The sequence below is a fragment of the Vidua chalybeata genome, chromosome Z (assembly GCF_026979565.1).
Source record: "Vidua chalybeata isolate OUT-0048 chromosome Z, bVidCha1 merged haplotype, whole genome shotgun sequence".
Lineage (NCBI taxonomy): Eukaryota > Metazoa > Chordata > Aves > Passeriformes > Viduidae > Vidua > Vidua chalybeata.
Window position 1 is genome coordinate 57,398,247 of NC_071570.1, and position 576,716 is coordinate 57,974,962.

Below are 576,716 nucleotides of genomic sequence, written 5' to 3' on the forward strand. Positions count from 1 at the left end.
GATTGAAGGAGTAGGGAGGCAGAAATAGGAGCAGGGAGACAACCACACTCAGGGGAGGCAGACTCTGAGAGCCCAGGGGATGGAGGGGCCAGAGTATATAACTGGGGAGAGAAGGAGTGCCTAGGGTACAAATGATCCAATGGGAAGAGGGTGTAAGGGATGGGGTAACACAAACTGGGCCAATGAGGGAAAAGGGAAGGAGTGGCTTACAGAGGGAACCATTAGAAACAACGAGAACGGGGAACTTTCCAGAACTTGGGGAGATGACAACCATAAATTGACAGGTGATGGATATGTGCTCATTTGCACTGGCGGGTAGAGGACTCTGGGGAAATGCCTTATGCTAAATGACTGTAGTTTCCCATGGCAATCCCAGACTGTCCTCCCCATGGGCACATCCCCCGCCTTTGGTCAGTTGGGTCACCTGTCCTGGCTGTGTCTCCTCCCAGCCTCCCAGGCACCTCCAACTTCCTCACCAGCATGCAAATACAAAAGCAGAAAAGACCTTGGCTCTGTGTAAGCCCTGCTCAGCAATAACAAAACATCTCTGTGTTATCAACCTTGTGTTCAGCACAAATCCAAAACACAGCCCCATAACAGCCACTGTGAAGGAAATTAACTCTACCCCAGTCTCAACCAGCGCATGTGGGTAAATATACACTTTGGAACAATATGCTGCAGGATTCAAAGCTGGGAATACAGCTGTCATTTATTATCTGTTTATTCAACTAAAATGAAAGAAGACAAACACATTTGGGACTAAAATATATGCATTATGGATAAATTTGGCTTTTAAAAAGAAATATGCTCAGTAAAGAATCCAAAGTCTCAAAGGAGATGTTATGTTTTGAGAATTATCACAGATCTGGGAGTATGATTGAAAGAAGATATTCTGAACAGGGAATTGACAATTGAGTTAAAAAAAAATAACAACCTGAATTTCTTCTTCTGAGAGAAGACAAAAAAATTGAAAATGAAATATTTATATATTAAGTATATAAATACTAATTTAATTTTGTATCACTACAGGAGACTACCATATTGAGATCTTCAATAACAGATATTTTCCAGTCACTACTCCACTTGAAAAATGGTCTTTGCACATTTATATAGTATCTTGAGATTACTTGGTAATACACCAATATTAAGGGGTTAGTTTTTATTAATTATAAGGCTTTTATTTACAATTAAAATAAGCATTCCATATGCAGCTACTGCCCTAATTATAGTGGCAATAAGACCTCCTGGGTCATCCATGCAAGTCTCACCTTTGCCTGATTCTTCATCATGGGGATGCACTGGTCTTGAGCTTGGAGGAAGTGGTGTTTAAATATTGACCAGCATTCTTGGACTCCTTTCTTTGCTAGAACTCTATCCCATGGAATTCCTCTAAGTAGGTCCCTGAAGAGGCCAGTTACTCCCCAGAAGCCCATAGCCATAATTTTTCTCTCTGTCCTGCTACCTTTTCATGTAGTATTGAACTCCACAATGTCTCTGGTCACTACAGCCAAGGCTGTCCACAACCTTTGCATTAGCAAGGCCTTTCTTGTTGGTTAGTATTAGGCTGAACAGCATTCCTTGTGAGAGTATCCCACAATATACCTAACCCAACCTGCTTAGGTTGTCCTAATAGGTTAATTAGGTTCATACCTAACCTAAGCCTGCTAGACTTGTTACATAGGCTGTCCACAATTGAACTTTGAATTGAAAATGAATTATTGGTTACAAGCTGTTTCTTTTGAGCCTGTAAGCAATATTGTTGTGTCTTTGTTCTGTATCTTTTTTAGTGAAAATGATGTGAAACATAAATAAAGTCAAAGTCGGAATAAAATATGATTTTATATATATTCTTTCAAGAATACATTAGTGCACTTACTTTCTAATATGTGATAAGGCAGCACTGATTTTCCAGAAAGACAGTTCATGTGTCTTTTTCTATTTCTACTAAGAAGAAACTTATATATTTTTAAATAGTTGTCAGGCTTTTTCGTCAAAGAGAAAAATAGGTCTTAAATGTTGTAAATTTCTCTGGACCTGTTTTTCTCTTCTTATTGTCCCATTCAGTCATCTCTATCTTGCAAGTTGTCTTCATTTTATTTCCATGAGAGAAAACCTCAGATGAATTATCCATTTCTTTTCCCCTTCTTTCAAAGTAATTCACAATTATGTAATCCAAGGACAGAAGATAAAGAAATACTCCATCGTATTATTTCACTGACCAGTGAAGCAGAAAATTGAAATAATAAATATTAAGTATTCAGATGTACCATTAAAAAAATGAAAAAAGAAATCTGCCTTCTCAAAGAATTTCAAAGTGCTACATAGTTATAATTGTGATCAGTTCTAATGACAAATCCTTAGCGCTACATTTGATGGATAAGTAGGTTAGCATTACAAATGGGACTGATTTTAATGTTGATTTGAATGGCATTTAGCAGATAAGCTCACCATAGCCTCTATACCTGCACTTTGTGCCATACAGGAGATTTTACATTCACATACATAGTGATTTCATGCTGCAGCTAATCATCCTTCACAAAAGGCTTTCAAGTAAACATGTGTTATTCAATTGTTCTGCAACTTAAGCTTTTCAAGGAAAGAACATTAACTTCAGTAATTATATAACATTTTCTTGATAAAACTGAGTATTGATTTTATCCCTTCTTTTTTCCAGATATTTTTTATGTAATCATATTACTGAAGTATCGGAAGGAACACTGCTCCTGACTTCAAGTTTTTGTTTATAATCGCAGCAATACCCAACTGTTTACATTTCCTTGATAGTAGCATTTACACTGTCTACAGTACATCAATAGGGTTTAATAGATTAATAGAGAGTTTTTAAATAGATCTTATAATGTCATCTGTGAATAGAGTTTCTACATCAGGGCCAGAATTTGCAGGTGTTCCAAAGTAGCCTTTCAGTGGGTGTATTGTAATACCATAACAGAGCCATCATTTGTTTTTGCTTCTAACCTATATTCAGCAGTTCAACTTTGTCTAATTGTGTTCCATGAAAATTTGATGCATTTATGCCTTAATATGATAGATATTTTCATCTTTGTATAGATACCTCTATAATGTAGTTATATTACCTGTTAGATAAATGAACAAGTTGAAAATATTGATGGTGTAAGGCTAGGGCTGTTTTGAGAAGTCTGTGTCTTTTGACTGGGTCCAGCTGAATCACTTTTCTGAATAATTTCCTTTTCAACGTCTCTGGATGTTGATATCAGAACTGAACATGATGTTTCCAAAATGAAAGGAGACATTAGGGTTACCAGGACAGGAGTTAATTCAGGCTTGTTCTCTGTTTTTTCTTCTATATATGTTTGAGAATGAATATGTTAAAAATGGTACATTATTAAGGAAGTAACTGTGGCTTTTGTGCTTGCAAAAGTCTGGGCTAAAGTTTTAAATTAGGGGGTGACACTTATACCAACTTATACCGTATCACATTGTTTTTTGATTTCTTATCATTTAAAGGTAGATTTGGAGAATAAAGGGTGTAATCACACTGTAGTTATTGAGTAGTGCAGGGACAGATTACGGTCTATGAACTTAGACTTTTTCTTCTAAGTAACAAACTTTTACATGTTGATGAGGAAGCAGAGCTGAGTACCTTATAGAAAGCCTAATATACTTTATTTCAGATTAGATAAGGACTGCAATCCCATATTTTACCACCAAGCACAAAATCTTCTAAGAAAAAATATTTAAATAATTTCTCTTTTTATCTCACATAGTTAAATAATTTTAGGGAAATTCTAGTCAGAGAAATGGGATGATATTAACTGTGTTCTGTAGATTCCTTCAAATCCAGGTAGGACTAATGTTTACTTTAATGGTTTTAACCCACGTACTTCATAAGAGTACATTCTGAGTTGATTTCAAAAACAAACAGTTAAAATTCAATTTTCAGAACTTAAATGCAACTTGTTTAACATCAGTGGTTTTTTGACTGCAGTAAACTCTAGAGTCTGCTTGTCCTGACAGGAAGATTTTATCTTCCAGGGTTTGTGCAAAATATGAAAATATTTTAGCTGTAGAGAAGGCTGCTACATAAATATGATATATAGTGATGCTTGGCTATCAGACAGAGCACAATATTGGGGATAGTATATAATTACAGTAATTACAGTAATTACTAGATTCCAAACATTAAATGCATACCCATCCTTTCGCACTTCTTTTTGCCTCCAGCTATCAAGCCATCCTTCATACTGTTGTGCAGTACTTATTATTAGGTCTTATGACAGTATTGTAAGATTTTATTTGTGTTCTGTTTTGAAAGTATTCCGTTCTCTGGGTCTAGGAGTAGAAATCCCCATGGCCACATTAACTTCACTAGAATTTTACACATTTGTAACAGCTGTGGACTTGGATCTCCATTTTTTTATCAGGCTGATATAGTATATTTTGCAAATGAAGCTTTCAGAAAACTACTGAACATTGTGTGGACTGTGAAATACTTAACATGACAGGGCAGAAAGCACAGGGGACTCTTCCCCATTGAAGAAAAGTCAGATGTGGCTCCATTGTCTTGAAATTACACACTGTATTTCCATAGCCTTAGAGTCTCATTCAGATTACTTTTTAAAAATAGAGTGAATGTTCTGGTTTAGAGGAAATGTTGCAAGCAACCCATAGTCAAATCCAGGATCCATGACATATGTACCTCTGGTGACTGCTCAGGCAGCACAAATGTGTTGTGAATTTGCTAATCCCGTAGCTGTTCTGCATGTCTGGCTCCTTGGGACACAGAAGGAAGCAGATCAGCTGCCAGTAGTTTAAGCATTCCAGCAGTCCCAGCTTTGTGCAGGGTTGATGCCTGATGCCCTGCACCGGGGGAGCCTTTGGCTCCACCACAGCCTGCCCTGCTCCCTCACTACCTCCCACAGCAAGCTTCTGGCCCTCTCCTTTTCAGTGAATTAGTCCTAGAAAAAGTGAAAATTCTACCAAGAAAAGGTGAAATGCAATCCAAATCCAATTGCAATTCAGAAATCATGGAGTCCTGCCGTGTCTGAGTCTCTAATGACATACAAAATGAAATGGTTGTCATAAGGACAAGCTGCCCACAAGACCAAAGAAGTATGGCATCTTCTGCTTGCAACAAAGCCAGTAGCCCAATTTAGGAGCACAGCGCCATCAGCCCTTTTTAATTAATGCTCAGTGCAAATAACCAAGTGGCAAACATCCACTGTACTGTATACGTACCGTTTTCCAGAAATTTTGCTTCCACATCCTGGCTGCCAGGGAATACCAGTGGTAGCATAAACATGTCATTGATAATTTGTCAGTCTGCCCTACTAATGACAGAACCTGTGACTATCAAAAATAATATAAAAAGGTTTCTTAAATAATATCTGTCACTTAGAAGTTCATTGAAGGGTCTTATTTAATAAATAACTTATTAATAAATCCAGCACTGCTTGCAGAGGAGCTGTAATTACAGAGGAGTGTAATATAAGATTTTAAATGTTCATGTGACTAGTTAAATCAAACATCAGCAAATATAGCTCAGACAAGTTAAATACACAGTAGAGAAACTAATTTTTTCCTTCTCTTCCTTGTTTTGTGAATTTATAATGTATTAAATTTAAAAATAGACTGAGAATGAGAAATCCTGAGGGGAAAAAAATGCATCAAGCAGTAATCTATTTTGAAATTATTGAACTGAGTGGCAAATGGGCTACTGACCTCTGCGGGAGGCAAATTTTCCTCTTCAATTTGTATGTAATGCAAAAATTATTTTTCTAATTAAAAGATGATGGTGAAGGAATTAATTTTTTTCACAATAAAATCAAAGTTCAATATTTATAGGTCTCCATAATTCTGGAAAGAGCTTGTTTAACTCTCTGGAGCTGAAAAATTGCACAATTTCCACGCTCCACCATTTGTCACACAGGCACCAAGTGTGTACTCACACCAAGTGTGAGTATTCAGGAGAATATGTCAGTGAGTAAACTTATTGAAAGAAATGAGAAAAAGAATGACTTATGCATGGCAAAGGCTGAAAAAAGGGTAATAACACATATTTCCTGAGTCACTTTTAAGTGCAGTTTGCCAGGGAAAACATAAAATGAGAATTTTTGCCAGATTCATAAGAAAAAATATGTTCATATGATGCTCTGCACTGTGTGTTGGGTTTGTGGTTTCTTTTTTCCTGACATAGAAGGCAACACATTAAATTCTGCTGATCATAACAAAATGGAGCAAAAGAAGTTGAATTATACTATATAGCTTTATATAAATTTTCTGAGTAGTTGTTTCAGAGAAATAAGTCACTGCATTTCCAGGAATTCCTTTCAGGGAAAAATAAGTTTACTTTGGAGATATTCTGTGTAGGAGGGAACTGATAAAAACCAAAGCAATGATAATGCAAGCTGAAGCGCAAAAGTAAACCCTTAAAAACAAATTTTATCCCTGAATGAAAGACCACTGCAGTTAAACACCATAATATCTTTCTTGGAAAAGTTAGAGTATTTTTGCTTATACAGTACTATTTTGTAGAAAGGTGAGAATTTTTAGAGAAAATCACTTGTTTGTTCCTTTTCCAAAATTAAATTTTCATTTTTCTCTTCATTTATCTGTGATTCATAATATTTCTTAACCATTTCTAGTAAGGTCTATTAAAGAGCTTAAAAAATGTGGATTTTACTTTTATTTTAAAGTATAAGTAATTAAAAGGTTTAGAACAACTAATTATTTTGTGAAATAAAATATACACACAATATAACCTATAGATTATTTACATTAAAATATTTAGATTCATTACATTTCTATTATTGTACAAATATTCCTAGTTATATCATCAGATTTATGATATATATCTCATATTTCATATATGAATGAAATAAAAAATATGCATATATCATTCATTATACACATACACACACATACACACATACACACACATATCTAAAATAAAAATTCATTATATAAATTCGTTATATATATATAATATATTTTTATATATATAAATTTTATTTATTTATTTATTTATTTATAGATTTGGATGTAGCTATGTGATTTTTCTGCCATTAAACATTACAGAAATTAAAAGAGCAACACATAGTTACCTGTATGGCAGGTGAAGAATATACTATTTTAGATACCTATACCTAGTTTCAAAGGTTCATAACTATCAGGTTTAACTTTGAGTTTTTCTTCTTTGAACATCTAGGGATAGATAAGAAGTCAGATCCATGAAGTTTTTCTGTAGCTGTAGAGTTCCAGGCCTTAGCAGGGTTCTGTAACTTACTTCAACCCTGTATCTGCTCATTATTTAATAGCAATTTTAGAACTATCCATTAGGCAGCACAATTGCTGACCAAATTAAACCATGAAACAAATGGAGAGGAAATTAAGGTCTTCTATACAAAACTCTAGAATTCTGTGCAGAACTCAGAAACACTGTGGGGAATTTCCCAGAAGACAAATGTATTTTCAAGTTGATGAAAGCAGTTTGGACTACTGAAAGATGAAGATAAAAAGGTTTACAAAGAAAAAAGTCCCAGCTTTATGTAAATAGCTCAGTAAAGATATCTGGTGTAACATATGCACAAATATTTTACTGCAGAAAGGGATATTGTTTTGTAACATTAAAACCAGTAGAACATTTTTAAAATTCTTCTAGAATAACCTTTTAAATTATTGATATTGTGATGCATTAAAAAGTCAAAGATATTTATAGTTGTTGGAGTCTCTCAGAAAACATCCCTGGAGAATTGAGGCACATTTGGAACACAGTAAAAGTAGTCTTTCCTTCTTAAAAATCAATAGCAATTTAGAATTAATAACTGTAATAAAAAAAAGAGAAAATGTTCTTTTCTTTTCTGCAGGTAGAAGAAAATAATTTCTGTTATCAAAACTATAAGTTCTTTTCTTTTTTCCTTACTTTAGAAATCAGTAAAACCTTACTTGTTCCCAATCCATCTCATCCAAAAAATCCATCATCATCCCATTTCCCTGTCCTTCTTATCTACCTATGCATGCGCCTTGTTTCAGGATTTCCCTTGAATTGTTGAGGATTCTCCTAATATCTTGTTCTCCTCACTAGCAGCAGTTATCATCTACATCATGCAGGGAATATTGCTGTGGAGGCTGGAGCAGAGGAGCAGCAGCTATCACGCCTATTATACCAGACTGGGGTCATATATTGCCTCTAGCCCTTTGCACCACAATTCGTAGCATTTGGAGATTTGTTGTGGTGCTCCAAGCTGGATTTGTAATGTTCAAAGACAAATGTACAGAAAAATGTTGCGTATTTTGCTTCCCAATTTCTTTGTACAGAGGGAATATGAGATTTATCTTTCTTACAGTCAATAATATTACCAGGAAATTTTCACAATACCAATAAATAGTGTTAGCTGACAATTTTTTGATGGGATTACTAAGGGGCTTCTCTCAGCCTTTCCAAATGCTTCGTTTCTTGGGCCACATCCATCTATTACAGACAGCCAAACCCTACAGTAGTATCTATAAAAGTAGATTTTATAGTATTTTTTCTTAAAAATATGGCAGTTTATAACTGTGGTTTCTCTCTAACAAGAAAAGATAATACTATAGCTTAATTACAGATAATATCTTCTTTTAATCTCAAGTACATATCATAAACTATTTAGGAATTTCATTACTGCAGAGGAGTTTTTTTTTTTGCTTTTTTTTGGTTTTGTTTTGTTTTGTTTTGTTTTGTTTTGTTTTTTTAATGCAGCATATATCCAGGTGTGTCCATAGTGATGTAAGATTGTTGGTTCATAAAATAAATTAAAACTCTCTTCTTTACAGCTAAAGAGATTTTAACTGAATAAAAACAAAGGAAAATTTTCTGTAATACTCTTATACATTGTGATGGCTTTTTCCACGTGTGTTCATTGGGGGATATATTGATGAGAAAATATCTCTTTTGGTGAAGGCACAATTGAAATTGATTTGTCAAAGGATGGGATGTTTTTTCATTGATGCAAGTAGTGAAGAAATGGAGACTGGATTAGGTGGAATGTGACTTTCATGGTTATATGATAGCACTGGTTATCATATTATTTTGGTTATTATTATATTAGTTATTTTTATGGATACCATAAAGATTATTAGGTCCCAATCACTTTCTAAAAAGAAATAAAACCAACCAAAAAAATTCTCTTTCCTCCACAAAGAAAACCCAACCTAAAGCAGCTTTCCTTGGACTGGGCTTTTGTCTATTTGACACATAATTTTTGTTTCCTTCTTGTGCTTGGTCTGTTACAGAATTCTTCAGTACAAAATGTAAAATGCTGCTATTACTCATCTACCTTATGGTGACCTTAGCTCATGGTGAGAGCCGGGAGCAGATAACAATGTTTCGAAGAGTTTATTTTCCATAGCAAGTACCCCCTCATCTAGAACGTGTTGACTTAAGCAATTTTATCTTGTTTTTTTTTTTTTTTTTCCCTGAAGTTCTAGTGTATTTAATGGGGTTTCATTCATTTTTCTGTCCTCTGATGACAGGATAATCTCCTCTTCAACCCAGCTGTGTTGATGCATCATAATTCCATAGATCTGTGAATATCACAGGTATTTTACAATATTAAAGAACCTCAGCCCATTAAGTGGGAAAAAATTGCTCAAGCTGCAGGTATTATAAAACCTGAAAAACAAAGAAAACTTCCTACGCCCCTTTCATTTTCTTAATAAATTTCTGCATGTACAGTCATAGAAAAACAGCATAATTTTCTCTAACATAGAAAGAATTTCCTATGACTGTACATGCAGAAATTTATTAAGAAAATGTATTTTAAATACTGTTTTGTTACTTGGAAATTTACCTTGGAGTAAATTGCTGCTTGTGCTTTTCATGCTGATTATTCACTATAGTCGACACAAAAAAATGTAATACTATCCTCTACGAGGATAAAGAAAAAAATGAATTTTTTTTGGCAACTTTAAATACTGATCATAGCTTTATGTAAATACTTTGAAATTTCCTTTGCAGTTGTGCTTCACAGCATGCATTTATTTTTTTTTCAAATAACTCTTCAACTACATAAACAGTTTCTATATTGCATGGCTTTTCTTAAAGATAGTATCTTAAATGCTTACTCATACAAAGTACTTTAAAAGGAACTGCTAAAGTACAAAAATTATGATGAAAATGTATTTTTGCAAGAGTAAGGGTGAACTTCAAAGGGAGTTTAAAGAAAAAAGTCTACATCTAATTTCTTTTTTATACTTTTAATTGATTTTGTTTACTCTTAAGGTACCTAGGAGTCTCGAACATAGACTACCTTTAAAAATACTGCATAAAACAGTGAGTGAAATATATTAGAATCTGAAATATGGAATATTTCAATATATTAGAAGTGAAATTACTACTCATCAAGGTGATTTTGTTCTATGGGCTCTGATTTGGGTTTAAAAGGAGAAAGTGAAGAGGACATCCCAGCCCCTGCCCAGGTGCACAGCACATGCACTGTTTTCTTTCTTTTCTGGCTGCATATGTGGCCAGTAGAAGATCATAAAGGTGGATTGCATTGGGTAAGTAAGGACAAGGGGAAAGAGAATAAAGGCAGAGGTGCTACTCTCCTTAAATAACTGTTTTTTCCACTGATTAAGAAAAAAGCTTTCCTACAACAAGAATTAAAATTTCCAAACGTATTTTGGAAATTTACATGAGAGTCATTAATTTTTATTTAAACAACAAATAACAGAAGGAAAAAAGCTGTGTAATACAGAAGAAAACATTAGCAAAGAACTCCAGATCAGTATTCTGATTGTATGTCATTGTCTCTATATATCCCAGACACTTTGCTCCAGAAATAATAGTGTATATATAAATATATTATTCCATTATAAAGAAACATTGTTTAAATTGCTTTGTTTGACTCACATGTGATTTTATTTTCTTGTATACTACTAATTTCTTTTTTTTTTTTTGGTAACTTTTGCATCTGACAAAATAAAAAGATTAATGAGTATAAAAAATAAAATCTGGTATGTTTAATTTTTCTTAATGAGAAAACACTTCTGTCTTATTTGCCTGAAAATACATGAAATAACATGCAGAGATGCTGGCCTTGATGTATTATATGATATCTTACGCACTGTCCCAATTACCGTGTTTTTTCTTCAAAGGTACTTTTTCTTTTGAAGGAGATTTTGTTTATTGTCAACCTGGGAAACAACCCCTGACTTTTAAAGGATTTTTCTTCCAAAGTTTTTACTGGTTTTGTGGTATCTTGTAGCTCAAAATATTGCTAATTACCTCTAAGCAGAAATCATTAAAATAATACAACTCAGAAAAACCTAAATCTTTATTAAATTTTATGTAAGATATCAAATCTGAAAGATGCATTTCCTACTTCAAATTGCTTTCTAACTTGATCAACCAGGAAATAGCAAGTGGTTTTATTTTTTTAATTATTTGTTTTCCTAAGTGTATTTGAATATATTTACCTTAGACTTCTTATTAAAAACACAGCTTCTTTAAGCAAAGGGAGTGTAAACATAAGTTTATTAGTTTAATTTATTTTTAATATGTTTTATAGCTGACTTCTTGGTAGCACTATATGCCAAATGGACTTAGTTAAGGTGAAGAAAACAGCCTTGATAATTTTTTTTTCTACTTTACTTTCTAATAGTGAACTTATTTAAACTTAAAGACCTTGTCCACTTTTATTAACTCAATTTCATGAAGCTATAATAAATAAGTCTTACTCCTTACTACAGAATTCGTTTTTTCATGTAATTGTTCTGGGATAAATGTTCATTTGAGTTACAGTCTGGTTTGCAAAGAGAGTTGCTTTCTGCCAGCAGTTCACTCAAACATATGCAGTTTTATAGGGGAGCAGAGGGAGACACTAGGCACAAATACAATTGTGCAGTAAGCATCAAATAGGCAGTGGGGATTTTATAGATGAAGGAAGAATCGTGGCTTCCATAAAAACATTAAATGATTTAAAGAATAAATTTTACACATAGGATAAGCATACAAAAAATTGCAATCTGAAAGGCTCAGGTTTAAAACTATATCACAAAACAATAATTTGTGCCAGATCATAGGTTATTGTTACGTAGACCTCTTGAGTCACGTAACAAAATCTCAGATACTACTGCCAGACAAATGTCTGTTCTTGGGTAATGATTGATGCACTATGTATTAGTTGTAATCAAACCAAATCATGGCAATTATCTAAATCGCAGGTGCAGAGATTTTTAATTAGATGGAAAAGTCTTGCCATCCAATCTGTGATTACACATTAAAAGCTTTTCAAGGTATATATTTCAAATCTACAGTCACACTTCTTTAAAAAGTTTTCCATTTCTCTATTCTTATGAAAATAAACTTGTGTAAATGTGATCTTAATAATATGAAGATACAGGGAGAAAACAGAACTTCTTCCACTGCTGACAGAAATAGTTAATTTTTTTATTTTCACTAATTAACTTGCAATGTCATTCATACACTTGCACATTTTTTTCCCATATTCACACAAGTGTACTGGCAATAAATATAATATACTAAAAATGTAGGACTGGCAGACACTAAAGAACCAACCCTTTATTGGTACCTCAAAGGAAAATGAGTGTGCTCAAGTGAAAAATATGGCCATTCATTGTGGTGTAAGGATTTAAGTGTATTGCATTCTTCCATACAACAAACTTGAAATCTCAGAAATTTCTCCCTAACCTGTGGGAGCATGCACGTGTGCTGCTGTCTGAATGTGCAGTAAAATACCGTCCCCAGCATGTGCCCAGTTTTCTGCTTGACCCTGTCCATACAAGCCCTGGAAAGATCTGGTTTTTGCTTTACAAAGACCTACACTGCTGGGAAGGTCCTCCTGCTCACAGTGGCTGTGTCTCCACTGAGCACTGAGCTGAGACTGTCTGAGAAAGTCCTGCAGGGCTGTGCAGCGTGGCTGCCTGCTATTAGTGAGTATTCTGTTATTCCTGACCCGCTCAAGCTTTTTTCTACATTCCTTGTTCTTGGCAGCTGTATGTCTTTTCTTCCAGACTGTTCTGAATTCTAGGCCATGACAGGGACTTTTTCTGTGATGTGTACAATGTAACTGAGAATGAGAGGATTTTTTTTGTAGGCAGACTACAAATTTTATGTCTTGTGATATTTCCTTTGATTTATTTTTAACTTACTTTTACAGTATCCTTTTTATATTTGAAAGTCATACTCCTGGTCTGGATTGGGCAATTTTCAAGTGCTTTAATTTTATTTTTTTTTAATGAACATTTACTAGGGAGAGAACTCTAATTTTCTTCCCTGATTTACAATATTAATACTTTAAGTAATTTATGAAAAAACTCACCCTTTGTCTTACACCTCCCCATCCTTCCCAGTGTTCAAAGGCCATCAATAACTTAGAGAGTTCTTCATTGCCATGTGACATTCATAAAAATAAATAGATATTTCTTATGCAATTTACAAAAAAATGAATGAGCTGAAAACAATTCCGAGTAGGTCATGCTTGAATTTTAAACTTACCAGGGAATAATTTGTTTTAATAAACACTCTGAAGTGCTCCCAAGGGGTAGGAGTTAAAAAGTTCTAGGTGATCTGCAGGCTGCAAAGCCTTTTGTATTAGCTGAAGCTCCCTTACATTCCTTGCTAATAACCTTAACAAGAACAGTGTTTTTTAATAGTCAGGTTAGTCTAGTCCAAAACAGATAGGGAGCTATCACACTAGGAGACTGGAGCTAAGTGACTAATGCTTGACCTGGTGGGCAGAGCAAAAAAGAGTAACCTAAGTAAGCATAAGGGACATTGTACTTTTCTTTAATAACAGAATGTGGATGTTGACTGGGGACCAGACTGAAATAGAACTAGAGCTTTTTGCTATAGCTAGTAGAAAAAGAAAAAAAGAAGGTTAATTTACCAAATGCTTGTACAAAGGTATAAGCATATTTCACAGGATAATCCCAGGAAAATGCCTTGCTTAAGAGCTAGGTAATGAATTGGTCATGATATTTCATTGGGTTTTCTGTGAAGTCCAACAATATGCTGACATCTCTCTACCGAAATGATCACCACCAGAAAAGTCCCTTGACTCTTTTCAGGTCCAGCAGTGTTTGCAGTCTGTATTTGTGGCTTCAAAGTAACATCTGTACTACAAGCAGTGACTATTCATAAATACAAATTTTATTCTAAAGGTGAAACTGCTTCTGTCCAATAATAAGATGAAAACCATTTTTTACACATGCTTCTAAAATACTTGTTCAGTCATTTCTGTTCCAAAGAAACAAATATTGCTGTGTAGTCCTGCTGTCCTTTAATGAACATATGTATGATTTCTTTTAATGTATGATTTCTTTTACAGCCTAAAATGTGTTGAAAACTTTTTAATTGACAGTTTAACTCTTATTTAGTGTCTTTAACTACAACTTTTATTCAAATATTTTTAAAGATATGAGATTTTGAAGCTTTAAAAAGCTCAAATTATAGGATTATTTTTTTCCCTGTTGATTTCTGGTGAAAAGGACTGCCTTGAGATGAATGAAATGGTTTATGACTACAGAATATTTTCCATTCTTGAAGTCAAGCTAGACTTCAGATCCTGTGGAGAGCTTTGTAAGCACATTATACATTCTGGGAAAATGCAACAAGAAATATCCTTATGACTTTTCATCAGGTATTTAAAAAATTGAGTTGCTTTAATACCTTTTGCCTGACTATTGCAATATTTTCTATATGAGATTGCTGGAAAAAATATTTGTAAAAATGACATCCTAGGAACGCCTATATAAAAAAGAGCATTTATACATTATATATTTATAATGTATAATGTTTATACATTAACCCTCATCTATCCCACTGGAAAACATAATTTAAAAATCACCCAAATATCCCCAAAATCTAATATATTGTCAGTGTTTATATAGAAAGATCTAGATAATTTGACATTTGAAATAATATAGTGAAAACATATATTTCAAGTGTCATTATGGGCTGTGATCAAATTAGCCATGTCTTTCAATGTATGCTCCAAAATGAGATGATCAAAGCATAAGGAAGGACACAAAAATTATATAAAGATCCCAGCTGGGTAATTGGAGTAATGAATAGGAACACATAAATCTCCCATTTTTATGGGAAGTGATCATTGTGTTGACTTGTTTGTAAACATTACAGATTTGAGAAAGAAAACTGAGAAGAAAACAGTCTGGTGGGATTAATTTTCATTTTGTAAGGAGGAAAACATTTGGCACCAGGAACAATTTCTTTAAAGTGTGGCACATGGTATGCCAACAACATCATGTAGAGAAAAACAAACTTCACCTATGTTTTTCTCTTTTGCTAAGAAACCTGTTTGGTTTTATACACACCTCTCTCTGTACTTGTTGGCTGTAGAAGACATGAGCAGACAGAGGCAAATTTACTATAACCTTAGACCTTCCTGCATGAACTACAGGGTCATTCTGTCGTTTGTGCAAAATTTTGTGATATATGAGACATTCTGTCTTTCATGAGATTTGGGAGGACATTTGACAGTTTCCTCCTTTGTAGTTTCAAGAGGACAACAGGAAAGTAATATTCTCCTATGGGCTATTGCTTTTCACATAGTTTTGCTTCCCATGAGTGTCTTCCAGCTTTTTCCTCAGACCACCTTTCAGATGAAGTATCAGCATACCATTATTCCAAAATATCTCTCAGGAAAGCTTCTTCCTGCATCTCTCAAGAAAGCTTCTTCTATGACTCATTTTTTCCTACTGCTTTAAGACAGACATGCAGACTCTGTATACTACAAAATGAAACAGCAGACTGAATATATCCATTATTTTCACATTACTGCACATCCCTCTTTGGCTCCCTCAAAAAGCTGTGTGATTTTTATTTCTGAATAATTCTATTTCAAGCCTGAAAGTATACACTTGAGGCAGGATTTGAATGCAACATCAAACAGATTACAGTCTGGTTAATTTCTAAGCCATACAATTGAAAGAGATTTAACAGTGTTGTGGCCTACATTTATTGTCCTCGCTCATTATTCAGGCTCCCATCATGCATTGTATTCACTGGAGGTTATAGGGAAGGAGTGGCACAGCAGACTGAGTCCTCAGATGTCAGAGAATGGTTGCCCTTAGGACATATTGTACTGTAATGTGATGGAGAAGAAATATAAATAATATTAAACAAAAGAAAATGCAACAGCTCCTTACATGCTAAAGTTAAGAGTTTAGACATGGTAAAATAGCCTCTAGGAGTATGTTCATCTTTGATCTCTCTCAGATCCTGGGCTGATTTCTTGTTACATTGCAAATTAGCAAAATAAATTAATTTCTTAATATCAAATCAATTCCAGGATACAGAAATAAATGTTCAAGAATTCCCTGCATCTACATTACTGTGCTGTCTGGAGGGAAAACTCAGTTACAATACTTTTCACAAAAACTTGGGGACAGAGGCCAACTGCTCAGCACACGGAAGAGTGCCTTTAGAAGCATGTAGAGCTGCAGAGACGTTTTACTGCCTTGGAATGAGTCACAACATTTCTGCAGTCTCTTCTGTTTTATGGAATTAGCTCAGCTGATTGAGGAAAGCTCAAAATCACCATGTAACTACTCAGATTATTCCTAGGCAATACAATTCAAAAGTAAAATGAGTCAAGACCCTGGAGTGCAATGAGAAGTAGCTGGAGGGAGGAAGGCGTATTTGGTGCTGAAATGTTTAAATGAGAAAACAATGTGCCTGGCATTGAAATGTCACTCCAAGAATTAGATGTTCATTAAGAAAGCAAATAGTCTGGTTTTAATGTTTTCAATAGAAAATTAGGTTAAAATAGAACCTCCTGTACCTGCTGATCAACTTCATCTTTATCAAGCAGTATGGAAAACATGCCTAATTCTGATTGTTCTCTGAAGGCAGAGTCCCTGACAGTGTTAAACATAATGTCCTATATAGCAGAAGAACAGACATGTGATGTGCAGTTAGTTTCCTCATAGTGAACTAGAGAGTAAAAGGAGATATATAACAAAAAATACACTTAAATATACAGTATATACAAAGTATAAATAGAAGCAGTTTATGTAATTATTTATTTAATTTTAAAAATTATTCATTATGTATTTTCATTATATAAATTATATTATAATTATAAATTATTTATTATATATTTTATTTATATTTTATTTATATTATATTTACATAAATATTTATAAATATATATTTAAATATAAATATAAATTAAAATGATATTTATATATAATTCTTATATATAAGAATTAATGTGTATTAACTGATGGCTTTGAAGCTGAAGACATTTTTTGTTAACTCTAAGATTAAAATTTATATTAAACCTCCCCAAAACAAACAAAAAAAATTCCCATATTTGTATGACTGACATAAATTTCTTGTTGTGCCCTTCACAAAAATAGAGAATATTGACTAATACAGCAATTAGAATTGCTGCTTTCATCAGATGACTAAGATTTGTAGTTATGTGTTTCAGGGCCCAAATCCAGCAAATCACTTAAGACCATGGTAAAAGTTAAGCCTATGCTTAAGAGCTTTTCTGGATCAGATCCTGAGATATGAATACTCACATCTCATGACTTAGAAACTTTAGTTAATTTTCTTAAGAACTGCTATGAAATTTTGTCTCCTACTACAGAAAAGAGTGATGTTCTGTTTTCTGGCATGAGCCACTCCCTTTATCCTGAACAGCAGCTCCCAAGTACTGTGGGAGCAAGGATACTGTGCTTGGCTTGGTAAACAATTTGACATTGTGTTGTATATACTACTCTGTTCATAAAATAAATCTCAGTGTGTTCCTCTGCAAAGTGGCTCTCAGCTGCTTATAAAAATAACTCAGCTGAGAGTCATTTCAACCAAGCATCTCAGCTGAGATTTTGGCAATACAAAATTCTAAAAATAGGGAGTTAAACATAAATATTGAAGGAAGAAAAAACCTCACAGGTTTTCTAATCAATTGTTTGTCAAGCAATTGTATGTAAATTATTGCTAGCCTGAAGAAATTCAGTGTCTTTTACTAGTAGTGTAAGAATACTAGTTGCTTTTTTACATTTTCATTTCCACAAATATAATAATACAATTTTATTCTGGAAAAAAATTTGTTTCTACCACAGTTAAAAAATAAGGCTCTGAATTCTATTGAACATGATTTCACCTTCAGTATGTTTATTCTCAGTGCCCCTCTTTTAATTTAAAAATAGAATGAAATGAGTACTTCAAGGAGAACTAGAGTGTGACAGTAAAATCCAATATAGAATTAATATTCCAAACAACAGAAAGAAACCTATATTTCTTTCTCCCTTACATGATTGCTCCATTCTTTGAACTCTCATTTTTCAAAAGCCTGAAGAGAAAAGAATTTAGCAACATGAGCTGGAAATCATCAGAAAGGCAGGCTAAGAGGAGAAGAATTTCAGAGCTACACAGGAACTGCAGAACAAACTTTTGATCCTCTGCTGTGTACAGTCTGGTTTTAAATGTTTATTTTGATCCCAAGAAACTCTAATTATCCAGTCCTAAATATCTGGTCACTAATATACACTCAGGTAATATTTTTGACAGGAGAATTCTGTGAACACATCAGTCTGATGAAATAGTCTCAGTAATGGTCTCTGTAATTTCTCTTTTATTAGCTTTGTACTATATATTATATTTGAATATATCCTTGGAGAATTCTTAAAATTAGGAGGTTTCATTCCTTCCTTTCCTTACTGTTTCTCAAAACTGTGTATATAAAGATGTTTTAATAACTTCTGATAAATCAGCTGTGTTGGAGTTTATTACTGTGCTTTTTTTGCATAACTTCCTATCAAGGCCTTTCTGCTATTGCATTATACAGACTTGAACACTATAGGATACATTTTCATTTGCTAAACAGTTTTCTGAAAATGTGGACAGAAATTTGCGTTAACGTCTACCAAGTCAAAATAGAATGAAAAATGTTTAGTTGTAGAAAAAAAAAATTGGTTTGTTATTAAACTAAAGTATGTAAATTACCAGAATATTCCATTATTTGCTAAAAATCAGGAAATTCTTAGCATAAATAAACCAAGAAAAGAATGCTATTTTTGGACATTTAAGTTGACATGCACCTAGCAAGAGATATTTCTTCTTAGTACACTGTGCTGCAAAAGTCAATTTCCCATTTGCAGGCAAATGGAAAATAAATAATTTTATGTCACTTTGCTGAGAGCAAAGGATGTTTAAAATAATAATGTCAGTATAGCATGATATTTTCTCTTCCATCAACTCTGATGTCATGTTTGATACTATGTTATTGTGTTATAAGTCCCAAGATGAAATGATTGGGGTATGAATCATTTTCACTTTCGCTCAGGAAAAATTGGGAAATGATAGGCTTGTCTAAAGGATTTATCTTCTGACTGTTGGAAAGTGTAAAACAATCTAAAAGTGTTCTTTAATGATGCCTCTTTATATGCAATGCAGCTCAGGAAAACATGACCTAGTACTATACTATGAAATATGCTGAAATGCGACATTAATGAGGCACATGTATTTGCCATGAAAACTGATAGTAATGTAGGTGTCCAGTGTCTAAAAACCTGGTTTAATACATCACATGTATTTGTTGTGACAGTTACCACTGAAAAATATATTTACCTGCAGTTTGCTGTGTGATGTTTTTTTCCTGAGAGTTATAATGAGAGTTATAAATCATATTAATGTCTAGGGTCCCAATTTTGTGTCAGGTCTTAGGAAAAAAATATCCTGTGTAGGGTGCTGACTCCCTTGTAGTTTTTGGAATTACATCAGGATATTATTGCAGACTACCAGCAACCCTACCTTTCCTAGTATATTCCTGTAATAGAATAATCTGCCCTGGGAATGGTAAGCTTCTTACATCCAAAATTTTCAAAGTAGAAAGAATATATTTCCCAGGTATTCTGAAAATGAACATTTCCTGGATTCAGTGCAACATGCTTTTAATTACATAGCATAGGATCAAATCATCACAGATCTCCTTTGCCAAGTTAACTTTTTAAACTAACTTTACAATAGTTTTATATGTCCTGTAGATATGTAGCAGTAAAGCTAAGCCTGTCTGATTTTCAAACCATCACAATTTAAAGAGCTATAATTCATATTTAATGAAGAAGAATTTATAGGAAAACTTCCACAACCATTTAACAAGAGACTTTATGAGCAGGTCCTTTTTTTTTGCTTTGCTAAAAGCCCTTCACCTTATCCTTTCATTTTATAGGCTGATGCAACATGTTTAGAGGAAGTTAAGTATTTTGATGATATTTTTATAAAAAATCCTAATATTAGAAATAACTCATTGTTTAGATTTACATGGGATGCTGGCAAATTTCCTGAAATGTCTAGAAATTCTTATTTTAATGAGGAAAGTGACTTATTGTAAGTAGAATAAGAAAAAAAAAATCAAGTCTTTATGTCACTGACATTGATAATACAATTTTGAACGTAGAAGTCTACATTCCCTTTCTATGTAAGTACTAAGTTAGGGCATGAAAGCAACACAGTGAATAGGGCTGGATTTCTGTAATGCCTTGGCAAAGTATGATGAAATCTTGATCTAACAACTGCTTTAGATCTGCCTGAATGCAAACATTACAACATGCTTTTCAGTCTGACTTAAACAAAAAATTAATGAGAACTGGCAAAATATTGTGAGTCAGTGGGGAATTATTTGCCCTGAATTAGTTAAAGCCTAATTTTAAAATCCTCATCACTATTCTGGAAAAGAGTGTTGTCAATTACAGGTCATAAGGAGGAGCTGAACACACCCATGATATAAAAAAATTTAAAGTTTACCAGATTAAAAATATAATTAGAAATAATAGAATCATTAGAGAAGGTAAATTAATATATCTGCAGAACCCAAACTTTCTTGGAGAATTAATGTTTGCATTTATCTGCATATGACTCATAATGCAAAAGATGTCTTAGTGCTGAAAAACTGGTAGAATAGCATTGCAAGAGTAGGTTATTCTTGTTCCTGTGTCTGTCAATGCAGCTGTGGAAAGAGGCAGAGGAAATGTTGGAAAAGGGCACAGCTAAAGAAATGTTAGTGTAAAAGACATCTCCCTAGAACACTCAGGCATGGGAGACTTTACAGACTTTATTTTGGAGAGCATCAATGTCTACAACTACAATTTCTCCTAGCATCTATGACAGGTTTTTGTCTCAGAATTCTGCCTATACTGTTTGAGTTCTTTGGTTTATCAGGAATTCAGCGTTCAGATCAACTTCTGTGAAAGTTGAAGCTGGACTGTGCAACTTTGCTCCCATCTCCTGCTTACAATGGAACTGTTCTGAACACCAAACAGGCTTTTTTTTTTGGCTGACAAGATTTTGCCACTCCTGCCCATGGAAATAGGCATAGAAAAAGCATAAGAATGTCTTCTGGTGTTGCTAGAGAGCTGGGATGAAAAGACCCTGTAAGTGAAGAAATATTAAATATTGAGTGATCTTGTCTTGAAGGGGTGATGAACTTGAAGTATGCAGAGGGATTATATTGAATAATAGAAGAACATATTTTACCCAAAATGAAATTATAGAAAAGCCTCTAAGAAAAACCTCTAGGAGAATGTATTAAGCCTTCTGATAATATACCAACCGGTAGTTGGTATATATATTTAAACCAGTAGTTAAAATTATATTTCTTTAATGTAGTTAATACTAAATTTGGAAAAACATGGCAATAGACTAATACTCCTGATTTGAGAGCAAACAGTTTTGCACAAGATCTTTCTTTTTAAATATGCATATCTTTATGGCTAGAGACAGTAAATTTTACTGTATTGAAGAGGCACCACATAGTGCAAGACTTAAGTATGGTGCTGGCTCCAAAGCTGAAAGAATGACAATTCTGCCTCTGACCAAAGGTCATAGCATGCAGTGTCTGACAGCAGCTGTTAGGAGAAAAGGAAAAGCTGACAAGAATAAGTCAAGTGATAGGCATTCCTCAAGTTTAGGTGTCCAATGAGGTCATCAAGCAGAAACACTAGATTAAAAAAGTTGTATTATGAGGAAGTTCCATAATTGATTTCTCTGTACCAGTTGGAATGTGTATCTTTTAAATCCATTGAGATTATGTGAACACTAGGAAAACTTTCCCTCTCTTGATGTTATTTACTTCTGTAGCTCTAGATATTTTTCCCAGGACTTTAAACCATTAAAAATATGAATATTCCATACTTCTCTCTTTAAGAGAATTTAATGAATTCTCTTAAAGTTAAAGCCACTTTTTATTTTATGAATTCAGTACTGGAAAACTGAAATCCCTGATGTGGCAGTGTTGGAAAGATTATCATTCAAAATAATAGATAAACCAGACAATTTTATGAAGATCTGGCCTGATTTTGTAGCAGTGTCATATTAGCTGTTAGCCTTGTGGCAAATTACTGCAAAGATATTGATTTTATTAAAAATTAATACTATTTTTATGGGATGCTACTTGTTTTGATCTAATTTATGGTGCTTTCAACTTTTCCTTGGACATGTTACTATAGGTCTCTATGTATTTCTTTACTAGTCAAAAAAATATTGGTTTACTAAAAAGTTAGTCCTCAGATTCATTGAAGAAAAGTACAAAAAGCTTAATTTTGGCCAGCAGTGCTTTATGCATTTAGGTATGGAAGTGAGAGCTGATGTTTTTTTGACATCTAATGTACACACATACCTTTATGGTAATCTTATTTCCAGGTATTTTCTGCGTAATGGACAAAACACCTGTATCTTGCATTTTTTGGGTGGTGTCCTCCAATATCAATAATGCTTCACGGCACATCATGTGCCTTTGTGGAACAGGAAGCATTTTACTGTAAATATCTGTTCATAAAGTCAGTTAAAGTAGGATGTGTAAAAATGTGTTCCAAAATGCATGTCTAGTTCTGCCAAGAACATAAATTAGCTTGTGTGAGTAATGTAGGTGTTCGTGAAATGTTCAATAAAAAATGGTAGTCTAGACATTTTATTGCTTGCAGCAGCTTTAGTGAAATCCCTTCAAAATACTTAGAAAATGTTAGAATCCAAGATCCATCTAAGCCACAATACTTCTATTGCAAATGAGACAAAGGAAAAGCAATTTCTGAATATTAAGTGGGGAGAATAATATTTTTAAGTCGACACTTTGGCTTTAAAATATAGAGCTGAGATTCATAGGGAATGAATCACTAATCTTTACCACCAGTAAAGAGCTAAATATCTATTATTCATAGTTGCCAAACTGTGCATTTTCCTTGGCCATTGCAAATCTTATTGCTGTATGTAGAAATGTCTGCTTAAATATTCAACTAGCCATGATCACAAGAAATAACACAAACTGGGCATGTGATTATTTCAATAGTGGTATTATAAACAACTTCCTATGTGTTTTCAAACTTGAATTTTTCTGCTGCATTCTTCTTCATATGATTACTGCTGCAACCAGTATTAAGAAAATAAAATTTCTAGTAAACTACCTGTTTTTTTTCTGATTTGGGAAGTGCCTGATTCATTATTTCAAATCAAGTCTACAGACTATAAAACTCAATATTTCACCAAGGGTTACTCAAATAAAACACGGTCAGCTTCAAGCATGATGGGGGTTTTATGACTTTTGTGAAGATTAAATGTTTTTTGAAGCAAATCTTGTCATTGACCTCTGTCAGGAGTATTGGTAAGAGTTTGATTCCTCACTATAGACTTTCTGCTTTTCGATCTAGGAAAAGGAAGAACATACCAGCTGTTAATAAATTGTTCATTTTCTGTGTCTTGGAAGAACTGGAAATCTCCATGGTATTAAAGGACGGTGCTTCGCAACAGGATTGGATTTGGAGACATGTTCAATTACTTTGATACTTTCCTCATAATTTTCCTGATAAAATGATTCTCTAAATGCATTGCAATGTACATCAAACTTTGGTATGTTTATGTTTTACTGTTTCAAGGCTTTTACAATGCTTTCATAAGGGTACAAGTCTCCTTCCTATTACTTTTACAGGCACTTTACTACTTACCAGCTTCCAGCAGAAGTCTATCTTCCCTCTGAGGATTTAAACTAAAACATAAAGGCTTTTAAATTTTTTTCTCTTTCAAGCTCATAAATATATTTATTTCACAAAATATAATTTTGTTCATTAGAGATATATAATCAAAGAAATTGCTTAATGAAAATTTTTTCCCATCTGTACAGCTGTGGAGTGTATCCTTGAATGTTACTAAAAAGGCCAATTGTGACATAATTCAGATGAGATACCAGACAAGAAAAGTAATCTAAGCTCCTCTGTTATTGTTCTTATGAAAATTGGATTTTTTCCCACATTTCAATTTTCCCACATTGCAATTGCAATTGCAAGTTTGACTGCATCCCACTAAGGGAATTTGTTGGGATTTTTTTTTTTTCTCTCCCCTAACAAGGAATGAATCAATAAGAAATGACATCCAGTAGAGTATCTTCTGAGCTTCGGAAATAAAAAAATTGCTTTACCTGAAATTACTAGACTTCCAGGATGAAAATGGGAAAATTTCTGTACTTATGGCCATAAGTATAATTTGTACAAAAGGAACTAAGCATTCTTGACAGCACATCTTGTGCCTTTTGTGGTTGTACATTTCCAGGTAGCTCTCATATCAAGTAGTTGCAGCAAGGAAATAGATAAATCCCTGTAGAAGGAGGCATAATGGAAAGCACATAGAATGAACATGGCTGTCTATATGTTTACTGTTTTCCATCTGAACCAGCTGTGATGTTGTGGTTTGATAAACATCTGGTACTTTTTTTGGATGATTTTTACAAAGTTAATAATGTACATATGTAGTAATGTGTATGGGCTTATGTACCTCCACATCTTTGTTTTCTTGTAAATTTGTTTTTTTTGCATACTGTGTTTATGTTCAAAAATTGAAAGATCTTAGTGCCTGTCTGTATTTTTGTTTTCAGAGAATTAAAAATAAGAGGAGAGGACCATTTACAAAATTATTTTTGTCTGCTGTTCAGTTGACATTAGATCAAGACAATCTGCAAGACAAAAGGATGGAACATGAGTCACTGCTTCAATAACTCCTGAAGAACATTCAGATGCTAATTTTAGAGAGTATATAATATGCAGTAATAAAGGCATTAGATGAATCATAACAGGGAATAATATCTGATACATAACAGGGAATAATACCTTTGAGATCATATTTTATCTGATGATCTCAAACTACCTTACTGATATTTAATTATTGAACTCCCACAACATCCTAGAGAGGTGGGTAAATATTAATTTACCTTCATGAGATAGTTGTCATGGTTTAAGACCCACTGGGGCAAATAGGGACCACACAGTTGCTTGCTCAGTTCCACCTCTCCATTCCCAAAGGAATGGGAAGAAAAATCAAAAGTAAAAGTTGTGGATTTAGATAAGAAGAGTTTGACAATTGAAAACAAAATAGAATATAATAATAATAGTAAATATAAATGATAATTAAAAAGTAAAGAATAAACCCCAAAAAAGTGATGCACAATATGATTGCTCACCACACACTGACCAATGCATGACCCCAGTCATTGAACCTAGACCTGCCTCCTTTCCAGGTAGCATCTCTAATTTTTATACTGGACATGACATTTGGCCACCAGTCCTCATGCTTCTTCACAGTTTTTCTTTTGTGTACTTCCTAACTGACAGGGCATGAGACACACAGACACACAATTTATTATTATTATTATTATTATTATTATTATTATTATTATTATTATTATTATTATTATTATGTTGTCTTTTATTTAGGCTAAATATGACAAATCAAACACTGGTGTTATCTACATTTTTCATCTACATTTTTCCCCTTCTGAATCCAAAACACAATAATGTACCAGCCACTGAGAACAAATTAACTCTATCCAAATTGAAACAAGGGCATTAATTCACTCTGGAAGAAGACTTGGAAGAAGCTGTAAGAGTTCTATAAATCTTTTTATGACAGTTTAAATATTCTCAGTTAGGCAATCTTGACTTTCAGTCTTTTATTTTTTTTTATTTATGTCTCTTAAAAACTCTTGTGGAATACAAGACTCTTGAAAAAGGGAAACTAACTGAAACCGTGATGGAAAATTCTTTCAACAGCTGTAAGGTTCTTGATCTGTTCCAGCAAATGTGAGGATTTTGCTGTGGTATAAGCTTGGAAGCACTTGCCTTTGTTTTTGCAATGTAGTCTTCTCCACTTGTATTTCATAGGCCAGAGGCCAGACAAAATCCAGTTATGTAAATAAATTGTAGTATCTTGAATCATGCCAACCTACTTATCGAGATGCTCATCAAACATCAGTACAAAAAAAATTATGGAGAAATTTATTTTTCAATATGTTTTTACATGTTTTTTCACTTCAACAGCTGTCATAATGGCTTAGATATGGAGTAGGATACACAGTCAAGTTCAGAAATAAATTCCACTGCTTGCAAGACTGAAAACCTGAGAAAACTAGTTTGTACCTCTGTTTGTTCATGCAGTTTTGGACAGTAGGCAGGTGGGACTGAAAGACATAATACTGAACAATTTAGGAAGACTGGGCACCACATTTAACAGGAAGGTTAGCAAATTCACTTGCACAGTCCCTGTCCAGGTTCTAGTTTCAAATGCTTAGGTATAAACACATGGCCTCAGAATTTTCTTCACTAGGCCCCAAACTAAAGAAAATAGGGAAAGAAAAAAAAAAAAAAAAAGAGAGGAAAAAAAAAAGAAAAAAAAAGAAAAAAGAAAGAAAGAAAGACAAAAAAGAGCTCTGAAGTTTGCCACAGTAGCTTGGAAAATAAAATTCTTTGCAGAAACATTTTGGGTTTTTTCACAGGTGGAGTGATAAATACACAGTGATGAATACACTGGATTACATCCCCCACTTCAAACACAGCCCTTAGCCCCAACGTCCTCTAGAACTACAGCTGGTTAATTGGAAGGTAGGTATTAATGTGTTGCATGCCAAATGTGTCTGAAAGATGCATTCAGCCTCCCAGTAAAAAAGAAGTTACCCATTCATGCCTTAAAGCCTGAAACTACCAAAAGATGAATATTGAGGGCAAAGAAGTAAACAAGGACGGATGATTCAATTTTATACTGTGGAGGTCTTAAGTGTACCTTGAATGTTTTTAGACTTAGGTTCAAACCTCACTCAAGTAATCCCTGAAAAAAAAAATCTGGTGTGATTTCAGTATAAGAATTTATGGCATCTTTGATGTTATAATAAAGACTGTAAATTTTTTATTAACAGGAATTACCATACTGAGATAAGCATTAATGTACTTTGCAAGAACCATATGTAACAATCCTGAAGCTTGTCACTACTCACAGAATGTCTGTGAATCCATCTGATTTCTCTAAATATTTAAAATGCCATTTTAGTAGATTGTGCATGTTATATGGATTTACAAAATAAGACCGAAGCTTATCCAGACTATGCATTTCTATGGATAAAAAGGAATTTCAGTTGTTCAGTTCTAGCAGAAGTTTGTATTTTGTTTTGTAGGAAGACACCAACTTAAAACTCAAAAATGAAAACACAGGAAATTTTTTCATGCTGATCAGCAGGCGGCAAAATTTCATAAATCTAGGAAGAGCTATACCTCAACAAAACTAATTTTTATATTTAAAGAGGATGAAAGTCAGGTTTTTCAGTGAGACTAATCTATTAGCTAATCTTATGAAATATGGAAGAAGCACGCTGAATTCCTCCGCCAAGTAGCTATATGAAAGAATTCCTCCTCCAAGAAAGCTATATGTTTTCTACATAACAAATATTTTATGAATAACAGAGTTGAGTTGCTCTTGAGAAGAACTCTTAAGCAAATGATCCCCATTGTCTACAGTGGATACAATTCTGTAGTCTACAAGCTTTTGGCCAGCACAATTTTGCTGCACCATAGGGCAGGTGAAATCTATTAATAGGTTGAGGAAAACATCAATTATGCTTTAGCTGATTATGTATATTATAACAAATTAGCATAATAATAGAATCAAATGCACACTGTAACTTTTTACTGAGGATATCTTTCTTGTAAGAAAAAAATGAAGGTTTTTTGCTACCAAGACCGATGACATCAATTTTGACTTGCAACTTCTCTAGCAATAACTCGTTGTCCTGAAAATCCTGTACAACTGAAAGCGAAAAGAATGGTATATTCAATTATACCTGACTTTAAAGCTGTAAGGAAGAGATTTATTTTGTATTTTACTTTCTGGGAAATTATGTTTAACAAATTGTGATTTTGAAGAAAAATGGTGGGGGTTTTTTTGTCTTTTTTTTTTTTTTTCCAATTAGAAACAACAAAAGAACTCTGAACTGTATTAGGAAGTGTTTTTCTCCGCCAAATACTGCTTTTTTGCTTTTCTAAGCCAAAGACTTAGCATCCAGTGATTCTTAAGATCAATGACGTATTATGTATGGAGAAGGGCTTCCAAAGAAATATTTAGTTTGAATGGACTCTTAGTATCATGACACTTCAGGGAACAAACTAAACCCATTTGGTTATTTTTACTTGCTTTGTCCTCCTCCCTTGAGACTGTAAAAATGTCACATGCTGTTCTCTGACAGGAGAGCCTCAGCTGACCTCTAATCTTGCAGTTGTGCCTCCACAGGTGGATGCTCATACCTCTGTGAAACTCAGAGGAGTCATCTGGACAGTGAGAATACTGCTGCTCATTTGCATGGAACCTGGTACTGAATTGGAGCCCCAGTTAACTTCTAGGTAAGTAAGTAATGAACAGCATCTGGTAGCTACCTCAACCCCATGGTGGTATTTATTGTGTTTCCTATCTTGATTCAGGTTTTTTGAAAGACAATGGCTGTTCTGTACTTTTATGACAATTGTTTTGCATTGAAGTTTCACACCTGGCGCTTTCTTTCATTTTATTCTATCATTTTTGTATTAAATTATTTAAAATAATTTTCTTTTTTCTTTTCTACATCCTAGACACCTGTTCATGAAAGAGGAGGTCATGTCAGGTATATCCTGACTTAAATGAGTACTTACTTAACTAAAGCTGTCAAAGCATTACCCATTTGGGGCAGTTTCTGTTGCAGTAATTTTTTTTTTTTAGCAATATATTAATTTATCTGTTACTCTCTGCTGGAAACTACAAAAAATGAGAATGATTCTCACTATTTTTAAGTTATTATTAATTATTTTAATTATTAATATTTACTTATTGTTTAATAAATATTTATTCTATTACTTATTATACCACTTAGATAATTGCACCATGTCTGCTTTGTTCATATTTTGATTAAGAGGTGACTGGCTAAGTAATACCCATACTGTTGAACTTAGTGAAATAAATTGGATTGCTGTTGGAAAATGGCATCAGCTTATTTTTACTGAGTTTTGGCTATGTAGTGTTTTCTGTTCGTATATTTAAGAATGTGTCTGTAGTGATTGTTATACCATGAAAGCATAGGAAGTACCATACGGGGATGGAAAAATATTTCTCATGAGATCTGGACTAATGTATAACTATCAAAACACAAATTAGGAACCTTGGAAATTAATCCAATTTTTGTACAATTTAGTGCCATGAGTGAACATGCACTATTGCTATTATATATGCAAGTACTGGAAAAAAGATCAATTCATAGAATAGCATAGGTTTAAACAAACCCTAGTGGTTATAATCTCAATTCTCTGTGATTATGCAAATACAACCTCACATGAAATTAAAAGTAAATTTTGGTGTTATATGTCCACACAAAATGAAAATTAAAAAGTTCGTTCACATTTCTATGGGGCAAAATAGTGACTCACAGTAAGAAATGAAATCAATTAGCATACTCTATAAATGACTAATATTTTTTCCAGGGGTTATATAAATATCTCTTTTCTAATTGGCTCTCCTGTCCTTTGAGAAAGGGGAGAAACTTACTGTGCCTGGGCTCCCTCAGGATTCCACTTGCCTAGACTGGTATCCCAACTCAAACAAGGGCCCCTGGGGTTACCTCTGAAAAAATACAACAGAAGGACAGATGTTTATGGCTACAACTTGTTAAGCCTTCAGGGTTGAATGGCTCTGCATCTGATGTGTCCTTCTGAGTAGGTTTAAGATGTTAGGGAAAAACTCTCCCAGTGATCATACTGAAAGGAAGGCAATGGTCAGTCATAGGTGGTGTATAGGTGTACATGAACCCATTGTCTATCTCAGTTTGACAGTTTTGTATAGTGGCTCTTACTTTCTTTATCCATCCCTTTACTCCCTCTCTCTGCAACCTGATCTCTTCTCATTTTGGTATATTTAACATGCATGTTTCAAACAATTTATACCTTTGACATTCTCTTTGGTTCTACCAAACAAACACATATATATCTATAAGAATGTACTATATAAATCAGGGACATTCAAGAAACTTGTGATGAGAAAGGGAACAAATAAGATAAGATAGGTAGCCAGGGGAAGATGTGTTCAGCTGAATCAGTGTGTGTCATCATTTTAGCCATGAAACAAGGGTCTCATAGGTTAATTAACATCAGTTGTCAGGTGTAATTTTGACAAGTTTTTCTCTTGTGGTGTATTTTTATTCATATCCATAAACTTCCAGTTAGTTACACCTGAGTTTAATTATAGTATAATTATGTCCTATAATTATATACTCTATTTATATAATAGAGCTTATATTATTATGTATTTCTAGAAAGAGCAGGAGGCATCTTTTTGTTTTTCTAATAGTATTAAAGAAGCTGCTTTATGACACATCTTTGGTGTATTTACCTTTACCTAAATATACCTCAGATGAGATTTCTGCTTAATCTGTTCACTGAATGATTGTTGATTATTGATTGATTATTTTTTCCAACAAGGAATTGTTAAGTGTATGTACTAACTACAGTGGGAATCAGATATTACAGTACTAATTTGATATGAAAAGCATTTTTTGGTGATATAGTGAATGCAGGACAGTCTGTGGCATCCAATTAGTATTACAGAAATCATACCAGCTAACATTAAGAAGATTAAAATACATATCTATACATTATAAACTAAATAGAGTGAATCCTAAAATGAAGACTGTGCAATTTTTTTTCACTGGTTCTGTATTGAATTGAGAGGTGAATTGAGAGGCAAATTGTAAGGCAAAATGTGTTTCACAACTTTTTTTTTTTTTAAGAAACCTTTGCTTCTAGTGTCCTCCAAACATCTAAGAATATTGAAAGATATAATTTGATTGCATAGAGCATCACAGAAGGATCTGACAGGCAATATTGCTGATTGAGAATGTATTAATCTGGGTGCTACTGGCAACTGGCAAGTATACATTGTGCTGGTTTCTAAAGTTCTCTTCCCCCCGTCCTTAAGGTTCAGATAGTTTTTACACCACCCAAGGCAGGAGGTATTCCTTAATTTTTTGTATTTTATATGTTCTTTTATTTGGAATAAGCTGAACAGGTAATGAAAAAGAAAAAAGGAAACAAACCCAAAAGCACAAGAAACATATCTCTAATTCTGCCTACATTTCTGTTTTCACAGCAGTCTGAGTTTGTTTTTGCCTTGCTTTCTCTCCTGAAGGCTGGAAAAGTGCCAGTGATGCACGTAAGCCAGATGTTTGTAAGCTTGCAGAACCAGCTACTTTGAAAAAGAAAAATGTTAGGGAGGGACTTCTCAAGGGCTAGACATTTGCTAATAAATGATGGAGCTCTTTTTCTCTGCAGATGTTCCATTCTAACAGTAGGAAGATTCTTTCTTTAGTTTAAGGCTTATCTAGATTTAGCTGCATTCTTTTGTCCTCTGCACTAGAGATGTGTGCTCTGTGGATGATACTGTGTGCTTTCTATGTGTCCCTGCTGTCTGGGAAGCTAAATTCCTGTTATGTGTTACTGCAATGAACCATCCTAGACCAGATTTGCTCCTTAGACAGATTTACCCCTTGCTGAGTTTGTATCAAAAGGCCCAGTCTTACAAAATGTTAAATAAGCTCTATTTCAAAATCTAGGAAGTAGGACTGCTATCAGGCAACACTGGTAGCCATGCAGGATCAGGATCTAAATATGTGTTCTTGGTTAGAGAGTGTTTTTATTTCATTTCATCTTTAGATTAAATATAAACGTTTAAATAAATATCAGTGCTGATTGTTTACAACTTTCTCTCCACCATGGCTTTAAACATTTATTATTCTGACTCTTTTAAAATACACTAGCAGCTTTTTATGGCTATGTTAAGCAAACCTCTAGGGCAGGAGACAAGACGGGGTATTATTCTGAGATTAAGGAAAGAAAATGAGAAAGAAGCATATGAACAAAGGCAGACTGAACAGGAAGAGGATCACACTCTTTTTCCACTGCTGGAGGAAACCGCAGTCCCTATTGTGTGTGCTCTGAAAGTGATTATCTCCAGTCACTACTTCTCTCAGAGTCTAATCCGCTGATTCATTTGCTTTTTTTCATCAGGGTTGGAAATGAGACATCAAAAAGCATTAATATCCATTATAGCAAAGATCCAGACCAAAGGGACCATTAGCTTATCTGTGTAAAATATTTGCTGGACAATTTTGTTTCCCAAGCACATTTTGAGGTGATAATTTACTATTCTCAATGCTTTCATTTTGCAAGGGACTTGACAGCTATTGTGGAAATGAAATGTATCTGGCACTGCAACTTCATGTGCTATCACTTTGATTACATTATATATATGCATCCAAGGATTTTGATTGTGGAACCACAGATGTCTGGGGCTTGGCTAATAAAAGACAGAATTGTCAGCTGCCCTGTGTCAAGGATAACCATCTCTCCCTGGGAAGCAGAGACTGAAGCGCCAGACTTACGTCCTTACACTGTGAAGTCGCTAATTAACTGCAACACCCAGAGTGGGCCAGAGTGAAATCAATATATTAAGCCCCACTGATGGTAAAAAAATCCTCAAATCCACAGTAATTTAGAAAAAGGAGCAATGGATTAGTATGAAAATACTAAAATTTATCCCTTTTCTTGGAGGCTGTTCAATGCTTTTCTAAGATTTTGATAAGAGTAATTTTTGTTTCTCTGTGTATCACAGGACTGTACTACCACACTGCTCCATTTATCACCCTATTAAACTGAATTACTTGCTTAATTAAATATTCTGTGCAATAGCAGTACCTGATGTGCATAACAGATAGCAGTGCAGAGAATGTCACAGTGCAATACTGGGCTTTAATTTTTGAATAGCGTTGACTGGGCTGTCCAAAGTCTTGCACCAGGACTCAGTGCTCCTCTGTGCTAAAAGGCATTGTTTTCTCCCCACTGCCCCAGACTAGGGCTGCTTCCTTTCCTTTCCACTCACCAATAGTCTCACACCACCAAGGAGCCCAGGCAGGTTCTTCAGCTACTCTGTCAAAAGCTTTTGTCTGCCATCAGGACAGATGGACAAAATGCAAACGATTTGCAAAGAATTGTCTGCAAATTGGATCTTTAGATTAAAGGTGTTTGATTATCTACTCTAATGCTAAGAAGAACAACAAAAAAACCCTCACAAATACCAAATCTGCTTGTGTTCTGGGTCATTCTGTGTGAAATCTAGATCTGTGGCTGAGAAGGAGCACCTGTTCCTTCTGCTTATACTTGCTATCTATACCCTCGTAAAACTTTTTTCTGTGTTGAGTGTCTTAGGTGCAATTAACTCTGAACAGTGTGGTTTCTCCTGGAAGGCAATTAAAGTGTTTGATAAATCAAAAATTGCAATGATTGTAGGAAGCATGTGTGGACAAGACTCACTCCATTTATACCTTTTTATTAATTGATTCTGTGGGTGAGTGGTTGGATACTTCTAATGCAGATTACAGTTTGCAACGTTGTGTGAAGCAGTGGCTATTTTTTTTTTGCTAATGCAGCTACATTCAGCTCTAGATGAAGCAGATAGCAGATGGACAGTATCAAACTGTGTAGGGAACAGCAATTAAATTCTATACTGTTTAATTATTATGGCTATAGGTTTCTAGTTTATTCTGCAGCCTTTTTATCAATTTAAATTCCTCAGTGTTGTGATTATTGTGTCACTGAAGATTGCCTGCATACAAGTGCAAGATAATTTTACCATTTGAGACTTCTATTTCCTGTTGCATTACATATCTTTTATCAGAGCATCACACATACACAAAATCTGTGGCTGTGTCCTGGATGTGATAATCTGCTTGGCCACAGAAGTTGGCACTACAAACATCTCAACCAGCAGCTCTGCTCTGTGCACTGGATATTCATTTAAGTTGTATTTAAGATATATTTGATATGTTGAAAACCTTATGGTTTTTATAAGGGCAGTTAGCTCAGTGTGAAATCTCAGTTTCATCCTGGTCAGCAGCCCCCCTGTGACAGGGAGGTCTTGTTAGATCATCTGTCACTGGGGAGATTTGCACCTTGGGAGATTTGCCAGTGCGGAGTACAAAACCTTTCTCAGGAACTGGCTGTGGAATATCTCGTCTGGAAAGAAGAGTAACCCGACCATTTTCAGAACAAAATCCATAATTAATTTCTTTCATTTAGACTCTCCTTCAACAAAATTTTTCATTCCTTTGCCATCTATAGGTGTGGAAGCAGATAGGGGTCTAACACCACATACTGTCTTGAACATTGGTGCACAAAGCATAAACATGCACCTATGCATCAATCAGCCTGTGTCCCAAGGTGGCAGAAAGCAGTGTTTTAATGCTAAAATGACAACTTGAGATACCTGCAAAATTATTTATTAAAGTAAATTTGGCACACTAGATAAGTAGAGGATAACATCCCATTATGTGTGCATAAATCAAAAGTAATATTCAGACTCTGTTTTTTCATTGGGCCACTTATTAATGAAAACATGAAAATCTGTAAAATTGCATATACAAAATGATATTTTAATATCAATATCATAATGGTTATTATGGAAGTCCATTTCCAGGAGAAGCTGTATTTCTTATTAACAGGGTATAGGAATCTGCTCTGATTGCTCTACCATCAGTGGAAAAGAAAGGTAGGTCAGGGTAAAAAACCCAAAAATTTCAATTACATTTACAGCAGCAGCTGAAGGGGAACAAAATCAATGAAAGAAGCATACTTATTAGAGACCTGCAGTTGCCATAAAAGTGGAACTAAATCACACTGACAGTGTCTGAACTTCAGATAAATTGCTTTGAATTCAGAATGGGAGCCTGGAGAAATAATGGAAATGATACTGCAGTTGTTGAAGAAAGGGATAAAACTTTTTTTATATCTGTTACTTCTCTAGATTTTCTTAGTATTTCAGGGATCAAATGCTGATTTTTTGTTTTATTATTATTTTTTGTTTCTCTAAGAGATAGAACAGTGCTGTCAATCACCTTGGCACTGACTTGGTTAGACTATTATGTGGGTTTTAGAGATATGATATTTCTCTTTGGTACTCATCCAAGGTGACCCGTAGTTAACTCTTAGTTCTTGTTAAAAAAACCCAAACAACAAAATAGAAACACAAGAGAGATGAGATGAGATGAGATGAGATGAGATGAGATGAGATGAGATGAGATGAGATGAGATAGATAAGGTAACTACTTTGAATTTACTGTTTCAATAACTCTAAAATTCAGTTCAGTTACTGTGACATCTGCATGCAATAGAATCCTCTGCTGGTCCCTGTGAATTTCTTTTTCAAGGGTAGCTGCATTTTCCAAATTCAAATTCACTGTAGCTTTTGGTTCTGAAAGACTCAGAATTTAGCTGTCATATTAATTGCCTTAACTCCACAATTTACTTTCTGCAATACCCCCGAGAAATCTGCTGCAATCTAGATTTTACAATAATAAATTTTATAAAAATTCTTTGGTTTCTTCATGAATGGAAATTTTACACATGGATTTTGCTCATGATTCTTCTCAGAGAGCCCTGTGTTGAAGACCAACCAATACTTTTAAGTTACTTTTGCTTATTCAGAGGAGGCAAATAAAATTGGGAAACCAGAGTGCATTGGGAGAGAAGTTTCTCCAATGCTTGTGCTTATGTTATGGAACCCCTTATACAAGCATTGTGACCCTGTTGCTGTGCTTTCCAGATTATGTATAATATTTTTGCTTAATTTGAAACACTATAGTCTGTTAGTTGTAATTTTTTTTCAGTTTTGTAGAACATATCTTAGGTGCTGATAATTGCTAAGATATAAATATTTATATATAAGATATATAATTGCTAAGAGTCATGAATTGTTGCTAATACCAATGTGTTACACAATTTTATTGATGAAAAAAGAGTTCATATACAGTTGCCCAAGGGCTTCACATTACATTTGTGTGGAAAGGACCTAAACTCTGGACTAAAATCCTAGCCACTCTACGCTGAAATGAAACTCAAAAATACTTCAGATATTACAATAGATTTCCTGATATCCTGCACCTACAGTGCAAATTGAATCTGTGAATGTGTGTGTGTGTGTGTGTGTGTGTGTGTGCGTGCGTGTGTGCTGGGGATTCAGGAAAGACATTAAAAAAAATTCTGTCATTCCATTTGATTTCCTTCAAGTGTTAGGGACATCTGAGTACTGGATGGCATTATTCATCCTTTGCTTCAAAGAAAAGAGCTTTTAAATCTTCTCTGAGTTTATTTCAGCTTGAAATTCAGTATGACAGACCCGCTGCAATCCAATGTTTATTTCATTTCCTATCTTCAAAAATGTTGCCATTTAAAAGTCTTCCATAACAAAAGGCCTTTCCAGGTATTAATTGTCTCAGACAAATGGGGAGAAGTGTACAAGTCTGTGTTGATGAATTATCACATATTTAGCAATTTCTAAGAGCCAAAAGATAATCATAATTTCACCTGTAAATAAGAACTACTTCCTCATCTGGTACTAATACAATTAACAATTCACACATGTTAAAGGGATGACATAATTGAGTAAGAGGTTATTGCTGAGACTGTGGAATAATTCATGATTCTGCATTGTGGATTATCTCCATGAATTTTTTTCTCAGAAAGGTTGATTTGTTTCTAAGGTTTTTTTTTTTTTTTTTTTTTTTTTTTTTGGTATGGTCAGGTTACACAAAGCAAAGTTGGATTGCTATGCAAGTAGTAGCCCAACACAAATGATACTGTCTCCTTGATGAAGAGCAAACTATTTAATACAATTTTGTAGGCTCCTGCCTAAAGTAAGATGTGGAGTTCTCTGTGTGTGAAGGACTGTCTTCAAATTTGTGAGTGTGTGTTTGGCTGATAGGTTGAACAGTTTGCCTATAAGAGGGTATGTACTCACATACCATAGTTAACAATTTGCTAGAAGTAATACACAATTTGCTTCCTCTGAACAAAATTCAATATTCCTTTTATTTAAAGGAAAACTATGTGCAGATATTCAGGACACTTTCATTTGGAATTAAAATCAAAACTTTGTCTTAGAAAACCTTGACTACTTGAGACGTGCCAGATGATGATCCATCTTTTGATATATACTTCTGATTCTTTGCATTCTAAATCAGTTCTGGCCTAAATTACTCAATTAAATATTCCTTAAATTTTTATACAGATCTGTTTAGGCTTTCATTTGTGCTTGATTTTTGGGTAATATTTATATTTTTTGTGTATCCTTGCAATGAATTTGTATAGTAAAATATTTCACCACTAGCCTTTCATGTAGCTGTACTGTATGTCCGTTAAAGGCAAATATTGTTGAGGTTTTCAAGGAATTGTTTCAAGAGGTTCATTCTGGAGACACATTAAAAAAATATCTGGAGCTTAAAAAGAGGCATCTTTTTAGATCATATGAAAGAGTATGAAAGAGTTCAGACCTGTCTGCATTCATCTTGTCCCTCAAAATTAAAGAACAGTTTCCCACACTGATATCTTTTATATTTTTCTGAGATTTTTCTGTGTTCTTCATTTCCTTCCCATACTGTTCCCATTTTTCATCTGGCAACAGAGAAACATAATAATAAACCATCGGTGTTCACAATTATACACTGAAGACACAGCCATAAGGTTATCCAAGGGTAGACTTTATTAGGCTGACCCACTCTAAAAGCCAGCCTTAATGGATTGTATAGGCTGGAGAATTCGTTGATGTGTATTTTCCATCTGGAATACATAGCTGAGGTAATCCTGGAAGCAGATGGTCCTCAACCTGCTCATTAGAGAAGCAAAACAAGACAAGGGAAAGGCAAGGCAAGGTAAGGAAAGAAAAAAGGCAAGGCAGAAAAATGGAAAAGAATGGGAAAGGAAAGGAAAATGGGGGGGGAAGTTCTGGGAAGGGAAGGGAAGTTCTGGGAAGGGAAGGGAAGGGAAGTTCTGGGAAGGGAAGGGAAGTTCTGGGAAGGGAAGGGAAGTTCTGGGAAGGGAAGGGAAGGGAAGGGAAGGGAAGGGAAGGGAAGGGAAGGGAAGGGAAGGGAAGGGAAGGGAAGGGAAGGGAAGGGAAGGGAAGGGAAGGGAAGGGAAGGGAAGGGAAGGGAAGGGAAGGGAAGGGAAGGGAAGGGAAGGGAAGGGAAGGGAAGGGGAAAATACTTCTGTGATTTATGCATTGAATCTTCCATTTCTTTATTTTTTATTATTGCAAGAGTTTGGTCCATTTACATGGCAGATGGTCAGAAAGGAATTTCTGACTCTATTGCTGGAAAAGAGGCTGATGTGCAGTGGCTCATTAAGAAAAAAAACATTGTCATTAGGATCTTTATTCTGAAATGAAAAGTATCCCTTTGGTATGAAGACCAAACCCATAACTCCATGATAATAAAGAATGAAGGGAGACTAATGAAATCTCTGTAGATCACCAGCAGTGGAAGCAATTTGAGGCTGTAATGAACCCTGAAATGCTATCTGGCTTGCCATATGAAGTGATTTTTGACACTTAAAAAAAAAAAAAGAGAAGAAAATTCAGTCTATCAGCAATGCTTCAGAGACTAGCGATGCCTCAGGCTATGCTTCATTCTTCCTAGACACACATTGTATATGACACCTTACAATTTAATGTTAAATAAACCATCCAAGGAATAACAATAAAATTAATTAAGGATATTGCTATAGTTTTTTCTCCTCCCATTCATTCATATAAAACCTGTTAGTTGGAAAAGTTGGAAGCACAGCAAAAAGCTGCTTTGATTTTAACTTCAGTTGATGACTGGTATGGATCACAGGGTATGTAGAAACCTTTGGTTGAACACCTTTATTGAAGTATTAAAAATAATCTCTCATTCCACTAAGCATTCCACCAGTGTTTTTTCAGTTAGATTCCAAGAGTGAAAATAAGAATTATCTACTCCAAGGAAAATATCTATCAGATAATTTTACATGCCAAATAAATGGATGAAAATTTAATGTGAGTCATTTTGATACAAATTTTCTTCTAAACATAGCACTGCACCATTATACTGTGTAGGAAGGGTTGGATGTGTTTTAGCATCATAGAAAACTTCCCAGTCAGATGAGGCATATGCTGTCCTCAGAACATATTTCTCTACTCTGTCTCTCTTGCAATGAATATATTTGAAGGAATGATCTGAAGATTTAATATATGACTCTGAGTACAGTAAGTTGAATTAAGTGAAAACTTCAGTTGCATTGCCATATCTTATCAAATGGAAAGTATTTTGCATTTGCTCCACAACCCCTTCCCTCAAATTTTATGGATTAAGGTAAAAATGCCTAAAATAAATGAAGAATCTGTATCCTCCTGCAGCTAGTTTCTAAGAAAATTCTATCCTCTTCATCTGACACAAAGAAAAATTAAAATTAGGCTTCAGGAGATGGTCAGGATTTTTTTTTTTTTTTTTTTTTTGAGACAAGACCCTTCAGATGTACTGAAATAGTGGAGGTTTTTTTTTCTCCAGAAATGAATTTATCTATTTCAACAGAGTTCTAAATAATTTTACTTTCGCAGAAGAAACAGAAATTGGCAGGGGTGAAAATACTTAAAACTGTATAAGCAAACACTTTTGATTAACACTTACTTCATGACTTAGCTGAAACCTCTGCTGAAAAACATTGCTTGGCATAAAGTCAATACAGATAGGCATGGAAAAGAAGCATGTATGTATGAACCTGTTTAAGTACAGGTACTATTTATTCGATAAACTGTTGAATTGCAAGATAAGCAACATTATCATGCAGTTAAAACTGCTTTCTTACTCCTGCTCATTTATCTGTATTTTCTGGATTTGTGCACAAAATTTCAAGGCGGAATTGGAATATAACTTCACGTGACATTGTTTGTCTGGTGAAATGAAGCAACTCATTGCATGGCAAAATGGGCTCATTTAAGCTGCCCACCAATCTAATCTGACATATTAATCTCATGACCTTTTTTTGTGTCAAGCCCTCTGAAAGAATGCCTAGCTGGTCTCTGAGTGCCTGCCTTTCGATATTGTTTACACACCTAATGTTACAGGCAGACATATGGTGGGATTTTCTTTAGCTTTGAGGCATCAAAATGAAAGGATTTTAGAGTCCAAATGGTGCAGCAAATTCTGCAGCCCTTATCTGTCCTTGCATATTTAGGCACAAAAGCTACTTTTCTTCATATGAAGGCAGAAAAGTAAATGGTGTAAGAAAAAAGCAGGTGGTATTCCTTGAATTTAGGTGGTATTTTTTCAGCAGTTACTTCTGTTCTCAGATGCTTATTGGTAAAATCTTTCTATTGCTTTGCTGAAGTAGCCTGTTAGTAGGATAAATAATATTTCACTCTTCATCTCTGGCCTCAGCCTGACAAAATGGAAGATGAAGGTAGAAATAACATCAGTGTATAACATTAATGTGTGCGGCCTGACCCTAAAAACAGGTAATTGGTATGTTCATTTTTAAATCAATCAGAGATACTGAGAGTTTCAATTTAGATAATTCCACCCCCCCCCCCCCCCCCGCCATTTTGTGTTTGTAGCTGAAAAATCTCTGGGTATTTTTATTACTGAACAGACACCAGGCAACCATTCTAGTGAAAGAAAACATAATGAAGGGTATATTTTTCTCATAGACTGAAGAACAAAAGTCTACAGTTATCTTCCTTAATATTAATGGTTTAAATTTATTGTTTCATTTTAAAAGTCAGTTTTACATTTAGTAAGGTAGGATAATATACCATCAGTCTTCTAGGCAATGACAAGCTTCAGCCACAGCATATAGTACATAAAGGTTAAACATACAACACAGAAAGTAACAAAAAAGTAAAATACTCATCTGTTGAATCATTTGACCTATGAATAGAATAGAATAGAATAGAATAGAATAGAATAGAATAGAATAGAATAGAATAATTCCAGCTGGCAGGGACCTACAGTGATCACCTAGTCCAACTGCCTGACTATTTCAGGGCTGACATATCCCATCTAAACTTCACATATTGCAACATTGAGCCATTCTCACTGAACCTCATGGAGAGCTTAGTGCTTCTCTCTGCCCATACTTCTCCTCAGGAAGCTGCAAAATCATGAGGTCACGCCCAGCCTCCTTTTCTCCACATTAGACAAGCCCAAAGTCCTCAGCCTCTCCTCAGAGTATATACCTTCCAGCCCTTTCCCAAGTTTGGTTTTCGTCCTATGGAAGTATTTGAGGACCTTGGCATGCTCCTGCAGTGGTGGGGCCCAGTGCTGTGCCCAGCTGAGGCCTCATCTGTGCTGACTGTAGCAGGACAATACCCTCTCTTGACCGGCTGGCCATGATTTTTTTGATATGCTCCAGGATGTGGCTTACCCTCTTGGCTGCCTAGGAACACAGCTGCTTCCACTTGAGCCTGCTGCCAACCAGCATCCCCAGGTTCCTTCCTGCAGGGCTGGTCTCCAGCCACTCTTCTCCCAACTGAGACCTGTGCCAGGCATTACTGCCTCCCAGCACTTGGACTAGTTAAATTTCATGCTATTGATGATTGCTCAGTGCTCTAATCTATCCAGATCCTCCGCAAGACCTCTCGTCTCTCAAGTGAGTCAACAACACCTCCTAATATGGTATTGTCAACAAGCTTGCTAATGGGGCATTCCACTCCCACATCCAGATAATGGATCAAAATACTCACCAGCCCAGGAGTGAGGACTGAGCCCTGAGGAACACCACTGGTGGCTGCTTAGTACACAAGGATGCTGTGAAGGACAGTAACAAAAGCATCACTAAATGCCAAAAAACAACACATCCACCACGTTCCCTTCATCTTGGATGGGTGACCTTACCCTGAAGGAGATCAGATTTGTTAAACAGGACTTTCCTTTGTGAACACATGCTGACTGTGCCTGATTGAGTTGTTCTTTAAATGCCTTTTGGTGGCACCCAGTCTACCCATCTTCTCCACAATTTTTCAGGTATTGAGGCTAGACTCACAGATGTATAGGTTCCTGGGTCCTCTCTTAAACTAGAACAGCACGGGCCAGTGCCCTAGTCAGTGAGGAGTTCCTCAGACTTTTCAGACTTTTGATAGCTGATGGAGAAACTTCCTGCCATAACATCCCCCATCTGCTTCAGTTCTCTGAGATGCATCCCATCAGGCCCCATGGACTTGTGAACATTCTGCTGATATAGCTGGTCTCTGACAAGTTCAGTGTCCAAACTAATGGGAAGTCACTGTTCCCACACTCTTGGAAAAAGGCAGTCCAAGGTCTTTCAGGATAATTAAAGACTGAGGCAAAAAACCCAAACAAACAACTGAATGCCTCACTTAATTTTCATCTCTTTGTCAGGTGACCACCTCCTGTTGACATTGCCAACAAGCATAACTCCAGTATTTTCTTAGACTTCCTCTTGCTATTAACATCCTTAAAGATCTCTTCTTGTTGTCAGATACAAAACCAACCAGTTTCAAATTGGATAGAGCCTTTCATGCCTTCCTATTGCATAAACACACACCCCAGGTCTGTTATCTTCCTACAAAGCCTGACCTTGCTTCAGAGACCCTACAATTCCTTTTCTCCTCTGGAGCTCTGTGAGGACTTCCCTGTTCAGCCCAACTGGCCTTCTTGCTTTCCTTAGGGCACAGTGGAATTGTTTCTTGTTTCTAAAATAAGATTGACAAGTGCTCATGATCTCCTCATCCAACAGATTTCTAAGTTAAGTAGCTCCATGGATGACTTAAAGTTTGCTCTCCTGTAGTCACAAGTCTGTTAAGATTTTACCTCATTACACTGAAAATGTTAAACTCAACCATTCCATAAGGACTGCAGCCAAGATAGTGAGGTTGTAGGTTTGGGAGATGACTAATCCTTCAATTTCATCCTGTCTTTTTCTCACACTGTGTGCGATTGTGTACAAGAATTTCAGATGTGCTTCTGAGCCCTCTGTTCCCAGGAGCAGTTTAAATGTTCCCACTGGATTTCCTTCCTCCAGTGATGCCACAACCCTTGGCTTACCTACTGCAATTCTACTGGTATCCCTTTCCACCATCAATTCTAGCTTAAAGACCTCTTGATCAGCTCTGCTCACTTATGCCAAAAGGCATGTTTTGCCCATCAGGACAGGCAAATCTTGACAGTATCCAACATATTTTGTCTCTTGAAGGCTCTTCCATGGTTTAAAAAAGCATAGTTTTGTGAGAGACATAAGTCCTGTAGACAGGTATTAATATCCTACCTTGATAATATATTCTGGCTTCTCCATTAATTACTACTAGGATTGAGGAAAATATTTCCTGTGCTCCCATATTTTTTACCCCTCTTTACCAGGCTCTGAAGTCTCTTTGATTAATCTCAGACTTTTGGTTGCACAAATACATAAAGACATGGATAAATAAAGCTATATGAAGCCACATAAAGCCCAATCCAGTGTGTTAAAAATACTGTATTTTCTCCAAGAAAAATGTAAATTCTCCCAAATTTGTGTGAGATTTGCAACCCTTACTTGACAACACTTCTGTGTCTTGATTTTGCATGAGGATAGAAAAAAATCCCCTCAGCTATAGGAGGACAATTCAGGTTTTCCTGTCATTTTATTACCATTGCTTTTCAGAAAAAGAAATCCCATGGTGTTTTTAAAAAAATAATTTTGAAATTAACTTTAACCGCTTGAATCACAGACCTGGCTATGTAGTGAACTTAGATGCAACCTGAAATGCCTCCTTATTTTTCCCTCTTATAAATACTATCTGCACCTGTATTAAGCAGCCAGTCTGTTTTAAAGAGAAAGGTGTTAACATCAAAGTACTGTCACTTCTCGTTGAGTGCACTACAATACCACACAGTCAGAAGTACAGGACAAGTACAAGAAAACCCTATTTATTAATAAAAAAAAAATGAAAATAGTCATATTTCTTTAGGCTACAGGCCTGTAAGAGACATCATTTCTCTGATGTTTTTTTGGAAAAGGAAGTGTAAAGCCAGGGCAAGTTTGTGAAGCCTCCAATTCTATCTAGTGCAGAGCATTTCCTGGACCTGCTATGATTTGTCTACTTAATAAAACTCAGTGGATCTGTTTTCCAAGTGCTTAGCAAATTCTGTCTTGAACCTGTTTGAACTTCTTTTGTTCACAACATCCTTTGTCAAAAAGTTTTGGGATTGATTTTGTCAAAAGTCTTTAGAAAATTCAGACTGTAACAAATGAAACACTTTATGAATATGTTTGTAGAGCCTTCAAAAAACCCCAAACCATTTCTAAGGCTGGATCTTTGCTTAGAAAAGTATTCTTGCTTGTTCTGAGCTTATTTGTTTATTTAAAACTTATTTATTTAGACATCTACTAATTAATTTTGTTTTTTAGTGTGATGGCTGCTGATTTTTTTTCCTATTTTAATATTGTTAGCTTGAATGCTGCATTTCATAGCTTACTGATGGATTTGTTTCTGTTTATTTGCTGACCATATCCAAAAATAGGGTCTGCTGTCAATCTTGATGTTTTGTGAGGTTTAAAGTTTTTAATTTTTCTTTTTTCTTTGGTTTTGATTTTTTTTAATTTTAATTTTTTTGTTGTTTTATTCTTAATTTGTGAGAGCAGTTTATTAACACAATCTGGGTACTTTTTAAAATTAAATATTTTTTTTAAAAATCAAGTCAAATATTCTACTATTTTAGAGTCCCATAAACAATACATTTCAATGGCTGTTTGATTAACAGTAATAGTCTAAACCTTAAAATTTTCCAGTTAAATTGAGTTACTGAACCTGTACTTGGTAGTGACTTGGTTTAGGGCAAATTTGACAGAAAACCTCTAAAGGGTCTTGTGAGCCCTCTTTTCCTGTTCACCCACAAGAAGAATTTCCAGTGGGGCCCTGAAGAGCAACAAACCTTTGCCTAGATCAAGCAGGAGACTCACAAGAAACTCAGGGAGGAGATTAAAGAGGACCTTCTCCAAACCTCAGCAGTACAGATAAGAAGTTTCGGTACCAAATGCAGACATTCCCCAGATAGGTAGAGAAGGTAGAGAAGGTTGCCCATGACCTGAGCTGTGGTTCTTCCTGCATGATTGTGGAGAAAAATGAGGGGATGGGATGGGAAATCTACTACTGCTCTGGCACAACGGGTGCGTGAATTGAAGGAAGGCAAGACTCAGAGAGGAAGTTCCACCAAAAGGAAAGCAGCCCCAGTTGCCCGTAGCCAAACTACCATATATGGTGATGATGATGATGCACCTGATCCCCTTGAAGGAACCTCCAAGATATATGCCCAGGGAAAGAAGGATAACCAGGCTTAGAGGGACCTTGCCTCTGGCCAGGTAGAGGCTGGGGAAAACTGTGTTTTTTGGACTGTGTGAATTTGTTGACCTGGCATATCAGAACTGCAAAAATATGAGGCCTTGGTCGATACTGGTCAATACTGGTGCACAATGCACATTATTTCCATCAAGACATGTGGGGGCAGAATCTGTCTCCATCACTGGCGTGACAGGGGGATCACAGGATTTTACTTTGGTGGAAGCCGATATGAGCTTGACTGGAAAAGAAACACCCTATTGTGACTGGCCCAGAGGCCCCATGTGGGGCACTAAAAAATGTATTTGTCCTGGTTTAGGGCAAGTTTGGGAGCAAATCTCTAAAGGGGTTGCTCTAGAAAGCAGATTCAAGTGGTCCCTCTCCAACTGGTTTGGGAAAATATTTCCTTGGAGAAAGGCGGAAAAAACCTGTTTATTTAACAGGCAAAGCATTGACCAGCATAGAAAATGAGCAATATTAAACAATAAAACCTCTTGCCACTCTGAAGAGATGACAAACTCAGAAAGTCCCCTCTGTGACCTGTAGCTCAGCTCACCCAGTCTGTTATCAGTCCGTCTAGCACTGGAAATGCCACGGCCCAGGCCTGGCCCAGTGGGCCACAGGTGTGAGCTGCAGGTGTTCTTCGGGGTGTTCAGTCTAGAGCAGGTTTAAACAGGCCCAAGACAAAGAAAAACCACAGTCCAGGGAACTTCTCTGCTTCAGCAAGCTAAAACTAACTAAAAGCAAAGGAGAGCTCTGTCTCTCTGTCTGTCCACCCACAGACAACAGAGTCCAGGAGCAGGAATGTGGAAGAGTAAGTGCAGTTTCTGAAAATAAACTCTGCTCTTCTTCTTTGGTACCCTTCACTTTCAGAACCAGTCTTAAAGATACAAAACTTATTTCTGGCCTATACAGACTAATGGGGATATGAACATCATAAAGTCACACCAGGACAGGTAGTTGAATACCAAATGTTCTTTGTACAGTTTCTTGATCTTGTTTGGAGACTTGTATATTTTTTATTGTCTTTCACCTAGTCCTCATTTATTACGTAACACCCAACAGATTAGGAGTAATTCTGATGCAAAACCACAGCTTTTTTATTTTGGGGGTGTATGTGTTTGAGGCATTCCCTTCCCTCTCCTCCCATTTCCACCTTTGAGTTTTCCAATGCGCTTGTCTGAGGTTTAAGTATTACATTAACTGAAATGAAAAAAAAACGCTTTCCAAAGCTACAGGCAGGAAAGCATAACCATAGCTCAGAAATGGTCTTCATATCCTTCCTACGATTAAAAAATGTGTCAGGAGCTGACAATGAAAATAGACTTCAGCACCTTTCCCTGCCCATTATTAAAGGTCAGAACCCCACAATGATCTGCAATACATAGAACATCTTTTTGGCATCTGCAGAGCTTTCCTACCTTTGCTAATTTTATGGAGATTGGCCAAAGACTGGACAAGACAGAGTCCCAAATAAAAACATGTTACTGTGCACGGACTAAAAGGAAAGCAGTTAGTGAAAAGCATAGAGAAACCAAGAAAATTCATTAAATACAAACAGAGGTACTTAACAATTCTCTGGATGAAAAATGAGACAGGAATAGGTAGGAGTGGTCTTATGGAAAAGAGACAAGATAATCTGTAGTACCTATTTATATTGGACAGAAAAACTTCAAATTTAGAATGATGTTATCCTTTAAAATTTTAAACCTTCCTTGTATGAGTTGCTTCTTCCTCTCTCCCAGTACTTTGTCAAGACTGATGAATCTTGGTACACTCACTCCAGCTAAAATAAACTTTCAATTTTACAACTTCAGTTCTTTCACATATTTTTCCTTCTGGACTTTTAAATGGGAAAATTTACACATTCATTCACAACTGAATTCAAAAATTCATAGCTGAATATTTGTTACTTTTAAGAAAGTTGTAAATACCTGGAAAGGTAAATGCATCTTTGTAACCTTTCTGAATAATGGTTTTGGCTCTGCTCTTTATTTTAAATGAGTGGTATATAGCTGCACAGTAGCAGTTATATGGAACTTACAGTGTTGAAGTGTGAATTTTTTCTTTAATGCAAACACAAGAATATAAGAAGTGAAAAGTGGCTGTTGTTAGTCCTTGAATATATGAAAACAATTAATTTGTAAAGGAAAGGAAAGAAAAATAACAGCAGCAATCTACAAACTGGAAATACAGCAAACCATTTATTTTTTTTTTAGTTTGACTGAAAAAGAGGAAAACAAGGTAAACATTGGAAGACCTCCACAACAAAGAATATATTTTGCTTGACTATAAACTACACTGTTCTGTATGAAAAAATGTCAATAAATCAAGTGTAAAAATAGTGCCTTTAGGAATGCTGTTACAGTGCTCCTGTCAGGTGCAGGAGCCTACATGAAACCAGGACTAATCAAAAAGTTTTGTGGGGCCTAGGGCCAAGTCTTGAATGGCATCTCTCACCACAGAGTTTCTTTTCTGATTGCTTGTAGGATATCACCACAGCTCACCAACTTACTCCTGTAAAATTGAATAGTGATATTGATGGATTGCCAGCTCTGCAAACAGGAGAGTGGAATGGAATGGAATGGAATGGAATGGAATGGAATGGAATGGAATGGAATGGAATGGAATGGAATGGAATGGAGGAGAAAAAAAAGAGTGAAAAAGAAAAAGAAAAAGAAAGAGGAAAAGAAGAAAAAAGAAAAAGAGGGAAGGGAGGAGAGAAGGGGAGGGGAGAGAAGGGAGGGGAGGGGAAAAGGAAAGAGGAGAAGAAAGAGGACAAAGGAAAGGAAAGGGGAAAGGAAAGAGGAAAGGGGAAAGGAAAAAGGAAAGGGAAAGGAAAGAGGAAAGACTATTTCAGTATGGAGGAACTTATAATGATCATTTAGTCCAACTGCCTGAGGAGGGCTTATTAGAAGTTAAAGCCCGCTGCAAACCTCGGCAGTTGTGGAGAGCATGGCGCTGGATCTGAGGATGCAGAAACAGGCACACACAGGTTCTTCTGGCAAATATTTAACTGCTGCCAACATGGGTGCTGCAGGTACTCAGCACTCAGCATTGTAGCATCAGAATATTGACAACACATCAGTTATGACTTTTCCTCTGCTGCTGTAGATTAGTGACTGTTTGCTCTGGTCAAGGATTAAGTTGAGTTAAATGGAGGGATAATGCCTCACTCTGCTGCTACAACACTGCACCTCTAAACCAAGTTGCTGTATCATGAATCCTCTGAATCACTATGTCCTGCTTCCAGCAGGAAATCAGCTGTAAAACAAGGTGCTTATTGTAGCAATGCAGCTAGTCATGTGTGCTGGTGGATGCAGAAAACCCCTGCATTTCCCCCTGAGTGTAAGTTTATATCCATGTGATAAAGAAGTTAGTTCTAAAGTCAGAGGTTGTTCAGAAATAAAAAAAGATTGACAGGGAAAGGACCTGATGTTTAGGGTGACAGGGTTTTAGCACATCCTCCTACACACATATTCACAAACTGCCTCACTTGTGCTATACTGCACAGTAGGAAATTATCTAAAACTCTAATTCTACTATGAATGTTGACAGAGCAGATATTTTTCCTTGTGACATCTAATATCCCAGAATATCTGTTAATCATGCAGGCAGCATGAGCTATTTCTGCATTGGGAAGGAGTACAAGGTAACTATGTTGTTACCACAGACTTGTTTTCACCAGCTGCATGTGTTATTTAAAGCTAGGTTTATGTAAAGAGCTGGGCGTCAAAGGGTATGACAAACAAAACTCGATTATATGTCAGACCTTTAAATAAAATAAATTCTGCTCAGTTGAAATGTGCACATGCAAATTAGTCATTTGGTATTTAACTAACATGTTAATCAATTTATAGGCTCCAGACATTTAAGATTTTATTTATCCATTTATTTCCTACTATCCATCTGGTGTGCATGCCAGAAATGGTAATGTTCTATAAGCCAAATGAGAAAAGCATAAAAAGCAAACCCAAAAGAACCTTCAGAAAGCCAGATTCACTCTATAAGGTCTCCTCTCCAGAATCCCTTAGATGGAATTGCCTAATTCTTCAATATGATAGAGATAAAAAAAATAGGTTTGGGTTTGTTTTTTTCTTTTTTTTTTTCTTTTTTTTTTTTCTTTTGTTTGTTTTTTTGGTGGGTTTTTTGGTTTTTTTTTTTGTTTTTTTGTTTTTTTTTTTGGTATTTCGGAAGTGATCAAAGATTCTGATGATTATTCAAGTCAAGTACACATAATGCTCTTGTCTCTTTATCATAACATATCATTCTGACCTAGCAAAGTTTATACAAGTAACTCTCTCCTCATACTAAGTCTCCATGATTCTTACTCCAGGTAAAAGAATTAAATATAGATCTCATTTTTCAGGATAATGATCCTCTAAAATTAGTTATGGAAACCTCAAAACTAGTAATCAGGATGTGAATTCAGTGACTCTTACTTAAAAAAAACCAAAAAAACAAAAAAACAAAAAAAAACCACAGCCAGAGAAGTAGAAGTAAATAGAGCTCCTTTTTTTTTAGTATCTCAACAACTGGGGCTCTTATGAAATGGCGACGCTTAAGAGTATATTTTACCTGAAACATTATCCTAGAATCCCTGAACAGTCCTCAGAGAAGGTTTTGGAAGATATGTCAATCTACTACCAGCCAAATGTCACCAGGATCAGACATCTCTTGTACTTCAGTCAGCAGATGCTTAAAAACTCTCTGCTAAATGGAAGAAGAAAATGGGTGGAAAACTCTTTCACATAAGTTAGACATATTACTGTTTACATTTTGAGAAAGGTAGAAAGGAATGACATATAAAAAAATTAAATTTTTATTTCATGCTGACACTACTCAATATTGACTGTAGCCAAGTGCTGCAGTACTGGGATGCAGGAAAAAGCTTGGAGGAACCACAAGTGTATTTTTCGAAAAACACTATTACTGCTTGTTTTGGAAAGAAAACAGAGCTCTGAATCCTCTGTGCAAGCTGTGCTTTCCAGTTACAGTGAACAAAGTATCTGAGCCACAGGAAAGAATGAATTTTGATTTGCATAGGTGTCTTCTATAGGAAGTTCTGAGTTTAGGCAGACATATTTAAACTGGACTGTGCACTGTAGTTTTACATCTACCACCTGGTTCTAGTCAGATCCCTTTGGGTGCATGGTATGGCAAGCAGCATCTAACATGCGGTCATGGATTATGCTCCAGCAGTCAAGTACCTAACCCCATTTGTAGCTGGGGGCCAGGTTTTCACAGGAATATATTAAAAAACTTTTTCAAATGAAGGTAGATAGTTTTGGACAATGCTTGGTTGTCTGTGAAAAACTGAGGGATTTCATAATTAGCTAATGAGTAGCTTCTGTTATTTGGACTTGTTTCTAGTCCTGCAGTTTTAGAAGAACCTAAGGAAATACTGCTAAGGAGAAACAGGTATCTCTACTGTATAACAGAACTAGAAAGGTGGCGTAAAGCTTTTTCACTACTATTTTGCCTCTTTATCAATCAGAAAGTTTGCTTCTCTGAAGCATTAGAAAGATTATAAGTTGTTCAATAAGTAATAAGTAATAAAAACATCTTATGGACTATGATGTTAGCTAGGCTTGTTTTCTCATTGCACACATTTTTGCTACATCAAAAAGCTAACACTGTCTCTTCTTTATATACATAAAATGAGCAATAATTTTAAAAAATTGTAGACCTTAATTGTTACCGATCTTAACTATTAAAAAAAAATCTATTTTCTAAGGTAATTAACGCACTTTCCAAATCCCTTTTATACAGTGTCATACAGGACCCTTTTATTATAATGTTATGTAATGCAGTGCATCTTGTTTATGTTGATACTAATGACTTAATAATTGGAGAACAGGAGGGAATTCTGCACAACATGTAGGAACAAGACAATTTGTGGAATTTATGACAATTTATACATCTTGGTCCAAGCCTCATGACTCTAAATAATGAAAATTGGGCAGAATCCTACTCTTCCACAGACCTGCTTGCCAATAGAGGAAGTCAAGGGTAGTCAGTAACCACTATATCTCTTCAAATGGAGCTGTGAGTACTCGAACTGTTCCTGCTTGAGACCAAAGAGCATAGTTTAAAACCCTACTGCCAACCAAATGCTATGAAATTGTCTCAATAGATGCTTGCTTGAGTACAGGTTTTTATATGGCCTCTTTAATGTTACCCTAGTGGCAAAATGTGTTCAGATAAGGCTAAACAAGGAAGTAAAGAAAAATATATGCCACTAACTATTGCAAAAAATTCATAGATTTGTGCTTAGAGAAACCTGAAATTATTCTTTTAAAGTGTGAAACAGGGATTATATTCAACAGGAAAAACTCCTGCTGTGAGCATACCTTTTTTTATTATGTCATTTTCATCAATAATAGCCCTGGGACTTTGTTTCTTCAACTGTCTCACACTGTCTGGAATTTTAGATCCTGTCATCTTGTGCAGCACTAATACATTTTTATGCAGGAAACACCTGCTTAGTACTGTTAAATTTGGAGGCCAGCCAGCTTTGATATCCAGATTCTTTGAAAACATTTTGTATAAAGGTTTATGTCTATGAAAGACACGAATAAAAATTTAATGACCTGTGCTTCCAATTTCAAACAGCAGGAACAAGCTAAAGAAGCTCACTTTCCATGTCTGCTACAGACTGCATCAACATGAGCATTTCTGTATATCATCTGTGTAAAATATTTTATTTTGAGCAACAAAAAATACAGCACACTTTTCAGTGGAAGTCCTGGATATTAACGATAAATTTTTCTGATTAAAGGTATATAGTGTTTCCTGGCCTAGCACTACCATAGAGAAATCAGAGTATAAATGGGTCCTTTTTGTGAGGGATAGGAGAAAAATGAAACAATTCTTTGGTCTTGTTTATATTTTTGTGCATTGTAAATCTTATTATGGGTAAAATTCAACATGTTATATGATGATCATTACTGTTCTGATGCCCAGCCACACATGGTATAGGCAATAAAAGTAAAAATACATTGGCTTCAACAAAAATTGAATACTTGCAGAACTTCTGAGTCTCATGATTTGGAGGCAATCACAATGGCACCTACCATGACAGTTGAAATAAAAACCTTTGTTGGATTTGGTGGGCAAATGTAACCATCTGAAGGAAGTAATAAAAAATAAGGAAATATTAAAAAATATTATGAAGGAAATAATAAAAAAATAAATGCAGTGTAGGATCCAAGTGAGGTTCAGTCTAACACCCAAGTGCAACATCTATTTGTGCTGTGTTTGAGCTGTTGTGGAGAAGACGACACATTTATTCAATGGCCAAAGAGTCTATTAGTACTTTACTTTTGCAACTGGGAATCCTGATTGGTACTTTTTTTTCTCATCCCATGCTAGTTTCACTGTTCTTCCAGCCATGGGTAAGCTGAACCATGCAACTCCTTACTGTTGATCACATTTCTCTGAAACTGCTGCACTGAAAACACCTTGCTGGTGTCCTAGATTGCAAGGCAAGACGCATTCAATTGCCATCTGTTGGAGGTGTGGCAGTTATCTTCTGTTAATTGCACATGTTTCTTTATCTCTTCCACAAACCAATCCTCCCCCCAGGGAGACATCTGCTGTTAATGGCCTATTGAATGCCACTGCATGACTGATAAAAGTCACAGCATCTCATTGTGAAATGCTCCACCCAGAGGGAGGAGCCAAGCATTCCTAACTGGATATAATCTTGAAACCAGCATGGCTTTTTCTGCCATGTATTTCTCACAGGAACAGCTGCCTCTTCTACTGGACGTTCAGAGGAAGACTACACCCTTTTCTACAAAATCTCTACTCCAACAGAACCACAGCTGACACTCCAGGAGGACTGCAGCCACAATTCCAATTGGACTACTACCAACACCCTGTCCAACAGGGTGTCAGGTTGTATTCTGACTCTGTCAGTGTTGTTTTGGTTCACTGCATTGTTTATTTTATCCTATTATTTTCTTCCCTAATAAAGAACTGTTATTCCTGCTCCCATATTTTTGCCTGAGACCCCCCCTTATTTTCAAATTTATAACAATTCGGAGGGAAGGGGTCTACATTTTTCCATTTCAGGGGGGCCTCCTGCCTTCCTTAGCAGACACCTGTCTTTCCAAACCAAGACAGCTGGGTTCTCTTGAAACGTTTCTTGCAAGTTATACTAAGAATAAATGAACTATTTTAATTTCTTTTTATTCTTCCCAAGTGTCCATGTAACATTATTAGGTCACGACTTTATTATATTTTCAAAATCTCAACCAGCTACAGCTCCCTAATAAAAGCAAGGCAAAAGAAAATAATTCCACCAGCTCTGACACCACTAAATAGAACTTTTTGGATCTGAGGGCCTTAATCGTATGGAAACCAATACTGCTCTGTATGATGAAATTCACTGTCAGTGAATTATTTAAAAAGCAGTGCAAGTGGGATTGACAAGATGTTCCCTGCTGCAAGAACAAGTAAGCAATATTGAGGTTTCACATTTCTTTGCATTTTGATTAGTTGACAACATATAACTGGGCTGAGTAAAAAATACTGTGCTCTCCTACTTCCATATCTAGAAGCCAGCTGAAGAATAAGAACTGGATAGTTGCCATCATTCACCTCAGCCCACAAACTGGTTAGAATGGCTAAACATAGGAGTAAGTGCTTTAATGACTCTCTTAAAATGGCATATTTATTACTTTTGAATTTATATGCAAGCATATAATGCATTGTTACATATGTAATACATAGACACCCATTGTATTGAGGCATGAAAGAGATATTTTGTCTGTCTTGCTATAATATCTCTAATAGTGAACAGTGTAAGAAGGAATATAAGAAACAGCACACATAGAAAAACTTTTTCCTCATTATATTTTGTGGCAGACAGCAAGTTCAGGGTCTTGTAAGCTGGATAGTATATCCAGGTCATTGTTGTGGAAAAGTTGCAGATGGAATTGTCCTTAATTAATTTGGCTTATGACTTTTTGAAGATATTTTGTGCTCTTGGTCTCTATAAAGTGACTACCTCAATTTATTTCAGTGTTGTGTAAAGAAGTCCTGCAGTGAGACAATAGATGAAGTAAATTTCCTCATTCTCATAGCAAGTGACCATGAACCTAAGCAAACTAGTTCCCCATCTGTCACTTAGCTGTTGACCTTGTTCTGAATGTGACAGCAAAAATATGTGTAGCACTATACTTATAATACTTTTGTCTTCTAATTATCATGAACATTTAAAATGCCATAACAGCTGAAAATATCAAAGGTAATAGGAACTTTATGAAGTAAATTTCTAGTACCAAATTAATCCCTTGTGTTCCTCTGCTGAAATCAGTAATGAAGTATGAAGTAATGCCAGGGAGGAATTTGGGACACGATTTTTAAAGCATTATCTAGCACAAATTAATTGTACACCAAAGGCTTTTAAACCATGTTAGATAAGCTACACAGTCAAGGCTAATCTTATTATAGTGACATAGAAATGTTAGAACTACATTACAGAGAATTTAATTCTGCCTCTATGTGGCTTATTTAGGTGCCCATTATCTTAGTTTTCTGCCCTACAGAAGTGCAGCAAAAGCTAAAACCAAACCCACTTACGTTGTCACTTCAACTTAGTCCTGATTTTGTAGTGTAATTTTATCATGGTCAGAAAAGAAACACAATCAGCAAGAAAAGGGTTTGATGTTCAATGCACCTCTGCCTCCGCACTCACTCTTCTCCCTCCAAACTGTATACTGAAAAAGAGAAACAGCAAACAGCTAATTAAAAAAAAAATCATTTGAAACACCTGAATTTGGAGAAAAGTTAGAAATCAGCTAGGAAAACTTACAGCTCAATACATTTATGAATGTGGAAATGAAAGGATAATGGTAAAGCATAAAGGAGAATTGATGTATTTTTTGAGATAAGATGAAGATGTGATTGTTAATGAAAGGAAAATGTAACTTGGTAATAGAAGTGCCCATGGCAACACTATAAGTTCCATATTGTTAGGGCAGAATTAAGGTAGAAAGGAACATAATCAATGCAAAGAAAATATTTTATTTTTGCTTTTGGTATTAAATTCATTTACTGTTTTGTTTTTTCAAACTGACACTGTTAGCCCATGCTGAATGTTTTTTAAAGTTCATCCTCTACTGAATGAATGTGAGAAACAGTTACTGAGAAAGAAGACAGAAGAGCTGAGATATAGTGAACTCTAAGATGATCAAAGGATAAAAAGATAAGTCTAAAAAAGTTGATTTTTGTTTTGTGACATATTTGCAGGGCATATGTCAAAGTACTGATTCACAACATGCAATTGGTGACAATCAACACTCTTTCCTAAAGGGCAAATTGTGCCTGACAAATTTGGTAGCCTTCTATGATGGGGTTACAGAGCCATTGAATGAGGCAAGAGAGAGTGGTATCAGCTGCTGGTTCTTGCATAAAGAGTTTGACACTATCACACATATCAATCTTCTCTCCAGACTGGAGAGACACACATTTTATGGATAAGGACTTGGCTGGATGCTCGCACTCAAAGAGATGTGGTCAGCAGCTAGGTGTCCAAGAGTAGAACAGTAAAGAGTGGCATTTCTCAGGGGTTAGTACTGGGACCAGTACTGCTTAACATCTTTGTCACTGATGGGGAGAGTGAGATTGAGAACACCCTCAGCATGTTTGCCAACAACACAAAGCTGGGTGGTGCAGGAAGAATTGCTGTCCACAGGGAGCTTGACAGTATTGAGATGGCACTGTGCAAACTAATTGAAATTCAACAAGGCCAAGTGTGAGGCTCTGTACATGGTTTGGGGCACCTCCACACACAAATACAGGCTAGATGGATAATGTGATTGGAAGCAGCTCTAGGGAGAAGGACTTTGTGGATGATGGTGGGTGAAAAGTTTGACATGACTTAGCAAATTGGACTGGCAGCCCATAAAGCCAACCACAACCTGGGATACATCCAAAGCAGTCTGTCCAGCTGGGCAAGGGAGGGGATTCTGCCCCTCTGCACTGCTCTGGTGGGATCTCACCACCCAGCTCTGGGGCCCTGGTATGGGAAGGACACAGACTTGCTGAAGCAGGTCCAGAGGAGTGACAGGAAGATGATCGAAGGCATCTCTTCCAACAAAAGCTGTTCTATGATTCAATGACTGTTAAAAGAGTTGCTGAAATCCTACCTACTTTGCAATCAGGAGTTAAACTCTTTAACTCATTTCTCTGGATGTGGAGGAACAGGGTGTCACAATCTCATCTTAACTTGCTTTTAATATGCATAACATTATATGCTTGAAAAATGAAGCATTGTCTGATGCAAGGGAGTTGCAGGTAGCAGAGTTGAGCATGGGTCTTGCCATCTTGCTCAGGACTTTGTCCTTTTGGGACCTGAGGACCCATGAAGAGAGTTGGAGCCTGCAGAGCCACCAGACAGCTGCCACCGCTGATTTATCCCAGGATTTTCATGATCATAGTTCAAAAAGTACTTGCTTTAAGGAAAAAATAGGAAGATATTCAAAAACGCTTTTTTTTTTCTTCCCCTCAATACTGCCTAAGTGCATTGATTAGATTAGATTTATTACTAATTGGTAAAAAGAAAATATAACTAGAAGCATAAAATGTAGCCATATTTTTATATATGTTGTTGCTTCCCCAACCCTGCCAAAGATGGTGATCTGTAACATACTCACATTGGATATCTGATGGCATGGTGTTCTAGCTCCTTCTTTTATTTCTTTGATGCAAAATGGCCTATAAATCTAATATAGAATGACAATTAAAATGTTCCTTAGTAGGAGAACCTGTGGATTAGTGCAGAGAGCAAAGCTTTTTCTGTGGGATGTTAGATCCTCATTTTAAAGCAGGAGGAACTTAAGGTGTGACTGAAAAAAGCATATTCTACGTACTCATAGTCATCTGACATTTTTTCTGGAGATTAGAGTCATTATTAACTTAGTGTGTTTGGTTCTGTTGTAGCACATATTGATGCTCTTCCCTTGAGTAAAATTTTCAGAGGAAGTCAGAATTATTGTAAAAAGTAGTAGATTTCAAACAGAATACAGGCTGTTAGGAGATAGCTCCATGGAAAGGTCAACCTAAAGCTTAGTAGCAGTCAAAAAGTCAGCATCTTACAAATTATTAAGAAATGAACAGTGGAAGTTATTAAGCTGCTAAAATGCACACCAATTTCTTCAATACTGACTATAATGCATCTTCTTACATCTCCAAGACTCTATAAGAATTTAAAAAGTTTCAGAGTGAGGAGATGAGGCACACAAGTGCACTAACTGAGCAGAGCAGCTAATGCTAAGGACTCTACACCTACATGGTAGGTAGCTTGGGAGTTTTCCTTACAGCCATATATTTCTGCTATGCACACAGTTCAAAGCTTTCTGCTTGTTGCAAACCTGGTCAGGTTGATTGTTTTTGTCTGGAAAAAATCTAGTTCTTATGCATCAAAATTGTTCACTGTGGAGTGAGTGCTACAAACAGGGGACTTTCTTCAAATCTGCCTTTACTGTTGGAATCAAAATGCTATAGATGCAGTGGAGGGTGATCAAGGGCAGGTCAAGGGTAGATCAAGGGTAGCTTCCTCAGGGGTTACAATGAAGATAAGCAAGCAGCTGTCTGTCCAGAAGGGAACTTGAAAGATGATTAAACTCTTGGATGGCATAGAAAATGAAAAAAATAATTTATTTTCTACTAGTACTTCTGCTGAAAAAAACCCCCTATGATGTACTTGATAAACATAGTAGGAGAGTAGTTCAAAACTGTCAAGAGAAATGGACTCTTCTTGCTGCAAGAGGGTCTATTATAGACTCTAGAATTCTATATGGACTCAAGAGGAGAGAAGTTTAATTTATGGAAAGTAATCCATAAATAGAAAAATTAACTCTAGCCCAGCAAGTTTCTTAACTGAAAATGGTGGAGCCTCTGGTGGGTTTTTTGGTTTTTTTTTTTTGTTTTTTGTTTTTTTTTTTTTTTTTTTTTTTTTTTTTGTTTTTTGTTTTGTTTTTTTTTTTTTTTTTTTTTTGCAAAGAATCACATTCTGTTTGCCCTGTTCTAGTGCTCGTCCATCACTTACACTTCTGACTTGGGACACTCTTAGAAAGAGGTTACTCAGTAAGAAAGATCTTTGATGGTCTGATACTGTTTGGCTTTTCTTATAGCAATAAATATAGGCATTTGATGTTCTTTGCAGGGCACGGCAAAATTGTAGAGTACCTGTCTAATTTGTTTGGTTCATGAGCATTCTTGACAATGGTTCCTCATCCTAGTGATCTCTCAGGATTGAAATTTCACTTTAATTAGATAGAAACAGTTGGAAATATAGATGAATTCTAAACCCCAGGTATCACTTTGTTTCATAGTGTCTGCAGTTCAGATTTAGATTGGATTTAAATCCACATTTATTGAATTATGATTGAAACAGTAAGGTAATTCCTTCAAATTTAATAAATTAAAATTAAGTTCTTGTAATATGTGTTCGAAACACTGGAATCAGAAAATAAATACAATTTAATTTTTCTTCTCTTTAAAGAAATGCCTTCTCTTATGCCTTGGATTTTCTTTTGCGTAAAGATTTTTCCTTTCATCACAACTTTGTTTTGCTAATTTAATTATTTAGAAAACAGCTGAGGAAGTCAACTTTCTCTGAATGTACTCTCTTACATTAGGATCCAAATCTATTTGCTTTGATTTAATAAGTATCGTTTTCATGGTACTGTGTACAAATAATATTCACCATGTTCTGAATTTTTCAGAGTAACTTGAGAAGTGTAGTATTTACAGCATTAGGTTTGTTGTTATTTTATCCACAAATGAAATATTTTAGCCACCGTTTCATTTAGTCTCTGCTGCCTTTCAGGAGAGTGAAGGTGTAAGTATTTATTTGCTACACTGTAGAATTATGCAGTCTTCTCATAATAAAAATTTAATTTGATTTAATTTTAGTTTTTTATGGTTACAGTCAATTTATTTGTAGTGACCGATGACCAGGGAGTGTCAGGTGGTTCTAAAGACTTTATTTGAATGAGATGTGAGGGATTATGAATACTTGAGTAACTTAAAGGGTCTTATGGTCTTACATGTCTCAGCCTTGCTTAGGAGAAAAGCACAAGTAAGAGAATAGCACTTTGCTGCTGCATGTTTAATACTATTGGTTGTCTTAAGATTTCTGAAGGAAACAGGGGTCAATGACCTTTGGTACCAGCAAGTAGGTATTGGTCACTATAAGTTGTTTGGGGTGTTTTTGGGTTTTTTTTTGGGTTTTTGTTGTTTATTTGGTTTTTTTTTTTTTTTTGGTATCCCAAGAAGATTTAGACCATTATAAACTTGCCCACTTAAACATATGAGTTCAATTTCCTTATGCAATGGTGTCAACACCTTTCAATGAACTGCATGAACAATGTTGTTGCAGTGTGCAGCTACGCAAACGGAGCAAAAGGGCTTTGTGATTTGAGATGGGAGTTTCTGTTTCCTAAACCTAAAGCTGGAGTTTCTATTCTGTATTTTTACATGTATTCATCCTTCCCCCTGGAGTTATTCCCATTGGATTTTACCTATAATGTATTCACACTAGGCATCATTCTATTGGTTTCACCTTATCTCTTATTTTCCCCTATATAACCTGTGTCTGGACCCCTGATCGTGGTCACTTGTACGTGCGGCAATCGAGCAAATGCAACCTACTTTGGACTGCACAACAAGTGTCCAATCTCTTGAGTCTCTTTATCCCGGTCTTGATCGCACTCTCTAAACAGCTCTGTCCATATCAAACGAACCCACAAAGGTGTTTGTTGCCTCTCTCTCCGGCTGCTCCCGGAAGCGCCTGGCCAGCGCCCCGGGAAAGTGGAACGGGCGAAAACAAGGGAGTCGGAGAGAGAAAAGAACGAAAAGCAACACAATGTGAGCAATTCTGAAGTGTCTTGCAGTGAACTCCTAATCTGTGATCATGAAAATGGGGAAGCAGTAACAGTGCCAAGAGAAGTGTTGGAAATGTATACCTCATTCCCCCACCACCACTTCCAAAAATCCAACCCACAATTAAGCATTCTTCTATACAGTTCTCCAAAATTTGATTGTAAGAGACAATGTTAACAATATGCATTACAAATGTGGATTGAACACAAAAGTCTGCATTCCTTAAGAGCCTCTGCTTTATGTCCTAAGGTACAAACCTGCAGTTTAAATAGCTTACAACACCAGAAAAACCTCTAGGTTCAGTACAGCTAGATTCAATCCCACAGTTATCTATTAGTATTCTTTTCTCTGCCAAACAAAAATGAAACTCAGTCTTATGTTTTGAGATATATGTGCAAAAGTAAAATTTGTTTTTTAAAACCCTGTCTGAATCACAACCCTGCTATTTATTCAAGTACTTATTTTATCAGACTGAAAAGAATGTGTGATGAGCAGTGGAATGTCCTTGTTCTCCCAGTTTTTTTCCAGGTTTGTCACATGATCAACTTTTGGTATGTAAAATACTGAGATGAAATTACTGCCTCCATAGTCGAGGGATGTAACATTCCCCCTCTGCTCTAATTCGATGAGATGTCACCTGGAGTACTGTGTCCTGCTCTGGGGTCCTCCTCTCAAGACATGGACCTATTGAATGGAGTCCAGAGGAGGACAATGAAAATTATCAGAAACGCATCTCCTATAAGGCAAAGACCGAGAGTTGTGGGTTTTCAGACAGCAGAAGGCTCCAGACATGCATTTTTGTGGCCTCTCAAGAATTAATGGGGGCTAGAAAGAAAGAGGGAAACAGACATTTTAACAGGCCTGAAACAACAGGACAAGGGGCAATGTCTTTAAGTTAAAAGACAGCAGATTTGGATTAAATAAAAACTTTTTATAATAAGAGTGGTGAAACATTGTAGCAGGTTTTTCAGAGATGTGGTAGATGCCCTGTGTTTTCAAGGTCAGGTCAAATGCACTCTGAAAAACCTGGGCTAGTCAAAGATGTCCCTGCTCATTGCAAATGGTTTGGACTAGATGACATTTAGCTCTCCTATTATAGTTGGACTAAAATAAAAAATCAGAGTGATCCATTTTTTTTTTTCATAGATGGCATTTCCTGAGCGTCAGGTTCCTGGAAAGTTTTGTCCACAAGGAAGGCACAGAACATGAGAGTTTATGGATTGCTGTACTGGACCAGTTCAGAGTAATCTAGTTTTGATGTTTATTTTGAGATAAAATAAAGAAGTAAATATGAAACAACTTCTAAGCTTCATATTCTTTCAGAAGAAGCCATTTTGGTACACTTTTGCTGAGTGCTATGGCATTTCTCTTGCGCTGTAGGGGCCTATATCCATCCCTACATATTAACTATGTTATCTGAGACGCACTATCACTGTTGCTGCTTGGCCATTGGTGGGTCCCTCTTGGAGTCAGCTGGTACTGCTTTTATGGGACACAAGGGAAGCTTCTTGTGGCTTCTCATATAAGTCACCCCTGCAACCTTTCTGCCACCAAAACCTTACCATGCAAACTCAATATATTCCATGTCTAGTCTCTTTGAACAGTACTTTTAAAACTTATCTTTAAAGTAATATCTATTGCACAATCTTCACAATCAACAAAAAATAGTTTGGCAGATCAAAATCAAAATAACATCATGATAACACTGGAAGAAGTGGACAATTTACACAAAATCCACTCCTTGTCCCTTCAAAATTGGAACAACCAAAATTCCTCACCATCATTTTGCTCCGTAACAGCATTCTATCCATGTTCTGCCCTTTGTGTCTCCAAGTTACCTCAAATTACTTGGGCCTCATGCTGGGTATTGAAAAGTACTGTGATATGTTGACCCTGGCTAGACACAGAGTTTCCATCAAAGCTGCTCTATAATTCCTGCATAATCACGTAATATTTTTCCTACTTCTCTTGTATTTTTGAAACATTATAGATTTAGCTCTTAATCATCCATAAGTTCTGAAAAGTAGAAATTATCTTGTTGGATCATCTTGTGTGAAGTTGCTACAAATTCGTCTTTGGAATAGGAACCAGAAATCTATGGAGCTTGTGAGAACAGTTAGAGAATGAAGTAGGCAGGTTTGCAATGTACTGAGCTCTGAGTCAAGAGAGCATGATTAACTATATCTGGAATGCTATCAGAGTCCTTGATCTCATCCAGATTGAAATGATTTTAGCTGAGATCTCACCCATGGCACAACGCAGATTTCACCAATTTACTTCAACTTGGAACTTTATCATCTGATACAGAATCCAAGGTATAAACGAGAGTCTTGGCATTGATGTCATGGTCATCCAATGGACTGGACTCGACCCTGCAGCCAAGATCTGTGTCTAGGACAACAGCTTTTGGATGAAGCTGAAGTGAGGTTGAGCAGTAGAATTTTGCTAGCTTGGTTCATGTTTAGGAAGTTTGAACTTTCCTTTAGTATTGAGCTGGGTTCCAAACTCCTATTACAGAGAAGGCAGTATATCAAAATACCCTAGGCATGGAGATAGTCATTCCCTAGGTCACACTTTTACATTTCTGTGACATGGTAACTTAGTGAAGTCTGAAGCAGGCAACTTCATAGCAATGGTGAGAACCAAAGACTATTTTTCAGTAAGGTATGTTAGGCGCAGTGGGAGACAATATTTGAAATGACCTTCTGAATGGCTTTGGACCAACACAAAGTGCAGAATGATACTGATGCAGTTACCGTGTTCCACACAGCGCTCCAAAAGAATAATTGTATGTCAGTTGTGCTTATAGCATGTTGTTTATACAACACATTTTACAAGTGAACAATAAAAATCTACATTCTCAACTTTATTAAAAAGTAAAATCAACTGCGTGATGTTATAGTGTTCACCCAAAACATATGGCCAAATAATAAAACAGAAAAGAAAACTAGTTTAAAAGGCCTAATATCCCATGCTGTGTTGTGTAGAATACTTTATAAAGTCTTAAGTGAACTGTGAAAAGTTTATACTTATTTTCCAACTCACTCCAGGAGAAATTCTGACCTAAGGTTACCTGCAAATGTGTTATGATAAGATTCATAAAATAGACTTTTCTAAGTTCAGTTTTAAATCTGAAATCTTGCTTGTGTTTTTGACTATAGCAAAAAGAAGTATCTTGTAAAGAAAATTAATCAATCAAAAATTAAAATGCAGAAGAGTATTATGCAAATGTGATATTATAAGGAATTATTAAGCAACCATAAAAGGTACACATATCACACTATTTTTGTACATGCATATCTCCAAACCGTTAAGTGGTTTGATATTTTAAGTCAGATACTTGCAATGAGTGCTATAAAAGAGAACATCTTAAATCTGCTGTAACAATCTGGTTTGGTTTATGTTGGCAAACCAAGTCTACAGTCAATATTTGTGGATTTCGGCTGAGAATTCAATTTGCAGCCCTGAGAGTTCTTGGTGAAAAATAAAAGGTTTGTATCAGAATGATCATCAAAAGTTCTTGGATCTAGCTCCCTGGGGTATTACAGCAAGCTACCAGCATTTTCCACACAGAGACAGCTGGATGTTGTTGAAAAATAAAGACTTGGTTTCAGTGATGCTTAGACTCTAACTCTAAAGGCAGGCTGTCTGCTGTGCAAGCCCTGCAAGGAAATACAGAAAAGATTTTTTACAAAATATCAAATACATCAACATCCATACCTAAGTGACCACAGCTGATCAGATATTCTCAAAAAAACTAGAAGTATATTTTCAATTTCTTTCCCATTCCTCAGACTGACCATTGGATCTTTTACTGATATCATGTTTCCATCATATATGCAAACAGGCATAGCCTTCCTGTCAACCCTTCTTTCTGCTTTTTCTGCTCAGATTATTTCCCCTTTCATCATACTCCTGTTCTACCTGATCTTAGAGGTTACTGAGAACTGTGTACACCTTAGGAAGTCAATTTGATATTTGGTTCATATGGCAATTTATGCTAGACCTGCCAAATATCCATTTTTCCCAGTGCTAATTCCAACCCCTTCTCAGCACTGTCTTGTACTTGTCAACACTATTTGTCTTGAGCTTTTTGAAAGCACTCTAATGACTTTGTGGGCGCCAAGAAAATTTGTATTATGAAGAAACTACCAGTGATACACTTGAAAAAGCCTTCTTTCAAAAATGAGGTTTCTCATCTCGGTGCATTTCTTGGCAGGTTTTGAACTAGATTGTTCCTTCCAGTAAGTTTCAAATTCATCCAGTTGCAACCCTCTCATCATTGGAAAGAACTGAGCAGTAAGTCTGCCACTGCTTATTATTTACTCACATAGCCCAGAAACCAGACCAGGTTTCAGAGCAGACTTCCTCTGTGTTTGCAGAAGGAGAGGTAGATCATGCTGAAAAAGGGTGAGGATCTGACAATATGCTGATTTGAGTGGACTTCATACAGCATCACTGCTCCCTCTGTTGTTTGTATACCACACAGTGCTGGCACCCTTGGCCACACTCTGCTCCACCCCTGCTGAATGCAACTCTATGACAGTGACCTGAAATGCTGCTCACCTGCCTATTAATGAAATAGTCCCTTTTCCATCATCATCTGCAGTCTATTCCAAAAATCACAGAAACCCTGAGGTTTACAGGAGAGCTTGAAGCCCATATTTTTCTTCTAGTATATAAACAAAAATTAAATACAAGATTTGCGCAGTCTGCCCATGAGGCATCCATATTTCCACCTACATTTAGGAATTTTTTCCCCTTTTAGGAAATTACTTTGTTGACTTACTTCAAAGGAGTGGGATTCAAGGTGTTTTAAGGTAGTTCTCTGAAAATGTAACACAGACACAGAACTCAGCTGAAGAGTTTCTGCCTAAAAACAGCTCATCAGCTTCCAAAGACTTTTTATATTCCAAAATTTACTGAATCCATATGCAAACATTAACCATAGAGAGATTATTGATCCCTTTTAGGGATGTGTATTTTATACATAACTGCCCACTCATAACAAATATATTGAGCCCAACTCTTACATATCATGACAGTCTAGAAGGAAAAATATGCAGAGCTGATTAATTTCTATGTAAAAATAAGCAATAATTTATAGAAAGCATTTTGAGAGAGGTTAAACTGTAAATTTGTTTTCATTAAAAACTTCAATATCATCAGCTGATATGTGAGAATAAATAAAGGTCACTTGCAGGGAGACTGAAAATTATATTCTGATACTGGTGAAAGAGAAGATCCATGAAGGTACAGAGTCTCAGACATCAATAGCATTGGCCTTCTGAGAGTGCAAAGCCCTTCAGATGTCAAGTCAAATGCAAATGAGAGCAGATGGAGGCCAAAGATATTGGAAAGAGGAATTTCAAAGGAAGACAAGGGAGTGTCAGTTCATCAGTAGGAAAGATCAGGTAGATAGTAAATATGAGACAAGGACCTCTGAGCAGAAGGAATAAGAACATGGAAACTGCAATTTTATTTTTCTTTAACACTTTTTTTACATTTTGATACATTATAAAGTAGTAGTTTTTCCATATGTTTTCCTGCTGCTGTATCCCAAATATCCCTTCAGTTGCTCTTTTGAAACTTTTCACACTTTAGCAATGGAACCGATTTTGTCAGAAAGCATCTCTGTCTTAATACGATAAATAAAAATGGAACCCCCAGTCAGGTTAAGTTTGCACTTTTCACCTTGTACTTTCACAGCTTACCATCTGTAATGGCTTCCTTCTCAAGATGAAATGAAAAAAAAAATAAAATAGCTTATAATCTAGTTTTTAATAATCTGAAAATGAAATAAACCATAAACAGTTTTAACATAATTAAACAATAATGCATTTCTAAATAAAAGAGTTTCCCTAAAATTTCAACTCCATGTATTGTATTCAAACATTCCTCAGCCACATGTTTAGTGAAAAAAATTGATGTATTTTGCTACTAGTTCTGTCATTCCCCCCTTCTTTCTAATAAGAAGGAACAACGTTTTTTGACTTAATTAGGGCTTCAATGTCTTTACTAAGGAGAACACACAGAATAGGACTTGGCAATATTTGTGACTATTTATTTCCAAGGCTTATACAAATTCCAAAAAAAGAATTTAGATAGGTGATGTGGGGCTTGATGCAGAAGCGTTTGAAATCAGCAGAAATATTATAGGAGGTCTGCTAGTTTTGGAAAAGGTGTCTCATGAGTGATATCTGGGAAAACAATATGGGGCTGAATGTAAAAGCTCTAATTGTATTCTCCTCATTATAGCCAAATCCTTTCATGTCCTAGAATATTCCAGGCATTGAGGGTTTGTATGCTTGTATTGCATAGTGAAACACTATTACAGTTCCACTGCTATCATCAGAATTCATCTCCTTGTCCTAGCATTAGCTTGTTGGAGCTGTTTTGACTTTAGAGATGCTAGGCAGCTCTCTGCATGTGTTGGTTTTCTAAGTCTGCTTTCCTTATCTTATGTCTCTCTGCAGAAGCTATCAATCTCTATCAGATCCAAGACACTGTGCAGAAAGCTTTTAATTTCTCTGTTCCCTGCCATGCAAAAAAAGGAAAAGTGGCAAAAAGAAAAATGTTACACTGAATCAGAAATGAATTTTCATTCCAGTATTAAAATTCTCTAGACATGTCTGGGGGTTAGAGATGTATGTGAGTATGTGTGCATTTATATGTGTAAACTACTGAATAGCAAAGATAAATAACATAAATAACTCTGCTTCTGCTCTGAAAGCATTATTTTACTCATTCCCAAATATTGCATGGTATTTCTTTTTGAGAATAAGCTACATCTATTTCAAAGCAAGGACTGACCTCTCTTCTGAATATAAATTACTTTGGGCAATGCTAAAATAATTTGTGGAAACTTTAATGACTTAACCTGAGTTCTGTAGTAACTATATTTCTGGACTGAGCTTTCATCATTTTAAACAGAAAAACCTATTGTAAGATAGTGGTGGGCTGATTTTTCTTTTTTATGCAACAGAAATATCCCTCCTAAAGGATTTTAAATGGATGAAGAGCAGGTGTTTTGATTTGATGGTAAATTGGTAAGCTGATTACCTTCAAAATTAACACAAGCTATAACCAGAAATCATCCCCCTTCAAAAGATCAAGAGTATGGAACAACAACAAAGCATTCTTAATGCTGAAATATCATAATTTCAAGTTACATGAATATACAAGTTAGTCAATCTGTGCTCATATATATATATATATATATATATATATATAGTTATTGCTTAATACAGCATTTATGAATTCTGTCTTCTCAGTAACTTCTTAGACCTCAATTAGAGATAGTAATGGAGATTAAAAATAATGCTGGTAGGTTGATGTTTTTGTGTCCTTCTTTGTTTGATGAGACAAATTAAGTTTCCTGTGTGCTCTACATGAGTGCAAGCCATTATGCATGAGAGAATTCTGATCAAAGTCTGTTAAGAACTCAGATTAAAAATTTAAAATTATGACTTGACAGATAGACCACTTCCCTCTACTTTCCCCTGCCCTAGTTATTACTTTTCTAGCTATTGACACAGGCTTTGTTTATTAACTCATCATTTGAAGTGGATTCCTCAATCAAAACCACACCCTCTTGTCTGCTCCAAAGAACCATGAGACACCAAGTCATAGGGAAAAGCATATGCTTTATAACAAAATTGCCATTTTGAAACACCAATTCCATCAACTTTTAATGTGGGAATGTGAGTACATTTTCTGTTTTATTCATATAAATGTCAAATTCTATGCTGAAAAATCCCCTCAATATATGTAGTTTCTCTTAATTCTATGAAAATTTTAAGGACAACCAAAGAAATCATAGCCAGTCCATTCTTTAAGAACTGTATGTGTCCTGTCTCAAACTGAGGCAGTATATTATATAATCAATATAAGCAAAATGGAAAGAAGATTAGCACAAATATAGTGATTTTTTTTTTTTGCAAAGTGTGGTTTGACACATACAATTAAGTAATCAAGACAAAGAATTCCTGAACTAAACATGCTTACAGTATACAAAATTAAGATGAGGTTAGTTTTAATAAATTAAGTGTATTAAAAAATTGAGTGGTATTAAGTCAACTATGGATAATCTGCCCCTGCTGTGTTAAGCCAGGATACCTATGCTGTTTTGAACCATGTGTGTAAACAGAAAGTTGTTTCAGCACACACCATGTTTTTACATACCAAAAACGCATTTTTTCACATTTCATATAAGCAAAAGATTCATTTTATAAAGTGAATAGATTTAGCCTTAATAAAAGAGGCAGGGTGTTATCACGATCTTAAAGTAATTACTATTTTATAAGGATACAGTACAAATTTCTTTTCAGTACTCCACTCAATATGTCAGTCCTTTGTCAGCTGTAAAATTCTCTCTTAAATAGATAAATATTCTCAGGTCTATGATGGGGATATTAATGAAAAAAAGTATTTTCCACTGCCGTGACCAAGCAGGTCTGGGTGATGGCATGCATCTTAGGAATTCCCTAGCTCCTGTTTCTTTAAATATCCACAAACTTTTTGGTTTTTTTTCTAGTTTTGTCTCCTCCCACCTTGAATACCATGGCCTGTTTTTTGCCTTGCTGCTTCTTAAGGAGAAATCAGAGACCTTTATGATTAAAAATTTAATTATTTCCTGAACTTTATCTCAATTTGCATTCAGCTGGCATTCTCTCCTACTGTTCCATTAGGCAGCATGTCAGCTATGACACTGATGAAATGTTGTGATTATTCTCATGCTCTAGAATACCAACCAACCAACTATCACTGAAAATGCAGAAACAAAAAATCAGTTGGAGAAAAAAATCAAACCATATATATTTGAAAGATAAAATCTTGGAAGCTGCTTTACTTCCTCTGAGTAGAATCCCTACTATTTTTATAAATGCTGCAGTACATTTCTGCATGAAAATATGTGCATTTAAATTCTTTCATAGGAAAGGACCCTAAAACAGCAGAATTAAATGTATTTGAAATGTGCCGTCAGAAATTCAGGCGGTATAGATGGTATCGCTCCACTCATTTCTTGCACTTAGTAGTCTCTCAAAATGGTAAGGAAAAGGACAAGAAATGAAATATTACTAAACTAAAACTTTTGAATTGAGAGTCAATTAAATGCCAGCTTCAACAACTAATCTCTCGAAGCAGTAGTGCTGCTTCTCTCTGGTCTTGAGAAGGAGGTTGTGTGAAAATTTACCTTTCTGAAATGCAAAGTGACACTATGGTAGCAAAATCAGAAAATCAACATATTTAGGACATAGCAGCAGCTTGTGCTTTGGGACATATGTTATGATACACCGTAACCACTAGATTCAGTTGTTTTCAGATCTCACATCTTTGTGAGATCTTATCACATACTCTTAGGTTGAGTATGCTTTACTTAATGGCCACTGTAGCTCAGATGAAAACGTCATCTATTGAAGTTGGAACACATTTCATCTTGCAGGTGAAAAAAGAAAAATTTCTGTTCTTAACATTCCTCCTCTTTATGTGTATTATTGATAAATATTTTTAATAAAGTTCTTTGTTGTTTTTGTTGCTGGTTTTTTGGTTTGGTTGGATGGTTGATTTTGGGGTGTATTTTTTTTTTAAAAAGAGATTGCACCATTTGAGAATGCAATGAAAATGTGTATCTGATGAAATACAAACCTAATCCCATAGTAAACACCATGCAGCTGATGCTCACTTGTGTCCCTTGATGTTATATGGTGCTCTTCAGCAATTCAGAAAGTATTTAAAGTCTGATAGAAAACTTCGACCTCTTTTCTTCTCCGTGCTATTCTGTGCAGAGTATGTCATGCTTTCCTTGACTGTCAGGCAGGTTTCAGGGCATCAGCCATTTTTGTGTCCTTTTCTGAATGTCATTAGCAAGAAAAAGTAAATAAGTCTGAGCTACTATGTCATGAATGCTGTACATGGATGTTTCTACAGGCAATTCAAATCGCTCTGTTGAATGGATATCACACCCATACACTTTGAAAAAGGCTATAAACAAAACAGTATATAAAAAAAGAGACACTTTGGATTCTGGTAGATCTCTGTGTATGAACTCTCCACACTCATATATCTAATTCCCAAATATTCTTTTTAAAGACTATAAAGTGTATAAAGATTTTCTTACAAAATATATATTTGATGAATCTGTCAGATGAATGCATATCATATAAAAATATATCTGAATTTAACGGTAAGGGAGCTTGAGCCATTTCCACTTCCCTCACTAGCTATTTCTCCTCCATCCCTTTTGGCAGCTGTTTACATTAGGAGAGATATAATCTGGTCAGGGAATGTATTCACAGAATCAACTTAGTTGATTCACATTCAACAGCCCTGTGCTTGTTTGAGGAAAATTACACTTCTGCTCCATTCCAGGAAAGAAATTGTCTTCCCAGCTGGAAGTCTGAAGGAAAACACTGTTTAGATGAAACTTGCATAAAGTGATAGTATCTAAGATTTTGGTTCATTGTCAAAAGGGAGATGTAGTCAATAGGGTTCCATGGGAGTTTGCCATGAACTGCAGACTGACGTATAAATATATGCTCCAATAAAGTACATATCTCAATGCAAATATAAAGCATATTTTTACTCTCCTTAGCAACAATCCACAGAATATATAGTCCATTTACTTTTTTTGCAGATTCTATCAAACCATTAAGGTTCAAAACCAGAACCATAGAGAAGGTTTACTATTCAAAATAATTTGAGAAATCGATCTAATTTATGCAGAAGAGAAATAAGAACAGGAGCAAATTTCTAAAGTTAGCTCAGATAATCTGCAACACGAATAGAAATGTAGTGCAGGAAACTTGCAGTTTATAATGAATGACAAGTAGAACAGGACTCAGACCTGTCATGTTGTTAAAAAAATTTGTAAGAGCTGAAGATTTTTGTCTTGGTATTTCTGCTTTTTCCTGATAACTGCAGTTCAATAAAGATTTTATATTAGCCAACTGGCTCCAGAGAACACCCATGGAATAAGAGAATACCTGAAGAAAAGTTGAAGAAGCCTGATTTGTCTCCAAAGACTAAATAGAAACTTCAGAGATGAATGGTGTATAATGTGCTTCATGACCACTGAGATTAAGACAAGAAAAAACAAAGTAAAATTACAGAAAGAAAGATTTTGATGGGGTAGTCACCATTCACATTGTAAAGGGTTTTACACTAAAATACTTGGTTGAAGCAAGTATTTGAATATGGTCCACCAAAGCTTTTGGAAACTACTTAGCCAGAGTTGCAACAGACCTCATTCATCCTCCGTTGGACTTTCTGAGATTCCCGTCTCTCTTATTTTCCTGTATTCTATAAAAGATTTCTTTTATTCTCCATGACATGTAAGAAATATATGGTTGCAAAACACCTCAAGAAAACCCAGAAGAATTATTCAATATATTGGAAGGTACAGAAAAAAGACCATGAATTGTTTATCATTGAGTGGTAATGTTTTTGTTAATTAATTCCTTAAGTGTGTAAAAATATGAACAGCCTTTTGAGACAATAAAACAATATTGGGCAGACTTCAATATAAAAAAAAAAAATCATGATTCAAGAATTTTCCTATTCTGCAGAGATCATAAAATATACTTTTCATTCATTACATAAATTAAAATTGACCCCTTGTGGCCAGCATAGAACTCAGCCTTTTGTCTTACATAAAAAAGAAAGAAAATTACTTGCAAATTAATGATGTCTTTTCTGTGGGATGAATCTCAACTAAGTTAATAACAAGCACAAAACCTGAAAACCTTTTTTTCTGAAACTGGTGTTTCTGAGGGAAAAGATATACAAAATCCTGACAAGAAACATATCTGTTTTCAGATATCTGTTTTCAGAACATATCTTGTTCTTTGATCCATGTCTATTTTAAGCAATTTTTTTGCATACAGAAAAAAAATATTAGGCCTGTCTTTTTAACTTTTTAGAATGACAAGTATTTTGTCAGGGCCTGAAGTACAAAAAAAAAAAAAAAAAAAAAAAAAAAATTAAGATTTCCATTTAATGGACTGGAGATGCTGTTTTTTTCAAAATCCAAGTGCATTCTTTTCTAAGTATATCCAACATCTTTTATATTACAGTTGTGGATTCTGCCAAAATAATCTAAATGTACTTTCTGTCTGTAGAGTCAGACAGTATCTTCATCTGGCCTTCTGCAACATTGGCTTAATTAATTTTTGCTCTCATAAGAAATTGGTGTGTTAATGTACCACACCACTTCATTCAGCTAAACATGAAAAAGCACTAATCTTGACCCAGTGAAGGTAACGGGAAGTTCCACACTGGCTTTGATGACTCAGGAACTGCTACGGGATCATACGACAACGAGCATAACTGCTTCTTCAAATAAGCTGAAGACTAATTCTAATTCCGTTGTTAAAATATTAACTTAAGGCAACAATTTAGAGAAGATTGCAGAACTGAATTCAGTGCCGTGCCCTCCAGGGTTCAACAGAGTGCCTCAGAATGGCAGCATCCTGCACTACATCAACAGACCTAAAACATAAGCACTTTTTAAACTGTCATTGTCTTGGTTTGAAAATATGTGTGTCTGCTAATGAAGGAAGGAACCTCCCTTGAAATGAAAAATGTAAATCCCCTCCCTCCAAATTATTATAATTTTGAAATTAAGGGGGCTCTCAGACAAAGATATGGGAGTAGGAATAACAGTTCTCTATTAGGAAAAATAAAAAAGCAGTAATACAAATTATACTTGCAAAGTCAGAATATGACATCATACCCTGTGGGTCAGGGTGTTGGTAGCAGTCTGACTGGATGGTGGCTGCAGTCCTCCACTGCAGTCCTCCTGCAGTGACAGGTGTGGTTCTGTTGAAGAGTGATCCTGTAGAAGGGTAGAGTTTTCCTCTGAAGGTCCAGTAGTGGTGTAGATGGGCCTGGTCCTCCTCTGGGAATACAGTGGAAAAGAAAGCTGCCTTTCTGGGAATCCAGTGGGAAAAAGCTGCCTGTGGTGTTCCAAAAGTCAGATTATATCCAGGTAGGAATGTTTGGCTCCTCCCTCTGGGCAGAGCATCACACAATAGGATGATGTAATTTTATCAATCATGCAGTGAGAGTAAATGGCCCATTAACAGAAGACATTTCCCCAGAGGAAGTATTGGTTGTGGAAAAGATAAAGAAAACTGCCCCACCTGGTTTTAACAGGTGGCCCAATTAACATAAGATAACTGCCCTACCTCTAACAGATGAAATAGAATACACACCACCAGCCACATCTTGCATTTGCAACCTAAGACAGTAATTTTGTATTAGTGAAGTGGAATTATACTGAACTAAAAGTACATATATATATATATGTGTATATACATATATGTGTATATATATATGTGTGTATATATATATATATATATATATGAGGATTAGGGCATTAGACATGAGATTTTTCAAGTATGACAGTGGGAGAAAAAAGTGCAAGTGAGCATTCATATTGTAGTTCATACTGGTGGACATCACCAGAGACTTGAACTGGCTTAAGTAAACAGCAATCTGAGTGGTTGCATCATGTTTACTTGAAGGATTTTATTTCCTAAAAGTTGATTTTGTAGCTGAAACTTTCAGGTTTTCCTGCATTTGGCTGCATGAACTTCATTACATATTGGATGTCTGGTTCCTTTCTTGACTTGAACACAAGGCTCTTCTTTTATTATTTTTTAAATATGTCAATTGTTAAAGGAATTTTTAGCCTCTTTAGATCTCATCAAGATCTAAAAAGAAGATATGTGGATTTCTTGAGAGCTAGAAACAGTAATCCTATGGGATGTAGATTTATGGATTAGTATGAAATTACTTAGATTTATGGATTAGTATGAAATTTCACTTGGCTGTTGAAGGGAAAGACAGTTTATAAAATATTGTGATCCCCTTCTGGTGTATGTTGCTTTTATAACTGCTTATTTTACCTAAGTATAATTTAGTAAGAATAGGTGGTTTTGCATCATAAAGGAAAAACTGAAAACATTTTTATCTTATTTCATTTTGTACTACAAGTCAATTGCAAAGAGAATTTGCCTGGTATTAGATTTCATGTAAGAACTGAGATTTTATGCTAAGTTATACATCTGTGAAAATAGGTTTGCTGGTAAAAGTCAAACAGCCTTGAAGATACATAGCATCAAAGAATCACTGAAGCACAGAATGGTTTGGTTTGGAAGGGACCTTAAAGATCATTTGGTTCCAGCCCTCCTGCTGTTCACTAGCTCAAGTTGCTCATGGTCTGATCCAACCTGGCCTTGAGCCCTTCCAGAGCTGGGGCATCCACAGCTTCTCTGGACAAACTGTGCCTGCACCTCACCCCTCTCTGAGTAAGGAATTTCCCACTAACATCTAATCTAAACCTGTCTTCTTTCAGTTTACCATTGCCTCTTGTCCTGCCTGTATAAAAACTCCCTCTCTTTACCTTTTACAAGACCCCTTCAGGCACTGGAAAGATGCAGTGAAGATCCCTGGAGCCTTTTTTTCTCCAGGCTCAAGGGCTCCCAGGTCCACACCCTTCTTGTGTTGAGTTGACACAGATTTCAATTATTGAGAGAATAAGAGAGATTTTAGAAAAAGATACCTCATTGTATATTAAGAAGAAGTTTCTATGCTGTAAAATACTACAGTATCTGAAGTTGACTCCCTGAGTTGCCACTCATTATTGTTGAAACTGTGGAGTTGTGGGTAACTGTAGGTATTTACCTCTTGGTATAAGAAGAAGCCAAACTTAAAACAACTAAAAATATCTGTCAGATCCTTAGTTCTTGTGACAGATATTGGCTCTGTAAGAGAGAATAAATCTGAAAAACAATACAGTATTTTATACCATGGACATATATATACATATATATATATATATATATATATATATATATATATATATATGTATATATATGTCCATATATATATATATATATATATATATATATATGTTGCATCCTCGGTTGGGTCAGTTAGGGGTCCTAATAATGTTAGTTAGCCGGTTCTATGTACCCCCATTTTTCCCGCACAATGGTTCACTCCGAGTCACTCACCATTGGAGTTTTCCCATGTCAGTCTTGTAACCACCCCCTGTTCATTCCTGAGGGTTCTGTGTCAGTTACCCCATCCCCGTATTCCTATTAGTCCTGGAACCCTGTATCCACCCGCTATGTTCCCATTGGCTGCCGTGGTCCCTGTCACTCCCCCGTTGAATGTCCCCATTGGGCAAGGGGGCTTCCACCCCTATTTGCCCGCCCCCTATATAATCTCATTCTTCCTTTGTCTTGCCGCCATCTTGACCATGCGGGTGTGGGTGTCTGCCGTGGGAGACAACACAAGTGTAAGGGGATCTGTTCATCAAATGTTGTACCCTCCCTCGTTCATGCCAATCAGCAATTGGTCTACTCCCCTGCTCTGGAAAGTTCTTGGTTCCTGTTACCTCCATTGGTTCCCTCTGTAAAACCACTCCTTCCCCCTTCTCTCATTGGTTCTGTGTATGTCACCTCATCCCTGCTCCTCCCCTTAGCCCTTTCCCGATTGGACTGTTTGTACCTTAACCACTCCCACTCCTCTCCAGTTATATACCCAGCCCCACCTTTCCTCGGGGCTCTTGGAGCCTGCTCCCTTCCTGAGTGGTTGTCTCCCTGCATCTTTCTCACTTCCCTCATCCTCTGCCTCACCCTTAATAAACCCTTGAGGATTAAAGCAGCCTCTTGTCTCTTTGGTGGAGCTATCTGTATCCATCTGGGCACCTGTGGATTAGCCAGTTGTGGGTCACCCTGCTGGACCGGATCTGCAGGCGCTTACATGCAGGTGCTAGGTGCGGACGCCACCCTCTACTGCGGCAGCCACGCGGGAATAAATTTCTCCAGCCATGCAGGACACGGTGTGCCTCCCTTGCCCCTTTATCTCCTCTCAGCGTCAGTTACAGAACGTGGCAGACCACGTGGAGGTTCAACCCCAGAGCTCCGCAAATATGCTGCAAGCCCCGGTCCGGCCAAAAGAGGCAGTGCCACTAGCCGGGCTCCCGAGCCACCTGGACCCGGGGCGAGAAGAATGCAATACCACATATATATATATATATATATATATATATATATATATATATATATATATATAATGTGATATATTTTTGACCTTGAACCAGTAAATAGCTTTGGGCGTGAAGGATTTTGAACAGAGCTAAAGAAAAGGTGAATCATCCATAAGGAAAAGAGTAATAGAAGCATGGTAATGGTATAATGGTATAATAAGTGTAAATAACAGGCCAGGTTGGATTTTATACTGATTTATGTGTTGTTGTGTAAGCATAACATGCCTATGAAATGTAATCAGCTCGTAAGAGTTTTGTTTCTTTTTATACTGATTAGAGTAGCAGTCTAACTAGAGCTTCATCCAAAGGCCAGCAACATCATGGGGGAACTCATCCTCCAGCCTGAGCAAGGTTTGCTACTGAGGCTCAACATTAGGTCATACAGTGAAAGAGACTTAAAGAAATGCCACACAGGCTCAAGCTTTCCCTGTCTGGTGATGCAGAGCCACACTTTAGCTGAGTATGCTTTCCTTTTCCATTCAGGAGGCTGATTTGGGCATAAGGTGTGCCTTATGAATGAATTATGTTTCCTTTTTCTGTACAAAGCCATTTATTTCCAGTTTCATTAGCATCATATGGATAAGCATATATTTAATTATTGTATAGAACAGAATATGTACAGCCCACATGGACATTACCATGGATAAGCAAGCTTTAACGATATTTAAAACTAAGGGCAAGAAGTTTTTCTTTGTAGGCAGGGAAAGAAAGAAAAAAAAACAAAAATTGATATTGTTTTGTTTTCTTCTGCTGGATACACTGTAGCTTTATATATTTTTATTTATACACTTTGTATTCTAGATGTATTATTTATGAGTAATATCTTATTAATATATTTTTATATATTCCATCTTTCACTGTGAAAAAATAATTTGCAACATTATTAAAAATAACATATTTCATTGATTTCAGTGAAGTTATTAACAATACAATTAAGCAGGAAATGTGATTCAAAATTTCTTCTATAGAAGGATTAGCATAAAGTGCAAAAAATATTTCAGTATTATGTAATTAATTAGCTGATAATACAACTAAATGATGTAACCACTATTAGGCCATGAAGAAGTGCAGTTGTAATTAATAAAGGTTCATTCCAAGCTTTGGTCTAAAGAGACATGCCCTGAGAAATTGCTTCAGTGACAAAAAGAGAAAAGGTAGGAGATTGGCACTGATATATAGTGTCCATCATCCACAGATGAACTTTTGAATCAGATTTCACAGTGAACTCAAATCAATAGAAGTAATGGCTGATGGGTATGAAATCTCTTAGGCAATTTTTTAGTTACAAGTTGGCAATCTTTTTATCAAAATCACGGCCAGAGCAAAGCCTAGTGCTAAATTACCCCAGGACCAGTTGCCTCAGGTGGGAAAAAGAACATGCAAATTGATTTTGTGATTCAATTATACTCAAAGCCTTACATACAAAAATATGATGAAATAATGTCTTCATTTTTTAGAGGAAAATATTGGAGGATGAAAAATTATAATAAGTAATCTTTAAGCTATACAAACCAAGTGTGTAGGAGAGATTAATTGCTTTTAGCATACTCTTTAGTGAAGCATAGACATATTTCTACTTCGTATGTTTGTATGTATGTATGGAAAATTGTCTTGACAGTGTTCTGGCTGAGATCTCAAATCTACCCATAATCATTTTACTCACTGTGACAATGAAAAAGCAGATCATTGCCATGTGCCCTTCCAAAGCTTTGTCTACTCTGTGTGCATATTCAAAAAGAATTAAAAAAAAAAAAAAAAGACAGGAAAAACTATTAGTCCTGTTTTGATCTCATAACACTTTTCAGTACACCAACATGGATTTTAGAGTAGTTATTTCTGAAAAAGTTATCACGTAAAAGAGAAACCAAGCATCAATGAGAAAAGAGAAATCCCGAATATAATGAAGCTATAATTTTTTACTTGTTAGAAAAAAAAAATTATATGTAAAATAAATTTACCATAATTTACTGTTAACTGTATGTAAATATTGTCAATAAATAATTATAAATATAGGTCTAGATGTTCATCTACTCATGCTATGACTTTCATAATAGATTGCTTTACTAAAATGTTTTTTAATTAGAGTTATGAATCTTCAGGTAAGATATTTTTATTTCATTTGAAATGTGCTACTGTCTCTAGTTGTTTTGTGGTTGATGAACAGGTATAACAGGCTTTCCTGAAATACCTTTTTTTAAGTATTTATTTTTGCTTTGATTTTTAAATTGGTCAAATTCCAATAAATTAGGAATATTGAATTAATTTTATAACAAATATTCTGAGAACAGGTCAGAAAAACAGTGCAACAAATTGTAAATTGGCTTATTCAACTCCACATGGGGTCAATTGGATATTTTGTGGTGTGCACTGCAATATTACCACAATTGCAATTTACAATTACAATTACAACAATATTATTTAAATTGTTTTTGAAAACAAGACTGTGATTTGTACAGTTAAAAGGAATTTGGTACCAGTAACCTTCTTCCAAAACTTATTTGAAAGAATGACAGTGCTAAATGTAGCGGTCTTTACTTCATGAATCTCCATATAGTTTGAGTTGTTGAAGTTTTTATGACTTTTTGAAGGACACACTTCCTATAATTGATTCATGGTTGATGTTAAATATGGTTTTATACATTTGCATAATCTTCATGCAGTTAGAGTTTCAAAAAGAGCAAAATAATTAAAAAATTAAAAGCTAATCCCCCCTTTGCAATTACACACCCCAAATATCTGCTTGAAGATGATGGTAATGAAGGATAGGGACTTCGCAGTTTGAGGCAGGCTCCCCATGGTATTCCTTTGAACTGCTGAGACATAGACACTTACTCTTTCTTGTTTATTCCAGTCTTCACAAACCTTGCCACTCAGTGTAACCATATGTTCAAAGCAAAACATAAAATGATGTAGTTTTAAAGGACTCATTAATTTCCTTTGTACTCAAAAGCAGCTCCATTAAAAAATATAATACGCAAATTCTGAACTCAAACATGTTCCAATTTTACTTCTGTTTACTTCAAAGGGTCCTGAAAAAAGTATGCTGGAGAATTCAATTCTTGTGTTGAAAAATTAATCTATTACTGACACTGACCTTTTTTTAATTCTCTCTAGTTTATGAAATTTTAAGGTTTTTATATTTGTAAGTGTCGTGGTTTGACATGGAAGTGAATTTTTCCACGAAGTTGGGTCAAACCAATCAGTGGTCAGGTTTGGATATTGGCACCTGGAGTGACCACTGAAAGTATGGACACGCCGCTGAGAACACAGGGGGTTAAAAGCAAGAACTCCCAGGGGAACTGTCGCTTTTGGTTCCGGTCGTCAGAGTGCAGACCCCCCTGCCCAGCCATGGGCTGGGTGGGGGAGGGGAAGCCACGCGGCCTTGTCCAGGTAGGCCGAGGGGGCTGAAGGTCTGGAACCGAGCCAGATCCTGGACGGAAGGGTGGAGAGAAGCGGAGATGCCTTTGTTTCCCCCCCCCCACCAGAGGGAAAACGACAGAGAGCCTGGCGGCACCTGGAAATTTGCCGACAGAGGAGAAGGAGAAGGGGGGGGATGATGTCCAGCGTGGGAGACAGAACGCTGGACCAAGATATCAGCCGTCCAGGGAGTCTGAACTTTTAACCCTTTCCAGGAAATGAGGGCTTTGTAAAATATTACTCCTCCTTGATTTGTAGTGGAAGAGAGATAGTCTGGGACCTGAGATGTTGGAAGAAGAAATATTTAGGTGGGAGGAGATGATGAAGTATCTTTTGGCTGGACTTTTCTTGTTAGCCACGGACTGAACCAAAATCTCCTGCAATAGAGACTGCATTTTAGGGAGATGCAGTGGTGACCCAAGGAGACCTGTTTCAGCTTCAAACAGCACAGGAATGGCAAGAACCGAAGAAAGCAGAGGAGGGAATGGTGATACCCTCTGTCTTCAGGAAGAAGATGATCTCTGTTCTTGGACCCTCGGCCCCAGGGGAAAATGGGGGGGACTGTAGTCCCAGGATGAGAAGCTGAACTGTTGTTTCTTTGGGTCCATGGCAAAGCATCTTTAAAGGAGCCCTATGAGCAGTCTGTCCATGCACGGTGGTGAGAGCACTGTGACATGGAATGGAGAGTGTCACACTGGCAGATTTTTTCCGGGCGGTTTCCATGTGTGACATGGAAACACAGGGTGGCAACTGTGTTTCCAGGGGGGTCTGTGGCGCAAGAGGGACTTCTCTCTCCCTTGATAGTTTGAGTATTGATTATCTGAAGGGTGGTAATTTGATCAGGAATCCCGGGTGATGTTTCATGGTGGGTGTTTTTGGAAATTGGGAGGAGGAGGGGTGTTTTAAAAGGTCTTCATCCTGGATTTAGTTTATGTGTTTTTTGTGTTAGTAGTAGTTTAATAAAGTTTTTTTTTTTCTTTGTTATTAAGCTTGGGCCTGCTCTGCTCTGTCCTTGATAACATCTCACAGCATTTATTTAGGGAAGATGCATTTTCATGGGGGCGCTGGCATTGCGCCAGTGTCAAACCATGACAGTAAGACAAGTCCATGCTTAAATGTCTTATAGAATACTGCCCCTTAAAAGATTAAAAAGCAAGCCATGCTATGCTTTTTGAAGCCAGATAATCTAGAAACTGTAATTGTCTTGACTGTGTCTGTTGAGGCCAAGATTGCCGAATTATTATGTTGTATATGCAAAATGCATATATTTTTGAGCTGATGTTACTCATATAATTAACATTAGCTGAGAGATTAAGACCGCTATATTTGCTTTTACAAATAAAAGAGTGGTATCAATTATTTTTGTTGTTATTTTGAAAAAGTAATAGCTTGCTCTGTGTTCCACAAACGTTATAAATCTCTGTAGGCTACAAATAATACTGCAAGTGTTAATGCTTCTCTGCAATACTTGGTTTGTCAGACTGATCCAAGACGGTTGCACCACGTGCTCACCCTTCTGTGAAGGGAAGACAAAAGCAGCTACAAGATTGTTAGGCAGGTTGCAGCATAGCTAATTCTACAACCAGAAGTTCTGTATCCAGAGAAAACTGCAATAACAGTGTTCAAATAGACTGTCATTTCTAAGAAAATAACATAAAAGAAAATAACACAAAATCCCACCCTAGTAATTTTAATGTGGTTGATGTTCTACTGGGTAACATAAGTGTAAAGCAGGTACTGCTAGAAATTTAAACTCATGTATGTTAGCCTGTGGAACATGCCACCAAGGCCCCAAAACAGTGCCTTCCCTTAGCCCATCCTGAAAATGTTTTGAATCTTCACAGACATGCACGCCAGAATTTACTGGAAGTCAATATCGGTACACATCTTTTCTGCTTATCTGAAAGGACATCTAAATATTTAAATTCTTGGAGCATTACATGGTGTAATTTTCATGTATTGCATTGCCCTATAACTATTATACAATTAGATTTAATTAGAGTGAGTGTGGTTTATACTATCTGATTATAATAATATTCTGCTATTTAGTGTATATAATTATTACTGTTAATGGCAAACTATAATTATTCTTCTTCTTGGAATAATTTCTAAGATGGAATTTTGAAAGTCCCTTGTAAAAATTCATCAAATTAATTTTTCCAATAAGTTGTTTTGATTTTTCTAAAGTTGATCTGATTTTTTTGACTGCTCTAAATAATTTCTGGAGAGTCATTAACTTCCTCTTGTGTAGCAATCTCTACTGAAACCAAAGGAAGGAAAAGCAGTGTTCCAAGAAGAATGAAAAATAATAAAATAATGGTGTGTTACATCTGCTGGGCTGTGACAGATGATACAGTACACAAGAAATAGTACTTCCAAACCTATGATCTAAGAACTGGAAGAACAAAGTTTTATATTTCACTTGAAATATCTGCTTTCAAAAAGAAATTATCTTTGTGGATATGTACAATCTTCAATACCATACATTTTTAATAAATATATACAGTTAGCTCAGTGGTGTCACAGCATAAAATGAGGCATGGGAGGCTGCTATACAAATAAGCATATATCAAATATTTTTCTAGTTTCCACAGATTCTTTTACAGTGTGATATTTTCTTATTATGATATTTAGAATTTAAAGTATACTATACAAACTGTAGTGAAGTCCTGCAGTGAAGGAAAATGCACATTTTGGGTATCCATTAAGCTTTCAAATAACAGTTGATCTTAACCAGAGCTCCAAATTACTTAACATAAATAATTATACAACAAATATAATAAAATTTAATTTTAGCAACTTTAATATAAAGAAACCTCAAAACATTAGAGATTAGCCAGTTGTCCTTCAGATAGAAGGCAGTAATTGAAAGACCTTCTTAGTCATCTGGGCATTTAACCTGAGAAAAAGCTGTGTGGTCTCAAGCCTCATTAGCCCATAGATCTCATGTTAAGGAAGACAGTCACTTCATGCCTTCCTTTGAATGCAGCTGAGGGTGAGTTTTCAGCTGACAGTGGCACTGCATGGGATAACCTAAATTAAGTAATTTAAGTAATTAAGTACTGGACCTGGAAAAAAGAAAAAAAAAAAAAAAGGGAAATCACAAAATATAGGGTGACATGAATGGAAATGTCCCTGTGGGTTTTGCTTCTTGTAGCATCTACTTGACATCAATTGTTAAATGTACAGAATTGAGAGTGCCTTAAACACCAGCCATTGGCAAAAAGAGCAAAAGGCATGAGTATAGTTAACTGTGCTCCAGTCTTTTTGATATTTTTCAAAATGTCAACTTCTGCATCCAGTCTTTATTCTCACATATACTTGTCTACACCTTTTGGCACCTAAAGCCATTGTCAAAGACAAAATGAATTATGGTAAATGCATTAAATGGACTGTTGGTCTGAACTAATAATGGTCTCTTTAGGCTGGGTGCAGAGGGAAGTTAAAAATTTGCTAAAAAATTTGTACTTATATGTTCTAAAACGTTTAGGGGAAAAAGCTCCAGTTCTAGTTCTAGTTTGGAAGCATCTATTTTGTTCGTAATCTGGTCCTTCAGGAACAAACCTGCTTTTTGTTTTCTGAAACCCTGAATGACCTGAAAGCTGCAGATCATCTTTTCTTCAGGATTCATAACTTTGCTAATGGATGCCACCTCAGATTGAATTTACAATCATGGCTTAGATAATATATTTTTATTTTTGTTTCTGTCAGGAAGAGCGACAATGCATTATTTTTCTTGGCCCCAGTCAGCTCCCGAGTGCTGGGCTTGTGCGCCTCTGCTTCTCATCGGGGCCGGTGCTTGTTGTGATTCCCGGGCGCTTCTGCTGCTGCACACCGGGGTGGGCTGGCTACGCTTTGCCATCGGCTCAAGGGGGCGAAATAAAGAGGCGAGGGAATTATCCAAATCCGTCCGCATGGTAGCTGGAAGGCTTTAATGGCCGCGGGACCTGCAATGGAGAAGCCATGGACCGCTCCTAACTCTGCGTGGAGGAAAGGGCGGTGGGAGCAGGAAGGCACGGGGTTTTATCAGGGGCGGGGTGAGGGGAGCAGGAGCCACCCCCGCCCAATGGGGACAGGCGCTGTGGCGATGACGTGGACCACGGCGCCCAACAGGGACGTGATGGGGGTGGACATGGGGCTCCGGGGTGAATGGGGTCGCAGGATCAGGGTGGCAGACACAGAATTCTTGGGACGGAACAGGGAGTGGTTACAGGAGTGACGGGGGAGGCTCCAATAGCAGACAGCCTGGAGCAAACCACCGTGAGGGGGGGGAAACACGGGGGTGCATGGGGGTACACAGAACTTGGCTAGCTAACATAGATCAGAACCACTAATCTGAACCCAAACCCAGGATGAAACATCTCCCTGTTTTTCAAAATATAAAAAAGAAGAATGGCTGTTTGATCTTCTTTGCTGCTCGTCTGGTTGCTGCTTCACTCAGCTTCTGCTCCTGGTGTTTTCTTCTGCTGCTACAACGGCTGCCCTTTGCAGATGGAGAGGACCTGTTACGATGATGCTGGGGGTGGTTCTTCCCTGAGTGTTCGGGGATAGGGGAACTGGGACAACAACTTTATTAAAACATGTGGACTGGGGACACACACAGACTGGGGTAGATGGAAGGGTTTTTCTGAGGCTTTGGGGAAAAACATTTTTTAAAGAGAGGTAGCATTTCTTTTTCTCCTTGCATCGCCTGTGGTTTGATGCAACCCCCCGATCGGTGGGGTCAACTGCTGCACCCATAGGCACTCTGATGTTGCAACTCACCACGTGCACTACTTGATAAATCACAGCTCCCCTTGAGGTGCTATGGCCTGCCTTATTTTTTGTCTTCAAGCGAGGTAGAGGCATGTTCTTTTTTCAGTCTTTTGAGGCAGTGGGGTCTCCCTCCTCCCCCGTCCCCCCTCCCACTGTCCCTGGGTGTGTGCTCCCCCAAAATGGACATTGGATTACAAAATGTCCCTTCTGATCACAGTGGAAGCATCGACATTTTGATGGAGACTGCCTCGGAACAGAGTTCTTTGAAGGCACAGCATCCAAGGCAACCACGTGGCTTCTGGGCTTTTCAGGGATCTCGAGCTGTGTTTCAGCATTCATGGATGTTGTTTCTGGGACAAACTTGTCCTGGACCTCTGATCCCTCTACATGCCTCTCAGTTGCCACCTTGACCTGATCCATGGAATCTGCAAAATGCTCAGAAACCTGCTCCTGCCCCCCACCCCCGCTTCCCTCCCTCCCGGGTCTCCTGGAACCATGGGAATGCAGAGGCGGGGGCTCTTGCTCCCCCTTCCCTCCTCTTCCCTCCCTCCCGGGTCTCTAGGAACCATGAGATTGTGGAGGCAGGGGCTCCCATTACCCCCTCTCCCCCTTCCCCCCCTCCCCCCGGATCTCCAGGGCCCATGGGAAGATGAAGGTAGGCGTCCCCACTCCTGCCTTCCCCTTCTTCCCTCCCGCCTGGATCTCCGGGACCCATGGGAAGATGGGGACAGGGTGCGAGGAACAGGATGGGGGCTGCCTTCTCCCTCAGGCAGCGGGGCGGAGACAGCAGAGCTCTCCCCGGAGGGAGAGGGCGGGGTCGATGATGCAACTGGGAGAACATATAAAGGACTGAAGGGAACGCCCACACAAGGAGGAACAATGAGTGGGGGAGTAATCTGATCTCCAGAGGGGGTGGCGCCCACACCCACAGGGAGGCAGGAGGGGGTTGGGTCAAAGGCGGGGGCACTGGGAACAAAGGAGAGAAAGGGATTATGGGAAGAAGAAGCCCCTCCACGTGGCCATCCTCCATCTTGGGAAGACAAAGGCACCGACCAAGTGGCTGTGGCCTCCTCAGGGAGACAAAGGAAAGGATTCAAAGAAACAGAGCAGCACGGGGTAGCACCAGAACTGGGATTTCTAACTGGGAAAGAGGGATTGGAGAAAAGGTTTGGGGTCACTTCCTCATCAAAGTAGCTAATTTCGCTAAGGAGGGGGCACCGGGGGGCTCGGGGGAGCCAGGAACATGGTCCACATTTGTGGAGCTGCGCTGCGCCTTAGAGCAGTGGAGTACTCCCCCCTGCCCACCTGAGTTAGGGGAAGAAGGGGTAGGAGAGGAAGGTGGGAAACGGGTTCAGGGGAAACAACAGTTTTGTCCGATGGCTCTTTCCCCTCCCAGCTCACTTCCTGCGCGGGCTCCGCTTTTACAACTTCCGAAATCAGCAAATGGAGGGTGGTAAAGCAACCTTTCACGGAGGGATCCCTGTGTTCGATCCCCTCTGCTAATTTTGCCTCTACCTGCTCCCAGAACTCCTTTTTGCAAACATCCTCTGCGGTTACGCGTGGGAAGGAAAATCACAGCCATAGAACAAACTTTTTAACCAAACTTTTGGGGAGAGGGCCCTTCACCAATAGAATTCCCTTGACTTGGGAATAGAATTCCTTCTGGTGGGTAGTTAGCACGGTCCCCTTGCTACTTCTACCTATACCACCTCACCCCTGGTGCAGAAAAAGCAAAAAAAACCCAAAAAAAAGCGAGAAATGCCGGTGGCTGCTGCTCACGCTGCACACTGGGTGTTCCATACCCACAGAAACACGGTCAAAACCCACCCACATGAAGGGGAGTATTGGCCGGGTAGCCCCCCACCGCTAAATACTCACCAAACAGGAATCTCTGCAAACAAAAGCTGCCACCAGGGTCCTTGGTCCCGGGAAGTTTCTCTTCTTCGGCTCTTCGTGGCCATGAAAAGTTTCAGTTCCCCTCCCATGCAGGGAAGGCACCACATGCCTCCCTGTGGGTGGTGAAGGGTTCACTGACTTACGTTGGGGAGGCTCCACTCCCGTTTTCAGTCCAGCATGAAGCACTGTTCCGGTGCAGCTCTGCAGCCGTGGTGGCGGCTCTCCACGTGGACTGTGCTCGCTTGTCTTGGCAGCGGCACTCGCTAGTCAGTGGTGCAGCCCCGCGCCGGCGGCAGCGGCTCTTCGTGCGGTTTCCGGGTGCTCCATGGTGATTCTCTGCCTGCTCGGGCAGCTCTGCCAGCCCTGGCCACATTTTGGGCGCCACTAGCAACACTGCATTATTTTTCTTGGCCCCGGTCAGCTCCTGAGTGCCTGGCTTGTGTGCCTTTGCTTCTCGTCGGGGCCAGTGCTTGTCGTGATTCCCGGGCGCTTCTGCTGCCGCGCACTGGAGCGGGCTGGCTGTGCTTTGCCATCAGCACCAGGGGGGCGACATAGAGGTGAGGGAATTGTCCAAATCTGTCCTTGTGGCAGCTGGAAGGCTTTAATGGCCGTGGGAGCTGTGAGAAGCCGTGGACCGCTCCCAACTCTGCGTGAAGGAAATGGCAGTGGGACTGGGGAGGCGCGGGGTTTTATTAGGGGCGGGGCGAGGGGAGCAGGAGCCACCCCCTAATAATGTCCCCAATGGGGACAGGTGCTGTGGCGATGACGTGGACCACAGTGCCCAACGGGGACGTGATGGGGGTGGACACGGGCCTCTGGGGTGAACGGGGTCGCGGGATCAGGGTGACAGACACAGAATTCTTGGGATGGGACAGGGAGTGGTTACAGAAGTGACGGGAAGAGGCTCCAATAGCAGACACCCTGGAGCAAACCACCACGGGCGGGGGAAACATGGGGGGTGCAAGGGGGTACACAGAACTCAGCTAGCTAACATAGATCAGAACCCCTAATCTGAACCTAAACCCGGGATGCAACAAGGAAGTGTAACAAAATGTGGAAATCCCTACCCATTTACAGATGCAGGTCCTGTTCTATTCTTAGTTTCAAATATAATTTGAAAAACGTGATATGAGATTCAAAATAAATATGCTGAGCTAGTTATGATTGAAACATTGTGTCTGGAGGACAATTCTTCTCTAAAATGAGTGGAACGTTAAAAAAATTATAATTTTCTAAAATGTCTCACATCATCCTGTCTAGTTTGTTACCAGCTTCTCAGACTGATTGTAATTTTAAATCATGTTAGTTTAGGAGGAGTGCAATATGTTAGAAAAATTACTGATTTTTTTTTTTTTAACCTAGAAGCTTTTCTGGGAATAAAGACATCCAAGAATTTATTCTTTTCTCTTGGAAACCTGCTGTCACTTCCTTCAAAATCTGTTCTGCATAAAAACTCCATTAAAATTTTTGTGAAGAAAATGTCATTGTTGTTTGTTATTTTGTGTTTACCTAAAACTGAGTGATATGGATACTATAGATAAGCACGAATCAGATGTTATATGTTTACATACATAATGAAACTGTTGTAGTTATGTTTTGCAATTGCCCTTTGCCTGGCCTTTTTGAACACAAGTGGAAGAGAGAATCTTATACTAAATCCTGTAAGTCTGTTTTTTTTGTGAAAAAATTGAATTTTTCTTAAATATAAGTAGGACATATTACTCTTTCAGCAATAAAAATTGTCACATTAACAGGATGCCTCTGGACATAAATACTTCATCACTCAGGTAATTTTGAAACAGAAGAACCACACCCACACTTGTGCTCAAGGTTTCAAGGTTTCATGTTCTCTTTGTGATTAAATATTTGGCTGCTTAACCACAAATAAATTTTATGTCTAAGGGCTTTTAAAAATTTGAGTTATTGCTACAATATCTGAATGTTTGCTGTGTATAATCAACAGTAATCGTTAGTCTCTGAAGAAGTTTTTGGAATTTGACACTTTTTTCTTAAAATAAAAAATTGACCAGAACAAACAGTTATGATTTTTATCTTATCACATATTTCTGTTGCACATTTCTACAACTTTCCTTAATTCCTCTCCATATTCAGAATAGTCACCTGAGTAGTAGAAATCAATATGATGAGTGTTTTTGTTATGATATAATGATTTATTTCAATTTTTTAAAGTTGATTTGTTTGGAGGAGGCAAAAGTTTGGCTTCATATATGTTCATTTATTTAGAATGTGTAATTAATACTCTCTCTGAAAGTATTTAGTGTGTATATATATGTATTTATATGAAAAGGAGCCAAGAATGAAATAATACTTTTGTTGCTAGTCAGGCTCAAATGCTAGCAGTCCAAAGAGTCTTTTGGCTTTGGATAACTACTTTGGATGAATATTATACATGATGCAGTTGCTTTCTTGTAGCCATAAGCAGTATGTATCCCTGCAAAAATAATTTGAACTTTTTAATCTAAAAAGTAAATTCAAATAATGGAGTGATTTCCAAATTGCTCTCACTGCCTTTTTCCTTTTTTGGATTGTTTTGTTTTTTGAACACCCTCCACCGGAGAGCACTTTGTGTTTTCATACAGATAATTGAGATCAAACATGTTTTACATTGAATTTGGTACACTTAGGGTTTTTTTTTTTTTGTATAACACATTTAGGAAAAAGCATTTTTAAACTCATTTATGCATTCTCCTGAGGAAATATAACTTTGTTAAAAGTGGTTTATGGGAAATGTGACTGCTTTCATTTGCTGCATCGGTTCACTGTGGCCTATTAAAATTGTGTGAAGCAATTTTTGCTCAGATGTCAATATGGATATGTTGCAGTTTTATTCATCTTCTGTGTAGGATTTGCATTGCTGTTGTAGCAGCGTGTGGCTACAGTGATGATCGAGATCCAGGGAGGCCCTGCGACAGGGAATACAGATGAGACAAGTCTCTGTTGTTTAGCAGAGGAGTCCATTTTATTCCCCTGAAGGCCCTGGGTCTGTTCTCTCTGCTCTCGGCTCTGCTCTAGGGTCTGAGCTCTCTAGGCTTTGATCAGGCTCTCAGGCTTCTGCCCCGCTATTCCCCCTGGCCCGGGGGGGGGCGGGTGGTGGTGGGGGAATAAAATGGACTCCCCTGCTAAACAACAGAGACTTGTCTCGTCTGCTTTTCTTGCTGCTGGTAATGGCCTCCCTGGATCACAATCGTCACTGTAGCCACATGCTGCTACAGCTGTTGTCCCTTCTTTGCAATTGTACAGTACACACAAACACATGCTCCTGATCCTCTATCTCTTCATGGCATGCTTCCTAGCTTTCCAACAGCAGATGTACAGACATAAAGCCTTGTATCTCCTCACTACTGTGTTGCCTTTCCTGATCCTGCCTGACACATGGTGGAGCATCCATCCTTGCAGGACCCCAGCAGTGACAAATCTGCCTGTACTAAGCAATGGCATTGCTGCACCAATGATGGACTTCAGTCAGCCAAATTTTGCCCTACACCTTTGTTAATGACGGGGGGGGGGGAAAGTCAGTAATGTAAAGGACTTGGTAAACATTAATAAACCCAATAATAATAAATCATGACAAAAAAAGGCAGAGGGAAATGAATACATAATTAATCTAACAAGGACATTAACTATACCATTAATTAATTCCACTTGATAGATATTTCTGGTCTAATTAATTATCTTTATTCAACAAAACCCCAATATATAAACACTTTATAATTCCAGAACATGTTACTTGCTTGCAGTGGAACAGATGCGTTAATATTGCAGAGTACTATTGATGCACTTATTCTGATATTATTTTCTCCTTTTGCTAAGGCACAGTGTCTCACAGGGGAGAGTTACTCTGGGTCTGTCTGTTAAATATGTCATGCAACTAACCCAGATTTGAGGAGTGAATTATGTTATCCGTGATGTTATTATATAATTATTGTCCTTGAAATGGGGTCAGAAGTAACAGGACATCCCTGTAGTGCAGCATTCACAGTTCATATAGAGAGCTAACAGTAAAGAAAAGAAAATAGAGGAATAAAATGCTTGTAGGCCTTAACCCATTTACTTTTGTTGTTATTTGTACACTCATAGTTAACTTGCCTTTGCACTTTCCAGATTGAGCCTGCATATTGTATCTGCAGCCATTGCTCTCAACCTAGTCTGGAAAACTGAAACCTACTCATCTTTTAACAGTTCAGAAGCATTTTTTTTTAACTTCCTGGCTCCCAGATTTCTAAGTTTTTGTTTTTCTCCAGTGGTTTGATCACACACAGAAACTATTTTCTGAGACAAACTCTGTGGAAAGTAGGACACTATATGCAGTCAGACCTTACTATGCACATTGAAAACAGTTGATAAATGAGCTGCTGAAAAGCTAGTAATTCTTGTTTTGCTGATTTTTATCATAGAATCACAGAATAATTTGGGTTGGAAGGGACGGTAAAGATCATCTAGTTTCAACTCCTCAGCCTCATAAGTAGGGACTTCTCCCAATATATAGGGTAGCTCAAAGCCCTGTTCAGCCTGGTCTTGAACAATTCCAGGGATAAGGCATCTGCAACTTCCCTGAGCAACTTGTCCTAATGCCTCACCACCCTCACAGTAAGGAATTTCTTCCAAAAAACTAATGGAAACCTAGACTTTTTCCATTTAATCCCATTCCCCATTTCCTATTACTATATGTCCTTGTAAAAGTCATTCTACAACTGTTTATTTCAGGTACTGGGAGGTGCTACAAGACCTCCCCAGAGCCTTCTCTGGGCTGAGCTCTCTCTGTCTTCATAGAAGTGCTCTAGGCCTCAGATCACCTTCCTGTTCCTCCTCTGGACTTGCTATAGCAGATCCATGTCGATGTTTCATGACTATGTTTCATCCACTAACATCCACAAGTCCTTCTCCATAGAACTGCTCTCTATCCATTCTAGATTCAGACTGTACTTGTGCTTGGAATGGCTCCCACACAGCTGCAGGATCTTACAACTGGTCTTCTGAAATTAATACGTTTCCCATGAACCCACACCTCAATCTTATCAAGGTCCCTCTGGATTGCATTCTTTCTCTCCAACATGTTGGCTGCACCCCATAGCTTGATGTTGTTGGTGAAGTTGCTAAGGGTGCGCTGATCCCACCATCTCTGATGCTGGCAAAGATGTCATTGCATTGTCGGTCCCAACACCAACCCCTGAGGAATGGTTCTCATCAGTAACCTCCACTTGGACTTGGAGACCTTCACTGCAGCTTTTTGAGTGCAACCATCTGTCCAATTCCTTATCCACTGAGTGCTACAGCTGTCAAACCCATGTGTCTGGCTTAGTATGAGCAAAATTTACAGCAATTCTGAGTCTGAATGGGAGGGGGTGTGTTGTAGGTTGGGTTGATTTAGTTAGGGGTTTTATTAATGCTAGTTAGGTTTGTTCCTTGTACTTCCTTATATTTCCCCTCACAGTGGTTTGCTCCAAGTTGTTTACCCTGAGAGTTCCTGCCACTTGGATCCACAGTTACCTGTCAATCTCCTTACCTCTCCTTGTTTTCTCCTTATTTGGTTCCATCAGTCAAGGGTTGTCACTCCCTCTTGAGTGTCAATCTTGTAACCACCCCTGTTGCATCCTGGGTTTGGGTTCAGATTAGGGGTTCTGATCTTTGTTAGTTTGCTGGTTCTGTGTACCCTCGTGCATCCCCCGTGTCTTCCCCCACTGTGGTTGCTAGCCCCAGGCTGCCTGCCATTGGAGTTTCCCCCGTCACTCTTGTAACCACTCCCTGCCAACTCTTGAGAATTCCGTGCTCGTCACCCCATTCCCACGATCCCACTGGCCCTGAAACCCCGTGTCTGCCCCTGCCATGTTCCTGTTGGTCGCTGTGGCACACGTCACCACCACGGCATCTGTGTTCATTGGGCGGAGGGCTCCCATCCTCCCCTATCCCTCCCCCTATATCCTTCCGCAGCTCCCCAGCCTCACTGCCAAATTCGTCCAAGCGAGGCTGGGAGCAGGCTGCGGCTTCTCCATCGCAGTTCTCGCGGCCAATAAAGCATCCAGCCGCCATGTGGACGGATTTGAACGTTTTCCCTGCCTCTTAGTTTCTTCCCTTGCGCCGATGGCAATGCATGGCCAGCCCACCCTGGGGCGCCGCTGCAGAAGAGCCTGGAAGTAGCGGCAGGCATCCACCCCGACAAGAAGCCGAGGCACCCAAGCCAGGCACTCGGGAGCCAACTGGGGTCGGGAAAAGTAACGCACAGCCGCTCACCCTCAGCTTCTTCATGAAAGTTCTGTGTCAATCACCCCACCTTAGCCTTTCTATTAGTCCCAGAATGCTGTACCCACCTCTGTTATGTTACCATTGGTTATTATAATCTATGTAGCTTCTGTATCATTTGTCCCTGTTGGGCGAAACAGGTTTCCACCCGTGTTCGCCCACCCCCTACTTAATCTGCTGCAACCCTTTGTTCTCTGGCATTTTGCACTGCATTGCTCTGAGAGCATTTTGTTCTGACCATGCATGGGGGAATAAAATTCTTAGGGCTTGCAAACAAAGTGTCCTTCTCTCGTCCTTTTGCCTCCTCTCAGGATGTGAAGCTACCAAAGCTGCGTTACCCATGCCGTAGCACTCAGCACTACCAAGTTGGCAGATGCCATCCCCCTGGAGTGCCCACACTCACATGGCGGCCACCCGGCCTCACAGGGGTGAGGCAGTGCTAGCCGGTGCATCTCAATTGCTTGAGGTCATGGCAGGTAGCTGCTGCAGGGGTGAACTTTTTTCATAGCATCCTCTATGGTACCATGCTTCAGATTTGTGGCCAAAACACTCCTAATAATGTCATCATCACTTTTAGATGTTGCTGAGCAGTACTTGCACAGCATCAAGGTCTGAGCAGAGCTAGGAGACTTAGAGTTCATGAACTCCATTAAAAGCATCTTGTGAACTTTCTAAAGAACCTATCCTTCTATAAGAGATTTTTTTATGTAAGGCACATTTAATAAACTTGGCTGACTTTTCACTGTGCTGACTCTCAAAATACAGCAATATCTTTTTGCAAGGCTCCCATTTCCCTGAGAAATCTATTTATAGATATGTGAAAATTTACTGGTGTTTCATTGAAGTTAAATTACACAAGAAATCGAAAGTTTGTCAGCAAACTGTGGGATAACGGTTATTACACAGTCTGAGTTAAAATACCATAGTGTTCAGAGAGTCATACAGAAAGTCATACATACAGGTTAAGAACTGAGGGCTCTACTCACAGGGAAATGGATTATGCAGAATAAAGTCTTCAAACTGTGTTGCATCTTGGGATTGGGTTTTAGGGGTTCTTATTTGTGTTAGCTAACCGAGTCCTGTGTACCCCCATGCTTCCCCTGTGTCGTTCCCCTCCCCACCCCATGGTGTCTGGCCCCATGCTGCCTGCCGTTGGGCTATCCCCTCTGCCACTCCTGTAACCGCTCCCCAGTCTGGCCCCGGGAACCCTGTGTCCGCTACCCCATCCCCACGATCCCACTCAGCCCGAGGCTTGGTGTCTGCCCCTGCGGTGTCCGGGTTGGTCGCTGTCTTACGTCATCATCGCGGCACCTGTATGGATTGGGGGCGGAGGGGGCATCTGCCCTCCCTATCACATTCCCTATATCATCCCGCTCCCTCCCGGGTCCCGGCGCCATTTCCCCCACATGGAATGGGAAGCGCAGGTCGCTACCCCCTCACCGCAGCTCTCAGCGACAATAAAGCCTTCCTGCTTTTCTTCTTGGGTGATCTGGACATTCCTTCCCTCTTTGCCTCGGACCCTAGTGCAGGCGACAGAACCCGGCAGCCCCTGACCGGCATGCCTGCAGCAGCAGCACATGTGAGAGAAGCAGCGGACCTGGGCGTCTGGGGGGAGGCAGCACCGAAGGGTGCCAGAGCTGCTCCAAGACCTGGGAGAAAGAGTGCGATGCCGCAAAACTGCTCATTTCATTTTGCACCCAAGACAGCAGGACTGTCACACAAATATTTCAGGCAGTATAATACTTTTCATAGACACCATATCATGTCTAAGTCTGTTTAAAGATGACTGCCAAAAAGTGATGGAATTTCTGCTATGGGTAGAAGTCCTCCAAGTACCTTTTTTGTATCATAATTTTTTCTCTTTCTTTTCCTATTTTTTTTTCAAAAACCTGTATTATCCTCCACTGAATTATCCACAGAAATGGAAAAGTAAATTTGATTAAAGATGATGTTAATGACCTTTGTCAGCTACTTACCAGATAGATCCTCTTGAAGGCAAAGTCACTAATAGGGTGAGTCACTATTAGGGTGAATATCTTATGCATATTTGGGTATGCATAGGATGGGTTCAGATTCTGGTCATGGACTCTTATGGCACTGTGTCATGTCATTTTCATACAAGGAAACAGACAGTGGTTCTTATGTAGGGATCTGAATGCTTTTGAGATGCTCATGATTGGTAAATTCCTGACCTAAAAAATAATGTGAAATTGAAAGTAGAGCCTGGTTAGATAGTTGTGCTTAATCATATGTGAGATAAAGAAAATATTTTCCCCATTTACACATATTCATTATACTGATTATTTTACAATTTCACAGCTTGCAGCTTTTTCATCATTAAACTATTACAGTAGTCCATATGATAAACTGCTCCATAATACATTTTAAAAGAAGTACACTAGAATGTTTCATCCTGTGTGTTTTTTTATATTAAAAAGAGACAACTTTGAGATAGAACAGAAAAGCAACTGATGCTTATAATTCTTCTCATTTTGCAGAAATTAATAATTTATTTAAATTAAAAATAATGAACTGAAAGGACTAAATTCATGAGATATTTTAGGAAAGTAGTTTCATTGTTAATTCTAGAACTCCCAATTGTCAAATCAAAAGCCCATGTATTCCCAGAAAAGTAAAAAGTTGCAGGCTATATATAGTTTCATCCTCCTTGTGGAGATTGTATGAAGAAAAATTTATTCCAGGAGGAATAAATCATCCTCTTTGAGATGTAGATCACAAACTATTTTCTCTGCTCCCACAATCCCTCTTTGTACCTGATACTGAACTAATGCACAACACAATTACTAAGGTTCTCATTCTTAGCTATGATGAAGATTTTTATGATGCCATAAAAATTTTAAATTTGACTCTTATATTTATGTATGTCTTTGGTTGTTTAACATTCTAAGTTTCATCTTTTATGGCTTTTAGAGCTACCACTCAGTTCTTTCCTTGTTTGACTAAGAGTTACCTCGAGATTGTAATGGAGTGGGAGAAAGAGGAATGGTCAAGAAACCAGCCACCCACTCTTATTCATTTACACAAAGTGTGACTGAAAGTATCACAAAGTAATGGAAACAGTTTGTGTTTGAAAATAATTAAAGCCAAGTCTTGAAAACTCTTCCAGCTTGTTGTCAATTATTTAAGATAAACTCTTTGGAATATGATAACTCTATAAAATTATTAGAATGCTGTAAGATTCTTATAATATTATAACTTGTTCTGTATATAAACCAGATACAGGCATGTTTTTCCAAGAAAAACAGAAATATGGTGTTGCATCCTGGGTTTGGGTTTAGATTAGGAGTTCTTATCTATGTTAGCTAGCCAAGTCCTGTGTACCCTCGTGTTCTCCCCCCCCAATGGTTGTTAGCCCCAGGCTGCCCGCCATTGGAGTGTTCCCCTGTCACTCCTGTGACCACTCCCCCGTCCAGTCCTGAGGAGTTCTGTGTCTGTCACCCTGATCCCGTGGTCCCACTCGCCCCGAAGCCCCGTATCCGCCCCTGCTGTGTTCCTATTGGTCGCTGTAGCACACGTCATCAACATGGTGTCTGTATTCATTGGGCGAGAGGGCATCTGCCCTCCCTGTCACACCCCCTATATCATCCCACTCCCCCCCAGTACTGGTGCCATTTCCCCCTTGTGGGCGTGGGAAGCGCAGGTCGCAACCCCCACCGCAGCTCTCTGCGACAATAAAGCCTTCCCGCTTTCCTTCATGGGTGAATTGGACAAATTCCTTCCCTCTTTGCCTTGGACCCTTGCGCGGGTGACAGAACCCGGCAAGCCCCGACCGGCATGCAGCAGCAGCAGCACGTGGGAATTAGCGACGAGCCCGAGTTCCAGAGGGAGGCGGTGCCAAAAGGCTCCGGAACTGCCTGGAGCTGGGAGAAAAAGCACGACACCGCTATATGGGGTTTTGTTAAAGCCAAAACCATGATTTTTTCTGCCCTGTGAAAGAAGATCCTATGACAGTGCCATTTACTAATAATGTGTTTTCAATAGTTAACTAAATAATTTTTGTGTGGTATTTCCCTCAGGTATCAAAAAGTTCTTATAGATACAACAAAATACTCAGCATAAAAGGAAGTATCTGTAAACAAAAAAAAAAACAGTGATAGGACATGAAAATCTATAAAATGACAGACCTCTCCAAGGGCATTTGTAGTTGAAACATTGACTGGGTCAGATGTGACAGTGTAAGTGGCTGTTTTGATACCACTGGGGCTACAGTTACCGAAACCGAAATCTTAAGATTTTAAGTTTATAACGTGGCTATTGGAAATGAACAATCAGTTCTTAAGATGATGCAATGCTAAAATTCAAGCCAGCTGCAAATCAGCTGTGGCTGGAACTGAGTGACAACAAGAGAGTGTGAAAGAAAGATTGCTAAATACCTCATTTTTACATGTTTCAAAATACTCTGAAACACATGGTTATAAGCATTTTCCTCTGGAAAAGATGGGTTTACATTTTTTTGCCCCTCACCTTCATATTTATTTTTGGGTCAGACTAGAAGCTTAGCATTGTTTTGCTAGAGCTATTAATTAGGTTGACTACTCTTATAATCAGTTTTCTATGTTTAGAGTTCATTAATAGAAGAAGACAAATAGAATAACAATCATGATTCAGAATATTGGAAAGGTCAGAGCAGTATACTGCACTTTTACTTTATAAAACATATTAGCACTATAATTTTTGAAATTTTATTTTAATAACCAGCAAAACGATAATCTAATTAGCTAATCACTTAAATAAAAAAAAAATTGATGCACTTATAACAGTTTTAAATGACAGCTTTATTATCTACACCTTAAATAAATCCCTTCTGAAAAACAAAGATTTAGAATCAGGGAAAATCCAGTGGAAGATCCAGTTTGCCACGTTTAGACCTGTGTTTTTTATCTGAGGTTCACAAATGCTTCTTAATTTGCTAAATATTCATATAGTTAAGAACAAACAAAACCCTATGGCAAAGTGGGAACTGAATTACAGTAACATTACAGAAAAAAAAAAATCTGAAATGACTGCCTCTGTGAATGACTCTTCCTACTTGGTAGCAGCAGCCTGCAGCATTACGTTCTTTTCCCCGGACCCGGGCAGCTCTGGAGAGCCTGGCTAAAGGCACTGCTTCTCAGCGGGACTGGGGCTGCCACGTGGCCTGGGCACTGTCGTGTTCAGTGCACCAGTGGGGGCTGGTTGTAACTGGCGAAGGAGGCACACCTTGTCCTGCAGTTGGCTGAAGAGGGTTTATTGTCGCGTGATGCTGTGATGGAGGGCAGTGTCTGCCCCCAGCGCCCCCATGGACAAAATGTCGGGGAACAAAGGGGCGCATGGCGTTTTATAGGGGGCGGGCCAACAAGGGCGGAAGCCCCCCTTGCCCAATGGGGACAGACAACGTGCAGGTGATGTGGACCATGGCAACCAATGGGAACACGGTAGGGGTGTGTACAGGGTTCCAGGACGAATGGGAATGCAGGGATGGGGTAGCAGACACAGAACTCTCAGGAGTGGACAGAGGGGTGACCACAAGACTGACATGGGGATGCTCCAATGGTAAGTGACCTGGAGCGAACCATCGCAGGGGGAAACATGGGGGTACACAGAGGTACACAGAACCGGCTAACATTATAAAACCCCTAACTAAAACCCAGCCCGGGATGCAACAGCAGCCTATTTAAAAAGTAGAGCTTTTTAATTTTTCAGAACTCATTCCTATACTTTCATTATAAACTTGAAAGCATTTTGATTATTTTTTAAGATCTTATTAATTCATGCTCAAATAGGTCAGAGTCCTTTTTATTGATTTACATTCCTTAAACTTTATTTTTCCTTTCCACCCCACTACCCCTAGGTAGTCCAAAATAGTTGCTATATCTCATCTCATTCTGTTCATACTCAGACAAAGCCCAGTCTGTGAGGAAGTGATACAGGATTAATGTGTCAGTAATTGTTCATCAGCAGCTGACATGAGAAATATCTGGACTGAAAGACTGCTGGCAGATGAACTTCCAGCTAAAGGAGCTTTCAGCTAAAAGGGATTAAGGCTTAAGTTAAGCCTCTGACTGCCAGCCTGAGAATGAAATAAGGAAATGTATTTTCTTTGTGTAAATTTACATGTTATTTTTTTTCAAAGCAAAATTATTTTGATGACTACAAGTCGTCAGTGATATTTTTTGTGAAAATGATTTGACCAATAGAATTTTTCTGTGGTAGAATCTCTGAAAGCAAGAGTCTGGCTGTTTACCTGCCATAATAAAAGAGAATCATTGATCTTTGGCAGCTTGCAATGCCAATTATCCTGTCATAGTTTGTTTGTCATTACCTGGGGTGAAACTGGTAGAAACCCTTTGGTATTCTATCACGAAAATAATTTATTTTATTGTATGAGCTTTCACTGCTGTGGCTTTACTGTATAACTTCTTAAAAGCAAAAGAGCTGTCATTTTTCTAGGTTTTGTTTGCTACTAAACGTGTTTTACCCTGACTGAGATGGCACAAATCACTAATTGAATGTAATAACTTAAGTGCAACACACACTAATAATCCTTTTCTGTGAGAATTACTTTAGTTGAAACAAAAAAGAATAAGGAAGAAAGAATAAAATTATCACAGCACAAGGCAGCAGAAACTTATACACAAAAACATTGTTGAAGTAAAAAAAAAGTTAAAATGGGATATGCATTTCTTATGCCTGTTACAACTTAAGAGCTACACTATCATAATAAAGAGTCTTCATGTTCAGGACCATTTACAGAAATTAATCTTTGCAACATTCATGTTTTAGGATTAGGTATTTCAACTAGTCATGAAAGGTGAGTGTGAAGAATTTTTTATTTTTAATGGTGAACCAGGGGTCCAATGCCTAGTGTAATAAGTCAGTAAAATAACTGCAAACTTGCTCTGAACCAGACTTCCTTATCTTTAACTTAAATTTCATCTACCAGCTTAGTGAGCTATGGTATAGGTTGTATAGGTTTTATTGGTTTCTATCAGATAAAAGTACCTAGAACTTCTAAAATTACAACAAATTAAAAATTTTTTTTCCAGAAAGCAAGAATAACATATGTAGTGGGACTACAGGAAAAATATGTGACGAAGGTTAAGTACTCTATAGCTGTGACACTGTAATAGTGCTTTTAAAAAATATGTGCAATCATACTGTTTAGATTAAAACTTGTTAAAATTTTTACTAAAAGTTGCTTGGAATACATATTAAAAAAAAAATGTGCAAACAGCATAATTCATTGATATTTGATGTATATGTTTGTGACTGACCAAAACAAAATATTCCAGTGTGTATGAGCTTAGAACCCAGATTAACATAGAGAGGAAATCACATTTATTATAGAATATATAAAGCTTAAAAAAATCCAAGAAGCAATTTTATGCTCAGGGCATCTTCATATGTGAATGGAGTAATTTTGCTTACAACACGCATCCTATATTTTTCATTACCTTGGAAATGACAGACTATTTTTTAGAGTAAATTTTAACAGTCTGCACACATGGCAGAAAGTTATGAAGCATGAAACAGAGTTGGTCTTTCATAAAATTACTGAAAAATATTTTCCTAACGAAAGAGGAAATTGCTTCCCATACAAAGAAGATACAGATATATAATTATTAACTCTGTTTCCAGTATTGCCATTTCACTTTAATATTTGTGTATTTTACAGTACATCTTCCTCATGGTATGAAAAACAATATATTACATGTACTAAAAAGAGAACTAGGACATCTGATTACTGTTGATAAAAAGATAAACCTAGATAAAGAACATTTGGTGCACACAGAGAAAAAACCCACACTATAAAAATTATTAGAATGGGAGAATGCAGCAATAGTAGTTGAAGATAACTTGGGAGAATAAAAGCCAAAAACTATTTCAAGAAGAAAAGAAAGTGAGTGGTACTTTCAATAGCAAGAATAGATCTTTGAACTTCATAGTGAATGTGAGGAGGAAAATGAATGGGGGCATTCAGAGACACAGGAAAAATTCTCACAGACCCAAAGAGAAGAAACAACCTTAAAATAAAATTTTCTCAAGTTTGAGGGCATAAGTCATGAATGAAGAAGAAAGACAAATTCAAATGCATTTTAAATTAAATATTTAATTTAATATCCACTCACTGTCTTTGTGTTTTGAATCAGAACATATGATGTAGGTACTGCCAGGGTTTTCAGAGCTGTTATTAGTGTACAAAAGTGCCGCCCCTAAAGTGTCACTATACAACCAAGTATTTGTCAAACTTGTGAGACAGCATCCAAAAAGATGAAAAACAATGGCTGAAAGCCATGTGCATCAAGCTAGAGATGTGTTCCTACTCCCCTCTACATTGTGCATGAGGTGACCCCAAAATGTTCAGGCTTCTAAGTGACAGTTTCAAACTTCTCAGCTGAAATCAAAATAAATACTTCCAGGCCAACAGTTGAAAGATATATTTAATAATAGAAAGGAATTGAAAAATTTAAAAGAGAAAAGAAAATTAACTAATCTCACAAATATAAGAAGTGTCTAAAGCAAACTGTGAAAATACACTGGCTAAATTGTTTAATTTATGAATATTTGCCATGATAGAGAGACTGAGCTTTTCATAAGCCCAAAGAATATATCATTTTTCAAAAGACAGCAACCAGCTTACTTCCAAAATATGCTTTCCAAGAGCTAAAAGAAAAATACCAACAAAAACAAAGAAACCCAACCAACCAAAAAAAAAAAAAAGCCCAACAAAACTCAAGATATATCAATATATAAGACCATCAGATGCTGTGGTCTTATGTATTCCACTATCAAGAATTTAGCTGTGAAGCATGAGAGGCACAGACAATGACAGTAATTAGTAGAGCTTTCATCTGACACTTTTTATCTGATGAATGTAGCCTATTCCTTTTCAGTTTTGTAATTTTTTCCTGGGTGTTGTTTTGAAAGAATACAATTTTAATTTGTACTTTGAGCAGCTTGTTCAAATATATTTTAGTGAATGGATGGAATATGAAGTCTTTCCCATTTGAGATTTTTGATAAACATACATAAATAAATGGCCACCTGAGTCATAAGATTTTTTCCTGTCCTCAGCAGGATAGATAAAATGCTTCAAACAAGATTACAACATATACTGAAAAGCTTTTTTTTTTTTTTTTTTTTTTTCCTCCTCACACACTGCTGTTTAAGTTGCGGAAGATGTCATTCCCTTTCCAGAAGAAAGAGTGTAGGGTGAAGGGTAGATTGTACAAGTCAAATGAGAAAATACATCAGACACTTAGCTGGACAGTGGAAAAAGGTATCATTCTATGACTCTATTATAAGCTTGAAAAATCAATAGTTCAGTATCCATTGTCACAAACTAAAGAAAGCTTGAATAATTTGAAGATGAAGGAGGAAAAAAGATGAGACATAAGTGGAAAGGCATAAAGGGGAGGTTATAGAGTCAGACAAATAACTGCCTTAAGAAGAATAAGAAAGTCTATAGAAAGACAATATTAAATAACATTAGAGAAAATATTAAGACAAGTAATAAGGCAATCATAAATGTGGGACTTAAAAGACAAATTTATGGGCTGTCAAAATGCAGCAGTCAATATGGCAGATATTAATACAACAATTAATGAGACTGAAATCAATAATAAGAAAGAAAAAACATGTAATCTGACAGGTGATAAGGCACTAGGCAAATAAAAACCACTGAAAATTGTTCAAGATTAATGGGATTTTGTCACTTGTCTCATCTATAATTGACAAGACCTAATCCTGAATACAGCCCTTTGCCTTCATGCTAACTAGTTTTATGTGATAGGCAGAGACCTATCTTGTGAATTGAAAAGCTTAGAGTTATAACACAGAAAGAGGTATCTTCACAGGCTATAGTCTGACACCTTTTATAATTAACTACAGTGTTAATTAAAAAAAAAAATTGTCAATAAAAGCAATATAAGGAGGAGGTCCTAGGTATAGAATGTGACCAGGTGAAACAAGCAACACATTTAAAGAGAAGTATATATTATTTATGAAATAATATCTGGCACCTAATTTCAAGATTTTACACACAATTTGACTTTTTTCTGATTATCAGAACAGTTTATACTTTGCTCTAAATAAAAGATCTATCATAAATGTTTAAATTTTCATTTTTTCTGTAGATCTCTTCTGTCACATATATGTACATTTAGTTTTTGTTAAAGTCTATGTCCAGAGGCAGCAAGTCAATTTTCTTAGTTAGAAATAATTAGTCCAATTCTTATTTGGATTTAAAAAAAAGGATAATTCCATGTATGCTGAGTGTGTGTGTGCACTTTCCCTGATATTAACTTCTCACTGAGGATGTCTACCAGGACTTTCATAAGCCCTATCTCCCAAGGGAAGATTTGCTGTCAGACAGTCAAATGTGGGCAGAGGTGGATGGCAGCACATTGTATCCACTTTACAATGCTCTGCTTTTTATCACTCAATCTCAAAATAATGGGCTGAGTTCCCTATAGATATGGTATCAATATCTTCCTGCATGTTTGACCAGTTCTGAATAAAATATTTCATACTTATAGATAAAACATGCAGAAATTAATATTAATGACTCTACTATATTACTGAATAAAAAAAATTTCAAAACCTCTATATCTTTCCACCTTTTGACTGTATATTTTTTATGTGGGTCATATGGCAGAAAGCACTGGCAGCAGGAAGGATATGCAAATGCTGAAATCTTGAAGAATATTAGGGATTGTTTGAGATAAGTCTTGTTAAATCAAATTTTTGGGTAATATTTATGTTTGCATTTATACTTTTTTTTGGGTTTCTGGATGCTTTTCAGCAAGCAGTCTTGTTTTTAATATGCAGTCACGGATCTCATAATAAAGTGCAAATATAAATGCTGAAAATACTAACTCTAGTGATACTTAAGCTACACATCCAAGTTCTTGATAGGAAAAATAGAGAAAACAGAATTCAAATATGCTGTCATTAAGTTTACCACATATCTTCCTTCATTCTGTCATACAAGGAACCCAGTTATTCTATCATTTTAAAACTGTATAGACTGGAAAATACAATGCACTTTCTTAATAAATGGACAAGGAAAATAGATTAAATCACCTCACATGTCTTTGACCTCTTTAGTTCTCATGTCCAGTGGCTTGTAGGACTCCTTGACTGTTTGAAGATTCTATTGACTTCATACATTCCATAGGTCAAAAGCCCAGAAGTACTAAGGTTCCTTATTCTGTGTAACTGTGTTAGTGATGAATTTTGCTCAGATGACAAAATGCCCTGGGGTTGCTGAAGAAATACTTTAGATAGCCTGTTATTGGGCACTCTTAAACTGTGTCTCTGAAGTGTCATCTCTTTCCCAGAGTTAGGGCTTCTTGACATAATCTTTATTCTTTTCCTTTATTTTGAGCATATTACAGAAAACCTTCAGTAAAACCTGAGAAGCTGAGTATTTGCACTTACCCATTTTACAAGTTTCAGAGCTGTATTATGAAGAAACCCAAAGTGCTGTTTCTAAGGATGATTTTTGTTGTTGTTAATCTCATTGACTGCCACCTAAAATGAATTGTAAAAATAAATTATTATTTCTGTTAAACCTTTTGTCAGTACATGCTTTACCACAGTAAATTATCTGGATAAATCAAATTTATTAACTATATTAATAGTTCCACCATTCAAGAAGTTTCTGTTAACATCTGTAACAGTGTCTTCATGAATTATCTATGATTTATTAATAATAAGAACTACATGCTGGAAAGAATTAGAATAACCATCTGTTTTTCATTTGACTTATTTATGTTACAACTGCCATTTACAAAACCCACATTGTCTTCAAGCAAAACACCCTTGGTATCCTCTTCGGTAACATCTCCTGCATATTAAGTGCTTTTAGATAGCTAAATAAATAACGGAGTTGTTTTTTCCTTTTGCTGATATGTTTCTCTTAGGAAGAAGAATTGACAGTGAATACATACTGGTTTGTTGATATCCTATTCATGATCGAGACTAAACAAAGTTCTGTTTTGCTGCATTCAGGAAAAACTGTGAATAAAGGAGAGTGTCCTGCTTAGAAATCAGAATTTTTTTCGTGTGTTAGAACTTTGCTCAAATGTTGCTTTTTTTCATGACTTCACCCCAGGACTACTGCTTGTTTGACTCAGACGTACATCCATTCCACAACCCCCATATTGTTAAGAGTCTGTTACCAGGGAAACACTTTTCTTTATATGGCTTAGGTACCCATTAGCTGTACCAGGTACTCCATCCCTATGACAATAGCCTCCGCTTTTCACCACACTAATGTAGATTTGAGCATTCCTCCTACTTAACCTGATGGAACGATGCTTACCACAACCGTACACTTTAATCACATCTATGGCCAGCAACAAGTAGTCTCCTAAAAGCAGAAAAACAATACCAGACCAGCAAATGCATGGAACAGATGTCTTGAAGTGTATTTTCTGTGGGATTTGTTCCAGTAATGAAGGACTCTTTGGTGTGAAGAGCAGAAAAGCATCTTGATCCAAGAGTTTGTAAATAGCATACAAAAGTAAGACAGTGATGACAACCACAGTATTTATGTGGCTTATAAGGGAAAAAAGTCTCAAGTGATTCTATTGGTCACAGCAATTGTGTTTAAATTACTTTAAAATTCATTCAATTTTTCACTGAAGTGGTAATGCGTCAATATCACAAACAGTGTTATATCTTTGCATCTGTATTTGCAGACTAGAAAGTACTCACGTTTTCACTTGTAAGTTTAACCGGTGTCCACATAGTAACCTAACATATCAACTTCCAGTACACTAACAGAATATGAGTAATTCTTATGTTGGAATGAAAGAAATAAAACTCAGGTTATTTATCTCAATAATTAGTGTGGCAACCCTAACTTCTATAAGAGCATTCTTGGTCTGTGTATTACTAGTCTGGTCAGTGAATGGCTTGGAGTAGGTAATGTATGGTGTGCCTTTTCCAAATTCTTTCTAAGCATATTGAACATATTGTGTCTTACTTTTTTAGAAGAACAGCACTCAATGCAGCCAGTTCCCAATTAGAAAATGAAAATACAATGTGTTCCATTTCATAGTATGTCAGGTGTGAAAATAATGCACCTACAATTAACAGTGCCTGTAGTGAGGTAAATTCAACTTCTCATTAGATTTTTAATACATGCATTATGTGTATTGAGTGAATAAGCATAATAAAAATTTATAACTACAATTCTCCTATTTCTTTCTTTTCCTCTCCACCATATTCTTCAAACAACCCCAAGGGAGTTTTTTTTCCATGCTTTTTGTTTACTTATTTGTCTTTAAATGAGGAGATAGGGGAAACCAAGAATTTTATCCTCTTGTGTTCTAAAGAGGCTGCCGCTTCTCATTCCTTTATAGTAACAGTCTTTTAAAAACATTCTACCTTGAGTGGAATACTCATTCCAAGATTTCACTGGACAACCTGTATTCTACAATATTCCTTTCCTAATGAAGCAGTTAGTGAGCTCTAATTCTAGATGACCTTGAAACTCTGTTTATTGTACAAAGAAAGCCTTAGTCTACTAGTCTTTCTGAATCTGGTTTTCTTCAACAGATCCCTACCACAACAATGCCTTCTTTATTGTCTTCTTTTCTATATTCAGAGACCATCAACACTTTGAATAGTGAAGCAGATTTATATTTATTTGATGTTTTTGCACTTTTTAAAATCTTCTATGAGATATTATATCCTTCTTTATCTACACCATAACAGTCTGAATAATGGCCTGAATTTAGTCTATTTTATGCCAATTAATTTGTCATTTTACTCATGAACTTCTGGTTTCTTCTCTTTGTTCCAGATACTTCTTCCAACAGTATGTGGACTTTTAGACCAAAGGTATATGAAACAAGTATATGAATCAAAAGCATATGAAACTTTTGTGAGCAGTTCTTCTCAATTCTTGATTAGATTTCATATTACTGTTGATTTCCACTTATGGTCATAAGTGTCTGGTTTAATTCATAGATAATCGTTATTTACATTGTTTTTTCCATTCAACACATAACAATAATTTCCTATAGGTAGTCAGTCAACTTGGACAAAGTATCCCATGCATTCTCTTTTTAAATCAATTGTGTAACAAAGTAAAATAAATAACTAAGATTTATTTTCCTGTTATGGTAAAGAATTTTAATATTGAGGTTCAGCTATTTGCTTCAATGTAAGCGATTAGACTAGGGTATGTTGTGGTCTATTTACCACTTTTTGTTTAAGCTGCATGCAGAATTAGAATGACAGTTCAGTAAGGTCTTTGAGCCAAAGACTAAGTAATTGCTTTGATATTAGTCTCAGTATATTCTACTTTCATATTTGTATATTTATAGTTGTCTAGCCAATAGTTAACTCACAAAGATGTTTAAAAGACAAATGGAACTTGTATTTTATCTCCAAAGTATTTTTGAACTGGATTAAACGCTACTTGCTAATTTATTATTTTTTTCATCCATATCATAAAATGGCCTCGGTTGTAAGGGATCTTAAAGAGCATCTGGTTCCAAACCCTCTGCAACAGACACCTTCCAACAGACCAAGTTGCTCAGAGCCCCACCCATGGTGGCTTTGAACACTTCTGTGGACAGGACACTGTATTAATCTATTCAGACTAATTAAGGTAGATTTAAGTTGTTCATATTCAAGAAATACTTTACATGAGTTTTTTTTCTGTGAGTTAAAGCTGGCAGACTAGATCAGGAAGCTTGCTATCATATTGAAAACTTTTTCTTATTTTGTCAGCTGTACACAAGAAATCTTTCATTTTAGCTTTTCAATATTGATTTGAAATTTTATATAAACTAATTAACATTTTGAGATATTAAATACTTAAGTTTAACTTTGCAAGTACTTTCTTTAATTGTTTATTGATGGAATAAAGTCCTGAAATGATTGAACAATTAGACACATGTAGTATAGTTTCAATTTGGTTTGTCTTTCAGACAAAACAGTTTAGTTTAAATTACTCACTTTGGTGTTGTGCAGCTCTCTATCTGAAAGTTTTTCTTTAAAAATAAGTTTGTAATAACTTCTTGTGCTATATATTTAGGGATGTCTTAACTAGGAGTATACATAACTATAAACTTTTGTTCATTATATGAAGAGGAACTGTTGTTTCAAAAACAAAGTTATGATATGACTGGTTTAATATTATGACAATAAAATAAATAATTAAATTAAATGCTGCTTTTAATACCTACAGAGTACTTTTTTTTCTGTAAAGTCTGAAGCTGTGAAAGTCTGAACTTCTGTGGCACATGTTATTACCTTGGCACAATTTTGGCGCAGTTTTGAAGTACATTGTCTTTCAAAATAAACTGTATTAAAGGTGTTTTCTGCCTTCTAACTTGTCCCCCTACAGGTAATGCTTTAAAAAATCAGCAACAATATTGTGCATTTTCTTGAAAATTCAAAATGCTGTGCTAATTTTCAGGTGTTTTGCAGCTAGCTGCAATGATGTCATGAATACTTTAGACTAGACTAGAGTAGAATAGAATAGGATATTTCAGTTGGAAGGGATCCAGAACATTGATCTAGTCCATATGCCTGACACCAGCAACATAGGCCCCGCTGCACCTCTGCTGCGCCCACAACAGGGATATCGGAGGTGATGCTTCTCCATGCAGCCCTAAGGCTCTTTTATTGCTCCTTGGACGTGGTGAGTGTCAGATGGGAGGGTGCCAGCAGCATCTCTGTGCTGGGGACCCTGCTGGCACCAGCAGAGATGGGATAGGGATGATGACATCCATCAGAGCCATCCCCTTAGGGGCACTCCCAGGAAATGGCATTCCTCATGTGGCAATGCCCTTTCCAAAGCCCTCTGTGTCTCCCAGCTGCCAAAGCCTCAGGAACTCAGCAGGTAAGCCTGTACTGCCCCAAGAGGTGCCTTCCAAAGAGAGCCTAAGTTCTTGCAATCCAGAGGTGGTAGGGATCAGCCAAGATGGTTTTGGCAGTAGCCCCAGTCATGGGGACCTTGATGGTGCTGGGGTGCCATCACCAGTGCAGCAATCCCCATCTCCTCACTCTTGCTGCCTGAGGAGCTGCTCTACTCCGAATTCAAACCACCTACCTACAGCATCTTTATGGCAATCTCAGTGATGCAGCCCAATCTTTATGGCAGTCCCAGTGATGCCATGCTTGGGTGGCAGTCCCAGTGATGCTTGGGTGGTGAGGGCTGCTCTGGAGCCCAGACAGCCACAGTCCTGATAGCTCAGCATGGTGTGACACAGCCCCCAGTGCTGCTGCTGCTGCTCAGCCTCTCACCTCACATGCTGACCCACCCCAAGCACTGTCCTTGTCTCAGACCTTCTGTCCCCTACAGCAGATGCATTACCACTGCCTACAGCTCTTGAGGGCCACAGAAAGTTATTCTGCTCAAGGAAAGGAGGGAAAAAAAAAAAGATAAGAAAAGGTAAGAACCCCAACTTCAGGGCTGACTAAACACACTATTAAGAACACAGTTCAAATGCCTCTTAAACACAGAGAGACTTGGAGTATCAATCACTTCTCAAGGGGAGTCTGTTCCAGTGTCTGACCACCATCTCAGTAAAGAGATTCTTCCAGATGCTCAGTCTGATTCTCCCATAGTGCAGCTTTGAGCCATTCCCAAATGCCCTGTCACTAGATCCCACAGAGAAGAAATCAGTACCTCCCTCTCCACATCCTTATCACCAGGAAGCTGCAGAGAGCCATGAGGTCACCCCTCAATCTCCTTTTTTCCACATTAGGCAAGCCCAGAGTCCTTAGCCTCTCCTCAGAGAATATGCTTTCCAGCATAGAGGCCCATCTGTTATTAAATCCATAGACAGTGGGAGGGGATGAGTTTTTTCCTGTTTCTGTTTCTGCTTTGAGGTGAAGCTATTGGATCTGTACAGTCTGCTTTCCTCTTTCACTTTTTGGAATTTTTTTTTACATTTGTTAGCTGATACAGTACACTTTTGGAATAGTCATATTTTGGTTTTGCTGGAAATTCAGGCATAAAATTTTTCACAAAATGTAATGCCATGTACTGACATTTTTTCAAGAAATGTCTTCGATTTTTTTTTTTAAGAGTCATGTTTCTCTTTCATACATAAAGCTAAATAGAATGAAAAAGAAAATGTAGGTTAGAAGGGACCTAATCTGGACAAGAAAGCTGCTCATTAATTAATTTTTTAAATAAATGAATAAAAATGTGGTTTTCTTACTGTGTTCTCTGTTTTGCCCATATGCTTAATATGACAATATGACTTGAAGATGCAGTAACAGGTTAATTGAGTAGATTTATTTTATTTTTTTAATTAATGGAGGATTTATATTTTTATTTATGAGCTACCTAATCCTAGGAACTCTCATTTCCTGAACCTTTATAGTTTTCTAACTAATACAGAAAGTAAATGCGATATGAAATAAAAACACAGACAATTTTGGGGATGTTCTCTGTAAATCACAACTGTTTCTATAAGTCTGGTGAAAATAATTTCCTCACTATCATATAATAAAGCAGGCATGTGTTTGTGTATTTTGGTACTGTCAAAATGAAAACAGACTTTTAAAATTTGCAGAATTTCAATCACCCACTGCATTGGTTTCCTGTGTCAGAAAAGTACTTTGTCATGAACTCATAACACAGTTACAGTGTTTCTGGCAAACAAGAACTACTGATAAGCAAATAGTACTTCCCAAAAAATGGGGAAAATATAAATACATTTGCAACAATGGTAGTAGTTATTTTACCTGCCTGTGTACCAAATACTTCTTTCTTTAACTTTCTCCACTCTTAGCTAAGTGAGCTTAAGTGGGAGAACGGAACATTCAGACTAGGATAAAAGAATTGCCTGTCAAAATGATGGAAATGGGAGACTGTGGAAATTGTTTCAGCGAACGAGTATGCACATCCCAAATTCAGAATCGATGCTTCCTCTTTTGTGAAGACCCACATGGAATGGAAAAAAACCTGTTTGGTACTTGTAAGCAAGCTCTCTCTGGGACTGTGTGGTGTATTCTGTGTTCCATAACTGAATTGCTCCATGTACTTTACCTTAATCTCAATTGCACTGCTGGTGTGGTTTAACCCCAGCTGACATCAAGTCTTAAGCAGTTGCTTGTTCAGTCCCTCACCAGTAGGATTGGGAAGAGGATCAGAAGAGCAAAAGCCAGAAAACTCATGGATTAAGATAAAGGCAGTTACAACAAAGGCCACACACACAAGGTAAAACAAGGAATAAATTCATTGCTTCCCATGATGAGCAGATGTTCACCCATCTCCAGGAGAGCAGGGCCCATCAGACATGACAGTGACTTGGGAAGACAAACACCACCACTCCAAACATCTCCCAATTCTTCCTTCTTCCCCCCAGTTTAAGCGCTGACCATGATGTTACATGGTCTGGAATATCCCTTTGGTCATCTGGGGTCACTTGTCCTGGCTGTGTCTCCTCCCATGCACAACCAGCCCTCTTGCCAGTGTGGCAGCACAAACAGCAGAACAGGCCTTGGCTCTGTGTAAACTCTGCTCAGCAATAACAAAACATCTCTATGTTATCAACTCTGTGTCCAGCACAAATCCAAAACACATTGTTTTGAGGGCTCATATTAACCACTATGAGGAAAAGTAACTCTACCCCAGAGAAAACCAGCACAACTGACCAATTTTCAAAACAACTAGACAAGAAGAAATATAAATGTTCTTCAAATTAATTCTTTTGGAGAAGATAACAAATACCTAATTCCTAACATTCTTCATCACACTTGAAAGGTATCTTGACATGATCTGAAAGATGTAAGGCTTAGCAGCACCAGAAAAAAATCATAATCAGCATTAACAAGCAAGGAAGATTCAATGATATTCTGCAAAATGTTTCTAAGTTGGAGGGAATAGCAGGATCTATCATTCTAGAATATGGCCATACCACTGAAGAGGTGCTTACTGATACTGGAGACACATTTCTGCAACACTTTTTTTTTCCTTTAATACAGAAATAAGAAGATGAAAAGGAGTTTTGCAGTGTTGAAGTGTTCCATGAGAACTGAGCTGAACAAGCAAAAATTCTCCATGTTATATTTGGTGTGTGAGAGATGAGTGAAGTGTGGCATGTTCTTAAAAACTGCAGCCTGTGTTTGAATATATTCTTGTTAAATTGAGAAGATGAAGTGCAACTGATTTAGAAAGGATTGCACTGAAGTTGAAGTTTCTTTCTGATTGTTTGAAAGGTTTATTGTTTGAAGGTTTATTATTTGTGTTTTGGTGATTTGAAATAACATTTTCACAGAATAAATTATTATGGAACCCTAAATGAACTTTTTATAGAAACAAACAACTCAGCAAAAGATTTGACATTTGCAAATTCAGAGGTTTCAGTGAAGTTTCCTGTTCAAATATGAAGTATTTATGTCTATCTTTTTGACATTTCCCTGAGTTTCTGTAAGGCCTCATGGGATTTGTAGTCTAGACTAGGAAGTCAGCTTTTAAAAGAGAGTGATGACATAACCACGTGTGTTAAACCTACTGGAATACTGCAGGAGTATTCAGTAGTATTGATGTTCAATTAATTTGCATTGAAATAAAATAATTCATTCAATGTGTCTAAAGTTATTTACCTGAGGATCTAGTGAAGGGTATCATATCTCTGAGATACTGCACAAATAAAATACCTTATTCTGTATCCTTTCACTGTTTTGTAATGTTTTAACCATTTCAACACTTCAGCACAAATAGAAATAAAACTTAAACTCTGAATGTAGCTTGGCATAGAAATTACAGAAATTAACTTCTATTTATAGTAACTATTTATATCACAAAAATTACTAGAAAAGTATTTCCGGCGGCGTATCACTTTTCCTGCCCTGGCCGGCTCCCAAGAATGCGGCTTGGCACCTCGGCTTCTCATCAGGGTTGGCGCGCCGCTACTTCTGGGCACTTCTGTGGCTGCACTCTGTTGTCAGCATGAGGGAAGGAAACGAAGAGGCAGGGAATTGTCCAAACCCGTCCGCCTTGCGGCTGAGCACTTTATTGGTCACAGGAGCCGCAATGGAGAAGCCGCGGCCACTCCCAACCTCGCGTGGATGAATCTGGCCCGGAGGGTGGGGTGCCACGGAGGGATATAGGGGTGGGACAGGGGAGGACTGGAGCTCTCCGCCCAATGAACACAGACGCCGTGGCGGTGACATTGCCACAACGGCCAATGGGGACATGACGGGAGCGGACACGGGGGTTCAGGGCCAGTGGGACCGCGAGAATGAGGTGACGAGCACGGAACTGCCAGGGACCAGACGGGGGAGTGGTCACAGGAGTGGCAGGGGAGAATACCCAATGGCCAGCAGCCTGGGGCTAACTTCCGTGGCGGGGGAAGACACGGGGGACATGAGAATACATGGAACCAGTAAGCTAACAAAGACCAGAACCCCAAATCTGAACCCAAAACCCAGGATGCAACAACTATTCTATAGGTTTTTCTGTCAGGAGACAGAAAAGTTTGATCAATGTAAAAATCATAATGAACAGTATTTTTTGCACTGAATTACCTGAGTGTAAAATTATACATAAGGGGCAGAGGCATGTCTGTGAAACTCCACGAAGTCACGTGGCTGTTGTTGGGACAGCACTGACTTTAGAGAGCATAAGTCACTCCACACTTTCCTTTAGGGTACCTCTGTCTGCAACAAGCTTGGAAGAGAACATTTGTAGAGTATTGATATCTGCTGTGAGTCAGGAGTGAAGAAAGCGGAAAAGAAGGCCAGGTAATTGAATATACTTGTATCCAGAATTGGTGACAGAATTAATGTTAGCAGATGATGGCTTTGGTGGTTGTGGTAGATAGGGACAGGCGAACGGAAGATCTCGGGATGTGACGGAAAGCTAGACCCTTCTCCCCTTCTTCCTGCTATAGTTAATCAATTACCCCTAAAGCATGCAGCCCCTCCTAAACTCAGTAGTTTTCCACTCCTTACTAACCCTAGCCAGACCCACCATCCCCTTCTGACGTAGTGAAGCCCCCTTGACTATTTAACCCCATGAGATAAGATAATAAACGCCATTTGACCATCCACCACATTGGTGTCTGTGCATGTCTGTGGCCCGAGTGACCCGGGCGAGGCCGGGTTGCCGTGCTGTGTCTTGAAACCAGGTCACCCGCCTTCTCACCAGAAGGCGACATATGGTGCCGAAACCCGGGAGTGGAAAGGGAGAAGAGAAACCCTCGGGCAGCGGGAATCTCCTGGACGAGAGACAGCGGCCAGAACGGCCAAGCCGATTCTAGGCGGGGGAGACGTCCCCGGACCAGCGATCCACATGGAGGCCATCGCGAAGGTCGTGAGTTCGATTTATAAGCAGTGGGGAATTAAGTGTAAGCTCAAGGATTTTTACCTCGCTATTGCGAGACTCCTTGAGCTGGGGACGATTGAACGTCCCGTGGATATATTACACCCGGAGGTGTGGGGGAGATGTACGGCTGCATTAGCTGAGGAAACAAAAACCTCAGGCAGCGGAAAAACCCTTAAGGCTTGGGGAAAAGTTGAGCGGGCTCTGCGCGAGGCGTTAGAGGAACAAGAGACATGGAGCGCGGCAAGCGCATGTTTATTAGCTACACCCAAACTGGGGGTAGGAGCGGCAACGCAAACCGCCCCCGATAGCGAGGTACCTGGGAGCGGGGACCCGGAGGGATCGGGCGCGTCCCCCCCTCCCCGAGCCCGAGCCCAACTTCCCCTGCGGGGCTTCCCGAAAAACTTGCGGACCCCCCGTCCGTCCCTTCACCGCGGATCGGCGACTCGGCGCTGGGGGCGCGGCAGCGTGCGCAGTCCTTTTGGGAGAAATTGGCGAGGGAAGCCAGAGACGCGGAGGGACGAGCGGCGCCACCGCCGCCCTACCCCGCCGAACATGGCGCTGATGACCGAGAGGATGGGCGGGGCGCGCATGCTCCCTGTGGGAAGACCCCAAAGACCCGGATTCTCGCTAGTGCGCAGCCGCGAGGAAAGGAGGAGGAGGGGGGCGGCGGAGAGCGCATGCCCAATCAGGAGCCGTGCTCAAAGCCGCTACCATCTAAGGGAGAGACCTCCCCCTGCGGGCGGCAGGGCAAGTCCAGGGGGCGGGAACGGCACCACCCCTGAAAGGAGGGGGAGGGACGGGGCCGGAGCTGCACGAAAAGGCACCGGGACCCGGAAACGCGCTGGCACTCGACTTCCGGCTCTGAGTCGAGCTCCACCAGTTCCGACAGCTCGGGAGAGCTGACGGATGCTGACGGGGACTCAGAAACGGAAAAAGCGGAGCTGACGCGGTTTGAAACAAAACCGAATGAAGCCTTAAGCCACATCAAAAGGCAATCACAATGCGAACCAGCCCAGTTTACCGACTGGGCTAGAATAAAGATAGCTTGTGCAAATTGGGCTCCTTCAGGGGCAGTAAAAGCTTTCCCGGTTAGGATCACTGGGCCAGAGGGGAATCAGCAAAGGATATATAATCTGGTAAACCCCAAAGGGCAACCATGCGCAGTGCTGGACATCAAGGACTGCTTCTTTTCAATACAGCCACAACCCAGGGGACTAACGAGAATTGCGAGTTTCTGTTTACAGAACATGCTCGTGGGTCGTCCCTGTAACGCGTACATCCCGGCTCCAGAGAAAAGCGACGAACCACCAAAACGCCAGACAGCACCCAAGAATCCCACACCGGTGAGACCCAGACAGCAACGGTGGCATTGTGTGATCTTGCTATTAGGGCTCATTGCCGGGGGGCGAGCAAACCCAGACTATCACCCCCATCAGCCATTCAGGTGGGTCATGCAGCATCTTTCAAGTGACAAGGTGTTCAAAGAAATCACCACGGCAGGCACCCCATCCTTCGTGTTCCATATCACCGACCTGTTTCCAGGATGACCAAAACTACGACCCCATCACCCGCACATCATGTACATGTACCTGTCCTACTGGTGTCCAGCCTCCAACCCTGGGAAGAAGTACTGTAACTACCCAGGGTGGGGATATTGCAGGCACTGGGGCCTGGAAACCATTGTCACAGATGCCAGACCATCGGGAGAAGGGTGGGAACCACAAGAGCCCAATAGATTCTTGCAGTTCACCTGGGCACCTACCGGCTGTAAAAAGCCCGCCTTCAAGGGAGGGGTCTATGACAACTATCATACACAACCCAAATATCGGAAATGCACAGACTACAACATGACGGTCCTGCAGCCAGAACACCCTAGTTGGGCCACAGGCAGAACATGGACGGTAGTCCTCAAGGCGCCAAAAGAGTGGGTGAACGTGCGAATTATCAGGCTCCAACCACCGGCACCCCGACCGGTAGGACCCAATATGGTTATTAAGGACGTGCAAAAAGGGGGAAACATTACCCATCTCAAACCACTACCCACAAAGGCCACTGATATCCTGACCGGCCATGCAGATGCCTTCCAAATAGGCCGCTTAGCCGAGTCGGACTCAGACCCAATCTTCCGCATGCTAGAGGCTACCTTTCTATCCTTGAACGAATCCAACCCAAACCTAACCAATTCTTGCTGGCTTTGTTACGATGTTAAACCTCCCTTCTACGAAGGAGTCGCTCTAGACACCCCCTTCAGTTATTCCACAGCCGAAGCCCCTCACCAGTGCAGATGGGACACCCCCCGTAGGGGAATTACCCTGAGTCAAGTCACAGGCCGGGGCAAATGCTTTGGCAATGCAGCCTTGGCGAAGCAGAAAGGCAACCTCTGCACCGAAGTCGTCAAGCCCAACAGAAAGATCAACAAGTGGGCGGTCCCATCCGCATCTGGGATGTGGGTTTGTCAGAAATCTGGGGTAAGTCCTTGCGTGTTCCTTGCCAAATTCAATGACGCTACCGATTTCTGTGTCCAAGTTCTAATTGTTCCTAGGGTCCTGTACCACTCAGACGAGGAGGTGTACCACATCTTCGAGGAGCCCGGCCGACTCCACAAAAGAGAAATAATAACGGGAGTGACTATCGCAATGCTGCTCGGCCTGGGAGTGGCTGGCACAGCCACAGGTGTCTCGGCCCTCGTGACCCGACACCAAGGGCTTGCTCAGCTGCAAATGACCATCGATGAGGACCTGCAGAGGATCGAGAAATCCATCTCCTTTCTAGAGAAATCAGTTTCCTCGCTTTCGGAAGTGGTCTTACAGAACAGGCGGAGACTGGAACTCTTGTTCATGCAGCAAGGAGGTCTGTGTGCCGCCTTGAAGGAGGAATGCTGCTTCTACGCGGACCACACAGGAGTCGTTAAAGACTCCATGGCAGAACTCCGAGATAGACTGGCTCAAAGGAATAAAGACAGGGAAACCCAACAGAGCTGGTTCGAGTCCTGGTTCAATCAATCGCCATGGCTCACCACTTTAATTTCCACCCTAGTAGGTCCGCTAGCGATACTGCTTTTAACCTTCACATTTGGACCTTGCCTGCTAAACAGGCTGGTCTCATTTGTTCAAGCTCTCCTAGAACGGACCAACATCCTGTTCATAGGCCGGCAACAAATGCTGTGAACCAAAAAACGAGGACACTGCCAGTCGCAGAGGTTCTCTAAACTTCCCTTGCGGAGATCACTCAGGTTTACCAAAAAACCCTTTTCCCTTATCAAATTACAACTTTATACCTCACCTTAGTGCCTATGTTTATAACTACCTCATTCATTAGTAAAAAAGGGGGGGGAGATGTGGTAGACAGGGACAGGCGAACGGAAGATCTCGGGATGTGACGGAAAGCTAGACCCTTCCCCCCTTCTTCCTGCTATAGTTAATCAATTACCCCTAAAGCATGCAGCCCCTCCTAAACTCAGTAGTTTTCCACTCCTTACTAACCCTAGCCAGACCCACCATCCCCTTCTGACGTAGTGAAGCCCCCTTGACTATTTAACCCCATGAGATAAGATAATAAACGCCATTTGACCATCCACCACATTGGTGTCTGTGCATGTCTGTGGCCCGAGTGACCCGGGCGAGGCCGGGTTGCCGTGCTGTGTCTTGAAACCAGGTCGTCCGCCTTCTCACCAGAAGGCGACAGGTGGTGGAGGTCATGAGGCTTTTATCATTTATCTTCAGTTATGGCTGCTCTTGTAATTAGGTTTCAGTTTGAAATAGTGGTATTTCACTCCCTGTTGTTTTAAATGGGAAAAAAATAGTATAGTTAAGGAAAATTGCTATCACAGCTTTTCTCAGACTTCAGACACAGTAGATTACTTGAGAAAGAAAAACACATGTAAGCAATGCCTTTAGAAGCCTACTCATAGAGTGGGCTCAAGATCACAAAGAAAGGATTTAAAATTTATCCTAGGTCTCTGTTAAATCTTTGAAATGCAGAACTGGGACCAGAGTTTTAAAAAGAATGATGATGAGTGCCTGCAGAGAGTTTTTCAAAAGTTTAAATAAGATTCAGACATCAGGTGCTTTATTTGCATATTCTTTTAAAGTCACTAAAAATGAGTAATATGAGCTTGGACTACTCCCTTTACAAAGAATTCAATAATATTACTTTTAGTCCTGGAGATCCATTCCTCTATTCTTGATAAAGATGTGCTCTTGTCAGCTATCTTATCACTTTAGATGTTATTTTAACACACACTGAATATGTAGGACAGTGGTTTAGAGTGACTTATTTGGTACCCAGAATAAAAATTAATTTTTACACAGAAGTCAATGAGTAGCATTCATTTTTGTATTTCAGATGGTGCCAGAACAATCATGTTTTCCTTCAAAAGAGATTTCTCATTCTGAGAATTTGAGAGAGATCTTTTACTGACTGGTGGCTTAGAAGGACAATGAAGACTAAGAGCTCTGAATCTTGTATAGCAATAACATGATGCCATGGCCTTTATTCACGTGAGTAGCTCTCCTGAGTGTACTAGGACTCAGTGTATCCAGCTAGAGGTATGTTGCAGAGATGGCCAAAGTTTTGCTGGGATGAAGAACCTGGCCAGGTCCCCACACTACATGGATGTATTGTACAAGAATGTAACATTTTTAGAGGTCACAGAGTAGAAGGGGAAAATTTTTGCATCAGAGGACTTCTGCCATCTCCAAGCTAGCTTTACCTCTACACTGATAGCTCTCTATGATGCTTCGTTATTCAGTATAAATGGAATAACATGATCAAGCTGCCACCTCTCTACTACTGTTAGGATAGCTCAGAAAAGGTTAAATGGGCAGCTGCCATGCTACATATCCTTGTCTCTCAAGAAAAATCCTAGGGCACTGAAGCATGGAAAGTACTTATTTTCCCTTTCTCCTTTTCCCTTTCTCTTCATGCATAGACTTTACATCTGTTCCAAAACATGCATGACTGCTGTGTAGATATACTGTTACTTAGCAATAATCTTCCACTTTCTCAGGGGAATGTATTTCATATCACTCTGTAAACAGTGTTAAAAAATATTATGAAAACAACTTTTGTTCCACTAGCTTTGTTCTCTACTTATATCTATCTCCTTTGTTTCCTTGTGAATTCTAACAAAAATAGTGTTTTACAAAACAAAGTTTAAGCTTTGCACAGAAAAAAAAGTATAGAATCTCTGAACTAGCATATTTTTGTATATAAGATTTTTTCTCTTATCTTCTACAGAAAATGAAATGAAAATTAGAAAGTACAAGAGAACTGAAAGCTGTCTCTAAGAAGCATATATTTGTTTAAAGCTTAATTTATATCTCTTTCCAAGTAATGTATGAAATACATAAGAGAAGTACTCCTTTACTTTTTTACTGTAGTAGTAAATAATAAGCATATTTACAATTATTATTACTTCTTGCACTGAATTTGCATAAAGGAACTCCCATCTGCTAGGTGTAATACAAAATGGGACACCAAAGGGCTCAGTTTCCTGAGTAAAAAAAGATTATTCAAAAGTTTTTTCTTGTTTATCCTCTAAAACCTTCTAATCATAGGTCAGTTTAAACTAAGCTGAGAAAGAGAAGATGGCAGGTTCTGTAAATTTAATGAAATGGTGAAAAAAAAAGTTGAGAAACTGGATTGTTGCTTTCAAGCCAAGAGGGACTATGCACATTTTTTATATTCAGAGAAGGCTCAGTAAGTGTATTAGCCTATTCAGATAACTGTGTATGTACATATTTATACATGTCTTTAAGCAAAACATACAGTCATAAATCCAGGGTAGTGTTCCCTGACTTACTGAACTCAAAAAAGGGTTGTGGAATATAATGAACATGTCAATACCAGCCCAAATTGCTATATTCAAGGATGAAATGCTATCATTTGTGGATATGGTGCTTCTGTATCATCTGTGCTGCAGAAGTTTTTTCTAGGGAAAAAAAAATCAACCATCCTAGGAGTAAATAAGAAGTAGAAATTGTGGTACAAGAAAGTAATCATGTCATTCTTCAAGTTGCACTTGTGCTAGACACCAGTTCTAAATCCATTTTACATAATTTCAGCTTCACACACTTTCCAAGAGTAGTACATTTTTTCATATTGCTACAAGTACAACCTGGCAAATGCTTCAGAAGCAAATATGCAGTTCTGCATGCTTCTAGAGGATGAAAGTTGGAAGTAGAAGAAATATAACATCACTCATCACAGCAAGAGCTTTATTTTCTCCTAGTTTTAAAATTAGGTCTTTTAATAAGTTACAATCCCTACTTTGAAAGTAAAGGTTGAATAACTCCTTTTTCTAGTAAAGTAAACATATTCATAAAATATTGCATCATCAGTCATTACTGGTTGATGCTTAAAGCTCTGAGGCATAGAAAGATCTTTAATGCTTTCATTATCCCTTGGTGACTAAATTCTGTGCCATGAACTGAAGTAGCCACAACATTTAAAATGCTGGTCAAAGACTGATAAGAAGTGACTGAGATATCATAAAATAAAGAGAAAAAACAATAATTAAAAAAAAATCCACATGTTTGGCAGAATGGGAATTGACAGGTAGGAACAGCTAATTTGAAAGAAATCTGTGCATGAGAACCTGGGAGCCAAATGAGCAAGCAATCTCCCCCACTGTGTGGAGAGGTATTGATAAGCTGTGTATCCCTACTTTTAATTTCCTTCGCTGTTCTCATTCCTTTACTAGCTTCTCTCTTTCTGTCCATTCTGCCTTTTCTGTTTATTTTTTCATTGTACTTATTCATGCAGTGTCATTTCAGAAATGTCAGTTTTAGACCTTGCTACAGGTAACCTTGACTGTGGCTCTGTAACTGAAGAGGATGGCGAAGCTCCAGCTGTAGTCTCAGAGTATTGCTTGTGTACTGTGACATTTTGTTGAATGCTAAATTAGTAAAGGTAGGTGTGTGTCTGAATGAAGAAGCCTGTCTAAAATAACTGAAAATGAGACAAAGACAAAAATGAACATTTGTGCGTGGATTGTTTTGCATAAGCAGTTACCTTCTTCTATGATTATCAGATGATATTATTTGGTCTTGAGTGAGATGCAATAGGTCATCCTCCAAAAACAAAGTTTGGGTATCTCTGGAGATAGGAAAGTCCAAGTGCACTTGTGACTTTGATGTGAGGATTGACTGGCTATATTAAGCTCTGAGGGACAATGCATCCACAGACTTTCAATGCTGAGAATTAGTATCACATGCAAAGAAATTGAAAATTTTCCTGTTGTCATTGAAGAGGATAATTACCCGCTCAAAAGCAACAGACTTTTTTGTCATCCTGTGGAAAATCTTACCATGGAGAAGAAAAGGAAATACCTCTGTTATGGTATTTTATTATAACAGATGCATTACCAAACCCTCTCACTATGCTGAATTAAACAGCAACTTTGTAGGCAAAATTGTAATTTCCACATTAGAGGTCAGAAAAAGCAGGTATTTAACAGGAAATTTGCTTGGAGTGTACTTTTATATGTGTTCCTCTAGTGTGTCTATTTTCTGACATCATGGTCAAGACAAAATATTAGAAAGATTTGGGGATTTTCCTACTTCATTATACTTTTCAATCAATTTATCAAATATGCTACTTTAAAAACAGTTCTTTAAATTGCTAAATAAAATCTGATTTGAACTTTAAATTTCTCTCTTTTGTCATATCCTTCCTCCACAGCTGAAAAATGGAGTGAATAAAATAATGCAAAAAAAAAAGAAAAATGCTTTCTCATGATTTTAATGTTTTCCTTACAAAAGAGAGAAACAGGATCAAAGTACTAAATCAAATTATAGACTTTTATCTTCTTCTTTTTCTTTTTATTAAGAAGGCATTAACTTTCCTTAGAAACAGTTGTTATATGATAGAAGGGGAACAAAATCAAAAAGAAGCATATATAATTTTCACAACAAAATAATAGTACCAAGCACATCATCAGTATTGAATGAGAATAGTTTATTTGTTTGTTGTTTTTTATCAAACAAAGATGTATAAAAGGCTTTTCTACAGAAAGACTTTGCACATGAGGACCTGAAATAAAACCCAAACAACTCATACACTACTGTTTGTCTTTTTTTTTAAGTTCCAATCTAGATCTAATAGATTTTTGCATGAAACTTATTTTTGAGGGTATTTTTTTCCTTTTTAAACTTTTTTAAACCTCTCACAAGATAAAGGTTATTTCCTAGATTAGGCCAACTTCAGTTTTGGCCCAAAATTAATATAATAAGCTCATTTACAGCTGGTTGTCTTTCTGAGAGAAAGGCGTTAAAAATGACTTGTATATAAAAGTCTCTCCTGTTTGGATCTTTGTATTCAGATAAATGTTAATTCAAAACTGATCCCTTTCTAGTGTTATTAATGAACTATGTGACAAAATACTTTACTTGTTCTTAGAATGTCAAGCATGAAACAGAATTTTCAAAGATAACATTAATAGAGCAGTTACTGTTTTCAGTGAAAAGTAATCTAGTGAAGAGATTTTTTTTCTCTATTGCTCGTGTTTATTTATGTTAGTAATTAGATTCAGATGTCTGTATATGCTCTACTGATATTCCTTTCCCATGTGAAACAAAAAATGGCAGGTCACAGCATTGCTACTGTTTGTCTATACCTACGTAGAAATTCCTTTGCTTTTGTTTGGACTAAAATATTACATTACAGTCTGCAGCTGAAAACTGTGCTCCTTGTCAAAATGTGTTTTTCTTACTGATGTTTTTCTTTTACTTTCTGCTTTTCCTTTCACAGTGTTAAAAAAAAAGAAGTATCTTTATTTATGGAAAAGTAAAGACATAGGAAAAGTGTATTAAAAAAAAATTCATTTTGTTTATTTATCAGGATAACCTGAAGTATTGCTCAGACAAAGAAAGTAATAAACTTCACAAAGACTGGCAAGATGTCTCCATAATTTAAGGTACACAAGAAAAATAAATGAGAATGTTTGCTTTATTCTGTGTCGCTAGAAGCAAATGGTGAGGATCAGTTGACTATTCAGTCAAGTTAATGCTGTTTTATTTTATTAAGACCAAAATAACACCAAACCACAAGAACAGAGAAAGGGTAAAGATTCCTGTTGATCACAGCAAAATAGATGAAAAGGAATGAATCTGTACATTCAAAATGAATGTTCCACCTAAAAAGAACATTAACTGAATTGTGTCAGCTGAAATGAGAAATATTTTTTTTAAAAAAGCTAATGGTTCAATTTGGACCTCACTGGAGACAAAGAGATATTGTTGTTTCTGTGCAAAATATTTTAACACATGAATGTAAAAGGCAGGCCCATCCTGAAAGTACTCTGCAATTAACAGAAGCAGGGATGAAATCAAAGAAACACATCTTCATGTGTTAGAAAAATGAAGGTAATAAAATCTTCTGTAAGTTGTATCATATGCATATGACACAAATGCCAGGCTGTTGTAATTTGTTAAAATGCTGCACTCTGCAGAGTTTTGTTTATGGAAATGTCTTAGTATTACAGGGGCCCTGAAAGCATATTGAAGATAGGCTTAATATTAAGTAGGTATGAAAGTGGAAATGTTGTTTCTGGCAGGGGAACAGCATGGGAGAAAGTCAGGAAATAGGTCTGTGAGAAGACAACACAAAGGAAATGGGAGGGCAAGCAGAGGTGACTTCTAAATTTGTTTTCCCGTTGGTTTCCCTGGGAGAAGCATCTGGAGCAAGCTCCCCCACATGACTCTGGTTTTGCTGGGTGATGGTGGCTTTCTGTGCTTGCAGCTGCAGACCAAGCAGGGTGTGCAGCATCCTACTGCTCTAGGGTAGTGCTGGGTAGCCAGAGGGGCTGAGGTATGTGAAATATCATACAGATGGCCAGGAAATTTGGTTATCAAATCCCCCTGCTTTCCTAGAAATAAACGTCCCTGCTTTGTGGAATGAACCTCCAATGCCTTTGCAACTTCTCAGGGTGCAAAGACACGTTCCTTCTCTGCTCCTGACAGTCCACCTGGCTTGGCTTTCCTATGGAAAATTGTCTTGTTGATCACACTTCTATCTCTATTTTTATTCATTAGTGTTTTACCTTACTGAGAGTGTAGAATAAATATTAGTATGATTTATACCACAGCATTTGCAAAGGCATGTGATATGGTTTTACATATGGTTGCACACAAATCTGAACAAACTGAAATATAGTATATATTGACAATTGAAGTAGATTAGCCAAAATTAATAAATATGTCTTTTTATATTGTCAACCATCTCATCTTCTGAGCCAATAACCCTGAGATCTATCAACAGTAGTCTGATATGCACAATGCTGTCAGTGTCTGCAAGTGATCTCTCTCTCCAGTGCTGTCCAGGGTCGTTATAGGTTGTGGCATCTCCTGGCGTTTCTGGAGAGCACAGAGCAATGCCACTTCCTCGGTTCCTGGGCTAAAACTAGATTACACATATGAAAAACATGGAGCTTCAGTTTCAAAGTGAAGGGAGACGGGAGGTGGTAGAAATTGTTGCAAAAAATGTGGCCTGCAATATTATACAGAAGGGCTAGTGTGGAGAAAAGTAATTCAAGAGAAAAAGAGAGAAGGATTTATGTGCATAGTGAGGGTGATTGTGGGGAAGGGAGAAATCTATTGTTAGCTGTTGGATCCCCACATTTCTTTTTCTGAATTGTATTTCAAATGAACTTTTGTCTAACTGGCTGCCAGGAACTGCAATAATGTCAACACTGGTAATGTTACATTTTTCACTGTGCTCCTAGCTGAGATGCTCCTATACAGCTCAGTCCTTACATTCTTCTCTGGTAACTCAAAGAAAATGCATCTGTGCTCTTCACACTGTAATTAATGTGTCAGTAGTTCAGTTCTCAGCATGGATACCCCTGTGCAGCCAAACCACTGTCAAAAGGAAATAATCACTAGAGGGATAGATTTCAGTTTCTCTCTGCCTATTTCTTTTAATGTCATAATTATAAAAAAACCCAATCTATGAGCAAAGAAATAATAGATAAAAGTATGACTAATATGTTCATGTGACCATTTTAATGATAGTGGTGTAATGAAACATCATTATGAGAATGATTTAAAAAGGCAGCCAGTAATGTGAAAGTGAGTTTGTATAAATATGGGAATTTGGGCTCTGTATTTTGTTTGGATTCTTGGGAATTAACTTGTCATGTTCATCTGAAAATGTTCTGTATCACCTAATAATAAGTCTTCTCCATGACTCTAAGCAGTGTCTGATTTTCTGGATGCTATGCAAGAGATGGCAACTGTTTCAATTATTTCATGCAGTGATAATTCAAGAGAAAGAGAAAAAGGATAGTTTCCATCCTGAAAACTTTGTCCCTGTGTTCTCAAATACACCTTCAAAACAAACCTTTTTTAATTTTCACAAATCTCTTGTTATTAATTAAATACTGATTCTTCAAACATGCAAGCAAAAACCTGTTAATTATGTCAGCATGACTCTATCTTGTTGCAGGACAGAGCTGAGAGTCTAAGTGAAAATTAAGAAAAAAGAAAGGAAAATCCAGAGCGATTTTCACAGGAATTTAAAAGGTTTCATGGATACTTATGTGCAAATGAAGGCATTTAATTGTAAGGTGTCCTCAGTGATAAATGGTAATCAAAACATGTTTGAATAAATTCCCTTTTATAAAATGAGAAATTATGTCATGACTTTGCTTTTTCTGTTGATCCTTGAGAAAGGTGAATGTCTCTTTAAAAATTATACCAACAGAGCCTTGGGTCTTTTGCTCTGCTAATGAACTGAGCAACTGAAAAGACAGCACTTCTGCAATTAACAAAATGCAAAAGCACAGCTACCTGCTAAATTAGAAGGTTGCTTTTCGTTCTTTTCTTCTCTCTCCGACTCTCTTGTTTTCGCCCGTTCCACTTTCCCAGGGCGCTGGCCAGGCGCTTCCGGGAGCAGCTGGAGAGAGAGGCAACAAACACCTTTGTGGGTTCGTCTGATACGGACAGAGCTGTTTAGAGAGTGCGATCAAGACCGGGATAAAGAGACTCAAGAGATTGGACACTTGTTGTGCAGTCCAAAGTAGGTTGTATTTGCTCGATCGCCGCACGTACACGTGACCACGATCAGGGGTCCAGACACAGGTTATATAGGGGAAAATAAGAGATAAGGTGAAACCAATAGAACAATGCCCAGTGTGAATACATTATAGGTAAAATCCAATGGGAATAACTCCAGGGGGAAGGATGAATGCACGTAAAAATACAGAATAGAAACTCCAGCTTTAGGTTTAGGAAACAGAAACTCCCCTCTCAAATGCACAAAGCCTTTTTGCTCCGTTTGCGTAGCGGCACACTGCAACAAGAGAACAAAGAGGGAATGTTTTTAAATTATTAGCTCTAAAGGATCTATTTCCTAAATCCAGCAAAGAAGCCATCATGACTGCCAAGAATTACATATAAAAAAAATTGCTTTCTAGATATGTTTGAAGCAAGCATTTAAAGTACATGTATGTCCTCTGGCTCAGAAAATACCCAAGAGCTATAACCAGTCCTAACTCAAAACCACCCACAGAAACCTTGCCTGATGCAAGATATCAAAAGGCACCACAGGTTATGATGGGCTAGTAAATAATGGTGAGGCAACTTGTTGCTCTTATCCCTGCACAAAGGCAGGAACTTAGTCAGCTGAGGATGCCCACATTCTTCTGCTAAAGTTGTGTTTGGGACTCTGATGTTCTCTGGATACAATCCTATCATAGTCTGTCCAACAGCAAATCCTTGCTCCTTCTGTACCGAGCAGGCCACCTGAGAATGCAGGCTTTGTCTGTGGCTAAGAGGCCACCCTTGACATTGATAACTCCAACATCACAAGGCAGTATGCTGAAAGCTAGTTACATTACAGTGAACAAGCTCTTTGTATCATTGTCCAAGTCCTTTCAACTTTTGTGAATTTTCAATCAATGGTGCAACTCACTTATGTGGCAAATAAAAGTTGTTCTAGATCAGAGAACATTTCTTTGGAAATGTCATTGTTTCAAAGACTGAATAGAAATCTGAAATAAACTTCAGCCAATATTCCATTGCTCAAAAAGAGGGTTTGATGACTGTTTTTCTATCTGTTGTGGTGCTGGGAGATGAGAAACTTTGTACTGAGAATACTGTCTGTTTATTCATTAACACGTCTTGCCTAATTAATGTTCATAGAAAAAGATGTAATTGGAAAGATCATTTTTATGATAGAGACTAGGTCCAAATGAAGATGTTTCTAAGAATAAAAAAAAAAGTTTATTTGATTCAGTAATATATTCTGAAGTTATGTATGTGGAATAGATGCTCAAGCCTCGAAGTAATATTTACCAAATATTTGTCCCACTGTAAATGTTTTGCATACCTCAGCATATAAAATGCTGTGGTGGTCTCTTTAATCTAAGGATATTAAACTGTAAGATGCATCTATAGGAATAGTTTATAGAACTCTTTGTATGACTACAGTAGCCTTATTCCAAGAATACATATTGCAGATAATCTTTAAATTTGTTGAAAGTGCTTGCAATGGAATATAATAAAAATCAGTTGTAGAAAGGAAATCAACTGCAGCATTGCATAAAAATGCTTTTGCTTTGGAAAGCCAAGATTTTATTGTCTTGCTCTAGGCAAGGTAATGTTAGCAATGGTAAATTCTGTGTTGCATTAAGTTATACTGTTCTGCTTAAATAGATCCAAATGATGTCTCTGACTAGATGATATTAGTTAAGGTAAAATCAAAAAGACTCTTATAAGAAAAAGGTTTGAATAGGCCATGGAAAATTAATATTAAATTTCCTGTTGTCTACCTCATTATCTTGTTAGATGACTTGTATTAAAAGCAGTGAAGCAAAGAATCAGTAACCTGGGCCTTTGCCATTTCTGCAGTGCAGCCGATACACATATCACACAATTTATACAGAAATTATGTATGTTGAGTATGCTTTCCTGGACTATAAGTGCAACAGACTAGAAATTATGACTTTGTTATGGTATTTCAAGGTTCTGCTTTTTAAAGTTATCCCTGAAAGCCATTATTATTAAGATGCAGGACTGTTGGGTATCACAAGAGATATTCTTGTTTGTACATTATCCTTAAATAAGGATGCATGTTTATATTTATACTCCATGTCCATATAAATCTGTGAATGCATAAACTGCTGTTCACAGAGACATGACTATACCTGAACAAAGAGAAACGATTACTGGTTTACAGTGTTATTTAGTTTGTGAAAAAAAATTTAAGGAAAATTATTTTGACTGCTGCTCTTATTAAGAATGATATTGCTGGAACATGTAGTCTTTTGCGGAGAATATATTTCAAACCAGCTTTGGAAACTCATGGTCTTGCTGAGAAAGCTCATTAGAATTAATGGGGTAATTGGGAAAAAAGGGCTTGTAGGCCGGAGGAATGCATAATGAGATGCTGGCTTCAGTGGAGAAGCTGTTTTAATGCTTTCTGGAACTTCTGGAACTGTTCCTATGCAGTAACACGACATGCTTGTCAGCACAACCATTTGGGTGTGGGGCTGCGTCATCAAACAAGTAGGAGAAGATAACTCAAGAATGCAGTGGATTGTTTGACTTGCTTTAATTAATTTGTTTTCTTTATTTCAGTCTCTCTGAAAATTATACTGATATGACAAAGAAAGGTATAAGGTGAAGTCATTCAGGACCCATAACTTCTGCATTCATTTTTGTTAAAATCTCCAGACTTGCAAATCAACACTCTGGGAACAGCACCTAACCCCCAAATACATTTGATTTTGAAGGCAGTATCGCACTGGTATTCATAGTCTCATTTTCCAAAATGGAGGGAATTTTGTTGGTCGGTGTCTTGAAAAGTTAAAATGTAATTGTTCTGATATTATGGTTCGGGGATTGGTGGAATTACTTCACTATTCAAAATCCAAAGAAAACCCCCAAATTACCCACAGATTTTCTTAGAAGAAAATTTTAGAAGAAAACAGGTGTTATCTGATTTGCAAAACCAACAATTAAAAGTAAAAGTATGAATCTTTCTTACTGGAGAGACAAAGCTGAAACAACCAAAAAGTTTCTTGTGAATTTAAAGAAACAAGTTTCATGCTTTTCTTATTTCTGAAGATCGTAAAGAAGACATGGGGAAAGGTTTCTTATTTCTGCTGGATAATTACGGTCATAGAGTATTTTCTTACTACAGTTACCAAATATACCTTATGAAAATCATGTGCAAATTTTTATTAATAAGATCTTCTGGGCTCTTGTGCTCTATTGATATATACATAGTGGAGTTCCAGTTTTTGCAGAAGTGCCTAAATGCATTAGCTGATGGACTGAAAGTGCTGAGGAGTGCCACTATGAGCTACCACTTAGCAGTTCCAGTTATCAAATCATACCAACCCTGCTAAAAATATCAAATGATACCTGAAAGAGTGCATTATACATGATTTGTCACTCATGTGAAAATATACCTATTTATAAATATGCTCTTTTTGAACTCTTTGTCTTTTTATGCAAGCATATGCAAAACAACACTGGTCACAGCATACATTGAAAGTCTGATTGTGCTTTTAATCCTTCAACTTGTGCTTTTAATCAACAGATGTGATGTTTTGACAAATTTAATTCATTTTCATCTTGTCATAACTTATTCTTCCTTTGCCTGTCTCTATTCTTTGTTTACATTTTGAAACCTGTGAAACTGGTGTATAATCTCTTCTCTTACACAAAGTTCTCAGTTCACAGAAATATGTAAATAGATTAGGCATAGATGAATTGAAAAAGAAAGGCAGTATTATTTCACTCAGACTGAAGATGGATCAGCAGTATGCCCTTGCAGTGAAAAGGAGATCGCAGCTTCCTGGTCTGCACTGAGAAAGTATAACCAGCAGGTCAGAAGTGGTGATCATTCCTCTCTACTCAGAATCTTTCTTCCATTTTAATATGATAGAAAGAGCTTAAAATCATATACCAGTTTATGATTGACATTGAAAGCCAAGCACAGTTTCTTGGAAGTGTTTAACTCTTCCTCTGGATCTGTACCTATATTAAAGTTTTATATGGAATATCTTTTTAAAAAATCATTGCTAATGGAAAATTCTGGTAAAAGAATGGTGTTTTTTTTCTGAAAAAGATGCACTGAGATGTTCTTAATCATTCTTATCTATGTAGTATCACTTTGGTAGCTACTGTATTAGAAGAGCAAATACAAAGTAACAGGAATGTTGAAATTAACAGCAATGAGTTAATCGTGGTAGAGAAAGTCAATGTGTTATTATCTTTCTAAACAGATACTTAATTCATATAAAATATCTCTGTGAAGTTTTCATACATTTAAAGTTTTCACTTTAAATGAAAGCTCTCAATAGAAATAAGGAAGAAAAATAGCTAGCGCTGAATGTTGACGTAAGACCTATGCAATCCCATTCAGTCTTGCACAAGAGGAGAAAAGATACATGTTTAATCAACAGTTGCTTAATTTTTATTCAATAGAGGTACTCAGGGAGGGAAAAGAGATTAGGAGAGGCAGCCTTCCCATTCTGACAGATAAATACAGTGTAATTTGGAAGCTGCAATAAGGAATGCATTTTACCCTTACAGTGTTGCCATATATAATAAAATTAAGAAGTGTTGCTTATTATTACTTTAACAAGTTAAAGGCAAAAGACTCATGTACAAATCATTTATCTAGTTAACAGATTTCTTAGTTTTCCCAAAAGACCAAACCCCATATATATGATACTGGAAAAAGAAAAAATCTTTTTCTACATTGTTACTGTGCCATGGATTATCTTGAATCTCTTGAGTCCCTCACAAGGACAGCCACACTTTCAGACTTGTTATTGCACCTTATTTCCATTGTTATAATGTTACACAGGTGGAGAAAGTACCTTTCTCTCTTCTCTGAAATGAATATTTCTACTTTTCCATTTTCCACATCTACCCTTATGTATCTCACACATTTTTTCTTTTGATTTTTACTCCCATAAAGATAATGGCATTTGTCTTCTGGCTTTAATTCAGATGCTATGGTTTCATCACTAAATCAGAAAGAATCAAGTCCGGACACACTTCAGACTAAACTTGTTGTTAGGAATGCCCAGAGGAAATGTAACTGCATTGTATTTTCTGTCTACTATTATTATTACAAAATACATTTTTACAGAATTTTCACAGAATCACAGAATATGCTGAGTCGGAAGGGACTCACAAGGATCATTGAGTCCAACTCCTGGCCCTGCACAGGCTACCCCAAGAGTCACACCATGTCATGTGCCTGAGAACATTGTCCAAGTGCTCTTAGAACTCTGTCAGGCTGGGCTGTGACCACTTCTCTGTTCCAGTGAATCAACCCTCCTCTGGGCGAGACACCTTACCTTGATATCCAACCTAAACATCCCCTGACACAACTTCAGGCCATTTCCTTGGGTCCTGTCACTGTCACCACAGGGAAGAGATCAGTGCCTGCCCCTCCTCTTCCCCTCAGGAGGAAGTTGTAACTGCAGTGAGGTCTCCCCTCACTCTCCTCTTCTCCAGGCTGAACAGACCAAGTGACCTCAGCTGCTCCCTGCATGGCTTCCCCCAAGGCCCTTCATCATCTTAATTTCTTCACTGCCCTCCTTTGGACACTTTCTAATAACTTTAAACCCTTCTTGCATTGTGGTACCCTAAACTGCCCCCAGCACTCCAGGTGAGGCTGCCCCAGTGCAGAGCAGAGTGGGACAATTCCCTCCCTTGCCTGGCTGGAGATGCTGTCCCTGATGCCCCCCAGGACATGGTGGCCCTCCTGGCTCATGTTTATCTTGCCATCAACAAGGACCCCTAGGTCCCTTTCCATGACACTGCTCTCCAGTCTCTCATTCCCCAGTCTATCCATACATCCGGGGTTGCCCCACCCCAGGTACAGAATCTGGCATACTGCCTTGTTGAATTTAATACATTTGGTGAGTGCCCAACCCTCTAAAATGTTGAGGTCTCTCTGCAGGGCCTCTCTACCTATGAGGGATCAACAGCTCCTCCCAGCTTTGTATCAGATATGAACTTGCTTAGTATCTGTCCTAGTTTAGGGCAAATTTGTGAGGAAACTTTTGAAGTGGTCTCCTCTATAAAGCAAAACCAAGCTGCCCCTCCCCCAACTGGTTTGAAAGACATAATTCTCCTTCAAGAAAAGTGGAAAAAAACCTGCTTATTTGACAAGCAAAATATTCACAAACCTGAGAAAGTGAATAATATTAAACAATGGAACCTCTCGTTCTGAAGAGAGGCCCAATACAGAGAGCCCTCTTGTAATTCAGAGTCCTTTTTGTGGATGCATCCTCGGCGGTCTCTGTCTCTTGGGGACTCGGGTCGAATGTCCCAGCTGCAGTGCAGCCCCTGGACAATAGTCCTGGTGTTCCCAGACAGAACCATAGCTGAACAGTTCCAAAAAACTTCTGGCCTCAGCTAACTAAAATAAACTAAATAAAAGCAAGGAGAGTTCTCTCCCACTCCCTGTCCGCGCTGCAGACAACATGTGCCCAGAGAGAAAGCTGAAGCTTTTTATCTCTATGTTTTTGAATACAAAAATATTCCACTACTCTTCCCTCTCTACCCCTTTGCTCTTGGAACTAGTTTTAAAGACACAAAACTTATTTCTGGGTTAAACAAATGAATGGGGATACAATTCAGCATCATAAAGTCACCCCAGGAGAGTATCCCATCCAGTCCTTTGCCCAGGTCATTAATGGAGATGTTGAAGGGCACAGGACCAAGAATGGAGCCCTGCAGAAGCCCACTAGTGAAGTGTCCCCAGTCTGATGTCACCCCATTCACTGATGTCACCCTTTGTGCTGGACCCACCCCATGATGTGTTTATCCAGCTGTGTGCTGGATGCTTCATCCAGAGGGATACTGGGAGAGACTGTATCAAAAACTTTGCTGAAATAAAAAATTGTTACACCTGCTGGCTTCCCTTGATCAACTAGGTGGGTAACCTTGTCATGCAATGAATTCAGGCTTGATAGGCAGGACTTTCCTGTCATGAAGACAGGCCAGCTCTGACTTGGATGGGGACAATAAAGTAGGCTTCCTTACTTTTCTGCTGCATCTCAACAATAACCAATAGTTACTGTAGTTCAATAAAAACCAATAAAAATATTTGAATAATAGTTTTGGTGAATAATATGTTACATATTTTATATAGGACTATGCTTTAGGTTTGTCTGTCAAAAATTCCAGAAATTTTCCCAATAGGGCTAAATTTTCATTTTAGGAAAAAGAAAAATTATAGAGCATTTTAAATATAACCCTACTAGTATTGCAACACAAGAATTTGCTGTTAGCAAGTCTAAACCAAGTGATCTGAAGGACCTCCCACATACTTTCTTCCGTGCTTGAGGGGTCATTGTTATTATGGAAACAGATCTTCCATGCTTGTCATAAGAAACCAAAAACGTACCTCATATTTAAAGATGTTTTGATAATTTGGCAACCAGATGATGTTTTGCATAAAGAGACTGTGTGTTTCTAATAGAACTTGAGTGAACTCTGTTACCTTGATAGTGTTCTGAGTTCTGGTAAACAAAGCTATGGAAAAAGCCATTTTTCATTTGATGCAAAGAAATTATGCCAGCATAATCCTCAAACATTCACTTTCAATATTCTCATGAGAGAAATAGAGCTATTGTTGAACATCTGCTTTAGTATTTCAGCAGTTATGTTCAAGTTCAGCACTGATAATGGGGAAAACAATTTATCTTTTATATAAGGGAAAAGTTACTTGGTTAAATAATTAAATATAATTTTCAACGTGAGCAAAATCTCTGTGTTTTCCAAAAGAAATCCTCAGTAAGATTATGAAATGCTATTTTCAGCATTTTCCTCTTTTATATCTTGTTCTTTACAAACTGTATTATTCTAACACTTAGAAGATTGAGGTGGACAAGTCCTATTAGATAATTGGCACTATCATAGTGCAAGACATAGCCTTATCACAAAATGTTTGAAGTATTACAATTATTGAATATAATGGAGGTAGGCAAGTAGGCAAGAAGTACTTCAACCAGCATTTGATAACAGAGGAGAAAATTGTTGTAAAAAATAATATCCAGTGAAGATTTCACCTGCCTCAGGTGATGCGGCTATGTTTTAAAAATTTGGTTCTGCATAGGTTTTAATCTATCATCTGTTGTACTTGAGCTGTTACTTCAGACATATTTTAAGAAAGGTATGACATTTGATTCATTCCCCATTGCTTAGCATCAGTTCTTAGCATTTATTTTACCACTTAACCATGGAAATAATCTAATTATATGTTTCAGTAATTTCTCTGAGAGGACTTAGTCTCCTTAATTTTAGGTGATAAATAAAAATACTTAAAATAATATAAAAAGATGTGATAATTTAACAGTTTTCTCACTATAAAGCAAATAATGTACACTATACACAGTTTTATCTACATAGTTTTCTCACTATTAAGCAAATAAAATACAGTTACATGTCAATAATTATCAAGATGTAAGACTTTTTTTATATATTCAGTACTTAATATTTATTATTTGTGTAGTGAATAGCCATTTAGATTAGAGGATCATTGCCCAGCAATAATGTTGTGGCATATTAATTCTAAATTCCTACACTAAAGTTTTAAGAGAGGAGTTCAGAAACTGATTATGTCACAATTATAATTGCACCTCCTGTCTTCTGCCTTTTTTCATTTTGTCTAATGTCCTGTGAGAAAATAATCTGACGTGCTGCTGTAGGCTTGTCACTACTAGGAGAGTAAAAAAAAAAATAAGAAAGATTAGGGCCAGTTGTCCCAGATATAAATATTCTGCTCCTTTAAGTTCTGCATTTAAATTTTTTATGTGACTTGGAATGACACAGGGAATAAAAACATATTTGGGAAATATAAAGGAAAGGCGTAAGCAAATGACTAAATGGATTGCAGAAAGGATAGTTATGTTAAATCCACATGTATGTGTTGGCCTTCAATTCACTGGAATAAGAAGTTCAGGTTTAGGCTGGATGAACCTAATCCTGCCTTTGAAGTGCTTGTGGTGCAGTATTTAGAGATATTAGCTAAGCTAACAGACAAAGGGAATATGTAGGTCAATCTTGTACTTAAAATTCTTTAAAAAAAATTTAAAAGTGACCTTTTTGCTCAGAAAAAAACATTTCATAACATTAGTAGTAACTAATAAATGTCCAGCAAACAAGGAGCGAGAGAGTGATTTCAACTTTGTTGCAAAAGCTATGAATATTTTAATGCCGTTCCCTCACACAAGTTTTTGTTGTTTCATTCTCCAATATTACAGTGGCTTAAACACAAGTCTATTGCCTGTCTATTACAAATTCACAGAAATAAACAGTTGCATGCAGAACATAATTCCCATGTGTGTATGTGTCATAAGGAACCACAGTTGGCAGATAGAACAAAGTTGTTTGGAATGTGTTAAATGACAAGGTACTGTTTGTGGCAAAAGTAGTGAAAATATACTTATTTCTGTTTTGGGGCTGAGCTGTTTCCTCAAACTTATTGAACTGCCCACAGCTTAAGAGAGTTTGTTGGAACTTCTGTATTTTTTTTAGTTACTTGCCAATGGAAATGTTTTCATCTAAAGTAAAATATGTGTTATTTAGCCATACTCTTCATTCTTTCTAAGGTCCTTCCATTATTATCTTAACACAGACTTTTACACAAAATAACTAGGAAAACTTATGTTAAGACATCTTTTCTTTTGTGTTCATTTAATTAGAATATGTTCATGAGCCTGATTTTAGGTTGGAAAGTGCTGAATTCTAATTTTATTTTATCTCATGCTGAATTCTAAAGCCAGCATTCATTCCTGAACACACAGTGCTTGTACAGCACTGAGACTGAATTTCAGAGGCTGCTGTTCACCCACTTTGATGACAGCATATGGTATCATAAACTATAAGCTAGTATATTGATTTCACGTTTTTCTTCAGGCACTTTCAATCTGTTGCTGCATATATGAAATCTAGTCCCTTTCAATATTCAATAACAAACACTGCCACAGATAAGTTAATCTATCTGACTTTATATAAAAACTGATGCTAATCAACGGAAGTAGGAAAAAGAGAATTAGAAGACTCTTCCCTGTACCTCTGGCAATTGAAAGGTTCAGGACATATATTTGAATATGGCATAAAATAGCATTTTGGCAGTCTTTTGTAATTGTATTCTGTGTTCCTCATAAGAATTTGTTAAAAGGGATATTCATAAGGTATAATTATTTTTTTCACGCAGTAGAATAATAGTACCAGTTATACTTTCCTCTAAAATTATGAAATTGTAATTAATTATTATTAGATAATTTGTCAGAGTTTTGTTTTAGGAGATAAGTTACTAACTAAACTTCTACTGCTGGATTTAATTCCTGATGCTATTTCATTGTAGACAACTTAATTTTAGATAATTGATGAATTTTGTCTAACAGTATTTTTGTATCTGACACAAACAGATTCTAGTACAAATTTGTTTTGTTGTTGACTTTGTACCTGAAAATCTGCCTTTGAAATATACACATACCTATGTGTATGTGTGACTGCAGGTATAGGTATAAATATAGACATATGTGAATTTTAAAAAATGCAGGAGTTCATGAATTTGGAGTAATATTACTGTAACTCTTCCAACACTTCTATATTTAGCAGTTACTTTTTTTTTATTTCATGGTCACATATATCTTTTTAAACAATTTATATTATCATAAGACACCTTGATGTCTTGAAAAACATCATAAGATATGTAATATTTTGCTTTCTAGGCATATATTGCTTCATTTTTTTTCCTTTTTATTTAATTTTTATTTTTTATTAATTTCTTATTATTCAGAGTATATTTTCTTTTGTTTAACTACAGCATGATTTCCTCTGTTTTTCCTGTTACTTAAGCTGAGGCATGACCAATAGAATCAGAATTGGGAGAGAAGAAGTGAGCTCTGTGCCATGTAAGGCAGAACAGCAGTTCCTTGAGGGGGTTCTGCACAGTTTGAGCTGTTCCTGTGCCACTGGCCAAGTCCCATGGTACCAGACTTCCAACTCAGCTCTGCCCTGGCACTTGCTCTGCCGTGTTCATGTCCAAATAGTTCTTTAGGACACCCTCTAAAATGCATCAGATTTTTTTAAAGACTTGTTTTCCCAAGGGACTAGTAAATTTTTCAATTGATGCTCCAGTTTTACTTAAACTGTTTCCATAAGAACACAACTGTCTGGGAAGGTAGAAAGGGCTAGAACCCCTTTTTCCAGAATATTCCTATGCCAGGCAGCAGACAGTTATAAAGATAGGACTGTAAAGACATTGATAGGAAGGGTTTTTTCTGTGTTTTGAATTCCAACTCAGGGCTGTGAAAACAGGATCCCTCACTGATCACTCCTCTGGGGACATTTTGAGAGGACAGGAGGCATTAGGAAAATCTCTTTATTACATAACAAGATATTTAACTGGGACCACAAAAAACATTTATTGTAAGAAGTCATATAATATATATATATATTATACAAATAACAGAAACTGACAGACTACATATAGAAAGAATAAAAACTTTTAGGGCAATTGTGAGCTTGGTTGGAGCGCATATGGGAGAAATACTTAAATCTGTAAGGAGTAACAGTGAATGAATTAATTTGTCACAGAATCCAGCAAAGTCATGAAGAATTACTGCAATAAATGAATGAAAAATCAGAAGAACCTCCTTTGGTTGGCTGTTTATTGCTGTTTATTACACGTTTCCTCCTGTAGAAAAGCAAGATATCTCTGCATAAACACTGTGTTGGCTTATGGTCAGAAGCATGAGAATGGATGTGTGCATGGTATCTCCACACTGGAGAAGAATAAATATTACTTAAAAAATATGTCCAAGATAAGGAAGGACATTTTTCCCAGGAAAATAGCAATTGTGGAGCTTTACATTAAACTTTTCCTAGAGCTGCACCACAGTGAAGTTAAATATACATTTACCTAATTTATCATATGGGACAAAAAACCAGAGCAATAATAGGGCTTTTTCTAAGTCAGTCTGCACAGTTTCCCTAGCACCATCATTAAATTACAGATACATCCTGAAATTTTTTAAAGGATAAGGAACTCATTATCTAAAATACTTTTGCAATTGCTATATTTTGAAAATATTTTCAGAATTATAAAATATCAGTGATCTGAGACCACCAGAATCTGACCACATTCTAAGGGCTCAATGTGATTGCAATGAAATTTTATATGTTCTTTTTTTTTTTAAGAATGCATTTTTAACCCCATAACTATTTCTATCAACTGAAAAGCCACCCTAAAACCTAAAAACCACAGTTTTTGAGGAAAATGTCTGCTGAAAGTAAACAAAATTTAATTTAATTTTGTCAACATCTTTGATAATTATACTGGATAAAGAGCATTCTCTGAATACCATCCTGAATTATCTCACTGGAAAATAATTTCATCTATTGATTCTCAGCTAAGGAAAAGTTAATGGATCCATCCTGAAATCAATGATCATGTTCTAAAATGCAAAATTTATATTAACATTACAAGGGACACAAATCTAAAACACATAAATAATAAAAAGGAAATCACAGAATACAGTAAGGCAACTACTCAGAAAGGTTTCTGTTCTCCCTCTGTTCTCCCACATCTTCTAAACTCCTTGATGGGTGCCAGTAGCTGTTTTCCTTCACAGCTTTGGCCAGTGAATACACAGCTCCAATCATCTCTTCCCACAGAAGAAAAATCATTAATTTTGATCTGATGCAATCGTAATTAGAGGAAAAAAACCCTCCAAAAATCCAAACATAACAAAATCCAGGGAGAAGAAAAAGTCAGATCTGTAAGAGTAAAAAAGAAAATTTACTTGAGTTAACCTTAAGGCTTGGTTGATACATACCTTAATAAAGGTAAAAAATCAGGTCAGGCTGTGTTGATATTAAGCAATTTTTTTCCAGAAGAATATATAAAGAAAAGTACTCTGATAGTAGTAAGATATGACAAATTTGGAAGAAACTTAATCTCTGAACATGAAAAATTACCTAAAATTACCTAAATTAGGGCTTTAATTTTCTCTCTCTTCTCTCTGTTATCAATGAAGAACATATATATATATATATAATATAATGTATATTTATATGTCTATAAACACACACACATATATATATGCACATATATATGTATTTTTTACATAAACACCAATCTAATATTCTTTTTACATTGTTCTAGAAAATGTATTTGATGAGTAAGGAGCTCACTTCTCTCTCAGGATAACCCTTGACTGACGTCTTTGCCTAAACAAGTATCTTGCTCACGACCCTCAAAAGGCAAGGCAAGAAAGATGGGGAAAAAAGAAATTCCTGTTCCTCTTTAATGTCCTTTTTTCAGCAGCTCAGCTACTGAGTAATTTCCATTTACTGTTTCACTTAATGATTTCCTGAGTTCAAGGCCATTTCCACTGGGATTGGTAAAGGCTTTCTCCCTCCAGCAGTACTATCAGCTCTTAGTCTAGAAAAGGCAGACATGGCAATTTTACTTATTCAGAAGTTAATTCAATGCCTAATTATTTAAAATTATATATAAAACAGGTCTCATCACAGTAAGTCAGGTCACAGCCACAGTATGCAAGTCTACCAGGGCTCATAGGAAGACAAGATACATTTTATCTATATTTTTATTAAAAGATCTAGTGCTTTAAGAATTAAAGTGATGTAACGCTTTATGTTATGAGTTACCAGAATAGAAGGAGATGGTTTCTACTCAACCTTATGCCAGTGCCTTGCACTTAGCTCTCGTCCACTTTAGATTCCCAGCTAATCTGTGTAAAACAGTGTAAACGTGCTCTAGCCACCAATATTGTGTAAAATAGCTTCTTACTGTCATATTTAAACAGGAGAAAGTTACCAAGTGTATGTAGGCAACAAGTGTTGGAAATGCATTTGGAGGTACCTACATCTGAGGAATGCCCTTCCCAGCTCCTTTCTGCATGGCATTGTTTATTTTCAAAGGGAAAGTGCTGCAATAAGACGTGACCCTGATAAGGGTATACACCTAAAGCCGGGTGTACACTTTTCCCTCTGCCCAAAAAATAACTCATATGTTGCTAAAAGAAACAAGGAAATTCTGAATGCAGTGAAACACAAAGGAATGCAGCAGTCTAAACCAATGTTTTCTGACATGCACTAGGAGTTACCTGTAAGAAAAGAGATTTGCTTCTGGGCTTAATACAGTTATTAGAACAATGTACTTCAATTTCTCGGTGAAACTTAATACTAGTATTGATTTCAAATGACAAACAACATCTTCAGCTAACTTTTTTTAACTTTACATTTCAATACTTCTGTCACTTTTGGCAGTTCTAAAGATCTGAACTTTGTAGGACATGAGAAATTATCTAATAATTTTTGAAGCTATTATTTGTATCTACATTTACAAATGATTTAAACTTTAAAGCACTTACATGAAAGTAGAAGAAATCTCTTTTACAGTAAAATTATACTGAATGAAAATACACCTGCTTAGTATGACTGCCTATATTTCTACTACAGTATAGTCTTATCTCCTGCAATCTTACCAAATCTTTGCTATCCCTGCCCTATTGGCATCACCACATTCCTTTCAGTTATTGCTAAATCCATCCTGTTTAAAGTGGATTCTGTAATGTATAGGCCATTCACATTTCTATCTCTTTTTATTTGTTGTGCGTTGTATGTAACATTTTTGCCATCACTGAGCAAACATTAATATTGTATTATTTACAGTAAATATTTGTTAGGCTTTCAAACATATTTTTTAAAGATCTGGAAGCAAGTACAGGAAAGGAAAATACTTGCTGATTCCTTTCTTGATTGGATCAGTAGGCATTTCCCAAATCTCCTGCACATTTTGTGCCAGTAACTTTTCTGAATCAGCAGACTCATCCTCATTTTCTTGACTGGACTTTTGCTCCTGGGCATAGCTGGGGGGTAATTTTTTGAGCTACAATTAAGTTGCTTTTGAATGTTGGGCTGGGGGTGGGGGGAATGTAGGGGAGGAATTTGTCATTTTGTTTATTTATTTCTTAGCTGTTAATTGTAATTTTTTGTGTTTCCCCTTTCACTGATTTCTCAGTAGTTCCCTTGCTATTCTCTCCCATTAGAGATAGGACAGGAGGGAATCTATTTGAAATAAGTCTTACCTGACAAGATTTCCAGAGAGGGTCATAAGGTGAACACCAATGATAGTGGAAAATCAAAAGTGAAGAACATTCCTATTACAAATACTTATGTGTGTGTGTATGTTCACATACATTGCAGTTGCAGGACTATATTGGGATGATGGAATTATAGTGAGTTGCCTCCCATTACTAAAATGTTGCAAAGGAATGATACAGGCTCTTTCAGAAAGACAGGAAAGTATGATGAAGAGATGAAGATCCTTTTATGTGACACAGCTTTTATGTGACACAGCCTGGAAATCTACCTAGTGGTGGATGAGCAGCTAATGCATATTTTACATTGTTAGGATTAGGCAAAGGTATCATTATAATGTGTGTCTACAATAGGCCACCTGACCATGAAGAACTGGGGGTTCAGACTCTATACAGACCTCAGGTTTGAAGGTTCTGGTCTTCATGGGTGTTTTTAACCACCTTGATACATGTCAGAGGGACAACACATCAGCACATAAACAATCCAGGGGGTTCTTGCACTACTTTGAAGATAACTTCCTCTGCCAAGTGATAGAGAAGTCAGCAAGGACAGATATTGTGCTGGACCACAGCACAGCATCTCACCAACACGGAGTATGTAAACACCAGAGACAGCCTTGCTGCAGTGATGTGAGCTGAATGAATGAGGAGTTCCAGAATCTGGGGGAAGGTAGAAGGGTGATTAAAATAGTGGTGTACTGGATCCAGTCCTCTTTAACATTTTTATTAATGATTTGGACAATATTGCAGAGTGTACTACCAGTAACTTTGTATCAGACATAAAACTGGAAAGAGTGGCTGAATTGCCAAAAGGTCATGCTGTCTTCCAGATGTACCTCAACAGGCTGGAGAGGTGGGAGGACAGGAACACCCTAAAGTTCAACAAGGGGAAATGTAGCATCTTTCACCAGAGAAAACCAACTCCATGCAAAAGTATATACTATGGTCACTAAGCTGGAGAGAAATTCAATTGGATGAGTTTCAAAGTCCAGCAAAGGGTCATGAAGATAATGTAGGGCCTGAAGAACCTCTGCTATGAGAGATCTAGGGCTGTTTCACCTGAGAAGAGAAGACTCAGGGAGGGTTTTATTAATGTGTATAAATTCCTGGAGGGAGGGTACAAAGAAGATGGAGCCAATCTGATCTGATTGTCTCCAGTCATGGGACAAGGGGCAATGGACATGAACCAAAATGCATAAATTTCCCTCTGAACATCAGGAAATATTTACTGACTGCAAGAGACATCCAAAAGTTCCAGATTGTCCAGGTTGTCCCGCTTTTGCAAGTGAGTTGGACTAGATGAGCTCTGAGGTCCCTTCCAATCTCAGCCATTCTGTGATTCTGTGATATTCAACAGAACTTTTAGCCATGTTGATATGCTGGTGTATATTAAAAATTACTTGTTTATGTGACATGGGGTAGGATTTGTGTGTGACAACTTTTTCTTTTAAAGTTCTTAACTCTTTAGGTATGTAACGCTTTTTCATCTGGATTCTGACAGTGATGACAAAGGTAGGTTCAAATCATTAGTTGAAAAAGGTGCTGAACTAGACAGATATGAATTTAACCAAATTGGAAGATCTATGGTGTCTCTAAGTTACTTATACATGTCTTTAAGCTATAAAGAAAAGTTTGTTAAGAAACTGGAGAGTTTTCGAATTTTGTTGAAAAACTTTTCTCTGAAATTCATATGAATACAGCGACTTTTATGGTATTAACTACATCAGCTTGATAAATCCTTTACATTTATTTGAGTTATAGAAGTAACTTCTTACCCATCTAATTTACTTGTAGGATTATCACTCTTTACAAGCCTCATCAGGAAAAATATATTGAAGGATTATACAGTCCAAATGTGTGATGAACAGATGCCGTCCATCATTAAACAAAGCCAGCCAGAAAGTTAGCTCACAATAAAACTGCTGAATGCAGACCTAAAGGTAATAGTGGTAGCTATCCATTTTGATCAGTGGCTTGCATGCCTGCAGCTTTGGTTTACACTGCATGTCATAACAATGCTAGCAATTGTTAATTTGGCTGGTTTTGACAGCTGTAGTACTTGCAGAGGAACAGAGAGACAGAAACAGGGCCAATATAGAAAAATGCACTACAGTAAGGTTTGTAAAGAAGTTACAAAATACCACAGCTGTGGCTAACACATAGAGCTAGATAGAAAAAATGTAATGGGAGAAAAATTTGAAACTATCTCATGGCAGCTCAAAGCTAAAGCCCCATTAAAAATATTTCTTGGTTTTCCATTTGTTCAAGTTGCATTTAGGTTATATATTGGAAGGAAATTTTTTTACTGTGACAGTACTGGCCCAGGTTGCCCAGAGGAGCTGTGGATGCCCCGGCCCTGGAAGTGTTCAAGGCCAGGCTGGATGGGATCTAGTGGGAGTGTTGTTTCCCATGGCAGGGGGGGTTGGAGTTAGATGATATTTGAGGTCTATTACAACCCCATATTACAGAGGATCGTACATTCTATGATTCTATGATAAATACAGCTTTGTGGGTTTCCTTGCAATAAAAATTGGGAGGTGAATAGCTGGCAATGAAGCCGTATTTTGATTTCCCTTTCTATTTACTGAATAATTTTGTGTACTTTGTTGCCAAATCTTAGTGCAGGTATGTTGAATGATGAAGAGATTTTTTTCATAGTTAACCCTGTCAAAAATAATTTTCTTATATTTTAGTGATTCCTCTGAGTGTTGTATAGTATTAGAGATCAGTAACACCTAAATTTGTTCATTATCTGATAATTGAGTTTCTTCATGCATTGAAGATTTTTCTTCCAGGATATCCTCTTACTTTTAGTTTCTTTAAGAATATTAATGTGACAAAAGTGCGAGACAACTGGATGAGCAATCTGGTCTAGTAAAAAGTGTTTCTATCCATGGCATTGCAATTAGAATGATATGATGTTTAAGGTCTTTTCCAACCCAAGCCCAACTGAATTCCATGATTTCCTCCTTAATAATATGCTGGCCAGGGAGCCTTAGCAGTCTATGGTGCCCTGCTTCTGTCCTTACCTTTGCTTCAGATTGTTTTTGTGTTCCAGACTACTGTCTCTTTATTTATTTCTTACTATCAGAAGTCTGACAGTAAAATATTGAAATATTGATTTTAGTAAGTTTTTTATGCAAGTATTTTTCTACTTCATACTTTTTTCAGGTCTGAATCTCAAGAACAGTAGTTCTTTCATGTCTTCTAATATTCAATGATAAGACTTTCTAACATATACTCAAGGGCTTAAGTGACAACCTTTGCTGCTACCATTCAGAATATTCTGTTATGTTTAGTTCTTAACTAGATTTTTAAAAATAATTAATAGAAATACCATAAAGAGCTTATATTTCTAAATTTCCATTGTCTATTGTAAGATCCATGACCCAGGTATAAATGCAGATTCTGTCTGCTGAATATTCATTAGACATGATCCACATGATGTAATCTTTTTTTTTTTTTTTCTTTATTAATGAAATTTTTTATTACACCTTTATTACTCATGTTAGTGGTTGGGTATTATTTATATGTTCATCCTCTACATCTCAATACACTGTTAGTTAGCTTTTTTTTTCCCAAGATATTGTGACAAATCCACCTATCACCAGCTTGGAGGTAGCCTTGAAATGTATATTTTGTCAGTGCCATGTTCTTAACTGTGGTGGGAAGATCTCATGGTCAAATACTACCCCAATTTGTGTGCAATCTTGATGTATTAGAGGTAATGTATACAAACTACATTTACCTCTAAAACCAGTTAAAATCTTCTCTTGTTAAAACCATCTTGCACTTTACTTTCATTAATTACATATATTATTTTGTTAAATGAAAAGTATGTATCAATCAATTGATGATGACTGCACCACAAGAGATATCTTTGTCTTAGTTTAGGATATTAACCTGATTAAAGTATTATATAAATTATTTATTTATTTATTCCTAAATTTAATATTCTTTACAAAGAGGTAGAAAGAGCTCCTTATGACTTGTATTATGCACTTATTTGCATGTAGAAATATTATCTTGTTTGCTATTATCAGTATTGTTTATGAAGAATAGTGCCAAAATGACTGTAGTTCCCATAGGGTTATTTTCTGTTCTTAGAATTCTTACATTGCTCATGTTATTATGACTCCTCAGGATCCTTAAATCAAGCTGTATTTATGTAGTAACAATTGAATATTGGCTGTACTACAGATGAAAGGATCAGAGAAATGTGTTTCATCTAAAGACTGTGAGGCAATGGTGTTTCCATAATTTGGGGAGGGCTACTGATAAAGCCCTGTTTGACTGTTGCATGCATTTCTTTTAATTGGCTGTAACTACGTCATTCCAAAATGATGGAGGCAATGGACAACTCTCATTTATTCTGCTCTAATCATGTGTTCATTAACCGGAAATTTTAAGATATTACTTATAGCAAAGTATTGGCTTTTGTCCTGCAAGTGTCATTTTCAGCTGAAATATGTGTCGTCAGTCCATCTTTTTACTCTGTGACTATAACTAAGCCAAATAGGCTGACACCTTTACTTCACTGGCCACCAGTGTTTTAATGTGCATAGGTGCTGAGAAGAGTCTGTTTATATTTCACTTTGGAACAGATACAATGTTGCATGCCAGGTTGGTTCAGTTAGGGGTTTTAATAAATATTAGTTAGTCAGTTCTCTGTACCCCCATTTTCCCCTCACAATGGTTTGCTCCAGGTTGTCTACCATTGGAGCTTTCCCATGTCAGTCTTGTAGCCACTCCTTCTTCATTCCTCAAAGTTCTGTGTCAGTCACCCCATCCTTGTATTCCTATTTGCCCCAGAACCCCTTACCCACCTCCGTTATATTCCTGTTGGCTGCCGTGGTCCGCGTCACTCCCCTGTTGCCTGTCCCCATTGGGCGAGGGGGCTTCCGCCCCTGTGTGCCCGACCCCTATTTAACCCCATGTCTCCTTTGTCCTGACGCCATTTTATCCATGCATGCGCTAGGAGACGGCCGCCCTAGCCATCGCAGTGGCTACGTGGGAAATAAACATTCTCTAGCCACGCAGGACAAGGTGTGCCTCCCTCGTCCCTTTGTCTCCTCTTAGCGCTTGGCTACTTAACCGGCAAACCCACGCGGAGGCTCAGCCCTAGAGCTCTGCACACGCGACAGCCCCAGTCTCACTGCAAGGCAGAGCCTAGCCAGGCTTCTGATCTGCTCAAGACTGGGGCGAGAAAAACCAAAGCCACAATACAACATTTAAAAAAAAAAAATAATTATATTACACATCTCAAATGCTTATTTGTGGAGGCTGCTTTCAAAATTTGTGTTAAGTACTGGAAGACCGGAAAATCCCTTGGAATATAGTTGCCTTGACACCTTTGAAAAAGTGATTATAATAGGCATTTAAATAGGAATACAATTCTATAACATTTCAAACTATTTGCTAAATAGCAATATTCAGGATTTTTCAGTTTTAAGCAAATCATTTTTCCAACAGCTGGAAATGTTTCCTAGCATATGATGTATTTATGTGTATTGAGCTGTCTGGCATGCCAAGTTGAATTCTCTAAAGTCTTTAGAAAGAGATGATAATGTACAAAAGAGGAGGCTGATTTAAAATTTTAGCCTACAGTCAGTTGAGAATTATACTGTAATAAAAAGAGAAGTTGTTATTAATAATTTTTGTTCATAGTATCTGGGTATTTCTAGTGTCACTGGGGTTTACTTCCTGAAAAATGGGGAGTGCTTAGTGGTTCTTTCCTTGTAGATGAGAGTGTCACTTGTGATTAAATTCTCTTTCGTTGTGCTGTGTTCCCAAACTGTCAGTCTTCAGTGATGAAAGGGTTGCATATCTTTATCAATAATGAGACACAGATGGGAATCGCAGTCCCTAGATAATGTTTCAAGACAGGACACTGGAATTTCCTTTTTTGAGAAATCTGGAGGATTTCCTTTTTTTTTCCCCCAGCCAACATATTACCAATGCTCCACTTTGGTTCTCTGCACTGCCTATTCATTGTACATCTGTTGTGTTCTGTCCAGGTAGTCAAGGAACAGATTTACTAGGTGTCAAGGGCTGATGCTGGTGGAGTGCCAGTGCACCCATGAAAATATATTTTTCTCAAATGGCTACTGTGAGAGGTGACCAAAACCAGAGCAGAGCAGGCTCAAGCTTAATAATAAAGAAAAAAAACTTTATTAACCTACATTATAATAAAAGGAACACACAACATTCAGAATGAAAACCTTCCAAAACATTCCTCCTCCTCCCACCCAATTTCCACCAAAGCACAGTGAGACAAAACCCTGGATTCCCGATCAATTTACCACCTCTCAGAAAATCAGTTCTCAGTTCATCAAGGGAGAGAGGAGTCTCTCTTGTACCATAGTCTTCCACAGGAAACACTGTTGAAACCTCTTATGTTTCCATGTCACACATGGCACTGCCCGGAGAAAAGTCTGCCAGCATGACATCCTCCTTCCATGTACAGTGCTCTCACCACCGTGCATGGACCAAAACTGCTTATAGGGTTCCTTTTAAGGATGCTTTGCCAAGTACCAAAAAACAACAATTTCTCATTTTGGGACAACAGTTCCCCCCCATCTTCTCCTCCCCTGGGGCTGAGGGTCTTGAGAAGAGAGATCTTCTTCTTCTCTGAAGACAGAGGTCACCACCACACCCTCATCTTTCTCTTGCATCTTTCTCTGCAGCCAGTCACTTTCACTCCTGCATATGACATCACTGCAGCAGGTCACTCTCACTCCTGTCACTCTCTTTGCTCAAGCCATTGCATCCCCCTAAATGCAGTCTCTCTGTTACAGGAAAATTGGTTCAGTCTATGGCTACACAAGAAAAAGTCCAGCCAAAGGCCACTCCATCATCTCCTCCCACCTAGGATTCTTTCCCATCTTCTGACATCTGAGGCCCCAAGCCGTCTCTCTTCTCTTTCAGATCAAGGAGGATTAGTGTTTCACAAAACTTTCTTTGTCCAAGAACGGGTTAAAGTCTCGGGCCTGCTGTCCTCAGGACAATTTAAAATATCACAGCAGGCTGTCCAGGACTCCCAAGGCTGGGCACTTTCCCTCGCTCCTTTTTCTTTCTCCTCTGCCAGCACATGATATCAAATTTCCAGGTGGCACAGGCTCTCTCTCTCCCCCCTTCTCTGCAGGGAGAACAAAAGACATCTCAGTGTTTCTCCACCCTGCCGTCCTGCAGGGGCTGGCCCAGTTCCATTCCCTTCACTCCCCTTCTCTGTCCGGGGCTCCTGGCCTACCTCAGCCTAGGCCGCATGGCTTCCCCTCCCCCGTGCAGCCTGTGGCTTGCAGGGAAGGTCTGAACTCTTTACTGACCTGAACAAAAGAGAGAGTTCCCCTGGGATTTCTCTGCTTTTAACCCACTGTGTTCTCAGAGGCGTGTCCATATCTTCAATGGTTACACCAGGTGTCAATATTCAAATCTGACCACTGATTGGTTTGACTATAACGTCTCGAGAAAACTCACTTCCTTGTCAACCTATGACGCCAGGCTTGCTGGTCTTTTAACTCCATGAATACACTTCATTATTTCACTTGCAGTAGGGAGGATTTTGTTCATTGTGTGCCATTAGCAGAAAACTCCAGGGAGATCAGTTTGACATTAGAAAACATCAGACAGAACACTTGTTTTCTGAGCATTATTAAATGCATGGAGCTAGCAAATACAAGCTCTAGTACCTCTCTGGCTGTTTTTCACTTAGTCATAGAGGATCATAGACATCAGTGAATGGTTCTTTGCTTTATGTTTGAAGAATCCTTTCAGACTGCACCTTACAACATGAGATGTCAGCCCATTTTCTGCAATGCTCAGTCAACAGTTCTCTTACCTTCCCCACACATATTGAGCTGAGTTTAATAGTGACAGGGGTCGCAAGCACAAGTTCTCTTAGCATTTTTCTTTTGATTTCCAGGACTCAAGACTGCCAAAAGCATATTGTGTCTACTTCATTAACTGATATATATACTGAAAAGTTAAGAAGATGAGACATATCCTTACTGGAAGGTACAAATTAGTACAAGAGTTTAAGTTGTCTTGTCAAGCCCAGTGACCCTTTTGCTGCTTTTCCACTAATATTTTTTTTGTTGTCTCAAAGTGATTCCATGGTATGTCCAAGAGAAAACCTTCACCACAGCATTTCAAGAGAAACATGATCTTGAAATATCATCAAAAATACTGTTAATCTAGAATATTGATTAATTTAATCCATTCTTTAAAAAGAATTTTTTCCATGATCATAATAAAAATCTGTGGTAAAAGGCAGTAATTGTGTTAATACTGGAGAGATAGAAAGGGAGTAAAGATTCTTCAGTGACTTTTGAGATTTCTAACACAGCCAGAATAAGAAATTTATCAAGTCATTATCAACATTTCTTTACAGTTGAAGGTGGAAGACTAATAATGCAGCAGATTCATGCAGGATCACCTTAAGCTGGGATCTTCCTGTGTTGTAGGGAAACGTCCCACCCCTTAAGTCTCAATCCCGTTCAGTTTATAGTTAGAAAATTATTCAAGTCAGGCTTCCCTATTTTAAGGTGCTTCACCAGGGAAGGCCATAGGGTGGTCCTGCAGCAGGCAAGCCATATATTTTTTTATCCATTTTTGTAAAATTGATTTTTGTAAATATAGAAATTTATAATTTCTAATATGAATGATGAAAGATAGAAAAACATGTCTGTAGGAAGGCACAGAAGCCACCTTCAAGAAGGGCTTGGTCCTTACTCACTGCTCTTCATAAAAATTTCAGGTTTTCCTCTTTTTATATTTTGACTTTTTATTCCTTCTTTAATCTTCCTAATGCAGAAATTTTGCCTTTTCTTTTTTTTTTAATTAAAATATCATATTTTACTATAACAACAAAAACAATTATAGTGAATATGGTGCAGTTATATTTACCTGCACGTTGCTACTGTATATTTGGTTTATATTTCTGCTAACCTATTATAATGACTCACATCTGCCTACAAGCATAGCCTAGAAATTACCAATCTTTTGTTATCAGGCTTAAATATCAAAGCCAAGATAAAGTATATAATATATGAAACTGATCAGAGATTCAATATTTACCAGGAATTCTGGAGTAGCAGGTATTGCAACAAATGTTATTATTATACCATGTTGGATAGTGGACACTTTTGTAAAGAAACTGTCAGTGTTACTCCTGTTTTGGAATGAGCTCTCAGCTTTTCAGACATTTAAACAATCCTGGTTTAATCAAGCAGTTTGTGGTCACATCAAGCAGTTTTGAGAAGAGGTTTTCAGACTTCATAAAGTCAGCAGAAGGCATGAGGGAAGTTGAAAATAAGAAATATTTCCCATATATAATTTCAGTTCTCTTTGCTTTTCACAAGCACATGTAGATGCTACAAGTCAGCAAAACTGAACAATTAGTGTGTAGCATTTTTTCTGAGAAATCTGTGTGTGAACCAGCTTTTAAAAGAACCATGTAAGGCCATCCTTCCATTGCTAGACTTGATATTACAAGTATTATGCCTGAAGTTAAATGGAAACAAAAACTATTTTCACCACTCGAGGAAGGTTTTGCAACCTTTATCTCTATGTCTGTGTAGTTGTCCTTACTCCAGATACTGAGGTCAAAGCTAATTCAGTTTATGAAGTCTTCATTGTAAAAAAGTGCTGATGTTCCAAAGTAGGAAAATTTTTAACCCTACACAGAGGTACAATTGTGTATACCTATATGTCTTTACATATATAGAAAGTGAACAGATTCAGAACATATTGTTGGTAATGCAGATACTAATTTTTAGATGTATTTACCATGTATATTTCAAAATCATAGTTGTGAAATACTCTGTCTTGAAATATTTTTCTGGATATAAATCATCAATGATAATACTCCACAGAACGGTGACAGCTATTTTCATATTTATCTTTTATTGTATTATAAAGGTTTTATTTCTATAGACACTTCCAAGTTTGTAGATTTATTTTATTTAGGTTATTATTTATTTTCAGAGTTATTAGATTTTTGTCTGATAACAGGAGCTACAACTTTACTAACCAACTCTCTTAAGGAAAAACAAATTCTGTCATATAGTTGACTATGTTTGATGTCCTTCTGCTTATGTATGATATGAAAGATAAGTGATGATTTGAGTAGAGACCAAGCATGTGTTGGATGCAGAAATTCCCTTAAGTCCATTTGTGTTTATTCAAGAATCGTGGTAAATGACTAAAGAAACTTACATCTTTTAATTTCTTTGAGAAACATCATTCTTATAAAATATATGTGCCATGAATAACTTGCAAAGCAAAAGGAGCTTTAAAATGTAGGAAAATAGAGGTGAGTATAAGAAAAGAGCTCAAATATAGAAAATTCCATATTCTTTATAGTAGTAGCAATCTATATTGAATTTTGCTTGAATTTTTTTTTTTTTCTCGCAAAGGTACTAGGCAGGTTTGGTCACTGTTCAGTAATATGAAAGAAGTATAAAGATCTATATAAGAATGTTACTGTTCTTTTAATTTTTAAACAGCTATTCTTTCAAGGCAGAGTGTTATACCTTCTTATGCCTATTTCCTCTCATGATTTTTCCTTCTTTGCATTATCTGTGTGGAGTTAGTGGTGTCAAAGTTTGGGTCACAAGAACCCCAGACAGTGCTAAAGGCTTGAGAAAGAGGGACTGTAAAGATATTAATGGAAAAGAACTTGGGGATACTGGTCAATGGCAGCTGAACATGAACAGTCATATGCCCAGGTGGGCAAGAAGGCCAGTGGCATCCTGGCTTGTATCAGCAAGAGTGTGGCCAGCAGGATCAGGCAGTGACTGTCCCCCTGTACTCAGCACAGGTGAGGCCACAGCTAGGGTAGAGATTGTCCAGAGAAGGGCAATGGAGCTAGGAAAGGGTTTGGAGGTTATTCTCCTGAAAACCCAAAGGACCTGTATGCAGAGAAAGTGGTTAGAAATCTTCACAGAACAAGTACAAATAACACTAACGATGGCATTTATCTTAGCTTTGTGCAAATTTGTCACTGTCTAAACATTGGAGATCTTTGCCTGTGAAACAGTGATCTCATGGATTTTGTCAAGGAAATAGATTATTTACTAATGTTCCTATCCTAATTAAAAACTTGCTCTCATGACATTCCTGAAGTAGAAAATAATATGAAGAAATTTGCTCTAAGTATTTCAGTATGTTTGTGTAATACATATAGTGTATTTATATATAGAGAGAGAGTTTATATGGACACATGTATATAAAATACATAATTTCTCAAGGAATTATAAAGAATATAAAATATTTTTATATTACTTCTATATGACTTTTTTATGTGACTTTCTCTTGAAAGTCACATAAATGAAATTGATTCCTACAGCTTAGCATTCTCAAAATTAATATTATTTTTGAGAAGTTGGTTGACTCTTCTGACTCTTGCTTTTCTCTGTCTCTCTGCATCTCTCTGTCTCTCTTGTCTTTGCTGAGGAGGAGTCATGCAATTAGGCCTGCAAAATTATTTCTGCTTCTGATGGGGATGGGAGAAGATGTAATGAATCAGAAATGTGCTTCCGTTGTACTCCATTGCACATGTAAACAAATGAAGTGCATGCACTGATAATTATATCATGATAATATGACATGATTTCCTCAAGTGTAGCCTGCACTAAGCCTCACAAAAAACTTATTACAATCCACTAAATGTGACAGTGAAATGTATTGAGGGAAACTGCTATGTTTACTTATATCTTTAAGAGTGGTAGTGTTATTTGAACACATATAATTTAAAGAGAAAATTTCCCCAAGGTCTGTCTTGAACTGCATCTCTTAAGGTCAAAGGAGCAGCTTTCATTGAATAGTGGGAAGAGGAGCTACCTGAGTGTTAGGGGAAGATTTCCATAGAGAAGCTCCTTGTGACTTCCTGAGGAGGTTAGTTTTTTGGTTGGTTTGGTTTTCGGTTTTGTTATCATATTTTGTCACAATTTCTTGGTTTAGTGTAGCCTAAGCTTTTTTTTTTTTTTTTTTTTTTATTGTAACAAAAGTTCACTGTTAATCATTGGTCAGGAAATGCCAGAGCTTAGCATATCCTTTCAGTCTTTTCCCAACTCTAATGTGTTTCTTCCAAAAAGACCTTTTGTAGGGTCTGTGCAGATCCCCCACTACATTGCTCCGCCATTTGGAGACTGCAATTGGCAGGACAGAGAAAGGTTTTTTCTTCTACTGGAAAACTCTAGTTTATGTGGGAGAGCAATAGTTCATCTTAAGGGATAAAGACTGGTCAGAGAAGAAAAACAACAGTTTTCTCTGAGACTGAGATATTCTAGATGTGACAAAAGAAAAAAAAAAAAATCATCCACCTGTAAGCTTCTGAATATACCAAATTCATGGGAAACTATAATTTATTGAGGTTTTGTACTCCATTGCAACTCAGTACATTAAAATTGCATTTTCTTGAAAGGGATGGAAAAGGAACATTTTCTCTTCCTGCCTCAAAAAAATGTATTGTCAGAGCTGTTTGAGTCTTGCCAGCTACATTTTCTTCCTGCAACTTTTTTGTTCCATCTCATTTTGAGTCCATTATTTATCTATCTTGCTTGTTATCTAGTTTATTTGTGTTATATTTTCAACAGCTAGAAGGCCAAATTGAAAAGGTAAAACTACTAGTTTAAAACACAAGAGAAAAGCAATCACAGCTGCATATGATGGCTGCAATAAATAGAGAGATTCATTAAACTAAACCCTTTCTTTATATCTTACTGGGTAGACTGTTATAATGGTATGGGATAAGGGCACGATTTTGTTAGCAGTATTTTTATTTGATCGCTGTGTGTATTCTCTAAGAATCTCAAGATTCTGTGAAAAACCCTTTTTATCTGTTTGAGCAAAATCAGTTTGGGTTTTTTGCTGAGTCTAGAAATGGTGAGGCAATATTTATATATCTAAAATTTATTTTGTTTCTGTTTGCTTCTGAGATGGTTTTTTGCAAATTCTCATTCAGATAAAACAACTTAGTCTGAAAAATATGGTCTGGCAGGGAAATAGAAATTAATGGCAAATTATTTATTGCACTGCTGTAAGGAAGTTTGATTTGAATTTGAATTATTTAATTGAAAATCTATATTTTAAGTGGATATGCAAGAATATTCCTCTGGAGTTTTCAGGAAGGTTACATACATATATATATATATATATATATATATATATATGTGTGTGTGTGTGTGTGTGTGTGTGTGACTTCATTATTAAATAAAAAAATTGAGGGGGCTAAACTCTTGAAATATAGATTAAATACATGAGTAAAAGCATGGCATAGACCACTTAATTAATTAGTAGCACACTATAAAATAATAAAATATTGTGCCTCAGTTAGACTACCATTATATTTTGACAGAAAGGATTTCTGCAGTCTTTAGAAGCTAAAATTTCTTTTTTTTCCCTCTGGCTTATGAAACGGCATTCTTCCCGACATTTTCAATGTATTTGGGCTATGAAGAGTCATTGTGGGAAGTAGGATTTGCTGACTTCCTTGACCTATAATGCTGGGTGTCTTTCTCCTGAATATCTGAATATTTTTGCCCTCACCAGGAGTAGTTAGCAGTCATGCAAACACACCAAGCAATGATCATTCTTTCTGTCAAGCACAAGAGCTGAGACTTTGCCTTTCTTTCACTTCTTTGCATAAATCACAGAGGTTTAAAACCACTTGCCACATATAAACCCAGGTATATTTTGAAAACCTGGAAAAATTATGTGATAATAAAGTCCTGGATTGTGGAAAGCAAGTGTTTATCAAAGATTTGTTTTCTCCATGTCTGGGAGTCTGAAAACATTATGGGTATCTGTGCAGGAATTCCATTCCAATCTTTCAAGAAGTACCTTTTTTTCTGCCATAGAAAAGTTCCCAAGGTCATATTGCTAACAATGACATGGTGATCTTTAAAGAAAGACATTTCAGTACAATAAAACTTGTTGGAAAGGCTTTGAACTTGAAATGCACTCTAAGAACAAGGGTTTCTCAGTAATATGAAGACTTTTGAGTAGTAGGTAGAAAATTGCATTAAAAAAAAAAGAAAAAAGTTGTAAAATATAAAAATAATAGTGACAAACTTGTTCAAAGATGGTGGTTTGGAGCAAGGTTTTCCCTGAAATGAAAATCAATTGACCTGTTTCCAATCTTACAAAAATTATTAGTTCAAAGCTCTGACTCAAAAATGTGCCCAACCTTGTCCTCCTGCGTCCAGTGTGTCTAAAATTGAAGCCTGATTTTCTGTCTAAAATAAGAGTAAATCTTCCTACAGTAATAGACAAGGAACAGAATGTCAAGAAGCCTTTGAGCCATGATTTTCCTGATACATTTCATGGAGTGTCATTCTTAAAAAACATATCTGTTTCATCTTGAAAGCCAGAGTCTCTTCCCTTTAAATCTGCTTGGTTAGTAGATGGAACAGAATAGGCCAGTTTTAATTTTAATCCTACAGATTATATGCCAGTTCTGGTTTGCTTTTGTTTTTCTTTCCCTATTTGTCTTCCTCTGTAGCATAAAAGCTGTCTGTGAATAGGGGTAGAACTCCTATTTATTGTTAGGTAGATTATAACCCACAACGTGCAAAAATGTTTCTAAGTTTAAGAAATGATGGCCTAAATATTTAAGACTTGCAGAGGATAAACTATTCATTCTGGTAAAATGAAAACCATTTCATATTCTTCTGCTTTTAAGTGTGAAAAGTTATATCTCAGAATAAATTAACTTTTTTTTAATCTTATTTTTTCATTTTTTTTAAGCTAAATGAAAAGCTGTGCTTCACAGTGATAACAGGAAATTCACATTCCTGCCCAGTTCACAATTTCACAGACTGTTTTTCACAGTCATTGCAGGTGAAATTTGTTATTGTGCAGAGAACTGGCACAAGATCCAAGGATTCTTTAAATGTTGCCTGAAAGCATTGTGTTCTGGCCTGGTTATTGCCTCCTACATTTTGCTGTGTCTTTAATGTGTCACAGAAAATGTGAGTGGCCTTACTGCTGTTCTTGTCTCAGGGTTAATGTCAGGTCAGCACTGGAGGTAAAGGAGTCCAAGCAGCTGCTGTTGCAGAGTGATGCTTCAATCAAAATCAGTGCTCAGCTGCTTGTGGCACCATGAAGTTTTTGGCAGCTGTGGCAGAGTTCTTACAAGCTACTCTAGTGAAATATTGCAGAAACATCTTGTTTTTTGGTATGCTGGATAAAAGAAAAAGGAGAGAGGCAGGTGGGAAGGCTTTTCCAAAAAGTATTGGGATTGGAGATCTGCAAGCTTGTATGAGACACATAGGCTAGACGGAACAAGTGGTGACACTGAATGGAACACATCACATTTTATAGGCCTTTAACAATACCACTTTTGAAAGCAGTGAATGCATCTGCTCAATTCATTGAAGTGACAGAAACAGTCTAAACTCATCTATGCTTTTTGGTTTATAGTGAAAACACATATTGCTTTTGAATATCCCAAGGCATTATTATACCAAATAAAAAATTATTTGAACACAGTTGCTTTACCACAATCCTCAGTACTCACTTCAGTCTCAGATATTAAAAAATTTGGCAATAATTTTGAAAGATCTCAATTACGCAGCAAAAGGAAAAGTGGTCATAAACTTCTTTTATACAAACAGAATGATGACTTTATAAGAATTTTTTTAATAATAATGAAATCTCTTATGTGGACTGTTGCATCCTGGGATTGGGTTTTAGGGGTTCTTATTTGTGTTAGCTAGCCGAGCCCTGTGTATCCCCGCGCTTCCCCCGTGTCATTTCCGCCCCCCCCCCCCCCCCCCCCGCGGTTTCTGGCCCCACGCTGCCTGCCGTTGGACTATCCCGCTCAGCTGCTCCTGTAACCACTCCCCCATCCGGCCCCAGGAAACCCGTGCCTGCTGCCCCATCCCACGATCCCACTCAGCCTGAGGCTTGGTGCTCGCTTCTGCGGGGTTCTCTGGTTGGTCGCTGTTGCTGGCGTCACCGCCACAGCAGCCGCCCCTATTGGACAGCAGGCCGTGGATCCTCTCACCCCGCCCCTCCATAAAATCCTACCCTGCCGGCACCCAGGCGCCATTTTCTCCCATGCGAGTGCCGGGAGCGGTTGCGTCTTTCCATCAACCATGCCACGTGACCAATAAACCGTTCCTGCCAAGCACGGAGTAAATGGACAAATTCCTTACCTCTTTATTGGATCCTTAGCACACGGTAACAGAGGCTGGCCAGCCCACGCGCCTGAGACATGGAGCTGTGTCTGGGAACCTGTGGCAGAAAACCCCGGCAGCACGTGGAAGCTGCGCCACAGCCGGGCTCCCATGAGCTGTGTGCAGTCAGGGAGAACGAAAGCTAATGCCGCAGTGGACACCAATAGGTCATGCAAAACTAGGGCTTGTCCTTCCTGAAGTGCAGTGGGCAGATAGACATAACATCAGTCTTGCACAAGGCCAATGGTAAGCATATAATGGCTTTTTCTTTGAAGGTGTTCCAGATATCACGACAACGTAGCAGTTGTGATTATAAAGAGTTTCAACTCCTAACAGTAAGGAAACAAAATTGCTGGAGAAAGTAGGACTCAAAATGTAAACCCATTCTGACTCCATCTTAACACATCCTTTTTTTTTTTTTTTCTCAGCCATTTGGTTCATCTATAGCCTATCTGCTCTTCCTGAGGTTCACTAATATTAATGTATTCCGCAATGACCTTAGGGTTCTTTTGGGTATTCAGGAGACTTTTCTGTAAGGCCATGTATGAAGTCAATCCATGGTCTCCCAAAGCCTCCCATGTAAACTGTCCTATTGTATTTGAACAATGAATTTATCATATCTGCTATTCTGGATGTATATAACCATCCAGATTAGATAACATATTCTCTATTTACCTCACTTTTTAAGGAAGTTACTGCAGAGTTGGAACAGAGAAAACCCCACGTGCACTAAACCTACAGCTCCATCTGAAATGCACTCTGCCTTACTGTGCTGGGTGCCTGATGCTGGAACTATTAATCATTTCATCTACCTTCTTTCTCCTGGATATGTTCAGCAACCATGTCATGCTTACAAAATATATGTAGAATAGATACGGGTTCTTTCAAAGGCAGGTGATTTTGGCTGTTGGCAATGGAATGCTGGGTTTAATTCTAATTGGATCGTAGGCTTGATACTTTTCTCCCTCATCCATGCTGATCTCATTCATTTCCACTGTGGGAAATCCTACCTTAAACTTAGCTACCAGGAGAAAAAAGTTTTAACCTTTAGTTGGTCAAGTACTTAACTGTTATTCCTGTTTTTTTTTTTTCCCGACTCTTTCTTGACCTTGTCATCCCTAAATATTTTACTGCAGTGGTGGTCTCAAGCAGATACATGTGGAATTTCCTTTTCCCGGCCAGAGCAACACAGCTTGACTTAACATATAAAAACTGTTGCACAACAGTGCTCTAATCCAATGATTTATTCAGCTGCATATCCCCTCTGTCACCTGTAGATTTGTTTCTTTTGCTGCCAGAATTATGCTGATATCTGCTTCAGTTTGTTGAGACAAAAGAAAAGCACACCATCAAAACCAGGTATGGTGGTCACATGGATGTTTATACATTGGTGATTATTTTATTTTAAAATTTGCCATTTCTCCATAAATATATTTTGCTTGCAAATAATTTATTTCTTGGGTTTAGTTTTATGATTTCCTCATATTGCTCCTTAAGTGTAACAGCTTCTCTTTTGATTGGAACCCAATGTTATTAATTAATTTATCTTTGCAAGGATTATTAAGAAAAGTATGAACTGGAAGCTCATTTATTTAATTTCTTCCCCTTTCCACCTCTTTCAGTATTTATTTTTCCTGTCTAACTTTCTTTACTGGCAGCTAAAAAAATGTAGTATGATAAACCAGCCCTCTGAGCTACATAAACCGCTCTACCCCCTTTGTTCTCCTCATTTTGTGGTGTCCCACTTTTGCAGAAAAATTGCTAGAGCACAAGACCAGAACTGCCAAGCTGATTGTTATCTTTTTTGTCTGGTTGTTCTGGGTGGCACTGAACATCTTTGTGCATCATTCATGGTCACTGGAGAGCACTGAAGCAGAGTTGTTGACTTTTCTGGCAGATTATTAAGCTTCCTCCTAACAATTAAAAAAATTAGAAGCAAAGATTTTTCATGAAAAAACAGTTTTACGTACAGGTGTCAGCTTGTTAAAAAATTTCTCTTCTGTCAAGCACTTGTTTCTAAAGTGTGAAACTGTAACAACTGCCTGAGATTTGTAAGTCTAACACCTTGAAGTACAATCTGATTTGAAAATGGAAATTATTACATAAATATTTCTGTCTTTGTTCAGTCCTGTCCTGCCCTGACTTGTGTCTCTTTGCATTAAGGGTTGTTGACAAGAAAAAATGGGGTCTAATGGAAATTAGAACTGACTACTGCTTTTCATTCTATTTAGTTGCTATAAATGTGCCTTCTGCTGTTTCTTTTGAAATTGTCCTGCCTGTATAACAGAAATTATTTAGTTTGTAGCCAAAAGAACTATATAATTATGATCAAATAATAATTAGTATTAGAAATTAATGATCATATGCAAATCTCTAATACAATTAGCAGCACCTTGCATTAAAATAATTGATCTAAGAAACCTGTTTCATTCTGCTTGCAAAGCTGTATCAAATAAAACCTAATCTGTTGCATCCCGGGCTAGGTTCAGTTAGGGATTTTAACAATGTTAGTTAGCCAGTTCTGTGTACCCCCCATGTTTCCCCCCCGATGGTTCGCTACATGTTGCTTGCCACTGGAGCTTCCCCATGTCAGTCTTGTAACCAACCCCTGTTCATTCCTGAAACTTCTGCGTCAGTTAACCTATCCCCGTATCCCTATTCATCCCGGAACCCTGTATCCACCCCTGTTGTGTTCCCGTTGGTTGCTACGGTCCACGTCACCCCCACGTTGCCTGTCCCCATTGGGCGGGGGGACTTCTGCCCTTGTCTGCCTGCTCCCTATAAAACCCCATGCGCCCTTGGTTCAGTCACCATCTTGTCCATGCGGGCACTAGGGACGGACGCTGCTCTCCACTGCGGCGACCACACAACAATAAACCCTCTCCAGGCAACCGCAAGGAAAGGTGTGCCATTCCTTTGCCTCTTTATCTCCTCCCAGCGCCAGTTACAGAACGCGGCAGCCCACGCTGGTGCACTAAGTGCCAGAGTGCCTGGACCACACGGCGACCCTGGTCCAGCCGAGAAGCAGTGCCTTTAGCCGGGCTAGCCACACTAATCCAAAAAATGAGTTGTATCAAAATAGAAAAAAATACATGAGGCAAGGCTGCCAAATTATTTATCTTTCATTAAAGGAGAAAATCACACATAATTATCTATGCTATATGAGCACATTTGCTGGAAGTTGCCATGGAATTGAACAACAATAACCATAAAAAATGCAATCCACAACAAAGCTGAATCTTACTAGCTATTATGAAGTAAATGCTAGAAGAGAGAAAACTGAACAAGGAGAAAAATCGCTAAATAGTACTACATTCTCCATAGTCAGAAAGGACTACTCATCATTTAAAAGTATAGAAGCAAAATTATATGCTTGGAACTTGTTCAGTGAGTGGTTATCATAGATATCTCTGTAGCTTTCCCATAAACAAATAACAATAGAGCCCCCTTTTTAAATTAAAGGATGTTGATGCTTTGAAATTAAGTAGGGCTGTGATGCTTTGTGGTTTTATTCAGACATTTTGGAAAGATTAAATAGTAAGCACAGAAGGAAAATACGAGCTCTGAATTTGCATTTCAAAACATTCTTTGCTTTTTGTTCCTAGTTAAAATCTGTTCAGTAGCTGACACATCTGAGCAGCATGAGGTGATGTAGTATCATTTCTGAGCTTACAAAACTGTAATCAGGAATACAGCCACATTAAGAACTGTCCGTTACCTGTGATTAGTATATGAGAATTTCATTTTCTACACCATTACCAGTTCATTGGCAGCTATAAATATATAAAAGCCAAGATGTGTTTTGAACAGTTTCAGTAAAAGACAAATTACAGGGCTTTATATCTTTCTAGTGGGAGTACATGCTGTAGCACATAATAATAGGATTAACCCCTCAGATCGAACACTTTACAGACCAGGATGCTTGTTCCATTAGCTTAATATTTTAATATGCCTCTGTGTTTCAAAGTGAGATTGCAGAAATTGTTTAATTCCATTGACATATCAAGCAATAACATGAAAAGCATTCATTATTATTATCCTGATAGAAATTGTAGTAAGCTCTTCAAGAGTTCTGAACCAAAAGACAAGAAATTTAGAAAAAATTAGTGAAGTATTTCGTTTAGATGAAAACCAAAGAAACTTTAAAATCTTTGCAGTTGAAGAGAGCGATAAAGGGTGTTAGCAGAATAAAACTCTATAAAATTTAGTGGTGCATCTTCCTTACAATGGCTTAGCATTTCTTAATATAGTTATCTGGGGATGGAATTTTCTTCAGTTGATAGTCTGGTCTTATTTTCTTTTTTAGGCAGATCCTCATTGAAATAATGTATTTTACTCATCACTTCTTCAGTGGTGACTGAACACCTAAGATGAACCTGAAAGAAAATTCTGTATTTTTATTTGCTTGTATTTCTTGTTGTTCCATTGTTACTTACTGAATGTTCTTAATTTTATATTAGGGTTGATTGCGCCCTGGATGCATAAAAATCAGTTTGTTGGAACCAAATCCTTTCTTCAAGCAAAACCTGGCAGATATATTTTAAATATCTTGTATTGACATTTTGAAAATTCTGCTTATGCTGTAAATGTTAATTATAGATCGAAACCTACTTTGTATTTTTGAAACTGCTTTGTAATATGAAAAAAACCCTTTCACTGTCCTTCACATGATACTCTACTCACAGTTCACCAGTGCTGGAAAACTGTACATTTCTGTGGTCAACCTCTCTTAAAAATATATATGTTTGCCAGTAAGTTTTTAGATGTGATCTCTCTAATGCTCTAGGTTCTCAATTTATATATAGTAGCTCAGAATGAAATGAACTAGAAATAATGAAGATATTTGAAATTATCAAATATACAAGTCATATAAATTCGTAAGTTTTCAAGAGTGTGAGCCATTCCTAACAATTTGTACACAGCTGAAAGTATTCATGTCAGCTCTCCTGCAGCCAGTAGGGATTCAAAAAGATGGTTTGCAGGGAAGAGATAACCCCTGGGAAAGACAAAAAAGGTGATTTTACATTGCTATGACTTGGATGACTATATGATTCACCATCATATTCCCTTGACAACTGCAGCACATACAGTGAGAGTTATGAATAGCTTCTGTCACTGCAGCTGTGCTGTAAGAAGGCTTTCCAGAGGAGTGGTGTAGGCTTGTTTCTGCTTGCTTATTTGTCACAGTTTGTGTTTTGTATTCTCCTAAATCTTTGTTCTTTGGATCTGGGTTACTCTGGGTGCAATCCTGCAGACAAAGCCCACATGTATCTGACTTTGCTGTACATGAAGATGAAATTTGTGACTCCATGTGTTAATTTTCAGTCTAGCTTCAGTGATTTATCAGAAGAGAGCTGATGAGGGTGCAATTAATAGTGAAATCCTAGAAACAGCTGTCCTGTTTCTAAAATCCTTTGAGCTTCTACTCATATGAGGAAATACTTGAAATTTACATCATGCTTGTAGCTGAAGAATAATGTCTTTATTTTTATTTGTTTTAATATATTACCAAATTTATATATTATTACCTATTTATATGAATACATAAAATACCACAAATCTTTATCAAAAAAACAAAATAAAATCTATTAGTCTTGGCTTCTTCCTTTCTTTGATAGGAAGGTAATTTCAAAGGTGATTTCTAGCTGGCAGTCTATGGAAAGAGAGGCAGAAAATCTTAAATAATTTTCCCCATCTGTTTTCCACAGTCCATATTTTGGGCAGGCCTTGCTTATTCAGTGATATTTGAATATAACCTCTACAAATTCTGCTGGTTTTTTTCAACACACCTGTCCTAAGTTACTGCATGAATGGTCTTGTGTCTTGATCACAAGATAAACTTTATTCCCTTAGTTTTGTTCCTCTGTAAGGAAAGACAATCTATACACTGTGTATGAAGTGCTTTGTACAGCAGGTTCCTTGGAGAATACAGACAAACAGACTGTAAAATCTTTTATAGCTGCTGATGGTATATCTACATGTGAAATAAGGTTAAGATAAGGGGGAAAGGCTAAGAAGGCAAGAAGTGAACAAATCTGTCTTTTGCTTTGGGTAAGTCTTCGCACATCTGTCAGTCTGCAGAACCCAGTAAAGTGAGCTTGCTTTGAAAGTGCCAGCTATTGTGGCTTAGTTCTAGTTTCCTTATTCAAATGTGAGGATTTTTTTTTTGCTTCTGAGGATGCAGTGGAGGATCTCTAACACAAAAACAGAGGAATAGATTCTTTCATGTGACTGCTTCACTTCAAACCCCCCAGCAAAGCTGTCTTTCAGTCAGTGCTCTCAGTGAACAAATTGTCTTGGGCTTGTACAAATACACACAGAGTTCAGAGCAATTCTGGTGTTAATATGAACCATTTGGAGAAGTTCTTATCAAAACAAAGCTGAAAATTATCTCCCCAGGAAAAGCTGACTAAGGTAGCATGCTATCTCTGTAATTGCTTGTATTCTAGGCAGGGGTAGGGAGGTAGAATGGATTGCTGGGTTGGACAGTCAGATCTTAGTCTGAAGATCGGTTTTTCAGCTCAAAATTTTATAATTTTAATATACCACAGCCAGGTTTGTAATATTTGATTTATGTAAAGAAATATATTTTAACATCTTAAGCTAAAGAGTATTAGAAAATTAATGCTTATCATGGTTTTAAAGTTCTTTCTGGGAATTGGTAATAGAATGATGTTTTATTCCCCAAATTTAACACAAAATGTGGAGCCCTTTTCTAATTCAGCATATAAAATGGTGTAAGTAGGACCAATCTATCCAAATAAGGTTCTTTGCATTCTTTTGAGTAAAGATGAATGGATGTGTGGAACTGCTAATTACTACATGATATAATTCCAAGAGACTGGCTGACCTTGAATTTGGAGCATCTTGTCATGCAATGTGTACTAGGGGGACAGACTGATTCTTTAGGTTTTAGTTAATTAAGTGGTCAAATTGTTTTTAAGTGGCCATTGAAATGAATTGAACAAAGAAACCCATTCCAACCCTCTTCCATCTGCCAAAACAATCCAACAACACATTCTGGAAGGAGTAAATCCAATGTATTCTCTTTACTCCCATTGCCTCTGGGGAAAAAGGTTGTGAAGGAGGACTACTCATTTTCTCTCACCTGTCCTGGATTCTAAGCACTGGGATAGGCTGCTATTGATTTAAGATACCATATTATTAATTTTTCAGTATGAAAGTGTAATAAATACAAAAGATTATTGTTACACCAGTAATGACAATTAATAATTTTAAAATATATATTTTGAAAAAGAACAGATAATTCACAAATATATTAAAGTAAAAAATAACTTCACTGGCTAGTTCAAGAAGCAGTGATAGAACCTTTGTATTATTGCTAGAAAGGATCCTCTAGTAATATTACAAACATGAGAGTTTTTAAATATTAATTTTTGCAAGAAACAAGAGACACTTGTGTTCTTCCAGACTACCTTTTCATTGGAGTTGTTGGAGAGCAAGCTAACCACTTGCAAATGATGGCTTCCGAGAGAGTATTTAGAAACTTGAGAACATGTATAGCAGACACAAATAACTGAGAGAAGGTCAAATCATCTGCATTAAGGTAATGCTCCTATAAACTAGGACATAGGTAGGTTAAGAAGCACAAAATGTGTTAAATACACAACAGAATAAAACCTAAAAATTTAGACTTGCTGACATTACCTCTCTGTCTATAATGTGCAGTCCAGACAATAGGACCTACTTGTGTGCCAGAAATTTTTGCAAAGACCGTCTTGGTATTTTTGGTCCTGGAAAGGATAAATTAACTATCTATTAAGGTTTTGTACAAGTGAATTACCACACTCTAATGTAATGTTGTTTAAATGGGAGCAAGTTCTGACAACAGAGTTGTCTAGGTCAAGAATATAAATTCAACTTTATACACATCACTAATGAAAAGTAGACTACCAGAGGTGTAATCTTGTAAATATTTACAAGGTGTGGTTAAGGCAGAGAAATTACTAAAAGCCATACTTCGGTCCTGACTTTGTGGGTTTGCTGTGTGTCTCTGTGTCACAGTTTACTGTAAGGGAAAAAAATCTCTGCACAGGTGAAAAAAGCAACACCTGTTCTTCAGTTAATAAAAAACTAAAAATTTGCATTTTCAATCAATTAAAAAGAATGTAATTTTTGGAAATAGTTGAATTAAGGAAAAAAATTCCATACTCAAATGAAACTTTTCATAATGACAATACAAATTTAGGCTGTTTAATAAATTTCCCTTAAAATACAAATTTTGGTGACAACAATGTAATATCCAGGCTGTCAATGTTTTCCTTATGTTTGCAGTATCTATATCTCTGTCCCTTGAACATGTAAGTCCAGCCATGACTTTATTACAAAATTATTATATGAGGCACTGTGAAAAGTAAAATTGAACTTCCAGACAACCCCAAAAGTAATATTGAACTTCCAAATAACAAATATAAGATCTTCATCTGCTCTCTTCCTCATTTCTGTGAAACAAGACTACAGAAGGAAGCACTGGAAAATTTTAAATCTTAGTACTTGTTTGGATACTATTAAAGTATTGAAAGGGTTAACCATGTAACTAGACACATTAATGAATATTCATGTTGATGGCAAACACCTTCTTTTGTTCAGGGCTGCAGAGACTGAAGAGGTACATAGCCCCAGGAGACTGAGCTGAAGTGTTGAAGTGGCCTCCCTGTTAAAAATGGGAGGACTCTGTAGTCCCTAAAGAAAGTGCTTCCTGAAAGAAAGTACTGGAAACACTAGAAAGTATATGAATCAACACTCTGGGTCCCCAGATGATCTGGATATGGTAAGGAAAGTCTCTCCATGGAATGCCCTAAGAACCATGATGGATTCACTTTGCAGGGCACTCATCTACCATTTTTTGAGTTCACATGTTTATGTGTTACAGTCAGCTTTCCTCAGGTAGTGCTGAAACATCAGCTTTGATGAGAACAAATGTCCTTGTGTATATTTCATAACAACACACATGAGAAGTTTACCAAAAGACCTAAAGCTCAGAAGATGTTTATCATAAGTCTGATATCACAAGGCCATCTAGGCTCAGTAAAAAATAAATATGAAAATTATGATACATTCCCTAAGGATATATACCCAAATTATTGCAAAATTCTCTCTCAAGAGAGGAATTTTTGAAACTTCTCAATAATATTTGGACTTTGCTGTCACAAGAGCCTCAGACTATGAAGGTGTCCTGTGGACACTAATATATTCTGTCACCCTTAGCTTTGCAGGGGTGTATTTTGAGTCTGTTGTGATGCTGTTCATTTTCATTAAAGTGAGCTGGAAATTAGTAATGCACAAGGCTAACTAATGATAACTATAAATCCTCATGATACTAATTTTTTCCACTTCATAGATTTTAACTTTTTCAGATGGCAGCATTTCAAAATTCCAGGGGAAAAAAATAATGTTAAACTCATTTGAGAATGAACAAATTTTTAAGTCTAATGTTCTCTCTCACTACTCTTGCATTTGCAAGAATTTTACCCATTTATAGGCTTTGCTTTCTTAAATGAAGAAGCACAACCTTTTCAAAACCTCTTCCAATCATCTCCCTTCAAAATAAAGGAATCACCAAACACATCTGGTCTGACATACCATATTTCAATTTAATGTCATTCAAATGGAGATAAGTGCTGCAAACAGAAGTGTTTAGAGCAAAAATACAAATTCAGCTTTCCTATACATGCATCTGCTTCTGTCTATAAAACCTGGAACAAGTAATTAATTATATCCCTTGACTATTCAGAAGTGCCACATTTATTTGAAATAGATTTAACTTTACTGAGAATAAACACTTTTGAAGTTAGAGATTAATTTAGAACTTGCCCTCCCCATCCTATTTATACATACATTTAAACTGACTGAAGCAGCCTTATCAAGCAGGGGTTGACTATGGAATTGTTTCTGGCATTTGCTGATGCTTCAGCATTTGATGGGGTACTAAAGATATTAACAGAGAAAAACCCATTCACATGTGGCATAGAATATTATAGTAAAAAATGTGTAACTCCTCTTGGTTTGACAATTTGAAAGTTATTTAAATATGTTCAGGAACAGCAAAAACTTTCACAACTTTAATGCTTTCCTTGGAAGTTTGTGGATTATACTTCATAGATCAGTGACCTTGTTGGGGTGCCTTTTTAGGCGTCTGTAGAAAAGTACTAAATGCAGGCTTTATACTATCTCTAGCTTCTTTCCATTCAGTCAATGAAAAATGTATATGAAGTTCTATTTGGTCTGACTGACATAACTTTCTTCACTAATGATTAGTGGTAACTAATTATCTTAGATTAGTTGGAAAGGAATATGGTTGGAAATCTGATAGATGGTATTATAAATGGCATGTTGTTTCTTTTGTTTTTTGGGATCAGCTTACCTTACAATTTATAATAAAGGGAAATACAAAATTGCAAGATATTCAAACTCAAGGCTTTAGATTTTACTTCTTCCTGAAATTTAGTGCAGGTTAGTGTGATGCAGTTCTACCTGGTATTACAGTCATGGTTTCCCTGACTAATAATCAGGCTCAGGCTGCAAATAACCTGAGATTACATGGTACGTTTGTGTGGAAGTGAGCAGTTTATGAAGAACTCAGCTAGTATTTAAAGTCAGTTTTATTACTTGTCAAGTAAGACTTTCCAAACTTTTCAAATTAACACAAACAGGCATATTAAAGAAGGAGCTGGCACCATTATTTTAGCTCTTTTCTCAGATCTGCTTCTTCACAGAGTGTAATAATGGTAGAGTTTGATTCAGCTTTCTTGTGTCAGTTTAACTGTGCGTGTAGGATTATCTTTCACAGATGATTGGTGTCTTGGAAAAAAAAAATCTAATCCAGAGATCATTGAAGTGAATGAGAGATTTTCATTTTTTTAATTTAGTGAATGAACTTTCCTGTTTGTTTTCCAGGTTTAGAACACAAAAAAATGTTAATTTTGGTCAGAAACACAGCAGTATTCCTTGTGAACAGGAATAAGTGATCTCACAAATTCTAACATCTTGACTAGGCCTATGTTTAGATTTCACAGCATTCCCACTTAAACATTACACCTCCATATAATGTCTGAAATTACTAAATTTGAACCAAGATTTTGGAAGAAATCTATGTGAAAAATGAAGTGTACAGAAATGTTTGAAAATATACACTGCTTTTCAAAATTTCTTATATTCCGCGTTTGTGAAATATCCTCCATCAGAATTTTGTCTCTAAAGCAGCTTCATGTAAGTGATCACATTGGAAAGTCTTTTTGATTTTTAACAGTCTGCAAGGCATTCAGCCTTTTTTTTTTTTTTTCTTTAGGAAAAAGATGAAGTTGTGTTACTAAGATACCTTCAAACATTTCAAGGAGTGGTGCTGAGAGCTGCAATGCCAGCTCAGTCAAACCTCTGATATTTGCTGTTATCTCCATGCATGTTTACAGCAGCTGACATATGAAAAGCCTGGGAATAATTTGAGTTCGCAGGCTATGAAACAATCCCATTTTGGATCTGAATCTGGCTGTCAAATCACTTTGTTGGGTTAATCTGACACAAAATGAAAGCAAACAAATGAAAGCAACTTTTGGCAAGCCTGAAAAAATGGGCACACATCTGCAAGGCGAGTGATTAGCTTAGTGGTGTCCTTTCAAAAATCACCTAGGAATCCCTTCCCCCACCCATACAGAAAGTAGTCCTCTTTGTTCTTCAAATGGTTATTTATAGGATTATAATAGGGAAACGGAGGAAAGAGGGCTTGGGACTTTGATGATAGTAGAAGTCTGTACACCCCAAAGGTGGTAAAATAGATAAGCATTATAGGATTAAATGGGCATGACAAATTTGTGTTTCAATTGGGGACACCATTTCAGGCAGAGATTTTCCTTTGGCTGCAAAGTAGAAGATTTAACTAATATATTCTGCAAAGGAAAAAATCAGCAAAGGTGGGAGGTTTTTTACTGACAAATGATTGATTGCCTTTGGAAAACAAAGGAAGGAATGGTGTGCCAGGGGGTGGTACTGCTCCTCTGTGAGTGCCTGGCTGTCTGGTCTTATGTCTCACACTGTTGTTTACTTTTACACAGTGCCTCTCAGGCCAGGATGTGCAGAACACTGTATATCAAATAGATGAACATGTATTTGGGGGGTTAGAAGCAGATTAGGTACAAAATTCCTTTCTAGCAGTAAAATGTGCTTTCTCAATATCTTGCATAGTGTTTGAAAAAAGCAGAGAAGGCAGAACAGGAGAAGGAAGGGCAGGTACAAATACATTGAAGATTAGAAAGAAGACCATGAAATTAAAAAAAATGAAGAGTGAAAAGATCATATTGGTAACCTCAGTTATTCTCAAAGATTAACCTTTCATTTCATGGTGGCAATGAATTCCCACAGGGGTGGTATATGTTTTACCCTAAACAAAAACCAGTGTCCTACTCCTGAGTTATGTGCATCAAACATCAGCCTCACTGTGACATTGGGTCCATGCCACACCTACTGCTGCAGGAAGCTGCTGAACCAGAGCAGAGTTTGTGAACAAACTTGCCTTTGTCTGATAAAGTGAACTATTGCACCAAAGGTGTGATCACCTTTTGGGAAAACAAAACATACCAGAAATACCCTGTGCTCTATGTCCTTAATTTCCAATGCCTGCTAAGAAAGAATGCAGATATTATGGGCTGCAACAATGGTAAATTAATTCAGCAGACAGTATACACTAACTGGGGACTTACGTTGCCTACCTTACTGCTGAGTTGAGTTTGGCTGGTTGTCCTTCAGTGTAACAGACAGACACAACAGGAAAAAGCAAAACAGCACAGTAGGTGTTCTGTACACCCTGAGGATGCTTGTTCAGCTTGCTTGGAAATAAGGGCAGAAAACTTTCCACATTTGCTCTCCCAAACTCTGGTTTTACAGCAGAAGAAAACTTTTTTTACCTCCTAATCAAATATACTGTTAACCCCAAAAAAACCCTAAACTAAAAAACTAAAACTAATCTAAAGTAAAAAAAAAAAAAAAAACAAAAAAAACAAACCCCCAAAAAACATAACCAACCAACCAACCAGCCAAAAAAAAAAAATTAGTCTGACTTGTGGCAAGTTCATGTGACATTAAAAGTTAAAAATTATAATAGTAAGCAGTCTTTTCTGTCTTACTCATAAATAGACCTCATTATATTTTGTTCCATGTTGAACAAAACAATTCATGTTAATATTAAATTCTACAATTATTTTCTAGACTTTCAGTTATTAGGAGTAGTGGGAAAAGGAAATAGGTTTAGCAGGGTTTGTTTTGACTGTTCACAATTGTATGTAAGAATCAGATGAACTTTTATTTCAGCAGATTTAGTTATTACAGCACATTACCTCACCACACTATTACCACTGCAAAACCTTGTTCTCTGGCTTATGTGGCACACCATCAATCTGCTTACAAAAACATACTGCAGCTCCAGATTAATTGAAGATGGATTCCTAGTACACTGGATATGCTGAAACCATGATCAGTACAAGGAAATAACAATGTGTCCACTGTTATACAGGTTACAGCACAAAACCATACCTAAAGCATTAAAAAGAAATGAATATAAGACACCAGATAATAGAAAACACTAGAAATACTTGGACAGGGGTATTTCAAGAAAGGCATGCTATTTTTTTAATCAGCTCTTCCTTCAGATGTTTTTCTGCTTGCTTTTCTTTGTTCACTGCGCCGGACATCTTGCTCTTGCAGTCTTCTGTTTCATTTCACTTGCTTTTACTGGGTGAAATGGGGCAGGGAAATGAATGAGGATAAAATAAGTGGTTTTAGTTTCCATGAGTATTGCTTTAGGTCTTGGCAGGGAGTCTTACTAGCTTTCTGCAGAGTTTTTAAGCTTCTCCTAACATTATCCTCTAAAGAGGAAGTGTTTGCAAAAACTATTACAGTCACAACAAGGGAGAGAAAAAATTCAAAACAATGTATTCTGATTTATGAATGTTCTGTTTTCAGCCTTCCTGAGGAGATATACTAGTGTTTGGAATTTCTTTGTTTTTCAGAGCAGACTGAAATATCTGGACTGTGAGCACTGAAACATGGTCAATATCATCCGAAATTTACATGCCTATGTGTCAATCAGGTTTACTAACATTTTTGAGAATTTTATCATTAACTCAGAGTCTGTCAGAATAAATACCAGGCAATGCTGTGAACATACAATTGATAGAGAAATGAAGACAACAAATGGCCAGATAATTTTATCACAAATGGTAAACTAGTTAGATCTAGGACCCTGAGAGAACTTAATTCCATCTTATAGTTTTAAATAAAGAAAAGCACACACTCTGCTTTCTCTGCTTTTAATGGAAAGATTGATATCTTTGTGGTCAGTGATGATAATACAAATAAGTATTTTAAGGTCTGTATCTATAACTTCTCTTAGAAAAGCTATTATCTTGGCTACTTTTACGAAGGCTCTATAAATAATCTTTGAGCAGCTTCATACACTTCAAGCAAGTCAATTTGCTTTTTCATCAAAACCAGTGTTTCAGGGTGTGTTCTGAAACTTGATTTTGCAAGAAACGGGGTTTATTGGTAATCTGCTTTTGGAAAAACAGTCTACAAATCACGGGCCCTATTCTCTTGGAGACCCTGATCTGTAAGCTGAGTTGACATGGACAGCTCCATGTCAAATTCAGTATCTAACGGGCTATAGTGTGCTTTCAGTTCTCAATCTGAGACAGCATTAAGAAGCTGTGTGCAGCTCTGCATGTGAATAGGATAAATAAATTAGTGCACTAAGGCATACCTGTCAGCACTTGAAAGCTCTACTGTAAACAGAAGCACTTGTCGAGGAAGAATACATTTTGAAATGCTCTTAGAAGTTGCTGGACTGGAAAGGCTTCACAAAGCAAGAGAATGGGAAGACTGGGAGGGGTGTAACACAAACAGGTTTCACTTTAGTATGTCTTCAAACTCACACTTCAGTAACCTTGTTTTTCTGATAAGCCTGTGACCCTAATGCAAATAAAAAGCTAGGCTCAGAATCATATGGTTGACTAATGTCTCAAATACAACATTGAATTTTAGTTTCTTCAATTATAAAAAAATTCAATATCTTTGAAACAAGTTCATAGTCAATCTAGCAATTTATTCTTTTGACTGACTGTGAAGCTAAACCTGTCAACATATATCAACTTACTGCCGTGGAAAGGAGGTGTTAAAAAAAATCATATAAGGAAGAAATACAAAATAAAAAAACAAAATTGCAGCAACAGACACCCATGGTTATTAGCCCATAACACCTCCCAAGGTTAAAGTGACTTCTGCAACTATACATAGTCAAGAAATTTCCACAAATCAGCTGGGGCCAGTAGAGAGCTGTCAATCTTTCTGTCAAAAACCCTCTCAGACCTTGCTTTCATGTCAAAGCTGTAATGCTTTGACCTGCTCAAAGGAAGCATGAATATTTGTATACAGGGCCTTCTTCTGTGCTGATACATAGATTGCACCAGCAGCATTTGATTCAGGACAAAGGATTCCTGTGAGGTCTGTCCTCTGGAGAGGTTCTCCACTGGATGCCTCGAGAAACAAAAACTACACTTGCTCCTGGATGCCAGTGAAAATGCAGCAGTGAAAGGATGGAGCCTATAGAAATAAGTATAGTCTTAGGGGTTTAATGGACTGAGAATCTGTCATTAATGTACATTTTTTTTCTGCAGACCCTAGTAGCTGTTATTTCAACTTACAGTCTTATACCAGCTATATCAGGAATGAATGAAAAAGGGTTGTGCATGCCTTAGGGCAATATTTAGGGTATGTTGGAGAATGTAGATTTGTCTTGGACTCCCTCCATTTCACTGGAAAACACTCAAAACACCAAAGATTTCTATCCATGAAGGTATGAGGAGGGAACAAAATTACTTCAGATTTACTTTATAATCAATTTATTAAACATCTCTTCTCATAAGGACTATATAAACAAGGCTGGAAACACAGCATTTGTACTGTGAGAGAAAAGACTGTTTGGTTCTCCTTATACCTGCAGAAATGGAGTGATTACAATACATTTATTTTTGCTTTGATGCCCTTGTTCTCTTCCCATACCTCCACTAGATGAACTTTAAAGTCTGTTAGAGCACTTAAATTCACCCTTACTGTTGTGGCTACATCAGGACTGAATCCTTACACTGATCAATCTTCTCCTTCTTTTACCATGAGAACATTCCAAATTCAAACAGCAGATGTGATACAAGTTTGAAATTCATAGAATAAGTGACAAAATATTGTAATTTAAAAATTATTTTGACCCTGCAAGCATGAGTTTCTAAGTTAAACTAATATAACAGCAAACATCTTTTTTTTTTTTTTTTTTTTTTTTTTTTAATAGGCCGAGAAAGAATTCCACTAGAATGAGGGCTTGGATTACGACAAAAATGTTTGTTATTGATTGGAACTGTTTGTGTTGATTATGATGTAATAACCTTAAAAACAAAACTTGAAATGTGTAATACTAGAAATACAGCAAGAGAGCAAAATATACTGTTTGAGATTTTCTTCTTGAAGTATATCTGATTTGTATTGAAGTTAACATGAGACAATGTTTGCAGATGCCAGACCAGTGAACATCATTGTATGAAAATCTAAGACTATGTAATGCCAGTAAGTAAGATAGGAACATTGTATTGTGTTAGACTTTTTCCCAGGGAAAGTCACATCACATCTTGTTAATGTCTAAAAGAATGTTGCACAACCATGAACTTCACACTCTTCTATGCCCAGGCCACATTTTACATCCCAGAAAAATGTTCCTTCTCACCAATCTGCTTGCACAATGTGTGCTATTTAGCACCAAATCAATCACCACAGGAAGAAACCTGAAGTACACGTAATTTGCTGCATGTAGGCTCCAAAGAAAAGAGCCAGCTAAATTACACAAAAATGGAGTGTGGAGACAATCTGCTCCAGAGGAAGTCTCCTGTCCCAGACAGCAGGAAAATTTTACGTACCATAATTTTTTGTTCTCTGTACATTATTAAGGTTTATTTATTATACTTGTGCTAGTACATACAGTTTTTTTTTTCCATCACAACTGTCACATAGGAAACATTGCAGTTTGCATAGTGTTTCTTGATAGTGCAAAGTGTTTGGTATTATTTGCCATGTAGGTTGTAGACAGATAGTAAATATCATTAAAAGTGTAAAATGTTGTGTTTGCAAAGCTAACATCTGCATCTCAGCTTATGGTAAAAGCCACAGACCTCTTTTTCTCACAAAGTAGCCAAATAACTATGCACAGAATATAACAGGATCTTCCAAATTTTCCTTTCAGAGGAAACTGTACTTCAGGTTGAACTTCTGGAGCAGTAGATCCCCTCATGGCTTTGACGTGATGTGATAGGAGCATGTCCTGGCTCTTTTCTCTTTATGTCATTCAGATGAGGAATGTGGTGGAAGAACTTGTCATGACATTTGTCGTATGGGCCTGGATCTGAGCAGCACCAAGGAGGGGGAAGGGAAGCAAATGGTGTAGCTCATATAAGGATTCAGAAACCTTGACACGCCACTGCATGTGGATGTGGGATATTGGATTAGGAACTGCATTAGGAACTTTTTCATGTCCCCATGTCGACATTCTTTTCTCTTTCCACTCTAATTCTGTTGTGAGGTCCATTTATTCAATGTTTTCTGGGTTTTTTACACATAGGCGAGTAACGGGCTGAAGGTTTTCAACCCTGATGAATTATGTATAGCACAATAAATGCTGGAATTGTCAGCATGGAAATGTTGTGAATACATGCTTGCAATTACCATTTCTAGGTTAAAACTATCATGCTAGAGCAGGTTCCCTGGTAATCAGAGTTTTTACATGTATATAGAGTGAGATTTTTTACCACTGCTTGGGAAGGAGATAGTTCTGGAATTACTCTATTTTCAGGGACATGTGTCCTCACTTGAGCACAGAATACAGCAATACTCACTGAGACTTTATTCAAACTTCTCATCTGATTCTTAATATACATAGCATGTGACTTGGTGGGAAACAACCCTGTCAACCCTGTCCTGGGTGTGCAGGACTTAGCTCTGAGAGAAATAGAGTTTGGCAAGTCTCATATCCACTGCTTCATGAAGAATATGAGTATATGTTTAATTTATTGCAATTTAGGTTTAAGGTTTTAATATTTTTAACATTGAAAAAGAAAAATTACCTTTGACAACATTGAAAAAAAAAATCCCCTTTGACTGACTCATTTTCTGTAAGAGGAAACTCTTTCTCAGGGGAAATCTTGAATGCAAACGTTGTTTGGAGAAAATTTATATCTCATAGTTGCACAATTCTCAAAATAAAACCTTGTAACAGTAAGCCTGACAGGCCTTTAACTACAGCACAGCGGTGCTGCCAAACGCAACACACATTGCTGCTTTCCCCTGGCAGTAAAACTGATGTTTTAAATGAGTTTTACAACAGGATTTCTCTACTAATTGCAGAAATAGATAACGTATGCCTTGAGCAGCCATTATTCACTTGACAGTAATTTTTCTTAAACTGTAAGTGGCATTCTGCTTCAACAGTGCTTGAGTGCCTGATATTCCCAAAAGAAATATTAAAACTCTTCCATTAAGGAAATCACTGACTTGTGGATTCTGGCTTTTATAACTAAAATTACCTGAGGTGTTGTGTACTTGGCTTCTTTTAATCAGAGGGTCCCATATGCAAAGGTAAATACTTTCAGAGGCTTTTTTCCCTTCTTTCAGAGTATTTCCTATCCTATTAGCATACTGTATTATTTAGCCTGGAAAAAGTATTTAAAATGTAGGAAATAGAAGCATCCATTTTAATTTTTCAAAAAAGTGAATTTTTTCAAAGAATGAAAAATGATTCTTTGATGGGAAATTAATAAGAATCTACTCTGCAGATAGGATAATTTGATCCTGTTGGATCCCAGGAGTAGCAAGATAACTATCTTGGCTTCTGAAGGCTCTCTCAGAGGTAGAAGAACTCTGTCTGGTGTGGAGTACTGCCTCAGCTCTCAAGAAGCAAATTAGGTTTTCTGCCCTTGATTTTCAGGACCCTGAGTTGCTACTGCCCAAATGTGATCTGCAAGACCAAAGTGTTGCACATCCATTTTTTATCTCCATCTTTTCAACTCCTTTTGCTTCATTGTGTGAGTGACTTGAGCTGTTGTATCATATATGTTAAGAATATATTCACTTGCTTGCTCAGCTAAGAGCTTGAATTTTTAAGCAAGCAGACAGAACATAAAAAACTTTAATAGGAATTAAAATCCAGTTAAGAGAGAACTTTTTAAAATTTTGTCTCCCTATTTAAAGAGAGGAAGTCTTATAGATGAGACATAGGGAGACATAGATCTGAGTATAAACTGCCAGACTCTGCGAAACTCATGCATCATGAGATGCATGTAATAAAATTAATTTAAAATTAATCATAAATGACAGTTCAGTAGATCAGGAATAGAAAACTTGCATAAGAAAGTGCTGCAGGGGAATTAAAAGTTACATAAAATAAAAGGAATCTGAGTCAGAAATCACTGTTTCATCATAAAAAGCCTTCTTTTTTATGAAAAAAAATAGAAAAAATATTTTATAAAAAAATGTACATTTATCTTTACACTTGAATCATTGCTTAAGATGCAATAGCAAAGAAATGTAATGGATGATGATTAATAAAATTTACATGAGGAATGATTAAATTATCTTCACTATAACTCTAGAGAGAGACTGAAACACTTTAAAGTAGTGAATAGTGAAATGCTGCATTTCAGGGCTTCTGAATGTTATTAATTTGAAATGTAGCCATAGAATTCCATGTGGAAACATTCCTTTTTGAAATCAAGACTAAATAAATTATGATTACTTACAAGAACAATAGGTGATTAAAAGTAGATCAAGGTTTTTTTGCTTCATCACTTCAAATAAAATCTTCATGTTTGAGTGGCGTTAGCAATGTCAGTTAGTCTTTAGCATTAGAAACTTGAAAAATGAATATGGCATGAAATCTCTGAAAGAGAGTTTGTCTTAAAGTAGTATTATTAGGAAATAAAACTTGCTGTGATAAGTGAGTAACCACATGGAAACCAGGGGAAAAGACTACCATGCTATGCTCTAAAACATAAACTTTCAGCTAACTGAAAACATATTTTGAATATGTATCTCAGAAATCACAGTACAAGTAAGAAATGATGGGAAAATGTGTTTTAAAGCATGACTTGGCAGATAGGTGCCTCGATGAGTCCTGTATCTCTTTAACCTGCATTTTGCCTTGGCAACTGAACCCAAAGCCCTCTGTGCAGAGTGCCATACAGCATGAACAGAATAGATAGGTCCTTGTAATAGAAAGCTCATAATTAGGGCAGAAAAGAGACGTGCCAGATTAACCATTGAAGTGTGTTATGCTAGACTGAGAGAAAGGCTGGTGTTGATTTAGTGTGAAGTCTTACAGGGTTGGCCATCACAATGTCTGCTGGAATCAAGAGTCATCAAGCCAAGAACAATTAGTATGGGAAAGGTTAAAAACCTAGAAGTATGTCTCTTTGGCAACACATCAAGGAAATCTTTTAAATTAGCACAGAATCTGCTGAATGCAAAAAAACAATTCTAAATTCACACCCTTCTGGAAGCCATGCCCCTCTGCTCAACAGAAGAAGTCCCTGCTTGAATTTGCAGAGAGAAAATCCCCTTCTGGACTGTCCTTTGTCCCCACAAGGCAAAAGAGGGGCTGACAGAGAAAAGCAAATAAAAAGGGAGTACACACCTTTTACTAAATATTATGTGGAAAACTCTGAGACAACTGCAAGTGTTGTATTTATGAGAAGTATGAGTGAGATTTCTTATTTTGAAAGGATAAAGTTATTAATTTAACTAGAAGTTGAACCCACATTTTCTGACAATATGACTCTGAAATTTATGGAGTTGGAAAAGTCTTTCATTAAAGAGTTCATGTCTTCAGAAAAGAGAGTTCCTGTAAATCCTCAAAACCTGGCTGTATCTCAATGTTTCATCAGTTTCTAGCTTCTGACATGAAGTGTGAGGGTACAGTGATAAGTAATCTGTATGAGACCAGGCTAATATTCTGCCAAAAACATATTGGTGAGATTTGCTCATATGAAATCTCTGAAGGATATTGTGTCTATCGCATCTCTTTAATTTGATTCTGGGTCTAAGAGTGGAAGTGAAGGCAGTCTGGGATGTTGGATGAAGAAAATCTCCAATTTATCACATGATGAGTGAATGCTGTTACCATTTTTGAAATACTTGGTACACACATTTACAATCTGATTACCTTTTTCAGGCCTCTTCAACTTTCTTGTGACTACTTAGGTGTTTTGATAGGAGTTGGCAAAGCAGCATATAATTTGCATAGTTCCATTAAACTATTAGAAAAAATAACCACAAAATCAGGACTCTGCATTATTCCTAACCCTCCAGCAATACAGTCAAAAATAGATTTGCAGCTTTAACAGCTATTTGCAGCTTTAAAAGCTATAGCTTTAACAGCTATATAAACCTTGAGTGTTGTAATAGGTTGACCTTGTCTAGACACCCACAAACAAGATCTGCAAGGAGAAACTGTACAGCAGCACACAGTGAAAACTGCACAAAGAGATGAAGAGTACTAATGGGTGACTCTCTGTTAAGGTTACCAAGGCACCCACACCTGCTGGCCTGACAGGCAGCCAGGAGAGATATTCTGCCTTCTGGGAGCTAAGGTTCAAGAAGGTGCTGGGAAGGTGCCACAACTTCTTCAGAGCACAGCCTGCTGTCCTTTGCTACTTTTTCACAAATGCTACTGCAAGCTGGAATTTGGGCAGATGAGGGAAAGCTTCAGACCCCAGGGAGTGCAAGTGAGAAGTGTTGGTGTCAAAGCTACCTTTTCTTCTGTTTTGTGAGTTACAAGAGAAGGTGTAGTCAGAAATAGACATATAATGCAAACCAACTTCCAGAAGTGGCTGGTGCTCTTTTGAGGGTTTTGGTGTTTATGAAAATGGGGCATTCTATCATGACTGTAAACTGTCAGGGTGGGATGGCATCCACCTGTCTCGAAGATGCAAAGGAACCTTTAACAACACACTGACGAACTTGGTGAGGCAAGCTTTAAACTGAAGGACTTAGGATAGAGGATCCAGAGTGGCAACATTCATATTGCAACAAACTGATGAATAGATCAGGCCAACCAGAGCTGCAAAAAAATGCTACTTAGCTGCCTCCCAGGATGGGAATCAGACTAGCTACCTCAAGAATATTCATAGTGAAACACTCAGGCTAGGGAAGAAACAGGAGCAGCTGGAACATCAGACTCAGTGAGAGAGTTGCATTGTAGAAATATCTGAAACATAGTGGGACAACTCACATGACTGGGTGGCTATAAGTTGTTTTGTAAAGATAGGCTAGGAGGAATTGGTGTAGGAGGAGCACTTTATGTTAAGGAAAACCTTGAGTGTTGTAATAGGTTGACCTTGTCTAGACACCAGGTGCCTGCCAAGCTTATCTCTCATTCCCTTCTGCAGCCTGGATGTGGGAGAGAAAATATAACAAAAGGTTCATGAGGTGAGGTAGGGATTGGGAGAGATGATTCACCAAATACTGTCACAGGCAAAACTGGCTAGCATTTGGGATATAATTGAATTTATTACAAACAAAATCAGAGAAGGATAATGAGAAGTAAAATATGACCTTAAGAACACCTTTCCTCCACCCCTCCCTCCCTTCCAGCTCTACCTCCTACCCCAGCAGTGCAAGGAGACAGCAAATGGGGGTTATGGTCATTTCATCACCTGGGGCTTCTCTGGCTGCTGAGGGAGAGGAGTCCTTCCCCTGCTCACTGTGGGGCCCCTCCCAGGGGATACAGTTCCTCCATGAACTTCTCCAATGTGCCTCCATCTCACAGTCCTTGCTAAACTGCTGCACCATGGCTCACTCTTCCATGGGTTGCAGTCCTTCAAAGACAGGGCGCTCCAGTTGGGGTCCTCTCTCCACAGGTCTCCCATGGGGTCACAGCCTCCATTCAGACATACCCCTGCCCCAATATAGGGCTCCTCCGTGGGCTGCAGGTGGATCTCTGCATCCTTGATATCCTCCAAGGGCTGCAAAAGGGACCCAAAGCTGTTTAGTATCTTCAGTAAGTGATCTGGAGTATGGGATCAAGTGTACAGTAATGAAGTTTGCTACTAATTCCAATCTGAGTGAGGATGTGGGCACTCCATAAGGGACAGGCATCCTACAGAGACACCTGAATAGGTTGGAAGAGTAGCAAGAACCTTAGGAGATTCAACAAGGACAAGTGCAAGGTAATATGTCTGGGAAAACATAAGTGTAGGCAACATCTACTTGTCTGGGGAGCAGCTCTGTGGAAAGGGACCTGGATGTCCTTGGGCAGCAAGCTCAGTGAACAGTCCTGCTATGGCAGAGAAAATCAGTGGGATGCCAGACACATCAAGGACACCACCAGCAGAGATAGAGGAGTCATTGTCTCAGTCTACTCAGCATTTGTCAGGCTACACCTGCAACACTGTGTTCAGTTTTGGCCCCTGCGAAAAAAATGTGGGCTGGCTAGCGAGGGTCCACAGAAGGGTCAAAAAGACCAAAGGACCAGAAAACCTGCCATATGGGAAGAGGCTTGGAAAACTGGGGGTTTCTCCCTGGGAAAGAAGGCTTAAGGGAAAACTAATCACTCTGTTTCAGTATTTAAAAGGTTGGCTGCAAAGATGATAGTTTCCCTTTTTACAGGAGTCAGATAGAAAAGTTGAGGGGTAATGGGTTCACTCCTGTGGAGATCTCATTTGGACACAATAGGAAAATTTTTCTCAGTGAGAATAATCATCCACTGGAATGATCACAGGGAAGGAGTGGATTCCCTAATGTTGGACACTTTTAAGATTTGGCTGAACCACGTGCTGGACCATCCTGTCTAAACTGGGCTTCTGCCAAGGAAGGCTGGGCCACATGATCCTTGATGTCCCTTTCCAACTATGAAAATCTAGAAACAGTATAAACATTTCACTGGTAAACCCAGTTAAGCCTGGTGAGGTTCTAGATGGGCTAAGAAAGATGATGCCTAATCCAAGTTACTTAACAGCAGAATAGAGATCTCTCCCTGCTCATCCCTGCTCATCGTGCATGCACATCATTGCCAGTGCTGTGTGTCTCACCTACTGCCTGTATGCTTTTGTTGTCCATCTAAGAAGGATTAGTAAGGATAGATACAGTGATAGAGAGGTGCACAAATGTTGTGACAGTTGTGGAGCATGCTGTTTAACATAGAATAATGGAATGTTCAAAACAAATCTAAGACTTTACTGTAGCACGGGGTGATTTTCAAAATGTGTATTTGCCATATAGTTCCATGAAAAGTCAAATTCATGATCCATACAATTTTCAGATCTAAACAAGTATAAAATTGAAAACTGTTAGAAAGTGCAACAAGAGGACTTGATTTTGCCAGTTCTCTCTTCAATGGTCTGCATTGTTATGATCTCCCCATCTTAAAATAAAACAGTAGAAAATCTAGTAGAAAAGGAGAATCTTCAGAAAGGGACAAGGATGATAAAAGGTACCAAGCAACTTCTGTAGTATGTCTGGCTGAGTAAAATGGTACTCTCCAGCTGGGATTAGAAGAATTTTGGAACTCAGGTCCACAAATCATCATGCTATGTGGGAAGCAAGTTGATTTTCTGACCACCTCCAGAACATATTAGTGGGAGCCTGGTTCAAAACAATCAAAGGTGTCTCCTAATAAGAAAAACAGCAAGCTGTGCTCTCTATCAAGTTTGTTTTATTGTAAAGTTCACAAGTTCACAAGTTCTTGGAAGAGCAATTTATTTAAAGGCTTGTGAAAACATATGGTTACCAAATATATGTACTAATAACTCAGGCAGCCTCTGTGCAAAATATAGTTAAGTATGAAGCAAGTTGTGTTAGAAATAGGAACACCATGGTTTGCCCCTTCTCATTCTTTCTAAGTCACTTGTTCACAGATGCAGCTGGAGGGAGAGCACAATAATATGAACCTCTGGACTGGTATAGGACAGCTGCTGTGTTATGTAACCACAGCTCAAATTACTACAGATTAAATAACAATTGCATCATATGACTGAAAAGAGGGGCCACCATTTTAGATATCTGAAATTAAATCTGAAAAATTCAGTGCGTACCATCAGTACTGTTGGGTCCTTCTCCTGGATTTTCACTAGTGGATATTTCACTAGTTCAGAAAAGTAAAATCTAATATCAGTCATCAAATACTTCCATAGGACCACAGGTCAAACAACAATAATAGGAAAATTTGTATATGAAACCAGAGAGGTATGTAAATTACTGTGACTGAACTTTTTATTTTCCTTTATTTAATAGGCAAGCAAGTGAAAAATGATAGAGTTAAGCATGTTAATAAAGTTTTCCTTTCTAATGATAAGAATGCAACAATCTGAAAATTTGGTTGGATACCCATAAACTGAGTCCTTAATTCAGAATGACAAAGGGAACGTTCTTATCAAAATACTGTACCTCAATGGAACCTAAGAATACACAAATTATTTCACTCAGCTCTGCAATGACATTTGCTATAATTAAGAAAGCAGTGATTTTTAAAAAAATATTTTCTACTTTTTTTGTTAATGAATTCATATTTTAAAATCAGTATTTTAAAGAAAGAGAAATTCTGTAACATTATTAAACATTGTAGTATTGATATAAGTATATAGATATATAGATATATATTGCATTACCAGTGACTCTTCCAGCTTTTTTTATTGTAGTATTTTGATAGACTCCCTTTTTGGAAAGTGTTGCATGAGGTTAACATGGTTTGGGCTGGTGTGTGTGTGTTCATTAGATATACAAAAACCTGTAAAATTTTCTTATGCCTTACTTCTTATGCCTTTATGCACTGTCATTTTCTGCTCCCTCAATGAAAACAGAAATATTTGAACTTTGAAGTCCCATCTTTCAGATGTCCCGTGTGTAAAAGCATATGCTGACATTAATTTGAATTAAATATGACCTCTGAATACCCATCCTTCCATTATTCTTAGCAAGTAAGCTTCCACCTGCACCTTTTCTGAAAGGCATCAGCACGTGTATATTAAAGTTTGACATTTCTTTAGTTTCCCTCTACACAGGGAGCCACTTTCCTAGTGGAGGTTAGGAATCTGTTTATGCATAGTGTTGAATTAATATCTTTGATTTATCCCCTTGGCCCTTAAAGTGACAGAAAATTAATTTTTAATTGAAGGAAACAGAGAATCAACCATGGTAAGGGTGGTTTTGAATTTCTGAGGGACAAAAAAATGAACAAATGCATCTGTGAATTCTGCTTTCAGATCTGTATGTATTCCATTTTGAATTTATAAAACTTAAATGAGACAAATGTTTAAAACTCATTTTGTCTTAGCTCTAAAACGGGGAATTTTTCCCTTTCTAATACTCCTCTGGCATTTCAGTTAATGTAGCTTAATTTATACCAGTAGAACAACACTGAACTTTTTTTACACACCAGATTGATTTTTTCTCCCCTCATCATACAGACAGCAGACTACATCTGAAGCCCAAGAACAAATTCTGCATTTAGGTACACTGAACATCCCCTCATATATCACTATGTGGTATGGAGAGGAACAAAATGGCTAGAAAAGCCCTGAACTTCTGGAAAGGGAACTGTTTTTTTGTGCGCTGTTTCCAGGACACCTCTCTGCACTGTCTCAGGTGCAGGTATCTGAATTGTGACTGGAATATAGAAGACTATCTTAGAAAGGAAATAAGACCTCATTTCTTTTATGTTAAGAAAAACCAGTTCCAACTAAATTGGTAGGAATTACAACAGAACAACTTGAGGCTGTTCTTAAAAGAAAAATTGGTTTGTAACAAGGTTATCACTCTGCCTTCTAAATGAAAAATCAGATATCCATTCCTTCTAGAATGCTTCTTTTGATTTCTTGCCCCATGAAATATAATTAATTTCAATGATCTTTGCAATATTAAGACCTTTTAACTAGATTCATACTTTGTACTCTGTAAATATTAGCTAAAGCCCTCATTTCTTATTTCAGATTATTTTAAAACACAAATGTGACTTTCATGTATGACATGAGAACCACTCCAAAATTTGATTAATTTTCATTTAAATGTACTTTACCATAAATCCATTTTGATGTTATAAATCATCAATGTAAACTTATTTGAAATAATGTAAAGTAAAAACATTGAGATAATTGCAGAAAGTGGAAAAACAGCCAAAGCATTTAATTCCATTAAGATTGAAAAAAAATTTATTTCACTGAATTGTCTTGGTTTTGATTTTTTTTTGTTCCTTCTGTAATATGTTTAATCTGAATAATAGGAAGCAGTAGAAAGCTTTTCTTCTGATAGGAAGGTACAATCTGATGGAGAAATACCTAAAATTTTTGTCAAACTGAAATACATATTTCATTTATAAATGAAGTAAATATAAGCAACTAAAACATAATATGCAATAAAAATTATGTGATATTACACTAATCTAATACAGCCAAAATAGAGATCTTATGGGGAGTTCACACTACACAAAGTATTGGACACAGCCAATACTCAAAATTTCTACTCAAAAAAATCAAGGTTAAAACTTGTCTGTGTTTGGGATCTTACCTCCCTTTCTTTGTTATGTTATTCCTCGTTACAAGATAGGTGGGAAATATGGTTTCACCTCCCCAATACCTGCAGGGAGAAATCTTAATTTAGTTGGACTACAACACAGAATTCAGATTTATCAGAATGTTCTTTTGTTCTTAAAATGATGGGATTTGATCATATATTTTGTTTAGCCTGTCATGCAGGTTTGTGAGAGAGGACATGCATGTAGCATTTTGTCCTATTTTTGTCATTGATGCATTATATTTAACACTGACAATAAAAGCTTAGCTGACCCACAGGAACAACTTGCATGATACAAGAGTATATGAAACTAAAGTACCTCATAAAATTTGTTTAGTTATAATTATATAATTTTCTCTGGAATAATTTTTCTCACCTAATTGAGGTGAGGTGTCTCATTGTCCTTCACTCAGCTGCTATTTGTACTAATATAAATACAGTTTGATTTAACACTAAATCAGAAACAGCAGCAATTAAAATGAAGCAATTTCAGAACAATTAGTGCCAAATCATGAAACCTGAATCCAAAGAAATAATTGTGATTAGACATACTGAGTCAAAGCAGTCAACAAGCTGGCTCAGCTTATGCTTAGACTAAAACCATTATTATGTGCTGATGAACAATTTATCAGACCAGCAGATGAAGGACTTTTATACAATGTTAGCAATTGGGTACATCAAGACTGCAAGATTTCTTATGTAAGAGTTAGATGAGTGTTTCTGTAAAGCAACTGTCCTCCAAACACCTGTTATCTAACGAAGCATATAACATCAAGATATAATTTATATTCTTAAAGAATGAAGGGATTCTTCATTTAGCAAGTTATCAAAATGCAAAGTATTAGCTTTATAAGCAATTTGCGTTGCAATGAACAGATGTAACACAGATGAGGGTTTTCTGCAAACCTCTTTAGGAACAATCAACGTAATGGTTTTTAAGTCCTTTTGTAACATTGTTGGGAAAAACTTACTATCTTTCTCTTCCATCTATTTATTGTTATCATTTGCTGTAGTGAATCTTTTTTAAATCTCACTGAACTGGGTCCTGTTTTCAGATCTGATTTATGACTGCACTCAACCAAACCAATCAGCAGGTCATAGGTCAGTGCTTATCAGGCTTTGCACTGAAAGATCAGGATGGCCACCTCTGCTACCGAAAAAAAAAAAGCCATTTGCAGGGACTCCCCAGTAACATTTCCAGTTAGGGAAATTCTCCTCATGATAATGCCATGAAAATTTTAATAGAGCTGTTGCTGTGCCCTGAAAGTCACTCTGAAAAAACTCAGGAAATATGCTTGGATTGTCACTCCACTGCATCACCAGAAGATGAAATTAGGGATGCAGGGCTGATACAGGCTTCAAATCCTCCTAGCTTTGTGTGGGAGGAGGTGAAAAATGACAAATATCAAACCAGTTCTTTTGTTCTTTTATTAAGTTCCATTAAAATTGTTTTGTGTAGATGGCAGATATAATTCTGAGAGATTTCAGGCGGGTTCCTCTGCCTGTCAATGTACATATATGTGCTCGTAACCTTCTCTTAAACTGAAAGAATTGTTCTTGTTTTTTTCAACTGTGTTGGTGTTCTGTTGGTCCATCCTTTCTGCTAAGGGTCAGATAACTGCCCCAGCCAGGGACAGCATGCCGAATAACAAAAAAGAAAAAGATTGCTGAGACTACTACTAGTACTGCTACTGAGCTAGCAGTACTAGCTTTTCAATAAAGGAGTTGTAGGTATCCAAACTTTTCAAACATTTCATAACAAGAAGCAGGAAAAGTATGAAACTAGTATTCTTCCAGGAACAACTCTTTAAATAAGGGAAAAGTCAGAGAAATGTATCTAGGACAATTCTCAGGAAACAAAGTAGATGAAAACCAGACCTAAACCAACCCAAATATCTTTCATTGGTGTTAGAAAACAGAATCTTACAGGTATAGTATGAAACTCAATAATGGTCTGCTACTTCCAGGTGATACATAGTTAGCTTTCACATAAATGCTCATTTTTGTCAATCTAGAGATCCTTTTGGAATGGAAAAAATGTGTGGTAGTTTTCTTGTAGTGCTGACTTTTCACTTATACAATCCTGTTACTTTGCAAGTGTGCCCTCAATGGCACTTAAGAAATCTCAGCTTTTAATAGTTTGAAAGCTTTACAATGTTAACTTTCTTCTTGTTAGCTGGCATTTTTTTCAGTGATGATAATAAAAAAAAGAAAGTTACTTGCCCACAGATTTAAACCCCCCCAAAAAACAACCAAAGAAACTGGGAGTATTTTATTTAATGTCACTTCTCATGGACTAATTATTAATTAGAATTTTATTACCTGGCTAGAACACAAAGACATGAAAAATCTGTTTGATGTTAACAGCAACGATGAAACTCAGGGCTAGGACTAGATTCACACAGGGGTCTTATGAATCCCACTGGCTACAGGGGCTATAGATAAACCATTTCTTAGTAAGGTTCACTTCACTTTCCCTTTTGTCACTGACACATAATGCTGCATTGTCAGGGAGAAATGTTCTGTTTCTGTACAGACTCCAGCAGGGATGTGCCATGCTGGTGCTATGTGCACAGGCAGCAGTCAATGAAAAGGTCAGGGGATGGATGAACCCTGAATTCATACAAAGAATGGGGGTGCAACGTTATGAAACCTGCAGCATTACTTCCAGGTGCCCCTATGAGTACAGAATACAATTTACTCATAGAGATGGAACTGAAAAAAACACCAGGTCTCTACATTCTCACTGGAAAATTTCTTAATCTGCCTAATAATTAAGATTAATAGATTCATAGTGTAAGTTTTATGAGTGTTGAAGTACATAGTTAAAGAGAATTGCATAAATACTAATTCATCTTTTCCAAGTGCTGAAACACCACAATGGAAGGGGAAAGTGAGTTTAAAATTTCCTTTTAAGAACATTTCCTTCCCTCATAGACTTAAGGTCAAATCACTTTAAAAACCATGTTTGTTATCTTTGTGATTGGAGTTCTGTATCATTGTCAGATCACAGCTGAAGTAATGAAGTCCCTTCTATTTCAAGATGTTTAAAATTGGGATATAGCTCCTGGTTTTCAAGTCTGCTTGAGCTCATGTGGAATGTGAGGACAGCAGAGCAAAAATACCATGATGAATAAGGATGCTTGATGCCTTATGTCAGAGAAATTTATTTCTTGAATGCCTTCTCCTCCAAGGGCCTGTTTAAAAGGTTGGAGTAGCTGGCAAACTACACCCATAGATGGTAATTTCCAGAGCTGTACAGTGGATGCTGAGAGGGGCACAGCCTGGAGCTGCTCAGTTTCTAAGACAGGTGGGCAGTCTCACAGCAAAACCTTGAAGACTTTGGCAACCCAGTAGCTTGGTATTACACTTCCAAAAATCCTTATAACAGATGTAATAATTCAGCCTATATTTACTATTTTGATGTATTTACAGTGCCTGATGTGCTGTGAACTTTTTTTGTGTAGGCTTAAAACATATTCTCTGTAACCTGAGACTGGAAATGCCATTGCCTATTGATTTTAATATGATTTCTGTATAAAAAAAAGAACAGGTACAAGCTGGAGATAAGTAAGCTAGTGGGAAAGAGAAAACATTTAAATTTCACGTGTATAAATTGACAAGACTTTATGTAAATTACAAGCTATCTTTCCTGGAGATGGCTTTCTCACTGCATGTATATCTGGCTGAAAATTATTAAAGGTTTTTCATCACAGACATGATCCCTAAAATATTCACCTGCCTTTGACTTCCAGACATTCATTCATTTTTCTTTTTTGGAATTCAAAATAGGTAAGTAGCTGCAATTCTGTTTGATAGAGAGAAGAAGAGAAAATCTGTTGTGGTGGGAGCTGAGCTGCTTCTCTATGGTATTCTCTTCTGACTGTATCTCTGAGTGTTGCTAGAAATATTTTATGTCTCAAAAGAGTGGATAACAAAGAAAAACATTAGCTAGCTAACTTTGTTCTATGCTGTATGGCATACCTTTGTTCTTAAATCTTCATTGGACAGTTCTATATTTTAGATAAGGATACCGATTTATCTGCCTTGCAAACCAACCATCAAGGTTAAGTGGCATAAATCTTGCAAAACATTTTTTAAATTTAATGTTATATAAAAGGAAAACTGAGATACCCCAAAGTCCCTTCAAAAATGTTTAATGGTTTTTAGCTTTGTACTCAACTCTGAATCATTCAAAGAAAAGACATTTAATCAAAGCTACAGTCTTAGCTTGAGTAAAAAATATGTTTGTATGCTTAACTTATGTAGTGAGAATGCAATGTTAAGAACTCTCGCCTTTTTGTATCATCCCTGTTCATATAAAAATTAGATCACAATTATGCTAACTCAAGCCCTGGATGCACAGGAAGAGATAGAACAGAATCTGATTTACATGAGATAAATGTGTATATGTATTCTGGGATTTCAGAATCTATTCTTATGGGCATAATAAACCCAAGTCTGTCTTTCTATGCTTGATGTTGAGAGCATTACTGCCTTAAAGAATTAAAAATATTATATTTTTAACAGAAAAAGTGACATGTGTACCACCAGAAAGGAGTAACTTTTTCTAACTAATCTAACTGGCCTTGAAAACACCTGTTTCCATTCATATTGCACAAAACAGCTGAAGGCATCAAAATTTGGATAATGGGGCAGATTAGCAAGTCAGCAAAAGAATGTTGTTGCACAGGGGACCTAAATATTGTGTGTAGGATACTAAAGACTGATTGCTTGAAGCCACAAATGCATAATTTTCTCCACTCTGCAGCAGAAAAGTGATAAAATGTTTTATTATGTGGAGTATGAAATTATCCCAAAAAACAGAGGTTCTGGTAAAGGTATTTCAGGGTTCATTTATTTGAAAGTGCTCCTGTAAAACAAAGTAGGTATGTTCCTGAGAGTTACATTCACAAGAAGCAAATTATACTAAGTCAGATGTGTCATCTTGAATATCCAGGTATTCCACTGTTTTGAAGAAATGAAGCCAAATTAACTTGAATAATTTTCTGTATTCTGCTGTTGTGTTGTTGATTTGTCTCTTCTTTGCCTAGGTATGTAATTACTACAAGGAATCAGCATTAAGCTTTTTTTTGTGTTAGTTTGTTTATTTTGGGTTTTTTTTTATTATTTTTTTAAAACATAGATTTGAAGTAGCTAGGTAATTGTTTACATTGTTCAGGATGTCTTGCTGCTTGTTTCTTTTTGCTGTAACATGCTGAAACTCAAAACTTTGCATAACAGTTTAATTGAAGTATTTGATTTCATATTGTCACTGTGAATTACTCCCACAGAATATGGGCATTTTAAGTAATTCTAAATTGTTATATTCTTTATGTTATAGCTTTAATCTGGTTTAGTATTCATGATGACTAAAAGTAGAGTTTTCTGGCAGGCAGAAAGATGCAAAATTAAATTGAATCTGTTAAGACAAAAAAGAGTGACTGGACTACTAAAATGTTAGCAATGCCTAAAAGGTTTTGTAGCCTCTTTGAACTCTTTACTTATGTAATCATATGAAAGTTTAAGTCACAATGTAATTCTGAAAGAGGATACGATCTTGTTAATCATGAATATACTCTGTGACAGCAAAACATAATTTGTTTAACTGAAATTGGTGCCCTAGATCCCTGATAATTTTATGTATGAGAAGAAGCATGAGTATTAGACCAAATTAAGTGATAATAAATTATTTCCTAGGTCTGACTAAAAATTTTTGAAATACAGAAAAACCTACAGCCTGTCTTAGCTAAGTCCCAGAAGAAAATCAGAGTTAATATAGAATTTAGATATAGGCAGATCTGTCTCAGCAGAAACACATAGACATCTTTCCACCTGCAAACTCTCTCTGAGATAGTGATCTCAGTGGTGGGTCCACACAACAATGAAAACACACTAGGCCTTCTCTCTTTTTTTCTCTCCTTGGTAAGCCCAGACTATTTGTTTCAATAATTCTCCTAGGATTTGGAGGTGTATGGGGCAGGTGATGTCTGAAAAACAACAATATATTTTAGAATGTAAAAAATATATCTAAATTAAGTTGCCTGATGCAAATTTTGCCAAAGTCACTGGTGATGTTTCCCCAAAACTTCAGATGGGATTTAGAAGACTTCCCAGAAGAGTGGTTAGCACTGACAAGGAAAGGCAATGAAGATCCTTTATTTATGGCAAAGAGCTTAACTTTGTACTGCTGGCCTAATTGAAATATAACCATCTGCCTGTCTAGTCCTAAATCAGGATTGAATGCTTGCTTTTGATATGCAACCAGCAGTATCCTTACTAGACCCCTCTTTACTTTCAGCTCAAGAGAGCAGGGACACTCAGGTGGCAAGTAACAGTCTGTCACTATTGGGCAGATGTAAAATATCTCCAAGATAACTTTGACTCGATGTTAGTGCTGACTGTCAGCATCTAAAGGCTTCTCTACCTGAAAGATATCACAAGAGTAAGAGGGTGGTTAAGAAGATAGGAAGTGAATAAATGATAGGAAAAAGACAGATCTACTCCACAAATCAATAATGAGGTTTACTGTTTTCTGAAAGAATTTCAGAGAAGGGATGATGGATTCAGTAGAGGAGGAACTTGGAAAAGAGGTGAGCAATCCATCTGTTTTTGCTTTCTTTTCCTGCTTCCTCTCTTCTTTTCAGTCAAGGATGTTCCACATCCACTGAAGTAAGTTTAGACAAAAACAGAAACAGTGCTTTTTTTCCTCAGTTTCTAATAATCCTGATAGAGCATGGACATCCCAGTCCTTTGAGACAAAAGACCATGAGGTGGGAGCAGGGACTTCCCATATGTTTTGACACTGAGCTTGCCAGACACCATCTACATTAGGGGAAGGTTCACGTGTCCATGGGGACTGATCAGATGCAACCCAGAGAGCTGAAGAATCTAGGAGATCTTATAGAATTCTCTCCATCACCTACCAAAGGTTGAGGAATCTGGGGTATTCCCTGCTGTCTGAATACTGGCCCATATTATGTCAATTTACAAGAAGGATATAAGGGAAGACCCAGAAACATACAGACCTGTGAGTCTAACCTCAAGATCTGGAAAAATTATGGAGGAGACAGAAAGAGACTGGGTGCCATCAAAAGTCATTTAAAGGAGAACATAGCCATCAGGCACAGTCAACATGTGTTCACAACGAGAAAGTCCTGTTTAACTAATTCAATCTCCTCCAGGATAAGGTCACCTGCCCAGTGAATTGAGAGATGCAGAGGATATAGGTTTTTTGGCATTTACTGGTGCTCTTTTCACTGTCCTTCACAGCACCCTTCTGTAGCAGTTGTCCAGCTGTGGCAATGTGGGCCAGTGGAACACTGGGTGGAGAGACACTGCATGGCAGGGCTGTAGGGTTTGGCCAACAGGCTGGTGAGTGGCCAACAGGTTGGTGAGTGGCCACCAGCTGCTCCTCAGGGCTCAACACTCCCTTCAGAGCTGCATAATAGTCGGATCCATGATCTGGATGCAGGAGTTTAATGCTGCAATAATGGCTGTAGAGGAGTCAGCAGAGTGCTGTTCCATGCTCTTATGTACTAGACTCTTTTCAGGAGAGAGGAGTCTGATCTGTATATACATATATACATATATATTCCACCAGAATGACTCCTTTCTCTTTTGTCGCTGTCCTTCCTGCTTCTTTTTCTTTTAAATTTTTTTTCTTAATATAAGAAGGATGCAGATTCAGTGAATTGCAAGGCTAGAATTAGCTTTGATCTTAGGCAAACAAGTTTTTAACCAAGCAAAGATAGCTGAGTATAGCTTAGATTTCAGTTCACTATATATCTCAATAATTGTTTGATAGTATTGCACTACTGACCCCAGGGGAATATATTTCTTTGTACTAAGTGTCTTATGTAATTGATCTTTACAGGCTACTTTCATCTGCCGTGAATGCAATTCCTTCCTGCTGAGCATTTCCTGTACTTTTGTGGCTTTTTTTTAAATCTCGTCTGTAATCAGAATTTGTAGGGGGTGAACAGTAATGGAGAGCTAAGATGCTACAACTTGTCCTTAATGACCAACAGATCCATTCTCACATCTCTGGAAAGAAGAAAATATTGCTGCACAGTTCCAAGCTTGGTTATTCTGACATTTATCACACATACAAGACTTTGAGTGCATCTACTCTTAATAAAAGGAAGTAAAGGTAGAGACAGGTTCTAGTCCAAAATCACTCGATTAAGCAAAAGGAGGGACGACTTATTTAGACATCCTTTGGACATCCTTTTTGACATCCAGAGTAATTTTGCCTTTCTACCAAAGAGTACCAAGAAGACAGGGTTAGCAACAGGTTCAAGGTTTCTATTAAAGCAATGTTGAGGTAATCTTTTTACTATCATCTACCCTTACATGAATAGCTCCCGTTTCAGTTCTCTTTGATGCGCTGTGTGGCCTTGATCCAGTCCTTGCTTAGTAAAAACCCAGTAGCTTCGGGGCCATCAGGTCCTGCTAAGAGACTGAGTATTTTGCCACCACAACAGTATTATGCTGACAGAGCCTGGTCACTCCAGGCCAGAGCTGCCTAACATCCATCCAAGAGCATGAGCAGAGAAAAAACATCTCTTCTTGTAACCTTGTGTGTAGATGTAACCTTATTAGCAATCTTCTTCCCATATGTCTCTCTTAAAATAGAATGCTTTATGCTGCACATAAATTGTATTTAGAAGGTTATTCTATGAACTTTTATTTTAAACTCTAATGACTTCAGGGAGGGGAATGTCATTTGCTATCAGCTTAAATAGTGCTTAGCTTTGACCTGCTCTGCTCCTTACAGCTGCCATATATAGATAAATAAACATTTTCTTGTTTAATAAATGTTTATAAATCAGCATTTTCAAGCACAAATAGAAGTTTAAAAACCCCATAAATATGCTCTTTCAATGAAATTAACTGTACAATCTCCTTTTTCCCCTTTAAACCTCCTTTTGGATGTAGGGAAAGGGCAATGTTTCTGTCGCTGCTTCTGCTAAAAGGATTAACTCTTCTGAACATGTTATTTTCTTTTTCCCAGTTATAATTCATGGTATTACAAGAATAACTCATTGAATTCAGTTTTAGAGGGGAACAGGAAACTTTTTATTTCCTCAATGATATGCCCTCATATCACAAACCAGCATACTTTGTTCTCTGACTGTGTTAATGATCTCTGTATCTCAGTAGGGCTAATTAAACAGAAAACAAAGAGTGAAAGGCAGTATCTACAGAAAATTTTATTCTGGGTAGCATTCCAGCATCTTGGAAAGATTTTAATAATTGTTTTTGTATAGGTCCTGCTGTTGACCATGCAGCCTGAGGGGAAGTCCTTATTTATGAGAAGAACTCTTCACCACTGATTGTAATCATGTGCAAAATGGTCTTTTCAACTCATGCTCATGAATACATGTTTGTAAAACTAAACAAGAGCTGCTGACTCAACATCTCCCTTAATGCGTGCAACTCACCTTTTGATCTCAGCATCTATTTGGGCAGCTAAAAGAAGTTTGTGCTTTGAGGGGACATTTCCAGTAATTATTGGGACTATTCTTTATTTTTTTTGTAAAACAGGAAGACATTTTTAAACAAAAATGCTTTCCTTTGATATCCTTGTAAGGCACAGCACTTAATATATTCTTTCATTGAATTACACTTTCTGTAACTTATTAGAGGCTTTGTGTTATGAGTGTTATATATTGAAGGCAATGAAGGGCGAGAAAACATCCAAAAACTGTAAGGAAAGCAATAATTTATTATATCCTCTGGGACTCAACTGCTTGTTATAAATTCATTTTCCATGTAAATGGAAAGAAGATCAAACTTGATGCTGGTGCTGTAATTATTATCACACAAACTTCAAACAAATTTCATTCTTTGTCTACTCTTTAATATTAATGTCTAGAAAAATCAATTTTTGTTTTTTCATTCTTGTATTTGAAATGAACCTAAACTTACTGCGGTTAAGGGATTTGGATTATTAGCATGTTTGACAAAGCATATTTTGTACACAGAGATTTAAAGAGGTGACCTTCATTTAACTAAATGTTCAGTAGTCTGCTAATAGATCTGACTACTTCAGGTGATACATATCACACAAAAATTAAGGAAGATACATTGAACACTTGTTCTAACATTATTTTTCTATCCGTCATCTGGAAAGTTTTTGAGAAGGTCTTCAGGAAGTAGTCTGATTTGACCTTGTTCCCTGATCACATCAGTTGTCAAACTCCTTCCTGTGATCCAAGATGCAAGTCTGGATGCAAAAGTCTTACTGGGATCAATGGTCAGAGAAGATGATGGAACCTGTGCAAGGCTCAGCTTCTACTGATCTGCTGGAAAGAAGCTTGGTACAAAACACTGCATGCTGGGTTTGCCTGCTTTGGCATCCATTGCTTCCATATCTTGCTTGATGGGCAGTCTGTGCTGTGTAGAGCTAGCAAATGGCAGTCAACATTCTCCCTGCTGAGCACCTGTAAGGCAAAACCAGCACATTTTCTCAAAGGGACAGCAAATTAATGCATAACCTTCACGCTAAGAAAGTCCTCTCTTAAATGGACATGATAGTCATGGAGGATAAAGGTAGATTAACTCAGTTAAAAGCAGTTTTCCAGAGCTGCTCTTTTCAACTTAATGAATTCATAATATTGTCTTAATTGTCAGCAGAAGTAGCAACACATTAACTTTGATTATTTAGAGGAGAATAACAGGGTGAGTTGTAGTGAGATTTAGGAAGTCAGATTTGCCAGCAAAGAAGCATTGGGAACTGGGTAAAGGTTTGCTCCTCAGCACCAAAATCTGAATATTTTTACTCTCCTGTAAACTGGCTGTAGCTAATTATTAGAGAAAAGCTGGTAAAAATTTGGACCCTGCTTTTTCATGAACTTACCAAAGGTTTGAACAAAATGCTTTGGCTTTGTAAAGGGAATATTAAAATTCCAAGATTTTTTCTTTGACAAATGATCAGAAAATAAGCAGTGCTCACATGTGAAGTTTCTCAAATAATTGCATATATTTCCCCCAAAAAAGAATCTTCTCATAGCTTCTTATACTTTAAAACACTGAAAATAGTCAAAGGACTATCATTTTTAATGAGTTAGAGGTTGATTTAGTACAGTTGTTCTTGATTAGCTATTTTTTCAGTATCTTTCTGTTCACATGTATCCTTGTTAACTGTAATGAGGCGTATCAGAGGTCATGCAAAACTGGTTGAAATGATTAATCTTTGTCTTGATTTGTGTGGTTGCTTGAAAAACCCTGCATGTTCCATTCCATGGTTTTGTTACTATTAATTTATGAACTATCAGATATATGCTCTCAATTTCCAGATGTTGGAACAGGCAGCCCATTTCAAACTAGTGCCATGCAATAGTAAGAAGGCTAATTATATACACAAAATAAAGTTTTTCAGGTGTCAGAGCAGAAGCTGTTAACAATTGAGCCATGCACCTCCACAAACACTTCTAAGAGTATTCAAAAAAGGAATTTTGCAATGTAGGCCATGGCTAGATGCTTAAGATCACTTGTGCTGTCCTTATATGTTTTAAATGTCTAGACTACATTGGTTTTTTGAATAGTAAACTCTTAAGATACATACTAAAGATAATTTGCAATGATTACCAGCTTTTGGTAATCTGTACCAGTGCAAACTCCAAATCTAATACTTAAAATGTTGTGAATGGAGAAGATATTTCTACAAAATATGTTGAGGTTTACACACTAAGTAGACACTTTCTATTTATAATTTACTAATAAGAGAGTTTTGTTGCATAGTAGCCCCTTCTCAAGAATCTGTAGTTATTGCCCATTACAGAGAAGGGAATGATTTCACAAGGAATCTTCTCTGTCTTTCAGCACAAAAAACTCCCATAAAAGTTGAGATTCAAAATCATACTCAACCTTTAACAACAGAGGATCATGTTGTATGGTAGTCATACCATGTTGTGTGGTAGTAATTTTTCAAAGGATTTAAATGGCAGTATTAACCAGAAAAGGTTTTATGATGTTGCTAGATTAAAGCCTCTCGGGTTAGGTCAAAGATATTCTCAAGTGCTCTTATTTTCTAGAGAAGACTTGGTAGACTTTTACAGTCATTATAAATACCACAGGTATAGTCTGGGTCCAAAAGTCCCTAAACAGTCACAATTTTATGCAAGTCCCTTTGCATCCCAGTCAGCTCTTGAGAAGAGGTGCTTGACCAAATGCTTGGTGTATACTTTTAGGTCTGCAGACCATCACAGTTTCCATATTTTAACTGGAATTCTTATCCTAAATAGATATACATAGATGATTATTTTTTCCACCTGGAAAAGAGACTTTTATTACACACAAGGTCAAATTTGAAATGCATAGCTGCTCTTCCTCCTGTGCCTCCTCTAGGCTCATGTATCATTGAGTAACCAGCTGGAAATAGCTGTGTAAGCACAGAACTAGCTGAACCATTCAGTCGGGATTCAAGAATACAGGCAAGGGCAGGAATGCATCTGATTAGGTCACGAATGATGGGAGTCAAGGTCAGCTGCTCTCACATTTATGGCCTTCATCGCTGGATTACTACTGCTACAATTCTAATATATATTAAAATTGTGTGAAATATTTGTTTCAGCAATTAATCTAGCCCATTTGATCTGGTCTTTCCAGAGCAAGGCAGTCTTTTGCTCTTTGCTTTATATAGATATGTATTCAATTTATCTAAAAGGAAACATTATTTCCGGTCTTTAGGTATCTTTTTACAATAATTTTCAGAGAATTGCTTAATGAACACAGTAATAATTAGTTTCTCAACCTGTATGTACAGGAATGAGAGCAATTTCTTTCTCTCAGGTGGGTAAGGTGGGAGGTGGCACTGCTATACCACTCCTTGCAAAATTAGTCAGGTTTAATCAAAATTTTAAAGTTACATCAAAACTGAAAATAACAAAAGGTAAAATAATAGTCAGATTTATGTGAATTGAAAGTTAGAAAAAAATTTCAAGTGTTGTTCAATCACTTTAATCTATCTTTAGGGTTTTAAAACACTTCTCACCTTACAATATTTTTTCTCTCAGATCTGATGAAAAAATAAACTTCACATTTTTCAGATAAGCCAGAGGCTTTTTGCTTCACAAACATTCTGACCTATTCCAGTTACGGTTGTGAAAATAACTCACAGAGAATGACTTGGCAGGTTTTTAACAATGCCTTCTGAGATTCAGATACTAGGAAAATAGTTGCTAATTAGGTTTTTAACCTAGGACAATATAGTTCAATTGCAAAATATGATTCTTGGAGGAATATAAGCTTTACAAATGAAATTGTAAACTTTACTGGTAGCTTTCCTTGTTTTAAATACTTTAAACAGCATTTTTTAAACACTAAAATGCTGTATATGGTGGATACTTTCTTCTGTAAAATATGTATTTTGATAACAGGGAATCAAAATTATTCACAATTCAGACATACAAAAGATTATGTTATCTCCTTCTGGCTTAGATATTTCTTGTCTCACATCTAGCCATACTTGTTGTTTAATAGAACAACAATGTTCACAGAATTCTGTACGGTTTTAATAAGATTAGGTTTTGTTTTAGCAGTAGTTTTTTCAGTTTTAATTTTTGTACTATAAAATGCTTTATTTTAGGCTTTAGTCAGCAATAGACAGAAATATTGTTAATAATTTCAATTTTAGTGCATCTGGTGGCTGTAAAATCTTTAGGCAAGATGCTGGCCAAACCATTTGTCCCTTTTTTTCTTCTTTTTTTTTTTTTAATATTTCAAGTTAAAATGCTGGCATTTGTAAAGTATATTCACTGAAAATTCAGGCCATTTTTATGTTGAGAAGATTTTAATGTTTCTTCTTTCCCACATTTAGTGGTTTTGGCACTTCTGAGACTCAATTAACTTCAATTTCATGGAAACTACATTATAAGCAAAATTTTCCCTTGTAAACCTATTTTATACAAGTCATATATTTAAGCAACTGTTTCAGGAAGGATAGAGCACTCTGACACAAATCCATGGCACAGATATTTATTTTATAAACAATGGTTTTCTAGCATGTTATTTCTTTTTATTTTTCCTTGTGATACGAAATGACTGTAAAGCCTAAATAAATCTGTAAGAGATGGTAACCCTACCGATTGTTCTTCTCAGTTAATTCACATTTCCCAGCATAGTGACAGATATTTAAAAAATATGGTAAATTAAAATTAGATATTGTGGGCAATTCTTGCTCTTATATCTGTTCTATTAATCCTGTAGAATTTTTCTGGACATAAATAAGAAAGGCCAGAAACAGGTGAATTTGCACTTGCTTGCTTTATCTAAATTGATTATGGGTCAATTTTGTTGTCATATATGAATACTCAATTGCATAATTCTGTTGCATCTTGCAATTAAAAATAAGCAACAATTACACTATTAGAAAATAAAGAAAGATAATTAAAACTAAAGTTTCTTGCAATTTTTCTCCAAATTTTGGATGGACTGTAAGAAACAACTTTTTGCAAAAGCCTAAACTCCTCCATTTTCATTGAAATATTAGCACTACTTCCTGATATTCTTGAGCAAAAACTGATATTAAAAGTCTAAACAAAAGCAAACAGAACTGGAGAACTGGGCTTGTTCCTGTTTGTTTTATTTTACACTTAAAATAGTAAGTTGTTGCTCTAGATAGAGGATGCTCATATAAAAAAGCAAGGTGAAGAATGGAAAAAATCTCCCACCTGTTTTCCATTCACCCAATTTTCTTCAAATATATTTTGCTTGAGAAAAAAAATGAGATCAGATTGACGAAGACACAGGGAAGTGTAACAGCAGAGGCTGAATAGGGGACCTGAACCATCAGATGTGATAAAAGAACAAAAGAGGTCAGTGCTTCAATTGGAGTGGAAGCAGGTAAACAGAATGATAAAGCTAGCACAATATTACCACGACAGGGGCAAGAGCAAATGTTATCAAGAAAAAAAAATCTGCAGATATTGCTGTTGCAATAAATTGAAGCAAGAACAGTCATTGCCATCATGATCAGGGTGAAAGAACAAAAGAAGCAGGGAGAAAGCATCAGTCTTGCTAAAAAATGCAGCAAACAGGATCTTTTCTCTTGCATTTGTATGTCCTTCTACTGCTTAGAGAACCAAATAACTCGTGGGAAGTGTATCATCTAAGTGCTACCTACAAGAGTGTGTGGCATCATGAGAAACCAGCTACAATGACTGCAATAAGCCGTATTTGTATTACCGAAAAGCCTCTGAAATCCAACAGATTTTTTTTTTTTTTTTTTTTTTGTGTATGGATTAAATAGATTTTGAAGAACAAAAGATTCAACCATAACAAAATCCCTTAAATTCAGTGCTGCAATAAGCTTTCCATATTTTAAACTTGGGTTAGTCATCCCTCACTTTTACATTCAGAGACTTCTGGAAAACTCAAAAACTGGAGATGTTCAGGGAGAAGAAAAATAATTTTGAATCTGTACTGGATCTACCCTCGGCTGTTTTACAGGGTCTGATACTGGAAGCTCAGGGCAGACATAAAATTCTATTCTGAGGATTAATACTGATTGTATTTATGTGAGCTTGGAAGACATAAGGTCAAAAGCTTCAAGGAATGAAAATGCAATTGTTAAGGACTTCACACATCCTGTGCCCAAACCCTAGATGTAGGGAGCAGTCTGGTCTCCATCTAGACCTTTAGTACAGGGTCTAGTACAGGCTGAATGAGTCCTTTGACATTGGGGATTACTCAGTGTGGGTTTGGGATGTGACCACAATCCTTTAAGTTGCAGTTCAGATAAGTACTTTGTAGCATCTCTTTTCTCCATGAGGGGGTTCTCTAGAATGGCTAGTCCCATGAAGTGCGAATTTATCATTGAAATGATGTATTATTTGAGGTTATCTATTTTAAGGAATTATTATCTATATTAAAGAATTCTACTGTGTGTCGAGACTCTTTATTGGGCTTTCTGGTTAAAGAGTAAGTGTATGAAGTATAAACTTTAATATTGAGCTATAACAATTTTAAAATGTCCTTTCCTCTCCTTCAGTTCATTAAGCTTCCAGAGAAACTTTCAAAGCCCATTAGTTAATTTCAGCTTGGGTTTCTCAATCTTAAACAGCAAGAAATAAGATTTAATGACTTTAGAGGTCATGACTTTGTCATAGACTGTCTTGGTTTGGTGACCTGCTTCATTATGACTAGAACTGTATCACTTGTTTATTCCCTAAGCACTGAAACTTAAAATATTATCTTTCTCACTTTCGACCTTTTAAACACAGCATATTTTTAATCATCATGAAATGAAGATGTAAGCTATTTAAGTACTTTGTTGAAGTTCAGAGTATCAAAGGCATGTTATACTGTGTGATCCAATTTATAGTTTTAAACTACAATCAAAAATGTACTCACTTTGCTCACTGTTGTTTCTGTTTGAAATGTGCATCAAGGTAGTATATAATCTAACAGTCAGATATCTGCATTGGAAAAGAAGGAAATTGTAACAAAATGTCTATTTGTTAAAGTAGTTTAACCAAAAATCCATCTAGAAACTTCTTAGTCTTTTGAAAGGTAACCTTTTGTCAGAATTTAGTCCAGATACATTATGCAATTCCCCCTGCCCTATTTCGTCATTAGTGAAGTGCACCTCAGCAAAAGATTGGTGTTCAAAAGTGCTTGTTATTACTTGTTATAGTAATAACAAGAAAAAGGTAGTTTACCTGATTCTGGGTATTCTGGAGAGAACTGTAGCTGTCAATATCCCATGACTCACAGAAGATCCACTTTAGCCTCCTAGGCAGTATGAGCAAGTAAGTTTAAATCTGTTTTATTGATTATGCAGACTTCTGTGTACTTTGGATTTCTCAGTGCATCCTTGCCCCATCTCTGGATGAATCCCACCTACACTGATCAGTTGTCTTTGATCCTGACCATTAGATGAAAATTATTGCTCACCCTTCATAGCTAGAGTTCTAGTTTGTATTATCATTGATTCAATAGGACCACAGAAAAATTTAGAAAAAGTCCTCTGGAATTCAGCTAATCAGTCTCAAAAGCAATTTTAATGTGACAATTACATCAAGCTGCTCAGGGCTGTGTCATATCAAGTTTAAAAGGTCTCCATGGATTGAGATGCTTTAGCCTCTCTGGACAACCTGTGCTTAACTACTGTCATTATCGACAGATTTCCTTAAAATCAAACAGAACATTCCCTGCTGTAAACCATTTGTGATGCCTCTGTTCCTTTAGCTTTGTAGCTGTGAGTACAGTCTGGCTCCATCTTAACCCAGCACTGTGACAAGGAAGGCTGTAATTATCTGGCTTCTCTGCCGAACAAACCCAGTTTCCCTGTCCTTTCCTCCTTGTCCTCAGATGTCTTCTGTCCCAGACTCCTAATCAACCCTATGGCCCTTTACTGGTTTCACCTCAATTTCTTTGCGCCAGGAAGTCTAAAATGGGACACAAATATTTCAGAGGTAACCTCATTAGTGTCAAATAAAGGGAAATAATCACTTCCCCAACCTGTCTCAACTCATCCAAGGTTTGCTCCAGCCTAGATCCATAATTTCACCATGATCACAAATGTCACAGAGCTCTTGTTAGGCCATTCCTCCAATTTATTGCAGCGAAATTGCTTTTATGTCCTGTGTTATCAGTTATTCCCCAAAATCTGGCATCCAACTTGGTAATATTCCTACAAAAGTCGTTGAAGAAGATGTTCACAATTTTGAAACCCTGAGCAATATCACAAAAAACTTCCAGCTATGCTACTCTCTAGACTCAAAAACTTACTTATTTTGCTCAGTTTGAACAGTGTATCTCTTTGAAATAACTAACTTACTACTGTACTGAAACCCTTTGTGACACCAATGTAAAAAGCATTCTTTGTTCACCATATTTTTTCTTAAACTGTAACCAATGTGTCTCTAAACCAGGTAAATTGAGCAATATAGATCCAGATATTGGATCTATTTTTGGTATTGGAAAATCCAGCCCAGCTGTTCCTAATTGCCTCCTTGTCCGTTTGTGTCTGGAGATGGCTTCTGTGAGGATTTATTTCTTGATTTTCCTAGAAACAAAGGTTAAACTGAAGCTAATGGGCCTGAGTTTTCTAAAATCTTCCTATTTCATTTTCTGTTTTCCACTCATATGATGATGAAATTACTCTTCAAAATTGATAAAGAATAGCCTTTCAGTGACTAGGGGAGCCCTTTCAACAACACTGGATGAACCCTGCAGGTGCATATATTCATCTAAAAAGCAAGAAAATAGATGTTGTCTTTAGTGTCATCCAAAAGACAAAAAAAATGAGCATGATTAATGTCAAAGTTGGATTATTCTTGGTAAGGTATTTCTCCTGTTTTGATCAGTGAAGCAGCCTCCACAAGACTGTGAAACTTGTCCATGCCCAATTATACAGGCTTGTACAGAAGCAGCAGTTAACACAACCACGTGTTTGGGACCCCAGATTCCACAGGCTGAGCCTCAGCTGGCTCTATTGGCTAGTGAGAAGAACTGTTCAGGCCTTACACAGTTGTGTGCAAGAGAATGAGAATAGTGTTTCAGATAGCCAGGAATAGTTCCTAAAGGAGAAAAAGTATAACTGTCTGAGTTCATTATAATTGACTAGTCCCCTTATAACCAAGATATTTTTGATTTGCTTGAACTGCAGTTGAAAGTCTCAAGAGAAAGCAAGGTCATAATAAGGGCTGTATTTTATTTTTAAATCAGATAATTAAAGCAATAGCTTCCTGGACTTTCCAATAGCTGGAAAAATTACATTTTAAAAACAATGTGATCTCTAAAATGATAAAATACTTTTAAGAAAAACTTTTTGTTTGGTAATATAGTCTTTCAGGCACTTTATTAATATATGGATTAAACCCCCATCTGGGTCTTTAATCTTAGAAAATTGATGGAAACATGATTTTTTTTTTAATATACAGGGTATTGAAGGATACTGTTTTAAATAAAGTTCAAAAATTGGCAGAGTTTTGGGATCTTAAACTGAGCTTAAAAGGCAGAGATAAATATTATTATATAGTTTTTTGTAAATGGCTTTATATTTCAATAAATAAATTTGCTGTACATTTTTTAACTGAACAGATTGAATTAATATATTCTTTAAAAGTGTATACATTGTCTAGAGTTGGACTAGACATTGTTCCTTTGTCTGTATCATTATTATTAGTAGTTTCCTCTGCATAACTCTCAGTAGAGCAAACTGAGAACCCCAAATATTTCATATAATGAACTAACTGTTTGCTACCAGTTTCAAGTCCTTGCATTTCGTCACATTCAGTATTTCAAAGTGGATGTCAATTTGCTTGCAACCATGGGTAAACAGTAAGGCTGCTGTACTTTAGAATGGTATTCTCCAATTTAGTGTTCCGACTGAAACCACTCCAAACCATGTGTTGCTCACTCTTTCCCTGACTTCTACTGGGGCAAGCTGGAGAGGAGAATTAGAGGCACAAAAGGTAAAGATTATGGGTTGAGATAAGAACAATTTACTGGAAAAAGCAATGAGATAACCAAACAAACAGCATCAACAACAATACAAATGGTAGGGGGTACAAGAAAGAGGCAAATGATTCACATGCAATAGTCCTGAAAAGACCCAAATACTTTCTGCTGCCATGCTGTTCCCACCTGGAAGAGACCCTTCCCCAATGGCATCTTACTGTGTGTCAGCAACAGTGTGGCCAGGAGGACCAGAGCAGTGACCTGTCCTGGGCACTGGTGAGGCCAGTGCCAGGGGGTCCTCTGTCCAGTTCTCCCTTATTACAAGAAAGTCACTTAAGATGTTGGAGAATGATCAGAGAAGGGCAATGCAGCTGGTGAAGAGTCTGCAGCAAATCCTGTGAGGACACTCAAGGAGTTGGGGTTGTTTAGCTTGGAGAAAAGGAGGCTCAGGGGCGAACTTATCACTCTCGTCAAACTACTTGAAAGGAGGCTGTAGCCAGGTGAGGGTCAGCATCTTCTCCCAAGTAAAAATTTATACGAGAAGTGGAAATGTCCCCAGATTGTGCCAGGGGAGGTTTAGGTTAGATAGTAGGAAAATTTTCTTCTTTAGAAGAATTGTAAAGCATTGGAATAGGTTTCTTGGGAAGTAGTTGAATCACTGTCCCTGGAAGAGTTCAAAAGCCATGTAGTTGTGGAACCTGGGGACATGTTTTTGTGGTGAACACAGTGGTGCTAGTTTAATTATTGAACTTGATGTTCTAAGAGGTATTTTCAAACCTTCTAGGTTTCCATGATTCCATGAAACAGAAAATAATTTTTCCTTCAGGTTTCCAGAAAGCAAAAAGCAGAGGGCAAATAAAAATTTCATAAGCAGTACAAATTTATTTGAAACTAGCAAGGGGGATAATAGAACACCAGCTCTTCCGTATTCTATATGAAACCCAAGGAAAACTGAATGTTTGGATGCCATGCAAAGCAAGCAATAATGGTTTTATGCATAGAAACTGCTTATTGTAGAGTGAGAAACTATTGCATTTTGGTTGATCCATAGAAATTGCCCATGTACCTACTTCAAATTTTCAGTAAACACTAAATAATTCAAATCAGATTAACCCCAGGAGACAAACTAGTATTTTTTCTTAGTCAGTTGTTACTCATGCTGACTTTCAGGGTTCTGCAGATGAGCTCTGGAAAATTCTTTACATTAAAATCAAAAAGCTGCCTTTTTCCAATAAAAGGATATCAAGGCAGAGACAGCCTGGAAAAATTATGGTACCTTTCAATGGAATGGGGCAACAACTGCTGTAACATCCAGTTGTGTTCCACAGCATATTGCATCCAAAACTCAAAAACATCCAAAACTCATCCAAAACTCAAAAACATTGGAAGCTGGACAGGCTTGTTTGAGACATGACCTTTCAGCAAACTTTGCAGAAGGTGTGCTAAACTACATCAGGAGTTGATAAGATGTTCTTTAAATTCAGTAAATATTCTCAGCAGATAGAGTCCATTATATTGGATTACTTAAGACACAGTAGGTAAACAGCATCAGCTCCTAAAACTCTCTCATTAATCATGAGAAGATAGTGATGTCATGTGATCAGATTATTGGGTTTTTGAATCAAAATTTCTGCAGGGTGTTTCCTTATAATTTCAGATGACTGTGCAGAACTCAGGTGTGCAGGAGAACTGTGTAGGTGGGGTGTAAATGATAGATTAGATTCAAGTTTTATGTGAAGCTGGCTTAGGGGGTCTAGATTGACAAAAAGTCAGGGAAGAGTTTTCCTCTATATTTGATGCCCATTTGCAAAACAGGCTGTGGATAGGCTGCTGAACAGACTGCTAACCTGTCTCCTGACTGCCAGAAACTGCCCTGGTGGGAGCTAATTCATAGCTGCAATACATCTGCAGCATACACGATAAAGTATACTTTACAACATTTATTAATTTTTTTTCTGCCTTTGTTTTCTGGACACTTATATTACTCTTTCCAGTAATATTGCTCCATATTAACAAAAATTCTGTCCTGGCCAAATGAGTAAAAAAAGCATTTGAAAACTATTGTATTGAATGCAAAAGCTGGGAGGCAGATAAACAACTTTCAGAGAGATTTTCATTTTTCATCCTTTGGCTGCATTTGGACTTGGGTGTCATGAGTCCTTCTGGACTGTGTCCTCATTGAATATCATTTTAAAGTAGCAATGTGGTTTTGAAACAAAATTCCCAATATTTCAGCCAACCATATGTTGCTTTAGCACACACAGACTAAACTCCTTCTACAGGAAATTTTTTAGAGTTTAGCTATTTTTTCCTATCTAAACAGGGGTGTTAAGACATCTCTAAAAAATTAACAGCTGTTAGTTTCTCTCTTAGGTTTATTAAAGTAGTGCCAAACAGAAGAAAATTGTGGTGGACACAGCAGCCTGTATTCACTACCTAAAGACGTTTAACAAAATAGTTGGCAATAAACTCTACAAGCAGTCAAAACATGCATGAGACAAATGTGTATGACAGAAGGCAGCCATAATCTCTCATATTGTGTGATTTTTATGACTTTTACTTCAATTGGGATGGTTCTAGATGGTATTAACTGATGTTATCTATCAAATCTTAGCCCACTTAAAGAGGCTCTGACTTTGACTTCTTAGAGAAGGCAACTCAAGCTGTGACCATATAAAACTTCATTTCCTTTCCAAAGGGCAAATGAATAGGTCAACGCGGTGGCTGTTTACAAGGTAATCTATTACATAATTTTTCTTGTCGTAACAACATTGTTTTGCCCTTGAAAGGATGTCTGGGATATATTTTATCAAGTTTAAAAGTGTTTTTATGTACACTATGGTGACAGCACATTATAATTGCTCCAGGGCTTTTCAAAACTGCTGCAGAAAATAATACTTCACTGAATGAATATTTTGGTGAAAATGTCCCTTTCGGTAATGTAAGTCCACTGGCGCAACACAATACAAATGTTCTGTAGAGGCAGGCATGAAGTGCACAGGAACATAAGCAGAGGGGAATTTTCACTTGTTATCAGTATCTTGCCAACTTCTTGGCATAACAAGACACCCTGTTATGTAATGATCTCCATTCCATTTCCAACTTATAAAATCATAGACTACCATTTTTCCTTGATAACACGTCACCTGTACAAGAGAGATAAAAATTAACTGAAAAGAACTTACAGGCAATATGTAAAAAAAGTAGCAAATAACTGGTTTCTACATCAACAGAAATGAACCAAGTATTCATCACAAAGCTATTGCAAAATATACCAATTTCTGCATCTAGGATTTTTTTTTTAATTGCAAATAAATGCCAGCAACTAAAGTCAAAACCAAGGTGATTTCCAAGGTGATAGAGCTACCCACCCAGGTTTATCACTTTATATCTGCTCTTTTGAGGACTTGCATATTGGTATAAATCACCCAAGGCAGAATTACCAATTTTATAGAGAAAAATCAAATATTAATAACACAGTTGATGAAATCCTGATGCTCCCTTAGTAGTTCCACAGTACCCAAGGAAGACTTTCAGGATCCAAATAAGTTACCGTCCATAAAGGTTGCTCATTGAGAAGATATTTAATAATTTCATAATTTAACAAAAGCAAAGACATTTTTTTTCTCATAAATAATGGAAAACATTAAGATCTGCAAGGTGTACAGGTCTGCTTACTCCCCAGACCAGATTCTCAGAATATGTTTGTGGTAATTAGAATATCTTATTAAAACTAATTCCCCTCCAGTTCTCTCACAGAAATTCTCTAAGCAATAACTATAGTCCTGCTAAAGCAAATTCCTAACTTATATACTTTTCTCTTGGACAATCCCTTACAGATATTATTTGATCAGTTTGATTCAGAAGAATCCTAAAAATGAAAGGCAAATATGTTGATATTTTAAAGCTCATCAGGTTCAGAAATCAGTAAAATCAGTTTCTCACTTGTTTCTGAAATAGCCCTTTCAGATTTTGACATGCTTTCCCTATGCTACTTATCTCCCATGGTATATTGATTTCTACAGATTTCCTTTTTTTTTTTTTTTTTTAATTGCCAGCTTTTCAGTATTTATTTTATTATTCTTTATTATATACCTTTCATTTTGGCTCATTTCACTAGTCTGTAATGGATATTTTCCTGCTGCTCTGTCTATCATCTCCAGAGGTTATTCATGTAACAGTCCCTGTTACCATACTTTCCAAGACAAAATTTATTAACACAATGTAAATGAATGGTATAAATACAACCCACACTCACAAGTATCCTGTACTACTTGGAAAACAGAATGAACCAGCAGCGCTTACCCAAGACCATCCCATGGCCAGAGGGTATTTTCCAACCTTTGTTGAGTACTCTTCATTCCCTAATCTTTCTAGAAGTGCAGTCTTACAAGAGGAAGGAGACAAAAGAGTTTTAAGCTCCAAATGAACATTTTCCATCCATTCCACCCTTTTTTTCTAGTTCTCTAACATATTTTTTAATATAAATTAAATTGTCTCCTACTTATAACTGTCAGCAGCAACACACTGATTTGTCTCCAGCTAAAAATCAATACGCTCCCTTTTGCTTTTCAGGCTGCCTGTCTGATTTCCTTTGCTTGTAATCTTGTCCAGTAGTCCACAGAGAACTCATCTCAGCTTGCTACTGCCCATTCCCTCCCTATTTGTATTAGCTTCAGCAAATGCTTGCAAATTGCCCTAATCCCTTAGAACACCTTTTTTTTTTTTTTTTTTTTTTTTTTTTTTGTCCTAGGGAAAAATAAAAATCTTCCTAGGGAAAATGTAAATTTCAACCTCAAACTCAATCTGTCCGCTTTCTAAAGTGAGTTGTCTTGCAGCATTTTCATATGGCACCTTGATCAATGCTTTCTTCCAGAAACTTCTGTTTGTGCTGAGTGATTTCTTGTGGGGAAATTAATATCTTTTTTGAGGTTTAATTCTGAATCTTGCAGAACTAAGTATTTCCAACTATGTGGCCTCATTTTTAAGACTATCATGAAATCAGCTCAGGTACAAGGCTCTGTTTCCCTCCTGCCTTTTCCCACCCTCTTTGCACATTCTGGCTTGCCGATCCTTTCTCTTTAAGGAACAGACTCAAGCTTTGTACTTGAGTTAGTAATTGAACACAGTCATGATGTTGAATGTTTCTACATGTCCATGGAGGCATTGTGAATGTTTTGGTCAGATATTTTGGGGAAGATACAGTCAATGCTCTTGATATACACACACAGAGCATATATGCCAGCTCCAAGGATAACTGAGGCAGTAAATTCTATTCACACTCTAAACAATATAAGCTACATGTCATTTCAGTTGTTCACCAGAGTCTCCATGGTACAAACTGGAGAAGAATCTTTACAACCCAACCTGTAACTTCTTGCAGTTTGCTTAAGAACTGTTGAATGATGAGCATCCTTTTTGTATGTTTTTATTTTGAGACCGTAGGAGATCAATAACTATACTAGCAAATGCTACTTTTCATCTTGGGATCATATCCATACAATTTCAGTGGATTAATTTGTTTAGCCTAAAGTTTATTCATTGTTTATATCATGTTTAAGACAGAGAATAGAAATTATATTCATGGGACATAATCCTATCTTGCCTAGACTCTGTGAATAATGAAAATATACTGTTACCCAAATCATCATCATATGAGGCAATAACTTGATACAGACAATGAAAAGCACTGCTCTCAGTGAGCAGCCAACTTTTATTTCAGTGCTCAAAGCACACATGAATTGAAGCAAACACCCTGAAAGCCAGCAAAATGGGCTGGGAAATTTCATTGGATTATTTTTTTTCAATAGGTCTGATTTTCTGGAACTTAAAGTGGAAAGCAAAGAACTTATGCTCTCCTAAAATGTTTAACATTTTCAGTTTTGTGCTTTCAAAATTAAAAAAAAAAAAAAAGACAAAATAAAGCATTGACTGTCACTGGCTAGGATAATATCTAGGGCTAAGGTTCCTACTAGTAGGAGCAATCTGACTTCATATTCTTACAGTTTATTTATTCTTACTTATCTTACAGTTTTCTATAAATTCTCTCTATTGATATTTTTCCGCACTTCTGATTCTGACTGCAGTCATTTGCCAGCTCCCTTTTCACAAATTTTATATGAACAGTCAGAAAAGATCAAGTCACAGTGGGGAAAGAGAAAGCCAGCATCACCTGAGTACCTCTCACCTCTTGCCTTTTTCAGTGATAAAACTGAAATTGACTGCCCTACTTGCCTGAAGTACAACAGGGTACAGTTCACAGTGAAGTCCCTTAATGGGTCAGACCATTAGAGTGCATAACTCAGCGCATTCAGGCATGTATCTCTCATACTAATTGCATCCAATAAAATAACAAGATCACTACAGATTCTAAATCATTTAGGCTTGTTAAAATGCCACTGCTAAAACTCTTTGTGCCATTTTCAGGGTGCAGCTGCTTCAAACTGTGATATGCTCTAGAAATAAAACAAGAAGGAGGAGAAATATAAAATTTCCTTTGCATGTTTGTAAATAAATGTATCTGTTTTTTTAGCAGTTGTTATATTTCATCTGTACCTTATGTCTTTTTTGTTAAAGTGAATGGTGCTGGTCTAGGGGCTTTTTGTTTGTTTGTTTGTTTGATTGTTGGTTTTTGGTTTTGGGGGGTGTTTTCTTGGGGGGGGGGGGTTGGAGTTATTTGGGTTTTTTGTTTGTTTGTTTGTTTGGTTGGTTGGTTGATTGGTTGATTGTTTCTTCTTTCTGTTGTGGTTCTGCTGAGAGAGCTGCAGCTCCGAGTAGCTGTCAAGGGGAGATTGTTACATACATATGAAACATGCAATGTATTCTCTGCAGATGCAGGACTCTGACCTACTCTCTTCCTCTAAACTCCTCCAGAAGGCTTATACTCCTCACATCCCCAAAGCAGTTCAATTTGTTTAAATTTTTTGTGATTAAATTCAAATGCATGCTATTGTATTCACAACTTAGTTTTTCAGCAATAAGTACTCCCCAGTGAATTAATCCATCTCATCCTCATTTTGCTTTCTACAGCTGTGCACCTCTGAAAGACCAGGACATATCAGGTAGCACAAGTGCTGAGCGGTGACCTCGAGCAGAGATAAACTCCATTACCTTCTCAGTGATCTTCCTGCATTTACTGTAGCAAAGGGTTCATGTGCATTAGCAGAGAATAGAGGGAAGCTAACAGCTGGATGGTAAAATGCTTCTAGCACTTTTCCCCTTTCTCCTGCTAATTTAGGGAACTGAAGGGACAGGCATGGTTACACTTCCATTAGACAACCTGAAGTTGATTAAGATGCTGGATATTCTGGTTATTGCACACAAGATTGCTTTAAAAAACCCTATCTACATAACCTTTTTGAATAATCACTATTGAACAATAAGAAGTCATTAAAATACCCAAAAGGTAAAAATGTGAGCCCAAATTTCTTAAAATAGCAATGGTGACTTACCTCCTGACAGATACTTTTTGTTTAGCCAAAGTGGTAAAGTCACTCTGCTGATAGTAAAAGAGGCAACTCTAAATTCTGTAAATTTGCATTAGTAACAATGGTCTGAAAAACAGAAATCAAAGGGAAAATAATGTCACTGCTGTTTAAAATGTAGTGTTTATAATTTATTTTTTTTAATTACATGTTTGCTTCCCAGTATTTCTGAAATATTTTTTTAGTATGGGGATAGAAAGAGTAGCTATAATACACTTCTGACTAAGGTCTTCTCTTAGGTAATATGTAAGTGGAATTTTGCTGATACTAGTTCTATGTATAATGAGGACCTATGTGCCTGTTCGTGTATTCATATAAAATATATTTTTGTGGGCATATTTCAACACATAAAAAAGAAATTTAAATGCCACAGACACAAAATGCCTCATAAAATATGAAAGAATTTACCCATCAAGTGTGTAAAGTTGTGTGTAAAAATCAAAGGTTAGAAACAGAAATTAGTTTCAAGCCTCTCAGACACTATTAGAGAGGAGGGCCAGACTCTCTCAGCCAGAATGAATTTCAGTTTTGTGCACAAGTTGTAAATCAAGCAGTGGTCTTCAAAGTGACTATGTCCAGCTCTGTCGAAAGCTGTGAGAGCACCAGGCACTGTCCTGCCATTGGATGTGTGCCCCTGCAATGCTGGTGTGAGGGCTATTTGCAGTGAATAATGCTGGACTCTGTTAAATACAGGTGTGGGGGTGGAAACAGAAAAGCATCACTATTCCAAAGAACAAAAATTGCCTCTGTTCAAAACAGTCACAGTAGAAAGGAAATTAACGTATTTAAGAGAAGACAAAGCCATCAATATATTAGCTGCTGGGAGGGCACCTGAGGGCTCTTCCTGCATGTTAGACTCTGATTTACTGTGGGCTGAACATGATTTTGTATCCCTGTAACTGTTGCTTTTCCCCTCCACTCCTTAGCTCTTCTATCACAGCCCTTTTTATTTGTAAAATTACAATGAAGTTTCTGTGAATTGATAGAGGCCCCAAATTGTTCAACTAGTGCAAATTATGTTCAATGTTGACAAATTGTCTTAGAGCTCTCAGATTAATATGTGTAATCTGTGAAGACTTTTTCTCCCAAGTTCTCTGTCATGACCTTCTCACTGCAAGTTTTAGCTGCCAGACCCTGAAGCCAGATGGAGGTGACAGCACTCCCTCCAGAGCCCAGCAGCACCAATGCTGACATGGTGTGCATCCATAGCTGTCAGGGATGGCTGCGGGCACACAGCCTCCTTGGGCTGCAGTTGTTTTGTCTCCTCCTTGCAGAGATTTCACCTGAGCCTGCCTTGAAAATGGCACAGCAAAGGTGATTTTCAGGATACACAGACAAAAACACTCTCCTCAAAAACCTGACAAACTCCCACTGTGACTCCATGTTATCCCAGATTTGTTTGATGCGGATTGATCATTTGTAATAAATATGACAATTATGGCCCAGACTTTATCTAAGGTTCTGAGATGACTTAAAAATCATCAAAGTAAATCATATCGCTCTTATTAGGCATAACATACAGCTGAGTATGCTAAAGCACTGGTAAAATAGAATTTTTGCTTTTTTCAGATTCAGAAGTTTTAAGACCAGAAAGGATCATTATACCATCTGTCTGTTTATCCATCACATTTCATCTATTTCTCACTCAACATAATCCATTACAGTTTTTTGTAACTAAGAGTATGCTCATATAGTTACAAATGTTTGAATTACCTCGTTTGAAAAAGCCATCATATCCCAGTCAACATGCTGATCCTAGTCCATTGCAATGCCTTGGGTTTGCCACTTTGTAGCATATTTGTAATAAATGGGTCTGAATTGAGGATTAGTTTCTATGTCATTACACCTGCCAGCCAAAAGCTCATAATTTCTCTAAATGTCCTATGTCTCACACCTGCAGTCATATGCAAAAGCCCAACAAAACATTTTCCAGAAAGGAAAATATAGACAATCCCTCACTTTTATTGGTAGGTTGTTTTCCTGGATAATCAGCATAATTTAAAAATGTGCTGTATTAGTCATTTGAATGTGAGTGGCTCTAACTTGAAGCAATTCACTCTTGTTATGCACTTCACGAATAGTTTAAAAGGTTCTTTAGTTTCAGGTAGCTTGTCCCCCTAAAGCACTTGCGCATGATAATCAAGCTGTCTCTTCACTGATATGATGAAGTAAATTGATTAAGCTTTGTATGTTTCTCACCAAAAAAAACCAGCTTCTCTTGCTCTTGAGTTTGATTATTTTCTTTCTCTGATTTTCCACGTATTTTTAAAGCTATGGGGAAAAAAAACTCTACATAATATTTATGGACAGTGATATCATATTTCACACATCGAGGTTTCCGTGCCTTCTTTTCTCTCCTGACTCTTATTTCCCTGCTTGTATACATGTAGATATCACCCCAGAATTTAAGTCATTGAAGTCCACACAAAATTATTTGTCTCCTATGACCTTTAATTCTTCCAGATCACTGCTTTCAAGAATATATATGACCATTCTGTATAACATAGTGGTATGTTTTTTTTCCCCTAGATATTGTGTTTTCTGGGAATTTGCTGAAATTGTTTTGTTCTAATAACCAAAGTGTCCCTCTGCTGATCTGGCTTGATTTTATCAATCTCTTTCTGGTGTTGGGGGTCATAAATTGTATGTGATATCTTGGTGTTGACTAGTGAGAGCCAAACCAGTGGAGAAAATCCTATCCCTAACTGACTGGCTAGTTCACAGTCTAGTTGGCCTTCACAGCTGCCAGAGCACATTGCTGCTTTCTGCCCAGCTTCCTGCCCACTCAGATCCCAAATCCTTCTGCCAGAGCTTCTCCCAACCAAGCAGTCTGCTGGAAGGGGACTCTACTCAGGGGCAGAACCTTGTTGAATTTCCTTTTTGAATTCCTTCTCCTAATTCGGCATCAGCTTCAAGCTTGACATGAGTACAGCGCCTCTGCTCCTCCAGGTTTCATAATCACAATCAGGACATATCCCAGTACAGATCTCTGCAGTAGTCCCCTTGACAATGGCATTAACCTGAGTCCAACATCCAGCCAGGGTTTCCTCCATCTGGTAGCACACACATGCAGACAATAAAATTCTTCCTTGGATTTGAGAATATTGGATGAAAGGCAGTCAAAAGCTTTGCATGTATAAGTACTGGATAGGAAGGAAAGGAGAAGAGGGGGCCAAACTCTTCCCAGAAGCACCTACTAACAGGACAGTTAAAACATGTTAAACTATATGTGAACACGAGAAGATACCTTTCTCACTGTGCAGGCAGTCAAACATTGGCACAGATTTTCTAGAGAGGTTGCAGAGTTTTTTTCTTTAAGGTACTCAAAACCCAGCTGGACATGGTCCTGCACCACCTACTCTAGCTGATTCTGCTTGAGCAGAGAGATTGGACTGGAAGAATGCAAGGAGCCCTTTTAATTCTAAATCATTCTGTGATTTATCAATTTTAGCTTTAAGTTCTGTCTTTTAACCTAAATAAATGATGTATTCTTTGATTTATACATATTTTCTTATCAAGATTGTCACATAGTGTCTGCCTATATATTTTTAATTTACGTTACCTAAAGGTGGGACTTTGTTGCTAGTTTATTCATGAGTTTATTCATGAGTTATTCATGAGTTGAGAAGCTCATGGTCAGAACTGAGGTGCACAAAGTCTTGCGGTTAAGCACTTTCAGGTTATGAAAACTGGCTATAGCATTTCCAGTCTTTCACAGGTCATGATCTTTCCAAAATAACACTAATGTCTTAAGCATATCTAATCTTGTGGTTTCTTTTCCTAAGTAATTTGCATTAATGTAAAATGCAATGGGCACGTAATAGTGGGACGGCTTTTGTGTGTTGGCAAGGTTTTTTCTGATGTGTTTTTTGACCCAGGATTAATTTTTCACTAATAGAGTTGTTAATTTATAGTTTTTATTAGATAAAGGCATGACTACCTGAACACATTACTGCTTCACAGAGGGAACAGTCAGACACAAGGCACTCTGCCAGAAATACACATTCTCCCTATGGGACAGTTACACACACAGATAATCATAACTATACAGTTGTATTTATTTGGTTATTTAGAATTGTTTCAGCTCCCCACTGTATCCTGTAGCTCCATTTTTGAAAGATAAAAGGAAGACTATATAAACACTTAGGGCTGAATCTCTCAAAGCTGGTGAGTCAAGATATATACTAGATTAGAAAGGAATCTGGGCAGGAAGGGGGTTTTGAGGATTTTCTGATTACATTAAAAACCCAAACAGGCACATCTATTTTCAGAGTGCCTCCAGATACGTTTGCTTGACTCATCTTCCTTTTAGCTCAACCTACTCTCTGTAAACATCAGGGTAACAGTTGACTTTACAATCCTGTCTCTAATTGCTCTCTCTAACAGGCACTTTGTTTCTAGATACATTTGATAACCCAAGGTAATACACTGTGGGAAGCCCCAAGCAAATCCAACTGACCTCCTCTTCTTTTTTTTCCATGTAGGAGCAAGGCAGTTCATGGATTTACAGCACTGCCTTCCCTGTTCTGGCTTCTGAGCTACCATACATCCTTTCCCTCCTCCTCCTTTATTCCACATTCCTAGTGCCAACCTCCAGCACCACTCGGCATTTTCCCCACCTGGAAAGTCTTCCACACTCTTAATTGGCTCTGTGAGTCTCTAAATTTCCTGTCAGAGGAGCTATCTTTTCTCCTTGTCTTATAATCCCCAACCTACTCTCTAATAAAACAATCAAATCCTACTTTCAACTTTCCAACTGCTCAATCAGTCTCCCTTGCCCTTTGCTACCCTCTTCACCCTCGCTCCATAGTTTGCAGAGGCCATTCCTTTTATATATCTAATGAATGTCTGACAGTTAAAAAAATTATATAAAAGGTACTGATTTTCTGCCTGCTGTAAAAGAGGAATCTGACAAATTTGTTTTGTCTACTTTCAGAATAAAAGACTGTCAAAAAATGTCTGGAAAACTCACCTTAGTACTGCACATATATTAAGTGTGCAGATGTATATATCTTTCCATCTCTATCTGCTTTTTATGTCTAATCCATTAATTGGTGGGTACAGCAATGATCCAAGCTAAGATCAGCCACAGGAAATACTGATGTTTCTGGAAGTGTTCATCCTGTCTTTGCTTCTCTGCAGTGAAATGGCAGTGCAGAAACATTTTGTTTGGTGCACCTTATTTTGTTTGGTATGCCTTTATGAGGCCTGATACATTCTCTTGTGCTCTAAACCATATCCTCTTTAGAGCAGGAATTATGTTGAGCCATGCCTTTGTTTGAAATGGGATCTACAGGCCTGGTAAGGGCTTTGATGGCTCTTTACGCACTATGTACAACTCTTGAGAAAAATAGTATACTACACATCTGAGGCATTTCTACCTTTTAATTTTGTGGGAAGTTTGATAAAATGCATTTAATATTCTAACTTTCCTCAAAACAGCTTGTTGTCAAGAGAATGAAATGTTTTGCAGACAATTGTTTGTTGACCATAGACTGAGAGCCACCAGTAGGATGGCTTTATCAGACATTTATACGCATATATTTTTTTCCATTATAATTAATTTTCAGACTTTTCTGATGTGACAATACAAAAAATTAATATTATTTATTTATTACTCCAATGGGTTTTTAAGATGCAATATTTTAATATTTCCTGAAAGGGAAATTAAAGTTATCCCTTTGGTTAGACCATTTCCTCTTCTTACTCCATTTACTTACAACAGCCAAGGAGCAGAAAGAGTGCCAAACAACAAGGAATACACACATGAAATGCTAATGGAATATTACTGAATAAAATCACTAATGAAAATTATACTTTCAGAAAAGGAAATTTGTTCCTTAAAATCCAACTTTTGAGTGCCTGATTCCTGAAGATGTCATCGTTGCCCAAGATGAAGAGTCCAGACTTCCTGTAGAGTTCATGTTGTGGACCCCACCATGTAGATGATGACCCCTTGTCTTTGTTCCCCAGCAGAAGTGCAATGCCTCTTGTGGAAGCAGGGCACCTTCATCTATCCCAAAATTCATCCCTTGTCCTTTTTCAGGAAAGAGGTAAACCTTTCCTTGGGGGAGACAAGAGAAAGTCACTGTCAGTGTGGCCACTGATGGCAACAAGTCTCTCTGTCAATTAACAGCTGGTTTTAAAGTGAGTTAGAAATTGTTACAAATCCCTCTGCTCCACACAAAATAATAAACTGAACTGACTTTGGATTAAATAATAAATGTATGGTTATGACAGCTTGGAAAAATATAAAATTAGTGGTCTTGCAAGAATATGTCTTATATTTGTCTTTCAAATAAAACATAAACTGAGCTGCTTCAACACATTTATTAACAAAAATATAATTTTAAAATTGAATGAAAGAAGTATCAATATTCTTAAAATAGAAAGCAGATTTAGACTTCTAGGATTTTCATTTACAACTAAGAAGATTGCTCCTTTTTCTTCTATATCTCTGAAAATCCTTATCTAAAGAAAGTGGTTTATACATTCTTTGTTCATTTCCTTGTCTGCCTATAAAGTCATAATCCCCTTTCTATAAAGTCATAATCCCATTTCTTTAAGTATGCTAATTAGCAGGTTACACAAATAAACAAACAAAAAGAAACTTCAACTTTTTTTTTTCTTTTGCTTTGAAAGTTTTCTGGAATACAGTGAATAGCACTGTAATTATTTTTCTTCTTTCAGTTCACACTGATTGCTGAAAGAACTGGAAATCTCCTATCATAGAAATGTCTGGACACAGTGATGCATTAATCTGTAAAGCAAGATTAATTCTACAGTGACAGAAGGAAGAAATTAGTAAACAAATCACTTTGAGAATGTATAAGAAAAATGTGTTCTCAGAGCCCTTTTATTACAACACAGACTGAAAAATGTGATGGCCCCCAAGTTGTAATATGACAATGAGAAGAAGGGAGGTGTTCACTATGCAGGCTGTAGCTGGTCAAACAGATGGAAAACTCTGCTGAGTCCTTTACCAGCCACATGCCAGCCTCTAAATGACAGCACAAAGTCTGGACTGTCCCTTAATGGGACATCTGTGTCTCTAAATTTATAGCTGCCACACCACAAGATCACACACTGGAACAGCCTGAGACACTACTTGGACACATACCATTGCAGTATTGTTCTTGCATGCCAGAGCTTTAGAGGGAAATGATTAAATGATATTATACACCCACCACTAACTAACTGCTCATGGCAGAATGGGGATTTTTGAGTGGCTGGCAGAACATGATTGTAGTCTAAGTGAAACAGATTTGGTAGAATAGTTTCAATTATGTACCTAAAGAAAGGTTCTGGACTGAATACAGTCTTATCAAATGCAGTTCACTGAGTCTGAAAGCAGCTGTAAATTCAGCGGTACTAGGTACTGCAAACCATGTAATATGAAAATGTTCATCATCCAGTATGCCCTACAGAATATAGACAAGGCCATTTTAGTGGAACAAGCAACTCGGAAATGTCTCAAAATGATGGCTATTCAAAAAGGGGTGAAACAATTGTTGTTACCTATTGCTTTAGAAGCCCCACAATTTAGTCCAAACACTTGCAGGGATGTGAGGCTGAAAGTTGAACATTTCCCATTGTATTTACTCTCAGGCTCCATAAATTTTTGTAATTTTAAGTGGTGGAAAGGTTGAAATAGATACGATGAAAAACAAAAGTGTGCAAAACCTGCCAAGCCCTCTCCCTTACACACGGTCCTTCATGATTTATTCTGAAACATATGCCATTGTAAAACTGTTAGGAGTCTCTTAAGATCCCTGAGTACAGCAAATTAACAGGCTGCACCACTCCTTGAATATAGGAATGTGCAAGAGTCCTGTAAGAAACAGTAGAGAAGTGAGCAGTAGGAGTGCAGGAGTTCAGGGGGAGTGCATAAGGAAAAAAAAAAATTTCCTGCTGAGGTTTCCAAATACAAAGTTTTCCATTAAAATCACCGTATTCATGTAGTGGAAAAAAAAGGCCCTAGAAAACTCCCACAGATGTCTTCTAAATACTGGCTTTGTTTTAGTTCCAGCAGGGAAGCTAATTTACAGTGATGCTTAGAGCACAGGTGAACTAAGATTTTCTGGCTTAGTAAATGGAGGGAAACTCAAAAAAAACTGCATACCCCCACAGTACTTTCTTTGAGGCCTAAATGAGGATTGAAAGTTTTCAAAGCTAACTGTTCAACTGAAAATCGAGGGAACACATATGTGTTGAATTTAGAAATACAGTCAACCCACTCAACTCCTTAAATTCAATTAAGCTCAAACCATTGTAAGTCAGTGTTTTATGGTGATGTAGAATTGATTTCTTCATAGATGTACTTTCAAGTTTGTTAGGTATTCTTAAGAAATTCTATTACTATAGACGAGAAATCTACATAAGGAATTTACTTGCCACAATTTTTTATGTCTTAGCTGGCCTTGCAGTTTAAAAAGAGCAGAAAAGGAAAAAAATATAAAATTATCTTTCGACTTTCCTCTTCAGAGTGCAAACTTGAGTTCCCGCATTTCATCAGGTCTGATAGATCAGTGTAGGATAAAGGCATAATGTCCCCGCTGCCTTCCCCTATATATTTGTTTTTATTATTCTAATCCCTAAACTCTCTCATATTAACTATTTGTGGGAAGACACAGGGATATTACCAATCTACAGCAAATTAACCAGACTTGCTTCATTGTATTTATCAGGTGCATAAATTCTGGGCTATTTTTCCCCAAATAAAAAATTAGACAGTACTTGGTTTAATATCAATACCTTATGCTAGTCTTAGTTCTTTTCCCAAGATTTGTAACTAATTTTTATGCAATATATTCAATGCAAATCTCAAAGCATAATAAAACCACTTTATCCTCATTACATGTAGTAAAATGGAAGGCTTACAGACCTTTTGAATCTTTACCACAGCTTTATACTCCTGCTCATTACTACTTCAGAATTCTTTGCTACCAGATTTGACAATCCTAAAGGCAGTTTGGTTTGGAACAGAGATACAGAGAAGTGAGAAGAAGCTGCCTGACTCTGTACTGGGGCTGTCTGCAGTCAGTGCTTATGAAAAATAAAAACATGTACCTCCTGTTCATAGCACTAATGAGAGGTAATTAGAGCTAATTAGCTGTCTGTAGTAATAGAAAAAAGGAACTTCTCTCTTCTTGAGAATACTGTAAATTATGTGAAAAATTCATCACTATTACTTTTTACTGTCAGCACGTTATTTTTAAATTATTTTTTAAGAAAGAGCAAATCAGAATTGTTAAGTGCTTGTTAAAAAAAAAAAACAAAACCAAAAACAAATAAACCCACAAAAACTTGGTGCCTAAGTTTTTCATTACAGCACTTCCTGCTAGAGTAATCCATATATTGGCTTGTGAGCTAGTTGAAAGACAGACTTGCACAGGCTCACACTACATATAAGAGTCTGTTTAAAAGTGAAGAGTTTTTAGTTTTGGGACATTTTTCATGGACCTTTAGGAAGCTGGTTCAGGAAAAAAGTTGCAAAATATCTAAGTGTCAAAGTAATCTGACCACTGCCTGAATGGTTTCGACATCTCTGTTTCTGGAGATATTGTTTGCTTTGCACTTGTTTCTTCAGAGTCAGGAGTCCAAAAGATCTTATCAGGAGACTTCTCAGAGCTGGCTTCACAACGGAAGAGTGTAACCTTGTGGTGAAGAAATCTTGGTGGTCCTGCCACAGAGAAGGTCACAGGTATATGCAACATGCAATTCCTTTTTTTAGGTTTTTGCGCATATTCTTGACCTCCAGGTGTCAGATACCCCTGTAGCTCACCAAGTATGGCACTAAATGAGGCTCTGGATAATCTAATTTTAATTTTTGCTTTCCGTCAAGAGAATATTCTCACACTGAGCTCAGATCACTTGGTTAATGGAAATACATTGGAGTGAAGCAATAAGGCTTTGAAAAGAGAAAAAGAAAATAAATATTTCAAAATTGCTGTAGTGCACAAATAACCATATACTGTTTGTGTGTAAAATTAAAATGGTTGTAAGGAGTCTTGAGAACAGGAGTCAGGAGTTTAAATCATCATTTAAGTGGCTTTCCTATTGCAAATTGCATGTCTGACCTTGATGAATTTTCCATTCCTTGAAATTTTGTATCAGGCTAGGATGGCAGCAATTTAAAAGCCTTCAAGAAAACAGATATGGGGAACAATAGAATGGCAGTTAACAAAATTAAGATAACCAAAAAAGAGATAGAAAAGTTAATTTTGCTGGCTAGTTTAAGTGCAGTGATACGTTCAGAAAAAGAAATGTATAAATTCTGGTACTAACATCTGGGTTAAAAATTCTGGTACTAACATCAAATAAAGAGAAAGTACAAAAATGCAGAGTGTTTTTGATTTAGGCAACTGATTTGCAGAAGTTCCCCCTTTAATTCTTTGTATGCTGTGTATTGTCAGAGCTTTAATGGTGTGGACCCTTCAATCCACCAGAAGCTTTCAGAAGTCATCTTTATAGAGAGCTCACTTACAGATCTCTTGGTAAATTAATATGCATAGTGTCTAATATGCATTATCTCTCCAATTTTTTTAATCAGTTCATTTTATCTGATAAAAATGTGTTAACATTTCAAATTTCAGTCCAATATGGCACATTGGTTTAGAAATGGCTAAAAAAAAAATTTGATATTAAAAAAAATTTAATAGAATGACAGTTTACCATAAAGCCACCAGATATTTTGTCTAAAATAAAATGGAGATTTTCATATTAGTCAGACTTGAGACAGAATTTTGAAGCATCAGCTTTTTTTTTTTTTACCAGGAAATACATACATTCATTTACATATATACATACCTCTCTGTATGTATATATATATTTATACACACACAAACACACAAACTCCTATGTTACTCTTCTTTGGTTGCAAGGACCATAAAAAAGTTTCTCTATGACAGAACTGACAAAAAATATACTTTAAATTTTACCCCATAAAAATCATAAATGCTTAGGGTTTCTGGAGGACAATGAAAGCAGATTAAAATGCTGCTTTTCTGTGCAAGCCTTTACTGAGATTGGGAAGATCCAGGCCTAGAACTGTTGTTAGTTCTCAGAAATACAGTGGGGGATTTTAAATGACATTTGTAAAGGGGAATAGCTAAACTACTCCTCAACGTGATCCTAGAAACTGCTCAAAAGGGTTAGTTAATTGCCAGGGAGATTCCACTGATTGCACAATGATTACATCAGTCATCAGATACCTAGAGGTGTGACAGTCTGAGCAGTTGGGAGATATGGTTTGAATGATAAACAGAAAATGAAATGATAGCATTCAAATTAACAGATGCTGGTTTAAACTTTTTACTTTACTTTTGAACTGGAATCACAATTTATTTTCTAGTAAAAATAATAAAAATGTTCAGGTATTCCTCATGCTTAGAAAGAGGGAAAAATGAATTCTGGCAGAGAAAAATAAATGTTTTTTTTGTTTTGTTTAGATCGAAATACCGTGGATGTCCTGAAGCTATATAGATAAATGCAAATACTCCCTGCAGTTGCATAATTTCATGTTACCACAGTAGTAGTCTCCCAATAAAAGTAATAGCTGACTCTATGTTTTGGAGACCTAAGGTTAGAATATAATGTGATATTGGTAATTTGCAAAACCTGATACCTCCTCTGAATGCTGCCTGCCCCCTGAGGCCCTCCACAGACAGCAGCTGGTTTTTTTTCCAGCCAAGCCAGCCACACTGTCACCTCTGTCTTTTCTCTGGTTATCTCTGAAATGTTTGCCAAATCATTGCCCAGCATTTCTCTGCCATTGCAAAGAAGCTAAAACTTGCTCACTGAGTCTCTTGGGTAATACATAAAAATCAGATGTGGAAGTAGTGAAAGTTAACATAAAGACTTATTGTAAGCATATGCCATTTTCATTAGTCCCAAAATCTCTACACCTAATGCAAAATGCCTGGAATAACCATTAGCACATACCATGCTCAATTTTGAAGTATAATAAAGGTAAAAAAATCCACCACTGAATATGCTCTCATAGGAGTTTCTAATAACTGAGAAGGTAATCAAATATTTTGACAGGATTAGGTTGCTTACAGCTATTTTAATCTTTACAAAGGAGATGGAGGGAAAAAAAGAAACACCTATTCTTTCTGCATGTAATTTCATATGGAGATGGTCACAGAGATAAGGAAAAGGGTACAGGGTGTTTGTTTGTGAGACATCTGAGTTTTGACAACTTACTAGAGATGAAGTAGTATCTATAAAGTTTATTTTCAAGTTGAAAGATTTATATTTGGTTTCAAAAAAATATTTGGTTTCCAAAAAACACTGCTCAAAAGCACAAGATAGTAGGTCTTTGGATTAGTATACACAGAAGATGCTTCTGATAGGATTCTTTTCAGGTGAATCACCTGGGGAACTTCTTGTCAACTACACAGATGGGCTCAGTATAAGCACAAGTCTTGATTGCTTTAATAATTTTTCTACTTCCAACCTTAAACTTTGCCTCATAGAGAAAGGGTGACTCACAGACACCTGCATACTGTAGAATTTTGGCTTGAATCTTTCTGTCTTTAATTTTTGCAGCAAATCTTAGTTCTGAGTTCTTTTACTGGGGCCAAAAATCCGAAAATTTTACTCTGTAGAATAGACATTGTTCCTTTAGTAGTACCTTCAAAGGTTGTCCTGATTTTAAGAACTTGTGCAGCAGGTCTATCAAACTTTTTAGAAATATACTGTATAACATTATGTCAGCTTTTTGCCTTTAGAATTCTTTTGAAATAATGTTAGTTCCAGTTTTAGAATTTAAAGAGCTCTTGTATGAAAAAGACAACAGCAATGGGCTGAAGAGATATGGTATTTAGAGATGATATTAAAGTCTAGCTGGTAGTTCTCATTCTAATTGAAGTGACTGGTTCTGTATTTTGGTCTATTGCATCAGTCCTGGGTTAAAGCGTTTTTTTTCCCTTTTCTTTCTAGCTTGAATCTCACATGTAACAGGTTGGTAATTTATTGAAAAATGTGCTTTCAAAGTGCTGGTATAGTGATCTTACTGTTAATATTTTCATAAATAAACTCTCCTCTAAACATCCTTTTTTTTTTTTTTTTGTTCTAATGCACAGTTTTACATGGCTTAGAACATAGATAGTTTCAGGAGTTTTCTGGCAAGGAAAATTTTTTTCATTTATTTATAAAAATTATTTATTTATTTATTTATTTATTATTATTTATTTATAATTTAGCTGCTGAGGGAAAGTTACACTCCATTTTGTTGATTGGATGGCTTTATATAAGGAAAAAAAAGAGCTTGCCTCTGGTCCTGTAACTGGGCACCACTGGAAAGAACCTGTCTCTGTCCTCTTCGCACCCTCCCTTCAGGTATTCAGGTTTATTAGACTCTCTCTCAATGCTGTCTTTGCCACACAAAATAGTCCCAGATCTCTCAGCCTTTCTTTGTATTAGGTAAGCTCTATTCCCTTACTCATTTTTGTGACATTGTTTAGGCTTTCTCTTCAGTATGTCCATGTTTTTCTTATGCTTTGGAGCAGACTACCGGATACAGTATGGCAAACATGGCCTCAGCAGGGCTGAGTAGTACTTTGAGTTTCTAGGGATGAGGCACCTACCACATTTTTGAAAAACCCACTATTCCCATATTTCACCAACCCCATTGCAAAAGACTTCTTCCTTATATCTAATCTAAATAAAGCTTCTTATTTTCAAAAGTCAGGGAAGTTCACTATCAGCATTGAGCTGTTTGTTCTCTCCTGTTTGCTCGATCAGCATGAAGCTGTTTGCTCTCCCTGCTGGGTTAATCTGCATTCACTGAAAACCCTGGTGAATGAGGCAGCACAATTACAATATTCAGGTGTATGTACCTATATACCCTGGGGATGTAATGACAGCCAGGTGTTATTCCAGTGAAGGGAACCATCTTGAACATCCTTACAGTGACAGCATACTTAGCAACTCTTAGCTATTTTCAGATAAAGGTCATCAGTTTTTAGCCTGATGCTTCTAGAGAATATCAAGGTGTCTTAATTGTATTAAGTTGCTTAATATTCTACAATCATCTTAGTTTCAGATGGAACTGAATCTTTGGTTGTATATTTAGTTGCAATCTATCTATCATTTCTAGTACATATAGCAGGTAGGGTGTATCTTGCAGGTATGTAGGTGATGATCTAATGTGTACATACACAGAAATACACACAAAAATGTCTCAAATTGCATGTATCTGGAAGCCTTGTTTTCAGTGCTTCCTTGCGAGTCAGGGTACAGATGACCTCAAAGTCCTTCATAAGTTAAAAAGAGCAGTTTATGACACTGTGATTTCCTTGGAAGTGAAAATACACTTTCAAGGAAGTAATTTTGTTTCACAAGTGAATGGCACCTATTTCATCAGCTAGGAGATTAAGTTGTTCTGAGACAGGAAATAAACACTGAGAACTTATCTGAAAATGCCTAAGGCAACAGATTCTCTTTCACTTAATAGGTAGGGACTGACTTTTCTGACATATGTTAGACCAAAGTGCAATCTATTCCAAGGAAGCTCATTGGGGTTTATCATGGCAGCAAGCTAAGATGGAACAAGTCTCCCCAAAAGGAAATAGCAGGATGTTGGTCAATAATGGTTTTGCACTCTTTCCTGCCTTCTGAGCAGTGCAGGTAGTCACTTACCTGGCATGGAGCCCTGGGACCTGCACCCCACAGAAGAGGACACCTGACTATGTGGAAGCTTCCACAGCTCCTGGATTTACTAACATCATTGGACTCTTGTCTACTCTAACCAGTGCTTGCAAGCAAACAAAAGAAGAGTTTGAGGGTTTAATGACACTTTAATTTGTTGATGTATTTCCACTTTTCATTCTAATTCTGTTGTTGGTGAGATAGTCCTCTTGAGAGAATTAATATTCCTACTGTAAATCTGCTGTGTTATGCATGCAGGAAAAATATGGTGTTGACCTCCAATACCATTTGCTAATAATAATAATAATAATAATAATAATAATAATAATAATAATAATAATATGGTTTTCAGTCATTTTAAGAAAAAAATAAGTTCACTGTCCCAGGACTGTGCTGTCATGGGGCAGCTGCTGCACTCCTACAACCTGTTGAAGTTGTTGGGCTACATAACCACAAGTGGCTATGGAACCCATAAACCGTTGTTTCTTTGCTATTACAAAGTAAGACTGAGAAACAGCCTTTATTTCTGTCTCCCTCCCTTCTTTACTCTCTTTGGGGTGGTTGTGGTTGTTTTTTTGTTTTGTTTTGGTTGGGAGGTATTTTTTGCGGGGGGATTACTTCCTCCTTTTTTTCTTGAATTTTGGGGAGGCAACTTGGTGGACCTATTCTTTCTCCTACATGCAGTTAGATTCTGATTTTTTTCTAACATGACCAGACTGCAGTCTGATTTTTTTTAAAGGAACAATCTTAGCTGAATACCAAATGAGACAAAAAGATATCTTTAACAGTGATTTTTATTTTTTTTAATTGCTCTTTTCCTTTCCTATTTTTATAAAATTTATTTCTTACAGGAACTTCATTAAGTTGTGAAGTGGTTAATCAATTCTCAGAATTTTTATCTTCCAGTTCACCAATAGTAAAAGAAGAAGAAAAAGAATGAAAGAAACTTATGCTTTTTTCTGGTTAAAAGGTATATATTTAAAGAAAAAAACATATTTTGCAAGAAGGTTTTGTGAATGATCTTTGAGCAGTAATTTCCAAAGCATATATAAAGCTGATCAGCTCCATGTTTCTTGCTTGAATTTCTTACTGCTCTCTTAATTGCCATTTGTTTTGCCACAAAATTACTAGCTTTGATTAATAAGTAAGCTTGCGGCAGTTATTTTATTCCTTAATAGAAAATTCTCCTTATTTTCTTTTGTGTCTTAAGGTCTCTTAATATTTGATGCCATCAGAATATTTCCACCTGCCCTTTTAGAGTCATGGTGCCCAGAGGGTCACAAATAGCATGAGGCAAGATCATAATATGGGTAATATGTGTTATTTGGAAATGTCTCTTTCTCTCTCTCTCTTTTTTTAAAATTTATTTTGTGTTATTTTAAAAACAAGACATTTTCTCTAATAACAGTTATGATTTTGAAAAGACAATTATCCTTGGTAGATAAAGGATTACTGAATCATCTGCTTCAAGTATTAAATATGAAGGTAGGCACTCTTCCTGTATCAGAAAAATTATTAGAAGTAAAAATAATCTAAGGATAGATCCACACAAAACACCACTTTCAACATAAAATTGACTTTTTCCCAGATTCTTCCAATTAAGTTTCCTTGGAGGCTGTTTAGAAAAGAAAACATGATTTAGCTCTTTGACTTCTTGAGTAGACAGTCCAAAATTTGTCATGTATTACACAAAATAGGACAAAGTTGTCAGTGGTAGTTGTATAGATGAAATTTCACCTAGATCACAGCAACATAATCAATTTTTAATATCTCTTACAACTTAAAATTGCAGAATAATGCAGATGGGATCTCAAGGGGTAGCTGCTCACAGCAATGCCAATATTGAATTTAGACCACATTGCTTAGAGCAACTGTCCAAGGATGGAGGTTGGACAGCCTTTCTGGGCAACCCATTCCAATGTGCAATTATCATCACTGCAAAAAAATATTTTCTTTATTTCAGAACTCAAAGACTTATGACATCTTCTATATTCCAGTGGCACACATCCTGGAAAACCTTCAGCTTAAATCAGGCGTTTGTAGTGCTATATTTCATGAACTCCTTTTAGTTACATTTATTCACTTTAATAACGCAGATCAGATTTATGTACAGATTTAGGCAACATTTCAAAATAAAGTGTCCAGCTTTTTATTAGATATCCTGTAGAGACGCCTCTATAATTCTAGTAATTGTTAATTAAATGTGATGAGGCTAATATGAACTAATCAGATAAAAAAATTACAAGAAAGTCTAGATTCTTAAGAAATTTTTAGTTTTGTTTGTTCTTTTACATCAGAAAATTCTGGTACTCTGCATCGAAAAAAAATTAATTTGGTTTATTTCACATAACTTTCCTGTTTTAATATTTTTCATAGCTAAAAGACTCTCACTGGAACAGAATTTTCTTTGGCCCCAGGAGTCACAAAGAGTGCAAAAAGTACAAAAATAATCTGAAGAAAAACAGTCAAAATGAAACTAATTCAAATGAAGAAAATGCATTGACTGATTCAATTCAAAATTTTTAATTTTCAATCTCTGGTTCCATATGAAATGTAAACTTTTTTCCAGAAATGAAGAGATGATAATATAGAAAGACATTCATAGATTATTTCTTTCTGACTTTAAGGCTAATCAACAATATGCATGATTCAAGTCTAGAGTTTGTCTGCCCATTTTTCTTTGCCTCTCATTCATGACTTGATTGATTTCCAGCAATTGTCTATTTATTGATAACTGAAAGTACTGAAAGTACTGAAAAGACATGCATAAAGCATGGTATAAATGGATCAGTACTTCTCACAGGTTAAGAAACAGGCAGAGTCAAATGTTAACACACGGCAAGACCTTTGCTGTGCAGGGGCACGCAGTGCTTGGACAGGTGAATCCTGTGTGATTACCATTCTCTATTAGCCACTCAAAGTCACACATCACACCACCCCTTCCTATTCTGGAAAGCAGCAAAGTTACAGGCAGGTTACAGAACCTGTGATATTTAAAACATGAAAATCAGGTGCATGCTAACCTTGCTTCCAAGAAAAAACTTGACTGATTCTATACTTAAAGGACAAAATGTATTTTTTGCACGAATGAAAGAATTTAAGACTGTCCTAGAAACATTAATCTAAATGACCTGAATCTACTCTGGAATAATTGAGAGATAGAAATCTTTCTTACAACATAATTAGTTTGGGGTTTTTTTGTTTGTTTGTTTTTTTGTCTGTTTTTATTTTTTTTTCTTTATGTTGCTTCACTATGCCAGCTCTCCTATTTAGTTCATCTGGTCTATTTCCAGGAAATGTCTGTGCTCTTTGATTTGAAGACCACTCACTTATCTAGGGCATTAGGAGAGTCTTGATTACCCATATGTGGCCCCAAACTACTTTGGAAAATCAGGTGGAAAAACTAATTTTGGCTTTTTTATTGGCTCCATGATGAATCCTTATACACTGGGATACTGACTTCTTGCAGTCATTTTCAGATGACAAAATCTGAAAGTGCAAATACACAACAAATATGATTTGAAAAATTCTAAAAAAAAAGGTTAAAATGATTAAATGTTTAATGTTCATTTATTTTGTATTTATTTATATTTTAAAGAAAAAATGTGATCTCCTCAATAGAGGAAACTGCAGAGGAAATTTTCCTCTGCAAAATTTCTAAAAATATTTACTGCATACATAAGTTAACTTTACAAAAGTACAGATTAATTCCATGGTGGCCTCTTTTGCACAATGAAATGAGACTAAAGAGTCTCAGAAAGAGCTGGACTTCAGATTTTATTTTAATAAAATATTCTATATTCTAGCCTGCTGAGTCCATGTTTCTGAACAAACCATAAATAACTTTGTGCTTGATGCTTTTCTGTACAGGCAGACATACAATGACTGTATGAAAACTATTGATTCAAAGAAAGAGTAGAGGCTTTTGACAGGTTAAAAAAAGCAAATAATACAAAGGTTTCAGCACTAGCAAATTGTACAAGCCTACAAAAAGACAGAAATAATGAATAAGGGTTTATGCACACAAACCAGCCATAAAAAGGACCTAGTTAGAACTGAGGCATCATAAGAAGCATCATTACCCAAATAAAACTCACTGATGAGATTACTTACACACTAATCAACCTTTCTAAAATTTATCTAGACAATATGCCAAACAGATTAGTCATTGCTGGCTAAAGGAGGTCTGAAATCTGGCTTGCTCTCATGTAATAGAGCCTAAATGAATATAGGCTAAAATCCACAGTTAGATGGGAAGCCTGCACTGCAGTACTTTGCAAAGACAGCTAAAAGACTCATCATTTCACAAGCCATGCTTTGATGAGGTACCAAGGGAATGTCCTAAGACGTGAACCATCTCTGCCATACTTGTTTCCTAAGTGATCCTTGTCCTGTGAATTAATGCAGTCTAGCCATGCTGCACTGCAAGCACAGCGTGAGCCTCACCGTGGTAGGGCACCCGCATCTGTTCATGCTCACATTGTATAAACCCAGCCCACTCCATAGTACTTTTTTTAATTTGCCTTTTATTTCATAAGGAGAGGGACACAAGTGAATCAATGCTTTCAGCACCCTTAAGGGCCCATGGGGCAAGGAGAAATGTGAGGCAGGCGGCTCCCACCAGCACAGCCGCAGTTCCCCACTTCCAAATTCACATGAAAGTCTCAGAGCCCAAAGACCTTCCAAAGAGGGCAAAGCAAAACTGGAGAAACATCAAACAGGTTGGCTGGTGAATTGAAGATCCACTGTCTTTTTCTACTACTTGTAACATGATGAAGAGTATGTTCTAATTATCTCTTGTTTTTTCCACTCGCAAAATGTGTGGACTCAGATTTACTCTAAGGGGTAATCTTCACTGGTCCACTGCTCACTAAGTAGTTCTTATGTCAGCAATATCTTAGCTACTACAGCCTGTGCCAGTCTCTAATTCATTCATATTTTGCTTTCATATTTTCTATTTTAAATCCCACCTAAGGGAAAAAAACCCACATATATTTACTAATTCTAGACAAAAAACAACAGGAAAAAAGAAAACTATGATGACTTTTCAGAGAAAGTAGTGTTTAGTTGATGTATTTTCCCTCTGACACAGATTTCTACATATTTAATTAGAAAAATACTCCTTGAAAACTCATCTAAATTTTGCTTGGACAGAGATTGAAGTAAGTGAGGTCAAGATCTTATGGACTAGTACCTATATGAATACTCTGTAGTTAAAAATCCACAGAGAATCTATTGCATTAATTTAGTAGAAGGAAACAATATATTATGAAAGCCTAACTGACATAGAAAAACAGACTTGTTCACAAGCAACAACTTGAAGGGAAAGGTAATTTAATTTTCTTAGTCCAGAGAATATGGGTAGAAAACCAGAATGAGGCTTGGGATGCAAAAGCTCTTTTTCGGGTCTGAAACAGAAACTGGGTAGAATGGTCTCCTATAATTTCAGATGCAAGTCTCTATGCTCAGAAAGTTACCCTGCTTGTCTAACTGATGGGCTTAGTTCTGTCTGCAAATCTTTTCTGCTCATATCAGCCCAAATTGTGCTGCCACTATCACTTCACATGGACAGATAAAAATCCAAAACATCCAGCTGAAAACCAGCCCTCAGATATGAGGCTGATAGAATAATTTAAGAATTAAATAGGAAGGTGGTACCTTCTTGCTTTAAGAATACCTCTTAAAAAAAATACCTTGATACCTTTGTATCAATACCCCTCAACATCTAGAATTACTTTTGCCACCTTTTTTTACAAAAACTTTCTACAAAAATTTTGTTTTATAAATGTGATGACAAGTGCTTCTTGAGCTCTGCAGAATATTTCAGGATTATTTTTTCTTTTAAAGAAGAAGATAATTCAGTGCTTGGCCAAGCTACATGCTCTACTTTCTCTCTACACGTTCAGCTTTGTTGTCGCATTAAAAATTAATCATAATCCAAATAAGCATCTTGAATTTAGAATTGGATTGCAAAGTTAATGCCATATGTGAATATGAGTATCTGTGAAGGAGCTAGAATAACCACTTATAGGCAGTTAGTGATTTAGAGGAGTGATTCTTCTAACTGTAATGTTAGGGGCTTAGGGGCTTGTTTTCAGCATTTGATTTTGTGTCTTAATCTAGCAAAAATAATCTCTTTTGCCACTAACTAAATATCAGCAGAGAGATAAAACATATCAATGAAAAACAGACAGACTACTAAAACAATAAGGAATCTAAAGGCTTCTTATTAAAAGCATATTTTAAAATCAAAATGTGAAAATATAAAATTGACATTAAAAATATAAGAAATAATTTCTTGTGACAGTTTGATAATAATTTTCTTTTTCATTAGACTATAGAATGATCTGACAAAATTGCCAAATATTTCCCATTCTTTTCTGATCTCCAATTAGGGGTTAAGAAAACTGATATAAACCTTGAGAATAAGTTTCTCGATTTCTGTCAGAGCTTAAAGAAAATAAATTAGGTATGTTAATACATATAAATACAGTACACAGAAGAACACAAATCCTCCATGGTTGAATATTCTCAAAGTGGCAGAAAGGATATGGGAAAAATACATGGTGTTGTAATAAGTAATCTAATTTTGTTTCTTTGGGTTTGGGATATATAGACTATCCTAGGCTGACAGAAGGTATTGAGTATCGCTTGGTCCTTCCCTCTCACACTTTTAATTGAAGTACTGCATTTAATTGAATTCTGCATAATCTATAAAAATGTTTTTAAGAATATTGTCTGCTGATTGACCCTCTGTGCCTCTCTGGCATAGTTCTCCTTTGTCCAGCAGGACTGCAGTAATTTGCTTTAGAAGTTGCAGCCTAGAAACTATAAGGTCTTTCATAGTAAAATCATGCTTTCAGAATGATAAAGCATGAACTTCAGCTATAGAATAAATTCCCTACTCTGATGCCTCAAGAACATACTCTCTCTCAAAAAACATACTGATGGAATACAGTGATTCTGATGCAAAAGGGCATGCAGTTGCCTTCCCTATTGTAGGAGGTGACTGTACATGACCTAAAGATATTTCCTACAAATTGATCCATTTATGGAAAGACATTGAGTCTTGTGTGGATTAGAAAAGAATGTTTATTGCTGTTTCCTTGTCTGGCCTGTTTATAAAGCCTGTAGTTATCTGTTAAAGGAAAGGACTGCAGAAAATAAGCAACAGCAGCTGAGAGATTTGAAAGCTTTCCCAGAAGGCATGGTATCTTGATTATTTTTAAAGACTATTGCTAAAGATTAATGTTAAGACATTGCTTTCCAGTGTTGTTTTGGCATGCATCCCCCTCAATGCTGTGGCTGTATCCCTTACTCAAATTTATCTGCTATTTTACCACCTGCTCACTCCTGTGGCACAATTGGAAGTGGCAGGGGTAAGATTAAGGTGTTGCTACACCACATGGGTCTTGCCATCATCCCATACAAGCTCTGAGTCCAAACTTCTTTTGAGCTGCCATATCCTAAAAACACCTGATAGCAATCTATAGTGACACCCCTCACTGAGAAACAAACCAGAGAAAGAAGACTTCCAGACCAAATTACTCAAAACCCAGGAAAAACAAACAAGGAAAGAAGCAGTAGCAGTCCTCACTCAGGCAGCCATATCTCTGCTGGAGGCAACAGGATATAATGTGGAGATGGCTCTAGTAAATGCAGGTAGAGACATACCAAATCTAAGGGGCTTGTCAGTTCAATTTACCTGTATGATTTGGGCAAAGGTGTAAATATTTGGCAGAAATCCTGTCTTTTCCTGCTTTTGAGCATTGAAATTTTGGAACAGGTTTAAAATGAACTGCAGTAAACTCTGAAAGCAGCAGCAAATGTGTATGTGTTTGTGCTTTATGTGCAGACTGCAGAGGTGGCACCTGTGGGAAGAGGACAGGGGCTGCCCTATGAAGGCCCAATCATTCTCTTTCCAGCAGACATGTCACAGGACATAGCTGAGCCCATCAGCCAAGCTAGAGATACCTCTCTGAAAGTACATACCAGATAGATCAGAACACAAGTGCACAGACAAGTGCAGGGGAGGGGGAAAAGAAGGTGAAAGAGAGAAAGTGAGAAAAAGTAGAGAGCACACCACGAGCAGATTGAGATGCTCCATGGTGAAGCGGGTACCCACACTGCAGCCTGTGGGGAGCCCTCACACTAGAGCCAGCATATGTTTTCTGGTGGAAATACAGTCTATGAAAAGCCCAGACTGGTACATGGAAAAGAGTGATGAGGAGAGGGTAACACTAAGAAACAGTCACGTACTTACCATAACACCTTTCTTAACAAGTGGCTGTGAGCCTTTTGATGTGGGTGAAGTTGGGAGTGGAGCAGGGAAGCTGGAACTAAGAAAAGAGACAAGGTGTCTTTTAATCTCTTCTTAAAAATATGGAAATAAAAAATATTACTGAAAAAAAATTTATTATTGTTTCTAATAATGTATTGTTATGAAATGTAGTTTAATTGAAAGTAAATGTAAATTAACTTCCTCCAAACTAAGACTGATTTGTCCAAGGCAGAAATTAGTATGTGATCTCCCTATTTTTATCTCAGTCCACAAGCATTTTTATCCTATTTTCTCCCTCTGTCCTGCTCACAAGAGGAAATGAGTGAGCAGATGAGTGGGCATTTGACTGCTAGCTGAGGTTAACCCGTCACATATGTCTTTTGAATATGTATCCACTGATGTCTTGTAAAAATTCAAACAGAAGCATCTTGGTTTTCTTTTAACAAAGGAAATGGATTTTGCTGTTTGTCTATCAAGCTCTTCTATCCTCATGATGTCAGCATGCCAGGATTTTCTCACTGAATATAAATACCATAAGCTCTCAGTTCCATTAATTTTTCAAATTAATCACATCAAGATATAGTTTTGGCTTTACTATCCTCGCTGTCAGATTAATGTGATACCAGAAGTTATTACTTTTATGGTCTTGGATAGCTGAATTAGGTTTTAAAAGCTAAAAATAGGAAGCCACATAATGCTACCTTATATATGAATTAGAAGTACCATAGGGAGAGATTAATATTTAATATTGGTTTGAAGTTAATACTTGGATTCTAATTATAGTTTGAATTACTAAAAACATGGGTTCAGCCAGGTACCAACAGCTGATCAAGGGTTTTTTTTTGTTTTCAAATTGGTAAGAAAGTGTTTGAAAAGGGCATTATTTTAAATGCTTGCATTTTCACTGGAGAGCACTGCATAGACATGGTCATAATTTTAACCCTTACAATTCTATGCTAGCTGGAAATTAGGAACTGGTTAATTAAGGCAGTGTTCTAGTACTGCATGTTTACAGTGGCAGCCCAAAAGAAGTAAATTATTTCAAATGAATATGCTGTGTTCAGAAATGGTAGCCTTGGTCATCTCTTCAGTCATTTTAAGTCTCAGTTTTATTTGGCAGAGTGTAGGGCTAGAATTGCAGTGATGATTTCTTATGCAGAGGTGGGGCAATCATAGCATTTGGAGATTTTCCCCTTCCTGACCTGATGGATGCAACATTCCTCTCAAAGTCTTAGTGAGATTTGAAGCTATTAACAACAGACAAAGCAGCAGCACCAAAGCAGAGCCATTCCAGTCTACAACTCCCTATAGCCAAATAAGTCATTAAATTTTCACAACATCAAGCTAATGTGGAGTTAGTGTTCAAAGTTGAATTAATCCTTTGTGCAACTGATGTACAGCCACTACAAGCTGCTGTTTGCAATCAGAGGACTGAAAAACAAGCTCTGCCAGCTTCTGGTTATTTTTGGTGCATTCCAATATGTACTGCACAGTGAAACACTATTCCCAGCAACATAAAATTATTCTTTGAGTATTTCTTATTTTTTACTCATTTTGTTCAATATAGTTTACAGATATGTATGTAGGATTTATTCACAATTTCACTAGCAATCCATTTAAAATAGATTTTAGACTGCAACTAAAGAAAGACTGATCAAAATTAAATCCTGTTTAAGAGAAAAACACTTGGCTTTCACTATCTCATTCAATGAAAAATAAAGCAAACCTTCCCCACCCCATTCCATTCCTGAAGGGCTCTATCTGATGTATTATAAATGATCTGCTACTTTTTATTAATGAATGCTGACAATTTCTTCAGACTCATATGTGAACCATTGCTGAAAGTTCAAGTGATCATTCTGTCCTTACACTATCTCAGACATTAAGTTCTGTTGAATAACTTTCCTAAATTTGAAGGTTATTTGAAAGAAAAAAACTCTAAAGAATGAAATAAAATCTCCATGAATAAAATAATATCCATGTGAAACAGCATGTCAGCTTACAAAAACCCATAGGGTTTAAAATTGTACTATCAAGTTAACCAGAACAAAAATTACATGCCTAGAAAAGTAGGACTCAAGTGATGAAGGCTGTGTATACATTAACAAATGCACAATAACATAACTGTTGAAAGAATATGAGCAAATGATACATTTACCAGTAAAGTCCAAGCTTTTGAACAACACAAGAGATGTTAGGATCAAATATTAATTGTTTTTTCTCTTCAGTCTGCTGTCTTAATTTTATTTTTTCAGCTCTGCACTCATTATATACAATAAGAAATTCAGAACTCCTCCGTTGAATACCATAATTGTTTTACTGCTACAGAAGGTCAGACAGTAAAGTGTAGTAGTGTCAACACTACCTTGTCTTCCAAATACACAGGTGTAAAGACCTAAGCCCATCTAACTATATTGTCATATTCAGTCTTCAAAGCAAAATCCTCTGACTCATAGCCACAAGGACACCATTCCCCTGCTAGAATGAGTGATGACACTGTTCTACTTGTGCATGAGTGCTGCGCTCTGTCTTGTGGAGCAGCACTGTGCTCACAGAGTTGAAAAGCATTCCTATTGTGCTGGGTGCAGGACATTGTTGTAAATATGACTCTTTTATCATAAGATACAGCAACTGTCACATTTAAGCATATGGGTTCAGTCATTTAGGCCAATAGAAGTCACGGATCTCTGTTGAAAGTGACATCAGGGATGTCCATCAGTGCCAGGTATGGAGGTGGTTTGTTTGAAGTAGACATCTGCCTATTAAAAGTTTGACTAAACCAAAGAATTTGTTTACTTTTTGTTCCTTAATCACTATGTGTTACTCCTATTCAAATTCAAATTATTAATGAGTTCTCCAAACTTTTGTTCTCTTCCCATGTGGCTGGTTAGATTTCACGCTGTATTTTCAACCCAACGCTAGTGGGCCTGCCTCTCTCCAGCTACTGACAAAAAATAATATAGATTTTATTGACTTGCATCCCAGAACATTTTGTTTGTTTTTTTTTTTTTAATCAAAACAATTTAATTTTCCATTCTCTGTTTTTGGTCAGGCTAAAGTGCCCTCTGTGGAAATGGCTTTTATAGATATCAGGTTTGCCCAACATGTTAGAATTTTATATCAGATATTCTGCAGTGGTACCTCAGTTCCAGAGGACTTATCTAGGTTACCAAGACTGACTTTCTATGAGCAAGATTGCAGATTTTATGGAAAACCTGGGCAAACATTTAGAGAAAGCCTTCAACAGGAAATTGCAGTTCCAGAAATCAAGAAGATTAAAAAAAAAAAAAAAAAAAAGGACTAAAAGTAATTTAAATTAGGTTTTTAAGTCAAGCACTTTAACAAAAAAACAAACAAACAAACAAACAAACAAACTAATTTCTGCAGGGAAAGTTAGCTTACAATGATATCTTTAATAGAACTTGAAAGTTTTTTCTTTGGTTTGATTTACTTTTCATTTTAAAGTAATACATTTTTGGAACTCCATGTCCTACAACTCTTGTAAAGTAGCTGTGTTATATGCAGTCTGGTAATTTTTCATTCACCTTTAGGTATCATTTTGGTTTACCTTAGTGGTCTCATGTAAGGACTGAAAAAATTTATTTGCTGTGTGTTTAGTAATGCTCCACCCACTTCATGCTTCATGGTTCATATGATTTGTAGATTAAAAAATTTTAAAAGTCATCAAAGTAGCAACCAATGAAAAACATTGCTGTCAGTGAGAAAGCAACTGCAGAGATGCATCTGATTCTGCACATAAGTTTGCAGGAAATCTTCACTGAAAGTTTCATTTAGGGTCTGGTTATAAATTCAGATTTTTTTTTACATATTTTTTTCTGTTACTCAATGGCACTTCTCATGGACATTTAATAAAACCATTAGATACAGGATTTAGCCTATAAAATGGCCTTTTCACTTTAAAATACCATACGGGGCTGCGAGTGATGTGAGGAGTACCAGATAATATAAAGATTAGAGTATTTACCTTTGCTTTTCCCTTTTTTTTCTGGCTAGAAGGAGCAACTCCCCAAGCCTGGGAGGTAGCAGAGGTGATAACATAGCCCTTTTTTCAGGTGCAGCTCCTCTGACTTTGTAAGGCAGGAGATTGAACTGGAAAGTCCTGAAATCTCAAGTGCTAGATCCTACTTCTGGCTTTCGTACGCAGTGTGAAGCATTAATTGGCACAGTCCAATGCCAGCTCTGTTAATGAGGTGTGTGCAGGGGTGCAGATGTGTACACAAAAAAGTCATTCATGGACCTCAGCCAAATAGTTACAGGCCAAAGCTCTTGAGTAATGTTAAGTTAGTGGCCTTCATAAAAGCACTCTTTTTTTATTAACTGGCCAAGAGTACAACCACGTATTGCTGCAACTGAGTCAGAAGAAAATAATGTGTGATTTCCTTTCTGGAAATACCAGCATGAACCAAAGACCCTGAAAACAACCCTTTAAACTTTATTAAGTATAACTGAGTTAAAGGAAATACTCTGGGCACAACAGGCTAGAAAAAGTGGTTGTAGTTTTGAGGGAAAAATAATTCATCAAAATGCATCTATTCAGTTCCTCTACAGGTGTTCCTTGGTTTTTTGAAAGGTCAGTCTTAGCATCTCAGATGTAGTAGCTGAGAATAAATTGCATGTGCAAGATGTGCTAAGTGGAGGGAAACATCCATGAATATTTGACAGAAGGAGGTGTCTGTAAAAAAAGTTCATATTTTGTACTATTTCTTATTTATTTTATTTCTGCCCTTCCTGTCTACAAATTATACTATGACAAAAATAAATTTTCTAAATGAAACATTGATAATGTTCAATATGAAGTGCACTGCTGGTCCTATGACAAAACAAGTTCAGCAGTTAACATATTCTTTCAAAAATTATATAGATTTCAAAGAGTTACTTACATTTTACTGCACTATTTATTTTGCTTTAACATCCTGAATATAGAGAGAAATCATGAATTAATGGGAAATATATGTGGGTTCTTGCTCCTGAGCAGCAGCCTGGCTCTGCTCCAGCAAAGCTCTCAACTTTCAGCACTAAATTAGTTTTAGAGATTGAGTACAAAGGCCCTTGAAATGTCAGGCCCTACAGATTTACAGGGCAGGATTTTGCACGTGTGTAAACCCATGTAGCTTCCTTCACTGCTTTGGTGGAATTAGTCTGATTTATGCATGCTGAAGATTTGTCTCAGTACAGACTTTAAGAGATTTCCCAGGTCTTCCCTACCAAAGGCTAGTAATCATTGCTCAGGAGAGCAAGGGCTGCAGAGGAAACTTGCTAATAGAGCATTGGAGCTGAAATGTGGTCCAACATCATGTAAGAATCAGAGAGAAGCAGAGCATTTCAGCTGGGTTTGACATATCCAAGAACTGCTTGGCAAATAGATTGTACTAAACACTCCACTCCAAAAGCTAAGGACTTATAGAAGGAGGTAAAATGAAAATCATACTGTAACTAAGGAGCTTGTAGTTTTGTCATTCACATAAATATACTGAATATCTTTTCCCAGACGTGGCTATTACGAAAAATGTTTTGTACAACATAGAGGATAAAGCTAAAAAATTACACAATTCTCAATATGCACCGCTTTCCTTTCTTTTGCACAAGCTTTTCCAGTATTTTTTAACAATACTTTTCCCCACTTTTTTGTGGGCAGCTATCTCTGTTTTCCTAAATAGAACAAGTAATTTAGAAAGATCATTAAATAAAATATTAATACTGACACAGCATTCTTTAGTAGAAGCAAAGAGGGACTTGGCAATTTGCTACTAATTTAAACAGGACTTACAAGTGTATATGCATGTATAAATGCACATAAAGATTCTCTCAAGGTGTAATGTGACAATAGTAGAAGTATAAATGCACTATATAATGTGCTTGACTGGAACAGTAGTCAGAGGCTACCGAGATCTCCACTTAAACAGAATTGCAGAGCCAGGCAACTTATCTGTAAGTGCTGGTGTAAATTGTTTTGTGCAACATTCAAGAAGCATAAAAATCTATGAACCGCTGGAGTGTTTGAAATGGGCAGCAGTTGTTTCACTGACATGTTATTTCAAATCGTCCCAAAGTTGAGATGTCAAGGACAGGAAATAAGACAAAAACAATTTGTTAAAATAAAAAAAAAAAATTCATAAATAAGCAGAAATTCTTGCAGTTTGTTATCAGTAATGCTGGACATTAAAAAACATTAAGGAAAATGTAAGAAGAAATTAAGAGCATTATATTTTATTAGTTTTAATTAAACATTTGGGAGAGTCTGTCAATTTTTGGAGCACTGCTGAGTAGAAGTGATGCTTACTCTGCATTTATATTAAACTCTAGAGGTAGAGTGTCAGACACCATTTTTTAATTACAATCCTCACTCCTTGCCCAAAGAAGTTTGTAATTTATTGGTCTCCTGTACTAAGAGTAAAGCACTACCTTTCCTTCTCCAGGCTATCCTGCATGTTATGGTCCAAGAGCAGGCTTGGAGTTACCATCTGCTCTGTTCTGCCTCTCTTGACTCCTTTTTCTTCAGGATCCCTGGAAGAAAATGGAGCAAAAAGCCACACTTCCTTCCATGTGACCTTCATGTGAAGACTAATTAGTAAGAACAGAGATCTTAGGCATATGCCAAGTCACAATATAATTCATTAGATTTAGCTTCTAGAAGACATCATGGGTCCTGTTACCTGAAAATATTGGTAATTTAGTTAGATTTGTGAAAGAGACCCTGATGTGATGCCCTAGGTGATTATGCAACCAGGAAGGAAACAATGATCCCTACCAGTCTGTTCGAGAATATTTTTCAAAACATGAATCCCTTGCTCCTCCCAGTTACTATATTTTCTGTGTTGCTTTAAATTTAAAAAAGAAACCAACTTTGGCTTGCTTATGAAAAGGTTAGCTGACACAATAAGCAAATTCCCAACTGCTTATCTTTTTTCTTATTTCTTTACCCAATGCAGTTATTAGTCATTTAATCTGATCAATAAACACGGCAAGATGCTCTGATAAGAGACTTAAAAAACACTGTGAAGCATCTATAAATAAATTTTCATAAATAGAAAGTTTCATCATCAAAGACCACAAGCCCACAAAACCCCTTTCAGCACATAGAACCACTATTAATCTTTTGCACAAAAGAAACCAAAAAACCCCAAACAAACCCAAAGCAAAATAAGCCACCAAATCCATATACTTCAGGGACAAAGAACAGGGAGTATGAAGGGCAGTTCTAACACTTTCAGTCACTCCAATAACAAGATAAAATTATTTGTAATGTTTAAATGCATAGAAGCAGTACCATTCAAAGAGGCAGTTAAATTTAGCAATTGCATGCTAAACTGATCATCAGCTTCATAATAACTGCAAAAATATCATTAGGGCTCTATATTCTTAGTGTAGACAGTTCTGACTTTTTCTGTGGGTTTTTATTCAGGGTCTGTTGGGCTTTCAAAACTGGAAGTAATAGAATGCTGGAGTTTGGCTTCAATAATCACAGCCTATATCCATTTTGGAAAAACAAGCACAAATTGGAAAGACTAGATTAGAATGAAGTATAAAGACCTAATTCTCATCTCTTGACATGCTGTGAAGACTATTTCAAAGCTTTATAGCCGAGCATATTCAAAAGCAGGAAGGCCAAATATCATCAGTTTTTTTTTTTTTCCTGATTAGATGTTGAAGTGTTAAGAGATGCTTGCAATAGCCAACGTAAAACATCACAAAAAGGCTTTTCAGGCACCTGGAACATTGAACATCTTCAAGGGTAAGTGGCATTGGCAGCAGTTTCATTCAATGAAAACTATGAACTGGGCGTTTGAACATGGAGGCCATGAATTCAATATAATTCAGAGTCTGTGATAAATACAGAATGTTAAGAGAGAGGGGGAGGATTTTTGTTTTGGAGCATTGAGCCCAGTAACTCTCATTCAGCAGCATCAGTTACTCAATCTGTTCCTCATGTGGGGAAAATATTTATTCTGGCGAGATCCTCCCACAAGGGCTTTATGCAGAGGAAATAGTGCTTGGCAGAAAATAATTTCTTACTGTTTTTCTCCACTGAAACTATTCTATTTGTTAGTGTCCCTTTTTAGTCCACATAGCATTGAATAAATGTGTCAAATAATTGCTTAAGCCTTACAAAGAAAAATTTATCATGATTGATTCAATAAAAATTGAGGTAGTCTCCTGTTATAATATCAACAAATTTGATGACTAGAGAAAATAAGCATTTAAACTGCACAGAACAAATTAAATTGAACTTTTTCGCATTTCTTTGATCAACTGGACTGAGAAATTACTTTCTTGTAGTCTGTTGAAAGGTACCTCTCTTTAAGTGGTAAGCTTATCTTTAAGTGAAAGGCTTGATATTAATTAGTTTTAGAAATTTCTAAAAAAATTCATACTATAATAAGGAAAGAATTCTATTAACTCTTTTTTTTTTCCAAAAAAAAAGAGAAAACCCTTGTCAGAATACAAGTAAGAAAGTGACTTGTTTTTCTCTTCTCCAGGATATTAGGCCTTTTTCTAATTACTGCCTGAATCATAAAGGAAACTTAGCTTGCAGGTCATTTGGAATAGGTTTCTGGGACGTAAATAATTGTGCAAATTAATGCAAAAAAAGCTATAGACATGTTGGCACTGGAATAATAGAAGGCATGTGTGAGCAACTTTATCCAATGGGAGTATGTGTTTATACACTATTTCTATATTCTTCAGATATGACACTGAATATAGAATAGGCAGAGTTATTTTAATGTTCACTCTAATAGCTGCATTAACTCAATATATTATTAGTTGACTAACTCTTTCATCTCTGTGGCACTGCCATTTCTACTTACTTTCAATACAACCAAGCAAGTTTTAGAACAGGGAAGGACAAGCATGACTTTTTTCCCCTTTTTTCCCCCAAAATTAGATTTCTCAGAATTAACAGAAATTAACGCTGCTAATCTTGATGACCCTTGATCAAGCTCTTTTCAAATCAATGGTTCTGGCAGGGTAAGTGACTCTCAGGTAAGGTACTACCTCACGGGAGTACCACAATCTCACCTAGTTTATTGTGTGGTTGACCTAAATGTGTGACCCAGTAAGGAACTCCATAGGCCTGAAAATACACAGATTCTGCAAAATTATGAGGAACAATATTAAGTAGCCTTCTTCCAGTTAGCAGATGTAAAAGAGGGCTTTGTTCAAACTAGAATGTGAGATTGAACTGAGCAGTTCTTTTCCATGCCACGTTATTAACATATTCAGGGCCAGTTGAGAGCCCAAGCATGCTAGAAAATCAGAGTGGCACCAAGCATTACCTGGGCTTAAGCAGACCTGTGGCTGCTCTTGTTAATGCTGGTGTTTTTAGGAAAAAGCACTGCTCTGCAGTTGGAGACAAAATTACAGATTTTGACTTACAAGATTCTCAACTTGAATTGCATACAAATTTGTAATTTGATTTTTAAACTATATAAGAGCTTGAAATTAATCAATATGTTACTATCATCAGAAACCTTCTCAGAAAAGAGGAAACATCCTCTAGAACTGGCAAAACAGATTTATAAATATTTTCACTGTAGTACTATTAATTCAGGTGACACATTATTGGTCTTTTTAACTTAATGTTATAGCCCAGACAGAGTTATAATTGGAATTTGTAAAAATATTTTCTGGAGTATTCCAGCATTTTTGCTAAGTTAAAAGTCTGAGTTTTTTCAGCTGGAATACTATTATGGGTTCCTCCTTAACATGGAAACTGCCTCTACTTTCTGTTTAATCAAATCTGAATAATTGTGAACAGATCTTGAACAGATGCATCACCTGAAACTACAGCTATGTTTTTCTTGATCATTAGACTTCATTGCTATCAAATATTAGGAGGACTGTCATTTATCTGAAGAATATTGAAAGGAATAGGCAGGCCTTGTACCAAATCAACACTGGATTTTAAGGCTGGAGCCGTTGGTAGAATTTAGGGGGGTTTTGACCAGAAGATGGTCTCTACACCACCAGGACTACTAGTACTTGGTGGGATGCACCTTTCTCAGAGGGGAGAAAATGAAGTTTGCACAGGACCTAGAAGGACTCATTGATAGATCTTAAAAATAAATTGGAAGGTGGAAAGGCACAAAAGCAGTATTGCCAGGGATAAGCAGTGGGAGGCACACCAAATCTTGCGGAATTTACTGAGAGTACGAGCCCTCAATCTGCTCTGTGCTAGGTATTGGCAACAAACCACACCTGAAACTAGCACATGCAGCCTGAGAAATTAACAAGATGAGCTCAAAGATTTGGCCCAGACGAGTTGACATCATTGGCACAAGCAAAATCTGGGGGATGAGCAAGTGCTGAGACTGGTGTGGATGAGGGATTGTTTACAGAATCCTCAGGAGGGACAGGCAGGGCAGGTGGGGAGGCACTGTGTGAGAAGGGGGGGCTGCAGTGTATGGAGCTCACAGCCAGCATTGGTGTGATTGAGAGCATCTGGATAAGGGTTAAGGGACAAACAAATAATGTGAATGGAAGATGATGGCACCAATGAATTTTTCTTCAAGGAACAAAGGAACAGCTCCAAATCAACTTCTCTTGTTCTTAACAGGCATTTCAATTTGTCAGAGGTTAACTGGGAACATCACACAGCTGGCACAGAGGATTTTTCAGGTCCAGAGGATTCTTAAAATACCTGGATGTACTTCATGATACAGATACTAAGCGAGTCAACTAGGAATGATGTCTTCCCCAGTTTGTTGCTGGTTAACAGAGTCTCCTGAGTGAAGTGGTGATTGGTGGTCGTCTTGGCCACAATAAACACAAAGAAAGAAAAGGTCATAAATAGCTACCTATACTGGAAGAATTTTGTTGAAGTCCAATTCTGCCATTGCTAGCCTCTCTATCTGCTTCATTAATAAATACATTTACCCGGTTGAGCCAGCTGGCAAAATTAACAACTAAACTAAAACATCTAGAGTACTTTTTGACATAAAACTAAAATGGGCTAAAATAGGCAAAGATGAGCAAAAATGGAAAAGATTTAATATTTCTCTAAATGCACAGGGCTAGAATTTTGTGCTATGGAAGGAGCAGACAGAGAAGGAAGATTCTTCTAATTCACAATGATATATCTATTGCCTTCTTAATACATGTCTCTCACCAGCTCTCTGTTTCTCTTGTTAAGGTAAACACATTTCCACTGGTCCTTAAGCAAAAGGCAGTCTCTTGTTTATTTCCATGGTCATTTTCATTGAAGGAAGAGAAAAAATAATGAAGAAATGGGCAACAGGTAATATTTTACATGTACATGTACTAGTGCACATAGAGCATTTTAAAATGTTTTTTTATAAGGTAGAGATAGATTCAGTAGGGTAAGAAAATACTGAGTGTCTGTGAAAGTTGTTTCAAAAACAAGAGTTGGACTGCAAGCTATTTTTAATTTCCTTTTAATAATCCTAGGAAAATGTTCCAAAGACTATGTAAGGTTTCTTTAGAAGACTGTCTTATGTTTTCAGAAAAAGGGAATTCTTTGGTAAATCCGAGAAACACTTTTATCATAAGACTCTTCAGCTCAGCACTCCTTGCAGAATATACTAAGAAAGAGTAGGAAAACATTGTTAGGTGAAGGGGTTGTTATCCATTTGTGGTGCAGAAGCTAGAATACTGCAACTAATTAATAAAATTTATCTGCATCTCTATTTTTTTTTTTTTTTTTTTTTTTTGCATCTAAAACAAAAGGTAAAAGCACAGATGAGGATTTCATTCACCAAAATAAAATGCAGTGATTTGTAGTTCCTGATGTAGAGGGAATTCTTTCAGTATAATTTCAGTGATGGAAAGATATAGCATTAAGACTTGCTACCAGGAAATAACTAATGGTTACTTTACATTTTACACTATCATTTGAACTCATAATGGAGAGGATGATGTTCAAGGTGAAAGATTTTTTGCCTTGGTGGAGTATTAAAAGGATGAGCTAAGGCAGGTAAAGTGATAACTTACTTTTTCTGGAATTCTCTTTTGAGTAAAAGAAAAAATAGGAGAGATAGAAGGTTATTTTCTTTTTGTGGATCCATATTTCAAGCACCATCTTTGTTTTCATCTAAAACAAATCATAAAATAATATAATGATTTGGATTGAAAGGGACGTTGAAGATCATCTAGTTACAAATACCCTGCCATGGACAGAACCACCTCCCACCATACCAGGTTGCTCAGCCCTTTCAGTCTGCCCTTGAACACCTTCAGGGATGAGACATCCACAGTTTCTCTGGGCAATCTGTTCCAGTGCCTTACCATCCTCACAATAGAGAGCTTCCTCCTAACATCTAATCTAAAACTACTGTCTCTTAGTTTGAATCCATTCCCCCTTATACTGTCATGCCCTTGTAAATCATGCCTCTGTTGTCAGCTCCCTTTAGGTATTAGAAATTCACAATCAAATCACTCCAAAGCCTTTTCTTCTTCAGGTTAAACAGACTCCATTGTCTCAGCCTTTCTTCATATGAGAGATGCTCTATCCCTCCAATCGTCATGGTGTCCCTGCCCTGAACTGGATAGAACAGTCCCTGTCCTTCCTGTGCTGGAGCCCCAGAGCTTGAAGCAGCACTGCAGTGGGGTCTCACCAGAGCAGAGCAGAGGGACAGAATCCAATCCCCTCCCTCACCCTGCTTGCCATGCTCATTTTGATGCATTCCAGGATATTACTGATTGGAAATCAATTAGAAGAAAGATAGAGAGATGGAGAATGAAAAAAAAGAGATAAATTTACTAAAGGAGAAATATATTGGAGAGCTTCAAAGCTTTGTGAAACAATGGTAGAGGACACTGCTAGCAAAAGGAAAGCAATGACAACTGTTTAACTCGATTCTGCTTTCAATTCAGACAAAAAAGAGGAAAAATATAAGGAGAATAACTTTTTATTTCATATCCATGTAAGCAAGATTAAACTTTTACAGTGATCTGACATTTTCTCTTGAAATTACTTCATGTAATCATAGTCATCATGAGTGGATAAATTACTAAGAAAAGAAGTCAATGAAGAAAGACAAATAGAGTAGATAACTTTCTCACTCTTGGGTCTTAAAACTATATTGTTACATCTTTCTTACAATTCATTTTATGAGGAAAGAATATGGACTAATTTTTGGAGAAAAATAGGGAGATGAAAATAAGGATCAAAATGGATATTAGAGGATATTAGTGAAGAAAATGCAAACAAAGCTAGCACTTCAAAATTAAATTACACCAAACCTTAAAGCTTTTTTTTTTCTAGTCTTCTTGGTACAGAAGGACTGACGGATTTTCATTCATTTGTAGTCAAAAGTTGTGGAAGGACTGGAAAGGAAATTTAATTCTGGGAAATATTAAAATGAGCTCTTATCTTTTTGTAAAATCTACACTTCAACAACATGCATAGTCTTACCTTGGCAAGAATCTGAATCTCAGCTTGTTTTCTTTCTCTAATGTATACTTGACTTCATTTATGATGTTAGGCTGCTTTCCACAGTGAAAAAGTAGAGATACTAAACACCAATAACAGTCCAGGAATGGAAATGCTACACTGAACGAAAAATAGTTATTTTCCTGCAGTTGCTTACGACAAAGTAAACCAACAGTCATTGCATAATATTTACCTCATTTTCTTGTTCTTAGAATTTTATTCTGAGCTATGGCCAATTGTAGTTAAATAATTTTAAAGAAAAGAAACAAAACCAAATACTTAAACCACTAGGCAAAATTTAGTACAACAGTGTTGATTCATCTCCTCTCTTAATGAAAGTGGCTGATTTTATCTTAAGTATTAGCAAACTGAACAGGAACTGGATATGTTTTATTCTTTTATTTTTAAATGTTTTATCACTTAAGCTACATACTTCAGCATGTAACAGCATACAGCTATGCCAAATAGATACCAGTGAAATGAAAGATGAATAGTTTTCAATTCAGTATTTTATCTCCAGTAACCATGAGATGATTTAAAATTGATTCCATTGAGTGGAGTGCTTTATTCTTTCTGAAAATATGTTTTTTTCTCACGCCGAGAAGGCCCAGCCTTGCTCTGTTTTCACAATTAGCATGTATTGCTTTCCACTTTGGTGATATGAGATCCCAGCTAGGCCTCTCACTTCAGTCTGTTTCAGAGTATGTTTTAGTGTGTCTCTCAAAACTACTGTTTGTCCTTCAGCACATGAACATAAAATTTTCTCTAACAGAAGTGTCTACAGCTCACAGAAATAACATAGATGAATAACACAAGAAAGAAAATGTCTAAAGATATCTGAAAGTGAAGCACAAGGAACTATAAACAGTTCAAGCTCAAAAAATGCCTAGAAGCAATTGCAAAAGCAATATAAATTGTGGGAGATGTTGGGTTCATACACTCATTTCAACAGAATTGATTTAAAAAATGGTATTATTCCAGGGCACATAGAAATGTGTGATGTACCAGTTCACTAGACCTGCCACAGACCTATTTCTGGATGAAATAGCACTGCTGTTTCCACCTTCCTATCTACACACCTGGCTAAGATCAATGAAAAAGCTCCTAGAATACATTCCTGACTTTCCAGTGGAAAAACAAACTTCCTCTGACTGCCTTACTCATCAGAGAATATTTTAATTTTATTGTTTTTAATAAAATTCCAGATAAAGAGTGATTAAGTAAGTCATAAAGAAGAGAACAGAAACAGCTGGCCTCTCTTGGTGGCCCCATTACACATCACCCATCTGAACTCTCTTTCTCAAGCCTCTCTCTATAAAATGAGTGATGTTTCCCTGCTAGCACAGAGTGATGGTTTTCAAGAATGATATGCTATAAAAAATAGTTTGAGGCATAGATAAAGACATGACAGTACAATGCACTTTTTTCTCCTAAACGAAGTAAGTTTAATAGGTGCTTTGTTCCCTTCATTCTTCTCATCTGCATGCTTTCTTTTCCTTTATTCTCATAGAACAGCAAAAATTCCTGGTTCAAGTCTTCCTAGGACAGCCTTAGTTTGGACTAGGAATTGAAGGAATTTTGAAATATAATATATATTTTTCTTTGTCTGTCAATAGACTAAAGACCTTTTGAACTTAACATATATTACCACTTCAGAATCCCCCTTATCAGACACATTGTATGTTTGACATAATTGATTGACATTTTCTATTTATAGGTCAGATAATCAAGTGATCAGAATCTTTGTGCAACAGACTAAATAGTATTGTTTCTTTATTTTTTTTAAGACAAATACCAGGTCCCATTTATACACTTGTATAAGGTATACAGTATTACTGCTTGTATGAAAATAAAACACCTCTCTTGAAATTAAATTACATATTTTACAGAATGCATGACCCACTAGGTTAGTTAGGTGCAGTAACTTTCAGTGTCAGACATTAATAATCACATTTTTGCACATCAGCTTGTGATGACTTCATCTGAAGATTTAAAACCTCAGACTTTCCTCACATAGATTGTGCCCTAAGAAGGGACGAAATGTTGGCCTGGCAGGAAAGAATTCTATTCTTTTCAGGGAAAATAAATAAACAAAATCTCAGCCTTCTCTATTTAGTCTATCACTCTCTTTATGTAGTCTTCCTTCTGCTTTTCTGAAGCTTTGTTGCTACTAGCAGTTCGTAGGAATGGAAGGACATTAGAATCAGAGTCCAAAAACCAACACTAAGGAAAACTGTGCATGCAAGTCACATAAACCTGGGAGATCAGTGACACTTCAAAAAGGGATAGCCACAAAGGTTGCAAGGTTCATAATTTATATATATACACAGACAAAATGTACAATATTGCCCTTGAAATATTTGTATAGCTTGATGTGATCAAGAAGTTTTAACCCAGAATCATCATGTGGTCAAATGAGCCATGTTATTCTCATATGATACAAGCTTCTTTCTCTCATTTCATTTCTTGATGTTGTAACAAAAAAAATGAAAGACTGTTGGTGTTTAATTCTGTGATGGTCATTTCTCTTTTCATAAGATCAATGAAATTCAGATAATATTGTTACCAAGACTGGCAGCATGTGGGCTGTGTAACACTGGCTCTCACCCGCACTTACTCCCTTTTCTAATAGCACAAGCTTTGCACTGTGTGTTTTCTACATAGGACACAATTTCTGAATTGATAGCCACATTGACTTTTTTAATAAATTCTGATTCTCAAAATCCAGAGAAATCTTTCATTCTTCACACTATCACTTAAAAACTGTCAGTAGGTGCTGTTTCTGTACAGGTAATGTACTAAAACTCTTTATTTATTAACATGCTCAGAATATAAACTCATTAAATTCATTTTTTCATTAAAAACATAACATAGTATAATTTAATTCAAGCTAGATGGAATAATATTTTATTAAATAACTGTATTTTAATGTTGTTGGTTAAGGTAAGAAGTATAGATATTCATGAACAAAAATCAGTCTGAGATTTCTCGTTCAATATTACTAGTTGTAACTGTATGTTAAGCTAAGGGTCTAATATATTATTTTATTCATAGAACGTGTTGTATCATTGCCTAAAGCAAGAGCCTAAATTCTGTGGGTGCTGATAATTATCATCAGATGATAATTATTATCTGTAGGAGATGATAATTGTCAGCTCAGTCTTCTAAAATAGTGTAGCTTTACGTAAAAATCAACAGTGTTCATCAGGCTCAACACAGAAGATTCATTCATGTACTTTAAGTGGAAGTGGAAGATCCATTTCATGTACTTTCTTTTACCAGGAGAGCATTATTACACTATTGCATCTATATGTTCTACGTTTCATGTGATTGTACCTGTCTCTGTACTGTCATTTATTTTCTGGTCTTGGTCTGCTTCGGTTTGCTTTGGTTTGCTTTGGTTGATTTGGTTTGCTTTGGTTTGGTTTGGCTTGGCTTGGCTTGGCTTAGTTTGGTTTGGCTTGGCTTGGTTTTTGGTGGCATTAGGAGATTTTTGGTTTTATTGTTGTTATTGTTTTTCTTGGGATTTTTTCATTTATTTACTTTTTTATATTGCAGATAAAGTATTTTTTGCAATCTGCATTTTCTCTGGAATAGACAACTTGTTCACCAAGCACCAAGAATACTAAGCTTATCTTTAATGAGCAATGCAGCAGTAAAAACTTCTCAATTTTGCAAACACAAAGCAAAAAGTAATGAAGATGACATATCCTATTTAGTAATTTTGGTATGCAAGTTTGGAAAAAAATGCATAGAAGCTTTAAGAAAACATAACAGAACAGTATGGTATTAGAGCTAAATAATTTCAATATGTCTAGGAGTGAAATAATACTTCTTTGAAATAGGTTCAGTAAAAGGAATGAAGGAAAGCATTCAAAGGAAGTAAAACTATTTGAATTGTTGATAGTTACAAAGTTTCCATACTACCCTTTCCAAGGGAAATCATCTTTGCCTCCATTTCTCAGGTTGCCAGCCTCTTCCAATTGCCTTACTCTGTCCTTCTATTAAAAAAATTAAAAGCTGTTTGGATGAAAAAAGAAAAAATGTTTACTTGCTCAACAAGTGTATCCAAATAGGCATGTGTGAATGCCTAACCAGTGACGTTTTCCTTTCAGAATGGCCCTTTTTTGTCTTTTCCATTCATCTTGACAGTTTTGTTTGAAAATGTAGATAAGTAAAAGGAATGCCCAGTGTAACTTGAAAAAAAGCAGCAATTAAGCATATTGTGGAATATATGTTCTGAATTTAATTTGCTGACCTGAACAAAAGTAGTAAATGTATTAGCAGACATCAAACTTTCTTTTCCTATGACTGCATTAGAGTCAGTCTGACAGGTAAAATAAACATGGTAGCCCTAGTGAGGTTGATGGATTTACAGCCATTAAGGAGGTAGTTCATTATGCTAAGCCAACAGCCACTTTTGACAAGAAAAATCATTTAACCTTTTCACATATGGCCTTCTAATTAACTTCAGTCTGAAACATAGCAGACCCTTCTCTGTTTTCCCCTGTCCAAAGAGTTACATGGCCAAGTATGAATAGTGACATTCTACAAACCAGTTGTAGAGCAATTAAGATAGTGAATACTGCTTAGTTTGTGATCACATGTTTCTGTCCTTAGAATATACATTTTAAAAATTAGAATTTTACCACGGCTTTGTAGGATATCACTATGCAATATAATTCTTTTTTCTGTTGTGTGAGATTTGGGGAATGGTACTCACCAATTCAGAGACTGCCAAGACTCCAAAACCAGGCTGCTGGTCTCTATCCCTCCACCAGTTTTGCCTTCCCCCTCTCCTTTGTTATGAGATGGAGTGACAAATGGGAGGCACAAAAAGCAAAGATCACTCATTGAAACAAAAAAAAAAATGACTGGAAACTGCAAATGGCATAAGAAAATGAACAGTAACAGTAACTGAGCGCATCCCACACACCCTCACTGACAATAGACAATACCGGGTGGCTCCTCCTGCCATGTTTTCTGAACTGGAAGTAACCCTTTCTCCCCTGAAGAAACTCGAAAGTCCCTTTCCCACACCCCCAGCAGTGATGTGAGGTGGTACAGAATAACCTTCAGGTCTGGTCATGCTCCTCCCATCTACTAAAAAAAGTTAACTCTCTCCTGACCAGAACCAGGACATGTTGTTAGAATCATGGGAAAAAAACTCAAAAAACTGTCAACCTGTTATCATCATCAGATACTCATCTAACAATGTCCTCAAATTCCATATCCACATATCAGCTTTTGATCTCTCCTGGGGATGGTGACTTTACTGCTTCCCTGGACATACTGTTCGAATGCCTGACCACCCTTCTGGTGCATAAATTTTTCATAATATCTAATCTAAACCTCCCCTGGCACAACCTGGGGCTATGCCTTGTCAACCTGTCACTTGTTACCTGGGAAAAGAGGCCGATTCTCCCCTCACTACAACCTCCTTTCAGGTGGTTATAGAAGGCAATACAGTTCCTACTCTCATCCTGTTGGCCACGCTATTTCTGTTACAGGCCAGGAGGCCACTGGCCACTCCCCTTTCTTGGCCACTTGGGCACATAGTGGCACATGTTCAGCCACCTATTAACCAACAGCCCCAGCTATTATACCTCTGGGTAGCTTTCTAGGTGCTCTTGCCCCTGTCTGTAACACTGCCTGTGCTTGATGTGGTCCAAGGGAAGGACCTTGGAAGGTCCAATGCTTCCAGAGGAAGCATTTGACCTTGTTGAACCTCTTGCCACTGGCCTCAGTCTATTTATCCAGCCTGTGCAGATCCCTCCACAGAGCCTTCCTGCCCTCCAGGAGATCAACACTCTCACCAAAACTGGTGGACCTTCTTCTTTATTCTTCTAAGTACATTAAATGACAGGTTTTTTCCTTGTTAGCCACCTTCATCTGAAGCCAGGCCATTTTTAATACATATGTGATTCAAACTGCAACAAAGGGCATGAACACTTCAACTAGAAGATGCTTCTTCAAACAAGAGTTGTTTAAGTAGAATCATAGGATCATAGAAAATCTTAAGCTGGAAGGAATCTATATGACCAGCAAATCCAGCACCTCACAGGACTACATAAAACTAAACCACATGACTAAGACATTAGATCAGATGCTCCTTGGTGTGTTCACCACTTCCCTGGGGAACCTGTTCCACTGACTGACCACACTCTGCATGAAGAACCTTTTCCAAAAGTCTAGTCTGAACTACCCCTGATGCAGTTTCATTCCCTTTCCTCAAGTTCCATTGCTGATCCCCAGACTGAAATCAGTGTATTCTCTGCTACCCCACTTGAGGAGATTGTAAACCATGACGAGGTCTGTCAGCCATCTCTTCTCTCCACTGAACATGCCAAGTGACCTCAGCCACTCACTGTAAGTCTTGCCCTCAAGATTTTCCACCATATTTATTGTCCTTCTCTGGACACACTCCATTAGTTTGATGTGCCTATATATTGTGACACCTGAAGCTGCTCAAAGTACTTGAGATGGGACTGCAATGGTGCAGTGCAGTGCAGGGCAGAGTGAAATATTCACACTACAGGTCAATTTCCTTCCTTACCAGTTAAAAGCCATAAAAGACAAATGAAACCAGTAGAGGAACCAGATTAGATTAGAGATAGCAACAGGCTGCAATTAGGTGACATTTTCCTTCCAAGAGCAGCACTGGTGGTTCTCTTTACCCTCCTCTGTAGTCCTGTTCAAAGTCACACAGACTCTGAGAAGCGGTCAGATTTTCCTGATGGAAAACTAAGACACATGGGAGATAGCTGGGACAGAGGTGAAACAAGGACACTAAACCTCACTTCCATGAGCTAGCTGCAAAGTCAATCTGCTTAGCTGTCCAGCTCTAGAGTGATAAAATATCTGCACAGCAGAGCAGCTACAGCATGCCCTGGTTGGTCTTGCCTGGTTCTTTTACTTCTCAGCTACACACTGAGTCTTTGGAACCCATTATTCTTTTTCATATCTAAGTTTGGGGTTTTGGGGGCTTTTTTTTTGTTTGTTTGTTTGTTTTTTATTTTACTTGGTTGATTGGGGTTTTTAGTTGGATTTCTTTTTTTTTTTTAAAGAAATCTGGGCATGCAAGGAGCGTGAAATCACCCTGATCTGAGGAAGAGGAGACACAAGAGGAAGCAAAAGAGGAGGCACAAGAGCTTGGAGGCTTAGAACCTTTGTGGAGATGGATGTCAGACTATACATGCTTTAGTTCAGATCTGATCTAAATATGTTGATTTCATTCTCATAACTACGGTTCTATTAATTATCCTAATTATTATTTCTAATTCATATGCTCACAAACTGAAACTTCATTATAATTTTGTATTTGGAAATCTTGATGAAGAAGACAAAAGCCAAGGATCCATGAACCACCAAGGTCCTATAAAGCCTGTGATGGCTTTATTTTTCAGCACAAATCAGCCCAACACCTAAAAATATCAGATAAAAATTATTTTCATAATGTCAGTATACCATGTTAGCATAATTCATGTGAGTGTCATATACTAATTAGAAGGAAAATTTTCTGTCTTCATTGAAAAGTGATTAAAACTATTTATCTGTGCTACACTATGTCTGCTCTGCTCTGAACAGCTGACTAGCAGGGACTAAGTTGTCATTCATATTGAAGATGTAAAATCTTTATATTTACAGTTATTCTGTTTGTCATCTCTTATTCCATTTACAATGGGGAAAATGATGATTTACTCCAAACTTCAAAAATTGTTTCTTAAAGTACATGTTATGAACTCAAGACATTCAGTGCACATACAGTCATAGACATAGTGTTTTAGGGAAAAAGTGAGTATTTCCCAGAGAGCGGTCCTAAGCTCATGAATATGGCCTGCTATATGTTTTAAATAAATGATATGCACAATGGAGTGTGAGCATACTAAAAAAAGAACACTGGTGCCGTTGTCTTTACATTTTTCCTCCACACTGGTTTTCTTAGGATTCTACAAAAAGCACTTTGTATTCTGATTAACAATTAACTATAGCAAGCTAATGGAATATATATTTTGTGGCTATAATATATTCCTTGGAAAATTTTATAATGTTTCTTTTTTGTCTAAGTGGGGCAGGAATCTCACTGTATAGTTTTCATTTGTGAACCAGGCTATGATTTATGTTTTTAATGGAGAAAGCCTTTAAGTGTTTGTGCAAATTCAAAACCACGTATGAAACACTGAAAGCTATTGTTTTCCAAGTCATGTTTGCTAAAAATGAGCTTATTCAGATACCTTCCTTTGCCAGAGTCTGCACTCACACAAATTGGTATTTGATTCCTTTCTTCCTTTCTTCCATAATGCATGGATAAAGTCATGGACTTCAGAGATACCAGGTAAGCATTCTACACAGCAAGCAGGGAAATGGTTTAGGGAGACATCAGCAACAGAGAATGCAGGAGACACAGTCTAGCAGTCCCCATGCCTAGGAGATGTCCTGCCCAGAAAAGTGCTCCTCTGCATCTCCTTTACCCAGCAGACAAAGACTCTGACTCTACCCCATGCAAAAGTCCCAGGTTCAGTTTTTGAGATACAGAAAAAGAAATCAGGTTTTAACCTTCTGGCTGCTGTGGGATGCTGAGTCTGAACCTTTTTTGAGATGAGAAAAAGGTACAACAACCTCTCTGCTTTTGAGATAAACTATCCTACCACAAAGCTACAACACTGCTGGAACACTCAGCCCTACCAAGCCAAGATATATTTTCTCTAAAAATCAACATTCTCCTCTGCAAGAGGAGAGTGTTCAAATTAGCTTGACCTCTTGGTTTATCATTCACGTCTGTGCACTAGATAAATCAAATGTATTTGAGTACCTAGCCTTCTCGTCAGGAGGTTCAGGCAAGACTAGGTGTTTAATTTTTGGGGCCAGGGAGAAAGTAATATGGGAAGTGAAGTGAAGTGAAATGAAGTGAAGTGAAGTGAAGTGAAGTGAAGTGAAGTGAAGTGAAGTGAAGTGAAGTGAAGAAGTGAAGCTATAAATGTAAAAGGATCCTTACTTTTAAATAGAAAGCATTTTCAGGATATTCTGAGCAATTCTAGGCTTACAGGTTTTCATGAAGAGTTTTTCCATACTGATCTTGAGCATACATGCTTCAATATTTTATATAATAAAGCCAGATAACAATCTAAGAAAGTAGCAAAACAATTATATAGCTATTAATTTTTTAGGAGTTCCTTAGCACATACATCTAGCCCATTTATCTGTAGAGATGGGAAATTGTCTGCAGCCTCTGGAAGAATTTCCATAATGGAGTAGAGATTGAAATGTAGAGCAATACACTGGTTACAGATAAGTGCTGGTAAGGTGATTTCACGGTGTTTGCAGCAACCATGTGAAAGAAAAGTTAAGATAAGGCTAAAGATTACCCTGAATTTATTTTTTTTTTCCTTAGTCAATGTGTTGTTTCTTGTATATTAATTTTTCTGATTTACTGTCTGTTATCATAGTAAACAAACCAAAATGTTAAGACATGTTCATGCTACTCATGATACTACTATCCTATTCCAAATTGTTATTTGTAATATAAACTTTTCTTTTACTCTATCTAGAGGCTAACTACACTAGCATTTTACAATGAGAACACAACAAAATTGGAAAACTCTCAACTGAAAGATTAACTTTGTAGCATGTATTAATAGCATCTTGCTGTGAAAAAAAACTGAAAAATTCAGTTTTTACTGTGCCAGCCAGCAGAAACTCAGCAGAAACTCAGCAAATTGTCACAGTAATTTTCAGCTATTCATAAACATGGTAGTGCACACCCACACTTGGCATGGAAAACATGGTGTGAAACAACAGCAGATGACGGGTTATGATGATGGTAAATAACAATGATAATGGCTATTGATTTTTTTGGAGGGACATTTCACTGTGTATTGTATGTATAAACGCTGACACAAGCAGCTGGCATTACTAGAAATGGTGAATTCACATACGGAAACAGAACATTTGCAAATCTTTCCATTCATGGCGGTCAAAAATGTCAGCTCTATTTCCCATATGAATAAGAGATGAATGTATCTAGCATTGCCTTTTGTTGTTTTTTGGGATTTTTGGGTGGTGGTGATATAATATCAGTCATCAGAATGTTGTAACCATGACTTAAGTATTAAAAAGTGCTCACACTTGGCCATTTTGTACCTATTGCATACTGATAAATAGGGAGGAAAGTTTAAACTAAGTTATGAGTAAGTACATTTTTTGTAAGAAATAAATGGCTTTTCTAGACAGTTCAAATTCCATTGTTTTAAAAAATTTCAATGCAGCATATATCTACTGTGCAGACAATAACATGAATAATCTGATAAGCAGCAAGAGTATGTAGCACAACATTCAAGGTCAACATGTGCTTGGCTAACATACTTCAGGTTGTTAGCCATTATTGTTAAATGTGAAAAATTAAAATCAACATCAGTCTACTTGGTTAGCTCCCAGACTTTTCAAGCTGCAGCTTTAATGACTTGTCTTATCTGACTTCGGAGGGATTGCTTAAAATGAGAAATGTGAGCAAAAGTTTAGAATACTAGCACTTCAATAACAATGTAATATATGGAACATCTTTTATCACTTCAAAATCACTCTGCTTGTTAATTTATTTGTGTTAGGTTTACTGATACTACTTCATATCCTGAGCAACTGCAGTTATTTCCATGCTACATGTAAATTATGTCTAGATTTTCCCCAGATCTCTTTGTCAAAATACTGAGTTTTAATAGTGAATTGGAAGAATATGCTTCCTCTCTTGCTTGCACTTTTGCATTGGAAGAGAGATAAGAAGAGTTTTTTAGCTTTGAGAAGTCTGGAGCCTCATTAGGTGATGAAGGGAATTTCTTCCTCTAATGTACCACACTAAAAATCACACTCAGCACAGAATGGCAAAAATCCAGTCTACCACAGCATGCACCCAAACTGCTAATGTCAACACTGAACTTTTGAGAAGGCTGGCCTCTGTGGAGTGCAGCCAGATTTCCCATGATAGTAGAAGGCAAATATGTTGAAATAGATGTAGCATTTCCCCACCTCCACGGGAGAACAAAGATATTGGAGTACAACTCTGCTGATGGCCAATTACTTATATATTTTCATGGATCTTTCGAAGTGGCTGGAATCTTTGATGTGTTATGATTTCCTTTGAACTCTAGGAACACTTCAGTCTTGTTTGTAGTGCTGATTTCTGTCTACTACTTCTGCTGCATTTCCTCACACAGTACACAGGGAAGGAGAGACTTTCCTTATGCGACAGAAACTCCCATTCTTTTGTTAATGGGTACAGACTTGTATTTAAATTGCTTCTTTATGCTGGCTACAATAATAATATGGTTTTCTTTTACTGAACTACTACTTTATATTTGCAGATATGAGGAAAGAGTATCTTGCTAAAAGGTAACTAAATGAATATATTTCTCAGGTCTAGCTGAAATGTTTACAGTTTTTTCCATGTAACTTGGAAGATAAAAACAAGACAGAAAGGAGAAAGCAAAGGCTGCCCTGTTTCAGACTGGCTTTTAGCTGTCATGTAGGAGGAAAAATGCAATGGGAAAGAAGAATGAGAGAGAAAGAAAAATAAAGAAATAAAAAATCAAAGATGCAAAGAATTGTCCAGCTTCCTGCCAAAGCCCACTGACTGCAGTCTGGGAAATATGTAGGACTATGAAATGGAGATTACACACCACCCCATGCCCCCAAACCCTTATTGAATTATTTTGTCATATCACAAGATACAGCTGTTTAGTAAGAAGGCAATCCTTTGCTGTGTCTTGAACAAAGCAGAAAGTGTGCATGAGAAGGCAGACATCAGGGTTTGGTGCAGATGAACCTAACACAGGACTTGCACAACTATTCTGCATGTAATCTCATTAAACCAAAAGGGTCTTATCTTAAAAATTTTGATAATTTGTGGGGGGTGATCACATTTTCAAAAGCATAAAATAGTTCATTAAGCCAGTGGGAATTAATGATAATTTTCAAAGCCTGTGGTTCCCTAAGTAGTCACATTTTGATTTCCAGTTTTAAAAATTATCTTTCTGTCATGTTCCATTTAGCACATGTAGTGAGATTGTTTATGTACCATAAAGAACACTGTGTACTTTTTTCCACATAGACGGATGCGCTCCATAATGACTGTGTCCCTCTCCTGAAAGCTCACACCATCAACAAGATAATCTCAGAGCAGATGAAAGAGAGAAAAAAAAATATTTGCCCGTGGATCTTAATTACTTTATTGCTTTTATGAAAAATCTGTAGTGTTACTCTATTTTCAAGCAAAGACTGACATTTTGAATCTGGTTTTCCCTGGGAAAATAATAACAGTAATAATACTACTAATAATACTACTAATAACAATAACAAAGTGAACTAAATATCAGCTGAGTTTGCAAGGCTTTGCAAGTAACAAACCTCAAAATCCAAGTGCTTAGCAGAGGTTTGTCAAGGGTCAGCAGCTAAATTTGCCAGAGATTCCTGCTGCAACAAAGCTAAGTGAGAGAGAGAAGAGTACTGGGGCTTAGTAAGACAACTTTGCAATTCTTCCTACTGGCACCCCAGATAGATTGTGAACAGGAAAAAAACTTCAGCCTTCACAGTCTTCCTTGCTAACAAGTAGGAGCATGGAGCAGGAAAACACAAACTGAAGCAGAGAGAGAAAGACAAACAAATGGTAATGACATGAAAGCAGACTGAGAAAGAAACAGAGGAACTGGGAAGAGGTGTTCCAGAGAGGCAAGGGCACCACAACTGTAGCAAGTTGTGAGGAGCCAGGGCAGAATTTGTGCTGTGACAAAATGTTTCTTTGTACTCTCAAAGCCTTGGGTAATGTCCCAAAATCCATGGATTTCCTTATTCCTTTATGGCTCTTGAGTAGATATGGAAAACACTTATCAGACCTCCTTAGTTGTCAGTTGCACTTGCTGCCAGTGTTGATGGTAGGACACGTAAAATAGAGTTGTGACTTGCCTTTATTTTAATGCCTGCTGACATACGAGGCGAAATTACTTTTTGTGGTGGAATTCTAATATTTCCCTCTAATCTAAAGCTGTCTTCAGAAACACAAAATAGCAATGACTGTACAATTAAAAGTTGTACCAGAACATGCATGCAAAACCAGAAAATTAAGATTGCATGTGAATAATCCTAATGGTAAGAGTATTTAACTTATAATGTCTCTACTTTGTAGCTTTAATATTTTTATTTATAGTTTTGTGTGCTCTGGTATATGTGTATTTTTTAATCAGAAAAATTTGTAGAACTGCTTTAATTGCTACATGAACAAATTCCCTTTCTCATCTTTACCCACAGAATCAGGTGCCTAGAATGTCTAATTTTCTGAGTATGTCTTACAGAAATATACACAATGAATTGACAGATTTTGTTTTCTCAGGTAAATCATTCATAAAATTAACAGCAGAATGCTGAATTTTCTTTTGATGTATTTCAGTTATTTCACATGGCTCTAAGTTTGAATACTTTTTTATTTTTTCCCCCCTTCCTCTTTTTTATTATTTTTACCAGTCTGCCTGCTGCTAATTCTCAGGTTGTGGCAGAGGAGCAGAGACATGAACATATGCTCTGAATGAGAGGTTCTTTCACGTTTGTATTTCAGAGAGTTTTGTTGCTCCTTGAGCCCAATAACCTCACAAATTAATTCCTTTTGCTTGCAGTGACATCTGTTGGTGAGGGCAGAGCTGATTAACTGCGGGGCTGGCTTCATTGAGGCATTTAAATGCAGCAGGTGTTTCTTCTCTCTTCCCCCCATCTTATTTCCAAGAAAGTGGAAACAGTTTTGGAGAATTGATGTAAACCTTGTTCACACAGATAAATTAAATCCATACATCTGGATATCTACCACTGCTGCTAACTGTACTGCTTAAATGACCACTGGGCCAGGGATATTAATCACCAAGTCTATAAACACAAGAACAAGCAAAGAAAAATAGATTTATATAATCAAAAGGTGTTTCTGACAAGAAAATACTATTCCTCAGTTGCTGTGTGTGCACACAGTAATTGCTCCCCATATCCTTGTAGAACTCTGCACTGAGACAAAGGAAAAGAAACAAAAAGAGATGGTTCGACATTTGAACCATAGGCTTTATTAAACCAAAGAAAACAATTGCATTCAAAGATGGTTTTAACATTAAAAAATAAATCACTTCTCTACAAATAAATGCATGCAAAGTTTTAGAAACTTCCACAATCTCAGGTAATACTTTTATATATATAATTAACTATATGACAGACAACAGCTAGTCTTTACTTTTGAGTCAAAAATTGAAATATTAACTCTTGTTAGTCTTGGGCCACATCATCTTTCTCCATATCTGTTCTTTTTTCTATTGACAGTTACGATTATGGATATATAGTAGCAATTAATATATGACCATCTTTTCAAGGAGCAAGTTTGGGGCATCTTTTGAAAGGCAAATATTATCTAGGACATTTATAAGTTTCATCTGTATGCAGTAAGAATGCCACAGCATAAGTACATTGAAAAGCATTTCAATTCTTGTACTTTCATTTATACAAGGATAGAGATTTGATTCTGTCACATTATTCAACCCCACCAGTGAGATTTCATCATATAAGTGCTCTTTTTCTTAATGTGATTTTATTATTTCCCTTATAATTTTAATAAGAAGAAATTTCTTGTTTCTGTGATTACAAATTATGTAGGACAAGTTGTGCAGCATTGGCAGTCTCACATGTTCTGCAGCAGGATGAACTCTCTGAGGCTGTGTTTCATATCCCCAGTCTGTTATTAGCTTTCAGCTCACATGGTAAAGGTGCAGCTTCTAAACACTAGTCATGTATCTCTAATGGCCCACAGAACACAACATTAAAAAAGTGGGATAGGAGGTGGGCTAAGGAATCAGCTTAATAATTCCCATTTTCTCAGGCTTGAGACACTGAGCATGATACTTTCATTGCTTTCATATCTGAGCTCCAGTACACAAATAAGAGTGGCTGCACATGGAAGAATGTGCGTGTTTTTTTCACCATGTTCATATGGTAAACCATACTGACCACAAAATCCAGTTAGACCACTCAAATGCAGTTGAGATTTTTGTCAGACTTCTCCATTGTTAAACTCTGCTAGAAATGACTGACATCATTTCAATGTTCAACTCAAAAATCAGGAGCAAGGGGACAGTAAGAGTCTATTTGTTATTTCAAAATATTGTGTGAAAAAACAGAGAACTGACAGTATAACAATCTTACCCTTTAATTTGCTATAGAGAAGTTCATAGAGAAAACATCCTAACTAAAAAAAAAAGGCAAACCATTAATACTAATCCTCCAAAGTGAAAAGTGCTTATCTATTCTTGTAGAGGACTTTTCCTTAAATTAATAGTGCTGATGAATGCTACAACATTGTCTGATTTTAGTCTCAGTTCACTTGCAGTTGTTTGAGCTATGATCTCATTCAATTGATTTAACTGTAAGGGCATTGGCTATAGTGGTAGTGGGTGACTTCAGGTTACTAATGAAATCAAAGCCCAACTTCCCTTGCAGCATGGATCTGCTTAAGACATTGCACAACTATTGAAGATAAAATCTGGCAAAATATGAAAATGTGAGAAGAGAAAGCAATGTTTTCCATTCACATACGTCTTTTGGGATCATTTTTATGAAATAATTGAGTCTTTGAAAATCACTTTGTCTACCCCTCCTAAACTTAACTGTTAAAATGTTTAACAGATGGCCAAACGTATCAACAAGAGCTGATCCAAATTCTAGGAAGAGCTGTTTGTATAATTGCTAAGGTGTCTAAGTGTCTGCTGAAATGGAACACAGTCACCTTTTCTAAGCAGCCATAGTTATGAGGGGGGAAAAATGTCTCACAATGTCACACAAGCATGTCGATAAAAGGAAATCAAAATAACAGAAGGCTTGGTAGCAGGTAACCATCAACATAAATCTTAGTTCATAACACTGTTCAGCACAAATTTCTCATACTCAAAAGAGTTGTTGATGTTTTCAGTATCATCCTCTCCTCATGAAGACAGTTGTCATTGTATTTTTATGGAGTTTCTTTTGAGCTATTTAACCATTTGGGGACAGTTTGTTTTTTTTTTTTTTTTTTTTTTTTTTTTTTTGTTTTTTTTTTTTTTTGTCATTTAAAATATCACTAAAGTTTGACCCCTGGGTTTGATAACTTAAGTTACTTTCCTACAAGAAGGAATTGTATCTATTTCTAAATAGCTTGAAGACCTCTACTAAAAGCTTGATACTATAAATTAAGACCAAAATTTTAAAAATATTTTGAAGTCAAGATATAGGCATTATGTGGAGTTTTTTAGCATGTTTGAGTAGACTAGGTCAGTCGATTCTGCTATAAGGAGTCCCAGGGTTCCATCTCTCCCTGTGCTCTTGTTGCAGGAGCTGTTGTCATGGTTGTGCAGCTACATGCTGCAAAAAACTTAGGGGATAGTTTGCATGAAATTTCATTGTGAGTGTTCCAAGACTCTGAACATTCTCCCTGAGAAAAATAGAGTGGTTTGGTTGGTTTTTTTCAGAGTGGATGTTTGAAAAAATTCAGGTATGGTAAAAAAAGAAAAGAGATACATAAATCACTTTGTAGCTTAATTTTTGGATTTAACACATCTGAGAATTATATTGTTACACATTATTATATTTTAATTTATTTGTTTTTTAAGCCTGGCATGGACATAATTTCAATATGAGGAAAAATAAAAGAATAAAAATAATGGTACTGGAAAAACTATACAAAGGAATATCATTCATTGCTGCTTTGTAAAATTTGGGAAGTCTGACTTGTATTTGGAAGACTCCACTACCTTTCTCAGTTTCCCAATACATTCTCTGCAGTTGAGAGAAATTGGGACTCAAAGCCCTTTTCACCCTGTTGGATCAGGAACCCCTTTGCTAAACCCCGAGGCTCCAGCCTATCTGCCAGCGCTGCAGCACAAGCCGCAGCCTCCCAAACACCCTGCCCGAGCTGTGGCTCCTTCCTGCACTGAGGGGGCAAGGAGAGCCCCTCGGCATGTCCCTGGGACCACCAGATCCCAGGACCACCTGTCCTCTGCCAGGGCAGGGTTTGCCCTGGAACACAGGATACAGGCAACACCTGGGGTCCTTGGCAGTGTGGGCGTGCTGGTCGGTTTGGCCTCTGCTTCCATAGTGAAAATGTAGGGAATTCCTCCTTTCTGCTGGATCAGCCATTGCAATGCTGTTTGTTCATGAGCTGGCTGAGAGAGTTGGGTGTCTGAGGTTCATTCCAAACACAACTGGTTAAAATACCAGGCTGAAAAATGAACCCAGAATAATCAACGTAAATTGTCAGCATTTTTTTCCCCAAAAAATACCATCACCAGTATTCTCAGACATAATTTTTTTTCTTTTAAAAATACTCTCATTTTTAGATCTGCTATTCACTCTTTTCTTTGTTTCAAGAAATTGAAAAATCAGTGTTTTCTAATTAATTTCTTTTTTTTTTCAGCAGAAAATATAAACATTCTCATTTTTTGAAGCCTAAAAATGTCTTTTACATTTTGTAGATATTTTGAAAGCAGCCTTTCAAATACATGGTGCATTTTGTTCATGCTTCTTACAAGTTCACAATCTCAAATTTCATTGATAAGTACAATTTCTACAAATATAATAATTCCTTTTTATATTACATATAGCTGAAAGAGTGTTCCCATGAAACAAGATAGATTAGCCAAGAGATGAGCATATCAGTGTGTCTTTTCCCCACAGGTCATTTTGCCACCAAAACAGACAAGAAGGTGTGAATAAGCCACAATTACTACTTTGTTTGCATGATCAGATGATACAGAGATATTTCTGTTGACTAAAAGTCACCACTTGTTTGAAGAGAGTGAGGGGAAGGGAGCACTCCATAAAACTCATGGGATATGTTGTTGTGCACTTTGGATGAAAAAGCTTAATAAAAAGTGTTGTTTAAGCTTTCCAAGCTGTCAAAATTAATTTTCAAACATCACATTATAGTTTCTCTTTTGAACTATATAACTAATAATTCAGTATCCATATTGTTTTTTTTTTCAAATATACATTCTTAAATCTAATTGATATAATTTTACTTTAAGTAGAAAAAGTCAATCATATGTAGTTTCAGCTGTAAAAGATGCAGTATAATTATGAATGCAATTACAGCATAGTTGAGGAAATACAAGAAATAAAACATCTGTGCCTATACTTCAACAATATTGCTATCAATCTATACCAAGAAGGGGCTAAAGACTTCTACAGCCATCAGAATAAACTAGTGTTAGAGGAGTTTAAGTCCAGCATGAAGTTTTTGCCCTGAGCCATGAATATTTTTCTCTTAAAAGTGTGCATAATTATTATAATATCCTTACTTTCATGAATATTTATTTTAAAAATGTATATTTAGCTTAAATCATGCTACTAAATTCTACTATGGCCCATAGGGTGTGAGCAAGCATTTAGTTTTATTAGTTAATGTTTCTCACTTAAGTAATTTGACACTGTCATCTGACTGTTAGTAAGAAGAGAAGTAAAGAAAAAGAAAAGCTGTTTCTAAGATTCCCAAGACCAGTAATTCTTGATACTTTCAATCTACATGGCTTAAATGTCTTGAAGGGTAAATGCAAAACTGAACAACACTACTCTAAGAAAGCATTGCCTCTGTCTTGCACAATCTTTTTAATAGGAAGTGTTGTTTTGCAGCTGATTAGACTGTTTGCCTTACATAAGAACTAACAGCAAGTTTTCAATGCATGAGTGCATTTGGGATGAAAAAATATTACAATTTACACAGATGAACTCAGCAACTCAAGGAGTACAAAGGAAGTAAGAGAAAGGTTGCCATATTTTGAGTTTGCTCCTACAGTTGAGGCAGTTCTAGTTCTCACAAAAAAATTCAAGGCAATGATGGTATGAAGTCAACATAACTCCTTTCCCATTAAAGGTACAAATACTCTCCCATTCAGGATGTCTCATTTCCTGGACAGGAAATCTTGAATAAAAAAAGCCCTCATGATAGCTCTACTGAAATCTCACATTAAAAAAGAAAAAAGTCAGAAAGGGTATTTGTCCCTGGAATCTTACAAAAGCAATGTTTCTCAGAAAAAGTTGGCACAATCCAATAAATACACCCACTGTTTATACAGGTGGGCTCCTGCTGCCTTCGGCAGAGAGAGGAGGGGCAGTCTCTTGCACACCAGTTCTGATGACTTCTGGTTCTTTTCAGGTTTACTAGGGGAGGAAATTTGAGAATCAGATCAGGAAACTTTTGTTTGATCAATCATTGTGAGAAATAAGATAGACCATTTGTCAGCAATTCAGGTACTCAGCAACCTTGCTAAGGGAAAACTGAAAAACTGTGAATCATCTGAGTAACATAGGAACAATTTTACTTTGTATTGTGATAACATTTAATTGGCAAATTTTTGATGCATAGCAATAATTCAAATTTCACAGAAATTAATTTGTTACCTTAGGAATAAAGCATGTAGTTCTACAAAGCTTTCCTCCTTCTCTCTCTCTCTCTCTTATCTCTCTCTTGCCACTCTCCTTCTCCTTCCCAACAATTGCCACTTGAAAATTTAACTGAAGACAGTTAGCTGTAAGCATAACATGCCAACAGAGAAATGAGAAAGCAGCATCTAGCCTCTGAAAGAAGGAACAATCCTCTGACACTTAATCCTAGGTCTTCTACCACATCTGCGCAAAGCAAAGAATGCTCACAGTGTTTTTATAAATTCATTACCTGGTCCCATTTATCAAAATTCAGTTTGTTCATTTCCAGATCATATTATTCATAATAAAGCACTAAGATTTTACAATATAAGTTATTTCCAGCAATCCAAACTTCTTTCAGGCAAACTTGTCTTCTTTCTGTTTCCATATGTTTAGGGTTGGATTCTATTTGCTTTTTCTTTGCTTTTTGGAAGAGTATTTCTGGAAAGACAAGAGGTTCTTGCCTCTGTCAAGACACTTAGTCTGAACAATTTGCTCAGAAAAGGCAGAACAGTGAAAAGATCCAGCAGCTAATGTCACAGCCAAGGCTGATACTGAACTGGACATCTCATTAAAAAATAAAGGATAATGTAAAATGCAATCAGATTCAAAATTACTAAACTCATTTATATACCTGCATAATAGATTGCAAATGGACTTCACTGCAGACTCAAATACATTGGTAAATTTTAGAGTAAAGGAGTATAAGATATGAATAAAATAATGCCGCATGTAATAAACCAACAAAGATATAGATTTCAAGGAAAGTATAGGAAAAAGCTGCACTAAAAAAAAAATCAGGCTGTCAGTTTCAATGAAGAAAACATCCAGGAATATTTGTTGGAGAAAAGTTTCATATAATAAATCCTACAAAGGTCATACAGTTTTTTTCACAAGAGTGCAGTTAGCTGTCATGTCATCACAGGTCTTCCTTGATTCGTGGTATAACAAAACACTGAAAAACTAGAAGTCATTCATGCTGGAGAAGAGCAAGAAGATTTTATAAGGTCCTAATTTCAAGCTTTTGGATCTGTAAAGGGATTGATAATACCGATCCCCATTGCACTTAGCAGTTATACTTCTGCCTAGGTGAAGTTTGAAATCTCAAGAGCAGTAAATAATTAAATTTTATTAAAGGCCCCAAGGTAAATAGAAAGCAAGATCTTGGATGTGTTTATTGTTTATCTTTCAAGTGTGGTAGGAAAACAGAAAACCAGAGGGGTAGACTTAGTAGCTAGAATCATTTGGGACAGCTCCATATTCACCACTAAAAATTTGCACTATCTTGCTCTCTGTTGATGCTTGGGTTGCAGCCTCTGAAGTGCTGGAGAGATTTACACGTGGAATTATGCTGCACTTGTGTAAAGCTCTACCACTAGTCATGGGATAAATACCAAAAGAACATTTTCCAGGGATATGTGCTATGCAGGCACAGGTTATAAGAATATTTCATTTAAACAAAGAGAAACTTTCAGTCTCTTCATCATTTTAGATGATGATCAGGTACGATTTTAAAACAAGCTTTGCAATTAAAGGGCTGAAGTCAGGATGAAGTGATAACTTACAAACAGGGGCAAGGGTTGCAGCCAAGATTACACCTTCTAATAGGCCATGAGAAAATTCATAAAATTAGGTCAAAAAAAAAGGCAGGCTTGGAAATAGAGAGTAGACTTTAGCAATCATGCTGAATAAATTATTTTTGTTATTTGGGCAGAAACTGGGGGGAAATTATGTGTTCTAGAAGAAGGATAGCAAAGGAGTCAACAAAAACATCAGTGCATATTTTAGAAAAGATTCAGGAGCACCTTTTTCCTTTATTTGGAAGTCAGACACTGTACTTCTGTAGTTAACCCTATCAAATTGCTTTCTAACCCTATTCAGTTGCTTTTCCCTAGTTTTTGTCTTTCAAATTGCATTCAGTTTGAATGCCAAGTAACAAGATCCAGAATTTGAATTCATTCTCAAAAAACCTAATATTTATGACAGGTAGGACACACTTAAGAAATTTGCAGGGGTACACTGCAGTTTGACAGACGGTTGAACACTACTACCAGCAGCTGGAGAGGAGAATCATTTTGTTTCAATACTAAAATGAAATTTCTAAGAGAAAAAGCTCTTCTCATACATCAATTTATTACAGCCATGCAGAATTAATTGTTTTATTTTTGTTTGTTAGATACTAAGTTTCCTCTTTGCAGACCACTTAATGATCAGTGGAAATCCTGTCTACATTGGCATGGGGCTTTGTAAGATGGACATTACATTTTCTAGATTAGTGATGGAGCCTTGAGACTCTACCAATCTTATATTAGTTAGAATAAAGTCCTCATCTGAGACTAGGCAACAATGAATAATGAATAAATTGAATATGGAGACTTTTGGTTTTTTAAGTGAAATGCTATTGGAACAACTACTTACTAGATTGGTAGATTAGGTGGGGTCATTTTTTTGTGTCTTCTTGAAGGGTTACTGGCCACTCCATTATTTGTAGTTCTCTAAAGATACTAAATATTTAGGTATATGAGTGTAATAAATCAAGTAAGGAAATACTCATGTGGAATCTTTTTGAAGATTCCAAATGAGAATGTATCTGCAGTAAGCTTATGTATAAATGAAAAGTACATGTATTTGCCTAGAGTTACATTTGTTCGTAATTCACCATATTATGAGACAATAAAATTATATTTCTTCGCATTTTTTTTGGGATATAACTATCTTTTTTGTGTGTGTGTGTGTTGATGACATTTCATTTCCTAATTCTTTGATACAATGACTAGAGATGAACAGTTATGAAGGGTAAAATCCTACTCCTTTAAAAATATTTTATTAAAGCATTTCCTTAGGCCCATAGTAAATGTTCTTTTTCTTGTAAAGACTTTTCCCCCCCACCCCTTTTTAATATTGGTAAGATTTGCTAAGACTTAACTGTCTGAATTGGTATTATAACCATATCAGTTCAAGACAAAAAAGTAAAATAAGAACTGTCTCAGCTTTTCAGATATAGTGTTATACCTCTGGCACCTACTCAAGTTCAGAAGGAATAATGAAAGAAGTGGTTCAAACACGAAACAAGAAATGCATTTGGTTGTATAAAAACTATGAGCAATTATTCTGGTAGCCAGCAGCAACTAGAAGGTGACTATGTGAGTCATAACTAATAATTCTAAAAATAATTTTAGGATCTAAACATTATTTTTGCAATTTACTCTTGTTTTAAGAAGTGAAGTAAGTGCCCTACTTCACAATTACCATGAATTCTTTGAATAAATGAAGCATAGAAACACATTTTTTGAAAATATGATACAGATTGAATTAATACAATTTCAAATGGCAAGTGAATTGTCTGGGTAACTCAAAATGTTCAAGGATACATATAGGGAACTGGAGTTATTTAGTCTGGAGGAAGGAAAGGAGGCTCAGGAGAAATCTTATCACTCTCTACAACTACCTGAAAGGATGTTCTAGCCAAGTGGAGGTTGGTCCGCACTCCCAGATTACAAGTTGTAGGACAAGAGGAAATGGCCTCAAGTTGCACCTGGGGGGTTTAGAATGGCTTTTAGTACAAATTTCTTCAGTGAAAGGCCTGTCAAGCATTGTAACAGTCTGCCCAGGAAAGTGGTAGAGTCACCATCCCTGGCTGCGTTTAAAAGATGTGAAGACATGGCACTGAGGGACACAGTTTAGTGCTGGACTTAGTTAACCTTGGTTAACAGGTGGACATGATCATTAAAGGTCTTTTCCAACCTAAATCATTCTGTGATTCTATGATTCTATTTTTTCTGAGTGACTACTGCTTTTAGAACTAGATTTGTGAACAGAATAAACAGTGTGAATAGATGTTCTTTTGGTCAGCACAGGGTCCATGTCCATGACACTTGAAGAAGAAAGATCTTGCTAAGATTATTCATGGTAAAGCAGAAGGAAAAAATTTGAGCACAGGCACTCCATTTAAGCGAAGAGATAATTTGACTAGAACTAGCTCTGAAACTGGATTTCCATATAAATTGCTTTTAAGTGTATTTATTTTTATATAATAATAAAATACCTGTAGCAAAACAGAAAGCAAACTAAAAATCAGTAAAAAAATTTTATTCAAAACAAGAATAAGAAACTCTTCACTAACATTAGGATTCTGATTTTTGGTTTATCAATTGCCCTTTCCAGTTCCTCAACTCTCAGAAAACTCTTTCCTCTAACATCAAATCATCAGGATGTCTTTGCATCTAGACTTCTTGAAACTGGTCTTGTAGGGGTCTTGTTCGGAATTAGCTAGGGATATTATTGTGTTTTGTCTGGAGTGGCAGAGTTATAGGCCTTAAGTTCTTAGAAACAGTGTTTAAAGTTTCCAGGTGATTCCATGTTCCTGAGCTGTAAATCAGCATGTGTAAATCAGCATGATTTCACAGGTTTCAGAGGTTTCAGGTTTCAGAGATGATTTCTTTTTTCTTCAGTTTTTGTTTGTTCGTTCATTTGTTTGTGGGTTTTTATGGTTTTGTGATTTCTTTTGGGTTTGTTTGTTTGTTTTTGTTTGTTCAAAATTTTGAGCTATCTTGCAGCAATGAAAGACAGAGAGATCCAGCCTCTGTGTACTAGGTACCAGGGACTACCTACACTAAGTATAACTTCCTAAAAAAAAAATACTATGACTGAAATAAGCTTAATCATCCATCCAGCCACAGTGTTCTCTGCTAGTACAAAGGACATCACTTTGTTGAAACTGATGAAGCACTGATTATTTTCACCAGTCAGTGACATTCACCCTGTATCTAAATGTCTATGTATATTTAGAGATTAAGAGAAATCCCACATTTAGAGGCTGTTTTTTTATTGTTTAACCAGAATCATCTTCCAATTTGAGCTTGTTGGTGAAGGGAAGTGGTCAAAGTCTTGAAGACCTATAACTCTCACTGCCTACATGATTGTTTTTTTTAAGTCCTTGAAACCTGTGTCAACCACTCATGACAACTAATTCTATATTCTTGATTTTATTCTTCTCACTAATAAGTTAGCTGTGGGACATTTATTTTGAGATATTGGCCTTTGATATTAAGTAGAGTTCTAGTCCCCCAAAAAGGACTTTTTGAGTGTAAGTTGAATATGAGTCATAAGAGATCCTTGATATGATGAAGACCAACCATATACATTAGCAAGAATACAAACAGTGGGCGATAGGAATCATAGAACAGCCCAGCTTGAAAGGGACTTCAGAAGATCAAGTACAACTTTTCATGGGGAAGGGATACTAGATGAGATTATCTGCCACCCTGGAATCTGAAAAACTCCAGCAATGCAGTCAGACAGAAAATGTAATATTGATAGAGGTTTAGGAAATAAGTCCTTTGAGGAGTTGTTGATGGATTCTCTTTATCATTTACTGAAAATAAAACCTAAGAGAGAAGTCCATGATGTAGTCTATTGTGACAATATTCCAATACAGAAAAAATGGTCCCAGAGTCCACAGTTGTTTTCTGAGAAGAAATATAGAACTCTTATACAGTGAAATATTCACAGCATATCCAGAAGCTGTCGATGTCTTCCACTAAAAAAAATTAACAAAAAGTTTGATGAATCTGTGCAATGGGTTATGCACATAAAAGTGGAACAATGTTCCAGGTTGTCCCGTTCTGGTCTTCACATTCCTATCCTGTTCATGGTTATGGGGCTCCTTCACAGCCCCACCTGTTTATGATTATGTCCTTTCCCATAACATGCTCCGTGGAAACTGTCTATACTCTCAGAACAGTCATATAGACAACAGGCACATATTGTTACTACATATTTTTATGATAAAGTTAGAAATATCAGTGCAGAGCTTAGTAATTCCATAAAGATTTTAATATCTGCCTAGATTTCATCTGACTGTACTATGCCACTTCTAGTAAACCTAGCAAGATTTCAGAACAATCTCAGTGGCCACCACAAAACAAATAGTATTTTAATGATTCAGATGTTTTACATAAAAGACTTAACCAGCTTATTACAGCATTTGGCAGCAAGATTGGCTACCTGTGCTCAGACATATTGTATGCTGATCCAGCATTGTACAAGTGAAAAAAGTGTAATTTTTAAATGTTAAGATAGAATTTGAACAAGAGCTAGCACAAGTATGATATACAAATGTTGTAATTTTAAATAATTTAAATCTATCATCAAATCTTCCATGAATTTAATCTATTTAGTATAACATAAATTTATATCCATCCATTTTGAAAATATTATTTTAATCTTTAGAACTCTCATTAAATGACTATAATTTCACAAATAAATGAAGTTTCAAGGTATAGTAGAATTCTTAGAATATTTGCTTTTAATCAAAAGGATACATACAGAAGTGAATTCATAATTAATTTCAATACTAATTTCTCACCTAATAAGTGATTGAAGTGTGTTTGTACAAAGTTTAACTAGCTTTTTCTGCTCTCCTTATTCCAGAAAATGTCTATCAACAAATCTCTGTAAAATCTCCATTTTAAATAGCAGGATTTGTAAAAGATTGTGGAATTCTATGGAAATATTTAATCAGTTTAGATGTGCCTTTAATAAAATTGTAATAATATAATAGAAGGTGACCATTGCCAAGAGTTAGCTTATTTGCATTCACTATGCTCCAGGCAATTTTTTATTCCCATTTCCCAGGAGTGAAACAAACATGACATTCAGAATTGCATGCCATATTGTGATTATCTGAGGAGATAATTCAAGTCATCACACAAATATTAATTCTGAGCAGAAACTAGGTTAACAAGGCCATGCAGCACTTTTGTTTTGGAACAAAACTTGGACTGAGCATTCACAGCAGTGTTTGAGTGAGAGCAGAGCAAAATGCAGTATAAATACTAGAGTTGCAGGCAAAACTATATGAAAGAACATTACGCAGGATGATCAGCCGTTCAGAACCAGCAAATGTCATCTTTTTCATCTCAGACTACAAAGTCTGAATCATAAGTTTTTGTAATTTGCTTCAAGAAAAGCATAGGTTTGAGCTTTAGCACTAATGGTGCCATGAAGCTGTGGGTGAGTGATTGATCACAAGCCCTTTCCTCTCCAGAGGTGGGGGGCACATGGCTGCTATCCTGCTGTTTCCATTGCTCTGTATTTTAATGACAATCATGACAATCTTCTGTTGGTAGTCTTTATCATTATTATAATACCTATTATTTGATTTATTATACCACCTTGCATTTGGTTTTGGATTTAGGGATTTTTTGGATTGGACAACTTTCAAGGTGCAAGTATCAATTAGGATTATTAATTATCATTGTTCATGTCAGAAATTACTCTAAACATTGACATGCTTTGTACCTTACGAACCTTCTGTGCTAGATTTTTGTCTTTGTAAAGTATAATTTGTAATTCTGCAGAGGCAGATTCTGATTCTGCTGTTACTTGTGTTACACATACAAAATTTAAAGATAATAACTTTGGGAGAGCTATTGCCAATGTAATATATTTAAAATTCACTTCTCAAAATAGTAGTTTATGGTAGAGAACATGTGTATTTTACCTCATGGCTTGCAAAGAAAATGTGGAACAAGCGGTAATATGAGGATAGGAAAGAATAAAAGGACCTGTGCTTTGTTTATTGAAAAGGAATTTCTTGGCATAGAGTTATACATCTCTTTTTAGAAATCTGTTTTATTGAAATCAAGCACTAACCACATTCCATTGCCCCCTTGATTCCTTGTCCAAGAAAGGAATAATTTCTAAGTCAAATACCCTAATACAATTGTCAGTATAAATCAGGAAACCAGAACAAGCCTTTGAAAGAACATGTGAAATTAATTTGGCAGCTGAGACACGTAACTGACACCTAGAGATAAAGGCATAGAACCCCTAATAAATGATTCTGCATCACCATAGATACTTAGTTTAAACACCCAAAGCCAAACAACAGCACAGGACTTTACATATAGCAATGGCCTGTACATAAATTTAGATTAGATTATTTACAAGTTGGAATGTAAATAAGCAAATATACAGAAAAAAATTAACTTCATACTATTTTAAAGTAATTATAAGCCATGCTTACAGAATCATTTTTCAGCATGTTAGTGCATGGAAGAATAGTGAGAGAAGAGAGCTGGGAAAGAGAGATCTCATTTTCTTTGGAACCAGTCAGAATAAAACATCTTTCTAAGAGCAGCTTTTCACTCTGGATAGGTTGTATGGGATAATGACCAGGCTAATGACAGTAATTTTGTTTTATCTGGTCATTGTGTTGTTGCATCTTTTCTCTGCTTTTGATAGCTCATGGCTAACTTTGCTATCTGACATATATGTCAGTCACTATGCTTCTTGCTGTCAGTCACAGAAATATGGAGGCCCCATCAAGCATTTTGCTCAATCTCTTCATAATTCCTTTGAAGGAATGTCACTATCATATTCCTACATAGCATCAGAGATTCTTTTGCTCACCTTTAGTGAAGGACTAGTGATTTTATGAAGGAAAGTATTTTCAGGCTTTTAGAGTCTCTTGTGTACTTGAAGGAAGCATAGCACTAGGAGTTTTGGAGTGACAGGGACTAATGTCCTCTACCATTGTGATCCCTGAACTATTCAGCTTTGATACTAAACAAGCTTTGTGAGAAAACAGTTCTTTAGAAAAAAAAACTGGCTCAAATGTAAGAGCAGTGTGGAGACTACTTCTGGGGATAAAAGATAAGGTCTTTATTTATCTTCCAACCACCAACTATTTTCTCCTCATCAAAGATTGCCAGGCATGGTGTAGATTAGATTTTCTTTGATGTATTCAAATGCTGAAAAGAAACTCCTTTGTCTGACAGCTACTTGTCTTCAGGTAAAGACAAAAAGCTCCATCCTATGTGAATGCCAGTTAAAGCCAATTATAACCCAAGTGATTTTTCTTGGCATTAAAAAACAATGACAAATTCAATGCAAAATACAATTGCACCACCAATTCACCTCTAATTCTTTAGTGTTTCTGGGTGGATCCTTAACTGACAAGAGGCATGCCTGTGTGTGAGAAGGAGATATTTTATGTTTAAAATGGCAACATTAATTGTGGAAAACAATGGATGTGATCAAAAAAAATGTAATCTTTAAAATCTTGCTAAGACAAGAAGAGATATATAAGTCACTGTTCTACCAGGTGAAAAGTGTGAAATGGACTAATTATGTTTCAAGCACAGTTTACATTGTTACTTATTTAAAGTGTGCCAAAAATACCTTTCCCACAGCTTTATTAAATGTCAGAAAATGAACTGATTTTTAATGTGTGAAACATATGGCAAATACCATCTAGCTCTGATTTCACCAAAAGCATATTTTATAACTTGATATAGAGCAAAAACCACTTTCGTTCACCATATTATACATATGGAAAGAAGTAACTATCTTCCCTTATACAATCATATAGCAGAAAAATCTCATAAGAATCTGTAGGTGGTATTAACAGGGGAAGAACTGCATGCAACTCAAAATTGTTTCCAATGGAAATTTAAGCACAAATGATCCCTTATTTATAATTAGTGTGCTAACAGAGAAATGAGAGGGATCAGAAGAAAGGAAAAGATATTGACGTGCCCCTCTGTCTCTCTCTATATAAACACATACATACATGAACACACACTTATATACATATATACATATATACACATATATATACACATGCACAAGTACCTTATATCCATGTAGAGTTACTAGGGCATTAATAGCAAGCAACAGTTTATGACAGGAAATGAAGAATGTGATACCTACTTTGTACAGAGCATACTTGTAGGAATGAAGACAGATGTTCATTAGATGACTTTGTTAAATACAAATACCACGCTTTACTCTAGGCTGTTATTAGAGCAATTACTTTTTTCAAGTACACACTAAAAGCTGCAGCTTTGTGGTATTCTAGTAAGTGTTATTACATTAATATAGTGAATTTACCTGATCTATCTTTCATTACCAAACCTCACAATGATATTCTGATTAATGATGCATGTTGTAGATTTTGCAGACGCCAGCCAGATGTTCAGAGAAAACTAATGCTTTTGGCCTGGGAAGTTAAGTATAAATCATCTACATATACTGACACACCCAGTGAAACAAATAGAAGATATTCCTTAGTGCATTTGCTATCTAGCTCCTATTTATTCTTAGACAAAATACACAACACAGCACCCTTCAGCCTTCTAGATAAAGCAGTAGATGAGAGGACAATGCAAATAACCAAAAGCAAAATTTGACCTCTATTAGGAATCTCTTTTGCTGTAAGGTACTCCTCCACCTCTTCCAGCTGTCTGCCTCACAGGACAGGAGCATGAGCACACAGCTCCAGGCCACTGTAAAGGAAAAAGGAAAGGAGGAGTTGCTGACAGCACAGTTCCCAGCAAGGAGCGGGGTCAGGCAGGTGTCCCATGTCCATCATCATATCCTCTCCTCTAACCTGTGTTTTTACTCATGTACATATGTATCTGCTGCTTTGAAGGGAAAAGACCTGTGTCTTTTTCTGCAATACTGATTAACTTCAAAGCATTAGTTTTTCAGCCTTCATAATAAGATCCTAAGATAGCACGCCTATACTAACACATTAGTCAGGAGACAGGAGAAAGGAAACCTGAGCGTAACAGATCTTAATGACATCTAAGGAAAAAAAGGTTGTATCCTTCTTTGTCTATAGGGCCACTCTCTTGTCCTACAGATACTCGTAGCAGTTTCCATATTTTGTTTACCTTAGCAAAGGAAATTAAACATAGACCTCATAAATGTCTGCCTGGTCACTCTGTCCCTAATTACGAATATGTTACTTTTAAAGACAGCAGCTGAAGAACCTTTGCTCCTCTCAGGTATGGATGGATGGCCAAGAACTTAAGTTTAGGGACAGACAGAAAATAGCAAGAGGAAAGCCATGGTGTATTGTGTGCTCAGCAGTTCTCTGTTCCCTGCCACTTTTTCTGCTCACTGCTCTTGACTGCTTCCAGAACATCACAAATGCATCAAGCTCAGCCACTGCTTGAAAACTTTCTGCAGGGTATAGATTTTTAGTCACACTGCATTAAACAGTGAAAGTGAAGAAGAACTGCCCTGCACAGAAGCCAAAGAAACTAATAATGGATTTTCCACCCTGCCAAACAATAAAGGTTTGCTCAATTTACATCCACTCTTTCACTCAAGGTCTGCAAATGGTAGTCTGTTGGGTGGAGTGCAGTGCAAGCAATAGTGGGGATTTGAAAAACAAATATCATTATTGCTGTCAGTTCCTGGTCTTGGATTTGGATTATATCAGGTCCTTTGATTTTTAAGTGAAATAAGAAAGCAAGAAGACATACAACATTGTTTATTTAATCAATTCCACCTATTACTGTTCATTGCATTGTGCACTGAATCTGGACAGTCTGTCCTTGATTCATTTCGACAGGGTATAAGCTACTAAAGATGCCCACTTTCCAGTGTAACTGCCAGTGTTGATGACCTCTTAATTTCAGCATGTCTTTCTCCAGTACAGTGCTGATGCTGGATATAAGTGTTTGAAGAGCAAGAAAAATGTTTCCTCTTTTGTTTGCCTTTTACTCCTAGTCAGAATAACAGTATAGTGGCTCCAGTGTGTCAGTAGATTTATTATAACATTATAGAAGTTCAGCAGTGAATTTGGGTCACTTTTAATAGCTCTGCACTGCTGTCATATGATCATGGCAATTTTGTAGCTCACATGAGATCACAGAACCACAGAAACACTGGCTGGAATTCCAAACTTCTGCTGAAAGTAAGACTATTGCCAACACTGTGCTTCTATCTTATTAAGTCTTGAATAAGATGGAGATGTCACAGTGTCTCAGGGCAGTGTCTCAGGGCAGTGTCTCAGGGCAGAGTCTGAACCTCTCTAGATGCAATTTGTCCCTTGTTGTGATATCCACCAATACTGAGGAGTTTGGCTTTTAATATCTTTAAGTCCTCCAAAATTGTATGCTATTAGGTCACCCTGAACTCCTTCTCCATCAGTCTGCAGAAACCCCTTTCTTGTTAGTAATTGCTATATATTGAACCTTTGGCTATTAACATTAGAGTATGCTATTCATTGCAAATTAAAATGCCACTGGAGACAGTGTCAGAAGTGTTACTAAAGTCAAGGGATCTACTGTTTGCTACTGTCCCAGGTTGGTCAGGTACAATTACAAATACTTATTGATTGTTCTTGATTTCTGTAATTTCCTTCATATATATGTCAATTTATTAAAAAATGGCTTAACATATAAACTATCCAGAAAACTTAAGAAAAGTCAGCTTACATGACATTGACTTAAAACATATCCTGCCTTTGCCTTAAGCAGTGAAATCAAAATGCAGTAGAGGTTATACTGATTTCTGACAAACAGGAGAAAAGACTGCATGTTAGGCCTCACAAGGATACACAGGGAAGGTTTTGTGTCTTCGAATTCATACAAACTAAATAGCCGTGCAAATTATCCACCAAATATTCACTGAGAAAGACCACTGGAGATCTCTCTGGCTGACCGGCTCTTATTCTTCAGTGTTTCACATTTAGGACTTCAGGGAAGCAAGATATTCACAGTTTCATTTGTGCCAGGACATGTTAACCTAAATGATTCATGTTTCCATGCATTTTCCTCAGGCAGATAAATATAGAAATCCATTTGTTCTAGTGAGTGAGCAGAATGGAAGAGCGGGAGAATGAAGTATAGCTGTTTTGCCCAAATTGTGTGAACTAATGTGTAGGAATTAAAAGTTATTTTGTGCTGTAACTGTTCCCTAGCACATACAGATCAATTTCCATGATATGTTATAGATATGCACTGTAACTTTTCAATCTATTGCCAAATATGAAAGGTGTTACTATGAAATCAGACTAAACTTCAGTGCACTGTAGCTTGTCTTTTTGTGGTTTCTATTGTCTGGCTGTAAGAAAAATACACCATGAAACACTGGTGCCTTCTACACCTTTAAAAGTTGTATTTATTGTTATATTTGCACTAAGAATAAAATATGTTGTCAGTCTTGAAAGACTGTCAGATTCCTTCTTGCTGCAAGAGCAGTAGGCTTGGAGTGAAACATGCACACTATGAAGCACTCCTGGGTTTCTGCCTAAGTTAATCCCAGAATCTACTTGAAGCTAAGAGCCTCCTCCCCGTGACACTGGGCACCCAGCACTCCTGAACCCATCCAGATCAAATGCATGACTGAGCTTCTGTGGAATTAGGCAAAGTAAGATATGGAGCTCATCAGGAACAAAGGAGCCCGCCTGCACAAAATTAACACATCAAAATGTTTTGACCAAATTTGAATCAGGTGGGTTTGTATCAGATTGATGTTTCGTGTGAGGCAGCTACCAGGTTCTTGGTTTGATATCAGGGAACCTGAGAATGGGTATTCCTGACAGAAGTACTTAATTCAGAAGCAATTTTTCTACTTATTTTTTTGTATAGAGAGACAGATCTTAGATTTAAATTCTAATTCAGTTGCCTCATTAAGCTCTGTGTAAAAATATTTTTTATTCCATTATCTCAAGATCCATTGGTCTAAATTCAGAGAAATAGAATATTGTGATTTCTTGTCTGGAAGATCAAATTTGTCCTCTCTTCTCCTTGCCTGACTTGGAATAGCAAAAAAGCTGGACATATAAGGTTTTAATACTGTTTATATATATATATATATATATATATATATATATATATATATATATATATATAATACTGCTGGCTTGTTTCATGGAACTGCTAGACAAAAGTCAAGGTGTTTTTTGGTTGCTCAGCAAACTTGTACTGTGTACAAGTACAGAACACAAGGGGTTGACAGACACCTTTATGCAGTCTTTGCTTAAAGTGGTAATTTCCAGACAGATGGAGATTTTCTGGACATGGAAATGCTGGCTGAGCTTCCAATCCAGGTCATGTAGTAGGCATGAGGCTGACTAAAGTGTGGGAAAGGGGGCTTTCACACAAGTGCTAATACACTGAGACTTCCTCCTCCCAGAATTTTTACTCAGAGGAGATGTTCTCAGGGATGTCAGACTGCAGTTGTGGTTGACCTTTATACATATACAGACCATCAGCTGAGGAGATTGCTTGCATGCCACATACACATGACATGGATCTCAGAAACTACAGCACCCCAGGGGCCAGTCTGGCTTACAGGCTCTCAGGGAGGCTACGTGGGAGAACTACACCCTTCTGCCTCAGAAATTCTCCAGGTAGATGTCTGTCTGCAGAAAAACACCATAAATTTCCTTATTAATTGTGTTTCTATTGCCATTATGAGCACCAAGGATTCAGAGAAGCATGATGCTAGAGCACAGAGTAAGCTATGATGCTGCAGGTGAATTGATTTATCACTTTCTTTTCCTAGTGTTTATAGCTTCTTCATAGCCATCTTTTTTCCTCCAAAAAGTGTCAAAAAGTTTTGAGTAGAACAGCCTTAAATGTGTTCTTTGGAAATATATCCCCTAACTTATAAGAAAATGTGCATGTAATATCAATTTTGTATATGCAGTTTAGTCATCTAAATTTTTATGTCCCTTTTTCTGTTTGCTTGTTGGTTTACTTTTCCTAATCTGCATAAACTATTTTTCATTTGTTATAGCTATCTTAGCCAACAGATGGTGCTATGTATAACATTTTTATGATATTGTAAAAAATAAATATAAATACTACAGTTAAACTGTACATGTAATTACTTTGTTAGAAAATAAACGTGGAATTGAAGTTCACAATAATAAATGCTTATCATAAAAATTAGATGCAAGGAACAATAAGTGTTGAGAGCTGCTGATGAATGTTCATTTCAGCCTGCAGGTAGGGAAGGATGAAGTTGCATATGTAAAGGTAGCTGTGGTATCAATGCCACTGTGCTTGTACAGAAGGATCTTTTGTAAAATTAGGACTTCAGGTTGGTAGATTTTAAGGACACTAAAGTTATCAGTGTCTGTTCTGGTTTCTACTCCCTGAGATTAATACACTTTATCTAAATTGAAATAGAAAGGTGTGGTATGCTATGGGTACTCATACAATTGATGTAGGACCATTCCAGTATATACAAATTATGAAATGCAATTATAAGCAGCAAAGTTGAGTACCACCAGTGCTTCACACTGTGCCAATATATTTCATCATCCAAGCAGTGCAGTTAAGATTGCTGGTACTACTCATGCCTATAAAATTAATCTTGTACATGGAAAACAGATTCTGTTTTCTCTGGGTTTGGACTTTCTGTCTGTAAAAGGGATGAGAACTTCACCAAACAAGGCATGACCACATCTACTGTGGTGAATATATTCTGCTAATATATTCTGTAGTGAATATATTCTGTCAGTATCACCTTGTGTAATCTCTCTTTCCAATAACTAATTTTTTTCCCAAATTCACTGTTTTATTTGAACTAGGCCATAATAATAATAATAATAATATTATTAATACTATCTATCCAGTCTCATCCACCTCAATGGATTCAATAAACATTTTACCTTACTTTTAAAATACTTCCAGGAAAGGCAGGTATTTTTACAACGTAAATATAAATAGAGCAAGTCAATTACAAATATTCTATGTGGAAAAATGAAGTACTTTGCTCTTTACTGGAATAAGTAGTCAAAGACACACCAGTGTGGCACATTTTAAGAGGGTTCATCATATGTTTCAGTGAATTCTGAAACAAGATGCCCTCAGTCTTACAAATGCTGACACTCAGATCCTTGTTCACACAAGTAAATATATTTTTTTCCCTAGATTTTGAAAATACTTAATTTCATTACAGGAATGTTTAAAGTTTGAGCAAGTGGTCTTCATTTTACAGCTTCATAATACTGAATTTCTGGTCACAACTGCTAAAAATACCCCAATTAGCTATTTCCCATCTCATTTTATTTTCTTTTTGTTCACCCAGTTAGGAACAAAGGCATGTACTACCAATAAAACTGTTGGTCATTGCTGTTGAATAAAGATTTTAAATTATCAGGCACAATGTAACAAGTAGAATAATGATAATTTCACATACTCAACAAAAAATATATTTTTAATAAAAAAGCAACTTCAATTTTAGTCTGGCTCATAGATTTCATTAAATGCTATTTTGATTAACGATCAGGCATTATAGAATACTGCAATAATTTGGCTGTATGTCAAGACAATTTTTAACTGAAATTGAATTGCTGGTGTTTGCTAGTCTGAGGGAAGAGAATATTTTTTTTTCTTTTTAAAATGAACACTTTTTGGAGTGAAAATTATGTCAACTTCAAACCAGTTCCAGGATGGCCAAAATAACACATTCAGAAGTTTCTTCCAACTTTCCCACTATCTGCACTTTCCTCTTGTGAGTGAGGTATTACTAGGTTAGTCCTTTTCAACATGGCAAAAAGTTGTGTAGGGGGAGGTTTAGGTTGTATTTCAGGAAAAGTTTCTTCCCCCAGAGGGTGTTTGGGCACTGAACAGGCTCCCCAGGGAAGTGGTCACAGCATCAGCTTGACAGAGCCCAATAAGTGTTTGGATAATGCTCTTGGACACATGGAGTGACTTGGAACTGTCCTCTTCAGAGACAGGAGCAGGACTTCAGTGATCCTTGTGGGTTCTTTCCTATTCAGGATATTATAGTATTCTATTATTCTACTTTCAATCATTCTTCTGCAGCTTTAGTCCTGTTTCTGTAGATAGGAGTGCTTTCACAAAGAGTTCTTAGGGCCATTTTCCTGTCAGAATTTGGAAACAAGGGATGGATATTCACTGCTGGTGCATTGGTTATATAATGCTTCATTCCAACTGAGATCACTGAAAAAAATATATCTTCATTTTGGCTGGCAGAGTAGTTATCCAGCTGGATCATCCAAATTTGCCACAAAGAGGAGGCAGACAGGGGTTGTACATGGACAGAAATTGGAAGAACCTGGCCCTCAGCAGAATTGTATTGGGGAAGTGAATGCAGAAACCTGGGAACAATGCCAGGAGTAAAATTGACGGGATGCTAGTGGATTTGTACAGGGCGGTGACACCAAAGTGGAATTCTCTTTCATTTTTTCATGTTCAGTGGCACAGTACAATCCATGATCTGAATTACACATTGCCCTGTGATGAAAGGGTACACGCTTTATCTCACCCTCTCTGTCTCTCTCTTCAGGAGGAAGATCCTGTTGATATAAAGACTTAAAGGCAATAATGGCAGAGTGGCAGCAGCTGCCATGATGATTCTACCAGAGACCTATATCCTTACATTTCTAGGAGGGAAGTTTCAGATACAGTATTTGCTACCCAGAGTTTTTTTTTTTGCTTCCCTGCAGATTCTAGTTTTTAATTCATTGATTAATTACCTTGTAATTATCTTATTATGGTAATTATCTTACCTTGTATTATCAATGTAGTAACTACACATCTACAATACAGTCTTGAAGTTATTCAAGCCAGAAGCAAAATGGTAACTGTAGTTGAAGCGTTAGGAGATGCCAAACAAATTGAATAGATCTAAAACACACACTTGTAGACCACTAGCATTGGTATCTGTATTTCAGCCAGCTAAGCAACCGGAGTTAATTCCAGTGTGAGTTAATCCCATCCTGCTTATCCACTCATACTGTCAATTAAGCCAGCTGTGATCTTACTGGATGTTTGCCCTGCAAAATTTCCAATCCGTCCACAACAGACTCCCACCTCACCTAGTACATCCTCTGGCTTCACTTCTGTGATGGATGACCTTTGTTGGATGTTAGGTGCCCACCAGATCACTCTGTCAGTCCCCTTTCTCAGCTGTACAGGAGGAAGAAACTACTACAGAGAACAACTCATAGGTTAAGATAAGGCAATTTCCTAAAACAAAAGTGAAAACCAGATGAAAACAGTTTCTTAGCACCTATTTTAAATAGGCACTATGGCTTTGTGTCCTTTCCCTGCTACTTCCTGGGACAAAGAACATCAGCTCCAAGATCAGCTGCACTTCTCTGCTGGGATCAGATGCAATAAAAGAAGGCAGTTAGAAACACCTCGACTTCTGTATACCTGGCTAGTGGAATCCTGGGGACTGGCTACTTACATCTGCTCTCACTTCTCAGTGGCTTTAGCTCTCCTCCCTCTAGCTTGTTGAATTGTAGGGCAGAGGTTGTTACTTCTACATTGGAGCCAAATCATCTCTCACACCTGAGGAGCCACAGAACAAGCTTCTTGAGTGACTGGGTCATGGCCTGTCCTTAGGTGGCATAAGGAAACAGGTACCATATGGGTCACTTCTTGATATAGGTACATATTCTAACAGTTAGTGCAGCATTTTCAACCACATGACATAAAAAGTTGGGATGTCAGACTCATCTAATTTTCTGAGTACATTTGAACTCTGAGAGTTCATATCACCATGAGAGTACTGTGTGCTCCAAGCTGAAGAGGGACCCACTTGTTCTTATGCTCATTGAGGGACTATTGCCAGAAATTGCAAAGCTATTCTGTGCCCCTCTTTCTCTACTTGCTTTATTCCAGCGCTTTTGACTTTATGATCATACAGATCTCAGATTCCTTCGTCTGAGAAAATAGCTCCCACCAGGCTGGAATGTGCTGCTGGGTTATACAAAAGTTTGTTAAGAGTCTTTTAACTGAAATTTCAGGAAGACAACTTGAATGAATTTGTGTGCTTATTTGCAATTTAGCCTTTTTCTGAGAAATGTCACATACTGCCAAGAGGTATTCACTACCTGAGTTGCTGTAACTACCTAATTTCTCTGGTACATGTTGAGGTCACTGTTATGAGTACATAGAGGAAGAAAGTTTTTGTCCTTGGAAAACATGAAGCAAGATTTATTTTTATGATAAGATTTTTTTATTAAATAACAGTCTACATGAATATATATTCAATTATTCTGATCATAAAGAGGATTGCCTTAGTGAGGAAAGGTCTTAGTTGTGATCATCACTCCTCATTGTATCATCATGTTTGATCTTAACAGGGGCACAGACAGGGAACATCACAGAATATCTTGAATTCCCTGTAAGCTGGATATGAATCTCAGCGACATTAATTCACAACACCAATACTTTGTCAAAATCAGTTACATGTGCTATTGTTTTGAGATATTTAACTGATACAGTTGCCTCTATAATTAGGAGTCTGTCACATTTAAATTATATTTTCATACCCCTTTCCCAAAGGCTTATAAATCAGATAAACTCCCTTTGGGCTGAAATGTGCCATGATAATTAGTGTAGGGACAGTTTTGTTTGTGCGCTGTGGTCCAGTGCTTTGTTAGAAGACTATTATACAAATAGGGTAGGTGTGTTGTCATACCTTTTAGACCTTCAAAAAGATTAAGGTTGTTATTTTCAGTTTTCACTTAACCATTTTTTTATAGAAGACACAGAGTTTTACCATTGCTTTGTCACATCATCATAGCAATCCTAATTACTTAAAGACACTTGCAGTATAAAAGTAGTATATTTCATAACTAAATCATACTGTCTTGATAAACTGTTGAAGGAAGAAAAGGAGGATCAAATGTTGCATTGTCTTATTTCTGAACACCTTTCCAAGTAGCAGCTCTTGACAAGAGCACATTGTATGAACATACAATGTAAAAAAGTTGGATAAGCTGCAATTGTGTGTAATTAGAAACACATCTTTGGAGATTGTGGGGGAAGAACAATTAATATCTTGAATTTATTTTCTCAAGTAAGAGTTTTAGGAAAAAAAAATATGGTTCCGAGAAAACCCTTAAAACATGCAATGATGCACATATGTGCTATGAAATTCTTAAAATGTGAGCTAATGTTAAAATCCTCTCTGAATATTAAAGAACCTTGGAAATTTCTACCAGAAATAGAATTTTTTATATTATTATATTTATATTTTTAATATATTTTCGAGAAACAGAGGATTGTTTGCGTTGGAAGGAACTTTCAAAAACCTTATAAAAATCCCCGCCCCCCCCCGCCCCCCAACATAAGCAGGGATTTCTTTCACAAGAACAATTTGCTCAGAACCCCATCCAAACCAGCCTTGAATATTTACAGAGATGAGGCATTCACAGCTTCTCTGGACAAAACCTGTTACAGTGTCACACCAAAAATTCTTCTTTATATCTAATATAAATATATTCTATTTTACTTTAAAGCCATTTTATCTTGTCCTACATATCCTTGCCAAAAGTCCCTACCTGACTTTCTTGTAGGCCCTCTTCAAGTACTGAAAGTAATCCAAAGCCTTGTCTTCTCCAGGCTGAACCACTTCCTCAACTTCCTCAACCTGCTTTCACAGCAGAGGTGCTCCATCCTTTGGATCTCTACCTAGAACTTTCTTTTGCTTAGGATTGTCCCAAGACCTTATAGTTCTTGTTGAATTTAATGAGGTTTGCATGACCTAGGACTGAGACATGCTACTGAGCCCCATCTCACTTCCTTTTACTGGGTTCTCCCAGCTGTCTAGTATCTTCTGAGCCAGTGCCTCTGCATGATGTGAGAGATAGCCTAGGGTACAGGGTGGTATCAATGTCATCCTTACTTTCTGGATGTAAAAAGAACCCATCTATACAGACATGACTGCTGCTAGACCCTCGGCTCATACTTCTTTGGTCTATGAATGTAATTTAGAATGGACACAATTAATACTAACAAATAACAGGCAGAATTAAGGAGAGAGAGAAGAAAAACCACTGTTCAGAAACCAACTCATTCAGGAGAGTGCAGAAGCATATATTCATGTTCTTGTGGAGATCAGGAGGTACTGAAGACTTACTTATAAGTAAGTACTTTCTTAAGCACACCATTAAAAAAAAAGATTTTTCTTTCAAGTCATGCAATATTATAAGGACAATTAAAACTGCAGTTTCTATTTGCCTGATTATGGAAATCAGGATTTCTTATGCAAGGCTTGCATTTCTTGATAGGTACTCTATTTGTCCTTTTATACACAAAAAGCCTTAAAATCAGAGAGGAATAGATGCCTTGTACTACTTTATGACATCCTGCTAAAAAGTAGGAGGGAAAAAAAAAGGTTAATACTAATATTGGTTGGATTTGGTTCTGCAACTGAGAATTTCTTCAAACTTAATTAAGTATACTTTTGTTTACATTTAAATACAGTAAAATATTTGTTGCTAAAATTTCAAACATAGCCACAAAAAGTTAATCTTAGTTGAATAATTACTTGGCTTGACCTTCACTGCTTTTTTTACTTCCTGCCAGCTTCCAAAAGTTGTCAGTGAACTAGCGTTTTCATAATTTCTCTGGAAAATTACCAGCAGCACTACAAAATTTTCTTGCTAATTTTCAATATGTTTCTTCAATTTAGAAAAATTGGGGTTTGGTCTGTTTTTTTTTTTGGTTTTTTTTGGTTTTTTTTTTTTTTCCTGGTTTTTTTTAGGTTTTTGGTTGGGTTTATTTTTTAGTTTTTAGTAAGGCACACACATAACTACAGTGTACATATTTACATAAATTGAGTATTTTACTGGTGTTTATTTTAGGAGTTAAAAGTTTTAGAGCCAGCATCTGCATGCCTGTCTATGTAATGCAGTCTATGATCTGTTCCCAGAAGTTAGCTGAAGTCTTCTCTTTCTCTCTTCAGTAATAAACGAGCAGAACTTCAAAAGCAGCCAGGGGTGCCTGATGAGAGTGCCAATAACTGAGCTGTCACGTGCAAAGTCAGGTGTCAGTTCTCAAACATGAAGGCAATTGCCTCCTCTGACATGTTTAAATGTGTGTTATCTCCCAGGGATCAGCTTATGGTGTCTCAGTCACCTCTGCCAGAAGCAGTGCCTCTGCATAAACCTTGCTGTGGTGTGTCCCAATCACCCTGGCTTCCAAAAGAACCATCCTCAAGAGATATTCCTCTTTCCAGCTCCTTCCAGTTCAAGGGTTTGGGACAGGAAAATCCTTCCATTCATCATGCTTCAGTCAAACAAAGAGAGGATAGAAGACATCTTGGTCTTTCACTTACTACTTTGAGATCTCAGTTCGTTCTCCTACATGATCAACTTCTGAAAGCTCAGAAAACTATACCAGCCTTTTAGGGAATCTGGCTTCAGACTATTCTTTGCAAAGGGCTTGTCCACAGCATAGTCTTTCACCCCATCATCTACTGTAATACTGCAGCTCTTATCCAGATGTATACCCTCTTTTAGGTAATTTCTAATGTAATCCTGTGCTTTCCTTTCTGTTAGGTACTGCTCAAAATAGTACAAATGCCTCTGCTATTGAACTGTACCATGTTAGGAGAGCCATATTTTGGGAAGGATCAATAGTACGAAATACTGATATAAAAAGCCTTTGTGTACAAACTTCAGTTGATTAAGCATATTAGTGCAAAGATTAATGGGCAACTTCTATTTTCCTTGTTTTATTTTTTCCTACACCAGAATTGAATATCTACAGCGAATAAGAAGAATTTGGAAAAGTATCTGGGTTTCACATTTTAAATACTTTCACAAAAACATGATATCTGTAAATATTTTACAATACTTTTTTCTGGTTTTATTTTCATTCACGTGATCACAGTACTTGCACTGTGTTTATGCAAAACTCCATGTGCCACCATTTTTGAATTGTGTGGTCAAAACACATAAGCTGCACCTCCAGACTAAGCCCTCTTGGTCTGTAATTTGCAGCACAATAGTGGTTGCGAACAGTTGTGTCCATTGCTAGGCAATGACAATGAAAAATGTTGAATTCCCCAACAATTTTCCCATATTTCATACCTATTTTTTGAGAGATAAGATTTTTTAAATATTTGTTAAAATATCTCACTTTGATAATAAAATACATTACTGCATAGTTATCGCTGGATAGATTCAACAAAGTACTATCAATATGTCTTGAAATGTGAAGAAACAAACTAGTTCATGAATATTTGTTTGATAACTTTTAGTCCTTCCTGTACCTGTACATACATTTCTCATCCATCTAAACTATCTAGTAATTTTTAAAGTGATGCAATGTTTTTGTCCTTAATATGCTAGTCATAGAATTTTTTCTGCTATTCACAAAATACACTGTCCTAGACAGTGCAAAATATTGCAGAGTGTATGAGAGAAAGCTGGCTCTTTGCAGGGAGATGTTTTAGAATATGGGAAAATGGGAATTAAAAGTTCTTTATCAGATTTGACAGGACTCCACTTAATAGCTCAGTTTATGAATTATATGTGAGTTACAGAGCATATTGTGCTTTCTAATTCATTGTACTGGTACTCCATGGTAGAATACAAGGATTGGTACACTTCTGGGAGCTATCTCATTTTTCTGTAAAGAGCATAAGATTTAAACCTTTCCTAGCATACTCACATTAGTAAATTCATAGCGGTATAAGGGTGACTTGAAAGTCCTTGATAAATGTTGCAAAAGCACAGATGTAGATGTAAACACCTCCAGGACCACTTCCAGCAGAGGGAGGGTGACACAAGCCACAGCTGCTGATTATACACCCACACAAACACAGGCTCCAGCTGTAGCTTGTGTTCCTGTATAACAAAAAAAGGATATTGTGAGTACTATCTTCTGTGAAATTATCTGAACAATGGTTGCCGGGCAAGAACACCTCATCTGTGAAAAAAAGACCCAAGACAGTTGTAGCTGTTCAGCCTGAAGATGAGAAGGGTTCAGGGAGACCTCACAGCAAGACTTCTGTACCAAAAGAAGCCAACAAGAAAGCTAGAGAGGGACATCTGACCAGAGCATGTCATGACAGGACAAAGACTAATGGTTTTAAACTAAAATAGGGCAGGTTGAACTTAGATATAAAGAAGAACTGGGCATTTTTGGTATCAGGTTGCCCAGAGAAAGTGTGGATGTCCCTTCCCTGAGAGTGTTTAGGTCAGGTTGATTAGGGCTTTTAGCAGCCTTGTCTTGAGAACAATGTCATGGAAGACAGTATCAGACATAGAAGGCCTTTCTAGGTTCCTTCCAACACAAACAATTCTATGATTTTGTGATATACTAACTGACCACTCATTCTGGTCATTTACTCTTTTTTTTTTTTTTTTTTTTTTTTTTTTTTTTTTTTTTTTTTTTTTTTTGAAGGCATTCTGCTTAGTTGCTTTTTCAGCACCTGGGGACAACCAACTGTTCTGTGACATTCCTTTTTCCATCTGTGTAGTCCAGAAGTGTTTCAGGTGTCCTCACCCAGACAGGGAAAATGGAAAAACAGGACAGCAGCAGTTTTAGCTTTCCTGAGAGTGTAAGAGGAAGTTTGTCCAGGAGTTTCACAGGCAGAGACTGTCTCCTATCTGAGACACTTTCCAGAGCTTGTGTAGCAATGCTGATTGGACACCAGGTTTCCTTTAAGGGTGAAAATATCTTGGAGCTTGTCAAGCTGTCGCAGAAAGGATCTACCAGGGGCAACATAATGGGACTATCTCTGTTTAAATGCTTGGAGGACAGCTGACAAAATCACATCTCATATTATGAGTTTTCTGGCATCTATTATCTCCTGTCACCTCAAGATAAGAAGTGGATATTTTGTAACCAAAGAGTGGTGTATATTTTGCAACCAAATGAGAGAGTATGAATTATCAAGTACCGTTAGGCCGTGCTACTACTGTATGTGACATTGCAGTAACACAAAAGCTTTGGAAAGTTTTGCATTACTATGTCACCAACTGGAAAACAGACCAAGAAAAACAAAGTAAAATTTAAAAAGGAAATCAATGTGCTGGATAACATATTTTCATCAGTTGGGACTAAAAGTGAAAAATTTATTTGATGATCGGCAAAGAGAGTAGCTAAAAATTACTTTTCATTTTTTTTAAAAATATGGTATCTTTCTCCCTCAATTACAATTTGAAACGTAATATTGCATCAACTTCCAAAGCTTTCAAGCATCCCTTTAATTCAGAAGGCACAAATGGAAAACAGAAGTGTGTCTAATAAGAAAGCATTTGAACATAACAGGTCTAATCTCTATTTATGCAATATTAAAAAATAAACAAAGGTCCTGTTGTTGCAGGGAAATAAAGTTGGTAGTCTGACCATTTTAACTTATAGCTTTAGCTGAGGCTGTAATGATATTTTTAACAATTAAAGAACTCACTGTGGGCTGGTTAACTTCAATATAAATTATATATTAGAACTAAGTTAGGAAAGCGCTTAAAGTGGTGTCTTAACAGAACAATGTTAGGTCGTAAGCAGTCCCTACAAATACTGACAGAAGTACTTACTGTTACTGGCTATCTTCAGAGTTTTCAGTAATGGAAATCACAGTGGTAAAGTCTTCTTAGCACTTAAATCTCTACATCTTCCTCTTAAGGATGAATTAATTGTGAGAGTTTTTGTACCACTTCAGCGCCTTCGGTTTTATTTATGGAGAAAATTTTGTACTAGCTGTGTTTGAGAAATGAGTGGCTTTGCTGGAGGGTCCATGCATAATCTCTATGCCTGTTTTACACCTGGTCGACAAGAGCAGGTCTAAAGGGCAGAAGGACAACATCACATCCTTCCTTAGAAATTTGTCTTGATCAATATTTATCCAGATGTTTCTGGGAATGAGTTTGCTCTTGCTGTGATTTCACACTGGAATTGATATACTCCATTCCGAGTAGCTAATCTTACGTACACTGGACTGAGTTCAGAATCAGACATAATTTTTCTGTCTTTGTATGCTGCAGTCTCTATTAATGCTTATGAACCGCATCTGCTATTTAGAAAACCTATCCGAACAGATGTACAAGATAATTTAATAACTAAAAGTTTGCTGAGATTTCTCTAGTTCAACTGCTCTGAAAAAAAAATACAGAAAAACACCCATTTGTCACCAGATGACACAAGCAAAAACGATGCACCACAGCCTTGGTCATGATGAAGAGACTAATTTATTTTTTCTGACTCCAATCTTTTATAGTTCTCAAAAGATGCCAGTGGATTGGAGGGTGAACGTGCCACCTCTCCAACGACACTGGACAAAACTACCTGTACATCAAATTTCTCTGCCTCTATGAAAGAATGCAAAACAATAGATTGTTTACAGAAAGTTGTGTGAGAAAGTTCTCTACAAGAATGTAAACTCAGAAGGCTTTAGAAAACTCTTGATAACCAGGGCGACACCCATTGTTAAATTTTACTCCAGAAGTTGCAAACCAAACAGTCTAGGGTGACTTTGCATTTGTTTGTGTACTGTTTATATTTCACTCTTCTTCATGCACATCAGGTACAATTTCTGTATTACATTTTTACTGCCTTTATTATGGGAGGGCAAGTGGGGTAGTATTTCACTGCATTTATTTCTTCTATGAGCCATTCTTGTACTGTCCAAGATATCAAAGAGCAAGATTGCTATAATGAAAACAAAATTATGCTTTCATACTTCTCCGTCTTAAATATTACTTTGGTTGTTGAAGTAAAACCCACATCTCTGGTTACTGTCATTGTCTCCTAGAATCTCCGTATTTCCTATCTAATAAATTTAAGGCATTTCTTGTTTTTGCTGCATATAGTTGTTCTTCAGCAGTTAATATCAACAATTAAGTACTTGTCCCGAGTAAAGGATTTACCTTATAAATAAAGGTCTCCATTATTATATTTTGTTTTTCCCATATGGCTATAAACTTTCATTCATAATATTTTATTTTTCAGTAAATGCATTTGCCCTTTTTATTAACCTAAATATAGTTCAATTAATTTGAATGTATGCAGCTTTCATTCACCTAATGGACTTTACATCTGAGCTACAAAAAAGTGGAGGAAAGCTGACAGCAAATTAAAAGTTCTCCTTCATCTGGCATTTAAGCTTTCTCCTACAGCTTTTCAAGACTTTAATTCACTTGCAGTTTTACAAAGAGAAGAAATGTGAAGACTTACGTTTGCATATCATGCAAATTTAAAAGAAACACAATTCTATCAGTCTTTATAAGCAGCAATTATCTATTGATTTCAAATCCCTACACAGCAGTAATATAGTACCTTATTGAGATACCTACAATATCTCAATATTGCAGAAATATATAAAATATTTGTTTTATATTGAAAAAATATAAAAATTTCTTCTCCTGTCCCTATTTTTCTGCTCTTCCGACATTTCAAGTGAGAAGGAAATTTTACCTAGAAAATTCACTGGTTAAGCTCTCTTCACCAAGCAGAAGTGTTTACCTTTAGTGTCCCAATCAAAATGGGAAATATCCATTGCAGTTACAATGTTCACAGATTGGCTGCTGGCTGGTAGATTGTCCAAAATGGTGATTTCATACATATCAATGGGAAATTTAAAAGCAATTTTTCTTATATATACTTTCAAAGTTATGAAAACTGGGGTTTTTACAATTTTTGACCTAGGAATTTTAAGGTGACAAGAGATTGTTGAGCAAAAATACAACACACAGTATTTCTTTGTCAAAATGCACAAGTTTGAAAGCTCTACCTCATACACATCAAGTGCTTGGCTCATATGAATTTCCCAATGAATTTTATAAGCCATACATATAATTTGCTGAATAAATTGTTGGTGCTTTTTTCTACTAGTTCCATTGCTCAGTGAAGATTTGCCAAAGATAAGCACCTTTACAAGGTGTAAGATATCCATGTATGGCAGTTCTTGTCCAGTAGCCTACCTAACAGTGCCCTTCCACTTCATTCAGAACTGTTTGGAGATGTTGGAATTCTGACATTCAAAGGTACGGAAGTGGGAGATACTGCTCCTGATAAGATGCTGTTAATGATAAAGCTGAAAGTTTTATCTCAGATCCTCGACTACCAGTAAAAAAATTGAGCTTTCCTTCAGCAAACATGTACAAAACCCTAGACATTTTCAGTGAAGTTTCTCTCAAATGGCCTAGTGCTGCTATTTACAATATTATGTATGGGTTTTGCTGATTACTGAAGTCATGTCTGTTACTGTCTTAATATTCATTAACAACATCTTTCACTGTATTCACATTCTCAAATGTCCCCAGTTCTCAACACCAAAAGCTTATAAACACCTTACAAAACTACCCAGCACTTGAGTCAGCATTTGGTGCTTAGCCAGTTTTGACAGTTTAATAAATGGCTTGCATTAAGCTATGGCAACTGGACATGCAGTGCACCCCACAGTCTGGAAGCAGCCCAAACCATTCAGCACATAACTAATCCTTGTAAGTAGACACACAAAAAGATCTTGTGGAAAAATACTGATATTCTATATAGACATATCTTTGGAAAACACATGGGAGCATGAACATATATGTTACAGAGTTGAGAATTACACTGAAGAAATGTGATATTTGGAAGGAGAATGTGCCCCTGGGTTCCCCAGTCCTTCTGTTTTCAGAGCCCTTGGGAAGCATGTATATAAATTTCCCCCAGCCTGCCAACTTATCCATTGAAATTTGGCAGTCTGTTTGCCTTGAAAGAGCATGAGTGTGGGGTCCTGCAGAGAAGCAGTCACTCACTTATATATTGACCAAGCATATTATCTTGTCACCTCAGTTAAAGATTTTATAGCAGAGGGCATCTACAAAGATCTCAATATTACAGATAAATATGTTTAGCTAAATGTACAGAGCAATCCATACTCAATGCATTAATTCTTGCTAGGGTGTGTCCATCCTGGTTTGGGATTATAGGAACAGACTTTTCATCTTTTTCTGAGAAACAGGGGAGAGACCAGTCAAGATCTGGTCCGGATGCTTCATATGTTTCTGTCAAGGAATTACCCCTTTGGCAGGAAGGTTTTGTTCTGTGGCAGTGCCAAATCACAAGCACCACCTTCACTTACACCTGTTGATGCACAGGTGCCAAAAAATATAAAATCTAAGACAAAAAAGGTGTAGAGAAGACAGGTGCTACTGACTGCAAGAAAGGCTGTATTGCAGCTGGTGAATGGAAAAGCCATTAAGACCTCTTTGAGTGTCATTAAATGCAGTGTGTAACTTGAGAGCACAGCCTGTCACCACTCCATGTGCAGACAGTCGATCCACTGGCAAGAGAGCCCAGGCAGGAACTTGGTTGAGCTGCAGGCAGGGGCACAGCAGAGTTCAAGGCATGCACTGGGTGCTTTCCCCAGTAAGCTGTCAGCTGGTGGATAATGTATAGCCATGGATGGTAGGGATGTCAAAACAGGACAAGGAAAATGAGAGCTGGTCTGAATTTCACATTCCACATCCTAGGCAATATTATTGAGGTGGGAATTGCATCTGCAAATAAAACCTCAGTCCAGAGAAGGATTGAATATACCATTTACAAGTACCACATAATTCTAGTAAATACCGTAATAGTAGCAGTTAAATAAATTGGCTTCTTTGAAGGAAGGACCTTTGTAAAACAATGGATAGATGCTTCTAAAGCAAGCATATATGTTTCACAAAGATGAATATATAATTATTATGAAAAATATATTTGCACTACCAACAGGGGATAAAAAGGTGGATCTTTTTTGAGAATGTCTTCTTTACTTTGAACTTTTTTTTTTTTTGTCATTTTCTAGACATTTTGGGAAAGTGACCAAACTGTAAAATACTTGTAAAATCAGTAACATCCCTTTTCCCTTACAGTTTTCTCTTTCCATGAGTAACTGTTACACAATTTTGGTTCACTAATGCAGAAAACCACAAGAGATTTTGGGGACTGTAAGTTAGAAATTAAATATAAGTTAATTTGCAAGCCTTTACACAAGGATTTTTATGGGAAGAATTATGGTTGTGCAGTCAAACTAAAATATATGAAATGTTTCTTTCTAAGTAAGTCTAACTCAAATTCAGAATTCTGAGCACCCAAGATTAATTTTATAACTCTAATGTAGAGATTTGCATCCTTTTTGGTGCATAATTGATGTGTCATTTAAAAATTTAATTCCATATAAGAAAGTTAAGAAGAATAGCTGTACTAAATCTGTTTTTTCAAAAATTGACATCTGACAGAGTTGTGGAAAACATTGGTCCAGTTTTCATTTTTACTTTACTCCCTACCTTTCTGAATAAGTCAACTGATCCTACAAGCTACTCTTTTAAGTTATTAATCCTATAAGACCGTAACTAATTATTAGGTACATGAGATAAGCACAGATTACTGGTGATTGTTAAGCAACTTAGGAGGTCTATAAATGTGAAAAACAGATTTGTCAAGATGTAATATTGAATGTTAAATATTCTTTTCTGGACCTAATGCACTGTCTTTGCTTGTTTTCTTTAGTAAATGCTTAGTTATTTGTTGTAGAAAAAGCTTTAAGTACAGGGAGGAGGAAGGAAGGTATTATGCGAGACAAAAATGAAGAAATGGGCTATTGTCCACCAGGATCTCACCAAAAGGAGTATTCCTTTGTCTCCTGGCAGGTGTCAGAAATACGCTAGTTGTGCTGGGTAACCGTAAGATACCTCATCAGCTTAAAATAGTCTGAATGCAGTGATGCTCTTCTTACCCTATATTTTACTGAAGCCTGAGTATATGTCACAAATTTTACTTTCTAAATCCTGTGCCTGTAGAACCACAAACTTTTGTTACTTTTGTTGTTAACTAAATCATTGATCAGTTATAAACACGAGGCTTACCAGCTTCTTTCTTCAGTGGAATAACTTGTATGAGAAGTGCAAGACCAATTTCTCTCTCTATCAGATGGAATTTTCACACTCATTCGGTACCTTAAAGCTCCTCCCTAGCTGGTGTTGCCTGAGGAGTGGGACCTGATGGTCCTCAGATGCCTCAGGAATGTGCATAGCGGGCAGCTTATGCTGGCAGGTTTCAGGGATGGGGCTTGCATGGCTCCTGAAGTCACTCCACACTATGTCAGCTTCTGAGGCCATCAATTACTCAGACATTTAATAACAACCTCCAATTAATTTAAGAAATGTGCATCAAAAACCCAACTCTATCAATCATCGTCCTCAGTAAGGAAATGGAAGTAACCCTTTGGCTTGGGTGAGAACAAAAATTCACAAAATACTTCTGGAGAAGTATTGAAGTACTGAAGATCTTTTTATAATATTAAGTAATTCTCTTTAGCCACTAAACAGCCTTACAGTACACATGAATACAGTATACTCTGGAACTGAAATTTACTATCCATTTCTTCAAAAAATTGGCATAAAATAGGCCAAAGAGAAATGGTGTTCTTGACAAGTGATCTTTAAAAACATTTTCTGAGGCTGTTCTTTTTCCAGCAACCTTTTCACATTTGATTAACATTCCTTCCTGTTTTCTGATTCAGAACATTACTTCTTTGAGCTGTGTTGGATCTAAAATGGGAAGCAAGAAAACTGCACAACCTTTGTGATCCTAGGAAAACTGACTCTATTATTTCCATGTCTTGGGTTTATCTTGTATGTTGTCAAGGCACAAAAAAGGCACATTACAAAAAATGTAATTTTTGCATATGATGCAAGAAAAAAAAGAAAAAGAAGTTAAAGCTTTTCAAGCTAAACTTGCTTTGCAGCTAAATACTTTTCAGATGTTCCAAGCACAGCAGGTCAAATATTCTAGGATTATGTTCAGATGTCTCTGAGAGCACAAGAGTTCATTCAAAATACTTCTTAAAAGAAAACAAAAGACAAATCCATTTAGTAGGGATCCCAGAATTTCCCTCAGTTAAAAGTCATGTATTAATAACTGACCGAAAACATTGAATCTGTTTTAGAGAAATAGCTGACATTTTCCCCCAGTGGAGACATTAACAATACTACTCCAAATATTTGTGTATTAGGCTGATGTAATCTTTCAGTTACCCGGAAATGTCTTGGGCACAGGAGATTGTGTACATGTATTATTTAGCAGATAAAATGCTGTATAGCCACAAAAAGCTTCTTGCAAGCACTGGGATGAGGTCTCACATGCTTCTGAAATTCAGTCTAAATAGGAATTGTGGAGTTTCCATAAGTAATGTCCTAACCTACCCATTTTAATTAAATCAAAGTACTCTAAGCACTTTGCAACCCTACTGCAGTAGGGTAGCAAACAGTAGCTATAATCTCCAAACACACAGAGAAAGCTTGTGCGCTTATTTGATTATTTTCACATTTAAGGGCATTTTGATTTGTATTTTACAATGAGATGTATTATGGCTTGGGACAAAAGTGTGAAGAATATGAGGCAATTTTGGGTATCACAATATACAAATACATTAGAGAGTGTCCAAAGGAGGGAAATTTGGATGGTGAAGAACTTTAGGCTGCAGATGAGGTCACTCGGTCATTTCAGCTCTGAATTATGTTTTAACTGTCCCAGCTTTGTATTAAAGTTTTCCTCTCCTGACAGCAACCATCATTAATCAGTAAGATTTAAAAAATAAAACAAACAAAAATAAAACCAAAACAATGCAAACAAAAAACCAGTGGAAACAGCAACAAGGCTTGTACTGTGAGATAGTGATATTAAATTGGCTTTTTTGTTTAAAAACTCAAAGGAATAACTTCCCAGATTCTGTCATTCCTTGGCATAGGTTATAATCTATTTTTTCATTCTCTGCTTTTGCTTTTAAGGAGTTATCATTTTCTGCCTCAACAGATTTGATCCAGAACTTAACTATTGCTCATTAAACTTCAAAGGTCACTGAAAAATAGACACTGCTTGCATGTTTTTAAAGAGTTTGTCTCTCAGTTTTCTATACCACGATCATTCAGAAGTTTGCCCAATTTATTGAGTGGTGCCTGAACAATGTATAAAAGATAAGATACCCATAGTGAAGATAATGTGTCCATGGAAAATTTGACAAGAGTCCCACTATAAGTGTTTGCACTCAGTAGGCATCAGGTAAAGTTTAACATTAATCAATATATATGTAAGGAGCATTTCCATAGGAGTACATAGAATGGCATAATCAGTCTAACCTTCACTCCCTGAGCAGCTGCAAAGATCCCAGAAAGATGGAGGGGAGGATTGTATAACAGCATCTAGAGAAATGAGGAAGACTGGAAGAAAAAGAATATTTTCAGAGAATATAAGCATAGAGAAAGGACATTTATATATTTCAAAATTATTTTTCTGGGTTTTTTGGCATCCTGATAAAAGGTTATTTTTGCTGAATTGTCAATCTGAAAGTGCATTGGTTGAGCCTCTCTCTGTGTTTTGTCAGATATCAACTAAGGAAAAATCAAGCTGTGTCAGTCTAGGGTAAGAAACCAGTTTCTTTTTGCAGTTTGCTCTAATGGAAAACAAGTAATACTATACATTCTAAGGAGTGAATGGCTGTCTTTGCAGATGTTGTTAAGGCTGTCTGTAATGCCCCCACACAATCCCATGGAAAATGAGATTGGATTCCAGCTACTCTGGCTCCATTAATAGGTGGATAGTGAAGATATGTGCTGCAGCCCAATAGTTTCTCTATTTCAAGAGTGGTGCTATAGCAAGACACTTGCAGACCCTTGCCTATAGATCTCCCTCCCATCAGATTTCTCTCTGCCTTAAATTCACCCATGGATCTCAAATGTTTTTTAGTCATATTACAGTATATGTCAAACTAAAAAGCCTGTTAGATAAAGGAAAAGAAAAGGTGTTTATACTAAAAACCCAAATAAAGACAACATACACACACTTTGTTCTTGAGGGAAGGTAACAGGGAAGCAGCAGCACATAAGATGCGTCTTTTCTCTCAGCAAGAGAACTTGTAAGGCCATATGAAACTGGTGGACAACATTTCCTTACTGGAAACAAAAGCTGCCTCAGTCTTTTATCTTGAGCACAAATGGCTCTAGAGGTGTGTTACCCTCCAAGTGCTGGACAGCAGATTGGTGCAATGCTGTCTGTGAGGGGGATGCAGATCCTGCAGGGCTCCTTCTCAAAGTGTCTGACAGGCATCCAGCTCACCTGGCAACCTGCAAGTCCTGGGACTGCAAACTGTAGGCAACTCTCCTCCATGACTTTTCCTTTCAGGAATGCCCAGCTGTGCACACAGGTATTGTATCAATGCCGGCCACTCAGCCACAAGCCCTTAGATAAAGAATCTTGGTTTATATGTATATAAAAATATAAGATTAAGTTACCAGATTCCTAGGAACTGCAATGCTGCTATAAACCTTGGTGTGCTTCTTTGCATGTGCAATTAGGTTTGATGTAACAAAAGAATTTTAGAGAATGGGTGCATTTTAGAAAATCATGTTATCTCATTGGGAACTTTGACTTCCGATTACTTCAATGATTAGTAGGAATTATATCACCCTCTTCATTATACCTGAGATATCTGAAAGTTATTTTCTTTCCTTTCTGTTTCCCATTTTTCAGTTTTGCTAAATTATAGCAATTTGCATTTGAGGAATTCACATTACCTCACTATAAGCTGTGTAAATCTAGAGAGAAATGCTATCAATTGTATGGTGGGTTATTCTGCAGTCAACAATAGAGAGAGACAGCAGAGAAAGCCAGAACTGGCTATTAAGGACAATTGAATTGTTAAAGTTATCACCCAGGCTGTGATGCTAGAAATCAATACTTGACATGGTAACTTCAAATCCAGTAGATAAAGACACAATAATTATGGTATCCAGTGAAATTACAAAGGAGGCTCTTGAACAACCTCTAGTGACTGAGCAGTGGATGAATGTACAAAGAGAAATTTAAAAATTGGGGGCAGGAAAAGAAGTGAAAAATTGTGTGATCTGTAAAAAGAGTACATCCATAGGTTTTCACAATTCACTATTTTGCAGCCTGGTAACTTTCTCATCTATGAGCAAAGAGCTCTTGTTTCTGCTTAGCAAAAGTGATGTGGCACAACTTTGTGTTTAAAAGAGTACCTGCTTGCTTTGTTGTACAAAAAATCCCTCAAACAAAAACCACAAACAAATCCAACCCACTAAATCCAGTACCTGAGCAGCAGTCACTTCAGAAAAGCTCCTGAACCTTTGACTCTGTAGGCTTGTTTGCCTCTCCAGTTTGGCTCCCTGATCTCTCTCTCTCTTTGCTTTTTATCTTCAAATCTTAGTGGAAGATAATTGTTTATTGCTAGTCACAGATTTTGGACTCAGGAAGCTTGTCAGAGTTCTGTCAGAGAGGGAAAAAAATAAATGAGGACAAAATGAATTCTTGCACTGAGTCTGCCTAACTCAGGTATTTTTAGCAAGTGCCCAGTGATTCTGTGAGCACTGGTGGACAACTTCTAAGGCCATATGAGATCTGGTGGACAACTTTTTCTTATTTGAAAGAAATTAGAAAAAAAAAGAAAGAAGAGAAAGAAGAGATGAGAAAAGAGAAAGAGAGAGAGGACAAAGAGAGATAGAGAGAAGACAAAGAGAAAGAAAGAGGAGAGGAGAGGAGAGGAGAGGAGAGGAGAGGAGAGGAGAGGAGAGGAGAGGAGAGGAGAGGAGAGGAGAGGAGAGGAGAGGAGAGGAGAGGAGAGGAGAGGAGAGGAGAGGAGAGGAGAGGAGAGGAGAGGAGAGGAGAGGAGAGGAGAGGAGAGGAGAGGAGAGGAGAGGAGAGGAGAGGAGAGGAGAGAGGAGAGAGGAGAGAGGAGAGAGGAGAGAGGAGAGAGGAGAGAGGAGAGAGGAGAGAGGAGAGAGGAGAGAGGAGAGAGGAGAGAGGAGAGAGGAGAGAGGAGAGAGGAGAGAGGAGAGAGGAGAGAGGAGAGAGGAGAGAGGAGAGAGGAGAGAGGAGAGAGGAGAGAGGAGAGAGGAGAGAGGAGAGAGGAGAGAGGAGAGAGGAGAGAGGAGAGAGGAGAGAGGAGAGAGGAGAGAGGAGAGAGGAGAGAGGAGAGAGGAGAGAGGAGAGAGAAGAGAGAAGAGAGAGAGAGAGAGAAGAGAGAAGAGAGAAGAGAGAAGAGAGAAGAGAGAAGAGAGAAGAGAGAAGAGAGAAGAGAGAAGAGAGAAGAGAGAAGAGAGAAGAGAGAAGAGAGGAGAGAGAAGAGAGAAGAGAGAAGAGAGAAGAGAGAAGAGAGAAGAGAGAAGAGAGAAGAGAGAAGAGGTGCCTATATGCCATACAAATATCTTACCAAAAAGTGTCTAAAAGGACTAAACAATTTTTAGAGGTCTACAGGTAAAAAAACCCCAATAACTTTAACTGGTTCTTCATACTTTCTCTTCAAGAGATGATAATTGCTATTACTTTGCAGAAATTATTCTTTCCATACTAAAATATTAATTTTTGCCACATGGCTGACTTGCTTATATCACAGCTCTACATTTTGGACAGAATGTTTTAGAAACTGCTTACATGAAGATTCTAGAAAGAAACTGAAGTGATCCAGTAAATCCTCCTCTATAACATGACTCGGAAGTGATACCCAGTTTCTCTTTGTACTTTTCCATTGACTAGAGGCTGCTGGTGGAAAGGATGCAAAGACCTTGTGCCTTTGGGTTAAGATCCTACTCTCTTACTTCTGCTGAAATCAGCGTGATTTTAGAGGTATCCACATAGCAAAGATGCAGCTTCCATACAGCATATTGTACAGGCTAAGCTACCTTAAGGACTCAAACCTTCTCAACTGTTCTAGAGGCATAAAATCATCAAGAACTAGGAATTATTTTAAGTTTCAAAGGAAAATAATGAGCATGTTCACTTGTGTAGGTTCTTCTTTTGATACAGTATCATTGCTGACAAGGGCAGAATTGAATACTTCAAAACTTGTTTTCTTTTGTTCAGTTTTTTCACTCAGTAGCAACCATTACTTCTCAGTACTAATTTTTGAAGTTCCTGAAAAAAAGAAGTTACAGATCTAATTCTGGAGAAGATGTTTTGTGCCAGAATCTTTGCTTGGATTAGCAACAGGAACTCAGTCAATCTGATTCAATCTGAACAAAAGACTTGCTGGCAAGACAATCACAAGATGAGCCAAAAAATTGCATACCGGCTTTACGTTCTCCCCTAAAGAGACACACCTTTTTGTCCTGTTGCTCTTAGTCTTTCTGGTATCAAGTGGTGGAAAAATATCTCTGGCGCAATTCTGCTGCAGCCAGTTCAGCTGTATGCCTGTGTTTAGTGAGGTGGATTAAAAAGGGAGAGACTTTTTTCCTTTAAAAAGAAAAGAAGTTGTTCTAGAGAGATGCATTTGCTGTTGATAAAACCAGAGTGATTAATTTACACATACAGATGCCTCCAAGGCTGAGACACATCCTCTTGACAGTGTTTAGCAGCTGGATCTACCAGAAATGAATATTTCATAGCGAAACTTGTCTCTTTCTGATAAAAATGGACAAGGCGCTGGTGGCAGCATTGCCATAGGCCAATTTCTTTCACCAATGAGCTTTGCAGCATGTAAATTGTGTCTTTGACGCTCCACTCTTTGACTAAGGAGTATTGAGTCTGTGCTTTTCCAATCTCCTCTTACATCTTAATGTTATTTTTAGATCTTCCATGATGTCAGCGTATTTCTCCTTGGAATAAACTAACTGTGCTGGTAGTAATGAACTATGTGGTAAAGTTCCAAAGGTAGAATGATAATCTTGTTTTCTGGTAAGGAATGATAATAAAGGTCTTATTTTAATTAAGGAAGGTTTTGGGTAGCTAAGGACAGTCACAAGGATAACTGATTTAATAAGTCTAAAAAAGAGAAGGTGCCTACTAGCCAACAACATATCATTGCATAAGCACTATTACATCTAATGTCTACATCTATATTTATTGGTATATTTTCTGTATTATTAATGTACATATTGTACTTACACTATATAACTTATTCAGCTGTATTACTGAATTTTTAACAATAGCTCCTTATTTTTTTCTGAATGAATATTTAGAATTTGATTGAAGCATATGCATAGGCACCTAATCAAGCACTAAATCACCTTAAATGAATACCTGGACTCCTGAATAGGAAATGTAGTCTCTAAGTCAGAGACATCCATCTTGTGAAGTCTGCTATTCCTCTGGATACTGTATGTTATCAGACCACTGCAGACCAGCTATCTTTTGCTTAGGATAGAAGAGCAATTACTCACTTCAGGTTTTTAGTATCAGAATCATCCAGGAAACTACCCAAACCTCAGCAAAAATTAGTGATGTTTAAAATCTCATGGATGGCTTGTTGGATCTGAATCAACAGTGCAGAAACAAAAACCATTAAGCCGTTAATTTCTGATCTACCTATGCATAAATCAACCGTTTCTCCTGACCAAAGCTATCAAGATGGCTTGCTGTAAAACTGTTTTTCACAAGATGTTCCCTTAACTGAAAATCAGGTCTAACACATTCCCTTTGAAAAAATTAGGTCACAACACTCCTGGCTTGATTTGTTGAACATCTATTGTTTTCCAGAAAAATAAAACGTGCAGCCAAGTTTATGTGCTTATTACATAAAACTTAGAAACTTACTGGGTGTCGGAAACACCTCTCTCATTGTGCTATCCATAAGCAAAAAAGCAACATATTTAGCAGAAAATTTAAACATTGCTAATCCCTCAAAACCAGCACAAAACTCATAACTGGTCTTATGTAAAGATCAAGTGTTGTCTAAAGGAAAAACTAAACATAATTCCCTAGTTCTATATTTTGCAATTTAATTGATCATGTCAATACTTTACTAGCATTCTACACATGATTTAGGTTTTTTAGGTTTGGTGCTAGAAAAAATGAACAGATGTTGCAAAAAATTATTTTCTTATAGGAGGAACTATCGTTCATTGACTTGTACCTGAAAGTATAACAAATTTTTCTGAAAACATGTCCTTCACATGCTTGCTTGCAGTAAGTACCTACTAGGGCCCTAGGAAGGAAAAGATAAATATAGAAGTCTGCATTCTGTGTAGAAAATGAAGATGAGGCAGCATATATTTTTTTCATGTAAACTAAAATTTATCTGATACTCTTGGGTACACTGAGAGACTAAATTTTTGTAGCTATTCTGAACATTTCTAAGGAGAGAGCTAAAAAAAGTTGACTATTGTGCTTTATAAAACTCAGAGGATAATGTAATAATGTAAAAAAAAGTTTTCCTGCATTCTTACTCATTAATATCCACTTCATAAGCATCTAAAACTATTTTCCAGGAAAAAAATGAATAGATACACTTGAGATCCTTCTGAGGGTTTTGGTGGTTGCTGCCATTGCTGCTGCAGTCCCATAAGGTGGAAGGTGAGCTCAGTGCTGGCTTCTGCAACGGCCCAAATAAAGGGAGAAAGAATTGTTCCTCTTACACTTTCCCAGTGCCCTTGAATGGCCATGTTCATAATATAACAGTGTTGGTATATTTTTTAAAAATGGATAAAAATATAAGAACTCAAAACATATAAAAGACTCTCTTTTTTTCTTTTTTCTTTCAGAGTATTTTCACAAGAAGAGACAGTGTCTCTGAGAAAGGTGTGCTTTCAGGTCAATACCAGCTATTTCAGGAAAAGATGCTGGCAATATCAGACCAGGGCTTCCATCAGTGAAGTCACATAGGTCATTGTGGAGGAAAACTCTCATTAATGGCGCAGGTGTTGGTCTCAGAACACACCAGGGTTTTCCTTTGACTTGAAAAAGCAAAAGTCCTGGTGTTACATTTTTTAAAATAGTATAAATTTTTCAAAGTGAAATGTTAGACTTATGTATTCTCCTACCCTCTGAGGGCTATTAGGCAGAACATAATTAATTTCTTTGACAACAGAATTACAAAAACCATAACAAGAGCTGTAGTAATGATAGATTAAAGATAAGTTATGAAGGAAATCTACTAAATGCTCATTAAATGTTGAGAAGCAGCTGAAATTTTTACATCATCAGGAAATACTTAAGAATAGGGCAATGATTGCAAAGGAAGGTGTAAATTTCAAATTGTTCTCAGGACAGTGTAATTTTGGATTGAAGAACTGAAGAGGGATCAACTGGACCCTTAAACAGTCTCTCAAGAAAAGTGACAGAAGCCTTAAACATGTGACTATAGCTGTACAGAAGATTTAAGAATATGGCACTTATGATGGGGTGGACTGAACTGGTGGACCATATTAATTTCCCTCATAAGCTTTTTTTGTGGCTCCATGAGCACATTCAAGAAATATACAGCATATAAAAATCTTCTGTGCACTCCTATAACATGTAAAGAGGCTCTTAAAAACTTGAATGACTGTAATATCCTCCATATGTTCTTATTGTCAAAAATAGCAGCAAAAACCACAGTAATGGAAGAGAGCTTCTGAGTCTGGTCTACTTTTAACACCAAGAAACACACCACATAATTTCATTCAGAGATGTGCAAAGCTTCATTTCAAACCTAATTAAATTTTGCCCCTCTAATTCAATCCAGTAACTGCAGCCTCAGTACCTCATTCCTTTCACACAAACCTTCATTTAATTTTAGCCCATACTTATTCATGACTGCTTACACTCATTTGTTCTTGTGCCAGCACCATCCTTTGACTTTAACAGCTCTTCTCTTCCCTGGTATTTTTTAAAGAGGGCAATTATGCCCCATTTTCTTCCCTTGTGTGCCAAGACTAAACAAGCCAAGTGCCTTTACTGTTCTTGTATAAGATAGGTTTGGCATTCTCCTGGTCATCTTAGTAGCACTAATTGCCACTTTCTGCAGCCTGAATTAATCTTTCTTGCATGTGTGTGATCATGCAGGAGCTTATCAAGAGCTTTATTCAGAGGGATTTATAAGTTCCCTGTCTTGAGAGGGAATACCTCACCTGATAAATTTATTTTCATGACAACAGCAGCTTTTGAGGGTCACAGACATCCTGTGATTGATTAAAGCATTAAATCTTTCTTTTTCTCTGTCACTTTCAATTGATGAGTTCTCTGTTTATATTAGTGGATCTTGCCAAATGCATGATATGCTACTTTGCATGATTAAATTTTGTCCCTTCTCAGTTAGTTACCTTGACCAGGTCATTTAGTTCTTCCTGTATGTTATTCTGATTCTTCTGTGTATTGATGATGCCTCTCAAATCTGCACTATCAGTGAATTTAATTAGTACATTCTCATTTCTTGTTCCCAAGCCATTACTGTCTAAAATCAGTCTGTCAAGCCTCTGAGGATTCCACCAGTAGCTTTTGCCCAGTCCTGTTAGTAGTGTCTATCCCAATTTCCTTTCACCCTTTCTTCATTTCTAATGACTTCTGTTGTAATGACCATTTCCATCATCTTAGCCTGGCTATAAGATACCATTCTATGATATGTTTTCTTGAAGTCAAGTGAGATAAGTCTGTCATTCACCTTTTGTTCAAAAAATACATGTTATCAGAGAGTCTATTCAACGTGACTAAAGCCATCCTCAGCAATCCTTTTTTAAAAATTATTTTTGCCAGTATGTTTAATACAACCTATATTTTTATACTCCCGTTTCATTCTCATAAAATTTATTCACAAGGATTGTGTTGGACAGAATGTGTCATGTTTCCTCTTGAATACCTTTCCTTGACAGGTATCTTTACTGTTCTGCAGTCAAGCAGTATCATTTCAAGTAGATCAATCATAAAATCTTTTTACTGGACCTACCTGACTCCATAGACCAGACCATATTCCAGAGACTCCATCTGCCACCTCAATCTGTGTATGCTGGCTTTCGACAGGTAGACATGTCTATTTCTAGTCTTAAATATAATTCTACTGGTGATTTTGCATCACCTTTCTTACTGGAAAATGAAGCAAAGATCACATCATGTTTGTCCCACATCTGAATCCCTTCTACACTGCATCCTGGCCCCTGAATATTTTTCCTGTCCTTTCTTCTATTTCTGTAACAAGAAAATCTCCTTCTCTACTGTATGCATATTTTTGATTTTCCTTAGCAAGGCTTAATGTGATTTGATTTTCTTGGCCATTCTGACTTTATCATATGTGCCCTGCTCTCCAAAAGATAGTCGACAGTCTTTTTTCTAACAATCAACCATCTGTTCTATTTCTTGTAGCTTTTTGTTTGTTTTCAGCATCTTTTACTGAGGAGAAAGATATTCTTTATCAGTAGAATATCAGATAATATTTTTTAAGCCTAAAAGAACTTTACTAAGGCATAGTTTTATAAACTGCAATACTACAAGTATAAAAAAGCTCTCAAGAACAGAAGAAGCCTGAGATTTATATAAAACAGGATCTTTTCCCTTCAGTGGAAATAGAGGTGATTGGGATGCTTTAAGTGTGCTAAAAGAAGAAAAAAAAAACAGAGAAGGGGAGGGAAGGGTGTAAAATTAAAGATCTGGGTATTAGCTGGGATTTTCTTACTCAGGTGACTACTTAGGATGGAAAATATTTGGCACAATCATTATCAATATTTTCACGTCTGTAAAGAAAAGATTGTGTTATCCCTTACTTTTTTCTTTGTCCCATCTTGCTTTTCTCTCATGTGCAAGTATGTCTGCTAGATATTTTTGTGGCACTGTATAATATTTTCTAATGTTTTGAAAGCAGAGAGATCATGACAAATGGCAGGTAAAGCAAGAAAAGCAGCTGAGGCTTCTAGGGCAAGGGACAAGAGGCAAGACACTAGAGGAAAGAAATATTTTATAAGCCCATGAGTGAACACTGGGAGGTGAAATGGATGGATGGATGGATGGATGGATGGATGGATGGATGGATGGATGGATGGATGGATGGAAAGAAGAAAATCACAGTGACTGACTGGAAAGCAAATACTTGCTGTTCTTAATATTCTCTTCTGTTTACAAAGAAACCCTTGTGAAACTGATTGAAATTAAGAAGAAAATGAAAGGTAATTAATCTGTGTGTGTGTTTGTATGTGTTTCATCAGTTTATGCTCTGTCTTTACTTTTTCAGTTTTTATTAAGACTGTACTGTCTAGAAAATTCATATCACATCATCCTTTAGAGACAGGTGAATGGAAATGGGATGTAGTGAAGCACAGGCTTCTGTGTGGCTCAAAAACCTGAGCCACACCTCAGGCATTATCAGTCTGGGTGCTTCACAATGTGCCACTGCTACACTGACACATCCCTTGGATGAGCAGAAAGCTCTGAAATGACAAGTAGAAATACAGGAGAAGAATAGCACTGTAATAGAATGAACCTATACACAGGTAAATTTTTTTTTTTAATTTCATAGTATTAGAGACCATATATTTGTATTATTATCTTGTTATTGGGGAACAATATGTTAAGGAGCAGCACCATGGAAAGGGATCTGAAGATCCTGGTTAATGGCAAGTTGAACATGAGCCAGCAGTGCCCTGGCAGCCAGGAGAGCCACCATGTCCTGGGAGGCATCAGGGACAGCATTGCCAGCCAGGCAAGGAAGAGGATTGTCCTGCTCTACTCTGCACTGGGGCAGCCTCACCTGGAGTGCTGGGGGCAGTCTTGAGTGCCAAAACACAAAATAGACACTAAACGGTAACCAAGTGTCCAAAGGAGGGCAGTGAAGATTGTGAAGGACTTTGGGGGAAAGTGATATGCAGCTGAGGTCACTTGGTCTGTTCAGCCTGCAGAGGAGACTGAGGTGAGACTTCATTGCACTGACAACTTCCTCATGAGTGAAAGCAAAGAGGCAGTGATCTCTTTTTTCAGGTTACCAGTGACAGGACCCAAGGGAATGGCATGAAACTGTGTCAGGGGAGGTTTAGATTGGATATTAGAAAAAAGTTCTTCCCCCAGAGGGTGTTCAGGCACTGGAAGAGGCTCTCCAGAGAAGTCATCACAGCACCAAGCCTGACAGAGTTCAAGAAGCATTTGAACAAAGCTCTCAGTCACATGGTGTGACTCCTGGGTCTGTCATGTGGAGAGTTTCACTGATCCTACTGGGTCCTTTCAAACTCTGGATATGCTATGAATCTATGTTTTGCAATATAAATAAGGTAAGGTCCTGATTAACTGCTGGATCAGTGGTAAAATTGTATTAACTGTTGACGTCAAGGACTTTGTAGTATTAGTTGATAGTTTATTAGTTCATATATGTATATGTTCATATAGTTTGTATTTCTTATTTTGCTTCCTATTGTTACAGTTCCAGGATAAGAGAAAAGCCCTGTATGCAAGAAATTGATATTTTTGTCCTTGAATCTTGCTTGCAACTGAAAATTGAGAACCAGATAATAAGCATCTTCAGTTACAGACCAATGCACATAGTCTAAAACTCTTAGTGACATTTCTGTTGGGACAAGAGAAGGAGATCTGCATCATCTCATCCTATTCTTATTTGCTATTATGTGGTCTTGAGTGTGGAAGCATTTAAAAGGAGCTCTTAAAATTTTGTGTCACCTTGGGATGGGTAATCTCAAATAAAATATGATGCTTGTGTGAAAAATACCATGGAGGAGGATGACATTTTTGGTAGGACAAATATCTGAAAGAAATGTTGGATCTTGAGGCTAAATTAGGTGAAATACAGGAACTGCTACTAATATGTGTGGCAGCTACAAACCATTAATGAATATGCCTGTTTAAATGTACATGGAAGCTACATTCCTGCAGAAACTAGACTTTAATCTCTAAACACTAAAATAAGCATTCTGGGAAGTATTTGCATCTATTCACATTTCTTCCAGCAAATGAAGTGGGTATTTTTTAATAGTTAGAAAATGAATAGATATTGAGAGGCATATCAATAGTTAGCTAAAATTACATGGAGAGATAATTTGCTACATAAGCAACTTTGTGTACTGCTTTGTTCTAACTCTTGAAGCATTCAATTTGATACACACTTTGAAGAACAAGTGAAGTGATCCTACTTTGCATCTGTAAAACAAGAACCACAACAGTAAAGGACATATAAGTGAGCAACAGCTATGGTATTCATGAGGCACAGGTCCCATGACATTTTGTTCTATTCCAGAGAAACATTTCATAGAAATTACTGTTTTCCTGCACTGTACTGACTTTGTCCTCAGTAAGAACAGATGAGAAGTAAGTTGTTAGAGATGCATGTTAATGACCAGGTTTTAGAGACCGGGACTTTATGTACTTGAACCAGACTCCCCATAGGTTGATAAGATAGTTTTCTGGACACAACAGTTTCTGCTATGTATTTTAGTCTCCTGCCCTGCAATTTCTTGTTTGGGACCTATCTATATCCACTGGCTGCCAAGGTGCACACCTGACATTCAGTGTTTCCTGAGAAGCTGATATTTGACAGATGCTCTCTTCAAGGTAAAACACTCTCCAAGATGAGGGTCTCCAGATAATAGAGCTGCCTTACATGGTCATAAGCATCCTACTTAGACAACTATTTAAGTAACATGGTCTTATTTCAGGAAGGTTTTGGGCTTGTCTTATCTTTCTGGATGTCTACAGAGAAATCACATTGACTTTTGTCCTCATCTTGGCTCATGAAAGGCTCCACATCACTCTCTCCATAAGGCGTCAGCCTCCTGACACCCAGGTCAATTGCCACAACAATTCATATATAAGATTTCCGTACACATGGCTGGCTGGCTGGCTGTCTATCTATCTATCTATCTATCTATCTATCTATCTATCTATCTATCTTTTCCACTTAGAGAGGAAGCATGGCTTAATTCACAAAAGCAGAAGAGAACACCTTCTAACAGGCTAAAAGTCACTTTTATCCTTTTTAAGACAAGGTATCTCTTCATAAGGAAAAAATTGCTGCATTCACCTCCTGCTTCTGAACGAGAAGATTCTTAAACAACATAAGTTTAAAGCACATGTGAGTGCAGAGGTGTATGCTGGCAATGTGACTTTCCTTATGAATAACAACCTGGCCAGCATGAATACAAGCCTGCAGACTTGAGTGTTTAGGAGGAATCATGCTGGAGATTGTTTTTAGGTACAGATCCAGCCATACTGCATCATATAGTATGATAGGAAAGAAAGCAAGTACAATAGGGAAGAAAGTAAGGAAAAGAAAGTGTAGAAAGGGATTATGATGTCCTGCTAGAAGGAGTGTTAAATTAATGTGAAGAGCTATCCCTCGAGTAGATGCATAAAAACTGCAGGCTGGGTATTCAGTATCCAAATGAATTACTTGCAAAATGATTGCTTGGAGCTACACCAGCTTTTGCCTAGTTAGCATTTATCCACACAACTGCCACAGTTCTGCTTGCAGGCCTGCATACAAGCTCACATGCATGCCAAGAAATGGAAACATGAGAAGGAATAAAATGAGAGAAGCAAGAGAGAAAATCCCCATCAGCACAGCATGGTCATTCACTCTGACCAAAACAGCCTTGCCCAGCTTTCCCAGGGCAAAGCCAAAGAGTTATAATGAAGAGAGATTACAACAGCTGTGCATATCAGGCACACAGGGTTTCAATGCAAAGATCTTTGTCAGTGTGAGGAAAACAGAGTAGGGGCTTCTCTGTTACTGTGACATAAATGTAGGATTCATGTGATATCTATATTATATCGATTGGCAGAAGTATAGGATAGCAGTTAGCATTTCTGGTGTCAAAAACTAAACTATCTGAAAGAAAATTTACATATAGATTTATATTTCACTTTCCAAACAGGAAATGATACTCCCATCTTTCACTGACTGTCTACTACAAACTACTTTATCAGCCTTTTAAGAGAGCAGTGACTTCCTCTGAGAAGTCATATCCTATGGGTGGATGCAAGAAATTCAAAGACTTTTATTCTGACAATAAACTACTGCTTATACCCCTCAGAGTTTCTCTGGAGCAAGGAGTACATATTAACCACCCAAAGACATTAGGCTCCAGGCTGTATATTAAAAAAACTTCATCAGCCATTCAAGTGACTGGACACGAAAAAAAATCCAAATATTGAAGTCAACACAGATTCCTACCAGCAAAACTGTCAGTCATGTCTGGGGGAGGTTCAGGACTGCAGAATGCTCAAATCCTTCATAGGTTTTATTGTACATCACAGGAAGACCATTGTTTTAAGGTTTGTCTAAGATTTCAACAAGTGTTTCTTGTCAATTGTCAGAAAAAATAATTAAATACTCGTAGAAAGACTTTTGACTTTATAAGCTTTCCTTCTCTTTTCTGCAATCTCCAATGATTCCTCATATTTGGATAATATATTACAATAGTGTCATTTCCAAAAAAACCTCCATGCTTGTACAGAGGTAGAAGGCAGGGAAAGAGAAAGACTGGTGAAATGTGTGCTGAGGAATACAATTATTTACATTTAGGAACAGGACTACACAGGGAAGAAGCCACAGAAGGAACAAGTAAAGCATAAGCACAGAAACTGATGTATAGGATGTAGTCTAGGTCACTTCTAAAATTTCCTTAATCCTTAATCCTTCCCTCCTTAATCCTTTCCACATCCCACCCTATCATCACCACCCAATAGGAAAAGACCTAGAATTTAATGTTACTAATCATAGCTCCATTTTTTCATCCCTCACTGAATATGTTCCCCATATTTTTTGCACCAGTTGATGAGATTGCATCAGAGTAAACATTCTGTCTCCTAAGGCAAGAAAGTAATCTCTGAAAAGATGAGTAACATATTTGGGAGAGACAGAAAATGCTTTAGGCTCTCAAGGCGTTCAAAGGACCTGTGGCAAGGACCTAAGTAATTTTGCTGGGAAATGCTTTTGTTTTCAATTTCACTTTCTCTAAACAAGCAAGTCTGATTTCACACAATATTCTGTAAACTGATACACTACTGGGATTTTAAATAACAGCAGAAATGTGTTTAATACAATCGGGTTGTTGCTAATTCAAGCACAAGAAATATCCTTTTAAAACATTGGTTTAAAAAAATAAAAGAGCTTGTAACTGGAAGAAAATAAGAATTGTTAGGCTACACCTCAAGTACTAGAGGAACGGGGAAAGAGAAGGACAAACAGATTGCCATCAGTCCTTGGGACATTCCTGCGTGCTTCTCTCATTGAAAGTTCTGTTCTCTTACCTTGGCCTGCTTAACACTTTTTCCCTCCAAAACCTATTGACCTACTTCCTATCAGCTCATGCACAAGGATCCTCCATGGCAGAGTGTCCATCTTTGGAACAGGTTGTGCAGAATGATTGCAGACTCGCAATCCCTGGAAGTTTTTGACATATCCAGTGAGGCCAGGCTATATCACACCTGGTTTAGTTTTGGCTACCATCCTGCTTCAAGACAGAGGCTGGACTAGATGACAGAGATACAGCCAATGTTTCTATGATTCCATGAAATGGCAAAGCATATTTTCTGAAAGATTTCTTTAGGAAGAGGACAGATTTTGCTGTTTGGAGTTCTCCACATTGGATAAACTCCCTTTGGCCAGGGACAATGTCTCTCAAATAATGTGATCAAAGCATCCACCAGAACGAATAGACTTTGAAAAACACTTTTTGGCAGAAGATTATGCCTTCTGTTCTGAACAAAATATAAGAAAAAACTAAGATATTTTATTCAGTTCTATTACAATCTATTTTGTGGTATTATTACTCATCAGCTGTGCAACAGTTTGGATAAATCAGTAATCATGGGAGAAAAAAAGGGGATTTTTTTTCATTTAAATCTTAATCCAATCTTCAAATATACATTATTTTATTTCTTCACTTGAGATTATAAAACGGGTGGTTTTTTTAGCTATTATCAAAAATAAGGTTTTTGAGCTAAGAAATCAGATATGGTGGAAAAACTTTAACTCGGATTTTCTTTCCACTCAAATTTAAATGGCATTATTAATGTAAGAACTGAGCTGAGAGAGAAACCTGAAAATAATCTCACCATTTAAGTTTCCTTACAGAAAGTTTGTTCTTCCTTGTGCAACCTTCTGCCAGGTACTGGTAGCAGAAAGGGACAAGTCAATCTGCCTGTGGGCCCCTTCAAACACTCCAGAAATATTGGCTTATTCCGCAAACAAATCACCTTATGAAAGGCTCTTGCTGGGGCAAATCGTTCATTTAGAAAGAAATTTAGAACTGAGCACCAAGAAAAGTTTCTCAGGGATTCAAAGAGGAAACCAATTAATTTGTAGAAGAGACCAGTTAGCAGATTAATGATAGTTTAATCAGGTATCCCAGCTGTAGCTTTTCTCTCTCTTAACTTGGGAACGTAAGCAGCACTCCCACTGGAGACCAGAATGTTGGGGCGCAAGATTTTCTTTGCTTCCCATCAGCTCCAGGCAGAATCTTTGGCTTCCAAATTCTCTCTTGGGCAAAGCCTAAGCTGAGTTTGTCCAGCTGGAGTTTTCCAATCCCGGCATGTTTGCAGGGCAGAGGTACATGGGGCTGCCCCTCCATGGTTACTGAGTTTGGGGAGAAGTGGTGTATCTCCTGGTATGAGTTTAACAGCCCTGTGGTGAAACCATATCCTGCAGCAACACGTGCATTGTCTCTGCTCTTGGCTACATAAAGACCTGCCAGGTGAAGTATTTCTTGAGGGTTTTTATGCAATTCACCACAAACTCTACAGTAAACAGTTGAAATCCTTTACTATTATGGACTGCTTCTTTGGTTAGAATGCTTTCGGAAAGTCTAGTGCAACTCTTTCTGCAAGACCTTACTACTTCAGTAAAACTGTGTTATTTTAGGGAGAGAAAAAATTAAATCCTGCATCAGATTCTTTCAACATCTTGTTAGCAAGCATCTGCAACATGCTTTTCTGTATAGATACTGAGTAACAGATGTCAGGCTTAGTGAGGAAAATACTTAGAAAAAAATAACTACAGAATTGTTGAATTCTCATAGCTAAAATGATGAATTGCAGTGGCTGAAGTTTAAGATGTCTTGAGAGAGAAAAATGTTTTCTAAAGGAATGATTTTATGTCAAGTTTTAGTTACTAAAGTAAAAATATTTAATTTTGCAATCTGAGTAAAATGCAAAACAAAATAAATCAATGTAATAAAGTTAATAACACTAATTCTATGTCTCTCTTATTGAACAACTGAAAAGCAGATGCGCTCTGATAAAGTGTACTAATATAGAAATATATTGATTACAAGAGTGAAGCTCCTTCAATTGTTTCCTGGAAGAGACTGCTATGTCTTTTAGGAGTAAAAGGTCTTACCAACCTTTCCACTTACACAAACTTTCATGACTTGACATCTCAATAAATAGCAGATACTTCTTTGTGAACAGCCAGCAAACCTGGGTGATATTATGTTGAATACCACTTACAGAAATATACAGAATCATAATTTGATTCCAGGTCATGGGTGTAAATTTTGCTAGCCACTGGACACTAAAACAGAAGAGCGAAACACCTGCATTTGCATAAAATCTGACCCTTGGGAATCTTTCCAAGCTTGCAACCTCTTATACTAGTATTCTGTTTGACTTTCTTTCCTCTCTTCTGAAAAAATAAAATCAAACTTGATTTGTCTCTCGGGATCTCTTAAAATTGCTTTTTCCAGTGTACCTGAGACAGTCTCCACTCACACCCTAAGCCACACAAGCTGCTGCTGTGGCATGTTCAGTACCTACAAACACTTTGATTGAAGCTTATGTTGTCTTTTGTTTTCCTATCATGAGGGTTTTTAATTCCTTTCCTGTGAACACTGTGAAGAAATGCTTGCAAAAAAAAAAATACGGTATTATCAAAATTCATCTTTATGGTGCTCATTCACTCCAGATACAGGGAATCAACACTACAGTTTGGGCCAGTTCTTTCAAAAAATATTACAAGAAAAGCAATATAGAATTCTGGTTGAAGTAATCCTTAAAATAAATAGCCTAGTTATCATAGAAATCCTTCACCTACTTGGAATCATCTATGAAACTCACTATTTGGAAACAGCTGGGGAATGAAAACTTCTTTTGTAACCAGTAGAATCCAGAGGACAGATTTTTCTGCTTCACAGCAATAAACTTGAAAGGCATAGAGAGAATATTCTTCTGGAGAACATTTGAGAAAAGTTTTTTGTCCGCTGTAGGTGCTGGGAGTGGTTGAAAAGTGACTGAGTCTGCACCCAATTTTAGGTGTAAAAAACACCAATGGGAAAGGAGACACTCATTATATTCATACAGAACATGAATGCAGCATATTCTGCATCTTAACCCTATAAGTCTATTTAGTGACTTTTAGTCTTTAATCACTGATCATGCTTTCACAGGGTGACTTGCTCTGTCATGAGATAGATATATAAGCCTCTATCTGGTCTGATTTTCTTTTAAGGGTCTGAGCTTGCAGTATGTTGCATGATGGCTTGAAAAACACTAATTTGCATTCAAATCTTACATCTGATTGCATGTTATGTCTACAGAGATTTTGTGTGATGGTACAGTGCTAACTACTTCCTCCCCTCCTTGCAACCACAATGATGTGCTAACAAGGAACTCTCTGACAGTGCTGTGTAACTGCCTAGATCAAATCCTTTTACAACATAAGTCTTGTGATACAAGTTCAGAAGAAAATTTATAATATCATCCATTGCAACAGCATTAAACTTGCTCTAACTTATCACAAGTGGCAAGAGCAGAGGGCTAGATACAGATCCTAATATTTCTCTGCTGGAAGTAAAGTTTGGCTCCAGTTAAATGTAAAACACCAAGTAATTTTAGAATTTATTTGCATGCTACTCAAAAAAACAGTGAGCAAACTTTTTCACTCTAGTGCCTTCTAAAGCTAGTAGCAGACCAGGAGAGGACCAGCAAGATTAGATGAGAGCAGTGGAAAAGAATTAAATATTGTGATTTCCTTTCTAATGGAAAGAACCTTCTTCACTTTACAGTTTTTTTATCTTTATTTACTTTCCTTTTTCAAACTCTGCATAATATAACTTGAAATTATTATTATTATTTATTTTCTTTTCAGAAAAGATTTACATGTTCATATTCTAGCTGCAGAAGTGAAGAGAACATCCAAGAAACATTAGTGGAGCTTTCCTCTCAAAACAACATAATCAATGCTTTTTAATCAATAAAAGGATCTGAAGACTCTTATCACAAAATAACAGAGGTTAGAATACCCATAGTGGTTTTGGTCCAGATACTCTAGTTTGCCTATATTTACTGAAAATCACTTTAAATTAGTTGAGCTGATTTTTAATATTTGAGTAATGTATTATAAAAGCATGAGGGGCAGTCTGGTGGTCTGACTAAAGCATGTTTGAACAGACTAAAGCTAGAAAAACAAACAGTTCAATGCAAACATTTTGGGATGTACTTTGAGAAATGAGCCAATATTTCTAAAACTATTTTGTGCTTCTCCTTCATCCTGATCCACTTTAAAAAAAAAAGAAATCACCAGAAAGACAAAAGAGTCAAATATTTTCTAAAATGGAGACTTTTCTTAAGAATCTCAAGTTAGAGCTTGAAAAAAATAGGTTCCCAAAGTCACTGTCATTATCTGCCCTGAAAATATAAGGGAAAAACTTATGAGATGTATGTGTTTCATAGGACTGAAAATTAAAATTAGTTCTTTTTTGTTATTTGGAACTGATAATTCAAATCATCCAAAACACATATACACCATTCAAAACATAGGTCTTACATTTTAACTGATATCTCTTTTCACCATTATACAAAAATTTAAGCGTTTTTCTTTTCTTTTCTTTTCTTTTCTTTTCTTTTCTTTTCTTTTCTTTTCTTTTCTTTCTTTTCTTTTCTTTTCTTTTCTTTTCTTTCTTTTCATCTTTTCTTTCTTTCTTTTCTTAGCAGAAGAACTCATGGAATACCTCAGAAGAGCAAGTAAGCATATCAACTTGACTTCAAAGATATGAGAAGACACCCTGAAGCCGGTGATATTTTGTGCTTATGTTCCTAGCTAAATTGCTGTATCATTTTTTTAATATGAGTTTTTATGTTTCTGGGAAAATGTTATCTGGAAGTAAGAGTAATTAAAATTTTTGTAAATGATAATAAAATAGATTCCTAATAGAATGGTTTATCTACTTGTCCTTTGCTTTTGCATTTTAGATATTGATGCATAATATTTTAATTCTTCCTTTCATTTGAGTGTATTTTGTGGCTGGGCACTGGAACAGGCTCCCCAGGGAAGAGGTCACAGCCCCAAACCTGACAGAGTCTGAGGAGAATTTGGACAAAGCCCTCAGGAAAATTATATTATTCTTGGGGCTGTCCTGTTCAGGGCCAGGAGTTAGAATTTGATGACCCTACTGGATCTCTTCCAACTCAGAAAATTCTCTGATCCTGTGAACATGCTTTTATGTTTGTCAGGGGATGATAAGTATTGCCACTTTCTCTGAGGGCTACTCAGAAAGTTTTGTCAATTCAAATTATGTGATTTCTTCCTGTACACCACATGTATTACCCAAGACTAAAACAACTATCATGACCAAAATTAAAATTCCTATTACTAGCACAATCTAGTTCTTCCATTTTGTTCTCCTCCTGGAAATCTCTCAGTTCTGTAAACCCTGAGATTAATCTACCTTAAAGTCTTTGGGACCAGATTTACTGTGGAAAGTGGTTGAAGAAAGGAGGTAAGTAATCCTTGGGACTCCAGAAAGGAAGACCTACTGCCACCTGCTCCAAGCAAGCTAAAACAATCTTAAATCTGTTTTAAAGCACTGCAATGACTTGAGGCATCCAATCCTGAGTCCACCAGGGTAGGCATCAGCCCATGGCATGTGTAAAGACAGCACAAGTGGGAATGGCAGAGCAACACCGGCTTAGGTCTGGCAGCAGTGAATAGCAAGCAGAGAATATTGCAGGAAAAGGACAGAGGAAGGAGGGCATTGAACCTAATGTGCAGTGCTTAATTGGTAACTCATGCCCATTAGGGGTATTTAAGCTAGATCTATTGCCAAGACACAATGCAGTGAGAACTTTTCTTATATTTTTTGTACAAGTATTTTTTGTACAAGTATTTTCAACTTTCCCTTAATTATTTTCTGCTTTATCTTGTCATAGAGTTCTTTCTATCTTCAAATATTTAAAGTAATTTTAATGTAAGCATCTTTGCTTCTCAAAAGAAGCCAAGGAGTTTACTTGACTCAGTTTCCTGGGAATGGGCTCATTTTTCATTAATGAATTTGCCTCTTTAGCTGCTAGAAATACTAGACATTTTATGGTATTACACCATTTTATCCCCCCACTCTCAATTTTATTCCCCATTCACAGACTACACAAAACCTTTCTGAGACTGAAATCTTAAAAGCTTCCTGTTCCATTCTTAATCCTTATAGAAGGTTTATTTTTTTCCATTTAGATTTAGAATGATTTTATGCGAAATTCTGTCACAGTACTATCCAAGGGAAATATATCTCAATGTAAAATATACAAATGACCTCTGAAGACATGCCAAATAGAGGTCTTGGGCTTTCTTCCTCAGTAGATTGTACATTGGTATTAAATCTCTTTTAAAAGAGCAACAGTACTTGTCACATACACTATTAGGGATTGGAAAAAGAACAAGAATCATTCAGATTATGTCCAGCTAATGTCTAATATAATGATTCTGAGAAGAAAAAAAACCTTACTTCATGCAATTTATGAAAGTTATTTATCCAGTTTCATTTTTGCAAGATTACCTTATACACAGCTCATGGAGCAAATCTCTTAATACAGAGGACTCCTAGAAGATCTTCTTTACCCATTATATTTCCACTGAAGTTGAAGGGATTTGTGATATTAGTAAATTTGTTTTCTGCTTCCTTCAAAGTGACTGGTTCATTGCTTTAGCTTCAAAATATATTGTTTTCCTTTTGTTTAGCTATGCACTTCATCTACTTTATCTTCTGTTCTGGTTCCAGATAGCTGTTCCTTGTGGCTCTGCACTGTCCTCCATGAGGCAAGCTGTCCCAAAGGCCTCAAAGACAGGTGAGGTTTGCTTCTGTCCCTGCTCAGGAGGCATTGATAACTCTGATCACATTGAATGAGAGTGAGATCCTCACACAGTTCTTAGTTCTTAGTATCCTGTCCTTCCTCATTGGACATGTTGTTATCTGCATGTTTTGAAATCCAACTAAAAAAGAAAGCATCAATTTCTCTATTCATGCTGCACCATTTGACATGATTGTGGCTTCTTCCTCCTTTTCTTACATATCACATTTCATCCTAATAGTGTATAAAAACCTTGCACCTTTCAATTTTGCTGGTTTCTCCTTAGCCCCTGATTTAACAAGCTCTTTACCATATAGTCCCAGCACTGGGATTTTACTTTCCCTATGATATGTGTGTCTGTTCTACAGGTTTGCTCACAGCCTTTCCTCACAGTTTTGCAATTTTCTCAGCTATGTGAGCCAGGGTTCTGCCTAAAGCAGATTCATACAGAGCTGAGCCAGGGACTCTGGAGCACCAGGAGGTCAGAGATGGTGAAAGATTCTGGCTGGGTCGAGTGTGCCAGAAAAAAAGGGCTTGAAGGATGACAGCTGCTCTGGCCTCACATCTTCACTCTCTTTCCCTTGTCCCTCCAAGCATCTGCTTCTTAGTAATTATTTTCTTCCCTCAGGATTTCCAATCCAGTTGACTTCCTTGAACTTTGATCCTTTGTTTCCTCAGACATCTTGCTCCTACTCAGCTCTGCTAACTTCCCATTTAGAGTCCTTTGCTGCTTCAGTGCACTACTTTGTGCTCAAACCCAGCACAGCCTTCCAAACAGGTGAAAAGTGAGGCAAATGGATGAAATTATGATCTGGCTACACACGGAAGATAAATATGACTGCATTCATTAAAGGAATGGGAAGAGAGTGAACAAGAATGAAGTGGAACAAAATATGTACTTGAGATATTTATGAGCCCAAATAACTACCAAAATTAAAAACCTCACCCAAAAAAATGGCATAGTGTAAAGCAGAATGAGATGTTCTAAAATGCAGTAACTGTGTTGACAGCAATAAACAGAAGGATGCCATTCACTGAAAGTTTTAAATGAACCATTCAAATTAAGAAGGAAGACAAGAGGGGATTAGAGTGCTTAATTTTTAAGGAGCAGCCAGGGAATGTGATGCAACTAATCCAAAACTGAACCAGTATTAAGAAACTGACATTTCTTTCTTTTGTCTTTATTAGTTCTTTACAATAAATATAAAAATATAGTCCTTTACAGTAATATAAAAAACTTCACCAAGACTAAGTTAGAAAACTTTGCTGTCTTAGACAAGGTCTTGTAAATAAGTTTCTTTTCAGGCTTTCATTTTAAAAGCCACAGCCAGAATCTTTATCTCACCCTCGCTCATCTTAAAACCTTTTCTGGCATAAGACAATTGACTTTCAATCTTAAAGCTATGTCATTACCTCTGCTATCAAAAGGAAACTTGCAGCATTTTGCATTAAGCACCAGTGGCTACCATTTGCTTTTACAGATCTGAATTGGATCAAGTATATTCCTTTTTTTTTGTCCCTTAAGCTTTTTCATTGGCAAGATGCAAGCAATTGCTTTTTGACTTTGTAACTTTTCCCTTGGGGACTGTACTTGTATTGACTGGAACATCTATAACTTCTGGCAGCAGAAGGACTTTCTTCTCTCAAGGCTATTGTTTAGGTTTGTCCAAATATCATCTTCCCTGGCTCTTCCAAGCAGTTGTACACATTTCCTCCCTTCCAACCCATTCCAACCAGCCTTGCTGTACCAGCCACATACCCAACACAATCTCTACCCCATTGTTGCATACATGACTTTCTTGACCCACACATGACAGTGACTTACCTTCCTTCCTCCTGCATTTCTCCTCCCCAGTGAGAACTACTTGGGTTTGTTTAGTTTAGACATGATAGTTTGGGTGGAGTCTACATTATGATCAGTACTTTGAAAAAGAAAGGAGCCTGGTGGTATTTTTCAGGCAACTCAAATACTCTTATGCACATTGTTCCAAATGACTTCTGGCAGCTTGCTTAAGTGTCAACTAAAGGACTGCACTTATGACAAGTCAGTTATAAAGTTACTTATTGGAGAAGGAACAAGCTGCCTCTTTCCTTCCACTTGTCAAGAGATTTATGGGGTTTCTATTTAAAAACCAAGCATGAATAGACATCTTTTGGGATGTCCAAAGAGTCAACATTTGCCCCAAGGCTGTTCCAAAGGGAATCGCTGCAGGTAGCAAATAACACAGAAAGACAAAGATATTTTTGTATAGGGAAAGATACTAAGATATTATACCCCACTCCTTCCATTTTTTTTTTTGTTTTTGTTTGTTTGCTGGTTTGGTTTGATTTGATTTGGTTTTTTTTGTTGGCTTTTGGTTTTTGTTTTAAATAGCAAAACGGAAATTTCTTTGTGTTTTGGTTTGTGGATTTTGCTGGCGTTTATTTGCTTGTGGGGGTTTTCTGTTACATAATATATAGCTGTTCACTGCTGATGAATTTTCACCCAACGTGTTCCTCATTGGAAATGGTTTGTGTCATTTTAAGTGTAAAAGCTCTGAGACAGAAGCTTGAAAAAGAGCACTTGATCTCTGGGCTTGGGAGCTAGGAAAACAGATGGGTTTCATGTTCCCCACTGATTGAGGAAAATTAAATACAATCCACTTTTTTATTTACAAAATTTCCTTTTCACACCAACTGACACACACCAACACAGAAAGTCATTTATCATTCTCAGAAAAACACAGAAAAGCATTAACTTTATAACTATAGTTTATAAACAGTGCCTGTGGGAGATGTACAGGTTGCTCTTTTTGGATTTTGTATCTCAAGAGTAAAATTATATTTTTCCAACTATTGTTGTACAGTAAAGGTGTAAAAAAAGAAACAGAGAGTGTCTTCAGAGATTTGTAAGACACTCTCTGAAGAGCAGAAAGAAAGGTTTCCTTTTTGATAACTTTTATTCTGCAGCAGGCAATTAGTAAAGAAAAGGGACGTCGACTCATGATTTTAAAGAGTCCCTGAAGAGCTTTGCATTGTCATGGCATAGACCATGAAGATACAACATGACCTATGCTGGGAAAGTGCAGAGCTGTTCTGTGTAAGAACAGCTGGAAAATGAAGAAAACATGACAAATGAAGACACAGGAAGGAGAGAAAAATCCACAAGAGATAAAGCAGAAGAGCTATCATTTAAACAATTTTGCAATTATCTACTGCAAAGCCTTAAAACAGAGGAAAGCTCTCTCATTTCTTGCTAGAGAAAAAAAAAAAAAAAACAAACCACTATGGTTTTAAAGCAGTATTCTTGTATTGTTCTCACAGCCTGTCCATGCTTGGGAGCAGTTTTCCCATAAAAGCACTAATACTAGCACTGCTGTAAATCAAAAAGGAGGAACACTCTTGTATCACTTGTGTATTCTACTGGCAGGTGCAAAAATATGGTGGCCCTGAAATAATCCCTATATTTTTGTTCTTTGTTTCTTACCAAGCAATGACTTGCAATGCACGTTTCAACTTTCCAGGAGTTAGGTCACGAGCCTCTGCACACAGTGCTATGCTATATTTTATTTCCTGTTGATAGCTCTCTTTTCAGGTGATCTCTTGTCCCTGATTCTGTCAAAAGTTCAGGGCAATTCTGTCTCAAATTGCATAAATCTACAGACCTAAAAAAATACTGGATTAAAACAGTGTGCACAGCCTACGAGTTGTTTGAGAATAGCTGTAGCTTTTATACATTTCTTGCTTAATTATACTGCTATCTTTGGCTGGGATAGTGTTGGTTTTCTTCACAGTAGCTAGTATGAGGGTTGTTTTAGGACTTGTCATGGAAACAATATTGAAAACTCAATACTGTTGAGTATTTCTTCCTGCTGATCAGGGCTTGTACAGGGCCAAGGCCTTTTCTGCTCTTCAACCCACCCCAGCAGGGAGCTGGTTGGGGTGCTTAAGGGCTGGGAGAGGACACAGCTGGGACAGCTGACCCTAACTGACCAAAGGAATATTCCAGACCACATGGAATGGTCATGCATAGCACATTAAACTGGGTAAAGAGGAAGGAAGAGGGGAAAATTGGGAATGCTGGTGTTTGTCTTCCCAAGTTACCATTGTGCATGATGCTGCCCAGCTCTCCTGGAGATGGATGAAATTGTACCTGCCCAGGGTAAGGCATGAATTAATTAATTTCTATTTTGCTTATGTGTGTGATATTTAATTTACCTATTAAACTTTCTCTCCGTCTCAGTCCATGAGCTTCTCACACTTTTCCAATTCTTTTGCTCATCACACAAAGAGGATATTCTCTAGAGCTTAGTTGCCAGCTCAGATTAAAAAACAGCATTACTTGTTATGAGGTCACGGCCCAGAAGCCTGTTGCAAATTATAACAGAGAAAGGCCATCACCAAATGAATTTTTCAGCATACAAAACTGGTGCTAGATTAGTAATTTGATGTTGGTTTCAGTTTAAACAATAGGATACCTCAAAACTCTTTACTTCAGAATTTAGCTGTCTTAATGTTCAGCAGCTGGAAGCCAGAAATGGATTTTAGTTTCTCTACTTGAGAATACTTTCGTGTGTTGACAAAGGTTTTTATTAATGTCACTCTGAGAAGACCCAGAAGAGAATGTGCTGAATTAGACTGTCTATTTCTATGTTTCTCATGTTTTCGGTTTTGTTTTTTTTTTTTCCTTTCTTGGTTAGATGAAGTGTTTGTAGGTTTAAATATCAGACTTTTTGGTTGAGAGTGGAAGAAGGTCGTGCACACTGATAATAGAATGCTATTTTTATATATATTTATACATTAAAAGCAGGATGGGGATGGGTAGAAGGCAGCTGTAAAGTGGCTTAGGTCTGAGGTGAATGTGTAGGAGTTTAGCTCGGTCCAACAGATTGTACACCTCCTTGGCAAGCAGGATGCACATGTAAAACCTTTAAGGAAGTACCTAATGTCACTTGTATAGGTCCAGACTTTAGTATGAATAGAAAGAGAGAGCTGCAAGGGGCTGGCAGCCCCAGGTGATACAGATGGATTAGATTTTGCAATGGAAACAAAGAGTAAAATTAGATCATTTACCAAGTGAGGTTGAATAAGAAAGCTCATAAAAGTAAAGGAGATTTTTTCAGGGACAAAACCATGGAAAAATGTAAGGAAATGAATCACAGCAAATGGAAAGGCAAGTGAAGTCTGTAACCTGAAACACTGTACAGCTTTCCAATAATAATGATAAATTAAAAGAGAACAAAATAAGAAGAAGAAGAAGAAAAAAATTTAACCAAACCAACCAACCAGCCAACCAATCAATGAACCAAAAAAACACAACTCAAAAAAGCACTGAAAGGTTCAAGAAAAGCATAGTTTAGCACCAAGTTTTAAAGTTAAGTGTAATGCTAAAACATTACCTAGTGTCAGGTCCTTTATCCTCCAAAAAGAGTTAAGAGGCAGTCCTGTTTCTTTATGCCACAGAGAAATCATTTCCATCTGCAGAATCAGGAGATTTGATTTATGTTCCTGTATGTTTCAAAATTAATTCAGGTGCTTAACACATCAATTTTCAAGATGAAAACTAATTCTGTCTGAAATGACAACAGTGAAGTTAGAGAAAACCACTTATATGCATATCAGGGTACTCTCTCATCCTTCCCATAGTTCACTACTGAATTAAAATGACTATTATTGGGATTTCAAACATGCCCATCATTTCAATAATCAGACATAATTTCTCAATTCTGTGAAAGTGCATGTTCCTTTTGGTACAGAAGTCAAACAGTACTTCCACAGGGATCTAGCCTGAGTCAGTACTGTATCAGGCCATACTTTTTAGAGGCACTAGATACAGTAACACTAAAAGTGAGGATACCTATGGTGCCATCGTTACAACCTTTTTAGCCTTTTCCCAAGTCAAAATAACTACTTAGCTTGTGGAAAATGAAGAGATGATAGGCAGTAACAGGTTGTCATTATTTTCTTGAAGGAAAGTGACTGGCATTAATGTGATGAAAAGTTAGGAGTGCTAATCATGAAGATGATTTGAATTACCGTCTATAACAAATCAACAGAAGGCATTGTCCAAAATGATCAAGTGACAGATCCTAAAAGTTTCTCTCAATTCAGACTTTAATATTATATATACATTCTATGAATAATCTGTGGCGCAAAAGATAGGTTAGGAATATGGGGTCCAAAAGTCCTTATAAAATAGCTTTATCTATGCATTTTTCTAAACACTGCTGATGTAGCTGCTGACAAGTATTGTTTGACCTTGCATTAACCATTGTTTGCTTTACAATAAGTTACATATGTTACAATTTCTTATTTTATTACTTTTCTTAGCCATTGAAATAAAGTTGACATACTGAGTGTCTGAGATGGACCACTCTGCATTGGAGTAAGCATTTATAACTTTTTATTGTCTTCATAAACATGATTTATAAGATTCAAAAATATATTAAACTGTGCCAGCATGCCTCTTTTTCTGAATAACTAAATGCTAATTAGTTCCTTTATTCCCCATGGGAGAGAGTCACTATTATGCTGCTTAAGCTCACAATTTGGAAAAAAATAATTTAGACTACTTATCAGAACTGCTATTTTTTCAGAATTCTTCTCTACTTCTACAAAAACAGGCCATAATGAACTCATACAAAAGCATATTTCAGGGTTTTTTTCCATGTAAACACAGCAAAGCACCAAAGTTATTTTTTCAAAAATTTTGCGGGATGGAAGTTAGTATATGCTGATCCTTCTAATTCACCATGGTTTCACTAGAAATTTACTTTCAAGAAATGTAACTTTAAGACTTCCAGGCTACCTCTGTCTCCACTGTAAGCACAGAAATAAATTTATTTTCTTAACCAAGCCAGTGAAAAAAAGTATTTGCACTTTGAAATTGACTTTTCCTTTTTCATTCTTATTTCTGTCCCTGTCCATTTTTCTTTACACACTAGCTTTCCTCATTCTGTTTAGATACAGCACACCTCTCACATATATATTTGCATCTAAAAATTAGATATTTACATTGGAAGAGATCCTTACTTCTTATTTTTCATAAATCTTTCACAATTTTCCATCTTTGAGAAACTTTTCCTGCTTTCATTCACCTCTCAATTTCCCAGTTTCTCTCTTTTTTTGTTATTTTCCCTACTATTTAATTTATGACTAGCAAGGATCTATATTTCATTATGCTACATTTCTGTTTATGTCCTAGACTGAATAAAAATAAACATCAAACCCAGCATTTTTCATCAGTCTCTTAAGAGAGAATTGGAACTCAGGTATTCTGAGACCTTTTTCTCACAGATGATATGTGAGGTTCTGTGTCACGGAAGAATATACAGAAACATTCTCCAAGCTGTATTGTAGAACTCTGTGTTGACAGATGTAGCAAATCAACCTGCTGCCATTTACCTAAGAGCAGGAGATGATCAAGGATGTTTGAAAAGTTGGTCCTTAGTTTGATTTCAAGAAGTCTTACCCTCGCCAGAGCTCAATTCAGATGTGAATATAGGTGCTAACTCACTGTGAGTGAGGTTCTGACATTTTGCTAGATGCCTACACCTCGAACTTTCTATTATCTTGACAGTAGAATCTCATTTGCAGCAAAAGGATAAGAAAGACAAATCTGTGGCTTGACACCTTGTGAAATCTTTCTATGGGTGATGAATTTCTCTTACATGACAGGTTCAAAGTTACCAAGCAATGGATGGATGAGTGGCACAGTGACTTCAGGCTTGCTGAGAATGACAAGAATGCATCAAGTCATAAAAATCAAAGCAGTGTGACACCTTTAGGAATGGGTTTTTCTACGTACTTAAATAGAAGTGAATATATTTTATTTCTCAGGAAGTTAAATTCTGTCAAAAGTAACAGATACACAAGAGACCATAAATAGATTTACTACTATTTTCAGCTCTTTAATATTTTAACCTTGATAGAAATGTCTCAATGTAAGATATGTCTCACTTTTCTCTTGCACAGACCATCAAATCTTTTTTCCTAATAATTGTCTTGCCTCTTTTTATCTTCAGTTTTTGCTTTCTTTCCCTGTCAGTTTTATTGCTATATTTTACCTGTGCTTATTATTTTAGATCCCTATAACCTTTCTTGCCTCTAGGGTCATGCTATATGAAAGATAATTTCACAGGGAGCACACACTTCTATTTGGAATATACATACGTAGGTATGTACATATAGAGCCACATAGGCTCTGTACATACAGAGCCACAGAGCTTTGGTTTAAACTGAGAAAATGGCATGCAAGGATTGAGACAACTCGGTGTCAAACCTCAGGGTAAGATCTCCTACTCAAACTATGGAAAACCCAGTTGTAATGTCTTTCTCTTCCTTATGGAGTTTGAGCCTTTCCTGAGGCAAAAGCTTGAAAGTCTGACTCATGTGGTCTGAGTTTGAGCACACTGTGTTATTCTTGCCAAAGCTGCTCTACTTTCTGTGGGCTACTTAAATATTCACCCTACCAGAGAGAAGCAGAATATGACCATAAACCTGGCCAGGGCACCAAGCACAGTTTTACATTTGAAGGGAGGAAAAAATAATATCTATTACAGTTTCCAGTTCCATGGTCTATGAGGCATCTAGCCGGTGATTAATTTAAATAATAGTAATAATACAACACATATTGTAATTAATAAAAATATTTATAATATACAGAACACATAAATAGAAAACATAAAAATTATAAATATAAATATAAATGCAATACACTTATAAAAAGTGTTCTAAAAGGGGAGATCACAATAAACTTACTGGGGCAAATATACATTATTTTGTTGGTTTTCTTCCTTTTGAAAGAACAACACTTTAGAAAAATCAAACCATTAAAAAGTTTATAATCATAAAAAAACTCTTTATCTAGTAATGACTTTTCTGAATTTGTAGATTTCTCCCTTGACATTTCAAGACAGGAAATCTGTAGTTAGTAATGTTTCAGTAGCAGTAGTTAACTGAAGATCTGTCTATTTTTGACAAAATATTCTGTTAGTGCTAAACAGGTATAAAAAATTGCAAATTAACATCTGTTAGTCCAGAAGTAATAATTAGTAATAACTTGGGGACCACTAATTTATGTTTTTTTTTTTTTAGTCTTTCAATTTTTCTCTCAGCACTCCATTAAGCTTTTATAGGAAAGAAACAAATCTGATTTGCATGCCATTTTTTAAACTACTGCCTTGTCTGACTACTGGCAGAAACATCTAAACTCATCCCAGTACTTTGGAATGACAACTGTCTCCATAAATCTTTGTTGGCAATGAAAGGTCTGACCTTTAAACAAAATATTTTCTTAGTTTTATTTCCTCTATAGCTAAAAGAAATGAGATTCCCTGAAATTACCACAGATTTTAAAACCTGTGTCTCTGGAAGCCAAATTTGTTATATAATTCATGGATCCTATTATCCAGCTTCTCTCTTTTTCCTTTGTTTGCAAAGATGCCTTCTCTGCAGCATGTACTCCCTAGATTGCCCCTCCTGCTCTGTGCAGCAGCGAGATTTCCTCTGGCATCCCACCGTGATCTGTGGCTTCTCTAGCACTGTGATGACAAGAGTGATCACATGAGCTGCAATTTGTCCTTGGCCTGAGTCTGCTCCCAGAACAGTGGAGCTGCTAGCCTTGGTGTCTCCAAGTGCTTCAGCACTTGTGTTTGGGGGGCTGCACTTGAAGCCTGCTGCCCACCTCAGGGGATCTGGGCACCTCCTTTGCTGTTAGCATGGATTTGCTGTATCTTCTTGTGTCTCTTTACTGTGCTTCTCACAAAAGCAGCCTCACTCACCTGGTCATGTGTGTGCGCAGACAAAGAGCACTCCTGATAGCATGACCTGCTGCACCAGAAAATAGAGAGAAATGTTGATCATTTGTGGATTCTTCTCTTCCTCATATTAAAAAAAAAAAAAAAAGAAAAAAGAAAAAAAAAAAAAAAGACTGGAGCGATCACATGTTGATTTGAGCACTTGAATTCACCAGCATAAATACAGAGAAATCAGGACTGTAAATTTCCCAATGTCTGCCTATGACAGGGTAAGGAGATGGTTCCACAGCAGCTGGACTTCTGAGTGAAAAAACAGATCCCAAATTCTAACCACAGGAGCTAAGTACCATCTAGCTCTTAAGATCAGTGGATCTTTTTTGTAGTTTACACTGTGTTTTCAGATATTTTTGCTTGGAAGAGCTGTTTTATTCCTGTTTTCTACTGAAAGTTATTACTCCTAATACAACCACCAGAAGTCATGGATACAGTATGGAAAGAATGTGGATGAATTATATGTAGTATGTTACAAGCTTAGTGAACCTGATCTTGGCTAAGATATTCTTAATTGATGTAAGCTATTCTGATGTGTTTTAGTCTATAGGTTATCTATATTTTTATCTAAGGATATGATTTATGCATATTTCTATTTTAAAGAGTAATGCATTAACAAGATGTCTGACGTTTTGCATTTCTGTCATGCAAGAGATGGAAGTGGAAAAGATAGAAGACTGTAAAGTTGTCTAGACTTCTTCTGTGTCAGGTATAGCAGACCAGGAAGGCTTTAATAACCCTGAAACTATGAACTTGTCAATATAATAAAATAATTGCACTGTAGTGTTCCATGTAAGAGTTGAAATTTTTTCTAAAATTTGACAGATAATCCTAGTGTAAATTTTCCCCCTAGTTTTCAGTGAAATTTTTGTAATAATCTGATAGATTACTCCAATTGTAGTTTTTACCATGGTCATGACAAAATATGGAAAATTCTTTATTTTCTTGTACAGTCATCTGCGGTATTGTTTTGATCATTGTAAAAAGGTATGTGGTATTTTCTTGCAGTCTCTGAAATTAGCTGAATCCTCTTCTTAATGCTGTTAGCAAGGTACTTAAGCAGATATTTCTCCATACTCTGGATAATAGTGAGTGCTCCCAACAACACTCAACAGCCACTTTTTTGCATGGTGGCTAGTGCAGGCCCTGGAAGGAGATCATATTGATACTACAAATGCATCCTACTGATATTAAAAATGAGCTCCATTTCCTGTGAAAAAGGAAAGATGAAGAAAGACAAGAATTAAAACCAACTTAAACATACTGTAAGACTTAAGATATGGTAAGGTGCAACCACCTTCTTTCCTCATCTATTTATTTTTCTTCTCTTCACTTACAAAACTATTAGCAATTTTCTAGCACTACAAAATGCTAGTTACAGCTGTTGTAGCCAGGCTCCGTGGGATGAACGTATTATAGACAAAAAAACCTTCTTTGCACCTCTCAAATCCCATTTTCACCTGTTCACATGGTATTCACCCAAAGCTCATAAACAATGTGTTCCTACACTGAGTGAAGGAGACTCAGATTCAGTGTGAGCCTAGCAAAATTACTTTTTGCCTTGTGCAATTTTAACACACTGTGCTTTAGAAAGTGTGGGAGAGGCCACTATGTGAGATTTAAGAGAGTGTGGTCAGAAAAGACAGAAAGGAAGGAAAAATTAATGAGTGTTTGCAAATGAGAAGTAAGAGAAATATAGATGAATGCAGATGAGAAGTTAGAGGAATATTATTTACTTACAAAGAAGAAAAACTACAGAACTTAAAAGCTGCAGAGAGACAATTCACTGCACCTACTGCATCTATCCTTAATCCAGCTGCTTTTCAATTTATTTTATATTCCAGAGAAAAATACTCATCTCCTGTTGCACAGAGATGAAGGTCTGGGCAGTATAAAATCTATATTTTTTTTTGTTGTTTATCAGACTCAAACTGTGCATTTTGAATAATATTCTTCTTGATGTGGATCTGGTAGATGACAGGATAGTAAGTGCATGTTAATATCAACGAATCAGAACTAGATGAAATAATTTTCTAACTTTACAGATTAATTTCTTTTATCAAAACTTCATATATTGATCAGAAGTTTTATGCACATTCTAATGAATATTTTTAAGAATGGTGGAATGAAGCCTTCACCAAAGTCATAGGATATGAATTTACCTTATACAATGTATGGAGAAAAATTGTTATCACTTTAAATTAAAAAATAAATACAGGAAAAAACCCAAAACCCTGAAATTTTAATTTTCCTGAATAAATATTTAAATAATATTGCTGCAGATCTAAAAACTGCTCTTAGTCAATAGCAAAGTTTTATTTAAGATAAAAGAACACTAAGAAATGGCTCCTCAATGGACAGTAAGATAAATAAGTTCTTCTAGCAAGAGTCAGAGATATCACTGAATATAATACTTGCATACATTGAAAGAAAATATGTTCATTGCATACTGCAATTAAACTGACATATTCCTGAGTTTCATAACTATTAGTAAATAAAATGCTAAATTAATAAGGCATTTTATTTCATTGGCAACTTGCTGCAATAATGTTAAGTTTCATGGATGAAAACTGCATAGAAAGCAGTACAAAATTTATTGTTATGTAGGATACTTATACTTTGATTACCTGTTTTTCTCTGTAGACTATTATAGACTAGATGTCTATTATTGCATTTTAAACATCTGTATGCCACAGAGATTTACTTGGAAGCACTTACTGTTTTCACTTCTTTCAAATAGTGACAGCTTAAGGGATCACTAGAAAATCCAATTAAATACTGCAGCAAATGGTTTGCTTCTAAAAAGGTGTTTGAAATACCGTATACTCTTGGTGAAGGCTCATAAAGAATCATACAAATCAATCTTCAATTTTATGAGAGAAGGGAAGAAGGAAATTCTGTAGAGTTCACAGCATATATAACAAACATATAACCCGGCATTCATTCCTAAAACAAATATTCTATTCCTGTGTGATTTTAATTTTTATTTTAGCCCTCAATGGGGAATGTAAGTAATGGGATAACTCCATTATTAAATAGTAATTATATTGTTTATAGAAATAACATTACAGCTCATATCAATGTGGTACCTATGAACAAAAACTAAGATGCAAGAGGAAAGATTCCTAGTTTATAAGATTTCCTCTTAAATCCATAATTCCAGTTACAAATATAGAAATAAATACTGGGTTTTTAATGTGATATTCTTATCCATCTACATATCTTAGGATTTTTCATCTGTTTGACATTGTGACTTGACTGAGAAGCAGACACCAGAGTCAAACTAAATCCATGGTTTTGTTGTTAAGTTCTCTGTGTTTTTCTGCATTCACTAGAAGAAAGGGCCACTAAGCCAGAATCCGAAACCAATACAATGAAGAAAATAATGGAAATTAATTTGGTTAGCAAACTGAAAAAAATAGTCTTCTATTCTTATTCAGTTGAAATATTTAAGTGTTAATACCATGACAAAAGCAGACAGAAAAATTTGAAGTCTACCAAGAATATCAACATAACTGAGAGTAGAAGTGCAACCTGAAATTAGAGAACCACAGATAATGTGAGTGCCCAGTCCATGAGGAATCCAGATGACTAAGGATTGTACTGATATCTTTTACTTTGGCTATAAGACATGATTATTGAAGAAAAATAATACTTAGCATGACCAAGTCTCACAGAAAGTTTTGATGGATTTCTAGGGTGCTCTTTTTGTCTTTTTTGTGAGTAAAATAAACTCACCGGAGTTCACAAAAGGTTAAATGTGTCAGATCCTGTGAATGGATGGCATGTTTGGACACAGTTCCTCCCTGTGGCTCTTTTCGAACCTCAGGAACTGGACATCTTTAGGTCAACAAAAATGAAATTCTGCATTATATTCAACCCATTGGGAGTGACAGAGACAGATAACCACACGATAGATGTCACTCCAAACCAGCTCTTTTACAGAAATGCATCATCCTGGTGCAATTACACCAAATGATGAGCAAACCATCCGTCCAAAATCCAGACATTTTACCAAAAGGAATGTTCTTAATTTGTGGGGACAGAATTTAGCCTGCTATCCCTGCAAAAATCAAGGGCGGTCCATGCAGCATTAGAGAACTCTCATTGGTAACACCCAATTTGAAAATTTTGAGGGAACAGACACGCAGGGAAATAAGATCCATTGAACAATACAGTCCAAATTGTGATGATGAAGTTTATACCTGGAACAAGGCTCGGAGAATTGCAGTGGCAATTTTCTCACCCCAAGCAGCATTGGGGGTGGCCTTGACACAATTAGACCATATGGCGTGTTGGTTGAGCAAACATGCTCATGCTGTTTCCTCTGCACTGAGTGACATGTTAACAGATATCAACAGTGCAAGACACGCAACACTTCGGCACAGGGTGGCAATTGATTATTTTCTGCTATAACATGGGCACGGGTGTGAAAAATTTGAGGGGATGTGCTGCATGAACTTATCTGATCACTTGAAATCTATCCATGAAAATATAAAACAAATGCAAAACAGCATCAGCAAATTGCAAGAAGTTACAGGATCCTGGTGGGATGATTTCGTCAACTTTTTCAGTCTCTCACCATTGTGGAAGGAGCTTTTGAAAATAGCATTTTATATTCTTATAGGACTTCTAGCTCTTCTGCTTGTTCTGCCGTGCATTTTTCTATGCATTCGGCAGGTCATGGACAAAGTTGCAAGGCAGGTTTTTTTAGTGCAAATAGGAGGGGGAGATGTTGGAACCCAAAGTGTCCCTCAGACACTCTTGGATGTTCCAGGCCCAGGTCAGAAGCATTTGAGACCCTGGCATGCAGCCGGAAACCCCGGTGGCTTTGAATCTGATCCATGGAACAATTTACCAACCTTGCAGGAAGAACAAGAAATCACAAAAGTTTAGATATTATAGTAGAAGTAGTCACAAAGTGAAAGGAAGAATCTTTGAGTGCTGTACAGGGGGGTTTTAGGCCTTGTACAGAGGGGTCTGAGTTTTGTACATGGGGGTCAGAAGTTCTAAGATGGAGGGATTTGGGCATGCCCTGTCCTCCTTCTTTCTCCTTCCTAACCTCCATGTTCTTGGTGATGTTGGCACTCACAGATTGGTTTAGAGTAGAAAGCCACCGTTCAATATAGGTAATAGGCATTGGGGAAAAACTATAAACATTTAACATGTAATGTATGATATAAAAGATGGCACCAGCCCCTGGGGCAGTCAGAGGGTGTCAGAGACAGTGTCAGTGTGTGTGTGTGTGTGTGCCTTTGCCTGACCTGCTGAAAGAACCGCAGCAGTTCAGGAAGAAAATCTTTTAGATAACATACAATAAACTATCTTGAGACCAGATGACCGAAGACTACTGAGTCTTTCTTTGAAAGCCCGGGTTAGACGAGAGACTTTACCACCTCCCGGGGTTGCCCCAATCTGGGGGTGAGCCCCAAGAAGCAGCACCTTCTAGAATACCTCACTCAGCCATTTCTTATTTTGAAGAAGACTAAGGCAAACAAGGCCAGTGGTTATAGTCAGAAATTCTCCAACACTAGATCACTGTCCCAAACATTTATCAGTATTGGCCTTTCACTGATTTTTTTTTTCTCTGTTCTGCCCAACTCAGTTGGGAGTGCCTATTTGTGACTCACTACTTTACAAAACAGTGTGCACACAAGAATGAAGGATGAAAACTTTTGAGGATTTATCATATTGATAAAGATGGTTGCCTTCATATGTATTTGAATACACTGCAACTATGTCCAAAACTACACTGGTAAGAACTTCAGAAAATAAGTTAGGTCCATGACAGTGAACACTTTTGGAAGTTCTTGCCTGCCTTGTATTGCCCACTTGATGGCACTGCATGCGTGGTGGCCATATCATATATGGCTTTTCCACACTATGGTGAGCTCTTGGACTTGTGCAAAAAGAAAACAGAGATTTAAACCCACCCTCTCTCTACCAGATGCCCTTCCTAGGCCTGCAGAAGAATTTAGGATTGCAGCTAAGCAGTGCATTCCAGTAAAGACATAACCAAAATGGGAGACTTCATCAGTGGTGAGTGATATTAAAGCATCATTGTTACAGAACATCATTTTAGTATGAATGCAAAATTAATAGCAGCAAATAGATTGTTGCTGCTTTTTTTGGTTATCTTTTATTACCTAAATCTATGCTTCTTGGGCCAAATACCCATTAAATTCAGAGATGGTTATAATAAGTGCACCATAAGGCCCTACCAGCTGAAATGAACTCCAGTAAATTAATCAGAGCATTTGGTATAGAAAAGTAGTAAACAGCGTAATATAAAACTTAGCCTGGATACCTTTTTTCTCCTGAGTGCAGCAGCTGTTTGTATTTTTCTTTTGGTCAAAATTGATAATTATATCAAATTGCATTGAAATTTGTGGGCATGCTGCTCCTGAACAGAAAAGTGATTGCTTCAGCAAGGATTTCACAGATAATAAAAGAGTTAAACACTGTAAGCTTACTTCAATAATTATCCAGCATTCTTCTAGTTGATAATTGGAGTTGAGCTTTTGGAGGTATTCTACTTCACAGAGTAATGCTGGCCAGAGCCAGTCCATAAGGAAATCTGCTCATTCTCCCTGGGGTCTGAGTGAGGTATATGAGAAAACCCTCTAGTCAGGTATGGCTGTCTGATTATTACCTGCTTTTATTCTTCATATTGTCAGAGACAAGATAAGTAAGCAGAAGTCCAAGGGCAAGCAAAAGAAATTTTAGGGTCTTGAGGTGATTTGTTGAAGAATGAGAACACAGACAGTGTTTCCCTTGATCCTTTCACTAGAAGGGAAAAATACTGAAAGGAGTACGTAGACCAACCAGAACAAAAATGGAACAAGGATAGTGTTATGGGCAGAATGTTTGGATTTCAATCTTGGGATGATCTATAAAACACCTGATGGGATGCACTTTTCTCAGGGGGTGAAAAGGGTTTTGCACAGGAATTAGCAACTCTGATTGGTAGAGCTTTAGACTAGATTGGCTGGAGGGACAAGGGAAAAATCAGGCTTACCAGGGATAAGCAATAGGACAGCATGGCAAAATTTGAGGCAGTACATGCTAATAAGATCCTTCAGTTTGGTCTGTGAGGTGTTGGATGCAATGAAGTGCCTTTGAAATGTTCCTAGTCCAACATGGAAAGCATGAAGAACAAACAAGATAAACTCGAAGCTTTGGCCCAGTCCAGAGAAATGACATCACTAACATGAAAAAACCCTGGTGTGACAAGTTCTGTGACTGGCGTGGTTAAGAGATGGTTGCAGATATTTATAACCAGAGCAGTGCTGAAATAACACCGGTCCATTCTAAGATGAGGATGGTGAGCTCACAAACAGGGACATGGACAAGGTAGAGGAGTTTAATGCATTCTGTGCCTCTACCTTCAATACGAATGATGGGCTCGGCAGGTCACAGTGCCCTGACCTGAAGGACCATGGCTGTAGGATTGATAATCTCCCAGTCAACTCTGAACTTGAGTGGGATTTGCTGCTCTAGGTTGATCCCTATAAATCTATGGTGCCTGGTGGAATTCATCCAAGAATACTCAAAGAGCTGGCTGGCTGGTCTCATCACGAAGCATCTCTCAATGACTTTTACAGGCTGTTGGAAATCTGGAGAGCTTCCAGTCAACTGAAGCTAGCAAATATTGTCCCAGTTTTCAACAAGTGCAAGAGGGATGACCATGGTAACTACAGTCTTGTCAATCTTATTTCAGTGCCCATGAAAATTATGAAGAAAGATATTCTGGGAGTTACTAAAAGTCACCTGAAAAACAAGACAGTCATTGGTCACAGCCAGAATGGCTTCACAAAGAGAAATTCCTGCTATTCAAACCTGATCAACTCTTATTACAAGGTAACCCTCCTTGTCAGTGGGTATACAAGGGAAGCCAATAGATGTAATCCCAGTGTTCTTCAACATCTTCATAAACAACTTGGACCCAAGACTTGAAGGGATACTTAGTAAGTTTGTTAATGACACTAAATTGGAGGATTTGGTGACTCTCTCGAAGGCAAAGAGGCCCTGCAGAGAGATCTTGACTAATGATTTTCAAATCATTAGTCACCAACTACATGAAGTTTAAGAAGGACAAGTGACATATTCTGACTCTGGAAAAGGGTAAATCCTGGATGTAGGGACAGACTGGGGAATGAGATGCTGGAAAGCAGTGATGTGGAAAGGGACCTGGGGGCCCTGGTTGATGATGAGTTGAAGATAAGCCAGCAGTGCCCTGGCAGCCAGGAGGGCCAAGCGTGTTCTGGGGGCCATGAGGCCAGCATTGCCATTGGGCAAGGGAGGGGATTGTCCTGATCTACTCTGCACTGGGCAGCCTCAATTTGAATATTGTGTGCAGTTTTGGTCACCACAATATAAATGATATTGAGCTGTTAGAGAGTGTTCAAAAGAGGACCACGAGAATGGTGAGGGGCTTTGAGGGGAAGCTGTGTGAGGAGAGACTGACGCCACTTGGTATGTTCAGTCTGGAGAAGAGGAGACTGCAGGAGACCTCATTGTAGTCCACTGCTTCCAGTAGACTGATCTCTTCTCTTTGGTGACCCAAGGAAATGGCATGTGTTTATTTCAGAGGAGGTCTGGTTTAGATATTAGGAAAGGTTTTTCACGCAGGGGGTGGTTAAGCACTGAAACAGGCTCCCCAGGGCAGTAGTCACAGCTCCAAGCCTCACAGAGTTCAAGAATCATTTACACCACACTCTGAGGAGCATGTTCTAGGGCCTGGACTGTTCAAGGCCAGGAGATGGACTTTAATGCTCCTTGTGGGTCCCTTCCAATTCAGGATGTTCTATGATTCACTATTATTTTACTTATTTGTCCTAAAGAAAAAAAATGTTTAGATAGTAAAACTAACATGAAACAAGTAAAAATATAAAGGATATTTGAATGATATAATATTTTTATTCCCTTAGGGACTCACTTCATTTCCCCAGTCTTATGATGACTAATATAGTTGGAGAAGGAGGGTTATTACCAGATAATGAAACCTGTTTGTTGCGCCTTCTGCTATTAGGATGAACTATTTTCCCCAGAAGAGTATTCAGGATATCTCAGGGATAGCATTTCTATAGGTCATTTTGCTTGTTTCTGCCTCTTCCTTCATTTTTTCATGATAAGAGAAAAATGCCATCCATGATTAAAAGAAGCAATTTAAAGGTAGAAAGTCTTTCTAAAGTTCGTAGACTCCTAATATATTCTAGGAGTTTCTGTAATCACTGGAACTGATGGACTTTACCAATTGCAGGCAGGCTATGTCCATAATTATTTGATTCAGGGGTGAGCAATAGCAAGGATCTTTAAAAATATGCGTATTATGGCTAAAAATGCACAAGAGAAGCACTCTACATATGGGCCTTAAGGATGAACAGAAGCAGATTTCACTCAGCAGTCCTGAACTCTACAATAATTTATGACAGTTTTTTAGGGACCCACCAGGTAAACTGCACATTTCCTCTCCCAATGCAATAAGGTGTTTTTTCCCTCTCCTTTCCCAGCCTTGACCCTGCCTTGGTTCACATGAAAAAGGTTTTTTATTTACTTTTATAGTTTATCCTTTAATTTAATTTTTATAATTTTTAATAAATTTTATTAAATGTATAATTTTATTTAATTTCTATAATTTTAAATATAATATGAAATATACCTTTCACTGTTAGAAGGTCAAAAAAAGATTTCAATGCTTCTGCAAATAAAATGCTATATTTATGTAAGAGGATCTCACAAGCCAATTATTTCAATTTTTTTTAAATTCCTCCATATCACTTGTTTTTATAAGAATATATTTTGTTACTGAAGGAATTATGTAATTAATCTTTTTTCATTTATAAGTCTCATGCATATTTTGTTTCTCTGTGATGAACAATCAAGTATGCTTTTGTACCAATTCTACCATCCACTGCACAGGAATGTTGAAGTTTGCTCAGGAGCAGTACCTATGAGAATGATCAGGACAGGGAGATGGAAGAAGTGACTGGCACAACAGCACAAGGAAGCAGCAAGAAGTCGTCAGGTTAAAGGGCATTAAAACAGACAGTTTTAAATAATAAACTTTTATTATTTAAAAGGCACACCTTACACCAAAAATAAAAGCAGATACTTTGTCTGAGGAGAGAAAATGAGGGATGACAATTAGAAAAAACTGTATTCAGTATATTGCAATATATATTGCCCAATGTACTTCTGAAAACTTTGCTGTAATATTGCTAGCCTGATCTACTCACCTCAAGTTTGTCCAGCTCAGTTTTGAGTCTTCTTACCAAAAAACCCTAAAAATTCAAAATTATATATATATATATATATATATATATATATATATATATATATATAACATCCTGTTAGATATATAAAGCATGTTTCCAGACAGTTTTACCCTGTTAGCACAAGAATAAAACAAAGCATCATGAGAGCACTAACATCCAGATTGTGGGCAGCTTTAAAGTGCTAGCTTTATTCTGTTCTTACTGCTTTTGGCACTGGTTTTTAGTTGATTTATGTGCTTCATGTATTAGGCAGTTACACAGCTTATGCTTTTGCATTTGAAGGAAAAGATAAATCACTTAGGATGAATAAACAGACTCAGGATTTTAATACAGAAAGAATATAATTATTTTTAAATTCTTTCAAGTGTTGACAATACCGTATTAGAGGCATAGGAATGCTGTTTCTTTTATATATATATTACTTACATTTCTCTGCTTTTAAAATCATGGAATAAATTTGGGGTTTTTTTTGGGGTCCTATCTTTACATTGTCCCAGAAACCTAGACCAGACACTCACTGCTTGTGGCAGGGTCAGAGGGCAGAAATGCCAACTGCTAGTAATGATTAATCATCACAAAAGGTTGAAACCTGTAAAAAACAGCTATTTAGATTAAATGAATGCTGATTTGTTAGAAATACTTATAGAAATATTTTTGAAGTAACATATTCACATGCCTTATATATTTAGAATGCTTATACAGAGCACAAGGAAAAAAAATGAGTGGAGAACCCCACCGCACTGGACAAACACTGAACAGACTGGTCTAACTTCAAGACTAGTTTTCAGCACAATTCTGGACTAGTTGGCCAAGGATATATGCTATGATTGAGCAATTCGCAGCAAACTTTTACTTCTTTTGCAACAAAAACCTTGAGGATGGTCTAAAGAAAAAGGTGACTGCTTTTGATTCTGGGGAAGTGCTTACCAAACCTGTGGAGTGTACAATGAAAGGGGAGATGTATTTGAAGTGGGTGCTACACACCCACAAATATGCTCGAAGATATGTTAGCATTTTAATATAGAAACTCAGAATATATTATGTTGTTTTATTTTTCTTTTTATTGCATTTTATAATTTAGACAATATACTGCTCTTATAGCACAGTGTTGATAGAGAAACAATGTAAGAGAACTCAAGAGATGATGTTGAATAACACTGATATGTCATTCACATGAATTAAACTTTCTGTGGTGGTCTAGTTATAAATTTTATTCAATAAAATTTACAGTTTGGTGTATTTTTAAGTAATGCTTAATTTTTTATTCCCAGTCCTAATTCAAAGGTAGACCTCAAATCAAACACCTAACAAATCTTCAAGATCAGGAGGATTGAGAAGGTTTCTTTTATTCAGTGACCTCTGAGAATTCAAGGTTGTGGTGGGTTGACCCTGGCTGGATGCCAGGTGCCCACCAAGCCAGATTACCACTGCCCTCCCCAGTTGGGCATGAGAGAGAAAATACAACAAAAAACTTGTGGGTTGAGATTGGGAAGGGAGAGATCACTCACTCATTACCATCATGGGCAGACTCCTCCTGGGGAATTTCATTTAATACTACCAACATCTTGTCATGCAAACCCTCCCCCACAACGAAAGGCAGAGGTCTGCAGAGACACTTTAAATGAAATCTGATAAATTCTGTCACAAAAAAAATTTAGTTCAGATGTACACTTTATACTTTCAAAGATTTTCATAACTATTCAGCTAATTGTTTGAACACTTCTGAACCAATTCTACAAGAGAAAATATTTAAACGTCTATAGTTCTGATAAATTACTGTGATTTTTTGGTGTGTCTGTGTGTGCATACAGCTGTTTAACATGTATAAAGTAACATCATTAAGAGTTTTCATTTCAGTATTCTAGTGATGAATAAAATAATTAAGTAAAGTGGTAGAGCTTGCCAGTATATTTTCTTTTCAATCTCTGTGAAAAAAACATAATAGACGTGCATAATTTCTTTGTTCTTCAGGCCACTTTTAATAAATTTATGGAAATGAATGTATTGCATAAATGTAAAAAATGGAATCTTGTCAGTTAATCATTTCAACTGGTGACATATATCTTCTAGTGAATAATGTCTGAACAAAAGTTATCCACTTACTGCAAACAAGGTTTCTACAAAAAGGATTAAATGGCCATAGTTGAAATTATTTTCTTATGAGCGAATGTTAGAACTATTTTTCAACTCAAAATGGAGTATAATATGGCAATTTCAATGCAGCAATTTTAATTAAACTTATGAAGGCAGTGTCTGGGTTTTGATCACCAGACTAATTATACACAGCTCCATTTGGGTCTGGAGGGATGATTTTATTCCTGTCAAAAAATCTGATCAGAAATACCACTTGGTTCTGATGATCATGTGCTGTTATTTATACTTTCAAAGAAAAATGGTATGGAGAGGGAGCATGAGGCAAGATCTCTTGGGAAGTCATTCAAGCATCTTAAAAGAAGAAACAATTAGCCTATGTCATTTTGTCTGTATGAGCCTAAAATATTCCTCATTATGGAAGTTAACTATCACTTTAGAGTCAAACCTATTAGATTGTCCTCAACTGCCTCTTAATTTTATAACATATGCTTTAAATAACTTGCAGTTTTGCATTATTTCAGACTATGTTAATACAATATCTACATTAAAACTCTCATCCTTAAAATTTTAGCTTGTTTCAGATGTTTTCCTAACACGAAGAATAGATTATGTTTATTTTTTACTTGCTCAACTTTTTTCAAAGAGCCCAGCCTTCTGTGCTATTGTTCATTGTTTAAAAAGAGATCACAATATCTCTAATAAAAATATATTAATTATTCATAATTATCCATTAATTTCCTCAATAAAATAGCTTTGGTATGTAGATCAATGAAATTGCAAGTAATATAAGAATATAGAATTGGAAATAGAATTTTATACAAGGCAGAAAACTGTAACCAAATTAATATAATCAAGAAAAAGTAAATTTCTAATGTTATATGCAATACATTATAATATTTATTATTTACAATGTGCCATTTATGCAAATCACCTACTGAGATTCCAGCAATGATAAGCCATTTTTAATAGGCTTTACCAAAATAACAAAAAAAATTTGTTACATGCATTTTCAGTCAAACATTAAACATCGGAATCGTTGATCATGTGATCCAAAACAGTTTGACAAGTTGAATTGTTACAAAAACTTGGTCCTTGAGCTGCTAACTGCACTATCTCAAACTTTATAATCATAGAGTCACCAAGGCTGAAACAGACCACCTGGTCACCAAATCTGTCAAGCTACCACCATCTTTACTTCTAAACCATGTCAAGTGTCACATTTATACGTTTATTTAACATGTAAGAATGGTAACTCCACCACTTCCATGGGAAGCCTGCTCCAATATTTTACAACCCTTTCAACAAAGAAATATTTCTTTATACTCAATCTAAATTTCTGCTGGGAGAGCTTGAGGCCATTTCCTGTCACTGGCTGCCTGCAAGAAAATGACAACATCCACCTGGCTATACCCTCCTTTCATGTGGTAGCAGAGCACAATAAAGTTGCACCTGAGCCTCCTTCTCCAGGATAAACCCCCAGCTACCTCAGCCCCTCCTCATACAACCTGGGCTCCTGATTGTTCCCCAGATCTGTTGCCCTTCTCTAGACTTGCTCCAGCACCTCAATGTCTTTCTTTTAGTGTGGGGCCCAAAATTAGACACAGCACTCCAGGTGCATCCTTAGGTGCCCAGTAGAGGGGGATGGTTGTTGCCCTGGTCCTGCTGGCCACGCTATTTCTGACCCAAACCAGAATGCCCTTGGCCACGTCAGCATACCCTGTGTGCTATTGAGCCACTGTCAGCCAGCACCTCCAGTCCTTTTCCACTGGTCAGCTTTCCAGCCACTCTTCTCCAGCCTGTAGTGCTGCCTGGGGTTGCTGTGGCCCAAGAGCAGGACCCAGTGCTTTGCCTTGTTGAAAACCACACCATTGGCTTTGGCCCACCAAACCAGCCTGCCCACATCCCTCTGCAGGGCCTTTCTGCCTTCCAGCAAACATTCCTACCCAGCTCCGTGTAATTTTCAGTGTAATCTGAAAATTGACTGAGGGGACACTCCATCTTGTCATCCATATTATTGAGATATTAAGCAGGGCTGGGTCCAGTACAGAGCCCTAGGGAACACCATTAGTGCCTGGTCTCCAGTTGGATGCAGCTCCATTCACTTCCACTCTCTAGGCCTGGCCATCTAGCTGTTTTTTTAACTCAGAAAACAGTGTACCCAGCCAAGGCGTTGGCTACCAGTGTTCTTCAGAATTCTGTGGGACACTATCAAGGACTTTACTGATGTCTGGATTGACATATCCACAGCCTGTCCCTCACCCACTAACCAGATTATCTTGTTGTTGAAGGACACCAGGTTGGTCAAGCAGGACCTGCCTTGGTCTGATCCCTTGGTTGCTCTGTATGACATGTTCCACATGATCACACTCAGGTGATCAGCTCCATGACCTTCCCCAGCACTGAAGTCATGCTGACATCCTCTTTCTGGCCCTTCTTATCACATTTGCCAGCTTCCACTTATGCAAGACTGCTGGTAAAAGATTGAAAGTGGCTTGACAAGTTCTTCCATCGCCTCCCCAGCACTCTTGGGTAGATCCCACCCAGCAACATGGGCTTGTGTGGATTTAAGTGGCATAGGTGGTCACTGACTATCCCTCATGCATTATGGGGTCTTCATTCTACTCCTTCTCTTTGTCTTTCAGCTCAGGAAGCTGGGTACCTTGGTGACTACTGGTCTCACTGTTAAAGACTGGGGCAAAGAATGAATTAAGTATCTCAGCCTTTTTCTCATCCTTTTTTCTCTGTTTCTGCCATATACAACAAAAGGCAGACATTCTCCTTGGCCCTCCCTCGATTTGCTGCAGATGAATTTGCAAGAATACTTTTTAGTGTCTTTATCATACATGCTCAGATTAAGTTCTAAAAGGACTTTGGACCTTCTAATTTTCTCTTAATAATTTCACAACAGTCTTCTAGTATTCATAAGCTGACTGCCTCTTTTCCCTTTTTTCATTGGCCCATTTTACTTCCTTGATGTTAAGTAAAAGCAGTTAGATTCTTAATAAGAATAAAATATTACATGCTCTTGAAACATTACCAAATTTTATCATTCAATTCATATTGAAACTCCTATAAATATTTGAGTTAATCCTTTTAATATCTAAAGGTTTTTCTTTTTTTTTTTTTTTAATGCAATGGAATTAAAAGTTCATGGTAAGGAATGATATATTAAAAGATAGAGGAGAAAAGAATATTCTTAACTTGGGGTTAACTGCAATGTATTCCTAAATTGGGGATTACTGAAATGCACAGATTTGTTGTTTTTTTCTTTATATTTTTCTTAATAATTTCATTCCAAGATGATTTATATGTCCTCAACTTTGTTACTGAAGTACATTACACTCTAAAGCCTGTTGCTAAACAGACCTCTATTCTGCCTGCCTATGGATCATCACTCATTAAGCAAGTCTCTTTTGCTACCATGAGCCTGTTTTTGTAAATACATAGTTAAACATGTTGCACAAGAAAAGTTTCCAGTTGTAACTGATTAAGAGATTAAATTAATAATTGCTTTTCAATGAGTGCAATGAACCAAGCTATTAGAATGTATACATTAATACAGATAATTTCTCAATTACTATCAAGACTAACAATTGGCTAAGAGAAATCTGACCTTATCCATCTAGTATTTACCTTTGAAGTCAGTAAATCATAATGTCTTTCTCTGAAGAAGTCAATACCAGTTTATTGTAAGCATGATGAATACTTATATACAAATTTGTGTAAGAATACATTGGCAAACACATGAAGAATTATGAGAAATGTAATTTGATTCATAATCCAACATTCCTACCTTGTAACAAGACTTGATTGGATGTCATTTAAAAAAAAATTACCTATTTTTTAGTTACTGATTTATTCACAAACATTTTCTATATTTTTTGTATATTATACATGTTTATTGTCCACATGATTTTGCTTAAGATAATTTCAATCTATTCTGAACAGTGAGTGAGTGTTTAAAAATTCAATACAAAATATTGTTATCTCATACAAGTGCGTGAAATGGAAAAAAGATTATTTTTTCTTCTGTGACAGGATCAAATTGTGCTATCTACAGATAGATATAATGGACTGTAACTATAATTCCAACAGGCTTTGTACTTTTGCACAGTAAGTTGGTCAGAACCCACCTCTCTTACATGCCAGTAATGATATGTCATCTCGGAGTCTTTCCCCTCTCAGATTTTTGTCAATCCTTTCACAACATGAAACCAGGATTATGTTTTTTTAATTTTGTGTAGATGGTGAATATGTACCACCAAAAGGAGATTACATGGTATTTACTTAGCCTCAACATTTTTTTATCATATTTTTTCTACTTTCATCACTATAAAAAAACTCAAAGTTAATCCTTTTGCAGAGTATCTATCTGTTGGAAGGCACTTGGTGAAGAAGATTACATTTCAAGTCTTTAAGTTTCATGAGTGCAATACTGAATGCTTAAAAACCGTACCTCTGATATTTAATAGTGTCATTTAACACTTGAATGAGCCATGGCCAGGAATAAAATTTACTTATGTTTGACTAACAAGTTTGATTTTGCGAGGAGTGCGACCAGATAAATAAAAGGTGATTAAAATTAATGAAGCTGTGAAAACCTTGAAAGCCTCAGTTAAAAGGAGAATTTTTAAACCTGGTGAGTTTTCAAGTCTTAAGAGAGCTGAATGAAATTCTTACCAAATTCCTCTCCCTAGTACATGCAAAGACTTAAAACAGCCAAGTTCTATTCCCATCATACCTTTTCTGTACTGAAAGCAACAATCTTTTTCCCTGTCAGGCGTCACAAAATGAAAAAATCAACTCCCTGGACTGAAATACTGTCAGCTTTCAAGCTGTAGTTTCATCCTGGTAAGTCAGCATGCCAGTCTTTGTGGCGGCTACCTGCCACGACCTCAAGCAGTCGAGAAGCGCCGGCTAGCACTGTCCGTGTGAGCCCGGGTGGCCACCACATGTGTGGGCACTCCAGGGAAATGGCGTCTGCCACCCTGGTAGTGCTGAGTGCTGCGGCGTGGGTTACGCAGCTTTGGTAGCTTCACACGCTGAGAGGAGATGAAGAGATGAGAGAAGGACACTTGTTTGCAAGCCCAAAGAGTCTTTATTCCCCCAGGCGGGGCAGGAACAAAGATGCTCTCAGGGTGGGTGCAGAGACAAATGCCTGAGAAACAAAAGATGGCAGCAGATTAAATAGAGTTTGGGCGGACAGGGTGGAAACCTGGCTCGCCCAATGGGGACAAACGATAGAGAAATGACATAGATGATAACAAACAATGGTAACATAACAGAGGTGGGCACAAAGTCCAGGGACAAATAGAAAGGCTAAGATGGGGTGATTGATACAGAACTTTCTTGAAGAAGCTGGGGGTGGTTACAGGGTTGACACCCAACAGGGAGTGAACAAACCCTGACTGATGGGACCAAATAAGGAGAAAACAGGGAGAGGTGAGAAGATTGACAGGCAACTGTGGATCCAAGTGGCAGGAACTCTCGGGATAAACAACTTGGAACAAACCACTGTGAGGGAAAAATGGGGGAGTACAAGGAACAAACATAACTAACATTAGTAAAACAACTGACTAAATAAAATCAAACCACAACAAGCCTTAACTGCAAGGAGCTTGTGAGCTCTTCTACCACAACAGGCTTGAAAGGGTTCAAGATGGATGAATGAGTTATGGAAGATGAGTCTTTCAATGATTCACTTCTACCTCTGTGGATAGTATTTGATTATCACTGGCTTTCACACATGTAGTCTGAGCATGCTATTAATATTATATTGAACAATTGTCTTATTTTTGTACAGACAGCTTAGTAGAATTATAGATTCTTGAGCTCCACAAAGTCCTTTTGTGCATGTTATTTCTACTTTGGCATAATAAAACTTCACTTGTAAAGTTTGAGCTCTCACCTGTACAGGACTCTAGTGTCTCAAATTTATTATGGCATGAAAATACAACAACTACCAGGAGGGAGTCCTGAGAAGGGGTATCTTTAGTATCCAAACAACTCAGTTAATCACAAAGGCCAAAATTAACGTTAAAGGAATTCTTCTCTTTCCTACCTGCTTGTTCTTATAAGTCAAGTTGCCAGCTTTGGTCCTGGAGATCTTCCAGAGATGGGTGAACTTTATTCCGTCTATCTTGAGCTTTATATTCACTGGTAAATATTTTGCTCTTATCTGCATATTCAGAAATTAAAAATGTAAAAAATTTACACCCTCCCCAAAGTATTTACGTAATGAGGTGATTAGAAAGCTTCCTTTTGAGAGGTAATAAAGTCCAGTGACAATGACCAAGGAAAATGGGACCTTGTTGCCCATTTTAGTTTCCTGAAGGACCTGATGAAGGATTGATATATTCCACATTTCGTAGTATTTTCTAAGAATGCAATGCAAAAAAGAGGGTGATTTTGTTTGTATAGCAGTAAGCAATATACACAGGTCCTACAAAAACTACAAAAAAATCTGTCAGAAGTAATTATTTAAAGTCCTTGAGAGAGCTGATGGATTGTGATTGCCATGAAGATTTCTCTGCCATGAAGATTTCTTCTGCCACGAAGATTTCTCTTCTAAGTCCAGCCAAGTCCTGGACTAGAAATAGTCCTGGTCTTGGCTGGACTTAGAAGTGTAGCTCATGTTTTCTGGGTGAAGCAAATTACTTGATGCTAGAAAATCACCTAACTGTAGATGGACCTTTACATATAAATTGCATGGGAATAAATGAAAATTGCACAGGGTGAAGTCTGATAGCAAACTTGAGAGCCATGCGACATCATCAAGAATACATCATACTAAGAGAAGTTTGGCATACTGACACTTAATTTCACTCTATGCATACAGAGGTTATCCATATACATAAAAAACTATATATTGCATCCTTCCTTGCTGACTCTGAATAATTGAATTAATAACATCCAGCATAATATCACCTTTTTTTTTTCTTATAAAGGAAAGCATGGGTTCAGACACTAGGATATGGGTGATGTCAAAAGGGAAAAGCATCAATATTTAAAGAGTTCTGGTAAAATTTAGATCTGCAGCTCTGAACTTCAAGTCTTAACCAAGGATAAAATAGGTTTGATTTCCACCTGATCATTATTGCTGCAGCATCCAGAAAAATAAATCCCAGCTCTGAAGACCTATGTTCAATAATTTTTAATTTGATTTAGTTCCATTTTGGGATGTTATGACTCATGCCCTATTTAATCTAATTAATACGGAAATTAAAACTAAGACTAAAACAAATAATTTCCCACCAAAAAACATATTCAGATAAAGAGACTTGAAAATGGTACTCCCACTGCTTTTTTTTTTTTTACATCTGGAAGCCACACTGATGCATTTCAACAGTGAATTTGCGAAAAAAATATGGTGTTTTATTAAAGCTGAATAGCAACTAAAAATCAAATAGATACTAAAATTATACAATTATTTGCAAATGTTTATGTCTTTTTGTCTTTTGGGGAATTCTTTTTAATTTATATTAGATTTACTGGAAGCATTTAAGCATATGCATTTTAAAATAAATCATTAAAATAATATTTGGTTAGAAATTATGAATTTGACATTGATTATGAAATAATTTTTTCTTGAAATGAAACTTTAAAGGAGTTCATCTGAAAAGCTGAAAGAGCTTAGGGAACAGAAAGCTCAGCTGACTGACTTTGCATACCTTAGTTAGTAAGAACTTTGTATTGCCTGCAGAAACTTTGCATTTTTATATTCAAATCTTCTCCAGCTTAGGGAGAGGCATTATGGTGCTAAATTTGTACATGGTAAAATCTCTGGATATTGTTCTGAATTAATGTATCTGAAGGCATTGGAAATTGTTACACCACATTGCATCAAGTCTGTAACTCAAAATCAGACTTTGAAGAATAGAAATGGAAACAATAAGTGTCTTTCTCAATTTTCCATTAAAAAAATATTCAAATACTTTGAACACATTTTGCACAAGCTGATTAGAATAATGAATCATAATAAAGGCTTTATAGAGAAGTTCTTAATTTGCAACTTACTACTTGCAAGCATATTAAACTTTTAGCATGAAATTGCTGTTCTAGGAATTTTATAGAGTTTGATGATAAAGAATAATGATAAAAATAGAAAGTAAGTATTCACAAACCATGCTGCTGGTTTTTTTTTTTTTTTTTTTTTGCATATCTTTAAAATATTAACACTTCAGCTTTTCTTCAGCTTGTAAAAATTTGTGTCCTCTTTTATAATAATGCCAATTATCCTGACATGTATTTGGTGTGAAAGCAAAAGGTGTTCCAGGGTGTCAGGAAAAAAAAAAAGCCAATTTAAAAATACTTTTATAGACACTTTCCTAGCCAGATGGAAGACTCTGTGCCAGGCCAGATATGTGGTTGTTTTTGACAGAGAGAGTGATGCTTGTATACAGATGTGTGTAATTCTCCTGCTCGAGACCTGATGATCTCTTGGGCATCACAGACCAAGGGCTGAAGCCTGCAGTCTATATCCAGGAGAATTCCCACTACACACAGAGGGTTTAATGACTTCACAGGAAACTTTGTCAGCAGCTGTGAGACAAGAATTATCACTGCCTCATGACAATGCAGGCATCAGCTAGTTACCCTCAGTTCAGTTTTGACCCAATAACTCATTTTTATGAAACTCCAGACATTAAAAATTTGCTTCTGTGACTCAGTGTAGTTGTTCTCTCAAAATTTCCATGTGGAGTATTTCTCTCCAGGTTTTTATATGTTTGTTCTAAAATTGTTTCTTTAGACTGGCATTTGCTGTTTCAAATAAGGTTTTTCCTGGTCTAAAAAAGGGGAATGTAATTTGAAGTAGAACAGTCTCACTCCAACAAATTCTAACAAATATATTAAATTATATTTAATTGAACCTTAGTAATCAGGTATTTTCTGAAGCTTTTTTTTTTCCTAAAAAACCAAACCAAAAACTCAGCTATAAAATCATTTACTGTGACTATGTTTTTCAAGAATAAAGAGTTCATATAATGAAATTAACATATCTGAAACAGGGCTGATATCACTAATGGATATTGACTCCGTAGGCTAGGTAGAACTACATTAAACTAGATTGAATTATTCTTGTTTAATAAGGCTATTTTCATGTTTATCTTCACCACAAAGAAATGTGTATGCATGTTTAAGCATTAAAGTTACCTGTTCAGAGAGTCATGAGGTCATTTAAATAGAAGGGTCTTAGACATTTTTTCACATGCAATAATACTAATGATTTAAAAAGTAAAAAAATCAGAATCCTGAAATTACATTTCTCTAGTAATCATTCATGAAACATTATTACAACAATACACGTGACACTTAAAGAAAGGGTATTTCCTTCTCCTGAAAGATCATATGTGAGATATCATTGGAGAAAGATTAAATTGATTGCATTGATTGAAATGCAACATAGGTATTTCTCCCCAAATCAATCTTTTTAACAACAATAATAAAATAAATCTTACCAGTTGTCAGTGAGTAAAGGCATTCATTCTTCAGTGACTGATCACTGACAAAGGTCTTTGAGGGGATTTTTCTGCAAAGCACCCGCTTCACGTGTCTTTTCTACAATGGCCATTTATTTTTCACCTGGCAAATTAAAATTTTCAATACACTCATTATTCTCATTTGGACTCTATTTCAAGTCAGTGTTTGTTTGGTTTCATTCTCGAAAAGTTAGAAGTGTGCCCTGGCATTAAAAAGATTGTGGAGATTCATTCAATTAGAGTGTCAATATTCGATTGAGAAAGTGCAGTAATGAAGAGCAAAGCAGTGACAGAAGAGTGTAAACAGCAGGTAGTTCACAGATAAGGGTGAAACCTTAGCCACGTCCTTCAGAGCTGGGGCTCAGCAGGATGCTCTCTCTGATGTTGTCTCAGAGCATCCTGTCATGCCTCACTGCTGCAGGGACATGTGGTATCTGAATTCCTAATTTTTACAGTGTCATTATATCACTCTTAATAGTGTCTGGTGTAAGAAGAATACAGAGGAGGGCAGCACCAGGAAGCTCCTATAATCTGCCTACCTGGCGAATTCATCCTTAGAACAACAAAAGCTTGAACACATAGAAAGTTAGAAGTGTTAGAAGGCAGATGTAAAACCAGAGAATTTATAATGTAATGATTTAAACATTAATGGGTTGAAAGAACTGATGTGTGAAGGCTGTTATTTTTTAAATGTCAGGGCAGATGCAGCACAAATTTATGCTTGCTACCCTGGTGTGAAAACAATCAGAAAATGAACTGCAGAGTAGGATTGCTTTTTAGATTCAATTAAAACATGGGTATATGTGTCTGTATGCATTTTTCTCAATTACTTCTACTTTTATCTCTGTGCAACTCTAGCTGCATTGCACTTGGTGAAAAAAAGTAAAAAAAGAGGTAGAGTATTAAATTCAGGTAAATGTCATTCTGTCTAGTAAATGTAGGAAGAACAGTTCCTGAAAATCATCAACATGGAAGATAATTAATATGATTTTTCCTATTTGCTATCATGTTCTACATTTACTGTGAACATGCCAATAGCCTGGATTCACTCCCAGAATGTAGGATTGGGAAAAAGAAGTTGTTTCCTAATAGCATTAAAATCATAAACTGCAGAAATGAAGACTTAAAATTTTAAGCCCTGAATGGGCCAAGGGAGAGAAAACACCAACACAGAAGAAGGAAGCATTGCATTTAATGTGATAAAACAGTTGAAAATGGAAGAAAATTGCAGTTACATTCCCTGGAGCATTAATATAATGCTTTTCAAGAATTGGCATGTCATCTCTAACAAGCCAATGTTATTTCTAACTAAAATACACTTTAAAATCCACAGATTGATACTAATGAAATAGGGAGAAAGAAGACAATTAATCATCAATCACTCTTTTCCAAATTGGTGAAATTGAATTGGTCATGAGATGGTATGAGTATTTAGCGTTAAGGGTAGACCTGCTAGTGTATTACTGAGGCTGTTTGTGTAAGTCACACCCAGGCTGTGGAAACAAATGTCCTTTCAGCCCCACAGCCAGAGCTCTTGTTCACCTTCCCCACTGAAGTGGCAGCATCATGGCAGATGAGTGTTAACCAAGTTGAAAAGTGTGCAGGTACTGCTCTGTCAGCTCTGGTTTCTAATCTTCTCATCCCCTTAGCCTGCTTGTACTCTATCAGCCAGAGAAAAAATGTGGAGCAACAAAATAATTGATAAGTCTTGATTAACAGTATAGCAATGGTTGGATTTCTTTGACCTGTGTGTCATGGAAGACACCCATACTCCTTGCTGTATAAATAAATTGCCTAGAAAGAAGAACGTTGAGGTTCTTGTTACCAGTACTTGTAACATAAAACTGGTTGAACCATTTTGTTGATTTATCATGGAAATTCTTCTCCTTGCACAGACACATTAACAAGAATAACCTTTAGGACATCCATTTGTAATGCCAAACTCTATGAAAACTTCAAGAGTTCCCAGCTGTTTGATGTTGAAAGAAGCAGCTCAATTTCCTAAAATGTCTGTCTGACTACTTGAAGGTGTTTGATTTAGGAAATATGACATCTGCCTTGTTACTACCCAACTTTTTCATTATGACCGTCTCTTTCCTTTCAGATGTGTACCAAAGCACTGAGAAAAGCACAAAGATTGTCTCTCATATGAGGCTTTCAGCTATCAGCTGACACAAAATTACCTAGTTTCAAGTAAGTCTCCATGACTTGTATGCTGGCATTTAAAATGCTAAAAATTGCAAGCCAAGATATCAAAAGTGCTAAGTTTAAGATGACCCTCTGTCATCTAGAATAAATCCAATGGAAATATGATTTTACATGTTGTCTCTTATTACACCCTCTTCAGTCCAAAATATCATCCTGATTTTACTTTCATCCTGTACACATTAGGAGGAATAATTTCCCCTTAACTTTACTGATGTCAATAATAGCCCATGGTTTTTAGACTCCAAATTAGTCTTTACAGAAAGTGGGAAATGTTTGGCTGATACAAATGAATTCATGCATCACTCAGGATGGCAGTTTTCAAACTGTGAAACTGTGCACAACCTCTTGAGGGTTTAGTCTAAAATTTCTAATTGCCAGGCAATAGGAAGCACAATTAAAATTCCAGCCCATATAATTTGGACTATATAGAGGTTTATCCTTCTTCTTTATTTTAATGAAGAGTTGTCATTAGGAGGATATTGCAAAACAGGTCTTTACTCTTCCATTTCTGTCTACCTAATTAGGAAAGACAAATTATTTTAAAATACTGTTTTTAAAATACTATTCTTAAATAAGACATGCCTTTCAGTTAAGCTTAAGGTTTACTGGAAATTTTGAAGCAATTAGTAATTTAATATTGTGGTAGAATTTCAAATCAATAGTTGAAATGTCACTAGCAAATAAAGAAAGCTATTTGGAAGAGATATAGGAGTTGTCAAATAAATGTCAATCTATGATATTGTAAACATTAAATATGCCCAAAAATGAATGCAGTGATTACTTCAGGTTTGACAGGTAGGAAGGACTGTTGAATAGACTCATGGTAAACATTATTATATTAGCATTTATTCAGGCAACATTGCTGCTTGAACTGAACCTGGCATCTGTACAATCCAACCTCACTCCTATATGTTCCATATGTCACTAATGGACAAGTACAACACATATAACCATATATTCCAATTAGGAGAAATGCCCAAAAGAGTTGAAATGGAAAGGTAAGTAACCTCATATCCAGTGATAGAGAATTCAGGGTAATTTATTGTACCCTGATCACATCATGGGATTTATTGGCAATTTTATTATGAAGATATCCTATATAGAGCAAAGTGGTATTTTTTCCTAGTTCACAATCTAACCTACAATTTCTTTAGCAAAAAATAAAGTCCAACACTAGTTGTTTAGGTGACTGTTAAAGGTCAGAAGCAGGGAGAAAAGAGTCTTTTCCTGTCAAATGTTAACTATTAATAGCTATTCTTCATCATATTTTTTACAGTTGTAAATCTCTTCATCTGATCTCAAAAACAAATACATTAGGAACAATATGAAAACTTTCCATAGGACATTAGTAATATTTTCCTCAAGAAATCTGAATCTGAGAATGTCTGTTATTGTGCCAAAATATTGCTCACTATCAGGTGATTTAGAAGCTGAGAACAAGTCTTTTTCCTGGCCACTCTTATTTATTTTATAGATACCATTATCAACGATGTTACTACACTATTCTAAACATCATGAACTTTGAGTTTCATGAAAAAAGTGCAGATGAAACATTAATAATAGATGTATAACTTAGGATAGAGATCATTATTCTTCCATGCATCCTACATATAGCTTACTTGATATAGCTCATTTGTATTATGAAACAGACATATCCCAGCCTTCTGTTAAGAGAACTGTTTGTCAATTGATTTAATTTTCCCACATATCTTTCCTTGTATGTGACTTGGTCCTGGTAATATGAGGTGTCTAATTATTGTATCATCACAGCATCTCATACAACTATAATCCAAAACAGGGAATATTGCTGCAGTAAAATAGTGTATGATAGAAGGTGGAAGATGCTGCCGTGCCTGCCCTGATGCTCCCTGGCTTCGCCTGCCCGGCCAAGGCACTGTCAGCTGAAGGTGACACTCCCCTGTGTCTCCAGGAGAGTCAGGGAGCAGCTAAGACAAAGCGCTTCGCTGTCTGCCTTGTATGGAGGAGAGGTGGCATCCAAGGAGGCAATAAGGGAGTTGACTCAAGGCCAGGGAAAAAGTCTCAGGTTTAATCCAGGCTCCAAATATCATTGTATCTGACAGCCAAAAGTGCCCCCGAGGCTTTCGCAACAGCTCAAATACCGGGGCGGTAGCAAGGGGGAAGGGACACCCACCACGCAATGGGGGGATGTGGTGGAGTGGAAGGTGGAAAGACAGACAGACACACTAACCAATGGGGGAAGTTCAAGGGAGAGACCCCTGGCCCTCGTCCACTCAGTCAATGCCCAGGGTAGAAGATTCTGGGAGAGTGGGATGGGGAGCCGAGTAATGGACAGGGTGCCAGGGAGGGGACAGGGGAGTGACTGAGCATTTTCAGGGTGATTGGCACTGAGGGAAAGGTGGGAAAGCTCAGGGTGGAACCACTGGGAGAAAATGGGGGGTGAAGGGGCAAACCATTACAGAACTGTTACAGAAATATAAAAACACAATACAAGAGGAAGACATTTCTATGTTCTGCTGTGATATTAAAGCTTCTGCTTTCATAACATAGTTCATCATTAAGGTTGTGGAGATACGTGGAAGTACTGTATTTCTGTGATGACCAGTCTATAGTTCACCAAATACTGTAGTGTCAGCTTTGGTGAAAGGTCCGTTGAGATGATTCCAAGTCGCCTTCTTGCTCACTGACTTTTCAGGATATGAGACTGTTCTATGACCCATGCAGCACCCCCATGCAAATGGGCTAAAATTGTGTTGTCTATTCTAGGGTTTTCTGTAGGAAATTCATACCACTTCCTCATATAAGTAGAGGCTATGGGGTCAAACTCATACACTGTAAGTTTTATTTGCAGCTTGTAAGCATAGCCCTAGATTAAATTACAAGAACCAAAATATAATCCCTGTTTGAATGATGAAAGAGTACTTTGAGATCTGATTTACTTAGGAAATATTGCACCTAACTACTTTTGGTAATTGAGATTGTTTGATGGATGTCTCTACCCCCACACACATACAACTGCTTTTGCTTATCTGCTGATTTAAAAGAGAGGTCAAATGTTCAGTCTTTCCTTGGAAGGAAATGTGAATTGTTTATGCTTGAGAGGAAGAACTGGGGGTTATCTACACTTTCTTATTGCTCCATTTGATTCACTGAGGAGAAATGTTTTTGACTGGGGCAGCAGAAGCACCCAGCTGAAGCACGGAAAAAAATATTAATTCTCCGGAGGGCAAATTCATGCAAAAGCAACATAAAAGGATGAACTGTTTGTGTGAGAGGAATCAATATTCACATGCAAATGAAGTCCCTGAAGTTTATGAGGCAGTCCCATGCTTAAATGACTCACTCTGGAATAATCACGTGAAGGTTCAGCTCTAGTTTATTCTGCCACAGGGAGTTTTGAAAGCATTCTTTACCCCTGAATTTTTTATGACTAAAAGGTCTGAGGAAAAAGGGGGGTTTTGGGATCACTTTTACATAAAAACATGTTTTGCTCCAGAACTAGAAGTCTTTTGCAATAAAACTCAAGGTTATGTTAAACATTTTGCACCTGCATTTCAAAAAAATCTCTTTCAAGTCCTGCTAACATGTATTAGTCTTAAGTCAGTAGAGGGATGTAGATCAATAGTCATGGGAAATCGCAAAGGCTTTTTCAAGGACTTTTGAAAAAGGTTTCTCTGGAGTTTTGGACTCATTTCATAATAGCAGTCTGCACTACAAAAGGGCATTTTCTTTTGAAAACGAAGTATAAGGGATTCACCACATAGAAAAAATATGTGTTATTCATAGAGTTCTGTGTTTTGATTTCTATTTTGTTTGTTTTGGTTTAAGTCTATTAACAAAGAGGGTGGACTCTTATTCTTTCAAAGACAAATTGGACTGAATTATAATGGTGCCTTTCATCTCTAGAGCAGTTAGCTGGAGGGCAGCACAAAGTGTTTAGTCTAAAAATGAGTTTAAATGGCTTTATCTAAAATATATATATTGCTGAGTGGACTTTTCTGCTTTTTTCCATTAGAAAAGATTCTCTTTTTATAAGGATCTTTATGAATCTGCCTAATCATAAAAGGAGCACATTTCTTTCCCTTTACAAGGAACTTTATAACTTTTAACAGATAAGGAAGTAAATGAAAAAGCTAGTTTAACCATTAAAATTAAATGTTAAGGTCCCAGTCCAACATCTACTGAATGGAGCTTGCAAATTCAGACCAGAGAGACACAAGCTGAGAAACTTAAAAGACTCATTCCTTCTGTATTAAGAGTTTACATCTCTTCCACAGAGTTAAAAGCTGGAGATTATGAAATCAGGTTGTCTGGAAATCTCGCTGGACAGCTGGAAAGCTGTCCATTAACATACACCTTTTGCAGCAGGCTTCTTCCTCAGACATTCATATTATTGGAGCAGAAGATGTCTTTTCCTTCTGCATTCAGATTCCATATGAGGTACAGATATGAAATTGGGAGTGAATGGCTCTGACTAAAGAACTCAGGCTTTGTCCTCATCTACTGCACAGGTGTGCTCAGACTTTATGCTAAGAGCCAAATAAAATAGGTCAGTACCTCACCTATTACAGTCTGATGTTGGTGGAGAAATCAATCATTAAAGTACAACTTATTAACTGGTAAGCAGGGAGTCTCCTGATCCTAAATCTTGCTTTATTCTACCCAGTCCCTCCAGGCAAACTTTTAATAATAATTCTGCAATTCATGTCCCTCCAGTTGTAACAAGTGGGCAGCTGGATATTTTTGTGTACATTATAAAGGTTATGTCTCTCCTACACTTTTAGTACTTACATGGAATAGATGTATAATTCGCTAATAGCTGTTAATGTCCTCAATATATTCATTATTTAAATGAGTAAGAGATAAATTCTAGCTGATGTTGTAAAACTATGCAGGTATTTCCAAAAATGGAAGAGACTATCGAATTTGCCTCTGGAAAATGAAGCAGGCTTTTTCAATAATTCCCAGAAGCACCATTTACCAAAACAAGTAACATCTTGCTTTGTTTTCTTTAATTTCCACAGAGCCAGATTTGGAACCTTTTTTATTCCTCCTGGAGGAATCTGCTCCTACAGCAAATATGGAAAAAAAAACTTGCAAGAAAATCTGGAGCCTGCATTTCTTCACTGTGGGGTAGATCAGTCTTTATAAGCTATGGAACAAGAAGGATGATTATTCTTTCTTCCATTCATATAAAACTTTGAATACACACAGTTTGAACATGCCTGAATGCGTTTCTTGCTAGGAAGTCATCTTCACTGTTTTCCACTAACCATTACCCAATGCATAATCAGGATGGTCACATTGCTAGTGATGTGGCTGAACTACCCATTTTGGCCTCAAGGATGTGTTCGGATAGCTCTTGAAAAGCAGTGCATGCCCACTGAAACGTACAATAGCACACATAGCCTACAGTACCGGGCAGGCCAATGTCCCTATAGAAAGGTAGTGCAGCAGAGGAGCTCAGTTACTCTGACAAAATGGTGGCTGAGTAAATGGCATGACTGGTGTTTCCCAAGTGGGAACATCCTACCCTTAAACTCCAATTTTCATTCAGCTTGGTTCAGCTTTAGAGTATGCCCCCAAGCCTGTATTATTGACAATACCTGTTCTGCTTTCTAGTTGCTATTGCTCAGTATATAACAGAATAACTACTGTTTCTGCACCCAGATCAGAAATTATATATTATTTTTTATTAGCACTTCTACTAACAGCTTATTCCTAACTTTCAGAGTGTTTTCTAATTATAAGCATTAAACTAAATTCCTCATATAGAACTTTGACACTTCAAGTTCACAAATAGATCAAACATTAATGAGAAAAGGTTTTTGGCTTTTTAGTTACATGTATAAAGCAATTTTTTTTAAATTTACTTACTGCTCTCTAAGAAAGATTACATTTTTTGTTTATGTAGAGAAGCAGGTTGTTTGTTTCCTGTCTGACTCAGCTTGGTTAACCAAAGCATTTGGTCTCTTAAATCCTCCCAGATGCAAGGGTTACTTCAATAAACAATGTATCTAGTACAGGAAATACTCTGCATGTGTTTTATACTGCTGCTGGGATTGGTATTAAAATTCCAGTACACCAAATGGTCCTTATATTACACAACTTCTTTAGATATTATTTGTAAAAATAAGATATCCAGATAATACTGAGTGAAAGTGCTTACTACTTTAACAAAAAATCAAAGTGTTCCTAAAATGCTTCACAGGTAAACTGCATAGATTGGGAACCTTTCTGGGTGCTTTAACAAACTCTGCAGGATGGAAAGTCGGACAGAAAAAAATTTCTTTGGGTGCCAAATATATGTATTCATTAGTTAAAGAGAGATAACATTTAGTTTTAATTCTAATTATCTTGTGGTAGCTATAAAGTCAATATTGGTACAGCATGCAGACTAGAAAACTAGTGTGAACTCATGTGCAGCTGAAGAACCATTAAAATATTCTCAATTAAAGTGAATGATTCCTGTTTCCCTGTGAATTTCAGTTGGATCTTCTGAACTTGCTGAATAAATCTACTAACCACTCAAACAAAATTGAGTTATGTTGCTGAGAGGGTTGAATATGAATAACAGACATCTACAGAAAAATTAAATGTTTCTGTTTCAATTAAAAGCAGAAAACATGCCTGGAAGGAGTTGAATATATGTAGACAACTCTGTAGGTTTTCTTTTCTTTTTCCTTTCAAAAATATGTACACACAAAGACATAAACATAAACACAATTTTCTGTCTCCCACTACTCTATTAATTCCACTAGAAAACAGATTTTTTTGTTTTTTACCTCTTGAGTAAAAATAACACACCAAAAATTTTAATCTGTGCACCTCTTTTTTAATTATTTCTGTTGCAACTAGCTCCTAAAAGCTGCAACTAGCTCCTAAAAGCCAGCTACAACCCTCCAGCAACCACAGAACCGCCAGATTCTACTCTGGAAGTATTTATATAATAGGAAGATGCAGCATCCCCCTTAACTCCTTTGTCATGTGCTATTGTCAAACTAGGAAAAACAGCTAATTCATCTAATCTCATCTAATGAAATTTTCTTAATTTTCTTGTGTTCACTTGTTGTAAATTTCTTTCTTCTCTTTAATCATAAGGTTTATCATCTAGTGAAGAAATTCATCAGATCTGAAGATATACAATGCAACATGACCCTTTTTAAAACACTGAAGGATGAAAATTACCTGAAAACAAGCTACTGCTAGGGAATCAGCAGTTATGCATGGCAGAACACTTGTCCTATACATTTATTTTTCCCTTAGGAATGACTGCAAGAGGGTAAAAAAATTAGCAGAATATATACCAATGATTTACCATTGTGGTGAATGAAAAAAATACTTCCCACAATTTTTTTTTTCATTTTTAAATAACTAAAAACTTCTTAGCTAGATCAGTTATATAAATGACTGGCCAGGCTGCATGCTCAGTACTTATTTGAAATAACACATTCTTTTCTGTCTAGACTGAAATGGCCCTAAACATGTCCTCCTCACTTTCTTGATTCTTGACATAATATTCCTAAAACTTGGCTAGACAGAGTAGAAAATAGCATAGGATTTCCAAGTGTTAACTGGGTGAACTTGGTCAGTCCCTTGGTCAAACAGATTAATTTGATTTGTCTGTTTCAGTGACCTTTTGACTTACAGTCATCTGCATTCTCTTCATGCTTTATTTCATTTTCTTTTACTGGACAGCACTTTGGAATGTTTGTCATGAAAAAAGCTACATAAATATTAATGTATTGATAGTGTTATGGCTTTTTAAGCCTATTTTTCATTTCATGGATTTTAAGAGCTACAAAATTTACCAACTATAGAGAAAATATAGTATAATGGACTTTCTAAAATGCCCTGAATGAGATAAAATGTATGGTTAACCCCATGGATGTCAGTGCCTATAGACAAAATTTTCTGTGTCAATCCAAGATTTTTTTCCTACTGTGCAATGTTTGTGATTAATACACTTTATACTCTTGTCTCTAAGTAAGCATATGTTCCTAATTACATTCTAAAAATGCTTATGTGAATTTTATATGTACAGTGTAGTCATCAGGATGCACTTTGAACCTCCAAAAATGGCAGGGAACATGCAGGGAGACATTCATGAGGGACTGTGTTTCCTACAGGTAGTGTTAGCAGGCATCCATCAACATAGAAAAGCAGAAGCTTCAGATTCTGAATGAGAAAAGGAGTTTGTGCTTTAGGGATGTCTTGACTCAGTTTATTTCCCACTCTGTTGTTTTTTTCCCCATTTCCTGCTGATCCCCTGTCTTCTTCTTTTTTTTTTTTTTTTTTTTTTTTTTTTTTTTTATTTTTTTTTCCCTGGTAGTGGGTATTCTGCCATCCGGGCTAAACAGCTAAGTTATAATATGTGAGTCTCATTTATCACACCATGGGAGAGAAGTCGTCAGAACCTGCAAATCTGCAGCAGAGCACCTCATACAGACTAATGAAAACAAATGGAGCTCAAGGTAAAGGCTACTCACAAATCTCAGCTCACCCAGCTGTTTTAAAAATCATGAATGTTGAAGCTCCCAGAATCTTAGCTAGCCTTTATAAGGCAGTGGCCAGATTCAATTGAATCAGATGGAGAATGCGTCAGGTCTGGACTTGCCCTTACTTCTGATTTGTATCAGTTGTCAAGTTACTATGGTCTGTGATAATTTTTCCTATCAAAAACTGGACTCTGAACATTAACATTCTATGTTTGAGAGAGGAAAGTGGTGAAATCTGCAGCAGCTACCTGCCACGACCTCAAGCAGACAAAAAGAATCGGCTAGCACTGTCCGTGTGAGGCCGGGTGGCCACCACATGTGTGGGCACTCCAGGGAAATGGCGTCTGCCACCTTGGTAATGCTGAGTGCTGCGGCATGGGTTACACAGCTTTGGTAGCTTCACAAGCTGAGAGGAGATGAAGAGATAAGAGAAGGACACTTGTTTGCAAGCCTAAAGAGCTTTTATTCCCCCAGGCGGGGCAGGAACAAAGATGCTCTCAGGAAGGATGCGGTGACAAAATGCTGAAGAACAAAGACTGGCAGCAGGTTAAACAGGGAGTGGGCGGACAGGGGTGGAAACCTGGCTCGCCCAATGGGGACAAACGATAGAGAAATGACATAGATGATAACAAACAATGGTAGCATAACAGAGGTGGGCACAAAGTCCAGGGACAAATAGAAAGGCTAAGTTGGGGTGATTGATACAGAACTTTCTTGAAGAAGCTGGGGGTGGTTACAGGATTGGCACCCAACAGGGAGTGAACAAACCTTGACTGATGGGACCAAATAAGGAGAAAACAGGGAGGGGTGAGAAGATTGACAGGTAACTGTGGATCCAAGTGGCAGGAACTCTCGGGATAAACAACTTGGAACAAACCACTGTGAGGGGAAAATGGGGGAGTACAAGGAACAACATAACTAACATTAGTAAAACACCTGACTAAATTAACCCAAACCACAACAAATATATTTTTTCCCCCACTCATTCAGCTGCAGTCAATCATATCCATGTTCTCATAGTTCACTGTCCCCTGTTTCTTTACCTCTGCTCAGTGTTACTGCATCAAGGAACATTTTTCAGGCATCTTGTACCCTTAAAAACCCTGGTACCCCTCCCCTGTATTTTTATGACTAAAGTATAAGAAACCTAACATCCTCATGAATGCTTCTGCAGTTGCAGAAAACAGACTAGTACTTGATATTCTTCCCACCTTCAATCAAAACCATAGGTAATTCCTACTGAATATCAACCCTCAACTAGGAGAAGCTTGTGTCATCAAGTACAAAGAAGTCTTTATCTGAGGACAATCTGCAGTTGTACACAATCCATCCATCCATCCATCCATCCATCCATCCATCCATCCATCCATCCATCTATCAGAACCTGCACTATATCATCTATCACCAAAGTCTGGATAGACTGGCCTTCAGAGCACACAGAGCAAGATCCATCTACTGACTCGAGTGATTGCCAAAGTTTTATAGGGATGCATGTGATCACAAGTATCTATTTATGTTGTAATGTCTAACAATTCTCTCAGAATTTGTTAGGTAAGTGCATTTTAAAAACTAATCAATAAATAAATATCACAGACTCACTTCAAGGGCAGAATATTTACCTCCCTCCAAGTCATTGCTATGACGATATTGCATATAACCTCAGACAAACAACAAAAAGTAGTACAGCAGTGTGGGAAACCTGAGAACAATAACTGTATAAATACTCTGCTGTTCCATTTTGTTTTAACTGACAAATAGCATAAGAAAGACCGTAAAACTGAAAGAATGTTCAGGTAATTTGCATACTCCAATAGTATTTCTTATTTAAGCTTGAGCAAAATTGCATAGCTGGGTGTGAAAATGAACTTTATTTTGCTTTTTTCTGCTGTTACGCTGTTTTGCTTTTTTTCACACTCAAAGCTGCAAGGCAGTTACAATCTGGTTTTTAAAGGTTCCTTTCACCACAACAGGAATTTTATTCCTTCTAGCAGAAAAAAAAATGAGGCAGGTATTTATGTTGTTGAATATTAATTACAATTTTTTGTGTGAAGACTATTTATAGGGAAAAAAAAAAAAAAGAAAAAACAATCCAGACCTCAAACTTCTCAAATTTAAGATATAGATGTTTTGACTACATGTAGAGCATGTGCAAAGAATTACAGTTGGTGACCATTAGTGTTTTATAATACCTTTCAAAAACTGTAGTGTGTTATTCTTTTGTAGGGAGTTTTCCCACCAGATTAGTGGAGGATGAATGGAATGTACATTTTATGGAGAGAAATAAACAATAGATACCTGGCTACAGAGAATTGTAGCTGGGGGGTTTTTTTGTTTGCTTGTTTTGAGGGATTTTTTGTATGAAAGGTATAAGAATCACTGCCTTTTGCAGTGTTGCACTCTTTCTCCCAGGTGTGGGGCATCTCCGGTTCCCTTCGGCACCGCCTCCCCCCAAACTTCCGGGTCCGTCGCTTCTCTCCTGTGTGCCGCTGGCACCAGCACGTGGGTCGGGGTCTGCTGGGTTCTGTCGCCCGCGCAGGGATCCAAGGCAAAGAAGGAAGGAATGTCCAGATCACCCAGGAAGGAAAGCAGGAAGGCTTTATTGTTGCTGAGAGTTGCAGTGGGGGGTAGCGACCCGCGCTTCCCACTCCACGTGGGGGAAATGGCGCCGGGACCCGGGAGGGAGCGGGATGATATAGAGCATGTGATAGGGAGGGCAGACGCCCCCTCCCCCCCCAATCCATACAGGTGCCGCGGTGATGACATAAGACAGCGACCAACCAGCACACCGCAGGGGCAGACACGAAGCCTCGAGCTGAGTGGGATCGTGGGGATGGGGTGGCAGACATGGGGTTCCCGGGGCCAGACTGGGGAGTGGTTACAGGAGTGGCAGAGGGGATAGCCCAACGGCAGGCAGCATGGGGCCAGACACCATGGGGTGGGGAAGACACGGGGGAAGCGTGGGGGTACACAGGACTTGGCTAGCTAACACAAATAAGAACCCCTAAAACCCAATCCCAGGATGCAACAGCCTTTCACTCCAACTCATTCTTTTCAGAGCAGACAGGAAATATGAAGAAAAGCATTGATACTTTGCCATAAAAGACATGTATTTTTAGCAATCTCACTCAAGCCACAAACCCTTAGTCCAGATTCTGAAGTGCTTTATATGTTATTTTGGTACTTATCTTCCCAATTAAAGGTAAAAGATGAGTGTCTTAAAATACCATGGATCTGTGCAGTGGTAGTGAAGCACATTCTCAGAAATCCCCATATTTTGACTTTTACGGTGAAGTAATTTTCAGGGAGTACATGTTGGTTCCTTTTTTATTTCTTTTGTCATCATTGATAATGTCTTGAATAACATAGGACTTTGTTGAGTAAAAAAGATGACCTCTTTATCACTCATTTTTCTGCTAAATTTTTATGAACTTCCTAATTGATTTTACTAGAAACTTTTTTATGGAAGTTAGTTGTTAAGTTATGGTGACATTTTTATTCTTTCTCCTTGAACATTCCCTAGGAATATAGCTCAAGCTATTACATTAGTATTTCAGTGACTTGCTTGTACATGTATTCATTTCCTCTCATTTTCCCAAGACTTTGAAAGCTCCAGTATGCTCACTCCCTGACCTGGCAGGACAGTCCATCCAGCTCTTTTTCTCAAAATCAAAATCAACTATTTTTTTCTTATGTTTTGAAAAAGGATAAAGAATAACTCCACGTTTTAGAAACGAAAATGTTTCATTGTCAGCTAAAGTGCATATAGTAGTAATTAATATGCATCACCAATGAGATGACACTTTAAAAAAAAAGTGAAGTTACTTTTAACTAAACTGATGCTGGAAGCACTTTGTAAAGTACTGGTTAGGCCTCAGATACAAAAGTTTACAAAATCAATAGAGTGAAAGATGACTTAAATCTGCTCAGTGTGCAAAGGGAGATACATGATATGAATGGAGATTGTCCTACAAACTGAGGTAAAACAAATATAGTGTGTTACAGATTAGTAAAACACAGACCTAAAGAATATGAACACTGGCCCAAAAAGAGACACGTTTGAATAAAAACATATTTAAGCCAAGTCATGAAGCTGGAATGAGATCTAAAGGGTTTAAAATTATTATTAACATGTTTTGGAAGGGAATTTGCAGGCTTTGAACCATCATAGCCATAAAGTCTAGAAAGCTGTGAAACAAAGGTAATTGCAGTGGAAAAGTGGGAAATTGATGATGCTCATCAGGGGATCCCTATGGGGGTACCCCTGCCTAGTGCAGGAGGCAGAGACCTCCACTGCCTGGGACATCTCCTGATGTCTTATGCTCCCTCATCACTCTGTGCAGATCTAGAAGGGGAATTAGAAGGCAAAGGGGAAGGGGAAGGAAGAAGGGGAGGGGGGAAGGGGAAGGAAGAAAGAGGAGGGGAAAGGGAAGGGGAAGGAAGGAGGGGAGGGAGAAGGGAGAAAAGGAGAGGAGGTAGGAAAGGAAGGGCAGGAAAGGGTACATAGTGTGCCCTCATTGTATTACAGGAAAAGAACCTCTGTTTGCAGCTTTAGGAAGTTTTCAGACAGATTTCAAAATATATATGCGGGTTGTTTAATATTAGCAGAATACCTATGAGGAACTTATTCTTCCTCTGCAATTTGTTTCATCTTAATTTCTAATTCAAGAGAGTCTGACCCTTTCCAAATTTCTTTATTTGACCAAAATTCTGATGCCCTTCTTAGAATTCTTTTGTCTGAATTACATTACACTGGTTAAATAGCTGCATTTTTACTTCTGATAAGAACTAAAGAAAGAGGATTTAAACTCTAGTGTGACAGGCTTGTGTTCAGGAGTTTGAAAATACAGTACAAAACAAAAGAGGTTTTTCTCCCAATAGTTTCTCTTGCAATGTCAGACTTAAATAGGTGGTATGTAACTGCATTTGGACTTCGTATAATTTTGCTGTGCTCAGTCAGCACTTCTGCATAAATTTACAGAAACATCACTCTAAACAGCACAAGGTTTCATTAAGGGTGCCATTGAACAGTCTTCCATATTCCTGTATGGTGTCAGCGATTAACAGCTTGCAAGCATTTGATAGCAGCGCACACTGCCCTAGAAAATGATAGCAACAGTATCTGCAAAGATGGAAATTTTATTGGGAGACTGTTTCTCTAAGCTCCTTTTGTTATTTTGTGTCAAAACATGATTTGGAAAACTGGTGAAGCTTGATTTCTTGCCAAGTTCAGATCTTTGCTTTCATGCCACATAGTGCTGTTGACTCCTTGTGCTACTGCCCATTCTGTCTTTCTTTTTCACAGCTGTCTTTAGGTCTATTACAGCAGCACTAGATTCAGCAGTTAACTTCAGTCTCCTCTACATTTATTAATCATCTTCATAATCATTGATAATGTTGAAAGAATAAGACTTTGTGCAATGTTAAAATGTGTTTTAATTTTTAGCCTTTTCTTGATATTTTAACATGTATTATTATTCTAAATAAATAAAGTCTTTACTTTCAGATCTTTCTCACAAATGCTGAACGATACAACAATTTCAACCTCACTTGGACTGGCAAACGGCAGTGGGAGATGTGACTTTGGGATGGGCGTGGCAGGGAGTAAGAGAGAATAACAGGAAAAGAAATTAAGTTGTGAAATAAACAAAAAGTGAGGAGAATTATGATACTTAGTAGCTAAAAGGCAGGGGAGGCTGTCAAGAAGATCAAAGGGATGGAGCACCTCTCTTATGAGGAAAGGCTGAGAGAATGGGGATTGCTCAGCCTGAAGAAGAGAAGGCTTTGGGGTGACGCAATTGCAGCCTTCTAGTAACTAAAAGGAGCCACAAGAAAGACTGAGGGGCAAGTTTGGCAAGACCATGTAGTGACAAGAGGGAATAGATTCAAACTGAAAGATGGCAGGGTTAGATTTGATATTAGGAAAATATCTTTACTGTGAGACAGTTGGAACATTGAAACAGGTTGCCCAGAAAAGTTGTGGATGCCCCATCCCTGGAAGTGTTCAAGACCAGGCTGCTTCTTTTTCACCTTGCCTAGTGAAAGGTGTCCCTCTCCATGGTGGGGTGGTTGGAACTAGATCTTTAGCATTCTTTCCAACTCACACCACTCTATGATTCCATGATTCTATGAAACTAAATAGGATTGCAAAGGGATGATCAGGATAAAAAAGAAAAGGAAGCAGGGGGGAAAATCCATAGACAGAGATGGGAAATTTTACTGGTGACTAAAGGTACCAAAAGCCCATCAGTTTTACACAGTATTTGACTTACTTTTTCTTCTGTGTCCTTGACCTCTTATTATGACAATTGCTTTGTAGAAAGAAAGTGGAAGATACTGGGATCTCCCATTACTTACCTACATGAATTCTGCCAAGCTCCTATTATTGGGCACCTATAGGGCACAAAACGAAAAAGTGTCTTAACACTTTCAACTTTTTTTTTCCCCGAGTTGACCCAGAGAGGAATAATTGCTCTGAGATTGAAGTTTTCCTGAAATGTATGATTTTTACGGAATACTTTGCTCAGAATTCTTTCAGACATCTGTGAACAGCTTGCATTATACACACCAATTCCTTTGCCTTTCTTTTAAAAGTGCTATTTTTTAATTATTTTTATTTATTGCTATTTTTTTACTTTTTATTTGTTAATGAGACCATTAACATATTGATGCAGGATAGTCTCGTTACTGCAAGGTCTGATTTGGAGTTCTCACCAGCCATTACTTAGGAGAGTGCCTACAGCTTGATAGTTTTACCAATGCATTAGAAGAGACATTTCAGAATTTCAAGATGACATACTACTTTTGGTGTCAACTGATTTTCCCTGCGTGTAAGAAAGGAACTGGGGGACTAAGGGTCTATCTCCCCAAAGAGGTATGTCAGCAGAAAATTGTGTGGATATTTGAGTCTACAGTGATGAGAGCTAAATAATCATCAAGTGCCTTGTACAGAGTACAAGGTATATTATCAAGTATCAAATATAGCATCAGTATAGGATGTGATATTTTCAAACACCTTTTTTTTTGCCAATCAGAATTCTTATTGTCCCTGAAGTGTAACAAGCAGTGCTCACCAGAGGTTTGTTTCATTGACACTATCAACATGGAACTTGTTGTTGACCACAGAAACCATAGAAACTTCAGTTTCTATATATTATTGCAGCACTGATGAATGGTTAGACTTTTTTTTCAGGAAGTGTTCCTTTTATGTGAACTTATAGATCACAGAGTGTTCAAGTGCTATTGTTTTTGAAATCTCAGTGTGGTGGAGAGTTATGGGAACTATGGTGAGAGTCTGGAGATAGAGCATGACAAGGGTTCTGAGTTTTGGAGATTATTCATTAAATTCTTCAAGAAACCTCTTGGCATTAGCTCTGTTTCAGTCTACTTGAAAATACTAGACTATGTGGCAATCTCAGTGAATAGCAAAATCTGCTCTGCTTTTTGGGTAGAACCTTTTGTAGTGCGCTTCCTGGAAAGACAGGGCAAAAATGTAACTGTAGTATCTACTCTTGGTTGAGTTGTACCATGTAAAGCATTCCTGATGCAATAGAAAGTCTTTTAGGATTGAAGCCAAGACAATTACATGGCGTAATTTTGCCTTTCAAGGACTGCTCTCAGTTCTGGCAAAAATGTCAATAAAGTCTGTTTTCTTTCAAAACAGACTTAGAGAAGCAGAAGTACAAAATTCAGTGTTGGTAGCTGTGACACAGTGGCCCTGCAGACTTCTGCAGCCTTTGATTCTGTCACTGTGTGCCAGATGCTTTCTGAAGAAGCAAAGTGACTGTGTCACTTAGGAGTCTGAAGTTGGTTCCAAGAGTAGCTGTAAGACTGTTAGCCAGTGAAATAGCCCTCACCCAAGGTCTGTTCTTCTCATTCAACTGCTGGCTGCTATTTAAGATGATCCTTTCAACTGAATTACTTCCGGAACTCTAAAGCAATATTGAAATATGAAATGTTTTTCTGTGTTGGTGAATCACTATGGAGCATGGTGTGGAATTTTTCTGTATTGATATATGTTTGGCTTTTTATTCAATTTTTTTGAAAACATCACATATCACATGAAGATTTTTAGGTAAATGTTTCCAATTAAATATAACTGATCATATTATAACTAGCCTGACCAAATCTTTATGGTTCTTTTCTTTGCCTTTAGGAATTCTCCATAGAAAAAGCTCTCAAAATAAGGCCAATTGAACAAGATTAGATATTTTCTTTTTAGAAAAGCAATTGGGATAATAAGTATTTTAATAACAGAGGTATAGAGCTCTGCATTATAATCATTCTAAGTGACATCGTTTCTAACTGCATCCTTTCCAAAGCCATCTGAGTTATGACTACCCAGTATTTCCATTTCCCTCTAAATATGTATTTCTGTCAATATAAATATGACTATTTATACACATGTGCACAATTCCACACTAATAGGGAAAGACTTGTGCTTCCTCTTTTGCTTAAGGTGACCTTAATTTGACCTTCTCCAATTAAATTATGCTTTCTAATGCATAATAACGTATCATACCAGTATAGGGCTGTATATTTAGCAGATGTAAACTGTAATGGCCATAGTGAATTGCCTTGTCTATCTATACAAGCTGAGGATGCAAATCATTGCAGTTAGCTGAATACCACATGCATAGGTAAGATGTATGATGAGAGGTCATGCCAGAGATCTAATTGTGCCACATGGATTAAACTAGTCATTAGATTAAAAAAAAAAAAAAAAAGATTGGGGAAATAATGTAGATAAAATATGTCCTTGCTGGAAATTAAGAAATTAATGTCATTAATTGCAACCAGGGCACTCCTAGACCATATTGCAAATTCTATTCAGTGTTTTGAAATGGAAAATTTATGAAGTGGATAACAATTGCTAAACAACTGCAAACTTTTGTAATGTATCTTTCAATAAATCTACATAACAGTGCAGTAGGGAGATAGATTTTTCTGGACGAATTTAATGAATTTCACAAGTGCATATATTCAGACATGCTGTAATACAAAGATATCCCAGGCTGTCTGAAGACTGTACAAGAGAGAATGTGTTATTTTTTCAATTAAAATAATATGCTTTTACTATTGCTCTGTTGTTTAGCTCAGTAGAATCTAATAAGCGTACACAGTACTCCCAGAGCACGTTATCTTATTATATTCTGGTTTTTCTCTTCTGCTTCAGTTTATTTAAACAAAATTCCTTCAGCTTGATTTTCTGCCTGTCCATCCAGGCACAAAACACAATGATACAGAAAACAAAGCACTGTGAAAGAATGTAATTTCTTGCAGGAATAGGTGTCTGGAGATTTTTTAAGCCTCATCTTCACACAGGCTGTTTTTAAATTTTCTAAGAGAATGGCCCAGGTTCCTGAGACACGAATGAAGATTGTGCAGTCATGGCATTTGGTCAAAATATTTTGTAGCTTGAATGATGATGGTTTGATGCTCTTCAACACTACTGAATTACTTCAGACTCTATTGTATTTAGTTTTCCACGTGCTCTGGTCCTACAACCATGACATACCCAGACTCCTCTTTGCAAATATGCAATTCTTTGGAAGGTTCATAACCCTAGCTGTGAAGATTAAGGCCAAAAATACTGGGGTGATAGGAACCCAAAAATAAACTGGGATTTTAATTTTAAAACTCATAAACATATGCATACCTATTGCTTGCCTGTGTCAGTCCAGCTTACAGTAAATAAAATGAAGGTCTTTTCTCCTAGCTCCCTGCAATTTCTTCCAGTATTTCCTTCTCTAAAGCTAAGCATTTCTGTGAAAGAGAAAAGAGAGAATACAGCACACAGAGTGTATATCTGAAATGATGGAAGGAAATTATGTGAAACCAAGGAAAGTGGAAGAATGTTACAGTATGAAGATACAGGTGGCAATACAAAACACAAATCTTAACATGTATGCTTAAAGTTTTATATATGTTTTCTTACTTATATTAGCTAGTTTTATAAAATCTTAGCGAAACAGAAGACAACATAGAATTTATTGGTATCCTGGCAGGTTTTTTGCAAGTCTTGAAGCAAATAAGCATGGGTTCTGTAGAACCAAATATTGGAAACGTATACTAGATTTGGGGTTAATGAGCAGTAGTTACCCAAGAAAAAGTTGATGGAGGGCCCATTCAAAAGAGGACAGAGTTGTTCTTAGAGGTACACCAAATGATCTGAATAAAAGTGTAGAAAATAATATTGGCCAAGATTCAAGACATTCAGCTTGCAATTTCAGAACTGGTAAGAGAAATGACCTGCTTACCTTGTCACTGTTAAATAACTCCTCATGGATTTTCTCACTTTGGGTAACTCAATATCTAATTATGCACATTGTATTTCTTTAGAAACAGCCTAACTTTCCTAGTAGTAGGGTACTATAAACCTGATGTCAATACAACGAAAGCAAGGTGTGGCCAGGTGTGTAACACCAACCATTCTGTAAATTCAACCATTGGTTTAAAGCAAAGTTGTGAAAACACAAAGGAAAGAAGCATCTGCAACTGCTATGAGGATTTTCTCTAACTGAAAAGTTGTTGCATTTTTCATATCATTGGCATTGAAGGGATGTCTCCAAAGCTGTTTGCAAAGGCATGTGAAGTTTCTTACTTCAAGTTCTGTACAGACTCCAAAGACCATTTCCTGATTGGATATTTCTTGGCTTTGACCAATGGTGTTTGTAATTGTCCTTAAATAATTGCTTTTCTCAAACCAGTTCATTTTTAGACAAGACTCACACAGGTTTGTGAGATTCAGATTCTGGACACAGTATTAAGTCAAAGTGTTGACCTGGAACTGTTCCCCCTGTCTCACTTCTCCTGCATGATGGCCCAGGAAGGGTATTAAGAGTAGGAATCATTTCAGACCTTCAGACTGTCTGAAACTGCTCACTTCATGATTATTGTATTCCATTGCAGGATGTGCTGCCTGCAGTGTCTGGAAGAGAAGTGAGAGTCATTACTCATTGTAAAGAGTTTCACTATGATTTGTAGCATGAAATCATTATGGAACTGCCTAAAAGCAGGTAGCAAAGATTTTTGTTAAATAGGCAAAGAACTTTGAACAAAATATCCTTCACTTATTATCTTTTTTAAAATTTTTGTCAAAATGCAACAGTGCAAAGGAGGAGAAGAAATTTCATTGAGTATCGGTCCCAGTTTTGATGCATACTCTTACTGGATTGGAGGAGTATTTTAAAAAACACCCGCCCACCCCCCCCCCCAACCGGCCACCCCAAGCACACACAAAGCCATACAGATGAATTCAGGGAATGTGAAAGAGCATGAGAAATTCCCATTGGAACAATTCCCATTACATTGCATAAATAAAAGAGAAGTTTTGGTGTGTGCTTCCCCTCCTCTATTTTTCAGAGAATGCTAAGTGTGGGGTATGAAGCATTGCTGAAGCAGTCAGCAGCACCTCTTCTTTCCTGATTTCTGCCTTGTTTCCCCTTTATACCCACCAGCTTTCTCTCTCTTCCCTCACTCTTCCACAAAAGATTTCCAGCAGAGAGCAGCTGGTGCCTCGTTTTGGCTGCTTTCCCCAGATGCTGGAGGCTTTCACCAGAAATCAATGGCAGCTTATTTTCCCCAGTACTGTGTTTTTTATGTGTGGACTGACATGGCCTCAACCATACTGACCCATTCTGCTGAGCTATTTCCATTCAGACGTGCCTCTTTACAAATAGCGGAAATTAGTTGAGGGCCAGTGTCAAACTGCTTGTCACATCTTGTTTTCAATCTATTCAAATAAGGTTTATAGTGTCCTATTCAGAAGCCCAGGCTGCTTTTGAATGCACACAATGCATTTCAGGCATTCCATCAGGCGATAAATGCAGAACTTCACATTGCTATTAAAAAATAATCATAATGATTAGTCTTTTGAATTTTCTGAAGTAACTTATTTGCTCGGAATTTGTTGTCTTAATTGCACTGCGTCACTTGCTCATACGTATTCATCTCCATAAGATCTAAACTCATTCCTAGCTGATCTGTCAGTGTAGCAGTTGTACCATGTGAATAAGTTATCCCATTGCTGCAGCAGTAATGAATGAAAGAGTAAGTGAATGAATGAATGAATGAATGAATGAATGAATGAATGAATGATCAGAGGACTGTTAGATTAGATGCACTAAACCTAAGTGATTTGTATTCTCTTCAGCTTCTAGGAACTTTTGTCAAATATAGTTTTGTTTTATGTCTCCACCTAATGAGCAACCATGCAAGAATCTCAAAGAGGCTGACTATGTCTGAAGTTAAACTAGGCAATATGTGTTACTTCAAGAACAAGAAGAAATTTTCCAAGGTGCCTTAAAACCTCAAAACTTTGTAGAAAGATATGTTCTTAATGGAATTTCAGGACTTTTCTTTGCAATTTAGCAGTATATTTATGGTATAACACTAAGTTATCTAAGCATGAAAGAAAACCTTATCACAAACTTTAGAGCAGACAATTATTTTAGTTCAACTCATTTGAAAGTCTTTGCACTTGCCAAAGATTTTATCCTTGATGAGTAAAAATGCCTTGGGTATTTGATGACATTTGGTTGCCAAACAATAAAGCTAATGAAATAACATATGCAAATGCACATTTTGTGATTTTCCACTAATTTTTAACAATGGGCAGAGGTTTAGAGCTCCAGATATAAGCACAACTCTCTACATGCTCACAAGCAGCTGTTGTCATGTTCTTGTGAGAACTTTCAAAGGGTTACCCTGGGAATACTTATTTGAATATCAATATGTTTTTTTCAAGTGAACAGTCAGCCACAATTTTCCCTTTTCTTTGAAATGAAAAAAATCAAATGGGGATGTCAAAACCCCATAAAACTTAACTGCAACAGCACAAGGGAGATTAACAAAAGCTCCTCCAACAGTTAGGTAGTACACAGCACAGAAAACTGCTGAAAACTCCTTGTTGAATTCCAATATTCAGTAACGGTCGAGGTCTTAGGCCTGATTGCAAGGAATGAACCTGTCTCTGTATCAGTGCCAATAAGGGACTTCCTCTGCTAAGTGAACTCCAGCAGTTAACACCAGGAGCTGCATGTTCTTGGATGGAGATTGGAGTTTTTCGTCTACAGGAACATTAGTAAGGATAGAGATTTCTTGTAAACCAAATTATTATTCCCTGCACTTGAGCTTATTATCTTTGTTTTGGGTGTGTAGACACTGCAGGAGTTGCACAGTTCAGCAAACTGTTTTCCTTCTTTCTCTAAAGCCACTGTTTTTGTGAGTCTGAAAGCTACAGAGAAAAGATTAGTAGGGAAAGAATGACTTCTTCAGTCTTACAGACTGGCAGGATAATCATAAAGTATGACTTGGACTAACTGGGTTAAACCTAAACTAGAATATAGAAATAAATACCACACATCTTAGAGAAGGTACTATATAATTTCTTAAGTACCTTCTGATATCTGTTGTTATCTTATTTCGCAAGTTTCATGAAACAGTGCCATGGTCAAACATTAATCAGTGGTGTGACTTACATTTCACAAAATTTTTTCTCATTCTTCCCAGATATGACATTCTGAATTTTGGCCTGAATCCATCAAGTTCAGTCCATTATTTCAAGTTAACTAGATGTAATGTCAAGTAGTAATATATCACATCTTCCAAATACAAAGATATTTTTATTCTGAGCTCCAGACCTCTCAATTTTAAGCAAACTAATTTTCATGGAGGTTTAAAAGCATTTTTTATCTTTCCACCTTTAAAAATGTTTTTTGTTTCTGAAAAGCCTTCATCTTGCATCAAAAGAGATATGTCAATCACTGCAGTTCTGCAGAAAAGTATATGGGAAGGATTTTTAGGGTACTATTTCTTAACTGGCCTGTGGTTATGGAATCTTGAGCTCTCATTTTCAAAGACTGACATTAGAGGTTGACTTTTACACAGCAAAAGTAGCTTTTAAAAGACCACTTGAAAAGATCAAGTTTGTCTTTTTTAAGAGTTTATCTTCATTACTTCTTTGTAAAGCCATTGTTTCACTTTTGCCAGCTGTTTCCAAAACGTGAGGATGTCTGGATTTTTGTTGTAGGAAAACCCTGATAAGAACATGGCTTCATTCAGTTGTTTTTACAAAATCTTTTATCATTTTTTTTTAATCAAAGTGAAAAAAAACCTAGAACAATTAGGCAAGTTTTATTTCCCTCCTAAGTGATCTTCAGGATAAGGCAGAAAAAATTCTGATTGAGAGCAGAGGAGAGGGGTAAGAAGAAAAGAATATTTGGACAGAGTTGGAACAGGACCTGAGACAAAGGACTGAGATGCCGACTACATTATATCATCTCTTCATTTTGGCAGAAAGTTTGGAAGAGATAGGGATATCTGTGAAATACTGCAGGAGATTACTTTTTTCCCTTTTCTTTTTCTGAATTAAGAAAGTGAAGTATGATCACAGACATAGGAGAAACAATAGAAAAAGTTGTCTGGAGTTATCTGTTGCTTTTTCAGGAGAAAATAAAACCCATGTTGTCTAAGACAAAATTAATATTTTCAAAATTTTCAGTAGTTCATGTGATTGAGAAGGTTTTGGATATGCAATTATTATTTTTCAACACTAAATTGTTTTGTTGACTATTTAAAAATGTCATTTTTTGTGCCCTATATAAATCAGAAAATACAGAAAATCAAACATATTCAAAAACAGGAAATGCAAGAATCTTCCATCATTTTGGCTGTTCCAAACAGCCAATTTATTCTAATTTCAACTTTGAATTCTTCCAGTGATGACAAAACTCAAATTTCACTGTGGGAAGTTTGCATGAATTACTGAGGTTTGAAAGGCACATTAACTCTTTAGGCATATTTACACCACTCTTGTACTAAAAGGCTAACCAGAACTTGCTCTGTCTTAAGTTAGCCAAATGCATTTGCCAGCGTGCAGAGTGTCGTATGCAGGGAAAGGAACAGCATGTCCCTTCTTACAAGACAATATCATCTCACACGTGGTGAAGGATAAACCCACTTATAATGAATGGGACCACAGTATAAAATGTTGATTCCTCCTTTTTATGATCTCTGTGATTGCCAGCCAGAGTGTACACAGCTTATAAAATGAGTGAAAAAGTATTTCTTGTATGTTTATAACCAGAGACCTCAGGCATGGAATATTTTAATAAGCAATAGGTGTTCAGGACACCTACCAGGCGTATAAAACAGTGAATGGTTTGGACAACAGCATAGGAGCTGAGAAAGAGCCAATGTAGAGACCAAACCTGTGAGTATAGACTATAAATTAAACATAAGCAGGTCTGTGTGTTGCAGTTTGCAGCAATAACTTGTTCCTGAAAAATATTGCTGTCTAGTGGTTTTTTTACAGCATACCTGCTTGGTCTTTTTAGCATTATTTTATTATAGTCAGAAAAATGAAACTATTTTACTATATTCAGAAACAGTTTAACAGTTCCAGAGGGTACTGTACACACACTTTCACCCCAAACAATATATCAAAAAGGCACTTCAGACACCAAAGCAAATTGAGTGATGAGAAGTGTATCAAACCAGAATAACTGGCCCTGAAGATCACAATTTAAAAGCAGATGGCAAATGCCCTTGAGTAAAAACAGCACAGAGCTCTTTCTCTCCACAAAAAACATCAGCAGCAATAAGATTTCCAGAACACTGAACAAAGAATGTTTTTATGTTATTTCCTATCATTGTTTTCAGTAAGTAGGAGATACAGAAACTATAGTGTTATGTTTATGGTCCCAGAAATAAAGGATGACAAATTACCAGTGTAGGCATAGAAGCATTAATTGATCCTCTTTCCAACCACCATTTAAATGTGATCTTGGAGTAAGTTACAGAGCAGTTAATAATATGCCTCAAACAAAATATTACAGCTATAGGCTGCATTTGAAGGCAACCAACCTCTTCCATCCATATGTATGTCAATGATAACAACTACCTCTTCTACAGCACCTTGCTTCCCAGAATTATGGGACTTTCAGTACATCTGGACTGGAGTTTTGAAGAAATTGTGCATATGTTGCATTCTTATGTATATACTTTGTGATTGGAAGTCCTCTCATCACATTTAAAGTCTGTATGGACACTGTAATAGGATAGCATATGTGCTGCAGATCTACATGCTAGAAAGCCTGATTATATTACATGGAATGTATACATAATATGCTTTATTATTTCACTTTTATACAACTTCATTTATAGTGCTGAAAACACTTTTCCTGCAAAAGAAATCATCTTTTTTAACTCATAAGGATAAGCATTTGTCCTTATGCTCAGTTTCTGTAGATGTCCTAAAGGCTAAAGATATGTTTCTTATTTCAACCAAATGCTCATAAACTTTAAAAATTATCTGCTTGTATTCAGACTAGCTGGCTTTTTTTTAGGGCAGATATTTTTAATCCATTGTAAGGTTATTACAAAGACTAGAGCCAATACTCAATGAGCATGTGTGAGAAATTTTGGGAAAGATTGTAGGATTCAGCAATTGTCTGATTCTTATTTTGCATTTCCTCATAAAATATAAATAATCTTCCTCATTCCTATCATACCACATGCACAAAGGATTAACAAAGCAGCAGCACAGGGAGATTCTAAAATATCCGATATCCTGTTTTGTTTTTAATATTTGTGAAGAGAGATCATATTCCAAGGGAGAATGAATTTTGTAAAAAATAAAAAAAAACACCAAACCAAAAACCATAAACCAATCAATCAAGCAAGAAAGCACCAACCAACCAATCAAATAAGCCTACAATTGAATATATATACATTTCTAAGGCTGGCCTTGCAATGTCTAAATTTCAACATTCAACATTCAATCTTTTTTTTCATTCAGAGGGAAATCTTCTAATGATTCATTCAAAACTTTTGATGGTCAATGGAATTTCTACAGGACTCGTAGCAGCTGTTGAGTAATAAATTATGAAGATAGTGCCCAATTATTTATATATTGACTCTAGATGTTCTTCAGTATGGTTACTGAGGTTAGTGGGACCCCTTAAGGCAGAAGAGAAGCCCATATGACTAACAAAGGTTATAAAGGTGATAAATAAGCAGAGCTCAGATGGCTTTCATCAGCGTTTCTGTAAGTGGTGTATCTGAGGGGACATCTTTAAGGCTCCTGGAACTGCTGCACTCTTGGCTTGTATTAATGTTGAGCTAAGAAATCTTTCACCAGTAACCATCTCTGCTGTCAATCTTTTTAATATTGCAGATTGTTACACTTTCTTCTGGAATAAAGGAAAAAAATCAGGATCCTATAGCAATGTCTAGTATAATAACTAGTATAAGAATACCTAATTATTACTAATAAGATAAAGGATTTAAGTTATATGGGAATGTCCTTTCTAGCTAGTGGTGGTTTCTGGTTTAAAGACAAAGCCTGCAGTATCACAAGCTTGGGCAGGAATCTGTTTTTCTACAATAATAATCTGAAAGATAAGTCCATTAACTAAATAGTCTGACTTAAGTACTGAAATTTGTTTCTCTGACTTTCCTGTGATAAAGGCTGATTCTTGGTTCAGTGGCACTTGGAACAATCACTTATGTGATTGATGAGCAATCCTTTATGGGCTCTCAACTTGTCAAGGACAAGATTTTAACACAATACTATGATCTCTATTACACCTGGGTGCCTGCAAACTGATGTACATCGTATACCACACTGTGCTCCTATTCCAGAGATATTCACTGGTAAAATATTCTGGTTTGGGGTTTTTTTTGTTGTTTTTTGTTTTGGGAGTTTTTTTCCCCATTTCTGTCTGACAGCATCATGACACTGTGTTTTATCTGCTTGTCCTAAACTTCCTGTCTTCTCCTTTCAGTAATTACACATGCTTCTAGCCCAGCCACGGTCTACTTCATTGGTCCTATGAATACAGTGCAATTTACCCTTTGTTTGCGAAATAAATAAAGTGCAAGTCACACATATCACCAGTACAAAAAAAGAAAAAAAAGGAAAGGAGAAACTCTGCAGAAGTGTGTCTGCCTGTGCAATGCTTATTTCACAAGCCAAGCTTAATGTGCCATAGTTAGTACTATGTTAGTTAGTGTACAAGGCACATTCAGTGCCTTGGCGTGGGATTAGAGCTTGTTTGCAATAATGGCAACATCATGCAAACTGAGTAAACCCTGCTATTTCAGATACAGCCTTTATTTCGCATATATATGTATTTCATACACAGCAGTATGCTGTGTTTGTTACCCTGCTGAAGAGAGCTCTGTTAAGCTGCAAAAACAATTTCAGTGAGTTATGTTGTTTGGACAACATAATTTATTGACCCATCTTTTCAGCCACTGGTTACACTTTGAAAAAAAAAGCCAGTTGGTGCAGTTATTTTGCCATCTGTGGCAGCAATAAGAAAATATGAGAAGGATGGTCATGATTCTTACTGACATCTCTTCTCCTGGTATCTTATAACACCAGACAAAGAAGCACTTGCATATGTTCCTTGAATTCTTGAAAGTTTACAGACTCAAAGGTAGCAAAACCAAAAGACCACCATGAAAGGTGATTTTGATGTGCAAATTTTTTTTACACTAACTATGTATTGCAGAAACCATAATAAGAGCTACATCTAAAAACATTATCAGAAGCAATACCACCAAAGTTTCTGTTCCTAATGAGTCCAGTCATATCAAAACTCTTCTAAAGATAAGAAAGGAAATACCATAGTGTATTTTTCTTTAGAAGAATTCCTTTGGGTCCTATTCCTATACTATTTGTCAAAATAGCACTTTTCAGCAGCTCCTCTGAGGAAAACAGAATTCCATTTCAGTTTGAAAAGTTAGTGTGATATTGCTGGACTAGACTGGGGTAGAGAGGGGGTGTGGGGAGTGGGGAGGAAGAACAAAAAAAAAGCAAAGCCCATCAGCCAAACAAAAGACGAGTATGATGGGTTTGATATTTCACAGTTCATCAATATTTTCTTGGAAAACAGATCAAAAATTTCCTTAATAACTTTAATGAAGCAGAAAATGGCAGAAAGATAGTATTTCTGTAACATATCAAAGCAAGTTATTGTAAATACAGCTACTTCTTTGAATAGTTATTTGAACATAGGGATTAAAATACATCTCTTCTGTCTCTTTTTTATTAACCTAGTTGTCTTAACCTACTTTTTTTTTCCTTAGAGGGCTTTCAATTGTTTTCTTAAGTAGTAGTTCTTGCATACAAACTTAGTATAATGTTTATTTCTCAGCTTGTCTGTTAAAAGGAAGTTGTAGATTCACCAAGGGCAAGTCCTGCCTTATCAGCCTAGTGGTCTTCTACGATGGAATGATTCCATCGGTGGTTAAAGGAAGGGCTACAGATGTCATTTGTCTGGGCTACTGTGAACCCTTGGACAAGGTCCCCACAACACCCTTCTCTTCAAATTGGACAGAGATGGATGTGAAGGGTACACTGTTAAGTGGATAAAGAATTTATTGGGTGGTCAATGGCTCAGAGTCCTGATGGACATCACTGAGAAGTGGTGCCACCAGGTGTCCATAATGGCACCATCAGTGACATACAAAGCAGTATCAAGTGCACTCTTAGCAGGTTTGCAGATTACAAAAAAAAAAGTGAATGAATGAAGTGAATGGTGAGGTGACACTCCTGAAGGACAGGATGCCATCCAGAGGGATGTGGAAAAGCTCAAGGAAGTAAGCCCATGGGAGCCTCATGACATTCAACAAGGCCAAGTGCAAGGTGCTACACCTGGGTTGGGATAACCTCTGTTATTAGTCCAGGCTGGGGGATGAAGATATCGAGAACAGCCCTGTGAGAAAGACTTGGGGGTGCTGGTGGGTGAGGGGCTGGACATGACCCAGCCATGGGCAATCACTCCCCAGAAAGCCAAACGTGTCCTGGGCTGCAGCCAAAGCAGTGTGACCAGCAGGGAGAGGGAGGGGATCTGCCCCTCTGCTCTGCTCTGCTCTGCCCTGGTGAGACCCCACCTGCACTGATACATCCACCTCTGGGGCACCAATACTGGCAGGACATGGACATGTTGGTATTAATTCAGAGGAGGGACAAAAAAAATTATCAGAGCTATGGAACTCCTTTCCTATGAGGAAAGACTGAGAACACTGGGATTGTTCAGGCTGGAGAAGACAAAGCTCCAGGATGGCATTGCAGCAGACTTCCAGTATCTGAAGAGAGTCTACAGGAAAGTCGGAGAGGGATTTTTTTTGTATGATCATATCATTACAGAAGAAGGTGGAAATGTTTTTAAGCTGAAGAACATAAGTTTAAGATTGAATATTAGGAAGAAATTCTTTGTGTAATGTGGTGAAGCAGTGGTTTTGAAACACTGGTACTGGCTCTGCCCAGAGAAGTGTTGGGCGCACCACCCCTGGAAGTATTCTAGGCCAGGTTGGACAGGACTTTGATTAACCTGGTCTAGTGTGAGATGTCCTGGCCCTCAGCAGCAGGGTTGGAACTAGATGATCTATAGGACTCCTTCCAACCCAGAACATTTGATAATAGTATGATATCCATGAGAATATCAGCTCTGTCTTGGACTTTTATCTCAGGATTTCTCCTCTAATTTACAAGTACTATGGATGCTATACAGGAATTTTTGCAATAACAAACTGCAAGTGAGAAGGAAAAGTATCAATTGTACAAATCCCTGGTTTTAGTACTTTGAACTGTAAAGTAGAAGTTGAAAGGAGGGTTTTTTCCTCTATATTTTTTCCCCTAAGCTGTTAATCTTTCCAACATTAAACCATTACGTTACCTAGAAATGTAAGGAAATAAAGTATTAAAAATCTTTTCATGAGATCCCATATTGGAATCACCTCCCTTCACTTTAGACATCCACATTTGAACTATTTGTTTAGATTCCCCTGAAGGAAATGGAAAGAAATAAACCTTTCTAAACTATGATTTATCTTATCTATTTCAGTCATCTATTTTAAGATGAGATAAATTATATTCCAGAGATACCAATTTTTCTCCATTGACTATAAACAGTATCTAGATTATTAACCTGGAGACTTAGATTTTTAATGCAGAAAAAAATCATATATCTGAAGTAAGAGGAGGTGAATCCCACACCCTCTTTTAGGTCTGTAAACACTCTTGGCAGCTCAGTTTAAGAAAAATACAACTTCTAGGTGCAATGCATCTCTTTTAAGACAAACATAGCACCACTGATACCATTTTGTTCTCACTTTATCCATGTAGCTGTCAACCACAGGTAACAAGTTGGTGCTTATGGATAATGTTTGTAATTCAGATATATCACAGAATCTGTGCCAAGAGTGAAAAGTCATATAGGGTTATGTTGGACATTTGAACATGAAACACTATGAGACTAAGGTTTACAAATATCAACATTCATGACAATGTGAATATAATCCTCTCTGGTGGCTTCTGATGTTTTATTACATCCAAGATGAATGACAGTAATTAAGGTGGAATAAATGTGACAGAGAATATAAACTAAAATCTATTTTATGAACAAACTACATCATGAAGCAAATAGGTTAGGTTCAGATGCATAGATTCAAATTCTAGCATAAGAATTCTAGAAGATATAGGACTGGAGATCTGCCCTTGATCATGCCACTTACTGGTATAAACAAATTGGGATTTGTTTCTATGTGTCAGACATGGTATGTGCCAAGTTGATTGTGAGGGATTGAGGACACATAGAATGACACATCTCATTGCAGCATTAACCTTGTATGTAATCTTTTGGAATGGTCAAATGTCTCTTCATAGGGAAAACTCTGCATGTTTGGAAAAATTGACATCCTAACAGGCTACATACATCTGGAAAACAATTTAGGATCATAGCAATAAAATACCAAATTGAGACAGAGCACATTCAATCACTGAGAAGAAATCCCTCTATGAGAAATTATTTAAGCTCATAATTCTTGAAAATTTTAAATGTTTGCCTTAATATAAAAGAGGATATCGCTCATTGCAGTCTTTTCATATTCTGTAGATTATTTCAGTAAAACAAGAGACAATAACTTTGTGGTCTGTAAGCTGAAAATTAAAACCAGATATACATGTTCAAGCCATCTGCTGAATGCTGTTTTTCAATAGAGAGGGTGAGCATATGGATTCTAGGGATGAAAATGCCACTGAAGGAAGTGCATGTATGTAGTGTCCAGTAAACAGTGCAGCTTATAGGAACCACTGATACATTTTTTTTTTCTAAGCACAAAAAGGTGAATTATTATCAAAACTCACTTCATTTAGACTAAGAAAAGTGGTAGATTTGTAGTGAAGGTCATTTCACAGGCACCAGAATGATACTGAAGAAGCTGAGTGGGGAAGGGTTGCCTGGCTATCTGAGTGCCTTGAAAGATGCTGATTAACTGGTAAGTGCTCAGGGTCTGCAGGGAGAACTGGTGAGTGTGCAAGCTCTCCTTCAGTGTAAATCCACTCCTGTGTTTCCTGAGATAGCTATGCAGCACCACTGCAATGGGAAGACAGGAGTATGGCTACACTCCATGTTGTTACTTAAAGTGTGTTTCTTCCCTGGAGGTTTTAATCTCTCCTTCACAATTCCTAGTTTACAATGGTGCTAGCTATCATAACTTAAGTCCATTCTGACAACACTCCAGAGAACAAACACAGAAATGCATGAAAGAATATGTGTTTCATGTGCCAGCAGAATTTTGCTTCCACTGAACAAGTGCAGGGGTTTGGAGTCCTTTCTGAGTTGGAAGTTTGCCACAGAAAAGATTTTTATAAACCCCTCTGTCACTAATAAATGCAGGGCTTTTGTTCCATGACATTCAGCACCTTAAATAAAATATAAAATGACAGTTACCTGTGCTGTAGAGCATTGGTAACTGAGGCACACAGAACAAAAATCAGTAAACAATTGAAGGACAGACTCATCTTCTTCCATCATAACTATTTGTATTACAATTATTTGTTATGAGTAAATCAATATAATTAGCATAACACTTAGACACCATTCTTATAAATGATAGTAAACAGAATTTTTGTTTGCTTTTAAATAAAAGAGACATTCTGTGAACTTGTTTCATAGATGTTTTAATAACATAAGACTGCATTAGCAAAATGGTTCTTGAGAAGCCTCATACTTCTAATTGCCATGTATTTGAATGTGCAGTTATTGTACAAAGAAATGCAACTCAGGTGTTATATATTCATAACACTGAGAACAAGTGAAATGCATCTTCTTCATTCAGTTCACAGTTATCATCCACCCAATTATACACAGAATGATACAGAACTGAGGCTTCTAGGTGTTCTGTGGGTTTGGGTTTTGGTTTTGTTTTTTGTTTGTTTGTTTTTGTTTTGTTTGGTTGGTTGGTTGGTTGGGTTTTGATTGCACATATTTCCTTCAAAGAAATAGTTTTGATACATAGAAAACATAAAGGCAGAAATACTAGAACTCGGCTACAGAAAATTTGGGAATCATTAAAATAACCTGGAGACCTCCTATCTTATCAAGGAAGTCATGTGCACATGTCATGACAGTATTTTGTGGACTTATTCTGTGTGCTATAGCCATAGAACTTTGAAGTGTTAGGGCAGGGGCACAAACAAAAATGCAGAGTTGTTGTGCAGGGACAGAGTCACTCTTTTATCCTCATTGTGTGCCCTGGCATTCAACTGGACTGTAGCTACTATGGCATTTGTCTCTTACAGTCTTGTCAGGCTATTTCATTCCAGAAGAACAATAGCAGTTAATTACTGTGAGTGTTCCTCATGTAGGTGTTTTTCTGGGGTCAGATTATTTAGAGCTGGAGAACTCATATTACCTAGAATATTGCCTCTACACCAAAAGAAGCAGTGTCAGCAGGTAAAGGCAAATGATTTGTCCCTCTGTCTTGATGACATCTCACTTCATGCAGTGCTGCATCCAGCTCTGGGTCTTCAGCACAGGAAGGACATGGATTTTTTGGAGCTGAAAGAAGTAAGCTGATGTGTCTTTACAAACAGATTATGTGAATCTGCTTGTAGATAGGGACAGGGACTTGTAGGTAAGGAAGCAACGAGGGAAATTATCAGTTTCAGAAAATGTTACTAATTGACATGGACTGCTGCTTGGCCAATGTCATGCTACATTCCTGGACTTTGAGAAGAAGAACAAAGGCTTAATAAAGCTATGTTATACAAAGGAGGAGGTGCATAATAAGGGAGAGTAGAGTAAATGAATTGGGACGTCTGTACCTTCCTAGTACCTTAGCCAATGTGGAAAGGGAAATAGTGATGAAACTGAGAAATTAGTGTAAAAAGGAGGCTGCATCCTCCAATAATTCCAGGGAACCCATTCCAGTGCCCCATGGCCTTTCCCTTTGTTTTTGCTTGAAGTTACAGGACTCTTCTCTCTCCTTTTTGGACATAAATCTCTGGTCATGTGAATTTTTCCTCACAGAGCAAGTCCAGAGGAGGGTATCAGAGACTGGAAAAGATTGACATCTCAAGACATTTTGGGATGCACCTGTGTGGGGGAGAGGGCAGGTCAGGCCTTGCTGTAGGGATGCAGTTCCTTGCTCCACACACCACACCCCTCAGCCCAGTGCCAAAGCATCCCAGTCTCACATCTCTCTTGTCCATGGCACACCAGAGGTTGCCCCAGTCTTGCTTAACCCAGCTCCTGAGAGGCTGAGTGATTGAAAGTCCCACCTGGAAGGAGGGTCCACAGAAGCCCAAGGATTTAGAAGGCTGGCCACAAGGGGAACATATCCTCCTGGAGTTTATCCATGCTGGAACTCAGGGATTGGTAGCCATATGTGTGTTTTTCTATATATTTTGTCTTTCCTCTTTTCTCCTTCTTCTAATTCTCATTTCATGGAATATTTTGAGTAATTTAACATCAAATGGGTTTAAAGTTTGCTAAGTTAAATGGGATAAGTTAAATGCTATGATGAGTGTTTTGTGTTAATTGGATGCTGTATTAAATCCTTTGAAAAATTTCTTTGATTTTCTATATTTTGTCAGTAAACTTTTGTGTAAATTTGACCTCTTGAGAATATCTGGTCAGTATTTCTCCCATGCACTTAACCCAGAGTAAGCCTCAGTAAACTTTTGTTTAAATGTTTCGGGCTGCTACAGAGAGTCACAAAGATGATTAGAGGGATAGAGCACCTCTCCTACGAAGACAGACTGAGAGAACTGGGGTTGTTCAGCCTGATGACTTTATGGTACCTTTTAGTACCTTAAGGGGGCCTACTAGAAGGATTGAAAGGAACTTTTTGCAAGGGTATATAGTGTCAGAACAGGGAGAAATGTCTTCAAACTGAAACAGAATGGATTTAGATTAGATATTAGGAAGATATTCCTTATTCTGAAGGTTGCAAGACACTGCAGCAGGTTGGAGCAGTTGTAGACAAACCATCCCTGGAAGCCTTCCAGGCCTGGTTGGGTGGGGTTTTAAGCAACCTGGAAGGTGTCCTTTGTCATGGACAGTAGGGCTAGAACTAGATGAACATTGAGGATCCCTTCCAACGCAATCCCTTCTATAATTTGTTGCTTAAGACAGCTGATTGGGACTCCCAGGTGATACTTCATATGTTTCTTTTTCACTATTAGACACAGAATCATTGTTTAGAAAGGAAAATGAGGGTTTGATGTCAATATGTATCTCCAGAACAGGAAGGAAGTAATCTAATTCTGAATATATTAGGAATAGGTAAAAGGTCATGCAACAAAAGGGAGAAAACTATTTTCTGGTCCATTAATACAAATGCATCCATTTTATTGTTTTACATGATAAATTATCTTAATATGCCTTAGGCTTTAATTCAGATGTCTCCTCAAAGAAAAGGTAGACTTTGGATGGAGTTTCCAGTAGATCATACTTGAAAATCATGACCCTCTTGCATATTCAGTTCCCTCCATCCATCAATCTCTTTGTGATCATCCATTAATCACTTTATGAAGTGGAACAACACCAACACAGAGATGAAAACAGCCTCAGCTGAGTATAGTTTGGTAGTTAGATTGTTGGTTTAGATGCTGCTGTCATCCAATGGTTTTTCGTATGCAGGCAGTAGCTGTGTTAGTCTGGAACTTTTGCTTCAAGTCCAAGAAGCAGAAAAGACAATTCACTTCATGTTGCACATCTAGCCTCGGGCAGGTCTGCAGGCTCGCTCTGTGAGCAAGGAAAGTTATCTGTGGAATGGAAATCAGTCTTGAGTGCTGTGTTTCTGTCATTTCTAGGCTTGAATACCTTCTTTTTTTCTTTTCCTAGATCTTTTTTAGATATCATATAAGTGTAGAAGATCTATGATTATGGAATATAGTCAGTTTTAGAGGATTACTAGAAATCATCAGACATCTACCTACAAATGACACAACTGTCTTGGCAAATGTCTGTCTTCCTACACTATCCATAGAAGGGGCTTGTAAGTCTAACTGATTTTTAGAGATCTCACCTATATGAAATACACCCTACACTCATTATTACTTAGAGATAGGATTGAGAGGCCTAAAATGGCAGCTGGTGCTCATGTCTTGAATAACTTACTTAAAGACACAGAAGAAATAATGGAATTAGTTACTGGAACTAATCTAGAGACAATCTGACTGCCATTCTACTGATGTGTATGGTTTTTATAAAAGCTCACGCATTTGCTTTGAGATCCTTAGATCTTTTTTGCCATCCTTAAAAAGTCATTACCCTTAGTGTCATTATTATTAGTTTACTAAGCTCTTAATTGAATTATTATGCCAGTGATATTTAGGTATTAAAATTAACATCTCTTTATTGAAAAAGCAGTATTGAAAAATTAAAATTTCGTTTTAATAAAACGAAACCTATTTTATCCAGGAAAAATGAAATATATTTTTTAAATATTTTATATGTTATGCACTTGCACTTTCCTCTTGTAATTTCTAGCCAATAGTAATGACATTTCACTGACACTTTGCAACAATGGCAAAAAAGTCTGGTCCTGCCACATATCTACTTTTAAAAATGGTGCTTATGTTTCTAGGCTTCCTACAGCATTTCAACAAAGGCATACATCATGCACTATAATGGTATTTTCTCTTATTTTTTCTCTCCCAGTTCATGTGAAATCTGAAATTAATTAACTGAAAAACGTGCCATGCTATCACAAATTTTTATTGGATTCCTCTTGCATATTTAAGTGCTGTAATAATTCAGTTTCAGAGTGTTTGAGCATTGCGAACTTATTATACAAGGGGCAATTTGATTTTTACTGGTACAGTAGCTTGTGCCTGAAGACCACCCCTGAAGAGGCCCCATGCAGCTCACTCCAGTGGGCTCACTGTAAAAGTAACAAAATAGGATGAAGGATGGTGTTCGGGAGGGAAGGGGGGTGGAAGTGGTACTCGATGCTAGCAGTAAGTTTGACAGTACTGAACAATTGAAACTGCCTTTTACTAAATCAAAATGCAGCCCGACTTTTCCTGAATTTGAAAGTGTAGACAGAAGAAAGAAAGCAGGGAAGATAAAAAAAAAAAGAGAAAAAAGTGTTTTGACTGAAACATAATTGCCTTCTATTTCTGTAGATCACATGACCAAGCTTTCTATGGTGTGCTCTTTCCTGTAGATTTTAAACCTCAGTGCATGGTTAGGTTTATTTGAAAAAAGGAAAAATTACAGAAATCACCAAACACAAAAAGAATGGCATTCATGTGTCAACCCAGCTGTACCACTGTAGTTTCAGAGATACGAACCCCTCCTCCTCCACCACCACCTATCCCATACACTCTCCATCTTCCTTCCTCTGCTTTTAATCATCCTTCAAAGGCTGCAGTCACAGTCTGGCACACAGCTTTTATGGCATCCAATACTGACCTATGCATTCATCTGTTCTGCACCATTTCTACCTTCCAGTATGTGCCTAATTTTCCCCTTAGAACTCAATACCCTAAATGTTTTTTAGTTTGTATTTTAAGATTGGCAGTATGCCTCTGAATCTAGCTTCTTTAGATAAAGACAGTTCTAAACACCCTATCTTTTTCTACTATTCATGACACTAAAATAATGAAATTTGAATTCAGCTTTGAATGATGCAGTCATGATGAGACAGTTTGTCAGATGCACTAGTTTCCATTCAAATCAGTTTGGCAGTCTTTAGATTTTTTTTCCCTTGATTTATCAGTCTTTCAATTTTCTTAGCTATATTTTTGGAGCAAAATCATGATTTTTCTATTACATCAGGACATTGTTGCTCCTCCGATTTACTCCTTAAATTCTCTGAATTCTCTTTCTTTCCCTGTCTCAAGTTCTTATTGCACATAAATAAAGTTTCTCAGGAAACCAGTGGTCACATGTGATCAACAATAATACTGTTGAAAAGCAATCCAAATAAATCTTGGTTCTAGAAGCAAAATGAAGTGTTTTATGGGGGAATGGAAAATTTCACTGAGAATGGTTTGACATGAGTCTTTCTGATGAAGAAAGTATTTTAAAGATATGTCAGGAATATTTAATGGAATAAGTCCATTCTTTAATGGCACCATTAAGCTTTAATAGGTCCTAACATATCATTCAAAATATCAGGCTTCTCAAGATTAGCTATAGAAGACAACAATAGTCATCTAAAAAACATTCCTTTTTTTTTAATCTATAATGCAACAATTCTACATTAACAAACTCATTGTTACTGGAAAACTCCCAAAGATATAATTTCACCATAGAGGGTAGACAGGGTTAAAATGCAAGGAGTAATAAATAAATATCCCAGTCTTGCATAAACTTCTTCAATTCAAAAGAGCAAAGCACAGCACTGGATGTTTCATCCTAGCTTTGAAATATTACAGGGTAGTGTATTATGGGATATAGAAGAGGTTTGAGTGCAATATCAGGGTTTTTTTTTTTAGCTAAGAAAACAAAATTTCATATCATATGAAAGAGCTGTTTTTATAATAAAGATGGTTCGCAAATCTGCCAAACCGTATGGGAAGGTCACACCACACAAGTAAGTGGACTGTTCCCCTACAGTCATTTTTCATATTTATATCCTATCTTCTTCTAATGAAACAGCAATTCTACATTTTTTCTTGTATTTGATAGAAACCAAGCTTTTTTCCCTCAGTTTCATACTTACAAACTATTTTTGAATACATGATTCTGCTTCTTTGGAGCTGTCTGTTGAAGGTCAATAACATGTTAAAGTGATTTGAGATCCAAAGATCATTAATGAGATTTTTTTTCCTCATTGCAAATATAAATTTGCTTTGACAGTGGGTTGTTGTGTTTTTTATTGGCTTCTTTATTTCACAGACTATGGAGCCAGTGGTCAAAGTGCTCAGTTGTGGTCTTCTAGGCTAAAAAGCTGAGGGTAAGTGGAAACATATATGGTTTCTGGTCTGTCTAGCAGAATGTCAGAAAAAAATATACTGCAAAACAGAGCCTCTAAGAGATCCTCCTGCAGGAGTCTGAAGCACGGCTCTTCCAGGGCTACCACCACTGCAGGGATGTTTTCTCCCTTGGCTACTTGTCTAGAATAGAATCCAGCAGAAAAGTATGGTGATGACTGAAGCTGGTGATACTTAAAGACTCCACAAATTATGCTTATCAGAGTCTACAGAGCACTTTCTTAAGAAAGCAGCAGCTTTTTATTCAACTTTGGCAGTGAAACTAGAGTATGAAATTTACTCTGTCTCAGTTAATTGCATTCCTACATCCCCTCCAATACAGAAAGGTATTCTCTCACTGTGCACCTCTGTGAGGTGACAGCATTGTCCTCACTTAAACTGCAAATCCTTCCCACAGATTGTAATGCAATTGAATTACCTCTGTGTAACTTCTTCATTTTTTAATAAGCTCCAAGAAGATTTAAGAAATTTCACCATGGCATGAATTTTTCCATGTTATATTATTAACATTTTCCATTCTTACTGGGTATACCTGTTATCAAAATCTTGATTCATATTTACTTATTTTGCTGAAGTCCCTGACCACTGTTCACAGTGTTCTATCTACATCAAGCCTTACCAAAATCAATACAAATCCTTTTATGTATTACTCTGCATGAAACAACAAAATATAGCCTGTCAGCTAAAATCTCCATAATGGTGGGGACCTCTAATTTTCTCCGCTCTTTGTGGTATTATAGAATGTTTGAATATCTCCTGTCTGACATTACAGAAAGGACAGAACTTTTTAATAGTCACTATTTTAACCAATTTACATTTGAAGTCCTGGTTTTAGTTTCCCTATAATTTAGGCTTATATGATTGTTTCAACAAGTGAATTTCAAATGCAAAGTGCTGTATGACATTTAGCCTGGGAATAAAGGTTACCTCTATCTGCATGGTAATGAACAGTTCTCTTCCAAGACATGCCAAAGATTCTTGACATTTTATGTCAACCAAGTGTTGGACATCCTGTTGTATTTAAAAAAAAAAAAAAAGAAAGTCTTTGTGGCAGTGTATTCAATTGAAACAATATTATCGGAAGTCTCATATTAGAAATGTATTGTAGAACAATTTTCCACTTTAGAGGAATCAGTGAAATAGTCTCTGTGAATAAATATTAAAATATATTTTTATGACAAGACAGCTGACAGTAGACTACTTTTACTGAGACTGAGATGGCTACAGAGGAGATACATTCCCCAAGAAGTACATCACACTACAAAATCCCATCTGTGTATTCACAGACTCTAAGTTTTCTACAAGGCAAGACTTTTCACAAGGCCCCTTACAAGAAGCAGTGAAAACTTAGCTCTGGATTCTGAAAGACTATCCCCAGAGAAAATAAAAATGTGCAAAACCTTAACCAACGTGAAATATCTATAGTCTAATTGAACATGGACTGAAATCTGAGATGTCCATAGTGATGCCTCAGTAGCCTTAGAAGAGAGATCAGGTTTTGTTGAAGTGTGCTTATGATAGTAAACCTCTGTACAGCCTTGCTCTGATCCTGTAACACTTTACAGAGAAATAAAGCCATTTTCTTCTTGTTGTTGGCCTCTATTTTTTCTAATTTCATTTATACTCCAGATAATTAGATGTGGCTTTCAACTATGCTTGAGTAAATTTTTCTTCAGAGCAGAGAATGATGTCTGACTGTAGGCAAGATGAAAGAAACAAATTTTATCAAAGGCAGAAGATTTACAATTGCCTTCCCATGGCATGCAGTAAGATACTGTCCTGAGGCATAAACATCAGATAGTAAAAGAGCATATGAATCAATAAGATTTTGTCATAATCACTGTCTAAATAATTTTGTACTTTTTTTAGCAATATTTGGACTTAGATGGTTTACTTGTATTTAAAAGTCTACATGTAATTTTCAGAAGTGACAATTATACAAACTCCTGCCATTGGTTCCAGTGTACATGCAATCTCTTTCAAATAAGAGGTGAATGTGTCTTAAGCACTTTTACACACAGAGGGAGTTCAGGGATTTTAAAAGATGAAACACACAAAATATGAGACACATTGACTTCACAAACTGTATAGGACATGGAAAAGTCCATAAGCTTGATGTTTTGGAAGGCTTTGTTTCTATATAAAAATATTTGATTACATAGCACAACAAAATATGAAATTGGTAATATTTTGGAAGATGAAGTGAAAGTCCCCTTGGGGACAATAATAAAGGGGAGGGTAGGAGATAAAAGCTTAGTAATCCATGAAATGTGTAGCTAAATTCACTTCCTGGGAGAAAAAATCATCCCTTTTTGCAATACATCCCTTTTTTAAAATACAAGATCTTTGTTACCATCATAAAAAATACATAAAATTTTCCAATACTTAAAATCTTAATGTTTATATGTGTGTGCTTAATATCTATATTATTGGTTCACAGCCAGCATGTCCAGTAACAAAAGAGAGGTACAACAGGCATTAAATTGGCAAGTATCAAAGACTTTTGAACTGATTAGGTTTGATTTGAAGTTCTATGAAAGATGATTTTTTTTAAGGCTTATGGCATTATCAGCATTTTTGAAAATTGTTCCTCTACTAGGTCCCATAGCATATGTAAATGTGGGGCGTCCATAATTCCTTTGATTGCTAATGAAGTGAATGTGTGAACATGTGCATTTTTATGCACTGATTTATTGGCAATTTGTGAGAACTGGTAAGGCACAGTTGATAGACAAGGAAATGATGGTTCATTTTTTCTGTCTTGTATGACTAGCTGTGTCATAAAAGTCACAGATTTTCTATCTGTTATATAAGGAGAAACATTTGTTTTCAAAATTATCAGAAAATCCTTGCAGTACAGCTACTGACATACAAACTGAAATCATAGAAAATCCAACAGTGCTTCTTTTGCGGCTAGATTCAAATATGATGTGAAGTGACACAATGATCAACCTTATATATCAACCAAACTTATTTATCTGGTTAGTTGATCATGCAGTGGAAGCCACACCATTGTATTATGCAGCTTCATATTTTGATCTATCCACAAGGGGACTTTTATAGATAAGAAATAAGCCAAAAATAACAGAACACAGGGCACAGAAGCTAACAAACTGAACTAAATAAGGAACATGATAGAAATTGTTATGATCAAGATTTGCCATTCCAGATTCGCTGCCATTCTGGGGACATACCTCTTTACCTTCATTAAACAAGTGTACATAGATAGGATGATTTAGGGAGAGAAAGTTACCTGAGAAGTGTTTCAAAAAGTAAAAATACAGGAGATGTTGTCAGCTGTTTTTCTTCAAGTGACTTCAAGGCAGTCACTGATGAGCTTGGAAGCATCTATTCCATTTGATAACCCTTCTCCCTGCAAGATATTTTATGTCATTCTGTGCTCACCAAGTGTGAGAACTGAATGGTTCTCCCAGACTGTCTTGTGGAGCATATGTTTTCTGGGATCTGGCCTGCTTAGAGAACATTGTTCTGTCTCACAAGCCTGTCCTTTGATATCCAAGCTTAGGTGCTTCTCACTGAGACCTGTTACATTAAGAAAGCACTGTTTTGCAAACAACAGTCAGAGCTTTCAGGTGAAAAAATTGTGGTATAATTCCCTCATGTTGCCACTGAGAGTGTTCATCAATAGTCACAGTATTTAATCCAGCAATGAGCTGGAAATAGATGAGGAAAATGCCAAATACATTTTTTTATTGAACTTATCACATGATTGAATTAAGAAAAGGGGAAACTCAAAATATATCTGGCCTTTTGCTTGTTCTAAAGGTACATGTAATATAATTATGAGAATAATCTCTTAAATTTATGCTAATTGTTAGACTGAACAGTGAATTTTATTATTTCTGCTTTTTCAAACTTTCTAAGGACTCTCAAAAACTTGAATTTCACTTTAGTAGAAAGTTTTGGTACTTTAAATTGTATCATTAAATATGCTTACTAAGAACTCCTTCACAGGCTTATGGGACTCTCCAGAGTGAGAGTTTGGAGTTTATATTCATTGCAATCAATTATGACATGTCTAGTTGATTTATGAAAGTGATAATTAGCATGATCCCACTTAATTAAATCCATAGTATTATGTAATTAAAATAACATGATATGTAAATATTTTCAGTAGTAATTTCATGCATAATCTGCAAGGTTTTTAATTATTTGGTAGAACCTATCCTTAGCAGTAGAATATGAAATAAAACAAAGGATGTGATGGGTTTATTATCAAAAGTTAATTGCAGGAAAACCTGTACTCACATGGTGTGTCAATTTACAAACTCACTCTATACACTGCTCTCTGCATTCAGGACATTTGAATGTATCCCACAGTAGCTTTACTAACTGTTATTATCATGAAAGTCATGGGTAAGAGAACAAGGGTGAGCTGTACTTTATCCCCAGTACAACAGTGTCAGTAGTTCACAAGATTTTATTAAGGTAACAGAATTTTAAAATTCTGTATTATAAACCAGTAATTTCAGTAAAACTTTTGAATACTTTTAAAATGATGTTTTATCTGGAAAAAAAGAGGCCATAATTGGATGTCTTAGTTCTGTGATCTAGGCTTTAACAGGTATAATCCTGTGGCTGTGACAAAGTAACAGAGCAAATTTGAAAATGGTCAGGGCTGTAGTCAGTGGCAAGAACGTGATTGTTTTGTAGCACTGTACTAAAGATAAATGAAGGTCATTAAAATATCAGTAAGGTCTGTTAACAGAGTTGGGCCTTCTGAGTAATCTTGTTAGTTATAGCAATAAAAAGCTGCAGAAAAGAAAATACATTATTAAAATAACTGAGTTAAGAAAGAGTTTGAAAATGGTGTAAAAAAATTTAAAATTTTAAGGTCATTTTCTGCTGCTGTATCAAGAGATATTGTGACTTTATGCAACATAATTTAATGAATATTATTTTTAAAATCCCTTTATGGATGGCCTGTTTCAAAATCAGCAGCATTTGTAGACTGTAGTCAGATCCACAGTCATTACACATTACAGACAGAAAGTTATTATTAAAAAAGAAATCATCAGGAAAAAATAATTTATACTTCAATTCACAAATACTAATATACTTACTATAATTTATTTTTTCTTGTAATGTTCTCTTCACATCATTTTATTGCTTTTTAAAAGTACACATAGCCTCTGTTTTATGTAGTATAATAAGGATATTTTTATAGGTTTCAGCAGCTTGTTTTTCATACTTGCCATGATTTAATTTAATGTTGTGATCAACCTTTCTTCCTATATACTGTGATGTCACCCTGCATGCTGCACATTTTCTTTGTATTTACATAATGCCATTAGGAACCAGAGATGAGTCTTTTCAGTTGCAAAGTACAATCTGAGCAGTCCCTCAGGATATGCGGCTTTCTGCTCTCTGCAATGTCACTTACTATGTAAAGCCTGAAACTGATTTATCAGAGGGGTCACCAGCGGTTAAAATGGTTTTAATTTCACTCTAGAGTTTAGGCACTATTTTCTGACAGTAATACAGTAAAACCTGTAATTTCAACAAGCTGTGTAAAGGTTGAATTACGTATTGCTTGTGTTGTAGCACACACTAACTTGGCCTTACTACTGTTGCAACTACTTATGACATGAAAAGCAAAGAGGAAAACTGTACACCCACTTTGTCCTTATTGTACACAATTTAAAAAGTTTCCCCCTCATATTTCCTTTAAATCTGCAGACAGCATTGTCATAGATAATTTTGTTTAGAAAAGTGGAACTAAATTCCAGTGAGTTTATTAAACGGTATCAGTATTACACCTGCTTACAAATCAAAGCTGTCTCAGGTTTTGACATTATCTCAATTGCCAGTTAAATACAATCACATTAGTAAAGACATGGACTTCCAACTTCCCATTCTTTTTAACATTAATTTTGTATATTTTATGCAAAAAACCCTGAATTTGAGCAACAGTCTTGATTTTCTGTTTCTTTTTTTTCCCCCCACCTGGCTAAATTACCAATAACAACAGTAGCCATAACTAACTTAATTACTTTAGTGCTAGCAAAGGTACCAACTATGTCATATTTCATCATTAAGGGATGACAGGAATAGAATGCTTTCGACAAGAATCTAAGCTAACAACATTAATAGCTGTCTTGCTCTCAAAGGTTGCTTCTTGCATAGTACATGGTAAGCAGAAGCAGCCTTCTGCTTACAGTTTTACTCTGTTGCTGTTTTTAAAAGTCTTCTATTTTTCACCCCTTTCTTTTAAAGAAGGTAATGCAGTTCACAGCAAGTTATTAAAAGCTTCTCATACAATGTTGCATGTACATGATGTGAAAGAGGGTTTTCCACAGAAAATAGTTTTGACAATGTCAAGAAGGAGTTTTGTGTACTTAAACAGCAAATTATATGAATCCAAATTATGAAAAATAACACACTTGAAAGTAAAGCTTTTGTCTTTTTTTTTAATCTCTTTCTGTTTGTTTCTCATTGAAACTTCTAAGAAGAGAGTTAAAGCTCTAAACAGTTGCACTCAGAGTATTTTAGTATGAGTAGCTGCAGCCAGATGTATCTCTGTAGTCTTTCTAGTAGTATGGCTCATGGGATCCCATATGGAACATGAAATTTGTTTCCTCATATTTAACCACAGATACAAACATAATTATCACCCTTTCCAAAGGTGGTCAAGACATAAGGGCACACGCACAATTTATAACATGGATCAGTACTATTATTGTGAATGCCAGGAAGCTGTGGTTACCTTTGAAGATTCTGATGTGCTTTGAGAGAGGAAAATTTGAATTGAGAGGGGATCGAGCTGGGAAGTGATAGTAAGCATAACGTTATTTGAGAATGTGCAATGTAGCATCTGAGGTTTTGCATGATCCAATATGTGCCATGTAAATAGCTGTGCTGTGTCTTCTGTGGTGGGTCAGTGGAAAATAAATTGCAGCCTACTAGTTTGCAGTAAGCCATTACCAGTGGATGGTGGCAATAATTTCTCAAATTCCCTTGAGAAATAATTTCTCAAGTTCTCTTCAATGACTTGAAGAGTAACCTATGAATACATTTCCAGTAGGATCTTCCAGCAGCTTGCACATCCCATTTTACTGCTCTTTGAAGTCAGAAAGAGCATTAAATAAGGGCAGCAACAGATACCATCTGCTTATCTCTTATAAGAAATGGAAGCAGCTTATACCCAGAGCCACTAAGCTGAATTAAAACACTGAGAAGATGGTATCATTTTAAATGTGATTTGTTTAGTGATACAACATTCAGTAAAGCAGTGACTGGAAAAGATACTGTGGTCTTATTAGAGTACAAGTTATAGGTGGAAAACTCAAACAGATGCCTATGCTGTGTGACAACAGAAAAAAAGAAAGACCTCTCTAGATGTTTAGTTTAAAACTTAACTGTTTAAGTGGAATAAATTTATGCATGTAGTACACATGGTAAAACATAATTGGATTCCTGCTGAATGTTTGCCTTGAGAAATATATCAGAAAACTAAATAATGATTTTTTTTTGTGTTAATTTTTAATGTTTCTTTAAGGAACATTCAAATATCAACAGAAAGCAATTCTTCTAAAAATATTCATTTTTTTATGGAAACACCTTTCACACAGTAATATCAGTTAAATTGCAAGTAACAAGTGTCTCAGCAGCATAGGTGTATCCAGATGGTTAAAAACTCAGCATTTTAAAGTCTAGTGACATTTGGAAGCTTTCGGTAAATATAAAAGGGATGACAGAAAAAAAAACTGATCAGAATTTTTTTTCTTTATGAAATGATATCTTGCTTTGATTTGAAAGAGTGGGTTAAAATCTCTTGGCTTCTTTTTAGAACAAAACTTCTGCTTAGAGACTTTTAATTTTTAGGTCAGAAATTAACTTTTCCTACATTATTATCCACTCTAAAGCAAAAGATAACAAAAAAGCATATATGCATTGCAGAGTTTGTTCAAGATGTACTGCATCAGAAGGCAATGGAAACAGAAATAAATACAGAGATGCAGGGTACTGAGGACCTCCCTATACCCTCTTGGAGACTACAATTTCACCCCAACCCAGATCAGACTCCTCAAACTGTACAGTGCTGGGGTCCATCTTTATTTAGCTTTAGTTTTTCCACAGAAAGCTCAGCACATTCACTCTGAGACCCCACTGCAACAGGAACCCAAGTCCTCTAAGCAAAGAGGATGTGTATGGTTACTTCATTTACACTCCTGGCTCAAAATAAAACACTAATGCAGAGATATCTTCATTTCCATATTAAGCTGCAAGTGACACAAGGGTAGAGACAGTATTTGAATTCTCGTTATTGCTCTAACATGAACCTTTTATCTATAAGCTGTACTTATTTCCAGATATCAATGTTTCTGCTTACCAAAGACATTTTGCATACTCCTTGTTATTTACATATTCAATGAACCATTTATATTGTGCCTTTTACTTTGGCATATGGGTTTATCACCAAAAACCCAAATATTAATATTTAATTGCCCATATTAGGGAGTAGAACTAATTATTTTCTCTATTGTCTAGAGGAAAGTGCTTAGGAAAATATAGCAAATAAAGGCATGACAAAAAAGCGAAGTATGTTGCATTTTCTGAGTGCATTTGGTTCAGGGAAAACCTGTGTTCAAATGACATTATTTTCTTATTATTATTCTTATTTTGTGTGAGGTTGTTTTTGTTTTTGTTTTTGGTTAGTTTTTTTTTATTTTGTTTTGTTTGTTTTTTGGGGTTTTTTTTGTGTATGTATTGCTTAAATATATATTAACTGCATGCTAAAACTTTTTTTTTTTGCATAAGTGGGAGTCTCAGAAGCCACCATTTTGTACTCAACTTCCTTCTGCTGAGAAATTACTCTTTTACAAGTAGGTTTTACTGGCAAAATAAAGACTGTGCTGAATTAATTGTGAGACAAAGTACCTCACATTGAAGGTTCAGATTGGCAGTCTGTTGTCCTGTATTTTCTCCATGTCTGGTTATTTACCTCCTGTCTCTGTTTCATGACTGTCCCAGTGAGCAGAAATACTTATTCTTACATTTCTAATTCACAAGCTGCTAAGGAAAATCTCCAGGAAAACTTCTAGAGCCAGAAAATACTAGTTAATGTCTGTTGTATCAACAACCCAAATTTTTAAATCTTTTCTCTTCCTCTGAGGTAATTTGCATGGAAGTTAGTCATCTCTCACTGTTTTCTAAGCTTTCCTTTCCCTTTTGAAATAGGAACAAGGAGGTATGAATTTGAAATGAAACCTCATTTGTAAATCTGCCTGATTTCATATGTTTAAATTAGATAATTCTTTTCAGCATAAATGCATGGGTGGTTTTAAACTTTGTGTATGAAATACACTTGATATGAAAAATATTTCAGTTTCTACTGCCATTTGGTATGATGAAGGTTAGCACATACAGTATGTAAAATCTGAATCCCTCTCAGGGAGATCCTTATTTGAATTGTAGATGAAAAATTTCTAAAAGTATAATTAGCTTTGCTTGATACCTTTTTCTCCTCATTTTGTGAAGAAATATCACCCACAAACAAAGAAAGGAAAAAAAAAAAAAGATGCTTTCTCTTTCCTGCTAAGCAGCTGGGAAGCATTGCAGTGTCATGTTCTCTGATTCACACCTCAGGTCAAATTCAGCAGATCTCAAGTGGGTTCTGAGTTGGGAGAGTCTTAACAGGCCAAGCAATAAAAAGCAGAAATAATTTAATAACACCTTCTCTAATGGTAGCTGACAATAGCACTCCGGGAATGCATTCTAACAAAATAAGGCATTTTCTCTAATTTGGAGGGGGATCAGAATGCATCTTTCCTCTAATTGTAGTCATTTGTCATTCTTTTTCTCATTGTGCTTGCCTTGGAAGAGTTCTTGAAAATTTAGTAAGAGGATAAAAAGAGATTGCATGGAAAATTTAGAAATCTTGTCAATGGTCCTCTGAACTGGAATTAAATAAAAAAAAAGTATTTAAATAAGACACAAATATTTTTGAACTGCTAGAAATTCTAACTGCTATAATTGTAACTGCTGATGGCAATGAGTCCCTTTTATGTTTAAAAAAAGCAATAATATTATTTTAATGATTAAAATAAAATTAACTTCATGTCTTTAATGTTAAATTAGAAATGTTGATTTGATATCCATATAGACCTCCTTTTGAAGTACTGATGTAAAAACTGTGGGATTAATAATTGGGATCTCACCTATCAGAAGAAAAAAAGAGAAATATAAATGTATCACCTATTACTGCCTGTGCAGTTTTTGGGGTTTATATTTTTTTTAATTGACAGATGTTCTACATTTTTTCCTCAACAGGTGTTACTTCTCATTTGCTAAGAGAAAAAGAAGTATTAAAAAAAAAGAAAAAGAGAGAGTGAAAAAAGAAACCTTAGAATCCATTCCATCATTTTATTTCTCCACTTATATTGCTTAGCTCTTAGGAGCTATGCTCTGAAGAAAATGCTCACAACCTTTTTTTTTTTTTTTTTTTGTCTTGCCACAATTTCTGGATTATTTTGGCACATTTGGGTTCTTTCTAATACCTATAATTTCATTTTCATATACTTAATTTCACAGGTTGAACACCTTTGAAGTGATCCTTGAATATGTGTTTAAATTACAAACTCTAGGTGCTGTAAATCTGCATTCAAATCTAAAGCAGTCTTAAAGACAGCAGCTGGCAAGAAGACAATTTCACCTTGTGGCTTGCCAAGCAATCTGGGCAGCAGCAGCACACTCCAAGGGGTGGAATTGCTGGTTCTGTAACAACACAGACAGGTTGGCTCTCATCTTGTTGATGGGTTTAGTTGTCTGAGTTCATGCTTCTTTGTATCTTTCTGTATTTAGTTGACAGACTCTTTGACAGTGTGTTTTCTCTGGAAGAAAAGTAAAAAATTTATCACTTCACAGATTTGAGCACAGTCTTTTCCCTACTGATATTTGAAACCTGTATTTGATTATTGTTATTACAGTATTGTGGAAAGTCAGGGTGAAAGTGAGAACTCTAATTTGCCCCTTTTGTTCAAGTACTTTAATTGTTTTTCCCTTTCTCTCCTACTCATGTATTCTTAGCCCTGTTTCTCCAGTTACATGACTTTTTCAGAATACCTTATAGCTTTTGCAGAAACAGTCTTTCAGAAAACCATTTAAACTCACATTTTTAAATTCCTTTAGCATTTTCAAAAGTTCTCTGAAGATGAGAAGTAAGATTTATAAGCCAGTCGTCTTTTCTTCTAAAGCTGCCTTTTTTGGTTCTGGCCTTTTTTCCCATTTCCCTATCCATTTCCTTTTCTTCTTCCATACACTCTGGCAAGACCCTGTAGTCCAGACTTTCCCTCCCATCTCCCATGTATTGTAGTGTTTTTGTTTGGTTGGTTTCTGGTGTTGAACTCCAGCACCTTACCTACAGAAATTAAGTGTCTTGTGAAACACTTAAGAGAGCATGAGAAAGCTCGGGTTTGTTCCAGGAAAACAAACATGTGGTGACTCTGAGGCAATGGCAAATAAGTGAATTACTTTTTCAGGAGAACTGAGAAAGCCAGAATATGGTTGTGGAGAGAGCATATTTTGCTGCCCTGAAGCACCAAGCTGAGGCAGCTGTTGGTGCACTCCAGCACTAGTTGTTTGTGATGCTCTGCGTTTTCACAGGATTTATTTGAGTCAGCCTCATTGAATTCCCTAAACTCTCCAGAAGTAGTAAAGTACTGAGGTACTTATCCATTCAAGAACATCTAGTCTTTTGCCATGCTGGTGTGGTTTTGTTGCACATTTAGTTCCATCTATTTTAAATTGATTGAGCAATCAATTTAAACTTGTTATTGTCACTGGGGCTTGAAAATTTAATAAGCAATTACCAGAGTCCATTCCTTTGTGTTTAATTTTTACTAAGATGTTGTTCAATTTCAGACCTTAAGGCAATCATGCTCTCCAGATTATTGAATTGAATGAGTCCATAAGTCAGACCAGCTCTTAACAGTATTTTTCTTCACTGATTTATTTGGCTGAATGGTACAGTATCTCCTTGTGGAATGAGAGAAAAGGAAATGCAAATCTGAAGTTAGATCATAAATATAACGCACTGCAATACCTATCAAATCAATGAGCAGCAGACCACAAGAATCTCTTCCTATTTTTTGTTGTTGTATTGCTCTGCTTTCTGTCAGCATGTATGGAGAAGAAAACATCCTCTCTTAGAATTGTTAAATTGCATAAAATGCAATTTTCTGTATAGTTTCATATGTCCCTCATTGATCCAAGACTGCATAACTGAATTGTTTTGGTTTCCTTTTCCATTTCCTTTTCCAATTTTTTAACAAAGCTCTTTCATTCCCCAGGTTTTTGTTTTTTTTTTTAATTTAATTCTTACTGAAGAAAAAAACGCTGCTTGATTTGTTTTCTTTTGTATTTTTCATTAATAGGAGCAAAAAAATATTCCAAAATGTGAACAAATTCTTTATTAAATTACTAAAATGTCACTTAGAGACAGGTTAATGCTTTGAAAAGGTAATCACGTGCTCATTCTTGTTATTCCTACTGCCATTGTGCTCTAAAAGGCTCTGATTTTCATGGGCTTGTCTCCCATACCCATCACACTGGAAATACAAAAGGTCAAAATAAAGCCTCCACAAATTGTAGGCAAAGCTGCAGAGAGACCAGAATTACTATTCTGGAAACCAATCAGCCCTCTGAGAAGGGATGGCTTGAATGACAGAATTCTGACAATATCAAAACATTTTTCATATTTCTTTTCTTAATATTTTGCAAAATCAGATCTTAGATTTCAGTAGGTGAACAAATTTTTCATGTGTTTTCTTGAAAAATTGCGTCTTAATATTAAAGGAAGCAGAAGAAATAGTTTTTAAGAGTTGTGTAAAATAATTAAATTGAAAATATTCAAAATGTCTTAGAAAGTGTTCAGTGGAATAAAGGTACATTATTTTTAAATAGGATGCTATTGCTTTATGATGGAATAGATTTATTTTTGCGTCCATATTTCCATTTTACCACAGAAAGAAAACTGAATAAATTGTGATTCTGGTAGCACTGTAAGCATACACCATCTTGGGGACCAGTGCTTGTCCTTACTAACTAGATCTCAGTACTGTACTAGAATACTTTTGCCATCTTCTACATTCTTAATTTTCTTCTAATATCTTGAGTGATACAGTCAGCTTTTGCCTAATTCTAGTGTTTCATCTTAGAAAAAAGACACATCTATTCTCAGTAAAAAGAAAAGCCCATAGACATAAACAGTATATGTATTGCCAACAGGGAGTTTCTGTTTTGCTTTTTTTGTCTTTCTTTCTTTCTTTCTTTCTTTCTTTCTTTCTTTCTTTCTTGGTCATACTAGTGGTGGGTTGGTCCATTTTTTGTTTGGTTTGGGGGCTTTTGTTGGTTTTTTGTTGGTTTTTTTTAGGTTTTGTGTTTGTTTGGGTGTTTGGGTGTTTTGGGGCTTCAGTTTTGGTTTTTCTTTTGTTTGTTTGGGGGTTTTTGTTTGGGTTTTTTTTGAGATAGTGTGATTTTTGGGGGGAGTGGGGGCTAGTCCTGGATACAGAAATGGCCACTTTAAAACAGGACAACATGCATAAAGCCTCATTTGAAGCATCTTTGTATAGTTCTGGTCAAAGTCCTTCTTTTGGAGGTATTTTAAAGCCAGGTAATTCTCTGTTTGACTTCCTTCACTTTGCACTGCTTTTTCCTAACTTTTCCTGGTGGAAAACACTGTAATTTAAGTTCAACTCAAAACAGTGCAATATGATGGCAAACTCATCATGCAGAAAAGTAGCAGAAAGGTCACTTCACTATGATCAGAATAGGACCCATTCATCTTTATTTTGTATTTATTTATCCTCTGTTTCCACTGCCCTGAAAACAAAAGGATTTTGAAAAAGTAAATGAGTAAGCTACAGAGGTTGTCATTAGGGGATGTATTCCTAATATAAATAGGCATCCATTTATGAGTACAAAAAAAAATCGAGATTGCTGTTATTTGCATTTATTTTCAGGCAATTTCCTTTCATTTACAGGAATGCACTTGTCTACACGCTGGGGTCATGTGACTGTGAATTAAATGAAATTTTTTTTGTTCTCAGTGAAATGGCAAACATCCACTTGAAAAAATTCACTTACAATCCAGAAAAACACTCTTTAATATGACCTTTGTTAAAATAGCAAAATTCTCACCTACCACCCCAACTACCTTACACTGCACATGGGCTGATATATGGAAACATAACTATCTGATTAATTTCAACATTTAACTGTCAAATTCTGTGTTTTCTATGTGCAGAAAATGTGCTGAAATTTAAAGCTCTTAGGCTTTTGAATCTCAGTCTTCTAAAAATTCATTTTATAATGTAATTATTTTTAGGTAAAAAAAATCCTAAAAGTACCATTATTTTAAGAAGTTAAATTTAATCAGTCAAAAAAGTAGAAGAGGAAATGTGTTAATAGAAGAGGAAATGTCTTAAATTTCAAATGGAATTTCAAAATAGAAATAACAATACTATATTTCTCTTGTATTTTTTCTATGTCATGTTGAAAAACCTTTCTCAGTGGCAGCTATTGTTTGCAACATTTTGCTTCCTATCTTGTTCATTTCTGTTGTGTTTCTGAAGAGAGACTAGAAGAAACATGCAACAGAGATGTATGAGGAACACGCCTTCACATTTTCCATTGTCTGCTTTGTTTTGTTTGGGTTTTCCTGTGGAATGGGCAGATTGAGGAGAAAGTGTGAGGCAGCCTTTACAGAAAACCCCAGGGAAAGTAAAGCTTCTGATGTGCAAGATTTATACTCCCTTGAAAGACCAACCTGTCATTTTCATGTAAAGTTTATTTGTTTTTCTTTAACTCCTGATTTGTAATTTCTAGTAAATTAAATGCAGCTCTGCCTTGTTGACCTTTCTCATCGGCATGCAGGCTGATGCTTCATTTCTGTCTCACAGATATGATGATACACAGCTGAATGTGAATGTGAAGAGTTAGGAGGATGGGTTTCCTTATAATTAATAATTAATTTCCTTATAATTAATAAAAGGTTGCATTTTCTACCTCCAGAAGAAAATAACTCAACTGGCAAGCAGCATTCATGGCATGGGAAGAACAGAGGAATTATTTATCCAGTGGTCATGCATGCAAATGAATTTAGTCATGCATGAATACACGCATACACACACACATGCATCTGTTAATAAATAATAATTGAAAAAGAAAGCTTTCATGGTCTTACAGGGGTCTTCAACATTTAATTCCTTCCGTGAAACTCAGAAGCCACCTAAGTTACAGATGATGGAGGTTCATTTACTCTTGTGTTAGTTTTCTGGTAAAATGCTAAAAGTTTCTCCTTCAGATGTGTTTTGTGCACTAAACTTGAGTATTTGTAATTTATTGTGAAGGTTAGGCCTCAAACAGGTTTTTCTTCACAAGTTTAGTTTAATTTTATAAAGGTAGCATATATGCAAATTAAAGTAATTTCCCTAGCTCCATATTTATGTAACTTACACCCACCACCTAACTCTTGGAAGCAAATCAGCCTTTTAGATATATTGCGGTATCTGCTACCTGAGAGCCTAAACTTCTGAAATAGTGGAACGTGTTTCCTTTTCTACATTCCCACCTAACATTATGAGTTCCTGAAAGTAAATGTAGCAATTAATGTTCCTTTTGCATGTTGCATAAGGTAGTCTTTGTGTAGTCTCAGTATCTGCTTTTCCATATTGGTGTTGCTAACTTGCAGTTCTTTTAGATGCTGTTACTAAATCTAACATTTCTGGAAAGAAACTAGTTATTACTTTGGAAAATATCATAGGTAAGATTATGATCACTGTTGGGAGAAGGATATATACAGCTTTCTCACAAGAGAAAGAGGAGGGGCAACCACTGATGTCTTCTCTGTGGTGACATTGACAGGACCCGAGAGAACGGCCTGAAGTTGTGTCAGGGAAGGTTTAGTCTGGATATTAGGAAAAGGTTCATTACCCAGAGGGTGATTGGGTACTCAAACAGGCTTCCCAGGGAAGTGGTCACAGCACCAAGCCTGACAGAGCTCAAGGAGCATTTGGAAAACACTCTCATTGTACATGATGTGATATTAGGAGCTGTTCTGTGCAGGCCCAGGAGCTGGACTTTGGTGATCCTTGTGAGTCCCTTCCAATTCAGAATAGCCTATGATTCTATGATAAAAAGAAATAAATGTGTCTTCCTTTTCTCTGCATTGAAATATCATCAAAGCATTATTTAAAAAAAATTATTATTGAATTAGATTTTTCTTTGTAAATATCAAAATATGAAAATGATTCTATTATTCCCCCATAATATCTCTGCTCATTATGTGTCCATCCATGTCTCTTATTTCAGTCTAACTTCCATATTTTACTTACTGTTGTATGAATCCATCTCAATATTTTCTGTAGTTCATCGGATTATTTCTTCAGAGGAAACAATTCATTTATTATTTGTTCTCCAAATTATTTTCTTTCACTTTTGTATCTGAAACATCACTCTGCTTTTCCCTTTATCCCTTACTTGCTGACTTTCCTTCTCTCTTTTTATTCCCTGTGACTATGCTTCCTTGTAAGTAGCACAAGAGTTTCAAAAACACAAGAATTTTCACATCTTTGCATTGATTATGGCATGTAAGAATTTTTTCCTGTTCTAATGGCAGAAGATTTTCCATTTGTTTCTATATCTTCCTCCTGCACTCTGCTGAGCTCAGGACACTGTTTGTTAGCCAGTTAATCAGTGATTTGTAGGAAGACAGAGGTACTAAACAGTTCTGTGCCGAATACAAAAAATCTTCTTTTCTTTTGCTTTTCTCCCCCTATCTCACAATTCAGCAGTTTGCAGTTACAAGCTGGATGTCCTCCTGGCACTTGTAGTGTGCCCAGCTTTGCATTTTTTACCCTTCTGTCCTTTTGTGGTATCTGTGCCAACAGAAAAGCTTTTCCCCTTTGTCTGAACTTTGTATCTCCTCTAGTTTTGCTCCTACTTTTGAGTTGTATTCAAATATTTTGAAATAGACATTTTCTGAAGGGTTGAAAAGGTTTAGCATAATATATTCTATTTCACAGAATAGTAGAGAAATGTAAATCTCCCTTTTCCTAAGGCTAACATATTATGTGGGTTTAGTATCTACTTTTATAACTTAACTGTCATTCAGAATAAAACCAAGAGTAACACGAAGAGATGCTTCCAAAGACATGCTTTATACCTCCAACTTCTAAAAAGGCAGTAAGAGATAACGCTTCTTCTCTGTCCATAGGTCTTAAAACATTCTTGTTGTCTATGCAATAGGATTGGATGATAATATTAAAAATTAGTCAGACAAGGTGTGATTGATTGTACAACCTCAATGAACAATAATTTTAGATAGAAAGTCAGTGATATCTCAAAATAACATCAGGATATGCACTGTATATCACAGAGAGCTAAAGTTCTTTCACTTAATGGAGCTACAGAAATATGGTAATAGCCAGTAACAGCATTGTTGATTGTGTGCATAGCAGCTTAGAGACCCCTGCTATTTCCCATTCAAATAAATTAGAAAACTGCTGGAACATTTATTGCTATCTGCTGAGTATGACTGTACACAAGAGGCTGGATTACCGCTGCCTTCTTATTCCTTTGTGGTATTTGAGAAACTATGGTTTTATTTCAGTTACTTTCATAACACAGGAGAAAAAATATTAGGCTCTCCATTAGAAAAAAGCAGTTCACCTTGTTGATAAGAAAAGGATTTTTCTGTCATTTTTTAAGGTTGCCTTTGAAGCCCAGCACTGCTTATGCAAAATTGCTTTATTTGTTATCCAGTATGCCATGTATTCGCCTCTGCAAGAACTACAGATACATTAATTTACATTAACGTAACATTGAGGGACATGACTTTTGTATCTGTCTTTTCATTTGTTTCTGTCAAGCACTGCTGGGGTAGAGATCTCAAAGATAACACATATCAAACTTTGCATCAAGTATCAGGGCATGCACAGTGAGAGCCATAGCACAAATGTCCCAAGGCATTCAGCTGAACAACTCCTGCTATATGCTATATGTGTTTTTTTCTGTGTGGATCCTCTGGTGTGAAATTGTAGCTGAGCTTGTAAAATCAGTTACAGAGAAAAAATCCAGAAGGCACAAGAGTTTCCCTGATGCACCTTCAGTTTAGGGACTGTGGAGCCCAATGGGAATTGAAATCCTTCCAGGGAACTGCAGTGCAAGACCAACATAAGCAGCAGTTTGTGGTGGGCAGCACAGGGAAACAAAATTTACGCTAGACTGTCCTAAATGAAATCTTTGTACCTTCATCAAGTTCTGAAATTCCTCAGCACATTTTCAAAGCAAAAGTCCGTGTATTTTTATTTTTATGTTAAAAAAAAAAAATAAAAAAAAAAAAAAAAAAATAAAAAGCCAGAAAATGGCAAAAGCTAGGATAACATGGAAACCAGTAACCAGCTCTGTTTACCAGCTCACCTGAGAGGGGTGTTCAGCCTGCCCTTCTCCTCCCCAGTGGCTATGAGTTCAGCATGCAGGTTCTCCAGGAAGCCCTGTGACCCACTACTAAGATGGTTACTTATTCCTAACAGAGTAATGTGATAGGTGACCAGGCCCAGACACTGTGAGTAGCTGCAGTGCTATGTGTTCTGCAGAAAAGCATGAATAAATGAGGAGTTTGTGTTACATACATTATAATAACTACTTAATGTCCTAATAATAAGAAAGTAAAAACACTATACAGGATAAAAAACTCCATGGTAATTTCATCTTTCTTCTGCTGAAGGAATTAAAATCATAAGATCTGAGAAAAACTTATGTTAGAGGGGACATCTAGATATCAGTGAGTTCATCTTCACACTGAAGCTGAGGCTGACCTCAAAGTTTTGAATAATTTTCTGTTATTTTAAAGTTAAAATTAGCTTGATGAAAGAGGTGACAGCAACAGCGAGGCTGGTAAGAACAGAAATCTTTCTTATGGAAGAACACCAGAAGAAAATAACAGTAGGGTAGCAGGTATTAAAGCACTCTGCACTGCTGCTGAAAGAGAAGCAGCTGTCAGATTTGTGTGTAATTCATTCCTGACCTCTTTCCCAGATTTTCTCAACAACACAGATACTTGAGGCTTTTGTTGCTTCTTTTTCTTTTCACAGGTGAAGACTTTGTTGTTGCCTGGATTCAGTTTTCTGATATACTAATAGTAAAATGCATTGTTAAGAGTGGTCTCTTATAAATGCAGTTTATCTCCCTCAGCTCTGTGACTTTTTGTTACAGAAGACTGCTGGTGAAACCCAATAATCACCATTCAGGAAAAAAAAACCTCTGAATTTCATTCAGAACACAGACTGATTAATACAGTTCAGTTACCATATCTCTTGAGCCAGGGTTTGCATTAAGGAATCAAATTGCTCACCAGCCTCCTCTCCTTTACCTGATTTGGCCCTGAGTGTATTTGTACCTTCCCAATAGCTAATGCACTATTATTGATATATAAAGTCCTTTACTTATGATGATTTTGCAGGAGTAACTGAAATTCAATAATAAAATTTTACAAAGAGGATTAAAAACATGCATTTTCTCACTGAATGAGCAGAGCTCAGGATATTTTTTAGGAAAAACTTTCTTATTGTAATCCAAAGATTTAGGTTGGAATATATTTTTAACAACCCTATTTTTAATTAATGTAAAAGAGGAGAGGTGCCTATAATGCATCCAGGCAAAGAATATGAAAAAGTATACCCTGTAAAGAGGCAAATAGTCTCTCTGGTTTTCCTGTCAAGTAGCTCCATAAGTGGGAATGTTGTAGTGTATCCGGATAGGATTAGGTCTTGTGAGTTTGTCTGACTTTTTTTTCTTCAGCACATTTGGTTAATACTTCTGGAAAGCAGAATATAAATCAATGATACACGTGTAGCTCTTAAAATTGGAATAACATATACAATCATTGCCAAGATATCACTTTGGATTCTCAGAAATACCCCTTGGCTTGGACCAAATGTGCTGTAAGATATTCTCAGTCAATAGCTTTGTGGCACCTTAAGATCTATGACTTATAGTTCTCATCCTACTCTTCTGAAGTTTTAATTTGCACTTAAAATTCCATTGAAATTATCCAATTCAGAAGAAAAAAGCTATACTCTTCATTCTCCTTATTTACTTCAGTTTCATATAGATTTTAACATGCTGTTTCACTCTGAGAAGTAACTCTGTTAAAATAATTGTGTTGCTTAGTTTTTCTTATCCATATCCCAATACACTATTTTGCTTCACTGACAAAAAAAAAAAAATATGCTTATGCTCAGAAAGTTATCTAGCTTTTTATTTTTAGGTCCTAGTTATCATCACCAAAATTGGTAGTGTGGAACCAGAAAGGCATTTCAAGCTCCTCTGTGACACTATCCCCTTCTCTTTCATCCTTTTGTCCTGAGATCAGAGGTTCATGATTACAGTGAGAGGGAAGAAGATCAGTGCCTAGAAGCCCAGAGATCCTGGCCTCAGCCTTGGTGAGTTGGGGACAAGAAGGAATATTCACTGTTCATTTGGAGGCTACCCCATGCACACATGAGTACATTTACTAGTTGTCATCTGTAATATATGTATATATGTAGGGGTCTTGTTATTCTTGCCAAAAAAGAGTCAATATTTATCATGTATAAACAATTAACTTCAGTTGGAGGAATGACTTTATTGTACTGCAATACTTTAAAATATTTAAAATAATAGTTTTATTAAGACTCTGAAATACAGTATAACTGGAGTGACACCATTCAATGTTTTTAACTGTACCATGTCTCTTCAGGTGTAGGATTATTCTTTTTAAATTCCAAATTGTTTCTGCCTAAGATACGAAAAAAGCTTATTCTCTGAGCAGTGCTGATGAGGCTTTCTTTCTTACATATTTGCTTCCTTTTTCCCTTAATACTTCCATACATACAGTTACTGTTCTACATCCCTTCTCTTGTAGGGGTTCATAGGAAATCTTGCAATTAGAGAGCTACCTAAATGTTGGTTGGCCAATCAGTGCATTTGTGTCCTAGAGCAAGTTTACATGGTCAGCTGGCTGCTCCCAAACCATCTGTACAGGTTGTGTTTTTCTAAGTGTTCTCTGGGACACTAGTTCGAGACTCCCCTGCCTTTTTGTTTACGTTTCATAAAATATGTAGGAACTTATAACTGCCAATTCTTTCAACTTTGGCTGAAATTTGCAAACAAATTTAGAGGTATGATAGAAATGACAGATAGTGTGTTGCCACAGGAAAAGAAACTGTCATTTTAATAAATTGCTTCCAGTGTTAACCACAAATCACCTTACTGTTGGATTGCTTCAGTCACATAAAATACAAATAATGGAAATTGTAAAATCTTACTCCTTGCTTATGAATGAAAAGTACAAGTTTCTTCACATTTGTTTATTTTGTATTTTTACATTTCTAGCTGTGATTTTGATCCTTTTACTTGGAGATTTCTTAAACTATTTTCTCAATCAAATGTGATCCCATTTGGTTCACACTAGCCTTAAATACTTTTGGGATTTTCACATATACTGTCAAACTCTTTGACAGAGACATACCTCTATTTTTCTAGACATTTCCTTTGTTTTATGAAATGTAAACTGTATGTTTTCTTTTAAAAGCATTTAAAATGCATTTAAAAAACATTTAAAAGCTCTCTACCCCACCTTCTTTTTCACCCTAAATTCCAGGTCTGACCCATCATGATGCAACATTTAGTTAAATTCAGAGTTGCTTGCTTCTTATGTCTTTTATATACCAATGTCCTCAGGAGGAATTCCCCTCAAACTGACACAAAGCTGCAGTATGATCAATCTTTAAATTTCTGTTTTCTTCTCCATGGTGTTCATGCAAAATCTCATGACAGGGTGCTGCTACAAGGGCAATCAGACTGACAAACTTTATTTGCCCTGTTTTCCTTGAGCTCCCCCATCTATTCTACATCCACATGTTACCTTTATCTTTTACTTAATCTGCAAGATGCTTGTGTCAGAGAGCATCCTTGTTATTTCTGTGTAACCTCTGTCCTGGTTATTTTGTAGTTTCTGATAAAGGAACTTGGGTATTGCAGCAAGGTTGATATTTCTGTAATAAGTAACTATTGGGAACCTTAAAATGCATATGTTAAAATGTAAAATATTATTAATAAAAGGTAATAATTTTTAATTTTTTTAAATCAAAATGTTCTAGAAATTTTCAGATAGCACCCTTTTTGGTATTCACATATTTTAGTAATTGATCCCTTGTTTTTACTAGAACATATCTTCAAATGGAGCCATTATTGTGGGATTAGAAATATTGCATCCATTATAACAGAGTGGCAAAACTGACTCCACAGGTGTAGAGCAAAATAACACCTATAAAGAGCTATTTTTTAAAAAGCTGCTTTATCTTTGGTACAGTCCTTTGACTCCAGTTAGACATTATGTAGGATGATTTTTAAGATTGCTCTATTTCCAGCCACCAACTACCCCCAGTAATGCTGGGGAATGTAAAGGGGAAGAAAAGGAAATCCAGGCCCAGGATTCCTTTAACTTGGTCTTACACATAACTGCTTTGTGGCTCCCAAGAACAGTTACCAGCACTTTGTGAAAGAGTTACAGAAAACACAAGGGTCTGGACTCCTGTTTACTGACAGATTTTTCAATGGAAAGTAATAAGCCTTGCACAGAAGCAGATTCTGTATACGAAACGTGACTTATTTCTTCCTTCTTCATATTTTGGGTGTTTAAGACAAAGAATTTTGGCGTTAGGATACTTTTGAAATGTGAAGTTCTTTACAAGACAATGTTGGGAGAGATGAGATTTGATTACTTCTTTCGTAAAGCTTTTCTTATTCTAAAAATCTGAAGGGTACTGGGGGCTGTAGTCACAAAATTAAACTACAGACTAGCAACATGCCCTCAGCTCCCCAAGTTCTGGATGAAGACCCAGTACTAGCTCACCACTAACACGAATTGCGAAATCAAAGCTAGAAAGAGATTGCTTGTGTCCCTAGACACAAAAACATCTCAAGCTTTCATGTATACTTTGCAGAATTGTATTTCATACTCTACTCTGAAAACTATTGTAACCTAAGATAGTGTAAAGAGATTGAATTAAAGAGTTTTACTTAACTTTTCTGAAATTGATGAAGGACTGTGCTTCAGATGAAAACAGCTGTAGCTGCAAATATTTATTTAATATGAGTCACAATCTTGGACAGGGATGAATGAGACTGCTGTCATCGAACTAAGTCACTGCACCAAAGACTTCACTCTCTACAGATATTTAGAAGTCCTGTAAGCTTTATTTAATGCTGCAGGTTTACCCTTTGGGTGCTGATACACTAGAACAGGGTGCCCAGAGGAGCTGTGGATGCCCCATTGTTGCATTGCGGGCTGGGTTCAGTTAGGGATTTTAATTAGTTAGCTGGTTCTGTGTACCCCTTTGTTCCCCCCCACGATGGTTTGCTCCGGGTCACTTACCATTGTAGCTTTCCCATGTCAGTCTTTTGGCCACCCCCTGTTCGTTCCTGAAACTTCTGTGCCAGTTACCTCATCCCCGCAATCCCATTCGTCCCAGAACCCTGTACCCACCCCTGCCGTGTTCCCATTGGTTGCCACGGTCCACGTCGCTCCCCCATTGCCTGTCCCCATTGGGCGAGGGTGCTTCTGCTCTTATTTGCCTGCCCCCTATAAAACACCATACGTTCTTTTGTCTCGTCGCCATCTTGTCTATGCGGGCACTAGGGGATGGACGCTGCCCTCCACCATGGCCATCACACAGCAGGGCAAGGTGTGCCATTCCTTCGCCCCTTCATCTCCTCCTAGCGCCAGTTACAGAACGCTGCAAACCCACCCGGAGGCTCGGCGCCAGAGCCTCTGAACCAGCAGCAACGCCGGTCTGGCTGAGAAGCAGTGCCTTTAGCCAGGTTCCCGAGCTGCCTCGGACCGGAGCGAGAAGAACGCAACGCCATACCCCATCCCAGGCAGTGTTCAAGGCCAGGCTTTGAGCAACCTGGTCTAGTGCCCACTGCAGTGGGATTAGAACTAGATGATTTTTAAGGTCCTTTCTAGCCCAAGCCATTCTATGATTCCATGATTCCGTGATTCTATGTCTCAAGGCTCTGACTTCATCACAGAGATCCAAAGACCCACAGACTTCCACAGCTTTTAGTTCTACCCCCATTTAGTTTAGCAGATGTAAACAAAATTCTAGTTTAGGAGTTGGTCAAGGAAGCCCTTAAAGAGGCTGCAGTGTAAGCTAAATTGTATAGAGGCACATAGTAAGATTTTTCAAGTTTGCTTGCCCTGTTAGGTCTTCTTTCTCAAGAGGATTAAATAGATGTGAATGTTAGGAAGCCTGATTAGAGCAGAAGGTCCAACTCTCCCTCTCAAAATTAATAAAAATAAACTCCATAGAAATTATTTTCATCCAGTCCCTCTATCAGTGAGAAAAAGGCAATAATAAAACCTTTTCTTATGCAAGCTTCTTTTGAGGTTTCATATTTTATTTTATTTTCTGAGGAATATTTGATTCTATCACCATTTTCTCCCTTCTGATCACACTGAGTTTTTGAATTCCCATTAAGTTTTCCAGCTTTTAGGTAATTGGGTGAAAATTATTCTTTTTTCAAAAGGGGGCATGATTAAGCAGCTGGCTATTATCTTTACTTGAATTTACTTGAATTGAAAAATAAAAGATAATTTTTTTCTGCATTAGCTTTTAGCAGAGTAGAAGGCTGAAGATCAAAGTATGCAAGAACTTCACAAACTTTAATAATCAAATAGGGTTTCAAGATCAGAACCTGCACATTTATTATCACTAAAAAAAAAACAGTGTAATGGTCCCAAATCCATATCTAGGAGCTTTCAAATTTTAGCCATGAACTCTGCTGCTAAAAGGGGCAAACGATTCCAAACTCTCCCAAATATTAAATTTTCAACACTACTAGCAGATTCACATGGAATATTTACAAGATTTACTCAAATATTTTTCTGTAGCAAATCAAAGCCCTATCATTTGGTGAACAGAATTTTTCATGTAGAAAATTCCAAATTATGTCCTCTTCAATATCTGCAAGTGTTCACAAAACTCTCTTGTAGACTTAGCCTACACTGAAGCCAATGTGGGTCTGAATTTCTGCCTCCAAAGAATGATTTCACACCTAGTAAAAATTCAGTTTGCATCCAAGCTGAGCAGTAGGCACAGAATAGAGATGCTGATGTCAAAATGTTGTTTTATGAAAGCACCAGATCACAAACAGTGAAAGAAGCAAATAGAGTGCTAGAAATTATTCAAAAAGGAATATGGAAGGGAACGCACTATTATGCCACTGCAAAAATTCATTATGCAACTACATTTTAAATGCTTTTACTTCTATTATATTATTTTTGGGATGTGAGAATACAATTGAGGAAAGTGCAGGGAAGAGTATCAGGGTTATGATCAAAGTTAAAGAACAATAATCAATAGAAGGAATAACTAAATACACCTGTACTCTTCAGCCTGGGAAAGAGATGAGTGAAAAGGAATAGAGCAAAAATCTATAAAAATTATCAGTAGAATGAAAAAGCATAAGGTGTTATTGTTTCCTTTCTTTTCCAATAGAAGGCCTAGAGAGCAGGAAGGGAAGTAAGCTAAAAAAAATGTAAGAATATAGTGCTTCACAGAGTTCCTCAGGATGTTGTATATGCTCAGACTTCATGTAGGCTAAAAAAGATCTGAGCAAATTTAGAAAACTGTTAAGAACTATTTAAAAGCAATACTTGTAACTCAGAGAACCCTCAATCATAGTTTGTACCTGTAGAGATACACAAAGATCATCTACTCTACTTCTTGTGCTCTGATGACATTTTGGTCACAGCTAAACTTTGCTCTCACTAAGCAGGGTTACTTAAACATATTAGTTACACTGTGTGTATAAATATGTACAGGAAAAGATGGACTGTAAGGGTAAAATTGCATTTTGTCACTTTTTCAAGCATCTCTTGGAATATTACCTTATTTAGTAGATTTTTATCTATAATACAAAAAACAAAACAAAACAAAACAAAAAATATCCTAACCCAACAGGAAACACATTTTTATACTCTACGTTACTATATCCCTTTCAGTATTGAGATCAATTAATCATTTTTGTTAAATAGCAGATTTCTAGGTGCAGTGGTTTTATTTGACATAGGCTCTGAAACAGTCAAACTCTCTTAAAAAAAGGAGATAGATAATATGAGGCAGTAATAGAAAAACAGTTTACAGCATATCTGTCAAGTTGTCTGTCTCTAAATTACTTAAAGATCCTTATGGGATTTTGGGCTCTCATTTGATGTTTTTGTCTAAACATCAGTCTCTCTCTCTCTCTCTCTCTCTCAAACACATACACACACACACATACACACACACACACACACACACACGCGTGCTCTCCCAAGACCACTGCAAGACCCACAGCATTTACCAGTATAACCGCATATAACTCCCCTCAGTTTCATTTAAAGTAGTTTCAATTAAAATGCATTCTATGTGTATTCTTTGGGTTTTCCTTTTAACTTTGGGCCAGATGGTGCCAGTGGGAGTTCGTAATGTGAATCTGCTCTCACAAATAAGGAACTTAGGAAGACATTGCCCTTCACTGGACTGCTGTAATATCAAAGCTTTCTTTTACAGAGGCAAGGCTTGGTTTGCTGGTGTTGAATGGAGTGAGAACACAGATTTCTTTTTCCTAGGTCTGAACATAAAGATGCTACTGACTGCAACCAGCTTTTGCACGGCAGTGCAAGGCTTATTTTGTATGACACAGACCACCATTTCACTTCTCTCCATTCAAGTTGGTTTTTTTTTTTTACACTTTGGAAATTCAGTGTATAAAATACATAGTACAAAGGCATGTAAATTCAGCAAATATGTTTTATTCAACTTTTTTTCTGCTTTCTTCTATTCCAGCTGCCAGTCTGACTTGCTTGGTAATGCTAGCAAGAAGCTGGTATTTCAAAATAGAGAAATGTACTTTTGTTTTCAATAGGTGCAAGAGTAACTGCTTCAGACAAATATAATTAAGACTATGCTTTAGAACCCTTGCAAAGTGAACGAAATGAGCTTCCAACACTCAGTGGTACATAATGGGGAAAATAAAACCATGGCAATTATCCCAAAAGAAGATTTCTCAGTGATCAAACACAACAAACTTAATAAATTTCATTTTATCTGGAGTCAAGGATACTCTACCTAGTAGAACTGAAAGGGAGATTTTCGCTTTGTGAGACAGCTGATATTCAGATGTTTTACTTTCTCTAGCAAGGAAAGTTTCAAAACATTCCAGAGAACAAGCATTTTCAGGAGAAGTCCATTAAGCAATGAAAGTATTTTTCATTCTGAAAAGGTTCAGATGTATTTTGTATCCACATAAGCCAGTATTGTGGCTTACAGGAAAAGCAACACAGCTCTCTCTCATGCTTTAAAAATTTGTCTTCTCAACTGCCAGGGACATATACTTCAGCTAGGAGCATTCCTCTTTTGATAAACTTGTGGGGATATATCATAAGAAATACAGTCTAGGCAAGTTGAAGTAGGGTGACGTACCCCTACTGTTCTACTTCAGTGAGGCTCTAGGGCTCTAAAGCAAAATTAACTCAAATCATCCAGACTGAAATCTATTGAAGTGGATAGCCATAGTCAGGAAAGATAAACAGAAAACAATTTGACAATATATTTTGCCATTGACTCATTGATGGGATAAATCTGTGGTTTGTTTAAAAAATGTCTTTACTCAAGGTCATATTTTAAATATTGATGAGCATGAACCAGGGCAAATCACTGACCAATTTTCAAATCTTTTCTTATGTCCAGCAACTTGGAAATTACATGCAGTCTTTTTGATCTCACTTGCTCACTTGGTTTTTGATATAAGGTTGTATTTCTCACATGCATGAACATTGACAAATTGGATCCCAAACTACTCTGCGATATTGAGCACAATACATAAATGTATTAAGACATCCTTTGCAATGATATAAACATTAGTTAAATATTTTACTTTCTTTTGAATGTTTTCAGCTGCATTTGTTGGCAAAAAATATTTTCTTTGGAGAACAGCCATTTTTTGTCTTTGTTGCCTTTGTTTCTTTATTCTTTAGGCTGGTGTTTATAGGAAGTAAGTTACAGTTACTTCCAAATTCCCTCTTTGCAGCATTCCGCTGTCTCTCCCAGCTCCGGAGCAGCCGCCATGCCCGGCGGGGCACCGCGGCTCCTCCTATCCCGGTCCCACCGCTGCTCCCAGGCGCTGCGCGCTCTGGGAAGGTGGGTCGGCCACTTCTACCACCACGTGCGAGGGACCTCAATAAAGGGTGAAGGAAGGACCAAATTCCCCACGGCAGGAGCTGAGAGCATTTTATTGGTGTGCTCCCAATCCCTGTATTGGGGAATATGGCCGCACGGCCCCGGCTGCGTGGGGCTTTTATCGGGGGTGGAGCGGAGGGTGCCACGTGGTCTGGGGAAGCCAATAGGGACGCAGTAGGGGATGACACCGGGGCCCAGGGGAGCCAATAAGGGCATGGTAGGGGCGGCACCAGGGCCCAGGGCAGTCCCGGGGCTGCAGGGGTGTGGTGTGGAAGGCAGAAGCCAATGGGGAGGCAGCAGGGGCAGCGCCAGGGGCCCGGGGCGGTCCTGGGGCAGTCCTGGGGGAGCCAATAGGGGCATGGCAGGGGTGGTGCCGGGGCCCAGGACGGCCCCAAGGCCACGGGGGGTGGGATGTGGCCCAGGGGGTCCACTGGGCATGTGGCCGGGGCTGGCACTGAGGCCAGGGCAACCTCGGCCACGGGGGAGGGGTAACAGCAGGAAAGGGATTCTTAGCTGGGAAAAAGGGATTGGGAAAGAGGTTTGGGGAAAACCCAGTGGATACACGGGGAAAACACGGGAGATACACGGGGGTACACAGAATCTGCTAACACACATCAGAACCCTGATCTAAACCCAAAGTCCGGGATGCAACACCTCTTTCCTAAATTTCAGGTTCTTCAGAGACCTCACACTTCTTTTATTTTCAATATTTCATAAGTACAGGGTTTTGAGTAAACTGAATAGCAAATAAAATAAAAGGAGAGCTATATTTATCTATTCCTTTCAGTGTTCCATATGTATGTATTAGCAGTGTCTTTTATTAAATTTTTTATTGATTCCTGTGTTTAAAATCTTATCTTTCCCAATAGTGTCCAAAATTCTTTCAAAAGTCATGCTTTTGATGGAGTTAAATAGTAAGCAAGGTTTAGAAATTCCAGGAAAATATCTGTTTTCAAATACAATACACTCTTATCTACACAATGAGCCAAATCCTTTTGAAATTATGGTGTTGGAAATCAAAGTTTTGGTGTGGTCTCATATATGCATAACTCACAGTTCTACTTAATCTTATAAAAAAACTGACTGAATTTTCATTCATGTTGCTAAAGAGATTGGGTAATATTATCTTTTTATCATCCTTATTGAACACACACTGTCAAGTTTTGGAAAAGGAGGGAGTAGTTTACTTGTCTAACTAACAGTTTTCCCACAAGGTGTTCATATTCTTGTAAGGGCTCAAATTTACTGAGTCCCAGGCCCTGTTGCTGGGCAATAACACAGAATCACAAAACCTATCTCTATCAAGGCTGACATTCTTGTGTACTAAATTCTATTGCTGTAGGAAATTGTCTTCTTTCAACCAAAGCTACAAGGAATCTGGACATGGACACTATATTTAGATACTAGGCACCACATCACAAAATGCTTTAATGCGGAATGCATAAAATTTATTTCCTCTTTCAAATTCCCACAGAAATCCACAGACTTTCTCATATAGTCTTCTGACAGGTCTTCAGTTAAGCATATCTTTGGCATTCCACTCAATAGTATAAACCAACAGCAATAGTATAAACATTAGTATGGTTTTCCTAGCTAATATGTACAAGTTTATTTCACATTGGTCAGATTTCTTTTCCACACCTATGTCTCTTCTCAACTAAAAAGGAGGACTAGGTTCTTTGTGGTGTCTATAGCATACAATACAATAAGGTGCAAGCTATACTGGAAAAACTCTTCCATTTTGTTAGCTTATTAAGGTAATAGTCATTTTCACCATGCCTAAATAGTCAGTATGTTGTTTTCTAACTCTTTTGGTTTTATGCCTATGTGTGCACATGCACATCCACAAAGAATCATTCCCTTTTGCAGCATGTCCACTGTAACAAAGCTGCTAGAAAGAAGAGACAGATTGAATCAAGTTCCTGGATTTTTAAGCATTCTCTTATTCCTAGTTGCTCTTCCCTTTATTCTATCTCCAAACTACAATTTTCTTTTCTTATTTTTTTTTCCATTGATACCATTTTCAACGAGTACTTTGGCAAGAATCAGATGATGTATTCTCATACCAGAATAAGGTTTGTGGGGACTTGACTCTAGATGGGCATCAAGTGCCCACCAAAGCTGTTCTAGTCCTCCCCTCCTCATCTGGGCAGGGGACAAAAAATTGAATGAAAGACTTAAGACAAGGAGAGGCACATATGACTCACCAATTATCATCATGGACAGAACAGACTAGATTAACATGTTAATCAATTTATTTATTTCCAATCAAAATAGAATAGAATAATAAGAAATAAACTCAAACTTTAAGACATTTTCCTCCAGCACTTCTCTTCTTCCCAGAAGTAATTTTAATCACAATTTCTCTCCCTCCTTTTCCCCAGCAGCACAGGGTGGTAGGAAATGGGGTGGAAATGTGGTCAGTTCATCACACGTTTCTGTGCAAGAAGAGGAGGAAAGATTCCTCACACCTTTCTCCTGCTCCAGAATGAGGTCCCAGGTATATGAAATCCTCCAATGTGATATTTTGCAAGTTCTTCATTAACTGCTCCAGGGTGGGTTTCTTCCAGAGTGCAGTCCTACAATGTTGTGGTTTGATTTTATTTAGACAGTTGTTTTATTAATGTTTGTTAGGTTTGTTCCTTGTACTCCCCCATTTTTCCCTCACAGAGGTTTGTTCCAAGTTGTTTATCCCGAGAGTTCCTGCCACTTGGATCCACAGTTACCTGTCAATCTCCTCACCTCTCCCTGTTTTCTCCTTATTTGGTCCCATCAGTCAGGGTTTGTTCACTCCCTGTTGAGTGTCAATCCTGTAAACACCCCAGGCTTCTTCAAGAGAGTTCTGTATCAATTACCCCAACTTAGCCTTTCTATTTGTCCCTGGACTTTGTGCCCACCTCTGTTATGCTACCATTGGTTGTTATAGTAGATGCCATTCCTCTATAATTTGTCCCCATTGGGTGAAACAGGTTTCCACCCCTGTCTGCCCACTCCCTATTTAATCTGCTGCCATCTTTTGTTCTCCAGCATTTGTCTCTGCACCCACCCTGAGAGCATCTTTGTTCCTGCCTCGCCTGGGGGAATAAAGACTCTTTGGGCTTGCAAACAAGTGTCCTTCTCTCATCTCTTTGTCTCCTCTCAGCGTGTGAATCTACCAAAGCTGCGTAACCCACGCCGCAGCACTCAGCACTACCAAGGTGGCAGACGCCATTTCCCTGGAGTGCCCACACACGTGGCGGCCACCCGGCCTCATGCGGACAGTGCTAGCCAGCGCTTCTCGACTGCTTGAGGTTGTGGCAGGCAGCCACCGCACTACAGGAACACGTAGGTCACCTGTGAGGTCACAGGTCCTGTCAGGAGTTTGCTACATTGTGGGCTTCCCGTGGGGTTGCAGCTTCCTTCAGGCATCTACTTGCTCCAGCAGGGCTTCTCCCTCGGCTGCAGGTGGATCTCTGCTCCCCCATGGACCTCCATGGCTGCAGAGGCACAGCTGCTTCGCCATGGTATGCACCACAGGCTGCAGGGGAATCTCAGCTCCAGTGCCTGAGGACTTCCTGCCCTCCTTCCTCACTGACCTTGGTGTCTGCAGGGCTGTGCATCTCACACCTTCCCTCTCTCTTCTCTCACTGCAGTTGCTGTTGGGCAGGGGTTTTTTCTTCTTCCTAAATCTGTCCCTCCAGCTGCCACCACTGCTGGTTGCCTTGGCCAGTGGTGGGTCCAGCTGACATTGGCTCTGTCAGACACAGGGGAAGCTTTGAGCAGATTCTTTCTTGAGCCCCTCCTCAGTCACAGCCCCAAACCCCCTTAGCACTACCAAAATTTTTCCAAGCCTAATACAAAGATAATATTATTTTAAATCTGGCTTAGAATGTCATAAAAAAAAATTACTAAAGGTCAGTGTTTCAAAGCAATACACCCTTAATAATTTGTATCCTTGACACTGGCCAAGTAGGTCTCTAGACTGCTAATTTTTAAAAAGTCTTGCAGAACACTTAGAATTCTAAGAGACTGGAGGAAGGCTAATATATCAATAACTAAAGAAAGGTAAATGGGATAACCTGGATAATTACTGCCTTGACATTGATCTAGACAAAATAATGGAATTACTTGGGTGGGACACAATTAATAAAGAACTGCATGCATAATTAATGCCAATGAACAATTTATATGGAATTTATGCCTTTCAATCAACTTTGATACTTTTTTTGGTGGTTTTTATTTACTTGGTTTTTTTTAAAGACTGTGATATTGTTAGAATTTTCTGTAAAATAATTTTCTCCTGGATCTAACATTATCTTAGAGTTTCATTAGCAATGTGGAATAAAATACTATCATTATTCCAGCTTTCAGAAAAAAAAAGTTTATTGGAGAATAAGTAAAGAGTACCTTATATACAATGGTCTGAATTGTCTTTTTAGATCCCAAATAGGCCGAGTTCTGGCATGGGCAAGTGTAAAGTCATCTGAGGGGAAATTATATGTAGATGTTCAAGGATAATGACACATAGATATTACTGTAGATATATGTAGATATTGCTTAAAAGATCTTAGTTTTGAATTAAAAAAACGGTAAAAATCTCTTAGGACTGTGGTAAATAAACTACATATCTTGAGCTCATAATGGGTGGCACAGAGGACTGACTCTTTGAGATTGCAGAAACAGTGGAATAATTGAGTAATAATTGCATTACATATTTTGCCTTTGGTATCTGTTTCTGCAAAAGCTGTGCTTTTATAGAATATAAAGGAATTCCTTGATGTTTTAATTAAAAAAAAAAAAAGTGGGAAAAAATTGAACTGTTTCTGGGGGATGAAATTAAATAGTGGCTTGGATAGTATAGTTTATAATAGAAGAATCCTTGAGCTGAAACTGAAAGCTTAGAGGAAATGGCTTGTTCATAATCTAGAATATCAATATGGGAAAGAGGAGCTTCAGAATAGAGTCTTTTCAATAAAACAGACAAGGAGAAAATAGCATTCACCAGCTAAAAGCTAAAGCTAGGGAACATCAGCTCCAAATGAGAAGTACACTTTCAACAGTGGCTATAAGTGGCACTTTCTCATAGCAGTAGCAAATTTTCTATCAGTGGAAAACAGAAATGGAGATTGGCAGCTTTACTAAAAGCTTTTTCTGGTTCAAAGAGGCATTAATTCAGCAAAGTCCTGTTATGTAGGAGAGGAGGCCAAAAAAGATTGGCATAGTGATCTCATTTAGCTTTATTATCCACGTATCTGTTAAGTGCAGGCAACCTTAATGCTGCTGCATAATATAAGAATGTCATCTACTTAGATGCACATTCCTCTTGCTTTGACTGTAGGAGAAGAAATCCAAAACCTGGCATCTACTCTGTTCATGGGTATCTAAAGGCTGGAAGCTTCATGTGAGCTCCTCCAAAAGTATTTTTCTCCCTGAGTACTTTCCCTTTCCTAGCCAAGGATATTCAATTTGCCTTAAATTAGACTGATATTCCATCCAGTTGTTTGAGAATGAAACAATTTTAGGAATGTATGTTTTCCTCTATGTTACCATATCATGCTTTGTAAATTAACTTTTTTAATGCTCCTGTCCTAATAAGCCATTCACTGCTCCCTAAATTGACTGCTTAGTAAAAAAACTAAGATTTTAGCCATACTGTTTCTGTTGCAGGGTAAGCTCTAGAGGAGACACTATGAGACATTAAATTACAGCTAGCTGCTTATTTTACATCTTATTCTCAGAGTTAGTGCTGAGTTGTGTTACTCAGTGTAATAGTCTCATCCTCAAAGGGTTAATAATCATCATTAGTTCCTTTCAGCAGCACCTCTAAGACATTTTCAACTTGATGACAAGGGTTAAAATTCACTGTATTTAGTAGCACTAAACAAGGGTTCTTGAGGAAGCTCAGTCTCTGAGGCAGGGGGATGGAGAGAAAGGTCTCCTACTGAACAAGGCCATCAGAGCACCTCTGCAAAGACCTGAGAGCTCAGGGGATCTTGGTTAGAGCCACAATGATCTAGGCAGTCCAGTGTGGGAAGGGCTGTACTGTGGTGGTTGGCTTGTACAGCCCTGGAAGCCCATAAACAGGCTCTGCTCTCAGATATAATTTCGTAGAGACTGTCTATAATAGAAAGTCCATGGTGATTTTGGGGGTGAATTTCATGAATCTCCATATCTCCCTGCTATGGTTACTGTCTAGTGTGCCAGAGAACTCTGTGGGGAATATCTCTCTGTGGGAGAGCCTGGCCTTTACAGCCATAATCAAACACAGAATAGCCCTTCAATCATGCTGGAAAATCATAGGAGGACGAGACGCCTTGAATTTGCAAGCAAAATTTTTTTATACCTGGTGGAATGACCACTCCCTTCTGCTACTGTCTAGCCTGCCCTTCTGCAGCAGGACATGCTGTTATTGACCTGCTGTATGGTGTAACCAAAGTAGATTGGTTACACCATACATACGTCCTGCAGCCCGTTGCTGTGGAGAGATGTGCCCTGTGCTGGCACATGGCTTCACCATGCTTGGTGACAGTCCTTAACAACCACACCCTGTTCTAAGGAGCTTGAGTAGTTGAGTTTACAAGCTCATGCAAGGCTGTTCCATCCAGCTGGCCAAAGTGATCTTTACCTAAGCTAAAGACAGTCATTTGAATATGAGAGATATTAGAGTAGTTCTCCCTCTGTGTAAAGTGGTCTATGAAGCCCCTGAGCTTTCTTTGGAAATAGATTCCTGTGCAGCTTTTGCTCGTATCCTCAGGAGTGAAAGGAAAGGAAAACATATCTCCCATGGAGTGGGAGGCAGACGGCACTTGTACTTTTTAACCCCATCTTTATGAAGTTCATCCTGATTGCAAATACAAAGCAATTAAGAGACCCCTTACCTGGCCTGTCTGGAGACAACAGTGAAGTCCCTGCCAGTGGGTTGCTACCAGTTGCTGTGTACATGTCAGCTGAAAGGTCTTTTGTTAATTCCTGGTTTCCAAATATTCAAGTTGTTGCACACCTCACCAACACCTGTTCAAGTGCTGTTTGGGCCTGAAGTAAGGGAAACAGCATCACTTCCAAGTGCAGCTGTTGCAGCTTCATTGGGCACTCTGTGCCAACATCCTCTCTGGTGGTCTGGGGCATTGCTCCCAGAGGTACACCTTTGCTGGAGGTAACCAAAGCAATCCCAGCAGGCTGGTGACTCATGCAAGCTGTGATGACAGCTTTGAGGAATTATGCCCCGAAATATACCCACAGTCTTATAAAGCTCTTGAAAAATTAAGCAGTATTAACCTGTATTCTTTCCAGGCTCATCAGTTCTCCTGACTGGTGTTATGGCATGGTGTCCTCCACACAAGAAGGCAGGATGCAAGACTGTTCAGAAGTTGGTGAGGCTGTGTTTAGAAAGGATGAGAACACTACCCCCTCCAAACACCTTTTTTCACTTGTCTAGAAAGGGCTACCCTGAGGCTCAGAGCTGGTGAGGCTGTGTTTAGAAAGGATGAGAACACTACCCCCTCCAAACACCTTTTTTCACTTGTCTAGAAAGGGACAAGGGCTATTGTCCATGGGCTCACACAGTCTTACACAGGGCAATGACTAACATGGATCTGGGCCAACTTCAGATAGTCAACTTCAGAACATTTCCAATATATCACTGCTAAAAATGAATTGTAGATTTATCAAAAATACTATCTTCCTTCCTTCCTTCCTTCCTTCCTTCCTTCCTTCCTTCCTTCCTTCCTTCCTTCCTTCCTTCCTTCCTTCCTTCCTTCCGTCCGTCCATCCTTCCGTCCGTCCGTCCTTCCGTCCGTCCGTCCGTCCTTCCGTCCTTCCGTCCTTCCTGCCTTCCGAACTGCCTTCCGAACTGCCTTCCTTCCGAACTGCCTTCCTTCTGCAACTTCCTTCCACAACTTCTGCAACTTCCTTCCTTCTTCCTCTTGTTATGTCCTAAAATTGTTATTAAGGAAGTTAATTCTAACACCTACTCCTTCTGACTTGGAAAATTACTGGGGAGGTCATGTATAGCCATTACGTGTACTGTGGAAAATGGCAAAGTGTATAAGAATCTTCTGGCCCACAGCTAAAACTGTGTGAAAAGAAAAGCTATAAAATTATAGTGTCAAAAGATCAAGTGAAATTATTTTCTACATTATATTTAAGTATGTTTTCATCAGCTGAGAACTCATTTTGGACTCAAAGTTGTTCTCTTTTTAAATTAATAAAAAAACTGATACTGATAAATTAATAAAAAATACTGATTGCTTCTAGTATATTTAGAGTGGAATTATTTACTTAACTGACTTAAAAATAGTCACTAGATTTAATTATAGTAACAGACCTCTTATGACTCTCAGTTCATGGGATTTCCATATGCCAAGGCTTGCAACTGTAGTATTTCAACATACTAATGCTATCTATTCTTAAGTAGAGCTTAAGTTAACAAAAGTTAACAAAATAAGTTTTTTTTTAAGTTAACAAAAATAGATGTTATTTACAGTCCTACAAATATATTTGGAGTGAATCAACTGACATGTTGTTACTACATATTATTTTGATCTCGGACAAATATTTTAGAATGCTTCCTAACATGCTGATTAAATATCTTTTGTTTTAAAATAGTCATATATTCATTTTCTCAGACTTGCATAAACAATATTTAATAGTGATGTATTTTTGAACAAGAGATTTTTTGATAATATATTTACTAGCTCTGTGTCTTTAAAAATCATTAGTTATAGAGCAATCTGTGAATGTGAACCTTGTTCTAAATGAATTTTCTTTAAATATTAATGGAAAAACTGATTGTGATTTCTTCTAACAAAAATGAGTGCTGCTATTTTTAATTACTCAACTACAACATCTAGTTGAAGCTAATAGAATAGAAGCTAATGATTTTCAAAACACTTCAGCATGGGCTAATGGTAAATATTATGAGTTAGTGATCCTGTAGAAATCTTATATTACTTCATCTTCATTAGTAGAAGCTAATAATGAGAAGAAAACAAAAAAAAAAAAAAAACAAAAAAAAACCAAAACCAAAAAAAAGTTAGGAGTCACATTTGCTCTGCCTTAAGGACTTGTGATCCCATAAGGTGACATCACCAAGTGCCTTCAGAACTATTTCATAAACACTGATGAAAAAATCAGGAATTAGAATTAGCATCACTTTTTAAGTATTAGCTGAACAAACAAGAGAAATATTTTATGATACTTACTTATCCAAGATTATAACTAATTGCAATTAAAACCGGCAGTGTAAAGTCACATATAGTCACATATAGTCACTGCTAGCTAGCTATGGTACTGATCTTTTCACATAGTGGGGCTGGAGTCCAAATTCCTCAGCTTTCAGAAAGCCAAAACTGCATAGAATACTATCCAGAGTACTGTACATGTGATGATTTTGTGAATAGAAACCCCAGTTAAATGCTAAAATTTTACAACTGATGTCTGTATATTAAGTATCAATAAAAAATCTCATCCTTTTCTACTACTGACTGTCATACTCTTGGAAGCAAAGTTTCTGACACAACAGAAACTGAACTCTACCCTGCAAGACTGTAAGAATCCACCCCAGTTCACTTTTTCAGGAGTGCAATGGACTGCTTTTGAGCGCCACATTGCTTTCACTGCTTATCACTTTTCTGATATTTCTGTGTATCACTGTACAAGGCAGATCTCTTCTAGAAAACTCAAAAAGCTTACTCTTGAGCAATGCAAGACATGCTTGCTATCCTGGTTCTACTTGCTACAGCCCAGAACTGCACCACAGCTGTCAAGAGCTGAGATGACGGATGTGATACTGAGCATGACACCACTCAGGGCTGCGGAGCATAACCTGAATTCATCAAGTGTAGGTTAGCATAAGCACATGTGCTTTTAGCATGGTTTGCCCTCACTCTATGGTATGCTGTTTGTCCTTATCTGGAGTCCTGCAGCTCATTCATCTTTTCACAGCTATGCTGCAGCTATGTCTTGTACAGATGCAGTATACGCTGTACGCTGTAATTCGCACCAAAGGAAAAGCGACAGAGACTGATTATCTTCCCTGTCCAAGCACCACAGTTTCTAAACTCATAAACAAGAGACAAGTCCTCAGAAAATCCCTGGGAGCGCTCAAGCATGTTCTCAAGGATTAAAAAGCAATCAAAGCCTTGTTGGAACTGATTTTTATAATAGTTTAGAAACCTTTGAGGGTAGTTACTAGAAGAACAAAAGAAAACTGAGAGACTGGTTTTATTTTTTAAGTCTGAAAGGAGAGGAGAACTGCCTTCTAAAATACTTGAACAATGGTTCTATGTCTGAGGTTGCAACCCTCAAAATTTGCTATTTAAATTTGCAAAAGAAGCTCTCCAGGTAAAGAAATATAGGCACCTGCTCTAGGACATACAGAAGCCACCAATACCATGAAGCAGAACCTTGTTAATCGAAGAGTTCTCAAGGGATACTCAAGAATGAGCTTGTTGATTGGCTCTCTCAATGATTTGTCATTGCTCAGAATAAGCACCTAATGCTGCAAAAGCTTTACTAAGTAAACCTTGGCAGAGTCCTTTTCTAGTCCTGTCTTCCCTGAGATGATTCTACCAGACAACCATTAAAGCTGACTGACAGCATTTCCTGGTTACCCAAACTTGATATTTCACTCACAGACTGTGTTCATGAAAGCCAGATCATATTGCCAGGTGGAGGAAGAGCACAGGAATGCTTAGTAAAACAGGACAGAGTGCTCTGTATGATTTCTATGTCCAGACTGTTAAAATGAAATGTCTGCTTCTGTGTTGTTGGTAAGACCAGAAAACAGTATCAACTTTTTGCTTCTACTGCAAGCCTTAATTTTCTCACCCCAAAAATTTGACAATTTTAGTATTTCTTCTAAATTCATATTCCAACATGAACTATCAACTCCATGTTTACAGTGCCAAATAATTTTGAATCCATTCCCAACAGATGGAAGTACAAACCCTGATAGCATAAAAGGAGTTCCCAAAGCAGTTGTTCTTTCCCATACCGCGCCCATATATACTGATTTGTCAATCTGGTTGTAGCAAACTTGGGAAAGCTTGGATTTTGAGATATTGAAACAAACATTTGTGATAAATTGCATTTGGTACTGTTTGAATATGTTGATATAAAGGGGCTACATTTCACTTCCAGATTTTGAATGGAGAAGTGCTTTTTTCTAGAAATTTATTTTGAATTATGTAATTATATTACATGGAGTAACACATCCTCTCTCTTCCCTTGGAAAAACTACAACTACAGCTCCTTCATAATTTACAGTCTTTAATTTCTACTAATTTTGGTTAACCAATGAATATCTGCCATTCCATGCTTCTACCTACTATAAATGAATTCTACATTTAATTTCCCATTTTGTACTGCAGATGTGCAATATGCAATGATATACTAGCGGTTACAACATAAAACTTGAAACAAAGGAAATATTTATTGGTTTCTTAAAATTATATGTTTGCTCTCAATAGCAAATTAAGTTTGGCTTTGTCCAATTAGAGATCTAATCTATCTGAAGATTCAGCAGTGAGAGAGTTTCAGGTTACATGAGAATTTGACTGCACAATATGAAACCCATTATAGGTTTTAAAATAACACACCCTACACACCTCTTATCTTTCCAAAGACCATTAATTACTATCAAAATAAAAATTAGTATTTGCATCAGAAATTGGACCATTTAGCCTGTACAATAACCTTCATGGGGTTACATTCCATGATTCATGAAGCCACCCAGTTAATTTGGTATACCTATCAATTTTCTACGCAAGAAGACATTCCACTCTGAAGGATTTGGAAAGCATATCTGCATCTGAATGATAAAACAATTACAATTTCAAACATTCATGCTTATGTGCAAGCACCATGAAAGAGATAATACCTGTTTCTTAGGACAACTAGCAATTTCCTTTCTGATACTGTTGTTCTACAGTGGGAGAGAAGCACGACTTGCTTTACAGTGATACACAGAAATATCAGAAAAGTGATAAGCAGTGAAAGCAATGTGGCGCTCAAAAGCAGTCCATTGCACTCCTGAAAAAGTGAACTGGGGTGGATTCTTACAGTCTTGCAGGGTAGAGTTCAGTTTCTGTTGTGTCAGAAACTTTGCTTCCAAGAGTATGACAGTCAGTAGTAGAAAAGGATGAGATTTTTTATTGATACTTAATATACAGACATCAGTTGTAAAATGCTGAAATGAGAGTTTAGTAATTAATTTTGCTCATGGAGAGTGAATTCAGTATTTCAATGCATTATCGAGATGTAAATCTCTGACACTTGATAAAATCCAATGTTCATATGTTTATAATGTTCATAATTAATATTAATTTTATATTACTTTTTTAGAGAACTTTTTTCTGTGAGGCTAAAATTGCCTATTTGGGATTACTAATATTACCAGCATAAAACAGCTGGGGGAAAGATCATGAATTAAACTCAATGTTTATGCATGCAATTTTGTACAGTTGTAATGGGGATGTGATTAGTCTGATTTAGACAAACCATGGATTGAATTTTATCTAAATGTTCTCTTTCCCCAGATCCTACAGAAAACTAGTATTGATTTGTCTTACAGATGGATGGAAGCCATCACAGCAGCTATGACACCTTGGGAAAACCTGCATGACACATGTAATTAAACCTGACTCAGATATAAGACGAGAAAGAATTATGGTAACACGAAATGTTACCTTCCTAGAATATCCTTCCTTTGATGATGTGTTTGAAAGGACCGAGGGTGGTGTGTTTTGGCTCACCAATAGATCGCTGTGGCTTTTAAAAATTTTAAGATCCACTGCTTTGTGAGCAGCTCTGATTTTGTTCAAGTCTTAAGTCAGGCAGATGCCTGTGTCATAGACAAATATTGGGAAGATGAAAATAAAGAAAATGCTTCAAGAAATTTCCCATTTGGTGAGGTATGTTGAACACAGAGAATGATATTTTTGTGACAGCATGGTGTAAAATATTGGTTACACTTATCTAAAATCTGACCCAACCAATTTATTATATACTTTCTGATATTCAACTTTACTAGTTTTGTCAGCATGAGCATTTATTTGTTTTGTGGAAAGTGCACTCAGAGATTCTGAAAACTGAAATGTTTTGTTATCACAAGGCCTTTTTTTAAAAATTAGGCATTTTAAAAATGTTATTTTCTTTGACAGTCTACCTTTTTTGATTAAAACTTTGAATGCTAGTCAGAGCAATAGTAACTCTAAAGCCTTTTATGAATATCAACTTAACAGACTGTTTTAAGTTCCAAATCACAGGAAATGCTGTGTTTGAACATTTGCCCCCTTTTCTCTTGAATTTTTTTTTTTTTTTGCTTCCCAAAGAAACAGATTTTTTGTCATTAGGATACAACTTGTCCTCTCAGTTAAGTGATAAATTATAACTTACTCAGTTTCTTCCTCATTTTAATTCTTTGATTATGGTCTCCTCTTTCTTCTTGGATTTTGGCTGTACAGTCATATGTTGGGCCTGCCTTTTAGTTAAATCTGGTTCCTACCAAACTGGAAATTTTTTTCCAGTGGACTTTGTGCACTGTCAGAATTAACTGATCAAGACACAGCAGATCTGCTTCAAATTTCCTGACTAATGGCCAGAAATCAAGGTAGTCAATTTTGTAAAAAACACTCAGGTGAGTTATAGACACAGCTACACATGTTACAGAACATGTAAGTTAAAAAATCTATCAGTCTGAAAACTAAGTAGATCTTACATGTCTACAAATGTTGGTCACTAAACTTGCCTTTTTTCTAGTGGTATTATATGTCTGATTCCTTCAGAAGCTTTTAAAATCTTTGTCAGAACAAACACCATATTTTTCTATTGATATTTTTAATTTCACTAGCTGGTTTATATCCTCTAAATTCTCATCTATTTTATCTATTTAGGTGTAAGTAGTGTTTCACAGCTGAAATTCTGCCTCCTACTTTTACCACAATCTTTTCACTTCCATGGCTGTGGTAGCCATTGTGACTCCATTCAGAATGTCATTTTAGTTAGGTATAAACTATTGCATTTTATAAGGCTGAACCCTAATTAAACACAAAGGAGAAAACTCTTCTATCATTTGTGTACTAGTGACAGACTATAAATTTATAAAATAGAATCCCAAGATACTTTAGCACATTTGAAAACAACCTTTGCATGTCCCGTTTAAAATTGTTATAAAATTTTTCTTGTAACAAAAGAACACCTAGAAGAAAGCATTGAAAATACTCAGAATAGTTTGACTCATCCAAGTGCTTATGGCATTGTCTAAAGCCATCACATTGTACATGACAGTCAGCTTTTTCAAAATCTATCTGAAAGATGAAAAATTATTTACCTATAAAGAAATCTTTATTTGTGACATTTCTTCATTTTTTTCCCACATGAAACTTTTAAAAGTTTAATTCAGTATACATCTGTACCACTCACTGAATCATAGCAATGATATTTGGTACATAAATATATTTTGCTTTCTTAGAGCATGTGTGCTATGTATGCACATATCCTACAAATTTCAGTTGGTAAAAATAGGGAGAAGAGCAGAAAGGGTTTTTTAAAATTTTTCTTTACTTCATGGAAATAATATTATTTAACAATTTGGGCAATATGTGGCCACTTGCTCTTCTGAAGTATGTGCATATACCTAAGCATATTTCTATAAGTGATGCAAAAATATTGTCTGAGGTTAAAATATGTAAAAAAAAAAAAAAAAAAAAAAAAGCTACCTAATAGATATCTGTGAGTTGTTATGGTAGGTTAATGTCATCTGCTTACCCTTCAGGTTAGATATAGAAATTCACTTTGACGAAGTAGTCCAAGACAGCTTTAAATTTTCATTGCCAGCTTTCCATGTTAAAATTTCTGCATTGTTGAGGCTTGCAATATTGCCATAATATATACTGGAATCAGTTTCTCAGCATATACACATGCAGAATTTCAGCTGGAATCAATGGGGTTTCATTGTCTTCTGTACAAAGTCATTTTGCTGAAAGTCAAGTTTTTCCTATTAATAATGCTTTGATTTGTATTATTATGATGTCTGATTATCCTACCAAGTCTCAGTGGTCTCTGGACCTAGTGGCAGATGAGATTGCTATTTAAATAACCTCTTCCTATTTGTAACTGTAGTTTTGGAGACAGAGAAGAAAACAGTGAGTACAGTTACATTTGAAACTGATAAGCGTTTTCCTAAGTGGCTAAAGGTATTTCCACACAGGAATGCTCAGTTGTTGTCAGTGTCCACATTTGTTCAGGTGTAAGAGATATGCCTACTGTACTTACAGCTACAATACCTGCCATAAAGTAAACTCCAAATAAAAAGGCTCTGTAAACAGGACCTGCAGGCTCAGACCATTTTAAAGATCTCCTTTGTAAGAAAAACTACCTGAAATAATTTAAACAGTAAAAGTGCCTTTAGTTTTCTTTCCTAATCACATGATAGTATAACTAGTATTCTAGCACACTGTATTTCTTATGAACCTGTTGTTTTATCCCTATTTCTAGCTGTGCTGTTTTTCCATGGAGGTAGAGGAGGGAATCAAAAATCTTTCAAGGTTTTCTCTGGCTTCTGGGACTAATTAAATCTCTTTACCTCTTTCTTTTAGACTCTAAAAAAGACGAAGAATCTCCTTCCAGCTTTACATTCAGGGTTGGAGACTTGAAAAGGTCTTTGCTTTAAACAAATGAAGTCACTTGGCTGATGGTAAGGATCAATGACCAATAATGCTGTTTCTGCAGCAATCACTATGGCAGAAAATTCCTTAGTTATTTTCAGACACAATGTATGTAAATGTTCAGTTACAATGTATGTAAATGCATATGTATATGAATGTGTGGAAATATTTTCATAGATGATGATGATGATGATAGATAGATAGATAGATAGATAGATAGATAGATAGATATAGATAGATAGATAGATAGATAGATAGATAGATAGATAGATAGATAGACAGACAGACAGACATCTGCATTGGCTTTAAATGACCGGAATAGCAAACTGAATTGCAAGGTTTTCCTTTTGTTCCCAATAATATATTTATCCCTGCACTTGTTTGACAAAGTACTCTAAGGTGGGACCTTAGCTATTTTAACATAGGTGTCTGTAGTCATTTCAGAAGCTCTAAATTATGTCTGTCCTCCAACAGCCTCTTTAGAGCAATGAAGCTCTCCTAGAAGTCCTGCACCATATGTGACAGCCTTGCAGATGTGTCTGAATACAACTTCTGTAGTGGCACTGCAATACTTGTCCCTGGCAACTGTGTTTAACCCCTGGAGTCTGATCTTTTCCACAGACTTGGAGGTCAACAGTAACACATTAAGAAGCTTTTTGCCATTCAAATGGAAAGTAGATAACTTGGTTGCTTTATATATATATACTTATGCTGATTTTTAAAATTTATCTGAACTTCTATTGCTCCGTGAGAAAGCTGTTTGTAAGAAAATAGTGACAGATGAGAGAATCGTTGCATTTAGCCCTTTGCTGGCATGCTTAACTTGACTGTCAGCCTGTGATGTGAGTTTGAAGTGCATCCAACCATGCCATTGCATTTGTGTTCCCTCAAGAAGCTCCCAGGATGCAGTCTTAGCATCTTAACTTTCATTGCTTCCAAGAAAAGGCAGGAAAATTGGGAAATAGCTTAGAGGCTTGTGCAGAATCACACTGTGACCAATGTATGTCAGTGCAGAGCACAACAACCCTTCTCACTTCTCATCCTTTGCCAGGCCATCTAGAGAAGCAACAGAATGCTGCTCCTGATTTTATTTGATTTTATTTGATATGGGGGAAGATGCGGGTCCTGTGTGAGCACACATAATCCCTGGCTTCCTTCCACAGTCCTGCTGGCAGCTGCCTGGTGCCTGCCAGGGCGGTGGCGTGCTGTGTGTCACTCGCACAAAGTGAGGAAGGAAGAGGAAGGCACAGCATGCCCACTCCCTGGGCAATGGGTAGAGTGTTTTCCAACACACAGCACCTTCAACAGTACACACCACTGTCACAACCCCGGAGGGAGCTCCATCAGATCCAGCAGTGTAACAGTGGTATTCATTTATTTACAGTTGTATGTATTTATTTACAACTTCTGTTCCTTTGGCTGCTGTTGGATTTTTTTTCCATGGGTAGGCTCACCTTTTTCTCCCAAGAGCCTCTTTTTTTCCTTTTCCTTCTTGTTTTCCTGTTTTTTTCCTTTTCTTTTCACTAAGATAAAGTAAGTAGTTTGTATCTACTTCTATTTTATGTTTCTTTGAACACCAAGTCCTTGTGGATGGTGCAACTTGTGCCACAATTTTAGCGATGTGCAGGCAAAGGGCTTTCATCTGGCATTTCTTGGCAGGTACTTTGGAACTCCTCAGCTACAGCCAGAGATCTAGCACAGGGTGTTTTATAGACAGAAATATCCCTCTTTACTGAGTTGCATTTACTGACACAGCTCAAAAAATTCACACTGAAAGAGAGTCAGTCCATATTATTGCTCGAGACAATAAAACTGTATTTATTATCATTGCTGCTTGGATGAGTTTGATCATAGCTTGAGGGTCTAGCTTGGGACTAAAATAAATAGTCTGTGCAGCAGGTTCCCATGGTCTGCTGAAGAGTCATGTAGAAAAAGCAGAATTGCTTGATGAGAGTTGGTGAATAGCTTATGTTTAGATATATTGTTTTTAACAATTTTAAAATATTACTAACACTGCCTAGCTGTCTTTAGAAGGTACTCTCACAGGGTTCAGGTCAATGCCAGTGAGAATAAACTGGATTATACCATCCTAAAGCTGAGTCTGCAGCTGTATCTCTTTGTTTGGCAGCACTAGTTCAACATCTAGAGCTATAGTCTGGCCTTGGGTACTGGGTGACAGGACAGCCTAGGAAAGTGTGTGATGCTACTAAAATAAGTAATAACCCAACAAGCTTATGCACAAAGGAGTAAGATGGGCATTGCAATAAACTATTAGGCAGGAGACAAGAGGGCTGGACTTGAGGCTTCTGGTACCAGTTACATGTGTTATGTGCAATTATTACATATAATTATAATGACATGGAGTTGTGATTAAAAGTACTTTTTTTTTAACAGATAAGAGAGGTCGTTGCTATTCTCAGAATTATTAATATGACTTTCTATTAAAAAACATAGGGAAATAATTTCCAAAATAGTACCTTCATAATAATAAGATAATGAAAAAGAGTAGTATGTGCTGCAGCAAGCCATCCTTTACTCACTAAGCACAGTTTACAGGATAAAATTGAAGACCAGTAAATTCCTCAAAAGCAATGATACACTCCAGTATCAGCTGTTCAGATTCTGCCTGGAATACATGCTGCTACTGTTCAGCTTCATGATATCATAACCAAAGACACTGGAAGGAAATAGATGAACTCCCACTTGGGATGGGAGCCAAGCTGAATGTTATTCTAAAAAAGTACTTAATGTTGTGTCAGTATATCAGGGGAAAATTTTCACCCACCCTTCCTTTCTGGTACATATGATTACAAACATACAGGGTTTTTGACTGTATAGAGCTCAAGAATAGTGAAAATAAGATTGAATGCCTCATGGTAATGATCAGGGTAAAATTCAGGGAAACAAGGCACACTTCCTGCTGGGAGACCACCCAGCCAGGATGAAAAGGCACGTAAAGTATTCTATCAGTGGCTGGATGAATCTGATGCTTCATGATCACCAGCCCTTGGTCTTGCAGGAAATTTTAACTTCCCAGATGTCTGCTGGAAGCTCAGCACAGCAGAGAAGAGGCAGACTAGGAGGCTCCTGGAACATGTGGAAGAAAATTTTCTGACACAGATGGTAAATGAGCCTACTGGGGGAAGTGCCCCGCTAGACCTGCTTGTGAATAGAGAATGGCTGGTGGGGAGATGTGATGTTCAAAGACCATTTGGGGTATAGCGACCATGAAATGATAGAGTTTTCAATGGATGGTGAAGTAAGGAAGGGGGTCAACACAACCTCTGCCTTGGTCTTTCAGAGGCCAGACTTTGGCCTGTTAAGGACGCTCATTAAGACAGTTGTTTGGGAAACAACACTTTATAACAAAGGGCCCCAGGAATGCTCAACACCTTTTTGGAAGGAAATCTTAAAGGTGCAGGAGCAGACTGTCCCTATGTGTCAAAAGACGAGCTGGCAGGAAAGAATACCAGCCTGGCTAAAGAGAGAGCTTTTGCTGGAATTCAAGGAAATAAAATGTTTGTGACCTTTAGAAGATGGGGCAGACAACTCAGAAAGAGTATGAGAATGTCATTAGGTCACATACATAGAAAACTAGAATGACAAAAGCTCAGCTAGAACTCAACCTGGCCAGTCAGTTTGGTAAAAGATAATAAAAGGTGTTTTTATAAAGTACCAACACTATGACAGCCAAGGAAGATTTCCATTCTTTACTGAATGTGGGAGGAAACGTCATCAAAGATAAGGAAAATGCTGAGGCACTTCAATGCCTTCTTTAACCTTAGTCTTAGACAAAAACCTGTTATCCTTAATGCAACCAACCCCTGGGCTGGTAGACAAGGTGGGGGAGCAGAGTAAAACCCCTGCAATCCAAGAGGAAGTAGTTAGTGACTTTCTGTGACACTTGGACACTCACAAGTCCCTTGAGCCAGATGGGATCTGCTTGAGAATACCTAGGAAACTATTAAAAGAGCTCACCAAGCCATTCTCCATCATCTGTTATCTGGCTTGGCTAACGGTGAGGTTACTCATCGTCATGCCCATCCATAAGAGGCATCAGAAGGAGGATGTGCAGAACAAGAGGCCTGTCAGCCTGACCTCAGAGCTAGGGAAAGTTATAGAACATGTTATCATGAGTGCTATAACATGGCATGTACAGCACAACCAACTGACCTGACCCAGACAGCACGGGTTTAGAAACGGCAGGTTCTGCTTGACCAGCCTGGTCCCCTTTTATGACCAGGTGACTCACCTGGTGGATGAGGGGACATCTGTGACTACATCTACATGGACTTCAGTAAAGACTTTGATACTGTCTGCCAAAGCCTTCTCCTGGAAAACCTTCAGCTTCAACAAGACCAAGTGCCTGGTCCTGCATTTCAGTCATGACAAACCCATGGAGTGCTCCAGGTTGAAGGAGGAGTGGCTGGAAAGCTGCCCAGTGGAAAAGGTCTTGGGGGTGCTGGTGACCACAAGCCTGAACGCAAGCCTGCAGTGGCTGAACACAAGCCTGCAGTATGCCCAGGTCACCACAAATGCCAGTGGCATCTTGGCTTAGATCAGCAACAGTGAGAACCACAGGACAAGGGCAGTGATTGTCCTCCTGTACTTGGCACTGGTGAGGTCACACCTCAAGTGCTGTGTCCGTTTCTGGACCCCTCACAAACAGAGAGACTTTGAGGTGCTGGAGCAAGTCCAGAGAAAGGCAATGGAGCTGGGCTAGGTCCTGTGACTTCTCACAGCTGTGAGAAGCAGCTGAGGGAGCTGGGAGTGCTTAGCCTGGAGAAAAGGAGGCTCAGGGGAGACCTTGCTGCTCTTTACAACTGCCTGGAAGGAGGCTGTAGCCAGGTGGGGGTTGGACTCTTCTTCCAGACAAACAGTGACAACACAAGAGAAAATGGCCTGAAGCTGCACCAGGAGAAATTCAGGTTGGACATCAGGAAGGATTCATTCAGTAAAAGAGTGATCAGGCATCAGAACAGGCTGCCCCAGGCAGTGGTGGAGTCACCATCCCTGGAAGTGATCAAGAAATGTCTGGATGTGGCATACAGTGCTATGGTTTAGTTACTTGCTAGTGTTCAGTCAAAAGTTGGACTCAATGATCTCAGAGGTCTTTTCCAACCTTAATGATTCTGTGATTTAATGATTCTGTGATTCATCATGTTTCTTTCCTCTGCTTTTCTTGCTGAGAATCTACAAGGTTCTATGTGGATGCCTTAGAAAGTCACATAGAGGCAGGCATCAATTTATGGAGATGGAAGAATGTCAATTTATTTGAAGCAAAAGTAGTGGAAACAGAAAGCCCATGTTCACTGAAATGTCCCAGTAGTAAGAAAGGCAGCATCTCCAGGAAACCTTTCTTAAAACTGTGAAGGGTCATTAGTATAATGACAGACAGTTTGTCCTGTTAGTTTGGAGCTCTAACATTTTGCTGACACAGCTGTGAAAAACTATGGCCACCAACTATTGTAGTGCTTAAAATAATTCTTATGTGGACATATGTACCATCCAGCAAAAGCCTTTTGTAAATATACTTTAAATCAGTTTGCTTAATGGAATAAGCCACAGCTGTGAAATTGATACAATAAGTACTGCTTCTACAATATTTTTTTTTAATTAATGTAACTCTAGCTGTTTATGTGTATCAGCAAACTGATTTAAGAACACGCTTTTTCTCCAGAGTAGTGTTGTACTGCATAGCCCCCAGAAAACCCTTGGCATGATTCTCTGTACCACTGAAGTGGGGATGCAGAGTCTTTGTGCTGTTTTCTGTATGCCTCCCACCTAAATATTGACTGGAATAAACACTAGCAAAAAATCCTCACTCTTCTCTGTGTTTATAGGATCAGCATGAAAACTACACAGAAGGACAACAAAAGTTTTATAGTTCTTGAATAATGCCATAAAATGAGAGAACATTAAAAAAAGATGTGTCATGCGCAGGGAGGGGAGTGTTTGGTGAAGTTAGACCTGGGGTATTTAGGTGATAGTTTGTAAAATGTGTTCAAAGTAATACTACAAATGAAATAGGAAAATTTCTTAGACCTAGCAAGGAAGAAAAAGCAATGCAAGTTTGGACTTAAGTATTCAAGCAAAACAACAGAGCAATGAAGAGGATTGGCAGAGGAGAGGACAGTGAACTAGAAATTCTATGGAAAAATATCTGTTGAGATCTCCTGGTAGCAGTGTTGTGGAAAATCTAGTGTGACCAAAGGGATGTTTTCTGGCTCTGTTTCCTGTGAAGCGTATCCTTCTACTTCCTCCGCAGTTACAGAAAAAGCTTGTCTGCTGTGGGACTGCTGCAGTGGTATTACTGTGGAAAGAGTGTAGGAGACTTTTTGTCTATTTATACTCATTTTATGCATGCAGCATTAGAAGAGGTGGTTGGGTAAAGCTAACTACTTCAAGTTATAAGTAAGTCAAGCACTAAGCTACATCTTTAGGCTCCTTGAAAAAATGGGATGAGAGGAAAGAAAATTATTGTTGAAGATCATCTGTTCTTGTAAAACTAAATTGTGAAATTAAGAATACACATTTCGTGACTTATCAACACAGTATGGCCAGGAAAAAGAAAGAACTTACTTAATTACTAGATTAGCTGCATAATAATTCTTATATGTACACATTTTCATAAAATGTTGCAGTAGATTTTCTAATTCCCTAGATCCACTTTGTTCCTTCAGAGCAATTGAAATGATTGTAGGTATGATCTGGTACTACATCCAAAATCACCTTACCAGTATCAGTGACGTGGCAGAGAATAATTTATGGAACAGTAAGTGGTTCTTTGCTCAATCTCGGTGTTTATAATAGCCTGGAAACCTAACAAAACTTGCCCATTGCTGAAGAATGGAAGTCATTGATGGGATGTCAAAAAGTATGATGACAGAAAAGACTAGGCCTCCTAAAGCCTAGGATCAAATGTATAGTATCTGTGTACTCTCCAGGCAGTGGTAATTTCAATCAGTGGTAACTGTAAAAGGAAAAATTTGTCTCCTGCTTCAAAATAGAAAAGCCACACCTCCTCCATACTTCTTCCAGTAACTTTTCCAGGAGCAACTCCTACACTAACTTTAGTACAGTGGGTGGTTCTGTTCAAGTGAACCATTTACTGTGTTACCATTTGTTTTCAACACAGTGAATCATATTCCTGTAAAGCTTGACTAACTTACTATCAAAATATTAACTGGATATGACTCCATACTGTACAAGCAGCTTACTCCTGTATCTGCCTAGAGCAGCAATATAATAAAAGTACTGATGGGAAGAGTCCTGTTTCACACAGCATTGTGCTAAGCTAATACAATGACACAGAAACTTGCTAAGACACTGTAGGGAATCAAACTGTGAATATTTAATATTGATATACAGAATATATGAATGTTAATCTTGCCCATTGTAGTTCCTAGAAACTGCCTTGGGACATTAGGAAATAGGGTTATTTTGATTAATCCAAGACTTGTAGCACATGAGCACATGTTCATTGTCCTGATAAGGTTAAAAATTATGCTTTACCATGTAAACATGTCTAAACTATTGCGAATTACACATGACTTTAAGGCTTTGATAAAAACTTACTGACTTTTCTAATTGTTTGAAGAATAATTCTTTCTTTATTTTCTCCATTGGAATTTATTAGCAATTTCTAGAACAGTTTAAAAGTCTGTAAATCTAAGTTATTAATGACTTTGCTCTATTTGTAGACAGAAGAGCTTGAGCTTTCTTCTTTATATTAACAAAAACTGAAAGAGTATAGCTTTAAATTAGATTTTAAAAAGAAATTCTTCATTGCAAGGGGAGTGAAACACTGGAACTGGCTGCCCAGAAAGTTGGTGGATTTCCCATCCCTGTAAGTATTGCAGAACAGGCTGGTTTAGAGAAAGGTGTCTGTGCCCATGGTGCAGAGGTTCGGACTAGATGATATTTAAGGTCCATTCTCAGCCAAACCATCCCATGATTCCATGATTCTATGAAAATAACTAAATAACAGCTCCCTGTATCATAGGACAGTTCTGACTCATGATCTTGATGCATGCTTAGCCATCATTTATCAGATAAAAACTAGAAGGTCTGAAAAGGTATGAAGAAAGAAACCAGTTCTAGATATCTTCTTGCCTTTGTCAAATATATACTGCATAACAGCCTCATAACTTTTGTTCATTAAATATTCCTAAAGGATTTTTCTGAAAGGATTAAAAGAATTAAGAGAATATTTAATGAATTTCTGAACACGACTAAAAAGTGGTACATGGAAGAAAAAGCTTTCCTGTAAAATTTTGCAAAAAGTATTTGCAAATTTGGTACTGAGACTGGCACTGACACCCACTATAGCTGTGTATTTCCCATAGGAGCAAAACATCTTTTTCAAGTTTTCAGGGCAACTTTTAATAGAGGATTTCTGCCTCCATCCAGCTGCTCAGGATTTCTGGTTATTTTGTTGAGAAGCTATTCTGTGTCAGTTGCAAAATATTTAAGATGAAGCTAGCTGTAGTGTCAAGCTAGGAAATTGCAAATGCCATATGGAAATTATATTCATATTATCATGAAATACATAGTATTAATAATTAAATGCAGAGATGTCATGAAATTGGCATATGAATAGATACATAAAACAGACACATATAGGCAGATCAGTTTTATACAAAGTGATTTGAGTATGCATATAATTAACATAAACGCAAAAGAGCTTGTGTTGCAATTAATATAGACACCAGCTACTGAAGATGTTGCATAAATGCGGCTCTTGTTAGTTTAATACTCTGCCAGGCATAAGGGATGCAAAGTCTGATTAGCCTCTGGGTACCACTAGGGGAAAAACAGTTAAATAGTAATAATGATTTACAGATACACAGAAAACATATTTATATTGATGGAAGGCTTAGAAAACATTGAAGAGAAATTAGCAAAAATAAGGTTATCAGCTGGAGTATTCTAGGCCCAAAAAAAGGCAAACTGAATTTTAACAAGTTCAAAGGAAGGCCAAAGGTGACAGATATACAAAAGAATATGCTGAAGTTGGCAACAGAAGAAATATCTTTGTCAGTAAAGAAGAGCATGCCATGGATTTAAAAGTTAAAAGAAGTACATAATAAAGAACATTTGGTAAAAAATAATGGACATTTATTCTGAATTTCAAAGAATATGAGGGAAATTACACTGTGATACTAAGTTGGTAAAGGGGACTGAATGTTAATACAGAAAATTGATTGACTTGGAAATGAATTAATGCATATATAAGCAGATTTATCAAGTAACACTGAAAAGAGAGAACCAACATAAATTATTGCAAAGAAGCACCAACCTTTGGAAAGTTTTATGCCATTTTATGAAATACTAAATGCATTTAAAAGAAAAAGAAGTTACATATACCCTTGATGAGTTTTTTCAAATATTTGTAACTTAACATTTTGTTTCTGTATAACAAAATTCAGAGAGACAAGTCCTGCATAGAAGACATGTCCTAATAACAGACTTCTAGGAAATCTGTAAAGAAAATCAAGCAGGTAGTCTTCAGAAATGTGTCTCATTTATTCCCAAAAATTTTAAGAGAAACCTCTCAGCTTGATGAGTCATGCGTCATAGTCAGTCCCTGTGGAAATACCATGGGGCCTAAGGCAGTTCTAGTAGAATCATCTGATAAGACAGGGATAAATTTAGGAATAAATTTAGAACATATCATTAGGTTCCTTTCTTGGAAAAGTGGTGGTGTAATTGAGGGATGTATATGCTCCCTCAAAATCAAAGGATGTGGCAATGACATGAAGATACAAGCCAGCAGGAGCCATCACAGATGTCGTTTTGAGGGCTTGGAAGACAGCAGTAAGTGATTGGTGTGTGTGAATGCATGAAATCCCAAAATTGTGAGGAAGAGCAAGATGTGGAGCAAAAGAAAGAAGAGGTACTGAAATTTTCAGAAGAGTCTTCTCAGAGCACATATGCCTGTAAGAACTGGACGTTGGAACATCCATAGACCATAGACACCTGGTCCTGTCTTTAAAGTGAGAGATCCAAAACTCTCAGATTGGCTTGAATAGAAACCTGGCCTTAAATGTGGTTTTAAAAGTAAAATAGACATGAAAATTTGAAGACTTTATAAAATTTTTAATCAAACTTGTGCTGAATTTATTATAAACACTGAAAGATAGAGTCTGAAATGTTTTGTTTTAAAATAAAATATTTAGAGTTTTTTACTGCAAAATTCCTACTTTGTTTCAAAACTACATGTAATTCCAAAGATAAAAGGGGAAAAAAAAACAACAAAGCAAAGTTAAGGATTTGGTAATATTATCAAAACATTTTGGAGTATTACTTATTAGTTTAATCACTGGGATTTTATGCTCATTCCAATCTATCTAAATTGGAAAGCAATATAGTTTCAGCTTAATTTCAAGAGAGAAGATTTTAAGCTATGCTGCATTTCATTCCAACTGAGAAAGGCTAAGAACACATTGGTATATCTTGATAAAATAGCTAAAAATCAATCTTTAGCCCCATATTATTCCTAATTTCAAAATGGTGTTTGGTAATCAAATTCACTGTCTTAACAGCAATTGTTAAAACCTTTTGCAAAATTCAACAGATGCTCTCTGTGGTGACATATATATATATACACACACGTGTGTGTGTGTGTGTGTGTATGTGTGTGTATGCATATGTACATGTATATATATATATGTATCAACCATAAATGTTCCATGTCTTTTCACAGTTTTTTTCTGATATACTGCAGGGGAGGTACAGACATACTCTGAAATTATTAATTAAAGAGAACAACACAACCACGTTTTATACACTGAAGTAGCAGTCAGTTCTGGCTGAGTCTAACTGGGAGACAGAGCACAGGCAAGTGGCTTCCTGCAGTCTGACATGTCCCCCAGTCACAGAGTCATAGAGCACTTTGGGTTGGAAGGGACCTTTAAAGGCCATCTAGTCCAACCCACTGTCAACTCCTGCAATAAGCAGAAATATCTTCAAGTAGATGTGACTGTTCAAAGTCCTATCCAGCCTGGCCTTGAATGCTAGGCTGCCTCTGAAATCAAGCTGTTGCTTCCTTGCCAGCTCTGATTTCTTCAACGATCCAGTGTTTCACCAAGAGAAAATTGTTAGCACAGATATAGCTGTGTTTTCTTGTTATTTTGATGCCTTAGGATTTTAGCTTCTATACTTTTCAAATCCTGCACTGCATTACTGTGTACCTCCAAACTCTCTATAGTTCTTTACATGTTTTCACATTTTGGTCAGATAAAAATCCCTCTAGGCCTGAAATCCAAAGATACTTTACTCAGGCCCTGAAAAGTATAATCAAAAGTGAGTTGGGAGGAGAGCAAACTGGGTGCATATGACTTCTTTACCCAAAGATGGATTAACCCCTGATATGTAAATGGACCAAACTTATAATTGTCTGAAAATCTTGTGACCATCATCCATCTTGGGTGTAGCCCCTCTTGGAGGCTTCTGACTGCCCAAAGTCAGACTTCTGACTGTTGAAAGCCTTTAATAAATACCGGCTTTTTTTCTCTTAATCTTATCTAGCCTGTGTTCTAGGTAGCCTCTCCAAGGCACCAACTTCTGTGATGTCAGTTTCATTATCAGTAGATCTTATAAGCAGAAAAAAGGTCATTTCTATCATCTTAAAGCCGAATGTTGTGAAGGATACAATCCAAAACTCCTACCCTTATACCTGAAAGGTTTTCATTATACTTTATATCTAAAAGTGTTATCATTGCCTTATGTCATTTAACTCACATGGAGAGCTGAGTGATGTTTCTTCTTCCATAAAAAAGTACCCTGAATGTCCTCAGACCTCTGAAGGAAACTGTGCTGCTCTGAGTTTTGCAGACCTTAAATTATTTTTGATGGAAAACTGAAATTGGCTAGAATGAATATAAAGATATATAAAATGCTTTTCACTCCTGACACATTTTATTCTCATTTGCTTCCTTCATTGCCCTACATCTACTTCACTTAGAAGGATCAGTCCAGTACAAGTTATTTTCTCAGGTAAACATTCTCATTAAGTTATTTTTTCAGTCTGTTTTTTGATTCACTTGGTTTTTTGGTTTTAAATTTTTATTTGCTTTTCCTTTTGGTGCGGTTAGATGACTTTATCAAGCAGATATTCTCATGTGCACCAATTCCTTCATCCCATCTTCCTCATCCACTGTACTGAATCTTTCCCTGCTGTCAATGTTGCAATCTGAAAGACAGGAAATTCCACCCTACTTCCACCCCACTTCGAAACTATACTAGTTTTCATCTGGGGATAAAAGGCGATGAGGTGTGTGCATTTCCTCCCTGTTTTGTTCATTTCAGTCCTGAACACTGGCAGAGCTAGGTGCAGATGTTCTCTGTAGGACTCACTTCTGGGGTAATTGCCCCACACTTGAAATTTACCCTCATGTATCTACTACTGCAAGGCTTATTTTGGACTCAGAGATGTTATGGTTATGATTGTTAGGGATATTTTCTTTAACTTCATAAGGCAACTAGTCAACTGGTATCAATAAATATTGTGTTCCCGACTTCTATAGATCTATATTGTGTTGCCACAACCACAGAATTGGCCTAAAATTTCTTTGGCTTGGGGACACGTTCCTCTGAGAATTCCTTAATTAACGCCAAATTTTCATCAGTCCTTTCTACCCACTCCTCCTAATTGCTACTTCTATGGTACATGCAGAGAAGGGACATATCTTTGAATCATGTGTCATTCTGTATGATCACTGATGTATGTCTTACTTTTCATTGGTATTACAGGTGAAGAAAGATGCTTGGTCTTTCCAAATGTGTTTAATTTTTCATTGAAACTGGAGTTGCCATGTATTTATTTTTATTCTCATTTTTCAATAGCCAAATTCTCCCCCTCAAGTTAAATATTATAGTATTATTAAATGAAGACAATAGAAATAATGGTCTATATAAAAATTAAGACTAAAGAAGGACTGATCCATTTATTTTACCTCATTACATCTTCACGTTTTAATGTTTTTAACATTTTGAAATCTGCCAAACAAAAGTAATTATTACCATTCTCTTTTTGGGTATTACGTGTTAAAATGTTTAATTAACAGCTGTTCAGTCACTAAGCTTTTTGTTTAGAGATCCAGTTCTGTAGCTTGCTTTTCACATTATCTATGTTTATTAAATAATCACCTAACAATTTCTGTAAGCAAATATTACTTCCGATTCTGTTGATAAAATATGTATCACTGAAGAGCTAACATCTCACACATTCACTATTTCTGTTTTGAACAAATGTCCTGTTAATTACACTAATGAGTTTTCTATCACTGGTCTCTGTTCATATGATCTATTCAGTCATAAATAACAGTTTATTCTCACTTATGTCCTGTATAAATCAATTTCTTGTGTAAGACACAAGTACAATGTGCTTTAAAGATGGATGATCATCAGCTATGCTAATTAAATTTACTGAAATATTTGCAATACTTCTTTAATTCAGTGTTGCTTCAATACATTGAGAGAAAAAAAGAAAAACAATAACAGGGAAACAGTTTTGTTGTTTAAGAAATTAAAGTCATTGTAATACATAAAACTTGGAAAATCTTAACCTCGTGGCTTTTGGTGAGAAATCATATCACATTTATGTAGAAACAATTGCTTAGGTGCAATTCAACGGTGTTCTGATCTTTTCCTGCTGATTTGGGTGTATTAATTTGATCTGCTTTACTGGGGGAGTCATCATATATCCTTCATTTTAGGAAATGATACTTCCCATGGGCACCCCTTTGCTATTAGATTCTTTGATCACCACTACATCAAGTACAATTTGCTTTATCTTCTTGTTGGAAGTGACAGAAATTAGAAATAGAAAAACCTATGAAGTCATTCCCTACTTTCCATTTTACCAGAATAGGATTGTTTCCTGCAGTATACAAGGGAGTTTACTTTGCTTGGCAGTGAAACAGCCACCACCTCGTGGTACCTCTTGCTGATACATGAAGGGCAGTGTGAGTAAAAAGCCCATGGGCTTTGTGGAACTTCAGGCAGCAAGGCCTGGACTGCAGGAGCAGACAGAACATGCCGTATAGTAATAGAGAGGAAGCTCAGTGCAAGATGTTTGTTGATTTTCCCAAGGTATACCATCAAGGGAAGGAAGCCTAAAAAAACCCTCCATGCTTCATTTCAATCTTTAAAAACAAAGTAATGTCAACTCAGTTGAAAAAGATAGCTTCTTTTTACAATTCACTTTTTTTTTTTTAATTTGAAACAGGAGTTTAAAAACATACTTACAAAATATTGAAGTTTTCAGTTTAACCCAAAACACTTTTTCAACTGCTGTTTGTAGAAAGCAGAGTGATCAGCTGTTCATGTAAGTCAGGCAAAAACATGGTTTCGTAGGGGGTGAGATTGGAGAGACTATGATGTGAGGTCTCTCTTCTCCTGTCAACACTCCCAACATGGCTGATTTATTTCACAGTTTCAGTCCACTTGTGGATTTTACATGCCTTACCTCTGAGATTTGTAACCATCATTTTATCTGTCCTCTACTGGATCTGTCCATGATACTGACAAAAAAACATAAAATGGACTGAGCTTAATGAAAAAAGCTAATATCCTGCTCAAATATGTTATTCGTATTTATCTGATAAATTCTATTTGTTTCTTCTATTCTCCCTAATCTCAACTTTTCCTATGCATGTAATAATTTTCAAATATTTGTACATGGGTATTACGGTCTTGCTAGCTAATCATTAAGCAAGGTAGCCAGGTTAATTTTTTAACTTTTCCTCACAGGGTAATTCTTCTATCTTCTTAATTTTCTGTTCATTTTTTTCACACTTTCTTTTTTGTTTGAATCAGTCTCATTGATACCTTCATTGATTTAGGTTCACCTGTACCTTATAAACTAAGGGAAGCTCACCATGACAGTGACGATCATGTAGGATCATCCTAGTAATGGTTATCTCCCTGATAAAATTCAGACATAAACTTTGCAGATGAACAGTGCTACTTTTTCCTCTATCTGCTGAAAGCAGAGGGATTCTGCTAGTCTTTTCTGTGGTTCCTAAGTCATACATCTTGCTAGATTATGTTTTTAAGACTGATCCTGTAAGGTATTACAGTGAGCTTTGAAATGCTTTCCATTTCCCAAATTTACTATCTGCTCTTCTTTGAAGAGAACCTGGAAGCTCTCCATCCCATTCTATGCCATGGAATATTTCTCTCTGAGAAGAACTGGACCATGTTTATCTCAGTGGTTGTTTGAGACCCTAGTATATCCTCTGTGGCTTGAGAGCTTAGTACTCCTGCAGTATTTATCCATAGACATTTCTGGGGCTGTACATCAAAAGGGAAGTAAAATCTAAGTGCAATTTTAAAGCTCTGATTTTGACACAATTCACCAGGAATATTTTTCTTGATTTCCTGACTCTAATATTTTTCTTCATTTCCTGACTCTAATATTTTCCTATTTTCTTTTTCTTTTTTTTTTTTTTGAAAAAGCTTTTAAAAACCCTTGTAATAATCACTAACAATTCTGAAGACTGCACTGAAAAACATTTAGGATTTGGTAAATGTTTTTAATTTTGGCTTAAGTCAGAATAGTCCTTTACCTTTTTTTTTTTTTTTTTAAACCATACACCAGATTTAAAAAAAAAAAGAGAGAGGAATAGAGAGAGAGAAGGAAAGGGAGATCTTAAAAGGATTAAAAGGATTTCTATCATGACTGGGTTCAGGAGACTTATGTGGGACATATCGCAACTTCACTGCTTATTACACATATAATGATTTTTTGTATTTTCATATTTATATATCTTTTACGACAGCTAAATTTATAGAAAAATAAGTAGTGGCTTAAAAAAGAAATAAGGGAGGTTTACATCAGGTACCAGGAAAATGTTCTTCACTGAAAGATGGTGAAGCACTGCCACAGGCTGCCCAGAGAAGTTGTGTGTGCCCCACCCCTGGAAGTGTTCAAGGCCAGGCTGTGAGTAACCTGGTCTTGTGGAAGGTGACTCTGCCCATGGTGCAGAGGTTGGAACCAGATGTTTTTTATGTCTCTTCCAGACCAAACCATTCTATGACAAAAAATGGACAAATGCAATTTTTTCTACACTTGAAATAGAGAACAGAACAAGTTTTATTCCTAATGCCAGGCAATGATTCAGACACATGGGTGTGATTTTTATTTTTCTGTTCTGCAAATCCATTGTTTAGGCAGGCACAGAGGCCCCATGTTTTATATGTTGCCAAAGAGTAGATTTTGCTTTTTTTTTTTTTTTTTTTTTTTTTTTGATAAGACAAAAACAAAAAACTAAAACAAAGTTAATCTGGAAAGGATAGGAAAGTTGAGGCATTTGATGGAGAAGGCAATGACTCATTAAATCAGGGACATGAATATCGCCCTCCCAACAGTACTAGGCACTTACTGCTTTGGCACATATAATGGCTCCAGGAGGCAACACTTGGTGGTTACAAGAGCTGTGCTAACACTGATCATACCATACGCCAGATTGTCTGGCTGTGACCTATTTAATTTGAAATTGTTGTGTGTGTTATGCCAATCTTTTGAAGTAAAAAAATGCGCACGATGGGTTGTTGGCTATTAACTTGAAGCACTGTCCAAGTCTAATTGATTTGTGATCATGATACATATTGACAGCTGACTAGAATTCATAACAACCTACTTATTGAGGCTTCTCATTTTCTCTTTGGTTGTTCAATGCCATGACATGCTGTAGTTGATCCATTACAGGGCTGTGTTCCTCTCCCATTGTGGGGGGAAGGAAAGTAGAAGACAGGCAAAGAATGTCTTAGGCAGTTGGCAGAACTCTCCCAGCAGCAAGGCTGGAGCCCTAGTCTCTTTCCAGCTCTTTCCAGTGACAACCCCACCCCTAGAGGTCATACTCACCACACTTAATTGATAAGTTTATCAATTCACCCAAAGAAAGAACACTGGCAGCCCGTGCTGCCTAGGAGTTCTACACAACAGAATCTGAAACCATTCCACTTGAAGAGAGAACAAGATTCACATCTTCTGACTAAATGTTTTTTACATGAGTGAGGCTTGTATGGGAATGATAGGTGAAATTAGCAAAGAGATTGTCTGCAGGAAAGGATCAGAGGGGCAGCTTCACTTCTATCTACCTATAGCTGTCTCTGAGAAATATTCCTTGGGTTATAAAAGAAAAAGAAGGTATTTAAAAAAAGTAGATAATTATGTCTTATGAGCAGAGGAACTTCTCCCTTTTCTTTCAGTTTAAGGCACAAACCACAATGGAAGCAATATTTAAGGACCAACCCTCCTGATGGCAATCCCTAGTGGCTAGTGGCAGACTGTCTTCTATAGCACTACCTACACATTGTTAAGGAACCAAAATGCACCAAAATGCAAAACATGTGTTTTGGAAGGGGTGTGAAAACACTAAAGACTCCTACATTTAAGACAGGATCCTTTTATGGATTTAACTTCTTGCCACCTTGAATATAAGAAAGGACAAATAATTCAGGCAACTACCACTGTTTTATTAATATTTAAGAAATTATTTTCAATATACTGAACAATTAATGGGTGTAACCCTGTAATCTCCATGTTGCAGGAGTATGTGCTTTTAGCTGTCATTCTGCTTCGATTAGGCACAGCTGTCACATAGCACCATCATGGGGAAGTTCACAGCAGAGACAGGTCACAAATACTTTGCCAGGGCTAAATTGATGGCCAGTTCACATGAAATTAGTTGAGTTTTTGCATATGCATGAGTTCAACAAGCTTCAGATACTTTGAATCTGTTAACTAAGTACCTATTATTTTGCTGTTTCTCTGAAAATTTTGAATGCTGCCATTTTTCTTCCTTTTAGTGGCTTCAAAATCTATATGGATCCTTCACAAATGCACAGGACCAAGAAAATAGATATGGGATGAAAGAAGCAGCTTCAACATTGTTGCGTTTATCAAAATACAGTGGGTTTATGAGTTTAAAATATTACATTTGTAGCATTTTGCAACATAGTTATTCTGGCTAAAGACTGTATTGCAGACTTCTACGACTGCTACATCAGAAACATCTTCAGAAGCAGTCAACCAAGCACAAATCTAATTGCCATAGCTGAAGATAAATGTAATTTAAAATATGACACAGATGTATCAAGATCATAGATGCTAGAATATATTTCTGCAATCCTCTGGTAATTTAGCAGTCATGAACTAAAGTCACTGCTAGAATTAGAAGAGATAAACTCTTTTCAGCAGGGCAAGACATGTAGTTTTCCTGAATTTCAGTCACAATTTCAACAAAGTAGAGTGCAGAAAAGGGAAACATTTTAATTCATTCCCTGCTATGTAGAAGCATAGATCCAAGGAAAATCAAGTGTACAGAAGGTATTACAAACAACAGTCCTCTGATGGCCTATGAAGGTTTCTAGTTTTCAGCAACTGTAAGACCCAGAAATGTAAGACAGAAGTGAACTTCAAGAGGTCATATAGCTTGCATCTGTGTTCTAAAACAGGATTAGATACGCATGTGCAGATTCTTGCCTAATCTGTTTCTGAAAACACTAAATGTGTGTTTTTACGCAGCTGCACTTGATAATTTTTTTGTGGCATTAATTACCCTTACAGTTATAAAGCTTTCTGTAATATCTAGCCTCCATCTTCTTTGCTCTCAATTAAGCTGATTACCAATTGCCCTAGACCCATAGTAATATCACTCCAAATATAGCTTTAAACTTAACCCACTTTAAAGTTTCACGCAAGTATCACAGACAGAACCATTTTTCCAATGCACTCTCCAATCTAATCAGTGAGTAAAAGAAAAATTATTCAGATGTAGCTTGCCATGTGACAAGAGGATAATTCAAGAAATAAGGCTTTGTAATATATTATCTGTGGGTTTTTTCTTCCCACCAGACAGGAATTAATTTATTCCCTTTTTCTTCAGGAAATATAATTTGAGGAACTACCTCAAATATGAATACCTGATTTTTATTTCCTTGTATTTAATTTTTTGAAGAAAATACTGTAAAGAAACTGAAGCCCATTTCCATACAACCTTCAGAAGTTATGGATAAATACTATTAAAATTCATGTAGGGAACAAATTAAAAAGGCAAACTGAGTGTCCTCAACATGGAAGTCAAATATAGGTATTATTGTAATCTGTGTTACACCAAAAGGCAGTATTAAAATAATGTAATATCAAACTGCACTGGAATGTTGGAGTGGCTGTTGACCAAGCACAGTCTTTTATATTTGCAGCCAAGTTCACCTTCCTGCAGTATTCCATGGTGCCTGAAGATGAATCCTTCCATATAGTATTTGCCGTTTTGAACACATACATGTTTATGGCCTGTATTTTAGCACACTGCCCTATTTTAGAAAAGTTTGAGGTGACATGGCAGCTGTTCTGCAGGACACTATGTTTTTATGTTTGTGACTATGACTTTTTTAGTAATGTGCAAGTAATGTGTTCTTGCTGGGATTTACTGGTGACATGAGATTTATAGCTGGGAACATATGGTCCTTGTTCCTTAATAGTTGTAGAAGAGTTATGTTTACTGGTGAAATATTAAAATTATATACATATATTGTGGAATTAGATCTATTAGGAATGTACACTGGTTGATGACATAGATATTTCTAAACATTGGGGCAATTTGAAAATCAGTATCAGCTTGGAAACTTCCCCTTGGAAATATTTTTAGAAATAGAAAACAACAACAACCAAAAACCCAAACAAACAAACCAAACAAAAAACCTACAACCAAAGCTTAACATATTTTTTCCCCTTGTTCTCTATCTGAAAGCTATTAGTCTTACATTCATCCTTAAAAACACTGAGGTGAAGTAGTTCCTGCACCAAAATGCTAATTATTTGCTTCTCTGTCTCATTATAAAAATATAACAGCATATAAAATATCAAATACTTCTATATAAAACAGAAAAGCAATATTTCTCTCCAATTTTTCACAAAAAAAAGCCCTGAGAGATACTGGGTTTAAGATAAAGCTTGACAGTAAAACACAGTGAATATAGTGATCCTTGATGCCTTTTTAATATGGCAAACTTATAGATTGCATTGAGTTGATGCAGCCACTCCAATGCTATTTAATGTTACACTTTTTTAATAGTGAGCTGAAGGCTAACATGCATTACATTAATATCTATATTCTGTTTCCATGTTAAGGACATTCAATTTTCCTTTTTAGTTTATTCTCTGGATGAAATTTAATATAATCTATCCAAAAATCCTGAAGGTTGTATAGAAATGCATGCTGGGTTCTTTACATTAATTTCCATCAAAAATTAAATACAAAGTTTAATATTTTCTTCCCACAAGGATAAACTGGTAGCAGAAGGAAAGAGATATTGTCCTATGATGACTTTTCAAGGTGGCTTCTATGTCCTCTTTTGTTAAATTCTCTCTTTATTACAGAAAAGTGAAAGAAAAAATATAAAAGGTGAAATCTTTTCTGTAACTTTAAATTTTCCTCTGCACTGTCTTATGGTGATAAATTCTGCACTGTAAGATAAAGTAATTGCTTTGAAAAAACCCCACACAAGCAGGCCTTAGTAATATCATCTGTATGCTCTCAAAAGAGAGAAAAAATTTAGCTCTGCTTTTAAGGTGGTGTTTCTCAGACTCGTAGGTTTGCTCCCTGTTTCAGGAAAAAAATTTAAATTAGTTCAAAACTTCTTCCATCCATTTCATTTAACACACTCTAAGACCAGTGCTGACTTAAACTTATCTTATGAAGCTGAAAAACATAGCTAGGTAAAAATTTGTTTCACTTTAAGCAAGAATTTATGGCGCAGATTCCTCTGCTGTATAACTGCCCACCAGAGATGACCCACGACTTGGCCATGACTTGAGGGACCCAACCTCTGTGGGTACTGGAAGCTGGAGCCAGGCTTGACTCTGTGAGCAGATATTGTGCAGTGCTGTGTAGAAGCTGGAGAAGATGCTACTCATAACTATCTCATTAATATTTTGCTTCTAATCTGCATAGTAAGGTTCGGATATAAAAAACCTTGGTCATGGTAGAATAATACTTCCAAAAAACATGCAGTGTGGTACTACCTCTACAAAAAGTACGAGACTGACTTGTCTGTCCCCCTGGTCCTCCCTGCAGCTGATCTGTCCCTGCCCAATGCAGGGTACGCATGCAGCAGAAGTTGTGTCAGCCTGCACCTCTGTTTTAGCACAGCTAAGAACAGTGACTTACCTGAGAAGGAACCACAATCTATTGATTTACCTGAGGAGGTAAATAAACAGTGAATTACCTGAGGAGGTAGCACAAGCTCTATTTCCAGCTGTGTATGGAGATGTGTTTGAGCATGTAGCTATCTTGCAGGTAAGTGTCCCAGAGAAGTGGTGAGTGCACTTTCCTCTGTCCTTTATCACACAACCAAGATGTGGTACTTAAAGTTTAAATTGTGTCTAAAAATTAAAGGATGAAACTATCTCATCATCCTGCATGGCTAAGGAATTTTCAAGATCTTTCAGGAAAGCAGCTGAGCTTGATTAGGATATGATATTTATAGCACTGTTGGTATATTCATTTATGTGCATTTAAAAAGAGACTATAGACATGAAACACAACTTTGGTTTGCTTTTTTTTAAATTACTTTGTGTTCCAGTATCCTTAGTTGGAAAGTATAGTAAAGTTTTTCAATGCTGTTAGCTTATATTTTTATTTTGTATTTACTGACATATTTGTCTACTTTGCAGGAAGTTTATGAGAGTTCAATCTTTTATTTTGAGAATCAAATTTTGTTCTTTTAACTCTGAGATTGCTAATCAGTCTAGGTGCTTAAACTGTTTTGAGCAGCACCCTTACCTTTTCTTCAAGTCTGCAGAAGAGAAAACTATTTTCCATTTTAAAAATTGTTCCTGGTAGATGCCATAGTGGAAGGCAGTCTGAAGCCTGTTTGTACTATGACCCTTGTATTTGACTGACAGGCTGATTCTGGGCTATCTCTGTATAATTTGTCTGTGCTGAAATCCAAGTCTTTCAAGAAAATGAGCACAAAATATTTACCCATATGCTTACTCACTTTAAATTCGAAAAGGAATAAATCTGATTTTTCAGATGTTCAGAAAGATGTTTCTTTCCTTCCAGGAACAGTTTTGTTCCTGGAACAAGTTTTGTTCTTGCCATCTCAGGTACTATTTATACTGAATTGATTCATTTGATGTTGAGGCATCCTCTTCCTTGGTCCTGCAGGGAAACCCACTGGCGGCCAGTCGACAGGAGCCCCAATAGTCAGGAGGATGGATCCACCAATGGACGGGACAACACTCAGAGCGCTGCAGTTCTCAAGGGTTTATTGTACAACCAGGGCAGGAGAAGGCAGGGAAAGGCAGGGGAGATATAGGGAGACAACCTCTCGAGAAGGGAGCTAACTCTGAGGGCCCCCTCCAGAGGAGGGGTCGGGGATTATATCCGGGGAAGGAGAGGCGGGGTCAAGGTACATATGGACCAATGGGATAGGGGCCCATGGGAGGAGTAAGGATGGGACAATCCAATGGGAGACAGGGGAAGGAGTGGTTACAGGGGTTACAGAACATAGAAAGAGGAACTTTCTAGAACTGGGGATGGCATAACTGCTTGATAGGCATTAACTGGGAAGGGTGCATCTAGTGATGGACATGGGAGAAGGCAGCAACTCTGATACAATGCTCTTCTTTAAACTACAGCAGTTTCTCATGGCATCGCTGACAGATCCCCTCCAGCACCACCTCCCACATGATGTCTTCATTTATACCAATTCTCTGATATTACATCAGGACTAACAAATATTGTGATGATCGGTTTATACTGCTTACAGAGATACCCATGTGGATCTCTTAATGAGCGAATTATCCACAATCTTTTAGATTAAGTACATTACATGATATTGCAGGTATGATTTTATGCAATCTTTTCTGGAATTTAGGGGGAAGGAAAGGATTGGGTGATTTTTGTCAGTTTGTTTGGGGTTGGGTTTTTTGTGTAGTCTTTGGTAATGTATCACATTTTTCCTAAAAAAAAATCTCCGAACACTGTTGCCATAATTAAGTCTAAAGAAAAAATTCCATTTCACTTTCCTAGAAAGAGCAATTTTGGCATTTCCAAAGAATGGTTTGACTAGATTATCCTTAGAGAGTAAAGTTCATCTGGAAAAGGGACTTGGATTAGATCATTGATACAAAATGGGAACTTCACAAGACTCCATAGAGATGACTGTTCCAATTTGTCGAGTTCAATGTCCACTACTACTGTTGTTGACAACAACTCTTCCTTATGGAGAGCAGTAGATGGTTTAAAGAAAGATTGGGCAGCAAAATATCCTGTTGTAAATGACAGAGAGCAGGAGGGGTAGGGCTGCCATCCCTGCCAGTTCAGCTTCTATGCCACAAACAGAATGTTTGGAGACCTCTTTTTTAAAATCCGACTGTCAGCTAATCATCAAACCTACTTCCCGTGCACCCTTTTCCACTGAAATAGCCATAAGAAACTGGAAATGTAGCTGCAGGGCACTTACTGGCCAACATCCCTGTTTCCTCTGCCATCTGTCTGGAATTCAACCCATTGTACACGGGAGGCTCGCTAGAAAAGAGATTGGTGACCTGCATTCTATGTTGTTTGTCATATTATTAAAAAACAGTCCTACCATTCTGAAAATGGTAGAAATGCTTCACAGTAAAAGAATCCACAGCCAGATCTAAACCTTTCCAAATTTTGTGTTGTTCCAAACTGTGGGTTTGATTTAGAGCCAGATGAAATTAACATACACTTAGTAATAACCATAAGGGCTAACTGAAGATCTGTTTGTGCTAGTAGCAGTAGCCCTTTTACTAGAACTGGTCAAGCACCAAAATTCATTAATTTCTATATACAAAATAGTATGATAATTTTTATTCTGTGGTGTTGTATCATTCATTATTTATGAAGCCCATAAAATTCAGGTGCCTATAAATATTCCAGGTTTTGTGCTTAGGCTAGCAATAAGTAATTCATGATTGATCAAAATTCAAATAAGAGATGATACATTGTTTAGCAGAGTACCTCAAATTTGAGAAAATAAACAGCAGAATGCAATTTACTTACACTCAAAAATAGAGCATGATGAGTAGTCATTTTCTAAAAAAAATTCTGAATATTTCCAAAGGAATGCAATTTTAATACCATTATGGTTGCCTAGGGTGTGAGTCACTAACTGTAAAATGTGCATCCTTTCTAGTAAACATAAATTATGATAAAGAGATGAATGCTTCATTTTTCTGCATTGTTACCAGATTAGGCTGCAAAAATACAGATTAAATTGTTTTAAAATTTCAGCTGTTATTTTTTTCTAATGTGTCACAAGGTAAATTTTATGAGAAAGTTTAGAAATTAAAGATTATCTGTCCATAGAATAAGTCTTAAAAAAAGAAGGCAACAAGGTGGACAAAGTTATTTTGCAAAACATTGACCAGCAGTACTCTTACATAGCATATTTTCCTGCAACAAGAGCAAGGGACTAGGTAAACTTTCCTGTTTGTCTTGAATTTTTCAGTACTGCTGCCAAAGAGAGAAGGTGCAATATTTTACATGATTTACATATAACATCTGTAGAAAGAATGAGATCTTTTCTTATGTACATTAAAACAATAGCCAGGGATAACTTTCCCTACCAATTGAAAGGCTTCAAATTCTCTTACACACTGGATTAGAAATGTTCTCAGGAGCTAAGATACCTGCAGTCTTACTGCAAACATTTGAATGGCATGGCTTTTCAGGTTAAAGAAATTAATTTTTTTTTTATCTTCATATCTGTGACTCAAACACCTCTCTGATATTTTTCCTACGTTCTGTAATTGTTGTATTTTAGCTACAAAACTACCATATATAACCTGAAAAACTTCTGTGTTCATGGGGTTTTGTTGCTTTAATATATACTGTCCCCAAGTACTGCTTAGTGCTGATGTATTTCTCTCTTTTGTCTCTTTGAAAATGGTGTTACAGTAGTATAATTGGCAATAATTTTGGTTATATGGATTCTCTTTCTCAGAATGTTCAATATTTTGGCCTCATATTTCTTAAAAGGGATTTTTTTGTTTTGTTTTTGGTTTTTTTTTGATTTTTTTTTGTTTTGTTTGTTTGTTTAACTGCGCAGTGAGCATTACTGCGCACTGCATACATGAAGGACACTGATTTGGCTGTGAACACTTATACCTGCAGATGCAAACATAATGCAGTCACTTTTTTCCATGGCACTTTTCAAATAGTTAATAAATCCTTCCACATAGAAAAGGCCATGTGAAGATTAATTTCTTTGGTTTCCTTTGTCCTTGTTTGTTATAAAATCTGTCAGCTGCAAAGACAAGCCTGATGTACAGGTTGGTTGGTTGCCTAATGTTACCTAGCGGGTCTTGGGAAATTTCAATGAAAAATTCAGATTTCCCTGAATATTTTATGGAGTATATTGGTATTTCCTGTCTTCTGGAAGCCTTGATAGCCATTAATGAATCATTTGAGTTTTAACACTGGCAAGCAGAAAATGAGAACCTGCTCAAACAATTTTTATGACATCAATGGTGATGATGTACAAACTAAAGGATTTGGCTTTAGCTGAAACAGCTATAATATATTTATATAATCTGTGTGTATTATTTGGCTGATCAGAGATGAAGTCTATGCCAGATGTACCTTGGAAATCCACCTAGAAATTACAGTTGCTTGTGGATTCAATGTGTGAAGACCAAAATTCTACTTTAAAAACATTTTCCAACCACAGCTGAGAAAGGAGGTTACTATCTGAACATAACTTGCTAGAGAGAGCTATTGTGTACAGATAAAATTACGGACTGATCTGGTATCTTAAAAGTCAAATTCTAGTCAAAAGACAACTGCCTTCATTTTGAAAGGCAGTTCTTCAGTAGAAAGCTAGAGAACTGATTTATGATTTGCATCAGAAGGTACGTGTACATTAGACAACATCAGTATGGTATAATTCCCTGATTTGGTAAGAAAGGAACAAGCATGGCAAAAATATCAGAAGGTTATAATGAAAAGACTGAGGCAAAATTCAGTTCACCATCAATAGGGTCATTTTGTTGACAGTGTTGATTATGGTAGGTAAATATTTCTCTTGAACAGAAATTCTAACATCAGCTTCAGTGTCAGACATAACCTTAAAATCGCTAATGTACTGAAAATTGTTTCTTCCCGGTTTTATTTATAATGTGTTCTTTTAGGCAAGCATCCTTTAATTTAGCTAAAGTTATACCTTATCCTTTATCAAAATGAATTCAGCACTTCCAGAAAGAGAGTTTTTTCAGAAATGCAATTAAGTTTTAATTTCAGTGAGGATTGGATGACCACAACTGACTGCCTTGTGTTCAGCCTAAAACTGAACGTGGTAATGTTAGCCAGCAATTGGATGAAGTTACATGGATAGTGACCTTCCTTTTGTATGAGGGTATACTTATTTCTCTATGGAAAGGGAGAGTAATCTCAAATTCAGTATTTCTTTTGACTTCTTTAGTGTATCTGTATCACCAGGTAAGACTAAGATTTTATTCTGTCTTACAGATCTAACTAGGGAGAATTCTGATTTAATGTCTTCCTGAGCAGATGGTTAAAAAACCCTCCTTCTATTACTGTTGTAGAGTTGCCTAGAAACACTTAAAGCTTCAAAGCTAGGGCAGACTGAAGAGAATTCTTCTCTTGTGTCCAAGTCTCTAGTTGCTGTTAAGTCAGTTTGGGATTTAATACGTTTCTGATCTGCATCCCTACGGCTCTTTCTGGTAATAACTCTCTCCAGTGAAATAGGATTTGGCTTTCAGTTTAGTGGGCAGAATTAGCAGGAATAAGATGCTTTCTGTTGAGAGAGTCCTTGAATATTGGATTCAGTGCAGCTGGAGAACCATCTTAGCCAGTCTTGATTCTGCAGGTTAGGATAAAAGGCTCACATTTTTGTTCTGCCTTTCCCCATCTTGGATTGCAGGAAGCAACTATTTTGGATACTGCCTTGTTTTGTTCCATTTTTGAAATGAGCTACTACTCCATCAGGACAGATACTGAACTTTACTTCTGTGTGTAGTATAAAAATGCTGAAAGACATTGTAAAAAAAAGGAACAGGAAGATTAAAAGTAATTTGCAGGACTTTTTTTAGTTTTGCTGTATTTGGAGACTAATTTGTAACATTGGTAAAAGTATGATTCATTCATATACCAGCAAGCATTAAGGTTTTATCACATATGGTTTGTGAACGATCAGTACTTAAAACCAGACTAAATTCTTCAGGTGTAGATAAAAATCAGGGCCCTCTTTTTGACAGCTGTCCTATTGCTGGCAGTTGTTAAATATGTATTTTTAACTCTGTCAGGTACAGCGGTTACAAGGAGATTCAGCTGGTTGTTGCAAGATCGTCATGGGAGAGTTTTTCTAGTTTATTTCCATATCAGAGAATGATGAAGTTTAGAGTGGAAGCATAATGGAAAGAGAATGATGTGGAAAGAGAAGATTGAAACAATCTCAATCAAAGAGAGGATGCAATCAAGGCAAGGAGCATTTAGAAACAGTGTTAGGGAGTATTACAGAAAGACATAGATGGAAAATAGGCAAGGGAAAAGTTATTAGATGAAGTGGGAAGATGACGTAGATTATGCAAAAGGCCCAGGGTTTTTTGTGTGTTCACAGGCCCAAAAAATCTCTTGCCAGCTTTGATTGTCATCAATAAAACTGCTTCCTCACAATTACCATATGTATCTGGGAGCTAGCCACACTCCTTGTTTAACCACAGTACATGCTTTGGAAATTTCACTTAAATGTCAAAACTGTCTGTTTGAATTGAATTGGTTTCTATTTAACTGTTTGCTTTTATCTAAGTCAACTTCCAGCAGCAAAATAACTATGGATTTTTCTAACTTTTAATATCTTCCTCTCCAGTTCTTACTTTCTACAGTGTCAAAGTGCATTTCGGTTTTGCTGTGTGACTGCCTCACACTCACATGCACATACACACTAATGAAAGAGGGAGGAAGGGAGCCTTGAATTTTGTAGTGCTGAATTGGCCTGAATTATGTATTTAAAGTTTAATGGCATAGCTCTGAACATGTAGCAGGGCACTGGTCCATAATATTCTCTCTCCAGTCCTCTCTTCAAATCATCTAACTCTGTTGTGCTTAATTACGAAGGTGTCCCACAGCATGGTTGAAACTGTCTCTGCCTTTTCTCTTGTAACCATTATGGGTTTTCTTAGATACTTATGAAGGGTGGATCAAGTGGGTTTTTTATATTTTTGTGATTCTAAAAACAATATAAAAACAAACAAAAAAAACCCCATTTTATTTAAAAGACACTTTACCCACTCATTCAAATAATGAATGAGTTTGGTAGCCATTCTTTTGCAGCCATTAAATCATCTGTATCCATGTTACTAGAAGACTTTTCAGTTTGTTATCTATTAATAACTGAAAAAAAGCAGCTGGTGCCAAAGCTACACCATGTGGCAGATCTTCACTGACACAAATGCTTATGGTGATATAATAATGAATGAAAAATAGAAGGATCAGTTGATGATATATAGTGTAGAAGAGAGGCTTTGAGGGATCACTGTTTGTACAAATCACACAAACAGTTCTGACCTGGCTGTTCAATACAAGGGCAAGGTCTTTGATTTATGCTTACCCTAATGGATGACTGTAGTTTGTACTAGTAGCAGTTGGGCAGGCAGTTCTGACTAACCTCCTGTCTGCAGAGTAACCTGAATCTCAATGATCCTTCTTGGTTCTGCATACATGTTTTTGCATAATTTAGGAATGCACAGTAATATAAAACAGTCTTTGTAGCTCATTTTTACCACCTTCCTGTTAGAGACTTCAAGCTGTGCCTTGCCAATTTTAACATCTAACCTTCTTTTCTGCTGGTTCAATTATCTTTCATCGGCTGTGCTTTCACTGTTCCATCTCTCCCATTGTGTCCTCCTCAGCTTTTTGCTCTTTCAACTCACAGTTTAAAATGTGATGCCGTAATATAAGTCTCTTAAAAGCATACAGAAAACATGGATGGTTTATCTGGTTTTCCTTCTCTACTTGTCTCTTGACCTCTACCATCTGTAGTTTTTCCCTTACCTGTATTCTTTTTCACCATTTTTCTCAACTTAAATCTGAGGCAGCATTTTTATCTTCTTTCCTTGACGTGTCAAGTATCTGCCAGTCCTGTCCTTCTTACCCCTTGCTGCCCTTTCCAAATTTTCATACTTCTGTAATGTGAATTCAGTTAGTCCTTTACTGGTCTTCATCATTACTTTATTCTTCCTCTTCTCTGCCACTACTTTGTTCTCCTTCCTAATCTTACCTGATCATACCTTCCTGTCATCTAGCTATTCTTTCTTGGTGATTATGCAAAACAATTTATTACTCAGGCACATTATTACAAATAATGATTTTATTCTTAGAAATATCACTGAATGCTCATTTCCATGGTATATGGTGCATATGTATATATCTCAGGCTCTTTGAAGCCCTGGATCAATTATTCCAACTTCCTTTTCTTCACAGTCTTTACCCATATGTGTCCATCTTGAATGCAGCTGCAGGGAATGTTATCCTGCCCATTATTTTCTGCTTTCCTCTTTGTCCAGCATGATGAGTTTTGTCTTTGGTTTCAGAGCTTTTCAAGAGAAATCTGTAGTTATGCTCCATCCTTTCCTTGGCATACTTTCAGTAATAGTGAGTTGTTACAAAAAAGCAAGCAACTTCATGATTTTTTTTCCCTGTGATAGTTTTCTTAATTTTCCTCTGTAAAACTGTCTTTTGATATACTGCTTGCACATCGCTTGATAACTGTTATCTGTGCCAGTCATTTCCACATACTGAAATCATGTTATCACAGCACCCACTCATCCTTATCTGTCTTATATTATTTATATCATATGCACCATTTTAGTTTTTCACCCACATCTTGAAGTTTTTTTAAAACTTCCTCTATGGAGATTTTTTAATTTGTCTTTAGGTAGAACGATCTACATGTGTTTGTGCTGTAACTATGACCTGGTGTTTTGCTGCATATTCAATAAAAACTTCTAGAGCTTTTTGATTGTACAACCTTTGGGATAGGAATATACAATTCATTATTTTCTTCTGAATTTCAACTTCTGGCATTTTTAGACATTCATTTATTTTCTAGCTAAGTATCTTTACTTTTTACATAACTTTACACCTGGTTTGTTTGGTACTTCTCATAAATTTATTTCCCTTTTTTTCCATTTCATTCGAGTTAGCATGTCCAATGCTATGGTTTTCTATATAATTCTATTATATAGCTGTTCAGTATACTTCAGAATAAAATATTTTGCATGTGTTGAGCTTATTGTATGAATGATCCACTATTCATTTTTAATGTTTTTGTCTGTCTACAGTCACATAACTTTTTGTCTAAACAGCTTTTCTCACAGACACATTCTTCCATAAGAAATCTCTAGTAGCAGCTTTTGTGTCATTCTGTAGAAGAAACTGTCCGTTAACACTCTCTGAAATATATACCTTTATGATGTGACTGCACATTTAAATATTTGTGTTCTTTGAACTGAATCCCTGGTCTCTTATCCTCACCCCAAGAAGTCCCTCAGCAACATTCTCTTTATGAGACAGAGATAAGTTAAATTGCCTAAATTTTTTCAGTTGGAACTTATGTCTCCACCTTCTAGCTTTTTATTCCCCTAGTATAACATCTATGAGCAGACCTCACTTGTGAGAGTTTTAAAGGTTGCAAATCCTTTCAGCTACATGCAGCAGCTCCCCAGGATGTAGCAGTGTCCTCCACCCTCCCATGTCCATCCAGCCTTTCCTTGACAGATTCCCCTAAGTGAGAAGGAATGCTCATCTAGAAGCTTCCTGCTGTTAAAAATTATGTGGATTTTTTTTTCCATTTAATTCTTCCAATATTAACATGAGACATGACTGTCTAGATTTATTTCTTACCATGAGTGTTAGTCTGAAGTAAATGGATGTTTATATAATCCTCCGTGTTTTCATGACAGTTCTAGCCCTTTATTTTATTGCTTTTCCTCCTCTTCAGCTGTGCAGTAAATTGCAGCTGAACCTCAGATATATATTTTAATGCAAGATACCACCTGAATCCTGTTACATAATTCAAGATGGTGTAGTAGCTCTATATCCTTTTTACAGAGCTTCACTAAGCCCTCACTAAGAGCACTTAAATCAGGAGAGTTCCTGTTTTTCTTGTACCATATTTGTATACAGTTTTAAATCTTTATTTTGTTTTAGCAATAGCTTCCTCACTGTTTTACTTAGTTTTTTTTTTTTTTTTTCGTTTTCAAACAATTTACAATTCAAGAGAGAAAGAGATTAAGTTATACCAGGAATGGGTCTGTCTGTTTTCTTTTTTAGGGGCACTGCATTTCCAGCTGGAAAAAGCTCCTTAGAAAGATCTTCTTTCCTGTTTCTAACAAAGTCATTTACATCCCGTAACAAAATGAAAACATTAGAGTGAATTTAGGCACCTTCAGGTATCTAAGTCATCAGTAGGGTCATATGATATGACACAGCCCCACATCTGCATGGAGCAGCAGCAAAAGTTCAAAAAGAGTACACTGGAAATATTAAAATGGTAGTAGAAACCACATGTAGGCAGCTGAATGGTTCCCTTACTGTACACCTGTGCTTTCTGCACCCCCTTTACAGAGCTGCACATTTTATCAAGATTTTGAATTCTATTGGCAAATGCTGAGAGCAGAGATTAACTGCATCAAAGGAAGCATCATGTTTCCTATAAATCAGGCTGGAGGTGCATGAAGAGCACCAAGGAGAGACATTTCCCATTCTTAGGCATAAGTAACAGACCTTTTATAGGGATGTTGCCTCAAATGTGAAATGTACAAGGAATTGTTGATTCAAACACAATCTTTTTTTCAGGGCACTTAACCGCTGTTTTGTCTCCAAGGCTGTGAATGTATTTTTCATAGTCTATATTTCAGTGTCATGGTTTAACCCCAGATGGAAACTCAGCTCCACACAGATGCTCACTCATTAACCCCCAGTGGGATGGGGGACAGAATTGGAAGGGTAAAATTGTGAGAAAACTCATGGCTTGAGGTATGGAGAGTTTAAGACATAAAGAAAAAGCCAGACATACAAGCAAAGTGAAACAAGGAATTTATTCACCACTCCCATGGGGAGGCAAATGTTCAGCCATCTCCGGGAAAGCCAGGCTTCAACACACATAGTGGTGACTTAGGAAGGCGAAAAATATCACTTCTAATATTCCCTGCTTCCTCCTTCTTCCCCCAGCATTATATACTGAGCATGACACCATATAGTCTGCAATGTCCCCTTAGTCAGATGGGGTCAGCTGTCCCAGCTGTGTCGCCTCCCAGCTCGTTGTGCAGTGCTGGGGTGGGTGAGGAGCAGAAAAGGCTTTGCCTCTGTGCAAGCCCTGGTCAGCAGTAAGAAAACATCCCTGAGTTATCAACACTGTTTTCAGCACAAGCCCAAAACACAGCCCAAAACACTTGTGAAAAAAATTAGCTCTATCCCAGACAAAACTAACACACACTGTCATGAATCTTTACAGTCTACTAAATTCCAGGAACTTCCATAGTATTTAGAATAAAATAGGTAATTTTTTATGTTTTGCTCTGTTTTTTGTGTTCCTGAGTAAATAACAGTGCATATGTTTGTGAATTGGTACAGGATCATTTGTGATCACTAAAATATGATTCACAAGAGTCCCAAGACTATTTACATCTAGAATAAATTTGGACAATGTGGATAGAATGTCTGATTTATCTCTGATGAAAACCTGGTTATATACAGAATGCTGTTTGGCTGCTCCTTTTTCAGACTAGTCTGCTCTTTTGCAAAAGCATCCAAAAATATTAATATTTCTAGAGGATATTTACCAGAATATAAATTACCCTCCCTATTTTTGAACTAGGAAATACTTCATGTAGTCAAAAGCAATGATCCACATTTCCTGTTTTGTTCAGGGGGGAACTGTTAACTATATGCCTGCATGGCCAGTTGTCACTGTATTTTATTTCAAATGCCCTTTCATTTCACACTAAACTTCACCATCCACATTAAAACTACAGTTAAAAATAATAATATTTTACTATCAGCCATTTTACTTCTTTATTGTAATTATTTTTATCAAACCCTAATACTAGATTTAGGACAACAGTCTAAATATTTTTCCATGGCAAGATGTAGTAGAGTAGGATTTTCTTATTCCAACATGTTGTCAAGGTGGAACTTACTGCCTCGCAATTTTGAATGCAAGTAAGTGGAGGATTAGTTTACTGTTTCTAGAAGTAAACATAAACAGAATTAATGCAGAGACTAAGTAAGGTCAAAAAATAAACCTTCCCACATGATTAAATTACTTGAAAGTTCTTCAGTGTTAATTATATATTAGATCTCCCAAATCCTATACACAACCTCCCTCTTTTCCGTCTTCCCCTCTCTTCCCAGATGCAAGTGGTATGGTTTTCTTCTTTTGATAAGGAATAGAAGGATGTTAGGAGAAAGATAAATACTGAAAAATTTTATATCTCCCGTATTTGAAAATGCCAGTTTTTCTTAAGTCCTCTGACCCAGTCCCAACTGATACCAAATGCTTTAATTGGTAAAAAGCAGTATCACTTACTATTCTATCTTAAAATTTACTCTAATTTTCTTCAAGTTACATAGACTTAAGAAACATATAATTAGGAGTACACAGTTTGCAGACCTTTTAAGGTGTAACAGAATTAGTAAATAGAAAAAGGGCTGAATGTTCTTGTTGAATGTTCTTGTTGACATATTTGTGACACATAGGGAACTTTGGGGCAAATTTCTCTGCAGGGATAAAAGTTTCATCTCTGTTCAGGGAGAAGGAAACATAGTTAGCAGAGTGCTAGGAAAACTAATTATTAGTTATTGTGGTGTATTGTATATGAATTTAGAATTCTTGAAAGGCAATTTCAGTCATTTAAGATTAATTTCAATGCTTGAATAGTGGTGATTTGAGAGGTAGAGTGAAAGAGGTACAGTGAAAAAGGTAGAGTGAAACCCTGTTCTACAAGTACGTATTATACAAACTTAATACCCTAATGCATGCAAATTCAAGAGAATTAAAGTCTTTACAGCCATTTAGCCCTTATAAGTAGTTTATCATAGCTAAAGGTAGTATATGGTGTATGGTTAACACAGCCCTGGTCAGTAGTCCCAGTTTTTGGATGTCTACCTAGCTGTCATGTTGAACTTGTGTCTTCATGCTTTCTGGAGTCCAAAGGCAACCTGCCCATTGTCCATGCCCTGGCTTTCCAGGATTCTTTTGGTATTTTTCTCTTTTTAGCATTTAAAGAACTAAGAACATTTCTCAACTTTTGCAAATGGGACCAGTTTTTCATAGAATGTTCTATTAGTCAAGCACACCTTTTTTCCACAGCACCAGTCCTGAAAGTACTTTAGTTCAGATGTCATCTCTTTAAAGAATATGGCAGTTGATCACATGAAGCTAAGCTTTATGTAGTTAATGATGATGAAAGAATACCATCCAGTTCTGGAATTCACTTCTGGTTTTCAGCAACACTGGTATTATTACTGTACACTTTATCATGACAGTTGCTTCTGTATTGTTTCAGCTACATCAGTAATTCTGGGTCATTCAGGTTAACACAAGGTGTGGTGCCTGTGAAAAGTCTGAATATAACTTCCTCTACCATGCAGAAATACATGTATTGTATCCAGTTATCTTATACTCCATCAATATTACTCCATCATTTTAGGTCATTCATCTGCAAAATTTATGGCAGATTAATCTTTTCATTTTAGCCCTGTTATTCTTTATACTGTATTCTCAGAGTGTGCGTGGGACATGTGGGTATGGAAGAACGCCTCTTTACCTCCATTCACAGGAGCAGTTTGGTTTTGCTGTTATGTTCATTAGATTCTCTGCTGGAGTAATAATTTGCTCTTCTTGATCTGAACTCTGGCTGCTGTGTTTGGGAGAAGTCTGAAAGCCAGAAGAAGCATGCATTTTTTTGCTCCTCTCTTTTGAGTATGTGACAGAAGTCGTCTTAAGTATGGAAATGAAAGACAGGTATAAGAAAGAGTTTGAAAAAGGGTTAGAGAAAATTTGAAAGTGAAGTTGAAAGCTTGATTTGGACAAGTTATGGTTGAGAAGTACAGAGTGAGGAAAAGGGAGAAATATGCATAATTTGGGAGCCATGTCACTTCCTTTCCCAGAGAACACAGAGATCAGAAAGAGTTACTAGCTCACAGTGTAAGTACTGTAGGTGTTGTATGACTTTTCTGAAAAAACAACCCAACACACTCCTTTTTTCATATTTTCTCACATATTTTCAAAAGACCATAAAGAAGTGACATGGAGTTTTCAACTCTATCACTGTAAAATATCAAACATATTTTCAAAATATTTGTGGTAGTTTTCATAAGTTAGTGAGCTGGATATAAAATGTCATGCTAATCATGTTGCCTGAAGTTCTTTGAGAATAATTTTATATATTGTTTAGCTGCTTCTTCACATAATATATAGTTTAACAACAATGCATCTGAAGATAAAAAAAACTTGTCTTTGGAAAACTTCACAAGTCTTGAGCTGGAGCAATGGGTGAGTAACAGCAAGAAATTTTTTGGACTAGCATTAAAAAATTATGATGTAATAAGTTTTCTCGATTCATGTCATTTAGTTTTGGGAGAAAGTATTCCCATGGTTCAGTCAACAGTCTATGTAAAATCAGAATAAACATTTTCACATATATGCCTGCAAAGTAATCAAAACAGGGAAAATATTACTGTAACTTTCATGTGACAGTCTTCTTGCAGCTCAGTTTCCTGAGATTTAAATGCATGAGAAAGATGATAAAAATGGGATACAGAAAAACATACATGCAAAATCATAACATACTTTGCCATTTTCTTCATTGGTATACCTCACATTATAGTCTGTATCAATGACCAGCATTTAACTGGACTTCTCTTTTTGTCCATTACTTCCATGCCAACTTGAAGCCAAAACACAGTTTAAATAACAGCTGGAAACAGTAGCTGGAAAGCACTTTCAATTTATTAAATGTCATGACTTGGGTGATACAAGACTACAAACTATATGGCACCAAATAATTTGCAATGATTTTTAGCAAATAATGTACTTTTCTTTCATTTTTTTTAAATAGCTGGTTATCTTATAGTCAAATAACTAATGCATATCAGTTTAATATCATAACATACTTGAGGTATGAATATTTTTTTTTGCACCACTGTGTTACTAGATGAGGTTAACATTAAAACCTAGCCTCACCTACCTACATCATGGACAAAATTTTCATTGCCATTAGGATGTGATAGAAATCTCTCTAATGAATCCAGTTATCTCACTGTAAAAAGAAAAAAAAAAAAAAATTGACAGTGAAAACATAGCCTAAGTCTACACAGTAAGACAGATGGGGCTAGTTTTGTGAGTGAACAGGATTTGGTTCCGTATGGCTCTCCATCAGAGATGCCATAAGCAGAATGGAGCAAAATAGCAGGAGGCAGCTGAAAATTATGAGGAACATTTGGAATAGAAAAAATTAGTATCAATAAAAATATAAAGGTTTATATGCTAATATTAATTTTGGAAAAAATTCTGCCAGCAGATGCATCTTGTTAAGAACAGTTTATTGCAATAACAGATGTATATAATTGTACCCTGAGAAAATGGCATTGGCTGACATCAATCCTATATGCTTTTTGTTTGAAGGTAAAAAAAATAAGGTAGTTATGCACTAGCCATTCTGCCAACATTGGTTCATTTACAATGCTGAGATGTCTCTTTTTAATCTAAAAGTTATAACCTGAAATGTTACCTGATTTAAATTTCAAATTCACAGGTCACTATAAACTTTTATAGTGGTGAACAGATGTTTATGAGTTGTACTTAGCTGTAGAGCGCCTTAAAAGAAAAGCATGTCAATGGAATGTCAAAATTAAATCTCCATCAGAAATGCCAGGGGGCTAAGTCTTTCAAAAGTATTGGTATTTGCTATTAGTTTTGCTGTAGTCCCTTGTTCTTTGTCCCCTGGCTTCACATGATCCACAGACTATTGCTGATTGCTTTAGAAATTTAGATTCGCTTAAAAAATAGTTTCAACACCCAGAGGTAAAGTGAAATTGCAACATGCATCTATGTACATCTGCTAAATGGTGTCTTGCTCAAATGTAAAAAAGATTTGTACTTGTTAAGTTGTCACTACTGCCATATTTGTACTTGATTAAATGCCTCATGACAGTTAATGATTATCATAAGAATTCAGCAAAGAGAAGTTGTCAGTATCACACTTTTGAGGGACATATTCATTGCTTAGTAAATGAGGAAAAAATTAGGAAAGTATAACAAAAGTTGTCAAAAAAGTTAGCTGTAACTTTGGAATTTGAAAACCAAGCCATTATCTACAATTTTTTTGTAGCTATACAAATATCTAAACTATACTTCTCTTTGGATTGTTATACTCCTAGGTAACACCACAAATTATCTGAATTTGCAGTGGTGAGCAGCAGATCAAAATCACATCATCAGAGTTTGATTCATCCACTTGACTACAGGTATCATAATTATCAAAGCTGTGAATAATTTCAGAGCTTGGGCTGAAGTATTATGGGTTTTTTTCTACCTCTTACAGATATATATAGGCTCAGAGTGAAAAGGTACATCAAAGTCATTGCGTATATTCTAGTGGGACATAAAATCACTAAGTCTGACCAACACCTCTGTGTGCTGAAAATTAATTGGGGCCTGAGCATTCTTCATTTAAAGAGAAAACTCTGGCATAGTCTTGAGCATAGTTTCATGAACCACTCACAGGCTGCTTTAGAGGACAGCAGGCTGATGCGCAAGTCAGCAGCATGGTCAGTGCTCTCTTGCCTTCACCTTTTCATATAGGGGAGGGAAACAGCACAAGAAATGTAGAGGGTTTAGTGAATAAAAGAAAGAATAGAGATGGGTTTCTCAGGCCAAAGGATGTGCATGCACATTGGAGAGATGTCTGAACAAGCTTGGTTTTTTTGGTTTGTTTTTTTTTTGTTTGTTTGTTTTGTTTGTTTGTTTGTTTGGGGTTTTTTGTTTGTTTTTTTTTTTTTTAAACAAGAACATTCCAGTATATGAAGCATCTTGACAATGCACTCCTCCTAATGGAAAACATTCAAATACTTCTGAGTGAACATGCCTCTTAAATTCTGCTCAGTCCAAATCAACATGTGCATTTGGGTGGCCACAGCCGGATGAAGGTCACTGGTCAAAGAGGGTAGGCTCACATTCCCACTTCAGTGAAAGCAGAGTTTCAGCTCAAGTTTAGCAGAACTTATGATGACATCTCTCAGTGTCTTCCCTGGCTCCAAAGTGGTACTTTTATATTCTTGGTAAAATCTTGTTTTCTTGTCATATTTTTGCTTTGTTGGAATAAAGATAGCAAAATCTTACAGTGAGACACTCTCTGTCTGCATCATCTCTACTTAATCCCTTTGGCCCACTAGAACTTGCTTCCTTGCACAGTGCTTTTCATCCTATTGCATGGGAATAATTTTTAAAACTTTATTTGATGCTATGTGTACCAGAGACATCGCTCTGTACACTGGGAAGGACTGAAAGGAACAGTGGGTAAGGTTGCTAATGATAGGGCATGACTCTGGTTACTCTGCTGGCATCTTGATGTGATCTGGATCATCCCTTAGACTATCCCCTCATTTGTTACCTTCCTGGGTTTAGCTGGGACAGAATCATGTTCTTCCTAGTAGCTGGTACAGTGCTCTGTTTTGGATTCAGTATGAGAATAATGTTGATAGCACATTGATGTTCAGATTGTTGCTGAGCAGGGCTTACCTTAAATCAAGGACTTTTCTGTGTGTTATGACCTGACAATGAGGAAGTGCACTCTGGCCCCTGCCCAAAGCCCCAAATTAGTTGTATCAGACCTTTTGAGCATTACAATATCCCACTTTTCCTTGGACTTCTCAAGGCAGAAGAATTTTAGCATACAGCCTTTATTTTCTTGTTTCCTCTTCCCTGAGTGCCTTCCTGGATACTTAGGGCTCCCATTTCTCATTAGGATGAAACAGCCAAGGTGTATTTTCTAGCTGTACAATAAGTTTATTTAGCGTTATCTCCCAGAATTTACAGCCTGAGTTTTACCATGTGCCTGGTCAGGAGGATGAACCTGTCATCTGCACAACATACAACCCCTAACCTGAGGAAAGAAGATGAACAAGAATGGATACCTGTAACTTTCCCCGTTTCCTTTTCTGTGCTGCCACGTGGATTGTTGCACAAATGAAATGCTCTGAGGGACCAGCCTCAATTACAGTAGCCTGCCAATTATACCCCTTTTCATGTTAGAGGTGGTTGGGACAGAGCAAGTCAAACCATATGTTGAAATTACCCCTGTATTCAGTGAGCCCTGTTGTGTTTGTGACGGCATCTCTAGGGCCACGTTTATATAATCATGATACTCCTTGCTAAAAAAAAATATTAAACCCACTTTAATTTGGACTCAGAAATCCTTGCTTGGACTTGAGCACTCCTGCCTTGCTTTTATGTTTCTCATGTTCATGTCCCAGAGGATAGAGCATTATTTCACACCACTGAAGGGAGTGCACATCTGGCTATACCTGGCACAGCACTGCCCAGTTTCCGGCACCACATGGTGGGCAACGCAAAGCTGTTCTGATGCCATTTCAAAGGGACACAAACCTAAAAATAGGGGTTTTGCAGTACCTTTACTGCAAATGGTACTGCTGCCTTAAGTGGAGGACTCTATTAGAAGTTGAGCTTGCAGACTTTTTTTACATATTCCTCACACTTTGTCTGCAAAAGGAAAGACACTGAGCAAAGGACATATATCCTCCTTTTCCCAACACATCGCTTGTAGAACTGCAGATCAACTAATAATGCCTAACATGTTAATAGCAGGCTGAAACCAAGTTCTCTATTCATAAAAGGTCTTAATCAATATGTCAGACTTCTCAGGAATTGAGTCTGTGTAGCCTTCTTTCTACAATCCTTCCCCATGTAAGGAGCAGCCCTTTCTCATGCAAATAGTTCTCAAAGCCTATTTGGTTTCTGAATGAGTAATGCCATTCAGAACTGGCCCTGCTTCTTCTCACAGGAATCATAGCTCCTATGCCCAGATAAACTTCAACCATTTTCATGAGCAAAAGGCACACTTTTCAAAAAATCCTGTGCCAGTTCTGCAAATATCGCCACTATGTAAGATATAATTAGACATGCTCATTGACAGCTATTAATCCTATTAATCTCAGACTCTGATCTCTTCAAAAACAAAACAAAGACCCCAACCAAAACCAAAATCTACATTGAAATGCAAAACTGTTTGTACGTGAGTGTAGAGTTTAGAAAATTGATCAAATCAAAGAAAGAATCGAACTTCACTGAAGCTTGTGGGAGTGATTATAAATCAGATATAGGTTGTAAAATAGAGCCTGTGAATGTATGGGAAGGTAATCCCTGACCATTTACTGTGCAATAAAAAGGGCTATTAGCCAGATAATGAAATCACAAAACACTGGCTATTTTTCTAGATGCTTCCAGGAAAGGAAATAAAAAAACATTTTTTTTTACCAGATTTTCAAATTTTGGATTTTTAATAGTTTCCCTTTGAGTCAGTTGGCAAAAGAGCAATACACAAAAACAAAACAAAACAAAACAAAACAAACAAACAAAAAAACAGCGCTGAATTGGGGTTTTCTTCCCAGCGCAAGTTATGGCAATGATTTAGACAGAATGACTGATGCTAGTTGTGTAAGATGCAGAATAATTAGTACAACCTTCCTGGGCCCACAGATACATAGGCCCACAGAGATCATAGGGTTTAAGAGAAAAAGGGCTGGTTTTTAATCAAGACATAACATTCACTTCTGATCATGTTGAAGATGAGTGTCTGCAGCCAACTTCAACAGTACTTGCATTTTATGCCAGCCTTGCCATCTTTTGAAGTAAACCTTTGAACTGAATTTAAATTAGTAGCCGAGTGATTTTTTAGTAATTATTTAAAATGCCAACTTATTTAAACTGTCAACTCAATGATGAAAAGTGACTGCATGGTTTACTAGAGCACCAACACCTGAAGAAACTAACTTCCAATCCAAGTAAGTCAGCCCAGCATTGTGCTGCAGAAGTGTTAAAGTCATATCTTTGCACTGGAGCCTGCACTTTTGGCACATTGAGTAATGGACATATAATGAATGCAATGAAGTAATGAAGCTGGTGTGTTTAAGAGGAACTGGACTAAGCACAGTTATTCATGGCTGAAATACACTCTGTTATGAAGGTGTTTTATGCTGCTTTTGCACTTATAGCTTAACAGAGCTCTGTGAGGGTATTCCTAGCCTGCTTACGAATTAATAGCATGCAGACACATGCACCAATTCACAGATTCAGCAAGTGGCAGCTTAGAGTGAGGATCATTTGTTTAAGTGCAATTTGTGTTAATCTGCAGTGGCATTAGCTGAGAGAGGGAACATAAGCAAGGAATCTCACTATATATTTTTTTTCAAATACTAATAAAGTATTTTAAATATCTATTTTAAAATCACTAGAAAAGAGAAGATACAATATTTTGCTCAAGGGATATAGCTCAGATATCTGACACGATCTTTAGATAAAATGCAAATATACAGAACTCTAGTCTGTAAAGATGAAACTTGTGATCTACTGAATATACACTGCATATAAGCTAAGATTTTAAGTTTTCTGCTCTTTCCAAACACACATCCACAAAATTTCTCAGAGATCAAGTATTTCTCTAGGTTGTTGTTGCTGATGATGTTGGTTTTGAGACTTGTACATTTTAATTCTTTTTTTCAGACATTTTGATCTTTTTTTAATATTTTCTAAAAGGGAATGCAGGTAAAAGTTCAGCTTTACTGTATTCACAATATTAATATGGGAGGGAAAATTCAACATGTTTGTAGTAGCATGATTTTAGGTTTCAGATTTTTTTAAGACCTGTAATCACAGATATCATAAGGTCATTACATTCTAGCACCAAAACAGATACACAGGATTCAATGTATTTCATTTTAATCATTACTGAGATGTATAGTGCAAAACCTATGGTTCTGTAGAACAAAACAGTAGTTAATAGTAGCAGTGAGTGGTTAGAGGATTGTTTATTTTCCTTTTACTACACCATATACAATATGGTGTGATACAAAAATAATAGTACTGTAGCTCGCTTCACAATGCAATGTCATGTATCTAAAGAAGCTTTTGGCCACCTGAGGCCACAGAATCATTTACGACCCCATTTTTAATCTACTGCAAGGAAAAAACCTTTGGCTTGTGTTAGTAAAAGCATGGAACTGCAAGAGATGCAGTATGGGATCTACACTGGTCCTGATTGTACCCCAGCCTTTTTTCAGTTGCTCATGAATGTGAGACAGCAGTAAACAGAGTGAAGAGAACATCAGGATGCTGGTAAGTCAATCGTGCCTCTGCATTTGTGAAATACTTACCCCTGCAGCCCCCTGGAGTTACAAGGCTAGCCCAGATCTGAGAGATCTTTGGGGGAAATATTTCAGGGTTAAGGCAAAAGATTCCAAAAGAGGCTCTAACCCCCAGTGTGGTCCAAGATGTTTATTCCAAAGGAAGAAGAGGGAAAGAGAGCAAACAATGGAAGAGCATGGCCATTTCTACCCTCCTGCTCAGGAAAGGACAATTGGCTCCCAGTCAATTGGGTCTAGAAAGGAAGGAAGGGTTAAACTAACATGGTTCCAGCTACAGGGGTCTCTGGGCGGTGGGGGGTGGGGGGGGAACCATTCCCCAGAGCGATGCAACACATTTGTATCATTCAGCACTGCAAACCAACAGATCCTGACAGTCATCTCCTGCCTGCTCCTTGCCATACTTGTGGCAGGATTTGTTCAGCCTAAATATGCAGAAAGACCAGGAGGAGAGAAATAGCACAGAGGGAAACTCTGTTTCTGTAGAGCTCCTACTTTGCACTGGAACATAAGAAAATTTAGCTGAGCAGAGGGAGTTCTGACTTTCAGCAGCTTTTGGTGAAGAAACTTACCAAGAGCGAAGATGATGACAAGAAAAAAATATTCTATTCAAAGTTTAGGAAAGATGTTAAAAAGTGTAGAAGACAATAGCTGAAATGCCTGCTTTAGCATTGTGAAACATTAATGGCATTTGTTATTGATTTTACAGAAAAGAAATATGGAGGATCACATCTTGTTCACATTTATTCTAGGAGAATTCCAATGACTTTTGGAGGAATTAAACCAGTTCTTTTCCAGGGAAATGTTCCATGGTTCTATAACAACTGAGGATTTCAGTAAGTATGGTTTCATTTCAGCAGAGTTTAGAATCATCCTCTATATCTTGCAGAGCAGATACATGATATTTTAAGAACCTTATGTTTTCTCAGTTTCTATAAAATGATTAAAAACCAGTGCATAAACAGAAACAGGATCTAACCTTGTGTTTTCTAGACATTTACAGCTTGTATACTTTCAAAACATTAAAATACACTCATGAGATGGAAATTTGCCAACTCAGTTTTTGTAAGGTTCCCTAAAGTCCAATTGAAATCAAAGGGGCATGTGCTTAAACACTTTCCAGGAGACATTTTCTGGAATTAGTCATAATGAAAATGAATTAATTTTGGTCTATTTCCCAGTATTTCCCTAGAGTCACAGTTTTTATATTTTCCTCCCAGCTGTAGTCTGGATGAGATTTGGAGCCTGGAGTTTTTGAGCTACATGGTTTTGTAGTCAGTAAAGCCTGTTTCTGCTTTTCACAACATCCTACTTTGCCAGTTTCATCCTAAAGGAGGAAAATAAAACTATGTCACAACACTAGAATGTTTTCAAGGGACCATGTGCATATGCATGCATGTAAATCACGCTGAAAGAGAACAGTTGATGCTTCAAAGTAAAATTTTTTATGTCTCTCAATCAGCTATAAGGCAGTAAATCTAATGCATTAACAAAAAGAGAGCAACCCCAGAGGAAATTATATAGGAACAGTACTGCCACCTTGCTGGAGGAATAAAATAATGTGATTTCTATTTCTCAGCATTGTTTGGATAGCCTACAATTATCAGAATTAAGTATGGTAATAGCCTGGTAATTAACAGTAATTTGTTTTATCACTGTGTGAATGGCATTACAGAAGCAACAATGACCTATAAATTTTTTCATAAGTTTTAAAGTTATTGGTGCCATATTTTTAATTATTCTTCCAGTCACCTAAAGTCTTTTAGAGCAGTTACTGAGATGATGTCAAAGCACCCCAATCAACCTGTTTTCTTGAGAAACTGATAAAAGGGTTAAAAAAAATTAATCATGATTTGACAAGCATGGTGTGCTGACAAGGTAAGAAGAAGTACTACCTGACATTTGATAACTTTTGGTATTATATGGGCATGCAAAGAGATTTTTTTTTTTTGTAAGAAAGATTGTTATTGCTTTTAGCTGCTCATTTGTAATTAAATTGTATTAAAAAAAAAAAGTAGAGCTGTTGTAGAAAATGCAAAGCAATTGCATCTGGTGCATGACCCACCTATTAATTGCTATTACCATCCGTATTTTATATGCCTCCTCAACATCAGAGGGGAAAATGAAGTCTTAGAGGTTCAGAGAGTAGCTAGTGGCAGTTTTCATTTGATCCTGTAAAAATGCCAGAGATGAGTGAGTGAATGAGTGAGTGCTGTGTGGCGCCAGTTAAAAATGCGGGAGATGGATAGTGGGTGTTGCTGCCTAATATCTGTTCCCAACAAACCTCTCCTGTCAAAAAGCAGGTTGGGTAAACATTCAGGCAACGCATTCAGATCGCCAAACCACACTCACCACAGCTGGCTCAGCGAGAGAGGCAAGATAGGCTCTTTTTGCAAGGTTTTATTCCAGTGAGGTCACATGAAACTGAAGATAACCCAGCGAGAAAGAGGGAATCCACCTGGTGCAGGCAGCTTAAGAAGGGGAAGGGGTGGGGGGCGGAGCTAGGGGCTGGGCAGGGCGCAGCCACCAGGGGTATCCAAACAACGAGGGAACAGGGAAAGGAGTAACCCGGGGAAGTCCATGGGAGTCTGTCTTTCCCGCCGGAGGACTACTCTATGGTAGTTAGTCACGGCTGTTGCCAGGGCAGAGGACTTGGGAATTGACTGAGATCAGAGAGTTCATGGTATGCTACAATCCTGGGTTTCTCCTTCCCCTTCTTCCATCCCTGTTCTGATTGTAAAGGCTATTTCAAAGCAGCTGCTTGCAGAGCAGTGATCTGAGAGCATCTTTATCATAGCAGGTGTTAGAATCTGCTCCTAATCATGGGTTACAAGGCTGTGCTGGCCTCTTCCCAAGGGTGCTATTGAGGGGCAGGCATGCCAGGAGCTGAGGGATCACACACCTCCACATGGCCTTTTGGGATCTATGGGGAAGTGATAAAAGTTACTGTATCCCTAAATCCAGAAAAGAGAAAACTGTGAGATTGACTGAAACTGCCTTTTCTTCTCCTATGCCTATTTTTTGTTCACAGTAGAACTCCCAAAGCCATGTGGCTGTTGCCATCTAAACACATTACCTTTTTGAATCTTTAATCAGTGTATAAATGAAGATCACCCTCTGTAGAACTGTTTTAATACTTTAGAAAAAGGTAATCAATTTCAAAGTGTTTGTATTCTCCTCGAAATGGATCATCCTGCCAATTATTTGGAGAAGAAATGTTGTTTAAAATGGAGCTGATGGGGACAAAAGAGAAGACCAAAATGTGTCACATCAGCTTATCTGGAGGAGTGGAATGTACTCAGTACAGAGATTTTTGCGTGAACATTCAGTGGAAGGAAAAGTGGCAAAAAGAGAAAAGATATAAAAACAAAAGATCTGAGACATTCTGTTTTCATTTTTAAAAGGTTCCAATTTCATCACTTTGTCATCTCCTTGACTTTGTACTTATCCCACCCAATTGATTCCCTCTCTCTACTCGCTTCCTCTGTTCCCCCCTCCACTTCTCTTTGCTGTGCTTTTTAAACTGAAAATTCACATATTGCTCAGTACTTACCTATGAATGCAAGAGCAGTATCCCAAGTTATCTCCAACCCTCCAGGCTGAAGGGCTGTGGTTTAAACAGGTAGCTTTGGAGACTGGGCTCCAAGAGGCCCCCACTGTACTGGTGTCAATATTTAAATATTAATATTTAATTTTGTGTATATGTCATTGAAATATCATTTGCCTATAAAAACTATAATAGTATGTTTGCTCTGCCATGCTTTGTGTAATGACATGGAGGGATTTGGTTCTTGTACAGTTTAAGTGTTTGTGTATTAGCTGGACTTAGCAGTGCTATGCCTGCAATTAACTATGTGTGCAATGATTGATTTCATGCAGCCTCTGTTGAGCACATCCCCGGCAATCTATCTGTCTTCATTCAAACTCCTTAAAGGATCCTATGAGCACCATAAATACCAGAAATTGTTAAAAGCACTGGAGCACAGACCTACCTTCATAGCTGCTCCTTCCCAAGGCAATTCCATTTTATGAAGTAGAGGTACCTTTTTTTTGGATTTCCCAAACTTTTAAGAGGTAGAGCATCTTTTACTGCAAGTTGTCAACACATCACCTCCACTAATGACAGATCAGACCAGAAATGGTAAAACATTTTTAAGAGTTAAGAATTTCTAAAAGAGAAAATTACTATTTATATGCATTTTAAAAACCCAAACAATTTGATTTTAATAAAATGAGAAACCATTAAAAGTATGTATTCCCTAGATCTCAGATAACTTCAGATACTGCTCTTTAAGCCTTGTGAAGCAACTCTGACTTAATTTTATCAACAATGAGTTGACTTTCTAGGAGGAATTCCTTCCAAGAAAGAAAAGGTTGAGAGGTTTGGTCCCAGTTCTTATCTATGAAGCTGTACATTGCCCTCTGTCTCTGAATCTGCAGCTGCTAGGAGGAGTTAACCATGAGTGGGAGGTATTCACCAGGGAACACTAAATCACCAAAGTAGTAGCTTCCGGCTCCTGTGTCCTAAGCAATTTCTGGAAAAAAATCTATTCCTGGCAATCCAGGGTCCTGCATGGGCCCAGCAAGGCTGACTGCGGATGTCATACATTAGCACGGCCATTGTACTTCCCTCATTCATGCTGGTTTCGTAGCAGACCCTGAATCAAGAGGTCACAGCACTAACTGAACTGTGAATCTTTCTTTTTCCTTTGAGTGTCTCTTTGCATTTGGTGAACAGACTATCCCGGATGTGTGCTTTGTCTCATCCCAGATAATCATACTTCCAAAGAAGCCAAAAAATTACATCAGTGAGACTGGAACCAGGGTATTTGCATTATGTGTGTGAACTTGTTTTACTTGTTCCATAAGTGGTTAGGATCATGCCACAAACATGCCTGCAGATTATTCTTTTATTTACTTTTCCTTCTAGAAGTTCTAGTATTTTAAATTATTACAGTAACAGCTATGAGAAAAATGTTGGAGAATTAGTTATTGTCTCTCTACATGGAGAATTTATGTAGTCCTTGAGCTGTGGAGGCTTTTTTTTTAACATACAAAATATTTTGCAGCTTAGTCACTGTAGCATAATGTGAGAACGTATGAGAATCACTATCTAAGAATGCAAATACGCATTGTTATGTTACAAATAAGTTTAGGGAGGTGAACTTCACAGGCAGGGTTAGCTGAGTTTTTTATCTACCATATCTTATACATTTTCTTTCATAGATTTTCATAATTCCCTTCCCTGACTTAGTGGAATTGAAAACACAAATTTGAGGGGAAAAAATCTGCTATTTGGGCAGGGTGATAATGAATCTCCACATTGCAGTATACTACTGAGTGTATCGATTACCACTACTGCCCACTCCCTGTAGTCACACAATGGCTATTACAGTTATTGCAACTCTCAGTCTAATTATATGGTCTTTGACATGTTAAATAAGACAAAATTTTAATGTCAGTTTCCATAACTCCCAGGATTTAAATTCTGGGCTTTATGGTCAAAGGACACTTTCTCTCTTACTTGAGATAATAGTGAGTTATGTATCAGGTAGTTCTTACTCCTGAAAACAAATTTTATTTGAAAAATAGAAACCTTTTATGAAGTCTCTGTTGTCACACACCTTGTATGAACCTTGCTACATTTGAACAAAGAATTTCAGAGGAGAAGTCAAATGAAAAGAGGTATGATCAATAGTTAAAATGTTACATTTAGCTTATAGCCCGTGTTTCTTTAAATGAGCTGTGGCATGTATGTACGTCAGTTTCTTGATCTGCAATGAAAAAACCAAAAATAAGAATTACTATATGCCTCATGAGTGTGTTGAATGGCCTACATTTACAGAAGATCAAAGCAGCAATCCAATCAGTCTGACCTTGTATTTTGTCCAGCACAGATTCAGAGTTGTGAGAAAAAAAACCCCAACAATTCTGTATCCACAGTACACTGATATAAGTTGTCAGTTCATTAGAAATTAGTCCAAGATTTCCCAAAAAATGGCCACATTCTTGCTTGGTAAATCTTTCAGAATTCATAAGGCAGAAAAGAAGCTGAGAGTGAAAAAAAAAGTTTAAAATCTCAGCATTTTATCTGCTTTATGTTTATCACAAACACAAGAAACATTCATAACAAAGTAAATTACTGGTCTCAGTAAATAAAACCAAAAGTAGCTGTTTAATCTCAGAAATCACTATTTTTGATTGGATTATGATTTCATGTATGCATTTCACTAGCATTGCCTAATATATAATGGTAATTATATATTGCAGCAAAACAATGGAGAGAAATTCTGCCTATTTCAAATCCCCATTGACCCAAGCACACCTGTGGGTAAACTTCAGCTCATTCATGTCTCTCTGCACTGTTAGATGTTAAAATGCATTGGGAAAAGAAAGCACAAGACGTGGTCTCAGCTCTTCTGGGTGAAATGACTTATGTAGAGTCATCCATTTACTTAAATACAAGACTTCATATTTACATTAACCTCATAAAGACTGAATTTCTCCACTTTGGCAAACAGAAAGCAAAGAGGTAAACTCTAGTTTTCCTTAACCAGAACATCTGCAGCTGCTACCTGAAATTATCCATTTGTGTTTAATTGTTATTGGGAGAATCTTTCTGAATATTGATTATTGATTCCAAGCACATGACTCACTGGAGGATAGGTAAACTAAGGAGAGTGGGAGGTGGAAGGGAAACAGCATGAGTTTCTCATAGGCAGATCTTCAGTCATCAAAGTCCTGCTGACTGTGGTTAAGCTGTATGCTGCCAGAAGCTCACTGATTTTTGGGGATACGTAGTTGAAAAGAACTGTGATTTTCTTCTACAGAGTTGGCTCTAGATCCCATATTCAGTATCTGTCTGCTGCAAAATAGTACCTAGATAACACTTAGAAAGACCTAGCTTGATCATAAAAGTTTGCAAATCAGGGGTTTTTGCAGGAAGCCAGAGGCTGATCAGAATTTCCTCTATTTAGATAGTAATAAGAACATCAGACTGCTGTTCACAGAATCAGAGAATCACAGAATAATGGAATCAATTAGGTGAGAAAAGATCTCTGATTTCATTGAGTCTAACCCATAGCCCAACACCACCCTGTCAACCAGACCATGACACTGAGTGCCACATCCAGTCTTTCCTTAAACGTCTCCAGGGATTGTGACTCCACCACCACACTGGGGAGCCCGTTCTGATATTGAATCATCCTTTCTGCAAAGAAATTCCTCCTAAGGTCCAAGCTAAACCTCCCTGAGCATAGACCTCATCCTGGCCTTGTGGGGGTCTTCCTTTTATATGTATTGCAGAAGTGAAGCAACAGATAATTTTAAGAAACAGACAGATTTTTTTTGTTGGTAGCATTCCAGCAGCACACATTCCTAATCTGTGCCCTGGTATAGACTAGGCATCAAAATGGGAACACGTTTCATCAGAATGTGTTGATCTTTACGGACTACAGCTTTACTTAGTAGTATGCAAGAAGAAGCTGAAACTAGAATTTCATCTGCTAAACTTAAACGTAAGTTTGAGAGAATGTTTGGAAGAAGGTTGCAATAGGGATAACATCAACAGAAACAGCTAAGTATAAATTTTATACAGTCTTAAGTGAGGCTTTTGCAAATATTTTTCACTTAGTTTGAACTTTGATTCAACTTCCAGGCAGTGAAAATTTATAAGAGGGTCCTCTGTTATCAAAGAAAAGAGGAGAAATCAAAGCTGTGTCATGTATACTTACTGTCCCTTTCCTAGATCCTGTACCCCTCACACTTTGATACATATCCTGAAGGTATCAACCTTGATAAAATTTAGGCACACTTCAGACAAAACCTGAGATAATTCCATATCCTGGCCATCCAACAATGTGAACAAGAGCAAGGCCTTTGCATTTTCTGAGATTTGTGTGCATTTCTGTGCTCGCAACTTTCCTGAGAGCTGCTTCAAGTCATTAGAAAGAGAGATAATTGCACTTTTACTAGAGGAAATCTTATTTAGCCAATTCACTGTTAGGGTGTGACCCTTAAGTGAAGTCATTTCATCATTTGGACATGTAAATATGTGACTTAATTTTTATAAAGTTCTTAAAATTGTGTGCTTTGTGATACATGGATGTTATTTATTAATGTCTGATGTTTATAAATTTTTAGTGAAAATAGTCATCATAGAGAAACAGAAATAAATCTTCAGTGCAGTCAAAGGAATCCTCAAGAATTTACATGTTTGCAATGCCAGAGATATACTTGGCTGAATATAGACTCAAGCATCAATTTCAAATAAAAAAAGATTCCTCCAGCTGCTGCCACATCTGTTGTCAGGACCTGCTGCTATGCCCATGAATGCATTTAAGCAATCACTGCAAGAAGTCTTTGTCTCTTTGTGCGTCCAAGAAAGAGAAATCCATTGGAGTCTGTGAGACAAATATTTGTCAATGTGGAATATCAGAAGTGGATTTCAATCTCAATCAAAGGTGTTAGGCTATCAAAATCAGACTGGGAAAAATAGTATTACAATACCAAAATAATGTGCTGGTGAATGTCTCCAGAAGCTTAAAACACTATTAAGAAAATTTATGAAAAGTTACTGCAAGAAATAGAGTGACAAAACTTCAGCTGAGAACAAAAAGACTCATGTGTAAATTGGCGTGTGTGGCTGATTTAAGTTTGTGCCTGTTTACTCTTGATGGATAAGAATCCTCAAAATTTTCTCTACATACTGTAGTGTTTCTTGACATATATACTATTCTCACAAATTCTGTTTTTACTCAGTATGTGAAATGAGAAGTAATGAAGTTCTCTGAAAATGTAAATAACTGGATGATTTCCTAAAAAGGCATGTCAGAGAAACAACTGGCTTAAGCATATATATACACATATGCATACACGCACATGAAGTAGTTTTAAAATAACTAAGTTTTTTTTTTTTTTTGTTACAGTTTTGTAAAAATCTTGGAGAAAGGAACAGACATACACAGTACATTACAAACCATCTATTCAAGTCTTTAAGAGGCTGGATAGCTTTCATGCCTGTGGTTGTCACACAATCTTTAAAACTGCTCAATCCGTGAAGAATACCAATAAAAACAATCCTCTTCAATGATTTTGTTTTCAGGTCGGTTCTTTCACCATGAATTTGCCTTTTGGCATCTTTCTTACTGTATGTTCGCTGCACTAGTCAAACAAATGTAGTGTCACAAGCATCATAAAAAGTCAAGCATTCCAAGCTGAACAAATTGGTTTGCACCTGCCAAATACCGCACAATTGTTATTTTGATACATTGTGCATTAAAGCAAAATCCATCAACAGAAGAGTTGGAGAGGAAATAAAAAGTCTTATCATCTGGGGAGGCGTAAAAGACCATCTATAGTGTGGTGAAATTTCTGTGCCATGGTTAATTTTGAAAGAACATTGTCTTATACTTTCAGTACTCGATTTTAATTCAGATAGTCTTCTGAGGAGATGGAGATAGTAGTCCAGATAATAAAGCTGCTATTACAGCTGTTCTTCCCATGCAGCTATTTCTGCACCTTAGTGCTCCATCTGGGGACTGAGGAACTCTCGTGCACTGTCCATATATCCAATAAACTGATAGTTCTAGTTCCAAGAAGGTGGCTGCTATCTGTGAACAGCAGGAAGCACAGGAGTACAAAGAAACTTTATCAAAAGGTTTATATTCAACAGACCTTTTCCTTTCCTCTTTTCTGTTTCCTGGACTATCTATTCTTCACTTCACTATATAAAAATACTGAGGCACTGCTTTCTAACCTATTTTCATTCACTCCATTCTCAGAGTCCCAAATCCTAATCAGCATCTTTCCCTTTGAAAAGGAAATGCAATTTCTACTGGAGAGTGTAAATCCATCTTTACTACAGAAGAGATACAATACACTTCTATCTTCCAGAAATTATTTTAGAATTCCCAATATGACATTCAAAAGAAATAGGTCATAAGGTTTTCTAAAACATGTACATGTCCAATATATCCATATAGTTATCTGGACACTTTTTTGAAGTGTATACAATGGGGACTTAATTAATAAATATTTGGTAGCTATATTGGTAGCTTTGTGGGTTTAGAACAGCTTTGGAGTATAACAGAAACAGGAGCTTTACCGGTAAGAATTTTCCGTACATTTTAAGTAAAATGAGAATTCTTCTTTTTCAGAACGTGAAGGATTTGTGTTTCACTAATTATTCTGCTGGTGTTTCAAATATGAGTCATGTCTAGAAATCCTAAGCAAATGAACCAGAAAATGGTAGAGCACATAAAACTACAAATGGCATGTTGTCCTCCTGCAGATGCAAAACATTGAGGCCAGTTCATAAAGGTTCCTACTTCCCACTGAGGTGTTTGGAGCACCAGCTATGATAAGTGTAATCTTGGCTTTCCTTATCAGAATCTAATATGGAAAGGGGGTTTGGGTACTATGGTCGTATAAGGTATGAGAGATAATTATGCGATTTTTGCCTTCCTTTGTGATGAAAAGAAGATCCTCAAAGTAGTAGCAAATGGAGGATGTCTGTTTTACTGTACAATAGCCTGCCTCCATCTATCAGTGGATTTAAAAACCACAAAAATAAAAGTGGGGTGAATATTAGACCTTGTTCAGAAATCTGTTTTTCCCAGGTGTTTTTAACTGGTGTAGTGAAACTGCAAAGTACATGCTGTGTGACTATAACAATTTTCAGTTATATTTCAGAAACATCAAAGGTAACATGTCTTGTATTTCTCCTTTGGACCTGGAAATTGAAATAATAACAAGGAGATGTGTTTCTTTAAACTTTCTGCATGACTGAGCTCACTAATTATGGAAGCTTAGTGTTGATGAATAGGTTAAGCTCAGTTGAAAATTAGTCTTTGCTCTCCAAGAGCTTATTTGACTCAAGAAATTTCTTATATAATTAGATGAAAACTGATTTTCCTCAGTACTTAGGGAACCACATGTACTTATGAATGACTATTTGACTATTTTTTGTGTCAACACAAAGTTTGCCATTTAACTTCACTCATTTGCTTTTCTCTCTTGCTTCTTGGCAAAACATATCAGTCTGGTTTTCTCTAACAGCAGGCTCAGAAGTTCTCCTTCTCATTGTGCCTAATTCTTCATGGTTGGTATAACTTTATAAGAGAGAAACACAGCATAATAATTGTGTATTTAAATAGAACACTTTTTGCAATGTTACAAATACCAAAATAGCACAAGTTGTGTTTTGGATTGGGTCAATTATATGAACACTTCTAAAACAGATTCCAATTTTTTACCTAAATTATGCATGTGCCTGTGTCTTCTTTAACCCCTCTTTTTTGTATTTTTTCTTGTCTTGCTGTAGACTACTACATAAGACTTTTCTCTAGGACTCACATTCAAAATTTTAGACTGCCATAGAAGCAGTCCTACCATGATGAAGCTGGCTATGAACCAGAGACTAACTGTTTCGTCTTTGTAGTACATTTATTTTTCACTCATCAATTTTAAAAGTATCAGTCTGCTATAAATCTGCTCCTTTAAACAAGTGGCTTTTATGTGTAGAGAAGAACCATTTCCCTAGGATTCCCCTGCAAACAGTGTCATCCATAGATAGCTGCTGGCTTTTCGCATTTGTGGTGCAAGAGGAAGCTGTGCACTTTCATAAAACTCCAAGGTGCACATGTGAAAAGTAAGAACTAGCCTTTGAGCCCTATCCAAGATCAGCATTTCTTCTGAAACAGTTTCCTTTTGTGCATTATTGCCAGAGGTAGTCATGGGAATTGCATGGAAAACACCGTAGTTAATTTAGCAATATTCTTTGCCAAGGAGGAAGAGGGGAAATCAAGAAATATAAGGGCTGGTGTGAAGGAACAAGGCTTCTTTGTACTCAGAGACTATAAGTGCACCCTGTAATAATAGGTTTGTGATCCTAGCAGAGGTAAATTCACTATTTCCAATGCAAACAGGAATGGTGACCATCTCTCTGTCACTCCTGATGCAAAGGGGTCAGTTTCTCCAGTGCTCTTACTTTCCGAAGAAAACGTCTTGTTTAATTATGAGCAGAATCTATTTCTATATTCATAACACGAATACCCAATAAAGTGTGACACATTTTGATTGCAAGCAGCTGTTGCCATCTGATCAGGAGATATATTACAAATATTTTAGCAAATGTTTCTCCTCCTCCTCCTCTTTTCCCCATAAGATTCTGACAAAGTTGATACATGACAGGGAAATTTATTCATATGTGAAGAAACTCCCCATGTCAAAACATCAGGCAACAGGCAGTACCATTTCAAAAGCACACACATCAAATAGCCTGTTAGATTATAAACTCTGTTCTCTAAAACCTTGACTAGAAAGGTGGCAAGAGTTGTGTGTGTTTTAGGCTGTGAAGTTTGGAGGTGGTGAGGAAGTTCAATCCCTGTTGACTGAACCTGAAAAAAAAGCTCCCTGTAAACAAGAAGCTAGACCTTCATTATCTCTTTCCTTAGGTGCTCCACTGAGAATAGCAGTGTCAAAATCAGAGATGTGATAATACTGCAGAAACAGGCTCTGTTGAAGTATTATTATGAGTGCTAGAAAATATTTTTTCTTGTAAATCAAGAAGAGGAAAAGAGCCTTAAACTCTCTGAAGGAGATGAGTTGTTTAAACGAAGTCCCTAACTCAGATCTGGAGGGGAAAGAGCAACCTACAGTGATAGAGCTCCTAATCCTTAGTTTTAATTTGATTTACTACGTTCTTAACTTTGCCTGTAAACCCACTGAGGTAATAACTTCTTGCTCAATTTCATGCTGTAACTCTTCAACAAAAATAAGTTGAGCAGGATGTGAACATGCTGTTTTTCTGTGGAATAGATGTCACTTACAGACAATATGTTTAAATCCAAACCCAAATTCTTAGTATATTCTTAGGTTCTCACTGAAAGGTAGAAATATACTCCATTATTGCTTAGTTACTATGTACTTCAAAGAGGAAGTAAATCAGAAAACTTTGATGAAGGGAGTTTTTTTTTTTTAATTATTTGGTGTGTACAAAAAAATTAGCAAGGTGCTGCATATCTCCAAACCAGGTTTGCAGTCTATCAGCTCCCAGCAAGTCCAGTAGACACAGCAGGTGCTGACCTCTTCCTAGGAAATACTCTGTGTCATTCTGCCACTGACTGTATGGAAAAGGCAAGCATTCAGCACCTCACTTGATACCCCTAGGCAGTTTACTATAATTTTCATTTTTAATTTCAATTTTAATGAAAATAAGCAATATTGATCTAATGAGGTTTTAAATCAGAAAATGTACAGCCTTTCAGCACATTCCATTCAAGTTCCAGGTGACTCTAAAGCATATTGAACAATCACTGGTCAGTACAGCGATGTTCATTCTGATTTTTCTACTATTCTACTATTTCCTTAGTATATATAGTAAACACCGTATCATAATTTTCCTAAACATTTCTGTTCAAATAAACTTCTGTTTACTTCAATGCCTGGGAAGTGATTTCTGTAGGAGATTCCTCCAAGTACAAGGTGCTACACCAGCTTACTCTAGAAGATAAAGCTAATCATGCTCCCATACATTTTCATCTAACCTGTCCTCACTTTCTCAGCTGAAATGAATCATATTAGAAACTATGTCCTTATGGTTTCTTCTTTGTGCTTAGTCTTTTGCTGTTAGACCATTCAAAGGTTATAAAGATGTTAAGAGGGCTTATGCTTATTAGATTTGACCCTACAGGGCAATATTGCTAGTAAGGATCCCAGACAACTGTGGAGCACAAGTTGATTTGCTGGATTTCCTAATCCCTTTCTTCTTGGTAGATCTGTGCTAACTTAAGGTTCCACAAAAAAAAATTTGCAAGTTTTTAAGATTTTACTGCCTGGGAAACTCTCTGATACTTTCTTTATCATCTAAACTAGAAAGCTTGTTTTTATGAGATAAAAAGTTATTCAGCATCTTTAATGAGCTTTCTGAACAAACAAACAAACAAAAAAGGGATTTAGTAATAAATAAAAAAAAAACAAATGCAAGAAGAAATATGAAATGCAAAACAGGCTTCTAGGATGCAATTTTAACATTTTTAGGGAAAAAATACTTATTTATTCTTTCCAAATGCAACATTTTTATTATAGACTGGAAAGCAAATATGTAGCTAAATTATAATCTGATAAAAGTGATTTCTATGGCTGTGCAGACAACAGAGATCAATGTATGGAGCCTATACAGCTCTGGTGTCTGAATACCCTCCTCAGTAACAAAGTTCAAAGCAGTATGAAAGACAAAGACTACTCAAGAACGATGAGGAAAGTGTCATATGATGTTGCATGGCTTGAAATATGCCTAACTATAAATACAACATACATTTATCAGGAAGCTTTCATGTAAGAAAACATCCATAGTTACAATCTATATATAGCAGCACTAACTTTGTTTCCTTTTTACCAGGAAATAGTTTTTATCTATTAATATTTAATGCAACATGGACCCTTTAATGATGACAGACTTTATCTTGTGCACTTGGAAACTAGTATTGCAGAGAAGAAAACCCTTTGTTTTCCTCTGTGTGTCAGAGTTCTAGAAAAATAAGTGAGAATCTCTGATTTTCTAGTTGACTGTCCTGTCAAAACAGGGCTTGAAAATGTAAACCAATATGCAGTAGGCTATTTCTGTTACTGCATTTTTCTTACAGATTGCTGGAGAGCAGAGGAACAGGCCAAGAAATGACTTATACACAGATATATACAAAGGAATGCACAAAAGAAGCTCTTCAGTCAGAAACTAGTTATATTTGCAGTTAACTTAATGTAATCTTCCTGGTTATTTCTCCAAACCTGTAGGCTGGATCTTTGCTTTGTGGACAAGAATAGATTTACATTTTTGTGGGGGAGGATGGACATGTTTTGCAGGCTCATACAGGCTCTGAATACTAACTCATGGGTGCAACCTATATACACATTTTGAAAGACTTTTTCTACCCATTTTTGGTCAAAATTGTCTTCTTTCCTTATTCATCCTGACATAAGATGAAGTGTTTCTAAATATTTGGGTTTCATATTTTGTTTGTCTGGGGACCAGATTGCTATGGACGATCAGTGAATATTTGAGAAATGGACAGTCATATTAGAATATTTCTGTTTAGAATTGTCTTGATGCTGGTATGACATTGTGTCATTAATGCTACCTAAACAGCACTTTTTAAATTTCTGAAATGGAAAAATTATAATCTTTATATTATTCAAATTGAAATTACTTATGATATTTTAATTTTTTCTGTGGTACTTTATGAATTTTGTGAAATCTGAAAACACATTTATTTTTTATATTGTGTACTTATATATATACTAATATTTTTCTCAAGTAAACATCAATAACATGAAATTGTTAATTATATGGAAGTAATTTCCATGCTGACAACATCAATGTAAAGCCATCAAAACAAAGTAGTGCTCCTCTAACAAGCACTTCAGATTTTTTCATTCACAAGTGGCATAAGGGCTTCCTGGATTAGAGCTTCTCAGTAAATTATTTCTCTCTTTTGCATCCTGTTACCTTTCCCAGATTCATGGCTTTCTCCACCAGCCTTCTCAAGGTCTGGTGCTCTTTGCCATTTGACATCTCTTCATCCTCAGGGCTACTAACTGAGGCCATCATATACTGTAGCATTTCCTTTGCCACTGCTGACAACCTCAAAACATGCCAGTGCATGAAGGTTATTTTTCATGTTTAATAAGCTGCTGTGATTATACTGGAATTTCTAGCGTTTGCTGTGATGTCAAAGAGTCACCTTGTCTGACACTGTAAATGAACTTTATTTGCAAAGTAAATATTTTCTCAGAGATTTCATTTCCCAAAGAACAAATTTGAAGCTGCCTGGCATTCAGAGGTACTGGTGTATGATTGCTCACTGGCCTATGTGCTCTATTCTGCAACATTCCTCAAACCAAGAGCCAAACTAATCCACATAATTATAGTCACCTAGGTGACTCTTGGTAACTGTGTATTTTTTCTCATTACCCAGTGAGGGTGGCTGTTCTATACTATACTATACTATACTATACTATACTATACTATACTATACGCTGTATTCTGTGCATCCACCAGTCCACATTCAACAAGTCTCTGGAGTCTCAAGTTTTCCATGGGGTTAAAAAGCATAAGGGAGATGAAAGTGTTGGACTGGGTTATACCAGCACAACATCAAAAACCCTACTGCTGATCAGCCTTGGGGCAGGAGGGTGCGGCTGGCTACTGTTCAGGGAGCCCAGACAAAGGGTGCAAGTGGAAGGTGGTAGCCCATGCAAAAAAGTGAGATGACACAAGTCATCTCATTTCTCCACCTTTCAAATGAAGAAACTTAATAGCTTTGTTAACAGTGACACTGGGAAATAGAGACATTAGTTACTTGTAAGGCACTTGGAAATGCTCTGATTGAAGATACTGTGGAAGTACTAATTGTTTATTGTGCCTACAGCTAATATGTACCTTTGGGTCTGGCTTGCACAGAATAAATGATGTGTTACTAGCACTGGCCAATTAACAGATTTTAAGGGTGTAAAGCAAACAAAGCACTGTCTTTAAGGTATGCTAAAATAATTTCGTTTCACCCTGATTTTTCTCTCTGCTTTGAGACAGGTGAGTGATGTGATCTTGTTGCCTTTATCCCTCTAAAGTTTCTGATTTTTTATCGATTTTCTTGATGCATATATAGCTGGAAATTATATTTATTTGACTCAAAATCTATTCTCTTATTCTATTATTTTCTTTGCGAAAAAGATTTGATTATGACAATACTAAAAGTTTTATTGTATTAGTAAGTGGTACATTTTTTCCCTATAAAAAGTCTGATTTAAAGTATTCTCATTCCATGTTTTTATAACTCTGTCCCTTGCCCTAAAAAATCATTGACTTACCATTAAGTATATTTTGTAATCACCAGGTTTGTTTAAAAAATAGAAGATTAATTTTCTGCTGAAAAAACAAATTCAATAAAATTTTAAAAACTGTGGGAATGAAGTGTAACCACTATTTTCATTCTCAATACCTCCCTTAAAGCATGGGCTGCTCTTATTCCTTTGGCCAAATGTCAACAGGTGTGTTTTCCAGCTTTCAAATTTGCCGTAAATAATACAGACTTCTTTAGTGTGATTGAAGACTAATCAGCACCAAGACTAATCAGCACCAAGTTAGACTTTCTGCTAACTCAGTTCCACTTGATTGAAAACTCTCTTTCATAGAAGGCTTTTTCAAAAAAGCTTCCCCTGTGTGTAAGTAGAAGGAACTCCTATTAACTGGGTAAGCTTAGCTGTAAAAGTAGGGATAGCAGTTCCTGTTTGCAAAATAAGTTTCTTTCCTTTACACAGTGAAGATTTTCCCTTAGAAACATGATGCCATTGATTAATGGCATTAATTAATGCCACTTTTCACATAGGACACAAAAACTTATCCCCACTTGCATTAAGGTTGTAGATATGCCTGGATCACGACTTCATCCAGGGACTCACTACCAAGCAGGGGTCGCAAGTCATCAAATGTCATAAAATAAGAATAAGATTACAGGCTTTGGCCAGAGCAGTGAACACAGGGATAGTCAGATGGCAAGAGCTCAAAGTGTGAATGAGTACAAGAAGGAAGGTGTTATGCGCCTTTGAATGGCACCTGCCATACCACTGTCTCTATAAATTGCTTGGGAGTGGTTGGTTTTGTTTCACAAAGAGGAGCTCTCTCCTGTCACTAGTTATGTTATGCAATTAACTGCAAACCATAGGAAACAAACAGCATTTTACATTTATGCAGAAGGCTTTTGTTAAGCAGAGTCCTTACACTAAGCAGCCTCAGCAAAGAGCCTCACTATTTTGTATGATTGCTCCATAACATGAAATATTGAAAAAAATGCAGATTCTGTTTGAAATAGTATAAGGATTTCTTGTGTGGGATCTAGATCTTAAACAGCAATTCAGCATGTTGTTTACTAAATTATGCTCTCTGTTCCTATGTTTCAACAGAGAGCAGACCTTGAAAAGACAAACTGTTTATTTGTAAGGTGTTTAATGCATTTACATGCTTCAAAGAAAGACGAAACTTGACAAAATATATTCCTTCATATGTTTGAATTTTAATAGCATTAAATTATTTTTGAAGGTGCCAGAGAAGAACCAGAGGCCCCAGAATCCTCTGGATTTTAAGCTTCTGATACTCTCTGATATCCAGTGCCACTTGTGAAGTCTTTTTTTTCATATTTATATCTAGGTATCCTAGAGTGAGGAACATGAGGAGAATAGTGTCTGCAGTTCCAAAACACTGTTTCATCTCCCTTCCTTCCTTCCTTCCTTCCTTCCTTCCTTCCTTCCTTCCTTCCTTCCTTCCTTCCTTCCTTCCTTCCTTCCTTCCTTCCTTCCTTCCTTCCTTCCTTCCTTCCTTCCTTCCTTCCTTCCTTCCTTCCTTCCTTCCTTCCTTCCTTCCTTCCTTCCTTCCTTCCTTCCTTCCTTCCTTCCTTCCTTCCTTCCTTCCTTCCTTCTTCCTTCCTTCCTTCCTTCCTTCCTTCCTTCCTTCCTTCCTTCCTTCCTTCCTTCCTTCCTTCCTTCCTTCCTTCCTTCCTTCCTTCCTTCCTTCCTTCCTTCCTTCCTTCCTTCCTTCCTTCCTTCCTTCCTTCCTTCCTTCCTTCCTTCCTTCCTTCCTTCCTTCCTTCCTTCCTTCCTTCCTTCCTTCCTTCCTTCCTTCCTTCCTTCCTTCCTTCCTTCCTTCCTTCCTTCCTTCCTTCCTTCCTTCCTTCCTTCCTTCCTTCCTTCCTTCCTTCCTTCCTTCCTTCCTTCCTTCCAAGTTCCTTCCAAGTTCCTTCCTTCCAAGTTCCTTCCTCTCTTCATCCCTTCCTTCCTCTCTTTATCCCTTCCTCCCTTTCTCATCTACCTGTCCAGCTGTCTGTCCCACAGCTATTGTTTCCAGACACTTAGAGAAACTGCAGTCCAGTTTTTGGCATGCAGCAGAAGGCACTGGACAGAGAGCCACTGGACTGGTGTCAGGGTGTCTATGTCCACATTGCCATGGTTGCAGATCTTGTCTTCCTTCCTACTTCTCTCAAATGGGCAACTGCATGTCTCTGCCCAAGTTTGGCTGCCAGCTTGATGATTCAGCTGGTCCTGGGAGTTTCAGCTGCAGCAAAGTGATGAGGGCTGACTATAACAGATTCATCTTCACCTATTGATCCCTAAACAGTCAGTAAGGATTGAAGCTACCAAAGTTTGTATTTCAATTTCTTGAAATGAAAGTGTCCGGTGACTCCACTATGCTGTTACACAGACCTCCAAAGTCTATTTTTTCCCCCCCTGTTATTTCCCAGCAGAATACAGCCTTTTGTTCCTTTCTTTTGGGAAATCTATCTTAGTGCTTTTTCTGGCTCCAGGATCAGGGTACATGGGATTTCTTCTCACAAAGTGATTTGTTCAAGTTAAGAGCTAGCCCTGGCACCAACATGTCTAAACACTCTTTAGTTTCCTTGACTTTTCTCATCATTTAGATTATGCAAATTCAGGTTCCACAGACTTTCTTTGGAGCCACAAATTTATGCAAATATTTGTCTCTTTCAGGGACATAGTAGTTCAGTTTTATTGTCCATCTTTCTCACATTTTCCATTCATCTTTTGCAATTCATCGTGAGAACTACTTGGGGCTGCTTTTTTATCATTAAATGTATTGCTATAGCCACTAGACAAATACTACTACAAGTTAAAACACATACAAATGCTAATCCAGTGCGAAACCTTAGGATGTTAGTACTGGTTTCTAGAAGTACCTCAGCACTTCAGGGCGGTACTGCAACTTATGGAGGATTCTGGGTTTGTTTGTTTAGGTGGATTTTTTAGGAAGAGCTCCCACATATTCTTCCTGTGGGATAAGAGAGGAGTGTTTGAGCATTTGACAGTTTTAAACTAAGGCTCTTGCCTCATCATGAAGGATGCAGGCAGTAGTCCTTAGCAAGCACAGATGATAATAGCATTTTCTGCATACTCTTACTTTGCTGTAGAAAACACAACTTAGTGATTTCACTGCTTGTGACATGATGTCACAAACTTGTCTGGAGTAGAGTTTGGCTGGAGTAGAGTTAATTTTCTTCACAGTTTGGGATTTTGCTTTGGATTTTTGCTGAAAATGGTGTTGATAACTCAGGGTTGTTTTCAGTTTTGCTGAGCTGGGCTTGCACAGCCTGTTTTCTGCTCCTCATCCAAGCAGTGATTGGGCTGGGGGTGCACAAAGAATTGGGAGTGGACAAAGCGGGGACAGCTGACCCCAAACAACCAAAGGGATATTCCAGACCATATGGTGTCATGCTCAGCCAAAAAGCTGGGAGAAGAAGAAAGGAGGGGGAGCATTCAGCGCAATATCATCTGTAACAAATGGGAAAGCCGAGTTTAAATGCATTTCCCCATTTATGCTTTATGCTCCATCAGGAATGCATTAGCCTCAGAAACCTATTGTCCATTCAAGGACAATATCAGAATATCTATTATACTGCACAGGAAGAAACCTCAAATGAAGGTTTTAATTAGATTAATTCTTACTTTTCTGGAGCCAAGAAATTCCCTGAAGAAGTTTCTGGAACTGGGTACTTTCTTGTATGTCCCAGCATTAACAAATACTAGAAATGCCTTTTATTTACAGAATTTTGCTGCTTTTTGTGCTTCTTTCTGTGGTACTAGATGAGGAAATTTTCAAATGTGCTTTTAGAAATTCTGTACTGAAATTTCCATTAACATTTCCTACATGAATGTGATCAGCAGGAACCCATCCCTCATTTATCTCCTAGTAGACATATTTGCCATGAAATGGCTAAATCTTACCTTGTCCAAAGACTGTCTAGAGATATTCAGCCACAGATACCCTAGTGACCATCTGTCATCCAGTACAGGATAATTTGCAGAGATGGTGAGTACTTACAGATATTTTTGCCACGAGGAAATAAGGAAATGCTGAGCATTCTCCACTGTTCAACATTCTCCAATCAATGAAATCTGTGTTGTGCACCTTGTAACATGCTCTAGTAAAACTAATCCTTTTGAGAAAGTCAGCTCCTCCCTCATTTAAAATGGACACCTACAATTAATGCACTCTTCTGAATACTTTGATTTCACCATGACCTATCTCTCCCTGTCTAAGACTAGGAAAATAACAACACTTCCTCTGATGGAGATTATAAGGATAAAGGCAGTCATTACAAAACTCTTGGACAATGTAGTGAGAAGAATTATAGAAAAATCTATGAGGAAAATAATAATTCTGCACTGAGCACAAGGATTGAGTGACATATAATAAAAAGCAAGGGTGGTGATTGAATTCAGAGGTTTCAGTACAGTCTGTGAACTGAAGAACACAGGATGTTACATGGGAGAAGACTACAGGATTATGTTGTCAAAAACTATGTAAAGGCAGAGTAATTGAGGTTTTATCCTCTTGAACCCTATTGTGGTCAGCAGGAAAGAATTCCTTTGGATTTTAAGAAGGTCTGGCTTCAAACCAGGGGGTCAAGATGGGGATTCCAAATGAGGTTGTCAAATTGGTGTCAACAGAAGGTCCATGCACTGCTCTTTCACTGTGTGTTGAAAATTGTGCAGAAAACTTCACTCCGCAGTGAAACTTTAAACCTTTGTCTTTGATGGAAATATCTGGGCAGGGTATGCATGTAAATAGGCTCACTGCAAATTCAAATTAATTCAGAAGTTATTTGGGAAATTTTGGGAGCATTTGGGATTGATTCAACCACTTTGTGTTCCACTTAATAAAAACAAGGGAAAGATAGTGTCTAAAGACTGGAGAAGGAAAAAATATAGCCCTTTATGTTTATTAAGATTCATCCTTGAATTTCAGCAATAATTTAGAAATGAAGGCACATATTTTGCTTTTATGGAACTTACAAGAAAAAGGGTTTTGAAACAGTAAGAGAAGGCAAACAAGGCAGAGTGTACTGCCTGCATCAGCTCTTCCTCCTAACAGCATAAGTCAAGAGAGTTGCCTTTCTGAGTGTCAGCAGTGAAAATCTTCAAGCCACAATTTTGTTACATTAGGTAGGAAAAGTAATTTACAGCTTTTAGTAGCATATATTTTATTGCATGCTGAGGAGAAGCTGCAGTGGCCTCATATCACTGTGATGTAAAAAGATTCACTTAATAAGTCCCAAAAATAAAATGTATAAATGTCACGCTGCAAGTTTTAGTCGGAATGAAGGATCAAGCAAAAGCTTTAAATAGGAGTAAAATATTCCAAAAAAGGTACTGCTGTGTCAAGGTGCTTCATGCATACTGAAAATAGTATGTGTGATGAGTTGACTCTGGCTGGATGCCAGGTGCCTATGAAAGCCACTGTGCCACTCACCTTCTCAGCTAAGCAAGGGATAGCAAAATAAAATTAAAAACTCATGGGTTGAAGTAAGAGCAGAGAGAGATTGTTTACCAACTATTGTCACTAAAACAGAGTCTAGGGAAATTAATTTTATTAAATTAAGAATATATTTAAATTAATAAATTAATTAATTTATTACCGATCACATCAGAGTAGAATAATGAGAAAATAAAAACCAAATCTTAAAACAACTTCCTACTCACATTTCTTCTCAGGATTTATTTTCCTCACAAATTCTGCACCTTGGCAGCAGCACAGGGAATGGGGGTTGCGGTCAGTTCATCACACATTGTTTCTGCTGCTCTTTTTTCCTCAAGGAGATCACTCCTCTTGCTCCTCCTCTGCTCAAGAGTGGGGCCCTGACCTGATGAAACAGTCCTCCATGAGGGGAGGGGAGGGGAGGGGAGGGGAGGGGAGGGGAGGGGAGTTTGAGAGAGGGGAGTTTGTGATCTCTGGGGGCCAGCTGACATTCTATCAAGCACCATTTTCATTAAGACATAAGATGGAAAGGTCATATGATTTATCATGTATGTTCAAGTAATGATGCTGAGGGTGTCACAAATACATACAGGAGACAATAGACCCCGAGGTTTTAGTGTATGGGTAAAATATTCTTTAATTAAATAAATTTCAGTCAGTCTGACCTATTTTTGAACAATTTGAAGTAAATTATATGGTTTCAAGTTCTCCTTCTCTTTAGAGAACTCAAAACCAGCTGTAATTTTTAAAAAATATTTACAGTTAACTCTTACCAAATGGAAGTGAATCAGTTTTTTTTCCATTTAAAAAATAAATATGACTAGATCAAATTCTTTCCTTTATAAAAGCACATATCATTCATGCTTTTAGTTTTACTTCTTTTTTAAATATTAGGCATGGAACTCTTAAAAGTTCCTTGAACAGAGTCATGGATTTTAACAGGTCAATTCTAACACAGTGAGTCCTAATGAATCAATAAAAATCTGAACAGTTTACTATAAACACTTTAGAACAATCCTCACAATCTTCTTCCTTCTGAATGCTTCATTAATGCTGTTGTATCTTCATATGCCACTGTCATCAAATATTATCCATGGACATTGAGATATAAGAAATGCTAAATAAGAAAATTCAGAGCTTGTCATGAGTTATCCTAGGCAAATTTAAGGTATGAATTAGTGAAACCCATCACTTCTCACTGCATGAATAGGTTTCTTCACCTGAGGTGTTTGGTTGTCACTTTTCTGCCATGACTTAGCTTAAGTAATCAAAATGTTTTATCTATTTGGGACCTGTTTTCAGAAATACTAATTTCCATTTAGAAGATCAAAACATTGTTGATGGAATATGCCAAAAGGTTTTCTTTCATGAGTTTCCTCTAGATTGCTCCTCCAGAGATCACAACCTTCATCACTACCATAGGCAGATGGAATTGATTTATTTGCATAATATTTGCCTAGAATGTATTCATACCTGACTACAATGGGTGCCTTTACAACCCCTTTTTCAAAGGGATTTTGTCTGTCTCCATGTGAACACAAAACCCCTTCCTTCAGGGAGACACAGTTACACAGAAAAGAGGAGGTAACTAAACTCTTCCCTCCCATAAATGACTGGAACACTGAAAGCACATGCCCTGCCCAGCATAGACATTGAGTTCAACTTTATTTTTCAGACATAGAGAAAGGGGGCAGGAAGATGCTGGGAAGAAAAATATCTGCATTCCTTTTCATCATAGCAGCCTGACTTACATTTTATTTGACTAGAGCATGTTGTACAGAATTTTCACAGTATGAGAAAGACACTTTACATCTGAGTTCTGGTGTTTTTCTAGGATATCTGCATTGAAATTAAATGCAAATTAATTAAAGACTTAGGAAGTATGTTTGATACTGTATTACTTTGTAATATAAGAAATGAAAATGTTACATTTTAGACACTTTACAGACACTTCAGGATACATCTATCTTGTGTCAGCTGGGAAATTTTTGGCTCAGCATGTGAGGGCGATGAATTTATCTCAGTATCAGTGACTGAACTGGTGATTTGGGACTGATTAGTCTGAGCAACCCATTTGCAAATTTGAATGAAATAAGTAATTTGTGACTTAGGGAGAGAGAGTAATATCAATAATGCAAATCCCTACAGCAAAAAGTAACATAGAGGCAGTGAATTTCTCTAAGACTCACCTTACTGGCCTATACAATGGCAGTAGAAACACTAAGACTGTCTAGGTGACTGTGTATTTTAAGAGAAACATCAAAGTAGCATTAAGGCACATGACATCACATTAAAGTGAAGCTTCTTACTCAGTCAGAATAACTCACAAGTTTCAGACAATAAAAGTTGTGGTTTTGAGCAGAGAAAACTCACTTGCCCAAGGTATTCTTGAATGGGAACATCCTTGACAATGGGATTAAAATGTGAAAAGGGCTCTGATAAGGAAGATGTTAATTAAATTTGCTTCTTCCTCAGAATATATTGCTTTTCTGCATGAGCACTGTAAGTGACTAAACTCTTGAGGCAAACATCCTTGGTCCAGAGATTGTTTGTAAAAACAGTAACTTTAGAAAAAAAATTAAAATATCTGTACAGATAGATATAGTAAGTGGAGTGGGGATGTGGAGTTCTAAGCAAAAGGTCAGCAAAGCTAAATGCAAGGCAGGGTTCAGACTTCTCATTGTACTTTACCTAAATTCATGTTATTATTCTGTAGTGATTTGTTTTGCTGGCAAATTTAAAGTACAGTTGACCTCCTTCTCATGTTTAATTTTAGATTTAAAATGCCAAAATGCAGTTGTCTAGTAGATAAAATTACACTGAAAAGGGTATTAGTTGAGTCAAAGTTCACTGCCATGACTTGCATATCAGTTATTTTATTTATATTAGTATATTGCATGTAATTTTTGTTCATCTAGATGTCAACGAGTTAAATTATGTTTCCACATAAAATGTCATTTCTGATACTCAGACAGCATGGACTGTAATTTTGATTTACAGAAAAAGGGGTTATACAACAAGTCCAAAAAGACCTTGAGGTCAAATTATTTTGGAGTTTAGAGAAGTGTGTGTTTATATCTCTGTGAGTTAGTTGTTTGTTTGTCAGTTTGATACAGAAAAGAAGATGCATATGATTGCTTTGCTCCTCATCATCCCCACTATTCACAATAACATTTCTTTTTGGTCAGCTTTCACTGAATTTGACAGACAGAAGGGATCTTAAGGAAATTAAGTTCCCATATATTTAATGCCTTTGACAGCTAAGTAAAGAATTGTAACCCTAGTATGGGACCAGTTTTGGGGACAAAATTGGGAAAACCAACCATATGCATTTGGCAGCTCCAAAGCAATGTAGGGTGAAGCACCACCAGTGCTGTCTCTCGCTAGCTGACACGCCAAGCAGGCAGGAGGGCTGTGAGAAGGGAGGTCCATGTGCTAGAAGCCCAGAATTATGGGAGCCCAGATTACTGCAGTGATAGTCTCAGGGAGCTATGGAAAAGCTGAGATGAGAGTATAAAGGTTATAGGGACATTATGCACTCTCTCTTCTGAAAACACTTCTTCGTTCCTGTTTTTTTACTAAAATGTCAATTTTACTTTGACATACTTTTCTCTCACTATCTCTAACCACAGAGAAAGAGAGGACATTTTTACATGTGTAAAAATCCCTTGAATTCATCCCTTCATTAAGAAGATGAGGAAGAGGAAAATCAGGAGGTCATAAGAAATTGTTTTGAGGTGTTGCAGGAATAAAACTGTAACTATGTGTCTGCAGACTTGTGGGGGGGAAGGAGGAAAGGTGAAGCATTTTGACACAGCAGTCCAGAATATTAAGCAGATCCCGTGCCAGTGCCAGAATAACAGAAAAGAAGCAGGTGAGGGCAGAGTGGGTTAGAAAACAGAGAGAGCAGCCTGTGCAACACAGTAGGAAAAATCTCAAGTTGCCACAGGGACTTCCTCCTCTTGAGCAGCTATCTTTGAGCATAATGGAGTGTTCCACCTCCAAAATCTATCATAAGAAATCTGGCAATCCTGTTGCAGATAAATTGCTGTTCTTGCTATTTCCAGTCACACTTGGGGTGCATCCAGCAAAATGACACGTGCTGAGTAAAAGGCTTAGAAGCAGTTGTTTGCCAGCCTAAGAAGCCAAAGAGAGTAGGTTTTTTAGTATTATAAAGGGATTGTTTTGCTTTTCTCTGTAATTTCCTGAAGTAGCAATGATCCCAGAAGACCAAAATTTTTTTCAGTACGCTGAAGAGCTGAGGTACTGTCAGTGACTGCAGCAGCTGCATATTTCACCTATTCAGCATTGGTGTACAAACAGAGCACATGATTTAAGCAAGGGACTCATATGGGAGCAAAAAAAAAGGGAAAAATATGTAGTGGCAATTTTGTCCTTCCAAGTGAAAAAGTCTGAGCTTGCATTCAGACACTCAGTTTCAGCATAGATTGCTTTACTGGAATAATTCACCTTCTCAAAGATAAGCATATGTCTGCATGCTTTGCTGCATGAGGTGCATTTTAGCAAGACATTGCATTCTCAGCTACCCCATTTACACTGGCTAAAATGACACACCATTTTAGTGTGACACAGCTTTAGCAAATGAAACATTAAACTGAAGCACAATAAGAATGAAACCTTGTGGTATTGATTTGTGCAGCAGTCACTCATGGAATGTATCTCATGGAATACCCCACGGAAAAAATATCACAAAACCCAAATCATTGTGGGATACCTCTTTGCTGAAGTATTTATCTATCAAAGGTTCCTACAATACAGCTCCCCATGATTCAGGTAATACTTTCCTCTGAGGACATGTTAAAGTGGAGCTAATGAAGAGTAAAGAAATGCTTGTCTTCTATATAGTCTGGTTTTCTTTGTGTTTTGTTTTTTTACCAGTGTTTCTAGGGAGGAGGTTGGTTTGGGGGCTTTTGGTTGTTTTGTTGGGGTTTTCTTTGTTACTGGCTGCTGTGTTAGGAGTCCTGAATGCTAGTCGCTGTTATCAGCCACTTGGTTCAAATCTGGGAAGTCACACTGAACAAGCCACTATAACACGTGAAAATGGTGCGACAAGTGTATTTCACACTCTCCTTGAATCAGGTGGGCAAGGGCAAATTTCATTTTGTACTATCTTTATAGCACACAATTTGTATCTGAATCTTTAGGCTTATTGCAGTATGAAAAATACAGAAAATTAGCCTATTTGAGCTGTCAAAATTAAGTGACTTTCAGCCATTCTGATATTATGAGGTAAGGTTAAGTCTTTGAAGAATGCTATGTAATACATGTCACATTATATGGATTTCAAAACTATTCAGGGCATACTAGCAGATGGAGAGGAAGCAGAGATCTCCAAGGTATTTATTACCTGATGATGCAAGGCACTGTGACCTAACAGTTTGAATTTACTTCTCTTCTATCACTGATCATCTATCTGCACTGAAATAACTTTTATATATATAAAATATATATATTTTTATATATATATATATATATATATATTTTTATATATATACTATTTTATATATTATATTATATTATATTATATTATATTATATTATATTATATTATATTATATTATATTATATTATATTATATTATATTTTTATATAGATTTTTTTTTTTTACCTCAATTTCCCCTAAAAAGTTGACCTCTTGTCAGTCTGTCAGTTGATAAAAACTGCAGGCTGCAGTGGGCTTTTTCCCCCCATGCTGTGTTAATACTAAATATTAGTGGTCCATCTGGTCTTGGAATCTCCTTTGGCACATTGAAAACTATTGTTTCTGGAAATAACCACTCAAATGATATTGCTGATAACCTATATGCAGCTGTTTATCCAGATGTGGCCTTCCCAGCACAGATCTATTTTGACCACTGCCAGTCCTCACCACTATATGGCAGAAATGACCATGGGGAAGCTGGCAACAGCACCACTACCTCTTTCCCACAGGGTCTGTTGGGTGATCTTCAGGTATGGCTGGAAATCCTGATGTGCAGAAACAGTGGTTTATCCTGCTTAGTGGCTCCTCTTTCACCAGCTGGTTCTGTGTGAATTCAGCCTTCCCTCCACCTGGTACAGATATGAATTGAGGGTTGGCATGAATGAAGAACTTAAGCACCCCTGACTAGTCACACCAGCACCTGGAGCTCCTGAATTTCAGTGAAGCAGGCACTGCAGGCTGTGGGAATCTGCAGTGTCTGACAGTTTCTTTTCCGGACAAACCTGTTAGGCAGCATTTATTCTTTATCAGCATGCAACTCGGAATAGCTTCAGGGCTGAGACATATCCTGGGATGCTGTGGAAGAGTGCTTTAAGCAGTGCTGTGGCATCATATGAGAGGAGGGAGACTTTTGTAAAAATGTTTGGTACAACTCTCCTCTCAAAAATGCAAAAAAACTCAAGCTAAATAGTTGCATCTTCTAAATCACACATTCTTCCACAAAAGAGAGGGAGTGTAAACACAGCTGTGAAAAACCATGAGTTGTAGCAGCAACTTCTAAATTTAACTTTGCACCTTTACATTGCAGGAGACAAGAGTAACACACTACAGGGTTCATACACGTCAATGCACCCTCTATTTCAAATGTCATGTTCGAATGCCTCAGGCCTAATTGTTGGTTCAGTTGTCATAAACCAAGCAGAATGTTGACTGAAGGTCTCATGGCAAAGCAGGATAGGAGTATTGTGATTTAAGTTGCCTAGGGCATACACGACAAAGGCTTCCTTGTTTCAAGCAAAGCAAACTCATCAAGGCCATATTGTTTCAAGTTGGGGTTTACCCTGGGATCAAAAATTCTTAGAATGACCAAAAGCACAAAAAGACAAGTGATTTACAACCCCGTGGGGGAAATTTACATTAAATGCAATAACACACCAAGAAGCAAAACATCTTTCTTTAATTTTTTTCCCATATTCATCTATATGTGGTCATGGTTGTCATCTCTGCTTTTTAAAGAGAGACTGACTTCTATCACTACTTAGGTTTTGTGTTCTGTTGGCTTGGGTTGAAGGGTTTGTTTCTTTCTTTCTGGGGTTTTTTTACTTTGTGAAGAGAAGAAAAATCTGAAAGAAAAGCATAGCATGACTGCTTTCATGTCTCTTTTTTTTTTTTTAATTAAATAATAAAAAGGTTCAAACGCGCTCTGAATCCTGCACTAGAAAATAGAAAACGTCCATTCATGACTCTTCATGCTGTAATTAAGCAGCTAATGTTCCAGATGGCTTAGTTTTCAAAACTTAGTTTTCAAACAGCTCTGCTGAACACTTTATTTCAAATAGTGCAAAATCCTAACCAAGGCTTTTAAAAACTTCAGTTTTAAATGCTCCAAAACAGTGTAGGCTTTATGACATCTGCTACATGGGCCAGAGATGTAATGTGCTTTGTGCTCTGCTTAGCAGTATGCCACTTGGCTCATGCAGTTCCCAGGATCCAGCCCACACCCAGCAGCCCCTCTGGTGCAGATTCAGCACTTCTCCCAGTCAGGCATTCCCTCTTTGCATCAGTTTTCAGGTGTTATGAATGAATTCAGTAAAAGTTACATATTTGTTGTGCCCCCATGTTCATTCCAATTGTACCCCCCTTGTTATGTCTCCCACTGTGGATGTCTCTCCCTGTTCATTCCAGTTGTGCCCTGGTTGTAATACACCCCCTGTTTGCTGCTTCTATATGTCTCCTCATGTCCCTTCTAACTGTACCCTTGTTGTAATACCCCCCCCTGGTTGTTATATGCTCCCCCATGTTCACTGGGGTTGCATAATACCCTCCTGTTACCCCTTGTCAAATCCCTTTATTGTTACCCTCATTCAGTCCCTCGGGCATTGCCTTCGCTGCTCCCAAAAAGGGCGGCCGGAAACAGCCTCGGCAGTATGCAAATGAGGTGAAGCAGAACAGAATCCACCAAAAGGGCCTAAAAACACCAAACCAACGTGGAAATTTGAGGAACCAAGTGACTAGACCTAGTGGGAAGAGTCCTCCCATGCCATCAATCGAGTTCTGAAGGTCACCACCACCTAAAAGTAGCCAGACCGAGATGAGGACCCTAGTCTACGAACCACTAATCGTCTTCCTAGGCACGCTCTCGCGGACGGAAGCCCCAGTTCTGCTGTGAAGCACAACTGACCACCTCCTCCTCTGCGTTGCCGAAGGGAGCAGCAACGGTGTGCGCGACCCCTCGGGCCCCCACCCAGAGCTGATCACCTAATAAAGGCCTTTTTAAAGGAGCTGGTCTCCTGGCCCTTAATTTACATCATCAGGGGTGGGTTGAGACTTTGGCAAGGGATATTTGAAGGGAGACATCTGGCCCTTACGCACCAGTCAACATGAGAGTCCTGTTGGTTGCTTGGGAAAAATATTTGCAGTAGCACCAGCACATTAAAGCTATTTACCACAGTTGCTCATGGAGGTGTTATATATGTAATTCATGCAGTTGGGGTTGTATGCAATAGGTTGTAGTTATAGATGTTATAAGAGTTAACAGGAAAACCAAGACAAAAGGGAATTCACAGATTGAGTTGCCCGGCACCTAATTAACATTTAAAAAGCCCTAGACAGCAGGAAACAATTACCGGAAGGAGCTGGCTATTAGGTCACGCCCAAGCAAATCACAGGTCGAGGAGGGACCTAGACTCAACATCCAAGAGGAAAGACAAGGAAGAGGACATCTAGATTCATGACTAGCTGATGATCTGCTGTTCATAAGACATCAGCGGCCAAAATGCCTTCTCTGTGAGAGAAAACTGCATGAATATGCAGCTGGCCACAATGACTTATAGCCAAAGGCGGAATAATAAGTATAAAAACCCTCTGCAGAAATACAATGGCGTGCAAACTCAAAGGAGACACTGACTCTGTCCGTTTGCACCCAGACCTGCTCTGTAGACTGTGGGTGAATTCGTACTTTAAATTGTTATGCAATCGCAAATAAATTTAGTTGTTAATTATTAATTCAGATTGGCTTGTCTCTATTAACAGAGGTCAACTGAACTGAGTTTACATTTGTTCCCTCTCTGTGGCAGCCATCTGCTTGCTCTGGGAAGTAGTCTACAGATACATTATCATGTTCTTGTCCTGCACACTCAGACCTGAGGGTTTGTGCCCTTGCATGCTTCTCTAAACCAAGTCAAAACCAGCCTTCCACCTTAAATTCCTTTATTAGCAACTTAATGTGTATTGGGGAAGGAAAATATTCCTCTGAATCTTTTGTGCAGGCTTTTCTTATAATGGCATGCACATATGAAAGTGCTGTTTAATGGATGATACGTTATTTCATGTTTTCATGCTATTTGTTCCTTAGGACAAACTACTTTTACAAATAAATACTGCATTGAGCATAGAAGGCTACGTGCATTATAAATGCTTCTTTTCATATCTTACATTATTTTTGCTGGATCATTTGTGTCAACCTTTTTTATGCAGCTCCAAACTTAAAACAACTCAAGCCTGAGACCACTGAAAGGCATATTGCTTGTATTTTCCAATGCCTTTGCTAAAGGCATGTCACTTAGTACTTAGGTTGGAAAACAAGTGCTTGTCCATAGTATGGTTTTGGGAAGGTTTCATGAATAAGTTTAATTTTTAAAGCTATCAGTGATGCGAGTGAATACTGTAGTAACAAACTACTGAACCAGCATCTCATATAGAAAACCAATGAAAGGAGTGTGCTCATTTTTCTGGGTCATAGAAGACACAGAGCATTATCATTGCTACTAGTTTCCTTAAAGTAATTCTCCCATAGCTCTGGGACACAGCTGGTTGTTTGTATTCTCACATTCCTGAGTTGATAGTACTGAGTGATTGCAAATACCTTGTACGGAGGAAAAATCACTTTGTGGAATTGATTCTGGTCAGAGTCCAGGCTGTGCTCATTGTCTCTTGGCAGAATCCACTCCTGGCTGCTTTCTCAGAGTCAGGAGCAGAGCAGAGAAGATGCACAGTGTCTTTGCTTTGTTTCAGTGTCCAGAGGTCTCCTAAGGACACTTAAGCAATCCAAATTTGTCTTTCCTTGGCCTTCCAGTAGCTGAAAGTTGTTGTATGAGGCAGTGTGTAAGGCCAGCATCACCGGAGTATTTGATTTTGCAGATGAAGCTCCTCAGGTCTGGATTTATGGTTCCCACATATTGGTCCATCCACATGAAACTGCAGCAACACAGTCAATATTCTGGGTCACCATTTGTGATGTTTTGTACCTTTTTGCATTTTTGCAAATGAAGACTATTCAATATCAGATCAAGCTGGCTACAAGCAGCTTGGATTGCACCTTCTGGTTTTATATCATATTTTCAAGTGCAGGTCAGTCACAGTCCTTTTACCATATTTTCTCTGAAGTTGCAATCATAAAAGAGCTTTGAATTTTATCCATTGCAACCCCAAACACCTGTTTCTGCCTCGAAAACAGGCTCATTGTAAGTGATTCAAACCACAGATGAGAGCACAGGGAAAAGGATTGTTTGATTTACTGTAAGGCCACCATGAGATTTATTTCAAGCTCTGATAAACAGACTTCTCAAAAATCTTAAAAAGCATCTCTAGGGTCAGGACCTCTGTTTACTCATTAGACTCTTAACCCAATTATGAAAGTTTTCACTTGAACGAAAACAATTCCTTTCTAAGACCGTGACTCTTTGTGGTAGGCTTCACATCCTGCACAAGAAGTGGTCTGTGTGCTCAGAACTGTGGAGCATTGGACAATTGTATAAACTGCAAGACTATGGGAGCAGGGTAGGAGCAAGTGTAACTTGCAGACTCAGGGGAGAAATAATTTCTAGCTGATTTTAGAAAATCTGTGAGCTTAGAGTGGGAGCAGAAAATGAAAAAGGCAAAGTTCTCTAAAGGATTCCCATTTAAAGATGGAACAAGGACTGCCTAAAGAGTATCAGGGGTGTAGAGACTATACCAGTAACAGCAGCAGGCAGTAACAGGAAGCCCTCAAAGCAGGCTGGGAGTTTCAGCCGGGTGGTTCCTTGCAGTTGCTGTGGGAGATGTGGGAACTGAAAGAGGAAAAGAATGCTGTGCCCTCACCCTGGCAAGCCTGTACCACAGCACCAAGGCGTCCAGGAGGGTCGGCTCCCAGACCCGCACTTTGTGTGCTGCGCTTTACTGTGTCTCAGCAGATTTGTCACTGCTGCCTGGGAGGTCAGGAATAGGATCTGCCAGCCCGAGCAGCTGGTGGGAGGGCAGCTGGTGGCTCTCCTGCAGCCAGCCCAGCCCTCCGGGTGTGTGCAGCGCTGCGGCACTGAACACTCCATGGGCACCATGACCAGCCTCACACTGTGCGCTGCCTGTTTCACAGGATTTTTGTCTTCACTCGCCCTTGTGTTGATAACAGGACTGTTTATAAAATCCTACACCTCCTGCATGGCTTCAAACATTCCTGCTTGTGTGAATATTAAAAAAAAGAAAAAAACACACCACCACACCAATTTCCTCCTTCAAGACAAATTAGGAACAGAGTCGTTCCTAGACATACTGAACTATTAAAATGCTGTGGTATAACATACAACATTCTACCTAGAAACATCCATTTAATTATTCTACTGGGGAGCTGAGGCTCAGTTTAGGAAGATTAGTTTCTAGTTCAGCATAAAATAGTTTGTTAGCTTAAAATAGTTTGTTAGCTTTTTTATTCAAGTATATTTCTATAATTGTCTTCAATGTCTTTTTCTCTCTTCTACAGTTCTCTAAAACACTGTTTTACTAAGGACTAAAATCTCAAATATTTTCAGAAATTTGATGCAAAATAGCCTAACTGTGGTAATATTTAACAGAATTAAACAATAATATATAGGATTATACATTTATGGGTCTTCCACAGGGTTGCTTTTTGTGAACAGTGTCACCTCATTGAATTCACCCTATTGAGTGTTCCGTTGCATATCTTGCAGTCAACAAAGTTCCTCTGAAGGTATATTACCATTGCAGATATCTTTTGAGTCACTCAGATCTCTAAATCTGTCACAATTCACCCTTCACCAATTAAAAGATAACTTGATCAACCCTCAGATAGGTCTACAAACTTTGATAGAGAAAAATTATCAAAAATATTATCCAGTGTTTCATCAAATATTATCAATGTTTCAGTACAGCTTAGGACTTTAAAAAATCTAGAAATCTGCTAACTGGAATGGAAAATAAGTGTTTGTGTCAGCCTGAATGATTGAGAAATTCAGTGATTTGTGTGTTATTCTCTAATTTGATGGTTCTCAAAACAGTAAGTACTTTTTAAAAAATCATACCAAAATCCAATGTTTGAACACCCACCTTTTTCCCAGTCTGTTCAAAAAAATTATAAAAAGATTCTTGTTTCTGAGCTATAATAGTGAACAACCCAGGTGCTGTGCTCTATTATTTTTATTGCTTTCTTAGAAACCTATTTTATGTTTCCATAAGAGTTCCATGAGATTTTACCTCACTTGAGGCTGTGACCTATCATCCACCTATTTCAACATTATATATGCTGATCAGTAAATATGGGGCTAATAACAACAGCTTTGAGACAAGTTGTTCAGGCAAGACTACTTAATTTTTGAGTGTTCTGTCTTCATGGGCAATACACAGCCCTCTGGCAGGGATGGTGATCACCTGACTTGTCTCAGGTTAGCCTTGGGAAAGACCATGCCTGAAGGAGAAGCAGAATTCTCCTCTGATCTTCTGAGCAGTGAGGACTCTTCCCATGCCCAGCTCTACTCAAAGAATGAAGCAATGCCTTGCTGTTTGCTCTAGTGCATTTGGCTGAGCGTTTTGGTGACTCAGCCGCACTATAAGGTCACCTAAGACCCAGAGGAGCATGACTAAGCCCTGCTGCTGCTCTGAGTGCTTTCTCTGTTTCTATCTGGGTAGATGATAAAGACAAATAAGTAGCAATAAGTAGAGCACAAGTGGAGTATATTTGCAAAATATAGCTGAGTACAAGTTTAAGACCAGCAACTGAATCACACAGAAGAAATTGTTAGAGAAAGAGTTTCCACTTAACCTCTTTCCTTTTTTTTCCCTTTGTCATTCTTAATGCAGAGAGGAAAGAAAAAGTTGACATTCAGAAATTATTCATGACGTCCATTTGGGAGGGAAAGATTTTTTGGTAAAAAAAAGCTGTGGTCACATTCCAACCCAAAAAATATTTAAATAAACATTGCAATATTTTAGTGTTATTGAAAGCCCTTTGAAAATAAAAATAAATTCAATAATACAATATGCCATTTTGATATTTTTAAAACTATTCTGTTTCTAAAACAAACACTGATGTATCAAATGTTTGAAAGATGTCAACTTTACTGAAACGCCTGTTTCTGGGGCAACCCTGTTTGATTTACACTCTCTAAACAGATTTTCTCTGCAGAACTTTCTTGCTATTACCTTCTATTGAATTCTGCAGTCAAAACCTCTTCAGTACCTATTAGTCTTCTACCCTTTCTAAAGTGCTCTGTAGTAAGTAAAGTAAATGGGTAGGGAGAAATGGCCTTTAATATTTTACCGAGCAAACCTGGTTATAACCAACCTCCTGTCACACAGCCTTGGTTCTTGAAGTGTGTTTCATTAATTCTTCAGTGTGTCCTGTGATATCCTTTCTGATCATCATAGGATAGAGTTAATTTCCTTCACATTCTTTTTGGAGCTCTTTGAGGTGGTTTTCATTTTTGTTTCCAGATGTACCAATAGTTTTGTGCTTCTAAGCCAAATATGGTTTAAATTTCCCTTCTATTCAGGAAATGAACAAAATAATCCATGGCTATACTCATGTAAAGCACATCATTTGTCTCCCAAATGCTTGCAGTAGAGACAGAAAAAGCAACTGATCACTGGCTGTCCTTAACAATGAAACCTTCTAATTTCTAGCCGAAGACCCATTACAGTGCTGAAGTCCATTCTGCAAAGCAAATTTAAAACATTTTATCATTGTGTCAAGCATGTCAATTTATTAAGTTAAAAGACAGCAGGGATATTTGAGGGAGGTGCTTTAGTACTTCCTGCTTCTCACACACATTTGGTCCTGAGTCCCAAAAGCAAACATTATTTCACCTCAAAGTTTAAAGATTTGTCTGGTCCCAAATCATACCTGCATATCTCTGCACTCTCCAGACCACTGCCTAGACCCCCAGCTCCTGCTGTCAGTAGCAAGGAAGTGTCAGGAGAAACACCCTTCAGCTGCAATGGGAGGGAAGTCTCTGGGGAGGTTTAGGATGTGAGAGCCCAGCTGCCCTCAGCCCCCAGCATGAATCATCCTGCAGATGTTTCAGTTTCTCTAGCAGCAGACATTTGATGAGTTGCTTTCTAACCCAGTAACCTGGCAAACACTGTGTAACCTTTGTGAAGCCCAGACAGTCTGGATCAGACCTGAATGTTAGGCAAAACTTCTTAGTTTTTTCTTTCACATATGTATATAAGCACCTCATTCATAACTGGTTATTGTTTAGCTGAGCAGGGGGAACCCTAATGTTTCTAAAATATGAGCAAGCTGATAACTTAGAGAAATATGTTCAAAGATAGATATAGAATTGCTTACTCTGTGAGTCAATAAGCATGAGAGAAAATGCAGACACTGTTATATGCTGTCAAGTAAATGCAATTATTTTTCCTGTCATTCCTTGAATCCACACATATACTCACTGTTCAGGAACAAACTTGCTGTTTGGGGTTTTTATGCTAGAAAAAGAGGTAGGAGATTTTTGTTTAAACAGAGAGGCAAATAATAAATCCTGGGGTTTTGGTCCAGTGGTCTGAAGCCAAAAATCACTACAAATACCTTGCTGCACATGTTTCAGATTGACATGAAAACCCATCTATGGGGGAAAAAAAAAAGTCCCTTCAAAGTCACCTACCATTTGAAACAATAAAATCCAAACTACTGTGATTGGCAGCACCAGACCTGGAAAATTTTATTCTCGTGGGTTGTGCCATGACTCAGCCTAACACATTATCTGTGGACTTCTGGTTGTCTGGAACAAGTGAACAGATTACTCTGAACTGACTCCAAACTAGGCAGGTATCTTTTCCAACATGTGTGAGTTGCACACAATACATTTTGGTGCATTATTAATATGAGAGTCTGACTTGAGAAACAGGGGAGCACTCAGTTTCTTATCAACAAACAGCATCAACACCTTAAAAGGTGTTAAACTTTCTAATGAAGCAGGCAGTAGTAAAGATAAAAAGTTTGCAAAATCCAGTATCTGGGGTAGAAGTTGCTTCTTGCTGCAGTTTGAAAGCCCTTCTTTTCATGCTTGCCTGGAATGGGGTGATTTGAGAAGTGCTTGGAAGCAGCTGGAGTCTCCACGATTTGCGACGATGCATTATTTTTCCCGGTCCCGGGCAGCTCCAGAGAGCCTGGCTTGGGCGCTCCTTCTCAGCAGGACCGAGGCTTGCCACAATTCCCAGGCGCTTTTGCTGCCATGCACCAGGGCAGGCTGGCCACGTTCTGCAATCAGCATGAGGGAGGAGACAAAGAGGTGAAGGAATTGTCCACTTCGTCTGCGTGGATGGCTGGAAAGCTTTAATGGCGGCGGGAGCCATGGTGGAGAAGCTGCAAACAGCTCCCAATGCCGCATGGATGAAAATGGCAATGGGACTGGGGAGGCGCGGGATTTTATAGGGGGCGGGACAAGGAGGGAAGAAGCCTCCAGCCCAATGGGGATGGGTGCCGTGGCGGTGACGTGGACCACTGCGACCAACGAGAACACGGCAGGGGCGGACACAGGGCTCTGGGGCGAATGGGGTTGAGGGAACGGGGTGACAGGCACAGAAGTTTCTGGAGTGGACAGGGGAGTGGTTACAGGACTGGCAGGATGGGCTCCAATGGTAAGAGACCCGGAACAGACCACCATGGGGAGGGGAAACACAGAGGGTGCACGGGGGTACGCAGAACCAGCTAGCTAACACATATCAGACCCCTAATCTGAACGCAGACTGGGATGCAACAACGATTCAAAACAGTTCAACATATTTCTGCTCTTAATTTAATTCTGGAAAAAATAAAGTAAAGAAGGGGTAGGAGTTCGGGATGTAGTCTCTAACAGCCCAAATTACTCTAAAAACCAGCAAATATTTAAACAGATGAGATGTTCTTCTCTTGACTTTAATAGGCATCAGACAGACAGCCAAAACTAAACTTCTTGTAAGAGTAAAATTTTATGATCCAAGAAATAGAGATAATGAGCTAATAAAAATTTCTAGCTTCATGTGATATACGAATTACTATGCTGTGTGTGGTTACAAGAAAAGTGCTTTTCATGTGGATGCCAACATGGCATGTTGGCAATATCCTGATTCTGTAGCCTTCCACTTGTACCTGGTTCTCACTTTACTGGAACACAGCGTGATCAGGATGCACTCAGTGCCCCCTCCACACACAAGAGCATTTTCTCCTTCTTTTCCCTTCACCTTCTCATGAGATTAGATCTCATTCTGCTCCCACCTTATGGACCAAGCCATGTAATCAGCTTGTCTCAAAATTAACAGGCACACTTTATCTAAATCATTCTAGTTTTCAGACCTAAGTAACGGAGCAATAGTTGTAAACTGCTGTAGTGTATTTTTGGTGCCTGTGGCTCTGAACTATAAATGGTAAATTCTGGATATTCCTTATTACTAAAATTCCAGCTATCCTCATGATTGACTTAGTCAGCTAGGTCAGAGAAAACAGACCCAAATTTTTCTCTGAAAACTTTCATCAGATACAAATATGGAAAGAAACAAAACTACTATTATTTCCTTCTAAATTATCACAAAATGTATTTTGATTACATTTTAGCATTTAGTAGATTACATTTTTACATTTAGTATTTTAGCTTTGGACCCAATTTTATCTAATTTTATGAAAGAGGAATTGGCATTAAGCATCTAACATGATAAAAAAACTTTTGTGTAGTTGGAAGATTTATATATCACTAAAGTAAAATAAAATATTCACACTTATAAGGTAAATATAAATTGTAATACTTGGCTGTTTCTTAAATGAGATATATTTTTAAACTCTGCTTTCAAAACAAAGAGCAGTCAAGTAATTTAAAAACATTCAGGTTTATGTAGTATATAGAGTACAATAAAGGCAATCATAATGCAACATATTTAAAAAGGTAGTGGTTTAATTAATTTTTAGCCTCAGAAATCTCCCTTTAAAAAATTAATGAAATGGCTTTGACCTTTGGAAACATGAGGAATTGGCCTTACAAATCTTATTAAGGGCTCCTCAAAACTGCAGTTGCATCCTGTGGGCCTTAGATCAATCAATAGCTTAAGTTTCTTATTTTAACTTAGCATATTTGATTTCTCCATTTAACCAGTCATCCTTTTAGAGACAGCTTATTAGAAGGACAGCTTAATTGACCATTTCAATCTTCTTTGCACATAAATTCCATGTCAGATTGTTTTCTTTCAATCAGAGAAATGGTAGGTATATTAGAGAGACTCTGTCTGAATGTTAAGTTAGGCTAAGTGTACCCTGTATCAGGCGTCATTCTCTCTATCAGGTGAATAATATTAATTTATCTCACCTCCAGTCTAAATAGAGACAGATACATTTTCTGTGCAGTTGAAAATACATTGCATCTTTATCATTTTTGACAGACTGCTTTCTCCACAGAGAGCATGTCTCAAACTACAGAAAACCTCTGTCTACTGAGGAATAATCTGCAATGAGATACATGGGTGCCTTACAATTTCTGGTCCAGATTGATACAGAGCATTTTCTTCTCTAAAACCATATTTCTAACATGATGTCTATTCTCTCAGACTACAGAAATTAATCTATGAGCAACAATAGGTTTTCTTTTCACAAGTAATTCCTTCCCTTGCTCATACACATTCCTCAAATAGCACATAGGAAGTGTTCAGCTGCACTACTTTTTTTCCTATATATCATTCCTTCAGGTATCAGCAAGCATGAAAGTTAGCATGAGTTTTGAGTATCCCTGACAAGATACATACCAGAAGGTCAGACTATTTTGGCACCCCTCACCACCATTGTAATTATCATCCCTATTGGAGACGCATTAAACACAGGATCACATAGCAGTTTGTCTACTACAATCTGCCACAGAACCTAGCTGTTTCCCAAAGACTGTAAAGATGCACAAAGTTTCAGTATTCACCCATGCAAAAAAGTATGATTTTTCCAATGTCCCATGAAATACAAGGCAATTGAAACTGCTGTCAAGAATGCGTAACACTAGAAATTCCCAATTACTCTGCCTATTAGAGATGGTGTTCTTAGCAATTTCAGTGTTTAGCAATACAGAGCTTGAAGGCAGCTATGAATTATTCCTTTCTGCATTCCTGGCCCATGGATTCTTTTTAGCAGTACAGGGAAGCAGATATGCAGAGCACAGAGATTCTTCAAGAAATCTCTTTCTTCAAGAAAGAGATTAGGAACCAGAAACTTACCCAAGTTTTGCTAAACAATATGTGGTTTTGCACTTAGATAAAGACACATTTGTGCTAACTGCTCCTGATCTTCTAGTCTGTGATAGGCACAGAGGAATATACTCCACACAACTGTAAGTGCAAATAGACATTTTTTAAACCATGATTGACTTTTACATGACATATCCTGTGGAAAAGCAAATAGAAAGTTTAATTAAAACTGAGCTCAATCATGCTTAACCTGCAACCTTTGAAATTAGTGGTGGGGCTGTTATCTACTTGGATACCTGGTCTCCATGGGTGTGTGTATATATATATATATGTATGTGTATATATATACACACACACACATGTATGGATTTATATATATATATATATATATATATATATATATATATATATATATGTGTGTGTGTGTGTGTGTGCATGCGTGTATGTGTGTATGTAGGAGTTTACTTCCTGCAGGCATGTTCCCAGAGAATAATAGCAACCTGGAGAGGATACAACATTAAAAATAATTTTCAAAATCAAATATAAGTAGTACTCAGTTCAAACAAAACCTATTCCCCAATTCATACAAAGATTTAAGTGCATAGAAAATTTAATGAAGGTTATATTTGCAGTAATAGTCTGTTATTTTGCTTGAACCAAAGATATTTGAGTACTTTTAAGAGCCAAATATTAGCACTATTCAGTACATGAACTACTGATTTCAGTGGAATCAAGGTTTGGCCCCTCATGGCCTATTTTGGAATTCTAATGAATTTATTGTTTGACTGCTTTGAAAAGTCTCTTGCCAGTGAACTGTTGCAAATATAATGGTTTGATAATGAAGCACCATTTTTTTTCCCTCTATGCTGTACTGGTTGTATTTTCAGCTATTGTGGATTAGAAATTTTTCAGCAAAAGAACTATATTAACATTATGGAGAAAGTTAATTAAACTCATCTGTAAATGCTAAATGTAAACAGCATTAAGTCCTTGCTTCATAACTCCATATGTAAACAAAATATAGCAAAAAGTGATGGTAATTTACTGTCATTTTATCAGAAAGAACATCTCTGAAAATGAATTATATACTTCTTTAATTCTTAATCCATAAATACATATAGACAAATGGCACCAATAAAGTGACTTCAGGATATGGGAGTGATTGTGTCTGTCTGTGCAAACCCATCAAGGTACTAATATTTAAAGGTTTGGAATTAAAGCTCATATTTGAATTTTAATTATTCCTAGGTTGTCAGACAATATTTTAAGGTCTAGAAGAGAGTATACATCCCTGTATGTCCTAGCTTGTTTATGTGAGTTCAGTAGATTAATACGTTTTTTCTCTGGGTGTTTTTTTGCAGGGTTTTGGTTTTGGTTTTTTGGTTTTTTTTTTCATTCCCGTGTGGATAATGTGCTATTTCACTCTTCTAAGTTTTCTTTTGAAGATATAAGTATTTCTGCTCCTGATAAACTGTATCTTGATATGTTTTTATTTTCAGTCATTTCCCCACATCTCTCTGGTGTGTGTACATTGTCAGCATGGGAATTTGGGAATCTGAATTACTTCCCTCAAATATTCTTCCCTCTGTGTGTGAGATTCCTGGCACAAGTAACTGAAGTCATGCAGGGGTTCAAGGCAAACTAACAGTATTAAAAAATTGCCTTGAGCTTTCTTAATATCCAGCTTTTAATGGTTATCTGTGATATCCCTCCCAATCACACACACACACACACACACAAAAAAAAAAAAAAAAAAAAAAAAGCGCAAAAAAAAAAGCGCATTCCTTATGAAATTAAATCTACCAGGGAAGTATTCAAGTTCTATGGATGACTGAAGCAATGCTGGTTTTGACTACAAAACTATGCTTTATATGCAAAAAATATGAGATACTCTATCAAGTGTCTTCTTGCCTACACCACATTCAGGAAACTCCCTACATAGCTGAGATCAATCAACCATGATGAGAAAGATATATGTTAAAGTTTAGTGTATGCTGATGACTTCTTGTTTCAAGCGGCCTTTCTGAAATTTGACTTTCAGAGCATCCTCTACAGCAATAATGTGAGAAAGGTAAAAGAGTTTGTTTTGTCCAGATGGAGGCCACTGAGTGAAACACACTTCATGTCTAATTCTGATAATTCCTCGAAGGAGAGAGTGAGAGGATGCTACCACTGCTATGGAAATTTGTTGCAATTGTTACTTAGATGTTCTCTTCTGGAGAACATCTAAGTAATCCATGTTTGCTGACAGTCTGAGCCAACTTAATGAACTGCTTTGTGTGTATGATGGCCCTCTCCAATGATATATAGAAAAAAGAAAGGGAATTCATTCAGTGGAATTGCCAAAAAAGGCCATAATAGCTGTCGTGCTTTACAGCGCATCAGAGATAGCTGCTAGTGCTTCTCATTTAAATATACCATGAAGGAATTCTGTCATGATGGACAGGTCTTAAAACACAAGGGAAGGAGCTACCGGCATTAATGTGGTTTCAGGGCCTCAGTAGCCTCTGCCTTTGCAACAGCTCATTGTGAGGCCTAGGCCATTCTCACTACCCTTTTCTAAGCCAGGGGGTTTATGTACCTTACTCTTCTCCCCTCTATCATTTGAAACCTAGCTAACTTTTTGGGACGCTGGTAATTCAGGCAGGTTGACAATGTCATCAATTGCAGCTGGAACAGTGTTGCATCCCGGAGTTTGGGTTTAGATTAGGGTTTTTAATTTATGTTAAAATAAGTCAAGTGCTGTAACCCCGCGTTTCCCCCGCGTTGTTCCCCCCCGCGGTTTCTGGCCCCATGTTGCCTGCTGCCGGATCCTTACCCCTGTGCCGCTCCTGTAACCACCCTGCCGTCCGGCCCCGGGAAACCCCGGGCCACACGATCCCGCTCAGCCCGCTCTGGCTCGGTGCCCGCCCCTGCGGGGTTCTCTGGTTGGTCGCGGTTGCTGGCGTCACCGCCACAGCAGCCGCCCCTATTGGCCGGCAGGCCGTGGATCCTCTCGCCCCACCCCTCCATAAAACCCTATCCCGCCGGCAGTTAGGCGCCATTTTCTCCCATGCGAGTGCCGGGAGCGGTCGCGTCTTTCCATCGAACTGCGCCATGTGTGACCAATAAACCGTTCCTGCCAAGCACGGAGTAAATGGACAAATTCCTTACCTCTTTGCCGGGTCCCTAGCGCACGGTAACAGAGACTGGCCAGCCCACGCACCCGAGACACGGAGCCGTGTCCGGGAACCCGCGGCAGCAAACCCCGGCAGCACGTGGAAGCTACGCCACAGCCGGGCCCCCAAGAGCCGCGTGCAGCCAGGGAGAGCAAAAACCCACGCCGCAATTGGCGCCCGAACGTGGTGCCGAGGCCAGCGCTGAGCTGATCGCATGGACGGAGGTTCACCGCGGAGCTTCAGGAACAGCGCCAGGAGCCGCCGCCGGCGCCGGCCAGGGGCCGCGCCGCTGCCAAGGGGGGAGCGCCGCCGCCAAGCCAGAGCGGGCAGCGGTCCGCGCCGGACCACAGCTCCGTGCTGGACGGAAACCGAGAGCAGGGCCTCTCCAAAGTACGTCAGTGAAGTCTCCGTCGCCCACGGGGGACCAGACAGTGTGTCCCGCGTGGGACAGGAAGTGCAAACTTTCGCAGCCAGGAGGGCAGAAGAAAGAACACTTCCCGGGACTCCCGGACCCTGGTGGCAGCTTTGCTTTGCAGAGACTTCAGTCTGGTAAGTATTAGTCGTGGAAACGTGTCCAGCTAATACGGGGACGGCTGGCCATGTTCCCGAGGTTGGGACGTGCGGCGCGCAGCACGAACGGCAGCCGCTGGAGTCGCCTGCATTTTTTTGCTTTTTTTCTCCTTTTTACTGCCCCAGGGGTGAGGTGGTTTGGGTGGAAGAAGCATGGGGACCGTGCTGTCTGCCCAACAAAAGGAATTTTATTCCCAAGTTAAGGAAATCCTTTTGGTGAAGGGCCCCTACCCAAAAAATTTAGTTAAGAAATTTGTCCGGTGGTTGTTCTTTGCTTTCCCCCGTCTGTCTACCGAGGACGCGCGCAAAACAGAATTTTGGGAGCAAGTGGGAAAAAGGCTAGGAGAGGGGATCGGTAGGGATCCCTCCATAGATGACTGCTTCCCTAAATTCCATTTGTTGATCACAGATGTAGTAAAATCAGACCCCGCACGAAACTCGGTTGGGGAAAGGAAAGAACCATCCAGAAAATATGTTACTCCCCCTGAATCTGTTTCCCCATCCCCTTCTCCTACCCCTTCTTCCCCTAACCCGGGTGGGCGAGGGGGAGCACCCCGTCGATCTGAGACGCAGGGCAGCTCCACAAATGTGGACCATGCTCCTGGCTCCCCCAAGCCACCCTGGCGTCCCTGCCTTAGCAAGATCGGTCGATTTGCTGAGGCCACGACCCTAAACCCCTTTTCCAATCCCTTTTTTCCAGTTGAAAATCCCAGTTTCGGCGCTACCCCGCGCAGTTCTGTTTCTTTAAACCCCTTTCTTTGTTCCTCTGAGGAGGCCGAGGCCACGTGGTTGATCCCTGTGTCTTCCCAAGATGGAGGGTGGCCACATGGCAGGGTCTCTTCTTCCCACAACCCCTTTCTGTTCTTTGTTCCCGGTGTCCCCGCCTTTGACCCAACCCCAACCTGCCTCCCTGTGGGCATGGGCGCCGCCCCCTCGGGAGGTCAGGTTACTCCCTCACCCATTGTTCCCCCTCGTGCGGGTGTTCCCTCCAGTCCTTTGCATGTCGTCCCTGCTGAGTCATCGACTCCGCCCTCCCCCGCCGGGGAGAGCTCTGCCATCTCCACCCCGCTGCCTGAGGGAGGCAGCCCCCGTCCTGTTGCCCTCACCCTATCCCCATCTTCCCATGGGCCCCGGAGAGCCGGGCGGGAGGGAAGAGGAGGGGGGGGGGACGGGAACCCCTACCTCCAAGTTCCCATGGGCCCCAGACGTCTGGGCGGGAGGGAAAAGGAGAGGGGGGGGAATCGGAGCCCCTGCCTCCACATTCCCATGGTTCCTGGAGACCCGGGAGGGAGGGAAGCAGGGGGATGTGGGTCTCTGAGCATTTTCCAGGTTCCGTGGAATGGGTCGAGCCGACAGATGAGAGGCATGTAGAGGGATCGGAGGTTCAGGACAAGTTTGTCCTGGAAGCGGCATCCATGAACACTGCTGCCTTGGATGCCGTGCCCCCAAAGAACGCTGGTCCGAAGCAGCCTCCAGCAAGACGCCAGTGCTTCCACTGCAATCAGAGAGGACATTTTGTGGTTCAATGTCCGTTTCTGGGCAGGGCACCCCCAGGGAAAGTGGGAGGGGGGAGAGGGGGGGAGGGAGATCCCATTCCCCCAAAAAACTGAAGAAACAACGCGCACCTGCCTCGCGTGAAGATAAAAGTAAGGCAGGCCACAGCACCTTAAGGGGAGCTGTGAGTTATCAAGTAACTGTGCAGGTGGTAGTTCAGAACATCAGGGTGCCTTTGAGCGTGGCAGATGACCCCACCAATCGGGGGGTTGCATCAAACCGCAGGCGACGCAAAAGAAAAAAGACCCTACAATCTCCTTAAAAAATGTTTTTCCCCAAAGCCCCAGTCTGTGTGTGTCCCAAATCCCCATGTTTGTAATAAAGTTGCCTCCCAGTTTCCCTATCCCTAAACACCCGAAAAAGAACCAACCCCAGCACCATCTTCAGGTCCTCTCCACCTGCGTAGCAGTCAGTCACTGCAGCTGCAGCAGCAGAAGAAGCTGGGAGAAGAGGCCACCGCTTGAGAGACTGAATCAACACCACTGCTTTCTTTTTATATTTCATTAAGCGGGGAGATGTTGCATCCCGGAGTTTGGGTTTAGATTAGGGTTTTTAATTTATGTTAAAATAAGTAAAGTTCTGTAATCCCGCGTTTCCCCCACGTTGTTCCCCCCCGCGGTTTCTGGCCCCATGTTGCCTGTTGCCGGACCTTACCCCTGTGCCGCTCCTGTAACCACCCTGCCGTCCGGCCCCGGGAAACCCCGTGCTGGCCACCCCGAGCCACACGGTCCTGCTCAGCCCGCTCTGGCTCGGTGCCCGCCCCTGCGGGGTTCTCTGGTTGGTCGCTGTTGCTGGCGTCACCGCCACGGCAGCCGCCCCTATTGGCCGGCAAGCCGTGGATCCTCTCGCCCCACCCCTCCATAAAACCCTATCCCGCCGGCAGTTAGGCGCCATTTTCTCCCATGCGAGTGCCGGGAGCGGTCGCGTCTTTCCATCGAACCGCGCCACGTGTGACCAATAAACCGTTCCTGCCAAGCACGGAGTAAATGGACAAATTCCTTACCTCTTTGCCGGATCCCTAGCGCATGGTAACAGAGGCTGGCCAGCCCACGCACCCGAGACACGGAGCCGTGTCCGGGAACCCGCGGCAGCAAACCCTGGCAGCACGTGGAAGCTACGCCACAGCCGGGCTCCCAAGAGCTGCGTGCAGCCGGGGAGAGCAAAAACCCACGCCGCAGAACAGGTCTTATTTTAGCTTATATTTTGGCAATAGAAGCATTCCTGCTGACAGCACTAGGACAGTCAACAGAATCCCCACCGTCTCTGCAACTCAGCAGCAGTGGGTGACAGAGCCAAGACATAGATTCTTTGCATATTTTAACTACATAGACAAGTAAATATGTTCTTGACACACAACATTGTCACAATTATAGTTCAAATAGGGGACTTAAAATCACAGAGGAAGAGCTCTTTTTTAATAATTCCTGAATGACAACACTCAGAGAAAGAGGACACGAACTTATATATTTAAACTTCCTTACTATAAGTACACCGCAAATAAAAGTATTGTGTTGCTTTTGGAAGGAAATATTACCCAGTCCTTGGACAGCAAAAGCAGGTTTGTGTGTAGTTAGACCATTTGTAGTTACTTTATCCATTTTCTCCTATTAGTCTTCTTGTGTACCTCTGTCTCTCACTGAAATGTTCTTCGTGAAATTGTGGGAGCTTACAACTTTCAGAAAAAGAAAAACTTATCAAGGGAGATAAAATGATGTGACTTTTGACTCCTGAAAGAGCGTACTAAATCTTAGTGTATGAGCCACCTACAAACATATAACTTTTAAGGGAGAAAATGAAAGGGAGAAAGGGAAAAGGAAAAGGAAAAGGAAAAGGAAAAGGAAAAGGAAAAGGAAAAGGAAAAGGAAAAGGAAAAGGAAAAGGAAAAGGAAAAGGAAAAGGAAAAGGAAAAGGAAAAGGAAAAGGAAAAGGAAAAGGAAAAGGAAGAGGAAGAGGAAGAGGAAGAGGAAGAGGAAGAGGAAGAGGAAGAGGAAGAGGAAAAGGAAAGAGGAAAGAGGAAAGAGGAAAGAGGAAAGAGGGAAGGCACAAGATCTCAGGCAACAGAATTACCTTAGTGTGTCTAGAGTGACTTGCTCTAAGATGCTGTAAGAGCTTTTCAAATAATGTTTGTCCAATGAACTAGCAATCCTGGTATGAAGCAGAATCCTGGTAGCATTGGGTGGAAATCAAAGAGAAAACAGAAATACATAAATACACTATTTAATGATGCTTACAATCAAAGAGAAAACAGAAATACATAAATACACTATTTAATGATGCTTACATAAATACACTATTTAATGATGCTTACAAAGACTCCATAAACATTTGTCTTATGTTTCCACATAATTTTTAATATGCAGAAAATATCTAAGAAAAATGTTTGAGGAATAATGAAAATAAAGGAGAAGCAGAGTGCAGAAGCCTCCTGATTAGCTGTAATCCTGAGATAAATTACACATGTTTATGCAGGAGGTCAATCACTACTGTAGCAGAGAAGAGATAAATATCTGGTTAGTCAAGCATAACAATTGTACTCTGAACACTTGGCAATGGAATTCACCATTTGATAAAACTGTTTACTTAAATTCACTCAGTAGGAATAACCAATGTTTAAGTGAGGCTATATCTCACAAGGGCCTAATCTATGGAAATGTATGTCACATCCCATGAATACTAAGCAAATTTATTATGAACAGCAGTATTTCCCAAGAATCTGTAGTGATGGAACCTTTAAATTAAATTGTATCTCTTAACTTTACATTGTAATCATGTTCATCAGCCCATTTCTTTTTTTTTCCTTCTTTAAGTCATCAAACCTATGAGCTCATCAACATACAAAAGCATATTTGAGCAGCTCAGCTGAAGAACAAAATGGGGAAAGAGACAAAAGAGTCATTCCTCACATCATGGAGCATCAAATTCTTTACTGTAAAAAGCACAGTATAAAAAACCCTGGGATTAAGAAATACAGAACCAGTTACCCATGCTAGAGCAATAGAAAGGACTTGATTTCCTAATCTCTATGCTACAAAGGTATTGTAATGCTTAAGAGAGACAAGATACCCTCTGATACTTGGATCAGTCAGCAGTATTTCTAAAAGACAGTTGTTATGAAGCTTAAACCAGTTTCCTCCTAATGAGACAAGCTCCCAAATCATTTGGTAACAGAAAAAAACTCCACTATTTGCCTCTCAAACTTTCCCTGCAGCCCCTCAGTGCTATCATCAATAGCCTGCTTGCACTTCCACTGGTCTGTGAAGTATTTCTTTCATCTGACAACAAAGTGTTTTTTTCTTTGGGTGAATTACCTGCCAGAACACTTATCCAAGTGGCACACAACTTCTTTCATTTCTTCAACATAACCATCAAGTAATCAGAGAAACAACAAATGATTGCTTTAACCGTCCCAGTATTATACGCCTTCATTTTTTAGTAACAGTCTCTTTGTGATATTGTCTTCTACTGTATTTCACTACCTGAGTGACTTGCTTTCACAGTGCTCAAAACCTATAAACAGTCAACAAAAGGCAAAGGGTACTGATTCTGCACAGCTAACAGTTCTGATTTTACATCCTCATACTTCCAGTAGACAGATAGGATAAGTCAATATCAACTCTCTTCATTTTATCTAAATAGGGAACATGCATATGAACACCTTGAGTGTCTTACATCTTTTTGAACATTACAGCCATCTGGAATGTATACTTTCAAGCAAAAAGTTCTTCAGCATCCAGAAGAATTGTTGAAAAGAATTTCTACTGAAAGTAAATGGCAGCCTTTATCACTTTAATTGTATTTAACTCTATCAGTAAATATCTATATGGATTTCAATATTTACCCCAGTGAATACCTTCTTATCTTAATTTCTCTGTCAGAAATTAGTTGGTTTGCTGTACAAAAAGTGTGATTTTATTGTCTCAATCCAGTGCAGAAGTATATTTTAAAGCAGAGCATCTCAATTCACTGTATGTAAATTAGAACTAGTAAAGGAATCAGAGAAACTTTGTTGTCATTGTTGATGACAAGAGGTATTGATGATTTTAGCTGGTCAAAAATGAATTGCAGCATTCTTATTAACCAGCAGGTCAAAGTGCATGCGCTTTGCTCCCTCAGGATTTGAAACAATTCTGTAACTAGTCTTTCTGTGCCTGATTTTTCATGTATGAAAAGACAGAGATGATACTTGACTTTTTTTTTTTTTTTTAGTAAATGTACTTAGATTTCTCACAAATGTTACAGTATGTATGTAAGATACGCAAAATTATAAACTTGGTTGAGTTAAATTCCTTTGGAAATGAAAAGGAGTTTTTAAAGAATGATTTTTTAGTTTTGGTTTTCATTTAGCTCTCTTACAGACATGCTATCTTCCTTTTTTTCACCTAACTTCCTGTTCAGTACAGATACACAAAAGGACACCATTTGTCATATCAAATCAGCCCCAAGCTCTATCTAACAGTGTATGTCTCCTGTTGGTGATGATAAATGTTAGATGCACCAGAGAAAGTTTAGGACAAAGCTGAATAAACTGTCCCTTGATCTCTCTTAATAGAGACTGACTAAAATCTTGAGGATTAAGATCTCTTTCAGAGTTTTGTCACCACTTTGAAGTCACTCTGCTGTTCAAATAATTCATAGTCTCTCCTGAGCAGAGTAATACAAAATCCTTAAAAATGTCCATGTATTTCCTACTACAGGGAGATGTCAATTGTCCAAACACAAGATTTCTAAGGTCCTTGGTACAGCCAACACCTGCTCTCTCCCGAGTTCACCTTGCACCCTTCAAACACTCATGCTCATGTACTTTTGATCTGGTTTCCTTTGCTGCAGCTCCACAGAAGAACTAATAGATAAAAGAACTAATGCTTCAGTGCCTTGAAGCATTTGCCTTGTTCAGACCTTTCTCTGTCACTGTGAAAGGACTGCAGTAAATACATATTTACAGGAAGTAGGTAATACAGCGGCAGAGCTGGGATATATTACTGTGAGTAGAAGTGGCTTCATGAAATTACTTCTCACTTTCCATTGTCCTGTGAAATGCTGTTTCAACACAGATTCCTTCCAGTCAGCTTTTCACTACTGTGGATGTATTCTGTTTAACATGCTTTCTCAGTTTGGGCAGATGTATGTTTTTGGCAACACTATATTCATCTGTTGAAGTGGCATGTATGTGGCAGCACAGCACTGTCTGAGCTGCCTGTGCCTAACTCTACGCATAAGCCTGGATGTCTGTTGCTGACAGAGGAAAATCCCCTTTTGATCATATAAAGAAGGCAAAACAAATCTTAATAGACTTAGCTGCTATTCATTTTCCATTGGCATTTATTAAAGGTTTCATCCAATACTTATATGAATGAAAAGCAATCTTTCTTCTTTGGTTATCATAAGCATCTGGATAAGTGCCCAATACATCGGTTCATCTTTTCTGAAAACTGTTAATCATTGTAACACAGACAACTGAAAGTACTTAGAAATATTTTTTTACAGTGCTACATCATTAATATCTACAGGAGTGCCACAGTGTACTTGCCATGACTTGAACAGAATGGGTGGTATAGATGTTCAGCAAATTTTAGATTACTCACACCAATTCAGATGGCAAATATTCATACTTATTAAAAGAAAAAAAAAATAAATAAAAGGCAAGCCAACCTGATGTAAGGTTCTTTAGCATTTACCATCTGGAGATACTCCAACAGGTGTATTGGCATGATTGTTGCAGATTCAAATAAGCTGAATCTTTGAAATAGATTTATGTCTACAATTCAGTCACAACAAGAAAAGTACTTGGAAAGTTTTGATTGACAGAAGATGGAAAATATTACTATGTTTTGTTGCATCCCAGGTTTGGGTTCAGATTAGGCATTCTGATCTGTGTTCGTTAGTCGGTTCTGTGTACCCCTGTGCACCCCTGCGTTCCCCCCCCCCTCCGCGGTGGTCCACTTCGGGTCTCTTACCATTGGAGCCCATCCTGCCAGTCCTGTAACCACTCCCCTGTCCACTCCGAAGAGTTCTGTGCCCGTCACCCCGTTCCCTCAACCCCATTCGCCCCAGAGCCCTGTGTCCGCCCCTGCCGTGTTCTTGTTGGTCGCAGTGGTCCACGTCACCGCCACGGCGCCCATCCCCATTGGGCTGGAGGCTTCTTCCCTCCTTGTCCCGCCCCCTATAAAATCCCGCGCCTCCCCAGTCCCATTGCCATTTTCATCCACATGGAGTTGGGAGCAGTTCGCAGCTTCTCCACCACGGCTCCCACCGCCATTAAAGCTTTCCAGCCGTCCATGCAGACGAAGTGGACAATTCGTTCACCTCTTTGTTTCCTCCCTCACGCTGATTGCAGAACGTGGCCAGCCTGCCCTGGTGCACGGCAGCAGAAGCATCTGGGAATCACGACAAGCCTCGGTCCTGCTGAGAAGCAGAGGCCCCCGAGCCAGGCACTCTGGAGATGACCGGGGCTGGGAAAAATAACACAATGTTTGACTAGTGGCAACTAAATCAACTCCTTTAAAAAGTAAGCATATAAGTATTAAGACTGTGATGGCAGAAAAATGTAGTATAAACAGAAATATTAAAATTTAACTGGAAGCTATCATCTCTTTAAAACATGTGCATGTGTATGTGACATGTCTTTGTGTATGTGACTTCTTGAAAAGATGTGCTGCCATATAGAAGAGCCTTCCACAGGCACTTATATCAGAATAGAAGTAGCCTTATTTACTTATTTATTTAAATCAAAAATCCAGTGAACACCTGAGGAAGAAGTAGGTGAAAAATTAGATTAGTAGTTGAAAAACTTCACAAAGTAATTCACTATTTTCATGATATGATTAACAAACACAATAGTCTGAGTACTTTGACGGGATTCAGGAGAGCTATAAAGAATGGCAAGTATCCCCAAATAAGGTGTCCCATAATGAGAGAAAAAGTCCCCTGAATCTTACTTTTATCCTTCCTTCTGAAATACAAAAGAATTTCTTATAATAATAATAAGAAAGAATTTTCAAAGAAACCAAACAAACATCAGGTATTTATGGAGCCACAACTACCTCCTAAAAGTTCTTGTTGATTTGTCGGTATTTCTGTAGGCAAAATAATTGCCTGTTCTTGTAGATCTTATGACTATTATCTTCCTTCTCTTCCTAGACTGTCATGTCATCTTGAAATTGAACCAGAAATTGACCTTAAGTTTGTCAGCTCACTAGCCTCTGATATTTTCTTCTCATTTAATAACCTCAATTTCAGAAGGTAAGGAAAGAACACACCTATTTCAAAACTCAGGCATTTACTAGGAACTTCTTTATTTGTTAGGTAAGAGAAAATATCTCTGACACATGTAGAAATTTTGACAGTTTTTGAAGTGAACACAAGTTGACATTTGATTATAAAAAAACAAAATAAAAGAACATTGTTACAAGCCGATGTCACTTTCTGTAGTTCTTCCCTGAAATGAGTAAGAAGAATGACTGGATGCAAAATCTATTTACATAAAATGACAGCTATCTCACCAGTATATCAACTAAGTTAGCATCACAGCAGATGAGACAGAGAGAATGGATTGATGTTTGAAATTAACTCAGAGTTTCGTGTCCAGTTCACCTAAAAAACAGAAAGAAAAGTAGTATAATGCAGTGTTTACTGCCAGAATCATCAAGCTTCTTCTCATTATTGTATCCTTACACAAATGCTTGTTTGTATTGAGCTTTAGCAATAATGGAGATGAAATTTCAAGATAAATTAAAAGGAGCACAAGTATTGCTCCTTTGTTGAAATGGTCATCATTTGTTCACTTTGTACCACAACCTGTCTCTGCTGAGTGAAACTCCTTGGGCAAAATTGCAATTACATATAATGTTGTCTTGAGGTTTTTGGAACATAGTGCTTGTTAAGAGTTTTTATTGTCAGTGGTCTGAAAAGTCCAGTGTACAGAAACTCATGTACACAAAATTTAAAGAGGGTCTTAAATGTCTTTAATATTGAAAATATCAGCTATTACTCATAGACCACAAAGTGGTCCTCTTAGGTTAATGGCTTCCTGGTCAAAAATACCCAGTTGGTTTACACAGGAAGCCACAAAAACTAACATTCACTGAAGTGGTTTTCCTTTAAGCAAACACAAGTATGAGAACAGCAGACGACAGGCAAGAATTGGATTCAGTAATACTGAATTTTAAAGAATTTTCTATCAAACAAGCACTTCAACAAAACCTTGAACAAACATTTGAACAAAGTCCATACCCTACCTGAGAGGGGGCTCTAAACATTTCATGGAAACAACAGAAGTACAAGCACAATCTAATGTATCTTTGAACTTGGTTCTACTTGGAGGAGAGACTGGACCTCCAGAGGCCCCTCCCAATTCTAGCTGGCCTATGATATCACATATCTGTTGCTTTGAGCAATGAATGTCAGCTGAGAAACGAGGCATCTCATTTCTAAGCCTGTGAAGAGTCCTTGTTTGCAAAGAAAACTACTGCCAGAGGGGAAAGGTTTACTGGTGAGGGGCAGGGGATTTACTTTTTCCTTCCAGGACACTAATGGCAGTAGATAGTCCAGGCCAAAAGTGACATCTGGGCCAGGAGACCTATTTTGTATTTCTTCCTACCAACACTACTGAGAAGATACTAGTACTTCTTCTCCTCTGTCCTAATACAGGTATTCTTTGCACAGATTTAGGTTTTTTCCAGAGAGCAGTAGCTCCAGAAAAATGTTTGAGGTGATATTTGCTCTCACAGTTCTTAATATTTGCTCAAAACACTCTGATCATTGTCTCTGAGTTCCATCAGACCCTTAAGGGGAAGGGAGTGCCCAAGATTCAGAGATGCTCGTTGTTAAAAGGAGCAAAAAAAGTCAGCTTCAAAAGCTTACAAAGTTTTATTAGTAAGTAACACACTTATCACAGAAATTGGTATAACTTAGACCCTGGCCTCATATACAAGCACATGATAGTGGGTTTTGGATAAAGGGGTAGGGTAAAATGGAAGAGGAAAATGAATTAAAGATGGGGAAGAGAAAGAAAGGAAGAAATATCAATCCAACTGAGGGGGTGTCCAGAGTCCTGAGCTGTATACATGCCTGGGCTTCATGTGGATACCTTTTTATAGACAAGTTTCCACCATCCTGGAAATAATTTTCTTGCTTTGTATGCAAATCAGTGACCAATCAGTCCATTCTTCTACACCTGTATAGAAATAGTTCAGAGGGCTTTGGGAGTCTTTAGTGATCTTGATCCCCCCTAAGTGTGTCAACCTGTGGTCAACAACCCATTCTCACTTCTTGACTTCATTCCTGCACTTGCACTGTACTGTGTTCTGCTTTTGTCCAAGATCCAGGACAAGGATATTGTCCCAGAAAAATGCTGCCCTACCTCCATATAACCCCTTCTCCAGCCACATCCTGTTCTTTCTCAAAAAATGTTATTACCAACAATCCTTGTGTGGCTCCACAGCTGTCAGGCTGTTGGAGTTTGAGACAGACACCTTACCCCCCCTTAACTTCTAGTCTTCTACACAGGAAGGAGTGTTACCATCCATGCACAAAAAATAAGTTTTCTAACAAATGGAAAATTTTTACTTAACTGCCTCTTGTGGGGATGGACCTGGGTAGTTAAGGTCAACATTTGGTTGAATTGTATCCTTCTATTGTGGGAATTTAGTTGCAGAGCAACTACCTAAATGCTGAGTGACTGCAGTCATGATACTGCTCATTCTCTGAGGACAGCAAGTTGTTGAATATCTCATGTTACAGAAAACTGAAGCTAGAGGTTTATTAGACAGTTCTGCATAGGAGAGATCATGTATGAACTCTTTTATGGTCAAAGATGTGATTTAAATTAATGCATAAGCTATGCATCCCCTGCTAAAATAGGTGGCATTAAGCTACATTAAAAAACACAGCTTATATATGTCTTCTTTTTCAGCTGCCATGTTTGTGAGACATTGAGAGGATTGGTGTTTGTCTGGGAAAAGAGTATTGGAAAGACTAGAAGTATTGTGGAAGACCAAATAAGTTGCAACAGGTAGAGCTTGACTTTGTGAGGTAATGTCCTTTTGGAAAGCTTGTATTCCTCCAGCTTTCCCTGTTTTCATGACTAAGTGTAAAATTTTCTTTTCCTTTCATGAATAAAACAGCATATTAGAACTCGTAACATTTTATATAATTTTCAGATTATTTCATTCAATAAAATGAGATTTCTTTCACCCAGAAAAAGGAAAAGCATAGCATCCTACATATGGCAATGCTGAAAGATTATAAATTCTAACTCTGTAGGGACAATTTAAATTCTATTTTCCTTCATCTGACTGTTGGGTGAGTTGAGGTTTCTTTTTCTTTATTACTCTGTATGTTTATTACACACTCACCCTCTTTTTTTCAGAAAGAGCAGATTGCCTTCAACTGCTTGTTACTATTTGGTTTTCTGTATCATTTTAGTATCTCTTTAGGATGTCTCCTCCTTCTTCTCTCTTTTTTCTTTGAGATAGACTTGATTCTCTTCTATTCATTTTTCTCTTTTAAATCCTCTCTTTTCCCCTCTGTTTTCTCTCATTATATATTCTTCCCCCACCATAAGTTTATTTTATTAGCACAGAAGAAAGTAATAAGGCTCATTTATGGCTGCTGCGTCTTATAGATTTGGGGTGAGAGGGTCTGTGGTGAATGCAGAAGTTACTACTCTCATATAAGCTACTCCCCCAAGTACAAGATTTTTTCTCTGTACCCTGGGATAACCACAGAGAGTCTCATCAGAAAGACCTTGCACAGAGGACAAATGCCAGAGATACAGACCATTTTGTCCATACATCTCTAACAACTCCCCCATTTGAGTCAAGGGTATTTGGAGTAATAAGTGATAAAAGTTTTGCATCTTCTGTTCATAAAAAAAAAAAAAGCCTGTGCCACCTGAAAGTATAAAGAGATAGCACAGAAAGCAGCAAGAGCTCAAATGCCAAAAGCTCTGGCTTCAAATAGACTCTTCCTGCTGCTTCTCTAAAGTTCCAGAGTAGACTTGAGGGAAAGATTTTGTGACTGTTGCTTCAGACAGCAGGAGCTTTGTTGTTAACAACTGTGGGCTTTAACAAAATAAGTATTTCTGCTACTGATTTTCTTTTTCCTATCAGCAAATAACACATGACAACAATTTGGACCCAGTGCTCTATTTGTCCCATCATCTTTATGCATTTCATTCTATCTTTTTTGCAGATCATTGCTAAAAGGAAAATATTATAGAAGTCAGCGCTTCCAGAGATCAAACTTTCCATTGTTCTTTGAATAAGAAATTGTATTTGAGTACAGTGGTTTGCATAAGAATCAGTCCCTTTCTTTGTATCAAGTCTGCTATTTTCAGCTCAAAGTAGCAACCTTTGATTTCTTGGTTGTAACTATGGCAATAAGATTAGATGGTATTCAGTAAAATTCATTTTGTAAATTAGCATGGGAGGGTGCCCATGACTGTGAAAGGAGAAATGTAAACATATTGTGGAATGAGACTGAAATCAAATCAGAACTCAGATTACTCCTTAAAATAATGATTCTCACACTCATCCAGCACCATCTGGTAGTTTGTGAATGATTTACAGTTAGCCACAATAAACATGATGGGATCAATGGGCCTGATGGGGGTTATATTTCTTACTCAAATCCATTTTTAAAAAAGCGTTTTAAGCCCATTTTGGGTGGATGCTGACTTCTTTGATCTGGGACTTTCGTTAACAGTAGCAGTCAAATCAATTTCAAACACTTTCATTACAGCACAAATCTACAAAGCTCGTTATGGTCTAAAAAGAAAAAAAATGCAAGAAATATAGAAGTTGTCCTCTAGGCTTCAGGCCATCTTATAATGAGAGTACGAATGAGCAGTGGTAGATACTATTTTGAGTTCTGCCTCTGTGTTTCTGCTACATGGTACAGTCCTGTCAATTCACCAGAACAGCAGACCTTAATTTGCTAAAGATAGCTTCCTGAAGTTTTAAATAATTTTTAATAAATCTTGGGTGTAATCATATTTCTTTTCTAATGAGTTTTCTGTCAATACCCAGCCTTTGCTGTTCTTAATTATATATACCAACAAAGTCAGAAAGAAGGCAGGTTTAGATACGTTTTTTTTCCAGAAGTTTAACAAATACCTTTTTTATTATTATTGGACTTTTTCCCAAGGAAACTGTTACCTTAATAAGAAAAGCATTGAAAAAGAGATGTATTTTAAGGAAATGTTTTACTAACTTGTTTTTTCATTGGTCTACTGTGATATAATAATTTTATATGATCTGATACTGAATTGATATTGATGTTTCTTTCAATGTATATTAAGAAAATACCAAATTTCAAAAAGCAAGTGGCATTTTATTTTATTGCTGCTTCTTTTTCTTCTTTTGAATACAGTTTTTACAGCTTTTCTTGAATGTAAGCTGACACATTATAAGGCTAACAGCGACCAACCCTGCAGCCCTGCACAGCAAGAGAGGAACATTGCATGAAATTTCATCTCCCAACACAAGTTAAGCTCAAACAATGCCCTTCCATATTGCATAAGGCCTGTACTAGCCCTCCATGAAGTGAATTGTCCTCACAGAAAAAAAAAAACCCCACATGTTCAAAACACATGTTTCATAACTACAATGGGTAAAATAGAATTTTGCCTTTATGAATAACATGCAGAACCGCAGGATTCGTGGTCTGTCCTGGTCATACTACCAAATTGCATGGCCATCTTCCAGGATCATGAGTAGCACAACCTGACTCTTCCAGAGGAAGGAAAATAAGAGATTATCTAGACCTATGGACTATTGCTTCTGTCAGGAAAAGCCATCTTCAAGTATTTTGTCAGGGCTCAGTCCTCAAGTAGCAAAGGTCTTAGAAAGACCAGTCAGATCCTTTCAGGATAAAGCCATTACTTCTTATTTGACCATTCTGGGCATTTCCAAAGTAAATCAGTGTTCAACTTTGTTTGTTACTTTTTTTTCCCTAATACCTTCCTCTGAAGTTATTTAATTGCAAGTCCTCATTTAAAGCCAGAAACGGGGACATTACTTCAGTAAACATCATGCATTATCAAAATTCCTTTCTTTTTCTTCTCAAGTGGAAACAAAAGCTATTTTGGTGGAAATTTACTTGCTCTACTATTGGTTATCTGAACAATTGTTAACTATTCCAAATGAAAACAAATGGATGTTTGCATACAAATAATCATAACCCATATTCTTGCTAGCAATATGTATTCCAATTGGTGGTATTTAAAGTACCACTTGCTCGGTGGCTCAGAAATTATAGTGTCTTTTAAAAATGGTACTTTTTGCAGGATAAAAGAATTTCAAATGGCATAGGCAAGATCTTTCAGTCACATTAATGCTTTTATATCGCAGGATTCAACAGTATGCTTAGTTTGCAGTGAATTTCTGAAATGAATCATACCATGACACAAGTCATCTTATACAGGGTATGCATTAAAACCAATGAGTAAAATGCAATAAGAAAAAAGAATGACAGTGCACATACCAGATTCCTAAAATCCATATAATATGTAGTGCTTTATGCTAGTTTTCAGGCACTAAACCAACCTGCAAACCTGCTTATAACATCTCTTTCCTGTCTTAGCCAATCCAGCCTTGAAATGCTATGGAGCAATCAAGTGTATCAACAGTCTTTGTAATTGCTGACTGTGTTTCTGCTTTTAATTTGTGAATGCACTGTGTTTCATAATACCTGCCTCTGATAGCAGGAAATGCCTAAGTGTAACCAGAACCTGTGGATAAGGTTTGCTCTCCTCTTGTCCTTCACATTCTGAGGACAATGCAGAAAATGAGTGATTACTTAGCTGACAATGTAGGAGATCAGAAGTAGCTGATATTTATCTCTGATTAGAAAAGCATCACTATAATTCTTTTTACCTGAGCAACCTAAAACCTTTTGTTTAATCTGAGAGAAAGGAAGATCTGCTGTTGTACTGAGTGGAGGATATTTTTAGAGTTACTGAATACTGTAGAATCAGAATTTCCACCTGTCTTTGAAACATGCAGCATCTTTCCTGTTCTTGTGGACTAGATTCCTTTGTCTCTCTATAGACTGTCCATGTAACTCCTTATACATATCTTACACAATGAAAGAAATACCTGGGGGCACATTGGTATATAGGGCCCAAATATTGCCCCATTCTCTGTGCAAGTAGCTAACCTGCCAGCTTTCAGCTCCTTCAGGTGAATATTTCCAGGGTTATAAGGCCCTATATGCTTATGCCTTTGGTACAGTTATGAACATCACTTGCTGAAAAAGACTTATATAACATTACATTTTGAATTTATGGGCAACTGAGTAGAAAGGTGCAAAGGCCAGTAAAATGTTTAGATGGAAAGGAAAAAAATGTAGTAATTCTGATAAATTTTTGGTGTGGGTGAGGTATTGAATTATTTTTAGCCCTTTTAATCAAACCACAAGAAAAATTGTGCAATATATTCATTTTTGTAGGGTTTATATAGTTGCTGTTCATCATCAGTACAGGTTTGTTTGTCATCAATAAAACATTCAACTAAAACAGATCAGTCACTTTTTTTGATATAGCTGATACAGAGGAAGTTGGTTACCTTTATCACAAAAACACAGGTTAATCATATATGTAATTTTTTTCTACAAAGTCATATGCTAGTTCACCAGACTCACGAGGAAAAGAGAGCTTAGCATAGCTTAATTATTCTCCACTTGTGCTTTGGAACACCAAGGAATACCAAGTGCTTGATTCACAGACATGAAGAGTGCACCTTCACGGACAAATCCATACCTGGAGCAGGAAGCTCTGCTTGGAGTCTACTTGGCTTCTTCTTGAAAAATAACAATCCCTCCATTGAAGATGTAAAAAAATGTGTTGAAAGGGAGACAATCTTCAGAACAAGGACTATCAGGAGTGAAAACCCACAAGCAAGCATTGTGAAGAATTCATTACCTATTCTTTACATTGAGAATGTAGAGAAAAAACTGCACTTTCACCACAGTGCCCTTCATCTCTTTACTAATGAAAACACTTCTACTGCTGTGACTCATTCTCAGTTTCTCACTGTCTCATGATTATTAAGTATATGGTACAGTGGCTGGAACTGGGAATCTTTGCCCCATCTGCAATTTGGGAGCCAGCCATGTGTCATCATGCTCAGAGACCAAGAAAAAGCAGGACGCATCCTGAGGCCAATACCATAACTCTATTGTCACAGATCACGTCTGTTATTACAGCAGATCCTGTACAAGTACTCCAAATCCCCACACAATAACAAGAACTTCTTTTCTGAATACATATTATGGTGCAATCAATTCTTTTAGGAGATGCAGCACTTTAATGTGAACATTTCCTCATTCAATCTTTGCTTGCTCTTTCTGAACCAGTGAAGCTGCTTTTCACTGCAGAGTGTCCCTACCGTGCCCTTTCCTGATGTAAATCACATTACACCCAGCTACAGCTCTCCTGCCTGCTTGCTTGCCAAATCAACAAGAAGGCTCACACTTAATTTACGGGTAGGTATATGCATTTGCTGACTTGTGCTATTAAGCATGTTGTCTGGCTGTTTTATTAATTGAGAGTACAAGAAAATGAGAAAGATGAAGAAAGAAAAATGAGCTACCAAGAACAAACTGAGAAAACTCTGTCACTGACTTTCTGGAAACTTATGATAATTTACATGTTGTAACTCAAATGCTTGACTGCTTGATAGAAATTGGCTAATGGGTTCAGGGCTGCTAGTAAGTAGTGAGAGAATGCCAGGAGAGTAGAAAGGCAATGTGGTTGCATAGGTCCCATTTCCCTGGTGAAAGCAGCAGGGAACAAAATAGCATTAAAATAAAAACTGCAACAATAACTACAACATAAAGTTGTCATGGAGACTTTTCCTCAGAAAACTGTCCTTTTCAGCTCCTTTAGCATTGCAGTCCATCACTGGTCACATGGCCCATGTGCCGCCCAAATCCCACGTAATTTTAGTTGAGGGTTAAGTGCAGCTCAAGAGGGATGGATTTTTATTGCTCGTGCTCTCTGCTCAGGCAAGCATTTCATTCTGGTTGAGCGACACTTGGTAACAGGTTGAATACACAGGACATCGCTCACTTGTCACTAGAAGTAAGAACAAATTGCAGATACAGAAATCAGTTTTAATAGAGTTAGGTGGTGCTGGGATTCCTGCTGCTAGTTTGTTCTATTTCTAATTGTCACAGACAGGGTAGGGTTGTACAAGCCATGTGCCTTACCAGGGTGTGCTAGATATACCTAGAAACAGTCATTACACAGCTACTCAGAAAAGGAGATAGTTTTCTTAATACAAAATCAGCCCAAAATTAAAACTACCTAGAAAAATTTTTAAGCTGCATTATATTATAACACATGTAATGCTGAAGAAGATCAACAATGTATTTTATTATATGAGTTCTCCTAAGAAACATTGTGCTGGTTTTGTATATTACAACTTAGACATTGTTCAAATACAATGTATATTGGTTTTGATGAATAAAATAAAGTCTAGAATTTAAGATTCTTAATCTCATCTAAAGCAAAGCTATATCTGAATCAAAAAGTTCCCATTTGAAACATTTCTTATTCTGATTTATTGAATGACTTCTCTTCAAAAACCTTTAAAATTCACTGATTTATTCATAAATCATCTGAATTTTGCAGAAAAAAATCACCTTTCCTTTGGTTGGGACACATATTGTGTGTATTTCCCTCGGCAGCTTTCTATGGAGAAAAGATTGAAATTCTTCACAATGCACCCATTTTTCTAGTGGAAGTCTTGACCAGGGCTTGTGGCCCTCTGTCTCTTATAAAAATGACCTAATAGAAGGACATACTCCAAGCAGGAATTCCTTTTTTTTTTTTTCCTCTTCTTGAAAGACTTAGCTAAAGAACAGCCTCAAACACAGCAAAAAAGAAAAAATTAGTTGGTTATAGAAGATGTAGACATATGGAGGTAAATAACATATAATTTTAGACAATTAGTGCACAGACAGTAGCAGACTGCATACGAAAATATTTTCGTTTACAGCCAAAAAACTTTATCTATGGAAATGGTCAAAGTACATACTAACACAGATACAGTATCTGATGATGAACCAAATAAAATTATTTATTTTCTAATTCTGTTTTCTTTTTACCTGTAAATATTGTTTGATTTTTTCTTTGTTTCACCCAGTGCATCATATCAAGAGATTCAGAATGCTAGACAAGGCTTTGAACAACCATATTTAAGTTGACCCTGATATTAGAGAAAAGTTAGACCTCCAAAAGTCCCTTCTTATCCAGATTACCATACAATAAAAATAATTCTAATTTATTAAAAAATCATAAGCATGAAAAACACTCCCTCCCAAACACTGGAAGCAGATGGTAGAAGGCCCCACAAGTGGCCAGCAGGAGAAATAACATTTCTGCAACATTTCATTCTCCACAGTTGAAATTAAATATGTCTACATGTCTTTTCACTACTTGAAGTTTTCAAGAACCTGGTTATGCTTTGTCTTGCTTTGTTTGGGACTTTCCAAAGCACATATAAAAGTTTCCCATTAGCAAGGGCAGAGATCTTGAATTTTTTGTGTTGTGCACAAACCTGGAAAAACTTTATCAAAGTAAAAGTGATTATTCAATGTAGAGGAGAAGCTAACTCCCCATGTAGTTATACAGAAGAGACTGTATTTCTTAACTATGTCTCTTGAGAAAATGAATGATGCATGAAATCATAAGAAATAGTCTCTGAGATATGCCCTTTTCTATCCCCTTCATCTCTCTAAGGGATTTCTGATCCAGTTCAGCACAAATTCAGAATTTTAAGGTTTTATGATAGGAACTGGGCTTTTAATTTTGTACAACTTGCAGCATCATTATCTCCATCAGACTGTTCCCTCTTCCCACCTGAAATTACAGGCTAGTTTTCATCCAGCTTTTGATTGTTTTTTTAAATGCAAAATTCATGTTTTTTCCAAAGGATATGTAACATAAAGCATATTTTCAATGACATTACATGAAATAATAGTGCAGTGTTTAGCCACTGCATTAATTTTTTAATTTTCACAGTCTTTGCAGGGAGCATACTGTGACATCATCTGTAGTAAAAATACTTTCTGTATTACTGTCTGTATTTTTTAATTTTAGCAATTTTGAGCCAAATTCTCATGAATCTATTTCCTATCAGATCCAGCTGATTTAACTTACTGCATACAGATGAAAAACAATTAATGAATTTCCTTTACCATTGGTCAAAAAGAGCATCCAATAACAATTGTTAATGTCTACTCAGAGTTGCCTCTTCTTCCATGACATGAAAAATTTCTTTGGAGGTGCCTTTGCCTTGTCTCAGACTTGTACCAATTTATCATCAAGAGCTATGGCTTCTTTAATCAGACAACCTTAATAGCCATTGGCTCTGTTACAGGCATTAGGTATATACCTTCCATCTTAAAGTTCTTGTACTAACATTTGCTAATTAAGAAGAAAGAAAATACAATTTCTGAAATTAAAGGAAGACTGTGTGAGAGATTTTGAACTCACATTGGAAAAAAATGTCATTTATCCAGCAAAAGGAGAGTGTATTCCTGGCCTTGAATACCTTGGGAATTGCTTTCATAGTGTTTATCTGAAAAGATGGGAGGAAGCACCTTTACAAATCTAATATTTTTACTTATGTTAAGACTGCTCTGGCCAAGATCAAAGACTCTTTGTACTAGTTTCTCTAAAGATATGTGTAACTGCTTGGCAGAGATTACTACCAGGATAGGTCATGAGAGGACAGTGTAGGAAGAAGGACACTTTACGATTATTGCTCATGTGTTGCAAACAAGGGACTGGAATCCAAGGAGGACTGTGCTGACATTCTGCAGTGTAATAAACACATACTAGGAACAGAGTAAGATATCAGGCAAGTGGTCTGGTTCTCTGCTTCTTTGACCAGTGCCTAGTCCTCTGAAGGATAAGGCCAGGAATCTGAACATTCAGCATGGAAACAAGGATGCTACTGAAAATGCGCAATGTGGGAAGAGTTGTAACTCATTGCTTATGATACTCCTTGCTTTTCTGGTAGCTAATGGCAAAGTAAATTTTTTTAATACAGTCTAGTGACCTCTTTCCTGAAAGAAATTACCCTCAGGCCTGGCCATACATACAGATGGTGTCATGGTCCCATGTGTCTGTAGTTATGCCTGATTATGCCAGACTTTGCCAGTCTGTCTGAACTGAACTACAATGGCTGCTCTGGACTTTTGTAGCTCAGACAGGATCTTAGCTGTAAATAGAGCTTGATTTAAAAAAAACCAAAAAAAGACAGAAGGAGCTGGTGAGGAAGTGAGGAAATAGTCTCACCCTTTGACTGATGGTTTGTGCCCATTCACATCAGCCTGATCTCTTTCAGCTCTTCTCTGAAGAATTATCCACCGTCAGAAGGGAGTACAAGTATATGCAAGTCCTGCTGCACAGGTTCATGGCGAGGTACATTTCATGCCTTTAGTCTTTCTTCAGTCAGTTCCTTTTAGTTCAAACAAATAAATAATCATCTTTGAATGGAGATTTGGTGAAGGGAAAGTACAGCCTTATTATTGTTATTACAAAGATAAGACTCAATGGACTAAAATATAACTAAGTTTTGTGTCCTCTTTCCCTCTACAGTGTTCCTACTTTTGTTGAACAGCAATTTCCTTATGCAATGAACTTTCTTTTATACTACTTACCACTTCTGTGTCCTTTCAAAAATTTTCCATGTTCATTTTCCCAAGATTTTTCAACTTGTTAAGGAAAGTTAGGGTACCTGATTCTTACCCACCAGCATCACCCATTATTGCAAGAATTACAAGTCAACAAATTTATCTCTAAATTGGGTCTGACGTACATAGCTTGTTATTTTGTATGTATGTGTGTATTTATTTAATGATAAAATGCAAGAAAATAAAATCAGTTGCAGGCTCTGACAACACAGGACACTTTCATATTTACTCATGTATTGCCATCACACTATATTATTATTTCTGAGGCATACACAGATATGACCTTTATTATTCAAATTTCTGCTTAATGTATTTTGACATTGTTGTGCTTTTGATTCATGTAAAATAGGTTTTTTTTCTAAAATTAGACTACTTAATAACAATAATGAATGTGAGCTTTAATCTGCATGCAGCCCTGTCCTCTCACTCCATAATGTACTAAATTGGGATCTTTTCATGCATTGTAATTTGGGAAGTTGTTCCTCAGCAATTGCACACAGGGCTAAACTAATCTTTCTTCCTCAGGATGGGAGATTTCTTCCTGATGCAAAAGTAGGAACTGTGATTTCCTTTTCCAGGATACTTGACTTTGACTGATAGCAGCTAACCTATTCCTTAAAATGTTCCCTGAAGCTGATTCTGCCAAGGCCAGGGCTGTGTGACCTGCCCTGCTCAGGCAGAGCATCCTGTGCGTAAAACTATTGTGTCCCAGGGTGTGTGTGGAGGGGCAATCTCTGTGGGTGTGTATAAGGGTGCACACAGAGAGCAAACCGCTTTTGTCAAGGTTGCTATAGACTTCCAGCTGAAATAGCAGGAGGAATACAAACACTGAATTAAAGTCAGGGCAAGAAAGCAGAAAAAAAATTGTTTAGGCAGAATATCGAGATATAAAAAAATGCACTTTTTTTTCACTGACACTACTAAGAAAAACACATTGACAGAATTTACTGAAAAAGGAAATTATATGTTCTTCTAATCTATTTATGATGTTCCTGAGTAAGTTCCTTGCTGTTGTGAGCTGTTACATGGTCATTTATATCTGCCTGTGTCAAGTACAAGTCTAACAAACAACTTTCTTCATTTTGCCCCCTGTGTTGATGTTTTCCCTTTAGTTTCTTCTCATTCTGCAACAGCAGCCACCTTTCCCAGAGCTGCATACTAGTTTATTTCAGTATCACACCTTCCATTCTCACTTAGAGGGTAACAAATTTGCATTAATGTCATCTGAGTTGCTTTAAGAAGTCATCGCTTTTAAGACCACCTCAGGCCATTTCCTCTCATGCTCCCAGCCCCTAACCAGCCAGTCCCTCCCTCTGTTCAGACAGTTGTAACTTTTCTGCCTCCTGCCAGACCCCTTCTTCTGCCAGGTCTGACTGGTATTGTTTGTCCAGCATTAGGCACTCTGCAATTTCAGTGCTCTGCTATTTTACAGCCCCTAATTTCTGACTACCAATCCACTCTCCAGCTAATTCCCATCTCTATGTTAAGAAGACCTGATCTAGACTGCTCCAGCACCCTGCCAGTTGGTGTGGCATTTATGTCCTTGATGCAGTATTGCATGTCCGGGCATTTGCACGGGTAGCATGGGAGAGACATTACTCTTACTCCAAAACGTAGATCCTGCCACCACCTTGGCTTCTCAGGGACAGGTTCAGGAAGGGTGCAGAAAATTCAACTGTGTCAGGCTGTAGCCATGGGCTGTGGCATGCAGAGCACAGAGCTGCTGCTTTCAGAAATGGCTACTCTGCCCTAACAAGTCTCTCTGGAGCATGCATTGTCTCCCAAGGGCTTCTAGCATACATTCACCATGTGATTTAAGTGACCAGCTACTCCAGTCTGTTTCTGAATAGTAAATGCTTATCATGCAGCAAGGCTGGGCCAGCCCAGGAGTTACTCACAGGGTGAATATTTCTAGTACAGAATAAATCAGAGCACATAACAAGCTGTCTTCTGAGTTGTAACAAGCATGGAAGGAAGGGCGGAGGGAGAACAAATTAAAAAAATACCTCGTGGTGAATTCGTTCTAACAAAGGCAGAGGGACAAATCCTCAGGTAATTTAAGTCACTCTAATATTACTGAGCTCAAGTCATATATTTTAAGATCAAGTGGGACTTGTACATCATATAATTAGACCTCTACTGGGACATAGGACAGGAAATTTCACTTCTGAATTTAGTAGTAAATATTTGTCAGAACAGACATTAATGAACTGTTGGGTTTGATAAGTTTTTTCACTGTTTGTCCTGGTTTTGGACAAATTAGGGGAAAACACCTCCAAAGGAGCCCCCTATAGGAAACCAAACCCTCCGCAACCTCCCCCCCACCACCGGGTTCGGGAGGAATTCCTTCAGAGGGGAAAGTGGAAAAAACTTGTTTATTAAGGCACAACAAAAAAAAACACTCCCCAGCACAAGAGAAATAGCCCAAGATGACCACAGATGTTTTCACCAGTCCAAGAGGGTTGAGCTGTATCTCTCTTCGCCGCAGAGGGTACGCAGCTTCTTTCGCAGACCCCAGGGGAGCTCCTGCCCGGAGTAGGTCCGATGTCTTCGGGGGGGGGGGGGGGGGGGGGAAGGGAACAACGGAAACCGGGAAAAAGGAAAAAAAAAATGGCCAAAAAGCAAGCCAGCGAAAAGCAGAGAAAAAAAAGAGAGGAAAGCAGAGTCAGCAAAGCATGCAGCCAGCAGCAAGCAAAGCAGCAAGCAAGCTAAGCGGCAAGCCAGCAGCCAGCCGGGGGGGGGGGGGGGGGAAGGAAGACAAAACAAACTGAGGACAGGGAACAAAAACCACGATTGGGATAATGAGCATGAAAATGTCCTGTCCCCACGACACTGTTTCAAAAATATTTTTTCATGATGGAGCATATATATACACTTTTATACATATATATATGCATATATACACATACACTTGTGTGTGTTTACATTCACTGTAGGCATGTAGTGAGTTTTTTAATGTTATGCTTATTTAATTAAGCTCGGGAAGGGACTTTTCATCTTATTTTCAGATAAGGTATACAAGTGTAACTGAGTGAAACTCACGTCCCCAACTCTTTTTTAACAGAGGCTTATTGTTCCCCAGTAATTCTGGCTAAACTCTCTCTGTGACACACAGAGTTTTCTCCAGACTGCTCTCCTTGGCAATACCACACACTCTAAGTGGCTGGCGTGAACAGAATTTTAAAAATTCAGTAATGCATCTATGAGTGCAATTGGAGAATTTGGTACAGTTCCAGAGAGCAATGATGTGTAAAAAGAAGTAACACGGAGAGGGGGGCCCCACATCACCAAGTCAGCATGTGATCCAAAATATAGGTGTTATTAGGTGATGTTCAGATGTTAAATATTTGCTCTCTGGGTCCGTATCACAGTAGCTGCAAGGAGTGTGGATACAGGCATTGATCTGTTGCTTTGCTTCTGTCAGTCCTGAGAAACAGCATGTGGGGCAAACAGCAGAGCTAAGGCAAAAGGGGTACAAAACAACCCATCTTGCAGAAGGCAGATTTGATATCCAAGAACAAAATTGGGTCTGGGATGGAGATAACTTTCCCCACAAGAAGGCCTCATGGATTTTTGCTGTGCACTGCTGTCCAGGAAGGTGTTGACAACACAGCAGTGTTTTGGCTATTGTTGAGCAGTGCTCCCACAGCACCAGCCTGTCCCTTCAACATTCTGGCCTGCCATGTGTAGGCTGGGAAGAGGCAAAACCTTGAGAGGGGGCACAACCAGGACAGCTGACCCAAATGCATCAAAGGACTAATCCATACCATATGACATCTGCTCAGATATAAAAGCTAAGAGAAAGGGGGTAGAGAGCATTTGTTATTTATATAATTTGGTAAGGGTATATTTCACTGTTTCTAGAAGTCACAGTGACACTTGAACCAAAGACAGAAACTTAGTGTTTTCATATGCATGAATTACATACTGTGAAACATCTTGTATTTTTTATGCTAAGTGCTTGTGTACCTGTATGTAGGTATGTCGGTTTTAGTGCTAATTGGTGTATATATAAGAGAACAAAATGTAATTAAAGGATTTTATACTAACTCTTGCCATTAAAAATTGCTACAGCTAATAACCCGTTTTCTGACTTTAGATTAATGGTGACATCTAATTGAGCTGTAACTGAGCTACAGCTGGTTATCTGTGCATCATTACAGGAATGTCTTGTCACAGACAAGACTGATAGAGATCAGCCTGCCATTCCTGTCCTTAGTACCTTCTGTAACTTGGGAGGATAAAATCAATCATACGCAATTAGGCATTAAGTTCTTTATTGAAAATATACTGTAAAGAAAAATATGTCCCTTGTGCACATTAAGCACAAATAGGACAGATCATTTTCACTAGGCAAAGGTTTTCATCATGTGAAAATCCTGCTAAATGTCTTAACAATTTCTAAAGAGTAATTGCTTTTAAAAAATTCCCTGGTAAGTGGATTATGATTCTTCATTCATGGTCCAGTGCAAGTGAAAAATGCTACCTATCAATTTGACTAAATATTCTCCCACTGATTCTTTTTCTGTGTTCAGAATATCTTCTAAATTGTTGTTTGCTAAATTGTTGTTTGTTGTAATGTTTATAAGACGTCTTTTTGCCAACATTCTTTTTGTTGCACGACACTAGTCTCTCCTTAGTGACCAAGTAATCTGTTTTTTTGTTTTCATTCATGCTCTGCTGCTCCTAGATTTCTTCCTGCTATGTCTGTATGGAGGAGACAAGGGAGGAGGAAAGGGTTTTTGTTTTTTTATTTTACCCTCTGTTGTATCTGGCAAGGTTCAAATTAGTCCCAATTATGCAACTTCAGCCCAAATGCCTGACTCCTGCCCTGCACCCTCAGTGGTCATATCATCTGATACTTTTTGGATTTTAGATTTCATTCTATCAAGAGAGACTTCATGTCTTTGTTCTGTACCTGGTATATATATGAAAAGGATCAGTAATCATAATAAAAAAGGTCCAATGAATATTTGCAGAACTAAAAGCTTTTGAACCACTCAGAGTATTTTTTCATATTAATTTCACGTATACTTTTTCCTATAATTCAAGCAAGTTTATTGTTTTGTTTTCTAACCTATCCTCCAGGCCTGTATATGACATAAAAGTAAGTGCTTTGGACAAGATCTATCTTTTTAATGTATAAATCAGGCTTTTTAACCCACAGCATTCAAGCATTTTCATGAGAGTGTCACTCATTTAGTTATTAACTTCCTCAAAAAATCCATGAACAGCATTATAGGAATTTGGATTTTCATCAAGGGATTTTAGTAACAATATAAGCCACAAGAACAAAGCTGGTAGAATTTTAGCTCAAATTTATAGCTAAATAAAAAACGACACACAGGCACTCTAATGATACATTCTAGATGTAGTCTATTTATATAGCTCAGAGAACATAAGAAAAAAAAAACCAAAATCATCTGATACAAACATTTACATTTGGATAAACAATGTGCAAGATTAATCACGTGCCTCCTTCATTTTTCATATCATATTGCTGAAACTCCCCCAGCAATGTTTTGAACATGTAAGGTAATTGCAAATGTGAGTGGCTTTTCTGAACATTTTGGTTAAAACTTGATAGTTCCTATCAGAATCACACTGAGTAGATATTTATAGTATTTTCACTCCTGCTGCATGTTTCCTTTCATACTTGAAACCTTCATATCATCTTATTCAGCGGTCACAGAATAAATAGCTTAGAAGATCATAGCATTTAATTTTGCCAAGAGAGCTTTTTGTATTTCAAAAATTGTATTATTTTTTGGTATCTTTTATGTGTGATATTAATAGAATTGTTACATTTCAATTAACAATTAGCTAACAATTACCAGTTAGCAGTAGCAAGACCACTTTTGTAATCCCTTTCTTTTCTGTCGCCTTCTGATGAGAAGGCGGGCGACCTGGTTTCAAGACACAGCACGGCGACCCGGCCTCGCCCGGATCACTCGGGCCACAGACATGCACAGACACCAATGTGGTGGATGGTCAAATGGCGTTTATTATCTTATCTCATGGGGTTAAATAGTCAAGGGGGCTTCACTACGTCAGAAGGGGATGGTGGGTCTGGCTGGGGTTAGTAAGGAGTGGAAAACTACTGAGTTTAGGAGGGGCTGCATGCTTTAGGGGTGATTGATTAACTATAGCAGGAAGAAGGGGGGAAGGGTCTAGCTTTCCGTCACATCCCGAGATCTTTCGTTCGCCTGTCCCTATCTACCACATCTCCCCCCCACCTTTTTTACTAATGAATGAGGTAGTTATAAACATAGGCACTAGGGTGAGGTATAAAGTTGTAATGTGATAAGGGAAAAGGGTTGTTTGGTAAACCTGAGTAATCTTCGCAAGGGAAGTTTAGAGAACCTCTGCGACTGGCAGTGTCCTCGGTTTTTGGTTCACAGCATTTGTTGCCGGCCTATGAACAAGATGTTGGTCCGTTCTAGGCGAGCTTGAACAAATGAGACCAGCCTGTTTAGCAGGCAAGGTCCAAATGTGAAGGTTAAAAGCAGTATCGCTAGCGGACCTACTAGGGTGGAAATTAGAGTGGTGAGCCATGGTGATTGATTGAACCAGGACTCGAACCAGCTCTGTTGGGTTTCCCTGTCTTTCTTCCTTTGAGCCAGTCTATCTCGGAGTTCTGCCATGGAGTCTTTAACAACTCCTGTGTGGTCCGCGTAGAAGCAGCATTCCTCCTTCAAGGCGGCACACAGACCTCCTTGCTGCATGAACAAGAGGTCCAGTCCCCACCTGTTCTGTAAGACCACTTCCGAAAGCGAGGAAACTGATTTCTCTAGAAAGGAGATGGATTTCTCGATCCTCTGCAGGTCCTCATCGATGGTCATTTGCAGCTGAGCAAGCCCTTGGTGTCGGGTCGCGAGGGCCGAGACACCTGTGGCTGTGCCAGCTGCTCCCAGGCCGAGCAGCATTGCGATAGTCACTCCCGTTATTATTTCTCTTTTGTGGAGTCGGCCGGGCTCCTCGAAGATGTGGTACACCTCCTCGTCTGAGTGGTACAGGACCCTAGGAACAATTAGAACTTGGACATAGAAATCGGTAGCATCATTGAATTTGGCAAGGAACACGCAAGGACTTACCCCAGATTTCTGACAAACCCACATCCCAGATGCGAATGGGACCGCCCACTTGTTGATCTTTCTGTTGGGCTTGACGACTTCGGTGCAGAGGTTGCCTTTCTGCTTCGCCAAGGCTGCATTGCCAAAGCATTTGCCCCGGCCTGTGACTTGACTCAGGGTGATTCCCCTACGGGGGGTGTCCCATCTGCACTGGTGAGGGGCTTTGGCTGTGGAGTAACTGAAGGGGGTGTCTAGAGCGACTCCTTCGTAGAAAGGAGGTTTAACATCGTAGCAAAGCCAGCAGGAATTGGTTAGGTTTGGGTTGGATTCGTTCAAGGATAGAAAGGTAGCCTCTAGCATGCGGAAGATTGGGTCTGAGTCCGACTCGGCTAAGCGGCCTATTTGGAAGGCTTCTGCATGGCCGGTCGGGATATCGGTGGCCTTTGTGGGTAGTGGTTTGGGATGGGCAATGTTTCCCCCTTTTTGCACGTCCTTAATAACCATATTGGGTCCTACCGGTCGGGGTGCCGGTGGTTGGAGCCTGATAATTCGCACGTTCACCCACTCTTTTGGCGCCTTGAGGACTACCGTCCATGTTCTGCCTGTGGCCCAGCTAGGGTGTTCTGGCTGCAGGACCGTCATGTTGTAGTCTGTGCACTTCCGATATTTGGGTTGTGTATGATAGTTGCTATAGACCCCTCCCTTGAAGGCGGGCTTTTTACAGCCGGTAGGTGCCCAGGTGAACTGCAAGAATCTATCGGGCTCTTGTGGTTCCCACCCTTCTCCCAATGGTCTGGCATCTGTGACAATGGTTTCATAGCCCCAGTGCCCGCAATATCCCCACCCCGGGTAGTTACAGTACTTTTTCCCAGGGTTGGAGGCTGGACACCAGTAGGACAGGTACATGTACATGATGTGCGGGTGATGGGGTCGTAGTTTTGGTCGTCCTGGAAACGGGTCGGTGATATGGAACACGAAGGATGGGGTGCCTGCCGTGGTGATTTCTTTGAACACCTTGTCACTTGAAAGATGCTGCATGACCCACCTGAATGGCTGATGGGGGTGATAGTCTGGGTTGGCTCGCCCCTCGGCGATGACCGCTAATAGCAAGATCACACAATGCCACCGTTGCTGTCTGGGTCTCACCGGTGTAGGATTCTTGGGTGCTGTCTGGCGTTTTGGTGGTTCGTCGCTTTTCTCTGGAGCCGGGATGTACACGTTACGGGGACGACCCACGAGCATGTCCTGTAAAGAGAAACTCGCAATTCTCGTTAGTCTCATTCTGAAGGTCTGGCTTGATTGACTTAAGTGGGCACCACTTGATCTTGCCCTCTTTTTTAACCGCCGCATACCCCCGTCCCGTGAGTACCAGTCTCCAGCCCCGTTCCCATTCGCCCAGTTCGTTTTTGATTACAACCTGTGGGCCCTCCTCTAGGGCTCGAGTGGCCCAGTGCTTTCGAACCGGACTGTCTGCCTCATCTCCTCAGTGCTAGCAAAGCTGTTGCCAGTATACGCGCTTGGTCTCCTGGGGGAACGGAATTGGTAAAGCCCTCTGCCTTTGCCAATACTTCTAGCTTAGCTTTCAGGGTCCGGTTTGCTCGCTCAACTATGGCTTGCCCGGTACTGTTATACGGGATACCTTGTACTAAGGTGATGCCCCATTTCGAGGCGAATTCTTGCACTGGTTTGGAAATGAAATTGGAACCGTTGTCAGTTTTGATTTGCTTGGGGATACCAAGCCATGCCATAGCTGTCAGCCAGTGCTGCATCGTGGCCTTAGAGTTAGCTTTGGGGTGTTGTGTGGCTACGATCGCTCCGCTGTAAGTGTCCACTGTCACTGCAAGCCATGCTCGGGGCTTTAGCAGTTGACATAAGGTGAAGTCCGACTGCCAGATTTCCGAGGCCTTGAGACCTCTCGGGTTGACCCTGCTGGTCCATAGGGGCGACTTCTGGCAGTGAGGGCAAGTGGCCACTACGTGTTTTGCATCCACGGTCGAGATCCCGCATCTCCTCGCCAGTGCTTTGGCTCCGATGTGGAGCGACTCGTGCAGCTGCCGAGCTTCCTGCAGCGTCCACACTCCCTTTGCTGCGGCGTCCGCCTTGTTGTTGCCGGTCTGGAAGAAGCCCTTGACTGGGTTGTGGCTGTTGACGTGGATGACAGACACGGTGCCCCATCGCGAGGAGAGCGCCTCCTCTAGCATTGAGGCCGCTGCTGACGTTGACACGCCTGATCCTGACATGGCCAGGCAAAGCTTTGCCACGAATATAGAGTCCATTACGATGTTGAGGTGTTCGTCTTGGAAGAGTCCGCACGCCAAGACCACTGCTGCTGCTTCCAGTTGTTGCACTGACAGTGTGGGATCACCTGTTTTGACGCAATGCCATTGCTCTCCTGCATGCCACACTGCCGCTGCAGTAGAAGTCGTGGAGGAAGCGTCTGTGAAGACCGTCGGTCCCGGCTGCGGTCAGTCCATGACCTTTGGCGGCATGTCTATATCGACGATGGTCAGCAGCTGAGTCCAAGGTGGCCTGGTGGCGTAGGAGATTTCTCCTCCGAAGCCGGTGAGAGCAAGGGCCAGGTGCTCCGATATTGCGGTCGACTCCGTGGTTGGCCGCTTGCAAAAGGGGAGGTGGATTCTTGTCGGCTCGGTTCCCAGGTGTCTCAGAGCGAGTCTCCTGCCTTTCATGATGAGGTTGGCGATGCATTCAACTCCCGGGGAAAACGCTCGAGTTGGTCTTCCGAGGACCACCCATTGGATCGGCCGGGACTTTTCGGAAGGTCCTTGGGCTAGTGCTCCCACTCCTCCCTTTTGTGTGAAGTGGACGTACAGATCGAGTGGCGCATCTGGGTCCCACCTGGCAAGTGTGCCAGTAGACATCTGGTGCTCAATGAAGTCGAGGGAGCTCGCTGCTTGCGGTGTCAGCTCCCTGGGGTCCCAGCGGTGCTTTCCTTTCAGGAGGTCATATAGGGGTTCCATGACCTCGGGTGGAACCAGGATGACGTTGCAGAGCCACTGCAGAGAACCCACAAGGCGCTGCATGTCATGGAGCGTCTTGATGTCTCGGCGGACCTTCACCTTGGGGGGCGTCACGTAGGAGTCCGTGATCCCCACTCCCAGGAAGGTCACGCAGGGTCCTCTCTTGATCTTCGTGTTCGCGATCTCAAAGCCATTGGCCTGGAGAGTTTCCGTGATCGCGGTCACCAGGTGATCCACCTGGCTCGTCGATGGTGCAGCGACGAGGATGTCGTCCATGTATTGAATGATGGTCGCAGTGGGGTAGGACTGTCGGACTGGCGCCAGTGCTCTGTCCACGGTGATCTGGCATATGGTCGGGCTGTCCACGAGACCTTGCGGCAGCACCTTCCATTGGAAGCGGAGGTTAGGTCGCTTGCCGTTCAGGAACACGATGGAAAAGGCGAACCGTTCCTTGTCCTCAGCGTGCAGGGGTATTGAAAAGAAGCAGTCCTTGATGTCCAGCACTGCGCATGGATGCCCTTTGGGGATGGCTGAGTTCGTGGGCAGCAGTGTCTGAACTGGACCCATGGGTTGGGATTGCCCTGTTCACCTCCCTCAGGTCGTGGATGAGGCGATGACCCTCTCTGGACCTTTTGGGGATTACAAATACAGGGGTGTTCCACGGGCTGGTGGAGGGTTCTATGTGACCCTTCTGCAGCTCGCGGCTGACCAGTTCCAGCAAGGCTGCCATTCGAGGCTTTGACAGGGGCCACTGCTCGACCCATATGGGATCTGACAATTTCCAGGTCAGTCTGATTGGCAGCAGTGGGTGTACGGCAGTGGCCCTCAGGATAAATTTGTAATTCTAGCTCCTAACATAGCGAGGACGTCCCTTCCTATCAAGGGTGGAGAGCTTTGTAGAATGTAAGGGTAGATTGCCACCGTCCGTTCCGGTCCCGTTTTCGTGTGGAGCGTTATGGCCACCAGCTGGGTGCTTTTCCATGCCCGGGATGGCCCTCCCACTCCGTTCACTGGGGGGACCTCTTTGCATTGCCAATGCTGAGGCCAAAGCGCTTGGGGGAAAACTGAGCAGTCGGATCCCGTGTCCGCCCAGAACTGAAGCCCTATGATGTGGGGATCCTGACTGCCGTAAAGGTGGCATGTCCCCCACATCTTCAGGGGCTCTTTCCCTATTTTCATGGCCAAGGCCACCCAGGGGTCCCGCTCTGGGGCGTCCCCTGCTGGCCCTGTGGCACAAGCGTGGCTTGTGGCAGCGGTGGACATGACGGTGCCGCTGGCGGCGCTGCAAAACTCTGCGATTGCGTCGCTGGTGGGGGTGCGAAGCTGGCTGTCTCCTGTGGGGGCATGGGGTATGAGGCCCCCCCTCCCCACTGGGGGTTGACATAAATGAGCCGCTTCGCATTTGCAGCGGGAGGAGGCTGAGTGCAGCCAGTGCGCCTCCTCCCTTTCCCATTTCCCTGAGGCCGGGACCTGCAGTCCTTAGCGAAATGCCCCTTTTTCCCACAGCTCCAGCAGGGCCCTCTCGGGCGTGCCCGAGATGGGGGCACTGCTGCGGACTGCGGTGCCGGCTGGGGACAGCTCACTGCAATGTGGCCTGCCTGACCGCACTTAAAGCACGCCATGGCACTGGTTAGGGTGTGAACAGCTGCCTGGACGGGTATTAGGTGTTCCTCTCTTACGACGTGCCTGATCATATCGGCTAGGCTGGCTCCGGCTGGCAGGGAGCGCAGGATGTCTTTGGTGACGGAGTTACATTGCTGGCGCAAGCAGTCTGCTACCACGGGACCCTTTGCCTCTGCAGGCAGGGTAGAGGAGTCTACTGCTGCCTGCAGGCGGTCTACGAAATGCGTGAAGCTTTCGCTCTCTGCCTGTCTTATAGTGGACCACGGTGATGGCTTGGCCACGACCAGAAAGGCAGCCCGAATAGCCTCCCTAGCAGCTCGAGTGGTGGCCCTGACTTCCTCAGCCCGCATCAGTGTGGCTTGCTGCTGAGGTGTAACCATCTCGTCGTGTTTCCCCAGCAGCCTGGATAGGCTCGACCCGTGCAGTGGCTGCCCCGCCCCAGAAGCCTGGGTTAGAGTTCTTGTACAATTGTCTTCCCATTCCTGTTTGAACACAATCATTCCCGCACCACCGAGTATCATGCGACTTATTTGTTTGATATCAAAGGGGAGCAAGTCGTCATTACCAAAGAGGCCGTCCACGAGGGTGGAGACCATAGCCGAGTTGATCCCTTTCTCTGAGATCGCTTTGACAATTGCCTGTACGTCTTTGGGGTTTACCGGATTATATACCCGTTGTTGGTTTCCCTTTGGTCCGGTGATCCTCACCGGGAAGGCTTTTACTGCCCCTGAGGGAGCCCACTTTGCACAAGCTATCTTTATTCTAGCCCAGTCGGTAAACTGGGCTGGTTCGTGTTGTGATTGCCTTTCAATGTGGCTTAAGGCTTTATTCGCTTTTGTTTCAAACCGCGTCAGCTCCGCTTTTTCCGTTTCTGAGTCCTCGTCAGCGTCCGTCAGCTCTCCCAAGCTGTCGGAACTGGTGGTGCTCGACTCAGAGCCGGAAGTCGAGTGTCAGCGCATTTCCGGGTCCCGGTGCCTTTTCATGCAGCTCCGGCCCCGTCCCTCCCCCTCCCTTCGGGGGTGGTGCCGTTCCCGCCCCCTGGGCTTGCCCTGCCGCCCGCAGGGGGAGGTCTCTCCCTTAAATGGTAGCGGCTTTGAGCACGGCTCCTGATTGGGCACGCGCTCTCCGCTGCCCCCCTCCTCCTCCTTTCCTCACGGCTGCGCACTAGCAAGAATCCGGGTATTCGGCGTCTTCCCGCAGGGAGCATGCGCGCCCCGCCCATCCTCTCGGTCATCAGCGCCATGTTCGGCGGGGTAGGGCGGGGGCACTGCCCGCGTCTCCTCCCGAGCCGTGTTCTCCGCGTCTCTGGCTTCCCTCGCCAGTTCCTCCCAAAAGGACTGTGCGCGCTGCCGCGCCCCCGGCGCCGAGTCACCGATCCGTGGTGAAGGGACGTACGGGGGGTCCGTGAGTTTTTCGGGAAGCCCCGCGGGGGGGGTTGGGCTTGGGCTCGGGGAGGGGGGGGACGCGCCCGATCCCTCCGGATCCCCGCTCCCAGGTACCTCGCTATCGGGGGTGGTTTGCGTTGCCGCTCCTACCCCCAGTTTGGGTGTAGCTAATAAACATGCGCTCGCCGCGCTCCATGTTTCTTGTTCCTCTAACACCTCGCGCAGGGCCCGCTCGACCTTACCCCAAGCCTTGAGACTTTTCCCGCTGCCTGAGGTTTTGGTTTCCTTGGCTAATGCGGCCATACATCTCCCCCACACCTCCGGGTGTAGTATATCCACGGGACGTTCAATCATCCCGAGCTCAAGGAGTCTCGCAATAGCGAGGTAAAAATCCTTAAGCTTACACTTAATTCCCCACTGCTTATAAATTGAACTCACGACCTTCGCGATGGCTTCCATATCCGTCGCTGGTCCGGGGACGTCTCCCCTGCCTAGAGTCGGTCCCGCCGCTCCGGCCGCTGTCTCTCGTCCAGGAGATTCCCGCTACCCGAGGGTTTCTCTTTTCCCTTTCCACTCCCGGGCTTCAGCACCATATGTCGCCTTCTGATGAGAAGGCGGGCAACCTGGTTTCAAGACACAGCACGGCAACCCGGCCTCGCCCGGATCACTCGGGCCACAGGCATGCACAGACACCAATGTGGTGGATGGTCAAATGGCGTTTATTATCTTATCTCATGGGGTTAAATAGTCAAGGGGGCTTCACTACGTCAGAAGGGGATGGTGGGTCTGGCTGGGGTTAGTAAGGAGTGGAAAACTACTGAGTTAAGGAGGGGCTGCATGCTTTAGGGGTGATTGATTAACTATAGCAGGAAGAAGGGGGGAAGGGTCTAGCTTTCCGTCACATCCCGAGATCTTCCGTTCGCCTGTCCCTATCTACCACACTTTTCAGTGATTTTGTTTACTTGATTATCTGTCAGAAAATCAGAGATTTCAAGGCACATAATATTCCCAGTGACACATATGTAGTTTCCTTCAAATAACAGAGCAAAGTGTGTTTGCATTGACTCATGACATATGGGTTAGCTAAGAGCTAAACATAGAAAGATCGTTTTGAAGTTACATTTTCCTTCTCAGTAATATTTCCCACAGCTTCCATGATTTCTATTCTAGACCCCCTTCAGACTCTCATTTTGAGTCAGAAAAAGTAAAGATTAGAGAAGGGCATATATGTTGTTTAGCTTCATATTTTTTTCTGAGCTTCAGTTCGCAGTGGTAAATGGGAATATTGCACTTCCCTGAGAAGTTTAGTATTTACTAGAATAGCAATGCACAGCTACTTCAGAAAGTCATGAGAGCAAATTAAAGAGACATAGCAAGGCAATGCCTCAAATTACAGGTGCTTTGTCCTGAATCTGGGACAGATTCACCCTTCTCCCCTAAACAGTGCCACAGCTGCCCATTGTACCTCTGTTTCTTGCTTCAGGACATGCAGCCAAACTGAGGTCCGTCCACCTTTAGAGTGTACTGCTCACATGAATCTCAGTATATATTGCCAGTAATAAGTGCTGGATTAATGATTCAGATTTTGTATGGAGTTATCACTCAGCTACACGGGAGTAACTGACTCTGGAACCATGATTCCCTTGCCACAGAAAACCAAACAAGAAGTCATTAGTTCTTCATACTGAGATGACACAGTAGCACAGTGAGTCTCTGGTCATCCCAGGCGCTGAAGTGACAGTCTATTATGATCAGGGAAAGGTGTGAGATGGTACAGAGGGGCTCAGCTACAGAGGCCTGTGGTATCTGTCTAAGACAGAAGAGAGAATAGTTGAGCAGGATGGGTAAAATTTTGGGGTTGAGGGTGAGGCATGATGAAGGTTTTTGAGAGGAATTTGACCATCTCTTTCTGAAAAACACAATAAAAGCAAAAAGAGACAGGAAAGTAGTCTTACTTCCAAATTTCCTTGTGATTGTTATGATACTAAGGAATAGTTCTATACGCCACAGCAACCTGACAGCTTTCTTTTGTTATATGTCCATGTGTTCAATATACTTTGTTTCCTGCCTCACATAAGAGCAGTCAATACAATCATTCCTAAGGATATTTTGCTACAGTTCAGCAGTGGAAATTTCTGTCTATCCATTTGTGATCCGGGCATCAGATGACAAAATGGATAGACAGTGTATGCTCTGTTTTACCATAAGCTCTCTTTACACCATGTGGAGATTTTCCCTTTTAAATGGCATGAGGTACTCCACATGTCTCTTTCAACATTTCACATTCAGTAATAATATTTATACAGGATTTTACAAGGTAGAAAGCAAAGATAAATGCCTGAGAGCTTTGTCAGCTGACTGTGAAACAGACTTCCCTTCCCCCTCTTCGGCTGATATACAGCATCCCAAGTGGTGGTCTGGCAGCATAAACAGGGACAGAAATTTCTCATTCACTGTCTCAGAGAGTAATTTCTCCTCTTCCTGCACTGCAGTGTGCTATGGAAATGCAGAGCTGCTACAAGGGGTGATGGACAGTCCTGCTGTGCGTAACTAACAGGTGCCACATAGATAGATTTCACTGGCCAAGCTGGATGCATCTCTGCAGAGGGTCTCTCCTCACAAGCTGTCAGGCAGTTTCTGCTCCTCCCATCAGGGCTTTATAAAACCACAGGTACACATGTAAGTTGCAGGAGGAAAGGAAAGGTGATAGCAAAAGCTCTTCTATATAAATCACCTTTCTCAAGTAGGTTTACACAACACAATTTCTGGTGTGTTCCACTATTGATCTCTCCAAAATTATAACTAGATTTATACAGGTGTGGCCAAAAGTCATGTTTGCTTTCTATAGAAATCTATGCTAGAAATCTAGCATATTTATCCTTCTTGATAAAGTGCTAAAAACCATGGGCACAAACTGGCAGTGTACCTTAGTTGCAAACAAAAAAGAAAGACAGGGAACAATGATGACAAGTTTAGAAATTATTTTTTCCCCCATATTTGAGAGTCAAATGGGTTCTTACATTTTGAACTGTGGAGCCATTAAAAAAAAAAAAAAACCACCATATGATTTTCTTAGGTTTATAGCACACAGAGATGAGGTAGGGAAAAAGGGAACTGTTTTATTTCTTTTCTGTTTTACAGTCAGTCTGAATCCTCTCTGTGTAAAATGCTAAACTTTTTTTGACCTTTCCCACCATGAATTCAAAAAATGTCTCCTCTCTTCTCAGTCTCGGATTTATAGCAGAACTTCTAATGTCTGGTTTGTGCATACACAATTAAAAAAATAAGAATTGCTGTTAGTAATCCATGTAATACCATGTGGGTGAATTTGGGTGAGCATGAAAGCTCCAGTGAACTGTTCACCTCCGCAGTAAATGTAGCAAACAATTCCCTCTAAGTCCACAAACTGGATGCTGTTTTCCCATGAAGAAAAACTCTTTATCATTCAGCCTGAATGTGCCCATTTGGATGGCAAAGGAGTGTGGGTCTAAAAAAAACTTTTTCTGGCATCTGTGGGAGAGGGATTCAGCAGTCGCATGGCAGCACAGGGTCCTCTCAGCCTCAGTCTCTGCATCCCCAGTGCTCCAAGGACTGTATCCTTTCAGCCAGAGTCAGGTCTCAGCTACCTCGCTCCAAAGCCAAATAATTCTGAATTTTAAAGCCAATGAGTTGTTTCAATTTACATCAGTGAGCCTGAGATCTGAAACTCGTCCATTGTGGAGGATCTGTCTAAAAGACTCATTACTTTTCCCTCTAAGCTTCAAGGCAGCATCTGGGCTATTGATAGCAATTTTGGACCTAGAAGCTTGAAATGCATCATGAAAACCAAGCTGAGAGTGCCTGAGGGAAACAATCACTAAGGACTGTTTTTCAAACTAGGGACTCAAACATCCTACCTGTTTGCTTGCATAAACACATGCCATCAGATGGATCGAGGCTAGAAGACCTTGAAGCACGAAGAGTTATCCCTAATTACAGTCTTGACCTATCTAATGTAGCTGTGGATTGCCTAATTATCTACATAAATGTTTAATTACTTTCTGAATCCTATTAGGCCACTGGTCTCGGTGAGATTGGTGGCAATGATTCACAAAGGTTGCAACTTGCAACTAGATAGCAGTGGGGCACATTCCAGAGGAGAGGGACTGACAGCCAGCACCACAGAACTGTTAGCAAGCCAGCAGGGAATTTCAGTTTTTACTACCAGAGAGGATAAAGGTCTGGCTTCATAATCCTTCTGGGTATTTTAACCATAGATCCTTATTTAACACAATCTCTATATATAGCAGTCACTGTCAAGTTGCTTTGTTTTTGAAAAGTCTGCCATTATCAGGGTTTCCCCGTGGAGAAAAGATTGCTTTCTTGGTTTTCCCTTCTAAATGAGTAGGAGTAAAGGGCAGAAATGTCCCTGGATTCCTTGATCAGAGGCACCTTGACCACTTTCTGTTGGGAAAGGTGCAATGATAAAGCACAAAAATACAGAGATAAAGCACAGGTGACTGGATGTTTGTAAATTTAAAAAGAAACTTAACCTAAAGAACAAAGAATGGCTGCAATCTTTGTTTGACTGATGCCACATTGTACAGCTGTCGCTACTAAAAGGACATAGCAGCTACTCTGATGACAACAGGATTCCTGCAGGGGCAGCACTGGGGAATTCACAGGCAGCTAAAACCTGGCATCACTGCCCTTAGCACGACCCTATTGCCAAATCCATTTGAGGTGGTTCAGGTTTGCCTGGAGCAGAAGGTGCAAAGCTGGCTCAGAGTGGTTTGTGTACCTGGACATGGTGGAGTGATGCACAGGAAGCTGCTACAACTGCTGTCCCTTTCACCAGCCCACCCAGCTCAGAGGGAGAGGGAATAAAGCAGGAGTGTTTTTAGAAAACCTGTCATCATCTGGTTGATGACTGTCTACTAAAGCCCAGATTCAAAGAATAATGAAACACACTCAGATCATCTGGGACTCGGGTTTGTCACAGCTGTCTGCCTTTTGGCTTGGAGATGCTGGAACTCACAACTCACCAGGTGGATACAAGCTCACCAAGCAGGCAGCAACACAGCTTCCCTCCTTGGACCAATTCCTGTTACACTTCACTCTACCAGCAGCCTGATGATTGAAACCACACTCACAGCATAGCAAGGTACATCACAGTTTCATATAGAAAGGAAGCAAATCATGCTTGAATGCCTGTATCTGAGCTACCTTGTATCTTCCTTGCTGTGCTGTCCCGTAAGCCAGAATGTTAAGAAACTGTTACATAAAATCGAGCAACAACTTTTCCCTCATTTTATGACCAAAACAATTAAAAATTACTATTTTTAAGCAAAAGCTTGTGAGAGATAAGCATCAGCAATTTGAACAGATATTTCTGTGAATAACTTTACCTTCTCCTAACTATTCTTTCTGAGCACTTGGACAGACATTGCTCTGAATGTTGTTGCAGAACAGCTTGGTTCTTGGAGCAACTTGGTTTAGCTGCTGCTTGCCATTGTCTCTAAGCCTCATGCTATTTTTCTAAACCCCAGTGAAGGCCAACAGTGCAAATGTTTAGTTTCTAATTCTTGCACAACATATATACAAAACAGAAATCCAGTCTTGTACTCAAGGGAATGAAGGGCTGGGTACAAAAGGTGTTACTCTGAGAGTATTTCTCTGTAGGTTAATGTTCAGGTGCAATTTGCATTTTCCTGTACATTATTACTTCTGGGGCTTGCTGCTTGAACCACTGCAAAGTTCTCTCTGCAAAGTCGAGGGCTGCACTCCCCAGGCCTGCTTGGCCATGCTGTGTGCAGGTTGCAGTGAGTTGCAGCACACACAACACTGCAGGAGAGAGGCTGGCACTGCGCTTAGCCATCCTCCCTAATCAGGAGTAATCAGGCAGGAGGTCCTGTAATTCCGCAAGGACTGTAGGAGTAGAACAGGGAGTAAATAGGTACTTTATATGTGCTGAGGACCCCTGCGGGAACTGGGAACAGGAGAGCAAGCTGTTACTCTTTGTTCACTGGCTGCTGAAGGCTTGCCGCTGGACTTTCAGCTTTCAGCTCTCTCCCGGCCTATAGTGAGGACACTGGCCTGCAGCTCTGGGACATATGCAGAGTCTCACTGCAGGGTAGGAATCTCCCTTCTCCTCTTTCCACCTTGACACAGGACAGTTGTATTTGCTCCCATTTCACTCAGGCCTTCCAAATGTGTAAAACAGAGATGTGGAGAGGATGAACAGGTTCTTAAGTAGAGGGGAACACTGAAGGTGAAGACAGAAGCAGCAGAAGACCACAGTCTCCAGAATACCTCAAGAATACACCTTTCATTGTTTCAGCTTAAATACTGGCACAGTAGGCACCATTACTTTTTTCCTATGACATTTCATCATTAGAATAAGTGCAGCTTTGGACAAGATGAGTGGAAAATTACTTAAAGAGTCAGTGATGAACTAACATATTCAAAATCTTCTCTTGTTCAAGGCTCAGAAACATTCTCCCTGCAAATCTCTTTGAAGATCTAGCTCAAGAGCAAAGACTCTGATGATAATGAGACAGCTGACTCTTGTGGTGGGTCAAAGAACAGACCTGTTGTATCAAACTTGAATGCAGTTTGACTAGCCCATTATTTTGCTCTGGTATTTTATCATGTTGCCTGAAGGTTTGTGTCAGTTCTACCTTGTCACTTATCTTTCTGTTTCTTGACCCACTAAAATGAAATACAGAACACATGTAAAAAAATTTAACAAATGTAAAAAATGAAACTGCGAATCATTAGGCATTTCTGGAAATTTAACAGGGAAAACTTTTATAAAATGTCACTCAACACATTCAAAAGTATATCAAACACTTTCTGTACTAGAGAGTCAGTGTTCCTCATGAAAAATCAGCCTCTTCTTCCTTCTTCCAAAATTGACAGAACACTATAGATTATAGTTGAGAAACATTTTAGAGACTTGTGTTTTTTTCCAACTGGAAAAATGAAAAGTTTATTCATGTGTAACAAGGAAATAGGAACCACGAAGACTGTTTTACATGAAGGTTATTTTAAGTTCACGTTTGTGCTTCTTCTAACTTAGTTAATTTTTAGAACTCCAAAGATTTCAAACAATGTTTATCCTCTGGGCACCTGCGTGTCTCATGACTGATAGTCTGGTGCTTACAAACTTAGAGATGAGATTTTCAAAGTGGCAGGAAGAATTTGAATGCCTAGTTTGGTTACTTCAAGACCTACTGGTATTAAAAGACTTATCCTAAGTGTTTAAAGCCAGATACTCATACTATGTTAAATTCCATTATAATGGTAACAGCAGCACTAAGCTTATTGATTTGTATTTTTCTTTTCATAATCCAGATGTTTGTTTAGAAGGTTAATGATGGATTTGTAACTGAGATTCTCAACATGAGTGCTTTGCCTTTATAGCCAGTACATCATACTTATACCCACCCACCCCCCCCCCCCCCCCCACACACACACACACAAACACACACACACAAACACACACACACACACACACACACACACACACACACACGTGCTCTTTGGTGTCATGGCAGCTGCTACATAAAAGGCAGGTCACACAGGTAGCTCTCACTCATCCACGTGCCAAATGTAGGAGCTGCAAACGTCCCAGGGAGGATCTTGCTAGCTTACTGGCAGCGCTCAACAAAATGAGACCATTATGATGGACAGTAAAAAGACACATGTATTACAGATCTTTTGGACTTCATAGATTTCATGGCTTTGGTAGTAAATACTGCACAGTATATAAGTGCTGGATTGCTGCAAAGTTGATAACTTGAAGCTTCCATTTACTTCTTAAATGCAATCCTAATTGAAGTGCTTACTTATACTCTATCTTTGATAATTAAGGGTTAAAAATTAAGTAAGCCTTGGTTAACTGAGAAACAGCTTCTGGACAAAGTATAGATACAGAACAAATGATATGTTTATGTCTGTGATATCTATCAATGAGCAAATTGCAATTTACTAGTTAGAGATGATCTTTTACAAAACTTAAGCCTAAACCTAGTTTCTCAGCTTTGCTTCTTTATCATCTGGAATTAGATTCCTCTTATTCCTTTTATCTACAATCCAGCCTTCTTTTTGTATCTAGGAAATCAAAATCACCGTATCACTTAAACATCTGGGAGATCATATCATCCAAGCTCAAAGAAATGTATTATGAATTGCATTGTCTGCTTGGTGTCTTCAATCATGTGTAAGGTTTCGTACAAATTGTTATGTAAGTATGTAATGTCTGTGTTCTCTGACTTTAAGAAATTGGAAGGACAAATCATTTAACCAGCATGCTCAGTTTTCTTCAGGGAAACCCTTACGGAATGGAGATGGTAAATTTGTCTTAGTCTGACATTATCATTCCATATGCCTCAACCAGCAAGAAGTATTACAAGTTCCTTTAATTCTGACACTGGTATTATCTTTTAAGAAGAACATCCAGTGGTGAAGTGTTGCATTTCATTCTGCCTGATATAAATAACTATATTAGGTTAATATGATTAAGGCTAATGAGACTCTGAACCTCATCCAAAAAATCTGTCATTAAATCACATTTACTGCTGATGAATTAATTACTGAAATACAAATCACCTTTTAAGGAGGATGCCTGCCAGGGTTGTTCCAAAAATTCCAACATCCAAGCATTTTCTCTGTGGTTGCTCCAGCTTATGTATCCAAGAAGGAACAAATATGCTGCTGATGTATGCTCTGGCACTGAACCTCAGAACTCAGAGAGCATAATTTAACACAGGGAAGAAAAAGGGTGGGGTGGGTATCTATCAGAACCTTTAGCTCAAGGGACTGCTGCTTGCCATTCTTCCTGCCTGTTTATATCCTCTTTTTGGTTATATTTAGGAGCAAAAAAGAGAGGAATATTTGGCACAATTTTGTGAATAGCAGAATATAGTTTTGGAGGTATTCAGGGAACTATAGATCCTGATGGATTTTCTCATGCGACATTTGTGGAGAGTTCTCAAAAAAATTAGAAGAAAACCATAAGAATCACAACTGGAGCCCTGGAAACAGGGTTAGCCTCACATCTCTGATATTTAAAAAGGATCCAATTTCTTTCTAATTTACTTAACTTCAATTGAAATTGAGAGACTAATCAAATTCAATCTGATGTGAACCAAAATTATTACCTAGTCAGGCTTCTCCTGACATCACTGTGTTCATGCATAAACTGTCCAATCATGTTTCAACAAGCCTGTAGCTCCTTTTTCAGCTGAGGCATCCAGTCTTGACTCCACTACACTCCAGTCAAATTGTTCTCAAAACTGATAATGCTATTCTATTGTTATTCTTTATTGTTATTTCTAATAACCCTGAGATTTTCTCAGTGGGTCAGAGGACAGAACTAATAGCAACCAGGTTATGAGTTTGATCCCTGTATGGGCCAGTCACCTAAGAGCTGTACTCTTGTAATCACTCTTGTAATCATAAGTTGTCATGATTCTTGTGGGTCCCTTCCAACTCAGAATATTCTGTGATCCATGATCCCAATTATTTGTTTTCTGTTGATTCAGCCCAAACCTTTGAGTTTGAGCACAATTCGTGTCTCTGCAAGGATACTGAGTTCAATTCAGCCACGAGAAAGACTAAGCCTGATCTGTACAAGCTCCCATATGGGTTGCAAAACCTTGAGTCATTAATCTACAACTATTTTCATAATACAGTTTTATGATGACCACTCTTAATTATTTTGTGGCCTCTTTAAAAACTCTCCTCTACATGGCTGGCCTGAGAAGCAAGTTTATAATGAGATGTGCATTCACTAAGGATTGCTATCCTGATTTTGTGTAGGCATCATGAGAAGCTATATGGAGTTTGCTCAGAGACTGGCTTGATAATTTTTTTGTGCTCCCCAGGAGAATCTAGTTTCTTAAGACAAATGGGAAGTGGACAAGTTTCAGCCTTATCAGGATGTTCACATTCTCATAAAATATTGTTGAGCTGACTATGGACTAGATTGGGAAAACCTTCACAAGCCAACATTAAAGGTTTCCTGGTAAATACATATCAGTTGCTGTTTAATTATTTAGTCAGGCTATTATATGGCTATGTAAAACCTTTAATCCATTAGTATCAACAAAGTCCCATCTGCATTTTTTTTGTCTGCTAAGTGTTTGCTTTTGTTTAAGCTATTAAATACATTTAGTGGTATGGTAGAAGGGCTAAAAGAGCTACAAGAAGCTTGATATTACATACTGCAATTCTTTTCACATCATTGCATTATGCAACAGAGACCTGGGTCTGTTGTTGCTTTGTTTGGCATAAAAGAGCAGACAAATGACCCAGACACACCTCCAGCACACATTGTGTGGGTGTGTGGCATGGACAGTAGGCTGGGCCTGGGTGTGCAAATGCCACGTGCCGTAGACATGCCATGCAGCAGTGCCAGGGAATTGTGTGCTCACTGTGCACAGTGTCATTGCATCTCCACCACACGCCAGCTGCAAAAACTGCCTTTATTGAGAAAACGGGCGCTGGCCAACATTTTACAGCTGTCACCAGTCCATTTAGAAAGAGTGATAGGTTTGTTCATCAGTACCTGAGCAGCTGTAACAGTGAAACAGACAGGATCATAGAGTATGCACCCAATTTACTGTCTAGCTGATCCACAGGGATGCGAAGGTACATCATCATCAGTCAGAAAGCACTTATGGGGACAGTATGTCTTTGCAATGCCATGTATGTAATTAATTTACACTGTAGGGCAGAGTGTGGACCAGTTACTGTCACCGGATGAATGCAGCTCCTAAAATGAACCCTCTGGTTCAGTGCAGACTTTGGTCAGGGATTCACAATCTCCTTCAAGTCATGTCTCCTTCAAGACAATGTCTTTATCTTTTTTTTTTTTTGTTGTTATCTTATGGACTGCAAAGGCCAAAACTGTCTGAATATTTGATATCCAGCATTATATTTCCATCCTAAGAGTAACACAATCAAGAGCCGCTTTAAAATGCACATTCAAGTGCAAAACATCATTTTGCATATAATTACATATGTAGTTAGTAATATATAAATGTAAATTCAGTAGTTGCATATGCAAATACACAAAGCTGTGTTCAGCACTGAGAGACGTCTGGAATGTGTCTGACACTAAATTGCTGGGCCAGGGAATTTTGAATTGGACTGATGTTAATATTCTTCCAATTATGTGTATAATCATTACCTGACGAATCTCATGTACAGGGTATATTTAATTGTGATCTCTAGCTCCTATTCACTTCCTGCTGGAGGATTATAGCTCTCTGAAGCATTAGAAATGCATTTCTTTCTAATTCAACAATCTTTCTTATCCTTTTTTCTTTATTTCTATTAGATTTTTTGTGTAGCTTTTTTTTTTTTTTTTTTTTTTTTCTGTTTTACTTTTATAAAGCAATTCTTTAAAAGAAAACAAAGTCCAGAGTTTCTGGACCTGAAGACCTATATTTAGACTTCTGTAATCAGATTTATGGTACCTAAACAAATACCTCATCATCAAAATTGTTGAGAACCCATAATTATCATCAACTTCGCCGTGTATCTTGTTTCCACAAATCAAGAGCTACACAGGCTGGTTTTGAAAATATGAAAACTTTTTGTGTTTGTGTTTAAAAATACACTCTTTTGTGGCTTGTCTGTGAAACTGGTGGCATGTTTAGAATAGAGGAATTCCTAGCTTCCAGGCCTGTTGTTGATTCTTTCACTCTTATAGATGGTTACAAAAGCACAGGTCATTCTTTCATTGAAATTCAGTCTTGTTTTAGCAGAAAATTCATTAGTCTTCTAGGGCTTAAGGTAGCTGTACAGCGAGCGCATGGACCAAACTTTTTTATAATAGCACAAGAATCTACAAACCCACAATCAGTCTGAGATTGATTCCTTGCTACATGACTCTGCAAATTCTTAAATATATAATTTATCATTACTGAATTATTCTAGCAATCCACACCTTTTTCTAGTTTTCAGGAAAGATTCTTTGTGTATCAGTACTAAAAAGAAGTCAAGAAAGAAAAATACTGATGAGGACTGTTAAAAAACACCTACCTACTCTGTAAACCTGCAAGAAAATGCAACTGTTTTTTTAATATTTTCTCACTATTATTAAAATGGCTTTGGCTGTAGAAAGAGATGCTGAATGGTCACAGTAGATCACACTAAAGGCATTATCTTCAGGTATGTATGCAGCTCATTATTGAGTTTTCCTTGTTCATTGTGCTAGCCTGTTCCACCACATCCTCTCTAGAGCCATCTGCATGCTGATGTTCATTAAAGATGTGGTCAATCAATTCTCTGTAAGAATAGGGTTCAAGATTTCTTTTATCCCAAGATTTGCAGAAGGAGGCATAGGAGCAGAGTCAGAAAAGTTAAGACTTTCTAGCTTCCATAGCTGCTAGACATGGCAAGATGAAAGCCTGCAGAAAATACTGCCTGAGACAATTATGTGAAGCTTGAGAAAGAAAAAGTATTATTTTGACACCAGGAAATGCTTTAAAAAGAGTATTTTCCTGATGGTGTAAATTGAGGGGATAGAATCCACTAATAGGTCTCTCGCTAATGAAAAATACTTTTTATCTAGATTCCAAGGTTTATTTTGTCACTGCTTTGACAGTCTGTGATGTCTATAAGTGCTTTTTTGATATTCTCATGTATTGAATGAACCTGACGTTCATTAACTAGCTTTTGGCTTTTGAGTTTGCTTCCAGGTTAATTAATGTATTTTGGCAGTTAGGAGCTACATTTACATGAAAATGAGAGTATAACCAGCAGAACATCTACTGATCTTTTCTTGTATATATATAGAAACATACTTGGGAATGAACATGGTCAGTAAAAAAAATCCAAGCGAAAATGCCTTTATTTAGGGTAAAATAAAGAGAACAAATACATATAAAATACAAGTCATTGAACAAGTCACTTGAAGAAATGTGGCAATCATAGCTGTTGTGAGAAGGAGTTTTCCTTTGTTTTGTTTTTGTGCCATTTGGATTAGACATTTCAATACTGTAATGCTTTTCCAGCTTGTAGTTAATTAGCTATGGTTGGTCAGAAGATACCAGAAAAGCAATTTGTACAGTGTCACCATATCATTAGAGGTAGCATAGGGCCAAAACTTGCCAAAAGTCCTGGAATCAGCCTGCAAATGCTGATAAACTTCCTCAGAAAGGGATTATGTGTCAGATATAGCACAGAATTACAAAATTAAATTACCATGCAGGGTGCACGGTGCAGCAATATGGGAAAGGGCTTGGAGCCCATGCATGATGGTGACACACTGGTTTATGCAGATGTTTATTAATAAAAGGGTTGTCAGAGCCTCTCACCAACAGGAGGAAAGAAATAGATCAGAGAGACCACACACAGACCAAGCTGGCATGAGGAATAGGTTCATTTTTCAAGCCTTTCACCACATCAACTTTAGATTATTCATACAGCCATTTAATCTGGTTTTTTGCTGCCTTATATTAGTGAATAATTTGCTTAAATTAAGAGCTATTCAATGTCTAACAATAAGCCAAGCTTGACAGCCCTAAACTAAAGGACAATACTATGGAAGCTTTTTCAAAAAATGGGGTGTTGCGTAAAATAAGGGATTTTTTAATGAATTACTTTTAAAATTAGGATCTGCAGGCTCAAGCAATTTCACATCACAGGCTTAACCTGTGTGTAAACAATTTTTATATCAAAATATGTACCTTAAAAGGCATAAGACATTTCTGGTTGTGTACAGATGAAATGCATCTTTTGACATAAATAATTTGGAGAAGACATTCTATAAATAAAAATGGGCAAGGAAACATTTCTGTTTTGCTAAGATGTAATAAAATGATCATGAAAAATTTATTCGGATTCATAAAAAATATTTGGCCCAAACCGATCCTGTTAAGTCAGGTGAAGGGGAAAAGATTTACTGTCCTCAGAATAGAAGGAGTTATTCACTTGCTGATTTATTTCATTCCTCTCTGTGTCTCCCCTTTACCTGTATTTTCTGAGGCTGAACAACACCATGCTGACCAGTGAAAACAAAAGGTTTGGCTGCGACGGTTTTGCTGCCTTGCCTGATTCCAGGAATCTTTGCAGCACTGGACAGGTGGTCATGAGGTGTCCCCTGCAGCCACCCAGCCCTTAAGGTGCTTGATGCAGCAGAGGCAGCTGTAGAAGTTCAGAAAGGACTAAACAGTCCAAGGGCAGCAGGGATTTTGGTGTAACTGTTTTCCTAACTGTACAGCACATTTCCAGGGTATATATACATACAGTCTCATTTCCAGGATATATCTCAAAGCAGCCAAGACTTCGGAGTCTGTCTCTTTTCCAACAAGAGTAATCGTTCATGATACCACATTCATATTACAAGTATTATGACCCCTCCCGGTCATGTAACTTCAGCTGTGGTGTAAAGCTGCGAAAGTCATTTGTACAAATTGAGTTCGGAACCACTCCGGGAAACTTTGCGTGACCTTCTGCCAACATGACTCATGTCTGTGCTGGGAGGGGACCCTCAGTGAAAGAGAAAACAGCTTCAGATTTTAGTTTCTGTGTTGAGACTCTTGGGTGTTAAAAATACAACACTTTTGCATCATAGATCAATGGTTCCTCTGCTATGCCATCATATGCCCAGAAGGTCACATGGAAAAAAAAAAAAAACAAAAAAACCAAACAAACAAAAAAACACAACAAAAAACCTGTAAAAAGCTGTAAAAAGAAAGATTTAGAGACTTGTAACAAATACTTGAGCAAAGACATGACACTGGAGAAAATGTTTTGGGTATTTTTATACAGGGACACAGAAAATAGGATTAGGCTCATATCTCCTACTTATCATTCAATAGCATTTGACACTTAAATATTGGTGTTGATCAGAATTTCCATAACTGATGGTAACAGGCAAGGTGGCTTAATAACCCTAGGTGAGGAGAAAGTGCTATGGCATAATGAGGATTTTTTAATATGTAAACTCAGATTTATTTTCCTGCCATCTATTAAGGGTTTTGCTAAAGTCAGACAAATATTTTGATAGCCATTAAAAATTTTGAAATTTAAACTACTGAATTCTCTCATAAAATCTTCTAAAACTCAGACTAAACAAGCAGAATTTCATGATCACATGCATATAGATGTGATTGATGAGGTAAGACGGTAGGTCGCAGGAAGTGCAGATCAGTCATTCAGGTTCTTCATCTGGCAAAGCTAATGCCCTGATCTAAAGTACAGAGAAGTTAAATGCCAGGTTTGCCCCCTAGGAAGAGGTCTAAAGGTCTGGTACTGGGACAACATTTCAGCTTGGATAGTGATCTAGAATACCTTTAAAATAGGGCTGTGGATTTGTGTGTGGGTGCACAGAAAACAGAGATAAATACACATTTACTGGGTTTGATGAAAACAATTTCAGCAAAAACCCTGTCTGCTAGCTGGACAATAAAATTTAGTTTTCTTGCTTTCCCCTGAGTAAGAAAGTAATGCAATTTTTCTAAAAATTTCATTAAAATTGAATGGTTTTATGGTTGAGAAAACAGAGAGAGTTAGTTTCCTTATGTCTTCAGTGGTTAACCTGTCCTTTGGGCCCCTGAAGACATCCTACCCCCTAAATTCCTGAAGAGCTCACGTTAGTAAAGTTAGACCATCACATTAGGGAACACAGCATGAGCTTACCTAGGCTAATCAGGTCCTGAAATGCCTATAAACTTCCCAAAGGTACAATGAGCAGAGACTACTGTTAGTCCCTAAGATATTGCATGCAGCCTGCCAGCCACATTTTCACAAAGGTTAGGAAACAGCACTACTTGGTTGCTGTTGACTGATCTGTGCTGATGCTACCCTGTGGGCTCTCCTGGCAGACACTGTGCTCCTGCCCATCTGCTCCCCTTCCCAGCCAGGTCTCCCCACCTGCCATGGATGGGCAGGAGGCTGGGGGAAATGCCAGCCCCAGCTGGTGTGCATAAATACAAAGAGATACTTTAATCACTGAGCAACAACTTGCAGCAGGAGCTGCAACACAGAGGGAATGTTATCTCTGGCCTTTTTTTCTTGCAGTGGATGGCAAGAACAGCTAGCCTGTTCGTGCTCAGTGACATACACCCAGGGTAACTTGTCTTAACTGACTATATTGCTGTTAGCTGTCCCTAACTTTCTAGAAATACTCAGCAGAAAGTTTAGGGATGGTAACAGAGGTGAAGGTGAGATTGTACTTGCACAGCTACTGTACAGCATGGCCTGTGCTGTTTCCTGCTCTTTGAGAACAAGGAAAAGGCAGAGAGAAGAGGATGGCCAGCAGAACTGAATTGTCCAGAGCATACTTGGAAGGAATTACAAAGTGCCCAGCCATGTCACAGACGCAGTCACAGGTGGAGTTTCTTACCAACACATCTCTAACAGATTACACCATTTTCATAAATACTTAGGTACCGGCTTCTGCGATTTGCATCCTCAGTGGGCAAAAGGGGCTAACCACACTGGAAAGATAACTTCAGTGTAGAACATGAGCTCTACAGAACTCGTCAGCTTCATCTCTGTTCCTTGCAGAGCAGAAGGAACACTTCTGACTTAATTTGAATTTTTGGTTCACCTGAGTAGCTTGAACAGTTTTTCTTGATGATGATGATGAGGATGATGATGGTTTTCCAAACCCAAACACAGCCTCAGCCTTTTATTCCTCATCTCATCCTCATTATATTGGGCCCATTAAAAAGAACACTGCAGTAATTAATGTCAGAACAAGAGATGAGATTTAGTCACCTGAGCACTCCTAACAGCAAATAACTTCAAGCATGTTTTTAGTGCTCCACCATTGCCAGTTTACCTAGGAGCAACTATGTCACTGTGTAATTACAACACACTCTTGTGGGGATAAAAAAAGAAGAAGAAGAAAAGAGAGCATTTTCTGAAAATTTTCTGCAGTTTCACCCTCAGATGCCGGTACCTAAGTATTTATGAAAATGGTGTAATCTGGGAGCTGGAATTAGCTTTAAAAGCAAACTATTCTATGATTCTATGCTTAATGGTGTCCAAATGGTGGCAGTAGGAAAGGAAAGTAAAGGTCCTGTGTAGAAAAATTTACTGAAAACAAGTTATTATTTTGAGGGAATGAATTACTATTTTTACTTGAGTGAATTATTATTTTTATCATCTTGTCAATCTTTTGCCTTTGAAAGAAATTATAAGCATGAGGCCAAAGCACTGATGAGTCATTTGTGAACAAAGATGCTTTGCAGTGATGCTCTGAACATGCAATTTTGTGCAAATATTCATGCTTCCCCACAGATAATTAATCTGAGGATCAAGGGCTCTGACCACAAATTTCCTTCAAGGTTGTATTCAATTAGTTTCAATTATGCTTTTCAGCACATAGCTATATCACAGATTACTAAGTCAAAAAATAGTGCTACAAGCAGCAAGACACACTGTTAACATCATATAAGAAAAGGCAAAATTGCTCCTAGAGTCACACTGCCTATACATTAATAAACCTTGAAAATGAGTTTATAAACCCTGAGAAGAAGAAGGGTTTATAAATGAGTTTATAAACCCTTTGAAAAGACAAAGCTATCAGTAGCAGTAGCTGATGCTTTCCCAAGGCAGCAACTTCTAGAATACATTCCCTCTTTAGTCCTCACTCCTTTCTACCATTCTTCTTGTCATTGATGAATTTGTTGCCATGCCATATTTCCAAGTAGGACATTATGACGTGTCCACTCATCCAAGAGTGCATCATGAAAGGGGAAAATATTCTTTTAGATAAAAATCAAAAATGAGTCACAACAAAAGATAAAATGGTAAGACCTCCTAGTACAATGTTAAAAGTCCACTTAAAAATCTTTTTATCAATTGTCCTTTACTGTGCTACTCCCCTTTATTGTGTGAGTTGTTTGCAGCATGGCAAGCATCCAAAACTATTTTCCAGGAGCTTTGCAGCAGATGTGATAATTACAAGATGTGCCATAGTAGGATTTTTGACATTTATCTTTTTCCCTTAATTTCATTTTTACTACCTTTCTATTAAAGACAGAGTGGATTGTGGCCATAAACTGTACAAACTCTGTATCTTTTGTGGCAATCAATGTTAGAAAAGGCAAAATTATTTAAATTTTCAGTCAAATGGACAGAAATAAAAAATTGACTACAACTTAAATAGAAGCATTTAAAGGCTCCCTAGTGGAATTTCTTTTCACCTCCTTCTAATCTGTAAATTTGGT